Source organism: Staurois parvus, unplaced genomic scaffold, assembly GCF_062004578.1.
Source record: "Staurois parvus isolate SC_StPar_1 unplaced genomic scaffold, SC_StPar_1.0 ptg000235l, whole genome shotgun sequence".
Taxonomy (NCBI): Eukaryota; Metazoa; Chordata; class Amphibia; order Anura; family Ranidae; genus Staurois; species Staurois parvus.
In genome coordinates, this window is record NW_028318031.1 from 5,769,392 (window position 1) to 6,229,533 (window position 460,142).

The 460,142-nt window shown below is 41.8% G+C and overlaps 10 protein-coding genes across 14 annotated transcripts; 7 read left to right on the top strand and 3 right to left on the bottom strand.

Moving 5' to 3' along the window:
* Nucleotides 1-21,901: 21,901 nt before the first annotated feature.
* LOC149460099 (organic solute transporter subunit alpha-like) lies at nucleotides 21,902-74,080 on the top strand. Its single transcript, XM_089680121.1, has 9 exons — nucleotides 21,902-22,037; nucleotides 30,371-30,465; nucleotides 32,889-33,043; nucleotides 43,399-43,472; nucleotides 44,536-44,694; nucleotides 56,043-56,154; nucleotides 60,631-60,777; nucleotides 60,916-61,021; nucleotides 71,411-74,080. The coding sequence occupies exons 1-9, from the start codon at nucleotides 22,003-22,005 to the stop codon at nucleotides 71,524-71,526; spliced, it is 999 nt and encodes a 332-aa protein (XP_089536247.1). The 5' UTR covers nucleotides 21,902-22,002; the 3' UTR covers nucleotides 71,527-74,080.
* A 6,914-nt stretch (nucleotides 74,081-80,994) lies between these two features.
* On the bottom strand, nucleotides 80,995-150,428 carry PCYT1A (phosphate cytidylyltransferase 1A, choline). 5 transcript variants are annotated; one of them, XM_089680123.1, is made up of 10 exons: nucleotides 150,287-150,369; nucleotides 140,343-140,387; nucleotides 131,394-131,574; nucleotides 113,427-113,526; nucleotides 90,440-90,556; nucleotides 89,708-89,859; nucleotides 88,867-88,945; nucleotides 88,618-88,760; nucleotides 85,251-85,439; nucleotides 80,995-81,771 (listed from the first exon to the last, which is right to left on the bottom strand). In XM_089680123.1, exons 3-10 carry the CDS (start codon nucleotides 131,508-131,510, stop codon nucleotides 81,568-81,570), a joined length of 1,101 nt encoding a protein of 366 aa, XP_089536249.1. In that variant the 5' UTR covers nucleotides 131,511-131,574; nucleotides 140,343-140,387; nucleotides 150,287-150,369; the 3' UTR covers nucleotides 80,995-81,567. The 5 variants fall into 5 exon arrangements, with proteins under 5 accessions (XP_089536249.1, XP_089536251.1, XP_089536252.1 ...); XM_089680125.1 differs by having other exon boundaries at nucleotides 140,319-140,387; nucleotides 150,287-150,342; XM_089680126.1 differs by lacking the exon at nucleotides 150,287-150,369 and adding an exon at nucleotides 141,645-141,663.
* PDCD1 (programmed cell death 1) lies at nucleotides 150,385-269,056 on the top strand. Its single transcript, XM_089680128.1, has 7 exons — nucleotides 150,385-150,518; nucleotides 150,619-150,823; nucleotides 249,772-249,914; nucleotides 252,568-252,900; nucleotides 256,008-256,169; nucleotides 259,709-259,743; nucleotides 267,514-269,056. Exons 2-7 carry the CDS (start codon nucleotides 150,732-150,734, stop codon nucleotides 267,649-267,651), a joined length of 903 nt encoding a protein of 300 aa, XP_089536254.1. The 5' UTR covers nucleotides 150,385-150,518; nucleotides 150,619-150,731; the 3' UTR covers nucleotides 267,652-269,056.
* DYNLT2B (dynein light chain Tctex-type 2B) lies at nucleotides 184,828-213,677 on the bottom strand. Its single transcript, XM_089680122.1, has 5 exons — nucleotides 213,540-213,677; nucleotides 206,408-206,541; nucleotides 198,541-198,610; nucleotides 190,522-190,585; nucleotides 184,828-187,727 (listed from the first exon to the last, which is right to left on the bottom strand). The coding sequence occupies exons 1-5, from the start codon at nucleotides 213,590-213,592 to the stop codon at nucleotides 187,680-187,682; spliced, it is 369 nt and encodes a 122-aa protein (XP_089536248.1). The 5' UTR covers nucleotides 213,593-213,677; the 3' UTR covers nucleotides 184,828-187,679.
* A 35,885-nt stretch (nucleotides 269,057-304,941) lies between the features above and the next one.
* On the top strand, nucleotides 304,942-331,145 carry LOC149460103 (receptor-transporting protein 3-like). Its single transcript, XM_089680172.1, has 2 exons — nucleotides 304,942-305,151; nucleotides 330,006-331,145. The coding sequence occupies exons 1-2, from the start codon at nucleotides 305,012-305,014 to the stop codon at nucleotides 330,577-330,579; spliced, it is 714 nt and encodes a 237-aa protein (XP_089536298.1). The 5' UTR covers nucleotides 304,942-305,011; the 3' UTR covers nucleotides 330,580-331,145.
* Nucleotides 331,146-339,077: 7,932 nt separating this feature from the next.
* On the top strand, nucleotides 339,078-350,105 carry LOC149460104 (receptor-transporting protein 3-like). Its single transcript, XM_089680129.1, has 2 exons — nucleotides 339,078-339,302; nucleotides 346,970-350,105. Exons 1-2 carry the CDS (start codon nucleotides 339,163-339,165, stop codon nucleotides 347,514-347,516), a joined length of 687 nt encoding a protein of 228 aa, XP_089536255.1. The 5' UTR covers nucleotides 339,078-339,162; the 3' UTR covers nucleotides 347,517-350,105.
* Nucleotides 350,106-371,320: 21,215 nt separating this feature from the next.
* Nucleotides 371,321-379,322, top strand: LOC149460105 (receptor-transporting protein 3-like). Its single transcript, XM_089680173.1, has 2 exons — nucleotides 371,321-371,498; nucleotides 378,547-379,322. The coding sequence occupies exons 1-2, from the start codon at nucleotides 371,359-371,361 to the stop codon at nucleotides 379,100-379,102; spliced, it is 696 nt and encodes a 231-aa protein (XP_089536299.1). The 5' UTR covers nucleotides 371,321-371,358; the 3' UTR covers nucleotides 379,103-379,322.
* Nucleotides 379,323-401,844: 22,522 nt separating this feature from the next.
* Nucleotides 401,845-403,665, bottom strand: LOC149460106 (general transcription factor II-I repeat domain-containing protein 2-like). Its single transcript, XM_089680167.1, has one exon. The coding sequence runs from the start codon at nucleotides 403,663-403,665 to the stop codon at nucleotides 401,845-401,847; it is 1,821 nt and encodes a 606-aa protein (XP_089536293.1).
* Nucleotides 403,666-415,712: 12,047 nt separating this feature from the next.
* Nucleotides 415,713-418,025, top strand: LOC149460107 (receptor-transporting protein 3-like). Its single transcript, XM_089680174.1, has 2 exons — nucleotides 415,713-415,874; nucleotides 417,475-418,025. The coding sequence occupies exons 1-2, from the start codon at nucleotides 415,735-415,737 to the stop codon at nucleotides 417,821-417,823; spliced, it is 489 nt and encodes a 162-aa protein (XP_089536300.1). The 5' UTR covers nucleotides 415,713-415,734; the 3' UTR covers nucleotides 417,824-418,025.
* Nucleotides 418,026-431,732: 13,707 nt separating this feature from the next.
* LOC149460108 (receptor-transporting protein 3-like) lies at nucleotides 431,733-439,537 on the top strand. The gene is made up of 3 exons (XM_089680175.1): nucleotides 431,733-431,803; nucleotides 434,008-434,176; nucleotides 437,199-439,537. Exons 2-3 carry the CDS (start codon nucleotides 434,037-434,039, stop codon nucleotides 437,650-437,652), a joined length of 594 nt encoding a protein of 197 aa, XP_089536301.1. The 5' UTR covers nucleotides 431,733-431,803; nucleotides 434,008-434,036; the 3' UTR covers nucleotides 437,653-439,537.
* Nucleotides 439,538-460,142: the final 20,605 nt, after the last annotated feature.

A 460,142-nucleotide genomic window follows, 5' to 3' on the forward strand; every position in this document is an offset into this window, starting at 1 on the left:
AAGGAAAAAGTTTACCTTTTGGACAAAAATAATAAATGCACATTTTGTTTAGGTAAAAAAATGTCAATTAACTATTTTGACCAAAGGAGCCTGGAAAGCATTGCACCAGCGATCAGTAGATTGTTAATGCTATGCAGGTCTCCTACAGCTCAGCTACAGCTAAAAACAGGTGGAACATGTAACATGTTCCAAAGATGAACTTATTCTTTAACTTACCAGGGCTAATTTTCTGGTGCCTATTAACCCTTCGTTGCTTTGCCTTTGATATACTAACGCTTCAGTACTCAATATCAGTTCTAATGCCTAGGTAAAAACCAGAGCTCTGCTTAGCTTGCATTGCCTATTGGACATAAATCTGTACTTGCTTCTGTCTGATGTGCCTCACACCTTGTTCGGGGGCCCTTGGGCACTGCGAATGATTGCTGACAACTGGTTGGCTGAGGCTTTTGGGTCTCTGTGGCTGTTTGCGGACTGCTCCTTTCGCAGTTGTGAGTGGGGCAGGTGGATTTGTGAATTGCGCCTTGTAGCACATTACTGCTAATGTCCAAGCCAGTACTACTAGATATTTGTTGTGCCTGTAGTCCTTCAGCTCATCTGTGAGCCAGAAACCATGAGCATAGAAATGATCATTAAGGCGAGGGTCAGGTAGGTATATATTATTCTAAAAAAAAGAGGGCACATTATGGGCATGATGGATTTCAAATCTCTCAGCTCTCAACACCGCAGGCTCTTCAGGCCTGGCAGTGTCAGAAGAGGACTTTCACTGTCCACTAGGACAATTGCATTGTTGCTGGTCAAGGTAGCTGATGGGCTTATATGGCGAAGATGAATCCACCAATTAAGCTCAGAGCCCACTTTATCAGATTGCTCACACATGGGCAGAATTCAGAGGTCCTGGTTATTCTACAGGATGGCAACTAAGTTCATGTAGGGTGCATTTCCAGCCTATTACAAACCATTTATAGCCCATTACAAAGTTGATCAAGCAACACTGACAACAGGTGAGTTTGGCTTCAGTTCTAGACTGTTCCATCAGACTGTCACCTACCCTCCTCACCTTTAGGTGCACCCTGAAAACCCATCTCTTTAGAGAAGCCTACCCCGCCCTCACCTAACGGCTGATCTCCTCCGCTCTCCCCACCACTCCATCCCCCACAGCTATTCCCTCCTGTACCACTCTCCCCTACCTCCTAGATTGTAGGCTCCAAGAAGCAGGGCCCTCGAACCCCTCGTGTATTTTATTGTATTGTTACTGTACTGTCTCATGTATTGTCTCCCATTTTAATGTACAGCGCTGAGCAAACTGTTGGCGCTATATAAATGTTGTGTAATAATAATAGACAAATCTAATGATATGGTGATTAAAATGCTTCAGCATTACCCTCCCTTGTTTGTGTTTTTGGCGTACTATATCCCACACATGTATGCTGTCATGTTTGTGTCAGGAAAATGAAAAATAGTATACCTACCTGACGGTAATTTTCCTTTCCTGATGCATAAGCATGACAGCATACATGTCCCTCCCCAGGCTTCGCATCGAGTATAGTTACGAGAATGCCGCTATGGGAAAGGTGACTCATTTGTGTAGTATAACCGGTCCTGTGATTGGGCAGGGGGTGGAGCCTGTACCCACAGATGTATGCTGTCATGATTATGCGTCAGGAAAGGAAAATTACCATCAAGGGAGCATATAATTTTCCGTTATTTTTTTCCTTATAATGGTACATTTTCTCAGGTAAATATTTGATATGTGCTCTATTTTCTATTGTGAATAAAATGTAGGTTTTTGAGATTTGCAAAATATTACATTCTGCTTTTATATAGATTTGATAGCGTCTGAAATCTCTTGGAATTGAGGTTCGTAAGGTTGGTTTTGAACTTTCCTGCTCCTAGTCCTTGTTCTCAACGTAGCTTCATATTGAAAATACTGTCCTCCTAAACCTTATTAACACATTTAATGTATTAAAGGGTTTCAGTAATTTATCCCCTTTGTTCCTCAAGACTGTACCTATTCATTTTTGTGCTCTCCACTGATATGTTTTATCTCTCAGACTTATCTCTATTTTGTTGCCCATCTCTGGACTCTATTCTGTCATATTGACATCTTTTTGTAGGTGATATAGCTTTTAACCCTTGCAGCGTGCAATGACCCCACTGAAAGGGTATTTTTTTGTCCCAAGTTCAGCTTTAAGTAGTGATCATTGATCCTCATCCTTTTTTTTTTTTTTTTAGAAGTGATTCCACTGGCCTGTAGTTGTCAGTTTTTTCCTTTTTAAAACCCTTTTTGTGGACAGGTACAATATTAGGTGTCCGTCAGTCATGGGGAACTTTTCCTGTTAGAAGAGATTGAATAAAAAGATCAGTTAATGATCTAACAAGTATGCATCAAAGTCCTTTTAGAATTTTGGAATGAATACCACCAGGACCCATTACTTTATTAAAATATAATCAAACCAGTTCATCTGCTACTACTGTCTCTGTGAAACGATGCAAATATACCTTCACTAAAAATCTTCAACTTTTTTTTGTTAGTGTTATTTACTTCTGTAGGACCAAACAGAAATTGAATAAAGTGATTCTAAAGGATACATTTTTTTTATATGTTATACTTACCTGCTCTGTGAAATGGTATTGCACAGAATGGCTCTGAACCTCCTCTTCTGCGGTCCCCACCCCCCAACGCTCTCTGCTCCTCCTCTTCTGTGTCTGCCTTCATAGCAAGCTGCTTGCTCTGGGAGCAGATGTGCATTCTTGCTCCCAAGCCAAGCTATGTGCATCCATAGACAAACACACAGTGCACTTGGCCCCACCCACACCCTGCTCTCTGCTCACAAGATTGAATTGACAGCAGCAGGACTCAATGGCTCCAACTTTTGCCTCTGTGCTTGTCAATGCAGGGAGAGAGGATGGGCACAGCGCTGGATCGAGGGAGGTAAGTATTGGGGGGGCATACTGCTACGGGGACATTTTTTACCTTAATGCAGCGAATGCATTAAGGTGAAAAAGAAATGTATGACTTTAGAACCACATTCGTTGTTTGGTACATTCAGGTCTCTCTCGACATACAGTATCTCAAAGAAGTGAGTACACCCCTCACATTTTTGTAAATATTTTATTATATCTTTACATGTGACAACACTGAAGAAATGACACTTTGCTACAATGTAAAGTAGTGAGTATCCAGTTTGTGTAACAGTGTAAATTTCATTCTAATGATCGACTTCTGTTGAACAGGGATAGCCACACACTGATCAAAATTGGTCTGTCCCTGTTGAACCATACAAATTTTGATCCGTTAGCTTAAGAGAAGATCCCTCTCTGGTTTGTTGGCAGACTCAGAAGGTTTCAAGTGGTTCATTTATTTTCTAAATTAATATAAGTTTTATGCTATTCTTGACGAGGCAAAGCCACCTTCCCTCTTTTCTACTATTTTTTTCCTATATAGAGTGTATCCTGATATAGTCATTTCCAGGGGCGTACTGACCATTTGGAAACTCGGGCGCTGCCCGAGGGCCCGGGGTCAGTAGGGGGCCCCAGGAGATGCCCCTGGTACCTTTTTCATAGGCTTTTTTGAGTTTGGGCAAGGACACAGGGGCCCCATGATCCCCTATTGCCCAGGGGCCCCATGAGTTTTCAGTCCGCCCCTGGTCATTTCCCTGTCATTTGAATCCCTATACACAATCTTTGTAATCACAACAAAGTCCAAGTTATCCATAGACACAAGGCAAGCCATAGAAGGTGCAAATTTCTTTCCTGCAACAATGGGTTGCAGGAAAGAAATATGCTCAATTCCCATATCAACACAGTCAGTGTTGATGGGGCAATCCCTCCCACCCAGCCATTGTGTTCTCTCCCAGCAGAAGTATGGGGGAAGCTGTCCCCGCTGGGAGAAGACAGTGATATATTGCTAGCAGCTCTAACAGCCACTAGCGATCCCATGTAAAATCAGATCCGAAAATCTGAAAGATCGACTTGGTTACATTTAGCCTGCCCATACATGGTTCAAATCTCAGCTGGTTCCTGCTGAAACGGCTGAGATTCAAACCATCTATGACCAGCTTAAGAGCTATCATCTCACAAAGCGTGTTACCTAAACTATGCGCATTAATGCATATGACATGACAAACACTGCTATCTGTTGCTAAATTTTTAGCACCCCCATCAGCCGAGTCCTTAAGAAACAAACCTTCACATTTGTTTTAGCCTGCTTGGGTCAGAAATGTCTCATATCATATTAAATCTCTGTCCCTATTTCTCAGTTTAAAGTTCTTGTCCAAAAAATTCTTGAATTCCATATTCCAGTAGCCGAGAAACCTTTTGTGAGGAATGCAGACCATGTCTTTGTACATGTCAGTATCAGACCACCTGAGATCTTCAGCTTTACAGCATTCTTTTAACCACACATTGAACTCTACATTATGAAAGCCTTTCCTTTTTTGTGAATTATAGACAGGTAAAATCCTTCTGTACAAATTGTTCTGGAACCAATCATAGGTGCCAAGGAGGACAACATTGATGTTGCACTTTTGAATTGCTTTCTTAGCATTTTTAAAGCATACCTTTATTTTTTCTAGCAGTAGCGTCAGGTAAACACCTAACTACCACCTTAATCAGCCACAGAACATGTGTAATTTAAATGTGTTCAGTGTGTAACATGCTATGTTAAGACTGACCCACGCTCCCCCCTGCTTCCCACTTTGACAGCTAGCGGGGGATCTTCTCCCCCCTCGCTAGCTGTCAAATTTTAACACTCATTCACAGTCCTCTGTGAATGAGAGACTACAAGTCCCAACAGCCTTAATGGCTGTTGTCTTGTAGTCCTCAATGAACTACTACGGCACTGTGAAGAGCCGTGGTAGTTCATTCATTCTTCCTGTCAGTGTATCTGCTTGTTCGTACATCCCGTACAGGAAAGCAAATGTACTGACAGATCTGCAGGAGACCTGCATGGCACCAGCAATCTGCTGATTGCTGGTGCAATGCTTTACAGGCTCCTGCAGACAAAAATAATTAATGCACATTTTTGTACCTGCAAAAAAATGTGCATTTTGTTATTTTTTTATTACAAGGTGAACTTAACCTATAACAATATTTGACGTGTAGTAAAACTTCCAGCACCTTAATTTAGATTTCAACTGGTTTATACTATTTGGAGTGGTTGTAGATGAAGTCTGAAGGTTTCCTGCTGTTTAGTTATGTTATAAAGCAGGTCACATTGAGGTGGGTGGTCAAAGAATCCCAGTGCTTACACCCCATGAGCTTGGCATACATACACACAAAATTCTAAATGGTGTCTTTGTTTCCTAAATTGTAGGAGGAATGCTGATTCTGCACACAGTGTAGAAGAGTCTGGCTTAGTCCTAACCACAAGGGTGCAAAAGTACCTGGGAGGTATGGAGCACAGATCAGAGGCACAGTCAGTAATAAGACAGGGATGTAGCAAGCAGGGCACTGAAAATCATTTGTTGTTTAGAAAGATTATATCATTTTACGCAATGTTTTGATTAAGTTAATCACTATCATTTTCAATAACATCAATAAGCAAAGGTGATGCTACAACTGCACTATGCAGTATGATGTAACAAGACACACACTAAAACCCTTGTTTAATAAAGCATATTTATGTGCAGTAATCTGTGGCAACTACTCAAGCATCAATTTTAAATAGTTTTGCTCCAAACTGTATTTAGGTGACCTGTCACCGCACCATTACTCTCGCTTAGATAGGTAAGCTTTGCAGATGCTACAATTATGAATGATCTGTTCTAGAAATAGACTGTCATATTTTCATAGAGGCTATTCCATCATACTATATCAAATAATAGAGCTGATTGGCTGCACCAGGAATATAGTATAGTGTGTATGGAGCTGTTTGCGAGCACCCATGGGGGACTCAGTAGGGATCCATGCAAATAGGCGTGGGAAGGGAGCCCTAATAAAAGCAATGGGAGCCTGACGGCACGGGCAGCTATTCACATATATTTTTTACACAGTGGTTAAATGGCTAGCATTTCTGCCTGGCAGTACTAGGGTCATTGGTTCGGATCCCAGCCACGGCACCACGTGCCTGGAATGTGCATGTTCTCCCTGTGTCTGCGTGGGTTTCCTCCGGGTACTCTGGTTTCCTCCCATACTCCAAAGACATGCTGATAGGTGAATTGGCTCCTGTCTAAATTGACCCTAGTATGTGTATGTATGAATGAGAGTTAGGGACCTTAGATTGTACACCCCTTGAGGGTTAGGGACTGATGTGAATGTACAATATATGTAAAGCACTGCGTAAATTGATGGTGCTATATAAGTACCTGAAATAAATAAATACATTTATTACAGGTACTTATATAGTGCTGTCAATTTACACAGAGCTTCACATATTTATTATTCATTCACATCAGTCTCCAAGGAGCTTACAGTCTAAGGTCCCTAACTCACACTCAAACATACACATACTAGGGCCAATTTTAGACAGGAGATCCACTTAACCTACCAGCATGTCATTGGAGTGTGGCAGGAAACCGGAGTACCCAGAGGAAACCCACGTAGGCACAGGGAGAACATACAAACTCTAGTGTTGTGGTTGGGATTTGAACCGACGACCCAAGTACTGCCAGGCAGAAGCGCTAACCACTACTTAGCCAGTGTTCTGCCCCATGCAGCGATTGCCTGCGGATCATCAGCCCTCGGGCAGACAGCATCAAGGAGCAGGTAACATAGGCAATTTAAATAAAAAGAAAATCTACATTGGCAGATCACATGCACTGCAACAGTTATTTACTAATCGTTACTGTAGTATCATTTCAGAACTGAGCAACTGCACAACTCTTTTTACTTTATTATTGTCTTTGTTGCAGGGGTGCTACACTAAACACTACTGGTAATTGTCGTTGTGCATTTGAATGTCTCGAAATGAGAGAAGAGGCACAAGACAAGACTATTTAAATTATATTAAAGTGGTTCTAAAGGTACAAGGTTTTATACCTCAATGCAATCTGTATGCAGCTGCCAACCAATTACTTACCTGAACCTGATCTGGATACTGTGATGTGCATGAGTAGTGAGTGGGTGGCGGGGAGCTAGCATGCACGAGTGCCCCCAGAGCGGGGCAGCTCTGTGCAAAACCATTGTACAGAACAGGTAAGTATAACATGTTTGTTATATTAAAAAATTGCAATTAAAATCACTTTACAAGTGTTAAATTCCATGTTGTTTAAAGGTTATATACAAGGGCATTTTTTTCACCAGTTAAATATTATTTTGGAATATTTATCTATGTTTATATACTACAGGGTATATAAAGAAATTAATTTTAACCAAACTTACATACTTAGGATCATGTAGTAAAGCATAATGACATCTAAATGTTTGAAACTGTTAAATAATTCTGTAAGTGGGAAGATACCATTAGATAGGATAACCTCATTAAAGATATTCTACCAAATGAAAATACAGTACATTTTGAGACTGGACAATTGTTAAAAAACATGGACAGATATAAAAATATTTTACAGACCCAGAACCATGACATCACTGAGCAGGCCTCAAAAATAGCATGATCTTATTTTTGACAGCATCCCTTTGTAACATGCAAGTGTTATGTGGGGCAATGCTTGGATATGTTGGCATCACAATGTAGAGAACATGTGACATATAATTATCTTCTCTCTGTTTAATTCTTTATGACTTGACTATCATGAAACAAACTTTTTTTTTGCCATAATTTAATTTCACATGCTTTATGAGCAGTGTTAATTTGTCTTCATTTTTTGTTACAGTATGTGCGGTAAATTTAAACAGTATAACTCGGTACCAACGAGTTAGAACTTTATAATTGGTTTCCAAAGCTACAACATTCTGACAAATAGCCTTATTCAATAAAGAATTCTTATTCTTAAGGTCTGATTCTTATCCTGAAATATGAGTCAGAATCCCTTAATAGGAATGGTTATTTATTACTACACTTACAAAATTACCACTTAAAATTAATAACTATTTATTGACCAAGGTAGGACAGTTTTAGGGCGTACCTATAGCAAAAAAAGCTGAGAAAAAAATTATAATAGTAAGAAGGGGAAAAGTAACTGAGCCAACCTTCTAGAAGAGAATTACTGACCTGTATTTACAGTATGTATAAGTCCTTATCGCAACTGAACTCACTTATGAAAAACACAACATTTTAAAGCAAGCTGACAGAATTGATACATCATTATTTCCCAGAAAGTTGAGGTTACTTTGTGTCCTGTGCCAATTATTCTACTTACCTTACAGAATAAATGAGGACAGTCCATGTATTACAGGAAAGAAACCTCATCATATCAAATATTCAAAAAATCCATCACTCGCAGTGTATGCAGCAAGCCCATCCAAAATAAAAAAAAGACCAGTTTAGAATACATAATGGGCATGCCTGCCAAGGGTTTTTTGTCATTCTGTCATTTTAATGAACTTTAAACATGACAAAGACCTTGACATTCTGTTGGGACTATCTGTCACTTAGTAACAAACATAAAAGATACTGCTCCAGGCAAAAGAGCAGTGGACAAGTTCATAGGCTAATGACCATGGGGATGAGGTTCCTGAATGCAAGATCCAGTTGTATATTGCCAAATTAACCTCAGATTACATCAACATTTCATTGACCAACACAACCACAATTTAACAGAAAGGTAATAGTAACAATATTAATTGCTCCTAAATCAATTTTAACCACTTCAATACGGGGTACTTTCACCCCCTTCCTGCCCAGGCCACGTTTCAGCTTTCAGTGCTTTCACAATTTGAATGACAATTGCGCAGTCATGCAACACTGTGCCCAAATGCAATTTTGATCTTTTTACACAAATGAAGCTTTCTTTCGGTGGTATTTAATCACCACTGGGTTTTTTCTTTTTTGCTAAATAAACAAAAAAACCTGGACATTTTGAAAAAAAAGTGTTCTTTTCTGTTTCTGATATACGATTTTATAAATAAATAATCTTTCTTCATAAATTTAGTCCAAAATGTATAGTGCTAAATTTCTTTGGTGAAAATAACCCAAATCAGTGTATACTGTATACAGCGTATATATACATACAATGTGTACAAAAAGTCTACACACCCCTGTTAAAATGTCAGGTTTCTGTAATGTAAAAAAATTAGACAAAGATTCATAATTTCAGAACTTTTTCCACCTTTCATATAACCTATAAACTGTATAACTCAGTTGAACAACAAACTGAAATCTTTTAGGTGGAGGGAAGAAAAAAAAGGACCTAAAATAATATGGTTGCATAAGTGTGCACACCCTTAAACTAATACTTTGTTCAAGCACCTTTTGATTTTATTACAGCACTCAGTCTTTTTGGGTATGAGTCTATCAGCATGGCACATCTTGACTTGGCAATATTTGCCCACTCTTCCTTGCAAAAACACTCCAAATCTGTCAGATTGCGAGGGTATCTCCTGTGCACAGCCTTCTTCAGATCACTCCACAGATTTTCAATAGGATTCAGGTCTGGGCTCTAGCTGGGCCATAGCAAAACTTTAACCTTCTTCTGGTGAAGTCATTCCTTTGTTGATTTGGATGTATGCTTTGGTTCGTGGTCATGCTAAAAGATGAAGTTTCCCTTCATGTTTAGCTTTCTAGCAGAACCCTGAACATTTTGTGCCAATATTGACTGGTATTTGGAACTGTTCATAATTCTCTCTACCTTGACTAAGGCCCCAGTTCCAGCTGAAGAAAAACAGCCCCAAAGCATGATGCTGCCAACGCCATGCTTCACTGTGGGTATGGTGTTCTTTTGGTGATGTGCAGTGTTGTTTTTGCACCAAACATAGCCAGTACTTGCCAGATGTTCCTGCATCTCCTTTAATGTTGCTGTAGGGCTCTTGGCAGCCTCCCAGACCAGTTTTCTTCTCGTCTTTTCATCAATTTTGGAGGGACGTCCAGTTCTTTCTAATGTCATAGTTGCGTCATATTTTCTCCACTTGATGATGGTTGTATTTAGTGCGTTCCATGGTATATCTAATGCCTTGGAAATTATTTTGTACTCTTCTCCTGATTGATACCTTTAAACAATGAGATCCCTTTGATGCTTTGGAAGCTCTCTGTGGACCATGGCTTTTGCTATAGGATGCAACTAAGAAAATGTCAGGAAAGACCTACTAGAACAGCTGAACTTTATTTGGGGTTAATCAGAAGCACTTTAAATGATGGCAGGTGTGTACTGACTCCTACTTAACATGATTTTGAATGTGATTGCTTAATTATGCAACCACATTATTTTAGTTTTTTATGTTTACTTCCCCCCTTAAAAGATTTCAGTTATTTTTTTAATTGAGTTGTACAGTTTATAGGTCACATTAAGGGCTCATGTACACTGCAGCTGATAAACTGAAGTTTAGGAGCAGTTGTGCATTTTTTCCTCAGCAGCCCCTGAACTCTCCTTTATGTTTTACTATGTGTCCATGTACACATAGTCATTTACAGTAGTTTACAGGCAGTTGAGGTTACAGGCATTTTTTTGAAAGCACAAAAATCAAATGCCAAACGCTTTTAAATGCGTTTATGCGTGTTTAGGGGCTTGTCCATATCCAGATGCTGTCAAGTGCCTTTTTTCTTCATCAAAAATGCATGCACAATGTTTTCCATGTATTCAAATGGACCTAGTACACCAGTGCAGTCAGTTCCAGGTCTTGCGTACAGGAAAAAATGGTAGAACGTGCTGCATTATGCTCATGATCGGATCCATAGTGAATATAACCAGAAAAGACAGGTAATCTCAAAACATACTGCTCTCCCTGCTTCTGCTTTATTTTTCACAAAATGTCTGAAATGGTTAATTATTTACTATTTTTCAGTGCAGTCTGGGCATTTGAGAGAGTCTCCTGAGGTTATCTTAAAAACGCTTCTAAACGCAAACGCACATAAACGAGCATAAACTTGGTATGTAAACGCAGGTAAACCGACATTTTTAACCTGCGTTTTCTAGCAGTCAGTTTCCAGCAGTCAGAAACGTTTTTCCAACGCCCTGTGTATATGAGCCCTAAGGTGGAAAAAATTCTGAAATTATTAATCTTTGTCTCATTTTTTTACATCACAGAAACCTGATATTTTAACAGGGCTGTGTAGACTTTTTATATCCACTGTATATATTTATACATCACTGGAGATTTGCTGCAATCAGAGTTCTGACCCAGAATACAAGACACCAGAATCCTTGCTGTGTATCTGAGAGGGTATCGAGCACCTTAATCCCCCAGCAAATCTCCAGTGAACACCCGGAGGAGGCTGAATCATCCGTACTGGCCACCATATCCTGATACCTAAGGGAGACCATCTACCCCCCAGGCCACATCCTGAATTACCCCTAAATTACCCATGAATGACCAGGATTATATGATACAACGCGCTTTTTTTTAGCGCATCTGGTGAGTGCACATTTTATACACCTATTGACACCCACCTAAGGAGAATAAGCACACTGGGATTTTATTGGAATCACTTGTAGACCACATCTTATTGACTTTTTTTATTATCCTCACGCATGTCATGATTATGAATTGTTATGTGGAAACTTGCACCTTTATATATTCATATACTTTCTATATTTTAATGAGCTTATAATTATTATACTAGTATATTTTATTAGCAAAACGCATATACCACTCATGTGCGTTTATGTCATTTGGATTGATTATTTTACACATTTTCTCTTAGCGCTGCACCAAGATATATTTTACTGATTATTGTGAAGGCATATCGTTTACCTCTTAGTGTGTTCAGCTGCTTCCATTCTATTTTAGTTTGTCGTTTTTATCATTAGCGCTCGCTTTATTTCCTTTTTCTTTAGCATATTCTCTACAATGCTCATATCCTCAAATACAAATTAAACATGATTCCATGAAGTGTCCTTTGTGCTTCAATAAAGTCTATGCACATAAAGTATCCAAGTGATTTCAGTTAACCACAGTATAATACACAATGCCTTCAAACTTATTAAAGTGTCCGTGCTCAAAAAATTTCCAACAATCAGTGCCATAGTGTTCCAGAAATCCTCCACCATAAACACAGAACACTCACCAGATTTATATGACTACCTATCAGAGGAGAGTAAAACAGTGCTTAGTATCATGGATAACCACCATCAGCCTTCTTCTTGGGCCAGCTGCACTCTTTCCTTTTAAATGTCTCACACAACATGTAGGGAGAGATGGAGGGCGACTACCATAGTGTGAAATCTTTAAAAACCTTTTATTTATTAAAAAACACTTCCACAATGCCTACTCACATTGTTAGCTGCATACCCTTGCACCAGGATAAACATGCATGTTACATCATATGCATAGGGATAACACGGATCAGGCTCTAGTCTCTCTCACCGTCACCTTCTCCTGTATTAACCACTTCCAGTGTCACTGTGTGGGATGACGTCTGCTACACCCCGATGCGGTGTTTCGTCTTTTCAGCAGGTCTGTTTGACAGAAACCATTCTAAAGATCGGCTTCTGTCAAACAGGAAGGGCTACACACAAGCTGAAATTTGGCTGGTCTCTGCTGAATCTGCTGGACACATTTTAAACTCTGTGCACCTAGCTTAAGCTAAGTGATGACTCTTCACTTTTCAGCTGTTTCTCTATCACTGTCCAAATATCAGAAAGACAGGGCTGCCACTAAGAATCCCAGGGCCCCATACAGCTTACCTGACAGGCCACCACCCCCCCATAAAAATATGAAAACTATATTATCACTAAAAATACACGAAAATCATTATTAGCGGACACAAACATAACATAACTTACAACATTCCACCTAAATCTAAAAGATAAAACTGTACTGAGTTAATAAATAAAGCTCTCCTAGCACAAATCCCACCCAACCTCCCTCCTAGCAAAAATCCCCCCAAACCCCCCTACCAGCACAAATTCCGACCCAATCCTTCCTCCCAGCACAACCCCCTCCCAAATCTCTCCTCTCAGCACAAATCCCTCCAAGACCACTTCCAGCACAAATTCCCCCAATCCTTCCTCCCAGCACAAATCCACCATAACAGCCCCCCCAGCACAAATCCCACTCCAGTCCCTCCTCCTAGCACAAATCCCCTGCAAACCCCCCTCCCAGCACAAATTCCCCCAATCCCTCCTCCCAGCACAAATCCCAGCTACCCCCTCCCAGCACGAATCCCCCCAATCCTTCCCTGCAGCACAAATCCTGCCCCAATCCCTCCTCCCAGCACAAATCCCACCTACCCCCTCCCAGCACAAATCCCCCTAATCCCTTCTCCTAGCACAAATGCCACCCCAATCCCCCCTCCCAGCACAAATTCCCTCCCGGCACAAATCCCCCCAATCCTTCCTCCTAGCACAAATCCCCCCCAATCCCCCCTCCCAGCACAAATCTACCCAAATCACCATCTCACTACAAATCCCCCCTAACACCCCCCTCCCAGCACAAATCCACCCCCAAACCACCTTCTCATGACAAATCCCTAAGTTCCTAAGTTTTCTAGTTCGATTTTTATGACATTAGCAGTTACAGAGTGTTACAAACATCTATGTTTTTATGGTTATTGCTAATATATGCATCTATATAAAAAAGGACAATGTTTTATTGACTGTACTGTTTTACTGATATTTAGTGAAAGAATCCCTGAAAAGATACAGATTATCAAGAGAAATCTAAAATCGTAAAAAATACATGTGCTAGTGGAAGAGTCAGCGCAAAGAGAAAGCCAGTCAGTAGTTCAACTTGCAGAGGCCCGATTTGGTTGTTTTACATGTGATCCACCTAGATGACATCACTGCCCAACTCTACACTCCACCTAGTGGCCCATTAAGAATGTTTCCTAAGTGGAGCATGCCAGACACCAATTTTATCACTTTGAGCTGAAGAAGTGGCAATTTGGATGTTTTACTAAAACAAACGACTCATGTCTATCCTTTGAAGAACCATCAGGAGCCTTTGCAAATTTAAAATACCTACGGGCTTTTTTAGTGCTGATTCTTCCTACCAATTCATTCAGCCACCTGAGAACCCCACAGAGCACCCAGGATGAAAATCCCCGATTCATAGAGAGTGACCACACTGCCTTGCATGGAGACCACCCGCACGCTAGAAAGACCGTGTTATTGTTAGACTGTTATTGTGGAAGCATTTTATAATTGTTTCTGAATTCATCTACTATAATCTATTATAACGGCTTTCCCTCCTCTCTCATTTCTTTTTCCATGGACACTCCAAGTACGGCAAGCCATCAATTGCGATAAAGTGGTCAACTGTGGGGAGCCGACAGGTGGATCGTGACCACAGCTCTGCCTCCCCCCAGCCTTCACCACTCTCATGTCTATGCAGAGAGGAGTGCGGTAGGCAGCATAGTGCTGGATGGAGGGTGGGGGCATGGGCGGGAGCTGCCTCAGTGACTGGTTGCCAGGCGGGCCTAGCAACCAATCACCAGCTTGTTATTATGAACTTCGTCAGCTCCCGCCTGCCACCCAGCAGTATGCTGCCTCATGGTTGCTGCTCTGCTGTACACAGGCTGGCAGGTAGGAGAGAACCTATCACAGCACTATGTGTATGGGATGGGGTGGAGGATATAAAGGTGAGCAGAGGACACTTTATGGGGGGCAGAGGACACTACAGTGGGGGTGATGTGAAGGGGGTAGAGGACACTGTTTGGGGGGGGGTTCAGGACACTATTGTGGGGGAGGCAGGCAGAGGACACTGGGGGGGATGATGTGAAGGGGCAGAGGACACAGTTTCAAGGGGGGTTACAGGACACTACGGAGGGGGAAGGGGGCAGAGGACACTACAATTGGTGGGTATGAAGGGGGCAGAGGAAACTACTTTGGGGGGTACAGGGCACTACTGTGGGAGGAGGGAGTCAGAGGACACTACAGTGGGGGGTGATGTGAATGGGACCAAGGGCACTGCTTTGGGGGGGGGGGTACAGGACACTACTGTGGGTGGAGGGGGCAGAGGACACTGCAGTGTGGGGAGGTGATGTGAAGGTGGAAGAGGACACTTCTGTGGGAAAAGGGGAAAATTTACACTACAAGGGAAAGTTTCTTGGTCCATACCTTCCTGGATGTTGGCAAATAGGCAGTGAAACCGGTAGTGGGCACATTTCTTTACTGTGGGGGGAGGGAGGCAGAGGACACTACAGATGGGGGGGGGGTGATGTTAAGGGAGCAGAGGACAGAGCATTGGGGGGTAAAAAGACACTACTGTGGGCGGAGGTAGAAGAGGACACTACAGTGGAGGAGGGGGTGATATGAAAGGGGGCAGAGGACACTACTGCAGGGGGTGATGTGAAGGGGACAGAATACACTGCATTTGGGGGGGGGGGGTACAGAACACTACTGTGTGGAGACGGGGGCAGAGATTACTACTGTAACACACTCTGTGTTCTTCATGCCATCTTTTTATTGGGAGCATGATTGTTTTTTTGTTTTTTTAAAGGTCGCTGCCTAGTAAACCCTCCCCCCATCCACCCCAGGGATCTGTGCTTTCCTCCATGTTTTCCAGGTAGACTCCTGCTCTGAGCTTTACTAGAGACCCTGGTCAGCTCCTCAGGATCCTTCAGTCATTGATCTAACACCCCAGACCCTATGTGCTAGTGGAAGCTGTAGTACTAAATCTGTCATCATGGCTATTGCTTGGAACAGCCAGAGCTCCAATTATGTTCTTATAGAAGTTCCCAATCCTTGAATCAGCACCCATTCTGGGGGTCAGGCAGTGCAGCCTCCACAACTAGATTGCACCCGTGGCCGGGACCAGTAATGGTCATTCATTCAGGTTACATTTTAAAGTGCCTTTTCTGTTTGCCTGGTAAATATTGCCACCAGTACTGAAAGTGAGGGAAAGTCCATGATTTTTGGTTGTCAACAGAAAAGAAGCTGAGAGAAAAATCATCTAATGGGTACACTTGATCCAATTCAACTATCTAATAGAGCAGGCATCACTAATTAGCGGACTGCGGAATGCGGTCCACAAACAGACCGAATGACAGTCCTATACAGCCCGCGGCTCTGCCACTTTGCAGCCTATATTCCTCCCTCCTGCCCCCACCGCCACAGTAATTATCCTTACAGCAGGTAGAAGGCACAGCATGTTCAGCCAGAGGGTGGGAGCTAGCCAGTTTTTTAAGTTAACAAGCCAGTGATTGATTGTTAGGCATTCCTAGCAACCAATCACCTGCCTGTTAACATGAAAAGCATGTTCCACATGTCCCGCCCTCTGCCCAGGAATGCGTGCCTTCTGCCTTCTACCTGCTGTGTAAGGTGGGAACAAAAAGGTTAGAGGAGGGTAGTGATTGGCAGGGGGTAATGTAAGGGAGGGGATTATTCATATAAAGGAGACTGGGCGGCAAGGAACAAAGGTGGGCCATGAAGGGGACCAGTATACAAAAAAGAAGGGCTGGAAAGGGGACTGAGGTACAGAAAAGGAGGGCTGGAAAGGGTACCAGTGTGCAAGGAAGGGGGGCTGTGAAGTGGACTGGGGTGCAAGTAAGGGGGAATGTGAAGGGGACTGAGATGCAAGTAAGGGGGAGGTTGTAAAGGGAACTGGAGTGCAAAAAAAGGGGGGGCTGTGACGGGGACTGGGATACAAGGAAGGGGTGCTGTGAAGAAGACTGGGATACAAGGAAGAGGGCTGTAAAGGAGATTGGGATACAAGGAGAGGGGGCTGTGATGTGAAGGGGTAACAGAGGACACTGATGTGAAGGAGAGGGGGACTGGAGGCTGAGGACACTGATATAAAGGGTGGGGTCTGTGATGTAAGAAGGGGGTCTGTGATGTCAAGGGGGGACACAGGAAATTTAGGTAAAGGAGGCGCTGTGATGTAAAATGGGGGAACTTGGATTTTAGGGGGCTGTGATGTAAAGCAGGCACTGTAGTGTAAAGAAGGGGCTGCATTGCAAAGGGGGGTGCTGTGATGTAAAGAGGGGGTTCTACAATGTAAAAGGGGGCCCTGCAGTATAAAGGGGGGACTGTGATGTGAAGAGGACTGTGATGTAAAGGGAAAACTGTAATGTAAAGGGGAGGAGTTGTGATATGAAGAAACTGAGTCATAGCGCAAACATGAGACTCGGACCTCTGCTGGATGAAAATCTTAATGACTGGACCTCCATGAATTTTAATTCAATTTCCTTGTAATAAAGGAATTGCTTTTGGAGAGATTTCCTCTTACTTCCTGTGGTGTCTAGAGGCAGGAAGTGAAGAGGAATCTCTTCAATAGAACAGAGACTGCATTGGAAATAGAAATGACAGGGGTTTTAAGTATTCCCTACTATATTCAAAAATCAAAGTTTAAGCTTTAGATGTACTGTATAGACCAGCAATGGGCAAACTACGGCCCGCGGGCCGTATACGGCCCGGCGGACCTTTTAATCCGGCCCGCGGAGCTAGGCTCCTCTCACAGTCCGCCCTGAAGACCGGTGTAACATGAAAATCTGTCTCCTATGAGGATCTGTCCCCCTCGACGTATCTGCGCATGTGCCGGAGATCGCCGATCGGCTGCTAATGCCTGAAACTGGCACATGCGCAGATACGTCGAGGGGGACAGATCCTCATAGGAGACAGATTTTCATGCTACACCGGAACGGCGCGGGAACACGACGAGAGGAACGCGCGGAGCAAAGGTAAGTGAATTGACACAGGGGGGACTTGGGGACTTAATATGGGGGATGAATTAATATGGGGAATGAATTACTATAGGGGGGATGAATTACTATATGGGGGATGAATTACTATATGGGGGATGAATTACTATAGGGGGGATGAATTACTATATGGTGGATTACTTACCTTTTGAAATAAGTATTCCAGCACCTGGTCAGGAGTGGGAAACAGCTTAGATCTGAGGGACAACAGGATTTTAGTAATATCTCAGGGACTGTTGGGATTGTTGGAAATATGCCCATGTGACGATTGGCTATGGGAAAAATGGCTGCTAAATTTAATTATCCTTAACGACACTTTCATTTTCAAGCTCTGAATGAAAAGTGAAAGAGCAGTGAGATCTCTGTGCTATCCCTTCCTGCAAGTGTGTTTAGGGCCTGTGTTGACAGGCTTTTGTTGGCATCAGTTGGGTTTTGTATTGCCGTACAGGTATTCGAGAATGCAAACCCTTTTCAAAGCAGTAGGATGTCAACTGCAGGCGAAATGTACCTGTCAATGAATTATGAATGATCTCAATAGTTTCTTAAACTGATATTAAGTTGATGCCATCACACAAACTCAAAGCTGATCAACATAGGCCAATAAGCACTGTGCAAAGCAATAGAATGCTAACTGGCTCAAGGAGGCGACCACCCCTCTCCCATCCCAAATGCTATTGTGCAGAGTATTATATCAAGTCTTATGATATAGTACCATATAAATATACTGTATTTAAAGTTGAAATTTAGTTTAAAAATTCGGGGTAGATCTTTAGTCACATAACTTACCTCTAATGACTTGTGTCTCACATTTTGCTAACCGCTCTTTACTGTAAAAATGTTCTCTCAAACGATGTTGGGTTCTCTTCACAGTGCAAAGTTCCAGCACTGCATGGGTCAACTGCCTCAGTACTAACATTGAAATAATCCCCTTCCTGTCTTCTCTTTGTATACACTCCTTGTAATTTTAAACCCTGTACACACAATGGGAACATTGGACAAATGATTATCTGTTTTTTTTTGCATGCTAATCTCATTACTAAAGTTATGAAATTTCTTGTATGACAGAATAAAAAATTTGAAAGTGACATAATGTATTGTATTCTATTGGTTGGAATTTTCAGATGAAAACTACTGATTAAATAAAAATCGTACAATCTAGTATCATAGGAGAAAAATGTTTGTGCTTGTCCCTTCGAATAACTTCAGAGGAAAGCTGTGTAATAATGATCAGATTATCATACGATTGCTTGGAAAGCTGTATTTTTTGCAAGATTTTCTGATCGTTTGCACTAGGCTATACTCCTAAACGAGCCACTGATGTTTGGGTACAAATGATTACGGATGACAGCAACTTTCCTGGCAATGCCTCTGACACACAAAGGCTGAAGAATGAATATTTATTTGTGCAACGTATACAGAAGCTCAATAAACAAAATGGCAATAACAGTGAACCTTTAAGTCATAAAACCAAGGAGGTTCCAACTAAGGGGTGTTACTGGGACCTAAAGGTTCATTAGTCTCTCCAAACTGCTTCCACTGGCCAATGTGTTGGTGATCGTTGGGGCCTACAGTTCTGTTGTTGGACCCCTCAGATATGGGTGGGTCCCACAATACCCGATGTAAGTGCCCAAATTATATCCTAAAAATAGGTGACACTGTTCCTTTAAGCAATGGGCAGAAAGTTTTGACCAGTGGCCTCTCACCTCCGAACAATCTGTGATTTTGCCTCTTCCCACACTCCATCTGGACCTGTTGACATCAGTGACACAGAACTCAGCAATGATGATCTCCCACACAACTGGTGATGTCAGCAGTGACATAGGGCTCAGCGATGGCAATCTACCACAGCTGTAACCACTGAGTTGCTGTGGCAGCAGAGTCTCTCTTTGAATTTCTGACTCCATGGTGAACCCTCCAGCAGGCAGCTCTCTGACAAAGCAGCCCACTCTTATGTTCACCTGTTACTATATTCTACACAACTGCCTCATGCCCAGAAACTCTCTCCCCTTTTTCCTTTTCTCAGCAACCTGTCTTTCTGAGTCCATGGTTTAATGCAAAACTATCTCTGGGGACTACATTTCCCATAGTTCCAAGTGATTTCCAGCAGTGCTCTTCCTCCCAGTCAAAGTCCTATTACGTCCTTGGAAGTTGGGTATGTTGTCCCTCGGCTCTCAGTAGCTGCAGCACAGCCTTACAAGTGACCTCTCTCCTCTCATGGGCAGCCAAGGAGAGGGAGAACAGCTGCAGCAAACTGTCTATGAGCGGATGCAGCACATGTGACCCTATCAGTGACAGCCCAGTTTGTGCAGTGACAGGTGGGAATGTCATGGACCTGGGCTACATATTGTCTTCAAAGATTGCAACACAATCTCTGAATGTAGGAGAGCATCCTGTCATTCACCCGCCTCTTCTTCATTACAGGTAAGTTATGTGAATAAAGCCGGACCCCAAAAAAATTCATTTCAGGTTCAAAGTTTTTTAGGAAATAAATGACAGGATTAACCAGAGTGTAATATATGCCTTGAGTTCATAAAAGCACAATAAAGGCTTTTTTGTGTGTGTGTGTGTGTGTGCTCCTTTGCCAAGGAAACAACATAGAAAGGTTTGTGTGTATTCCTTGTCTTTATTTAGCTTCATTGTGGTCCGCACAGGAAGCTGATAAACAATGGTAATAGGTCATCTTCTGACCCTTCCAATAAGTCATTGCATTGAACACAAAAATATAACTAAACCCAAGAAAAAAAAATTATATTTAATGCATGTTACCAGACCTTAGATATGGTGACTATTACTTTCTTTTTTTTTTTAGAACATTTGTATGTGCTACTCCTGTGAATTAAATTAAAAGAAGATACAAATGTATCTTCCTTTTGTAAACTGCCAATCCCATCATCCACCATGCAATGGAGAGAAACAAAGGCAGGCATACCTGATGTGTAGCATAGTGTGATAACAATGTAGCCATTCAGAGATAGGAAGTGTGTTATTTCCAGGATTACCGGTTAAAAAAAAAAGTAAAAGGGCTTGAAAATTCATCAAGGATCCAACAGCGTGTGATCAAAGCAGTTGGAGATAACAATCAATCAAGCACTCCCAAAGCTGTTTGAATTTAGAAACAGAGACCTCGAGGAACATTTTTTTCATTGAAGAGAGACCAATTAATTTTCTATTTTTTATTTGGCCAATAGTCGCAGTCAATGACCACCATGCCTTTGCAAGAAACTGTTTGGCCATCAGAAGATGAAATTAGGTATCCATGCAGGGTTCAGGTTTTCTTTCAGGATTTTTCAGAAAGAACAGTAAAAACATATTTTTTACATGTACTTAGTCTAATGTGCTTCACATGAGTGCACTATAGATATACACTCACCGGCCACTTTATCAGGTACATCTGTTCATTGCTTGGTAACACAAATTGTTAATCAACCAATCACATGGCAGCAACTAAGTGAATTTAGGCATCTAGATGTGGGGAAGACGACTTCCTAAACTTCAAACCGAGCATCAAAATGGGGAAGGATGAGGAGTTAAGTGACTTTGAATGTGGAATGAGTGTTGGTGCAAGGTGGGCTGGTCTTAGTTTTTCAAAAACTGCTGATCAACTGAGATTTTCACACACAACCATCTCTAGGGTTTACAGAGACTGGTTCAAAAAAGAGAAAATATACAGTTACTGAAGTTGTGTGGATGAAACTGTCTTGTTGATGTCAGAGGTCAGAGGAAATGGGCAGACTGGTTCGAGATGATAGAAAGGCATGATATCATGTCAATATGGACCACAATCTTTGAGGAATGTTTCCAACACCTTGTTGAATCTATGCCACAAAAAATTAAGGCAGTTTTGAAGGCAAAAACGGGTCCAATCTGGTACTAGCAAGGTGTACCTAATAAAGTGACAAGTGAGTATATCTCTATGATTCTTATTTAATAAAAGTGTAAAGGGTAGTAAGGTAAATGGTAACCAATCAGGGTTCACTTGACTGCTCACTTTCAGATGCTGATATTTATAATCAGTTATAATGGGTTACTGTGTATACTTCCTATCAATGTCCTATGCATGAGTTTATTTAATTAAACGCAGTGTCTATTTCTTTAGTTAAAAAAGAAAAAAATACTTATTTTCAACATTAAATTATAATGGGCCTATCCAGGCTGATATAATTAGCTATAATTTAAAGTAGGGTTTTACAGTAAAAAGATGGGAAACCCAGAGCATTTTCAAATTGTTTAAGTATGGAGATCATTAACCTCAAAGTCAAGGGTTCACTATCGAGGTACTGTAGAAACTTGGCAAAGTCCATCTGCAGCAGAGGGGAGATTGTCAGAGCCGCGGACAGCAGAGAAAGAGAGCTGAGAGCTACATATTGATTATGGCATCTCAAGATGAATTTGAACTGGACAAAAGGTAGAGATACTAACTTACCTTTAGAGTGTTCAGCAAAGCTCACTAACAGGTTCTTTGATTATAACTAATAACTAATCTATTAGGCATTCTTAGCTTCATAGTTTGGTATAGGAAAAAAACTGCAAGAATATTTCAAGAAGAGTAAGCAGAGATGAAAAAATATTTGGCTTTCAGATTCAGCTTACTAATCTATATATTGATTCTCATAAAGTAAAAATAAATGCACAGTGAGGCAGCTTTAATTTATTTATTACTTCTCAACAAGCAGTTTTTATAATTCCTTGGGTAATGTTTTTATATTGTTTGATGACTGGAGCTTTTTGTTTCTTACTTTAATATGGCATTTTAGTGCAAAGTTCTTTCTGTACTAACTAATAGTCCTGCCTAAATCAATCTTCTCTTACAACCTGCAGCCTACATGTACTTATACGCATGCTTCCCCTGCAGGAGATACTGCAAAATATAAACTGCAGCTCCTGAGCTTCTGAAACAGAAAGGCTAGGGTCCTTGGGCCAATCCATCAGCCTGAGGGCCACATGTATCCCTTTGGTACTCATTGTGTGGCCCTCGGACTTCAGCAATCTGTATTGGGTTGGCAACATTGATTTGTAAAGGGGTAATAGCAGTGACCTCTACTAAGCTCGTGAAACATGCTTCCAGCCCTACTGTCTTCTGCAGTGTGTTTCCAGTCTCACCAAACTCAAACATTGTAAAGCATGTAGAAAAGTCTCTGACCATTATTTCCTCTAGTATGTCTGCAGGCTCTGATCATCCTCAATGACATTTCATATAATGGCATTATGTGCATCCCTTTGGTCCCCTATACCTCAAAAGCTGAAAACCACCGAACTAGGGTCTCAAGCAGGGAGGAAATTTTCATTGATCTTGTCCATAAAAAATCTACCAACCAATAACTGGACTTTATAAGATCACATATTATATGTATAGGTATTACCTTTGTCTCAATAAGTTAGCTCATATGGCCTCCTCCTGCATAACAATACAATCTATGGCTTCTTTATGAGATTGTGAAGAGACTTATGAAGTGAGAAGAGCAAAACTGATATTCACGTCTGCGATAGGACCACTGAATTAGCAATTTCAACTGTCTTGCTTCAACTCGTCTTGCTAAAAATATACTGCTGCCGTATTCATGTTATACAGTTGTGTTCAAAATAATAGCAGTGTGTTGAAAAAAGTGAATAAAGCTCAAAATCCTTCTAATAGCTTTTATTACCATACACACAAATGCATTGGGAACACTACACATTCTATTCCAAATCAAAACATGAAGAAAAATGTATCAAATTTGTGTTGTTCCTCTAAAAAAATTGAAGAAAAGTGAATATTAGACTGTTCAAAAAAATAGCAGTGTTTGTATTCTTCTTTACAAACTCAAACATTCACTATATAAACTGAAAAATTAAGATTTTGCTTTCCTTTGAATCACTTAATTAATATTTAGTTGTATAAGCACTGTTTCTGAGAACTGCTGTACATCTGTGTTGCATGGAGTCAACCAACCTCTGGCACCTGTGAACAGGTATTCCAGCCCAGGATGATTGGACTACATTCCACAGTTCTTCTCTATTTCTTGGTTTTGCCTCAGAAACTGCATTTTTTATGTCACCCCACAAGTTTTCTATCAGATTAAGATCTGGGGATTGGGCTGGCCACTCCATAACGTCAATCTTGTTGGTCTGAAACCAAGATGTTGCATGTTTACTGGTGTGTTTGGGGTCATTGTCTTGTTGGAACATCCATTTCAAGGGCATTTCCTCTTCAGCATTAGGCAGCATGACCTCTTCAAGTATTCTGATGTATTCATACTGATCTATGATCCCTGGTATGCGATAAATAGGCCCAACACCGTAGTATGAGAAACATCCCCATATCATGATGCTTGCGCAACCATGCTTCACTGTCTTCACAGTGTGCTGTGGCTTGAATTCAGTGTTTGAGGGTCGTCTGACAAACTGTCTCTGGCCACTAGACCCAAAAAGAACAATCTTACTTTCATCAGTCCACAAAATGTTGCGCCATTTCTCTTTAGGCCAGTCAATGTGCTCTTTGGCAAATTGTAACCTCTTCAGCACATGTCTTTTTTTCAGCAGTGGGACTTTGCGGGGGCTTCTTGCAGATAGCTTGGCTTCACATGGCGTCTTCTAATTGTAACAGTACTCACAGGGAACTTTACACCTTCTTTGATCTTCCTGGAGCTGATTGTTGGCTGAGTCTTTGCCATTTTGGCTATTCTTCTATCCATTCGAATGGTAGTTTTTCGCTTTCTTCCATGTCTTTCAGGTTTTGGTTTCCATTTTAAAGCATTTGCTATCATTTTAGCTGAGCAGCGTATCATTTTATGCACTTTTTTTATATGTTTTCCCCTCTCCAATCAACTTTTTAATCAAGGTACGCTGTTCTTCTGAACAATGTCTGGAACCACCCATTTTCCTCAGACTTTCAGAGAGAAATGCACTGTAACCAGCATGTACAACATTTGCTGCCTTTCTTCCTTAAATAAGGGAAATAATTGCCACATGTTTTTCAAAGAATGAATGACCTCACTAATAGAACTCCACAATGCTATTATTTTGAACATGCCCCTTTCAATTAGTGATTCAATTACACAGAATCAGCAGCATGCATGTCATGACTGTTGGGTCTGTTGGATTTCTAATACTCTACTACACCTGCTAGTAAATTATTTGCCATGTAGAAATATCATTTCTACCAAAAACAGTGATTGATCAGGTTAGTGATGTCTGACTGCTATTATTTTGAACACAACTTTACATCAAATGACCAGAGCTGCCATCTTGAAATAATGCCTTAGGACAATGCATATTTGTACAGTCTACTAATTACCTTTGCCATTTTTGAGGAATTGCATGTAAAAAGGTATATACTGAATTATAAAAGCAGTTGCCTCACCCAAACAAAAGTGACTAGGTGTGCTTTTATCAATGTGATGATGCTGTCACATAAGTAGCATCATATAATTACATTGAAATGACATGGTTCCACAGTCACAGACGTCAGTGTAATTTAATCAGGTAGCTATTGAGTCCTCAGGCTATTGTTTTCTGGCCTGACTGTAGTTACAGCTTCCTCCCTAACTGTAACTATATCTCTTGTTTATAAGATCATTGTCAATCAAGTGCTTCAATTAAAGCTTATACAAAAAGTTAAAAAAATTTAAATAATATTGTTTTCAAAATCATTCATGATTCATGCAATCTAGACATTTACCTTCCTTTCTTGTCTTCAGTCTTACTTTTTATTAAAGTTTTGTGAAACAAAACAATTAAGAGATAACTGTACTGAGTAATGGGTGACTATATGCAGTAATAAAGCATGCTAAATTGTCATGTGTGTTTTCATGTAGGCAAAGCTACACCAAAGTGTATCTTTTTTAGGCCCAATTTATGCTCCCCCTTAGGCTGCAAAGACAGTGGTTGGGGGTGTACACATGCTACAACTGCGATGCTTTGTACCGTGCTGTGGTAAAAAATATCCCTGCTGTTGGTTTCAGTGGAAAGTACCCCCTGTTGAATGTGGACCGTTCAACTGAATGGGGGCACCCTGCAACTGCCCCACAACAGCATGCAATGTACAATGCAATGTATGGGTTTTAAACAGGTAGGGAGGAGGCAATACAACACCTCATCACCACTGGTCAAATGCCATCTAAAGATTGCTCTTCAGAGGGTACTGCATTTGTAAATGACACCTTAATGTTGAAAGAGTAGGCAATGGTTAGAGCTCCTGTGGTTTTTTTTTCTCCTTTGTCCTTTTGGTGAGCTTTCCTTTTCCTTCCAGTCCTGGTGACAATATTGTCACCCTGGCACGAAATGAGAGAATGGCACAAATTGATGATGCTTACTTTAAAGCTGATAAAAATTACCAGCTTTAATCATGATACTTAAAAAAAACCCATTCAAACCTTCATCAGTGGAAAAACAAGTATGGTGTCTACCGCCTCTATAATTCTCTTCCAATCCTTTTACCTATTACTATAGTATAAGAGCTCTGCAATTCCCGTAAAAAACATTGCTTCAATGATAATGCCTCACAAATATTTTAGTAGTATTTTAACATTACATGTTCCACCTTGTAAACTACTGTACATCAGCACGAGCCTTCTTTGCCAGTTCCTACTCCACTAGCAAATTACCTAATGTACATCATTAATAATCAACATAGGTAAAGGGGGCCTCAAATGTGTTCCCTGAATGCAACAGGGGGCTGTACATTATAATAATTATAGGTATACATAATGCTACAGGTGACTTTAGAGACTGCAGATTTAATATAGACGACTGTTGTAAAGTGCAGCTGTGCTATAGGAGACTAATATGTCACAAGTGTAGTTGGAGAATACTGCATTATAACCACTAGGTGATTTGATTATCATAGGAAATAAAGCTCCTCAGCAGCATCTAGTGACCTTAATGCTTTGTTTTCACATTCACGCATTTGAACTACAGAGAATATAGCCTGCGAACATGTGATTTTGTCCATTTCACATGGAACAAATTTACATGCAGTTTTGACTGATGAACATTTATACAATTTTTTTTTTAAATACATCCCTGAGGCTCTCACAGTAGAGAGTAGAAGTGCAAAGCAGTAGTAATAGGATAGGTACACAAGCAGGCACATAATATTTGATTGCACAACAGGCTATTATAATACACCCCAGGACTCACAATAACCAGCAGCACTGTCAGCAAGCAATGTGCACTCCTTCATTTGGTTGTTGGAGTGGCCTATCAGTCTGTCAGATAGGCAGCCCAATGGACAACTGAAGGTGTACATGCACTGAGCAAACTGTTGGCGCTATATAAATCCTGTATAATAACAATAATACATACTGTACACTTTAAATCTCCTAATGCAGTCCTCTTGCTCCCTCTCTTGGCCCTCAGTGGCTTAATGATAAATATGAAGGCAACCCCAGCTCTTCTCCAGTTGACAAATTACACTTTCTTACATAATGTTAAAGTTAAACACTTTAGAAAATGTTTTTTGGTCCCTTTCTCTGAGACTGAATATTTTTACTTTAAATTCTGTTGAGTTCTGAAGGTAAGTCGTTGCAACCCTCAATAGACATAATGAGGCCACTGTATGCACAATGCAGCCTTCCTTGAAGATTTAGTCCTCTGAATTCAGCTCACCAAAGTTTAAGAGGTCTGGCAAAAAGAGTTCTTATATCCCTAAGAAAATCTGGTGAAATCTCTACACCTCAGTGTAGGGCCACAACTCTAACTTTCTTCCTGATTGTTTTTATATATGGAGTGTATTCTATGGAGGAGTGGGAACATCTCCAAGATGGGCCAAAGCACCAAGAACCCAGAAATGGGGAAAGATAGAAATTGTTGGTGGATTCCAAAAAATATTTGAAAAGTCAGAGGGTGAAGCAGTCTACTAGAACCCACCCGTAACTAAAATATCAGTTTTGGATGGGCTGACTTATTAAAGGCAAAAAAAAAAAACTAAAAAGAAACTTATCTAGAGATGGTGTTACACTTTAAATTCCAGGAACTGCTATTACAATATTACTATACCACTATCAGTCAGCTATTTCCAGTTACTTCTCTAATAACATGTTTCACTGCCTTCCTGTCTTCATTATTCTTGTAATGACCTATAGATTTGAACATCATGGCCATTATGTAACTACAAGTACCCAGATCTTTATTTCTTATTGGGACCCAGGCATACTGAGCATAGGCAGATTTCAAAACATTTCAGAACATGGAATTTATTTATAAGGCAGCAGTGAAAAATTATTTAGTACTTATAATGAGCAAAAATGACAAAACATTTATGATTTTATCTAAAAGGATGCAACAATGATGTTTTGTAAACTCAAACTAGGAAACTGAGCGTCTGGTAAAGAGCTTTCATAATTACAGTTCATGATGACTAATGCTATTATGCAAAATATAATGTTTCTATGTTTATTCATTCCTATTTTGTTGTCAGGGTTTATTTTTACAGAACCATATTTTCATAAAACCCCTAAGGTTAGAAAAATGACTACTTGCATGACTACCTATTTTTAAAGGAGAAAACTGTGGACCTGTCATGTTGAATACTGGCTTTACCACCTAGTGAGTCACTGCATGTGAGAAGGTGCAGCATGGTGAAGCATGGTGCAGCATGGTGAAGCAGCAGTAAGCACTCAAAATACAGTTTCAGTAACAGAACTGTATTGAACTTAAAGTTCAAATCAGCTTAACTACCCAGCAGGGAGACAACCTGACCGGATGCAGTCACAGAATGTTGCAGAGAAGAGTATAACAGTAGGTCGTGGGTGCCTTGACAGCGCCCATCTCGAGGAGCGAAATGCGGCCTGGCCAGTCCGTATCCAAATAGGGAAACTTCCAGGTAGGATGACATGTCCCTGCACTTTCTCTACTCATCTGGAATCTCTTCCTGCTGCTAATTACTGTCCCTGACAGACAGGTACATGCAAAGTGTAAATAAAATCTGCCTAACTCAAGATGGCCACTAGAGTCACATGGGATGGCAGCATCCAACCAGGTAGCTTCTCAAGTGACCCAAGAAACCACAGAAGAACCATGCTCCTCTTGACTTCCTCTCCCTTTGCAATTCCTCTGCGGTTGAGCACCACCTGCAATGGAGAAAGTAGATTGCACCTGCCAACAAGCATGCAAGGCTGGAGTGCAGAATGTTTAACCTAGCTGAGATTTTTGTTTACTAGCTACATGCTTTTTCCAAGTTGGTGGTGAACCCAGGATTAAGATTATAGCTCTGGACCCAGCTCCTTTAAGGAAAACCTGTTGCAAGAGGAACATGTAGGCCACCAATACTGACCTCTCATTCTAAAAATGCTAGCTGCTCAGAAATCACGCTGACTCACTTGTTGAGTTACCTACCTGGAACAAACTTAAAAATAAAGAATTTGGACTTCATTCTAACTTTTATTGTATGCCTGACTGTTACTGAGAACTACTGAAGGTGGACACAGCCAGGAAACTAGAATGCTTAGGAGGCCCCCAATGGCAACCCACATTTCTCTCCTGGTGGGTGTACTATAATAAAACAAATCGGTAGTGACAGTTCTGCTATTTCTATCCAAATATATCTTTAAATGACAAAGAAAGAAGTGGGATCTTGAATGTGTATTAGTTTTGGGGCAGATCACTGTGCAGACAAAAAATATTTGGTATACATTTTCCCCAAGTACGTGGTCCTCTGTGTCGTCTGTGTAGGTTCTCATTTATCCAGGTCATGGTATGGCCAATAGCGGTTAGTCACATTCAGCTTGATTTGTTCTTAAGGGCTTATTCCAAAATATGATTAATTCCATCCTACAAGCAATGTCGCTGGCAGATACTTGGTAATTGACCTCAATGCTGCATACAGGTAGCCCAATAGAAGTGAATGCACACACGGGCTGCACGCACACAAAGGCATGTCAAAGTTTGACATGCAGACAGGAGTGGGTGCACGGATCTAAATGCGGACACTGTGCATCAGTGCAATTGCTCCTGCCCGCATATGATTGTGTCCATGCATCTGCTGCATATGCATCCACTTCTATGGGCTGCCTGCATGCAGCTCTGAGGTGAATTAACACACATCTGCTAGCGGCTCTGCTTGGACAATGAGATTAATTGGCCATTGGAATAAGCTCTTAAGAACAAATCAAGCTGAATGTGACTAACTGCTACTGGCCATACCATGTTCTTGATAAATGAGAACCTTAACAGACCACACAGAGGACCACATGCTTTGGGAAAAGGTATACCAAAGTTTTTTTGTCTGCATAGTAATCTCCCCTAAAACTAATATTAATTCAAGATCCCACTTCTTTCTTTCTCATTTAAACATGAATTGGGATAGAAATAGCGGAACTATCGCCACTAATTTGTTTTATTCTAGTACATCCACCAGGAGAGAAATGTGAATTGCCATTGTGGGCTTCCTAAGCACTTTACGTTCCTGGCTGTTAATCGCCCATCTGAATGAGCCCTTAATGATGAAGAGGTTTTGCTGCCTATGTAAGCAGCATTAAGATAAGCATTGGAGAGCTCAGGATGCTGCATCGATAAGCATTCAAACGTTATATCATTTATTTTAAAAGAAGATATTGTAATGTACAGATGATGAGCCAAAAACACTTTTGATTGCAGGCTTGAAATGTTTTAATCCTTTCATTGTACATGCTTTGGAGCAGTTATATTCCCTTTTTGGTATAAATGTAAAATGCTACCTTTAAATGAAAATAATATTAATTAGCGGTCTTGTATTTATGCAATGTCTTAATTGCTTTAATATGATTTCTGTTTGTTTTTTAGAAATCCTGAAGAACTTGTTTACTTTCTGATGAAAAATTATAGTATGTCAAAAGTCTGCTTCTCTAAACCTCCAAAAGCAGCACAGCTTCCGTACAGTATGTATATTATGAATTCAGGCAGAGAATTCAAAACAGTTTAACTAAAAGACTATTCACAGTTGATCACTGCTTTAAAGGGTAACCCTGTAGCTATTTTACCATAAGCAGGGATTACAAGCAGTTTAACAAATACTGTATATCCTTTTCTTTCTCTGCGCTTTGTGAGCTATCACAGGATACCCAGGCCAGTACGTACCCAAAACTTTGCTTTATTATTATTATAAATTATTTTTATAGCGCCAAGGTTGCTCAGAGCTTTACAGTATAACGGGACACAATACAGCAACAATGCAGTTCAATACAAGAGGGTTAGGAGGGTCCTGCTCCTTGGAGCTTACAATCTAAGAGCTTTGTTTGCATTTACCTTGTCTGCATCTGCATTGGGCAATGTGATAACAAGAAAGAGGTATTCTTTATATATCTTTATTGATCAATTTTCTGTAGACAACTGCTTCATACATTTAGCTGCCTACATCCCCAAGACATGAATATTTAGAAAGCCAAAATAGAAAGCAAAATGCCTATCTAGAGACTTCTTTGTTCTCAGTCCTTGTCTGGAGACATACAGTATGTTCTCGACATTGTACCTTGTGCAGCAGTCACCTGATTCTAACACTTTGTGATCTTTGGTGATTTCATCATTGCACTGCAACTTTTGCATTGCAAACAAGTTATGTTTGTGAGAAGTGAAGATTTTGAACCAGATATACGAAGCAAAAGCATTCCTTGTTTTCGCCCCTTTTGTACCATTATAGAGCAGGCTACAGACAAAATGTAAACAATGCTTGGTTTACACATGCATGGTCTGGGCATGTGGTGGCAGATCTCAAAGCCCAGGGAAAGAAAAGGCAGAGGGTAAGACAATGCTGGTATTTTTTAGTACAGTATCTGCTTGGTTGGCTGAACATACTACTGTATTATTTTGAATTTTTCTCTGCGCAGTCAGCCTTGTGCAAAAAAAAAAATTACCATTGCTGAACTTCTGGCATTGAAAATAAATGTATCATGATTTGTGATTTATCCAGCTCTGTAACTGTTATCCACACACACACACACATACAAATGCCAAATCTTTACTGCTGTATGTGAACACTATCCTCAGAGTTTTATTGGTGAACAGATCACAGAGTGACCTCCCTACAGACCAGAGAATACCTTGACCTACAATACAAGAATGGTGAATAAAAGAGTTAACTGGTACTGTTAAAGGATAAGTTCACCTTTCTAAGAAAAAAAAATAATAAATGCCCTCTTTTTTTTTTGCATGTAAAAAAATGTGCATTAAGAAACAGCTAGGAGCTACAAGACAAACCCTTTTCATGCAGCCCCTGGAGGTGCCACTTCTCAGAATAGCCTTGTCTTAAGGAAGTCAGAGAAAAGTCGAGAAAGTAATCTTTTGGCACTGACGGTACGCATATATGCGGCCTCTTGGTGGTTGGGCCTTGACACTGAGGGGAAGATTTACTAAATCTGGTGCACTTAGAATTTGGTGCAGCTGTGCATGGTAGCCAATCAGCTTCCAACTTCAGCTTGTACAATTAAGCTTTGACAACAAAACCTGAAACCTGATTGGTTTCTATGTAGAGCTGCACCAGATTTTGCACTCTCCAGTTTTCATAAATAAACCCCTGAGCGTCCACATATTTGCGTACCAAAAGTAAGCAAACATATGCTGAGATTGCGCGCCCTGCATGTTCCTGACACTTTTACCGATGTCTCACGGAAAGGTCCCAACTGCTACTTGCGATCGGGATCTTTCTGATCATGTGACTGCTGTGACAGTCAATCATGGCGGTCACATGACCCTAAACCCCGCCCCGCCTCCCAGCGTCACAAACCCCTGAAATGGCTGGGAGGAGCTTGCGCCAACGGGTTAAAGTAGAACTAAAGGCAAAACTTTTTTTCAGTTTGAAGGGTTATAACACTTGTAAGTTTTTTTTCTATCTGTGTCTCGTTGGGGAGATTTCCCTTCACTTCCTGTCCTATAGCGAAAAGAGGAAGTGAGAGGAAATCCCTCAGAGGTAAGAGAATCACTGGTTGCCACCAGAACTAGTGTCCCTATTGGAAGATATCCCCTCTCTTCCTGTTTTGGTGACAACCCGAAATCTTGGATTTTCTTTTACTTTCGCTCTCATTGATAATGAAAACAAGATAGATAGAGAGGGTGAATCTCCCTAATGGGGGCACAGACAGCAGGTAAACCTGACAAGTGTTTTATTCCCTCTCAAATCTATCCAAAAGTTAAAAAAAAATTAATAAAAAGTTTGCTTTTAGTTATACTTTAGTAGACTCGATAATATTGAGACTTTGTGCTTTCATTAAACAAATCTTCCATTGCCTGTGTTATCTGTTTTACAGCAACATCATCAAAGCCATTTTATCCATCTTCCAGTATTGTAATCATTGATGTCTCTTTCCAGTGCTGGACACAGTACAGCTGTGCATTATGGGAATTCTTACTATCCTCACCACAATCTCAGTCATACTCTATCTGGAAGAGGCCGTGTATCTTAGAAAAAAAGTGAAGTGCATGGTAAAGAGAAGAACATCTTTATGGAGCAGTGCAGCCCCTACAGTAAGAGAGTTTACAATATCCAATTTTATGTGAATATATTTTGATAACATATTAACAGACAACACTGGAATCATAAAAAGCAATTTTTTTGGCTGAAAAAATAATTGGTTGACAGCATCTTAGCAGCTTTATATATGTCTTGCTTTAAGCTGTCTATGGGTTGTCTATAGCACCAAACCTCATTTTTAGCAAATACAGAAAAGAGTAGGATGTTGTAATGAATATTTTGCATTGCCATAACTGACAGGTCCGGTTGTGTGACAGATGCTCTTTGGAGCTTAGTTTACTAGAATTTTTTTGATCAGTATGGTTTTTTATCAAATCTCAGGCTTTGAACTTCTTCAGGTTAAAATGACATTCACTATGACTGCTGTACACTTTTCACCTTCAATAACATCTTATTTATTTTATTTGATGCATATTCTTTATAGAGCATGCATGCCTATTGAATTAATATGATCCAAGCCAAAGGCATGTTATGTCTATTGTATCTTCAGACACTTTGCAATGGTACACTTTAATATCTAATTATTAAAAAACATGCTAACGGCTGCTCAAAAACGGCTTGCCCTCACTGACGCACATCAGCATAAGAAATAGTGCCTTTTATGATCATTGCCATTAAAAGACCCAGATCTAGGGGGTTCTGCCCCCCAAGATTTTATTTCCACCCTCCCCCCCAAGATCTCTCAGAGTGCATCAAACTGATCAATGAGACTTGGTGGGGACAGTTGATGTAAAGGGGCACTCTGATGGGGACAGTTGATGTAAAGGGACACTCTGATGGGGACAGTTGATGTACAGTGGATATAAAAAGTCTACACACCCCTGTTAAAATGTCAGGTTTCTGTGATGTAAAAAAAAATGAGACATAGATAAATCATTTCAACAAACTGAAATCTTTTAGGAGGAAAGTAAAAATAAAAAACTAAAACACTATGGTTGCATTAGTGTGCACACCCTTAAACTAATAATTTTTTGAAGCAACTTTTGATTTTATTACAGCACTCAGTCTTTTTGGGTATGAGGCTATCAGCATGGCACATCTTGACTTGGCAATATTTGCCCACTCTTCCTTGCAAAAACACTCCAAATCTGTCAGATTGAGAGGGCTTCTCCTGTGCACAGTCCTCTTCAGATCACCCCACAGATTTCCAATTGGATTCATTCCTTTGTTGATTTGGATGTATGCTTTGGGTCGTTGTCATGCTGAAAGATGAAGTTCCTCTTCATGTTCAGCTTTCTAGCAGAAGCCTGAAGGTTTTATGCCAATATTGACTGATATTTGGAACTGTTCATAATTTCCTCTACCTTGACTAAGGCCCCAGTTCCAGCTGAAAAAAAACCAGCCCCAAAGCATGATGCTGCCACCACCATGCTTCACCGTGGGTATGGTGGTCTTTTGGTGATGTGCAATGTTGTTTTTGCACCAAACATATCTTTTGGAATGATGGCCAAAAAGTTCAACCTTGGTTTCATCAGACCATAACACATTTTCCCACATGTTTTTGGGAGACTTCAGATGTGTTTTTGCAAAATTTAGCCGGACTTGGATGTTTTTCTTCTTAAAAAAGGCTTCCATCTTGCCACTCTTCCCCATAGCCCAGACATATGAAGAATACAGGAGATTGTTGTCACATGTATCACACAGCCAGTACTTGCCAAATATTCCTGCAGCTTCTTTAATGTTGCTGTAGGCCTCTTGGCAGCCTCCCAGATCAGTTTTCTTCTCGTCTTTTCATCAATTATCGAAGGACATCCAGTTCTTGGTAATGTCATTGTTGCACCATATTTTCTCCACTTGATGATGGCTGTCTTCACTGTGTTCTATGGTATATCTAATGCCTTGGAAATTCTTTTGTACACTTTTCCTGACTGATACCTTTTAAAAATGAGATCTCTCTGATGCTTTGGAAGCTCTCTGTGGACCATGGCTTTTGCTGTAGGATGTGACAAAGAAAATGTCAGGCAAGACCTACTAGAACAGCTGAACTTTATTTGGGGTTAATCAGAGGCACTTTAAATGATGTCCGGTGTCTACTGACTCCTATTTAACATGATTTTGAATGTGATTGCTTAATTCTGAACACAGCTACATCCCCAGTTACAAGAGGGTGTGCACACTTATGCAACCACATTATTTTAGTTTTTTTATGTTTACTTCCCCCACTAAAAGATTATAGTTTGTTTTTAAATTGAGTTATACAGTTTATAGGTCACATTAAAGGTGGGAAAAGTTCTGAAATTATTTATTGTTGTCTCATTTTTTTACATCACAGAAACCTGACATTTTAACAGGGGTGTGTAGACTTTTTATATCCACTGTAAGGGGGCACACTGATGAGGACAGTTGATCTAAGGGGGCACTTTGAGAGGAGGGACTGATGTAAGGATGCACTCTGATGTGGGCCTTTTTTTGTAAAAGGCACTCTGATGAGGACATCTGATGTAAAGGGGGCCAATGTAAGGCGGAACTTTGAGGATGACTCCTGATGTAAGGACACCTGATATAAGGGGGCACAGGTTCTGTTTAATAATCCTTATACATTCTAGTGTTCTCTGTTCACTCCTGCACCACCTGTTAGACATTACTTGGGTTGTGACTCTGTGGTAGAGAAGCATGCCTAGTAAACAGGGAATACTGGTTCCATACATCTCTGTCACACTATTGACATTATGCCCCCTGACCTTTTTTTACTGAACCCCTAGATCAGATAGGCTAGATCCGGCCCTGGCCATTACCATCTGTAAACAGCAATGCAGGGCACACAATAATAAAATAAAATTGTTATGCATTTCTGAATAATAAAAAGGAAGTGTAAAGATGAATTCAGTTAAATCAATCCAAACATATATTACATGATTTGCATAAACACATCAGTGTTAAAAACCAAAATTAATGAGTTTAGAGTGATCATAATAAACTTTATTCACATAACTCTGTACACTGACATCATTCTCTGAATATCCCAGTGATATGACCAGGTTAGCCAGAGAAGATCTGAGATTGGAATATAGTGGAGTCCATGCAGGAGTTGATGTAGTGCTGTCTTCTTATGCCTACTGCGTGACTGAAGGCTTGTCTATGTTATTATACAAGTGAGTGAAATACTGTTCTAAATAAAACATTCAATAACACCACAGTGTCAAATCAAGTTATAAAGTGTCCATAAAAGAGTGTCGAATCAAATTATAAAGTGTCCATAAAATAAAACTCCATTTATTAATTCCATGAAAAATTAGCCTTCCACACCCAGTGTCCAAATAAACAAATAATCCACTTGTGCAAATTCCACCGCATGCATTGGGAGTAATAACTCACCAGATATAAATTAACAAAAGGCGAATCATAATCAGCTGTATCAGAATGACCGACTCACCCAAAGTCTTCACAGTCTTCCACACAGTAGACTTTTGCATTTAGGATGAAACAGTACAAACACTCAAAAAAGGGAGATGTTCTATAGTGTAAAAAGTTTATTAAAATTGAGAAGAATATAAAAAATATATTATTGCACTCACATATTTCGGTGTCAAACAGCACCTCCAGAAGGCAGAAACAGATGCTCTGCACTGCCGCTCACTCAACCTGAGTTGGCGTGTGTTCCACGACTCAGATTCGTCACGGAAGGACTGGAAGTGACAACAAATGGCTGGGCATAAATGCATTTCACAAATTGTATCATCAGGAAGCTCAAACATGGCTATCTTTAGAAGTCTTTTATGCCCTTCCATCCCAACAAGCGGGAGAGGGTTTTAATTTGCATACTACCCAATAAAATTAATACCAATGAAGTGAGGCTAACAGCATCGGGTTAACCCATTATTTTCCATATATAACACCATCATAATAAAGACTATAAAATCTTTAAAAAATATAATAAGAACAGATCCATAAAAAATATATACATACAGTTGCAAGAAAAAGTATGTGAACCCCTTGGGATTACGTGAAGTTTTGCATGAATTGGGCATAAAATGTGCTCTGAACGTCATCTAAGTCACAACAATAGAAGAACACAGTCTGCTGAACATAATACTACACAAACATTAGATGTTGCCATGGTTTAATTGCACATAACATGTAAACATGCACAGTGCAGAGAGGAAAAAGTATGTGAACCTTTGGACTTAATAACTGGTTGACCCTCCTTTGGCAGCAATAACCTCAACCAAATGTTTCGTGTAGTTGCAGATCAGACCTGCACAATGATCTGGAGTAATTTTGGACCACTCCTCTTCACAAAACCATTTCAGTGTAGCAATATTCTTGGGATGTCTGGTGTGAATCGCTCTCTTAAGGTCATGCCACAGCATTTCAATCGGGTTGAGGTCAGGACTCTGACTGGGCCACTCCAGAAGGCGTATTCTGTGCTGTTGCATCCATTGTTTTGTTGAATTACTTGTATGCTTTGGGTCATTGTCCTGTCGCATCACCCATCCTCTGTGGAGCTTCAGTTGGCGGACAGATGGTCGTACGTTTTCCTGCAAAATGTCTTGATAAACTCTGGAATTCATTTTCCCATCAATGACAACAATCTGTCCAGGCCCTGAGGCAGCAAAGCAGCCCCAAACCATGATGCTCCCTCCGCCATGTTTCACAATGGGGATGAGGTTTTGATGTTGGTGTGCTGTGCCTTTTTTTCTCCACACATAGTGTTGTGTGTTCTTCCCAAACAACTCAATCTTGGTTTCATCTGTCCACAGTATATTTTGCCAGTAGTGCTGTGGAACATCCAGGTGCTCTTTTGCAAACTTCAAACGTGCTGCAATATTCTTTTTGGACAGCAATGGCTTCCTCCGTGGTGTCCTCCCATGTACTCCATTCTTGTTTAATGTTTTCCTTATTGTAGATGTGTCAACAAAAATGTTAGCATGTGCCAGAGATTTCTGTAGGTCTTTAGCTGACACTCTGGGATTCTTCTTTACCTCATGCAGCATTCTGCGCTGTGCTCTTGCAGTCATTTTTACAGGACGACCACGCCTAGGGAGAGTAGCAACAGTGCTAAACTTTCTCCATTTGTAGACAGTCTGTCTTACCGTGGACACATGAACATCAAGGCTTTTGGAGATACTTTTGTAACCCTTTCCAGCTTCATGCAAGTCAACAATTCTTGATCGTAGGTCTTCTGAGAGCTCTTTTCTGCGAGGCATGGTTCACATCAGACAGTGCTTCTTGAAACCAGTAAACCCAAAACAGGTGTGTGTTTTTTAAGGGCAGGACAGCTGTCAGCAACACATCCAATATCATCACACTGACTGGAGTTAAGGTTGGCTCACTCCTGGCTCCAATTAGCTCTGGGAGAAGTCATTAAGCTAGGGTCTCACATACTTTTTCCTCCCTGCACTGTGAATGTTTACATGTTATGTGTAATTAAACCATGGCAACATCTAATGTTTGTGTAGTATTATGTTCAGCAGACTGTGTTCTTCTATTGTTGTGACTTAGATGACGTTCAGAGCACATTTTATGCCCAATTCATGCAAAACTCCACGTAATCCCAAGGGGTTCACATACTTTTTCTTGCAACTGTATATACATTGCCACCCAGTGGCTGCAGCGTGCCAACTACTTATAGAAAGCTTGCGGGGGATCCTACAAGAATTTTGAAGTTGTTCAATGATTTTGTAAAAAGGGTTTGAAGAGTGGCATTCTTGATAAAAAGGAAGCTAGGTATCTTACTTTGAAGACTCCTAGGATTCCAGTAATTTACTATCTGCCAAAAATGCATAAAAATAAAGATAAACCCCCAGGTAGACCCATAATAAGTAGGGTAAATTCTTGTATTCCTGACTGGGGGAATACTTGGATATCTTTCTCCATCCATTGGTGGAAAAAGGAAGGCCTTTTCTGAAGGATAGTAAGGATGTTATTTCCGTGTTGCAAAACATTTCAGTGAATGACTCCACCATACTGGTGACAGTGGACATAGAGTCTTTATATACCAATATTAAACAATTGGATGCAGTACAATGGGCATTTGATACATTTACTAATCTGAAAAGATCACAAATTAAGTTTTAGGTGGAAGGGCTTAGCACCACTATGGCAAACAACTATTTTTGGCATCAGGGAGAATTTTATAATCAACATAAAGGCGTAGCCATGGGAGCAAGATATGCTCCGAGTGTGGCATATATTTTTTTTAATAAATGGTAGGTTTGGCACTGAAATATGTGAGTGCAATAATATATTTTTTATATTCTAGATTTTAATAAACTTGGTACACTATAGAATATCTCTCTTTTTTGAGTGTTTGTACTGTTTCATCCCAATTGCAAAAGTCTACCGTGTGGAAGACTATGAAGACTTGGGTTGAGTCGGTAATTCTGATATAGCTGGTTGTGATTTGCCTTTATTATTTTATATCTGGTGAGTTATTACTCTCACTGCATGCGTTGGAATTTGCACAAGTGGATCATTTGTTTAGTTGGAAAATGGGCATGGAAGGCTAATTCTTCGTGGAATTAATATTTGTACCTTTCTTTTATGGACACTTTATAACTTGATTTGGCACTGTGGTGTTATTGAATGATATGTTTATTATTTATGTAGGTAGTGATCACTTCAATATTGTTATGAGTAGCGCTTTTCTTCTTTTTTAGAGTAATTATTATAGTGTCTTTTCATTTTTATAAGGCAGCTTCTTCTTATTTGTGGGATTGAATTGGAGGTGGTGCCCCCACTTTTTTGTTTGAATAAATAAAACATGGCATTACGGAGAGCAGTATATTTCCTTCCTTTTGTCTTTGAGCATGGATTGATTTCCTGGAGTGAGAAAGGATACAGCCTTCCAACTGGAAAGGAGTCCTGGCTATAAAAAGGATAAGCGTGATAGACCTTTTCCTTTTTAAAAGGTTATATCAACAAGGTGAGGGTGTGCCCATAAGAATTTGGTGGAGGTCTCAATTGAAGCAACATGAGAGTGATTTGATGGTGAAAGATCACAAGAATACCCATGGACGATTTTTTTTTATTTGTTTACTAGTCAGTGTTCACATTTGTGTATATCACTGGGATATTCAGATTGTGGATCACATTTTTTATTACTATATTCATATTGCTTGTGGTTTTAAACACTAATGTGTTTATGCAAATCATGTGATATATGTTTGGATTGCTTTAACTGAATTTATGATTCTACTTTTAGGCTGGGTTCACACTGATGCTATGCGGAATTTGCAGTGTTTTCTGTGCAAATTCTGCACCACATCAAAATCGCACCCCGTTCATGCGAACCGATGCAGGTGTCTATGTTAAGTTAACAACACCCCGAAATTGGTCCACAAAATGCAGTGCAATGTGCAGAATCGGATCACATAGGTGTGAATACCCACGCGATACGATTCTAGTGCAAACCCAAAAAAGGGTCCTGCACCTTTTTGGTGCTGGTGCAGTGTGATTTGAGCCATATAAAATGTATGGCTCCAATTGCACGGCACACAAATCGTATGTGATGTTTACAAGAATGCGGTGCAGTTCCCGTATGAATCACATGCGATGTACCGCACCGCGTTTGTGTGAACCTAGCCTTAGTGTTCACAGTAGCGCAGCATTTTGATTTTATTCTTTTTGGTGTTCATTACTTTATGCTTCCAGCTTTTTACTATTATCACTGAGTATGTAAGATTAATTTGGGTTGAGGACAGCTCCTGTCTCGCTAAATAAAAAACACTTAGTTGAAGCTTCCAAAATGTAACACTTTTGAGGAAAAAACATTTGCCTTGGATCCTACTTCTGGCCACTTCCTGGAGGTTTCGTTGACATTACTATTCCTCATTACTGCCTGCCAGGTAAGTTGGGTGCTCAAAATCCCACAGGAATTCAGTTTTCCAGGGAAGTAGTGGTGAGGAACAATGATGTCACTGGCATCTCAGGATGTAAGACAAAGCCAGGTACAAAGTAAGTACTATTTTCTTAATTTACTTTTTGGCAGCTGCGATAAGGTGTTTTTTATGTGTTGTTTCTTTATGAAATGTGGGCTGGGGGGAGAAAAATGAAAGAATGATAAAAAAGAAACAAAAAAGAGGAAGGGGGGGATAATGTGCTGATGTGAGACAGGGCTGTGTCATTGCCCAGGATCAGAGAACAGTGTGTGAAACAGTTGAAGTATACAGTATGTGAACCCTTACCTTGTAAAACAACACTTGAAAATGTTTGCCTTGTAAAAATAGAAATACAAAGCATACATTTGTGTATATGTATATTATGTCTTTTTTTCTAAGCTGCATAAGGGTCATGTGGAGAGGTGGGGATGGAGACTGCAGAGGGTTTATCAGCAGGTGGCAGAGAAACAGCAATACACTGATCTTCCTAATGAAGACTTCCACAGGGGGACATGTCAGCACAAGTATTGGCCATTGGAGGACAGGTAGGCTGTGCTCCCAGCATGGTCAGTTTTCTGGCTGGAATGGATGTGCTTCCATGCCTGGCATGGCCAGTTTGAAATAGGAAAGCAGGGGGACTGGCTGGTTCACTGGGTATTTCACACAAAGAAGCAATACAAAGAACAGGATACGTTTTAACACAAGTACAAGACACAGATCAGGAATCTGAAATGTTGGAGTAACATACACTTTAATTAGCTCCCAATGCTCTGCATTTCACCTGGATCGAAGGGCCTCTTGAAAGACTATTTTCCTTCCAGTCGTACCACTCTCTAAGTAGAAATCAGATTTAATTTTGATTGCAGAGGTCAGGTCTTCCATGAACATTTAACTACTTTTTTTCTAAAGTTATATGGAGTTGTACAACAGGAAAAAAGTAAGGGTCATCGGGAATAATGTATTCTGTAAACCTCTGAGCTAGGAATCTGACCTTCTCCAAAAAGCCCCTCAGTCTGGAACCTTGCCAGAAAATATGCAGTACAGTACAATCTGCTTCATGGTAATGCGTAGCAGGAGTAGGAACCTCCAGGTAGATAAAATGTAAAAACCTAGGAGCTTCTATACCATCTTGATACATGTTTGGATAAAAATGCTTTTTGTTAAGAAGGTTGGGGGCTCTTAGAAAAATGAATCTTGTATTTTCATTCATACATTTGTTTGTTTTAAGCTGAACAATCTTTTATATTTTATGCCTATGTCCCCAGTATTTGTATTATTATGTAGCGATACCCCCGGCAGGAAAGAAAACCCACAGTGCCGTGATTGGCTGACACTACCCTATGCTGGATTAAGAGCTGTAGTGGAGAATTGAAATAACATTGGATGCTAGTCACTTTTGTCTTTTCCAGATATTTATTTGCTCCAGGCTCACAGGGAGAGAGGGCTAGGGCTTCAGATACCTCCAGCAACATATTTTTTAGACTTAAACCACACTCCTGCCATCACAGTGCAAAAAGAGTACAAGGACAATGGTGTAATGCTAAAATAAGAATAATCAGTTAATCACTGGCAGGCTGTGAGTACCTCCATGCATCCTCCATAAGGCCATCCCTGGCTCTGCTGTATCCTCTAGGCAGGACAGCTTCAGGATAATGGGTTATGCCCAATCAGGTTTCTAGACTAGCAAGTACAAACTACTACACACACCTCCCCAGACCGCAGCCCATGGAGAAAGAGGACTTACCAAGTCAGTCGCCAAATATTTATATCTTCACCCAGCATGCACCACATGAAATAAACCTCTTGATTGGCTGGGGGCATAAATATTCATAACTCAACACTGCTGCACCTCCCCTGCCTATTTCCGAAGGTACCAGTCACACCTACTGGCAGCAGCAAGGTACAGCAGCAACACTAAGTTTAGGGGAAAGCCAAGTGAGATTCTCCAAATTATCCTGGGCAAATTACTACCCAGCAGAATCACTTCAACAATCACTCCTGCTCATGGCAGGGTGGCTAGAATTATAGATTACAGTATATTATTCTAGTTAAAGTTTATGTAAACCTTTGCAAAGAAATGATCTTCTTTGCAGGATTTTTATCTGTAGACTATACCATTACCATTTTGATATTCATTTTCGATAAGTGTAAAAACCCCAAAACTGTTGATTCTTCCAGAGACCCAGTAAGCTTGTAACTTTCTGTAGTAAGCTAACAACCCAGTGCCTTTACTACACTAAATCACAAGCAATGTTGCCAGCCCTGCCCAGTTCATCTTTGTGAACTACAGAACACACTTCTTGCTAAGGAGATGAGGAGATGGAGGTGCTCTGTAGTGATAACCAGGAGCGAGTAGCCTAGGGTGAAATGCGTCTCCTCTGAGCTTTGCTACCCTAGTACAGGAATTGCGTTACTGGCTGGATCACCAGGTGAAAAGAAAAAAAAGGGTGAAAAAAAACTAAAAAAAACTAAAAAAAACTAATGCAGCCACCACATTTAAGGAGTGGTAATTTTGTGTTTTCTTGTAGATCATCTCATTTTTCACCTGTTTGGGTCTGTGGATTCCTCGTTCAACCGGTTTTATAGATATCGCTGTGGGCACGTAAGTAACAGTTGCATGCTAAAAATTGCATTGTCTCAAAATACTGAAGGCACTTTCTAAAATATGTAAATATGTAATAGTAGAGAATATAACTTTGGAACTGCAAAAACAAAAAGTTATCAAGCATATTATAAAGTAGTTCAGTGTATATTGTGACAGTGCTGCGCACCGACACTGTGTTAGAAGGGATAAAGGTCACACAGGGTTCTCATAAATGCAGGTTGAGGGGCTCCAGAATGTCTGTGCCGCAAGAAGAAAATTGGTCTTTCATATTTCCATTGGACTGGTAACTCATAAATTGGGTTCTGGAGTCCAGAGGCTTCAAAGAGTCTTGGGAGCGATGAGGCATATAACCCTATGTCCATATCTTACAGGAGACCAGCAGGCTGAGTGTGCAGATGTGCAGGTTATAATCAAGGGGCTGTCTGTAGTTCAGGGCTCCACCTAGGAGACAGGAGACCCAAAGGTCTGGATATGAACCAGTACAGCAGGTAGCTGCGAGAGAGGTACAGGATTTGTTCATGAGCACAGTGCTGCAGTAAATTAGTGTGACAGAACAGACACAAGGCCTAACCTTGAGGCCAGAGCAGTGATACTGCAAGAAAAAGTCAGGAGGCTTGATACGGTTTTGCTTTTGTGTTTTGAATGGGTGTTGGAAACCCCCGTGAGGGTAAGTCAGTAATGGCCTTTTCAAGTAAATAGAAGTGGGCCACAAGCCCTAAAACTGTATTTTCTGGCTGGAATGAACTGAGTGGAAAGCACTATACCTCAAGGAAATATCACAATATAAATTACCTTTGCACTTTTTCCTATTGCCAAATACCATAAAATACATTATTTAAAAAAGGCACCACCAATTGTTCACACTTCTAACAATTTTATTAGATGATAGGTATGGGCACAATCCTGACTTATATGGAAATTCTAATGGCGTTCAGTACATGATTATTATAAACCTTATATCTGTAAGCAAATGTGTTACGCTTTTATAAACATCCTACTAGTGTAATTCTTGATCGAAACTCCCCATTTGATAACTCCCTGATCTTCATTTTTTTATCAGGTATTTTGCAGTCTGTTTCTACCTGATATTGATGGTTATAATTGAAGGCTATGGAGGAAAAGATGCACTTGTGAAGAAATTAGAGAACACGGAGGTACACCTCAACACAGGGCCATGCTGCTGCTGCTGTCCCTGCCTTCCCCGCTTCAAACTTACCAAGTAAGAACACTTCAGGGTAGGCGTCGGGGATGCTTGTGTGTTATAAAATCCACTGGATTTATATCTGTACAGCAAATGCCATATACTGCTGCACTATATTAAGAATTTAAAGGAATTTGCCACTGAAAGCAATATTGAGTTTGCTATTACTGACCTCCTTTTGCACATACTAGTTGCCATGCTGACCTTAAGTTTACCACATTCTGAGTCTAACCCCGAACAAGAACTCAAATTAGAATGACACAGTAAGTTCCAACTTCTAAACTTCTTCACTGCAAACCTGTTCAGGGTCTCTGCCTTAGGAAGTGTTGATAGTATTTGTGGATTTATTTCGTCTGACATTATCCCAAGATGATATCTTTGGGCTAAATCATATGGAGTCCGATGGGACTGATCCACTAAGTATGATTTTGACAAGGACCTACAATGTTGGATGCGGATGAAGTGATGTAAAGCCAGGATGCCTATTAGCACATCAAGCAGTTACAGTGTTACTAAACCTAGGACCCTGCGTTTACTATGGGGTCTTGCTAGCAGCTTTTACTTTTTTAAATCACCTTTTCTGCAACTTTTTAAATAGCATTTTTTTTCCTTTCCTTTCCTTCCTTCAGTCTGCTGATTAAGGGAAGGGGTTAATTGGTCACAGGTGCTCCAGGTCCTATATAACTTTCCTTTGTGCTCACTCTGAGCTTGCTCATTATTGAGCTTGCCTGTATTTTGCTTTCTGGACCTTTGATCAAGTGGACATTTGATTAAGCGGAGTTAAAAAAACTGAGTTGAAAACAGGATATTATAACAGGAGTCTACTAACCTGTAAGCAACATCTGATATTTCCTATTAGTAATAATAATATTGTAACTGGGATAATGAGTGCTAGCTGGGTAGAAAGGTTTTGTGCAGTGCGAGTGTGCCACATGTATGTAACAATGGAGCAACAGTACCAGGATGGATACCGCTGCAACAGATGTGAGCTGGGTTGCCTTGGGTTTGAGCACCCAAACAGATTTGCCAATTTGGGTGAAGATGTGGGGGTGGCAAGCTCAGGGGTGGCAGCCATGGATGTCACTGCTATCCCTAACAGCCGGGAGGGCAGACCATCTGGGAGGGGTGGTGAGGGTAGTGCAGGAAGGCCTAGACAGCTGGTGGTAGTAAGGGATTCTATAATCAGAAGGACAGATAGAATAATTTGTCACCAGGATCGCCTCAACCGAATGGTCTGCAGTCTCCCTGGTGCCAAGGTTTGGCATGTGGTAGACTGGGTTAATAAATTACTGGGAGGGGCTGAGCATGACCCAGCTGTCTTGGTCAACGTTGGAACCAATGAATACATGGAAGGTGGAGGGTCCTTAAGAATCAATTTAAAGAACTAGGCTGCAAGTTGAAGGGAAGTACCTCCAAGTTGATATTCTCTAGATTATCTGTGCCATACGCAACTCAGGAAAGACAGGGGGAGATTAGAGAACTCAATGCATGGCTAAAGACCTGGTGTAAGGGGGAAAGATTTGGGTTTCTAGAGCACTGGGCTGACTTTCCTTTGGGGTGCAATCTATATGCTAGAGATGGTTTGCACCTAAATGAAAGGGGGTCTGCTGTGCTGGGGGAGAGGTTTATGGGACCGCTAGAGGAGTATTTAAACTAGGATCGAGCAGGAGGGAGAATTATATTATACTGGGGCAGGCAGATCAGATAGGGGTCAGAACTTATTGGTGGGTGGAATTGGGAAATATGGGGGGAGGGTTATGGCAGGTGATAAGAAGGTGCACATGTTACAAACAATCATTGGAACTGGTACCATTTGTACAAAAATAAAAAATATGTAAAATACGTGTGCACAAGGTGTTAATTAAAGTGTTTGTTCACCAATGCCAGAAGTGTGCCAAGCAAAATAGGTGAATTGGAAGCTTTGGTGCATGAACAGAACTATGATTTAATTGGTATTTATGAATCTTGGCTTCATACTTCACATGATTGGGCCATTAATATTCCTGGCTATGTTCTCTTTCGGAGAGACAGGGTAAAAAGGAAAGGTGGTGGTGTCTGTCTGTATGTGAGAAGTGATGTCAAAGCGAGTGTGAAAGAGGACCTAGTTGATGGAGAGTGTGATAAAGCTGAAGCATTATGGGTGGAACTGCACTTGGAGGTGCATACTACAAAGGTAATCATTGGAGTTTGTTATATGCCACCCAGTGTTAATGAGCAGGTGGAGCCTCAGTTCCTTGCACAGATCGAAAGGGCTTTGAGGCCTGGGACCGTGATAATAATGGAGGATTTTAACTACGTGGAAATTGACTGGAGCAATGGCACTGCAGGAAGTTAAAAGGCAAAAATTTATAACCCTACTACAGGACAATTTTATGGTACAGTTCATAGAGGCCTCAACTAGAAATGATGCTCTACTGGACCTGATAATCTCAAACCATGCAGAGTTTATTACGAATGTCCATATAAAATAACATCTGGGTAGCAGTGACCATAACACAATTTCATCTATTGTTAGCTGTAAACAACAAGCACATACAGGAAAAATAAAAACACTCAACTTTGCGAGAGCTAATTTTCCAAGGCTGAGAGCTGCTTTCCAAGACTTAGACTGGGTGGGAATATTGGCATCAATAAACATGACACAGAAATGGGAGTTCTTCAAAAAGGCTGTATGTGAACACACTGCAAAATATATTCCCATGGGCAACAAGTTTAAAAGGCTAAATATCAAACCTATGTGGCTTACGACCAAAGTGAAAAAAGCTATAGATAAGAACGCTATCATCGTTTAAACATTACAAACATAACAAAATATGTAAAAAGGAAATTAAGGCTGCAAAAATTGAAAACGAACAACAGATTGCAAAAGATAGCAGCACAAGCCCCAAAATATTCTTCAAATATATTAATAGTAAAAAGGTCCGGTCTGAGTATGTAGGCCCTTTCCAAATTATCTAGAGTGGGTGACTGGGGACAAAGAGAAGGCAAATTTATTAAATACCTTCTTCAGCTCTGTCTATACAAAGGAGCATGTGGGAGCTCTTGTCCATAATGGACATGGTATTGACACAGCTCCAGATGATCCACATTGGCTCACAATTGATATGATCCAAAAATATTTAGACAGTATAAAGGTGAATAAAGCACCTGGACCGGATGGCATGCACCCACGGGTCCTTAAAGAATTGAGCTCTGTCATTTCAAAGCCATTTTTTCAAATTTTTAGGGACTTTTTAATGACTGGCATAGTACAACTGGATTGGCATAAGGCCAATGTGGTGCCAATATTTAAAAAGGGTTCAATCAACGTATACCCTTATAAACCTCAAAAAGTCAATACTTTCTCCCTAGAAAATGCAATAATATATATACAACCTTTTTGTGAATTACAAAAATAAATAAAATAAATTAATTAATTTTAAACACATAATGTGCAACAAAGTCCCACTAATCCAAAAAATGTCCAAAAAGAAGTCCAAAATAGTGTCCACAAATATCCCAAGTTTATTCACTCTTTTCATCCACTGAAAGGATTGGCTGCTATTTCATCCAAAACGCACCTCAAAATAAAAAATATGAAAATATCTAGTGCATTACCTCAATAATAATAAAAATAACAATAATCACCCCGTGCAACCAAAATACACTTCAAAAAAAAGTCCGTAAGTGACGAAATGCGTTAGGGGAGTGGCGTCAAGACGCACGTACGTAGACCGGAAGTGTCGCCACGGCCATTTTGTTGGTTTTCAACACATGGTTTTCTATGGTGTTTGCTTGAAAAGTTTGAAACCATGTCTGGAGCTGATAATTTTAAACCTAAATGTAAGTGATGAATAAAAAGTTATCCCTATGCTTGGAATATTAGTCCTGAGACCCTGTTTATCTCTCTGAGGACCTTGAAAAAATATCTTGGAAGATAAGGTGGAGGAATACTTTTCCATAGTATCGTCTGAGCATTTTCAATACTCATAGAGGGTAATAGTATTTAGTACTACTGTGTGCTGGTTGATGGTAGACACTGATTTGCAGTGACCACAGAGTGTTCACAGTTTGATGTGTGTGATTATATGCACTATAAGAAAATATTTTTTTTTTTTGCACAAAAAGCTTTTTTGAAGTGTATTTTGGTTGCACGGGGTGATTATTGTTATTTTTATTATTATTGAGGTAATGCACTAGATATTTTCATATTTTTTATTTTGAGGTGAGTTTTGGATGAAATAGCAGCCAATCCTTTCAGTGGATGAAAAGAGTGAATAAACTTGGGATATTTGTGGACACTATTTTGGACTTCTTTTTGGACATTTTTTGGATTAGTGGGACTTTGTTGCACATTATATGTTTAAAATTAATTAATTTATTTTATTTATTTATTTTTGTAATTCACAAAAAGGTTGTATATATATATAATATTTAGAAAGGGGTCAAAATATTTACCAAGTAATATAGTATATACAGTAGTTGGGAAGATACTGGAGAGTTTAATAAAAGACCACATTGATGAGTTCTTGCTGAAAAAAAATATTTTAAGCAACAGACAGCATGGATTCATGAAAGACAGAAGTTGTCAAACAAATCTGATTTCTTTTTATGAGGGGTGAGCAAAACCTTGGACAGAAGGGTGGCAGTGGATGTGGTATACTTGGATTTTGCAAAAGTGTTTGACACAGTTCCCCACACACGGCTAATGTGTAAAGTAAAGTTTACAGGCTTGGAAAAATCTGTATGTAAATGGATAGAAAACTGGCTAAAAGATCGTATTCAGAGAGTAGTGATTAATGATTCATACTCTGAATGGTCTGGGGTCATCAGTGGTGTACCCCAAGGTTCAGTGTTGGGACCCTTACTTTTTAATATATTTATAAAAGATATAGGGTCTGGGGTTATAAATACCATTTCAGTCTTTGCAGATGACACCAAGCTGTGCAGTGGAATAACGTCCTTACAGGATGTCTCCAACTTACAAGCCGACCTCAATGCACTGTGTAATTGGGCAACTATGGCAAATGAGGTTTAATGTTGCTAAATGTGAGGTTATGCACTTGGGGGCTAAGAATATGCATGCGTCATATATACTAGGGGGGTACAACTGGGGGAATCAATGGTGGAGAAGGATCTGGGGGTTCTGGTAGATCACAAGCTTAATAATGGCATGCAATGCCAAGCTGTGGTTTCTAAAGCGAGCAAAATCCACTCTTGTATTAAAATAGACTCCAGAGAGAGAGAGATATCATATTCCCCCTGTACAAATCATTAGTAATACCTCATCTGGAATATGCAGTTCAGTTTTGGGTACCAATTCACAAAAAGAACATTGGGGAACTGGAGAAAGTACAGAGAAGGGCAACCAAACTGGAGGAGCTCAGCTATGAGGAAAGATTAGAGGAACTGATTGTATTCTCTCTTGAGAAGAGATTAAGGGGGGATATGATCAACATGTATAAATACATCAGTGGTTCACATAGTGAACTCAGTGTAGTTATTCACCTTTAGGCCATCACAGAGGACAAGGGGGCACTCTTTACATCTGGAGAAAAAGAGATTTAATCTCCAAATACGGAAAGATTTCTTCACAGTAAGAGCTGTGAAATGTGGAATAGACTCCCTCAAGAGTTGTTTCTGGTCAGCTCAGTGGATTGAGTTAAAAAAGGCCTGGATTCTTTCTTGGATACACAGAATATAACTGGATACAAACATTTATAGGTAAAGGTGATCCAGGGAATATCCGATTGCCTGTTGGGGGATCGGGAAGGAATTTTTTCCCCTGTAGGAGCAAATTGGATCATGCTTTGCTGGTTTTTTTGCCTTCCTCTGGATAAACTGTGGGTATAGGATTATAATTTTTTGGGGGAGTGAACTGGATGGACTTTGGTCTGTTTTCAGCCAGACTAACTATGTAACAGTACACAGAACATGGAAATGCAATTATTTTAGTAAATATAAAGTACTAAATACCTTTTCTCATCAGCAGTTAGAGCAGTCTTGTGACGTCTATCAGTGTCCAGCAGAGCACTGGTTAAAGCTTGTAGGAGGAGTTTTCATTTTGCTCTAGGAGGATGCAGAACCCCCGACCCTCTGTCTGGACGATGCTAATTGGTCCTGTGCTGATCACATGCACTCTCCCAAGAAGAAAAAAAAACTCTCTAGCAATACACACAAAGCTGAGCATGTGCAGAGGGACTCCACATGATTTGTCGTATCAGGAGATAAGAGGAGGACACTGGAAGAAGTGGAGGATCAGAGAAGTAAGGATCAAACAGCATTTTTACACAATGAAGAGGATTAACCCCCTAGGTTCCACAACGAGGTTTAGTAACACTTTAAGACCACTCTATAATCGGAGCATTTTATAATTTGGTAAGCTGCTTGGCTCTACCACTGTGGTGTCACGTCTGAATATTTCCGCACTCAAGTTGGTGTTGGGACTTTTTCGTTCCTCCTGGATGAAATTTGTAAATGTTATATGGACTATATTCATTGTTTATTAAGCACCGCATGCATATAATGTGTCTATTTTATTCATGATCACTCGAATGTATGCTGGTAGCTTTTTTATTTAGGTATCCAAGCATAGTTAGTACTTTTTATTTTGTGTTCATATATTAGAGGGTAGGACATACCATACATTTCTCAGAACTAGAGGGATTGTGCCAAATTAGTTCTCCTGTAAGGACTATCAGACACCAGAGGAGCCAGTGTATTAGCACGACTGCCAGGCAGCTAGCATTTTCAGAAACTCAGGTCAGCAAGGATAGCCAACATACCTCTGCCAGCACACGGGTCCTGTACACTAAAAGCTGAGTTTGCTTCTGTATGTCCTTGAATAATATCTTGAGAGCAGGAAGAACAAGATGAGGAAATGATGTGGGCACACTCTGGTTTTATTAGATTATGCCTGTGATGAGTAAGCGTAATATTATACTTATAAAGAGAATCAATAAAGTATTTGATGCAATTATGGCACAACCTCAGCTATATACTTCTTATGGAGGGTAAAAGAAACAAGCTGAAATGATGACAGCGATGTTCAGCAAAATAAAGCAATGCAGCCATTTTTGTATATAGTGGAACTTACACCAAAATCAGAAATCTACTCCCCAGAGTACTGACAGGCATTGTGAGTCGGTGACAAAGGGGTCGCTGGTACAGCACAGCAGCCATTCAAAGAATACCTTGCATTTTTCTCAATGAATGCAAAACATTCTTTGATTGAACAAGGTGGAGATTGTGACGTAACCGACCTTCCTCTCCATTTCATCTGATCACAGAACACTTTGCGTTCAGTAAGAAAATTGCAAGACATTCTCTGAATGGCTCGTCCTGGCATCTAGGTAGTACAGGGAGGGTTGCACGCACCAGAAGGTCTCTCCCTTAAAAGGGTTTCTGACGCCGGGAGGTGGGGCGGGGTTTAGGGTCATGTGACCACTGTGATTGGCTGTCACGGTGGTCACATGATCGGAAAGGTCCCAATCCTAAGGAGACATTGGGACCTTTCCTTGGGACACCGATACATGTGCTGGGAGTGCAGAGGGCACGCGCTCTCAGCACACGTTTGTTTACAAATGGTACACAAATATGAGGCCGCTGGGAGTCAAGGCCCAGCCACCAAAGGGCCGCATATTTGCGTGAAGCGGTTAAAGTGATATTGTACCCTCAGTTTTTTTTTTTTAGCACTTTCAGCAGCTGATTTAATCATTAACTGAGTATTTCCTATTTAAGTTGGTGCCATGGCTGCTGCCCCAGGTTTCTTGTTTCATGTTGGCTTATTTCTCTCTTGGAGCATCTTATGGCATCACTCTTGCATGCAGAGACTATAGTTGTGATTCCCTACACTGTGTGCATCAAAAGAAACACACAGCCTTGTAGTCCAGGATGGCAAGGCACTCTCCTGCTCCTGCCTTCTCCAAGCTAACAGACTGGCCAGAAAAAGTACTGTCCACTTTGCTGGCCACTATTTACTATGAAGACTGGAAGTTCAGGGAAGTGGCCAAAGAGAAGAAGTGCTAGCAGCACTGAAAGTTGTAAACGGCAAGTGCCAGGGTAGCAATTTTACTGAGGAATTCCTGCTACTTGAGAGAATTAGCTGATTGGCAGGGTGCTGGGGAAGGTGAGTAACACTGCTGCAGGGGTTGTTGATGAAAGTAGATGTCCTGGCAGAAGGAAGATGTATTGCTTGGGGTAGATGTGCTACAGGTAAAGGATGTGGAGATGTAGTGTACACAGTACTAGCTGCCTGGAGTTTGCATGTTCTCTCTGTGCCTGCGTAGGTTTCCTCCGGGTACTCCGGTTTCCTTCCACACTCCAAAGACATGCTGGTAGGTTAATGGTCTCCTGTTTAAATTGGCCCTAGTATGTATATGTATGAATGTGAGTTAGGGACCTTAGACTGTAGGGTCTAGAAAGGGTTAGAAACTGATGTGAATATACAATATATATGTAAAGTGCTGCATAAATTGATGGCACTATATAAGTACATGTAATATTTTAAAGTGGGAGCCCAATGATTTGTAGTTACACATCTGCAATGACTATCACAATCACCACACTGGAACAATGATGCACACTGGATGTTCTGATTTGTTCTATGCATGTTTTCAGTCAGTTACTCTAAAAGAATTTAAACTAAAAGACAGCTGGGCAATTAGTTTTAGGAGGAGATCAGCAATGGCAGCATGCAAATTCCTCTCTATGCAGCAAATTTCCTGGAAGGCATATAAAATGTGATTTCACTCTGTGATTGGTTACCATAGGGGCTCAATCACACTTGTGTGTTGGGGCAATGCATGCGAAAATGCTCATGTTAACACACATTACCACAGGTCGTGGCAATGCACTCAGTCTATGTGTGATGTCATCATACACAGAGCAAGTGCATTGCCATGAGCTGTCAACCACTGTGAATAGCACTGCCATGGGGGTCATTGTGAATAGCTCCCCAACGCACTGAACAGTAGAGTGAAAAGCACAGCAGGGCACCACATTACACATACCATGTGTTGCGGAGTGCTGCAGTTTCAAAAAAGGGTTAGTCATGTTTTTTTTTATTTATTGTGGTGAGTTAACAGCTATTTATAATAAATGGGCTGCCTTAATGCCCGCCAAGACTCATTTTAACACATCTCTATCTTTAGTGTGAATGGGCCCTTGGAGTTATGCCTTAATATAGGAAAAATATCTGAAAGTTTTCAGCAAGAATTCTAGACACAGTATGCAACTGTCATATGCAAAAAGTAGTTATCATTCCTCCATGACGTTATTGTTTGACGAAATCAAACAATTGGCAAACATTACCACTTTTGCACGAAATGACTCATAGGACAATGACTCATAAATGATAACCTATCTGCTGAGTGGGTGTAAATTACATTCTTTTAGCTTCAGTTCATTTGTATTTTCTACACCTTGCCAGTTTTCTTAAGACCAGTGTCGGACCAGTGTGTTCTTCTCCTTCCATGGAAATTTGTAGCTTCACCTCCACACACAATAAATTATGTCAAAGCAGAGAATCATGTAACAAGATGTTGCAGTAATGTCCTAAAGCAACTGGAGAATCTAGGTTTCTCAGGCTTCCTACAGGTCTTGTGTGTGGGACTGCAGCCTCTGCTACCATGATTCTGTGCTGTTCAGTCTCCCTCTCTTGCTCCAGTGTTTGGTGATCAAGCTAGGGTCAGAGGAAGGGTGGTACTTGAATTCTGGAAGCTGATCGCCCACATTTTCACAAAAATTCAGAACCCTCAGTCCTCATACACACTTGACGTTTTTACAGCTGCTGTTTTTTGGCTTTTGATGTTTTTTTTCTACAGCTAGTAAACCCCCCAGCATGTTATCATATGTGTCCATGCACACCTAGAATGTAATCAACGTTTTTTGGCTGGAAAAAAACCCCAGGACTCTTGGGTTTCTAGAGGAGGAGGAGCTGTAAAAATGCTCTAATGATGAAAAAGGCAGTAAAAACACCACAAACCAGCATTTTTGGATTTTTTTTGACAAAAAAAAACGCTAAAAACATAAACATGGGAAAACACTGCTAAACACTAATGCAAAAACGCTAAAAAAAAAGCTGAAAAACTCAAGTTTTTAACATGACTTTACACAGCTAACGTTACCAGCATTATCAAAACATCCAGTGTGCATGAGGACTCAAAAAGATATGGACACTGGCAGCTATACAGATTTAGCTAGCATGGTAACCAACCAAAAGATAGAGCCATCAAGCTGGTAAGTGATAACCCTCTAATCATTAAATGCAACATTTGTATGTTTGATTGAAGTGCAACTTTAAAGCACGTGTTCTAGGGAAGTTAGGCTGGCCATACATTATTCAATTTTCTTGAGAATTTTGCTTTAGATTTACCAAAAACCATATAATACGAAGTCAAACCTGAACACTTTCAATTGTATCCAAATAGGCAGGCCCTTGCACTACATAGCTGAAGGTAAATCTAAAGGAAATTGGTGCTGAAATTGGACAGAAAATTGAATAGTGTATGGCCAGGCTTAGGCTGGCCATGCACTATACAATTTTCTTACAGTCTTCTGTCCAATTTCTGCCCAATTTCCTTTAGAATTACCTTCAACTATGTGTACAAGGGCCTGCCTAATTGGATACAATTGAAAGTGTTGTTCAGGTTTGACTTCGTATTATATGGTTTTTGGTAAATCTAAAGCAAAATTCTCAAGAACATTGTATAGTGTATGACCAGTCTAAGTCATTGTAGGCCTTCTTCAGAAAGTGCTAGATGTCTGGATGCAATGCTGGAATAATGGCTTCTGCACTTTCTCAAACACAAACCAGGAGCAGGAATGCAGTTTGGGAGTCCTAATCTCACTCTGACTTCATTGGCTGCATGCTTGTTTTAGGTTAGCAATTTGCAAATCAATGGGGTTGATTTACTAAAACTGGAGCATGCAAATTCTGGATGGCTCTACATAGAAACCAATCAGCATCCAGTATATTTTTGTCAAGGCTTAATTGAACAAGCTGATGTTAAAGCTGATTGGTTTCTTTCCAGAGCTGCACCAGATTTTGCACTCTCCAGTTTTAGTAAATCAAGCACAATGAATCCAGAGACAGCCAGACAACTAGCATTTGCAGATGGCTGTCAGCAATGGCTTTCTAGATGGCCTTTGACAGAGCCTGGAAGTGTCTGTTACTAATAATATGAATTCTGACCCCCTTTTCTAGTGAACGTCAGATATCCTGCATGATCCATGTATATTCGTAATGAGCTGCATATGGCCAGCAAAGTACTTTCTGAAATGCTTCTAATGGCTTGCTGATGCAGAATCTTCAGATTACTAACTAGCCGTGTATGACGTATAACAGTCTTCAATTAGTCTACTGAATCTAAATGCTTACTTTGCAGGAATAAGCTGAACCTTCTTACCCTGGGTGTTTTCCAGCTGGCTTTTCTGAAACCGGTCTTTAATATTATTGGTATGATTCTTGCAGCTGATGGAATTTATGATGTGGAGGACGTGAGTTGTTTTTACTTCTTCACTCTTCAATGAGAATATTGTGTATTTGTACTTTGATATTTTTTATAATGTAAATAGAATAAAAGTTGCTTAAAGTGACACTACACCCTGGTAAGAAAAAAAAACAAATCAATTGAAGTGCATTTTCAAAAAGTTCCAAAAGTTCCTTCTCAGCCTCCTACCAATCTTCATATTCAAATTTGCAGTAATCCGACTTCCTGTTAGAGAGGGGTTAATTTGTTCTCAATAGTCCCGCTGTTTGTAGGAAGGTAGCCACCTTCCCGTGCTTGCTCCTGAAATGGACTAGGGTCTACGAATTGTGGAATGTTTAGTGTGCATATAACATGTTCAAGTTTCTGCCCCCTCTCCTGCCCCTTATCCCCACTCCCTGTGACAGTAGGCAGGGGATCTTCTGCTCGCACTCGCTGTCACAATTTAACTTCTCCACGCCGGCCGAACGCAAATGTGCAGCATCTGGGCTTAGACGCTGAGTGGTCGCACATTTGCGTTCTATTGAAAAAGAACATATGTGCTGAGAGCACGTGCCCTGCGCACTCTCAGCACACGTGTCCGGTACCTACGGAAAGGTCCTGATCTCCTCTTTCGATCGGGACCTTTCCCAATCATGTGACCACCGTGACGGCGTGTCACAGTGGTCACATGATCCTAAACCCCGCCCTGCCTCCCGGGCTTCTGAAACCCTTAAAGGGCCAGGAGGCGCCGTCGCGAAGGGGTTAAAGAAAGCTCGGCCATGCGAGGCTCTGCCCCCACACATCTGTCATTCGTTCACAGTTTCCTGATAATGAATGCCTACAAGTACCGTCAAGCCATTGCGGCTCACAGCCTGTAGTTCTCAATGAACTGCGAGGGTGCTGGTAAATGCTCTCATACTCCATCGATTCTTCCCCCCATTCAGTAACTGCGTGCCCATACTAAATATGAGCAGACAGCTTACAGAGTGTAGCAGGATCCAAACATTGCCCCAGCAATCTGCCAATCACAGCAATGCCTGACAGACTACAGTGTAAAAAATAGTAAATTCACATTTTTGCACATAAAAAATGTGTGCATGTATAATTTTTTTTTATTACAAAAGGTGAACTTGTCATTTAAGGCTGGCTTCACACCTATAAATCTTTATTTTTTAAATTGTTTTTGGAATGTGCATGTCATGTGTTGACATGTGCTGCCATTCCAATCAGAAGCACTAATATCGCATATCAACAGACAACACATTTTTAACTGAAAATTCTTTAACTGAAATAGTTTAGGTAGCTGATTACGGAAATGCATGATATCTGTTTAGTAAGCCATCGGGCATGTGTCATTTTACTTCTGGTGAATCCTAAAGAGATCCTGTACTCAGGAACCTGTACCCAGTAGGCAAATATAGGGCAAAAGACTATTCACTATCACCAGTATTATCTGTTGGCAGCTAACCATTACCCTGTTACTGACTTACTGTACCCTGTTCTGTACTGTGTCTCTGTGCAGAGGTGGCCATCTTGGTAGAGGCAAGGCTTTGCTTCCTCTCCAGCAAGGAAAACCACGAGTACAACTGTAGCAATCATAAGCACTCATTCCAAATCTGATGAGACAAGTGATTAGCAGCACAATGTCTTAGATCTCACTGCAGATATACAGCTACGGGGCTATAGGCCGACTCACAATCCAGGAAGTACAGTGCTATTTTTCAAGAGGAATTCAAGACAAAAAGTAAAGTTTTTGTGGTGCTGCTTAGGCACAATTAATATTTCTAGATGTTCCCTATAACATAGCAAATCTTCAGAATGTGGTGTAGAAAGAGGTGGACACCAGAAACTTTGAGCACTTTTCAATTGCAGCCTGTTTTTAGTGGTGTCAGTGTCTCTATTTAGTCTTGGCTGTCCAAGCAGGTGCCTGTAACAAAATCCCAATGACTATTGTCAAGGAAAACAAGATCAGCCCTCAATGCTCAAGGCCAGAAGGGTAGCATGGGATCTCTAAAGCTCGAACACTAACATATTGTCATTGTTGGGTAACTTTATTTGCAACACCCTACGCAATTTAAGACTGAAAGAATATTCAAAATGTTGGTGTCTTTTGATGTCCCCCAGTCAATGACCTAAATAGGCCACTCACAAATTCCATTGACATCCATACATCCCTCTCCAAGTTTAGTGACATTCACAAAAAATCAGGAGCCAGTGTTAATCTGTCACACCAATTGGAAAGTACTCCCTATACCAGAGATTAAAAGGGGTGGTTGGAAGAGAGGCACCAAGATGTTCATGAACAGATGGCAGGGAACAGAAGCTAATATCAGTTAAGAAGAATCATTGAACTATGCGGGTGAATGTGATGATGATGGTAACTGAGAGGGGTCTTCAGTAGTAGGTAGCTAAAACGTATGAAATATTGCGAAAGTGGGTAAAGCAAAGAATGTATACATTTCAGTTATGGCAGGCATCAGGTCTGCCTCCCATGTAATTAACAGTGGAAGGCAGTGGGCAGATTCTATAGCCGCTATTGGACTGAACCCACCTACTGCTTCTGCTGTCAATCACTGACGTGGAAGAACAGATAGGGATCTAGTCTCTCAGAGTTCCCTATCAGGTTCTACCCATAGCCAACTACTCTCTCAGCCTATGTGACAGGCGCAGTGGACAGGCAAGTAGCTGCACTGAGGAAGGAGTGTATGGTATGGACCTCCGTGCGGCAGATTCCTGTACCTGTTTCTGACAGATATGTAAACTTGTTGCAAGTACTGACAATTGTCTATGTAAAAGGTAAAATGCTAAAGGGACTTTGAATATGCCAACCAGGGAACCACATCTAGTCTGAAATCCATAACCAGACAAATATTCAAAACAATAATGCATACAAATACAGTAACCTGTCTATAACAAGTTAACAGGGGGAAAAATACGCAACATATATATCTGCAATCTCACAATACTTGCCTTAAAATGGAAAGCCCAAACAACACACATAACGTCCAGAGTGGCTATCAGTCTGCCCCGGCCTGTGGAGAGGATCAGGAGACATTAAGAGAAAAAGAAAAGAAGAAAAGGAACTAAATTGCCCTCACCTGAAACTACACCCCTCCCCATAACTACAATAAATAAATACAAATCCAAGTATCTATTAAATGTACTCACAAATAATGGATATGCTGAAGTCCAAAAAATTAATAATGTGCAAAAACTATAACAAAGGTCTTCAATGGTTCAAGTAGTTTGAAGTGGAAAAACCAATCTCTCCTTGGTTTTCATATAGGCCAAGTAGATGTCCTACAGAATAGAACTGCCATAATAGTATAAGGGTAACAAGGCTCATATGCTGAGCTGGTAAGCAAGAATCCTTGTTGATGTCACATTATTATAGTGGATTTAATTCTATATATTGGACTCTATGATGGGGAATTGATATACTGTATATGTTTTTTCAACCTCTTTTTCTGGGCTCTGGTGTTTTGTTTATTATTCTGTGAATGGCACCCGTGCACAGCATTCAATCTACTATGTTCAGAAAGCAGCAGGCCAACTTCTCAGCACAGGAGTTGGAAGCAAGTGGAGATCATTGGAGCTGTGTTTACTTTAGTGATTTCCAGCGGCATCGATCAGGTATGGTATATACATAAAGTATATTGGTCCAAACTGTATATACAATAAAATATCCATACCTAGCTGCTGAACACACAATTTTTTTACAGACTGCCTTTATTTATAATTTTTCTGTATTTGTCCATCCCAATAAGACTGTTAACATAGCTGCCTCTAAAAACACCAAGGAGATCCATTCCATTCTGTCCTGCTTCATGGTCAGCACTGTACTGTTTCCTATCATTTCTATAATTTCCTCTGTACCATCTCATATTTAGAATTTATACCTCTAGACATGCATTATTAAAAATCATTTAAAAAAAGCTTTCATGGTTTTAACTGTTCAGTTTTTTTTGAGCTAGGTTTTATCTTTTTTTTGCAAAACCTTTGTATTACAAATAAACATTTGCTACACGACACAGACTGCTCAGAGCACCAAACGTTAGCTCATTCAATCGAGTGTGTACATTTCTGTTTGAGCCACTGAGCTCTGTAAAACACAGCCTTTTTTTGTACTGCGGTAAGGAGAAATTGGAAATCATGAAAAAAAGAGGCAAGAGCTCCACCGTATGCCTTCATATGAAAGTACAAATTATGTTTGCATGAAATACTGTAATTACTGAACTGTATATTTGACCAAAAAAGAAAAGAAAAATCATTTTAAAGACATTTTTGTTTTCAAGAAAATTACTATACATATATTTGAACAAAAACAGCCTCTCCTGCTGCCAACTTGGCAGCATACTAAACCACATGCATGCTGCCATGGATTGGTGCCAGGAAAGGAAAATTACAGTATTTGATACAATTTTCCATTTTCCTTTACTTGGTATACCATATAACCAATGCATGTACAGCCTATGTGTCATCTTGTGTATTCTGTGTCTTGCAGGTATCAACTCACAGCATTGCCTTGTGGATGAGCATTTCTCTTGGTTTCTGCACTGTAATAGCACTGTGGCCCATTGGAATACTTTTCAGAGAGGCCAAAGTTCACTTGGCTGAGAAGAATATGGCAACAAAATTTGCAGTTTTTCAGGTAAAATCTACTTTCTCGATAAGTCCTACTTCTACCCTGGATTTCCAAAACATTTTTTTGTGATTTTTCAGGTCCATTCACAGTTTTGATCATATGATCATAACATCAAAGGGTTTCTGTTGTGCCTTTATTTTCCAGACACTTCTCATCCTCACCACTTTACAAGCGTCAATCTTCAATATCTTGGGCAGTTCTGGAGTTCTTCCTTGTGTCCCCCCCTATTCATATAGAGCCAGAGCCAGCAGTGAGTATCCATTTGGTCTCATAAGTATCAAAAATTACATTAGTAATTAACTTTTGGATAAAAATGATTTTTGTTATGATGAATAACGTCCTCACCTCCTGTATCTGCAAATGTTACAGCAGAACTCAAGCTTTATGAAATTATTATAATAGCATATTCTAATATCTCCAGAATGTTGTCCGATTTTGTATTTGCCTTTCAGAGATGCAGCACAGATAGTCAGGATGTAAACCATCAATAAGGCTTCACAACAACACAGGACTTCCAGCTGAGTGACAAGAACCTTACACAGCCTTTTCCTCTAATTGTTAGTGATGTTTTTCTTCTCCCCTATAGTCCAAGAATCTATCGAGGTGACGTAACCACATTCACCACAATGATACTTGGCAGGATTCATTGTTTACAATTTGCGGTGAATCCTCGCCTATTGACCAACCTCTTCTGGACTTGCACTACATTGACTGGTATCATTATTTCTCTTTCACTGCCAACAATACTGCCTAGAAAGACCCTGAAAGAAGGCCTAGAGAATCATGAGAAGTGTAGTTTCAGGAAATTGCTTAGCAAGCAAATAGTAGTTCCACCAGGTGCACAGTAATCAATAATTTAAGACAGCCTTTCTCAACCAGGGTGCCTTGAGGTTTCTTCAGGATCTCCTTGGAAAAATGTCCAAAAATTTCCCAAAAGTTGTATACAAGCCAGCGGGTGGAACAAGCCTGCCTTTTAGTTACACAAAGCCATAGGTTTTCATTGTGCACCATTATGACCTTCTAGCCTCCGGCGTCCTGACAGCCAATGATGTCATCAGTTGATAAGGAGGATGGCATCTGCCTGCACAGAATCCCTGTCCCTCTCCATCAGTGCTGGGGTCACATTAGCTCAGTGCTGGAGAAAAACTGAGGGAAAAGACTAAAATACTACTCAGTACCAGTGTACAAAAGTGTATTTGCTAATAAACCACCTCTAACGTTGGGTGTTCCACATGTGTGGATGTTGCTGCGTTAGATAAAACTATTAGAATAGTTTTACACATTTTAGAATGAGGTGCCCTTTTAGAATTATGGACAGTCTTGAGGCACTGCATTTTAGAATGGGGTGCCTCAAGACTGTTCATAATTTTAAAGGGTGCCTTGACTGAAAAAAGGTTGAGAAACATTGATTTAAGACATCAGTAAAGGAAGAGTGACGTCACAAGTATTAATATAGGACATAAGTGGCAACAGAAGCAAAAATTAAAAAAATGAAAAGTTCGGTGGCAGTTCCCCGGTATAGCATACCTGGGGGGGGGGGGGGGATGTGTGGTTATTTGTTTATTTCATTTTCAATTTCTATAGCACTTTTCTCCCTGAGGAATCAGAGCACTTTATCTGCTGTTGGTGGTGGTGCATCAGACATCTTGAGTGTACTCACTAGACTATCATACCCGGGCTATTCTTTAGACAGGAGCCAATTAACCTACCAGCATTAGAATCAGTTATGAAATCTGGCACCAGCTTGTTTATAAAATTTTGCAAGCTTTATTAAGCATCCATCAAGACATAAAAGGATCCTTCATATATTAAAAAAAAAAAAAAGAAACATTTCTGTCCCAACCTTAGCCATAATAAAATACACTCACTGGCCACTTTATTAGGTACACCTTGAAAAAGGTGCCAAGAAAATATCCCCCACACCATTACACCAACACCAGCCTGAACCATTGATACAAGGCAGGATGCATCCATGCTTTCATGTTATTTACACCAAATTCTGACACTATCATCTGAATGGCTAAAGCAACCAGTCTGCCCATTCTCCTCTGACCTCTGACATAAACAGGGCATTTTTGTCCACTCAACTGCCACTCACTGGCTATTTTTCAGACCATTCTCTGTAAAGCCTAGAGCTGGTTGTAAATGAAAATCCCAGTAGATTAGCAGTTTTTTTAAAATACTCAGACCAGCCCGTCTGGCACCAACAACCATGCCACATTCAAAGTCACTTAAATCCCCTTTCTTCCCCTATGATGCTTGGTTTGAACTTCAGCAAGTCGTCTTCACCGTGTCTATATGGCTAAATGTATTGAGTTGCTGCATTGTGATTGGCTGATTAGCAATTTTTGTTAGCAAGCAATTGAACAGGTATACCTAATAAAATGGCCGGTGTGTAACAGTTGACCAGCTAAAAATACATAGCCTCTCTTGACCGTTGCCAGGGTCTTTGGCTACTTAAAAAGCTTGAACCATTTTATCATCAATCAAGATGGTGCCGTATTTTCTTTGGCATAGACTATTCCACCTGTCCCAGTGGACATTAAATTCAGGGGTTGTAGCACCACAAGTTTTCTTAACCTACCAGCATGTCTTTGGGGTGTGGGAGGAAATTGGAGTACTTGAACGAATCTTGCACAGGGAGAATGTGCAAACTCCCTGTAGATAGTGTCCTGACAAGGTCCTGAACCGAGGACCCCAGCCCTGCAAGACAAAAGTGTTAACCACTAAAGTTGGACAAAGTTGAACTTTAAAATCCCATTTCAAACATTGCTCTTTACATGGTGTAGCAAGTGGCTTCCGTACGTTTTGTGAGTCAATAGGTGATGGTTTTCAGATAACCTGTATATGTAATCTGTGGATACACAGTATGAGTGTATATTAGCAGGTCTCACAGAGACCACCGCATTTCTGTGGTGTTAGTAAAGCAATTATGCATGAGTTCCCTAACTTGCATTTGTGGTCAGTGTCAAATCCTCCTTTACATTGGTGGTCCATGTAGGAGTACCTCTTAAATTAGTGGTCACTGTAAATCCCCCCTTACATTGGTGGCCAGTGTAGAAATTAATTGGTTTTTGGTGTAAGATCCCCCATTACATTGGTTGTCAACGTAAATTTCTCATTACATTAGTTGTCAATGCAAATTCCCAATTACATAGGAGGTCACTGTAAATTTCCCTTTACATTGGTGGTCAGTGAAGAATTGCCCTAACCTCTAGTGATCAATAAGTGGTAATGATGCACAGTAACCAATAGCAACCAATCAGTGAGCAGTAATAATGGGCAGTAACCTCTAGCAACCAGTGAGCAGTAATGATGTGCAGTAACTTCTAGCAATCAATCAGTGAACAGTAGTGATCTGCTGTAATTTCTAGCAACCAATCAGTGAGCAATAATGATGTGCAGTACCCTCTAGCAACCAATCAGTGACAGTAATGATGTGCAGTAACTTCTAGCAACCAATAAGCAAGCACAAATCATGTGCTGTAACCTCTAGCAACCAGTCAGTGAGCTGTAATGATATGCTGTAACCTCCTGCAACCAATTGCTGCCTAATCTGCTAAATAAACATATTTTGAGTCTAGCTACTATATAGTACTGCTACAGGGCAGCAAGGGTGTACAAAATCTCATATATATATATATATATATATATATATATATATATATATATTATACGTGATTTAGCAGTTCCGAGTAGGGGGTGCGTGCGATCGCGCCCTACCCGTGCCAGCATTCACGCCCTCGGCTGTCAATCACTGGCAGCCAGTGATTGCCAAGTATTACCGACGGGGGAAAGAACAGTATGTAAACAATACTCAGCTCCTGCACACTGCTTTGTATAGTGCTGCATAGCAGAGCCATACAAAGCAGTGTGCTTACAGTTGAAAGCACACACAGCACATAATGTGAAACAGCACACAGTTAATCGCCCCAGATGTTTGGATGGCCACTAATCATGTACGTAATCCTGCTACTTTCTCTGCATTTTCTAAATGTCAGGGGTTGGGTGAATGTCAAAAGAGACATGCAAAGTCCCTTCTATAAAAAAAAAAAACCAAAACAAACAAAACTCTACTTGCTAGCAAATGTTTTTTTCTTTCAGTATTGCTGTGTTTGATTTAAACTGTACACAGCTGTATGATAAGAGGTGAGTCATTTCTTTGACTTGTGCATGTGTGTGGATACATTTCAGCTTGTGCTACGGAGCGCTGTATGCAGGCTACAACACGGAAGCTGAAAAAAAAAAAACAAAAGAAGAAAAAATTCACCATGCTGGATGGATAGATTAGTGAAAAATATTTATAGGCAATATTTCATATTTACCAGACAAAAAAAAAATCAAATTTTTAAATCAAGTCTTGATCACAAAGAAAATACACTGCTCAAAAAAATAAACGAACACTTTGAAAACACATCAGATTTCAATGGGGAAAAATATCATGCTGGATATCTATACTGACATAGACTGGGTAATGTGTTAGGAATGTAAGGATGCCCCATCGTTTGATGGAAATGAACATTATAAACCTACAGAGGACTGAAGCCAAAGACACCATGAAAATCAAAGTGAAAAAACGATGCAGCAGGCTAATACATTTTGCTAAAATTTTATTGCAGCAACTCAAAATGGTACTCTCTAGTGTTATATGGCTTCCACGTGCTTGTATGCTTGCCTGACAATGTCGGGGCATGCTCCTAATGAGACGATGGATGGTGTCCTAGGGTATTTCTCCTCCAGATCTGGACCAGGGCATCAGTGAGCTCCTGGACAATCTGAGGTGTAACCTGGTGGCGTTGGATGGACCGAAACATGATATCCCAGAGGTGTTGTATTGGATTTAGGTCAGGCGAGTGTGGGGGCCATTCAGTGATATTCCTTTATCCTCCAGGAACTGCCTGCATACTCTCGCCATATGAGGCCGGGCATTGTTGTGTACCAGGAGGAACCCAAGGTCCACTACTCCAGCATAGGGTCTGACAATGGGTCCAAGGATTTCATCCCGATACCTAATGGCAGTCGGTGCCATTGTCTAGCCTGTAGAGGTCGGTGTGTCCCTCCATGGATATGCCTCCCCTACCTATCACTGACCCACCACCAAAACGGTCATGCTGAACGATGTTACAGGCAGCATAACATTCTCCACGGCTTCTCAAGACCCTTCCACATCTATCACATGTGCTCAGGGTGAACCTGCTCTCATCTGTGAAAAGAACAGGGTGCCAGTGCCGGATCTGCCAATTCTAGTGTTCAAGGGCAAATGTCAAATCGAGCTCTATGGTGCCAGGCAGTGAGTACAGGGCCCACTAGAGGATGTCGGGCCTTCAGGCCACCCTCATGAAGTATGTTTCTGCTTGTTTGGTCAGAGACATTCACACAAGTGGCCTGCTAGAGGTCATTTTGTAGGGCTCTGCCAATGCTCATCCTGCGCCTTCTTGCACAAAGGAGCAGATACCGATTCTGCTGATGGGCTAAGGATCTTCTACGGCCCTGTCCAGCTCTCCTAGAGTAACTGTCTCCTGGTATCTCCTCTATGCTCTTGAGACTGTGCTGGGAGACACAGCTTCTGGCAATGACACGTATTGATGTGCCATCCTGGAGGAGTTGGACTGCCTGTGAAACCTCTGTAGGATCCAGATATCTCCTCATGCTACCAATAGTAACACTGACCCTAGCCAAATGGAAAACTAGTGAAAACCAGTCAGAAAAGATGAGTAGGGAAAAAAAAAAAAACACCTGTAAAACCATTCCTGTTTTGGGGATTGTCTCAATGTTGCCCATCTAGTGCACCTGTTAATTTCATTAACACAAAAGCAGCTGAAACTGATTAACAACCCCCTCTGCTACTTAACTGACCAGATCATTATCCCAGGAGTTTAATTGATTTGATGCTATACTAAAAGTGTTCCTTTAATTTTTTTTGAGCAGTGTATTTACAAAACATTGATATATTCCCTTTAATACATATACTATCTAATTCTGAACTCTGTATACATTGTTTTATCTAGATATTTTTGAATATATACAGTATACTCTGTAATTGATGTCATATGATGGAGGGTAAGATTGTTTTTACTGCTAAATGTAAAAAATAAAATGTATGTATATTTTGCCAAAATGTTATTGGTTTTAATGGCTAAATTACAACTCTGCCTTTGTTTAGGATATTTTTCATGGAATTTTGATATTTTGAGTTGCTATTTAGCAACCATATATTACAGAGCGATGATAGCATATCTTTTTAAACTTTCAAAAACACTGCACTAATGTGATTGCCCAATGTGCTTTCTTCATCAGCTGCTACATAATCACATGCCATCTCTCTTTATTAGAGTAGCCTGGCTTTTCAGTGTATAATTTAAATTGGATCATTGCAAGGCCATAGGCTTCTGTTATTATCTATTTGATATGGGATGTTGTCCCATGTTTGCAGTGAAGATAAAATAAATATGTATTTGTTTGGGAACAGCCTGATGAGAAGACAACTTTTAATGTTTTCACACATCCTTCAAGGATTTAGAACTTGGCAGGGGTTTCCTTTCACATACCATTCCTTAGCATCCTCTCACATCCCATATTATTTCTCTTGTGCTGAAATGTTTTGGGTTGTCTAGGTTTCCTCCGTGGAGATTATCCTTACTTCTAGTGCTGTTAAACAATGGGGATGATTTGCTAAAACCGGAGATTACAAAATCTGGTGCAGCTGCATTGTAGGCAATCAGCTTCTAACTTCAGTTTGTTCAATTAAGCTTTGAAGAAAAAAAAAAACCTGGAAGCCGATTGGTTTTTCTACAGAGCTACACAAGATTTTGCACCAGTTTTAGTAAATCAACCCACTGTCTTGGGAATAAAGCAAAATTTTCTAAACCGGGATAGACAGAACTGCCAAATGGAGAATTATTCATAGAAATTTCTTTCTGAACCTGTTACAGCTAATCATCCAGAATTCAAGCCTCGAACTGGATTATACAATACACTTAAATCTTGAGAAACATTTTTTAGAATGTTTCTCTTGCAATTTTTCTACTACTACTTTTTTGCAGGAACCTTGTAGACACTGCTGTTCTACAGCGAGCTACCTGCCAAACAACTCACATAACAAAATGCCAAAAACTAAGAACCCAACAATAAGGGATCCAGGGCCCCACAGTCTCATCATTTTTTAATTTAAAAAAAGATGAGACAGAAGTTCTAATCCTTCCCCATTTTAATAAAATGTTATTGAGGAATGTGTCCCCATTGGAAAGATTGCTGGACTAGATGAAGAATGGCACTGGGAAAGTAAAGGACTCAGCAAATAAAAAACCTCCACCCTATCAAAACAATAATTATGCTGGAGTCATCATCCAACCTTTCATTTTCCAATTTGCAGTGAAAAATTTGTTTTTAAAAGCTATTACCTCCTATGTTACCTTTACTGCAACAAAGAAACGCAAATCATATAATGTCAAGAATATTAAAAATATGCTGTGTTCTGAATATTCTGTAATTGGTTCCAAATAATTTGCAAAGGAATTATTGCATCTAGTTAAGTGTTCTTGCATAGCAAGGAACACTTATTGTTATCTCACATATATATTCTTATTCTTATTATAGCCATATTTGCCACGCTAACTCCTCCCACAGTTTTTACACTACAAATACAAGTAATATATCAAAACGTGTGGATTGTTCCCGATCGGATTGCTATTACTTTGTGGAATGTTTCGCCGAATCGTTCAAGAAATATCGCGGTTTTTGCGGCGAAATTTTCCCATAGGAATGCATTGAGCAGCAGGGCACAGCTAGAGTGTGCAAAGGAAAAATCAGAACATGATTTGTAAACTGCCATCACTCTTTCATTTTCAAGCCCACCTACACATATCTTATATCAAAACGTTCAGCTAACCCTGCTGTCACTAAAAATGTTCACGGCTAGGACATACTCCTGATAGTTTTCAGAATATGACCATTTGTTTGGACCTCACCCCTCCCATTGACTTTCATTGAAAGTCCACTTTAGACACAAGAAATTTTAAGGGACGTTTTTAAACTGCGACTGTGCCTTCATTTTTTATCTTTCAGAGACATACTATACATCAAAATTTAGGTCTGTTTCTTGTGATTGTCACAATATAAACCTTTTCACGGTAGCATTTATACTTTTAAAACTACAAGCGTTTGAAAATGGCAATCGTTAGTGAACTTGGCAAGTTTAAACAGCCTGTTTAGAGCAGAGCTTCTCACACACCTGTGACTGACTGAGGTAACAGGTGCAAGCAAAGGTCACTCAGGGGGCAGCTGAGTCACATTAGAGTGAGAAAGCTACAGTGTGAAAGGAAAAATCAGAACATGATTTGTAAACTGCCATAACTATGTCATTATCAAGTCCACCTACACATATCTTATATCAAAACGTTCAGCTAACCCTGCTGTCACTAAAAATGTTCACGAATGCCAGTAGTGTACCGCGCTCCAATATATTCTACCTTATGTGATATAATGAATTCATAAGTGTACCACCGATAATCAAATAATTACATCAATTAATTATACTTAAATATATGATTTGTGTAAATATATAAAATAAATTAATTTATCAATGTGAAAAAACAAAAACTATGAATGAAAAATATAATTAAAAAATAAAAAATATTTGCAGTGGGAATGACAGTTCCTTCTGTATAAATGAGATGGTATTATTATTCAGTCTGGATAAAAATAAAATTAAAATAAAAATTAAATTAAAAAAAAAAAAATAAAAATAAAAATTAAAATAAAAATAAAATTAAAATAACATAAAATAAAAATAAAATTAAAATAAAAATAAAATTAAAATAAAAAAAAAAAAATTAAAATAAAAATAAAATTAAAATTAAAATAAATAAAAAATATTTGCAGTGGGAATGACAGTTCCTTCTGTATAAATGAGATGGTATTATTCAGTCTGGATAAAAATAAAATTAAAATTAACATAAAATTAAAATAAAATTAAAATAAAAATAAAATTAAAATTAAAAAAATAAATAAATAAAATTAACATAAAATAAAAATAAAATTAACATAAAATAAAAATAAAATTAACATAAAATAAAAATAAAAATAAAATTAAAATTAAAATTAAAAATAAAATTAAAAATAAAATTAAAAATAAAATAAAATTAAAAATAAAATTAAAAATAAAATAAAATTAACAATAAAATTAACATAAAATAAAATTAACATAAAATAAAATTAACATAAAATAAAATTAACATAAAATAAAATTAACATAAAATTAAAATTTAAATAAAAATAAAATTAAATATAAAATAAAATAAAAAAAAACATAGACATAAACATAGACATAAACATAGACATAAACATAAAAAAAAAATAAAAATAAATAATTGATATCCCGGATAAGACACTATGTTTCTTTTCCCTTCTCTGTATGTTCCATATATGGAGGACTAAGCCAAGCAGCCAGTGGAGAAAGTCTCACTGAGAAGGCTGTGCTGAGGAGAGAGGAGAGAGAGGTTCACGCAGTGGACACAGACTCATCACACTATCCAGACTGAATAATAACACCATCTCATTTATACAGAAGGAACTGTCATTCCCACTGCAAATATTTTTTATTTATATTTTTCATTCATAGTTTTTGTTTTTTCACATTGATAAATTAATTTATTTTATATATTTACACAAATCATATATTTAAGTATAATTAATTGATGTAATTATTTGATTATCGGTGGTACACTTATGAATTCATTATATCACATAAGGTAGAATATATTGGAGCGCGGTACACTACTGGCATTTATGATTAATATTTATACACCTAGAGAGGGTGCGATTAGTACCTGGCGATCTAATATTTAATTAATACTAATTTTAGCACGCAATTAATTAATTAATTCGTAATATTTTATTATTTATATATTTTTCACATATATTTTTTTATAATTTTTTATGTATGATATCAATTAACAATAGAGTTTATATATAGAAAGAAAACTACTAGTGGCTCACAAGTAACTATCCAACTTTTTATAAAAATGTTCACGGCTAGGACATACTCCTGATAGTTTTCACAATATGACCATTTGTTTGCACCTCACCCCTCCCATTGACTTTCATTGAAACTCCACTCTAGATACCTGACATTTTAAGGGATGTTTTTAAACTGCGACTGTGCCTTCATTTTTAATATTGCAGAGACATACTATATATCAAAATTTAGGTCTGTTTCTTGTGATTGTCACAATATAAACCTTTTCATGGTAGCATTTATACTTTTAAAACTACAAGCATTTGAAGATGGCAATCGCAAGTGAAGATGGCAAGTTTAAAAAGCCTGTTTAGAACAGCGATGCTGACATTCCTCTCAGAGTGAGTTGTCATAGCAACCCAGCTGTCTCAGCACAGTGAGCCTACTCCGCCCACTCCAGGTGCAGCAACCAAAGGTCACTCAAGAGGCAGATGACTCACCAGGCTGGACTGTGAGCTTCAAAATACAAGCTGAAATGCATTTCTCACTATCAGGCTTGCAATGTGCCCTGCTTACATTTCATCAATCATTTGGTAAAGGTTGCGGCAAGAACACTTTACACAATTTCCCCAGAAATTGTAGATTTTCTAGTTTATGTAATTTGGATTTCATTGTTTTTTTCAGTGATGAACAGCCATTTGATCATCATCGAGACATTTCTGCTGAGTGTCTTTGCACGCAATGCCTACAGGAAGAAGGATGATGAGTCTGGCTATACATCTAAGGCACTGGCTGTGTGAAGGAGCAATATTGCTACAAGTACTAAATGATGCACTGCACAGTTTGAGTGGTTAGGAACACATTATTTGGGCTTATTTTACAAAGAAGGGCAAAGTACCATGACAATTTACAAATTGTGCCCATCCATGGCAACCATTCTGGCAGTTGTGAATGACTGATAAGCTGGCACAGATTTATAAACCTTTAAAATATTTTGAAGGCATTTTATAGATATTTATGATGAGACCCAACACTATAAATCCACAATGCTTCAAATTGCGTAAAAATAAACTTTTTTTTAAACATCATTATGCAACCGTTTAGTGTGGATATTTTGAACCATCGTACCTGTTTGTGTTGTGAAGTGAGGTTGTAAAGTACAACTGAAAATATCTATTGAGAGGAATGATGCAACAATGCCCATATTGTAAACTTAGTTGACAATGGGCTCAGACCTGCACAGGGAAAGGACAGCGTAAGGGCCTGTGATGAAAGACTTTGGGCTTGCACCAATGGGAAAATGTAATATGCCTTCAAGTACAATCCACTTCCATCTGAGATCATTCACTTTTAAATAAAAGGTGCAGTTCACCTTGGATTGTCCTCTTTATAACTTGCATCATCCTGTTCAAACTGATTTTTCATTCTTATTGACTTGTATGTACTGTGAGAACCTACTGTAGCTATTTTATTACGTGTTGAGTTGTATACTGACAAATGTACAGACACATAGCTAAGAGTTAACCATTGACCTCCGGAAGATTTACCTCCCTTCTTGAACAGGCCATTTTTTGACACACACACACACACACACACACCCACACACACCTTTCTCCTTATTTTTGTAGTATAAATGAAAAACAAATATTTTTTTTCTTTGTGCTATAAAATATATCCAATAAAAAAATCCCAATAAGCGTATATTGATTGGTTGCATAAAAATTATAGTACCTACAAACTATGCTATATATACACACTGGAATTTAAAAAAAAAGAAATTTTATACTGGTACTGGTGGCAATCAGCGACATTTTTTGGGAACCAGTGACACTGATCAGTGTTAAAAATATACATTGTTACTGTGCTAATGACACTGGCTGTAAGGTGCTTTCACTAAGGGATGTGCCAGTTTTTATTCCCTGCTTTGCAGGGAAACAAGAACTGGCACATCCCCGCTGACAGGACAGAGCTCTATATTGCTTACATCGATAGGGCTCTGTCCTGTCTTCCTCCTCAGGAATCAGCAGGTGCACAATATTTGGCCAGCACTCGCTGTGCTGTGACTAATCACACAACAGCTGACATGCTCCACTTCCACAGAAGTACTGGATCACATAGTGGATACATTATCTGGTACAGGAGAGCTGCTCTGCTGCTGTATTCCTACGCAAGCAGTTAAACAAGAAAAAATACAAATATTAATAAACACATGCAGGTGTTATATATTACTTCACACGAGTATACTGTGAAAAGTATATCTAATGCTAGGTCCATTGTAAGGCAGGCCATACATTAGTCAGTTTCCCTGATACACACCTTTAAGTGGGAATCCTCCCACTGCGCTAATGTAGTCAGAGGGAAGATTACCAGCCACCAGAATACACTGATCAGCACGGTAGGCTACATTCTGTAGTAATGATTGAGTGCCGAAAATCCAACAGGGCGTTTGTACTGAAGACTATCAGATCTACTTCTGTACAACTACAATGCCCATGCATGGTTCGAAATTCAGCCAGTTCCTGCTGAACCAGATGAATTTTGATCCATATATGGCCGGCTTAAGGGAGTCAAAAACAAAAAATCAGATATACCTTACACAAAGTCTGTTTACACCTCAACACTAAATACTTCTATTTAATTTTAGGACATCACTCAGCTTATATTCTTTAAAATCCTTCTTAAGTAAAACAGGACCACCAACTGCAAAGAATAGAACTGAATAGTTTGGTTTCTTATAGGAAATGGTCAATTACCTACTGCCCAGCTTACTGCAGAAATCTACAGCCCTGTATATATCCACTTCATCTCTTGTACCTTTATACTCCTTACTTAACAAATTAAACATTTTTTTTGAGGGGGGGGACTAAGCTTTCATCTGGCAATATGGTCTTGCAAAATGATTCTTTATTTCTATGTAAATCTATAGACAAATGATATTTTAAGTGTTTTTTTTCTATTTTGACCAGAGTTAATTACAAGAAAAGTAGTAGTTTTACAATAAATTTAAACTCATTTCTGCTGATATAAACACATACAGTATATGCGATATTGCAGGATCACTGATGGCTAGTAAACCCAGCTCCTGTACTTTCTGCTTTTAAATGAAGAAAAAGATGCCAGGTTTCTTTAACCCCTTAGTGACAGAGGGTAAGACAAATGTTAATGCCTGAACACAATGTTACTTTGACATGTGTTAGTAAAACTGTACATAAGATCACAATTACTTTGTATCTACCTTGTTTTTAATGCCAATGGAGAACTAGTCCAAGAAAAAAAAAAATTTGCTGTATATTTCTTTCGATTACCATAGTATGCCACCAAAGAACCACCCAAAATAAATTCTCCTGCTCCCGACGATACCACGTATGTGTGTTATTTGTAGTTTGTACCTGTATGAAGACCCAGAAACAAAATGTTGCACATTTTTTTTATCCTACCTAAAAACACACTAACAATTTAAAAAACAAAAAAAAAGCTTTACACACGTTTGTTTATATCCTTCTCACCATTCAGAAGAGAAAGTATACACATGGGTGGACTGCACAGTGACTGATCACTGTAATATCCAGAGGCTATCACAGTGATCCAGGATCAGTAGCCTTGAGTCCCGATTGTTTGTATGAGACTCAGGGCTCCTGGTGAGAGCCTGGTCTCTGTGCTTGAAGTGCACTGTGTGGCATGCTTCCAGCACAAAGACAGGTGCTCTCACAGATAAACTTCACTTCAGTGCCCACTTCAGTGAGGCCGCAAATCTGCATACGGTTGGTGGGAAGGGGTTACATTTTAAATACATAAAAAAAAAAACTTTTTTTGTTGCTCTTCTTGTTACAGAGATTCAGTCAGGCAAGCCTGGCCCTGCCCAATGCCTTTCTTCCTGAGGGGGAAAAAAAAAAAAAAAAAAAAAAAAAAAGCAGTTAGACTTACTGGTAACTCTATTTCCAGGAGTCTTTCAGGACAGCCCATGAGAAGTGCAGCTCCTCCCACAGGACAGGAAACACAGAATAAAAGGAGTTCCTCCAAGCTCCAGCCTCAGTAAACCACAAGTACCGAAGGACGGACCTGAAAAGCATAAAAACACAACATAATGCATCGGGTGGGAGTCCGGCTGTCCTGGGAGACTCTTGGAAATAGAGTTACCGGTAACTCTAACTCTGGTTTTCTCAAGTCATCTTCCAGGACAGCCCATGAGACAATAAGCAAGAACTTTCCAAACTAGGGTGGGACTGCTGCCTGGAGGACCTTAAGCCTAAATGCTAGCTCTTGACTGTTCAAAAGATTCACCGGGTAGTGCTTGATAAAAATCTTGACCAGGTAGCCACCTTAAAAATTTGATCTGGGGAAGCACCAGCTCTCTCTGCCCAGGACAAGGCCCCGGTAGAATGTGCATTAATTAAAGACACTGATAGTCCATTGGTCTGGTAGCAACAAGAAATGGATTGCTTGATCCATCTGGCAATAGTTGGCTTAGAAGCCAGAAAGCCTCTACGTTTGCCGGAAAAGAGGACAAATAGAGCATCAGACCGTCTGAATTGTTTGGATACTACTAAATAATGCAAGAGACATTTCCTTACATCCAGCTGACTGAACTGGTCTTCCCTTTCATTTGAGGCAGAGTCACAAAAGGAGGGTAGCACAAGGTCTGTTTTTATAATTATCCTTTCATCAAAAACTGACAAGAATGGTTCTCTGATAGAGCTTGCTCACTAATTCTACAAGCCATAGTGTCAGCCACCAAAAAAACGGTCTTCCACCTAACAAGATGGGCAGGACTTCAAAGGCACAGGTCTCATTCTAGCCACCGACTTAGGGAAACTAGAAACTGTAGGATCTTCCGGGAAGGAAACATTCAGAAATAATCCCAAGGCCACTGCCTGCACCTTTATGGTACTGAGAGATAGACCCTTGTCTACACCTTCCTGAAAAAAAAATCTAAGATGTCTGAATGGAAGTTTCCGAATGCTCCTTCTCCATCATCCAAGAATTACATTTCTTCCATATCTTAAAATAGAAGGCTTGAGTAACCGGCTTATGATAGTTGCCCAATGTTTGCAAGACCTTATCCGAAAAACCTGCTCCACAAGTACCACGCTGATAGGTTTAACATGTCCAAGTCTGGATACAGAACAGGCCCCTGTGACAAAAGAATCTTTTTTTGGGGGATGAAAACTGCTAGGGATTTCAGGAGGGTGAACCAAGGGCGTTTTGGCCAACATAGAATTAATCAGAATGAGATCCAACTTCCTTAGCTGAAATTTTTGTAATACCGCTGGGACCAAATTGGGGGGGGGGGGGTAAAGCATAATCTAGACTGCAGGGCCACAAATTTGCCAGTGCATCTATGGCCACTGCTGAATCCCCTGGATTAATGGAGATAAATCTTGGAACCTTCATGTTCACTTGAGAGGCAAACAGGTCTATCTCCGATTGGCCCCACATATCCCTGAGCCAAGAGAAAACCTCTTCGGCAAGAGACCATTCTTCCTTGTGCACTGCCTGACAGCTGAGAAAATCTGCCAATATATTCCGAGAACCCTTCAGGTGTTGTTGATATAAGCCACCATCGTGCTGTTGTCTGAGAGGATTTGCAAATGACGACCCTTCAATTGCTCCTGAAATTTTATCATTGCCTTTTCCACAGCCAAGAGCTCCTTTTGGTTTGAGGAATACCTGGCCTCGTCCCTTGAACAGTGGCCCTGGATCAACCTCTCTTGTATGTGTGCCCCTCCCAACCCCAAGAGGAGCCATCTCTCATTATCCTTCTGGAAACCAGCCAGATCCACTCTAGGCCCCTGGAGAGATGCGCCTCACTTCTCCACCACCATAGAGATTGCTTGTTGCTTCCCAGAAGGAGAACTCTGTGGTATAGGGTGTCCCTTGTCCCATCCCAGGCTCTGAGCAGAAAGTGCTGTAAAGGCCTTTGGTGAAAACGGGCCCAAGGAACCTCTGGAAAACATGCAGTCATGAGACCTAATACTGCAGAAATCTCCCTCAGGGAAACTGGAAGATTTGATTGCAACTGCGCTACTCAGTACCTCACTTTGTCTAGCTTGTCTGCTGAGAGAAACACTTTCTGAACTGTCAAATCTATGATGTACCCCAAGAATCTTATCAACTGACATGGCTCCAGATTTGATTTTTCCCAATTGATCCACCTTTAAGCGCTAGGATGGGTGTTCTGGGTAAACTCTAGATCCTTGCACAACTGCTGTTCAGAGGGAGCAGCTAACAGGAGAGCGTCTAAATAAGGTACTATCAGAATGCCCTTTAATCCCAATGGAGCCAGAGCTTCTCCCAGGACTTTGGAAAATACTTAGGGCTTTAGCCAGCCCAAAAGGGAGTGCTCTGCACTGCAAGTGCAGAACCTTCTCCCCCAACCGGATGACCATTCTCAAGTACTTTTGATAAGAGGGATGAATGGGTACATGAAGGTATGTATCCCTCATATCTAGGGTCACCTTAAAACATCTGACGCAGGATGTACCTGAGAGAGAATATTGAAAATGCTTGTACTTTGATTTGTTGAAAGGTCACAAATTCAGGATCAGACAGAATTTGCTTGAGGGTTTTTTCACTATAAAAAACGTGAGCATAGAAACCCTGACCCCTCTCATTCATAGGAACTGGGACTAAAACCCTCTGATCGACCATCTCTATTTGCAAGCACAATGTGCTTGCTTTTTCCCAATCCCGAGGAAGATTTGTGATCAAGAACCTTTGGGGGGCAAAGGTATTGAACTCCAGCCTGTATCCTTTACTTTAAGAAGGATAAAAACAGACTGGAGGTGACGGACTCCCAAGCTGGAAGGAAGGCCTCCAATCTTCCTCCTACTGGGAGAAAGGAGTCAGTGGGTCTTGGAGGAGAGTTGGAGGATTAAACAAGATTCCTCCTTTACCGTTACCTTTGTTGACTGGCCGTATCCTTGGCCTGGCCTCTTTACCTTGATTGGCTGTCTTTGGTCACAAAAAAAGGTGTACGGGTCTTGGCTGTGGAAGGGCTGATTTCTGAGGAAGGAGGAGGTGGGGTAGGATTTTTAAAATCCTCCAACAAAGTCTTCAAAGAACTGACCGTGGTTACCAACGCGTTCTTTACTGATGACAGCAATTTGACACAAGCTGAGATAGAGTCCTCCTTTACAAGACTATTCGTACAGGACCGGGCTTGTTCCAAGTACAGTGGGGATCAAAAGTTTGGGCACCCCAGCTAAAAATTTGTATTAATGTGCATAAAGAAGCCAAGGAAAGATGGAAAAATCTCCAAAAGGCATCAAATTACAGATTAGACATTCTTATAATATGTCAACAAAAGTTAGATTTTATTTCCATCATTTACACTTTCAAAATGTTCCCCAGATAACCAGGTTATGTCAATCTCAAAAGGTTTTAAATGCCCAGACTCATTTGACCTTGCCCCAACAATCAGCACCATGGGTTCTTCTAAGCAGTTGTCTAGAAAACTGAAACTGAAAATAGTGGACGCTCACAAAGCTGGAGAAGGCTATAAGAAGATAGCAAAGCGTTTTCAGATGTCAATATCCTCTGTTCGGAATGTAATTAAGAAATGGCAGTCATCAGGAACAGTGGAAGTTAAAGCAAGATCTGGAAGACCAAGAAAAATATCAGACAGAACAGCTCGCAGGATTCTGAGAAAAACAATTCAAAACCCACGTTTGACTGCACGATCCCTCCAGAAAGATCTGGCAGACACTGGAGTTGTGGTACACTATTCCACTATAAAGAGATACTTGCACAAATATGGTCTTCATGGAAGAGTCATCAGAAGAAAACCTCTTTTACGTCCTCACCACAAAAATCATCGTTTGAACTTTGCAAATGAACATATAGACAAGTCTGATGCATTTTGGAAACAAGTTCTGTGGACCAATGAGGTTAAAATTGAACTTTTTGGCCGGAATGAGCAAAGGTACGTTTGGAGAAGGGGCACAGAATTTAATGAAAAGTACCTCTGTCCAACTGTTAAGCATAGGGTTGGACCAATCATGCTTTGGGGTTGTGTTGCAGCCAGCGGAAGGAAAAATGGATTCAATAAAATTTCAGCAAATTTTGGATGGTAACTTGATGCCATTTGTGAAAAAGTGGAAGTTAAAGAGAGGATGGCTTCTACAAATGGATAATGATCCTAAACACACCTCGAAATCCACGGGGGATTACATCAAGAGGCGTAAACTGAAGGTTTTGCCATGGCCTTCACAATCTCCTGACCTCAACATAATTAAAAATCTATGGATAGACCTTAAAAGAACAGTGCGTGACAAACAGCCCAGAAATCTCAAAGAACTGGAAGACTTTTGTAAAGAAGAATGGGCAAAGATACCTCAAACAAGAATTGAAAGACTCTTGGCTGGCTACAAAAAGCGTTTACAAGCTGTGATACTTGCCAAATGGGGCAGTACAAGATATTAACTCTGCAGGGTGCCCAAACTTTTGCAGATGCCATTTTTTTGCTTTCTGTTATTTTGAAAGTGTAAATGATGGAAATAAAATCTAACTTTTGTTGACATATTATAAGAATGTCTAATCTGTAATTTGATGCCTTTTGGAGATTTTTCCATCTTTTCTTGGCTTCTTTAAGCACATTAATACAAATTTTTAGCTGGGGTGCCCAAACTTTCGATCCCCACTGTAGATCCCAATTTTGCAGCACAAACTGCACATTTCCTTCTCTTGGGGCCAGGGTCTGGACCTTTTTTCTGTGCTTTAGTCTGTAAACAAACAGCAGTAAAGAAGGGGACCTTCAGCCACCAAAATCTCACTAGATAACACACCCTGTGCTCCAGCAGAAGGAGGAAATGTGATCTTGTCAGAAACAGCCTATCACCCAAGGAGCTGTATGTGACAGGAAAAAACCTACACAGGCATACATCTGGGAGCCCTCCCCATTGCTTTTACCTGTGAGGAGCTGGTACTTGCTTGCCCGAAATCAAACTACCAGAGTATCAGCCACGGGAGGATCCATAATCGCCGGTCTCTCCATTCCAGCCTCTGCTGTAGCAAAGACCTCCCCACTTGCCGCCCGAAAAGTCAGCCCTGCACCCTTTTTCAAATGCGAATTTGAACCAGCGTGCCCAGCAATGACGTTACCCACCTCTCAGAAATGATGTCACTAAAACTTCCGGAGCCAGCCTGGAACGCAGAAGAGGAGGAAGGCCAGGCAGGAGCAGAACATAGCCGCCTACACTCTCCCAGAATATGGCCTCCAAATGAAGGAAAGGCTGCAGAGAGCACCATACCTTCCTCCACAGGCAGGGGGACATCCTGGCCAAGGGAATGCTACCACCATCCCGGCCCTCCCCAGGGCCTGGGAAGGGTCAGACTGTTGCAGCCTAATCCCCAAACACCCCTAGGAGGAGAATGCTGCAGGGCTAGAAGACAGGGAATCCTAAGTGAACCTCCCCCCCCAACCGAGCGTCCAGGCAGCCCTGGGGAGAGAACTTTTCCACATGGTTTCAGGAAACATGTTACCACCATCCAGGGAAACGCCAATAACTGAGGCTGGAGTTTGGAGGACCACCTTTTATTCTCTTTGGAGTAACGCATTTCCTGTCTCGTGGGAGGAGCTCTACGTTTTGTGGGCTGTCCTGGAAGACTACTTGGAAAACCAAAGATTATGCAATTTTCTTTCCTGCAACCAAAGGTTCCGGGAAACAAAATCGCTTGATGCCCCCATCAACACAGGTGCATTTAATCTTCCTTCTGAGTTGTTTCAGGTGAGTTTTGCATTCTATTAGACTTTTATGGGAATGAAAAACCTGTTTGACATGAACAAAAGTCTGTTGTCCCAGGTTTTTACTGTAGTACTTCTGTCACCATAATTATTTCTATAACAAAACGCTTTTCTCCCATTAATGAACAATTTTGAAAAGAAGTAAAAACAGGTATATGAATTCAAGTGTTCCTACAATACCTGATTATTATGATTAGAAGCCAATTTATAAATAATTCTAAATGAGTCAAATCTCCCAAAGCAAACCATTATTATGGTTCATGAAAGATGATTTGGGCCTCAAAAGTGAGGTTACGGTCATTGGTCTTGCACCACAGGAGCAGCAAATCCTTAGAAATTGGGCATGTCTTAGGATGGCTTTACATACTCAATTTATTTTCCTGTCCTATAATGCTTTGATGGCAAGCAGATGTCTTTCTGTCCATAGTTCCTATTGGTACCAGCTATGAACTATACTTTCATTTGTTTGATTATATATTTTAGCTGCAGAAAAAGTGTGTTTCAGAAACAGAATAAAACGGAAAGCTTTTATGACAACAGGCACTTTTAATGAGAAATGGCTAAATTCCATGGGGTAATGTTTAAAACAAAGTATGGGACTGGTCACTACCCCCATAGCTCAGTAAAGTTTCATTAATGCCTTCACACTGACATATAAAAACAATCTCCTTGTGCCACTTGGCTTCTAGAACTCGTCTTCCATTAAAATCCTTTACAGTCCTGTGAAATGGGAGCTCGCAGTAGAAATGATGTGTAGAGTTCAAGTAATAAAAAGGGTTAGGATGAATGAGGTGCAACACTCCCATGCGATAATACCTTCCAGAAAAATAGAAGACAAATAAAGGATGAAGAAACATTTCAGACGTCTAGTTCATTAAAAAGACAGCTTGATTTCATTAAAAAAATGCAACAAAAATATTATGGTTATTTGTAGGGAAGAAGCGAGCATCTTATTCAGTGCCACACTCTATATCCTGTTCAGGTCTATGGGGTTTACATCAAGTTCAACCTCATTTCTATGTGGCTCTTTCCTGGAAACCAGATAATACGGAATCAGCAGCTGGTGGGAAGGATTGCACAAGAGGGAAAAGATAGCAACTTAGTCCTCTTCATCCTCACTGATGTCATAAGCATCAGGTCCAGATCGAGACCTTCTGCCTGGAGATGCTGGTGGTGAGGACCTGGAGAAGGGCCAGCGGAAAGATGGGGAAGGAGACCGTTCCCGAGAAGGACTGCTGCTGGGGCTTTGTTTAGGGCTGATGGCCTGAAGCATTCTCCCCTTGCCTTCCTTCAGCATGTGTTTCTGTGAAATACAGAATATGTTCAAATAGTTGACTTTTTGATTATGCACTTCTATTTAAAACAAAACTCAAAGCTCCCTTAGAGTAGAACTAAATCCCTCTAACCTTTACAGCCAAGGAAGCTGCCATCTTGGCCTGTCTGCTCTGCAGCTGCCATGGTGTTGTACATGTGATCAGCAATGACATCAGCCATTTGTTAGCTTGACAGTTTGATTGTGATCACAAGCAACTCTTACAATTATCATTCATGGCATGCCTTAAATGTAACTGTTGTGGGAAATCGTTAAATTGATGGGTTTAGTCCTGCATTAAACACAACAACTTTTTCACCAGTAATAGAAAACAAGTTTAGAAATAAAGTGTAATTTAAGCCTTTCAGACCACAATCTGTGGATTAACATTCACTGGCACTGACAGGACATTTCATCTAGTTCCATTATAAAACTAGGAGTATGCACCAAATGGATTGGTTCCCAAATATGTGGTCAACCATCGTAGTCACGTGAGGGTTGTCGCAAATAAACCTGTCGGTTACAGCGGTCACTGTGACTTGTTTAAGATGAGAAGTTTGTGTAAAAAAGGTTTTTTTTCTTTTTAAACAAATGGAACAAGTCTAAAAAAACAAAAATGTCATTTTTTTTTTTAAATTTTTGTCCATTTGTTGGCTTATTATACAAAATAAAACATAAGCATGTATAAATGATTCAAAGTTAACTGACACATACTGGGCATTAAGACTACTATGATCTTCCATCCTGAAATGGTTACCATAGTTTAAAAAACTAGCTTCCTAAACTTTGGGTAACATGATGCCATGCAGCATCTCCAAAATTTTAGTCTGTGAAAGTGTATTGCAAAGCATGCAATAAACTTGTTTGTGATTTACCAGTAGCTTCCGGGGCTATTTGTCTCAGCCACCCTTGCATGTACAGTGGATTTAAAAAGTCTACACACCCCTGTTAAAATGTCAGGTTACTGTGATGTAAATAAAATGAGAAAAAAAAACTAAATCGTTCAGGAGAAGGAAACATAAAAACTAAAATAATGTGGTTGCATAAGTGTGCACACCCTCTTATAACTGGGGATGTAGCGGTGTTCAGAATTAAGCAATCACATTCAAAATAATGGTAAATAGGAGTCAGTACACACCTGCCATCGTTTAAAGTATCTCTTATTAATGCAAAATAAAGTGCAGCTGTTCTAGTAGGTCTTTCCTGATATTTTCTTAGTCGCATCCTACAGCAAAAGCCATGGTCCGCAGACCGCTTCCAAAGCATCAGAGGGATCTCATTGTTAAAAGGTGTCAGGAGAAGGGTACAAAAGAACTTCAAAAGGCATTAGATATACTAGGGAACACAATGAAGACAGTCATCATCAAGTGAAGAAAATATGGTGCAACAGTGACATTACCAAGAACTGGACATCCCTCCAAAATTGATGAAAAGACAAGAAGAAAACTGGTCTGGGAGGCTGCCAAGAGGCCTAGGAGCTACAGGAATATCTGGCAAGTACTGGCTGTGTGGTACATGTGACAACAATCTCCTGTATTCTTCATATGTCTGGGCTATGGGGTAGAGTGGCAAGACGGAAGCCTTTTCTTACAAAGAAAAACATCCAAGCCTGGCTAAATTTTGCAAAAACACATCTGAAGTCTCCCAAAAGGATGTGGGAAAATATGTTCTGGTCTGATGAAAAAAAGTTAAACTTTTTGGTCAGAATTCCAAAAGATATGTTTGGTGCAAAAACAACACTGCACATCACCAAAAGAACACCATACCCACAGTGAAGCATGGTGGTGGCAGCATCATGCTTTGGGGTTGTTTTTCTTCAGCTGGAACTGGGACCTTAGTCAAGGTAGAGGGAATTATGAACAGTTCCAAATACCAGTCAATGTTGGCACAAAACCTCCAGGCTTCTGCTAGAAAGCGGAACATGAAGAGGAACTTCATCTTTCAGCATGACAATGACCCAAAGCATACATCCAAATCAAAAAAGGAATGGCTTCACCAGAAGATTAAAGTTTTGGAATGGTCCAGCCAGAGCCCAGACCTGAATCCGATGGAAAATCTGTGGGGTGATCTGAAGAGGGCTGTGCACAGGAGATGCCCTCGCAATCTGACAGATTTGGAGTGTTTTTGCAAGGAAAAGTGGGCAAATATTGCCAAGTCAAGATGTGCCATGCTGATAGACTCATACCCAAAAAGACTGAGTGCTGTAATAAAATCAAAAGGTGCTTCAACAAAGTATTAGTTTAAGGGTGTGTACACTTATGCAACCATATTTTTAGTTTTTTATTTTTACTTCCCTCCACCTAAAAGATTTCAGTTTGTTGTTCAATGGAGTTGTACAGTTTATAGGTTAAATTAAAAAGGTGGAAAAAGTTCTGAAATTATTTGTCTTTTTTTACATCACAGAAACCTGACATTTTAACAGGCGTGTGCAGACTTTTTATATCCACTGCAGCTATGTAAATGCATTTGCTTGCAGGCAGAGTTTGGTTAGAACTATGAACACCATTAGTACTACCTATTAACACTCACTGCCAAGACCACTAAGTCAATCAAGGGACAAAGGCTTCAAAAGGCAACATAGCCAGAGTTCACAGCATAAGGCTCCGTTTCCCCTAGCAGCAAAAACATAGTTTCTTTATACAGGCAGCCAAAGGGAAGGATCTTGGGCCAGACCAAACAATGGCATTACCCATTGGCAGAATGAGAATGAAGCAGAGCCCCCACGATTAAAGTGGAATTCAACTGTATCTGAACAGAACAAACCAAAAATGCTATTGAACACATTTTTAGCCATGGCCAGCTTGAGTAAGGGCAGATGATTCATGTAGCATTTACTTTCTGAAATACATCTGCCCTTAGGAAAGGCATAAAGATGAGAGGGTGTGCTTAGATGAGAAAAACGCCTCCTCCCCTCCAGATCAAAAAATAAAAAAATAACTGCGTATGAAAAACTCCTGGGATATAGGGAATCATCTTGACTTAAGACAGAAACCAGGAAGCACATGTGCAAATCGGCTTACAATGCCGATGCAGTCCCTATATGCCAGGATAACTGACTCATGCACAGGAGTTATGTCACCCCAAGCCAATCAATGAACATGCCCGAAGACCAGCACTGGCAAAGGACCCCTAACAAACTTTTAGATAGAAGGTTAGTATAGTGCCTTTAGTTCTTCTTTAATGGTTTCTCATCAGTTCATTGCTAAAACATAGAATTCAAAAAAAGAATGCTGTTACATTTTGTGGAACTTCAGTTTTGACTGGTTAATATATACTGTTATGCTAGTTTGATTCAACAAAGTATTCCTGTGATTTACTAAAACAAATATTGCTGAATTATGAATTCCACACTTTAGTAAATACCAAATCTGGTTATTTTGTATATTGATATCTGACACTGTGTTCAAAGAACACAAGTATCTCTGTCTGCAGAGTGATCTAGAGTCAACGCTAAAGGGAACCTTACTTACCAAAGCTCCCTCTGGGCCAAACATTTCCAGGAAGTTTCCAATGAATTCCCTGGACTTTTCCTCCCATTTCTGGATCAAATCAATGCTTTTTACTTCTACCTTCTCCAGAAATTCCTTAGACTTTTCCTCTACGTCCTTTACTTTCTTTTTCACCTTATCCACACGCTCCTGCAGGTTGTACTTCTTCTCCTGAAATCAATTCAGAGCAGACAATTTCACTTTGTGTGATACCAGGCAGACAGTCTTTCAGAAGTAATCATTGTGTATCCTTCCTAATGTGTTAAATTCTACTGCATTAGATATACCAAGATGTATTTATTTAAAGGTTTTATCACATAGTATGTATCACGCTTATAAATAAACTAATAAATTAATGACAAAATTAATTGATGTGACATATAAATAAATTAAAAAATAGATATAAATAGATCAAACCATTATTGTGCTAAAACATACCATATGTGCTCAATCAATATTTATAATAATGCCAATTCAATAATAAATGTGCAAATATAATTAATAAAGTGCTTAAAGAAAAGTCTTTGTAAATATGTGCAATGTGCAGGTGAGCTCCTTATTCCCTCTTTCCAGGTGCCGTGTAGTCTCAATATGCGCTCACCTTAATATTTGCCCAAATAAATTTAGGCAAATAGACTTTTAGTCCTTCCAGGACTGGTGGGATAATGCTCCTATGTTTAGTATTCCAGATGGAAATGTAGGTCTGCTAAGAGCCCCAAAGGGGCTCTGACGTCATGACGTTGCATCGGAGAGGCTCGGCGATTCCAGCAGAGGCAGACAGAGAGGCAGAGTATATTACAAACTTTGCATACCTGTATCAAACAAGTGCCAGAAACTGCTGTATATCACCGCATCCGGTAGCAATAAACTACCTATATATAAAAGGATAAGGCACCATGGTCTTTCTTCTCTCCATTTGATTTATATACCCCACACTGAGGAAAGGTGGATACGAGGAGGAGGTGTCCCCAGGAGGGGAAATAGGAGATTCTCACACATTTTCCAAACGTTCATCTATGAGCAGCTTCTTGTATGGAGAAAGAGGAGGTCATAGGAGGATCTCAGCTGACCTACATGTCCATCTGGAATACTAAACATAGGAGCATTATCCCACCAGTCCTGGAAGGACTAAAAGTCTACTTGCCTAAATTTATTTGGGCAAATATTAAGGTGAGCGCATATTGAGACTACACGGCACCTGGAAAGAGGGAATAAGGAGTTAACCTGCACATTGCACATATTTACAAAAATACTTTTTTTAAGCACTTTATTATATTTGCACATTTATTATTGAATTGGTATTATTATAAATATTGATAGAGCACATATGGTATGTTTTAGCACAATAATGGTTTGATCTATTTATATCTATTTTTTAATGTATTTATATGTCACATCAATTAATTTTGTCATTAATTTATTAGTTTATTTATTTATAAGCGTGATACATACTATGTGATAAAGGGTTTACAATAGGAGCGCGGCACTATAAGTGTATATAATTGGATAATAGATACACAACTAAGTGGGTTTGTGTAAGTGTCAGCGAACCAAGCACATTATTTAAGCAGTTAATTATTAATATTCTATTGAACACCTCATTCATAATAGCTCACAAGTATTCACTTTTAAATTATTTATTTAAAGGTGCTGTAGTCGCCATCTTAGTACACCATCTCTAATGTTAATGACAAACACCAGTCTCTTTCAATTAGAAATCAACTTGTCCCAGTTACAAGGAGCATGTAAAACACTCCAAAAGTTATGTAGTGATAGGGCCAGTATTTATTAAAGCGTGTCTAACCCCAAAAGCAAAATTTTACATGGAAGTCTAATAGAAGTCAAGTTAAAACATTGTTTACCCTCTCCTCATACCTATATTATATGCTGCATACCGTTGTAAAAGAGGAAGTGTAAATACCTTTTTTTCAGCTTTGAAGTAGTCACATGGTCAAGAACCTGGGGATTCCCTGTGTTAATAAGCGGCTGACAATGGGGATGAATTTCCTGAGCAGTAACATCACCTGCCAGCTTCCACTAAATAGCTCAAGGGAGCAAGACAAGTGTAAATGAGGCCCTAGTGGGGTTAGGCAAACAGCATTTAGCCTGTGTGTATCCAATAGCATTTTAACACACTCGGGGCCTGCAAAGGCTGAAATATGCTGGATGCTGTACTGGTACTCGCTTTAGTGTTGTTCAGGGAAGTATGCCAAGATAACAGGTATTCTGCAATCTGGAGATATGATGCTGGACACCTGGGGCCCTAAATGTGAGTACTACTTGGTACAACATCCAGCGGCAGCATATTTCAGTGTCTTACAGATTTTGACAGGCTGCATGCAGGTGGGGGGGTGGATACAGTACCTGTGCCTCTTGGACATTTGACAACGCTGGGATTGAATGCACACAGGCTAAACACCAAATGTGCATATGGCTTAACACTACCCAATCCAGACAGTGCTGTTGTCCAAGGGTGGCTGTTTTTTCTCCATAGATAAAGGAATCACCCAAGACAGGATGTGTGTTAGCAACTAGAAACTGCAAACTAAAGCAGCCATTACACCTAAGGAATGGTAAGCTGCAATATATTGAATTTTTGTTTGAGTTTAGATGCACTTTAATATCTTGGTTGATTGTCTGGTGCTGCTTACCTAACCTTGCAGGCTTTTTATTTATTTGTTTTTTATAATGCTGACTAGTCTAAAAAAATATGCAGTAACTCTTGCAACTATTCATCATTCTTCATTGTTTTATCAACTTTAAAAAGCTGAATAATAGGTATTGTGCTTTGCAAAAGCACCTTTGTCCATTTTACCTTACGAAATAAACCACATGGTAAAGAAAATCTTGAATTATCCTAAATCTAAAATGTACGGAAGATCTCCATAAAGTCACTTGGAACAGAGGGTCTATTCATAGATATACTCCTTAATATATTTCCATGCATTATGAACATCGCAGTAATATGAGCGGTTTCCACCTCATCATGTTAGCATGCTGTCTATCTGCAATTCAGAGAACAGAAAGGCATCCCAGAAGGAAGGCTTTATTTAGTGCACAAGCTAAGACCAGAAGACTAGCTTTGAATTTTGTTTTCAGCACACTGAAGTATGTAACAGAAGCTATGACTTCAATAATGAGACTGTTGCATCATAGTTAATTCAACAACGTCTGCTTGTAAAGCCTAATATAAAACAGTCCACAATTTTCCCTTTACGATTTTCCAGTGAAGCTCTGAATCCGCTGTGGGGAAAGCAGATCTTTTATGGGATGTACAGTATATTTCCCAAAGCATAAACTTAAAAAAAACAAAAAAACAAAAAAAAAAAAAAAAACTACCAGCCCTCACATTTATAAAGCTGACATTAAGCTCCTTTGCAGTGTAACCACGCTGAAGATTTCGGCGGGCATAGACATCATAATCCCGTACAATCCTAGTAATGATATCAGACGTAGAGATCCCTTCTGTGCGCTGGGTAGGTGCAAACATTCCTGTGCAATGATAGTAAAAATTGAATTTTCTGCTACATATACATAATGATATAAAATATATACATTTCTGTGTGCCTTATTGCCTGTAATGGTGGAAGAGACTGACCTGCTTCTTTTATGTGCTTGTAAACATCATCACTTCCTGCAGATGAGTAAGGGATGTCATCATGTGCCACAAAGTCAATCTATAAAAAGGAAGAAAACAATAACAAAAGCCCAGGTTAGACTAAATGGATTTTCACTTTTATAAATTAATGAAGAGCAATAATGTAAAGTGCCATTTTGCCAGGATGATGTAAAATTAGAAAAAAAAAAAAAAAAAAAAAAAAACTATTAGGACTTCTTCATTAAGTGAATTCTCTATATTCTATCCCATATAGCTAAACAGTTTTATTATTGCTTTGCTTTATTTATCTACTGAAGGCATTATGTAAAGCTCCATAATGTTATGCCATTCATGCTTGTCCCTACCACCAAAGGTGCATACAATTGATATGGATCTACTACAGTCACATCCTACAGGGTTAACGCTGAATGGGAATCAACTATTGGATCAGTATGTGTTTTGGAGGGTGTGAACAAACAAGAGCAACCCACATAATCACAAATAGAACACAAGTTTGGTTCTGGTAGAATCCTGCTGGCAAAACAACCTAAGTCCCCAGTGCTGCATTACTAGACCCCTAAGCTACCAAACTGCCCTATGCTGTAGCAGCGAAATGCTCTTGTTCATTAACATACACAATTCCAGGAATTGTGTTTAAATGACAATTATACTTCAGCCTCAACTGTGTTGTTTGAAGAGGCAAATCAGTGAAGTGATCAAGTGTACATTCACCTGCATGCAAATACTGTGGATATTCTTAAAACTGGTAATGGCTGATGGGTCATGCCTGCTCCAACTATTATTTCAGAGAGGCAACCTTGTAGAGTGGATCCCCTCTCACCCTGTGCTCCTCAAGGAATTCTGGGGTGAGTGTCCATGGTGCGTTCCTCACCACCTCATCTACGTAGCGACAGTGCTGAACTGCATCATACCGTTCTGCCTCATTCATCACTGTGAAGCCCTTCAGGTTATGTGTCAACTCATCACTACAAACTAGAAAAAGAAAAGTCATCTAATTAGATCAAGTCACAGCTCTACTAGAACACCATCATGCATAGGCTGGGAACACAGGAACATTTGATTAAACAGGCATACAATTTGCAAACAAAAAAGGTACATGTGACATGTATGCTATATATAAAAGTGCCAAGGGCTGAAACTGTGAACCTCCAATATATGGTGGTTCCATCTTTAATTTACACAAAGCCATATCAGACCACAAAAGTGTGAAAAAAACCTAAGGCAAGGAAAATAAGAGTTAGCATGGAAGAGTAAGCACATTATGGATAAAATGCATTTTCCATATGAATTCAGTAGTACTTTAGTCTCAGATGCCAGCCAATCTGCAGATACTTTGTATGCTTTACTTCCAGAGGAAATGTAGACATGCCTTTTCCTTTCACCTCTATGAGAGAAGCTTTTGTATACCTCATATAGGCCAAGCAGAGTCAGCAAAACAGCCCACAAGGTTTCCTTGTGTGGTTACAAATTAAGCAAAATGGTCAAAAATGTACTACTCTCAGCAGCCACACGTGTCCCCTACACCCATCTCCTTGCCAAAGCCTTGCCTTACCTCCTACAATCAGGTATGTGTTAGGAAAGAGATTCTTTGCTTGCATTAAAGCTCGGGCGTGTCCAGAGTGGAATAAGTCAAAGATACCGTCCGCATAAACCCTCACTGGTCTGTCAGCTGCAGAAACATAGAAAGAACACAAAATATTATAGGCCTGCTATGCAGAAACTACACAGAACAAAGGTGAGCTGATCAATGAACATGGAGGCAAGGAAAAGTGTAGTTGTTTGGATTTCAGGTTTCATTTTTGCAGTGCAGTTAAGAGAATTCTTTTATGCTATAAGCATCAGTCATTTATTTACTCCAGCTTTCAGAAATAGCCAAATATGAGCTGACCCTGGGCCAGAGTACATGTCATATGGTTCCTTTTGGTGGCCAGCTTGCTTGCCATATTACTGAGGTAAAAACCTCTCCCAATATGGTAGCCAGGGCAAAGTTCAAAACATTATCCTGCAAAAGCAGACACTGGCCATCATTTTGGCAAATCTCCCAGTACTTACCAACCAGCCTGTAAAAAAAACCTCTCAAAAACAAACTACCGTATTGTTCACTCCATAAAACACACTTTTCTCCCCCCAAAAAAGGGGGGAAAATGTCAGTGCATCTTATAGAGTGAATATGGAGCGGCCGGTCCGGTATCTCCGCTGCCTCTACCGTGTCAGAATACAGGGCCGGCCGCTCAGCTCTCTTCTGCAGCAGGACCTTACCTGTTCCTCGGTCCAGCGCTGTGCAGTCTTCCCGCGCCAGCATCGTTAGTGTGGGCACCCAGCTGTCACAGCCGGGTGCCCACTGCGCATGAAGCACTGCACTTTGAGAATTGTCTGGCATCTTCTGGGACACGACAGGTCCCAGAAGACACCGGGCCATTCACAAAATGCAGCGCTTCTCGTGCATACGCAGTGGGCACCAGGCACAGCCGGGTGCCCCACTAAAAAGGACAACTCTGCAGAAGTGGGAGTGGGTACCGGCTCCCCCTCCCTCCCCAAAAGGTCCGCAGCCTCTGGGTCATCCCCTGTACTGTGTCCGCAGTCTCTGGTCATCCCCTGTACTGTGTCCGCAGTCTCTGGTCATCCCCTGTACTGTGTCCGCAGTCTCTGGTCATCCCCTGTACTGTGTCCGCAGTCTCTGGTCATCCCCTGTACTGTGTCTGCAGTCTCTGGTCATCCCCTGTACTGTGTCTGCAGTCTCTGGTCATCCCCTGTACTGTGTCTGCAGTCTCTGGTCATCCCCTGTACTGTGTCCACAGTCTCTGGTCATCCCCTGTACTGTGTCCGCAGTCTCTGGTCATCTCCTGTACTATTATTATACAGTATTTATATAGCGCCAAAGGGTTTGCTCAGCGCTGTACAATAGCAAGGGAGACAGAACATGAGACAAGACAGAAACAATACAATACACGAGGGGTTCGAAGGCCCTGCTCTTTCGAGCTTACAATCTAGGATTCTTACTGTCTACTATGTCCGCAATCTCTGGCCATCTCCTGTACTGTGTCCGCAGTCTCTGGTCATCTACTGTACTACAGTGGGGATCGAAAGTTTGGGCACCCCAGCTAAAAATTTGTATTAATGTGCATAAAGAAGTCAAGGAAAGATGGAAAAATCTCCAAAAGGCATCAAAATACAGATTAGACATTCTTATAATATGTCAACAAAAGTTAGATTTTATTTCCATCATTTACACTTTCAAAATAACAGAAAACAAAAAAATGGCGTCTGCAAAAGTTTGGGCACCCTGCAGAGTTAACATCTTGTACTGCCCCCTTTGGCAAGTATCACAGCTTGTAAACGCTTTTTGTAGCCAGCCAAGAGTCTTTCAATTCTTGTTTGAGGTATCTTTGCCCATTCTTCCTTACAAAAGTCTTCCAGTTCTTTGAGATTTCTGGGCTGTCTGTCACGCACCGCTCTTTTAAGGTCTATCCATAGATTTTCAATTATGTTGAGGTCAGGAGATTGTGAAGGCCATGGCAAAACCTTCAGTTTACGCCTCTTGATGTAATCCCCCGTGGATTTCGAGGTGTGTTTAGGATCATTATCCATTTGTAGAAGCCATCCTCTCTTTAACTTCAGCTTTTTCACAGATGGCATCAAGTTACCATCCAAAATTTGCTGAAATTTTATTGAATCCATTTTTCCTTCTACTCGTGAGATTTTCCCTGTGCCACTGGCTGCAACACAACCCCAAAGCATGATTGATCCAACCCCATGCTTAACAGTTGGACAGAGGTTCTTTTCATTAAATTCTGTGCCCCTTCTCCAAACGTACCTTTGCTCATTCCGGCCAAAAAGTTCAATTTTAACCTCATCGGTCCACAGAACTTGTTTGCAAATGAACATATAGACAAGCCTGATGCATTTTGGAAAGTTCAAACGATGATTTTTGTGGTGAGGACGTAGAAGACGTTTTCTTCTGATGACTCTTCCATGAAGACCAGATTTGTGCAAGTATCTCTTTATAGTGGAATAGTGTACCACAACTCCAGTGTCTGCCAGATCTTTCTGGAGGGATCATGCAGTCAAACGTGGGTTTTGAATTGTTTTTCTCACAATCCTGCGAGCTGTTCGGTCTGATATTTTTCTTGGTCTTCCAGATCTTGCTTTAACTTCCACTGTTCCTGATGACTGCCATTTCTTAATTACATTCCGAACAGAGGATATTGACATCTGAAAACGCTTTTCTATCCTTCTTATAGCCTTCTCCAGCTTTGTGAGCGTCAACTATTTTCAGTTTCATATAACAAAATATGTATATATATCTTCAGATACATATACAGGTGCCGCGCTCCATATATACAAGTGATCATATAAATAGTGATGTAAAAAAAACTTTTGTGCTTCAAATCAGTGCAACATATAGTGCTCATCAAAATAATACTGATTCAATACTAAACAATAGTCCTCTTTATACTTTATATTTATTCAGTGACAAATCCAGTGCTGTGCCACACTCCCCGTGCTCTATAGATAGGTGTGCGCTCACCTCCTTATTTAGCCAAAGTGGCTAACAACGCTTTTTGTCCTATCAGGACTGGGTGGTAATCTTAATACTATGTGTGTATATCCATCCATGCCGTGGATCTATATTGCCTTTTTCCTGCCACCAGAGGTCTCCCTTTTTCCTCCTTACACACTGAGCCTCAATGGGTAGTAGGGATGGTTTAAGTAGTATTTCCTCCTCCCAATAAATTGGGGAACCATGTAAAAAAGAGCCACAATAGTGCCTTATCCTTTGTGAGGTTAAATCTTTTAATGAGAATAGTTGCCACTCACATTGTACTGTCTCCCACAGAGCTGTATCCAACAGAGCTGTGCCCAGATCCTGTGCTTGTAAATGCCGCTTGTCCACCGCGGCGGCGTGACGTCAGAGCCCCTCCCCTACCTCCAGTTGAATGTTGCAGCAAAGTCCAGTTGCAGAGGCCCCTGAGGATGATCACAATGTGGGTTCCATTTTGGTATATTTCTGCTGTCACCGTGGTCCTGGCATAGTATGCACTAGGTCTCCACACTTCAGCCAAGAGAGGACAAAACTTATCCCATATCAAGTAGCAGACATCCTGCCACTTGATATGGGATAAGTTTTGTCCTCTCTTGGCTGAAGTGTGGAGACCTAGTGCATACTATGCCAGGACCACGGTGACAGCAGAAATATACCAAAATGGAACCCACATTGTGATCATCCTCAGGGGCCTCTGCAACTGGACTTTGCTGCAACATTCAACTGGAGGTAGGGGAGGGGCTCTGACGTCACGCCGCCGCTGGGGACAAGCGGCATTTACAAGCACAGGATCTGGGCACAGCTCTGTTGGATACAGCTCTGTGGGAGACAGTACAATGTGAGTGGCAACTATTCTCATTAAAAGATTTAACCTCACAAAGGATAAGGCACTATTGTGGCTCTTTTTTACATGGTTCCCCAATTTATTGGGAGGAGGAAATACTACTTAAACCATCCCTACTACCCATTGAGGCTCAGTGTGGAAGGAGGAAAAAAGGGAGACCTCTGGTGGCAGGAAAAAGGCAATATAGATCCACGGCATGGATGGATATACACACATAGTATGAAGATTACCACTCAGTCCTGATAGGACAAAAAGCGTTGTTAGCCACTTTGTTTGGCTAAATAAGGAGGTGAGCGCACACCTATCTATAGAGCACGGGGAGTGTGGCACAGCACTGGATTTGTCACTGAATAAATATAAAGTATAAAGAGGACTATTGTTTAGTATTGAATCAGTATTATTTTGATGAGCACTATATGTTGCATTGATTTGAAGCACAAAAGTTTTTTTACATCACTATTTATATGATCACTTGTATATATGGAGCGCGGCACCTGTATATGTATCTGAAGATATATATACATATTTTGTTATACAATATATGTTTCACACAGATTATGAGTATTGTGTAAAGTGTTGATGCACCATAATTTGATTTAATAGTTTGTTAAATAATTTATTGCACAAGGGGAGTATCACATTTTGGCTCACGAGTATTACCTATTTCATTTGTCTATTTTCAGTTTTAGTTTTCTAGACAACTGCTTAGAAGAACCCATGGTGCTGATTGTTGGGGCAAGGTCAGATGAGTCTGGGCATTTAAAACTTTTGAGATTGACATAACCTGGTCTTCCCAGACGATGATTGAGAACAATCCATGACACTGGCAGGTCTCAGCTTTGCAAAGGGGGCAGTGCATGCTATAAATTCTGCAGGGTGCACAAACTTTTGCAGACACCATTTTTGTGTTTTCTGCTATTTTGAAAGTGTAAATGATGGAAATAAAATCTAACTTTTGTTGACATATTAAAGGAATGTCAAATCTGTAATTTGATGCCTTTTGGAGATTTTTCCATCTTTCCTTGGCTTCTTTATGCACATTAATACAAAATTTTAGCTGGGGTGCCCAAACTTTCGATCCCCACTGTATGTCCGCCAGTCTCTGGTCATCTCCTGTACTGTGCCTGCAGTCTCTGGTCATCTCCTGTACTGTGCCCGCAGTGTGCCCAGAGGTCATTAATGTCCAGGCCAAATTTAGCAGTGTCATTTTACCTGGCTATAAATCTTTGATTAATTTGTTCACCTACATAATTTGCATATTTTTGGGAACACCTAGACATTTAATTTGGCACACTGTTTTAATAAGACACACACTGCTATCTACAAGCTGTAAAAGCATCTGCACATTTTTTTTTTCCCTCAACAAAGGTTTCAGCTTGCATGTGATCACTATGTCACCACTGAAAAACATGGATTCTATGGGCCCCTATCATTACAGTGGGCTAAAGCTGTCAGTGACAGCTGGGTTCGATTGATAGCAGCTATGCGAAGTGTTGGTTGTTAGCCATCAACGGACATTAAATTTACTCCTCAGTACTCTATAGTATTAGCAGAGATTGGTAAAAAGTTAATAGCAGTGATCTGTACTAGCCTCACTGTAAGGCAGCCTATACATTAGTCAGTTTTTATCGATCAACCAGTGGGCTGAAGAAAAAAAAAGACCTGATTCTCCTATCAAAACATTTGGGGTGGATGAAGAATCCTCCCAGCTGTGTCATTGTATTCTGACAACAGGGAGACTTCTCTCTCATCAGAATACACAAACACTGCAATCCAAAGCCTGCAGCGCTGATTGAACAGGGAAAATCCAAACAGGCAGCTGTGCAGAAGTTGATAAGTAAGTAGCTCAACTTTCTGCACAACCAGTGTACAAACACGGATCAAAATTTGCAAAGTGAAACAAAAAACAAGAAGCGCACCAACCTTGCGCATTACCTCAGTAACCAAAAATGTATTGATAAAAGAATGGTACTCACAAACAGCGAATAAAAACCAGGCATGTAAGTCCTCTGAGGGACTTCAGAGATAGGGAGCCAGCGCAAATCCCATCATGGGGGTAGACACTCAGTAAAGCCGACACATTTCGAAGGCTATGCCTTCTTCATCAGAGCGCAGGAGAAAATCGCATATGGATCAAAATTTGGCCAGCCCCTGCTGAAACAGCTGAACTTCGATCCATGTATGGCCAACTTAACATGTCCCCAGTCTCTCACTATCTTTTGCAGTACGTCTTCAACTAAACCTGTATTATTGTCCACAGTCTGACTATAATTTGGTGTGGCTCAGTTCTATTCTCAGCATACAGCCTAGTTCTATTCTCAGCATGCACAGAAGTTACAACATCAGAGGCCATCCAACAGCAAAAGCAGAATGCCACAGGATCCAGAAGAATCTCTGGATCCATCATCATGGAAGGATAGCACCGTAGCAGGTAGTTGCGCACCATAATCAAGGATGCAGTGAATACTTGCATATTATGGTGAAGACTCACCACCGAGTTTACTTCCATTTTAACAAGTACGTAGGGTGGGTCTAAGCACCTTTAGGTGCCTGTAACGAAACCATTATTACATTTGGTTTTCTACATCACAGGTTTTCTTTAAGGTTTGTCCGAGAAGCTTTTTAACAGAAGCTAAGAAACCTTTTAAAGATGGATGTCTGACTGGTTTCCATAATTAGTCTTGACAATTTATGAAAGGGAGTAGGGTTGTCATGCTTTACCTACTTGATTCTTTATAATCTAAAATTAATAACTACATGCAGAATCCAGTGGCAAAGGCACAACACTGTCATAAGATCCATATGGAAGGGAAAGACCACATCTAACCCCTAGGCTGCATTCAGAGTAGTCAACGCAAGCAAATTAAGTTGAGCAGGTGCTGAACATCCCAGAAAATAGTGTGCAAGCTTGTAAAACAGGCAGTAATAGCTTCCATCAAAGACTTGTCAGAAATACATTTTGTGTGTGGACAGACTGAAGTTATTATCGGCATGTTGCTCAGTGGGGCAGCGGATAAGAAGAATGAGATGCTGCAGGACCTTTGATTGCCCTTTAGCAGATTTCCAGTAAAAGCACTATGTTGCAGTTATGGTAAGACTTGGCACAAATACTTAAATGGTGGAAAGGAAGTTGAGGTTTATCTGCATTAGCTTTATGTTACAGAGGAAAGTGCCAATTATTGACACAAACTGGCTTCGTATAACAGATAAGCAATATAGTAATGATAAAAAAAAAAAAAAAAAACCAAACAACAACAACAACATGAAGAGTTGATATATACTGCACTGAAGAATGGATTGTTAAAATTAAAATCATCATGTTTTATTTATGATTTGCCTTTAACCTTTATGTCATGAGCACATTATTGATCAAATATACAGTGGGGATCGAAAGTTTGGGCACCCCAGATAAAAATTTGTATTAATGTGCATAAAGAAGCCAAGGAAAGATGGAAAAATCTACAAAAGGCATCAAATTACAGATTAGACATTCTTATAATATGTCAACAAAAGTTAGATTTTATTTCCATCATTTACACTTTCAAAATAACAGAAAACAAAAAAATGGCGTCTGCAAAAGTTTGGGCACCCTGCAGAATTTATAGCATGCACTGCCCCCTTTGCCAAGCTGAGACCTGCCAGTGTCATGGATTGTTCTCAATCATCGTCTGGGAAGACCAAGTGATGTCAATCTCAAAGGTTTTAAATGCCCAGACTCATCTGACCTTGCCCCAACAATGAGCACCATGGGTTCTTCTAAGCAGTTGTCTAGAAAACTGAAACTGAAAATATTTGACGCTCACAAAGCTGGAGAAGGCTATAAGAAGATAGCAAAGCGTTTTCAGATGTCAATATCCTCTGTTCGGAATGTAATTAAGAAATGGCAGTCATCAGGAACAGTGGAAGTTAAAGCAAGTTCTGGAAGACCAAGAAAAATATCAGACAGAACAGCTCGCAGGATTGTGAGAAAAACAATTCAAAACCCACGTTTGACTGCACGATCCCTCCAGAAAGATCTGGCAGACACTGGAGTTGTGGTACACTATTCCACTATAAAGAGATACTTGTGCAAATATGGTCTTCATGGAAGAGTCATCAGAAGAAAACCGCTTCTACGTCCTCACCACAAAAATCATCGTTTGAACTTTGCAAATGAACATATAGACAAGCCTGATGCATTTTGGAAACAAGTTCTGTGGACCGATGAGGTTAAAATTAAACTTTTTGGCTGGAATGAGCAAAGGTACGTTTGGAGAAGAAGGGGCACAGAATTTAATGAAAAGAACCTCTGTCCAACTGTTAAGCATGGGGTTGGATCAATCATGCTTTGGGGTTGTGTTGCAGCTAGTGGCACAGGGAACATCTCACGAGTAGAAGGAAAAATGGATTCAATAAAATTTCAGCAAATTTTGGATGGTAACTTGATGCCATCTGTGAAAAAGCTGAAGTTAAAGAGAGGATGGCTTCCACAAATGGATAATGATCCTAAACACACCTCAAAATCCACGGGGGATTACATCAAGAGGCGTAAACTGAAGGTTTTGCCATGGCCTTCACAATCTCCTGACCTCAACATAATTGAAAATCTATGGATAGACCTTAAAAGAGCAGTGCGTGACAGACAGCCCAGAAATCTCAGAGAACTGGAAGATTTTTGTAAGAAGAATGGGCAAAGATACCTCAAACAAGAATTGAAAGACTCTTAGCTGGCTACAAAAAGCGTTTACAAGCTGTGATACTTGCCAAAGGGGGCAGTACAAGATATTAACTCTGCAGGGTGCCCAAACTTTTGCAGACGCCATTTTTTTGTTTTCTGTTATTTTGAAAGTGTAAATGATGGAAATAAAATCTAACTTTTGTTGACATATTATAAGAATGTCTAATCTGTAATTTGATACCTTTTGGAGATTTTTCCATCTTTCCTTGGCTTCTTTATGCACATTAATACAAATTTTTAGCTGGGGTGCCCAAACTTTCGATCCCCACTGTAGTAGTTAGAGATGAGCGAAGTATTCAAAAATTCGATTCGACTGATTCGGCGAATTCGTAGAAAAAATTCGATTCGAGTCGAATATATTCGCTGTGAATTTAACTTAAAAAAGGGTGTTTCTAGGCTTCAGAGAGACTTAATATTAGTGCTGAACACTGTACCTTTAATTTAAATGCCCTTGGAGTCTGCTGGGGAAGAGAAATAATACTGTCAGGCAGTATGACATGCAGATGAGTGCCGTCGATCTTAGAATCACCGCACACTTCACTCATTTGGCCAGTCACGGGGCCAAAACCAGAGTGTGGAGCCACAGTGTGGCGGTGGAGGCAGCAGCAATGGGAGGCCATGCAGCACCCTATGACAAAAATGGAAACCACCAGCAGTGTGAGGAGACCTGAAAGTGGCACATGGCAGAGTGTGGCGATAGAGACAGCAGCAATGGGAGGCCGTACAGGGACCCATGACACACTCTGGACCTGGCAGCAGCATGAGGAGGCGGTACAGGGGCCCATGGCAGATTACGGGCCTGGCAGCAGCATGAGGAGTCGGTAGGGGGGCCCATGGCAGATTACAGGCCTGGCAGCAGCAATGGGAGGCCGTACAGGGACCCATGACACAATCTGGACCTGGCAGCAGCATGGGGAGGCGGTACAGGGGCCCATGACAGATTACGGGCCTGGCAGCAGCATTTGGAGTCGGTACGGGGGCCCATGACACACTCTGGACCTGGAAGCAGCATGAGGAGGCGGTACAGGGGCGCATGACAGATTACAAGCCTGGCAGCAGCAACTTGGACAGGAGGACGTTCAGTTTCTGCACCGTCTGGTGCGTGCTCGCAAACTGTTGTCTCTTGGAAACGGATTCCAAGAAAGACTGCTGACGGAATCCGTGAAGAGGAGTAGCAGGAGAAGGAGCATCTGAACGAGCGGAATATGCCAACAAGCGACAACAGGGGCCCATGACAGATTACGGGCCTGGCAGCAGCATGAGGAGTCGGTACGGGGGCCCATGGCAGATTAGGGGCCTGGCAGCAGCTATGGGAGGCCCGTAATCTGCCAGCACCCTATGACAAAAAATGGAACCCACCAGCAGTGTGAGGAGACCTGAAAGTGGCACATGGCAGAGTGTGGCGATGGAGACAGCAGCAATGGGAGGCCGTACAGGGACCCATGACACACTCTGGACCTGGCAGCAGCATGAGGAGGCGGTATAGGGGCCCATGGCAGATTAGGGGCCTGGCAGCAGCTATGGGAAGCCCGTAATCTGCCAGCACCCTATGACAAAAAATGGAATACACCAGCAGTGTGAGGAGACCTGAAAGTGGCACATGGCAGAGTGTGGCGATGGAGACAGCAGCAATGGGAGGCCGTACAGGGACCCATGAGAGACTCTGGACTTGGCAGCAGCATGAGGAGGCGGTATAGGGGCCCATGGCAGATTAGGGGCCTGGCAGCAGCTATGGGAGGCCCGTAATCTGCCAGCACCCTATGACAAAAAATGGAACACACCAGCAGTGTGAGGAGACCTGAAAGTGGCACATGTTTGGGGCATGATTCATGGCGGATTTAGTCAGTTGTGTCAGGAACTGGTGGTTTGAAATCCAGACTAATCCACGCCTGATTCATTTTCACAAACGTCAGTCTCTCCACACTTTGGGTGGACAGTCGTGTCCTCCGCGGAGTTGCAATACCTCCTGCCGCACTAAACACGCGCTCCGATGCCACGCTACTGGCCGGGCATGACAGCCTTTCAAGGGCAAATTCAGCTAGTTGGGGCCAAAGGTCAAGTTTCGTTGCCCAGTAGTCAAGGGGATTGTCTACCTCGGTTGGCAGGGTGCTGTCCAAGTAGGCCTAAGCCTGTTGTTTGAGGTCCTGCTCCAGGTCCACCTGATGCTGCTGCTGCTGCTGCTGCTGCTGCTGCTGGTTAGTAGTTTCCTCACTGCGCTGGTGAAGAAAGCTACTCATCATCGACTGCAGACTGAGGCAGCCGCTGCTGGTGGAGCTGCCACTGCTCCTACCACCCCACCCCTCCCCTGCTGCCATCGCAGCGGAACGCGAGCGCACAGGGCCCACAGTGTCTGAGGATGGACGTTGGCGCAGACAGGCAGAGACCAGCTGACTACATAGGTGGTTTTTATAGTACGTTATTTTGGCCTCCCTCTCAGCAGGTGTGAAAAAGGCCACCATTTTGGAACGGTAGCGAGGGTCCAACAAGGTGGACAGCCAAAAGTCATCCCTCTGTCTGATGGTTATTATTCGGCTGTCGCTACGCAAGCAACCGAGCATGCTATGGGCCATTTGTGCCAAGGAATGCGAGGGACTCCCTGCCTCCATCTCCACAGCATACTGCCACGGTGCGTCTGGGTCCTCTGTCTCCTCCTCCTCCTCCTCCTCTACCAGATGCTCCTGCTCCTCCACTCCTGTCCGCTGAGTGGAAAAACCACCCATTTCACTCAATAATTCCTGAGCACCAATGTCCTCCTCTACCTCCTCCTCTTCTTCCTGTCCTGCCCCCACAGGGGTCATGTGGCGTTGAGATCTGTGCGCCACGTCTACCGCACCCTGACCAGCCATTGTTAACAGCATTTGTTCCAGGACGTGCAACAGAGGAATGACGTCGTTCATCCCATAGTCCTGCCGACTCACGAATAGCGTGGCCTCCTCAAAGGGCCTGAGCAAGCGCAGGTGTCACGCATGAGCTGCCAATGGCTGACATCTAAGTTACACAGGGAATACCTTTATCCGCTTTTAACATCAGGAAATCTGTGATGGCCTTTTGCTGTTCGTAAAGGCGGTCTAACATATGTAGGGTTGAATTCCACCTTGTTGCAACGTCACAGCATGAGGAGTCGGTATAGGGGCCCATGGCAAATTAGGGGCCTGGCAGCAGCTATGGGAGGCCCGTAATCTGCCAGCACCCTATGTCAAAAAATTATACACACCAGCAGTGTGTGAGGAGACCTGAAAGTGGCACATGGCAGAGTGTGGCGATGGAGACAGCAGCAATGGGAGGCCGTACAGGGACCCATGACAGACTCTGGACCTGGCAGCAACATGAGGAGGCGGTATATAGGGGCCTATGGCAGATTAGGGGCCTGGCAGCAGCTATGGGAGGCCCTTAATCTGCCAGCACCCTATGTCAAAAAATTCAACACACCAGCAGTGTGAGGAGACCTGAAAGTGGCACATGGCAGAGTGTGGCGATGGAGACAGCAGCAATGGGAGGCCGTACAGGGACCCATGACAGACTCTGGACCTGGCAGCAGCATGAGGAAGCGGTATATAGGGGCCTATGGCAGAATAGGGGCCTGGCAGCAGCTATGGGAGGCCCTTAATCTGCCAGCACCCTATGTCAAAAAATTCTACACACCAGCAGTGTGTGAGGAGACCTGAAAGTGGCACATGGCATGAGAGACTCTGGACCTGGCAGCAGCATGAGGAAGCGGTATATAGGGGCCTATGGCAGATTAGGGGCCTGGCAGCAGCAATGGGAGGCCCATAATCTGCCAGCACCCTATGTCAAAAAATTCTACACACCAGCAGTGTGTGAGGAGACCTGAAAGTGGCACATGGCAGAGTGTGGCGATGGAGACAGCAGCAATGGGAGGCCGTACAGGGACCCATGACAGACTCTGGACCTGGCAGCAACATGAGGAGGCGGTATATAGGGGCCTATGGCAGATTAGGGGCCTGGCAGCAGCTATGGGAGGCCCTTAATCTGCCAGCACCCTATGTCAAAAAATTCTACACACCAGCAGTGTGTGAGGAGACCTGAAAGTGGCACATGGCAGAGTGTGGCGATGGAGACAGCAGCAATGGGAGGCCGTACAGGGACCCATGACAGACTCTGGACCTGGCAGCAGCATGAGGAGGCGGTATATAGGGGCCCATGGCAGATTAGGGGCCTGGCAGCAGCTATAGGAGGCCCATAATCTGCCAGCACCCTATGTCAAAAAATTCAACACACCAGCAGTGTGAGGAGACCTGAAAGTGGCACATGGCAGAGTGTGGCGATGGAGACAGCAGCAATGGGAGGCCGTACAGGGACCCATGACAGACTCTGGACCTGGCAGCAGCATGAGGAAGCGGTATATAGGGGCCTATGGCAGATTAGGGGCCTGGCAGCAGCTATGGGAGGCCCTTAATCTGCCAGCACCCTATGTCAAAAAATTCTACACACCAGCAGTGTGTGAGGAGACCTGAAAGTGGCACATGGCATGAGAGACTCTGGACCTGGCAGCAGCATGAGGAAGCGGTATATAGGGGCCTATGGCAGATTAGGGGCCTGGCAGCAGCAATGGGAGGCCCATAATCTGCCAGCACCCTATGTCAAAAAATTCAACACACCAGCAGTGTGAGGAGACCTGAAAGTGGCACATGGCAGAGTGTGGCGATGGAGACAGCAGCAATGGGAGGCCGTACAGGGACCCATGACAGACTCTGGACCTGGCAGCAGCATGAGGAAGCGGTATATAGGGGCCTATGGCAGATTAGGGGCCTGGCAGCAGCTATGGGAGGCCCTTAATCTGCCAGCACCCTATGTCAAAAAATTCTACACACCAGCAGTGTGTGAGGAGACCTGAAAGTGGCACATGGCATGAGAGACTCTGGACCTGGCAGCAGCATGAGGAAGCGGTATATAGGGGCCTATGGCAGATTAGGGGCCTGGCAGCAGCAATGGGAGGCCCATAATCTGCCAGCACCCTATGTCAAAAAATTCTACACACCAGCAGTGTGTGAGGAGACCTGAAAGTGGCACATGGCAGAGTGTGGCGATGGAGACAGCAGCAATGGGAGGCCGTACAGGGACCCATGACAGACTCTGGACCTGGCAGCAGCATGAGGAAGCGGTATATAGGGGCCTATGGCAGATTAGGGGCCTGGCAGCAGCTATAGGAGGCCCATAATCTGCCAGCACCCTATGTCAAAAAAATCTACACACCAGCAGTGTGTGAGGAGACCTCAAAGTGGCACATGTTTGAGGCATGATTCATGGCGGATTTAGTCAGTTGTGTCAGGAACTGGTGGTTTGAAATCCAGACTAATCCACGCCTGATTCATTTTCACAAACGTGAGTCTCTCCACACTTTGGGTGGACAGTCGTGTCCTCCGCGGAGTTACAATACCTCCTGCCGCACTAAACACGCGCTCCGATGCCACGCTACTGGCTGGGCATGACAGCCTTTCAAGGGCAAATTCAGCTAGTTGGGGCCAAAGGTCAAGTTTCGTTGCCCAGTAGTCAAGGGGATTGTCTACCTCGGTTGGCAGGGTGCTGTCCAAGTAGGCCCAAGCCTGTTGTTTGAGGTCCTGCTCCAGGTCCACCTGATGCTGCTGCTGCTGCTGCGGCTGGTTAGTAGTTTCCTCACTGCGCTGGTGAAGAAAGCTACTCATCATCGACTGCAGACTGAGGCAGCTGCTGCTGGTGGAGCTGCCACTGCTCCTACCACCCCACCCCTCCCCTGCTGCCATGGCAGCGGAACGCGAGCGCACAGGGCCCACAGTGTCTGAGGATGGACGTTGGCGCAGACAGGCAGAGACCAACTGACTACATAGGTGGTTTTTATAGTACGTTATTTTGGCCTCCCTCTCAGCAGGTGTGAAAAAGGCCACCATTTTGGAACGGTAGCGAGGGTCCAACAAGGTGGACAGCCAAAAGTCATCCCTCTGTCTGATGGTTATTATTCGGCTGTCGCTACGCAAGCAACCGAGCATGCTATGGGCCATTTGTGCCAAGGAATGCGAGGGACTCCCTGCCTCCATCTCCACAGCATACTGCCACGGTGCGTCTGGGTCCTCTGTCTCCTCCTCCTCCTCCTCTACCAGATGCTCCTGCTTCTCCACTCCTGTCCGCTGAGTGGAAAAACCACCCATTTCACTCAATAATTCCTGAGCACAAATGTCCTCCTCTACCTCCTCCTCTTCTTCCTGTCCTGCCCCCACAGGGGTCATGTGGCGTTGAGATCTGTGCGCCACGTCTACCGCACCCTGACCAGCCATTGTTAACAGCATTTGTTCAAGGACGTGCAACAGAGGAATGACGTCGTTCATCCCATAGTCCTGCCGACTCACGAATAGCGTGGCCTCCTCAAAGGGCCTGAGCAAGCGGCAGGTGTCACGCATGAGCTGCCAATGGCTGACATCTAAGTTACACAGGGGAGTACCTTTATCCGCTTGTAACATCAGGAAATCGGTGATGGCCTTTCGCTGTTCGTAAAGGCGGTCTAACATGTGTAGTGTTGAATTCCACCTTGTTGCAACGTCGCAGATCAGGCGATGCTGTGGAATTCCGTTCTGCCGCTGCAGCTCAATGAGGGTGTTCTTTGCGGTGTAGGAATGGCTGAAATGCATGCACAGTTTACGTGACATTTTAAGGATGTCTTGCAGTGGGATGGTGGATTTTAAGAACCGCTTGACAACCAGATTGAACACGTGAGCCATGCATGGCGCATGGCACAACCTTCCTTGACGCAGAGCAGACACCATGTTCTTTCCGTTGTCGGTCAACATGGTTCCGATTTTCAGTTTGCGCGGAGACAGCCATCTGTCGATTTCTCTGTTCATTACACTCAGAAGTTCCTCCCCTGTGTGACTACGTTCGCCAAGGCATACCAGGTGCAGAACAGCGTGACACCGTTGCGCCCTGCACATGTGATATGCCGGTCGGGTAATGGGACTTGGCACGGGGGTGGCGGCTGAGGACACGGCGGAAGAAGAGGTGGTAGAGGCGGACATCTTTGCCGGACCAAGGACGTGCAAACGTGGAGGCAAAAGCGGCGTGACCTGTCCAAGTTGCTGGTGCGGCTGTGACGGCACCACGTTCACCCAGTGGGCCGTAAATGACATGTACTGTCCCTGACCGTAGTTACAGCTCCACACGTCGGCGCTGCCGTGCACTTTGGCAGAGACCGACATGCTCAAAGACTGGCCCACCATGTCTTCTACATGTGAATGCAGGGCTGGCACTGCCTTTTTGGCGAAGAAATGACGGCTTGGCACTCTCCACCGCGGCGCGGCACAAGCCATCATTTCTCTGAAAGGTGCTGAGTCCACCACTTGGAAAGGGAGGGACTGCAGCACCAGCAACTTGGACAGGAGGACGTTCAGCTTTTGCACCGTCGGGTGCGTGCTCGCAAACTGTTGTCTCTTGGAAACGGATTCCAAGAAAGACTGCTGACGGAATCCGTGAAGAGGAGTAGCAGGAGAAGGAGCATCTGAACGAGCGGAAGATGCCAACGAGCGACAACTCCCCTCAGCAGAGGTGTTGGAGCCTTGACTGGCTGATGGAGGGCGATTGACGTCGGGTGACGGAGCAAGTAACGGAGCGGGTGATGGAGCGGGGGCTGGGGCGGGCAGAACCGCCGTATCTTTATCACGGTTTTCCCAGGCCACCAAATGGCGACGCTGCATATGCTGCCGCAACGCTGTAGTCCCAACATGGGCCCCCTGGCCACGCTTGACTTTCTGGCCACATAGTCGACATACGGCTACGTTTACTTCCTCGGGCGGCTTGACGAAAAATTGCCACACCGCCGAGTAGGAAACTTTGCCCCCGATACTCCTCACTGGCTGACTGCTGCTTCCTCCGTGCACACCGGCACCACTACTGGCCGTGGTGGTAGGCTGCAGTGGAGCTGGTGCTCTACTCCGTGGCCGTTTGGCTCCACTGACACTGCTGCGACCCTGCTGCTGTCTCCTGGGCAACCCACCGACTGTTTTGCTCGCTGCCAAGCTGCCACCCTCTTCTCCTGATGATGCGGAAGAAATTGCCTGATGACGACGAGGCTGCCAAGTGCGATCAACCTCCTCATCATCAAGTAGGGTCTCCGCCTCACTACTAGCCCCCTCGGCTGCGTCTGGGTCAGGAGACAGACCTGTCTCTAGACCGGCTACCGAGCCACTCTCCTCGCCACTACTTCTTCGCCTGGCTGCTGAAAAGGCGGATGTCTCCCCCCGTTCCTGACCGCCCTCTGTTAGCTCTTCCTCACTGTACAGTGGGGCTGAGCCCACAGCATGCGATACTTCGCTTGGTGAGGGAACACCAAAGGACAGGGGCAGGTAGAGGACACGTGATTTCAGTGGGCTTGGTCCCGGGCCATGCCAACTAACGGTTGTGTCTGACGTACCCACCGACCGTTGGCTGTAGGTGTCAGAGGTGACCTGGGAAGAGGAAGACGACCGAGCCAACCAATCGACGACGGCAGGGTTGTCGGTGGAGACACGACCGCTGGATGACACCGGGAGCACTGGCCTCTGGCTGCGAATAGTGCTGCCTCGACCCCTTCCTCTGCTGCCACGTCTGCTCGCTCCTAAAACATTGCCTCCTCTGCCACTCCTCTGCATGTTGTCTGACATACTCTTTAATTAAACGATTATGTGTCCCTGAGTAACAATTCTGTGTCCCTGAGTAACAATTCTGTGTCTGTGCGAGTAACAATTCTGTGGCCCTAAGTAACAGTTCTGTGGCCCTCAGTAACAATTCTGTGGCCCTGATTAACAGTTCTGTGGCCCTGATTAACAGTTCTGTGGCCCTCAGTAACAATTCTGTGTCTGTGCGAGTAACAATTCTGTGTCTGTGCGAGAAACAATTCTGTGTCTGTGCGAGAAACAATTCTGTGTCTGTGCGAGAAACAATTCTGTGTCTGTGCGAGAAACAATTCTGTGTCTGTGCGAGAAACAATTCTGTGGCCCTAAGTAAAGTTTCTGTGGCCCTAAGTAACAATTCTCTGGCACTCAGTAACAATTCTGTCTGTCCCTGAGTAACAATTCTCTGGCACTCAGTAACAATTCTGTCTGTCCCTGAGTAAAAATTCTGTGGCCCTAAGTAAAGTTTCTGGGGCCCTGAGTAACAATTATCTGGCACTCCGTAACAATTCTGTCTGTCCCTGAGTAACAATTCTCTGGCACTCAGTAACAATTCTGTCTGTCCCTGAGTAAAAATTCTCTGGCCCTAAGTAAAGTTTCTGTGGCCCTGAGTAACAATTCTCTGGCACTCCGTAACAATTCTGTCTGTCCCTGAGTAACAATTCTCTGGCACTCCGTAACAATTCTGTCTGTCCCTGAGTAAAAATTCTGTGGCCCTAATTAAAGTTTCTGTGGCCCTAAGTAACAATTCTCTGGCACTCAGTAACAATTCTGTCTGTCCCTGAGTAACAATTCTCTGGCACTCAGTAACAATTCTGTCTGTCCCTGAGTAACAATTCTCTGGCACTCAGTAACAATTCTGTCTGTCCCTGAGTAAAAATTCTGTGGCCCTAAGTAAAGTTTCTGTGGCCCTAAGTAACAATTCTCTGGCACTCAGTAACAATTCTGTCTGTCCCTGAGTAACAATTCTCTGGCACTCAGTAACAATTCTGTCTGTCCCTGAGTAAAAATTCTGTGGCCCTAAGTAAAGTTTCTGGGGCCCTGAGTAACAATTATCTGGCACTCCGTAACAATTCTGTCTGTCCCTGAGTAACAATTCTCTGGCACTCAGTAACAATTCTGTCTGTCCCTGAGTAAAAATTCTCTGGCCCTAAGTAAAGTTTCTGGGGCCCTGAGTAACAATTCTCTGGCACTCGGTAACAATTCTGTCTGTCCCTGAGTAACAATTCTCTGGCACTCAGTAACAATTCTGTCTGTCCCTGAGTAAAAATTCTGTGGGCCTAATGAAAGTTTCTGTGGCCCTAAGTAACAATTCTCTGGCACTCAGTAACAATTCTCTCTGTCCCTGAGTAACAATTCTCTGGCACTCAGTAACAATTCTGTCTGTCCCTGAGTAAAAATTCTGTGGCCCTAATGAAAGTTTCTGTGGCCCTAAGTAACAATTCTCTGGCACTCAGTAACAATTCTGTCTGTCCCTGAGTAACAATTCTCTGGCACTCGGTAACAATTCTGTCTGTCCCTGAGTAACAATTCTCTGGCACTCAGTAACAATTCTGTCTGTCCCTGAGTAAAAATTCTGTGGCCCTAATTAAAGTTTCTGTGGCCCTAAGTAACAATTCTCTGGCACTCATTAACAATTCTGTCTGTCCCTGAGTAACAATTCTCTGGCACTCGGTAACAATTCTGTCTGTCCCTGAGTAACAATTCTGTGGCCCTAACTAGCGTTTCTTTGTCCCTAAGTAACAGTTCTGTGGCCCTCAGTAACAGTTCTGTGTCTGTGCGAGTAACAATTCTGTGTCTGTGCGAGTAACAATTCTGTGGCCCTAAGTAACAGTTCTGTGGCCTTCAGTAACAATTCTGTGTCTGTGCGAGTAACAATTCTGTGGCCCTAAGTAAAGTTTCTGTGGCCCTAAGTAACAATTCTCTGGCACTCAGTAACAATTCTGTCTGTCCCTGAGTAAAAATTCTGTGGCCCTAAGTAAAGTTTCTGTGGCCCTGAGTAACAATTCTCTGGCACTCAGTAACAATTCTGTCTGTCCCTGAGTAACAATTCTCTGGCACTGAGTAACAATTCTGTCTGTCCCTGAGTAAAAATTCTGTGGCCCTAATTAAAGTTTCTGTGGCCCTAAGTAACAATTCTCTGGCACTCAGTAACAATTCTGTCTGTCCCTGAGTAACAATTCTCTGGCACTCAGTAACAATTCTGTCTGTCCCTGAGTAACAATTCTGTGGCCCTAATAACGTTTCTGTGGCCCTAAGTAACAATTCTCTGGCACTGAGTAACAATTCTGTCTGTCCCTGATTATGAATTCTGTGGCCCTAACTAGCGTTTCTTTGTCCCTAAATAACGATTCTGTGGCCCTCATTAACAAGTCTGTGTCCCTGAGTAATGGTTCTCTGTCCCTAAGTAACTTTTCTCTGTCCCCAATTATCGTTTCTGTGGCCCTAACTCTGTCCCTGTCCCTAGTACAGAGCGGTCTGCCTCTGTTCAATAACTGCAGGCAAATGAAGAATTCCAAAATGGCCGCTATTTATAGCTCGACCATTACACAGTGCTGGCTGGCTGGCTGCTGATAGGCTGATGCGATCACATGTAGTTGAGGCATGCATTATGGGTCAGCGCGCCTTGTCTGCGCGCCTTCCCAGACATCCCCGCTCCGTCGCCGCACATGTCAGCCGCCATTTTCTGAAAAATTTCGATTCGCGCGTCCGAATTAGGCTATTTTTCGGATTCGGCACGAATCGAAATTTTTCAGATATTCGACTCGAATTCCACTTCGGATACTTCGATTCGCTCATCTCTAGTAGTAGTCACTGAACAATTCATAACACACTGGTATGAATTACTATGCAATCACACAATATTTTAAATGGACACATTACTTGGTCAAGTGTAAGCTAAACATGGAGCTTGACAGTATAGGATTCTAAAACAACTGGGACTGATTTGTATCATGTGGACATACAGTGGAGGCAAAATGCTGGCTGAACTTGGACGCAGAGGAGGGGGACAGAGGAAGCAGAATGGCAACTGGATGTTGATAGTGGAGCACATAGAAAGAGGATGAAGAGTGGAACTGCAGATAACCAAGGAACATTAGGAGAGACAAAGAAAGGATTCATAGTTGGCCAGGACAGAAAATATGTCAGAGGCAGAGTGTCAACTGGAGCAGGGAGAATGAAAAAAGGCAGAAACTAGATGACCATGGACAGAAGGAAAATAGGCAGGGCTGACCAGAATAGGGAGAGGAGAGAGATGAGGCACAAGTGAGATGATTATGAACTGGGAGAAGAGAGAAGGCAGTGGGATCTGATCATGGACAACAGATAAGAGAAAGAGTATGAAAAAATCATGAACTATTAGGAAAATCAGTAAAGAATATAGTGTGGAGAGGTAGAAGTTGCCAAAAAAAAAAAAATGCATACACTGGGGTAGAAGAGATCCGTCAGAAATCAAGGAAGGAGGAGTAAGATGCCAGAGAACTCACTGCAGACAAACCGGGATGGACTAGTGAAGTTACATCACACAGTGTGTTTGCAAATGTGACAGAAGCTAGTGTGAACAATGAGAAAAGAGGTGAAACATAGGGCTGTGGAGGATGTTTAGCATTGTGGACACTACCAAGGGAAAAACATGCAGTCGGGACTAGAAGGATAAAAATCTCTTATGTCACCATTGCAGTACAAAATTACAGAAGGACTCAGAGGAGGTGTATATGCTTTCATGCAACATTCCTTGTTGCAAACTCCAGCCCCAAATGACAGGGAAAGTTACAATTTCCTTTGACACCATACAGGGTAAAGGGCTGAAATGGAAATGTCCTGTGATCATGTAACCAGGGCTGAGGATTATGTGATGTAAGCAGTTGAACAGAACTGAGAATTGTGTGCTCCGAGCATCTGACCAGGACTGAATGCGCAAATCTAGAGGTTTCACTATACCCTGCACAATCACAGGACTTGCAGTGTCAGAGTGTACATATATGTAGTATAGATATTAGTACTGTAAGCCTTAAAAAACAGAGAAATGCAGAATGGCAGACAGCATGTTTCACGGTACTACTATAAGTAACTGGTCAGTGCAGTGCTTGAAATAACTAAAGCACAACAGTGTAGTATAACATTTATCATTTTACTTTTCAAAAAGGACAGTATATGCTGAAGTTAGAGATGGAATATTACCTCACTAAAATAATGAGCTATAGAGTGATTTACTACTTAGAGGAAGGTTACGGAATTGTGAAGTTCTTACTTGCTGGGTGGCAAGACAGTGTACAATGGAGCAGGAAATTACAAAATAGTTTATAGGTTACAAAAGCGCTAAGTAAAGCGCTGTTGTAATGTAGGACTGCTAAGCTACTGCATTCAACAGGCAATGAAACTGGTGAACAACTGTCACCTGACACTTTGAAGGATAAAGTTCACCTTCCAACACAATATAATAAACACAGATTAATTTTGCAGGTTAAAAAAAAAAAAAAAAAAAAGTGAATTTATTATTTTTTGTTTTGGGTGCCTGGAAAGCATTGCACGATCGACAGAAGGTCTCTGATGCTATGCAGGTCTCCTGCAGACCTGTCAGTATCTGCTTCCTCGTACCTCAGTAGTCCATTGAGAACTACAAGCTAACAGCCTCAAAGGCTACCAGGATTTGTGGTTTTCTCATTCGCAAAACACTGTGAATGAGTGATACGGCCGAGCATTTATTTATTTTTTTAAGTTGTGACAGCTAGCAGAGGGAGAAGATCCTGTGCTAGCTGTCACAATGGTGGGTCGGGGGCCGGTCTGTTCATAACATGTCACGAAAGGTGAACTTATCCTTTAACCACTTGCCGACTGCAGATAGCTGAATTACGGCTTCACCGTGGCCTGCCAGTTCTGGGAGGGTGTCATATGACGTCCTCAGCACCCAGTGATCTCCGTGATCGCTGTGTCTTACGGACACAGCTGATTATGTGATGTGGTAAAAGGCCAATCACAGCAGCCTTGTACCACATGATCAGCCGTGTCCAATGACATAGTAAATTACCAGTAAATGGAGTTGCCGGCTGCACTTTCCTCACACTGTCACAGTGTGAGGAAAGTACTGCCGATAACCGGCAGTTGTCAGAGGACGGACCGGCATCGATCAGGGCACTGATGATCAATGCCCTGATGATCAGTGCCCAGTAGTGCCGCCCGTCAGTGCCACCTCATCAACACACATCAGTGAAAGAGAAAAAATTACCTTTTATAATAATAGAATACAAAATTTTTTATTTTTTTGTTTATAGCGCAAAAAATAAAAAACACCCAGCGGCGAGTAAATACCACCAAAAGAAAGCTCTACTTGTGTAAAGGAAAAAAAAAAAAAAAAAAAAAAAAGATAAAATTTTCATATGGGTGCAGTGTTGCATGACCGCGCAATTGTCATTCAAAGTGCGACAACAGTGAAAGCTGAAAATTGGCCTGGGCACGAAGGGGGTATAAGTGCTCGGTAGGCAAGTGGTTAAACAACACATACATTTCTTCTGTAAATAAGCAGATGAATGTCATCTGCATACCTCAAGCTGCTGAAAGGTCTGATTTCTGTTGCTGCAAGGTGCCCTGAAAGCCCCTTGATTCAATACTTTACATACCAAAAATTTGGACCTAAGAACACCCCAACACGCCTCCCAATGAAATGCAGGCCTCAACAACCTATTGTGGAGACAGTGCACCATAGAAAGAGCAGAAAGAATTCCTCACTGTGGCCATAGCTGAAACTTGGTATTCACATTGCTTCCATGGGTGTCCTTAGATTGTAAAAATATAAATACTTACGTGGAGTCCCCCTTTTAGCTTCTTCCATTGTTACTCTTGTGTATGGCTTTTCGTGGTCAATCTGTATTTCATCTGAGAACGGTGCAGGCTCACTTACACCCTGCAAAAGTAAATAATTGTATTAATTATTGCATACCAGAAACAGTAGCAAATAAAATGGCCACAGTGTACCTACATATTCTTTGTGGGCCACCAGTTCTTGATTGCATAAGCATCAGTTTCAGACTCACCCCTATGGAAGAATTGTGACCTGTGGTTTTCTAGAGGGGAGACTGAAGAGTGCCGGATTTGTTTATAAGTCCAGCAAACACGCCAAATAAACAGCAAAGCATTGCTAATAATGTGCTTCATTTAGGTATCATCAGGTGGCTATTAAAAGTTTGCAGTCAGCTTTAGGCAACAACTGACTTTCGCATGTCAAAGAGACATAACAGAGTTTTTGTTCTGGATTCTGAGGCCCTTTATCACCAGCCAGGATTCCAACTGGCAGGAAATGCTCCCCATGGCCATTATGACAGGGTGTCATACTCCACTTGTGGTATTCTAGACAAATGAACAAAATGAGATTCTAGTGGTATCGGCATGGCATCATTAAAGTGTTGCTAAACCCACAACAGTAAAATAAGTCTGTATGCAGTAAAACATGCTTGTTATGCTCACTGTGCAACCTAAGGGGTTAATCCTCTGCATTGTGTAAAAAGACGGTTTGATCCAGTCTTCTCTGATCCTCCCCTTCTACTGTCCCCAATCCATCTGCTGATAGAACAGAGCCTTGGGCAGGCAGAACATGCTCAGTTTGAGGTGTATTGCTAGAGAGTTTTTTTTCTTGGGAGAGCGCATGTGATCAGCACAGGGCCAATCAGCACTGTCCAGACACAGGGTTAAGGGTTATGCAGCCTCATAGGTCAATCAGGGGAGAATGAAAACTTGTCCTTCAATCTTTAACTAGTGTTCTGCTGGACACTGATAGAAGAAGTCACAAGACTGCTTTAACTGCTGACAAAAAAAAAAAAAAAAAAAGTGTTTAACAGTTTGTTTTTTTTTTTTAATAAATATAGTGTTTACATTGCGGTGTGATTCCTGTGCAATTCACATATGGTTCAAAATGTGAACCTAGGCCAAATTAGAGCATGACTTGTATAGCAAATTGTATATGAATATATATTTATTTATATTTTTTTAGTTGATTGTTTTTTTCTTTTTTTTTTTTTTACACAAATATGGTGTTACCCCTTATATTCTGTTTAGGAGTAAAGAAAAAATAAATGTTAGTTTAATTTTAGACCATCAGATTGGTTAAACGGTATGAATTTTAACTATAAAAAATTGTATATTTGTAACCACTGTGTATATGTTAGGTGTCTAAAAACTGGATTCTATATACTTACCTGTAAAATCCATTTCTTGGAGTGCATCACGGGACACAGAGCAAGCTATTCATGACTATGTGGGTTATAGGCCACCCATAGGTGAATGGACACTGGCCAACCAAATTAGAGAGGAGGTCCTCCCCTATATAACCCCTCCTATACAGGAAGTACCTCAGTTTTTGTAGCAAACAATAACATTCCAGAAACATCCAGAAATGATGTACTCCAAAAAATGGATTTTACAGGTAAGCATGTAGAAAAAAAAAAAAAAAAAAAAAAATTCTTTATCATACATCACGGGACACAGAGCAGGCTATTCATGATGTGGGATGTCCCAAAGCAATAAGAAATTTGAGGGGAGGGTGACACCACGATAGCCACAGTCAACCCCTCAGGACCTACTCATTCGTCCGTAAAACACTGCGGCCAAAGACAGAATCCTCTACGGCTCTGACATCCACCTGGTACAATCTTGTGAATGTGTGAACTGAAGACCATGTAGCGGCTTTGCAAACCTGAAACACAGACGCCTGATAGCGGATTGCCCAAGATGCCCCCACACTGCTGGTGGAGCGTGCCTTCACCCGAAAGGGTGGGGACTTTACCTTTCAAACCATAGGTGGATCCAATGAGAAATAGTAGCCTTAGATGCCACCTTCCCCTTCCTAGGCACCTCTGGCAGCACAAAGAGCATCTGACCTCCTGACCTGTGCCATAACCTTCAAGAAGACCATTACAGCATGAACCACATAAAAGGTATGCAGAGATCTCTTACTGACAGGAGGCCTAGGAAAGAATGACGGCAGAACTACTCTATGTCCTGATTGAGATGAAAACCAGAAACCACGTTTGGTAAAAAGCACAGATGAGGTTGCAACACTAACCTATTAACATGCAAAACCAGAAATGGTTCTCTGCAAGATAGAGCTGCCAGCTCAGACACCCTTCTCGCAGAAGTGATTACCACTAGAAACAACACCTTACGATTCAACAGGATCAGTGGAATCTATCCAATAGGTTCAAATGATGGCTTTTTGCAAAACCTCCAAAACCAAAGTTCAGGTCTCAAGGACACAAAGGCAACCTGACAGGAGGAGCCATACGAATTATTCCTTGTAAAAGTGTGGACCAAAAAGTGAGACACAATGGGCCTCTGGGGGAAAAAAAAAATGCTGAAACCTGGCCCTTATTGGTACAGCTAAATTCTTCTGCAACCCTGTTTGTCAAGATTCTGTCGTTTCTTCAAACACATACTTTCGTGCGTGCCATTTGTGAACCTCACACCAGGCAATGTAAGCCTTCAAAGTGTAATAAATGTTCCTAGAAACCTCCTTTCTAGCACCCAACATTATAGGGATGACAGAACCTGACACTCCCCTATCCTTCAGGATCTGAGTTTCAATAGCCACGCTGTCAAATTTAGCGACCGTAAAGCAAGGTGCAATATAGAACTTTGAGACAACAGGTCTGGCAGATACGGCAGGGCCCACGGCCCATCTACTGTCATCTTCACTATGTCTGTGTACCAGGCCCTCCTGGACCAGGCTGGAGCAATCAGTATCACCGGAATAGACTCCTCCCAAATCCTGCGTAAGAGACTAGGCAGCAGCTGGATCAGAGGAAAGTCATAAATCAGTGAGAACTGGTTCCAAGGAATCACTAAGGCATCTACCCCTGCCATGCAAGGGCCCCTAAGCCTGGACACAAAAAGACTGTCCTTGTTGAACCTGGATGCCAACAGATCAACAGCCGGGCAACCCCATCGCTGGCAGATTTTCTTGAAAACATCAGGATGCAAAGCCCATTCCCCTGGAGTGAATTGCTTGCGACTGAGATAATACACCCGCCAATTTTCCACACCTGGAATGAACACTGCTGACAGACTTGGAACAGATCTCTTCCCAGGTCAGAATGTAGTTCACCTTCTTCTGAGCACCTTGACTCCTGGTACCGCCCTGGTGGTTGATGTATGCGACTGCTGTGGCATTGTCGGACTGAATCCTTACAGGTCAACCCTGAAGTCTGGATGCCCAATATCTCAGTGCCAGCCACACTGCTTGAAGTTTCAGGACATCGATGGAAAGAGCCATTTCTTGTGGAAGCCATGTTCCCTGAACTGTGGCCTCCTCCAGAACGGCCCCCTCAACCTGAAAGGCTTGCATCGGTGGTTACAAACTTCTACACCACTGGCCGAAAGGATGTTCCCTTCTCCAAATTGTGAGTTATCAACCACCAATTCAGGCTCTACTGCACCTCTGGAGATATGCAGTAATCCAGGGAGGAAACTTTTTTTTTTTAAATTTAAAAAAATGTATTAAATTTTCCATTACAAAAACAAAGAAAAACAACCTAGTACATAAACACTTCACATGTAGTTAAAATTGCATTTTACACCTTACCCCCTAACCCCATCCTTCCCCCCCCCCCCCTCCCTCCACTTACCCCAGTCCACGTACTAGAACCCAATTTCTGTCTTCTCTTCATAGTTGTCCATCTATATCCATATTTCTTCTCACACCTCCACTCTCTTTAGGGTACTCTGTTGAGCCCTCTCTAGATTTCCCCCTATACTCCAATTCCAGGTATCTTTTAGGTGTTTTAAAATTTAACCAACTACTCCACATTTTCCTAAATGTTTCTGTTTTATCCTCCTCTATGTGATATAGCTTCTCCACCTTATAAATATTTTCCTCTCTATTTATCCAATAATTTATTTGTGGGGGCTCTAGCTCTTGCCAGAACTTGGGAATCAAGTCCTTAGCTGCACTAATTAGAGGATGTAAATCTTTTTTCCCCTCTTTAAATCTAAAAAAGTGTGCAATTTCCCTTTATTCAAAATATCCTTCAAAACGTGCACTTTTATTTTTAATCAATTTCTTTGAGATATTTTCCTTCCCTGGGGGGAAATACTCCATTCCCACCAAGGGAGTCCACACTGAATTAGATTTCCGGCCTTTTTGCTTAAACATTCTGTCCCAAACACTTAAAACTTTCTCTTTGTCAATGGACTAGTATTCACATCAAATGTGCAAACTTTATGTGGAATCCAAACAATCTTTTTTTTTTTTTTTTTTTTTTTTTTTTTTAACTGTGCCTCACTTAAAATCCCTTTCATGTTAACCCAACATTTCCTATGTGAATTAAAATGTCCAATCTACTATTTCTGATAATAACACTGCTAAATGATATTTACAATCTACAATCTAGGAGGGAGGGGATAGTGGTACAGGAGGAAGTGGCTGTGGAGGACGGAGTGGTAGGAGGAGTGGAAGAGATTGGTTGTTAGGTGAGGGTAAGGCCCCGGTAAGTGTATTGGAAGCATATGAATACATATAGGATTTTTGGTGCTATCACCATCTCTACCAAATTTATACAACCTATCCAGGAGGCTCTTCCCTTTAAAAGTCTCTCCAGCTCCTCCTTTATTTCATTTATTAATGGGATGAAAATTTACCTGGTAGAGGCCTTTTATTGAAGGTGTTAGTTTTATTCCTAGATAGCCTATTTTCTTTTTCCTCCAGGTAAATGGAAAATCTTTTTGTAAGCTCAGTTTCTTTAGCTTTGGTGTATTGATATTTAACATTTCTGACTTTGCAGGGTTTATTTTCAAGTTTGATAGCTCGCTATACTATTTTAATAATCTCAGTAAATTGGGCAACGTAAATCTAGGATTTACAATATAGAATAACATATCGTCTGCATATGCTGCTATCTTATGCTCCACTTCCCCTATCTTTATTCTTACTATATCTACACATTTTCTCACCCTTGCCAGGACAGGTTCCAGGGATAGAACAAATACAGGAGAAAGTGGACATCCTTGTCTAGTACCCTTGTACATTTTGAAAAACAGAAAGGGATCCATTAACCTTAACAGCTGCTGACAGTCCGTTATACAGCCCTTTTATCCACCTTAACATTTTAGGCCCTAATCCTAAGGTCTAGAGATTCAAACATAAACCCCCAGTTAACCCCATCAAAAGACTTTTCAGCATCAATTGACAGAAATATTGCCAGCTGATTCTCGCTTTGCTTTTTGTAAGAGGAGCAGTGATCTCGGGCCATTGACCCTTCCTTCTCTTCCAGGAATAAATCCTACCTAATCCAGGTGTATCCAATCCAGCATCAGCTCCTTCAATCTAAGACAATATCACATGCAGCGCTATAAAAAGTATAAAGTAACATATACAGTAATATGTGATGGACTACTAGTGCTTAGTAGTGATTTATAGGTGTCCACATAGTATAATGCAATAGTCCCAATAAACTGTGCAGGACGTGATGAACTCCGTGCTGTGAAGTGTTTAATACTATGCACTCACCAGAAAGCGCATAATATGCGCATTTGAGTTGTCAGACCACTCCTGGTCCCAGAAAAGTTGAACCTGTATGGATCATCTGGCAAGCTGTCACTCTGTCACTCCTTGGCCAGCAGGGGGATTCCCGACATCCAGAAACCCTTATAGGGCTAATCCAGGTTCCTTAACCAGGGCACTCATATGAAGTATCCACCTTAAGAGAGGAGGGGCTTGACCAGAAAGCCCACCCCAAAAAATACTGATAGTGTAGTATGTTCCAACAAAGGTTCTTTATTGAAGATAATGTAAACACAGGTCACTCACAGGATTTCCCATATTCAAAGATGGCCGCCGGCCTCCACGAGGTACGGAACGGCGTGACGTCACCGGCTAGGCTCCACCCTTCCTAGGGTGGAGCCTAGCCGGTGACGTCACGCCGTTCCGTACCTCGTGGAGGCCGGCGGCCATCTTTGAATCTGGGAAATCCTGTGAGTGACCTGTGTTTACATTATCTTCAATAAAGAACCTTTGTTGGAACATACTACACTATCAGTATTTTTTGGGGTGGGCTTTCTGGTCAAGCCCCCCCTCTCTTAAGGTGGATACTTCATATGAGTGCCCTGGTTAAGGAACCTGGATTAGCCCTATAAGGGTTTCTGGATGTCGGGAATCCCCCTGCTGGCCAAGGAGTGACAGCTTGCCAGATGATCCATACAGGTTCAGCTTTTCTGGGACCAGGAGTGGTCTGACAACTCAAATGCGCATATTATGCGCTTTCTGGTGAGTGCATAGTATTAAACACTTCACAGCACGGAGTTCATCACGTCCTGCACAGTTTATTGGGACTATTGCATTATACTATGTGGACACCTATAAATCACTACTAAGCACTAGTAGTCCATCACATATTACTGTATATGTTACTTTATACTTTTTATAGCGCTGCATGTGATATTGTCTTAGTGTGAAGGTTTGAGGTTTGTGCCTTTTATGCCAGCTGCTTGTTATACATCTCCAAGCGCTCGTTAATTATTCTTTTTTCAGCTCCTTCAATCTAGTTGCCAGAACCTTAGCATACAGTTTAGTGTCAATATTTAATAAGGATATGGGCCTATAACTGGCACACTGAGCTAGCCTTCCCTTCAAGTATGATCATTATAGGCTTGCAATGACTCTCCCTCATTTCCAGCCCCTCCACTAATGCGTTCATATAACCACACATTTTAGGGACAAGGAGATCTCTAAATTTTTTAAAAATCCCACCGTATATCCATCCAGGCCAGGGCGCTTTCCTGCGGCCATATTCTTTAAGGCCAAGGCGATTTCCTCCTGAGCAATAGTTCTCTCTAAGGTCTCTAATTTTTCTTCTGCTATTCTTGATAACTCCGCCTCCTTTAAATATTCCTGCCTGATTTTCTTCTTTTCATCCTCCATTTTTTTTTGATTTCTGGAGCTCACATCGTACAGTCCACTGTAATATTTTTGAAACCTATTGGCAATATCAGTGGTGGAATAAACCATTTCTCCTTTTCCCATCTTGAATTTATTCTATGAAGTTTTTACATTGCTTTTTCTTTAACCTGCTCATTAAGTATCTTCCAGGTCTGTTCCCCCACTGATCTCTTTCTTTTGAAACCCTATTAAATATTCTCGATTCCTGTTCCATAAGATCTTTTAGTTCCTCTTTTGGAAATTATCTTCCGATAAACATCTGTATCTGTCTTATTTTTATGTAACTGTTCTAACTTATGGAGCTCCTCTATCACCATCTTTATTTTTTTTTCCCTTGTTCTCGCTTTTTTTTCGCTATCGAAATCAATATTCCCCTAATATATGCTTTGTGTACCTCCCAAATTGTGGCCACTGAAACCTCCTCAGTCTCACTGAGCTCAAAAATCTTCTCAATTTCCTGCCTTAGCCTTGTCTGTTTCAGGATCTTGTATAAGTGTCTCATTTAGTCTCCACATAGTTCATTTATCCTGTTCCCCCCCTACCTGTAACCTCATTGTGACAGGAACATGATCAGAGATGGACATAACATCTATGTTGGAACTAACCAAACGACTCCAGTTGTGCTGAGAGGCATGTTGAGTCAATAGATGTATTTATTTTTAAGTTTTTGTAAAACAACAAAAAAAAAAAAGAAAAAAATTGTCACTTAAATGATTTATTGCTCACACATGCCATGGCTATATGTGGTATTACTCCCCAAAATACATTCTGCTACTTCTCCCGAGTATGGGGATACCACACGTGAGAGACTTTTTGGCACTCTAGCCAAGTACAGGACCTCAAAATCCAATAAAAGCAACTTCAGGATTTTAAAGGGCTTTATTTCCTCATATTTCCTGACTACATATCACAGTTTCGGAGGCCCTGAAATGCCAGGATAGCACTAACCCCCCAAAATGACCCGTTTGGAAAGTAGATACTCCAAAGGAATTTGATAAGAAGCATGGAGAATATTTTGAAGGTCTCGTTTGTTGCCACAAATTTTTGGAAAATTAAGAAAAAACAAAAAAAAAAAAAAAAACAAAAAAAAAAAGTTTTTTTCTTTTTTTATATTTCAAAACCTTGTAAGAAAAAAAATGAGATCTGCAATACACTCACCATGCCTCTTTTTAAATTCCTTGGGGTGTCTACTTTCCAAACAGGGGCCATGGGGGGGGGGGGGGGCTGTCCTGGCATTTCAGGGCCTCTGAAACTGATAGGTAGTGAGGAAGTGAAATGAGGAAATTACATAACAGACTTTCAGGCTCCTGTATGTGGCTAGGCTCCCAAAGTCTCACACATGTAGTATCCTCATTCTCGGTAGAAGTAGCAGAATTTGGGGAGTCATTCCACATATACCCTGGCTTGTTTGAGCAATATATCCTTAAGTGACAACTTTGTTTAAAAAGAAAAAAAAAAAAAAAAATCTTCCATGAACCCAACATGCCTCTCAGCAGATAGCTTAGGGTGTCTGCTTTCCGAAAAGGGGTAATTTGGGGGTGTTTGGACTGTCCTGGTATTTTAGCACCTCAAGAAATGCAATAGGCAGTCAGAAAGCAAAAGCTGTGTAAATTCCATTATCTACACCATAGTTTGTAGATGCTATAACTTTTACACAAACCAATTAATATGCAGTTATTGGGATTTCTTTTTTTTACCAAAGACATGTAGCAAAATACATTTTGGCCTAAATTTATGACGAAATTTGAGTTTTTTGGAAATGAGAAAAGTTTTTTTCCCCAAGATCAGTCCTATTTGTTTATAGCGCAAAAAAAACCCAAAAACCCACAGGTGATGAAATACCACCAAAAGAAAGCTATATTTGTGTGAAAAAAGGACACATTTTGTTTGGGTACAGCATTGCATGACCGCGCAATTGTCAACCTAGCGCAATGCTAGTGGTGCACTGAAATGAAAATTCTGGTGCCGAAACCGAAAATTCAAAATGCATTTGGCCGAAAACCGAAATGCGCAGTTTTTAAAACTAAACAAATACAAAACAAATATATACCCCAATTGTTTTGTAAAATATGTAAGAGGAAGTTACGGCGAGTAAATAGATACCAAACAGGTCACGATTTAAAATTGTGCACGCTCGTGGAATGGCATGAAACTGCACTACTTAAACTCCATGAGTGATGCTTTAAAAATTTCTACAGGTTAGCAGTGTAAAGTTACAGAGGAGGTCTAATGCGAGAATTATTGATCTTGCTCCGACATTCGTGGCGATACCTCACGTGTGTGGCTTGAACACTATTTACATATGTGGGCATGGCCTACATATGCATTGACCACTATGTGCACATGGGGGGGAGATGGGGGCTCTTTAAACCTTTTTTTAAAAATGTATTTGCACTGTTCCTTTTAAAAACATTGTAAAAAAATTGTAATCACTTTTATTCTCATCACAAGAAATGCATACATCCCTAGTGATAGAAATAATTAGTGACAGGTCCCCACATCTCTCCTCTGCACTGTAAAGCATTAGATCAAAAACACGCATTGATCTAGTGCTAAAAAAACAAAACACAAAAAAACCCCCAAAAGGCTGGAACCAACATCGCTCCGGTCCTCCAAGGGCATAGAGATGTGTGGTGGCCATCTTTCCTTCACCCATCTCTCTGCCCAGCGCCGGGATCGATGGTTTCTCAGGTAAGCCCGGGCTACCGAGTGGCGGCGGATGGGTGGCTTTGAGGGGCGGGGTTTTTTGGCACCTGTACCGGCGCTTTTTTTCAGTTCGGCCAACAGCCGAAAGGGGTGTTTTCGGACGAATCGTTTTGGCAACCGGAATTTCGGTGCATCCCTACACAGTGCTGTATAGCAAAAAATTGTGTAAATTCCATTATCTATACCATAGTTTGTAGATGCTATAACTGTCACACAAAGCCATCAATATACGCTTATTGGGATTTTTTTTTTTTACCAAAGACATGTAGCAGAATACATTTTGGCCTAAATTTATGACTGGGTTGACTATATTTTTTTTTTATAGCCGAAAGTAAAAAAAATATGGTTTCTTTTTTTTTTTTTTTTAAATTGTCGGTCTTTTTTTGTTTATGGCGCAAAAAATAAAAGTGCACAGGTGATAAAATACTACTGAAAGAAAGCTCTATTTGTGTGAGAAAAAGGACGTAAATTTCATTTGAGTGCAGCATTGCATGGCCGTGCAATTGTCAGTTAAAAGTAACAGTGCCGAATAGCAAAAGGGGGCCTAGTCAGGAAGAGGGGTAAATCCGCAGGAGGGCAAGTGGTTAAAAACACAAAATATGTAGACTGCTTGTGTCTGAGAATATGAATAATCTATTGTAAACTCAAAGAAACAAATGGTAATGAGGATTTATTTACATTTAAACATTACTGTGTTAGCAGCTACCCACTGCATTTATTAAAACCAAGAATACATGCTGAGGTTTTAACAAAAGCCTTTAAGTTTCTATGGAAAAAAACTGACCTAGTGTAACACAAGAAAGACTGAGGAAATAAAAAAGGTAAAGTATTTAGTTACTAAACAATTACTTTTTTGTCTTCATGACTAAACAGACTTAATCTAGCAACCTAAAAGAGCTATTAGTGCAATTCACAAATAATTAGCTGTGGGAGCCATTGCTCCTGCTGCTGTCAATCCAATCCTATGATGAGGGAGTGGAGTTGGGGCAAAACTCCTCTGTGCATGTTAATGGACACAGGCAGCAGGGCTTGGGAGTGAGCCTGCACAAGTATCCCCTTAGCAAGTGGTTTGCAGGAGAAGGGGGGACACAGAAGCATTGGTGGGGGACCCCAGAAGAGGAGGATCAGGGATGCGCTGTGTAAAAACATTACACAGAGCAGGTTAAAGTATAACTTTTTTTTTTTTTTAAATAAAAGTTTTAAGATCACTTTAACCTTCAAAAAATAGCATACCATGTATAATAATCATGGGAGGTTTAGCCTGACAGTAAATAAATGGGTCCAACCTGGTGATGTGCCAAGTATAATGATGACTGGCATGCAGCTATGATCACCACTCACTGACAGGCAAGAAGAAAGTGCATCATACCCAATGGCATGCCTTTTTCCCCCCCAAGACTGGCAGTAGAAATTTGGCAGAACAGAAAAGGCTCAGTATTGCTGACTCAACTTGTCTGATAAAAAAAAAAACAAAACTACCGTATTTTCCGGCGTATAAGACGACTGGGCGTATAAGACGACCCCCTACTTTTCCTGTTAAAATATAGGGTTTGGGCTATACTCGCCGTATAAGACTACCCCTCTTCCAACACACACCAAATAAAAATGAAAAAACATCAGATTTGATTTCAATATGGTATGCTATTTCAGTATGGTATTCCAATGATGGGGTGCTATTCCTCCCACTGACACCAATGATGAGGCACTACTCCTCCCACTGATACCAATGATGGGACACTATTCCTCCCACTGACACCAATGATGGTGCCATCATTAGTGTCAGTGTGTGAGGAATAGTGCCCCATCATTAGTCAGTGGGAGGAATAGTGCCCCATCATTGGTGTCAGTGGGAGGAATAGTGCCCCATCATTGGTGTCAGTGGGAGGAATAGTGCCCCATCATTAGTCAGTGGGAGGAATAGTGCCCCATCATTAGTCAGTGGGAGGAATACTGCCCCATCATTGGTATCAGTGGGAGGAATACTGCCCCATCATTGGTATCAGTGGGAGGAATACTGCCCCATCATTGGTGACAGTGGGTGGAATAGTGCCCCATCATTGGTGTCAGTGGGAGGAATAGTGCCCCATCATTAGTGTCAGTGGGAGGAATAGTGTCCCATCATTAGCGTCAGTGGGAGGAATAGTGTCCCATCATTGGCGTCAGCGGGAGGAATAGTGCCCCATCATTGGCGTCAGCGGGAGGAATAGTGCCCCATCATTGGCGTCAGCGGGAGGAATAGTGCCCCATCATTGGCGTCAGCGGGAGGAATAGTGCCCCATCATTGGTGTCAGTGGGAGGAATAGTGCCCCATCATTGGCGTCAGCGGGAGGAATAGTGTCCCATCATTGGCGTCAGCGGGAGGAATAGCGCCCCATCATTGGTGTCAGTGGGAGGAATAGCGCCCCATCATTGGTGTCAGTGGGAGGAATAGCGCCCCATCATTGGTGTCAGTGGGAGGAATTGCGCCCCATCATTGGTGTCAGTGGGAGGAATTGCGTCCCATCATTGGTGTCAGTGGGAGGAATTGCGTCCCATCATTGGTGTCAGTGGGAGGAATTGCGCCCCATCATTGGTGTCAGTGGGAGGAATTGCGCCCCATCATTGGTGTCAGTGGGAGGAATTGCGTCCCATCATTGGTGTCAGTGGGAGGAATTGCACCCCATCATTGGTGTCAGTGGGAGGAATTGCACCCCATCATTGGTGTCAGTGGGAGGAATTGCACCCCATCATTGGTGTCAGTGGGAGGAATTGCACCCCATCATTGGTATCAGTGGGGAGAATAGTGCCCCATCATTGGTGTCAGTGGGGAGGAGGAATAGTGCCCCATCGTTGGTGTCAGTGGAGAAGGAACAATGCCTCATCCTTGGTGTCAGAACAGTGCCTCATCGTTGGTGTCAGTGTGGAGGGGGAATAGTGCCCCATCGTTAGTGTCAGTGGGGGAGAGGAGCGGCTGCTCCTTCTTCCAGTGCGGCCGCTCGATTTTCGCGGCTCGGGAGGAATAGTGCCCCATCATTGGCGTCAGTGGGAGGAATAGTGTCCCATCATTGGTGTCTCGTGGACACAGCCGGTGACAGATAGCGCTGCTGTGCGGCCACGTGAGCAGCTTGTTTTGACAGGACGTAATATATCACCCAGTCCCAACAAGGAGTGTCCCGCCTGGCCGTCAATGTGCTGTAGGCTGGGCGGGAAGGTATAAAAGCAGTTGTGCAAGATTTAGAGGCATGTTTTATGTGAAAAAGGCATTTGTTATATGAAGGCTACAATCTGCAGAAAGATGATTTCATGCATGTCTAGAATGTGCTTCAGGATTTAGAAGGCCAATACATGTATATACCACAAACAAACATGCCACCCCTCAAGCACATAGATGCTGCACATAGATACTTTTTTATACGGCTTTTAAAAAAAGCAACACCACTGTTTAGCAGTGAAAATTGTGTAGCAGAGTTGTCACTCCATGGACAGTGTAGTCTTTGATGGATATGGAGTTAAATTAACGGTGGACTCTGGGGGAAAAAAAAAAAAACACTTTTGGATATTTGCTATGTGAAATAAAATTATTTTGAATCATGGGTGTCCCATTTATATGGATTCTGCTGTGTTAGCTGCAACTCTGTTTCTTTCATTGTATACACTACTGTAAGCACCACATATCTGGCACTGAAACTCACACTTCTAGCACAGTGATAACAGTGGGTCACTCATTCTCCACCGCATCCACTCATAAAACATCTTGTAATTTTTCACAGAATATAGGGAATTCTGTGAATGGAAAAAGGGGAGAGTAGTTGCAGACAAACCCAATGATCACCCTCTTGCCCATTCAAAAGAACGCCATGTTGCTATTACCTTTTAGTTAAAGGTGATATGCCAACTACTGCCTATAAAATCATTTTTACCTTTTGCTTCAAATTACAATTTTTAAACAAAGTTACATCTCACACACACACCAAAACACAGTATGATTGCTGAATGGCCCAAATTTTGGGTTAAGAAAAGGAATGACAGGAAAGAAGTCTCAAAAGTCATGCATCATTAATTTTAATGCAGCAATTCCACCAATGTACAAAGTTGTGTCTGCCACATTTAGACATTGTTTCCCTCGTTATCTACACTGCCCCCCCGGGTGCATCCTCCTTAACCATTGAAAGAGTATGTGCCAACGACAGGATATTCAATTTACATGCTCAATGCACTTCTGTATTTAGAGTTCATAATACTCTAGTTTTTCTCAGCCAACCTTTTTTTTTCTTATTTATTAATTTCCCTTTTGAAATTCCCCATCTGATCACTGTTCTATCAATTTCCCTTTATGCTTTGTTAGAAACAATTAAATTGATGCCATTTAATACAGCTGCTTTAATCCACATTATACCTTTTCTCTCTCATGACCAGCACAAGTCGTGGTTTCTAATTTAAAAGAGGAAGCATAACAAAAGGGTTTTTTTTTAAAGATAACTAGTCACAATTGGGACCTTTTTTTTTTTTTTTTTAAAGCTTCCTCCTACCTACAGAAGTCATTTTCCTGACAACTAAAACTGTAGCATTAGCTGACTCACAAAGACTGCAAAAGGGAGATTAAGAAAAAAAAGTGGCCATTCAGTGCCACCTAGTGGACCACATTCATAATGCAGATTTCCTATGAATACTTACCTAGTGAGTCACTGTCCTAGAACAAGCATGCAGCTAATGAAATTTGGACTCTCACCCTACCTGTTTGTTCTAGGTCAGTGACTCACCAAGTAGAAAAGCTAGGAGCTAGAAAACTACATATTTTGTCACATTACTTACATGCCTGACATCCCTTATTCGTTTGTATTCTTTTTAGTAAAGAGGTTGGTTTAACATACTGTGTGTCTGAGATTTCGTCTCAGAAGTTGTTGATCATAGAGGCGTAACGATGGAATAAAAATGCAGGCAGACAGTAGAGGAAGTATTTACAAGGGAACATTATAGCATGTAAAATAAAAAAGCTACCTAAAATAAATTACTTTCTAAAAACTAATAAAAATATAAACTAATTACTCTCCCAAGACATTCTTGAAAGTTCGGTCAAAGACAGGAGTTTAAAAACCATTTAGGGCTGAGGATCTATGTTGCTCCATGCAACAGATCAGACATATTAAAAGCACTAATTGTTATTTCAGTCTGCTGCTTCATTCCTCTATCACCATGAATCACTTCTGACAAGTTTTCCTGACACCAAGAGAAAATGGTGACGGGAGGGACATCCAGCAGATTGACAACCTCAGCTCTGTTCCTTTTCGTCTGTGTGAATGGGGATGTGTCTTTCCTCCAATCAGCTCTTAGAGCTCTCCTCACTGAGCTTTAGAGTATAATGTCAGCTCTCTGCCCCCTTTTTTCTGAACTCAGACAAGCTTTATAAATGCAGCACTTTGAACAGATGTAGAGAAGAGAAGACTGCAGATAGACAGGTACAACTTATGAAGGAGAATTTATTTCAATCTCTGTATCAGTGGAGACCAGTCACTTCACTGGGTTTATGGAAGTGTTTACAACCACTTTAATGTCTGGTACTTCAAGCAAACAAATGTATTTGTTGATTGTCTCACTAGTTCAGGACAGACTGTGTTTTATTAAAATCAGAACTAACATATATTTTAATGCAAAATGTCTGAAACTGCTAGTTAGAAAACTGTGCATGAATGCATAGTTTACAAAGCTGTGTTACCTCCATAGTTCAAACTATCAATATGACATTTGCCATGGCTGTTGATTAGCATTAGTGGGAGGTGATGAAGGTGTTAGGTGGTAGTCTGAAGGGAGGACTGTAATATTTTCCTTACAGGAAGTTTTCTGGAGGAATATTTTCATTCTGTGTCAGAATTAGCAATGTCATTCTAAAAAGTTCCTTATGCTGGTGTGGAAAACCTATGACCTCCAAGACGTGCAGCCTGCAGAGCTGAAGCCAGGAGCTCACTGAAAAATCCCCCCAGGTCTTGCAGTTTCTGTACAGCAGGTAAGGAACCTTCTGGACCAGTCACAAGACATATAGGGACCCATTTAGAATATTTTTGTCATAAAATCCATGCAATTTTCAAACAAAAATTTAGACAAAAAAATTGCCAATCCTGCGATAGTCCTATATCTGTAGGAACACATTTATAAACTCCATAGATCTGCATGTGTGCATGCATGCACTATTTTTAATTTGCAATTTCAAAAGGGATTGCTTTAAATAAACATACAACGATTAAGAGTTTTTCTTCTAGTGTAAGAACAGCTGACTAAATCTGGCAGAATTTATTTTGCTAGCAGCACAAATAAAGAGAATTTTACTTGCTATAAAATGTTTAATTTGTTATACAGCCATTTCACTTTGGCAGGCTGCCACTGTGATCATGAGTTCGGATTCTGATAATGTACAATGAATATAGGAAGCCGGAAAGTGGTTAAAAAGTATAAAGACCTCGGTTGCTTCAGGCGAAGTTTATGCGGTTTATCTGGGCCAATAAACACCCCAGAGTCTCTAGAAATACGCTCTTTGCTCATAGACTCCAGGGTGGTCTTGGGGTACCTAATGTAATTAAGTATTATCAGGCGAGCCAGATTGCTCCGCTGTCTATGTTGCACGCTTCCTCCGATGTTCCTCTCTGGGTCCTGCTGGAACTACCTAATTGTGCCCCTATCGCACTGTCGACACTTCTATGGCTTCCCCCTGCCCTGCGCCCTATGGCGCTGAGTCCGATGTTGCTCCATGGCCTACAAGTCTGGGACTCGGTACGTTACTCCAGTGGCCTGATGTCACCCTTCTTGCCTTTGCTTCCAACCATTAACAACCCTCTTTTCCCGCCGGGTCTAGATCACCTGAGGGCATTTTCTTGGTGGGTGGCTCATGGTTTCTCACAGGTGCAACACTTTTTGATTTTCCGGTCCTTTCCCACCTGGAATGTCCTTCGGGAGTCTCGAGATGTTCCCCCAGCGGAATTTTTTCGGTACCTTCAGTTGCGGCACTGGCTACTCTCGCTGAGGGCCACTTCTGCTTTCCCATATCAGAAATCTGCCTTTGAACGGCTTTGCCAGCAGCGCCCAGGTGCCCCGGGCCTTATCTCCCTTCTTTACGCAGCTTTGAACAGACGCTCGTCGCACACTTCTCTTTCATATGTAGTTCAGTGGGAACGCGACCTGGGAGTGGCTGTGGATCCGGAGGACTGGAATAGGGCCTGGTCACTCATAGCGAAATGTTCATTTAATACGACCACGCTGGAAGCAGCCTACAAGGTATTGTTTCGTTGGTACTGGGTTCCGGCTCGTCTGGCCCAGGCTAACCCTTCCTGTAGTGATCGATGTTTTCGGGGTTGTGGCCATCGTGGCGATGTACTGCATATCTGGTGGTCATGCCCGAGGTTGGTTCGTTTTTGGTCTCGTGTGTTTGGCCTCCTTTTCACTTTGTTCCATCTCTCCATACGCCGTGATGCTCGGTATGCTTTGCTTCATTGCCCCATACCGGGCCTCTTGGCTTGTCAGCAGCGGTTGGCCTCCTATTTGTTTTTATCGGCCACTAGGACAATTGCTCAGGCCTGGAAGAGTCCGTTTGTACTCTTTCAGGGGGTGCGGGATCGTATGACTACTATGATGCTCAATGAGCAGATGTCGAGTATATGAAACGACTCTCAACATAAATTTATGAAAATATGGGAGCCGTGGTTGCAATACGCCTTTCCCACGCTCCCCCCGGCCAGTGTGGGGAGGAAATGGAGTTTGGTATTGGCGTTCGTGGACCCCTGCTCTTTTGTGTGTGTTGTGTTTTTTTTTTTCTTTCCTCTCTGCTCTTCTTCTCTCTTTGTTTGTTTTAGTGTGACAGTGGACAGCTGCTTTTAGTTGCGTTAGTCAGCGTTTCACTGATGTTATTGTAACCTACGTGCCATTGATAGCCCCTGCGTGGGCATACGTTTTGCCTTATTGGAATTAGAGCTTTGTCTGCTCTATTATGCCTTTTTTTTATCGGTGCAATTGATAGCCCCTGCGTGGGTGTGTTTTGTTGCCTCTGTTTTCTACTGTTTAAAATTAATAAAAACCATTGACATACAAAAAGTATAAAGACCAGATTGAATGAAAATCTGTCAAGATGAAAAATAAAGCGCTATCTGGGCTATAGCACACAACACCCAATTACTAACCGTCATATATCGAGGAACTTTTCTAAGAACAGACTCTTCATCTGTTGTCCCATTGGGTCCTCCAACATCTTTTCTTCTCTTGCGGGAGATGAGCTTTGTTGTGTTCTGAGACTCCATTAGTGTGATGTGAGGGAGTGACTTGTAGAGGCTTAAATGGATATTTCATAGGTTTTCTAGTTTCCTAAAAGGAAAAAAAGACATATCTTCAAAACAAAGTTACACAATTATAAAGATTCATGCTTCATATTCTGCATAAATATGACAGTCTATGGTGTAGTTTTATGGCAATGGTGTTGGGGATATCAGGCAAGAGAGACAACTGGAATTAGCTTTGTGATATTCGTCACACTTGTTAAAGTAATACATTTGTACCTTGCCATGTTAGGCAAAGCAATATGTTGACTAAGGACCACATAATCACTTTACTTTTGATTCACTGCCACGTCGTTGAGCTTTAAAGAAGAGGCAAAAAAATGTTAGATCAATAGTGTTTATGGCGTTAGATCGATAGTGCTGTGACAGGTACAAGAGGTGGGGGAACAACTCCTCAATGAGGCCTCAGATAGCAAAAGCTGACAGGCTGTAACGCTTCCTCAGTATACTGACAATTTATGTTCATTTGTCCTAAAGAAAATAATCTAAAGGCAGGCATCACTAAATGTCCAGTCAAACGGTGAGTGACAGTCCTACCTGGATTTCCAGCCAGCACAGGTAACCCTCCCGCTTCTGCAGTAGCTGGCTGTTAGGACCACCGGCGTCCTAATGGCAAATGACAGCATATGTGTTCCCGGCATGACAGCAGCCTGATCCAACCCTGCGCCCTCTGCCTTCCTGGTGCTCAAAAGTACAGGGGCACTGTGATGGGGACAGCTGATGTAAGGGGGACTATGATGGGGACACCAGATGTAAGGGCCATTTTGATGGGGACATCTGATGCAAGGGGGCATTATGATGAGGACACCGTATGTAAGGGGGCATTATGATGAGGACACCGGATGTGATGAGGACACCGGATTTAAGGGGGCACACTGTTGTAAGGGGGGACACCTGATTCAAGGTGTAATTTGATAGGGACACCTAATTTATGGAAGCACTTTGTTAGAGACACCTGGTGCAAGGGACACCTTTTACATAGGGGTACTCCGTAAAGGGACACATGGTACAAGGGGTAACTGATGGGGTCACCAGATATAAGGGGAGACACTGAAAATTGGAAATGCTTTGGAAATTGTACATGACGTATTTTTTTGATGGACATAAAAGAACTACAAATATACTACTTGAGTCAATGCAAGAACATGAGATTTTACTGACTGAACCTCCTAGAATTTTAATTCAATAACTTTGATCTAATGGGTTTAAAACAAACAAAAAAAAAAAACAAAAAAAAAAACAAAAAAAAAAAAAAACAGCATGGTGATCAAACGTTCTCGCTAAAACCTGGATGTGTTTGATGCTCTTTAAGGATACCGATCTATATAAAAGCTATATAAATACCACTGTTTGAAGCATAACCTAACGTGCGTATGCCAGTGCAGTTTCCACTGGAAATCCCACTCCAGTTTAATTTTCCAAAACCCCAAAATCGCTCTCCTTCTTTGGTTTCACTTCTAGGATTTATTAGTCGTTTTTATTACGGTTACCGGAATCTAACTAGCACTTTTGGATACACACTCCCTTTCACTTAATTAGCCCATTTAAATAATATTCTTATTTTTGCACACTTGCCTCCATCTAATTCCCATTTTAAAAGTTTATATATTTTATAGAGCAGTAGATACACCACTAAGACCTTGAGATTAACGTTTATCTTTACTTCAAATGTTTGTATTTAATGCAATAAACGTCTCTGCACTATTAGGTTTGTTTATATTCATTGGTTAATATATTCTTGTACACTTGGAAGATTTGTACTATTTTTGACTTTCTTCAAAAATTTGGAACATAAAAGCCATAGTATCACTAAGGTAAATAAAATCCAAGTCCATCAACACCTGTACATTACAATTATAGCTAAGCCAGAAGAAGAGATGTCATATGTGGCTGCAGTGGTATGAGCACAGTGAGGTGGGGCAGTGTACTCTATTCAGAGATCTCACATTTCAAGCACGACTTGGCATTAGAAATCAGAATAACTGGAAGCTGCAAAAGGTCACTTATTTGAACATCGCAAACATAACTTCTCTAGTTTTCAGAGATATTATTGCTATATACTTGGTAAACATCCTCTGTACTATTGGCAGAATAACTTCCCCCACTGATAACACAGGTCTGCGACTAAAAAGCGGTTTGATTATTTTCATCTAATTTCCATGTATTTTGGTGTGCTGAAAACAAATAAAATATTGAAAAAACTCCTAGACGTCATGATTTGCCACAAAATGCAAAATGGTCTTCAAATTTATCTAATTTTTTTAATTTATTTTTGGAATTTTTTTTAATATTATGGGTTTTTAACCAAATTTAAAGTCCAAATTACTATTAATTCACATAAGTGCATTTAAGATATAAAATGCCAAAAAACCTTAAAGGGGTTGTCCGAGTTATGTAAAAAAAAATATAGCACTGTAAATCTGATGGTCAGCAATATATACATAAGCTAAGCAAGTTTTAGGGAAAAAAAAAATTCTATTTCCTCATTTCCCTAGTTCTCTTCTGGCCCTTTGTTGTTCTTTGCAGGTAAACAATCTCTGCCCCTCCCCCCCCTGCAAAGGGGGTGAATACAAGTGCTGCTCTGAGTGACATGTCTGACTACTGGGATACTCAGCAGCATGCTGTATGTGTAAGCCTCAGCCCTGAATCTGTGCTTCTAATGGTAGAAGGGGTTAATCTTTCCTGAAGAATCCAGTGGGTGGGATACCAAACACCCTTGTTTTCTGTGTCTATGGGGCAGTCGAGACCAACAAAATCACTGGACCAAGAAGAGTTGGCAGCCGAGGGTGCTAACAGTCGGTAAAAAAAAATGTCCTCCGAGAAAGTTCTTCCACCACCTCTCCACATAAAATTGGGATTGATAAAGCAATTCATAAAATCACTTCCAAGAGATGGAGAATGCTTCAAATACTTGGTCACCAAGTTTCCAGGCCTGTCGGAGACAAAATTGAAGGAAGGTGTGTTCGTCGGACCAGACATTAGAAGGCTTTTAGTTGATCAAGAGTTTGTCAATACCATGATGGATCCTCAAAGAGAAAGGTGGATTGCATTTAAAGAAGTCGTACAAAAATTTTTAGGCAATAACAAAGATCCTCACTACAAAAAGATCGGACGAATGCTGAAAGCATTTCAAGCTTTAGGTTGCCTGATGAGTTTGAAAGTGCATTTCTTCCAGTCCCACCTTGACTACTTTCCTGAAAATTTTGGAGCTGTGAGTGAGGAACAAGGTGAACGATTCCACCAAGACATTAAAGAGATGGAAAGGAGATACCAGGGAAAATGGAGCATTACAATGATGGCAGACTACTGTTGGATGCTTCAGAGAGACATTCCAGAAGCTACTAACAAGCATAAATGCACCAAGAGGAGCCTCACAGGGAAGAAGAATCGAGTTTAGTGTGTGTAGGTGATCTCATTTCAGTTCAAAAAAGGATTTTCATGAAAACAATTGTAATAAAACTTTAATTTTATAAGTCTATTTCCATTTATTTTGAGGTATTGCCTTATTTAACATAGTTACCTAAATTGTCAGGAAACGTGATGTCCTATGACAAAATGGAGGTCATTTTCGGATTCAGCGCACCAAAATCATAAAGATTACGTGGAATAACCAAAACAGCTCTTGAAAAAAAATTTTTTGCAGACCTCTGTAAATCACAGTTTTGCCAAGTTGTCAGAACTAAAGCACACAATTTTTAAAACAAGAAGGAATGCACTACGCACAGAGGTGGTAAAATCCATCATGCCCATATCTAGAAGCACCTTACCTGCTTAAGGCATGCCTAGGCAAATGATCCTAAAATCTAGTATCCAACTCCAAAACATTAGGAGCCAACAACATTGTCACCCCACAACACCACTGGATACCGATACCGGTTTTTTCCTTTATCCCACAGCAGCAGCCATATATACTACCATGATACCCCACCACCTACATATACAGATCTCTTCTCCAACAGTAGCCATACACAGTATACACTAGGGATCCACTGAAATTTCAGGGGCGGAGAGAAAAATTTAGCAGATACAGATGCGGACAGGGGGCTGTGTGTACTGTATATGGGGGGGGGCTGGATAATGGCAGGAGAGGAGCAGTGTATATAGTGAGATACCGCTAAATTTCACTGCTGGCTTTTAAATGAAATTACCAGCTTTTTTTCCCCCCTTCACTATAGCTCCAAGAATGAGCTGTTATTCTCTTCTCTGTTAAAGGAAACTAAGGAGAGGGGTCACTGGGTAACAGTCACGCAATCCCTGTGCGAGCGCACACCCACTGAATGTGTGCGCTCGCCCTTCGTGCACGTACCACACAGCCAATGGCCGCCCATTGCGGATTCGCAGCTTTCCGAATGGATCCGATTAAAGCCCATTCTTGAAGGAATCGTACCAGACCTTACATATGCTCCAGGAGCATAAGCAACACTTTGTGACCATCCACCTTACGGATACTGGTAAGTGCTTCCTGTATCGGAGGGGTTATTAAGGGAAGGACCTCCTCTCTGATTAGTCAGCCAGTGTCCATTCACCTATAGGTGGCATATAACCCACAGTCATAAATAACTTGCTCTGTGTCCTCTGATGTACGATAAAGACTATTTACAATTTTTGACTTTTCAGAGTCGGTTAAGTCTCTTTTTTGGTCCATTTTGCCTCAGGAAAAGAAGCTGCCTAATAATTATGCACCCTTTGATATAGGGTGTTGATCTCCATAGGCCACAACTTTCCTCATTACACATCACCTGATATGCTCAAATTCAAAAACATTCATGTTTCTACAGCATAAGGATAAAGCGAGCGCTCATAGTTCAGCTGCTGGAACACTCTAAGGAATCACTGGACCTTTAAGCAAGAATAATAATATATAGTGCAGCGCTGGTGTATTAATTAAAAAAGAACATGCTAAAATGAATACAAATGAAATAGTTCATAAAGTCCTTCCACAATTAAGTGACCATAGGTGTATGAAGGTCTTCCTCCTTATAAAGGTGACTGGTATCAGATAGAAAAAATGCGCACTCACCGACCGCACATTTTAAATGCGCCTTTGTGCACTCTTATGCGGATGACCAGCCAGACATGCAGATCCTAAGGACACATGGACCATCCCTCTCAAATACTGACATCGGCCTTGGGTGCAGTACCTCCAGGTATATAGAGCCCTTTCGTTCCAAAAGTTAGGCAGGCAGGGGTCCCCCTCCTGGTTCCAGGTACCCCAGAAATGGGAGATGCAGATCTGAAACCCTCCAGAAAGAGGGTCAAGAAAGAGGGAATGCCAATAGTGTAGTAGGTTCAAGAACTTTATTGGATCAACAGTAATTTGGCCAGGGTTGCATGTACCCACAAATACCGTTAGCCTTTAAGCAGACTGGTAAATATGAAACAAAACATGTACTAACCCGGCAAAGATCAAAGACCACCGGACCTCCTTGTGGTCCCAGTGGTTAGGAAGTCACACTTGTTACTGGAGGAGCCAGTAGCAAGTGTGACTTCCTAACCACTGGGACCACAAGGAGGTCCGGTGGTCTTTGATCTTTGCCGGGTTAGTACATGTTTTGTTTCATATTTACCAGTCTGCTTGACGGCTAACGGTATTTGTGGGTACATGCAACCCTGGCCAAATTACTGTTGATCCAATAAAGTTCTTGAACCTACTACACTATTGGCATTCCCTCTTTCTTGACCCTCTTTCTGGAGGGTTTCAGATCTGCATCTACCATTTCTGGGGTACCTGGAACCAGGAGGGGGACCCCTGCCTGCCTAACTTTTGGAACGAAAGGGCTCTATATACCTGGAGGTACTGCACCCAAGGCCGATGTCAGTATTTGAGAGGGATGGTCCATGTGTCCTTAGGATCTGCATGTCTGGCTGGTCATCCGCATAAGAGTGCACAAAGGCGCATTTAAAATGTGCGGTCGGTGAGTGCGCATTTTTTCTATCTGATACCAGTCACCTTTATAAGGAGGAAGACCTTCATACACCTATGGTCACTTAATTGTGGAAGGACTTTATGAACTATTTCATTTGTATTCATTTTAGCATGTTCTTTTTTAATTAATACACCAGCGCTGCACTATATATTATTATTCATGTTTCTACAGCTTGGAGTTGGTCAATATGCATAAAAATGAGGATTTGGTCAAAATACTCACTTGCCTAATAATTGTGCACACAATGTATTGCTGGATCTTAGCTAAAACCTTTTCACCAAGTACAATGTCATCATTACGTGGTTTTCTTCACCCCAAGCTCAGAACATCTTTAGTAAATACAGAACATACTGAGTGATCCTGCCAGAAATGCAGTGTGCTTGTTGCTTCTTGTGAGTTATACCAGAAAATACCAGGTTGCAAAAATGAATACACCCCAATGAAAGTCTTAGGAGAAAAGCTAAATTTTAGACAACAAAATCCTAATTAACAAGAACTACAAGTGAGTCTAATTATTCATTAAACAGGTGTCCAGCAGACAGTTGATTATAAACGGGCGTTCCTAAACTGCTTCCACGCTGTCCTATAGCAGAAATATGCTACAGGGACACACACACACACACACGCACGCGCACGCACACGCCCTACCCGCACCGACATTTGCGGCCTCGGCTGTCAATCCCCTGGTCCCGGCCGGTGATTCCTTGCCGGCACTCGGTGATCGCCGAGTATTTCCAACGAGGGAAAGACCTGTATATAAATAACAGAGATCTCTCTCCTGTCAGCTCCTGCACACTACTTTGTATGGCTCTGCATAGCAGGGATGTCAGGGACACCAAGTCATTTCCCCCCAGTGTCAGAATTCCCGCCGCAGTCCCACTATAAGTCGCTCATCGCCGCCATTCTGACAACAGAAGTTAACACCTCGACTGGAAGGAATGAAAATCGCCATGCAAGTTCACTGAAGTTAGCTTAAGGAGTAGAAAGCCAAACTGAAGTGATTGTTTCCCGTGACACAATACGGCGTACACTGCAGAGGAATGGCATGCATAGGTGTCATCCACGAAGGAAGCCTCTCCTAAACCCCATGCACAAAAAAGCCTGCCTAGAATTTGCCAGGGCCCATACTGAAAAAGAACACGACTACTGGGACTCTGTACTCTGGAGTGATGAAATTAAGATAAAGGTTTTTGGAACTGATGGCTTCAAAAAACTGTATTGTGTTGCAAAGGTGAGGAAAGAAAATGCATAGTGCCTACAGTGAAACACGCTGGTGGCAGTGTCCTTCCGTGGGGCTGCATGAGTGCTGCTGGTGTCAGGGAACTGCATTTCATTGATGGTATCATGAATTCACAGATGTACTGCTCTATACTGAAGGAGAAGATGTTACCATCACTCTTTTCCCTTGGTTGCCATGCACTTTTCCAACAGGATGATGATCCAAAAACACATATATAAAGGCCACTGTTGCATTTCTGAAGAACAGAACCCAAACACCTATGGGGAATTCCTAAAAGATAAGTTGAGCATCACTCTTCATCCAGCATCCAGGCTCTAAAAGAGGTTGTTCTTGAAGAATGGAAAAAGATAGATGTTGCAATATGTCGCAAACTTGTTCATTCCATGCCTAAAAAGACTTGGTGTTGTCCTTACAAACCATGTAGGTCATACAAAACACTAGATGGAGTAGTTTTTGTTGTGGGGTGTATTCATTTTCACATCAACTAATTCGTGTAAAACTGAAGATTTTGTAATCTAAGTTATATTATTAACCTTACTTTTCTATAATGAGCTAAACAAGGGTTCTATAAAAAACTCAGTTTTGTCAAAACTTTGGAAATTGTTCTTGTGTTCGTTGAGATATTGTTTAAAATCTTACTTTTCAATAGGGGTGTACTCATTTATGCTGAGCACTGTAGAAGAACATTTATACAATACTGTAAATAAACACTTTCCTGCCACATAAAGCAGCCAAAGTAGATTTAAAGGCTCGTTAATCCTGAAATGTAAATTGTAACAGATATAAACAGTGACTTCGTTGCTAGCATTTCGGCCTTGCAACACTGGGGTTCATGGTTTGAATCCTGGTCGGGATACTGTCTGCATGGAGTTTCCAAGTTCTCCCTGTTCTTGCGTGGGCTTCCTTCCACGTGTCAAATATATGCTGGTACGTTAATTTGCTTCTGTCTATATTGGCCTTAGTATGTGAGTTAGAGACCTTGAATTGTAAGCTCCTTGAGAGCAGGAACTGATGTGAGAAGAGGTAAAGCGCTGTGTAAACTGTTGGTGCCATTTCAATGCCCAAGTCTTTTTCTAGTCATTTGTACTCTTTAATTGTCATTTTAATCTCTGGTTGGCTTCCTTTGAAAATATATGGCGTAATACCTCTAAGCTCAGTGAGTTACATTTATCGCACCCAATCAGAGCATGGACAAAAATGACAAAACTCATTCTAACCTATGTGCTTTTTGTATGTATTATTTAAAACAAATGAACAATACCAAACTTTTCTGAAAGAAGCGTCTGTTCACATTCATGCTGAATCTGCTTTTTTGCCTCTATTACATGTTGCATTGTGGCTAAGTTAGTAAACACAAATGCAACAATAAATATATATGCTGGTTTATATGAGAAAAACTAGACCGCTTCATAATGCTGTGGAAACCATTAACAGATCACACCTACACTGAGGAAATGACTTGAACGGTGTATTAAAAGAAGTGTACAATTGCTCATTAACAGATCAGATGGTGGTAAAGTTCCAAACAGGTAACGATAAACCTAAGAACAAAGTAGACACTACAGTTATAACACAACACAGCACATGATAGTGGTTGACACTTACGTGGGAAAAAGTTCTGCAACTAACCTATGTGTATTTGTGCTTCTATACAGCGTGCTCCTTAGTGACTACCTGCAACAAAAAAACAGCAGGAGTAGAAAAAGTTAATTTCTAAAAACTAAAAGACAACAGTGATAAAGCTTTCCATACAGCAGAAAGTATGTTCCCTTGGCTCTAAGGGCCCTTTTTTATACTATGTACAGTTACCTGCATTTATCCTAATGGAAAAACGCAGGTAACAGACACACAGAAAATGATAATTTTCTGTGTTTCATGTTAAGACCAGAATACAGTGTTACACTGCGTTCCGGAATGTAATATCCAACTAGACGTTCTGAAATGCATGTAAAAGTATTTGAGTCATCTTCCCCCTGGCTTCTTATGTCTTAATCTCGTTAGAAGTTTTCAAAAGAGTAAAAGATGAACAAGAAAATCCAGTTACCCCTTGTGATATATCACTCTATTGTAAAATAAAATACCTGCCCAAGGAGTCTGACATATACTGCATACTTGTCACAAAAGCTGTAAAGCTGAACCTAGTCGGTCAGAAAAGAAGTCCGTGTCCTGCAACCAGCATGCAGTCTGAAGTTGGAAGTTTCTGTCAGACTCAGAGACATCATTTTCTAGGTGACAATTCCCTTCAAACCTGCATACAAGTACGCACACACAAATTTATATACGGCAAGAGGTATTAAAGCAAGATATACATGTACAGAAAAGCAGCTGGTTCAGCCGCTCTCTGGGTACCACTGTTTTTTTCAACAGAAGCTGATCTGATGGCCAGCTTCTGTCGAAGGTCTCGGTGGAAAACCAGCATTCCATCAGGGAACGTAACCAATGGCTCCAACGCTGATCAGTATATTCTGATAGGGGGTAGCTCACCTGTCAAATACAATAGCTGAACAGGGGAGATCCCTGCATCCACAAACACTTGTGTGGTTGCAGGGATTTTTTTTCGTTAAAAAACCCCCCAAAAACTATAAGTGTATACCCTGCTTCAGTCAGTGGCATAACAATGAACTGTGTAAAATTATGTCAAAATGTGCCCTTAAGTGGTTCTAAAGGCCTCTATGCATGAAGGTAAAAAACCTCTCTCTCCCCTCATTCCCCACAATACTTACCTGAGCTCCATCCCGATCCAAAAATGTGCACAAGAGCAGCGCCTCTCCCGTGTCTCTCTCCTCATTGGCTGAGACAACATTTGGCAGGACTTTAAACCTAAACACTATCTGCCTTGTTTTCTTTATTTCTGGACAACTTAGGGAAGGGTTAGAACCTCGGTCAGCTTTTTACCATCTTTTCCCATACTGTAGAGATTTTCTTCCTCACCCTGTGGGGCCATCTCTCCACTGGGGTCACAGAATGCAGGATAATACAATTTTTCTGATGACGACAAGGAAAAACATTTGTCAAGTTTTTACAACTGAAAAAAGGGAGGCACAATTTCAACATCCACCCAAGCCAGTGCATGGCAAATAAACTATTGTTGTACATTAGAACCTTTCAATCAATTATATTAAATATAGAACCACTAGCACAAAGGCGTATGTATACACAATATAAAATTAAAACAAATAAAACAAAAAACAATTATTATAGCAAGCATTAGGTTACTTCTCAAATATAAAAATCTGTAATTGAACATGTTCCAAAAAGACAGTGGAACACAAAACATTTTAAATATACAAATGCTGTGCCATGTGACAAGATACAAAGTCTTCCCTTTCATATACTGTCACTTCATGTTTCCAAACTCATCAGCCAAATGAACAGGAGGAATTAGCCAAGGAATGCACAGATTAATGCTGAAGAGATCTGCTTGCTCCTGACTAACAGGTCACAGTCTCAGATTTCAGTCTATATTTAAACAAGCCTAATCATCCAGGTTGCCGGTTGCTCAGAGACAGTTATGGGGTCTGAAAACAAGATAGGGACACCAATGCCCTGTGCTCTAGTATGCAAAGAATGTCAAATGTACCAAACTACAATACACCCATAATATTAATAAACCATACACAGTGATAACTAAATACACAATGCCAATGATAAATCTAATAATGAACTTATCAGAAGGAAAGACCAAATCATTTTTCATTCTCTTCTGGCAGAAAACACACTTTCCAGCCTAGCAGGAAAAAATCACTGACTGTAGGACATCTGTCACGTACAAAGCCATGCAAACCCTCAGGTTTTCTACATTTCAGCACACAATGGTCATGGAAATAAAAAGGTGTCTTCAGCTATAAGACAAACCTTGCTGTCTTGGCTGGCTGAGATGTCCTCATTCACTGCCACATAGCTGGCATATATAAATGACACAAGCTGCACTTTGTTCAATTCTAATAATAAACTGCTGACAAGTTCAAAGGACACAACTGAACGAAGGATCAATTCTACACATCCTGACTACTGCAGTCTGGACTTGGCACTGTCACCGATTACACTGCAATAACTAGTATATACTGACTGGGATCAAATCAGAAGCACATTGCAGAAGAGTTTTAAGTAAACCTGACCTTTGCTCATTGAGAGCAAAGTGTTATGTTCCTTCTAAGGTCTGGCTGCCACCATATACACTATTATTGCCAAAAGTATTGGGACGCCTGTCTTTACACACACATGAACTTTAATTATTATTATTACACAGGATTTATATGGCGCCAACAGTTTGCTCAGCACTTTACAATAAAAAGGGAGACAATACAGCAACAATACAGTTCAATACAAGAGGGTTAGGAGGGACCTGCTCCTTGGAGCTTACAATCTAAGAGGGAGGGGCTGGTGGCCCAAAAGGTAATACTGTGGGGAATGGACTGGTAGAAGGATTAGAAGATTCCGTTATTAGATGAAGGCAGGATAGGCTTCCCTGAAGAGATCTGTTTTCAGAGATCGCCTAAAAGTGGGCAGAGTAGGCAATAGTCTGATAGAGAGAGTAGAGAGTTCCAGAGGATCTGAAGAAGTCCTGGGGACGAGCATGGGAGGAGGAGACAAGGGAGCTAGAGAGCAGGAGGTCATGGAAGGAGCGGAGAGGATGGTTTGGGTGATATTTGGAGACAAGTTTGATGATGTAATTTGGGGCAGAGTTATAAATGGTTTTATGTTATTGTTAATGTTTTTAATTTTATTCGTTGGGCAATGGGAAGCCACTGGAGGCATTGGCAGAGAGGGGTGGCAGATATGGAACGGTTAGTAAGGTGGATGAGTCTGGCAGCAGCATTCATGATAGACTGAAGAGGGGATAGCTTAGTAGTTTCAGAGGTTAAAAACGGGCATATCTTGGAGATGTTGCATCCCAGTCTTAGTCCGTAGGGTTCAATATTGAGTTGGCCCACCCTTTCCAGCTATAACAGCTTCAACTCAACTCTGGGAAAGCTGTCCACAAGGTTTAGGAATGTTTGACGATTCCTCCAGAAGCGCATTTGTGAGGTCAGGCACTGATGTCGGACAAGAAGGGCTGGCTCTGAGTCTCTGCTCTATTTCATCCCAAATGTGTTCTATCAGGTTGAGGTCAGGACTCTGTGCAGGCCAGTCAAGTTCCTCCACCTCAAATTCCCTCATCCATGTCTTTATGGACCTTGCTTTGTGCACTGGTGCACAGTCATATTGGAACAGGAAGGGGCCATCCCCAAACTGTTCCCACAAAGCTGGGAGCATGAAATTGTCCAAAATGTCTTGGTATGCTGATGCCTTAAGAGTTCCCTTCACTGGAACTAAGGGGCCAAGCATCCGACATTTTGCATTGCACTTGGTGATGTAAGGCTTGGATGCAGTTGCTCGGCCATGGAAACCCATTCCATGAAGCTCTCTACACACTGTTGTGCTAATCTGAAAGCTATACGGAGTTTGGAGGTCTTTAGCTATTGACTCTGCAGACAGTTGGAGACTTCTGTGCTTCAGCATGCGCTGACCTCGCTCTGTCATTTTACATGGCCTACCACTTCGTTGCTGAGTTGTGGTGTTCCCAGCTGCATCCACTTTGTTATAATACCACTAACAGTTGACCGTGGAATATTTAGTAGAAAGGATATTTCACAGATGCACAGGTGGCAACCTATCACAGTCTCACGCTTGAATTCACTGAGCTCCTGAGAGTGACCCATTCTTTCACAAATGTATTTAGAAGCAGTCTGCATGCCTAGGTGCTTGATTTTATACACCTGTGGCCATGGAGGTGATTGGAACACCTGAATCCAGTGATTTGGAGGGGGGTCCTAATACTTTTGGCAATATAGTGTATTATTCACCTTCCTTTCATTCTCCTGATACTCTGCCTAAAGTGAATGGGAAAACATGCGAGATTATCCCACAATGGTAGGCACCAGTACTATCACACTGGGGCAGGCAGAGAGTCCTTAGCTCTGTGTAAGCTCCAACTATAAGGCTCCATATGCACACTAGCGTTTTTTTAAGCTCCTAGAAGCTATTAGTATTTTTTTTTCTGCTCCTAGAAGCTAAATAGTGTTATCCTATGTGTCCATGGACACTACTTTAGGCGATTAGCATTTTTTGAGCTTCAGCGTCTAGGAGCAGAAAAAAAAAATGTTTTGTAGAGTATTTAGGAGCATTTTTGCAGCAGAAAAAAAAAAAAAAAAAAACGCTGCTAAAATGCTCCTAACAGCTTTTTTCTAGTTTTTTTTCCCTCTCTACATGTGCTGTAAAAATGCTAACAAACTGCTAATGTTCCTAAACACTACTTAAAAAATAAATGCTATTACCAGCATTTTTTATCCAGCACTAGATCAATGCTTTACATTGTAGAGGAGAGATGTGGGGTCTTATTGGCCCCCTATCTCTCGATAAAGAGGACCTCTCACTACTTATTTCTATCACAAAGGATACATGCATTCCTCGCGATAGTAATAAAAATGATAAAATTTTTTTTTTTTTTTAAAAAGGAACATTGCAAGAAAAAAAAAAAAAAAAAAAAAATACAAAGTTTAAAGTGCCCCCCGTGCTCTCGAGTAGTGGTGAACGCATACGTAGGCCACACCCAAATATGCAAACAGTGTTCAAACTACACGTAAGGTATCGCCATGAACATCAGAGCAAGAGCAATAATTCTAGCGCTAGACCTCCTCTGTAATTTTAAATTGGTAACCTGTATTTTTAAAACATCAAACATTAAGATTTTTAAGTACCGTAGTTTGACGCCATTGCACAAGCAATTTTAAAGCATGGCATGTTGAGTATCTATTTACTCAGCGTAACATCATCTTTCATTTTTTACCAAAAAATTGGAGTATATATTGTGTTTTTTTTTTTTTTAATAATTAAAGTGTATTTTTTTCCCAAAAAGGAGTTTGAAAAATATATTACATTTTTAAAAACTATCCATTTCAGTTTTTGGCCAAGTGCATCCTGAAGTTTCGGCTTTGGTTTCGGCACCAGAAGTTTCATTTCAGTGCACCACTACTTAGAATGCATGACAATTTTTTTTATTGCAGCTTATACCTTCTTTTCATGGTCAGAGAAGATATAAAACCAGAAAGATATTGTAATTCTTCTGACTCCATCCAAAACAAAAAAAAAAAAACAAAAAAAACAAAAAAAACTTGACTTGAGCAGTTTGATACTCATTTTTGCACAGGTGTAGGTATTTAATTCATTTTGATGTATCATGCATTTTTCAAGTTGGCCAATAAAAAAAAAATAAATTAAGCTGGTTACCAGAGGCTAAAAGCACATACAAAATGCATCATGCTTTACTATTAACTTTAATGGGCCTCAAAACGAGAAAAAAAAAAGTGCTGCATCGCAGAGATGTGAATAGCCTATATTACAATGCCCTTGATAACCCATGCACTTCAGCATGTCCCAACATGAGCATTAAATTGCAAAGGTGCAAGCATGAAAAACGCACAAAAACACATTAAAAACACATCCTGGTCAGGACATTGTCATTTGCATGTTTTTGCCTGTGTGGGTTTACCACCAGATACACTCCAAAGACAAGCTGGTAGGTTAATTGGCTCCTTTCTAAACTGGCCCTATTATGTGTATGTAGGAGTGTGAGGTAGAGACCTTAGCTTGTACGCTGAGGGCAGGGACTGATGTGAATGTACAATATGTAAAGTGTTGTGTAATTGTTGGCACCATACAGTGGGAAAAATAATAATTTGATTCCCTACAGATTTTGTAAATTTGTCCACTTACAAAAGAAATTAAGAGTCTATAAATTTTTTATCATAGGTAGATTTTAAATGATAGAGACAGAATATCAATAAAAAATCCAGAACACATGATACAAATGTTATAAACTGAGTTTCAGTTCAATGAGTAAAATAAGTATTCGATCCCCTGCCAACCAACAATAATTTTTGCTCCCACAGACTAGCTATGTGCTCATGTGGTACACAGATTAGTCCTGTCAATTTAAGAAGGTGCTCCTAATGACAACTTGTTATGTCTATAAAAAAAGACACCTGTCCACAGATTCTCTCTTGGGCACCACCATGGGCAAGACCAAAGATCTGTCAAAGGATGTCAGGGACAAGATTGTAGACCTGCACAAGGCTGGAATGCGCTACAAGACCATCAACAAGAAGCTTGGTGAGAAGGAGTGATTTATCGCAAATGGAAGAAATACAAAATAACCATCAATCGCCCTCGGTATGGAGCTCAATGCAAGATTTCGCCTCATGGGGTACGGATGATTATAATAAAAATGAAGGATCAGCCCAGAACTACAAAGGAGGAGCTTGTGAATGATCTCAAAGCAGTTGGGCCCACAGTCCCCAAACAAACCATTGGTAACACAATACACTGCCATGGATTGAAATCCTGCAGCACTCGCAAGGTCCCACACCTCAGGAAGACACATGTACAGGCTCGTCTGAATTTTGCCAATGAACATCTAAATGATTCAGAGAAGGATTGGGAGAAAGTGCTGTGGTCAGATTAAACCAAAATTAAGCTCTTTGGCATTAACTCAACTCGCTGTGTTTGGAGGAAGAAAGATGCTGACTATGATCCTAAGAACACCATCCCTACAGCCAAGCATGGAGGTGGAAACAATGCTTTGGGGCCATTTCTCTGCTAAAGGTACAGGACTTTGCTGCATTGAGGGGCCAATGGACTGGGCCATGTATGAGAACCGTCTTCCCTCAGCCAGAACACTGAAGATGGGGCATGGATGGGTCTTCCAGCATGACAATGACCCAAAATATACCAAGGCAACAAAGGAGTGGCTCAAGAAGAAGCACATTAAGGTCATGAAGTGGCCTAGCCAGTCTCCAGACCTTAATCTTATAGAAAAATTATGGAGGGAGCTAAACCGTCGAGTTGCCAAGTGACATCCAAGAAACTTTAAATGAGTGGACCAAAATCCCTCCTGAGATGTGTGCAAACCTGGTAACAAACTACAAGAAACATATCACCTTTTCGTATGCCAACAAGGGTTTCTCCACCAAGTACTAAGTCATGTTTTGCTTGGGGATCACATACTTATTTTACTCACTGAACTGCAACTCCATTTATAACATTTGTATCATGTCTTGTTTCTGGATTTTTGGTTGATATGCTATGTCAATCTTTTAAAATACACCTATGATAAAAATGTTAGACCCTTAATTGCTTTCTAAGTGGGCACTGTTACAAAATCTGCAGGGGATGAAATAATTTCCCCACTGCATAAATACCTGAATTAAACAACATGAGCATCAACACTCACTGAAAAAGGTGAAAAAACAAAAAAAGCATGCTTTTTTTTTTCCTTTCTTTTAAGGTTTAAAGTTCCCCACACTTGTTAGAATATGAGACCCCTGACACTGAAGGGGAGAAGCTGTTCTTCTTAGTACATAAACACCTTTCAGTAGCTGCTGCCACATGACTGTCTTACATAGAGATAAGGTCAGCCAAGAAATCAAACCTGTCCCTGTGTGAAGATCTCCTCCCTTTGATCAGCTGGGTAACATATTTGTGAGAACAATAAATCCTCTGTGAATTCTAACACGCAGATCTAGATGTAAAGTGTATATACGGTCTGTGTGTTATACAGATAATGTGGTCCTGCACTGACAGTGCAGAGGGAGCAGAGCTGAGCCTTCCCCCAGGACCCCTCCATAATGAAGACATGGGTCACTGGATGTATCCTTATCTCTCCATACACCCCAAGCAGCTGATGTGTGAGGACAAAGGCTGCCCCGTATGTTGCACGCACCCACCTCTGCCCGTACCTTGCACGCACCCACCTCTGCCCCGTACCTTGCACGCACCCACCTCTGCCCCGTACCTTGCACGCACCCACCTCTGCCCCGTACGCACCCACCTCTGCCCCATACCTTGCACGCACTCCTCTGCCGCATATGCACCCACCTCTGCCCCGTACGTTGCCCGCACCCACCTCTGCCCCGGTCGTTGCCCGCACCCACCTCTGCCACATACGCACCCACCTCTGCCCCGTACCTTGCCCGCACCCACCTTTGCCACATACGCACCCACCTCTGCCCTGTACCTTGCACACACCCACCTCTGCCCTGTACCTTGCACACACCCACCTCTGCCCTGTACCTTGCACGCACTCCTCTGCCGCATACGCACCCACCTCTGCCCTGTACGTTGCCCGCACCCACCTCTGCCCCGTACGTTGCCCGCACCCACCTCTGCCACATACGCACCCACCTCTGCCCCGTACCTTGCCCGCACCCACCTCTGCCACATACGCACCCACCTCTGCCCCGTACCTTGCCCGCACCCACCTCTGCCACATACGCACCCACCTCTGCCCTGTACCTTGCCCGCACCCACCTCTGCCACATACACACCCACCTCTGCCCTGTACCTTGCACGCACCCACCTCTGCGCCGTACTTTGCCCGCACCCACCTCTGCCACATACGCACCCACCTCTGCCCTGTAACTTGCACGCACCCACCTTTGCCACATACGCACCCACCTCTGCCCTGTACCTTGCACGCACCCACCTCTGCCCTGTACCTTGCACACACTCCTCTGCCGCATACGCACCCACCTCTGCCCCGTACGTTGCCCGCACCCACCTCTGCCCCGTACGTTGCCCGCACCCACCTCTGCCACATACGCACCCACCTCTGCCCCGTACCTTGCCCGCACCCACCTCTGCCACATACGCACCCACCTCTGCCCCGTACCTTGCCCGCACCCACCTCTGCCACATACGCACCCACCTCTGCCCCGTACCTTGCACGCACCCACCTCTGCCCTGTACCTTGCACGCACCCACCTCTGCCCTGTATGTTGCACGCACCCACCTCTGCCACATACGCACCCACCTCTGCCCTGTATGTTGCACGCACCCACCTCTGCCATATACGCACCCACCTCTGCTCTGTATGTTGCACGCACCCACCTCTGCCCTGTACCTTGCACGCACCCACCTCTGCCACATACGCACCCACCTCTGCCCTGTACCTTGCACGCACCCACCTCTGCCACGTACGCACCCACCTCTGCCCTGTACCTTGCACGCACCCACCTCTGCCACGTACGCACCCACCTCTGCCCTGTACCTTGCACGCACGCACCCACCTCTGCCCTGTACCTTGCACGCACCCACCTCTGCCCTGTATGTTGCACGCACCCACCTCTGCCACATACGCACCCACCTCTGCCCCGTATGTTGCACGCACCCACCTCTGCCCCGTACGTTGTACGCACCAATCCATGCTCTGTATATTGTACACACAAATCTCTGCCTGGACTTTGGACAAGACATAACACATTTGCTGAAATATGAAGGAAAAGTTCTCACTGCATGTCAGAAAATGTCAGAGAAAACCTGACCAGTTGTCACCAGTATCTCAGTAATGACTTTACCCCTCTCAGGTAGATATCCCAGGATTATGGTAACTTCAATACCCCTCACTTCTATCCATCACTACCTCTATATAGATGTAATGTACTAACATCTCACATACGCGATACCACTACAATACACAGCCATCAGCCAGGGAACCAAGTCAGCAGCTCACACCACAAGCCCCATTCCCAGCTCACCTCCCGGTGTCTCCGTGTCCACTTTCCGGGCGGGGCATTTAGAGTATGACAGCACCGGCCGGAAGTACAGCTCCAAGTCAGCACTAAACGCTGGACGCCGGAATAGCAGTCCGCCGGGAACATAGAGAACACTGCAGGGTTCCGCGTCCACTCCAGGAAGCCGCTTTTATACCCTCTGTCTTCTTTCGTTCTTCAGACAGTACCGTCTGTACCTGCTACTTCAATCTAACAAGTATTACCAGCAGGACCTGTACATCAGTCTAATTATTATTCTAAATGTGGCCAGAGTAGGAAGGGAAAGGTTAACATTTGTGTCTGTGCTCCTCTTTTAGGAAATGTAAAATATCCTGTTGTCACCGGAAAAGGATAGAAAAGACACCTCCTAGGGTTGTCCCCACTTGGATTTGGACTGTTGAATCCTATTATATACGTGTTATCTGGTGGAATGGCTTGTTCACACCATCTACATAGATCAACCCAGCTCAATGCAGAGGCACCATTGTTCTCCATGGGCCCTGTTCATACCTCACCTCACAGGTACACATGCATGCAGAGAGTTGACTAAAGTGTCATTTGCTGATGCTATAACCACTTGAGCTCCGGAAGATTTTACCCCCTTCATGCCCAAGGCATTTTTTTGCTATTCAGCACTGTAATTAACTGGTAATTGCATAGTCATGCAATGCTGTACGCAAATGAAATTGATATAATATTTTTCACACAAATAGAGATTTCCTTTGGTGGTATTTGATCACCACTAGGTTTTTTTATTTTTTTGCTATATAAATGAAAAAAAAAAATATTTTTTTACTTTCTGCCACAAAACATATCCATATCTTTGCTAAAAAAAGTCCCAATAAGTGTGTATTGATTAGTTTGCATGAAAGTTATAGTGCCTACAAACTATGGTGTATATATACTGGAATTTTTATTTTTTTTATATTACTAATGGCAGTGATCAGTGACTTATAATGGGACTACGATAGTGTGGTGGGCAATCTGACACTGGGGGGGAAACTGACTAACTGCCACTGACATCACTACTGGCATTAATACAATGATCAGTGATATTATTATTATACAGGATTTATATAGCGCCAACAGTTTGCTCAGCGCTTTATAATATAACGGGAGACAATACAGCTCAATACAAGAGGGTAAGGAGGGCCCTGCTCCTTGGAGCTTACAATCTAAGAAACTATGTACTGTCTAGTAACAATGGCTGGTGTCATTAAGGGGTTAAATATGTGCCTAACTATGTTTAATATGTGTAAAGCGTGCTGCTTTTACAAATAGATCTCTTAGTTTCTCATCCCTGCTTTGCAGGAATCCGAAACAGAGAGAGTGTTCCCTCTGTACACAGCTCTGTGTTGATTGTCAACACAGAGCTCTGGGCTGCGATTGTACACAGCTGATCAGCAGGTCCCAGCCACTGATTCACATTGGCCTGGCCTTGCTGGCAAGCTCTTGCTGTGTACAATCACATGGGTGCCAGCAGGGGAACGCACATGTACACACCCTAAACCTGTAAGCAGACATCGACGTACAGGTACGTTGCTTTGCCTGTTTGGGCTGCCTGTCCACAGTACGTTGCATGTGGGTGATCTGCAAGATCATTTCAGACAAACATTCTGATCAGATCCACCTATCAGTTTTTCACATGAATCTGAAGGGAAGTTCAATGTTAGTTTACAGGTAGGTGGATGTAAACAGACATGTGTCCTTTTACATTCGAGTTTGTCTATGTCTGAAAAAAAATCCAGAAAGGGTTTGTGCTCTTTTTTACCAGACCCAAATATGATGAATTGAAGGTAAAAGGATGTAAACAGATGCATGTTTACCAACCCCCTGCCCCCCCCCCCTCCCCCCCGACCAAACCATTTTTTGCGTTACGGCACTGCGTTACTTTAACTGACAATTGCGCGGTCATGCAACACTGCACCCAAATTAAATTTACGTCCCTTTTTCCCACAAATTGTGCTTTCTTTCGGTGGTATTTTATTGCCTGTGCAATTTTTCTTTTTTGTGCTATAAAAAAAAAGACCGGCAATTTTCAGCAAAAAAAACTGTATTTTTGACTTTTTGCTATTAAACACGTCCAGTAAAAAATTAAAAAAACAAATTCGTCATAAATTTAGGCAAAAATGTATTCTGCTACATGTCTTTGCTAAATAAAAATCACAATACGTGTAAATTAATTGGTTTACGTGAAAGTTATAGCGTTTACTAATGGCGGTATAGATATTGGATTTTTTTTTTCTTTTTACTAGTAACGGCGGCAATCAGCAACTTCTAGCAGGACTGCAGCGGACATTCTGACACTGGGGGAAACTGACTTGGTGTCACTGACATCCCCAGTGACACCAATACATTGATCAGTGTTAAAAAAAAAAGCACGGACACTCTACTAATGGCACTGGGCAGAAAGGGGTTAACATATGGGGCGATCAAAGGGTTAATTGTGTGCAGGGAGTGTTTTACATAGGGGGCAGTGTGTGTGGGATCCACTGTAATCACACTGCTCTGGATGGCTGTGCTGTGCACAGCCATCCAGGGCAGTGTGCCCAAGCTGACAGGGAGGAGGACTGTTAGTAAAGAAAGCCTCCTCCCCGTTGGTGTTGCTCAGTAAGGCACCAGTGGGTAATCACCGTCCAGGACCCAGTGAGTGACAGCCGCGGCCGCTAATGACGCTCGCGCACACCACTACCTGGAAACACAAAATCATGTATATAATATATATATATATACACACACACAGTTGTGTTCAAAATAATAGCAGTGTTTTGAAAAAAGTGAATAAAGCTCAAAATCCTTCTAATAGCTTTTATTTCCATACACACAAATGTATTGGGAACACTACACATTCTATTCCAAATCAAAACATGAAGAAAAATAGATCAAATTTGTGTTGTTCCACTAAAAAAATTGAAGAAAAGTGAATATTAGACTGTTCAAAAAAATAGCAGTGTTTGTATTCTTCTTTACAAACTCAAACATTCACTATATAAACTGAAAAATGTTTGAAGATTTTGCTTTCCTTTGAATCACTTAATGAATATTTCGTTGTATAAGCACTGTTTCTGAGAACTGCTGTACATCTGTGTTGCATGGAGTCAACCAACTTCTGGCACCTGTGAACAGGTATTCCAGCCCAGGATGATTGGACTACATTCCACAGTTCTTCTCTATTTCTTGGTTTTGCCTCAGAAACTGCATTTTTGATGTCACCCCGCAAGTTTTCTATTGGATTAAGATCCAGGGATTGGGCTGGCCACTCCATAACGTCAATCTTGTTGGTCTGGAACCAAGATGTTGCACGTTTACTGGTGTGTTTGGGGTCGTTGTCTTGTTGGAACACCCATTTCAAGGGCATTTCCTCTTCAGCATAAGGCAGCATGACCTCTTCAAGTATTCTGATGTATTCAAACTGATCCATGATCCCTGGTATGCGATAAATAGGCCCAACACCGTAGTATGAGAAACATGCCCATATCATGATGCTTGCGCAACCATGCTTCACTGTCTTCACAGTGTACTGTGGCTTGAATTCAGTGTTTGGGGGTCGTCTGACGAACTGTCTCCAGCCACTAGACCAGGGGTGGGCAAACCTTTTGACTTGAGGGCCGCAATGGGTTCATATATTGGACCCGGGGGCCGGACCAAGAGTAGATGAATGATGTGTATGTGTCATCCATAGTAAGTATAGTAATATTCCCCCATAGTAATTAATCCCCCATATAGTAATTCATCCCCCATAGTAATTCATCCGCCATAGTAATTCATCCCCCATATAGTAATTCATCCCCCATAGTAATTCATCCCCCATAGTAATTCATCCCCCATATAGTAATTCATCCCCCATAGTAATTAATCCCCCATATAGTAATTCATCCCCCATAGAGTAATTCATCCCCCATAGTAATTCATCCCCCATATAGTAATTCATCCCCCATAGTAATTAATCCCCCATATAGTAATTCATCCCCCATAGTAATTAATCCCCCCTATAGTAATTCATCCCCCATAGTAATTCATCCCCCATATAGTAATTCATCCCCCCTATAGTAATTCATCCCCCATAGTACTATTCCCCCCCAAGTAGTAAGCCAAGTCCCCCCTGTGTCAATTCACTTACCTTTGCTCCGCACGTTCCTCTCGCCGTGTTCCCGCGCCGTTCCGGTCTTCAGGGCGGACTGTGAGAGGAGCCTAGCTCCCCTCACGTTCGTCACGCTGCCCCGCCTACACACATTCTGACAGCCATCCTGACAGTATCACGCTCCACGGGCCGGATTAAAAGGCCCGCGGGCCGTAGTTTGCCCATTGCTGCACTAGACCCAAAAAGAACAATCCTACTTTCATCAGTCCACAAAATGTTGCGCTATTTCTCTTTAGGCCAGTCAATGTGCTCTTTGGCAAATTGTAACCTCTTCAGCACGTCTTTTTTTCAACAGTGGGACTTTGCGGGGGGCTTCTTGCAGATAGCTTGGCTTCACATAGGTGTCTTCTAATTGTAACAGCACTCACAGGTAACTTTAGACCTTCTTTGATCTTCCTGGAGCTGATTGTTGGCTGAGTCCTTGCCATTTACAACATTTGCTGCATGTACAACATTTTCTGCCTACCTTCCTTAAATAAGGGCAATAATTGTCAACTGTTTTTCAAAGAATGAATGCCCTCACTAATAGAACTCCACACTGCTATTATTTTGAACATGCCCCTTTCAATTAGTGATTCAATTACACAGAATCAGCAGCATGCATGTCATGACTGTTTGGTCTGTTGGATTTCTATTACTCTACTACAACTGCTAGTAAATTATTTGCCATGTAGAAATATCATTTCTACCAAAAACAGTGATTGATCAGGTTAGTGATGTCTGACTGCTGTTATTTTGAACACAACTGTATATGTATACGTGATTTTGTGCACCCCTGCCGCCCTGTACCAGTATATCTGCTATAGGTTGGTCGGAAAGCGGTTAAATGAACCCTTTAGTGTCTCCAAGGGGGTGAACTTGCATATTGATGACAATCTGGGAGCAGTTTACAAAGTGTCTAATTTGCAAATAAGTCCACCGTGATAGGTATCCTGAGCTAGGTAGTGCTTTCAGGTCTTTGTATTCCTGAAAGGAGTCCTGTAGGAGTCTGGGTAAGGAGATTGGGTTGGGGGTAGACATGTGCAGAACAAAATAATTTGTTGGGTTTCATTATTTAAATAATTTTGTTTCAGTAGATTCTTTTAGTTCTTTTTTGGAATTTGCTTAGTTTATACATTTTTCTAATTCGATTTGTTTCGAATTCAATTCGACCGAAATCAGAAAATTCAAACCTGCATTCAAATTGGCATTCAAATTTATGTAAAATATTATTTATATGTGGGAACACTATACATATTAGCTGAAATATTTGGTAGATAGGTATTTATTGCGCTGTAGGTATTTCACGTATTATTCAAATTTATTATATTCAAATTTCGTAAGGTTGCATTTTATATTTTTATTCTATTGTTTCTTCTATTCTATTGTATTTTCTTATATTCTATTCAAATTTCTTCTATTCAAAAGACGGTTATATTCTATTTCATTCTATTCTATTATTATTATACAGGATTTATATAGCGCCAACAGTTTGCGCAGCGCTTTACAATATAAGGGAGACAGTACAATTACAATACATTTCAGTACAGAAGGAATAGGAGGGCCCTGTTTGTGGAGCTTACAATCTAAAGGAAGGGGGAGGTGATACAAAAGGTGATAGCTGCGGGGATGATCTGGTGGAGGTGATTCAAGTACAGTTCTTGGATGGAGGTGGGGTAGGCTTCCCTGAAGAACTGAGTTTTCACAGATCGCCTAAAGGCAGACAGGGTGGGGGCTGGCCGGACATGCTGTGGTAGGGAGTTCCAGAGGATGGGAGAGGCTCTGGAGAAGTCCTGGAGGCAAGCGTGGGAGGAGGTGATGAGGGAGCTAGAGAGGAGGATATCATGGGAGGAGCGGAGTGGGCGATTTGGGCGGTATCTGTGTATGAGGTTGGTGATGTAGCTAGGGGCAGTGTTGTGGATGGCTTTGTAAGCTGTGGTTAGTATTTTGAAGTTTATACGTTGGGTTAGTGGAAGCCAGTGGAGGGATTGGCAGAGAGAAAGGTATAGAGAGAGAAAAGGAGGGGCCCAAGAACAGAACCTTGGGTACCGCAACAGAAAGAGGAAGCGGAGCGGACTAGTTTTATGTGACACTGAAAGTGCGCTGAGAAAGGTAAGAGGAGAACCAGGAGAGAGTAGAGTCACGGAGGCTGATGGAGTGGAGTTTACTGGAGGAGCGGGTGGTCGACTGTGTCAAAGGCAGCGGAAAGGTCAAGGAGTATGAGTATGGAGTAATGGCCATTGGTTTTAGCAGTTAGTAGGTCATTAGTGAGTTTTAGTAGGGCAGTTTGTGTGGAATGTTGTGGGCGGAAGCCAGACTGTCGGGGATCAAGAAGGTTGTTGTCAGTGAGGTAGCAGTTCATACGGTTGTGAACAAGGCGCTCGAGAAGCTTGGAGGCAAACGGGAGCAGGGAGATGGGTCTTAAGTTATTCAAACAGGTGGGGTCCAGCGAGGGTTTTTTGAGGATGGGGATAACCAGTGCATGTTTGAGTGGGGAGGGAAAGGTGCCCATGGAGAGTGAAACAATTAAATTTTATTGTTTTTTGCTATTCTATTCTAAATTTGAATTGCAGAAGACAGTCACAGTATATTCTATTTTATTCTATTCTAATATATCCACTTTCCCTCCGCCCTATAGCTGTTTACTGTTACAGGGTGGCATTCCTGTGCAAAATCATGTATATATACACGTGATTATGCACTTTCTCCACATAGGGGCGCATGCGCACCTCCAGAGGATCACTTCTGCTGTGAAATGTCACAGCAGAAACCGATCTACAAGTCCCAGCGAGCAGTTGCAATTGCCCGATACCTGCAGATCACCAGTCAAGGAGGAAGAACAGAGCTATGTCTATGTTTACATAGATACATTTCTGTTGTGACAGGTGGGAGTTATGAATTGTGTGTCTCTGCAGAGCTGAGAACATGATCCATCACTTACCCATAGTAAAAGCACCACCTAGTGTACACCAAGCACATGCTTAACCCTTTAATCCCCCTTTAATAGGTGATATGCTACTTGAAATTCGAAAGACAGTTATATTCTTTCCATTTTATTCTATTCTATTTTTTCTATTCTATTCTTTTATATTGTATTCTATTGTTTTTCTAGTCTATTTTATTTTGTATTTTATTCTTATCTATTATGTTCTATTCTATTCTTATATTTTTCTAATTCAATTCAAATTTTGTCTGAATTTTTGTTATTTCAAATTCCTTACTACTGTAATTCGGAAATTAGTATAAATCTGAATTTCCAAATAACAAAAAATTTGTCCCAATTTCGAATCCGAATGAACATACTGCATGTCTAGTTGGTGGTACCAGTTTTTCATAAAGGTAAATGTATTGCCTGGAGGGAACATTGGGATAGGTCTATCTGGCGTTTGTGGACTTGGAACGGTTAAAGTACAACTAAAGTCTGCAAGAGCCAGAGAAACTTGCCAGCAGGCAAGCAATAAGCATTTACCGAAGAGATATACAGAATCTCTTCTTCAATCCAAGTCTTCCTGTTATCAATTTTTTTTACAGTTATTATTATTATTATACAGTATTTATAAAGCGCTGATAGTTCACTCAGCGCTGTACATTACAAAGGGGGACAGAACATGTGACAGAACAATAACAATACAATGCAAAACATGAGGGGATTGGGTTCCCTGCTCTTTCGAGCTTACAATCTAGGAGATATAGTTCCACTTTAAAAATATAGAACCAGAACCAGCTGTACTTTTAAAAAATAGTAATAAATAATTTTACAAAATAGAAATGGGTTTTATTTTTTTTACATGTTTTAACACTTGTAAGCCTATAGTAAAAGCAGAGCAGTTTTACAGTGTGCCAAAAGAAAGCCTTATTTGTTCTTTAAAGGAAAAAAAATGTGTGTGTATATATATGACTTTCCAGTCATTCAATCAAGATGGCAGACAACAGTGCTAGTGCATGTAAGGAACAGCCTGTGGTGATGAAGTTTCTTGTGATTGAAGATGTAAAATCTGCAGATATCTACAGAAGACTTCAAGCACAGAACAGTGATGAGACGCTCAGCCATAATAATACATTTGAATGGTGTAAACATTTCAAAGATGACTGTACGTCCATCAGTGATGATCCTGGCAGTGGTGGTTCCCAGCCCACAGCAGTCATTCCTCTGAACATTCAGCAGGTGGGACACCTGATCCTGGATAATTGACACATAACCTGTCATGAAATTGGATCCCTAAGAGTTCCAAGGAGGTCAGCATTTCAACACTAATGACGTGAAGCAGGCTAGGATGGTTCAGGTGTACTGACAAATATTTCTATGCCAAAGTTTTGCTGGGAGAAGTGTATAAATGTAGCAGGGGAGTATGTTGGAAAATAAATGCAGTTTCTGCTCCTTGAATTTTGTTCTATTATATAAACTCCCGAATTGAGTGTGTGTGTGTTTATGTAAAGTGTACAAATTAAATTAGTCATAGAGTTATTGCTAAGTTAACAGACACATGCTGTGCCTGCTAAATTTGTCCTAGGCATCGATGACTTCTGGTCACGATAGCGGCTCTTTGAGACTTCTGCTGACTTCCAGGCTTTAGAGCTCCACCCTCTGGATGCAGAATATAAAAAGAAATATTCTCAGTGTACATGTGTTCATACCAGTATGCAATGAATCCTAAGTTATACAGTTTGTTTTTTTTTCAGTTTTGTTATGTTGCAGCCTGACACTACAGTTGTTTAAATTCATTTTTTTTTTCTCAGTAATCTACGCGCAGTACCCCATAATGACAGTGAAAGTGAAAACAGCATTTTAGAAATGTTTGCAAAATGTATGAAAAAGAAAAACAGAAACATCACATTGGCATAAGTATTCAGACTCTTTGCAACAGCACTTGAAATTTAGTTCAGGTGCCTCCCATTTCTCTTGCTCGTTGCTGAGATGTTTCTACACCTTGATTGGAGCCCACCTGTGGTTAATTAAATTGATTGCACATGATTTGTAAAGGACCACTTGTAGTTTAACCACTTGCCCTCCTGAGGATTTACCCCCCTTCCTGACCAGGCCTCTTTTTGCTACTCGGTGCTGCACTAATTCAACTGATAATTGCACAGTCATACAATGCTGTACCCAAACTAAATTTACGTCCTTTTTTTTCACACAAATAGAGCTTTCTTTCGGTGGTATTTGATCACCTGTGCGCTTTTTATTTTTCACGCTATAAACAAAAAAAGACAGAAAATTTTGAAGAAAAACAATATTTTTTACTTTCAGCTATAAAAAATATATAGTAAACTCAAAGTTAGTTATAAATTTAGGCCAAAATGTATTCTGCTCCATGTTTTTGGTAAAAAAATCCCAATAAGTATATATTGATTGCTTTGTGTGAAAGTTATAACGTCTATAAACTATGGTATAGATATTGAAATTTACACCATTTTGTTGCTATACAGCGCTGTGCTAGTTTAACGGACAATTGCGCAGTCATGCAATACGGTACATAAATTAAGTTTATGTCCTTTTTTTCACACAAATAGAGCTTTCTTTTGGTGGTATTTGATCACCTGTGCACTTTTTATTTTTGGCGCTATGAACAAAAAAAAGTAAGAATTTTTTTTTTAAAAAAACTATTTTCTCATTTTGGTCATAACAAATATCCAAAAAAACTAAAATTTTGTCATAAATTTAGGCCAAAATGTATTCTGCTACGTTTTTGGTTAAAAAAATCTGAGTAAGTGTATATTTATTGCTTTGTGTGAAAGTTATAGCATCTACAAACTATGGTATAGATCAGGGGTCTGCAACCTTTAAGACATAAAGAGCCACTTGGACCCGTTTCGGAGAGGGAAAAAAAGACTGGGAGCCGCAAAACCATTGCAACATTTAAAACAAATCCGACACTGCATATATTGCAAAAAACGCTCTGGTCATGAAGGGGGTTTAAGGGCCCAGTAAGCAAAGGGTTAATCAGGGCCACAGTGTATCGTCATAATCACAATCATAGCCTTAGGTCAGTGGTGGGCAACCTTTTTTTTCGACTGAGCCAAATCTCGCCAAAACCACGATTGAAATTTATTTTGAGAGAAACATTTTTAAAACTGAAAATACATCCCCCATATAGTAATTCATCCCCCATATAGTAATTCATCCCCCATAGTAATTCATCCCCCATATAGTAATTCATCCCCCATATAGTAATTCATCCCCCATAGTAATTCATCCCCCATAGTAATTCATCCCCCCTATAGTAATTCATCCCCCCTATAGTAATTCATCCCCCCTATAGTAATGCATCCCCCATAGTAATTCATCCCCCATATAGTAATTCATCCCCCATAGTAATTCATCCCCCCTATAGTAATTCATCCCCCATATAGTAATTCATCCCCCATAGTAATTCATCCCCCATATAGTAATTCATCCCCCATATAGTAATTCATCCCCCCTATAGTAATTCATCCCCCATATAGTAATTCATCCCCCCTATAGTAATTCATCCCCCATAGTAATTCATCCCCCATATAGTAATTCATCCCCCATAGTAATTCATTCCCCATATTGTGTGAATTCACTTACCTTTGCTCCGCGCGTTCCTCTCGCTGGGTTCCCGCGCCGTTCTGGTCTTCAGGGCGGACTGTGAGAGGAGAGGAGTTCGTCACGCTGCCCCGCCTACATCCGGGCTGCCCCGCCTACATCCTGACAGCCAATGTTTGCCAGCGGGCGCCCGGCACACAGAAGATCTGCATTAAAAGAGCCGCGGCTTGCCGACCCTATTGCCTGTCACCTGGTGGGCAGTGTGCTCCGGAGCCGCAGGAAAGGTGAAAAAGAGCCGCATGCGGCTCCGGAGCCGCGGGTTGCCGACACCCGGTATAGATAATGGAATTTACCCAGCTTATGCTTTCTGACTGCTCATCACATTTCTTTAGGTGTTAAAATACCAGGATAGTACAAACACCCCCAAATGACCCCTTTTCGGAAAGTAGACACCGTAAGCTATCTGCTGAGAGGCATAGTGAGTCCATGTAAGCTTTATTTTTTTCCCAAAAGTTTCTGGAAAATGACAATCTTTTTTTTTTTTTTTTTTACACAAAGTTGTCATTTAAATGATTTATTTCTCGCACAAGCCATGGGTATACAGTTGCAAGAAAAAGTATGTGAACCCCTTGGGATTACGTGGAGTTTTGCATGAATTGGGCATAAAATGTGCTCTGAATGTCATCTAAGTCACAACAATAGAAGAACACAGTCTGCTGAACATAATACTACACAAACACTAGATGTTGCCATGGTTTAATTGCACATAACATGTAAACATTCACAGTGCAGGGAGGAAAAAGTATGTGAACCTTTGGACTTAATAACTGGTTGACCCTCCTTTGGCAGCAATAACCTCAACCAAACGTTTCCTGTAGTTGCAGATCAGACCTGCACAAAGATCTGGAGTAATTTTGGACCACTCCTCTTCACAAAACTTTTTCAGCGTAGCAATATTCTTGGGATGTCTGGTGTGAATCGCTCTCTTAAGGTCATGCCACAGCATTTCAATCGGGTTGAGGTCCGGACTCTGACTGGGCCACTCCAGAAGGCGTATTCTGTGCTGTTGCAGCCATTGTTGTTGAATTACTTGTATGCTTTGGGTCATTGTCCTGTTGCATCACCCATCCTCTGCGGAGCTTCAGTTGGCAGACAGATGGTCGTACGTTTTCCTGCAAAATGTCTTGATAAACTCTGGAATTCATTTTCCCATCAATGACAACAATCCGTCCAGGCCCTGAGGCAGCAAAGCAGCCCTAAACCATGATGCTCCCTCCGCCATGTTTTACAGTGGGGATGAGGTTTTTGATGTTCTCCACACATAGTGTTGTGTGTTCTTCCCAAACAACTCAATCATCTGTCCACAGTATATTTTGCCAGTAGTGCTGTGGAACATCCAGGTGCTCTTTTGCAAACTTCAAACGTGCTGCAATATTCTTTTTGGACAGCAATGGCTTCCTCCGTGGTGTCCTCCCATGTACTCCATTCTTGTTCAATGTTTTCCTTATTGTAGATGTGTCAACAAAAATGTTAGCATGTGCCAGAGATTTCTGTAGGTGTTTAGCTGACACTCTGGGATTCTTCTTTACCTCATGCAGTATTCTGCGCTGTGCTCTTGCAGTCATTTTTACAGGACGACCACGCCTAGGGAGAGTAGCAACAGTGCTAAACTTTCTCCATTTGTAGACAGTCTGTCTTACCATGGACACATGAACATCAAGGCTTTTGGAAATACTTTTGTAACCCTTTCCAGCTTCATGCAAGTCAACAATTCTTGATCGTAGGTCTTCTGAGAGCTCTTTTCTGCGAGGCATGGTTCACATCAGACAGTGCTTCTTGAAACCAGTAAACCCAAAACAGGTGTGTGTTTTTTAAGGGCAGGACAGCTGTCAGCAACACATCCAATATCATCACACTGATTGGAGTCACGGTTGGCTCACTCCTGGCTCCAATTAGCTCTGGGAGAAGTCATTAAGCTAGGGCCTCACATACTTTTTCCTCCCTGCACTGTGAATGTTTACATGTTATGTGCAATTAAACCATGGCAACATCTAATGTTTGTGTAGTATTATGTTCAGCAGACTGTGTTCTTCTATTGTTTTGACTTACATGACGTTCAGAGCACATTTTATGCCCAATTCATGCAAAACTCCACGTAATCCCAAGGGGTTCACATACGTTTTCTTGCAACTGTATGTGGAATTACACCGCAAAATACATTCTGCTACTTCTACCGAGTATGGGGATACCACGTGTGGGACTTTTTGAGAGCCTAGCCACATACAGGAGCCTGAAATCCAATGACCACTTTGAAAGCCTGAAGGTGCGTAACTTCCTCATTTCACTTCCTCAATACCTATCACAGTTTCGAAGGCCCTGACATGCCAGGATCGCACCAACCCCCCCAAATGACCCCTTTCTGGAAAGTAGACAACCCAAGGAATTTAAAAAGAGGCAAGGTGAGTATTTTGCAGATCTTATTTTTTCTCACAAGGTTTTGAAATATAAAAAAAGAATAGAAAAAATATGTTTTTGTTTTTTTTCTTCATTTTCCAGAAACTTGTGGCAACAAATGAGATCTGCAAAATACTTACCATGCTACTTATCAAATTCCTTGGGGTGTCTACTTTCCAAAAAGGCATCATTTGGGGGGGGGAGGGGGGGGGGGGGAGTTGGTGCTATCCTGGCATTTCAGGGCCTCCGAAGCTGTGATAGGTAGTCAGGAGGTGTAATGAGGAAATAAAGCCCTTTAAAAGCCTGAAGGTGCTTATTGGATTTTGGGGTCCTGTACTTGGCTAGACTGCCAAAAAGTCTCCCACATGTGGTACCCCCATACTAGGGAGAAGTAGCAGAATGTATTTTGGGGAGTAATTCCACATATACCCATGGCATTTGTGAGCAATAAATCATTTAATGACAATTTTGTGTAAAAAAAAAAAATATATCTTTTGTCATTTTCCAAAAACATGTGGTAAAAAAATAAATTCTTCTATTGATTCAACATGCCTCTCAGTAAATAGTTTGGGGTGTCTACTTTCCAAAAAGGGGTCGTTTTGGGGGGGGGGGGCGTTTTATGCCCAGCATTAGAAGTTTATGCCACACATCACTCACTCTTCTAACCACCTTAAGATCAAGCCTTCTCTGACACTTTGGCCCTGATTCACTATTGGGCGTGGGCGCATATTTATGGGCTTAAGCCCAATTTTCATGGGCCTCCGTCCATTTTTGACCCTGCAACCTAATTCACTAGTGAGCAGAGCCCATAAGCAGACGCCCAATCTAATTCACAAAAAGACACACGCCCGGAATCAGACTCACAAAAGCAGACTTGCTAAGAAGCACGTCTAACACCATGAAAAATCACTGTAGAGACATGTTCACTTAGAAATTTGCTTTGCCAAATATCAGGACTTCACTTTAAACAATATCTGCTATTTCCAAAAAAATTAAGAATGTGTTAAAAATCGTTTTTTTCAAGGAAATCGACACAGTAAAAATCTAGATGCCCGTGCAGTGTCTTTGGCAGATAGAACTGAGCATGTGCAGAACACCTTTTAGTCCTCTGCCATGGGCGTTTGCTTTTTAGCCACTGACTAATAGTGAATCTGATTGTGGATTCCTCTGACAGCCGGCACTCGGTCGCGACTACTGTGTTTAATAAACAGCATTAAGCATATCTTCATGTAATCTAATTAGATTTCCTTCGTTTTAGTGATTATATTTTTGTTTCTTATCCTTTATAATTATTTCTGTTATGATTTTACTTATTTTGAAGGTCTAGATAAAATTTATTTTGAAAGCTGAATGTAAAAATAAAGGTCCGCAATAAAAAAAAAAAAATAAATAAATAACAGCGTGGGTCCCCCCTCTCATCCATACCAAGCCCTTCGGGTCTGGTATGGATATCAAGGGGGAACTCCATGCTGAAATTTAAAAAAAAAACAGCGTGGGTCCCCCTCAATATCCATACCAGATCTTTATCCGAGCATGCAGCCTGGCAGGTCAGGAAAGGGGGGGGGGGCGAGCGAGCGCCCCCCCCCCCTTCTGAACCATACCAGGCCACATGCCCTCAACATGGGGGGGGTGCTTTGGGGCAGGGGGGCTCCCCCCCCAAAGCACCTTGTCCCCATGTTGATGAGGACAAGGGCCTCTTCCCCACAACCCTGGCCGGTGGTTGTGGGGGTCTGCGGGCGGGGGGCTTATCAGAATCTGGAAGCCCCCTTTAACAAGGGGGCCCCCAGATCCCGCCCCCCCCCTACGTGAATGATTCTGCGGTACACGGTCCGCAGACTCATTCACAAAAAAACTAAGTGTGGTGTAAAAAAAACACAGTACAGGGTCTTTGACAAGTCCTTTATTAAAACAATGTCCCCCGAAGTAGATCCAACGTCAATCACGGCGGCGGCGGCGGCAGGGACCCGAAAAAAGGAAAAAAAAGGTTCCGCTCCAGTCCGAGGCTTCCAGCCTTGTGAAGAAGAGGCTAGCTGACAGTTCTTATATAGGTATGGGGCGGGGCCAGCCGGGCACATCATCCCCGCCCCTTACCTATTTGAGAAATGTCACCCTGTCTCTCCACTGAGGCTAACTAGCTGAATGCAGGAGACAGTCTGACATTTCTTATATAGGTATGGGGCGGGGCCAGCCGGGAACAGCAAGCATGTGACATGGGGCGGGTCACTCAGATGATGTCCCCGGCTGGCCCCGCCCCATACCTATATAAGAACTGTCAGCTAGCCTCTTCTTCACTAGGCTGGAAGCCTCCGACGGGAGCGGAACTTTTATTTTTTTTTTCGGGTCCCTGCCGCCGCCGCGATTGACGTTGGATCTACTTCGGGGGACATTGTTTTAATAAAGGACTTGTCAAAGACCCTGTACTGTGTTTTTTTTACACCACACTTAGTTTTTTTGTGAATGAGTCTGCGGACCGTGTACCGCAGAATCATTCACGTAGGGGGAAGGCGGGATCTGGGGGCCCCCTTGTTAAAGGGGGCTTCCAGATTCTGATAAGCCCCCCGCCCGCAGACCCCCACAACCACCGGCCAGGGTTGTGGGGAAGAGGCCCTTGTCCTCATCAACATGGGGACAAGGTGCTTTGGGGGGGGGAGCCCCCCCTGCCCCAAAGCACCCCCCCATGTTGAGGGCATGTGGCCTGGTATGGTTCAGGAGGGGGGGGTGCTCCCTCGTCCCCCCCCCCCTTCCCTGACCTGCCGGGCTGCATGCTTGGATAAGGGTCTGGTATGGATATTGAGGGGACCCACGCTGTTTTTTTTTTTACATTTCGACGTGGAGTTCCCCCTTAATATCCATACTAGATCCGAAGGGCTTGGTACAGATGGGAGGGGGGACCCACGCTTTTTTTCTATTATTTATGCAATAAAGGGAATTATTTTACATTCAGCTGTCAGTGGGGAACCCCGCTGACAGATGAAACATTAACTCATGGCTGTCGCTCCTACAATCCCGCATGAGTTATGTTATCAACTCATGCGGCGTTTTAGTAGTGAAAACCAATGCAGCACTCATGTTTCAGCTGTCGGCGGATTTCCCCACTGACAGTTGAATGTCAAAGTATTGCAGGGATTTAGAAACAGTTCTTTAAATAACTGGCGTGGGGTCCCCCCTCCCATCCATACTAAGCCCTTCGGGTCTCGTATGGATGTTAAGGGGTACCTCCACGCTGAAATTAAATAAAAAACAGCATGGGGTACCCCCCAAAATCCATAACACATACTTATCCGAGCATGCAGCCCGTCAGGTCAGGAAAGGGGGGGGGGACGAGCGAGCGCCTCCCCCCCTCCTGAACCATACCAGGCCACATGCCCATACCAAATTATTCAAACATTTGTAAACAGACCAATTAACTGAAATGGTTTGGCATTTGTACCCCAAATATGACGTTCCCTGAGGCGTTGGTAAACCGAGGTACGCCTGTATTAGTATTGCAATCCTTTGTATTGGGATACATAGAACCAACATACATCTGAATTGGCAACATAGCACAACATTTGTGTCACATTGGAGATATCTGGCTAGTTAAACTGACCATGCCCAGGGACCTAGGATTGATTCACAGCACAGAAATACAGGCTGGGTTAGCAATGTAGCTCCGTGGGTTAGTGGTTAGCACTGCTTCCTCACAACTCTAGGGTTGTCGGTTCGAATCCCAACCCCGGCGAGGTAGTAGCATGATCTCTGTGTGTGGCTGTCTTCACATACATGTTCTGGCAACATCTTTGCATTCTGTCTAAATGATCCCTAAAATGTGAATTAGAATGAGGCCTTGTCTGTTGAAACACCTTCAAAGCTGCACCTTATGTGAATGTCATACAATGGTATAAGATAAGGGCCTGAATCACTAATAGATTTGATAATGATGGTTTACACTCCACCCACTTTTGTGAAGGATTTGGCAAGCAAAGAGCTGACAGAGAGAGAGAAGAGTGAGACGAAGAAGAGTGAGCGAGAGATACATATGAAGAGTGATAAAGAGAGACATTCAGAAGAGTGAGCGAGAGAGAAGAGCGAGCCAGTGAGACGGAGAAGAGCGAGCCAGTGAGACGAAGAAGAGTGAGCGAGAGATACATACTGAGGAGTGATAAAGAGAGACATTCAGAAGAGTGAGCGAGAGAGAAAAGACTCGGTTGGTGAATCCACACATCAAACTTGTCACAAATCCTGGCGTGCATTTTTCCCCCAAATGCATAGCAGACCCTTATCCCAGCAGGCAGGTACCGCACGCCTTCAAAGATTTATTTCCTTTGTTGATTTTCCTGCTTCGCTCACACTATATGCAATTGAAAATTACTCTTTAAGTTGCCAATTTTACTGTGTTTTCTAGAGAATTACTAACTAGTTGTGTTTTCAATTGTGTGTAGCATTGCGATTTCTATTTGAGTCTAGATGTTAAATTGCTAATAAATGGCCACAATTCTCAAATACCTTTGAACTCTCGCTGCAACAAATGGTGTATGTTAATACACTCACATTCATTATATCCAATATCAGGTACGATGTCAATGCACAAATCGCACCTGAAATTGCACACCCTGGATGTGACTTGTCATGTGATTGGCATGGCCAGCAGCTTGCTCTTTGCATGGCAAATTGCACCCAATGTTACTGGGGGCCAACACCACTGTCACATCTAATCCGATGCGGCAATTGTCCAACTTACAGTGAAGTTGCACGAGTTCACAATCCAATTGGATGTGAACAGAGCCTACAGTGGCCAATAGGGTGCGACTTGGTCTACGATTTGCAAGTCGCCTGTCATGCCAATTGCATGGCAATCGCAAACAATGTTACTGGGGGCTACCCGGTCACATTAAAGCAGATTTCTAAGTGGTGTTATTGACACCACAGTCACATCATGTGACTTGCATAGAAGTTGCATGATTTCAGAGTCGGGGTACATGGTGATTTCAAGTGCAATTTGCAAGACATTCGACATCGATCTCTCAGCAAATTGCATGAAAAGTAGTGTATTCATTACTCTATTATTACTTGCGGCTCCTACCAAGTTTGAACCACAACAATATGAACGCTCCAATAGCGTGCTCATTGAGTGGGACTTGGCATGTGATTTGCACAACATGCAAGCTGTAAATCGTCTGCAAAGTCGCACCCTATTGTCTGCTATTAGAGTGACCACATGGGTGCGTTTCAAACACTGATTTCTATAGTAGTACATGTACTACTTTAGTGGCAATTTGCATAGAGATCTGTGTCAGATGTCTTGAAAATTGCATTGAAATGGTCAACTTTACTGTAAGTTGCATGATTTGTAAATCAGCTTTGCCCAGAGTGTAATGTTTGGTGATGTTTGATTTCTAGAGTGTTTTACCAATTGATGGGAAATTCACCATACTAGTCAAATCGATTTGTCATTTTCAGTATTGCATACAAGATGTGGTCATGTGACTGTCTTAACTCATGCGAGAATCTGGAGGGAATTGTGACCATAGTAGCAATAAAGGTTCCAATTGGGGTTCCCTTTCACATCCCTGCTCAATGTTCTGTTGTATGCTGCACACGTACATTTCACTGTATATATCTTTCTGATTTGTGGGGCCTGTATACCAAGGGTTAATGCCGGTAGGAAGCGGATTCATCAGGTGAAAACACTTTCACTGACCAACTTAAGGTCAGTGGTGGGTGTGGCTTCATTGGGTGTGGGGCCTTGTTTGGCACGCTCCAAATACAACCTAGCTTATATAAAGATGTGCAGTAGGGAGTGATTTGGCCTGTTACTAGGCCGGGTGGTTTGTGACTAAGTCCTTGCTTGTAGTGGTTTGGGGGAGGAAGAGATTTTGTGCTGAATTGCCCCAGACACCACTCAGGCTGTGTTTGGAAGTGGGCTGGAAATGTTTGCGTATTTTTGGCCTTGTAAAGTGTGTTTGTGTGTTATTGCACAATGATTGTGTTTTTTTCTCTTTGCATTGAAAGCCTCACACATGTCAATCGTTTTGTTTAAAATCTGCTCTTGTTTTAATTTTGCTTGCTTATTTAGACTCAAATGCATTTTTCTTACAAACCTGCTGACAAATGTATGTGTAGGGGATTTGTAGAGGTGGGAGGGGTTTTTCACATATGTCTTGTTTTCTTTATATTTTGATGTGTAGACTTTTTTTGTGAATGGATCTTTATACTAAATGATTGTGTAAGTAAACCTTATGTGCACGAAAATGTTACTTGATTCATCTTCCCCTTTGTTTCCTGCTATAACCTGAGCACACACAGTTCATTAGAAGTATCTTTAGATTGTAAGCTCTTATGAGCAGGAGTGTTTTATTTTTGCCACATCAATCCTATTTTTGTGACTCACCAAGATATTGACTGTACCTACTTGTTCCTGCTGACCAAATAAATGAAGATATATTTGATCAATAAATGTTTCACCGATGTTTTTGTGTTTGTTATGTTCAATATATGAACAACCTTAATAGTTACTTTGTATACTTATATAATCTGCTCAAATGTAGCTTGTAAGAGCGTGAATATGCAAGTGGGTGCAAACTGGCTTTTTCAAAACCAAACAAAAAAATAAAAAACCTGCTTGCACCACAATATTGTTATGTACTAATGAATATGTCACATTCACTGTGCAGCCAGCTACAGGTTTTCTACAATTTGATTTACAGTAATAAAATAGTCCCCACTGTATGTTAATTTTTGGCCTTTGGCAACAAATATATATTAGCCAAGGTTTAAAAAGAAAAAAATCACTAAAACACACATTCGCGAAAGCTATCATAGCCGTGCATAGATATGCGCGATCGTGCACAAATAAACGCCAAACAGGTGTCCCCCATGGCGCATGAGCAGCTATCCTCCTGGAAGTCCGTCATCTGGTGCGCGCGCACCCGGAAGTGGTTGTGGGGAGTGTAAGTGGATGACAAGTGGTTGGAGGTTTTGTGTTGGTTGAAAATTTTGATAACTTTATTGGCATTTGGACATGGCGAGAGCACAGTTCTCAACTGAGGAGATGATCCTTATATGTAAAGTAAGTGTGGCCATTGCAAATATGTTTATAACATGTGAGGGACAAGTAATTGTAATTTTGTGGGTGGGGCCTAGCAGAATCTCACTTGGTGCACATGCTACTTATCTGTACATTAGCTCCTGGGTATTGACGGGTCAATTATATTAACCACTTGCCTACTGGGTACTCATACCCCCTTCCTGTCCTGGCCAATTTTCATCTTTCTGCACTGTTACCCTTTGAATGACAATTGTGCGGTCATGCCACATTGTACCCATCTTAAATTTGTATCAGTTTTTTCAGACAAATAGAGCTTTCTTTGGGTGGTATTGACTTGCTGCTGTGAGTTTTATTTTTTGCTCGATAAACCACAAAATAGCTCATAATGAATAAAAGTCTGTTTATATTATAACATTTGGTAAACTGGTAATTTAGCAACACTGATGTGCGTTGATGAGGCGGCACTGCTGGCCACAGGTGGGCGGAACTGTTGGGTGGCACTGGTGGGCACTGATCATCGGGGCCGACCCCTGCTTTGATAACTGCTGGTTCTCGGCAGTACTTTCCACACATTCTGACAGCGTGATGAAAGTGCAGCCAAGCCCCGGCAAATGCATTTCCCGGTGATCAGCGTGTCATTGGACATGGCTGATCACATGGTAAAAAGCCGCTGTGATTGGTCTTTACCACATCACGTGATCAGCTGTGTCCTTAGGACACAGCAATCACGGAGAGCGCGTTCTGCCAGGATGTCATATGACACCCTCCCAGAGCTGCCTGGATGCAGTGTAGCGTTATTCGGCTATCTGCGGTCGCCAAATAGGTAACCAGCTAGGCCTTCATGGCTAATCTTTGAATATCTGGACATGTATACTGCGTATAATGCATTACATTCTACAATGTGTTGGTGTACATGGTATTACAGTGTGCAATGCGTTGCTGGATTCTGCATGACAGTGGACAGCGTATCACAGTGTGCAATGCGTAGCTCCAGCCTGCATGACAGTGTACAGTGCATTACAGTCTACAATGTGTGGGTGTACACGGTATCACAGTGTGCAATGCGTTGCTCCATCCTGCATGACAGTGTACAGTGCATTACAGTCTACAATGTGTGGGTGTACACGGTATTACTTTGTACAGAGTATTACAGTGTGCAATGCGTTGTACACTGCAGTGTGCACTAAAGCATTTTACACTCATGCACTGTACACACTAACGCATTTGACATTTCTAGTGTGCAATGCGTTAGTGTGCAATGCCTTGGACAGTACAATGCATTTGCAGTATTGGTGTATGTTTATTAAGCACAGATAATTCATCTGATTTTAGTTATCAAGGAGAAGTCTTCTCTGTCCCCCTGTTTATGAGGTGGAGGACAATTGTTTTCCGAAGAGGAGAGGAGACATTTTTTCAAGGAGATCTGTATAGATTTCCAGAGATATGTGTAGATGGTTGAGGGGCTGCATGTGATCTCCGGAGATAATTGTGATTAATGATCACCTGAGTTAAACCAGTGAATGAAAAGTGTAAAAAAACATGGATTGAAAATAATCTGCACTGACCACTGTGCTTTGTCAAGCCACATATTGGCACATTCTGGTGTCACACAGATGCGATGTGAAATTTGCAGTGTTTTCTGTGCAAGAGCTGCACCGCATCACAACCGCAACCCCTTCATGCCACCTGCTGCGGCTTTCTAGGTGAAGTTACCAACACACCAATATTGGTACACAAAGCGTATTGCGATTTGCCAAATTGGATGGCATGCCTATTCACACCCATGTGCATACCCTGAAAAAGGGTCCTGCACATTTTTGGCCCGGATGCGGTGCAATTTGAGGTGTGCAAAATGTTTGTCTCTAATTGCAACGCACACAAATTGCATGTGATTTGCCCAGGAGTGCGGTGTTAGACCACAATGCATGTATGTGAAGCCAGAATAAAAGGATGTGGATTTTGTCTATTTTTACTTGCGCATGTTAACATTATGTAAGTGCATTTTTCTTCTGTTTAACATGCTATAGAAATGCAACATGCATTTGGATGTAGTGTTTTTGTATGTGCATTTTGGAAGTATTCTAAACACACATTGACCCTAGGACCACACCATATCTTATGCAGGCCATAGATGGGTCGAAAATCGGCCGATTTTTCGGCCGAAAATAAAATCGGCCGATTTTCGGATCGTTAGTGGGCTATTTGTTCGGCCGTTTTTCGGTATTTTGGCAGATTTTTTTTTTCGGTAGAGTTGGAAAAAACCGGCCGAATTTGCCGATCGGCCGATTTTCGCGGCAATGATGGGCAAATCGGCCGATTTTTTACTGATAAAAAATCTGCACATGAGCAGTGACCTGCAAGAGGAAGACAAAAAGAAGAAAAAGAAGAAGAGGATGATGATGATGATGATGAAGAAGAGGATGATGATGATGATGAAGAAGAAGATGATGAAGAGGAAGAAGAGGATGATGATGAAGAAGAAGAGGAAGAAGAAGAGGAAGAAGAAGGATGAAAAATGAGAGGAATTCCAGTATGGCAAAAAGTGTCCCTGCAGAGAGCTCCGCTATTTCTTTGACAGTTCCTTGACATTTACAGCGGTTGCAACATTGTATCTATTTGTTTCCGAATAAAAACATCTGTATCCGAAATGGATACAAATACATTGTTGCAACCGCTATAAATGTCAAAGAACTGTCAAAGAAATAGCGGAGCTCTCTGCAGGGACACTTTTTGCCGGCTGTAGACGGGATGAAAATCTGCCGATTTTTTTTTACCATTGCTGGTAACGTCGGCCGCTTGAACAACCGATTTTTCATTTTTTAAAAGAAAAATCGGCTGTTTTTCTCCCCGTCTATGGCCTGCATAAGCATTAGTGTGCCTGGGGGAGGGGGGGACCTTTGGCCTTTCCAAACACAGTAGATGCTCCAAGAATGTTTCCTTGAACTCTTGAAATGGTTAAAAAGGAAAGACACTCTAGATAGCCTGCACTGAGAATTGACTGTCATGATGACGTGTCAATGATTATTTGCTCTCATTTTTCAGGAGTGGTACTGCTTGCGGTTGAAGCTGGTAGAAATCCACCTTCACGTCCTCCACTCACCTTCACTTGTGGCCAGTGGATATTTTGTGGCCGCAGGCAAGAACTGGCATCGAGGACCTGCATAATGACCCTGGCATGCCAGAGGTGGTTTGGAAGCAGCACAGCAATTTGACCATCCCTTTCCTCTATGTTGGTTTTAGGGTGCAGAATTGCTTCTCGTTCGTGAACGGACTGTCGCCGGATATCAGAGTCCCCATATTTTCAAGATATTTTTTAGCCATGTTGGCTTATTTTTATGTCATTTTCCAAGTGTGTCGCACCTAACCGCACAGTAGTGTGGTGCCATGCGTATTTGTGGCTGTGAATGGGGCTGTTTTTAATAGACGTGTGTAGGTGCAACAACGTTTTCATCATGGTACCTGCGCACATCTACATAGGGCATTGCATTTCTTTGCTGTGCTGGAAAATGTGTGTTCTTGCATGCGTTTCTGCACCACCAATGGTGTGAACAAGTTCACACTATAGAAACAGTCTAGATGTGTTCCTGATGGGTTTTTTTCATGCCCTTTTGGCATGCATGTTTAGTGTGTTCCAGTACATTTTGGATGCGTTTTGGACATGTTTACATTGCATTTTTGTATCCCTTCCACTTATTTTTTTCTATTTTCTTTGTATTCAATGTAGTTAGGGACATGTGCGTTTTAGTACATTCAAGGACGTTTCAATGTGTTCCAGTACAGTTCTGTGCAGAAACAATGCAGCGTGGTCAACTTTGTTTACAGCACTGCATTGCATTGAAAATGCAAGCGCTGATGTGAACTATGACATTGACAACCATATAACCTTCTTTGTGATGCTGAAAAAGCAACTGAAACACATGTAGTGTGAACTGGCCCTAAAGGTTATTAGAGGTCAGGGAACAGGACTGACCAGGAATTGTGAATTCAATCAGACTAGTGGTGAGATACAATCAGCAATTGTATAATAATGTGAGATCTGAGCTGTAGCTGATAGAAAATGAGACACATTCACTTGATCAGTAAATAGATAGTTAAAGAGTGGGGCGGTGATCCATAGATTTGCATATGGGACAGGTGATGATGGGGTGGGGGAGGGGGTCAAGTTGTATAAGGAGACAGATTTAAAAGAGAAAAAAGTTACAATGAAATATACACGGCATGAAAATTGCACATGACCTAATTGGCAGAAGAACAGTACGCAAGTAACATTCATCCACTTTCTAGTCATTAGGCAAAATCATAATTGATCAATATTCCTGCCACAACCCAGAAAATTGATCTCCATTTTTTTGGGATGTTGCCAAGACTGGGATTAGAACCCATGACCCAAGTGCTGTAAGTTCTGAGCTCTAACCACTAAACCACTGTGGGAAACACAGTTTGAGTTATAATGTAGAATAGTTACATTGTTTAAAAATGATAAAGCGAGCGCTGGTCAAATGATATAGACTAGTAAAATGGTATTACACAAGATAAATATAACCACGAACAGTAGTGCATGAACTCGTGAAAGGTCATCCACCCCTGTGACAGTGTACTACACTATTGAGGACCTTTCTGGCTCCTGTGGCTGAGCTAATTCCTCCCCAGGACCATTTGGGCACCCACCCTGATGGATGGATGGATGGAGCTGGATGACTAACCCATAGCTGCCAGCATACCGCTGCACCCCCAGATGTGCGATGTGTATAACCCATGCACATTAATACTTTTGTTCTGGTGAGTGTAGACCAGTCCCAAGGTGTCAGGGCAGGGCTGTGGAACGGACAGGTAGGCCTAGTGGCAGGGTAACGCACTGGCTGACGACAACCACCACCAACAGACTGAAGTCCCTCAGGGCGCGGAGTCTAAGTCCCAGGCTGCCCTTCACCAGGGCCCCTGATGGTGGGGATGGACTTGACGCAACCAGGGACCAGGTCGCGGCCCCCGAGACACCCCAGCTGCGGTAATGGCCGCCACCAATGGCGTGTAGTTGGTGAGAATGACAATAGCGTAGTCAGACAAGCCGGGTCAATAACAACGGGACAAAACAGTACAGAACAGTAGACAGAGAATCACAGGTCACGGGCCGGGTTCAGCAACAGAAGGTCAGATCAAAGGGAAACGCAGAGAATGGTCTTAGTCACAAGCCGAGTCAGAATACCAGAAGAGTCACGAGCGTATACACAGAGCTGTAGCAAGACAAAGACACAAGTGCAAAGAGCATGTGCAGATCCCAGGCTTATATGTACTCAGCCACACCCCTCTGGGGGATGGACCTCAGAGACCTGAAGGCATAAAAGATTCCCATCATGCTCAGCAGAAATCCAAGATGGATGCTAGCACATGGCGTAACATAACCTCTGGGAAAAGGTAGGACCTTGACACAAGGGTGGTTTACCTTTCACGAGTTCATGCACTACTGTCCGTCACGGAGAGACCACACGTGCCATTCATAGGCACTCTCTGAGTTGGTACTCTCACACGAAGGACATTCCATTATTCAGGAATGATTCTATGAACTTATTTTAGCACGATTTACCAGTTTACATCATTATTGCAATTCTTTGCACTTTTTGGTTTTTACATGCGTTCATTATTGATCACATGCATTTATAGCGCTGCACTTGTCTTTAACATAGAATAGTTATGTGATTAAAGAGAATGAAGATATATAACTATATTGGGAAATTAGAAGTATATAAATTATTTGAGATATAAGTGTGAAAAATTTGAAAATAAAATGTATGACATTCATTAGTAAATGCAATACTTTCCTGATCATTTTGGAGAAACTGCCAAAAAAATAGCAAAAGAGAATTTTCAGAATGTAATAGTACAGCTGTATTAGAATTTTCTATCAGAAAAACGCCAATGTTAATAAAGCCCGCGCTTGTGCGCCATCTAGCGAATATATCCGGTATTGCACCTAAAAATGTGCCAGACGGGATACCACATTCACTAATGGCAAAGTAGTCAGTAGAGGCTCGTTAATGAGCTTGCTAGACGCTGGTCAGACGACTGATTGATTGACCGGAGTCTGCCTGAATGGTCAGTCTCTGCTAATACACTCACATCTTAGTGAATCAAGGCCTTTTTGTTCGCATGAAAAAAATCAGTATTTTTTGCAAGGAAATTAATTTAAACCCCCAAACATTATATTTTTTTTTTAAAGCAGACACCCTAGTGAATAAAATGGTGGGTACTACAATTTTTTATGGCACATAGTACTTGTGCAGTGATTTTTCAAATGCTATTTTATTTTTAAAAATACACTTTTTTTTTACTTTGAATGCAGAAAAACACAATATATTGGCCAATTATTTGGTAACAATAATCCAAATTAAAAGGTATGCGCTAATAACAAACTTATACAAAAGTGTATATCATCATCCAAAAAACATTAGTGTTTTAAATAAATTATAGTGTCCAAACATAAATTAGTGTCCAAAAAAATATAAATTAGTGTCCAAAAAAATATATATATCTTCAGTGACTTGAACCAATTGTGAGAAATCCACCACCAAAGGAGATTAAATGAACTCACCAGAGCTAATGGCTGGTCAGATAATAAACCAGCAACAGCGCTTGTGCTCTGGGAGCAATGAACCCGATGTCCAAATAGATATGGTGATGTTTCAGATACTTCCAGATAATAATAATCACAGACAAACAACTTTGCAGCCCAAGCTCTTATGATGAACTTCTCCACTCTTTCTCATACCTCCATGAGAGCATGCAGTACACTCAGGGACAAAAAAGAGAACATAATGGTGCAATACGTTTTTTTCATTTATCTCTTTAATAAAAAAGGTATAAGGAAACTCACAAACAAGGTGTCCAACAGACACCAGCTTCAATCGCAAAAAAGGGTTGAGATACAGTTAATGCTCACCCATACAGCACAGACCAGCAAGGCTCTCTAACGTCCACATCAAGTAGGCTACGCCCTATTTTTTTTAACCGGTTTCGTCACACCGACGTCATCAAGGGGCAGTACAGATGGGAACGTCAGACAGCTCTTATAAATACCACCCTTCATCTACATAGTTTTAACACCCAGCCAATCACTGCGTTCCTAGTCTCCTTAATCACGCCGGCTAGAACAGGTGTTTCCCAATTTAATTATACATATACACTCTACTACATAAACAAAAAAGCTAAATATATATACCCTGCAGGTTTGAATCAGCACAATACCGTTCTTCAAAATCACCCACAAAAAAATATAAATATAAAAACATAAATATATGCAGAAAAGCAATATATACCATCCTGTGCATGGCTCTTCAAACCACAGAAAAACCCTTAAAGGGCCATGCACAGAACTTAAAGCACAACTCTTCTCATACAAAAAAAAAAAATAAAAATATTTTTTTAAAAATATAAACCAAATTAAAATAAACTATATATAACGATCACTACATGTAATCAATATTTTAAAATATTTATCTTAAAAATTTGTCAAAAAACAATTTAAATCAATATCTATATTTAAACCTCTTGGTACTAAAGACTCCAATTCATATATCCAAAAAGTCTCCTTTTTTGATATTTCTTTAATCAGATCTGAACCCCTCCAATGACTTTTTACTCTCTCAATTCCATAAAATGTCGCTAAACTCGGATCACTATTGTGTCTTAATTTAAAATGTCTTGAAACACTATGTTTGTCAAACCCTCTCTTTATATTGTTCAAATGTCCATTTATCCTAGTCTTCAACTGTCTCCCTGTTCTTCCCACGTACTGAAAATGACACGGGCATTCCAAAACATAAATCACATGAGAGGAATTACACGAAATAAGTTGTTCGATCTTATATTCTTTCTTAGTTATATTTGAAATAAATTTCTTCCTCTTTATTTTATTCGATCTATTTATCGTTCTACATGCTTTACACCTGTTACAATGAACAAATCCCTTCAAATCGGGAAAAAAATCTACCTCTTTTGGTGGATCTAGAACATTATGCACTAATTTCGTCCTTATAGATCGATTTTTCTTATAAATAAATTTAGGTTTTTTTGGAATGATCTTTTTCAATACCTCATCTTTTAACAAAATCGGCAAATATTTCTTGAAAATACCCTCAATCTCTTTATACTGATTATTAAAGTTGGTAATAAAAGCCATATCAAAGTTGTTATTCTTTATCTTTCTATTAGACAGAAAAGTACTTCTATCCTTTTTATCAATCATTTCCCTTTCTGTTGACAAAAAAGGTTTTTTATATCCTTTCTCAATAAACCGATCGATCAATACATCAGTTTGATCAACAAAATCTTTCCTTAAACTGCAATTCCTTTTAATTCTCGTAAACTGACTTCTTGGCGTATTATATAGCCATTTAGGATGATGTCCACTTGAAACCGGGATATAGCTGTTTTTATCAATATCTTTAAAAAAAGTTTTAGTATTTAGTACTTTACTGATCCCCTCTTTATTATCTTTATTTTTCTCAAAAAAATTTTTTATGTTCAACTTTCTAATGAACTTTTGCAGATCGATAAAAACATCAAATTTACTTACATTTTTTCTGGGTATATATTTTAGCCCTAAATCTAAAACTTTTAGCTCTTTTTCAGTAAGACAAACATCACTTAAATTAAAAATTCCAGTGCCTATAGATCTCTTTTCCTTTTCTTTTCGTTTTCGTTTACCTCCTCTTTTTCCTCTGTACCTCCTCCATTGTTTTTCATACCATATGTACCTCTTTGATTCCATCCCCTGTAATTGGGATTGTAATATCTCATCTCTGGGTCCCATCCTCTGCTCGGGTCCTGAAAACCCCCTCTATTGGAAAAATTACCCTGAAAACCTCCTCTCTGAAACCAATTACCTCTAGCTCTCCCTGCTCTCCTATAATTGAAGGTCCCTCTATATACCCTTCCTTTTCCTTCATAATAAGGTCTATGGGTGGGATTATTCAATTCGAGGGTATTCATATCATTTTCATGAAATTTTATCTTTCGTTTTTCTTGGGGAGCATTGGGAGTTTTTTTCTTAACCGAATTTGTATTGACTGTGACTTTTTCTGGTGTAGATTGTCGAGAATCAACTTCTTCAATACTCAAATTTTCTTGCCATTTGTAAACTTTATTACTTTTATAGTCATCTGTATCTCTGTTATATTTTTTTACTTTTTTATTTTTAGTATCTTTATCAATTTTTGTAATGTATTGTTGAACTACATCTGATCTCTCTTTATATTCAGTAGTGTCCACAAACGGCAACATAATATCTTTAAGTTTTTTAATCTTTGATTCTACTTTCCTCAATTTCACCTGTCTCCTTTTTATGATCAACTCCAAAAGTTTGCTCTCACAGTGATTGAAAAAACAAAACCATTCTTCCATCAAATCCTTATCCTCTAATCCATCATTAGCAGGTATATCCCATCTAAGTCTTCTAGGTGTAATTTTCTCTTTTAAATATAATTCCAAAGTGTTCACATCCCACCAAATACGAATCTGTTTTTCTAACAAGTGCTTTAAATTTTTAAAATTATCTTCCAATTTCACTCCATTTTTTCCCCCTATAGGGTTAAATACTTCAACTAAATCCACCTTTCTTTTTTCCATATACCCAAAAATTATTTGGTAAGTCGAGTAAATAGATACCAAACATGACATGCTTTAAAACTGCACATGCCCCGTGAAATGGCGACAAACTGCATATATTTTTAATATCCATAGGCAACACTTTAAAAGCCTTTAAAAGCTACCATTTTAGATTTACAGAGGGGGTCTAGTGTTAGAATTACTGCCCTTGATCTGACATTCACGGCGATACCTCACATGTATGGTGCATACGTTGTTTACATACCGCCACAGGGTCAACGCTTGTGCACACAGGTGTGCGTGCATGGGAGGGGCGAGGTTTTTTTTTTTTAGTCATTTTGATTTTTTTAATTATTTTTACACTGTACCTTTCATTTTTTTTTTTTTTTATCACTTTTAATGCTATCACAGGGAATGCAAATATCCCCTATAACTTCAATGGGCATTGTCATATATTCTTTTTTGAGAAATCTGGGGTCTATCAGACTCTGGATATCTCCTCTGCCCTTACATTATCTAATCAAACCAAAATTGGTGTGATCAGATGCTTTCCCAATTTACAAATGGCGCTGTTTATATCCTGCGAAACTGAAGTGATGAAATGCTTGTAGCTTCCGAATTCTTAGACTATAGAGATGATTGGCACCACTCTGGTCTCCAATCAGCTCTATAGTCAGCTGGCAGAAACACCGGCTACATTCTCAGGTTCCCCCGATGGCACGAGACTGCCCGAGAAGGCCGTGGAAGGCAGCGGGGGCATAATCTCCCGCTGCTTGTAAAAGAAATCCTGCAGCTAATTAGCCACTAGGATTGCTTTTACATGAAAGCCGATCGCCGGCTGAAAAAAAAAAACGATACCAGGATGATGCCTGCAGCTATAGGCATCATCCTGGTATAACCATTCAAAATCCAGTGATGTACCAGTATGTCGCTGGTCCTTGTTGGGTGTATATGCTATGTTCTTTTTTTTGTATGCAGCCTGTGGGCTGAATGAAAAAAAGAGAAGAAATTTCTGTCAGAAAAAGTGTGTGGTATGCCCACCATTAGAATATACCGCCCTGCATCAACCCACTTCTAATGGTGGGCACACATTAGGTCACACTTTGCCAAATGTGCCATTTCCAAGATTGTACAAATGTCTAATGTCTAGTGGCATGCTTGAATGAAAATTGTCCACGTATAAGTGGTCCCCCATATGGAAAAAGGATGACACCAAGTACCAAACTATCTTGCCACTGCTCCCCATGTAGTCTGCGCATCCGTGGGCTCCACATGACTATCTTTCCCTCGTAAATCCAAAACTTATAAGTATAGCCTGTTGTCCTCTCACAGGTCTTTACATCTTGACCCCATATCTGGCACGCTTGCTGGGGAGAAATTGTTTGAATGCAAGGCAGCCAGAAAAATTAATGCGGGACTCATCAATGCAGATGTTTTGCTGGGGAGTATAGACATCTGCAAATTGTTGGCTAAGGTGATTTGCAAGGGGCTGAATTTTGTGGAGCCGGTCAAATTCAGGGTCACCCTGAGGATGACAGAGTGTGTTGTTGAAATGCATAAAACACATTATACGCTCATATCTATGCCTGGCCATGGCAGCAGAGAACACGGCATTTGATGAATTGGGTCTGTGGACCAATACAACTGGAAACCATTTCTTTTAGTAATGGCCATGTTGAGGGTTAGGCCCCAAAAAAATGTAAATTCGAAAACCGTAATGAGTTTCCATGCGACTGGTCTGGCAAGGTTTAAATGTTGGTTGGCGGTGATAAAATGTTGTGCATATAAATTGCTTTGATCCACAATCAACGCATACAGATATTCTGTGAAAAACAGCTCCAAAAATTAAGGGGAGTAGTTAAATTTGCTATTTCCACCTGAATTCCAGGTTGGGCAGTGAATGGGGGAAGTACGGGTGCTGCAAAATTTGTTGGCTGCCAATTGGGATTTGCAAGCACATCCGGAAGCATACTAGGAGCTCTATGGGCCCGTGTACAAATTCTTGGTGGCTGCAGGACAATACTTGTGCTCGCCACCGCACCGGCTTGTACTGGACTTATGGGACTCGCCACGTCACCAAGTCATACTGCAGTGCTGGTATTATTATTATACAGGATTTAAATAGCGCCAACAGTTTGCTCAGTGCTTTACAATATAACGGGAGACAATACAGAACAATATAGTTCAATATAAGAGGGTTAGGAGGGCCTGATCCTGGGAGCTTACAATCCAAGATATGTGAAAGACCAAGATGTACTAGACCGCTGATGCTCGCCAGTTCACCAAAAGGTAGCACGGCACTAGTACTGGCATTCTGTTTCATATGAGAGTCATACAAATTTACTGACAAGTGCTAACAGAGATCAGGCCTGATTCTGCGAACACTGCGGTTTTGTCTGCAATGTATCAAGTGACAGGGACCTACTGACACTGCACTTGCTGGGGGAGAAGGGCGGTGGGGGTAAGCGTAGGGGCTAAACGCAGGTTCCGGGGCTGATCCTGCTAACGCTGCATTTTTGGGGAAGCTATATTAATGTAAACGCTGGTATAGTGCTGACCTGATCAATTATATTGATCCGTTCAGACGCTATACTAGCAATGGAGGATTATTGTGCATGAGCGTGTTCCTGGCAATCAAGGGGTTAAATGTGATGACTGGTGTACTGACGGGCAATCTGATGCTATCTGGGAGGGGTGTGAAAACCATGGGAGTGCAAATCATGTGTATATATATATATATATATATGTTATTTTGCGCACCCATGCCGCACTGTAGCAGTATTTCTGCTATAGGGTGGTCAGGAAGCGGTTACAGAAGAGGTTTGTGTTATGGCGCTGCGTTAGTTTAACTGACAATTGCGCGGTCATGCAACACTGCATCCAAATTAAATTTACGTCCTTTTTTTCCCACAAATTGAGCTTTCTTTCGGTGGTATTTGATCGCCTGTGCGGTTTTTATTTTTTGCACTTTTGAGAAAAAAAAACAATATTTTGGACTTTTTGCTATAAAACATGTCCAGTAAAAAATTTAAAAATCAAATTTCATCATAAATTTCAGCCAAAAGGCATTCTGCGACATGTCTTTGCTAAAAAAAAACCCAATACGTGTAAATTAATTGGTTTACGTGAAAGTTATAGCGTTTACAAATGGCGGGAAAGATACTGGGATTTTTAATTTTTTTTTATACTAATAATGGCGGCGATCAGCGACTTATGGCGGCGATCAGTGACTTATGGTGCTGATCAGCGACCTATGGCAGGACTGCGGCGGACATTCTGACACTGGGGGGGACTGCAGCCGTGCTCTGTCAGTGATTGCCGGTAATCTCTGGGACACGGCAGGTAATGACCGGCCGCGACCCGGTGACTGATACCCGCATCCTCGATCGGCGGCGCTGGTAGGGCGGAGGCGTGCCTCGCGCCCCCTACATGTTTTGCAAAATCACGTTTTAAAACATGGTTTTGCGCAGCCGTGCCGCCCTGCCACAGTATTTCTCCAGTGGCTGGTCGGCAAGCGGTTAAAAAAAAACAAGACAAAAAAAAACACCTAAAGGACTCTCACCCTAGGTTCACATCTGTGCGGGTGGTGCCGCTGTGGATCCGCACGAAAATCCGTGCAGCCACACCACCGGCACAGATAAATGCAGCCCCGCGGGCGGGTGCCATTAGTTCTATTGGCACGCCGCCCGCACTGGAAACCGAAACCATACTGGGAATCAAGGTTCCCGTGCGGGCTGCGTTTTCGGAAGTGCAGGGACTTCTTTTCGTGCATGTCACGGGCACGGGAGTCCATTCAAATTAATGGGCTCTCATGCCCATGCAAAATGCCGCCCGCACAGATGTGAACCGGGGATCAGGCTCAGTTCACACTATGGAAATGCAGTCCAGATGCGTTCCAGATGTGTTTTTGCATGCGGGTTTTGGTGCATTCCGGTGCATTTTTTATACTTTTTTTACGCGTTTCAGTGCGTTTTTATGCATTCCAGTTCATTTGTTCCCCTTTTTTGGTGTGTTCTTGTGCGATTTAGTACAGTTTTGTGCAGAAAAAAATGCAGCATGTTCTACTTTTTTTCTGCAACTGGAATGCACTGGAACTGCAAGCACTGATGTGAACTATGGCATCGACAACCATATAACCTACTTTCTGTGCTTTTTGGATGCAGAGTAAAAGCAACTGAACCGCATGTAGTGTGAACTGGCCCTTAGACTGTGAAGAACAAAATTCTTTGGTCTGATAAAACCAAGATCGAACTGTTTGGTCTCAATTCTAAACGTTATGGCTGGAGGAAACCAGGCACCGCTCATCACCTGCCCAATACCATCCCAACAGTGAAGCATGGTGGTGGCAGCATCATGCTGTGGGGGTGTTTTTCAGCAGCAGGGACTGGAAGACTGCTTAGGGTTGAGGGGAAGCTGAATGTAGCAAAGTACAGAGATATCCTCAATGAAAACCTGTTTCACAGCGCTCAGGACCTCAGACTGGGCTGAAGGCTCACCTTCCAACATCACAATGATCCTAAGAACACAGCCAACACAGGAGTGGCTTATGGACAACTCTTTGAATGTCCTAGAGTGGCCCAGCCAGAACCCTGACTTTAACCCTATTGAACATCTCTGGAGAGACCTGCAAATAGCTGCTCACCAACATTCCCCATCCATCCTGACTAAGCTTGAGAGGATTTACAAAGACGAACGGCAGAGAGTCCCTCGATCTAGGTGTGCAAAGCTTGTCGCATTATACCCAAAAATAATAAAGGCTGTAATTGCTGTCAAAGGTGCTTCAACAAAGTACTGAGTAAAGGGTCTGAATACTTAAGTACATGTGATATTTTAGTTTATTCTTTTTCATAAATTCACAGACATTTTTAAAATTCTGTTTTCAGTTTGTCATAATGGAGCACTGAGTGTAGATTAATGAAAATTAAATGAATTTAAACAACTGTAGTATCAGGCTGCAACATACCAACATTAGAAAAAGTGAAGGGGGTCTGAATACTTTATGAATGCACTATATAAGCGGTTTGGATCTGAGAATCCTTTTTAAGTAATAAATCTTTTTTTCTTGTAGTAAATGTGAACTTAATATTATACAAGATTTATATAGCGCCAACAGTTTGTGCAGCGCTTTGCAATATAAAGGGGTACAGAACAAGTACAATACAGGTCAATACAGAAGGAATAGGGGGGCCCTGCTCATGCAGTTTACAGTCTAAAGGGCGGGGGAAGTGGTACAAAAGGTAATAGCTGCAGGGGATGATCTGATGGAGGAGGCTCAAGAATAGCTTTTTAGGTGGAGGTGGGGTAGGCTTCTCTAAATAAAAGAGTTTTCAGAGATCGTCTAAAAGCAGACAGGGTAAGAACTGAACAGACATACTGGGGTAGGGAGTTCCAGAGGATGGAAGAGGTTCTGGAAAAGTCCTGGAGGCGAGCATAGGAGAAGGTAACAAGGGAGCTAGAGAGCAAGACATCTTGGAGGAGAGGAGAGGACGATTTGGGTAATATCTGCAGATGAGGTTGGTAATATAGCTGGGGACCAATGGTTGTACTGTTGATCTCAAAGATAAAGTCATGTGGGAGGAGGAGGGGATGACTCGAGGAGGAGGAAATATTACAAGCTCAGTTTTAGAAAGATTAAGTGTGAGAAAGTGGTGTAACATCCATACAAAAAAAATTGTATTTTTAGTACTAAACATCATGCATGGCATAGAAAACCGTATAGCTTCCTATTAAAGAATGCGTTATTCATATTCAGGGTGTAACATGTTACTGTAGCACTGGCCTCCACACCCCCCCATTGTGACAGCAAGCTGGGGATCTTCTTCCCCTCCTGCTCATTGTCACAATTTAAAAAAAAACTTGGCTGTGTGGGGCTCTACCCACCTGGCCATGCCATTCATTCACAGAGTTCTGTGAATGGGAAACTACAAGTACCAACAACCTTTGCGTTTGACGGCTTGTAGTTCTCAATGAACTACCATGCAGCTGTTAAGCGCTCTGGTAGTTCATAGATTCTTCCTTTTAGTGTGAAACAGCCTGCCTGTAAAATGCACATGGTTGGATGATAGAAATCAGCAGAGCTTCCCCTCAGATCTAGAGCAACTGCACTTGCAGTGCGCAGACTATTTGCCTTTAGTAAATCAACCTCAAAGCCTTAAAATTTATAGGTAATATATTTCACCAAATAACTGGTCATTAAAATGATAAAACTAACTATACTGGGTTAGCTACAGATCAGCATTAAAGTGTTACTAAACTCAAAACCGTAAAATCAGTCTGTATATGCAGTAAAGCATGTTAGTTATACTCACTGTAGAACCTAAGGGGTTAATCCTCTGCATTTTGTAAAAAACGCTATTTGATCCTGACTTCTCTGCCCACGCTGATAAGACAAACTGAACCGTAGCCCTTCTGCACATGCTCAGTTTAGTGTGTATTGCTAGAGTGTTTTTTTTTTCTTGGAAGAGTGCATGTGATCAGCACAGGGCCAATCAGCACTGTACAGACAGAGGGTCAGGACTTTCACATCCTCCTAGAGCAGAAATAAAACTCCTCCTACAAGCTTTAACCAGTGCTCTGCTGAAGTCACAAGACTGCTCTAATTGCTGATGAAAAAGGTATTTAGCAGTTTATATTTATTAAAATAATTGCACTTCCATGTTGTTTGTACTGTGTGAGACCAGATATAGTGAATGCAGAGTCCTGGGTTTAGTAACACTTTAATCTATAACAGTATATTCATTTTAATTTGCTCCCTCCCCAGTATCAGGGATCATCAGCTATGACACAGTGTACTGCAAGGCTGACCGAATTGATAACAAAAAGAGTATGCTAGTGACTGAAATTATATACCATACCCTTGTGCCTCCAAGATCCCTAGTTACATTGTTTGTAGCCCAATAATACAGTTATATTCCTTATGTCTAGTTATGTAGTGAAATATATTTATTATCTGTAAATTCTGAGGCTTGGTAATTGAAATAATTAGCAGTTTCTAGCTGGCAAATACGGGGCACAGAGGGTATTGTTTGTGGAGGCACTAGAATGGTGTTCACTGTGTTAATGTACTAGGATGGTGTGCTGTTTTCTCATGAACTATGAAGGTGTGCAGTGTTTGCATTCATTAGGGTAGTGTGCACTGTGTGCATGCACCAGGATGGTGTGCAGCATGCACTTGCACTATTATAATGTTTAGTGTGCATGCGCTAGTATGGTGACCAAGTGTTTGCATGTACTAGGATGCTGTGTTATGTGTGCATGAACTAGGATAATGTGCTGTGTGTGCGCATGCACTAGGATGATGTACTCTGTGTTCATGCATTAGGATAGTGTGCTATGTGTGCATGCGCTAGAATAATGAGCACATTGTACATGCACTATGATGAGGTGCTCGGTGTGCATTCATTAGGATAATGTACAGTGTGCCCATATACTATAATGGTGTTCAGCGTGCATATAGGAATCATGCAGGCCTATTTTTTTTTTTTTCTAGATATAGTACTGCAATTGAAATAAGTACGTGAAGAAGGTCTATTAGAATTTATTATATCTTTTATATATAATACAAAACTAAACATATTTACATCATTGTAACTACCCTTATGTGACAAAATGTTGCACAATGAAAAGATAATAAATATCCAAGAGAATATTTATATTAGATTGAGTCTTCTTAATAGTAAAAGCATCCAAATGCAGCTGCAACACAAAACAGGTGCTCCTAAAAGCAAGAAAAAAAAACAACATGTTGGTAAAACGGTAAAATAACTGCTTCTGAAGTATGCATACATCAGCCTAGTTCATACTGTAGCTGGAAAATGTACAGCTACTGTACATACAAGAAAATAATTAAAAGCGGCTTCTTGAATAATGCTGCAGGTTTGGCACATTCTTTATAGGGTGTAGTGAAAGATTTACAAAACAAAATATGGCTTTGACTGACCTATACAGATTAGTTTGTATGTGTATTTCTCAGCACATTAATGTGAACAAGTCGTAACAGTTCAGAATGAATCATTCATAATTACTACATCAATATGAATCTTTCTATATACCAGTAACACTGTAGAGATTACCTAGGAGCTGTTGGCTTTGCTGTCTGCATTTTTCTTAGATGAGGAAACTCCTTGTTATGATAAACATGTTGCTTTATAAAGTGAGGCACTCCAAGTCTCCAACATGCTGGTAAAGCTAAGATGGATAATAAGCATTAGAGGTATGCAGAAATGGAATGGCAGCACACTCCACTGGAAGAGCTTATATGTTAGACGGATGTATTTAATTATGGATCTGGTCAGCTGTATTTTGTAATGAATAAGTGCCACTGTGCATGAAACGCATCTGCTTTCCCACCGGTCAGTGCTCTTGTGCTGTGAGGTTTTTAGTTTGCATTTGATATTTCAATAAAGTATCAATGCTTCCAGTGGAGTGTATGGCCATTACATTTCTGTATACCTGGATCTTGGAGGTAAGCTGGGAGGGCACCTTCATCTGTGGATTGGATATGGTGCTGACTGTTCTTGCTTGAAGCGGTGTTTCTGCTTTTAAGCATTAGAGGTAACCGATTTACAGTACATTGTGCTGCTGTGAGTTTTTTTCCCCTGCGAGTTCTACTTTAATGTAAAGCAGCAGAAAAGTCTAGCAGGGCCAAATTAAAGTTGCTCAGCAAATAGCCGAGTGGGCTCTGTCACAACTATATTGGTTGTGAAGGAAGCTCTCCCCAGAAAGACCACAAAACGACTAAAGTGGAAATAAACCCCCCAATTTAACGGTTTCCCAAAACAAGATACATTAAAGGCATGTTGTGAAACATATCTGTTACAGTTATTAGTGTGCTTATGTGAGCTCTCAAACGATCTGTACAGCTACAAAATGGCTGGTGTAATAACTTATCACATGTGAAACACCATGGTGACTGCAAATCAAACAGAGGCTAAGATGGTGCCTTCCTTGGTTGTAAAAGATAAGAGGACTTAGTTCCACTTTAAAAGGAACCTCTTATGAAAACCAACGTATAATGCCATCACAAAGTTCAAGGTTGACTAAGTAGGTACCTTAACCTCTTCGCACCGGCCGCACGCAAACGTGGGGCCTCTCGGTGTCTAGGCCTTGACACTGAGCGGCCACACATTTGCATGCAACTAAGAAAAATATATGTGCTGAGAGTGCACTCCCAGCACACATGTCCGGTACTCACGGAAAGGTCCCGATCTCCTCTTTCGATCAGGACCTTTCCCGATCATGTGACCGCCGTGATGGCGAATTATGGCAGCCACATGACCTTAAAACCCCGTCCCGCCTTCTGAAACCCTTAAAGGGCCAGAAGGCACCAAGGGGTTAAAGTAGACGTAAAGGTTTGCTATGTTATAGTGAACATTTAGAAGTGTTCATTGTGCTCAACCAATACCCTTAAAAAAGTTACCTTCTGACTTGAATTCCTCCTGAAATTTAATGCACTTCTCACAGCTGTTTATCCATAGTGTCACTACTGTATTGCTCACTGTTCTCCTTGCTGAAGGCTCTGACAATGGGAAGCAAAATCCTGCTTCTTCCAAGATGGCTGCCTCCACATACAGAAACAGTGCAAAATCCGATATGGTAAGTGAGTAATGCAGGTAGACCACCTGCAATACTGGTCACTAGTCCTTTTTAAAGTCCAATGTCCAAGATGCTAAAGAAGAGTATGTATACTTGTTTCACACTTTGGGGTGAGTCGCATGGTGATGTGGAATCCAAAGAGAGCAACCACAGTGTGCAGCCAAAGGAGCAGATGTTCACACACCTGGAAGTGTGGAATACCTGCAGAGTTTAGAAAGCAGCAAAGTGGCAGACTTTGAAGACACAGGCTGCCAGAAATGCTCTTCTTTTACAGGCAGGGTTTGTTTACAAGTAACCCTGTAGTAACAGTGTCACCCTAAGACTTCCAAGGTCTACCTGATGTTTTGATATTCATTTTTAATGAAAGTACAGCTAACCTTACAATTGACATTATGTGGTAGATTTACTAAAACTGGAACACTCAGAATCTGGTGCAGCTGTGCATGGTAGCCAATCAGCTTCTAACCTCAGCTTGTTCAATAAAAGAAGTGGTTGTAACCCTACAAAAAAAACCCTTTAAGGCATAATATATAGCATAGTGTTTCTGGAGCGTCATTCGTCCTAGTCTATGTGGTACAATACCTGGTTGATCCTGCCTGTACTTGTGTACCCCTAGGTGTGCTGAAGATGCTAATCATGGCTGCTGATCCATGATATCATGGTCAGTTTATGTGCCTCTGTCATCCTGCTCTGTCCTCAGTGTCCCTCTCTTTCCCTCTCTGTCAGTTCTGTAGTCTGTTTACAACCACTTTAAGCTTTGGCAAAAAAACCTGGAAGCTGATTGGTTTTTATGCAGAAGTGAGCCGGGTTTTGCACTTTCCAGCTTTAGTAAATAAACCCCAATATATCCATTTTATTAAAAAAAAACATGATTTAAAGCTCTAGGAGTACAGTTTCATAAGAGAAGAGGATCTTACATTCATGAAAACCTCTTCAGCATAATTATCTGTATCTGCATCCCAGAAGCACCTGGCAGCCATTCTGTAAGGAAAGAAAATGAACATGTCTTCATAAGTCTTCTTGTTTTTGGCAGAAAAAGGGTACAGAAAGATTAATTTACAAAGATGCATATGCCACCCCCAGTGCTGTTTCCCCATAGCCAAGTCACTGTCCAGGCAGCCTTTATTTACTGTCATAGAAAACCGAGAGGACAGTACATCTCAACAGGCGCACATCTGACATGACAAAGTTTAAAAGGCAATGAAAGTATCAGTGACAACAATATGACATACTGTATATGCATCCACCTATGAATCCACCCAGCGTACTGAACTTTTAATAGAAATGTATAGTGTTCTTCAATTTTATTGGGACAACAAAAAAAAGAAAACATTTTTTTTTTGCTCAGGCAAATATGAAACATCGAAATATGTGGGAGATACTGTATATACAGTATCTCCCAGAAGTGAGTGCACCACTCACAATTTTGTAAATATTTTATTCTATCTTTTCATGTGACAACACTGAAGAAATGACACTTTGCTACAATGTAGTGATTGTACAGCTTGTATAACAGTGTAAATTTGCTGTCCCCTTGAAATAACTCAACACACAGCCATTAATGTCTGAACCGCTGGCAACAAAAGTGAGTCCACCACTAAGTGAAAATGTCTAAAGTGGGCCCAATTAGCCATTTTCCCTCCCTGGTGTCATGTGACTCATTAGTGTTACAAGGTCTCCGGAGTGGATGGGGAGCAGGTGTGTTAAATTTGGTGTTATTGCTCTCACTCTCTCATACTGGTCACTGGAAGTTCAACATGGCACCTCATGGCAAAGAACTCTGAGGATCTGAAAAAAAAATTGTTGCTCTACAGGCAGGTGTAAACTTTTATTTTAGTTTTGGACACAGCAAAGATAGATTAAAACACCTATATGGTTTTTATTGCTGTCTGTGCCCTATTAGGGAGATTCACGGTCTCTATTTGCCCTGTTTACCATTATTATTGAAAGTGAAAGTAAAAGAAACCCCCAAATGTTGGGTTGTTCCCTAAAAAAGTAATGGAGGAGAAATTTTTGGATGATCAAGAAGTTTCCAAGGGATTCCCTTAATTTGCAGGGATTTTTACACACTTCCTGTTTGGCCATGGGACAGAAAGTGAAGGTAAAACTTCCCAATGGGACACAGATGATAAAACTGACAGGGGTTTTAACCCTCCCTTACTCTATCCAAAATGAAAAAAAAAAAAAAAACATTTTGCCTATAGTTCTACTTTAAGAAAGCTTTCAGAAATAGAAGTGTTAATAGTTTACTTTTATTAGTTACCAAAATGGAAAGTAAATGAAGAGAAATTCAAATCAAATATTTGGTGTGGCCTTCCTTTGCCTTCAAAAACAACATCAATTCTTCTGGATATACTTGCACACACTTTTTGAAGGAACTCGGCAGTTAGGTTGTTAAAAACATCTAGGATGGAATTAACCTCAAATCTTTTGTCTTTTCATGTAATCGCAGACAGACTTGATGGTGTTGAGATCTGGGCTCTTCACTTCCAGGACTCCTTGTTCTTCTTTACACTGAAGACAGTTCTTAAAGGCATTGGCTATACGTTTGCGGTTGTCCTGCTGCAAAATACATTTGGGGACAATCACATGCCTCCCTGATGGTATAGCATGATGGATAAGTATCTGCCTGTATTTCTCTGCATTGAGGACACCGTTGATCTTGACCGAATCTCCAACCCCATTTGCAGAAATGCAGCCCCAAACTTGCAAGGAACCTCTATCATGCTTCACGGTTGCCTGCAGACACATTACTGTACTGCTCTCCAGCTCATCAAAATTTTGACTCATCAGTCCACAACACTTGCTGGCATTTTTCTGCACCCTGGTTCCTATATTTTTGAGGCTAGTTGAGTTGCTTAAACTTGTTTCCAAGTCAAAAGTACGGTTTTTTGGCTGCAATTCTTCCATGAAAAACCACTTCTGGCCAGACGTCTCCAGATAGTAGATAGGTATACTTGGTTCCCACTGGTTTTCACCAGCTCTGTGCTAATGGCACTTCTGGACATTTTTCTGATGTTGAAGGGAAATAAGCCTGATGTGTCTTTCATCTGTTGCATTAGGTTTCCTTGGCCGACCACTGCATCTTACGATCCTCAACGTTGCCCGTTTCATTGTTCTTCATTGAAAGAGCTTGAACAGCACATCTTGAATCCCCAGTCTTCTTTGGAATCTTTGCCTGGGAGAGACCTTGCTGATGCAGAATAGCTACCTTGTGTCTTGTTGCTGTGTTCAGTCTTGCTGTGGTATATGACCTGTTACATGAAACGGTCTTCCACAACCTCACTTTAGTAGCAGAGCCTTCTACACAGCTGTTTCTCTGTGTCAGCTATTGATGGTGTTTCAACCTACATATGAAGTTGATGATCATTAGCACCTGCTTGGTATAATTGGTTAATCATACACTTGACTCTAATCCTAAAAACTCCCTGCCTTTGTGCAAGTGTACAAAGTGTGCAAGTGTAAGAAATTATGCTGGTTTGAAGCCAAAGGGTAGTCACAACAAATATTGATTTTTATTTAGTTTTTCTTCTGATCGCTCACTTTGCATTTTGTAAATTGATTAAAAAAAATTACAATATTTTTTGGAAAGCATTCTTTCTTTACACCCATTTAAAACATTTGTACAATACTCTATATAAAAAGTACACACACTGTCTGTCTGTCTATCTATACACAGTCATGGTCAAAAATATTGGCAACCCTGTATTTCTGATGGATAATGCACCATTTCACCCAGAATATTTTTGCAATTACAAACGTTTAGGTATTTCCATGTTTATTTCTTTTGTATGTATTGGTATGGCACAAAAAAGTGGAGGAAGAAAGTCAAATCTGACACATTACATGCAAAATTCCAAGAATAGACTGGACAAAAATATTGGCACCCTCAATTTAATATTTGGTATTATACCCCATGGAAAAACAACTGAAATCAGTTGCTTCCTGTAACCATCAATGGGTTTCTTATACCTCTCTAATGGAATTTTGGAACACTCTTCTTTCGACAACTGCTCTAGGTCTCTCAGATTGGAAGGGCTCCTTTTCCCAACTGCTGTTTTTAGATCTCTCCACAGATGCTCTATGGGATTGAGATCTGGACTCATTGCTGGCCAGTTCAGTACTCTCCAGCACTTTGTCTGAAACCATTTCTGGGTGCCTTTTGATGGGTGCTTTGGGTCATTGTCCTGCTGTAAGACCCATTCCTCTGACGGAGACCCAACTTTCTGACACTGGGCCCTACTTTGCAGCCCAGAATTCTTTGGTAGTCTTCAGATTTCATAATGCCATGTACACGGTTAAGACATCCAGTGCCTGAAGCAGCAAAGCAACCTCCACCATGTTTGACTATAGGGATTGTATTCTTTTCTATAAAGGCCTCATTTCTTTTTCTGAAAACAGTAGAATGATGGGCTACAAAAAAGCTGTAATTTTGTTTCGTCTGTCCACAGTTCTCCCAAAAGGATTTTGGCTTCCTCAGGTAAGTTTGGCAAACTCCAATTTGGCTTAATTCTTCTGACTTCTATAAAGAGAAAGGTTTTCAGGGATCGTCTACAGGTGGATAGACTAGAAGATAGTCAGACAGATTAGGGTAGGGAGTTTTATAGGATGGGAGAAGCTTGGGAGAAGTCCTGGAGGTGAGCATGGGAGGAGGTGACATGGGAACTAGAGAGCAGAAGGTCTTGGGAGGATCAAAGAGAGCGGTTTGGTTGATATTTTCAGACCAGGTTGGTGATGTAGCTGGGGGCAGAGTTGTGGATGGCTTTGTAAGTTGTTGTCAATATTTTGAATTTTATTCACTGTGCGAGTGGAAGCCAGTGGAGGGATTGGCAGAGAGGGGTAGCAGACACTGAACGGTTGGTAAGGTGGATGAGCCTGGAAGCAGTATTCATGATGATAAAACATCAGAGTGCAGCGCTTTATAAATAAAATACTTTTGGAAAGTACTACACTATCTCTGGCATCTGTTTTCTGGGGCTCCTATGTGGAGCTATCATCCCCACAGAGAAAGCACTTTGCCACCCTGAAAGGAGGTTTTTGTGTGGAGCGCCTGGCTGACCTTAAAGGGACCCCTGGACCTGACTAAAGAGTCTGTGATGACCCACCATGAGGGAAATGCCTGCTGCCTAACCTCTGATGTACCTATTATCTGGGATGCTTGATCATACATGCGCATAACCCATGCGTTTCCGGTGAGTGCGCATTTCTGTTATTTGAAAGAGTAAAGGCCGTGGAAGTTCGCATTTCTCCAGTGAAACACTGTGGATACTTTATTGACTCTCTGCTATTGTGAATCACATATTTATTTTTCTAAGCGCTGCACTCTGATGTTTTATGGTTATATTGATATTTTGGAGGCATTGTGGTTGCCTGAAGTGTTCTAGCTGCTGTATTTATAAGAGCGCTCACTATCCTTTATGCTGAAGTATTCATGATGGACTGGAGGGGGGATAGCCTATGTAAAGGTAAGCCAATGAGGAGGTAGATGCAGTAGTTGAGGCGAGAGATAACCAGGGAATAAATTAGGAGCTTTGTGGTATCACTGGTTAAAAAGGGGCATATTCTGGAGATGTTGCAATGGTTGAGGCGGTATGATTTGGACAGGAATTGGATGTGGGTCTGAAAGGATAATTCAGAATCCAGGGTTACCCCTAGCACCCTGGCATGCGAGGATGGGTTGATAGTTGTGCTATTGATCCTCACCAAGAAATCATGGGAAGAGGCACATGGGGGAGGAAATATTATGAGCTCAGTTTTGGATATATTGAGTTTTAGGAAGTGGTGTGACATCCAGTCTGATATGTCTGCTAGTAAATTGGTGATATATGAGGAAATATACTACTGACTTCTGTACACTGCTCTTCATACTACTGATCCCTGTACTCTGCCCTACATACTACCGACCCCTGTGCTCTGCCCTACATATTACCAACCCCTGTACTCTGCTCTACATGCTACTGACCCCAGTTTCTCACTGAAGCTAACTTTAAAGGTAGACTAAGTTTATATATCTAGTGACATTTGTTTTATTATATTTTCTAAGTTTTCTTCATGCCATCCTTACTTTTTATTCAGGCCTTGCTAAAAGCCGCTGAACCCTGGTGATCTTTGATCTCTCCCATGTTGTTCAGGAAGATCTTCACCTCTCAACGGTTGCCTACTCCTGGCCTAGGGTCAAGAGTATACATGGATGCATGCACATGTATGAAACACACATAGATATGGAGTGCATACATCATGTCAACTTCATAGGCAGAAGAAGTTAGTAATCTGAAGGGGATTCATAAGGCTATATAATTTTTGCATTATTTGGTATATACTTTGTTTGACATAGGGGGACTGGTGAATGAAAGGAACTTTCATTTTGAATATATTATTATTATTATACAGTATTTATATAGCGCTAAAAGGTTTGCTCAGCGCTGTACATTATAGTGCGGGACAGAACATGAGACAATACAGTAACAAAACAAAACACGAGGGGGTCAAGGGCCCTGCTCTTTTGAGCTTGCAATCTATACATGCTGTCATCTATCGCTGACTGTGAGATCTTTACCCTGGCTATGTGGTGGTTTGGCTCCACATATAATAAATGCTGATTACATTCTTTAAGATGTGAGTGGTTTGGTATTTGAATTCATCCTGTTTTAGTCTTACAGTATTACACTATATATATATTTTCTCTGCACATATTATCTTCATATGGAGAGTGATCTTTGGTGGCCCTGGAGATTGGAGGCTGATTTTAATTCCAGTTTGGATTTCTGAGGCATTTGTCTTACCTACAATTGGGGGATTTCTATCTTTACCAGGAGATTGGAGGCTGATTCAAGGGGATCTTGGATTCCTGAGTCCAAATTTAAGGTGTTTCATTCACCAATATCTGGTGAGTGCAGTGAGTGATTATAACACAAGCAGGTGTGAATACTGGTCAAGGGTCTTGGAACAAGGACTTTTCTATTCACTACATTCTATCTATATTACTTGGAGTGGGACTATCTCAACAAAATATTATTATATTTTTCTGCATTTGAGTTTTTTTTGACATGTATATATAATATTTATTTGCGCTGTTTTTATATTATTATTATACAGTATTTAAATAGCGCCAAAACGTTTGCTCAGCGCTGTACATTATAGTGGGGGACAGTACATGAGACAATACAGTAACAATACATAAGGGGTTCAAGGGCCTTGCTCCTTGGAGCTTACAATCTAGGAGGGAGGGGATAGTGGTACAGGAGGAAATGACTGTGGGGGATCAAGTGGTAGGAGGAGTGGAGGAGATCGGTTGTTAGGTGAGGGCGGGGTAGGCTTCCCTGAAGAGATGGGTTTTCAGGGTGTGCCTAAAGGTGAGGAGGGTAGATGACAGTCTGATGGATTGGGGTAGTGAGTTCCAGAGGATGGGGGAAGACCTGGAGAAGTCCTGGAGTCGGGCATGGGAGGAGGAGACCAGGGAACTGGAGAGTAGGAGGTCTTGTGAGGAGCGAAGAGTACGTGTTGGGTGGTATTTGGATATCAGGTCGGTGAGGTAGTTTGCGGCAGTATTATGAATAGCTTTGTACGTCAATGTTAGTAGTTTGAATTTTATTCGTTGGGCAATCGGAAGCCAGTGGAGGGAATGACTGAGGGTGATGGCGGATACGGAGCGGTTGGTAAGGTGGTTTATATGTTTTTTTTTCTTATTTTATTAGTATTATCACTAAGGAGCAGCAGTATTTTTGGGAATTATTTCACAATATTTTTTGACGCTGGTGATTTTTTTTATTTTTTTTATTTCTACTACTATTATGCCAAGACTAAATCTCCCACACTGACTAAAAGACATGGACACAAACCATGACAGTCAGACAATGACAAATATTATCTGGGACAAAGGAATACAGACAAACAGACGTAAAACGATGAATGCCAGTTAAAATAAGAATAATTCTGGTACTAAGAAAACACAAAACAAAATCTGAAAATAGACCATTTCCCCCTTTCATCAGCATTGAAGGTGGCATTTCTGTCAGACTGTTTAGACATGTTTTGACACCAGAATGTTTGTTTATACAGGCAGAAATGACATAAATATACAGGTGGAACATTGAGGTGTATTATTTATAGGAAAATATACTCTCCCTGTAAATTATAAGGATTTTAGGATTCTAGGAGAAGTTCGGTGACTAAATGATAAGGATTTTAGGATGCTAGAAGTTCGGTGACTATCAAAATGATTCCCTTTAATACACCAAAACTCTTTCACAGAAAGACTGTCATAAGGCGTGATTCATTAAACTATAATGCAAGTGTTATTTGGCCTTAACAATAGTTACTTTAAGCCATATAACTGATATTTTCAGTTCTCACACACCCATTTTGCTAATAATAATAATAATGGTTGACATACTCCACAGAACTCTACATACTTCCAAATGTCAGTTTGACGAAGTCTTGCAGTGCTTGCTGTTTCAATGAAAGGGGTTTAATTCAAAAAGCGTGAATTAACAATTAAATTATCTATACTGTTTATAGCAATATGCACTGCACTAAATGATGTATATTATAATACACTTTAAAAATATTAGATCTGTGGTTCTCAGCATGTGACACAATCACCTTCTTGGGTACTTTGACAGAAAAAATAGGGCATTCCTATTTTCAAAGCCTAAAGATTTGAACGCCTGATAAGCTGTGAACTGTAGACAACAAAAGGTTTATTTTAAAACCATGTAGTACTTTGATCACTTTGATACACTCAGCAGAAAATGTACACACTTTACAAATACCCCAAGGCATACATTGTAATTTTCTTTGGTGTTAAAGATGTACATTTTCTAGCAGTTCAAACTCTAGTAAACTAGGTCTAGTGTCCACTGGAGAGAATGTAATACTGTAAGTAGTAAAGCAAAAATATCAATTATATTGAACAGTGGTAACATAAAAACACTTACTTTACTCCTTCACCTCTCTGTTCACCAATCACAACCTGAACCACCATCTTATACCTATCAAAACCCATTTCTGTGGGGAATAACAAAAGAAAATTATGATAATTAATTTTAACTCCAATTTGTTTTTAATTTTTACATTACCCTCCTGTATAGGAAAAATATATTGTCAATTGCTACTTACCCTCTCCACATTCCAGCGCTTTCCCTGGCCTCCTCCTTCCTCGATTCAGAGTTGCTGGTCCTCATTGGTCACACACGGGGGGTAGGGATGGAGGGATGCTGGTGGCATGATAATGCTGGGGTTCCATTTTAACATTTTACAATCATAAAGTAGCCCATTCAGTGTAAAAGTAGATGTAAACCCAATGTACTAAATGTAAACTCAGTCGCTAAACTACCATATGAACTATAATATGTTAACATCACGTCGAAAGTAAATTTCAATCTTTTAAAAATCTTCAGCTTTCATTAAATATATGTAAACCCAAAAACAAAAAACAAATGTAGTGTAATGCAGTTTGCCAGTCATTATATGTGGAGACCATATTAGCTTCTGTGTTTTCGGGCATTGTTTTTCCCCGTTATGTTCACCTGGTGATACTGCCAATGGCACTTCTTGTCCCAGGGTGGCTACATTTACTCATTGCACTGTATCTATGGAGAAGCAGTGTTGTCACTACAGGAAAGAAGGTGTGCTAGGATTACAGAAATTCTCCCCCTCTCTATATCATAGGGGGACTAGAGAACTCAGCAGGACTGATAACAGTGTCAACTCTCTGCAGGAAGTTAGAAGCGTATTGAATTTCTGGGTTGATCAACAGACATTTATCTTAATCATACAGTACAGAACACAGGAATTGATGCATAGACCATGTGTTTTATGCTGCTACCTTTAGGTGCTGGGACCTCCACCTGTGTATCCATAATACCTTGCCAACTCCATAGAATTCCAGTTTTATGCTAGTGTCCTTAGGTGATGGACCACTTCTCCTGTTGGAGAAGATTTTTTTCTATTTTGCACCAACTTCTCTTTCTTTTTCAACTGACATTTCTATCAAGATCTGACAGTTTATTGCTTTATGGCTCATTAGCAGTGCTAAATCAGTTACCCTTAATGTACATTTTGGAAACCAGGTTTGGACCATGCAACAGTGGGGCTGTAATGCTTGCTTCAGGAACTACAACCTGCATTCAGCACTCACCTTGGTATACTGTGCAACAAGTGAGTTAGCAGTAGGGTGCTATACATGTCCAGGTCCATTCCAAAGTCACCCAGGTGAAGACTGGATGGGACCAACAATGTTGGTTAATTCTTCACCTTCTCACCAAATCCTGGCTACAATGAACTCATCTCTGGCTACCTATGTTTAGCTCCGCTCAGCTTCTACATGTGCCTACAGGCACAAAAAAGAAGGCCTTTCCCTATTTTTGTTCAAGGCATTTTGGCAATATATAATGACTGGTCCTACTCCAACAGGTTATTCACTCTTCCTGACATTTTTGCTGCCTTGTACTCTTTGGAAGAAGAATTGAAAAATAAATGGACTGTTCCTACTGTGGACCCAATCATTTTTGCACTAAATAATCAATCTACTGTTTCTACTGGGGGCATTGATAGGCATTTAGAGACTTCTGAATTTATGTTTTGGTCCAGTCCCTGCAGCCGGATATTGCCACCTCATCTCTTGCCAAGACTACAGAGCTATCTGTTTCAGGTGACAGTTTGCTGTCTGCAAGATTACAGCTCTTGCCCTTGGATCTACCATTCTGCATAGATGCAGTGGAAAATGTGATTTGTCAAATCTTCAGAATGTCCTTTCTTTCTATGCACAAAATCTTTTGGCTTAGAGCTTGGTCAGCTGACCCTGCTTAGAACAAGTGTGTTTTGTGCATACCCTTTGAAGGTGAAAATCTCTTAAAGCAGTAGTAAATAGTAATGAAAAAAAAAATTGGTCATCTGCAAGCTAATCTCATAATATGCTAGTATGCATCGCATATTAAACACATTACGAAAGACTTCCCTTAAAATGAAGCCCTCCAGCAGCGCATTGTCACCACTCACAGGGTTCCATCTTCACCTGGTCTTCCTTCTGGGTTTGAGCCCCATCCGTTTGAATGGACAAGCCATTGTGCACGGGAGTCAAGGCCACGGCATAGAGCTCTGAAGGGACGGCATACTTCCGAGTGCATGTGCCAGCGATGACACCAGCTGCAGAAACAGTGAATATCTCCTAAACAGTGCATGTTTAGGAGATATTCCTTGTACCTACAGGTAAGCTTTATCATAAGCTTACCGGTTGGTACAAGTGTTCAAGCGGTATTTACTACTGCTTTAAGGAATTAAGGCAGTTATGGACGGGGGAAGAGGTTCCTACCCTACCATCCACAATTATACTTCTTATTGATGTGACTGCCTCTACCTTAGGATTAAGATCTGTTTGCCCTCTCCAGGGGTTATCACCTTCTGCTAGTCTATCCTTTTGTTGCAGACCACCCACTTCTAAGCCCAGTGGACTTGCTCAGAAGCCTTCTTCACATTAAAGGTTCACCTACACCCCTGAAGGTAGGGGGACAACTACTGACATAGGCTCCAGCTTAGAACAGAAATGTCCTGGCCTTTTTACTTCATGCCGTCGTTCGTACAGGTAGACAAGAGTCTCTATCACTGTCCTCTCTCTTCTCCTTCCTAGTACCCATTCCTACTTGCAGCTTCACAAAAAGCAGAAATTTTCACTACAATTCCTTGCAGCTTTACAGTCACAAAGAGTGGTCATATCGTTCCCTTTTAGTAAAAATGACAAGGACTTTCCAAGCCTACACAAGTACCCTTGCCTGTTTAGGCATGCATATCCCATCATGCCCTTAAAACACCTGGCCTCTTCATGACAATCCGATGTTTCCACAAGCAACAGAATAGAAGGCACATGGGGTCTGACACACAAAATGCTTGACAAAAGCAACTTCCTTGTTCCATCTGGACACAATGACATGGAAATCTTTCCAATATCGAATATCATCTGAGTTTCAACTCCCTTACACGTATCTTTTATACTATCCCCAGGCACTCTCCTACATAAATTCTTGCTGCCAGGATACATAAAAAAAAGATTCTTTCACTACTGGATCAATTGCTCATCAAAGGCACATACTCCATCTCTGATGTCTACACATCTCTGCATCTGGCTGTTCATACTATCTCACCCAACACCATTTTTAAAGGATGACACAAGGACATTCCTGAGGATGGCATGGGAGACATGATTTGGAGGGTTATTTGAAATGCATTACCAAAGAACTGTGGAGAGAGACTCAATATAAAATTGATGTATAGGGTTTATATCTCATCTCTTTCTTCTGGGAACACCTCTAACTCAGCAATTTGCCCACAATGTGGGATTTCTAAGCCCTGTATCACTGCTTCTGCTCATGTGCTCCAATTTCGGCCTTTTGGGACCAGGTTGTATATTTCATATTCGACATTACGGGACAGCTCATCCCCAAGATACCTTTTCTACTACTGTTTAGTTAAGCCAGCTTGACTAACTCCCTGGGGAAGCTGAAAATCACAACCACTTGAAACCTGTTATTCAATTTAAATGCCTTTCATCCTGGCAGTCTCTTTTTCCTCCTGCAAGACCTGTGATTTAATGAAAGGCTAGCTGCCCTTGCATCCCTTTCCCTTTTTGTTTCTGCTATTTAGATGTCAGTTTAATACTGTAGTAATGCTAACATAGTGACTCATAACCTGTTTTTGTTGTTATTTGTATATAACATAACACTAGCTACTAGGAGTCATCCAAACTCTGTGTTAGTTTTCTCTTCACATTCCATGCGACAAAGCTTTACATTGTGCTATATATGACAATAATTGTATCCATAATTTTCTTGATCGTTTTTTTCCTAGAATGCTTATCGAGCTCTATTTCTATCTTAAACTTTAATATACATATTTTTTTTAAATAACCTGAGCTAATTGCTGCAATCACTAGGCTCCATATCACATGCAATATGGAAAATGATAATTCATGACAGGTTTATGTGGTATTTACAGTAAAAATAAAAACCGCTTAGTAAATACTGCATGAACCTGTCTGAGAGTCAATTGAAAAAAAAAAAAGAAAAAAAGAGGAAACAAAATCCATTTGTTAAATAAGTAGTGGTCTAGCCAAGCATTATTTAACAAATATACACAATAACTAGTTGTTTGGTTAGGAGTCAGCACTTGCCGACATCCTTAACAACCAGTGAATAACAGGCTGTTAAGGAGCCGGCAGCCGACACATGTCCTGATTATCAGTGCAGCCCACCAGTGCTCATCAGTGCCGTCTATCAGTGCCCATCAGTGCTGTCTATAAGTGCAGCTTCATCAATGCCCATCAGTGCAATCAGTGCAGCCTCATCAGTGCACATCTGTGAAGAAGAAAAAGTACATATTTGCAAAACTTTCTAACAGAAACTAAAAAAAAACCCTTTTTTTTTCAAAATGTTCTTTTTTTTTTTTGTTTGTCTAGCAAAAAATAAAAACCCAGTGGTGATTAAATACCACCAAAAGAAAGCTTTATCTGTCTCACAAAATTATAAAAATTGAATTTGGGTACAGTATTGCATGACTGCACAACTGTCATTCAAAGTATGACAGCGCTGAAAGCTGAAAATTGACGTGGGCAGGAAGGGGGTGAAAGTTTTAATATCTAAAAACAAAACAAAGCTTTAGCAGCAGAGCTAAAGTTTTCTTTTCTTCTTCATGTGTAAACCTGTGTCGTACATCTGTAAAGATGCACATCAGGGATACATAAGAGAAGGGGTTTTGTCACTGAAAATAAAGCTTTGTTAGTTAAAAAAAAACTGGCTCCTAATTTTTTAGCTGGCTCCTAGATTTAAAGCAAATTTGTCAAGCCCTTTATTGATACACAACATTCAGTAAACTAAATGTCAGTCAGATAGGGTTTACATCTACTTTAAGCAAAATAAAGTACTAATAATGGACATTTTCATGCAGCAACTGATAAGATGTCCATTTACATTAAATAGAAATATCAAGCGTAGGCGAGCTCTGGAACTAAAAGCATCTAGCACCAAGGTATAGGTAACAACTCCTTATGGATAAATATATATATAAAGTGCAGCACTAAAATAAGTGAATGATCTTATAGTGAAAATAAAGTGCAAAGTCAATCTGATGTATAACAAAAAAAAAAAAAATTGATCAGCGGAAGAGTCAAGTGCAGAATATAAAAATCAAATATAAAAATGTTCAATAAATCATTCAATAAATGTGAAACAGTAACATACAGCATAAAAGTGAGAATATATAAAGTCCATAAAATATCAGTGGAGTAAGAGCTATAAATTGTCCGTAAGGATATAAGTACGGCAATCACGGTGAAATATTGTGAAGTGATCCAATAGGGAATCCACCACCTCCTGCCTTCCTGTTGGCTTTTGGGTGGTGCAAACTTTATCTGTGCTGATCAGTTTCTTGGTTACTGTACTAGAAGCAGGTCTGATAGAATGTAAACATGCAACTGACGGGCAGACTGCATAGCTGAAGTCTACACCATACAGTGTCCTTTAGACGTTCCTAGAACATACAGTTCTAGCATAGTTCTGTATAACTGAAGTCTACACCATACAGTGTCCTTTAGACGTTCCTAGAACATACAGTTCTAACATAGTTCTGTATAACTGAAGTCTACACCATACAGTGTCCTTTAGACATGCCTAGAACATACAGTTCTAACATAGTTCTGCATAGCTGAAGTCTACACCATACAATGTCCCTTAGACGTGCCTAGAACATACAGTTCTAACATAGTTCTGCATAACTGAAGTCTACACCATACAGTGTCCTTTAGACGTGCCTAGAACATACAGTTCTAACATAGTTCTGCATAGCTGAAGTCTACACCAGTGTCCTTTAGACGTGCCTAGAACATACAGTTGTAACAGTTCTGCATAGCTGAAGTTGTAACAGTTCTAACATAGTTCTGCATAGCTGAAGTCTACACCAGTGTCCTTTAGACGTGCCTAGAACATACAGTTGTAACATAGTTCTGCATAGCTGAGGTCTACACCAGTGTCCTTTAGACGTGCCTAGAACATACAGTTCTAACAGGTACCCGGGGAATTCATTTTTTCTTTCATTTTGGCAATCACCAGGAAGTTGATGCATCACTTCCCATGCTGGCTGCTATGAAGAGCCAAAAACATCAACTGCAGCTACAGGGATTGAGGCTAGGTTCACATGTGTGCGGTGAAGGACTACATGTAAATCACGCACTTTCCCACACCAAAAATGAGCCACTGTTAGTAGACGATTGGGGATTGCATAGCGCCATGTGGTTTTCATGTGGCTACGATTTTAGAAACGGTGACCTTTTCATGGGTTTCCCGTATATACAGCAGCCCATTCAAATGAGTGGGCTGCTTTGCCCATGCAAATACGGCTACAGGTAAACTGGAAAAGCAAACCAAGCCTGACTGAGCATATGCACATATACTATATTTCCAAAAGTATTGGGGTGCCTGCCTTTACACACACATGAACTTTAATGGCATCCCAGTCTTAGTCCATAGGGTTCAATATTGAGTTGGCCCACCCTTTGCAGCTATAACAGCTTCAGTTCTTCTGGGAAGGCTGTCCACAAGGTTTAGGGGTGTGCCTATGGGAATGTTTGATTATTCTTCCAGAAGCGCATTTGTGAGGTCAGGCACTGTCAGATGACAAGGCCTGGCTCGCAGTCTCCGCTCTAATTCATCCCAAAGGTGTTCTATCGCGTTGAGTTCAGGACTCTGTGCAGGCCAGTCAAGTTCCTCCACCCCAAACTCCCTCATCCATGTCTTTATGGACCTTGCTTTTTGAACAGGTACGCAGTCATGTTGGAAGAGGAAGGGGCCATCCCAAAACTGTTCCCACAAAGTTGGGAGCATGAAATTGTCCAAAATTGCTTAGTATGCTGACACCTAAAGAGTTTCCTTCACTGGAACTAAGGGGCCAAGCCCAACCCCTGAAAAGCAACCCCACATCATAATCCTCCCTTCACCAAACTTTAAACTTGGCACAATGCAGTCAGGCAAGTACAGTTTTCCTAGCAACCACCAAACCCAGACACATCCATCGGATTGCCAGACAGAGAAGCGTGATTCGTCACTCCAGAGAACTTGTCCCCACTGCTGTAGAGCCCAGTGGCAGTGTGCTTTACACCACTGCATCTGACCCTTTGCATTGCACTTGGTGATGTACGACTTGGATGCAGCTGCTCAGCCATACAAACCCATTCCATGAAGCTCTCTACGCAGTGTTGTTGTGCTAATCTGAAGGCCACACAAAGTTTGGAGGTCTTTAGCTACTGACTCTGCAGACAGTTGGCGACTTCTGCACACTGTGCGCTTCAGCATGTGCTGACCCCGTTCTATCATTTTATGTGGCCTACCACTTCGTGGCTGAGTTGCTATTGGCCCCAGTTGCTTCCACTTTGTTATAATACCACTGACAGTTGACTGTGGAATATTTATTAGCAAGGAAATTTCACGGATGGACTTATTGCACAGGTGGCAACTTATCACGGTACCACGCTTGAATTCATTAAGCTCCTGAGAGCGACCCATTCTTTCACAAATGTTTGTAGAAACAGTCTGCATGCCTAGATGCTTGATTTTATACACCTGTGGCCATGGAGGTGATTGGAACACCTGAATCCAATGCTTTGGAGGGGTGTCCCAATACTTTTGGCAATATAGTGTATTTTAAAAGTAAGAAAAATATTTTAACAATACTAATACAACGTTTTGATTTAGTGATCAATGCTCTTTAGTAATACAAAAGTAACAAATGTGACTTTAGCATATTGCATATTCTTTTTAATACCTTTCAGTTTATCCTTTATTGTCTCTGACAAAAATCGAGTCAGTTGTGGAACCTCCTCTGGAATATACTGTTTGCTTTTGAGTTCCTCCTTCAAGACAGATCGAATGCAGTCCTTTACTGTTGCAGTTCTAAATCTGAAAAGAAAATGTAGTCTAATTTATACCAATAAAATGCATTCATAGTAACTAACCACTGGCCTATCGGGCACTTTTACCCCTTTCCTGCCCAGGCTAATTTTCACCTTTCAGCGCTGTTGTACTTTAAATGACAATTGCACGGTCATGCAACACTGTACCCATATACAATTTTTAGCATTTTTTTTTCACACAAATTATTATTATTATTATTATACAGTATTTATAAAGCGCCAATAGTTCACTCAGCGCTGTACATTACAAAGGGGGACAGAACATGTGACAGAACAATACCAAATAGAGATTTCTTTTGGTGGTGTTTAATCTCTGCTGGGTTTTAAATTTTTGCGCTATAAATGAAAAAAAGACAAATGAATTTGTTTGTTTCTGTTACATTTTTCAACTAAATAATCTTTCTATGCAAATTTAGGCCAAAATGTATTCTGCAACATGTCTTTGGTGAAAATCAGTGTTTATTATTTAGTGGGTGGGAAAGTTATAGAGTTCACAAACTATGGTATATATCTAAAAATTAAAAAATTCTGATGTACTGACAGCCGATTTCATTTCTTGAGGCCCAAAAACTCCAGGACAGTACAAATGCCCCCAAAATTACCGCTTTTCAGAAAGTAGACAGTCTGAGGTATTTAGTAGAAGGCATGGTGAGTTCTTTGAAGTTGATATTTTTTGTCATAATTTTGTGAGAAAATTAAGAAATTATAAAAACATTTTCACAGTTTTTTTTTTTTTACACACTGTTACCAATGCAGTACTGTGTCATCATATAACTGGTGCAGTGATGATCAGGGACACTGACTGGTGACAGTATCTTAAAAAAAATAATAATAATACACATTTTTATTTTTTTTAAATTACATTTTTTTTTATAATTTATTACTGGTTTTTTTTTCTATTCCTGTGACCAGAGCAATACAATGTTACCATAGTAAACTTGTACTACTCAGGGTAAGTGATCAGGATTTTTTTTCAAAATATTATGATTGCTTATACCAACAAATTACATTGGTATAAGCAAACAATTTTTACTAAATGAAACTGATTCATTCAGTAATTTTTGTTGTGATCAGCCATAGCTGAACACATGCTACAGATGGGCTGTGATTGGCCCAGTCTGTATATGTGATCACTGTGACCAATCACAGCTCGCAGCACAGTTGTAAGCAAGCCATTCATGGTTTACAAGTGTCATGTGATCTGCTGTGATTAGTCACAGCGATCACATGACATTGGCAGCAGGCCAGTGTAGTGATGTCATCGGCCGTGTCCCGTGGACACAGCCAGTGACAGATCGCACTGGAAAGTGCCCAGTGGGGCATATGACGTCCATCCAGGATAATAGAGTTCCCGCTCGGCCATCATCATACAATAGGCCGGATAGAAAGGAGTTAAAGAAACCTTACAAGTAAAAATAAAAACAAATGTCGATATATTGTATTGCTAGCGAACCCTTTATTAACCCTAATCAGCTCTTTTCTTCCCTTAGCTATTATTTTTCTGCTGCTTTTATTTATTTATTTGTTTTTAACCCGAAAATGTATTTGTTTTTTTCTGCAAAAAAAAGAAAATAGGAAAATTGAAAAAAGGCCTTTTTTCACTTGCAAACAACATGCATGTCAGAAACAACATTTAGTCCCCTTGAACTCCTTCCACAGAGTGCGGACTGCGCTGGGAGTCTGCTTGCCCAGTGGGGAACCTGTCCACTGATCCCCACTGAGCAGGGGGATGGCTGGTCCAAGTCCGCTCTGTTTATGCAAAGCGTACACAGACACAGCCAACTCTCCTCTATGGCAGGTTGGATGTAAATAGACCGCCTGTCCATTCACATCGAACTTCCATCTGATCCTCATCCACCTGTTTTTAGCAGACTGGATTGTATGTAGGTGGGTGTAAACAGACACGTATCCATTTACACCCGCTGTTCCATAGAGGAGAATGGAGGGTCCAATCAGGTCTGCCTGAAAAACTGACAAGCGGACCTGATTGGTCTGCCCATGTGAAAAAGGCCTTAATATAATTATGAATTGGACAGATTATAGAATAAAATATTTTCTTAAATAATATTTTAAGGCCCCTTTCAAATCTGGTGTTTTGGCAATTCCAAATCGCACCGCAATAGAGGCAAAATACACCATGCATGTTTGGGTGCCATTAGTTTTTAATGCCACCTAAATGCAGTGCAGTTTTGCAGCGGCAAACTGCATAGCACAAAGCTTGTCGCCCAAAAGGAGCAGGAGTTTCTTTTGGGCAACAAGCTTTGTGTGATGCGGTTTTCTGAAATTATCATGTGACACCTGCGGCAAAATCGCACTGTGTTTAGGTGCTGTTAAAAATGAATGGCACCCAAACACGCGTGGTGCATTTAACCCTTGATAGTATTCAAACCCAATCTCAGATCCAATCTAGACTGTAGAAAGGATAAGATGCAACCCACAACATACTTGTGAGACTAGTGGGTTTCATGATCGCATCAAGCAATATAAGATTTCCAAGTCCTGTGGTAAATCTTCCTTAAAGTTGCCTTCCTGGCCTTCAGCAGGGTAGGAATGAATTCAACAGCCATGCTGTCAAAGCCACCAATCGGAAAGGAAGATGGAAGATTGGACCTTGTGACAGAAGGCTGTGTCGATTCAGAAGGATCCAAGGACTGCCCGCTGCCGTGTTCACATTGTCAGAATACCACGTTCTGTTGGGCCAAGCTGGAGCAACTAGAATCACTGGAAATCCTTTCACCTGAATCCTGATAAGTAAACATGGTAGAAAGCTGCAATGCTGGAAAAGCATAAATCAGGGAGAAATGGTTCAGCTGAGTCACCAGAGCATCTAACGCAAATGTTTGAGGATTCGTATTCCTGGAGACGAACATGTCTAGCTTCACATTGAACCTGGATGCCAGCAGATCCACATCTAGGGTACCCCACCATCGACAGTTTTCTTCAAACACCTCTGGGTGTAGAGCCCACTTTCCCAAAGGCAGTTATTGATAGATGAGAAATTCCACCTGCCATTTTTCAATCCCTTGATTGTGCAAGGTGGACAATCCAGGAAAATGAAGTTCTGCTTAAGACAGGATGAGATCCACTTTCTCCTGGGTCATCCGACTTCAGTTGCCTCCTTGGTGATTTATGTATGCCACCTTTTGATAGTTATAATTAAGTCTGAAGTCTGTGAGTACCTTAAAAGTCCACGGTGTTATTGGATCGGTCTGTTAATAATTTAAGTATGCCAACGCCGTGACATTGTTTGACTGCTCCGGCCAATGCAGAAGAGCAAGACAAATTGTCCTCAGCTCCAGGATGTGGATGGGCAACAACCTCCCCTGCAATGACCAAGTTCCCACATTTTCCTATCAGAAAGGGGTGGGGGGAAGGATTTTCCTATCTCCAGCATCTGTGCACCAGCAGCAGTTTAGAGACAGAATCATGCTGGAATGTTAAGACATCAGGGAGTCAAACGATTGCGTTTGTCCCAATCCAACAAAATATTCCTGTGTAGAGGCCTGGAATGAAATGGGCAAAAGGTACCACCTTGGAAGAGGTCACAATCTTCCCCAGAACTCTCATACAGAGGCAAAATTAGGGATTTCTCAGAAACCCAAGCAAGCCCATCTGAAACCAAAGACAAGACATTCCCCAGAAGAAGAATCCCTTGTGCCTGGGCAGGATCTAGGGTCCGGCCAAGATATTCCAAACCCCGGGCCAGGATTGGGACAGATTTCTATAATTTCAGAACTCATCCAAACCTCTCAGGTTACAACACCCCCTCATCGCCTGCCAAATTGCTCTCTGAAGATCTAATGTCCAGGTTTCTGGGACCGCTCACCCCCTGCATCCTCTCTGCTGTCTGTGAGACTTTGGCCTGCTGACCTTTGCTGATCACAGAGGTCCCAGTCAACCAAGAGGGCACTATGCCAAAAACCCCCATTGTTAGATGGTTACCCTAGGACAGTGATGGCGAACCTTTTAGAGACTGAGTGCCCAAACTGCAACCCAAAACCCACTTATTTATCACAAAATGCCAACGCTGCAATACACCTGAATACCAACAAACCATACATTGACATCTTTTGTCTTAAAAGACAAAACACAATAACAGAGCTCCGACTGACCATCAGCACAAGGGGACAAAGTTCCTCTGACTACCAGCACAAGGGGGCAAAGTTCCACTGACCACCAGGTAAAAGGGACAAAGTTCCACTGACTACCAGCTAAAGGGTACAAAGTTCCACTGACCACCAACACAAGGGGGCAAAGTTCCACTGACCACCAGCTAAAGGGGAAAAGTTGCACTGACTACCAGCACAAGAGGACAAAGTTCCACTGATCACCAGCACAAGAGGGCAAAGTTCCACTGATCACCAGCTAAAGGGGACAAAGTTCCACTAACCACCAGCACAAGATGACAAAGTTCCACTGACCACCAGCACAAGGGGACAAAGTTCCACTGACCACCAGCACAAGGGGACAAAGTTCCACTGACCACCAGCACAAGGGGACAAAGTTCCACTGACCACCAGCACAAGGGGACAAAGTTCCACTGACCACCAGCACAAGGGGACAAAGTTCCACTGACCACCAGCACAAGGGGACAAAGTTCCACTGACCACCAGCACAAGGGGACAAAGTTCCACTGACCACCAGCACAAGGGGACAAAGTTCCACTGACCACCAGCACAAGGGGACAAAGTTCCACTGACCACCAGCACAAGGGGACAAAGTTTCACTGACCACCAGCTAAAGGGGACAAAGTTCCACTGACTACCAGCACAAGGGGACAAAGTTCCACTGACTACCAGCACAAGGGGACAAAGTTCCACTGACCACCAGCACAAGCTAAAATCTTGTTTTAATAAAAACGAATGTATGCAAACTCACAACCAGTCCAATATATATATATATATATATATATATATATATATATATATATATATATATATAAAATCTCCTTGGCAGCGTACTGACCGGCCATGCGAAAGCTTGGATGAGTCGCAGCTAATGAGTCACGGCTTGTGACATCATTGCCTGGAGCCGCTACTCCTTTCTGAGCATGGCCATGGCCCCCATGTGTGCTGTTATCCAATGCTCAGTTGCTGGGGTAAAGCTGTGGTGACTTGGCTTGCGTGCCAACAGGGAGGGCTCTGCGTGCCCATTGCAGCACGCATGCCATAGGTTTGCCACCACTGCCCTAGGAGTTTACTTCCAAATCTACCTGTGCCCCCACCCACTGCCAAGGAAAGGTGTTTTGCCCCTGTAATACTTGCTGTGAATAGTAGTTCCACATGGCAGGTAGGCCCACAGGGATGGAGTTACTGAGACCTGTACTACCACAAGGAAGATGCTGCGCAACCTGCTGTCCCCCAAGTTGTTCTGCTGCTGAAAGTCCTGCTGTGCCTTATAGTCCCACTTTTTCACAGGCAGTGAATCCAAGGTCACTAACGCTAGGGTGCTCTGCCTACTCATGACATCATTGGCCCTTCCCTGCATGCATGTGGTTCTGCTGTCTGGTGCAAATGCTGGAAGCAGAGAATGATCTCCACCCCCATATTTGACACCATGAGCCTCACTGACTGCAAAAATTGCATTTATGGGATTAAAAACAGAGCAGGAGGATATAAAACTAGAGTTTGCAGATGCATCGTTTTGTTTTTTAAGTGGAACTAAAGTCCTCATACTTACCTTCTCACTAATGGTCCAAAGTCCCCAAGGAGTCCCTCATTGTCACTGGCATCTTCTCCCTGGCTTCTTCTGGGTGTCTTAGGAATGATGTAAGTCCTGTGCATGCACAGCAGTCAGTCATCATAGCACACAGGAACTGCACCGGCGATTAGTGACTGAGCTGTGCATGCGTAGCTCAGTTTCCCACACCACAGAAGACTGCATGCGGGCAGGTAGGTGAATTTTATCGCAGAAGAGACAATGCATGTGATAAATAGTCTGCCTGCTCATAGGTTTTTGTATGATGTCTTTAGTTCCACTTCAAAAGCATCTAAACACAAGCATTTACTGATAATTTATGCAGAAACCTCTGTGCCAGAAAAACGAATGCAGGCCATACACAGGTCGCATTGCAAACAAATTTTCTTTAGAAAATTGGAAATTTTGTGCATTTTGTAATCCGATGGTGCCACCATTGATTTAGAAATTGAACCAAACAATCCTTTAATTTCACCTCATGTTGCTACATAAAAGAATTTTCATGGCCAAGAATTTTCTTTTCTTTCCAGGTCACAGCTCATGCTCATTTCTTTTTCAGTTACATTGCTCGCACGATTCTCCCATCATTGATTAGAAATTTGTTCATTTCTCAAAAAATTTCCAACATGACCGATCACTCAAATTTAATGGTCACTCAAAAATCGTCCGTTGCTGTGGCCCATTATTGGTGCAAAATTTGAATGAAAATTCTTAGAAAAGATTTTTGAAAAAAATTCTTTCGGAATTCAACCCATGCATGGTCAGCTTAAGGCCACTTTCACACGTGTGGACCAATGGGGTACGCCTGTCCATTTCTCAGGCAGACCCGATCGATCCATCTATAGACTTCTATGGACCTGCGGGGTTCAGCGGACCCCCGCCGACATCCAATCGTGTACAACAAAAACAGACGGACGGGGTCCGTTCCCCATCCGTCCAGCGGATCGGATTGGATGACAATCGGGTGGAAACGGACAGGCGGTCCGTTTCCATCCAACCATCCCATTGAAATCAACAGGCAACAACTGTGTGATAACCGAGACCTGTCATCCCCCTGCTCAGTGAGGATCAGCGGAGAGATCCCCTGCTGAGCAGGCAGATCATGTTGTCAGATCCGCCCCCTCTGAAAGGAGCCTATGTCTTTAGAAAACACACATGTACATGGGAAATGGAAATCTGAAATGACAATAAAAACAGACAATGCGATTGAATTGAGTAAAAAATCAGCTCCCCTCCAAGCTCCAGTACAAGCACCTCAATCCACATTAATGTGCCCTCCACACTTACTTATGCTGGAAATTTGGTCGAATAATATAAGAATTCTCCGTGCTTTCCCCCATTGTAGACGGATGCTCAACGTCAAAGCACTACAGCTTCTCCGTCACCATGACTACCGGCCCCTCAGCAATCTCTTCCTCTCATGCGCAATCCCACGCTTCCGGATGGTCACTAGGGTCTGTAGCTTGAAAGCAGTATGTTACTGCGCCGCGGCAGCCATTTTGTTGAAGCCCAGCTCTTCCATTATTCTTCAGCAGGTGTATGTGTGCGGACTTGCTCACAAGCTATTTGTGTCAGAGAATTCATAGATCATGTCAGTGGACTGCAGGGAAGCTCCTTCATGTACTAAAGTCATTCCAAGAACTTTCAATGACTTAGGTTGCTTTCACACTGCTTTACTTTTGCTGTTTCATTTAAAAAACCAGATGAAAATTGTGTGGCCATGTATTCCTATGGAACTCTTCACACTGATTCATTGCTGGTCAGGTGTGTTTTTAAAATCCTGCTTGTTGCATTTCTGGTGCAGGTAAAAAAAAAACTGCACCAAAAATGCACCTCGCTATTGAACTAAATGGGAAATGCGGCAGAAACGCACCCGCAGTGCATTTTTTTGGGTGCATTTTTGCTAGGATCAGCGTGAAATTAGCCTTGTATGGCACTTTGAGCTTTTATAACCCATTTGCTGCCAGACCAATTTTACAATTTTTCACACACATGGAAAATGTGCATTTTTGCCTTTAGATCTTTACATCTAAAGAACTAAAAAGAATTTTAATGCACCGCCTATGTACAAAATTTAGGGGATTGTAGACGTTCACCATTTTGCAGATGTACACAGTTTTGAGCTTTGTCATTTTTAGATTTTATATTGTGTGCAACAAAATGCATCTCACTGTTTTTTGACTGGAAATATAGGTTTCATAAACATTTGCAGAAATATTGTGTCAGAATAAAATTGCAGCTCCTATGTTTTTATTCCATAGGCCCTCTGCTTTCAGAAAATACATATTGTTTTGGAGAGGTGTTTAACATTTCAAATGAAAAACAGAGTAATGGAGAGTTACAACCCTTATCAGTTTTTTTGCCACTTAAGGAGATTTCCCTCACTTCCTGTCCCATAGCCTGAACAGGAAATGAGAGGAAATCCCTCCAAAGTGAGGGAATCCCAGGGTGTAACCAGAGTCACCACAACTAGTGTCCCATTGGCAGTGACAACTAAAAATTTGAAATTTCTATTACTTTAATAATAATGGTATACACTACAAATAGAGAGGGTGAATCTCTCTAATGGGGGCACAGACAGCAATAAAAAAAGAAAAAAAAAAACTTTAACCACTTTCTGCTTATCCACAGTATTTTTACTGTGGATGAGGACATGGCCAGGCTCAGCAACCTAAATATACAGTCATGGCCGAAATTGTTGGCACCCTTGATATTTTTCCTGAAAATCAAGTATTTCACACAAAAAAGGTATTGCATTAACACATGTTTTGCTATACACATGTTTATTCCCTTTGTATGTATTGGAACAAATATAAAACAGAGGCAGAAAAGCAAATATGACATAATGTCACACAAAACCCCAAAAATGGGCTGGACAAAAGTATTGGCACCCTTAACTTAATATTTGGTTGCACACCCTTTGGAAAACATAACTGAAATCAGTCGCTTCCTATAACCATCAATAAGCTTCTGACACCTCTCACCCGGAATTTTGGACCACTCTTCCTTTGCAAACAGCTCCAGGTCTCTCTTATTGGAAGGACACCTTTTCCCAACAGCAATTTTAAGATCTCTCCACAGGTGTTCAATGGGATTTAGATCTGGGCTCATTGCTGGCCACTTCAGAACTCTCCAGCGCTTCTTTGCCATCCATTTCTGAGTGCTTTTTGACGTATGTTTGGGGTCATTGTCCTGCTGGAAGACCCAGGATCTTGGACGCAAACCCAGCTTTCTGACACTGGGCCCTACAGTGCGACCCAAAATCCTTTGGTAATCCTCAGATTTCATGATGCCTTGCACACAGTCAAGGCACCCAGTGCCAGAGGCAGCAAAACAACCCCAAAACATCATTGAACCTCCACCATATTTTACCGTAGGTACTGTGTTTTGTTCTTTGTAGGCCTCATTCCGTTTTCGGTAAACAGTAGAATGATGTGCTTTACCGAAAAGCTCTATCTTGGTCTCATCTGTCCACAAGACGTTTTCCCAGAAGGCTTTTGGCTTACTCAAGTACATTTTGGCAAACTGTAGTCTTGCTTTTTTATGTCTCTGTGTCAGCAGTGGGGTCCTCCTGGGTCTCCTGCCATAGCGTTTCATTTCATTTAAATGTCGACGGATAGTTCGCGCTGACACTGATGCTCCCTGAGCCTGCAGGACAGCTTGAATGTCTTTGGAACATGTTTGGGGCTGCTTATCCACCATCCGGACTATTCTGCGTTGCAATCTTTCATCAATTTTCCTCATCCGTCCACGACCAGGGAGATTAGCTACAGTGCCATGGGTTGCAAACTTCTTGATAATGTTGCGCACTGTGGACAAAGGCAAATCTAGTTCTCTGGAGATGGACTTGTAACCTTGAGATTGTTGATATTTTGCCACAATTTTGGTTCTCAGGTCCTCAGACAGTTCTCGTCTCCTCTTTCTGTTGTCCATGCTTAGTGTGGCACAGACAGACACACAATGCAAAGGTTAAGTGAACGTCTCTCCTTTTTATCTGCTTTCAGGTGTGATTTCTATATTGCCCACACCTGTTACTTGCCCCAGGTGAGTTTACAGGAGCATCACATGCTTGTAACATTCTTATTTATCCGCAGTTGTGAAAGGGTGCCAATACTTTTGTCCAGCCCATTTTTGGAGGTTTGTGTGACATTATGTCGAATTTGCTTTCTTTCCTCCCTTTTTTTGTTTTGTCCCAATACACACAAAGGGAATAAACATGTGTATAGCAAAACATGTGTTAATGCAATACGTTTCGTGAGAAATACATGATTTCCTGGAGAAATATCAAGGGTGCCAACAATTTCGGCCATGACTGTACGTTGCTAAGCACATGCTCCCTGGAGTGTGCAGTACACTCATGCCACAACCACTCTGTCCACAGGACAAAACAGATTATAGTTCACAGTACCCCACTTCATTGAGCTGCCAGGGGATTGTGATTGCTATGCAATTACATGATCACAATGTCAACAAAGCAATTGTGAACAAATTTCTTTCATAACAGCTCTGATTCCTATAGTGATGCTGTGATTGGCCCACAGCTATCACATGGTACCTGGGCTAATCACAGCACCCTGTACTATTTGATAGCTGTGGGCCAATCACAACATCACTAGAGTAGGCACAGCTGTTATGAATGAAATCCCTGATTACCCCCAGAGTAGTACAGTGCCTCTTTGGTAAAAAAAAAAAAGTTTAAAAAAAAATTAAATAAAAATAATTTGTACAGTGTAATAGTTAAAAATTTGTATTTTATTTTGTCACTAATCAGTATCCCAGATAACCACCACACCAGTCATATGATGATGCTGTACTGCACTGGTGACTGTATGTAAAAGAAAATTGTGAAAGAAATACATTTTATTTAATTTCTTCTTTTTTAAAAAAAATAGTGACAAAAATTACAACTGTAAAAAACTCACCATGCCTGTTACTAAATATCTCAGGATTGATCAATTTTAACCACTAGCCTACAGGGCACATATACCCCCTTCCTGCCCAGGCCAATTTCCAGCTTTCAGCACTGTCACACTTTGAATGACAATTGCGCGGTCATGCAACAATGTACCCATATGACATTTTTATCATTTGTTTGAGACAGAGCTTTCTTTTGGTGGTATTTAATCACCTCTGGGATTTTTATTTTTTCTTAAACAAACCAAAAATCACTGAAAATTTTGAAAAAAATTGTTTTTTCTTAGTTTTTGTTATACAATTTTGTAAATAAGTGATTTTTCTCCTTCAATGATGTGCGCTAATGAGGCTGCAGTGATGGGCACTGATAGGCTGCACTGATGGACACTGATAGGTGGCACTGATGAGGAGGCACTGGTAGGTTGCACTGATGGGCATTGACAGGCATCACTGATGGGCACTGAAAGGCAGCACTGATACATGACACTGATACATGACACTGATATATGGCACTGATAGGCAGCACTGACTGGCAATGAAGGCGGCACTGACTGGCACTGTTAGGCAGCACTGACTGGCACTGTTAGGCGGCACTTACTGGCACTGATAGGCGGCACTTACTGGCACTGATAGGCGACACTGACTGGCACTGATAGGTGGCACTGATATGTGGCACTGTTTGGCATTGATAGGTGGCACTGACTGGCACTGATGGCTGACATTGAAAGGCAGCTCAGATGGGCACTGATATGTGGCATTGATGTGGCGCTGATGGGCACTGGCACGTGGCACTGATGGGCACTGGCACTGATGAGCACTGACAGGTGGCACTTCTGGGGCCACAGTGATCATCAGGGGACACTGATCATCAGTGCCCTGATGATCAGTGTACATGTCCCCTCCATGGAAAGCCGATTACCGGCTCTCCTCTCCTCTCCTCTCTTCTCGAGCTGTCAGCGTGACAGCTCGAGAGGAGAGAAATGCCAATAACACATTTACATGTGATCAGCTGTGATTGGACACAGCTGATCACATGACCAAGCCGACATCTTCGACTCTCTCCGTGATGCGCTGTGTCTGAGGGACACAGCGGACCAGCGATCGCCGCGCTGAACGCTCCCTGAGCTGCGCATGTACAGTGAGAATGGTAGGACGTCATATGACATCCTATCAGAACGAGAGAACCACCTTGCGCCCATCATTGTACTATAGGGCGGGCGGAAGGTGGTTAAAATATACACTGTATTGCCAAAAGTATTGGGACACCCCTCCAAATCATTGGATTCAGGTGTTCCAATCACCTCCATGGCCACAAGTGTATAAAATCAAGCACCTAGGCATGCAGACTGCTTCTACAAACATTTGTGAAAGAATGGGTTGCTCTCAGGAGCTCAGCGAATTCAATCGTGGTACTGTGATTGGTTGCCACCTGTGCAATAAGTCCATTTCCTTGCTACTAAAAATTACATGGTCAATGGTTAGTGATATTATAACAAAGTGGAAGCAACTGGGAACAACAGCAACTCAGCCAGCAAGTGGTAGGCCACGTAAAATGACAGAGCGGGGTCAGTGCATGCTTAAGTGCACAGTGCGCAGAAGTTGCCGACTGCAGAGTCAATAGCTAAAGACCTCCAAACTTCATGTGGCCTACAGAGTAGCACAACAACACTGCGTAGAGAGTTTCATGGAATGGGTTTCCATGGCAGAGCAGCTGCATCCAAGCCTTACATCACCAAGTGCAATGCAAAACGTCGGATACAGTGGTGTAAAGCACGCCACCAATGGACTCTAGAGCAGTGGAGATGTGTTCTCTGGAGTGACGAATCACTCTGTCTCTATCTGGCAATCCGATGGATGTGTCTGGGTATGGCAGTTGCCAGGAGAATGGTACTTGCCTGACTGCATTGTGCCAAGTGCAAACTTTGGTGGAGGGGGGGATTATGGTGTGGGGTTGTTTTTCAGGGGTTGGGCTTGGCCACTTACTGTAGTTCTAGTGAAGGGAACTCTTAAGTCATCAGCATACTAAGACATTTTTGGACAATTTCATACTCCCAACTTTGTGGGAACAGTTTGTGGATGGACCCTTCCTGTTCCAACATGACTGCGCACCAGTGCACGAAGCAAGGTCCATAAAGACATGCATGACTTGACTGGCCTGCACAGAGTCCTGACCTCAATTCGATAGAACACCTTTGGGATGAATTAGAGCGGCGACTACGAGCCATGCCTTCTCGTTCGACATCAGTGCCTTACCTCACAAATGCGCTTGTGGAAGAATGGCCAAACATTCCCACAGACACACTCCTAAACCTTGTGGACAGCCTTCCCAGAAGAATTGAAGCTGTTATAGCTGCAAAGGGTGGACCAACTCAATATTGAACCCTATGGAGTAAGACTGGTATGCCATTAAGGTTCATGTGTTTGTGAAGGCAGGCGTCCCAATACTTTTGGCAATATAGTGTATACACCACAGATTGTAGACGCTATAACTTTCCTACAGACTAAATAATATACACTGATTTGGGTTATATTTACCAAAGAAATGTAGCAGACTACATTTTGGCCTAAATTTATGAAGAAATATTTATTGTTTGCAAAATCGTATAACAGAAACTAAGAAAAACATTTTTTTCTAAATATTTGGTATTTTTTCATTTATATAGCAAAGGATAAAAAACCCCAGTGGTGATTAAATACCACCAAAGGAAAGCTCTATTTATGTGAAAAAAAATTATATAAATTTTATTTTGGGTACAGTGTTGCATGAGCAAGCAATTGCCAGTTAAAGTAACACAGTGCTGAATAGCAAAAAAATGGCCTAGTCATGAAGGGGGTAAAATCTTCCGGAGGGCAAGCGGTCACTGTCACAAAGGGGGCTGACTAGGTGATTGGTTTTCTTGGAGACATCGGGAATCTTTTAGATGTCTCCCCTACATGCAGCCCAAGCAGATGCTGCTTACCTGGCCACTACCGTACAAATTGTGACAGCTCTGAACCAAAAAGTGCAGAGAGCTTTTAGATTCAAACACAGCAATAGAAATTGGGGAACAGACATTACATGATCTCCTCCAACTCACCATCCTGAGAGGTGGATGAGCCCAGGAACCATGGCAGATAGTGATCAGAAAGACTTTGGAGGTGTGTAGAATTGATCGGGTGGCCTTACAGAAATCCAGATTACTGCTCCATTAAAGAGCAGAGCCAGCTGACCAACTTTGAAACACGTCCTGCCACAAGCTTGTTTTACTCCTTTGATTGTCATGACTTACCCTTCTTGGCTAACAAAGGGTTAAAGGAAACCTGTCACATTAGAACAGACTTAGACACAGAATTGTCAACTCTCCTTAAAATCAAAGGAGTCACCAAGTTGTCCGCTTATATTGTTGTGAGCTGTAACAATGTTAACCGCTCCAGGCAAGTAAACGTTCACATGGCTCCTCCACACATCAATTGGTGCTGGCCAGATCCGTGATTGTAGACACTATGCGAACGTGAAAGCAGGTTGGCCACACTTCAACGATGTTGTAGATAAAACATTTATTTTAATCTTCAGTAAAATAGCAATACAAACATGACAGTGCCCACAAGGGACAGAGGAAAGTAGATGCGTTTCACACAAACGTGCTTAGCCATAGTCATTGACTATGCACTTGTTTGTGTGAAACGCGTCTACTTTCCTCTGTCCCTTATGGGAGCTGGTATGTTTGTGTTGCTGTTTTTCTGAAGATTCAAATAAACAATGTTTTATCTACATCGTTGAAGTGCGGCCAACCTGCTTTCAAGTTCGCATAGTGTCCACTTCTGTTACCAACTCTCTGAATGATGTACAAATCTCTGATGATTCTTCTCATCTACTATAGAACTGAACAGCCATTCTCCTTCCAGGTGTCCTGTGTTTTGTTAGACAGTGCTGCTGTAAAAAGAAGTGGATACGTATTTTGCTGTCTTGGTTATCTTTTTTTAAAAGGCAGACAACGTTGACACATGAGCACAGTGCAGTCTTATATTACTCTATCTAGGTGGCTCTTAAACACTAAAGTTCTTTACTGGAGCCCTGTATAAAATCTAGGAGGTGTAGAGGTGGTGTCTGAAAATATTTATTTTATTGTAGAAATGAAAAATAACATTCAATGCATTTTTGGAACTACAAAGTCCCCTATTCATTAGGGCTTAAAGCCCAGCTGCAGGAGAAAACATAGCAATGCTCGTTTAGGTCTTGGGGACATAGAAAAGAAGGGGACACTAGTTCTGATGACAACCAGGGATTCCCATGCTTTGGAAGGATTTACTCTCACTTCCTGTTTTGGCTTTGGGACTGGAAGTGAAGGGAAATCTCCCCAATGGGACACAGATGACTAAAAAAAAAAACGACGGGTTAAAACCCTCCCTTACTCTGTCCAAAATATTTTTCCTTTAGTTCTACCTTTTCCCTTCAACCACTGCTGCTAATCCACAACCCCTTTCTGACTAGCAATGCTTAAAGTTTTGTGTAGCCAGGTGCTTGGTTAGCGTCAGAGAGTGATTTAGGACTCTGTGCTGCAGAACTCTTTGTGCTCCCAATGATCTTCAGCTGAATGGTTTAGTACTACCTCACCTTCATCCACCATGGTGAACTGGCAAGCAGAAGGAGCTCAAGAGATATGATGGTTTTGTGAAAGTGGAAAACCCAAATACTCCTGCGCTTAGGGATGGACTCAATGTCATAGGGATCACACAACGAATGTCTTGGAATATGCACGCCTTGCTGCCATCAAAGAACCGGGGAGTCCAAAAGTACTAATAGAGAGAAACAAAACAGAGGGTGCACCAGCCTTGTGCATTACCTTTAAAAATACGTTTATTACATTTAAAAGAAGGTATTCTACTCACAAAAGTACATGAATATAAGCACATCATATGAGACCGCTCTGTCCAATTCGCACTTCGTTTCTGAATGGTGATGAGAATGATGGACATCCAAAATCTCTGACGTGTTTCGATGACTAGCCTCTTCCTCAGATGGTTGGCAGCATTGAATCATGGGAGATTAAGTTCGGGAAATAAACTTTACTATGACAGTCTTTGGACTATTGGAGTACAATTCCTAGTACGAGCTGATTATAAGGGGAGAGAGAGTTGTATTTTCTCAGGCTGAATACCGAAGAACTTTATCTTTGCATCGAGGAGACTAAAGTGTGCACATCACTGCTCCTGTGCACACATCAACCGCTACAAGCCTCCAGCCATGTGCTGAGGACCAGAGTCTCTCCAGGCAGATCCAGAAGTGAGTTGACATCTGAACAGTGAGGCCACTGTTGCTGTATCACTAAGACTGGTGAGAGGACACTGCTGCCATTAACCTGTTGCTGCTAGCAGAGACTGAGCACATAGGGACTGGCCATCTAAATAGCAGCATTATTTACTGCATGAATACTTTACTGGGTCTGTACTCATGTGCACCACTGTAAAGACTGGGCCCCAACACTTTGCGGCTGAAGAACTAGGGCTAAAGACTGCTCATTCAGCTGCTTCACAAAAACTTTGCCCATTGTCCATAGTAAGAGGTACCTCTTTAGGCAGTCTAAAGTTTCATCGCTACCATTCATCAATCTAAAGTAGATATAGCCTACTGCTTACAAAGGAGTTATTGCAGTATTGATTATCGTTGCTGTTACTGTTTTCTAATACCATTATTTATTGCTGATTTTGTGGATTACCAGACATACTCTAAATTAGCTGCATAGAATGCCATTCTATGCTGCTATAGCATAGTGAACTATTTTGTCTAGTGAACTGTGATTGACCTAATCCTTTACTTACTCATTTATGAAAAGTGTTATTTGCTGCAACCAGTGACACTATATTGGGTAAATTCTCCACTCACCTGTCTGATGTTTGCTTTTTGATACTGAACCTTACTTGTGTGTAAGGTATCTGTATTTGTGCTCCCAATAGCAGTGCAGTAACCATTTGCTTAACTGGGTGTGTCAGTTGGGGCTGAGGTTGTTCTCAGTGTTGAGGCAGAAGAACAGAGAACGCAATCTACTGTACGTGATCTAGCTTTTCCAGGTATAGGGCATAAGTGGTCCCACCCTGCTCAATCTGTGCTGTCATTCGGTGTAGCAAAAGTTGGTCAGCAGGTCTCTGTCAAAGATTTATGGTCAAGACCTGCTGATTGGCTTAGCGAAATCACAAAGAGCAGCAATGTGGCTGTTTTCTTCTCTCTGCAAAGCATTGAGAAAAAACAATCACATCTTTTAGTAAAAACAGTACATATTGAACATTGCTCGGCACACAGTTAACCCTTTAATTGCCCCTAGATGTTAACCCCCTCCCAGCCTAGGTTACATATATGACAGCACTACATTAAATATAATTTTAATACAACCCCCTAAGCCTCTAAATCCCCCAGATTGGAAGAATTAATGTGCCATGCACACCAAACCCCTCCCAACTTCATTAACTTCCATCAGCTAATATATATATATATATATATATACACATACATACATATACATACACACACACATACATATACATACACACACACACACACAAACCTTCCCGACACAAGCAGACAAATCCTTTACTCTTCAACACCTATACACTGAATGAATTATTTTTACATATTTTCTGCCTTCCTTACTGAGAGACTGTATACTTTTTACAGTATAATCTACATTAGGGTGTCTCATCTTTCTTATCATTTAGGATAAGGGAATCAGACTGAACGCTGAACCCCTGAGGTGCATACTTGTTCCGATATAGAAAAAGTACTAAAACCATAAGATTAGCTAGACAACCAGAGAACCAGTATTTTTAGCAATGGGCCAAAAATTCCCGTTTAGTGGAAGGACCCTTTCACATAGGCATTCTGATCAGGTTTGCCTGTTAGTTTTTCAAGTGGATCTGTTTGGGAGCTCCATGCAGCCCTATGGACAGACGAATGTAAATAGACTTGCATCCATTTACATCTGCCCACCTCCGGAATCATCCAGGTCTGAAAAAAAATGGAAAAGGACATTTTGTGGACCAGATCAAAGTTAGCCTGACATAAACAGACTGCAGATTCCAATTATACCCAGCCATTCATAGAACTCACAGGGATCCGCCCATGTCTACCGGGCAGAGACTGAACAGGCATGGACAGATCTGACATCTGTCCCACTCGGCTCTGATCAGCAGGGTATTTGTTCACAGATCCCCTGCTAATCATAGCGGTCTCTCCTCTGTGTGAAAGGAGCTGAAGGCACAAAAAAAGTTCTAGCTATTTTACCCCATGGAGTATCAGCTAATTTGTAGAATAGTGTCTGACACCCTTGAAAATTATATGTGTGCCCCACTGCCTCTTTATCATTCTGACTGACAGCTCAGATTTCATAGAACATGCCAAGGAAAGCTCCCATTGCATTATGATAGCTAAGCCATTTTCCTTGTTCACATCTACATACTCTATTCATTGTTTTTGTCACATCCTGGAAAGAAAAACTGCACATTTGTTGACAGAGGCATGGGAGCTCCATAAGTATATTTATTTGGAATCAGTTGCAGTTTTTGTAGAATTAAATGGGCTAATACTTTTGATAACCAATGGGTTGCTATAACTTTATGCACATATGTTGTGCTCCTCAAATGGGTTGGCATACTGTAGGGGAGTTGTAAGACAACGTTGTCTGTTTTTAGTGAATGTAGAGGGTTATTTTTTGTTCTTTGTGGTTTATTTGTGATTTTGCAATATATATATGAACACAAATATTTTATACTGTATTTATTTAAGATAAATAATATATTTTTGTCTTGCCACATGTGTCATGCAAAGATATTTTCTTTTAGCTGGAGCCTCTGCTCTGGTTATTTCTCTTTTAGTTTTTCTGGAATTAAAGTGGGACTATGGGCAAAATTAAAAATTACATCTAATGATGCAATCTTCCACTAGAATTATCACTGCAGTTTTTGTTTTTCTGATTTCCCCCAGCATACTTTTGTTACCTGTTGATCCTGCCTGTGGAATATTGTTTCCACTTCCTTTAACAAGGTAAAAACACATTTTTTTCTGCAGCAAAATCATGCAGCGGTGATGTGACCTTGTCACTAGTCTTAGATGGGCATGTAGTTTTTAATGGGCTTTAGGCAAGCCAAGAAATAAAACTCAACTCCAACTAACACTTTTTAATCAGAACAATAGTTTTTATTTTTGTTTGTTTTTTTAAAAAGTTTGAAACACTATAAATTATAGATGACTTAAGTAACCCTGGCAGTGACTGGACAGCGTGCCCTGAATGTGAGTGTGGAAAACAAATTTAGTAAATAATGGCATGTGAAAACAAAAAGAAATTCATATAATGAACATTACTATTACATGTATTAACTGTGTGTGTATATATATATATATATATATATATATAGTCATGTAAGCAGCACTAGAATTAAAATAGCTAAATATCCCCCAAAAGTCACCATACATAGGGAAAATGGGTAATAACTGAATGTACTTTTATGTACAAAACATTCATGATAAAATGTTGCAAAATGTTCTGTATGTGTTTGCCACCTCTTTCTACGCACACACACAAAATCTTCTCCTGCACTCACAATATTAGTTTGTTAATTTTTCCTATGTATTGAGACTTTTGGGACACTTTATACAATATATATATATATATATATATATATATATTTATATACATAATTAAAATAAATAAATAAATAATAATAATAAAATTATATATATATATATATATATATATATATATATATATATACACATATACATATACAGTTTGTATTTGTGTTTTAACTCTAGTGCTTACATTACTAATTAGAAGCCGCATAAACTATATCTGCGTAAAGAACATTTGTGTAGAAGTATTTTTTCCATTTGCCATTTCCATTAAAACTGAATTAACTTGCTCAGAAGCTTGCACTGTCAAGAATTTATTTTGGTTACCGTTAAATGATATCACTCTGACAATGATTTTTCCTTTTTGTATGACTTCTGTATGTAGTTTTAGCATTTAATGTCAAAAAGAGAATCACTTGATGCTTTATATGGTGAATCACTCTAGGATAAATGACTGGCCACTTGTTAGAGACATCATTTAAAATGCCAGATTTGTTTTAAGCAATAACATTGGTATCTAAAATAATAAATGTAAAGCACTGCATAAATTGACAGCGCTATATAAATACTTGAAATAAATAAATGTTGGAAGAATATATATATATATATATATATATATATATATATATATATATATATATATATATATAAATAAAATTATGTTTATATTACTAACAGATATTTACATTTGTTGAGAAAACAGATATGGCAATTAAGTTCAACTTTTTCTTTTAATGAAAATACATTTCAGTTTCTGAAATAATAGCAGTATGTGATAGTTTTAGTTTAGATTCTGCTGATACTGATTCTTTATCATTCAGATATGTAAAAATTGAATACACACCTAATATCAGAACATCATATTTCAGGTATCCTCTTAGCCATATTTCAAGGAGAATGTTGGTTTATTACTTTCTTTAAAAAACATGTTGTATAGTATTGGTAATGTTAAGTTAACATTTCAAAACCGCATTACATACTTGCTATAGCTAAGGATGTTAGCTAATATTCTGCAGCATGTTATATGTAAATTAGCATGGCACTAATTTCTGAGAACAGAAATGCATTAACTCCAAAGATTGCTTTCATATGCTAACATGACTAACCATATCCTGTCTCATTTACTTTACTAATAGTTTCTTATACTGTGCACACATGTATAATAAATAAAATTTGTAAACTCACACAAGGAAACTTTGTAGCAATAAATGAGATAAATGGTAAAAAAAATAATCTCAGATTAACATCCACTCTGCTGTCATTTTCTTGATTGATGCATATGCTGTGGGAAATCTAGGTCTGTATATTTGCAAAGGTTTGTGTAATAGAATGTAGAGCCAAAGGTCAGCTGTAATTTGTAACAAAATGGAAAAAAATATGCATTAGAGACAATTATAATAAAATATAGCAAGACGGAATATTGAGTGTAAATCTTTTTCATGTTTTGCACTGTCATACTTTAAAAGAGAAATTTCTGATACTTGATAGACGTATTATTAATAATAATAATAATAATAATTTAAAGCGGCAACAGTATTCACAGCACTTTACAACATGAGGGCAGACAGTACAATCTAAGAGGAAGGGAATGTAAGGAAAACATTTTTTTAAATTAGATTTTAAATTTACAACATCTTCTGTGGAACAAAAATGATTGATGGCAGATTTTCTATCCTTACTGTCAGTTGTCATGCCACGGTAGTTTTGAACTGTATAGAATAAAAGAGCAAATTTGCCTGACCTCTGGACTAACACCTGGTCAATTGCTATTCCCATGTCCAGGACTATTAAGGAGTCTCTTATTGGGAAGGAAGGAAAAAAGGATATTGGGCAGGGTTAATGAAGTAAATTCTCTGCTAACAGCATGCAATTAAATTTGAAAGATGCAGAAAAGGGTTCATGGCTAGTAAAGCTGGACCTTTACATGTTTAAAATGCTAACCGGTTCACAGAAAATTCCACAGGGACCTTTTCTACTTTTTAGTTGTGTGTCTCCTCCAACTGCATCAAAATAGCAGTTGATAATGGGGGGTAGAAGCAATTTAAAATAGCTGATTTTATGGCTTTATTAAATGGACTTATTAACTATGAAGGAAATCTGAATGAAATGTACTGTCTACTCTTTTTATCTGCACATGACTGGGAATTCAAAGTGAACAAGAATTTGCTTTTATCATGATTGGAAAATTGAAGTGAATATTTACAAAATTTAGTGTATGAGGTTTATCTACTAGTTTAGTTAATCAGCCCATTTTGTTTTTCAGGAAGTTCTCCTTTGAAAAAATAAAATTGTGTGTGTAAAAAAAAAAAGAAAGACAAAAATGGCTAGGTCAGAATTTGATTTAGGTCAGTGTCAGTGCTAGAGTTAGGGTCAAGGTTAGAGTTAAAGGTCAGAGTCAAAGGTAAGGGTCAGTGTATTTTAGGTAGGATTAACCTCCCTAGCGGTATGAGTGTGTCCATATTTCTGTGCTGAAAGCGGTAAATTTTTTTGCATGGAAATATGTATTTTTTTTATTGTAGGCCTGTAATTTTTAGGAATAACTCACTGAAATCTGTCCGAACAAGAGTCTGATAAACATCCCGTGTATGATAAAACTTGAAACACGAAATCATAAATTATCATTTAATAAATAATTATAAAAAATAATAATATAATAATAAATGTAATTCAATAATATAATCAAACCAAAAACACTGAAATTTGAAATAGAGCGCCAAGTTCGCACATTGCTGAGCAAAGTCGCAGAATCGTTTTCAGTGTCTGATGGCGAATTTCCCCGCAAATCATTATCACTCAATACTGCAAGTGGTTCTAATTTACTATCGCTGTTCTCTAGCTGGTCTAAAACCGCTTTTGACATAAAGAGACGCTTTTTGGACGCCATGGACTTTTCTAAGTTTCCAGGCAGAAAGAACAGTCAAAATGCAGGCAGGGCACAGGACAAAGCACTAGGGACAAAACGTATGTGAAAAGCTTTGAAACAGTAATGTTTTACTATGTCATTTTCGCTTATTAGAAAATGACAGTTTCTAAAATTTTTAAATTTGCCGCCGGTTCCAGTCCCCGTACGTCCCGGTGCTCGCAGGGACCGGAACACGGAAGCCGGATGATGGCATCGGCAGGAGGAGATGGCCGGGGACGCTGCAGGGGACGCATCGCGGGAGCGAAGGACAAGGTAAGCACTGCAGGGAATCCCTGAGCAACGCCGCATGGTAAGCCCAAGTGTAGCTCGGGGATACCGCTTTTGGTACTGAAATTTTACCCTGAGCTACACTTAAGAATACTGCCAGGGAGGTTAAAAAAGCATTTTTTAATGTAGTATCAGTGTCAGTGGGGTTGATTTACTAAAACTGGAGAGTGCAAAATCTGGTACAGCTCTGCATGAAAAGCAGCTTCCAGTTTTTTCTTCTTAATTGAACAAGCTGAAGTTAGAAGGTAATTTGCTACTATGCACAGCTGTACCAGAGTTTGAACTCTTCAGTTTTAGTAAATCAATCCCAGTGTGTTTTAAGTAGGATAAAAAATCAAAATGCACAATATTGTTTATGGGCCCTACTACGGGTACAAATAACATACACATATGTGGTATCTTGGGCTGTAATTAACATTTATTTTCATAATCGAGTCATTGGCCGATTATTGTTTCGAACAATAGATTTATCAAGTAAAAACCTAAAAAAAGGTGTGGTGTATAATTTAGTTAATATATAAAGTTTAAAAAAAGACAGTTTTATTCTTGAATATCTATATGCAGTCATAAGTATAAAAAATCAGCTATATGGTTAGGGAACAAAATGTCTAATCCACTCTGAGAATAACAGAGAGAAGAGATATGCTGTATATACTATTAGAGGTTGCATGCATGATAGACTCTCTTGTTATAGGCAGGTAGCTTGATACAAGCTACGTGCACCTTCTGTCACTTAAGCCTCCTACACACAATGAGAATATCAGACAAATGAGTGTCTGTTTTTTTTTATTGCATGCTAATCTCATATTAAAAACGAATAGGTCAATAAAGTTACAACAATTCTCATAAAACAGAATACAACTTCAGAAGTGATGTAATGTAATGTATTATATTTCTTTGTTTCTGAGCATGCGTGGTCTTGGTCGCTTGATTATTTTTTTGTACAAATAATATATTAGTGATACGAAAATCGTTTGTTCTGATACCTTACAAGAAAGATTTTCATGCTTGTCCCTTCAGATATTTTTGCATGGACTATCGTGATTGGCTCTTAAAAGCTGTGTATTAACTAATAGATTATCGGACAATCGCTCCGAATGTGCTTTTTTCATCCAATTTATTGTGTGTATTAGGTGATATGTTGTCCATACACTGATGAATTGTTCCTTTGTTCGATTTTCTCATCTTTAGTGGGGTCAAATTGACGTTCCTTTTCAACCAAAGTTACTGGAAAATTCAAAGGAGCAGAATAGAAAACTTTTCTCAATCTAACGAATTTTCAGACAGTGTATGTAGGTTTTTGTTCAGAAATTACATTAATTTTAAAATTGAATGTTAAAAGCAAGTGAAATTTTGGAACGAAATTCATCCACTCATCAAAGAATTTTCCTACGATTGTTCTTGTCCAAAAATCACTATGTGTATGGCCATGTAGTAGCAGCATGCTTTGTTTATCACCTCTTACAATTGCATAAAAAAAAACAATAATTAGCCCTTTTAGTACAAAAACAGCAAATAATTACTACTATAAGGGGTTAACTTATATTGTGAAACAGTAAAAGTAAGAATATATAATAACATATATATATATATATATATATATACAGGGTGCAGCAACGTAACTTCCTTTTTTTCAAAACGCAATAAAACCCATTTTATGAATCAGATTTGTTTTTATTGTCTTTAATAATGTAAGTACATATCTAAAGTTCTGTTTTACACAGTTTTGAAAATCATATCAGGTAGGTGACGCCCCCCATTGTCCATACACTGAATACGTTAATTCAGACCGGTATGTGAACATGTTGGAGGAATTTGTTTTTCCACGACTTGATGAATTGGACTTAGGGGACATTTGGTTCCAACAGGATGGAGCAACGGCTCACACTTCAAGAGCATCAATGGCTGTTTTAAGGGAACACTTCCCGGAGCTCCTCATCTCAATAAGGGGCGATTTGGAGTGGCCAGCCCGCTCCCCCGATTTGGCCCCTTGCGACTTTTTTTTGTGTTTTTTTTTTTTTAAATCCCGCGTTTATGTAAACCGTCCAAGGACCCTACAAGACCTGAAGGCCAACATCCGCGCAGAAATTGGCAACATACCCGCTGCTATGCTGGTAAGGGTCATGAAAAACGCCAGAAATCGGCGTATTCAGTGTATGGACAATGGAGGGCGTCACCTACCTGATATGATTTTCAAAACTGTGTAAAACAGAACTTTAGATATGTACCTACATTATTAAAGACAATAAAAACAATTCTGATTCATAAAATGGGTTTTATTGCGTTTTGAAAAAAGGAAGTTATGTTGCTGCACCCTGTATATATATATATATATATATATATATATATATATATAAAAAGGCTGGGACTTTTTTCATGGATGTAATCATTTTAAATATAATGCACAATATTTGACTTCATATTTAATTGTAATGCCGTATATTGCAGTCTATCAGGCTCCAGCTTCTCTGGGTTCAGATGCCGATCTGACCTGCACAGAGCACTTAAAGTGATTGTAACTGTTGGATTTCTTTTTAAACTACAAACTTGTCATAAGTACCTGCTCTGGTTTTGCACAGAGCAACCCTGATTCTCCTATTTTAGGATCCCCCACCGGCGATTCTGGCTCCTGCTGCCTTCAGACTGCACCTATAACAGGCTGCAAGGTATAGTACAGAGTGCCCCTATAGCAAGGCATAAAAACTTCTGCCTTTAGAATCACTAATTTCCTTCTCCTGCCCAGGACTACATGTCCCACAAGGCATTGATCCTCACACATTCAAATTCACAAGTTCTCAGGTACTTACTGACATGTATAGATAGTGTATAGAGCTGTATGTGTACTGCACTGTGTATATTGACATGTATGAACAGTATACTGAGCTGTATGTACGCTGCACTGTGTATACTGATATGTATGAACAGTATACTGACCTGTATGTATGCTGCACTGTGTATATTGACATGTATGAACAGTATACTGACCTGTATGTACGCTGCACTGTGTATATTGACATGTATGAACAGTATACTGACCTGTATGTATGCTGCACTGTGTATACTGACATGTATGTAGGGTGTACTGAGCTGTATATGTGTTGCACTGTATTTTCTGATATGTAAACAAATAATGCATTCTGTATGCAGGCCAACAAATTGGCTGACCAACTAATTGATAATCGATTATACTTGGATATGTCGATTAGTTGTTTCAGCCCTAGTGGTATCAGTGCGATTGTCAGGAGAATTTTTTTTGGCTGTTCTTTTCGGGTAGGTTATGGTAACAGCAAGAAATATACAGCTAAATTGAAACAATGTTTTTTTTTACAGTTTTGTGCCAGTTTTCCTTTGATAATAAGAAAAATCAGGAGATATCTGTTTACCACTTACTGAAAGCCCAATTTGTTCTGAAAAAATGAGGTACAAGAGGCATTCAAGTCAAACTGGGACTTTATAGTTTATATAATAAAAGAACACATTTTAAGGAGTGGAAACTGCGTTTATTTTTCGACATACTCCCATGCTACATTTATACTATTATCCCAGCATTTAACTAATGCCTGGAAAGCGTTGGCATAGAAAGATTTGTCAGTACGCCTGAACCATCTTAGGACAGCCTGCTTCATTTCATCATTATTGTGTTCACAGCGTGAACAGCGTGAGGAAAGTGCAGCCGATAACCAGCAATTGCATTTACCAGTGATCTGCTGTGTCATTGGACATGGCTGATCACGTGATAAAAAGCCACTGTGATTGTCCTTTTACCACATCACGTGATCAGCTGTGTCTGTCGGACATAGCGAGCATGGAGATCACGGGGTGCGTGCCCCCAGGGGCGCGTGAAAGGGTGCATTCTGGGAGGACGTCATATGACGCCCTCTTAAAAAAAAAACCTCTTTATCACACTAAACTGAGCATGTGCAGAATGGCTATGGTTCAGTCTGTCTTATCAGCAGATAAGACATGGACATTTGAACAAGAGGAAGAGCAGGGAAGTCAGGATCAAATGGCCTTTTTACACAATGCTGAGGATTAACCCCTTGGGTTCCACAGTGAGTATAACAAGCATGCTTTATTGCATATACAGACTGATTTTACTGTTGTGGGTTTAGTAACACTTTACTGTAATGCAGAGAATGCATTAAGGTAAAAACCCTTTTGACTTTAGAACCACTTTAAGGTCACTAGATGGAGGTGAAGATCATAGGAAATAAATGTATTTGGCAAAACATGGGGATTATTTATCAATGCTTGGGACATCAAATTTTTTTATAAAGAAAACCCCCAAGTGTAAAATACATTAATTTGGGAAACTGGCTTTTCCAAGCACTGGCTGCACAGAATGTGGCAAGAAAAATCACAAGTACGCAGTGACTATTAGAACTACTTTAACCACTTGCCTGCAGATGGATATACCTGTAAATTCTTTGGTTTCATTGGTTATACCAGGATCATGATTGCAGCTGCAACCATGACCACAGTATGTTTTTTTTTTTAGAGCTGGTGATGCTCTTTAATGTAAAAGTGATTGGAGAGGATATATAGCTGTCAGATCCCATTTACATGTGACGGCAGGTGGTCCCCCCTCCTGCCATCTTCCACCGTGTTCTCGGGCTCTCCTGTGCCACTAGGGAGCACAGGACTGAAATGGGTAGTCAAGGTGTCACATCATAAAGATGAACCAAGAACGTTTGTTCCCCATCATAGCTATGGTATATGAAACTGAAAGCGCTGAGGATTTTGACAGTTTCGGTTTGTTGTTCACAAGCCGTTACCAGCTTGTAAAGCATCTGATCAAATCGATCTCAGTTTGATCAGCTGGGCAGAGGAGAGATCTAGGGTCTAATAGACCCTAGATCTATCCATAAAAGGACCTGTCACAGTCTTTGCTATCACAAAGAATGTTGTGCATCCCTTGTGATAAAGAAATTGATTAAAAAAATTAAAGAGACAGTATCAAAAATAATTTTAAATTAATTAAATAATAAAATTAAATATTGGTGATCGCAAAAAAAATCTGATCTGTATGTTGGAAGTGTCAGAGTTGGCTTGGGCAGCAAGAGCTTAAAGTAGTACTTCACACTTTATTCTGCTGAAGAAATGAAGATCAACCAAACTATTGCAGCACAATCATCTTTTTTAACGTTGCTGTTGTATTTGAATAGATATATTTTTACTTTGAAACCTCATCATTCGATCAGACCACTGAGTGGGTTGGTATACTTCCTGTGTTGCTCTGGTACTCCTACAAGCAAAATTGTTCACTACGCTTGTCACATTTGGTCAGCATTTGATAACATGAATTTAGCGGCTTTCCTCCATTCCTACGTGTATAACTGTCACATGTATCAACCACACAACTATCTGGTAAACAACTTTTTACATATCATGTGGAATTTAACTCAACTCAATTTAACTTTGATCATATATGAAAATCTGATAGGTTACAGCAGTAAGAATTGGTTTTTGAAATTCTTTATTATTAAAGGTTCAGAGTCACTCATTAATGCTCTTTTGAATTTTTGGGGGGTTTGTTTTTGAGTAACAGAACAGTGTGTATCTTTCGTCTGTTGGTTTATTAAGTGATATGAAACCCTTTGAGAAAGGTTAAACAAGTAAATGTATATGTATACCTTGTGTCACCATTTCTTTATGTTCTGTTTGTGCAGTCTTTACAGCATTACATGCCTATGAATGTTTCATCTGTTGAGTTTCCGTCTATAGGATATCTCCTTGTTTGGGACACATGAACTTTAAGGGTAACTGGTGCTATTTGGCCTGTTGGATGCCTGAGATCTGATGCTGTGTCTGGCGTCTTGGAATTTGAAGCACAGTATGGTGCATGTGTTGGCCAGGCACATTGCCAATCAGGCACAGAACCAGATCTCAGAAATACAGCAGCCCCTACTGCACTAGCCAGACAGCACCAGAAGCCCTTACTGCATATGCTTAGGATGGACACAGCACCTGTGCACCTATTTTTGCACATAGGGTGCACTCCCAAGGGGAATAAAAGACATAAAAATATAGGCAGTGTGAGAACAAAAAAAGAGAAAAATTATCTTACACTCTTGGGATGGTGCTTAATGTAGAGGGCAGTTTTACTTTTAGGGTTTAATACTACACTATATTGCCAAAAGTATTGGGTTGCCTGCCTTTACACGCACATGAACTTTAATGGCATCACAGGTTTAGTCCAATAGGGTTCAATATTGAATTGGCTCACCCTCTGAAGCTATAACAGCTTCAACTCTTCTGGGAAGGCTGTCCACAAGGTTTAGGAGTGTCTATGGGAATGTTTGACCATTCTTCCAGAAACACATTTTACAGGTCAGGCACTGATGTCAGACGACAAGGCCTGGCTCGCAGTTTTCACTCTAATTCATCCCAAAGGTGTTCTATCGGGTTTAGGTCAGGACTCTGTGCAGGCCAGACAAGTTCCTCCACCCCAAATTCCCTCATTCATGTCTTTAGGGACCTTGCTTTGTGCACTGGTGTTCAGTCATGTTGGAACAGGAAGGTGTTATCCCCAAACTGTTCCCACAAAGTTGGGAGCATGAGATTGTCCAAAATGTCTTGGTATGCTGACGTCTTCAGAGTTTCCTTCACTGGAACTAAGGGGCCAAGCCCAACCCCTGAAAAACAACCCCACACCATAATCCCCCCTCCACCAAACTTTACACTTGGCACAATGCAATCATGCAAGTACCGTTCTGGCAACCGCAAAACCCAGAGACGTCCATCGGATTGCCAGACAGAGAAGCATGATTCGTTACTCCAGAGAACATGTCTCCACTGCTCTGGAGTCTAGTGGCGGCATGCTTTACACCACTGCATGCTACACTTTGTATTGCACTCGGTGATGTAAGGCTTGAATGCAGCTGCTTGGCCATGGACATCCATTCCATGAAGCTCTCTACGCACTGTTGTTGTGCTAATCTGAAGGCCACATAAAGATTGGAGCTCTTTAACTTTTGACTCTGCAGACAGTTGGTGACTTATGCACACTGTGTGCTTCAGCATGCACTGACCCCACTCTGTCATTTTACGTGGCCTACCACTTTGTGGCTGAGTTGCTGTTGTTGCCAGTTGCTTCCACTTTGTTATAATGTCACTAACAGTTGACTGTGGAATATTTAGTAACAAGGAAATTTCACAGATGGACTTATTGCACAGATGACAACCTATCACGGTACCATGCTTGGAGTGACTGAGCTCCTGAGAGTGACCCATTCTTTCACAAATGTTTGTAGAAGCAGTCTGCATAACTAGGTGCTTAATTTTATACACCTGTGGCCATGGAGATGATTGGAACACCTGGATCCAATTATTTGGAGGGGTTGCTTGATACGTTTGGCAATATAGTGTACTTTAACATGTATATATAGGCAAAATATAATTTTTATTTTTGATTAGACTTGTCAGTTTTTTTCTATTGCTGATGAGAAAAACCTTCTTCACCTCATTAGAATATTTTCACTCACCTGCTGACAACTGCAAAAGTTTGTATATTCCCTTACTTTCTGTCCTTATGATAATAGTCCCCAGGACAGCTAGAGAGGGTGAATCTCTGGAGATTCAAATAGAAACTGTGCAGAGATTCAAACCCTTTCACACTAAAAGAATTAGATTTGGCTTTAGATCTTGGATTTTTCTTCTGAAAATGCTGGTTTCTTGTCTGCTTCTGGGTTCATTACTTTCTAAAGCAATTTCTGAGTGAGCAAGTTCCATGCAACAATAAAGGTTTGCCACTTATGTCACTTGCTGGTTCTGCTTCCAAGAGCCACAAACAGTTAATCTAACAGTGTGGTAGACTGGTCACATCTTCCAAATGTCATGTCATTTGCAGTCTTTAAATGAGCCCACTACTGGACAGCCAATAGAAAGTGTCCATGACACCCAGGAAATTACATGAATACCCAAATACCTTCTCAGTGAAAATATAAGACTTGGAACCTTGTGCATCACACACCATGGATTTAGGTGCTGTTTTTGGGCTTTTATATTTTTTTTTTAAATGACCTAGCAATTGGATTACCCTAATATAGGCTATCCCTTCTTCAGTCTGTCGCGAATGCATATGGAAGACTCATTCACCTTACCAAATGTTCAGTGTCTGCTGCCCCTCTCTGCTTATCCCTTCACTGTCTTCTGCTCACCCAATGAATTAAATTCAAAATACTAAAAACAACTTACAAAGCCATCCACTACTCTGCCTCAAGCTACATCACTTACCTAGTCTCAAAATACCAACCAAATTGTTATCTTTGTTCCTCCCAAGACCTCCTGCTCTCCCTTGTCACTCTCTCCTATACTCACCTCTGTTACTTCTCTTGAGCCTCTCCCATCTTCTGGAACTCTCTACCCCAATCTCTCCGACTATGTCCTCCTCTGTTCACCTTTATGCGATCCCCAAAAATTCTTCTCTTCAGAAAAGACTATCCTGCCTCCACCTAACAACTGTACTATTATCTTCTTCAACAGACTATCCCCCACAGTTATTAAGTTTTGAATTACTTGACCCTCCACTTTAGATTGTAAGCTCTAATAAGCAGGGACCTTGAATTCCTCCTGTATTGAATTGTATTGTTACTGTACCGCCTTATGTTGTAAAGCGCTGCACAAACTATTGGTGCTCTATAAATTCTGAATAATAATAATAATTGGCCATTTAGGTAAGTTTCCTTATATGATTAAGGATCCCTATTTGGAAAACCAGGGGCCTTGCCTTATCTGTCCACTGTCTGACTGTTGTGCATGCACTCTTCTGATATAATTTTTGGCTCTGAAGCAATGCTCTAAGAGTTCTAACTGCTGGGGTGACATAGTAACCTCATCAGCATCCACCTGAGATCACACTCTTCTCTAGGGTTTCTGGTCACATGGACTGCAAAATCAACAAGGACCCAAAGGTCTTCACAAGAGCACACATAAAAAATATGCTGAGACAGAAAACAACCTGAAACGTGAAATGGAGGATCACCATTGGACTGGAGCAGCCAATACAGAACTGAAAGGTTATCAAGAAATGTGTTCATGCAAGTGAGTATCAGTGATATAATCTTGTGGGTGGAGGAAGAGAGCAAGAAAGAAAAAACACAATGGTTCAGTTACAGTGCTTGAATATGGGGGGTAGGTGCTTGGAGGAGCGTAGGTTGGGAAAGAGGTATGTTAGAGAAACAAGCTTAATTTAGTTATGGGGATGCACCTATGGTTCAATGACAAAGATTAATACAAGGATAAGGATTTTTATTTTTGATCATGTGACTGAGATTTTGAAATCTTGTTGGATGTAGTTGAAAATAACTTTGTGAAATGAAATTTTAGTAGTTAGAGAAACATTTGGGAAATGACTTGCCAGATTAAAGGTCTGTTTTAAATGCTAATAGAACTTCTAATTTCAATTGTTTCCTCAATGCTGAGGAGGACGAACCAAAGGAATTTAAATGCTCCATTCTACTCCAAAATAATTAAACCAGAAGTTGAAGATTCATAATCAATCAGGAAGTAAAGTGAACACACTTGGTTTTTGGAATTTAAAGCAGGAAGGATCAGTCTGTCTTGCACTGTGCAAGAGCAAAAACGTCTCCATGCTGAAACATCAACTGGCCAAAATCATGCATCAGCTATACAGTTTGATACTTACAAAGTCCCTGGTTTTGTTAAGGTTACTTTCTCATCTTTTTAAAAATACAATTAAACACATCACACAAGGGAAGAGTATTTATACTTATTTATTTTGCCACCTATTCCTGGAATCTTTTTTCTCTTGCAGAGTAAAGGTGGCCAAAGAATCTTCTCATCTGATTCTCTTCCTGGAGTATGGGAAGCCTGTGTTCCCCTGCCACACACTGTGGTTCCATCCACCATTGCCCATGTCACTACATTGTCCTGTACTGTAGTAGCTGATGGGCATGCAGATGGAGCCTGAGTACAACAAGGGATGCCATCACAGACCGTTAGACAGCTTTTCTGTTAAAAAGAAAAAATATTCAAGGAACAGATGTGTGACAAGTAAGTTTAGTCTGCTTTGCAGGAATTTTTTCTGTGACCATGCTTACCAATGAGAAGCACTTCTTTCTTCTGGGTCCCACTATTCGAAGATGTCCCAGATGGATTTCTCATTGGTTAACATGGTTATGTGGCTGTGCTGACCAATGAGTGCTTGCCATTGCGAGCATTATGATGGACACTCATTCTGGGGTTGTGTATTGTGGTGTATGGACAGGTTTTCTGGCAGCACAGGGCCTCATGGCCACTAAGTGCAGACCAGTCCGGAAAGGCGGCCAGGAAATTTGTTCAATTTTATATATATACATATATATATATATATATATATATATATATATATATATATACTGCATGTTGAAATGCATTTTTTACATATTACAAAATATATGAAAAATATTTTTAAGGCTATATATTTTTAAAATATAGTCTTTAGATTTTTCTTTACATATAAAAAAGACATTTTAACACATTATTATTATTATTATTATACAGTATTTATAAAGCGCCAATAGTTCGCTCAGCGCTGTATATTACAGAGGGGAACAGAACAATACCAATACACTGCAAAACATGAGGGGATCACATATGTTTACATATATTTGTAAATGCATCCCAAAAATGCAGATTTGTATATTTAAAGACATACAGTATATTTGAAATATATTTTAAAAATATTTGAAATATATTTTGTAATAAATACGCATTTCAACATACAGTGTATATATATATATATATATATATATATATATATTTTGAAATACATTTTGAAATATATTGAATATGGCCAAAATTGTAGTATTTCAAATATATGTCAATATATTTGGGAATAATATTGTTAAAATACATTTCAAATATATTTTTCTTTCATATGGGTTTGCTTGCCTTTATCCAGCCCTTGGAGACTATTGCTCCATCAACAGTGGGGCATAATTTCTGCCACCAACACAAATGATGGGGCACTATTCCTACCACTAATAATAATGATGGGGCACTATTCCTCCCACTATTATTAATGATGCAACAGTATTCCTCCCACTGAAACCAACAATTGGGCAGTATTCCTCCCAATGGCTCCAACAATGGGGTACTAGGTCTTCAACTGATACCAATGATGGGGCACTATTTATGCCACTAATACCAATGATGGGGTATTACTCCTCCTCCTATTGACCACCAACCCTAAGGTAATGTTTACTCTCATTGATGCTGGGTCAGGGACATTTTCTACCCCTGCTGGCCCCAATATAGCCCCCTGAAAGTCTGAAGGACAGTAAGCTGGCCCTTTGAAAAGTTTGGAGACCCCTGACCTAAATCATGACATGGGGTCATGTGAATCTGATAAGCCTGCATCCTGATATTATTCTGGGTGGCGGTGGATGTTGCTGACACTATTGATACAATTCCGCTGATCAAGAAAGTATTATATTCTGCACAATTAAAGGGATCTTTTTGATCCCAAGGACAGTCTTTCTTCTTCTTTTTGGACTCCTTTTTATTTTAATTTTATTTGGACTTTGTATTTGTGTTATCAACTTTATGATATTGTTTACTCTGCACTTCTGTCATTTATAGAGCAGCACAACGTTATTTCAGATTTGAATGTTAGAAGGGATATCTTCTTTTTGTGTTTGCTGCCCTCCAATTTGAGCACAATATGTGCAAATTTCAAGACTTTTTTTTCCAATGAATAAGAAGTGGTCAGGACAAGTTTCATTTTACAAGTGTGCTTTTAGAGCAGCCTAATGAGGAATTTATGACTCATGATGTGCCTCTTTGCACCTGTTTACCATTGCTTTGCCTTGTGACAGAATTGATAAATGTCCCCCAGTATACATTCCCTTTCAGTTAATATACAGAGACATCCATCCATCTAAATAAAGTGTGTATTTGACACAGGAGTGCAGTAGTGCATTTCAAACCTTTGTAAATTACTGTTTGAGTGTTTATAGTGGTAGTGATGGCAGGACAGACATACATACATACACAAACACACATAGTCCTTGCTCCCCTGCCACTGGCTGGCCCATCTGCTTGTCTCCCATTGGCTGGCCTGGCTTCTTCTCGCTGTTCTGTGACAGCACTGCTCAGGCAGAGTTTGGACATCAGATGGTGTCGCTACTAAGTATCAGCACATCTGGCTAAAAAAAAAGTCCTGAAAATTACTATATTGAAACCTCCTGCTTGATAGTAACTTGATTATAAACACTAGAAACATCTGGACAATGATTTTACGGTAGGGGCCATTAAAAGCAGCTAAACACTTATAAAATGCAGATCCTATATATAGCAATTATGTATTATATATTACAAATATTTTCTATTCAACAGTTTTCATTGCAAAACACAAGTAATGTACTAGCTGGTGGAATATTATCTACACTTGAAACAGCAAAATGCAGCTTTATGGCGGTTTGACTAGGGCTGTGATATGATCACTTGTAGTAGACATTGTTGATTTTTTTCCACTTCTAACTGACAGCAGCTTACATTGACTTTTTTCCACTAATGGAACCTATCATTTTAATTTCATGTATCGGTATCACTACAGCATCAGATCACCTGGGTTTTTTTTGCACACAGTTATCTATATATAACTACTGTATATACAAGCATGTTTTATGTACAACGAGCAGTGAATATTAATCACAGTTATATGCACTGTTCTATGCACACTGCATATTATTATTATTATTATTATTATTAACAGAGGGCATCCCGTAGTGTATAATCCATAGTCCCTACTCCCTCTCAGGAGTGAGCAAAAGAGCATGGTTACGTTCGTACATACAGTAGAACCATGGAGAAAGAACATAGCCACCATCTAACAGGAAGTCAAATCACAGCAGTCCTTTAAATACAGAGTTATACAAATGAACCATGCTTTTCAATAACCTAATAATTGCTCAAGTAATCTAGTGCTCTATTTACCCCAGATTTAGGCTCAGAGTGGTGTTGGTTATAATCCTTGGCAGATGGATTGAAATATTAATGTAATCTATTGCAAATGCCCTTTCCTACCATTTGAGGTGATACTAAATAGGAAGTTACCAAAATCACCTCTGAGTTTTAGTGCTATAGGGTCTCACATATACAATTGAAAGGAAAATAAATAAGATGTTAAAACATGTGTAGCTAGGTGCTTGGCTAGAGTGTGATTTAGGATGCTGTGCTGCAGTGAACTCTGTGCTCCCAACAGACCTCAGCTGAATGGGTTAACACTAAATTACCTCCATCCACCAGGGGGAGCTCACAAGTAGACGGAGCTCAAGAGCTTTGATGGTTGGCCGCATTTAATCATGAGAGATTAAGTTCGGGAAAAGAAATGTACCATGGCAGTTAATGGCAGTTAATGGACTTTTGGACTACAATTTCCAATGTGAGCTGGCTGTAACAAGAGAGAGAGTTGTATTTTTATAGTCTGAATACCGAGGGGTTACCTCTTTGCTGTGAGGAAACAGAGGTGTGTACATTAGGCTGCTACAAGCCTGTGGTCAAATGCTGAGGACTGGAGTCACTCTAGGCAGATCGAGAAGTGATCTGACAACTGCTGGAACTGGTGAGAGGACACTGCTGCCAATAACTTGTTGCTACTAGCAGAGATTGAGCACACAGGGACTGGCAATCTAACAATAAGCATTATTTACTGCATGCAGACTTTACTGGAGTAATCATGTGCACCTCTGTAAATACTGGGCCCCAATGCTAGCCAGCTGAATAACTAGGGCTAAATGAATAACAAGGGCTAAAGACTATTCACCCAGATAGCTGCTTCACAAGATATTTAACTATTTATTTATTGTTTATAGTACGAGGTACCTCTTTATGGAGTCTTACATTTCACTGTCCTTCATATGGAGTGCATAGTGGGTGAGTGGATGTAGCCTACTCAGAGGTCCTGTGTGTGAGATCATAATTTGGGCCCCACTGCTTGAAAAATGTAGTGTGCTTAGTGCACCACAGTGAAGAGGGGGCATGGTTTCCATTGTGCCAGGGGGGCTGCTAGCATTGTAAAAGATATGTAGATATGTAGTATTCTGTGGCGAACAGTGAGTGTGGCTAAATTGCCTTAATGGTGGGGGTCTTAAGGCTGTAGTTAAATAACAAGCTTAGTCTGTCCCCCCAATACAGTTTTTCTCCCTGGGTCTGTTTTCCCCCAGTATAAACTCCCCCAGATCAGTATGCCCCTCAGTATAAACCATCCCTCCTTCAGGTCAATCCGTTCCCCAATAATCCCTCCCCCTAGATCAGTCTGTCCCCCAGTCAGGGGTGGACTGACAACTCATGGGGCCCCGGGCAATAGGGGATCATGGGGCCCCAGTGTCCTTGCCCACACTCAAAGCACACCCAAAAAATCCTATAAAAGGTACCAGGGGCATTTCATGGGGCCCCCTACTGACCCCGGGCCCTCAGGCAGTGCCCGAGTGCTTGAATGGTCAGTCCACCCCTGCCCCCAGTACAACACTTCCCCCCAAAGTCAATCTGTTCCCCAGTACAATCCTCCCAAGGTCAGTCTGTCCCCCAGTATATTCCCCCCCTTCGGTCAATCTATCTCCTAGTATAATGCCCCCTCAGGTTAGTCTGTACGCCAGTATAATCACCCCAGGTCAGTCTGTCTCCTAGTAAAATCCCCCCAAGATGAATCTGTCCCACAGTATAATCCCCCAGGTCAGTCTGTCCCTCTGTACGATCCCCTTGGTCAGTCAGACTGAAAGCCAGTCATTCCCCCTCCTGTTGACCACACCGAGGAGGAGCGATCTGTCTTTTGCACCACTGCATTCTTGGCAACTGTCCCAGATTTGCTGGGACAGTCATGCTTTTCAGTAAAATGAGCTCATTCCTGGCCTGTTCAGCAGGGAGCTCGGGCAGAAAGGGGACTATTTCATCACATTCAGGTACAGGTGGAAAAGCTGGTGGTCAGGCATCTGGGTGGATCCCAACATTATTGTCAGTATCAAACCAGAGCCTGGAGCATCTCAGTGATGTCAGCCCGCAGGGAGCTTTAGTCTGCTGTCGGCTGATTCTGGGTCACACAAGAGAAAAAAATAAATGAACTCCTGTGACAGAGAAGAGAAATATGGCCAGAAAGCTTTACCCATACTTCTCTTTTAATTTTCACAGATTTAGTGTATTTCCACTGTTTCTTTACTGTGCAGAATAATTGTTTACGTAGTTAATGTCTGCACCTTACAAAATTATGGGATCAGTGTACAAGCATCCAGTCACTACCATTTTTCTTTGTTGTTTTTGTTTTTGTTTTGCCATGATAACTACAGCTCTTGTATATATAGTACATATGTCAAATTAAAGTATGGCCTTGGGTTAAAGAACAACTTCCATTTTAAATGAATGCCCCGCCCTTAATTAACGTCCCTAATTATGCTCAGCCTACATTGATTTGCTAGATGCAGAGCAAAAAAGTGTCCCTGGAATTCTTTCTGAAATCTTGGCAACTGTGCACTGAATCCACCTGCTGTGCCTCCTGGAAGCAGCATTGGTGAAAGAAACAGACAGCAGACTTATATATAACATATCTAAAAGTACCTTTAAAAAAAGTGTGTAAGTGTTGAGGGGGGTGAACACAGTGAGATATGGGGTGGGGGATTGTCATATTTGAATGTTTGAAGATGGCTATTAAGTGTCAATTATTAGACCGTAGCAGCCAATCTGAATCCATTGTGTACTGGTCCATCGCTAGCAGGATTAATTGTGCGTGCTTGCTATGGAACATTCCTATTAAAAGCCATCAGTCTCCCCTGCTGTGCTTTTGTGTTCTGACAGGGGGGATTGCTCCCCCACCAAAACACTCCAGTCAGTGCTGTAAGCCATTGGCCATTGGCTGAGAGCGCTGATTGGGAGCCGATCGGCAGACCTTTTTGGTAATGCCCTTTCGACAGAAGCCATCCAAAGGACCAGATTCTGTTAAATCAGCGGCCGTACAAACGGGCCGAATGTTAGCCGGTTTCTATTGAACCAGTCAGTGCTGCTGATATTTGGCCCATATCTACTAGGCTTTACTCACTGCTCATATTTTTAAATGAGATATTTGCAATTTGTTGTTTGAATAGTGTTACCCATAAAAAGCTGACATTACCATAGTGGCTACATTAGGTTATATTTTCACTATGGTCTGTTTAAATAATATGAGAAATTTAACTAGTACTACTTAGGTGTTTAGATGCTCATTCCTTCTAGAATGTTTGCCCTGCCTTCCATTGTACATTATTGGTGCAGTTATTGGTTATCTATTAATACATTTTCAGGTTATACTGTGACGATATTGTTAGTTTTTTCCCCTCTCTAAGTTATATTCTTAGAGTTTTTTTAAGCATATGCCTGGATGTCTTTTCCACTGCTCATTATATAGCGAGTTATCTAGGTGGATTAGGACATTTACAACCTGTTGTACATAGAGTGGAACCAAAATCAATAACACGTCATCCTGCTGTGTTGGTGATTTTCATACACAATTATACACTGTAGGAGGTTGGGTTTCTTTCTTTTCTCTGGAATGATTGAGTCAGCAGTATCTGGACTTAGGCTATAGGCATTTATACTAGTGAAATATTCCTATGCTGCATGTTATTTGTCTTTGAGGTTTGTCTGTAGATGGCTGGTGGTTGTGGTTTCAGTCATTTCTCATGTTTAAAAGAGTTATCAAGTGTAACTTAATACAACATAAGCTTAGACAACCATTTTCAGTTATATCACGTGAAACAAAAAAATAATAATGAATCTCCTTATTTTTCTTATGTTTACTCTCTTCACTGAGTTCAGGTGTATATTAACTGCTTTTGCTAATATATACAGTGGGGCAAAAAAGTATTTAGTCAACCACCAATTGTGTAAGTTCTCCCACTTAAAAAGATGAGAGAGGCCTGTAATTGGCGTCATAGGTAGACCTCAACTATGAGAGAAAATGAGAAAAAAAATCCAGACAATCACATTGGCTGATTTGGAAAGAATTTATTTGCAAATTATGGTGGAAAATAAGTATTTGGTCACCTACAATCAAGCAAGATTTCTGTCTCTCACAGACCTGTACTACCTTCTTCTTTAGGAGGCTCCTCTGTCCTGCACTCATTACCTGTATCAATGGCACCTGTTTGAACTTGTTATCAGTATAAAAGACACCTGTCCACAACCTCAAACAGTCACACTCCAAACTCCACTATAGTGAAGACCAGAGAGCTGTCGAAGGACACCAGAAACAAAATTGTAGACCTGCACCAGGCTGGGAAGACTGAATCTGCAATAGGCAAGCAGCTTGGTGTGAACAAATCAACTGTGGGAGCAATAATTAGAAAATGGAAGACATACAAGACCACTGATAATCTCCTCGATCTGGGGCTCCACGCAAGATTTCACCCCGTGGGGTCAAAATGATCACAAGAACGGTGAGCAAAAATTCCAGGACCACACGGGGGAAACTAGTGAATGACCTGCAGAGAGCTGGGACCAATGTAACAAAGTGTCAGAGCCTGGGATCAAACCCGGTCCTTCTGCAGTGCGAGGCAATGTCTCTTCTCACTGAGCTATCTGGAATGCTGGACAGCTCCCTTGACAATTCTTGGATAATCCTGCCTTGTGCCTTGATTTCTCTTGAACCTTGAACTCCTTGCTCCTCCCATGAACTTCCTTATAAAAGCCATGTCCATGCACTTCCTCCTTGCCAGATTATTGTGCCTTACCAGCCAATATCCCGCTTACTGTTCCTGCTGCTGTCTTCATCTACGTTACTGACCTTTGGCTTGCTACTGACTACGATTCTGCCTCATCCTATCTACTACCATTGGTGACCGACCCTTGGCTTGTGACTGACTCCGCTTCTGTTTCTGTAGCAACTGGTCTCTGAACCTGACATATCGTGACACAAAGGCTACCATCAGTAACACACTACGCCGCCAGGGACTCAGATCCTGCAGTGCCAGACGTGTCCCCCTGCTTAAGCCAGTACATGTCCGGGCCCGTCTGAAGTATGCTAGAGAGCATTTGGATGATCCAGAAGAGGATTGGGAGCATGTCATATGGTCAGATGAAACCAAAATAGAACTGTTTGGTAGAAACACAACTCGTCGTGTTTGGAGGAGAGAGAATGCTGAGTTGCATCCAAAGAACACCATACCTACTGTGAAGCATGGGGGTGGCAACATCATGCTTTGGGGCTGTTTCTCCGCAAAGGGACCAGAACGACTGATCCATGTACAGGACAGAATGAATGGGGCCATGTTTCGTGAGATTTTGAGTGCAAACCTCCTTCCATCAGCAAGGGCATTGAAGATGAAACGTGGCTGGGTCTTCCAACATGACAATGATCCCAAACATACTGCCCGGGCAACAAAGGAGTGGCTTCGTAAGAAGCATTTCAAGGTCCTGGAGTGGCCTAGCCAGTCTCCAAATCTCAACCCCATTAAAAAACCTTTAGAGGGAGTTGAAAGTCTGTGTTTCCCAGCGACAGCCCCAAAACATCACTGTTCTAGAGGAGATCTGCATGGAGGAAGGGGCCAACATACCAGCAACAGTGTGTGCCAACCTTGTGAAGACTTACAGGAAACGTTTGACCTCTGTCATTGCCAAAAAAGGATATATAACAAAGTACTGAGATGAACTTTTGATATTGACCAAATACTTATTTTCCACCATAATTTGCAAATAAATTCTTTCCAAATCAGCCAATGTGATTGTCTGGATTTTTTTTCTCATTTTGTCTTTCATAGTTGAGGTCTACCTATGATGCCAATTACAGGCCTTTCTCATCTTTTTAAGTGGGAGAACTTGCACAATTGGTGGCTGACTAAATACTTTTTTTGCCCCACTGTATATATATATATATATATATATATATATATATATATATATATATATATATATATAGTGAAGGAAATACGTATTTGATCCCCTGCTGATTTTGAATGTTTGCCCACTCACAAAGAAATGATCAGTCTAAAAATCGAATGGTAGGTGTAATGTTAGTTATTATTATTATAGTTATACAGGATTTATAAAGCGCCAACAGTTTTACAATATAAGGGAGACAGTACAGTTACAATACATTTCAGTACAGAAGGAATATGAGGGCCCTGCTCGTGGAGCTTACAATCTAAAGGAAGGGGGAGGTGGTACTAAAGGTGATAGCTGTAGGCGATGTTCTGGTGGAGGTGATTCAAGTACAGTTCTTAGGTGGAGGTGGGGTAGGCTTCCCTGAATAAGTGATTTTTCAAAGATCGCCTAAAGGCAGAGGAGTGCGCGATTTGGGTGATGTCTGCGGATGAGGTTGGCAAAGTAGCTAGGGGCAGTGTTGTGGATGGCTTTGTAAGCTGTGGTTAGTATTTTGAATTTTATATGTTGGGTTAGTGGAAGCCAGTGAAAGGATTGGCAGAGAGGGGCAGCAGTCACTGATCGGTTGGTAAGGTGTATGAGTCTAGCAGCAGCATTCATAATATACTGAAAGGGGGATAGCCTGTGTAACAGGACACAAATGAGGAGGGAGTTGCAGTAATCAAGGCAGGATAAAACCAAGGCATGGATAAGTTGTTTTGTGGTGTCATTGGTCAGAGTGGGGCGGATTTTGGAAATGTTCCAGAGGTTGAGGCGGCAGGATTTAGCCAGTGATTGGATGTGGGGCCCAAAGGAGAGGTCAGAGTCTAGGATTACGCCTAGCACCCTGGCATGAGGGGAAGGACCAATGGTTGTGCTGTTGATCTTAATGCCATGCCAAAACACTTCTTTAAAGGATAGTCAAACGTTAATGCATATATAGTGTATATTTTGTCAGAATTTTTACACCTAATATGTTATACATTGTTACCAAATAAAAAAAAGTTATTAAGACATGACTTATTGTACTATTCAAAGGACATATCCCAAGCTGCTGAGCTTGTTATAAGCACAAACACAAACTGTAATATATATAAACATTTGTAATTATTATTATTATACAGGATTTATATAGCACCAACAGTTTGCTCGGCACTTTACAATAGAACGGGAGACAATACAACAACAATACAGTTCAATACAAGAGGGAAAGGAGGGCCCTGCTCCTTGGAGCTTACAATCTAGGAGGGAGGGGCTAGTACAAAAGGTAGTAACTGTGTAATAAAAGTTATTCCTTTAGCTATGAAGAATGCAAAAAAAATCAGAATCTATATACTGTATAAACACTCTTAAATTGCTTAACCTGTTATGATGTATTTCTAGTTTCCTCCTTCAGACTAGCATGTAGTTATGACGTGTAGTATAGGGGAAAGACACTTGAAAGTCTTCTACTTTAAAAAGAGGTTTTCACTTACGGTAGCAGCTCACATGTGCAGCTGCATAGATGTCATCCTGTTGCCTGTAGTTCATTCTGATCTTTAAATCCGCAGAAGAAACACTCTGGGTTTTTATTTGTTGCTCAATGGAGTTGAAAATGTATACTTTGTAGGAGCCTGCTACAAAATAAGAAAAGAAAATGATATAACCAAAACCAGAAGACATGTGAGCTGAGATCAGTTTCGTATTTACCCAGTATAACAGAGATTTCACTGTTGGAAGACTTCTGTTTATTTCTGTATTAATAATCCCTGGGACTGATGTTGACTATCTGCTTGGATACAATTCTCCTGTACCTGAACTGATAGGGGTCATTATGTGTTTTTAAAGTAAAGTGTGAAGACAACCACATCGCACAAGTCAAGGAAGACCACAAACCACAGAGACCACCCGCTCAACAAGCCTCAAACTCTACTTCTCTATTTTCAGTTCTTATTTATAATCAAGAAGGACTTTTGTCAGTTATTTATTTGTTGTTACAACCTTATACACAGGTGTTGCTGTGGAGCCAAGTTCACACCATTCACGAAGAATAAGAGAAGGGGAAACAAGACTCCCCCACCTTTTTTGATGTCAATGGAGCGTTTGTGTCTTATCTTCTGCAGTATCTGTGTCAACGCTGTTCTTGTTAGCAATGGTAAGACAGTGGGGTTTATACGCTACATACTGCCTATGTTTCTTATGGCACATGAATATACAAATATAAATATAGAATTTAGTGACTCCTGTGGAAAAACTCAAACAGGAAAATAACTGTCATCTGGCATTAAAAGCTTTAGAAATCAAAATGAATATAGAATCAGTTAAAATAAGAAAAAGTAAAAGGCTGATATGCATATTTGAATTTAAGGGAATATATGTTGCTTTAATTAAAAAAATACTTCTAATTTTATGATTAAAAAATTATACTTTTGCTTGATAGTTCAGTTAAGGGCTAAATGGAATTTAGTGATTTTAATTGTAAATAAAAATCTTTAGTGATGCAGTCAGAGCTTCTTGTTAACACTTGGGCATACATTACAGTTGTTGTTGATCTGGTTTATTCCTTAGTATTTAATGGAACACAAAAAAGGATCCTAAGTACTATGTGTGCGCACCCCTTACAGGTCAACCAAGCATTACAATGGGTCCAAGCACTTATAGGTTCATAGGGAAACATGCGCTTGTCTATGGTCGTCCAACTTCTTGTTGACAAACACTCCATCTGCAACCCATTGCAGTTAATTTACTAGATTATTAGAGAATTATCACTTTGCAAAGTAAATGTTCACTTAGCTTAATGAATAAGGTAAAATTGTGACCACTTCAAACATACAATTACTGTATAAGCAAGCAAATATCCTGTTTTATCCTGGTCATAGTTGGCTATTCAAAATGAATGCAACTTCTTTTTATTCACTAGGTAAGTGAGCATTCTTTACCCCTTTAGTAAGTAAACCACATATAATAAATATGCTGTAAATAATACATTGAAGTTGTTGATTAATACATTGAAGTTATATTTATGCTGTGATTGCCATTATTAGTACTTAGAAGTGTAAAAACAATTTAAACTAGAAAATGACACAAATGAAAAGGCCAGAATTTTTTCCTGCACTGTGCAGATATTTATTCAAAATAGCCACTTCCAAGTATGAATTTTGTATTAGGACAAATTCCCTTTTAAACCTCCCACCAAAAACAAAATTTATAACAATTAAGCAACAGTTTAACATGTGTGCTTTTATTTAAAATAAGCTGAGCTCTGAAAACTAGTGTTAGTATTGGATGTTGTTAACAGAAAAGAGCATAACATTAAGAGGTCCCATTTATTATTACAACTAGCATTTTTAAAACCCAAATGGTTCAATATTGAAGAAATGGTAATACAAAGACATTTCCAAGGCACAAAGTAAGAAAAAAAATTCTTATTATATTATGCATTTTATGACCATATGGCATAATCAGAACTACTACATGCGTCCCTGTAAAATATACACACAGTAATAATGAAGATCAGAAATATAATTTGCTTACTTAGAACCTTAGAAGGTCACTTGGCTTGGACAAAGGAACCCCTCTTCATGTCTGTATTCAAGGTTCTAGTACATTCCCAGAGAGATAAAAACATTGTATTGTAATGCATGGAAGAATAAAACCCTACTATATTTGCAAATGACTTCAGCAACAACCATCAGATGTTACCTGTGAAAAAAGTGAACCACTGCTTAGATAGATAGGCTAGATCTGCTGGGACCACTTTTAACCAAAGCAGGAATATGTTTAAGATGCTGAAAGAGTGTGCCTTGGATTACTGGCAAGATGGCCCAGCTGTCATCTATAATTCTAACATGCTGCCTAAGGAAATCACATACTTTTATGTCTAACAAAATGTTATATTCATGGAAAAAAGTATTGTACAAATATGACCCCTTTAAGTTTTGCCTGTCTTGACATTAGTCCATTAGTCTTTGTGACTTTATAAAAGTCCTGACTGTTAGCTCTTTGCACATTTTTAAATAAATGAAGTTAAAACAAATAATTAAAGTGAACAGCATTTATGAAGTAATGACAAGTGAGTGTTCTAGAGTATTGTGAGCCAGAGTGTGTTTCTTTCCGAAAAGAACCAAGAAAGTTGGGGACCGTGCTATGAAGGGTTTGAAGAGAGGGCAAGTAGAGACTGGCAATACTTTTTTTTTTTTTTTTTGTACAGGAGGGAGATTTAAAAAAAGAGTTCTACTTCAATAAAAAGAAAGTGGCAGATTAAAGTGAAATTGTATCCAAAGTCAATTTTTGTTTGTTTTGGATAGTGTAGAAAATTATTAGAATCTTTGTCAGGTTTCATTTTCGTTGACTTCTATTAAAGAGAATTCTTTTCACTTCCTAACCTGGAGGCGGAACAGGAAGTGAGAGGAAATCTCTCTAATGTGAAGGGAAATTCCATCTTACACAGTAATCACTGGACAAGACATCCCCATTAGAAGATTTTCCCTCATCTTGTGTTTTGGTAACCTTTACAGCATGTAGAAATGTCCCTTTATTTTCTGTCCTTCTGACAATGGATACCAGGACAAGCACAGAGGGTAAAATGTCTCAGCAAGGGGCAGAAAATACCTTGCTTAGGTTCTAACACTTCTTTACTTAACTAAAAAAGTAGATATATTTTACATTCAAGGAAAAACAAGAATGAACAATAACAAACCTACTTTTCTGTGTGGTATATATATAACTTAGACCCTCTCAGGCCCCATTCACACCTGAGAGATTTTCTAAAGATTTAAAAATAATGATTCATTTGTATTTTTTTCCAGAACTTATAATGCTCTCTCATACTCCAGTTCAGCTCCATGTAAGGCTGGGAGAAATGGCTGTATTCACCTGCAACTTAACAGCTCTGAACTTTACTCCTGAAGATATAAACTGGTATAGGTCAACAAACAGCACACCATTAACAAAAATTGCCGATGCAAAGGAAACAGAGAATAACAGACTCAATGTCACTGCAGACTGGGGGCAGAAAATGGCTATGCTGTATATAAAAAATATAACAGTGAATGACAGTGGACAGTATAAGTGTAGGCATGTACACCTGGTACACAAAAGTCAAATCTTTAGCAGCAACACATCTGAACTGATTGTAGAAAGTAAGTATACAGCAAAAGCTGCTAACCTGTTTTTTATGCCTATATGTTTTATTAGCATAACTATTTGCATTTGGTAAATTATGTATCAGCTCTGCCAGATATTGTATTCAATAAAACTGGGATAGGTGGAAAATTCTACTATGTACTATTTCCCCTAAACATGATCTGTTGTCCACGAGAGGGACCATTGACTCATGTTTCCAAATTCCTGGAAATATGCAGAATGGATCTTTTACTTTGTTATAAAGAGAGCCTGATTCATGACAGCCAGGCAAACTGCTGCATTGTTGCATTTTTGAAACATACCATTGGAAAATAAAACACCTGAATAGTTACCATGAAGCACAATTCCACTTTGCTAATCTCAAACTTCTATAAATAATTTCCATAGTAATCATTGCTTATACAGTATCACCGTATAAAAGATATGGAGCTGATCCTGCAGTTTTAAAACCCACAAAGACCAAAACTGTCTCTTTGTTTTGTATAATATATAGAAGTTTTAAAACCCCTGTGAAGTTTCTACTTCTATGTATGACCCTGTTGAGTAGACTTCACGTCACTTTCCAACTTGTAATGCAAAGACAAGACATCAAGATAGAAACATCGTTGTCCATCTGACTAAGTAACACATGCCAACAGCAATAAAAACCTTCAGTGCTTTGCTCTAAAAAGTTTTCATAGCTTTCACAGATCCCTCAAAGAGATTTCCTGTAATTTCCTGTCCCTGGGACACGATGGAGAGGGTAATCTCTCCAATGGCAGAACACAACAATAATTATTCAATGTTAAGTTGGTAACACTAGATAGGGTGATTGTGGTGGCTAAAATAACTTTTTAGAATCCTGTAAATTTTGTTGTTCAAATAATAACGTTGCATGTAAGAGCTTGGTAAAAAATATTTTTGCGTAAAACATAAAATTTTCCCCTGAAGCAGTCTCATAATCAATCTTTGGTAATCCATAATTCTGATTTCATCTTTGTATATTTAGCCCTTTTTTTGTTTGAAGTTGATGTCCTTGTTAGTTGCATCACGTGCGTTTGTTCCTTTGTCTATTTAAAACATACATTTTTATGTAATTATTCTGTGAGCAATGTCCAGTGTATACAGTAGCCTTTTTGAGTAGAGGTCATTAAAATATCAGTGTAAAGAGATCGCTTTTGTAAAGGACTAGGCCAAGTACAATTAATAAATAAAAAAACCCTAAAAAGCGGAAACTTTTGTTATAGCTAATTGGTCCTTCTTTAGGATATTAGTAATACAGAGGCATAAATAAAAGTTATGGTCTTGGTGCAAAATTTAAACTTGAGTCCTCAATTATCTTATATTGCATTTTCACCCTGCGCTTCCTATAGTTACAACCTAAAGCATTTTTTCCCAAGCCTGTCCTAAAGCTCCATAAACAGTTCAAGGATAAGCTCACTGGTTAGTTGTAAGGTATATTAAAGTAATTGGTAGTTAAATCCACCGTGGTGTTCTACTATTTTCTTACATCTAGCAGTTTCTTACATCTAGCAGTATCATAAATTCCTTCTCTAAATACTAAAATATTCATCATTTTAGAGAGCAGCTGGGCTGTCAGCTGCTAGATAAAATACCCTATAGGTTTAACTACAGTTTTTTTGATTTTCTGCAAACTGAAAACATATCTTTGAACACCTTAAATGTCTTTCCATGTTACACATACAGAAACTGGGGTGGGGGGTTGATTTATTAATAGGAGTGTAGGATGTTTATTTAGCCTTCTGATTAACCATTCTTTCAAAAAAGCGCACTTATCCTTTTTTGTCCCCCACCCTCACTGTGCTAACCTAGCTCCCCTCCCCAGATGCATACTGTAATCATGCTCAAGGCTTAGGGGTGTCATTTACTTTGACTGCAAATTTTATGTGCATCACTCACATCTGAATAGGCAGCTTCCATAGAGTTTAATTGGTCCATCACCCAAGAGATGGCCCCATAGAACCCTTTTAGGAAGCTACTGTGCAGGTGTGGCTGGTGCACAATGGATTGGCATCAGGATGTAAACTAACACCTGAAACTGCAGGCAAACATGCAAGGTAACAGGCAAATCCCAGTATTTTTTCCCTTGAACAAGATAGGGTATTAAAAGTAATCTCTACTGTTATAGTAAATCAACCCATCAACCATCTATAACCTGGACAGACTCTGGACACCATATATATAAAAATGCAGAGCACAATGCTTTTGTTATTTTATTTAATAGTCCTTCTTAATTGTTCTAGTGCAAAGTAAGAACCCTTGCTTAAAGTGTTACTAAACCTAGGACCCTGCATTCACTATATCTGGTCTCCCACAGTACACAGAATATGGAAGTGCAATTATTTTAGTAAATATGAACTGCTAAATACATTTTCTCATCAGCAGTTAGAGCAGTCTTGTGACTTCTATCAGTGTTCAGCAGAGCACTGGTTAAAGCTTGTAGGAGTTTTCTTTCTTCTCTAGGAGGATGCAAAACCCCTGACCTCTGTCTGGACTGTGCTGATTGGCCCTGTGCTGATCACATGCAATCTCCCAAGAAAAAAAAACCTCTTTAGCAATGCACACTAAACTGAGCATGTGCAAAAGGGCTACGGGTTCAGTCTGTTTTATCAGCGTAAATATTTGTACAAAAGGAGGGGCAGATAAGTTAGGATCAAACAGCCTTTTTACACAATACACAGGATTAACCCCTTAGTTTCCACAGTAAGTATAACAAGCATGCTTTACTGCATATACAGACTGATTTTACTGTTGTAGGTTTAGTAACACTTTAAGATGAAGACCCAATATCTGTGAATGTCTATTTTGCTGTTTTTTTTAATTTTGTGAAATGCTGTGGTCTATAGGTAGTGTGTACGCTGTTGTGTCTACTTAATGTTTTTACTTTTGGCTTTTTTGTTTAGTTCTTCTAGTTAGTAAATCCTCTCCACTTCCCCAGATGTAATAACATGGAAGGGTAACATTAGTTATGTGTTTAAATGAGCTGATCAATGTATAGCGAGGCTGAAAATATGTAAATGTTTAGAAGGAGAATAATCCAATTTGTGAAAGACATACATTTTGTGATTATGACAAAATAAATACACACTATATGTATTTTTAGATCATCATTATTTGACTACAACAGTGATTGACCAAACTAAGCAGCAAAGCTCAGCAGAGTCTCAAACTGAAAAAAAAACTGTCATTGTTACGTCCATTCTTCTGGTTCTTCTTCTGCTGCTCCTCATTGGAATTATCACTTTTCTAGTGTGGTATAAGCAACGTAAGTACTGGAAATGTTACAAATTTTATACTGTCTGTGAACTATTTATGTGACATAGCATAATAAGGACAGTGGCTTTTGTGTATGTCAAGTTAGATGTGGCATATGTAGAAATAACTTTGTGTAGAAGGGAAAAGTTTGGAGATTTAATTCAAATGTCAGCATTTTATAATATAGCAGCTTTCTAGCAACATGGTTAGCAGATTTAGCAACTGCTATCACATACAGCCTATGGCTTCATGCACACAGCAAGCAGTCTGCATTCCAGGCATTCGTCCTTCGGAACATACTGGCCTAAAGCTTGATGCACCCTCCAGCCCCATCACCTGTAGCAGCTTTCATGCTCTCATAGAGTTTTACAAGCTGCATGGAACAGGGCTGGGCAGTGCACCTATGCCTTCCGCCAATATAAAAATGCTGGGATCTCCTGCCCCAGGGCTAAACATAAAGTGTGCTTGAGGCCTTATTGGGCCCTAAATCAACTGCAATTCATGGATACAAGGGTTTGTTTGTTAATTTAGTTCACTGCATAAATGGATAATATGACAATATTAGAATATATATATATATATATACATATATACTGTATATATGTATTTAAAAGCTTAAAGTGGAACTAAACTCTCTCCATAAACATTGCCTATTTATAATTGTTACATAGCATGGGTTTGTAGATAGATAAGAACTGAAATTGATTTTCTTTTCTACCAATTTCTGTAGTTACTTCCACATTCCCAGCCTAGGCCAGAATAACATTGGCAGTCCTGCCCGCAGACATATGGGATATTATTGTCATAGATCCCAGGAGTCTTCATGAGTAAAGTGAATCAGCCCAGTGGTAAATTGGCACATGTGCAGTAGCAACAAGGAATACAGCATTTATTGAGACACCAGAAATACACTGTCACGCATACTAGGCCATTTATTTAAATGCTGCTACAGGGGCAACATAATCTATCTTCTGCTATTACTATGGCAACATAAACAAAAAGGAAGTCTGGATTAAACTGTGCATGTGAAAGATGTTACAGCGCATCATCATGGGCAGCACTGTAGCTAAATGGTTAGCACTCCCGCTTGGCAGTACTAGGGTCATTGGTTCAAATCCCAACCATGGCACCACCTGCCTGGAGTTTGCATGTTCTCCCTGTGCCTGTGTGTGTTTCCTCTGTGTGCTCCGGTTTCCTCCCACCCTCCAAAGACGTGCTGGAAGGTTAATTGGCTCCTGTCTAAATTGGCCCTAGTATGTGTATGTATGCATGTGAGTTAGGGACCTTAGATTGTACACCCCTTGAGGGTTAGGGACTGATGTGAATGTACAATATATATGTAAAAGTACTGTGTACATTGACAACGCTATATACCGTATTTTTCGCCGCATAAGACGCACCTGACCATAAGACGCACCTAGGTTTTAGAGGCAGAAAACAGGAAAAAAAAAATTCTGAACTAATGGACTGCAGACACAGTACAGGAGATGACCAGAGACTGCGGACAGCACAGGGATGACCAGAGACTGCGGACAGCACAGGGATGACCAGAGACTGCGGACAGCACAGGGATGACCAGAGACTGTGGACAGTACAGATGACTGCTGACCTTTGGGGAGGTGGGGAGCGGGTACCTGAATTTGACAGGTACCCGCTCTTACTTCCGCAGAGTTTTTTTTTGATCTTACCTGTTCCTCGATCCAGCCGCGCGCTGTCTTCCCGGCTTCTGTAATGGCGCTCGGCATGACAGCCAGGTGCCCAGTGCGCATGAGCGAGAAGCACTTGCGCTTTGTGATTGGTCCGGCGGCTTCTGGGATCTGGCATGTGTCCCAGGTACCGCCTTACCATTCACAAAAAGCACCGCTTCTTGCGCATGCGCACTTGGCACCCGGCTGTCATGCCCAGTGCCCACACTACAGAAGCCGGGAAGACAGCACGCCGCTGGATAGAGGAACAAGTAAGGTCCCGCTGCAGAGCTGAGCGGCTGGCCCAGTATTCTGACACGGCCACGGTGGAAATACCGGACCGGCCGCTCCATATTCGCCTTGTAAGACGCACTGACATTTCCCCCCCAGTTTTGGGGAAGAAAAAGTGCGTCTTATACGGCGAAAAATACGGTAAGCACCTGAAATAAATAAATCACAGTAAGGGCAGATAGAGTCAAGGAAGTTAATGATAGCTGAATCATCTTACTGAATATGGCCATGGGGGAGGGTGCTTAGAAATATAATTTCTTTATAACACATCCATGAATGGACAGATTGTTGAGTTACTTTGAATAGAAAGACATGAATAAAATATTGTTTTTGGTTTGCGGTGCTAATATCACATTTAGTTCCACTTTAATAAATGATGTGGAAAGTGCTTCTTTACAGAGTGTTCAGTCATAGTTTTTTTCTGTATGGTTTGTGATGTGGACTGGGAGTAACCATTTTGAACCTAGAGAAGATTGGAAAAGATATACAGTAAAATGTATCCAATAGTCAAGTTAATGTAACACATGTTTATATGACAATCCTCTGATACTTATTGCCGCAATAGGGTCTATCAAGATGTATGGTTCCCCATTAGATGCACTATTAAATTCTTCAGTAGTTGGATACCATGCTCCATCTTACTGTGACTGCGTAGTTTGTATTGTAAGTTCTGTTTAAGAGCAAATTAGGATATTATTATTATAATTATGCAGGATTTATATAGCGCCAACAGTTTGCACAGCACTTTACAAAATGAAGGTAGACATTACAGTTACAATGCAATTTGGTACAAGAGGAAACAGAGAGCCCTGCTCATTAGAGCTTACAATCTAGGAGATTTATTTAGTTCAGGTACTTCTATAGCGCTGTCAAGTTACGCAGCGCTTTACATATATATTGTACATTAACATCAGTCCCTAACCCTCAAGGGGCATACAATTTAAGGTCCCTAACCTACATTCATACATACACATACTAGAGCCAATTTAGACAGGAGCCAATTAACCTACCAGCATGTCTTTGGAGTGTGGGAGGAAACTGGGGTACCCAGAGGAAACCCACACAGACACAGGGAGAACATGCAAACTCCAGGCAGGTGGGGTCATGGTTGGGATTTGAACCAACAACCCTAGTACTGCCAGGCGAAAGTGCTAACCATTTAGCCACTGTGCTGCCCATTTCTTAATGAAGGACCTATTGGGGTCTGAAACTCAGCATTTTATTGATGAAGGTAATAAAAGAGCTATTTTAAGCTTTTAAATATTTCACTTGTCAAACAAACTATTGTATCTGAAGGACCGATACCCTAAATGCGTTAACAGGGCATCTTGTAGGTGTGTAATCCACTTAGGAACTGCTCACACAGAACATTGTTAGTTGGAAGATATTTTACTGCTAACAAGTTATGTCAGGAATATGAATGAATGTAGTTATTGATCATGGGACAAAAGGCATCTAGTGAACAAGAGGAATTTAGATATCCCCTGCCATATTGCCTTTTTAAATACAGATACATTTTATTCATCACATCAACCACTTTCATTTCATGTGGCTTTTTTTATTTAACATTTAGGAAACAAGATGCCACAGCCTCAACTAAGACATCTGGTAAGAATTTTATATGTATTTTCAGTTAACCTACTGCTTTATCGGAAATGAGGATAAATTGTGTACAAAGCTGTGTAACCTTTGCAGGATGCCAGAACAAAGATAATTTTCAGATAACAGCAGTAACCCTCAATACATTCTGCTAGCATAGTATAGATAGTTGGTACTCATTAGTGGCTCAGAAGTCACATGTGGTTTTCAGCTCTTTTTATTGTCACTAGATGTAACCTCTCTAAAGGAGCTCACAACCTGTTTGTCTGAACACCTACTGACGGTATATTTACAAAAAAGCATGCACTGAAGCAGAGCTTGTCTAATGTTTAGCATTATTATTTATAATATTATAATCAATAATACTTTTTGAGAGTCATATTGTACTTTTCTGCAACTTGTTAAAGTGTATCTCAAGGCAAAACTATATTCTTTTTTTGTTTTGCATAGAGGAGTTAGAACACCTGTCAGTTTTTTTTAATTGGTTTCCATGTCTCCTCTAAGCAAATTCAATCTTTTTATTTGTAACACTATCTTGCGCAGTGCTAAAATGTAAAAGTGAAAAAATACATGAAATAACATAAATAGAAAAAATACATGAATAGCATAAAATGAAAGTCCAAATGTTTTATAAATGACGGGCGGAGCCAGAGAACATTACGTCTGCTCCTGCATGCACTCATTTGGAGGAATTCTGGTATGTGTAGTTTTTTTACTGAGATGCCTGTATACAAAGCTTACATGTGAGTGCTTTTAACCATTTTAACATTAAATTTGTATTGGATTTACACTATTGGAGCATTTCTTTTTTGGACATGTGGCTTATTGGGCCTATCCATATATATATAGGAGATGATCCGTTAGGAGGATACCTATCTGTTGGCGATTGGTTGGCGATTGGTGGATTGATATACAAACGCTGTTATCTTCTCTCACGAGGGTCACAGCACTTTCGGTAAGCCTCAGAGTGGTTGGCGAAACACATGTGGTGGGTTTATATTCAGACTTTATTGAACCGCTGAAGAGGATCGATTCTCTACCTGTCACTTTCATGCACTTGGTGGAAGTCATTTATAGGAAATTTAGACTTTCATTTTATTTATTTCTATTTATGCTATTCATGAATTTTTTCTATTTATGTTATTGCACGTATTTTTTCACTTTTACATTTATCTCTGCACAAAGTAGTTTTACAGTTTGTTTGATTTAATGTATCCTATATATGGTGCTGGCAGCTTTTTTACACATAATATACTTTTAGCGTAGCTTTCTTTTATATATACACTAATCTTTTTATTTGTCCTGGTAACTACTCTCACTTGAGGTGAATTAAAAAATTTGAGTTGTCAACAGAACATAAAAAGAAAGGAAATATTCGAGTAGGAACACATGTCCTGGTAACATCTGTTTAGGTGATTTCCTCATTTTAGTGAGATTGTTGTGTCTACAAGCTCCTCCAATACATACAGATGTCAAAATAAAAAAATAAATACATACTGAAATAAAAACATAAGTATTTAACTATTCCTTACCGTGGGTGTTGTTATTATTGTGAAAGTCCCCGGGTGGCCTGAAGAGAGTAATGATTGTACTGGGTGAGACTAAGGGCCAGTTCACACTGTGATTCCTGCCTGTTCCCATGTGGTGCATTTATACATTCCATTAATTTGAACAGACTGTAAAACACACCGGACCGGCCATAAAATAGTGTTTGCACTACTTGTAAAAATGCAGAGCACCAAACTGCATGGTACTGGAATACCATGCTATTTGGTCCCCATGAGTGCACTGTCTTTGTACTCTGCGTTTGGGGTGCTGTTAACAATACATTAGCACTGACATGCAGATCGCAATGGCAGTGTGTTCAAATGCAGTGTGGAAACATGCACGAAATGCGCCTTTTCCTGCACCACGTTCTGGTATGAACTAGCCCTTACAGAGGTATGGTAAATAGAGCTGAGCCTACTTGTATATACTGTATAGCGCACATGTATACTATATACATAGCCACAATATATGCTTTAATTAGTGTGCAACAAGCAAGAGTCTCACAGACACATATAAAACCTATATGATTTTTACACAGAGAAAATAGACAGAGAACTAACATTTTGTCTGAGCCTACCTTAAACAGGACCATCATTAAAATATTCGGGGACTATTTAGCAACCAAAAAACTGTTGAAACAATAAAAACTTTGGTCAAGAGAATGCATAATGAGTGTGGAGGTCAGGAGAATGAAATTTATAGAGTGCAAGGGTCAGGAGTATGCTATGTTCAACATAGTGTATATAGTGCAGGGGACAGGAGTGTATAAAACAGAGTGCAGAAGTCAGGAATATGTAATGCATAGAATAGAGGGCTCAGGAGTATGTAACACACAAAGTGCAAGGGTGAGGACTATGCAATGCATGGAACACAGGGCAAGAAGTACTTAAGCATTGAGCTCAGGGGTCAGGAGTGTGTAGCACACAGTGCAAAGAGATCAAGAGTACATAAGGCACACAGTGCAAAGGTCAGGAGTACAGTTGCAAGAAAAAGTATGTGAACCCCTTGGGATTACGTGGACTTTTGCATGAATTGGGCATAAAATGTGCTCTGAACGTCATCTAAGTCACAACAATAGAAGAACACAGTCTGCTGAACATAATAGAACACAGTCTGCTGAACATAATACTACACAGACATTAGATGTTGCCATGGTTTAATTGCACATAACATGTAAACATTCACAGTGCAGGGAGGAAAAAGTATGTGAGGCCCTAGCTTAATGACTTCTCCAAGAGCTAATTGGAGCCAGGAGTGAGCCAACCTTGACTCCAATCAGTGTGATGATATTGGATGTGTTGCTGACAGCTGTCCTGCCCTTAAAAAACACACCCCTGTTTTGGGTTTACTGGTTTCAAGAAGCACTGTCTGATGTGAACCATGCCTCCCAGAAAAGATCTCTCAGAAGACCTACGATCAAGAATTGTTGACTTGCATGAAGCTGGAAAGAGTTACAAAAGTATCTCCAAAAGCCTTGATGTTCATGTGGCCATGGTAAGACAGACTGTCTACAAATGGAGAAAGTTTAGCACTGTTGCTACTCTCCCTAGGCATTGTCGTCCTGTAAAAATGACTGCAAGAGCACAGTGCAGAATGCTGCATGAGGTAAAGAAGAATCCCAGAGTGTCAGCTAAAGACCTACAGAAATCTCTGGCACATGTTAACATTTTTGTTGACACATCTACAATAAGGAAAACATTAAACAAGAATGGAGTACATGGGAGGACGCCACAGAGGAAGCCATTGCTGTCCAAAAAGAATATTGCAGCACGTTTGAAGTTTGCAAAAGAGCACCTGGATGTTCCACAGCACTACTGGCAAAATATACTGTGGACGGATGAAACCAAGATTGAGTTGTTTGGGAAGAACACACAACACTGTGTGGAGAAAAAAAGGCACAGCACACCAACATCAAAACCTCATCCCCACTGTAAAACATGGCGGAGGGAGCATCATGGTTTGGGGCTGCTTTGGTGCCTCAGGGCCTGGATGGACTGTTGTCATTGATGGGAAAATGAATTCCAGAGTTTATCAAGACATTTTTCAGGAAAACGTACGACCATCTGTCCACCAACTGAAGCTCCGCAGAGGATGGGTGATGCAACAGGACAATGACAAGTAATACAACAAAACAATGGCTGCAACAGCACAGAATACGCCTTCTGGAGTGGCCCAGTCAGAGTCCTGACTTCAACCCAATTGAAATGCTGTGGCATGACCTTAAGAGAGCGATTCACACCAGACATCCCAAGAATATTGCTACACTGAAACAGTTTTGTGAAGAGGAGTGGTCCAAAATTACTCCAGATCGTTGTGCAGGTCTGATCAGCAACTACAGGAAACGTTTGGTTGAGGTTACTGCTGCCAAAGGAGGCTCAACCAGTTATTAAGTCCAAAGGTTCACATACTTTTTCCTCCCTGCACTGTGAATGTTTACATGTTATGTGAAATTAAACCATGGCAACATCTAATGTTTGTGTAGTATTATGTTCAGCAGACTGTGTTCTTCTATTGTTGTGACTTGGATGAGGTTCAGAGCACATTTTAGGCCCAATTCATGCAAAACTCCACGTAATCCCAATGGGTTCACATACTTTTTCTTGCAACTGTATGTAAGGTGGCACAGAGTGCAGGGGTCAGGGGCACGTAACATATACAACACAGGGGTCAACTGCATTTAAGTTAAGTAAAGCAAGGGTCAAGAGTATGTAACACACAGAGCACAATGGTCAGGAGAAATATAGAGTGCAGAAGTCAGGACTATGTAAAGCCCAAACTGCAAACAGATGAACTGGTGCTACCTTCCTTCAGTCCTCAGCTCCACTCGGCGCTCAGAATAAAAGGCGTGTAGTGGATCAGGAGTATGTGATGCACGGAGCGAAAGAGTCAGGTTAAAATATTGCATAGAATGCAGGAGTTAGGAACAACACACAGACCAGCATGCAGGGGTTAGGAGTATGAAGTGTACAGCCCAGTGTATGTACCATACAGCACAGTGTACAGAGTACAGCAGTCAGGGGTATGTTACATACAGCACAATACATGAAGTAAGGTGACGCACTATGTATATTGCAACCTACATTGTACAGTGAAGGAAATAAGTATTTGATCCCCTGCTGATTTTGAATGTTTGCCCACTCACAAAGAAATGAACAGTCTAAAAAACGAATGGTAGTTGTATTGTAACACTGAGAGAATAGCAACAAAAAATTCAAATGAAATGCATGTCTAACAAATTATGCACTGATTTGCATGTTCATGAGGGAAAGAAGTATTTGATCCCCTTCACAAAACATGACTTAGTACTTGGTGGCAAATCCCTTGTTGGCAATCACAGAGGTCCGATGTTTCCTGTAGTTGGCCACCAGGTTTGCACACATCTCAGGAGGGATTTTGGCCCACTCCTCTTGGCAGATCCTCTCCAAGTCATTAAGGTTTGGTGGCTGATGTTTGGCAACTTGAATTTGCAGCTCCCTCCACAGATTTTCAATCGGATTAAGGTCTGGAGACTGGCTAGGCCACTCCAGGACCTTAATTTGCTTCTTCTTGAGCGACTCCTTTGTTGCCTTGGCCGTGTGTTTTGGGTCATTGTCATGCTGGAACACCCATCCACAACCCATTTTCAATGCCCTGGCAGAGGGAAGAAGGTTCTCACCCAAGATTTGATGGTACATTGTCCAGTTCATCGCCCCTTTGATGAGGTGCAGTTGCCCTGTCCCCTTAACAGAAAAACACCCCCAAAGCAGAATGTATCCATCACCATGTTTGACAGTTGGGATGGTGCTCTTTGATTAATAGGCAGCATTCCTCCTCCTCCTCCTCCAAACACGGCAAGTTTAGTTGATGCCAAAGCGCTCGATTTTGGTCTCATCTGACCACAACACTTTCAACCAGTCCTCCTCTGCATCATTCAGATGTTCAGTGGCAAACTTCAGACAGGCCTGGGCATATACTTTCTTGAGCAGAGGGACCTTGCAGGCACTGCCGGATTTCAATCCTTGTCGGCTTAATGTGTTACCAATTGTTTTCTTGGTGACTATGGTCCCAGCTGCCTGGAGATCATTATCGGGATCCTCACGTGTAGTTCTGGGATGATTATTCACTGTTCTCATGATCATTGACACTCCACGAGGTGAGATCTTGCATGGTGCACCAGACCTAGGGAGACTGACAGTTGTTTTGTGTTTATGAGATTAGCAGCTCCCTTTAAGAGACTACATCTAATCTCAACTTGTTACAAGTATGAAAAACACCTGGTAGCCAGAAATCCTGCTGAATGATAGGGGATCAAATACTTATTTCCCTCATCAACATGCAAATCAGGGCACGATTTGTTAGACATGCATTTCTTTTGAATTTTTTGTTGCTATTCTGTCTCTCAGTGTTACAATACAACTACCATTCAATTTTTAGACTGATCATTTCTTTGTGAGTGGGCAAACATTCAAAATCAGCAGGGGATCAAATACTTATTTCCTTCACTGTATATTCCTGACCTCTGCATATAGCGTACAGTGTTCAGATACGTAAACGGCGCGTATAGCTCTGCTTACTTCGTGAACAGTTCAAGAGTACTCCCCACACACCTATTCAAACACAAAGTTTTGGTTTTCTATATACCTTAAATTTAGGCAGTATATATTTATTACAAAGGCAAAGTCATGGGAACCTTGAATGCAGTTGTTTTAAAATGAGGAGGTATCATAAAAATTGTGAAATATTGGGGAGACTTACTAATACTGAAACATGCAGAATCTGGTGCAGCTCTGCATAGAAACCAATTAGCTTCCAAGTTTTATTGTCCAAGCTTAATTGAACAAGATGAAGTAAGAAGCTGATTGGCTCCCTGCACAGCTGCACCAGTTTCTGAGTGCACCAGTTTTAGTTAATCTCCGCTATAATGTAGATTATGATATTCACAAGATCACAAGATCTTTCTTAGCTTTCACCTTGAATAACATTTTTTTTATAACTTTTCTCATTGCGACTGAATTTCCCAGAAACATGGAAAGCATCTATCCAAAAGCTCATAAATACACAAAAAAACAATGTATTGGCGTATGAAATATGAGAACCAAAGTGATGACTTTTTTTTTTTAAACTGGCAAAAGAAAAACACCAATTAAACAAACAGAGAGGAAGAGTCTTAGATTCCAAGTCTTGTATTACCTACCCTTCTGCTATTGAGCTTTATTAATCTTTACAGTGTTTTTTCTCAAGTTCCAAATTCAAGTGTAAAAATGTGGTGAATTTGAATAAAATAAGGCATATAAAAAGCCGTGACTCTAAAAGCACCAAACAAAAAAAGAAACTAGTGATTTTTGTCCATTTAACAATATTTTATAATTATATAGAATTATAAAATGAAACAGAAATTAAAGTATCCATTCTGTCCTTTACAAAAGGAACTCAATATATAAGGTTTATCTTAGAGTATAATTTGTATATTTAAGATGTATTCCTTTTTTAACATAAATACAATATATTCAAACAAAACATTACTATCTATTGTTAATTATTTTGAGGTTAGCCGTTTTCCTTTTAATCTATTTTAGTCTAGGTTCACACTGACATGGTGCAGGGAAGCGCATGTGATTTGCACAGGAATCGCACCGCATTCCTGTTCAAATCACATGCGATTCTGTGCAGTATGATTTGAGCCCATTCATTTTGTGTGCCTCACACCACATCCGTATGACAAAGGTGCAGGCGCCTTTTTTTGCCGTACTGGAATTGGATCGCATGAGTGTTCACACCTATGGGATCTGATTCAGGCAATTGAACTGCTTTTTGAAACCTGTTTTTGGGTTGTCGTTAAAACTGACCCCCACAGCAGATTGCATGAACACAGTGACAGTGCAATTGTGATGCGGTGCAGGAAACACACGGGAATCGTTGCAAATCCCACACCACCTCAGTGTGAACCGAGACTTTATGTGGGGCCTAATAGTTTTTTATATTGTTATAACTATTTGGTTCATGATGCTGTTAATGTTTAACATCTTTTGCTGTATAAAACATACACAAAAAAAACATACAATATTGGTAAACCTTCCAATTACTTAGTGTTATTTTAGGTTTATTATTCATGTGCAAGCCCTAATAGTTTAGCACACATTACATGCAGTACTTATTGTACAGTATTTTATTGCATATTAGCCTATATATTTCCATTTTATGGTATATGCTATTGTGTTAAATGAAGTCATTAATTTCCTTATATCTTTGCAGGAAAAACCACCCCAGAATTCTGAGATTTCCACTGTAGACTACGGAGTGTTAGATTTTGGGAATATTCAACCCTACAGAAAATCAGCAGAAATATCCATTCAGGAGCAAGTGGAATATGCTACAATCATGTTCCCATAGGGCATGCTGGATATGGGAAGAATGCTGTCTGACATTACTTTTCTAGACTGACAGCTAAATATACTGTGAGTTCCTTTGTCAATATGTGATATGAGCTAATCTGGAAACAGATGTATGCCATGTAAAATTATTTTAAGACCAGCCAATAATTTTTACTGGACTACAAAATGTATTGGTATGACTGTGATAAGAACAGTAGATTATAGCCAAACTGTGTCAGCGACTGATAAGCAATCGTGGTGCAACACGTTTCAACTTTTTATGAAGTAGGTAGTTTTTTAACCGCTTCCCCTCTGCCCTATAGTAGAAGTACTGCTACAGGGTGGCACAGCTGTGCAAAATCACTTATATATACATGATATGCATTTCCAGGTAGGGGGTGCAAGTGGTTAATAAAAATGGATGTGCTTGTCCAAAATATTGATATGTGGGGATAACAATGAGAATAAAGCCACCCAAATTATATTTTAGTTTTGGATATTTGAATAGATGCTCAGAAATGAAATTATTTTTGTCTTATATTAGTGTTGGAGATCTCTGCACTTGAGTTTCCAACTCCAAGCACATGCCCTGACTTTTTTTGGGGGGGAATCACATTTTCTTTTATTTTTCCATTATTCTATACTATGCAGAAATATGTTTGTAACCTCTTGTTACAGAAAATGAGAATTAATGACTGGGTAACTTGAGAAGGATATGGGGATTTAGAACATATAAGAATTTCCAAAGGCCATTGGACAATTGAGACCACCAGCACCCACCCATATACTCAAATATTGGCTTTGTGTTGTATTACCCTTTCAAGTTTTCCTGATTTTATATGTGAATATATTGGTAGGCATTTCAGTGATAACACTGCAAATTGTAATTCACTGTAGCTCAGTGACAGTCATTCAGTTCACATGAATATTGCTTGTTCCAGTATGAAATCTTTATTATATTTCTGGTAGGAGAGAACTATATAGATGTTATCTAATTACTTGATAAGGTGCATGAGTACATTTTGGGAAAATAACAAGGAGTTCTGTGATTTTTCTTTTCATCTCTATGTGTACATTTTAACCTGAAGTCCAAACAAACAGCTAAATATATACCAGGACAGGTATACACAAAATAATTCTGACTTGGTTGGGAAATTAACTAGTTTACATGCAAGCAGTCCTTGCAGCCTAAAAACTGAGATACAAATGTTATATTTTTTAACAGAAAAAATATTTGTATTTTTTTGTTTGAGTTATTTCTAAACTTTCTCACACATTAAATAAAAGTAAACTGTCTTTTAAATAATGATGGAGAAAGAACTAACTGGTTCTATGTAAGTACGTTGTAGTTTCTGGTGTAGTTTATGTATAGTCCCATATTTGTAAAAATGTGTGTATATTTATTAAAAATTATTCCTAATTAATTATGGGATCATTTTTATTTATATCTGTCCTTTGTGTGTATATCTATGTAATCAAGGTTGGCAAAGTTCAAAACAAAGAGATAGTTAAAAAACATTGTAGAGGGGCTGACAGTGTTGGCAGCATGTTTCCTATGGTGACTGGAAAAAAAGGAACCATTTAAGGCTACATCCTTGCAAAACGTGTTGCAGTTTGCAAACCGGAGCACCCTCTTGTGAAGTTTACCAGTCAAAATTTCCACTAGTCTTTCTGCATACTCTTCAGTGAGTTAAATACTTCTCACTTCTGCATTCTTCAAAATATAAAATAAGTATAGGCAAAAAAAAATCAACCAATATGGTGGGAATGTCTTGCAATAGCCATGGCAGGTTGACAGAACTGGGAAGTGAGGTCACTTCTACGGGAAGTAAAGATAATTTTTTAAAATGGGGACATAGACAGGACTAAACACCTGATAGAGAGTCTCCATCACATGTGCTGTCTATCCAGAACAAAAGAAAGTTTTGTCTGGAGTTTCACTTGATAACCTCAATCTTAATATAAGTGGCAGCGGAGGCTTGGTAATGCCATCACCACATGCAATGATAGAAAAAACTAATCTTTCAGTGCACTTTCAAGGAATAAAAAACAACTACACCGTGTTCCAAATTATTATGCAAATTCTATTTAAGTGTCACAAAGATTAAATATTTTGTTTTTCAGTTTAACTCATGGATGGCATTGTGTCTCAGGGCTCTTTTGATCACTGAAAACAATCTTGGACACCTGTGATAATTAGATTGGCAGGTGAGCCCAATTTAAGGAAAAACTACTAAAGGATGGTGTTCCACATTATTAAGCAGAGCACCATTTTCAAGCAATATGGGGAAGAAAAAGGATCTCTCTGCTGCCGAAAAGAGTGAAATAGTTCAATGCCTTGGACGAGGTATGAAAACATTAGATATTTCACGAAAACGTAAGCGTGATCATCGCACTAGTAAGAGATTTGTGGCTGATTCAGAGCACAGACGGGTTCGTGCAGATAAAGGCACATTGAGGAAGATTTCTGCCAGATCCATGCATCGGATCAAGAGAGCAGCAGCTAAAATACCATTACATAGCAGCAAACAGATATTTGAAGCTGCTGGTGCCTCTGGAATCCCACGGACATCAAGGTGTAGAGTCCTCCAGAGTCTTGCAACTGTGCATAAACCTTCTATTCAGCCACCAATAACCAATGTTTACAAGCAGAAACGGCTGCATTGGGCAGAAAAATACATGAAGACTAATTTTCAAACAGTCCTGTTCACTGATGAGTGCCGTGCAACCCTGGATGGTCCAGATGGATGGAGTAGTGGATGGTTGGTGGACGGCCACTCTGTTCCAACAAGGCGGTGGTGGAGTCATGTTCTCATGGGAACAGAGCTGGTCGGCCTCTTTAGGGTCCCCGAAGGTGTAAAGATGACCTCTGCAAAGTATATGGAGTTTATGACTGACCACTTTCTTCCCTGGTACAGAAGGAAGAACTATGCTTTCCGTAATAAAATCATCTTCATGCATGACAATGCACCATCTCATGCTGCAAAGAATACCTCTGCATCAATGGCTGCTATGGGGATAAAAGGAGAGAAAGTCATGGTGTGGCCTCGATCCTCCCCTGACCTCAATCCTATTGAGAACCTTTGGAGCATCCTCAAGCAAAATATCTATGAGGGTGGGAGGCAGTTTACATCCAAACAGCAGCTCTGGGAGGCTATTCTGACATCTTGCAAACAAATTCAAGCAGAAACTCTCCAAAAACTCACAAGTTCAATGGATGCAAGACTTGTGAAGCTGCTATCAAATAAAGGGTCCTATGTTAAAATGTAACGTGACCTGTTAAAATGTTTAAAAAGTTAAAATGTTGTTAAAAGTTTGATGAAAATAGCTTTTGATTTCGGTAAATATGCTGCAAATACAACAAATGACAATTTTCAGTTCTTTACAACCTATAAAGTGTTTTGAAACTTACTGTGCGTAATAATTTGAACAGTGCATTGTAAGTGTTTTATGTTTAAAAAAAATCCTGTTATCATTAGGAGGTTTGTTCAATAAAATGTGAATTGTACTCTTAATAGTTGATAACATGAGAATTATGCTGACTGTTATTTACATCAATTATTTAGGTAAATGAAAAAAATATCATTTGCATAATAATTTGGAACACGGTGTAACAATATATTCTTGCAGCAGCCAAAAATTAATAAAGCCTGTCTGAGAAAAGTTCTGTCGCAACTGGTGCTGTTCCTATAGCAATCAAACACTTTCTATCTTTCATTTTTTCCCCACATATCTTAAAAAATTAAAATGTAAAAGATGATTGGCTGTGCTCCAGTTGAGACAAAGTTAAAAACAAATGTTATAAACAATTAAACATTAAACCAAGTAAAAACCTCATCGACTAAAAAAACAACTTAAATATCTTCTTAAAGGAAATAAAAAATATAAAAATGTATACAATGATCCTAAACCTTAGTCAAATACAAAGAATTCAAAATCATAGTTAGGTCCAGCAGGGTTGATGGTCTGAGGTTCAACTATCCATTTGAATTCAATCCTTGACATTTTTTTCACAATCTCTATTCCCTATGTGTGAAACTAATAGCAGCATTTGAACTATTCCTGTTTGGAATGTGGACGGCTATGGCCACATGCGCACTAGGGTGGAATTAACAAAGAGTTGTATAAACGCAATGCTCGCATGACTCTTCCAAACTTAGCACATGGAGCAGATGCTGTATCTCATTAGTGAAAAGGCCCCAAGAAAGGTGGTAACGCTATACATTCTCTGCTCATGCTGTGTAAACACTGCATGAGAAAAGAGAGGGATGTAAGCCATCTGCTGATAGATCACATCCTGTACTGCCAGCGGCACCCTACCTGAACCACCGGCACCCGGCGATTGCCAAGAAAGAGTGATAGGGGAGAGACCTGTGTGTAAACGACACAGGTCTCTCTCCTGCCAGCAATAACATGCTGCTGTGCATTTCTCAGCAGAGAAATACACAGCAGCATGTTTCCCAGATAAAACACACGCAGCACACATAGTAAAACAGCACACAGTTAACCCTTTGATCACCCCAGGTGTTAACCCCTTCTTGCCCAGTGTCATTAGTACAGTGTCAGTGCTTTTTATTAGCACTGTTCACTGTGTTAGTGTCATTGGGATGTCAGTGACAGTTAGTCAGTTCCTCCAGTGTCAGAATGCCCACCGTAGTCCTGCAGTCCCGCTATAAGTCACTGATCACCGCCATTACTATTATAAAAAAAATAAATTCCAGTATATATACCACCATTTGTAGACGCTGTAGCTTTCACGTAAACCAATTAATTTACATGTATTGGGATTTTTTTTATAGCAAAGATATGTAGCAGAATATAGAAAGAAAAAACCTCCTGCGCTTGTATGGCTGTACCTAATTAAAGCCGCTATCACCCAACCTGACCCAATAGGTGAAAAAACAATAAATATTTAAATGGTGAAGCTCTAATAAAAAATAATAATAAATGACAAATCAACATATATTGTTATTAAACACACAGTGCTCTGATCCCAAATTGGATCCAATGAAGTGCAAAATATGTGAAACGCACAGGAAACACCTTTGGCAACACTCAGTGAATACAACTCCCCCGTTTTTGTCCCTGTAACAAGGACTATATTGTGATAGGTAAATAAACCGTGATCCCTTATAACAAAGGGAAAAAACATACAAATTGTGTTTAGTGCTATACTTAAATAAATAAATGATGAACCAATATAAAAGATTGTGATTAACCATACATATGGCAAATAAAGAACTCTCAAAATAATGATAGGGTGTGTTCACCACTGTGGACTACACCTCCATTATTACAATACCACCTTCACCAAATTCCTATGCAATCTGATTGTATAATCTCCTTTACATCTCCCATCAGCTATGTAGTTTAATTTCTGATTTGACACAAATTAAATAGATTGTTCAGGTGTGTCCTCCTATTCCATAGTTCTGCTAAATCTGTACAGAGGTGGTACCGTCAGACTGCAAACCGTATGGACATCTTTATACAAGTACATAGAATAAAGTGGATGGAGACACTCAGTTGTCAGGCCCCGTTCACATCTCCACATAGCAAAATTTCACATTCCCACTTGAGTTTGTTTTGGGTCTTTCGGATAGTTTTTACTCATCATGCATAAGGCAGCCCATTCACTTGAACATCATCAACCAGAACTTGTTTTGGAGCAGAGCACAATGCGTTATGGCAGTTTTTGGTGTCTTTGCATCACATGGGGTGCCTTAAACATGTAATGACAACACAATAACAATGCATATTTGCAGCACGTTTCTGAAACACATGGCAAAGCATTCATTTTTTGTGCAGTTTTCCATGCGTTCAAAAACACACAGATGTGAATGGAGCCTCTTTGTTCTTGTGTAAACAAATCGATTTCACTTTCAGGCCTCATTCACACCTACAGTAGCTGTGCAAAATGTGGCAAAGTAGCTCAGTTGCAATTTTTTACTGCACTCTTTGCTGCATTTGTCACTCGTTTTTTCATGTGGCGAAATGTGTGTTTGCTTCTGTGTTTGGTGTGCCGTTAACAGTCAATGGCACTGAAAGTGCAACTACAGTGGATATAAAAAGTCTGCACACCTCTGTTAAAATGTCATATTTTTGTGATGTAAAAAAATGAGAAAAAGATAAATCAATTCAGAACTTTTTCCACCTTTAATGTGACCTATAAACTGTACAATTCAATTGGGAAACAAACTGAAATCTTTTAGGGGGGGAAGTAAACATAAAAAACTAAAATAATGTGGTTGCATAAATGTGCGCACCCTCTTATAACTGGGGATGTAGCTGTGTTCAGAATTAAGCTGTTCTAGTAGGTCTTTCCTGACATTTTCTTAGTCGCATCCTACAGCAAAAGCCATGGTCCGCAGAGAGCTTCCAAAGCATCAGAGGGATCTCATTATTAAAAGGTATCAGTCAGGAGAGGGGTACAAAAGAATTTCCAAGACATTAGATATACCATGGAACACAGTGAAGACAGTCGTCATCAAGTGGAGAAAATATGGTGCAACAGTGACATTACCAATAACTGGACGTCCTTCCAAAATTGATGAAAAGACGAGAAGCAAACTGGTCTGGGAGGCTGCCAAGAGGCCTACAGCAACATTAAAGGAGCTGTAGGAATATCTGGCAAGTACTGGCTGTGTGGTACATGTGAAAACAATCTCCCGTATTCTTCATGTCTGGGCTATGGGGTAGAGTGGCAAGATGGAAGCCTTTTCATATGAAGGAAAACATCAAAGCCTGGCTAAAATTTGCAAAAACACATCTGAAGTCTCCCAAAAGCATGTGGGAAAATGTGTTATGGCCTGATGAAACCAAGGTGGAACTTTTTGGCCATCATTCCAAAAGATATGTTTGGCGCAAAAACAACACTGCACATCACCAAAAGAACGCCATACCCACTGTGAAGCATGGTGGTGGGGTGGCAGCATCATGCTTTGGAGCTGTTTTTCTTCAGCTGGAACTGGGGCCTTAGTCAAGGTAGAGGGAATTATGAACAGTTCCAAATACCAGTCAATATTGGCACAAAACCTTCAGGCTTCTTCTAGAAAGCTGAACATAAAGATAAACTTCATCTTTCAGCATGACCACGAACCAAAGCATACATCCAAATCAACAAAGGAATGGCTTCACCAAAAGAAGATTAAAGTTTTGGAATAGCCCAGCCAGAGCCAGACCTGAATTATATTGAAAATCTGTGGGGTAATCTGAAGAGGACTGTGCACAGGAGATTCCCTCACAATCTGACAGATTTGGTGTGTTTTTGCAAGGAAGAGTGGGCAAATATTGCCAAGTCAAGATGTGCCATGCTGATAGACTCATACCCAAAAAGACTGAGTGCTGGAATAAAATCAAAAGGTGCTTCAACAAAGTATTAGTTTAAGGGTGTGCACACTTATGCAACCATATTATTTTAGTTTTTTATTTTTACTTCCCTCCACCTAAAAGATTTCAGTTTGTTGTTCATCTGAGTTGTACAGTTTATAGGTTACATTAAAGGTGGAAAAAGTTCTGAAATGATTTATCTTTGTCTCATTTTTTTACATCACAGAAACCTGACATTTTAGCAGGGGTGTGCAGACTTTTTATATCCACTATAGGTCATTTTAGGTGCATAAATGTGGGCATACACTATACAATCTGATTGTACAATCTCTTTTAGATTTACCACAACTATATAATAGGAGGGCATACCATGTATCCAATCACTCTGCATCCAATCAGGCAGGCCCTTGCACTGCATCAAGGATGTACCGTGGGCTGCATGCAGCCTGAGCCTGTCTTAAGGTATTGTTGCAGAAGCCAGGCAAATGAACATGTGGAAAGATGCCAGGGATGCTGTGAAAAACTAGTTGATGGGTGAAGTGTGTGGGTTTTAATGAGGTCAGTGCAGGATGTATTCTAATGAGATCAGCTGGTAATCTGCTTCCTGGGTTTAACTGGCTTCTCTATCCTAACTCTACATGCCAGCAAGAAGACACGTTCTAAGAAATATAGCAAGAGCTAAGGTAAGGTCCTGTTCTCAAAATCAAAGAGAGCTTGTCTCTTTTTGTAGTTGAGGTACATTAACCACTTCATGTCCGGACACTGTCACCCCCTTCCTGTCCAGGCCAATTTTCAGCTTTCAGTGCTATCACACTTTGAATGACAATTGCGCGGTCATGCAACACTATACCCATATGAATTTTTTAGCATTTTTTTGAGACAGGTAAAGCTTTATTTCGGCGGTATTTATTCACCACTGGTATTTTAATTTTTTTTGCTATGTAAATGAGAAAGTCCAAACATTTTTTAAAAAAGTGTTTTTCTTATAAAATTTTGCAAATAAATAATATTTCATCATAAATCTTGGCCAAAATTTATTCCGTTATCTTTTTAGTAAACCCCCCCCCCCAAATTAGTTTATAACCAAAAATTATAATTTTTTTTTTACATCTTTATTTTTTTTTTGTCATTTATGTTTTTTTTTTTTTTTTTACATACTGTCACCCTAGCAGTATAGTGTCACCATGGTGACACTGTACTACTTGTGGGGGGTGATGAAGATTTTTTTTTTTTTTACACTGATTGCTTTTACACCCATAAAGGCTGTAAAAGCAATCATTTCTCCTTCTCTCTGGCTGCATTCTTGCAGAACTACTGTGTGAGCTGTGATTGGTCACAGCTTGTCACATGGTACAAGGCTGTTGTGAATAGCCTTGTACCATGTGACCTCTGTGGTCATTCACAGATTTCACACGTAGTAAGCAATGATGTCAGAAGTGACATCTTGCTTACTACTCTGCATGTGATCACTGATTGGCCAATCAGTGATCACATGATCAGGACCACGCAGAGAGGTCCCGTCCAATGATCGGTGTTCCATTGTGTCCAGAGGACACAGCAGGCACCGGATCGCGGTGCTACGCACTCCCAGGGAGCGTGCACAAGCAGGGGGCGGGGAGGCCTTTTATAAACGGCCACCCGACCCTGCACTGCCACCGTCCGGCTGTTTATATACAACGGCCAGACGGGAGGTGGTTAATGGTATATTGATGCATATGGGAGCTAGATTTTAGAAAAAAAAAGTAAACTTAGCCTTTAAATTTTAGTTGTATTTTAGTAATCTGAATTGTTTTAGTTTTAGTTGTATGTTAGTCGACTAAAATCTGCAGTACATTTTAGTCGACTAAAATAATTTTAGTCAACTGAAATCTAATGGGTTTAGTTAAATTGTAATGCATTATTTAATAATTTGTCTAGAATTTCCAAACTCAATATATACTCCTGGAGTAAAAAAATATCTAATAACATATTATTTATTTGAACAAACTACGCAGACACAGATTTTTTTTATATAACATCTTTATAAGAAAAACATCCCTCCCTCACACCTTTGGTCCATTGTCGTCCGTTGACGAAAATTAGAATTGATTTTCCTCATAGTTTTCGTCAATTGATGTTTAGGCAACATTGGAAACATGCCGCTCATGAAAATTATGACGAAACACTGACATATGCTTCAGATGTGCAGACAGTTCAGTGGGCAGAGTATTTAGAAAGCAAAGTGTTGTCAGTGCTGCCTAATAAGGTAAACCCATAGAAGGTGGGAGGCTGTATGAGACAGAGGGGAAAAATATCATGCACATGTATTATGTACAGAAACTTATTTCTTTATTATAAAGCTTTAAAATTTGAAGTCCTCATTTAAACTGCACAGTGCATATACTTGTGAATGCATTCTTGTTGGGAAAAAGTTATCTCCTGGTCAGTTACATAGATGGTAAAATTTTAGGAAACATCCCTAGAGAACACTACATACTGCAATTTCTAAAATATGGATTGCATTTACTTCCTGCAGTCACTATATACTTTCTATGTAGTAGGAAGGTCTTCCTGATATAATCACACAATTAGTCCCAATAAAGGAATTAGAGGAAAACTTTTGGAAATCTTCCAGTGATGCAGGAAAAGATATTTTGGGAGAATTATATAATGTACTTAATATACAGACTGCCCCCATTGCTGTCATAAATATGTGGTTACAAAGAAGCAATCCTTCGATTTTGCCTATTTCAATTTGAAATGCATAGGTGATTTTTAGTAACAGTAAATTACAAAAACTATTTGTGTAGCAATTATATAGTATATTTGTATCAAATTATTAATAAAAGAGGAGTTACCTTTTACATATCCTCGTTCCCAACATTATACAATTCATTAAGTCACATATTAACTACAGCTACTATAAGGAGTTTGTATAAAGCTTTTATAAGCACACTCATATAAATTCTGTGTCCTATACACAATGGAAAAAATGAGGTGGTGCAATATCAGCCTCTCATTTCTAGCATATTTTACGGGAAAGTGAAATTTAGTAAACTGCTGACAAAGTTAAAATCATTTTCACTGCACATTCAGATTCATATGACAGTAAGTCTTGTGGTGTGTGTGGGTTACAGCTACTACAATAATACTTCAGACATGGAATTTATTTTTCACAAGTGGTTGATAAGTTAATGGTTAATAGTTTAAACAAACAATTGTATCTTTTTATTTAAAACTGATATTAGATGACACTAGTTTTGTTATTGGTATATCTTTAAGTAACTGATTTTAAAGGTTGCTAACCTCTTCACGCCTAAGGGTAAAACAAATCTAAATGCCTAAGCACAATTTTGCAACGTTGACATTTGTTAGTAAAATCGTACATATGATCACAACTACTTTGTACATCCAGGTGAATTATACCTTGGTTTTTTTTAGAACAAATTGGGCTTTCATTTGGTGGTAAATTATTTTTTTTTATTATCAAAGGAAAACTGGCCCAAAATAGTAAAAAAGATTTTTTTTTTATTTAGCTGTGTGTTTCTTGTTTCTACCATAACCTACCACCAAAGAACAACCCAAAATAAATTCTCCAGCTCTTGACGATTGCAGTGATACCATATATGTGTATGGTATTTGTTGTTTGTACCCGTAGTACAGCCCAGAAAGAATAGTGCGCATTTTGTTTTTGTCTTTTTTAACTAAATCACACTGACATTGACACTAACTGATGCTGATACCAGGGGCGGACTGACAACTCATGGGGCCCCCGGGCAATAGTGGATCATGAGGCCACTGTGTCCTTGCCCAAACTCAAAAATGCCTATGAAAAAGGTACCAGGGGCATCTCATGGGGCCCCCTACTGACCCTGGGCCCTCAGGCAGTGCCCGAGTTTCCAAATGGTCAGTCCACCCCTGGCTGATACCAAACTTTTTTTTTAAATCCTTTTACCCTGACCTTTTGACCTGACCTTTGACCCTGACCTTGATCCAAACACTAACCATGGCACTGGACTAGATCAAACCTTGATCTAGGTATTTTTTTTTAATTTTTTCTTTTATTTTTTAATATTTATTTATCTTTTTTTTTTTTTACAAACATTTTTTCTCCCCTCTATGCCAGGAGTTAGAGAGATACAATGTATCTGTCTCCTCCATTCATAGTACAGTAACTGATCACTGTGATAGCCAATCAGAGTCTATCACAGCGATCCTGTAACCCAGAATCGGGAGTCCTGGGTCCTGATTGTTAGAATGGGACCTGGTACTCTCAGTGACACAGTGGTCTTTGTGCTGGGAGCGCGCCGTGCGGTGGGTTCCCAGCACAAAGACAGGTATGAAAATATGAGGCCCCACGGAAAAAGCCCAGTTCTGTGATGCCGCATATTTGTGTTACGTCGGCGTCAAGGTGTTAAAGTTGAACACCAGGCAAGCAACTCAAGTGGAATTCCAGGCTAGAACTAACTAAGCTGAAAACGACTCCCTGCGCCCTTTTAACCACTTGAGCTCCTGAGGATTTACCCCCCTTAATGACCAGGCCTCTTTTTGCTACTCGGCGCTGCACTAATTCAACTGATAATTGCGCGGTCATGCAATGCTGCACCCAAACAAAATTTACGTCCTTTTTTTCACACAAATAGAGCTTTCTTTCGGTGGTATTTGATCATCTGTGCACTTTTTATTTTTCACGCTATAAACAAAAAAAGGCCAAAAATTTTGAAGAAAAACAATATTTTTTATTTTCAGCTATAAAAAATATATAGTAAACTCAAAGTTGGTTATAAATTTAGGCCAAAATGTATTCTGCTACATGTTTTTGGTAAAAAAATCCCAATAAGTGTATATTGATTGCTTTTTGTGGAAGTTATAGCGTCTACAAACTATGGTATAGATACTGCAATTTACGCCATTTTTCTGCTATACAGCACTGCACTAGTTTAACGGACAATTGCGCGGTCATGCAATATGGTATATAAATGAAATTTACATCCTTTTTTTCCCCACAAATTGAGCTTTCTTTCGGTGGTATTTGATCGCCTGTGCGGTTTTTATTTTTTGCGCTATAAAAAAAAAAGGCTGACAATTTTGATAAAACATGTCCATTAAAAAAAAATGCAAAAATCAAATTTAGTCATAAATTTCTGCCAAAATGTATTCTGCGACATATCTTTGCTAGAAAAAAACCCAATACGTGTAAATTAATTGGTTTACGTGAAAGTTATAGCATTTACAAATGGCAGGAAAGATACTGGGATTTTTAGGGTTTTTTTTATACTAATAATGGCGGCGATCAGCGAATTATGGCGGCGATCAGGGACTTATGGCAGCGATCAGCGACTTAAGGCGGGACTGTGGGACTGCGGCGGACATTTTGACATTGGGGGGTACTGACTTGGGGTCACTGACATCCCCAAAAAAACTAATACAGTGATCACTGCAAAAAAAAAAAACTGACACTGTACTAATGGCAATGGGGAGGAAGGGGTTAACTTTATTATGCAGGGAAGGGTTATAGGAGTGAGGGGAGTGTTTTACTAGGGGGCGGGGGTGTGTACTGGGCGGAACAAGGCTGATCGAGAGAGAAACTCTTCTTTCTCGATCAGCTCATCCTCGAGCTGTCTGGGAAGTGACAGACAGCACAGCTACTGCAGCTGTGCTCTCTGTCACTGTTTGCCGCCGATCGCCGGGACATAGCCGCTAAGGAGCGGCTGTGACCCGGCGACTGACATCTGCAGCAGAGAACCGCGGGACAAATAGGGCGTTTACAAAACACACGTCTTAAAATGTGGTTTTGCCTGTGAGTGCCGCCCTGCCACTGTATATGTACAGTGGCAGGGCGGCATGCGGTTAATGCCTATACTAACTACATTGTAGAAGGAAGATGATTATATTTACCTATTCTCAGGGTGCTCTGTTTGGTCACGTGATCTCCCCAGTGGCCGGCTTCAGGGGAGATGAGGGACAGCCAACAACCGGTAGAATGCCAGGGCGGTGATGACACCCATAAGCTTACTAAGGGGCATTCATTGTTGGCTGTCCCTCCTCTCCCCTGAAGTTGCTGCTAGCTGAGAGGGAAGAGCTGATCACATGACAAGGCAGGAGCACCCTGAGAATAGGCAAGTATAAGTATTTTCCTTCTATAGGTAGTTAGAATAGGAGTTAGAAGGTGAGTGGGAGCAGTTTTAAAATTAGTTCTAGCCAGTTCAAAACCATATATACTTTATTGTTCTAACTGTCAGAGTATGTTTACACTGTTGCTGAGATACCGATGCCAATCAAAAGACTAACTTTATAGAATTTTAAATTCCTTGCTACAAAAAAATAAATTGTACTTCAACTGTGTTTTTCCCTGTTTGCTTAACACCTTCCTGCACGGTATATAGCAGATTGATTATTATAAAATCACAGTGAATTAGTGAAAAAGTGGTGCATACACTTCACAGTGTCCAAACGTATCATAAAAAATGCTGAAATAATAAATTTATAATATCAACACTATCCCAACTTTTTTTTATCATATATCCTCAAGATATCTTCGTTTGCCACGTTTTTGATGCATTTTTCATTTTTTTTCATTTTTTAAATTTTTTCTTGTTGCTAGGCAGATTTAAAAGGTATAATGCCTCAAAAACGCAGCAAAAATGCAGCAAAAACATAATACATGCTTTTCTTCAGCGTTTCCGTTGAAGTCTATAGAACCAAAAACGCAACTTTTTGAGTTAAAAAAGTCCCTGACCCTTTCCAAACAATGCACTGGGTGAAAATGCACAGATGTGAACATGTCTGGAAATCATGTTAACTGGATTTCTTCAAAACGCAAAACACTGCAGAAAACGCTTAGGTGTGAACCTAGGGTAAAATACAGTATGACAATGATCAAGAAGTCACATTATTTGTAATCTATTAATCCATGGTTTCCACATATTTATGGTAGTGGAATAGGTTACACTGCTAGATGCAAGCATGACTTCATATGTGAAATGGATTTTTAAAAATCTGATTACCTCTGAGATATCGGGAATGCAGTCAGATTTTCAGTGTTGAACTAAAGACAATTGTGCCGTTATGTAATTTTTGATTGTAACAATTATTATGATTTTTTGTAGAATTTATAAGAATTTACAACACATGCATTACATATTTGAGACCAGAAGAGTCCTAAAGAAGCGGAACTCTCCACGAAACACGTAGTCCTTGGTTCTAGTCTCTGTTGTAATGTGCAATTTCACCACATTAAGATCTATTCACCAATTTCTAGTGTAAACCCATATCCAATGAATATGTATATGATATGTTTTTAATATCCTTTTGGACAGTGTTTTATGAAATTTTATATTAAAGTGCAATATGTTTTAATTCACATGTGCTTGTACTGGTTCACTATTGGAGGTATATTTAAAGCCCCCCTTGTTTTGGATATATTTTGCTTTGCTAAACAAGCATTTAACCCTTTGCTGTATAGGAGGGCCCCACTGCAAGGATAATTTTTTGTAATTCCTAGAATTGGCCTATAAATCTTGTGATTTCATATCTAATATAGAAATTAATCAACATTTAGGTCTTTTGATATCATATTGAATACAGAAATCAAATATAAATCAGCATTTCTAAATTACTTTAAAGGTTTACTTTAATTACCTTAAATTACTTTAAAGGTGTTTTTAAACTGCATAGTTTTTGGTCATGTATTTGTATTTACAAGTTTATATATTTATTTTTTTATTTAGAAAGTCCAACACTAGCTTTGCACTTGACTTCTCTAGGACATAGAAAATACAGGTGGACACCACCGCTACTGGGAAAGAAGAACTAGGGTGTATCCTCCCTTTGACCTATGCTAGCCATACACGGCTTGCCACTACCTAGCTTGATAAACTTTGTCTTGAAATTCAAAGGAGCCAGGCAGAAAATTGTGGGCCAACCAGTGACTACAGTCAATTAAACGCCATCACTGTCTCCGCCACCCCCCTCTGCCAATCCCTCCACTGGCTTCCGATTGCGCAACGGATCAAATTCAAAATCCTAACGCTGACGTACAAAGCTGTCCACCATACTGCCCCAAACTACATCACTGACCTAATATCCAAGTACCGCCCAGCACGCACACTCCGCTCCTCACAAGACCTCCTTCTCTCTAGTTCCCTGGTCTTCTCCTCCCATGCCCACCTCCAGGACTTCTCCAGGGTGTCACCCATCCTCTGGAACTCCCTGCCCCAACCCATCAGATTATCACCTACTCTCCTCTCCTTTAGGCGCACCCTGAAAACCCATCTCTTCAGGGAAGCCTACCCCACCCCCTGCTAACTTGCCGACCTCCTCCACTCTTCCTACCACTCCATCCCCCACAGCTATCTCCTCCTGTGCCACCACCCCCTCCCTCCTAGATTGTAAGCTCGAAAGAGCAGGGCCCTCGATCCCCTCATGTTTTGCATTGTATTGGTATTGTTCTGTCACATGTTCTGTCCCCCTTTGTAATGTACAGCGCTGAGCGAACTATTGGCGCTTTATAAATACTGTATAATAATAATAATAATATATTTTGACAGGCACTGGAGAAGCAGCTGTCTGAATATGAAAACCAGCAGGGAAGATTCCTCCATCCACATTGTTTAGTATTGATGGAGGAATTCAGTGATTTCTCTCTTTCAGCCACAGGGCACATTGTTTTGTTGGGTTAAAGTGATATTTAGTGCTTTTTTTCTCCATATAACATACATGTCATACTTACCTGCTCTGTGCAATGGTTTTGTGCGGAGTAGCTCCGGACTGGTGCTCCAGGCCCCTCCTTCCTGCCTAGTGCCCCCATATCAAGCAGCTCTTTAGCCGGTGCTCTGTGTGTCCATTCACACACAGAGCATGGCTTGGCCCTTCCCCCGCTCTCTCCTTATTGGCTCACTGACTGTGATTGATAGTAGTGGGAGCCAATGGCTACCTCTGCTGTCTCAGCCAATGAGGAAGGAGAGATCCAGGAGAGCCGAGGCTTTCTTGCACATCCCTGGATTGAGATGGGACTCAAGTAAGTTTTAGGGGGGCTGGGGGGCTGCAACACACAGAAGGTTTGTTACCTCCATGCATAGAATGCAAGAAGGTAAAAAAGCTTTCAGCCTTTAAAACCACTTTAATTTAGCTGTTGTGAGAGAACTTGATTTGGTTCCCCCAGTAAGATGACAGGTTCAGGCTGGCACACTTATTGTTATTAGCTGAACACACAAAGTCAACAAATACTGATTTAACGCCCCACTCCAGGAATTTAAAAAAACTATCCATGCAGTAGGGTCCATACCCACACTATAAGGGTTAACTATTCATTGAGTCTAAAGTATGAGGAATAAGGTGTAAAGCTTACTGTACCCCTTGCTCTAGCAGGCTTCTTCCATTTGTGTGATCGGCCCCGAGAAGCCCTTTCTATAAGACGTTCTGGTCTGTAGTTGCACAATTACATCCTCAAGTACAATAGCATTCAACCCTTGCAGTAAGGAATGGCCACACTACAAGGATAGTTTTTTTTGTAATTCCTGGAATTGAGCTATACAGTGGGGCAAAAAAGTATTTAGTCAGCCACCAATTGTGCAAGTTCTCCCACTTAAAAAGATGAGAGAGGCCTGTAATTGGCATCATAGGTAAACCTCAACTGTGAGAGACAAAATGAGAAAAAAAATCCAGACAATCACATTGGCTGATTTGGAAAGAATTTATTTGCAAATTATGGTGGAAAATAAGTATTTGGTCAATATAAAAAGTTCATCTCAATACTTTGTTATATATCCTTTGTTGGCAATGACAGAGGTCAAACGTTTCCTGTAAGTCTTCACAAGGTTGGCACACACTGTTGCTGGTATGTTGGCCCATTCCTCCATGAAGATCTCCTCTAGAGCAGTGATGTTTTGGGGCTGTCGCTGGGCAACACAGACTTTCAACTCCCTCCAAAGGTTTTCTAGGGGGTTGAGATCTGGAGACTGGCTAGGCCACTCCAGGACCTTGAAATGCTTCTTACGAAGCCACTCCTTCGTTGCCCGGGCGGTATGTTTGGAATCACTGTCATGCTGGAAGACCCAGCCATGTTTCATCTTCAATGCCCTTGCTGATGGAAGGAGGTTTGCACTCCAAATCTCACGATACATGGCCCCATTCATTCTGTCCTGTACATGGATCAGTTGTCCTGGTCCCTTTGCGGAGAAACAGCCCCAAAACATGATGTTGCCACCCCCATGCTTCACTGTAGGTATGGTGTTCTTTGGATGCAACTCAGCATTCTCTCTCCTCCAAACACGACGAGTTGTGCTTCTACCAAACAGTTCTATTTTGGTTTCATCTGACCATATGACATTCTCCCAATCCTCTTCTGGATCATCCAAATGCTCTCTAGCAAACTTCAGACGGGCCCAGACATGTACTGGCTTAAGCAGGGGGACACGTCTGGCACTGCAGGATCCCTGGCGGCGTAGTGTGTTACTGATGGTAGCCTTTGTTACGTTGGTCCCAGCTCTCTGCAGGTCATTCACTAGGTCCCCACATGTGGTCCTGGGATTTTTGCTCACCGTTCTTGTGATCATTTTGACCTCACGGGGTGAGATCTTGCATGGAGCCCCAGATCGAGGGAGATTATCAGTGGTCTTGTATGTCTTCCGTTTTCTAATTTTTGCTCCCACAGTTGATTTGTTCACACCAAGCTGCTTGCCTATTGCAGATTCAGTCTTTCCAGCCTGGAGCAGGTCTACAATTTTGTTTCTGGTGTCCTTCGACAGCTCTTTGGTCTTCACCATAGAGGAGTTTGGAGTGTGACTGTTTGAGGTTGTGGACAGGTGTCTTTTATACTGATAACAAGTTCAAACAGGTGCCATTGATACAGGTAATGAGTGCAGGACAGAGGAGCCTCTTAAAGAAGAAGGTACAGGTCTGTGAGAGCCGGAAATCTTGCTTATTTGTAGGTGACCAAATACTTATTTTCCACCATAATTTGCAAATAAATTCTTTCCAAATCAGCCAATGTGATTGTCTGGATTTTTTTTCTCATTTTGTCTCTCATAGTTGAGGTCTACCTATGATGCCAATTACAGGCCTCTCTCATCTTTTTAAGTGGGAGAACTTGCACAATTGGTGGCTGACTAAATACTTTTTTGCCCCACTGTAAGTCTTGTGATTTCATATTTAATCTAGAAATTAAATCTAAATCAACATTACTAAATTGTCATGAATAGCAATCAATATAATATTAATCACAGCACAGGGGCGGATTGACAACTCATGGGGCCCCCGGGCAATAGGGGATCATGGGGCCCGTGTCCTTGCCCAAACTCAAAAAAGCCTATAAAAAAGGTACCAGGGGCATCTCATGGGGCCCCCTACTGACCCGGGCCCTCGGGTAGTGCCAGAGTTTCCAAATGGTCAGTCCGCCCCTGTCACAGCAGCGCTCTACACTTTTAAAAGTTCATAGTCTTTAACCAATTGGTGATGAAAAGTGCACCAAATCCCAAACAGTCAGTGAGATGTTTTCCTCTGGGTCAAATAGCTCACAGCTTTAGTCCTCCACCTTAACTCCTCCACCATGCACATGGGGCATTTTAATAACACTGGTAATGTTAGCTGTGTAAAGTCACGTTAAAACGTGAGTTTTTCAGCTTTTTTTGCGTTTTTGCATTAGCATTTAGCGGCGTTTTGCCGTGTTTTAGTTTTTAATGAGTTTTTGACCAAAAAAATTAATTTTGTTTGCTTAAAAAAACTTCCAAAAACACTGGTTTGCCATGGTTTACCGCATTTTGCCGCATTTTTCAGCGTTAGAGCTTTTTTACAGCTAAAAAACTCCTCTAGATACCCACTAGTTCTGGTGTTTTTTTTCCACCCAAAAAACGCCCCTGCCAAAAAACAGCTGATTACAGCTTATGTGTGCATGGACACATAGGATATCATGCTGGGGAGTTTACTGGCTGTAGAGAAAAATGCCAAAAGGCAAAAACAGCAGCTGTAAAATGTCCAGTGTGCATGAGGACTTAATCAGAGAAGCAGATCAATCACCCTTTGTGCTCAGTGAACCACATCCCCTCACCGCAAACAAATGCCTGTCATATTACTAAGAGGCAAACAGCACTTTTATCTGGTCACCCATTTAGGTGGATCCATCCAAAATCTTTCTTCCCCACAGCGGTACTTTAACCACTTCAATGCAGGGCACTTATACCCCCTTCCTGCCCAGGCCAATTTTCAGCTTTCAGCGTTGTCACACTTTGAATGACAACTGTGCGGTCATGCAACATTGTACCCATATGAAATTTTTATAATTTTTTTCACACAAATAGAGCTTTCTTTTGGTGGTATTTAATCACAACTGACCTTTTTATTTTTTGCTAACTAAACAAAAAACTCCTGAAACTCTTGAAAAAAAAACTCACTTTTCTTTGTTTCTGTTATAAAATTTTGCAAATAAATAACATTTCTTCATAAAGTTAGGTCAAAATGTACTCTTCTACATTTCTTTGGTGAAAATAATAATAATTGAATAAACAAAGAAAAGTGTGTTTTTTTTCACAAATTTCTGGGGTTTTTTGTTTTATTTAGCAAACAAATAAAAAACTCAGTGGTGATTAAATACTACCAAAAGAAAGCGCTATTTGTGTGAATGATAAAAAAAAATGATAAAAATTTCATATGGGTACAAGTGTTGCATGACTGCACAATTGTCATTCAACGTGCGACAGCGCTGAAAGCTGAAAATTGTCCTGGGCAGGAGGGGGGTATAAGTGCCCAGTATTGAAGTGGTTAAAATTGCAGCTTACATTTTTCACATACTCTTTAATGAAAACTCCAGCAAGAAAACAAATCCATAGGTCTCTATGTAAAAGAAGGGGCTGGAGAGCTGCGTTTGCCCTAATTAACCCTGCCAGTACTGTATTGACATATCTCATCAATTGTAAACTAGATTTGAACACTGTGGTTATATTGCTGCCTCTCTCTCTTGATGTGCTGCTCATGCCCTGCATTTTAACTGTGCTATTGGCTTGTGTTGCATGCCCCCTAGTGTCTATGTGTGGTGTGCCATGCAGCATATTTCATTTTCAAAAATCACATACCAATGCAAAGCCCTTTATTAGGTTAGGTTGACACATATGCAGGTTGTGTTTGAGCCATTTCAACATTGTGTTTTGTGTTGTGTTTGCACCTGCATTTTTACACGTTTTTGCTGCATTTGTTTTCTATTTTTTCTTGTTGCGAGGCAGATTTAAAACTCAAAAGCAGAACAAATGCAGCAAAAATGCACTACATGCTTTTCTGCAATGTTTCCATTGATGTCTATAGAACCAAAAACTAAAGCAAAAAAAAGTCCCTGACCCTTTCCAAAAAAATGCACCGGGTGAAAACGCAGAGATGTGAACATGTCCCATAGGAAATCATGTTAAATGGACTTACTGCGTTTCTGCAAAATGCTGCAGAAATGCTTAGGTGTGAACCTAGAGTAAGCCTTCTCAGTCACTGGTATATAGGTGTGCAAATTATTTTACATTTGGAAAATGGCATCCAAGTGTTGCAGCAGTATTTCATTAGAACCAAAATAGAAAAAAAAAATCATCAGTACACATGAGCTAGCTTGGGACTTCAGTCATAGCTCCCAGCTATCCCTCATTTGGAGGAACTGTGTTTCTTTTGGAACCAAATCTCTTTGTCTCTCTTTCTTTTTCAGTTGTCCCTCCTTCTGGTCTGATGTGTAGACCTCTATGAAAATGTACAATTTAACTATGAAAACAGTTATGCAATCCTGAGCTGTTATTCAACCTCTACATTTTTAGATTTTTTTTTTCAAAAGCCAGTATAAAGGAAACCTAGCAGTAATATCATTAACCAATATTGTTTTGTGTGTTAATTCTCTGTAGCACGCAAAACTGGGAGTGCAAGGGGGGGGGGGGTGCATCTTTTGTTTACACACTTTCTGCTAAAAGGTGTCCCCCTTTCTCATGTAAGAAAGTTGTAACCACTTAAAGACCGCCTGCCCACAATGTGCTACAGATGAGCGGGCAGCAGCTACAGTACCAGCGATGTACCCGTACGTCGCTGTGGATGTCTCAACCCCCCCCCCCGCGCGACATCCACATCCCGGTAATGGGGACCCAGTCTTAGCACATCTGATTCATAACAGCTTTGCGTCTCTTTCTAGTGGGCTGTGATTGACCCACAGCTCTCACATGGTACTTGGGCTAATCACAGCACCCTGTACCACAAATATTTTGACCTGTCATGAACTTAATTCATTCATGACACTTCAAAGCAAGCATTGCATTTCAGGAGCAATAATCTTTTTGCTCCTGCAATGCAAAGTGTAAAAAAAAAAAAAAAATACCTGATCCCCCCCAGGAGTAGTTCAATGTTACTATGGTAACACTGAACTACTCTGATTAAACTAATTTTTAAATAGTAAAAAAAAATAATGTTAAAAGGAAAATATTGAGAATTTTTTTTTTCATTTTCTTTTTAACTACTTTCCACCCTTCCCCCACCTGCAATGTGCGAGTGAGTGGTGGCTCTGGGTAAAGCGATGTACCCTTAAGTTGCTTTCTATTTCCAGGTGTGAGCGTGCATGCACCCCCGCTGCCCCCCTGTCAGTCCAGGGAGAAAAGAGAGAACACCACACTGAGTAAAAGCACTACATTTTACACACACGTTAGATTAGCACATTTAACACTTTCATAGCCTCAATTAACCCATTGATCGCCCTGTCACCCAACCAGTGCCATTACAGTGTCAGTATATAGCATTTTTCACTGATCACTGTATTCCTGCCACTAGCGACATCAACTAGCGTCAGGGTCTGTAAGCTCCTCTCCCAGCCAGGGTCAGCTGGCATTAGATTGCCCGGACACTATCACACTCTCGCTATAGGTCACTGATCACTGCCATTACTAGTATAGTATTTGTACGGATCAATATATTGATCATGAACAGAACTATACTAGTGCCTCTTTAGTATAATGTCCCCAAAAACACAGAGTTAGCAGGATCAGCTCCGTTCGCTGCCAGCACTAGCGTTTAGCCGCTGTTTTTCACATTTGTATCAGTTGATTGTGGGCCAAGGCAATTTATACGTACAACAAAGACATGTAGCAGAATACATTTTGGCCAAAATTTATGACTGACATTGAGTTTATTGGACATTTTTTATAACTGAAAGTAGAAATTTTTTTTTTAATTTTCAATCTTTTTCCGTTTATATCACAAGAGAATAAAAAACCCAGTGTTGATCAAAAACCACCAAAGAAAAGCTCTATTAGTGTGAAAAAAGGACATAAATTTCATTTGGGTATGGCATTGCATGACCACGCAATTACCAGTTGAAATAGTGCGGTGCCAAATAGCAAAAAATGGCCTGGTCATGAAGGGGGGTAAATCTTCTGGAGCTGAAGTGTAAGGTATGCTTCAACTTGCAGACACTGCCCAGCATGTGTTATAGGACTGGTGGCTCTAAACCAGGAGTGTCCAACCTTTCGACTTTCCTGGGTCACATTGGAAGAAGAGGAATTGTCTCATGATAGCTGATGAGCAGGAACCGTTGGGCAGATCACAAGTAAAGTGAGATTAAAGGCTTAATTTTTTTAAATTAACAAACACATCATACTTACCTACTCTTTGCAGTGGTTTTGCACACTGGATCCTCCTCTTCTCGGGTCCCCCACCGGTGCTTATGGCCCCTCCCTCCTGTTGGGTGCCCCCACAGCAAACAGCTTGCTATGAAGGCACCCACTGCTCCATGTGTCCATTCCCGCTGCTTGGCCCTGCCCCCTCTCTCTTCTCATTGGCTCACTGGCTGTGATTGATAGCAGCGGGGGGCCAATGGCTCCTGCTGTTCTCTCAGCCGATGGAGTCCCGGGAATGCTGAGACACCAGTGCACATTGCTGGATCGAGAGGGGGCTTAGGTGAGTTTTTTACCTTCATACATAGAATGCATGAAGGTAAAAAATCTTGAGCCTTTACAACCACTTTAACAATAACTGATATAGATAATGTACCTATCTGAGTAATAAAACTTCATTTTATTTAATAATTTTTAATTTAAAAAAGTAAAAGTGGGCAACATAAAATTAGTAGGATATTTAACACTGTTTTTGATAAACTAACACATCAATATCTGGTTCGATGGATGTAGTAGCAATTCTTAATGAATTCTCAAGGCACTCAATGGATATTTGGGTTCTAAGTTTACCTTTCATGTGTTTCATCCTTGAAAATTGTTGCTCACAAATATAGGTGCTCCTGAAAACTGATGACGGGAATAAGGTGTGATTGTGAAGAATGGGATATTTTTTCTTTGGGAAGATAAAACTTATAAAAGTCCAGTAAAGAGACGCTGTTAAAAAAATTTTCGGCTGATGTGTTCACTAAGTGTAAACACAATTTTACGAAAAATTCACAAAAATCAAAATTTTTAAGTGTGTTTTTGATTTTGTGTTTGGCCACATTCATGGCCGTATCGGGACCTTTACCGATCATGTGACTGCCATGATGGCGAATCACGGCGGTCACATGACCCTAAAACCCCGCCCCGCCTCCCAGCTTCTGAAACTCTTAAAGGGCTGGGAGGCGCCGGCGCCAACAGGTTAAGGAAATAACTTATATTCAGGTGATACTTATAAGAAGTTGAAAAACAGGATGTGTTTTACTGAGAGCAAATGAGAGCTAATTATTCTTGCTAAGCAGAATTTGAGGATCGCTGATATCAAATCTTACTTGCTTTATTCTGAATATTCTTATAGAGGGAGCTGGATTTCACTTTCGATTCCTGAACAAATGATAACAAATGAAAACTCATCTGTTTTTGGAAACGGCAGTATACTTTGTGCCTGTTCACTTGGTTTGAAGGAGAATAATAATAAAGCGGAGAGCAATATTTGAGACTGATTTTAAAAACAGAGGGATCCCCGATGTGTGGAACTTCTCTGTGGTTGAACATTACCAGGCAAGGATGGGCAGTAGCAGCATTTATTATGGTGTTGTGCCAGGTCAGTGGTCGGCAAGCCGCGGCTCGTGAGCCACATGCGGCTCTTTACAAACTTAAATGCGGCTCTTCTGTGTGCCGGGCGCCCGCTCCCCTCCCTCCTCTCGGGCGGCCGCCCCCTCCCCTCCCTCCTCTCGGGCGGCTGCCCCAAAAGTCAGAACTCTGCAGCTGTCAGGATGTAGGCGGGGCAGCCAGGATGTAGGCGGGGCAGCGTGACGAACTCCTCTCCTCTCACAGTCCGCCTTGAAGACCAGATTGGCGCGGGAACACAGCGAGAGGAACGCGCGGAGCAAAGGTAAGTGAATTGACACAATATGGGGAATGAATTACTATAGGGGGGATGAATTACTATAGGGGGGATGAATTACTATATGGGGGATTAATTACTATGGGGGATGAATTACTATTTGGGGGATGAATTACTATGTGGGGGATGAATTACTATGTGGGTGTCGGAGACCGTCGCGCCGCTGGGCTCGGCGCAGGCGCAGTACACCTCCCTGTACGCGAGCGCCGGGACTTGGCCAACCGCGGCAATCAGGTTCGCGCATGCGCAATAGTGACGGGGACCGCACACGCTTCCGGTCATTCCGCGATTCCTGTCTCTTGTTCTTTGAGCTACAACCCCGTACCTTCCTGACCGAAAACGTGAAGGTAGGATTCATTATTTCACTACTACAGGGGGAACCCCAGGATTGGGCCCACCGGCTAAGGGGAAACAATGATCCTCACCTGGGATCGGTCAATAGTTTCTTTGAAGCAATGGCCATCTTGTATGATGACCCACAGCGGGCAGCCTCTGCCGAAGCGACCTTATATGCGCTCCGACAAGGCCGGCGGGCGGCAGAGGAATACGCCTCTGATTTCAGGCGGTGGATGGGGGACACACGCTGGAATGAGTTCGCTCTATTGCACCAGTTCCGTATGGGGCTCTCCGATCCCTTGAAAGATGAGCTGGCCCGGGTGGAGGTTCCCGAGTCTCTAGAAGACCTTATTGCCCTGACAATTAAGATTGACCGAAGACTGCGGGAACGCAGGCTTGAGAGGTCCGGCCAGGGTCGCGGAAATACCTGGGGTCCATTCCTAGGCCCCAGCCCACCAACCCGACAAAGCATCCAGAACCCACCACCAGGAGATGTTCCGGAACCTATGCAGCTAGGTCTGGCACGGCCTAAATTATCCCCGGAGGAACGCCAGCGCAGACGAGCCCAGAACCTCTGCCTTTACTGCGGTGAAGCTGGTCATATGGTGCGATCCTGCCCTCAGAAAATGAGTAAGTGCACCCGTTTTTCTTCCTTGTCTATTAGCAATACCTGCCCTTCGCAATACTTAGTAGTGCCCCTCTCCTTTCAGCTTCCAGGAAAGATCGTGGAGGTGACAGCCATAGTTGATTCGGGGGCATGCAGCTGTTTCCTGGATCTAGAGTTTGCTCACCAACAGGGTATCCCTCTCCAACACAGACAGAAGGGCTTCAACATCTTCTTGGCTGATGGTTCCCAGATAAAATCGGGGGTAGTTAATCAGGAAACTCCCCCCATTGCCACTATCATTGCCAACCAGCACCAGGAGTTCCTCCGCCTGGACGCTATTGCATCACCTCTTTTCCCAGTCATTCTGGGGCTCCCATGGTTACGGGCCCATAACCCCCAGATTGACTGGGAGACCGGGTCAATCTCGTTCCCTTCCCCATACTGTCGGGAACATTGTCGCACTTCGGGCCCCGCAGGGCCCCGAGTCCTCCTTTGCTCCGAAGGAGACTCCGACTTGAAACAGGTTATTCCCGCAGCCTATCATGGGTTCCTGGACGTGTTCAGTAAGCGGGGAGCCGACACTCTGCCCCCCCACCGCCCGTATGACTGTCCAATCGACCTGTTACCAGGCTCTGAAATCCCTTTTGGGCGTATTTTCCCCCTATCTGAGCTTGAATTGGGGGCCCTGAAGGAATATATCGAGGACAGCCTCCAGAAGGGATTCATCCGCCCCTCCACTTCTCCAGCAGGAGCGGGAATCTTCTTCGTGGAGAAAAAAGACAAAACCCTGAGACCTTGTATTGACTACCGGGAGCTGAACAAGGTCACGATAAAAAATCGTTACCCATTGCCATTGGTACCAGAACTGTTTCAGAGCCTAAAGGCTGCGGTTATTTTCACAAAGCTTGATTTAAGGGGGGCCTATAACCTGGTACGCATAAGAGAGGGGGACGAGTGGAAAACAGCTTTCCGTACCCGGTTTGGCCACTTTGAATACTTGGTCATGCCATTTGGGCTGTGCAATGCACCAGCCACCTTCCAACACTTTGTGAACGACATCTTCAGGGATTTTTTGGATGTCTTCGTTATCGTCTACTTGGACGACATACTAATTTTTTCACCCTCTCTAGAGGATCATAGGATACATGTGGCAAAAGTTTTGGGGCGATTGCGGCAGCATGGGTTATATGCTAAGGCGGAGAAATGTTGCTTTGAGCAATCTAGCATCACGTTTCTAGGCCTGATTATCTCCACTGCGGGGGTCGCGATGGACCCCCAGAAGGTCTCTGCAATTTTAGATTGGCCTGAACCCACGGACAAAAAAGGTGTCCAACGGTTTATAGGGTTCGCGAACTTTTATCGGAAGTTCATCAAAAACTTCTCGGGTCTGGTCTCCCCCATTACCCAACTAACCAAACTTGGAACCCGGTTCAAATGGACACCAGAGGCTCAAAGAGCTTTCGAAGCTCTGAAAAAGCTGTTTACCTCGGCACCCATCCTGGGCCACCCGGACGCGGCCCTGCCCTACATCGTGGAGGTAGATGCATCGGAGAATGCGGTAGGATCCATCCTGTCTCAGCGGAAAGGCACCAAAGAGTTACTCCATCCCGTAGCATTCTTCTCGAGGAAACTCACCCCAGCAGAGAAGAATTACGATATCGGGGATCGAGAGCTGCTGGCTATCAAAGCAGCGCTAGAAGAATGGAGATACCTGCTGGAAGGTGCCTCACACCCTATATTGATTTTCACAGACCACAAGAATCTGGAATATCTGAGGACTGCCAAGCGTCTACGCCCACGGCAGGCAAGATGGGCCCTATTCTTTTCCAGATTCAATTTTCATATTACTTACAGGCCTGGATCTAAAAATACGAAGCCTGACGCGCTATCTCGTATGTTTGAGGACTCCGAAGAAGAACTGGTACCCGACACTATCTTGTCCTCAGGGAACTTCTTGGCGCTCCAGACGGACCTTCGCTCCAAGTTAATAGAAGCATCTACGGCCACACCAACCCCAGTTGGGGTATCCCTCCAGAACAAAGGGGGACTCCTGTGGAAGGAGGATTCTATCGTGGTACCTGAGGAAGTCCGGACCCTGGTTTTGGGGCATTGCCACGATCACCCGCTGGCAGGTCACTTTGGCCCAGTCAAGACTCTGGAGCTTCTCCGGCGCTCGTTTTGGTGGCCAAACATGGCTAAGGATTGCAAGCGCTACGTGAGATCCTGTACCATCTGCCAGAAGAGCAAACCGTCAAGGTGCAAAGCCTGGGGGCTGTTGCGACCTTTGCCTATTCCCGAACGGCCTTGGCAGAAGATCGCGATGGACTTCATAGTCGAGCTCCCACCGTCACAAGACCACACAGCAATTCTGGTGGTCATTGATCGCCTATCCAAGATGGCTCACTTCGTGCCACTAAGGAAGACTCCGTCAGCAACCGAGACGGCGCGAATATTTATCCGGGAGATCGTTAGACTTCATGGAGTACCCGAGGACATCGTCTCTGATCGAGGGGTCCAGTTTACATCTAAGTTTTGGAGGGCTCTGTGCAAGGCCCTGGACATCAAGTTGTCCCTCTCCTCCGCGTTCCACCCTCAGACCAACGGTCAGACCGAGAGGACGAACCAGACCCTGGAGCAATACTTGCGTTGCTACACGTCTTTCCTGCAGGATGATTGGCTGTCTCTTTTACCCTTGGCGGAGTTCGCTTATAACAACGCAAGCCATTCGGCAACGGGGCAGTCCCCATTCTTTTCGAATTATGGGTTTCACCCTGTCTTTCTCCCTGATTTGGTCTCTGAATGCCCAGTTCCAGCAACGCAGGATGCGTTGACCTTCTTCTCCGTCAATAACAAATTACTCCAGGAAGCCATCGCTCGGGCCCAAGAGGACAATAAGAAGGGGTTTAACAAGAAACGAAGAGGGGATTTGGCGTTGCGGCCTGGGCAGAAGGTGTGGTTGGCCACAACCAACTTAAAGATGCTTTGTCCCTCGAAAAAATTGGGACCTAAATTTGTGGGGCCTTTTCAGGTAAAGCGGATGGTCAACGAAGTGGCATATGAGCTGATCCTTCCGGCCACGTTCAGAATTCATCCAGTCTTCCATGTATCTCTGCTGAAGCCGGTGATCCCAGATGCCTTCCCAGAACGAGAATCCAGACCCCCAGAGGCCATAACGGTCGAAGGACAAGAGGAATTTGAGGTGGAAACAATCCTTAAGTGCCGAAGAAGGGGGGGCCAGACCCAATTCCTAATTAAGTGGAAGGGCTATGGTCCTGAGGATAATTCTTGGGAACCGGCTCATAATGTCCACGCACCTAGACTAGTCCGGGAGTTTCTTCGTGATCACCCGTGGTGGAGAGATCGGGTGGGCATCCGGAGGTTGCCCGTAGGGGGGGGGCAATGTCGGAGACCGTCGCGCCGCTGGGCTCGGCGCAGGCGCAGTACACCTCCCTGTACGCGAGCGCCGGGACTTGGCCGACCGCGGCAATCAGGTTCGCGCATGCGCAATAGTGACCGCGGGCGCGCGCCTGGCACCAATGACAGCGCAGGGCGGGATATTTAAACGGCCCTGAGCTGTCATTCAGTGCCTTTTGGTCTTTTGTATCCTGTGAACCTGTGAACCTGTTTGAAGTAAGTTGCTGACCCGGATTGTGCCCTGACCTTGCTGTTTTCTCCTGTTTTGACCCTTGCTTGCCTGACCTCTCTCCTGAATGCCCCCTATTGGATCTGACCTGCTGTTGCTGACCTGGCGTGTGACCCGACTATTCTCTGCCCGCTGCTCTGTACCGCACCGTCCTCATAGTTACCGACCCGGCTTGTATGACCCTGCTCCTGCTCAGCCATCCATCCATCCATCCGTCCCTCTCTACGGGGTCTCCAGACCTCCTCATACCTGGCTCTCTCCCGTGGGAGCCCCTGGCGAATACCCCTACCACTGACGGGTGTCCTCAGTAGTCACGACCTGGTCCTGGGGTACTCCAAGTCCATCCCCACCATCAGGGGCCCTGGTGAACAAGTACCCTGGGGCTTAGACTCCGTGCGCTGGGAACATCCGATCAGTGGAGTGCTAGTGGTACCGCCGGGCGGTCCCTTACAGTGGGGGATGAATTACTATATGGGGGATGAATTACTATGGGGGATGAATTACTATATGGGGGATGAATTACTATATGGGGGATGTATTTTCAGTTTTAAAAATGTGGCTCTCAAAATAAATTTCAATCGTGGTTTTGGCGAGATTTGGCTCAGTTGAAAAAAAAGGTTGCCCACCACTGTGCCAGGTGATTTCACAGACAACGTTGCAGATCAGTAGCAGCTGCCCTTTATGGGCAAGAAACTAGCAGACCCTCAAAAATACCAGCCCTCCAAGCTTCTCGGAAGATCTCCGGGAACAAGGATAAAGGTTTGAGCCCAGCACTTTATATGAATGTAATATGAATATTATGGTGTGCTAAGTGAATGAAGATAGCCACCATCTCTTTCACATGTATATTTCTGATGGCCATACGGCAACTGGTCTTTATACTTTGAAAGGTCTCTACTCTGGATGGTTGTCTGTCTGGTATATAAGATAACATCCATATAGATATACATTGATTTTGAGGCACTCATAACGAATGTAATATCTCTGCTTTACCTCACCCTATAGGAATTTATATTTATGGTCATAAAAATTACTTTTAGATGACTGAAATAAAGGTTACATTTTATCCATGTGGCTATTTAGCGTGTAGGGACATGCACCCTATTCCAGTTTAAATTTATAATTGCCACATAGGATTGTTCTATCATTATTTCAGGCTTTCTTAAGTTTTTGAGTTTATTGTATTGCTCTATTGTGACCTGAGCCTGGGTCAAATTAAGTAAATATTATAATTTCTTTGATTTACAGAGATACAGTATATATTCATTGCTGAAGTATTGTGATCGTTGGAACCGAGTCTTTGCCTTTATTGTTTAATCTGATCAAAACTGCCCATTTGTAAGTCAAGATTGATTCAAAGTTTTTTTATTCATAGATAACATTGCTTGTTTTTTGCAACTATGGGGCAAGTTTTTTTGCCTTGAGGCTTATAACATCCCCTATCTTCTATAGTAGGGTCATTCCGTTAGTGATAGTTGATTGCAATGCATTACTAAGACCCGGATATAAAGATTTTGTTTACTATTTTAGTCCCATTATTATATTACATTCTAATGGTGTTTTTCCTGCTTTATACCCCTTGGTGGGTGGGACCTGTCTCTCCCCCCTCCTTTTTGGCGGTCTCAGTGTGAAGGTATCTGGGCAGGGCACACATGTTGTTTGGCAGCCTCTGTGGGTACCAACAGGTGATGACAGATGTTTTTTTATTGTGGATACGGCTGTATCTGATCCAAATGTATGTATTATTGATGTGTTTCTTCTTTCTTTATGCAAATTATTTAATTGTTTGAGTCATGGTTTATGTCTATACTTATTACAATGTATTCGTATTATAGAACATACCATACTCCTCCACAACTTACCCCTGATGAAAGAGAATGATCTCAAATGCATTGGGTTCTCCATTGGTGACATTTCAATAGGACAAGGTGGACATTCCATCTTAACTTTGCTGGTCATATTGGATCTCTCAATTATTACAGCCATGTAGTACCAAGCACATTGTTTCTGGTTTTATATAGCAATTATATTATTGTGTGTCTTTTAGACATTGTAATAAAGTTTTGTCATATTTTACCTCAGTATTTTGCTTTTTAAGTTGCCCTTGAAGTCCCATATTTCTTTTTTTTTTGGGGGGGGGGTCCTTCACTTACCATTGACTTTCTCTCTAGAGGCTAACCAGGTGTTTTCTAATGATACACCCTATGTATCTAAAGAAGCTAATATACATGAGGCATTTATACACATCTGGATTTATAAACAACACACAAGATGCTGGTGGGAGTTGGCCAGTCTTGAAATTTATATAAAAAAGAAAATCACAGTTAGGGGTCTAAGGATTATGAACAGATCCCATTCCCACACGGAGAACACAGAATTTATGTTGGGCTGGAACCAACTTCAAACAAAAACACTTTAAGGATGATGCAATACCTCCTAGATTTTGCGAAAACCCAATTTATGAGTTGAACAATCAACTAAAAGAGGAACAATGCAACAGCCTTAGATTTATAGATCATCCAGAGTTTAAAGTGTTACTAAACCCACAACAGTAAAATCAGTCTGTATATGCAGTAAAGCATGCTTGTTATACTCACTGTGGAACCTAAGGGGTTAATCCTCTGCATTGTATAAAAAGGTTGTTTGATCCCATCTTCTCTGATCCTCCGCTTCTTCTACTGTCCCCAATCCATCTGCTGACAGCACAGAACCCCAGGAGGTACTCTGCATATGCTCAGTTTGGTGTGTATTGATAGAAAATTTTTTTTTTTTGGGAGGGTGCATGTGATCAGCACAGGGTCAATCAGCGCCATCCAGATAGAGGGTCAGGGGTCATGCAGCCTCATAGGACAATCAGAGGAGAATGAAAACTCCTCCCACAAGATTAACCAGAGCACTGATAGAAGTCACAAGACTGCTCTAACTGCTGATGAGAAAAGGTACTTAGCCATTTATATATACTACAATATTTGCATTTCCATGGTCTGTGTACTGTGGAAGACCAGATATAGTGATTGCAGGGTCATGGGTTTAGAAACAATTTAAGAAATTAGAAGACAGATTACAAAGAAAAGTGGAAATACATAAGAAAACCAATAAGATGAAAAAAAACACAAAAAGTTTATCAGAGACACTGAGGATTTTGCTAAAGATAGAGTTTACAGTTGGTCAAGAAAGAATAGAAGATTGACTCCACAGACTGCCTCAACTGCTGACTCTGATACATCAAGGGATTCTGAAAGTTTTGAGACAAAAGATAGGAGTGAGATATAGAGTGACTCAAGCGATAGCAGGATTGAGCCGAGATATACCCCCAAGAGAAGGCGAGTGAAGATAGGTCAATTTAGACCCCCTAGAGGCCAACAAGGGAGTTGTTTAGGGGCATCTACCCAGTAATTAAGAAATTTAGATCAATGGAGCTATATGGGCACCTGGAGGGAGAGAAAATGATAGATCTCTTAACTCATGTAACCAACCAGGATGGTGATTTGCAGATCTTTAACCTTTTTGATATCATTTCAACGGAGGACCATTTTGCAGTGTTAAAAGAGGATTATCTGTCGTACCCACACAGTATTTTAACTCATTTAAATGGGTGAAAGATATCAATCTTTTTTGCCAGAAAACTGGCCCTAAAAAAAGTATAAAGACAAATCCACGCAGTCTACTAGGTTGTGTACATCTAAAAATATTGAGGCACTTAAAATACTTGAATCACTACAGAGTGAAGGGACTGGTGTTAGCGCTGAAATATGTGGTTCTTATTCAACTTTTAAACCTAGAAGTGATTAGACTCCACCTCTCCCCCAGGGTAGTTACATTCAATTGTTTGTGAAATTGGTGGAGAAAGACCTTAGTGCTCTATGGGAAAAGAGACAGAGAAAAGGCAACTCATTTAACCTTTCGTATTCTGAGTGGAAAGCTTTAGAAGAGCTAGGTAAGAACAAAGATTATCAAATCAGCAGATGAATGGGGAAACATTGTCTTAATGATCTGACCTATGAATGTCTAAATGAATTGAGAGTGATCTTTAAAAGAGGGGTAGATGAAGGGGTACTCTCAAAGGATTAATGCTTTTTAATTTTTAACAAATTCCCCACAATTGCAACTTTCTTTTCCTTCCCAAAAGTGCACAAGCTCCGGAAAAACCTCCAGACCACCCCATGGTATCAGGGAATAAGAACCTTACTGAAGTTGCCAGCAAATATATTAATTACATCTTACATCCTCATGTTTATAGTTCATCATCATACATTGAGGATACATGAGATTGTTAATAAACTCTCTGATCTCAACTTGGAGAATGTTATTTGCCTGGCAAGGCTCAATGTAGAAGCTCTTTACAGCAATACAAGCATGACCTTGACCTTAATGCATGTAAATACCTCCTAGATGTTAGAGGTGTGGCATTTCAGAAACTTTTGTTCTTCAGCTCTTACAGTTTGTGTTGGAGCATAATGTCTTCTTATTTTCTTGGAAGATTTATAGGCAATGCAAAAGAACTGCAATGGGTTCATACTGTGCACCAACATGTGCAAATCTGTTTCTGGGTTGGTGGGAGCATGCCAAGGTATTTACAGAGGATTTTGAACAATTTACCATGCATATTTCACTTTTGGTGAGCTTCATTGATGATATTTCTATCCTTTGGAATGGTCCAAAGGAAAAAGTTGATGAGTTCATAGTGGAGTTGAATGAGAATGACATTGGGATTTCACTAGCAAGATCAACTATGATTGTATTAATATTTTAGATCACAAAATCACGAGAAATGAAAATGGTATTATTGAGAATTGATACAACAATTTACTGTAAACCTTAACAATTTGCTCCACTGGGAAAGCCAGCATCCAACATCATTGAGCAAAAAGAAACTGATCAACGGAGAGAGCTTTCCAAGCTGAAAGCCTACAATTGGTAGAAAGATATAGTAGACAGGGTTATCTCTGTGATTTAAGAAAATCCTATTATAAGGTTAATGCAGTCCCAAGGGAAACCCTACTTGGCTTAAAACACGTGAGGATGGATGATGGTGTGGGAATGCGAATTATTGGGACATATTCCAATCAATCTGGCCAGATTTTCAGTATCATCAAAAAATATTTGGATGTTCTATGTAAAGATAAGGATCTATCTAAAATTCTTCCAAAGAACCCTATGATCACTTACAGATGAGGAAGGAATCTCAGAGACATGTTAGTGCATAGTCATTTAGAGAAGGCACCAAGAAAACTTATTCCCACATGGCCATGTGCTAGACCGCAGCGAAGTTATAAATGTGGACATTGTAACGCATGCTCCTATATCCCTACTGTAAAAGAATTTGTGAATCCAAAATGGAGAGATTATAAAAATATTTTTTTTTTCAATTGCAGTCCTGAGGGAGTTATATATGTCATGAAATGCCCTTGCCCACATCTGTATGTGGGGAAAACCAATCCGAAAATTTAGACGCAGAGTTTTGGAGCATGTACAATGCCTTGGAAAAATATTCATACCCCTTGAAATTTTCCACATTTTGTCATGTTATGACCAAGTGATAGGCCAGTGGTCGGCAAGCCGCGGCTCGCGAGCCACATGCGGCTCTTTACACACATTAATGCGGCTCTTCTGTGTGCCGGGCGCCCGCTCCCCTCCCTCCTCTCTGGCGGCCGCCCCAAAAGTCAGGGCTCTGCAGCTAGCCCAGCAATGGGCAAACTACGGCCCGCCGGACCTTTTAATCTGGCTTGCGGAGCGTGGCAAACATTGGCTGTCAGGATGTAGGCGGGGCAGCGTGACAAACTCCTCTCCTCTCACAGTCCGCCCTGAAGACCGGAACGGCGCGGGAACACGGCGAGAGGAACGCGCGGAGCAAAGGTAAGTGAATTGACACAATATGGGGAATGAATTACTATAGGGGGGATGAATTACTATATGGGGAATGAATTACTATGGGGGATGAATTACAATATGGGGGATGAATTACTATATGGGAGATGAATTACTATATGGGGGATTAATTACTATAGGGGGGATGAATTACTATGGGGGATGAATTACTATATGGGGGATGAATTACTATGGAGGATGAATTACTATATGGGGGATGTATTTTCAGTTTTAAAAATGTGGCTCTCAAAATAAATTTCAATCGTGGTTTTGGCGAGATTTGGCTCAGTTGAAAAAAAAAAGGTTGCCCACCACTGTGATAGACCAACACAAAGTGGCACATAATTTTGAAGTGGAAGGAAAATGAGAAATGGTTTTCAAATTTTTTTACAAATAAACATTTGAAAAGTGTGGTGGCATTTGTATTCAGCCCCCCTGAGTCAATACTTTGTAGAACCAGCTTTCAATGCAATTACAGCTGCAAGTCTTTTTAGGTATATCTCTACCAGCTTTGCACATCTAGAGAGTGACATTTTTGCCCATTCTTCTTTGCAAAATAGCTCAAGCTCTATTGTAGCTCTGGCTGTATGTTTACGATCGTTGTCCTGCTGGAAGGTGAACGTCCGCCTCAGTCTCAAGTCTTTTGCAGACTCTAATAGGTTCTAATAAGATTGCCCTGTATTTGGCTCCATCCATCTTACCATCAGTTCTGACCAGCTTCCATGTCCCTGATGAAGAAAAACATCCCCACAACATGTTGCTGCCAACACCATGTTTCACTGTGGGCATTGTGTGTTCAGGGTGATGTGCAATGTTAGTTTTCCGTCACACATAACGTTTTGCTTTTAGGCCAAAAAATTCAGTTGTGGTCTCATCTGACCAGAGCACCTTCTTCCACATGTTTGCTGTGTCTCCCACATGGCTTCTTGCAAATTGCAAACAGGGCTTAATTTCAAAAGAATAGAAATGGAGAGGTATAATAGGATAGAATTATAAGCCCTTCTTTTTCTTTTAATCATTAAGATGATCATTAAGGTGATGTTTTCCTTCTAAAAATGAGCATGTGCAGAAATATGAACATTGTGATGTCATGACGCACGCAATGATGTTGCAATGCATGCAATGACGTCATCTCGTCATTTGTTTGGAGGCCATGTTGTCCAGGCAGGTTATAAATAAGAAGAAGACAGACAAAAGATGTCATTTTCCATCTGTGATTGAATTTTCTTTTCTCACCAATAAATTATTATTGTTTCAACTCTGACGAAGCTCCATTTTTAAGGAGCAAAACATGTAAAGGTTTATTCTTTTTAGGAGCACTTTTATTCCTTTGGGGATCACATGAATTAAGTTTTTTTCCTACCTCAGTTTTTTGTTTTTTTTGGGGTGAGGAATATCCATGTCTGTCAGGACATCGGTCTGTTCATATTAGAGAGGTATTTTTGCGGATATGTGGAATATGGGGCTTGTCCATTAGTGGTGTGTTGTATCCAAATTTATGAGTTTACCCACATTACATATAGATAGATAGGTCTCGTTTTTAAGACCATGATAGAGACAGCTTTATATCTTGAGAGAGACAGATGTCATTGTGTAGATATGAATATTATGGTGGGCTAAGTGAATGAAGATAGCCACCATCTTTTTCACATGTATATTTCTTATGGCCATATGGCAACTGCTCTTTTTACGTTGAAAGATCTCTACTCTGGATGGTTGTCTGTCTGGTGTATAAGATAACATTCATATAGATATACAGTGATTTTGAGGCACTCATAACAAGTGTAATATCTCTGCTCTTACCTTACCCTACAGAAATTTACATTTATGGTCATAAAACATACTTTTATATGACTGAAATAAAGGTTAAATTTTATCCATGTGGCTATTTGGTGCGTAGGGACACACACCCTCATCCTCTTTCCTCTAGGTTGTTCCTCTTTCTGTTCTATTATATAGACCTTTATAATAATGTACTAATTATCTACCAAAACTGGTATACTAAAAGTATGCCTTTTATTCAACCTTTAATTGAGTAGATTTGCTAAAAGAAGCATAGTGGTAAAATCCTTAATCAGTGTTGATTTTTGGGGTTCATGTAACTGGGGGCATGACAGGAGTGTTTGTTTTGCCTGCATACTTTATGCTAAAAGGTGTATCTCTTTCTCACGTCAGAAAGTCATAAGTTATGCTTCAGCTTGTAGACACTGCCCAGCACTCATTATAGAAGGAGATAAATTCTACTTTCGTTTCCTGAAGAAATGACAACACATCACTGCTCTGGAAACTGCAGTATACTTTGTAAGTGTTAGCTCGGTTAGAATTGCAATAATGAACAGGGACACATGGAGAGCAATATTTGAGGCTGATTTAGAAAACAGAGGGATCTACGATGTGTGGAACTTCGCTGTGGATGAATATTACCAGTCACGGAAGGGCTGGTTGCAGTATGTAAAATGTTCTTTTGCCAGGTATAGTAATTTCATTGGAATTCCTCTAACTCTATTTTATGTTTTTGGGTTTTTTTTACCATTATTTTAATTTATTAAAAAAAAGAATTGCTGGAAGTTTTTTTTTTTTTTTTAGATCACTACATTATGCTTTTTTTTTTTGCTTTAAGTGGCAAACACAAGGGCCCTGTAACTCTGGAGCAGAGAATGTTTATGTACACCTGAAATGGGAGCCATATGGTAAAATTAAATGAGTTCCCAGAGCTGCAGCATGTTGTATCACTGTTAATGTTGGTCAAGGGTATGGAAAATCTTGTTAATTTGGCAAATCCCAATGAACTCTATGGGGGGGAAGAAGGGTAAATCCTCTTGTTTAATTCTGACTATTGTTGGGTCTGATAGGCAAACTACTGAAAAAATGCATGGGGAACTAGGCACTGTCATGAACATCCTATACAATGCAAAATAAAGGTTCAGAGGGGAGATGCTCTTTTCAAGTGGCTTCGGGGTCATCATTAAAAATACAGAAATCTTTTAAATGACATACTTAGGGGTTCCTTAAAACTGAGTATGGTGTTAAGTCATTTTCGTGGACAAATATACAAAAAGTACTGCTGTGTCATCATTAATCCACCATTAGTTCAATTAAACATATACCTACAATCTTGTGACCACTAAAAATCAAATAATATAAATAAATCACATGTGTAATAATATAATTATTATTATTAATAATAATAATAATAATAATAATAATAATCATCATTAATATTATTACACATGTGATTCTTATTTTTTTTTTATTTTTAGCGATCACTGGATTGTAGGTACATGTTTAATTGTGGTGGATTAGCGAAGGCGCAGCAGTACTTTTTGTATATTTGATTTTGGGTTGTGGGAACACAATTTCCTGTTTGTAGCCTTTTAGGAATTCTTTCACTAACATAGATATATGTAAGATAAGGAATAATTTATCTTTATTATAATAATATTTTTTATTGTATAAAACACATAGAGAATTATACATTTTACACTGGTAGCGCGGTATAAATACTTTAGAAATTCATTTTTATGGACAGTCCCAGCAATAGTATACACTGGAAGTGCATATTTGGCTGCATAATTTATTTTTTCTTTCCCAATTATTTTGACGCACCTGCAGCAGCAGCAGCATCGCAATCTGATTCATTTTAGTTTGAAAAAAAAGATTTTTTCACATAGATTTGTAGCGACAAATATTTCTTCATCAAATGGTAATAGACATACTTTAATCTGCAGATAGAAATTGGCATGCAGTGTGCCTTTCTTTGCTCTTGCTGATAGAAAACTGTCTTCGAGATGCCAAATTTCTATCAAGCACTCATTGAGAATTAAGAGACCACAGATGATATAGCAGTATAAAATTGGTCAGTAGGGGACACTTTTAATGAAAGAGAGATGTCCAAAAAAAAAAAAAGTTGGGGTTTACTACAAGATACTTCAGTTAAAATATTTATGTATTGCTCTGTGTTATAACTTATAGTTCCAATAAAAGTCCATCCAATTGATTGATCAAAGATCTCCCAGTGAGTTCCACCACAACTGCCTCTTCATAAGAGGCTGTGTATGGCAATGGTGGTGGAACTCGCTGGGAGATCTTCATAGTCACTTGGATGGACTTCTATTGGGGCTATACGTTGTAACACGTGCAATATTTTCACTGGAGGTGCTGACATATATTTATTCATTTGTTTTCACTGTTTTTATTTTATTTTATTTGTTTGCTGTTTGCTGGATTTAGGTCTGGTTCACACCTATCCAGTTTACCTATGATCTGTTTCTGTAGTTCTTTTGCGTTGCATTTTGCATGTTTGCACACGTGGTTTTTTATGGGTCTTGCATTTTTTAATGCTTTTTTTTTGGGCCAGTTTGTTGTTGGGTTGATTAAAACACGCAAACTGCATCAAAAACATATCAAAAGTGCGTCAAAAACACACTACACATGTTTTCTGCAGTGTCTCTATTAAAGTCTATTGAATCCAAAACACACCATTTTGCATTTACAAAAGTCACTGGCCCTTTCCAAAAACTCTTTCCTTTCCACTAGATGTGAACGTATCCCATAGCAAACCATGTTAAATGAACTGTAGTGTGTAAAAAACGCATTGGTGTGAACCAGGCCTTAAAGGTACAGCACAACAACATTGCTAAGTAATAAAAATTTCCAATCTTGGGTTTAAACATACTTTATGTCATGCTCCTAAATTGTGTATAGCTTGTGATAACTGAGTGCTTCTAACTTCCAGTGGTTGGAAACAATTCTTTTCATACTGTTAAAGGTAGAAACTTAAGTGAACTCGGTAGAACAGGGGTGCTCAACCTGTAGCCCGCGGGCCAAATGTGGCCCTCGGAGCCCTGGGATGTAGTCCTCGACCTCACATCAGGGAAAAGCATGCCCGGGTTGGTAACCCGTTGATCATGATCTGGGCTTGCCAACCCGCCATCTCGGAGCATCAGAGTGCATCGAGCTGCCTCTGTAGCGCCAGCTCCTGGGCTCCTGTCCCAGGTGGAGTGATACCAAGTGCACTTCGCTTGGAACTTTTCTAGCATCCTAGAGACGGAGAGCAATGCCAGTAGAGGAAGGAAAAGGGAAAGAAGGTCAGTGTATTAAACAACACAAACACTGCGATTTTGCAATGGGCATTTTAGAGCCTATAAACGGATTAGCAACAATTAGACTGCTTTTTACACTGATCCGCAGGTGCAGTGCAGTGTACCTGAGGCTTTCCTGCGGGTTAGCTTCACCAAACCATATACTTCTATTATATCCTGTGGGTTTGGTGCGCTTTCTGAAAGTGCATCACACCAGCAACATATAATAGAAGTCTATTGCAAAGCACAACTAACCCTCAGGAAAGCTGTAGGTGCACTGCTCTGCATCTGCAGTGCTGGTAAACTACAGTGCATCAATAAAAAAAATTCCTTTTTTAAAAAGGCACTCACCCCACTAAGAATAAATTAATTCCCAATCCGTCAAAAACATATCACAAATACATCAATGTGCTAATATCTTTAAATGATAATCAGAACATGATCTATAGAATACTCCAAAGTGCTAATATCATTAAATGATAATCAAATATGATTTAAATAATGTCCAATAAATATATTTCATAAATGAAAGAGTGTCCATAAATAAAAGTCCATCCACTGATTTTTCATCCACTTATGTACCCAACACCTGTGCAAATTCCACTTGTTGCTGATTCACCACCACATGCATTAAAATTAAATGCTTACCAGATACATAATAATTCATGCACGTCCCAAACACAGTGAGGAAACAGATGCCACCAGGGTCTTTTTTTCGGATAAACCAGTATGACAATACACACACTCAAGAAACAAAAATACTTCCCATAGTGTAGTAAATTTTATTAAATTCAAAAAGGTTAAAGGATAAAAGCACACTCACATTTAAAAGTGACGCTCCCGGCACTTGCACAGCGCATAATTGTGGCTAAGTCCCCAAGCACTGCCGCTCCGACAAGATGAGCCGATGTGCGTTCCACAGACTGCAAACCAAGTGACGTATTCAGGGACCAGATATGACAACAACAGGGGTGGACTGACAACTCATGGGGCCCCGGGCAATAGGGGATCATGGGGCCCCTGTGTCTTTGCCCATACTCAAAAAAGCCTATGAAAAAGGTACCAGGAGCATCTCATGGGGCCCCCTACTGACCCCGGGCCCTCGGGCAGTGCCCGAATTTCCAAATGGTCAGTCCACCCCTGGACAACAATGGCCAGGCCTCAATGCTTACCTTTTTTCTTCCTTATTTACGTTTAGGTTTGGTGGCGTTCCAATTGATCTGATTTCACACATGCAGTGCATCAATGTGAAAGCAGCCTCATAGGGGGCTCAGGACAGCAAGGGCATGTTTACATTTGCAGTTTTTACAACACCCCCCAAACACTGGTGAGATGTTTGCTCCAGGGAATCCGTGCGGCCTCCCTGTCACATTCTGTTTTTCACTTGGACAGGACAAGCAGTGGGTGTTGGCATATACAGGAACCAATCTTCTCCATTTTACTCCTGCAATTGCTGAAAGCCGGTTTCTCCTCTTCTGCCTCCTGCTGGCATTCAGTAGCTACAGGAGGAAAATGTTCATGCTATTCAAAATAAAAAAACCTTGAAATCTAGAACCATTTTATTTCATTGTGCCCCATCACCGGTTACCAAATCACTTAAGTGGCCCTCGCTCTTCAAAAGATTGAACACCCCTGAGGTAGAAGAACGAAGGTTCAGAGTAGTATATTTATAAGTAGCTGTGGAATTTGACTAGGATAGTCCAGCCCTTGTCTTATACTGAGAATGTTGACATTTGCATTTCTGAGCTCCTCAGGTAAAGGGGTCCTGGGAAGTTAAGAAAAGGTATGTGCAGGAACCAGAGGGTGCTTGCACTTTAATAGAACTGTAATTTCATAATCTCAAAAAGCAAATGGCGAGCGCTATATAAATAAGAGCAGCTAGCACCAGAGATAGTAATAACAAATCTCAATAGATAAACATATACATAAGGTGCAGCACATAAGATAAATGATGAATAAGTATCATATCAAAATAATATGAATAAATATCAGTGCAACCAATACAATAATAAATAAATAAAAAGTCCTTCCAATATAGGTCTGTGTATCAGTGATGTGATGCTAGTAATCACGGCAAATCGTGTTCGGTTCCACACAGTGCTCTGGAATCCAGTGTGTAATCCACCACCACTATGCACTCACCAGAGGGATACTTGTTAGGTAGCGAATGTAACAGAAGATCTATGTTATCCACTCTCCAATATCCATTGGTCGTGTTACCTTCTAAAGGGAAATGCTCACCACATGCAGCCCCAAAAATGGTGTATATAGTGTAGTATTTATTTAAAATATGCATAAAAGCATTCCACATGGAAAAAACAATAAAATATTAAACATGCCACATATCAAGATGACCACCGCTCCGAAACACGGACCCGGCGGCGTGACATCAGCACGTAGCCTCCGCCCTGTAATTTCACTTTGTTTATTGATTGGAAAGGTTAGTTTACCAGTCTTACTTTAGTTTATTCAATATCAGTATTCTTACAGCTCTGTTTACTCTGATATGTACTATAATAATGTACCTGTTCATTGTTTTCTTCCACATTTTGTATTAGCTAATAATACCCCTGGCCACTAATACAAAATAAGGAAACCAAGAACCAAGTCATTGCTAGTTTCCTGGCTGTTATGTGGATCCAATAGTTTCAATTCAATACAGTCTGTGCTAAACCACAGCAAGTATGCAGATCGGGAATTCTGATTTTACTGTGACTTTCTAATCTGGTAGCTTTTTTCCAGGTTAATGACTCCTAAAACTGAAAATATTTGTATAAATAGAATTATAAATAGTGCAGCGCTCAAGAAACAATACTAACTCAAATACTACAATAAATGTGCTCACATGCAATAGTGTCACAAAATTAGTCAAAAACAAATCATTAAGTGAGATATCTTCATTATAAAGTGGCACTCAGTATTATTCCCTATCACTTAGTGCCCACATAATCAAACAAATATATAAAAAATAAACTACCATTTGAAAAAACAATTTTCGCAGTGTTCCAAGTGTAATAACGTGACCACACTTTATATACTACTCAAAGTCCAAAAAAATAGTAGAAATGTCCATAAAAAACTGATATTAATAAATTCATGCAATGTGCAAACGGAAGTGCAAAACAAATGTGTTCTTATTCCGCAACCGTGCCACTCCTAAGGCTAGATTGCCTCCTCACCTCCTTAAACCGACCCCTAAGGGCCAAACAGCTTTCAGGATCACTCTGGATCCTTATCCCCTGGCGCCGGAAATGCGTCACCGCGTACCGGAAGTTTGCGTGCTAACGTGCCTACGCGTAACGGGCATTCAATGCCCAGAGGAAGTCACGAGTGATAGTGACGTAACGCATAGGCACGTTAGCACGCAAACTTCCGGTACGCGGTGACGCATTTCCGGCGCCAGCCGCCATCTTGGTATACCCAGGAAGTCCTTCTGATTACATGCAGCACACCCACATACTGGCTAAGGAAGACTATGGACATATGTTAGTGGCTATGTATATTTGAGTATTACCATTAAAGTGTTTTGGCCTTAATACTGCACTTAGAGGATTCTTCTTTTCTGTTCACTGGGTTTGTGAGCAGTTGTTCTCCAGAGGCTTCCGATTGGGGGTAATGGATGTCCCCTAAAGTGATCCACAACGTCAGGAGAAGTGCGTGTCGCCAGGGGATAAGGATCCAGAGTGATCCTGAAAGCTGTTTGGCCCTTAGGGGTCGGTTTAAGGAGGTGAGGAGGCAATCTAGCCTTAGGAGGTGAAGAGTGGCACGGTTGCGGAATAAGAACACATTTGTTTTGCACTTCCGTTTGCACATTGCATGAATTTATTATCAGTTTTTTATGGACATTTCTACTATTTTTTTGGACTTCTTTGAGTAGTATATAAAGTGTGGTCACGTTATTACACTTGGAGCACTGCGAAAATTGTTTTTTCAAATGGTAGTTTATTTTTTATATATTTGTTTGATTATGTGGGCACTAAGTGATAGGGAATAATAATGAGTGGCACTTTATAATGAAGATATCTCACTTAATGATTTGTTTTTGATTAATTTTGTGACACTATTGCATGTGAGCACATTTATTGCAGTATTTGAGTTAGTATTGTTTCTTGAGCGCTGCACTATTTATAATTCTATTAATATTTACACTGTTTGGGTAGCAGGTTAAGTGCTGCCAGCTTCCAGTAGGTGTATTTCCCTTTTGCGCAGGAGGATCTCTGTCTGAAAATATTTGTAACACCCACTAGGCAGATAGGCTTTGCTATTTTGTTAGATAGAGTCTGGTTAGCAGCCTGGGATGAGTCGGTATGGGAGTGTGGTATTGAGTTCACTTCAGGACAGGCTGGGAGGCTCTACAGGTCAGGACTTCTGGAGCCCTCCTAATCTTCCAGAAACTCAGAACTTTCTGGAAGAGGGGTGGAGGAGGGGAGGATGCCTAGATCTGCATTTTTGAGGAAACTTAGCCAATCCCCTGGCAGGAGGCGGGCATGGTGACCAAGGACAACCCTTAAACGTGGCAGAGCCTGTGCAGCAAGTTAGTGTTGGGTGGAAGATGGACTGAGAGTAAGGGAGCCTACCTACAGGCAGGTTGCTGGAAAGAATGATCTCCACTGCCCAAAGTCTCCTATGGAGGACATCTTGTGCAGCAGGGAAGGAGCCAGACTAACCCACCAAGCTAACAGGATAGGGTAGTGTGAGTACTTCTACACCCCCTGGGCCAGACAAAGACACAGGTGCAAAACCCAACTAATTCTCACCCAGGACTACGTAAATGCTAGCTTTTGAAATCACTTGCCCAGGGATACCCTCAGTGCAGCTGGGTGAAGAGGAGGAATTCATTTGTGGTCTGAGGAAGTACACCAAGGGGACTTCAGTGCTCCTTAGAAGAGACAGTGCTGTTTTTCTGTACACTTGTACAGTGTACAGATTGCTAAGAAGTATGTCCTCAAGTTTGCAGTTCCTTGGGCATCCCATATGCCCCTAGACCCAATCCAAGTTGTTAAAAAAAAACAACTAAAAACCAGCCCAAGGACTGTATTACTGACTCTGTGTGTGTGTGAAGATGTGAAAAATGCATGTTGCCTGGCCATGCAAAGCTTAGGGGGACCCACAACTCAGTGGCCCTCATGGGGGCAATGCTACATATTGAATCAAAGACAGCAAGGCAATCAGGTGTCCGTTTATGAACCAGCAGTAATAGATCACTGCTCAGTTCTCCGGAATTCTCGGAGAACACAGTTCTCCTGTGAATGCTGTTTATGAAGCATTAGTGGTGTGACCCTCCTGCGCTTCAAGTGTGTGTTTAAAAATGATATTAAACCAAATGAATAAATGGGTGTATGTATCCCAAAGGGAGCTGCTAGCATTAAATCATATACCAGTGATCAAGTGAATATAAAACATAAGGAATGCTGCGCTACATTCAAATCAATTTGTGAATGTGGGATCCCAAAATATTAAATCAAAAAGTGTGACAATATTACCAATATTAATCTATAGGTGCTTACTAATACTATCAAAATCAATTAAATCACTTAAAAATAATATAGAAACACAAAAAACTATATCCATACGTATGTGCATAAATACAAACACATATATATATACTTAAAACACACGTGCCTGTTGTGAAGTGAAAAAGAATGACCAAAATATTGATACACGCAAACTTATATCTCAAAGTCCAAAAATAGAATATTGTAAGTGAAAAACAGTAAACGGTGCTTCCAAATTATACTGTTAGTGACCACGAGTGAAAAAAATCGTGCAGGTTTCTGGGTGTATATAGATCTATGAATCCAACCACCTTCTGGATTGGCCTCTCACCTCATCCCTTCGACCCTTGCGGGTCAAAGAGCAGTAGTGGATCCCTCTCACAGATCCTCCAGGTACCAAAGCACTCCAAGACAGCTCTCAGAATATAATATTCCCACTCAGGCTCTTCTCCAGGAAAAGTTGAAATATCAATCTGCTCTACGCAATGGTATTGCACAGAGCAGCCCTGATCCTCCTCTTCTGCGGTCCTCTGCAAGCACTCCTGACTACTCCCACCTTCTGAGTACACCCAGCAAGCTGCCTCTTGCTAAAAGGGTTATCCGTGCAGGTGTGCTCCTGATACACTCTAGCTGCATTCATGGATATAGTTTTTTGTGTTTCTATATTATTTTAAGTGATTTAATTGATTTTGATAGTATTAGTAAGCACCTATAGATTAATATTGGTAATATTGTCACACTTTTTGATTTAATATTTTGGGATCCCACATTCACAAATTGATTTGAATGTAGCGCAGCATTCCTTATGTTTTATGTTTATGAAGCATATGTAGATCAGTTCTCCAAACGAAGGGAGAACGGTCTACAAATGCTGGAAAACGGCTGATTTTACTATAATCTCGCGAGATTACAGTAAAAGATCAGTTTACTAAACAGAGGTAAATTATCTCTGCTTAGTTTGCGGTCCCTCCGATTCTCCAGCTCTGGACTGGAGAATCTGGAGGGAGAACACAGATCTCCAGTGAAGGGCTGAACATGTTCTCCTGGGTGTCATAAACTGTGAATGACCAGAGAATAGCTGCGATCCTCTGAATCGCAGCTATTCTGTGTGTCATAAACGGACACCTTAGTATTTTAGATGAATACATTCACAAACATTAGCACTAGAGAACCTGTTTTCTTACCCCTATATTATGGCAATTTCCACCTTAGTAGCCAGTCTCTAAGCACCATTGCTAACATGTCACTTAGGTTAGATCCATTGGGGATCCTAGTTTTAAGACCACTGAGATTTATGATGAGAATGTCTGCACACTATGACAACAGGAACAAAATAAGGAAGTGTATATATTTTTTTTTATTAGGTGCTTTATTAACAAGAAACTTTTTCAGATTGCAACAGGGTGTACATTGAGAGTCAACAGACTGCAATCTGTGCTGCCAGATGAAAGACATTTTTTCAAGAAAGATAGTCCTTCACATTAATATAACACCTCTTAATCCCTGATCAATAGTAGGTGAACCTCAGGCTAGCATTTCAGATCTCAAAGTCTGGTCCTTGGTGTATGGAAGGGGGGCAAAAAATATATTTGGACACCAATCACGTTAGTCTTTTTACCTTTAATTACTGAACTCCCCGACAGGAGAGAGGGTTTATGGTTGTAGGCAACCTGAAGATGGCATATAAATCGAAGAAAGATATTCCAAAGTAGTAGTAGTAGTAGTAGCAGTAGTAGGCCCTTTAAGAGCAGCCTCTTGGTAAAAGTCAGACAGATCTATGATTCTTTAGGAGTAGTCACTGACTTTCTTTAGTTGCAGTGAAAAATTCAGGCTGTTTTTCCCTTTTAGATGCAGTCAAAAATACCTTTATCTGCGGGCAATGAATGTCCCGATGCAGCTTTCAAACATTCATCATCTCCCAAGCCATAAAGCCCCTTAGGGTGTGGCTGAATCAGATAAATATTAATAACCCAGAGATATTGATCCCCCTGCATTGCTTACTGGAACCTCCTCTCAGCTATAGGTAGAACCACTCAGCCTCACCAGGCTAATGGAAGACCTGCAGAGCCAAGAAAAGGTAAATAACTCTTGATTGTTACAAGCTAGCAATATCACACACTAAATTTAGCTAGAGATACAACAGCATAGGGTAGGGTCCCAGAACATGCATTTGATAGAGCAGTGGTCACTAAATGGCGGACTGCGGTCCAAGAACCCTTCTGGACCGCCAGCCCACAATGACAGATCTGCCACTAAGCAGGGCCGTTGTCATGGCAACTAATGACATCACGTGTGCGCCCTGCCCTCTGAAGCTCACTGTTTCTCCAGTTCCCGCTCCTTGCCTGTACACAAGCATCCTTCAGCAAGGATACTGACAGAGCTCCTGTCTGCCCTCAAGGTAGGGTGCAGTCTTACAGGGGCACTCTGATGGGCACATTTAATGTTAAAGGGTCATGCTGATGGACACATTTAATTATAAGGTGCACTTTGATAGGAACAACATAGAATGTGCCCATCAGAGTGCCCCTTAACATAAAATGTATCCATCAGAGTGCCCCTTAATATAAATGTGACTATCAGAGTGCCTCTTAACATAAAGTGTGCCCAGCAGCATGCCCCTTATTTTATGTTAAGGGGCACTCTGATGGGAACATTTTATGTTAAGGGGCCCTCTGATGGGCCCATTTTATGTTAAGGGGCACTCTGACGGGTATATTTTATGTTAAGGGGGCACTCTGAAGGACACGTTATGTTAAGGGGGCACAAATGGGCACATACTGTGGAAAGGGGCACTCTGATGGGGAATATGATGTAATGGGGCACTCTGGTGGGCACATATGATGGAAAGGGGTACTTTGAGTGTAAGGGGGCACTCTGACAGGAATACTTGATGTAAGGTGGCACTGTGATGGGAATACCTGATGTAAAGGGGCACTCTGATGGGGACAATTGATGTATAGGGGCACTCTGATGGGCACACCTGATGTAATGGGAATACATGATGTAAAGTTGCACTCTGATGGTAAACAAATAAGTAGTGTAGTGCTTATGCCAAATAAATAAGTGCCAAAATATGCTAAATATTACCCTAAAAATAAAATGAAATAAAAATACTCCTTCATATATAGTAATCAAATAAAGATAAGATTAGTGCCAAACTAAAATCTATTTCCCACTTGATGTAGTGAGTGCCTATTAGTAAATATCACAGTGCACACACACCTATAACAAACACAAATAAACAAAGGGCTATATCCAATAAAGGGTAATAAAGTATAATACACAGTGCTCACACAGTGCCAAAGTAAAACAGTGTCCTCTAAGTTGGAACAAACTCTTAGCAATGTCCTTTTGTGACAAACAATATGATCATGCAGTGTAAAATGGTGATATATCCGTGATTGTGTCAAAGGAAAACTCTTCTCCTGATAACGGCTAGATTGCCTCCTCACCTCCTCCCAGTGACCCCAAAGGGCCAACAGGCTTGCAGGATCTCCCTGGATCCTTGGTTTATAATGGTCAGCAGCTTCCTTCCTTTACTGGGTCTCCTTATTGGGGCTCCTATCGCCCCTGGACAGCCAATCACAATCACGGATATATCACCATTTTACAGTGCATGATTATATTGTTTGTCACAAAAGGACATTGCTAAGAGTTTGTTCCAACTTAGAGGACACTGTTTTACTTTGGCACTGTGTGAGCACTGTGTATTATACTTTATTACCCTTTATTGGATATAGCCCTTTGTTTATTTGTGTTTGTTATAGGTGTGTGTGCACTGTGATATTTACCAGTAGGCACTCACTACATCAAGTGGGAAATAGATTTTTGTTTGGCACTAATCTTATCTGTACTTGATTACTATATATGAAGGAGTATTTTTATTTCATTTTATTTTTAGGGTAATATTTAGCATATTTTGGCACTTATTTATTTGGCATAAGTGCTACACTACTTATTTGTTTATCACTAACACTGTTTTGGTATCAGTTTTTGAGTGTTTAGACTAGGCAGCTTTAGACTAGGGTGTACACTTCCATTCTCATAGCGCAGGAGGAACTCTAACCATTTGCACTCTGATGGCGACACCTAACGTAAGGGAGCACATTGATGGTCACACCCTATTCGGACCTCGGCCAGAAGAAAATTTTAGTGACTGGACCTCCTTGAATTTTATTTCAATGCCCTGTGATAGAGATTTCAAAGACAAGTACAAATGTGTAACTTCAAATGAAAGTGCAGCTGTACTTTAACAGTGGCAGTTGGCAATATTTTGGGTCTTGTCTTTGGGGATAATCTACAGACTATATTCCTTTTGATGTGTAAAGTTGCAGTGTAGCTGCTCATACCAGTCATGGAACAATTAAAGTACAACCAAAACTATTTTTTTTGGATAGAATGAGAAAGGGTTATAATTAGGGATGCACCGATACCGGTATCGGATTTGGTTCTGATAACGAGTATTTTCACGGTACTCGCACTCATAAAAATGCTGCTGAAAATGCTCCAGTCAATACAAATTGCACCACAAATATTGGCATGCAATTTGAACAAGAATGCGATTCCTGTCCAAATTGCATGAAGTTTCCCCACTGCTCCTGTATGAACCCAAGCTTGTCATGGCCAATGTTCACACAGGAGCAGTGGGGAAACCTCTCTGTAGGAATTCCATGCTGAGCAGAGAGTGGGAGAGTGGGGATGTATACTATGGAGGCAGATGCTCTATATTCCCAGCAGTAGGAGAGAAAGTGTCAGGGATTTGAAATCCCCACCACTTTCTTTCTTCTCCTTGCAGGGATGACAGTACGTGTTAGAGGCTCTTGATCAGTCAGTACCATCACATGGACGGTGCTGACCAATCAGATGCTGTCTAGCCTGTACTGTCACCGCTGCAAGGAGAGGAGAGAAAGCTGCGGAGATTTCAAATCCCAGACCCGTGAATCATCTTTCTCTCCTCTCCTTGCAGCGATGACAGTTCAGGCTAGACAGCATCTGATTGATCGGCACCATCCATGTGATGGTGCTGACCAATCAAAAGCCCTCTAGCCTGAATTGTCATCCTTGCAAGGAGAGGAAAGAAAGCGGCAGGGATTTAAAAAATCCTCACTGCTTTCTCTCCTCTTCTACCACTACCACTCTCCGCTGTGTGAAACCTCCCTGCATAGCCTGTGTGAACTCAGGTTATGGCAGCCTGGGTTCACACAGAGGCAATGGGTAAACTGCATGTGATTTGGATGGGGATCGCATTCCTGTTCCAATCGCAAGCTATTCTTTGCAGTGCAATTTGCATACATTTTGTATTAATGCAAATTAGTATTGGTAATCTGTGTGGCAACACAATCTGGGGCTGGGCGGAGATTGTGCTGACGTCACCCACGCCTGTCTGGTGGTGTTTACGACTTACATGCTCGTTTGTCTTTGAAGTTTGCAAGTGTTTTTTTATTTTTTTTAATAAATCATTTGTATGTTATCACTAGAGATGAGCGGATCAAACATGGCGAAGTGGAATTCGTTTCGAATATTGGGAAATATTCGATTCGCGACGAATCCGAAGATTAGCCAACTTCGGATGCACGAATCGAATTTTCCCAAAAATGGCGGCGACATGTGTGGCGACGGAGCGGGGATCTCTGGGAAGGCGCGCAGACAAGGCGCGCTGACCCATAATGCATTCATTCATGACATGTGATCGCATTAGCCAATCAGCAGCCAGCCAGCCAGCACTGTGTAATGGTGGAGCTATAAATCGCGGCCATCTTAGAATTCTCCATTAGCCTCCGGTCATTCAAGAGAGACAGACCTGTCTGTATTGAGGGACAGAGTTAGGGCCACAGAGACTTTAGGGCCACAGAATCGTTACTCAGGGACACAGAACCGTTACTTAGGGACACAGAATTGTTACTCAGGGACACAGAATTGTTACTCAGGGACACATAATCGTTACTCAGGGACACACAATCGTTACTCAGGGACACAGAATTGTTACTCAGGGACAGACACAGAATTGTTACTCAGGGACACACAATCGTTACTCAGGGACACAGAATTGTTACTCAGGGACACAGAATTGTTACTCAGGGACACAGAATCGTTACTCAGGGACAAACACAGAATTGTTACTCAGGGACACAGAATTGTTACTCAGGGACACATAATCGTTACTCAGGGACACAGAATTGTTACTCAGGGACACAGAATTGTTACTCAGGGACACAGAATCGTTACTCAGGGACAGACACAGAATTGTTACTCAGGGACACAGAATTGTTACTCAGGGAAACCGAATTGTTACTCAGGGACACAGACTTGTTACTCAGGGACAGACACAGAATTGTTACTCAGGGACACAGAATTGTTACTCAGGGACACAGAATCGTTACTCAGGGACACAGAATTGTTACTCAGGGACACAGAATCGTTACTCAGGGACAGACACAGAATTGTTACTCAGGGACACAGAATTGTTACTCAGGGACACAGAATTGTTACTCAGGGACACAGAATCGTTACTCAGGGACACAGGATTGTTACTCAGGGACACAGAATCGTTACTCAGGGACACAGAATCGTTACTGAGGGACACAGAATCGTTACTGAGGGACACAGAATCGTTACTCATGGACACAGAATCGTTACTGAGGGACACAGAATCGTTACTCAGGGACACAGAATCGTTACTCAGGGACACAGAATCGTTACTCAGGGACACAGAATCGTTACTCAGGGACACAGAATCGTTACTCAGGGACACAGAATTGTTACTGAGGGACACAGAATTGTTACTGAGGGACACAGAATCGTTACTGAGGGACAGACACAGAATTGTTACTCAGGGACACAGAATCGTTACTCAGGGACACAGAATTGTTACTGAGGGACACAGAATTGTTACTGAGGGACACAGAATCGTTACTCAGGGACAGACACAGAATTGTTTCTCAGGGACACAGAATTGTTACTCAGGGACACAGAATCGTTACTCAGGGACACAGAATTGTTACTGAGGGACACAGAATTGTTACTGAGGGACACAGAATCGTTACTGAGGGACACAGAATTGTTACTCAGGGACACAGAATTGTTACTCAGGGACACAGAATTGTTACTGAGGGACACAGAATCGTTACTGAGGGACACAGAATTGTTACTCAGGGACACAGAATTGTTACTCAGGGACACAGAATCGTTACTCAGGGACAGACACAGAATTGTTACTCAGGGACACAGAATCGTTACTCAGGGACACAGAATTGTTACTCAGGGACACAGAATTGTTACTCAGGGACACAGAATTGTTACTGAGGGACACAGAATCGTTACTGAGGGACACAGAATTGTTACTCAGGGACACAGAATTGTTACTGAGGGACACAGAATCGTTACTCAGGGACACAGAATCGTTACTGAGGGACACAGAATTGTTACTCAGGGACACAGAATCGTTACTCAGGGACAGACACAGAATTGTTACTCAGGGACACAGAATTGTTACTCAGGGACACAGAATCGTTACTCAGGGACACAGAATTGTTACTGAGGGACACAGAATTGTTACTGAGGGACACAGAATCGTTACTGAGGGACACAGAATTGTTACTCAGGGACACAGAATTGTTACTCAGGGACACAGAATTGTTACTGAGGGACACAGAATCGTTACTGAGGGACACAGAATTGTTACTCAGGGACACAGAATTGTTACTCAGGGACACAGAATCGTTACTCAGGGACAGACACAGAATTGTTACTCAGGGACACAGAATTGTTACTCAGGGACACAGAATTGTTACTGAGGGACACAGAATCGTTACTGAGGGACACAGAATCGTTACTCAGGGACACAGAATTGTTACTCAGGGACACAGAATTGTTACTCAGGGACACAGAATCGTTACTGAGGGACACAGAATTGTTACTCAGGGACACAGAATCGTTACTCAGGGACAGACACAGAATTGTTACTCAGGGACACAGAATTGTTACTCAGGGACACAGAATCGTTACTCAGGGACACAGAATTGTTACTGAGGGACACAGAATTGTTACTGAGGGACACAGAATTGTTACTCAGGGACACAGAATTGTTACTCAGGGACAGAGAATTGTTACTGAGGGACACAGAATCGTTACTGAGGGACACAGAATTGTTACTCAGGGACACAGAATTGTTACTCAGGGACACAGAATCGTTACTCAGGGACAGACACAGAATTGTTACTCAGGGACACAGAATTGTTACTCAGGGACACAGAATCGTTACTCAGGGACACAGAATTGTTACTGAGGGACACAGAATCGTTACTGAGGGACACAGAATTGTTACTCAGGGACACAGAATTGTTACTCAGGGACACAGAATCGTTACTCAGGGACAGACACAGAATTGTTACTCAGGGACACAGAATCGTTACTCAGGGACACAGAATTGTTACTCAGGGACACAGAATTGTTACTCAGGGACACAGAATTGTTACTCAGGGACACAGAATTGTTACTGAGGGACACAGAATCGTTACTGAGGGACACAGAATTGTTACTCAGGGACACAGAATTGTTACTGAGGGACACAGAATCGTTACTCAGGGACACAGAATCGTTACTGAGGGACACAGAACTGTTACTCAGGGACACAGAATCGTTACTCAGGGACAGACACAGAATTGTTACTCAGGGACACAGAATTGTTACTCAGGGACACAGAATCGTTACTCAGGGACACAGAATTGTTACTGAGGGACACAGAATTGTTACTGAGGGACACAGAATCGTTACTGAGGGACACAGAATTGTTACTCAGGGACACAGAATTGTTACTCAGGGACACAGAATTGTTACTGAGGGACACAGAATCGTTACTGAGGGACACAGAATTGTTACTCAGGGACACAGAATTGTTACTCAGGGACACAGAATCGTTACTCAGGGACAGACACAGAATTGTTACTCAGGGACACAGAATTGTTACTCAGGGACACAGAATTGTTACTGAGGGACACAGAATCGTTACTGAGGGACACAGAATTGTTACTCAGGGACACAGAATTGTTACTCAGGGACACAGAATTGTTACTCAGGGACACAGAATCGTTACTGAGGGACACAGAATTGTTACTCAGGGACACAGAATCGTTACTCAGGGACAGACACAGAATTGTTACTGAGGGACACAGAATTGTTACTCAGGGACACAGAATCGTTACTCAGGGACACAGAATTGTTACTGAGGGACACAGAATTGTTACTGAGGGACACAGAATTGTTACTCAGGGACAGAGAATTGTTACTGAGGGACACAGAATCGTTACTGAGGGACACAGAATTGTTACTCAGGGACACAGAATTGTTACTCAGTGACACAGAATCGTTACTCAGGGACAGACACAGAATTGTTACTCAGGGACACAGAATTGTTACTCAGGGACACAGAATCGTTACTCAGGGACACAGAATTGTTACTGAGGGACACAGAATCGTTACTGAGGGACACAGAATCGTTACTCAGGGACACAGAATTGTTACTCAGGGACACAGAATTGTTACTCAGGGACACAGAATCGTTACTCAGGGACAGACACAGAATTGTTACTCAGGGACACAGAATCGTTACTCAGGGACACAGAATTGTTACTCAGGGACACAGAATTGTTACTCAGGGACACAGAATTGTTACTGAGGGACACAGAATCGTTACTGAGGGACACAGAATTGTTACTCAGGGACACAGAATTGTTACTGAGGGACACAGAATCGTTACTCAGGGACACAGAATCGTTACTGAGGGACACAGAATTGTTACTCAGGGACACAGAATCGTTACTCAGGGACACAGAATCGTTACTCAGGGACACAGAATTGTTACTGAGGGACACAGAATCGTTACTGAGGGACACAGAATTGTTACGGAGGGACACAGAATTGTTACTCAGGGACACAGAATTGTTACTCAGGGACACAGAATTGTTACTGAGGGACACAGAATCGTTACTCAGGGACACAGAATCGTTACTGAGGGACACAGAATTGTTACTCAGGGACACAGAATCGTTACTCAGGGACACAGAATCGTTACTCAGGGACACAGAATTGTTACTCAGGGACACAGAATCGTTACTCAGGGACACAGAATCGTTGAATTAAAGAGTATGTCAGACAACACGCAGAGGAGTGGCAGAGGAGGCAGTGTTTCAGGAGCGAGCAGACGTGGCAGCAGAGGAAGGGGTCGAGGCAGCACTAGTCGCAGCCAGAGGCCAGTGCTCCCGGTGTCATCCTGCGGTCGTGTCTCCACCGACAACCCTGCCGTCATCGATTGGTTGGCTCGGTCGTCTTCCTCTTCCCAGGTCACCTCTGACACCTACAGCCAACGGTCGGTGTGTACGTCAGACACAACCGTTAGTTGGCATGGCCCGGGAGCAAGCCCACTGAAATCACGTGTCCTCTACCTGCCCCTGTCCTTTGGTGTTCCCTCACCAAGCGAAGTATCGCATGCTGTGGGCTCAGCCCCACTGTACAGTGAGGAAGAGCTAACAGAGGGCGGTCAGGAACGGGGGGAGACATCCGCCTCTTCAGCAGCCAGGCGAAGAAGTACTGGCGAGGAGAGTGGCTCGGTAGCCGGTCTAGAGACCGGTCTGTCTCCTGACCCACACGCAGCCGAGGGGGCTAGTAGTGACGCGGAGACCCTAATTGATGATGATGAGGCTGATCACACTTGGCAGCCTCGTCGTCATCAGGCTATTGCTTCCACATCATCAGGAGAAGAGGGTGCCAGCTTGGCAGCGAGCAAAACAGTCGGTGGGTTGCCCAGGAGGCAGCAGGGTCGCAGCAGTGTCAGTGGAGGCAAACGGCCACGGAGTAGAGCACCAGCTCTACTGCAGCCTACCACCACGGCCAGTAGTGGTGCCGGTGTGCACGGAGGAAGTAGCAGTCAGCCAGTGAGGAGTAGCAAAGTTTCCTACTCGGCGGTGTGGCAATTTTTCGTCAAGCCGCCCGAGGAAGTAAACGTAGCCGTATGTCGACTATGTGGCCAGAAAGTCAAGCGTGGCCAGGGGGCCCATGTTGGGACTACAGCGTTGCGTCAGCATATGCAGCGTCGCCATTCGGTGGCCTGGGAAAACCGTGATAAAGATACGGCGGTTCTGCCTGCCCCAGCCCCCGCTCCATCACCCGCTCCGTTACTTGCTCCGTCACCCAACGTCAATCGCCCTCTATCAGCCAGTCAAGGCTCCAACACCTCTGCTGAGGGGAGTTGTCGCTCGTTGGCATCTTCCGCTCGTTCAGATGCTCCTTCTCCTGCTACTCCTCTTCACGGATTCCGTCAGCAGTCTTTCTTGGAATCCGTTTCCAAGAGACAACAGTTTGCGAGCACGCACCCGACGGTGCAGAAGCTGAACGTCCTCCTGTCCAAGTTGCTGGTGCTGCAGTCCCTCCCTTTCCAAGTGGTGGACTCAGCACCTTTCCGAGAAATGATGGCTTGTGCCGAGCCGCGGTGGAGAGTGCCAAGCCGGCATTTCTTCGCCAAAAAGGCAGTGCCAGCCCTGCATTCACATGTAGAAGAGATGGTGGGCCAGTCTTTGAGCATGTCGGTCTCTGCCAAAGTGCACGGCAGCGCCGACGTGTGGAGCTGTAACTACGGTCAGGGACAGTACATGTAATTTACGGCCCACTGGGTGAACGTGGTGCTGGCACAGCCGCACCAGCAACTTGGACAGGTCACGCCGCTTTTGCCTCCACGTTTGCACGTCCTTGGTCCAGCAAAGATGTCCGCCTCTATCACCTCTTCTTCCGCCGTGTCCTCAGCCTCAGTTAAATGCTGTTAACAATGGCTGGTCAGGGTGCGGTAGACGTGGCGCACAGATCTCAACGCCACATGACCCCTGTGGGGACAGGACAGGAAGAAGAGGAGGAGGTAGAGGAGGACATTGGTGCTCAGGAATTATTGAGTGAAATGGGTGGTTTTTCCACTCAGCGGACAGGAGTGGAGGAGCAGGAGCATCTGGTAGAGGAGGAGGAGGAGACAGAGGACCCAGACGCACCGTGGCAGTATGCTGTGGAGATGGAGGCAGGGAGTCCCTCGCATTCCTTGGCACAAATGGCCCATAGCATGCTCGGTTGCTTGCGTAGCGACAGCCGAATCATAACCATCAGACAGAGGGATGACTTTTGGCTGTCCACCTTGTTGGACCCTCGCTACCGTTCAAAAATGGTGGCCTTTTTCACACCTGCTGAGAGGGAGGCCAAAATAAAGTACTATAAAAACCACCTATGTAGTCAGTTGGTCTCTGCCTTTCTGCGCCAACGTCCATCCTCAGACACTGTGGGCCTTGTGCGCTCGCGTTCCGCTGCCATGGCAGCAGGGGAGGGGTGGGATGGTAGGAGCAGTGGCAGCTCCACCAGCAGCGGCTGCCTCAGTCTGCAGTCGATGATGAGTAGCTTTCTTCACCAGCGCAGTGAGGAAACTACTAACCAGCCGCAGCAGCATCAGGTGGACCTGGAGCAGGACCTCAAACAACAGGCTCGGGCCTACTTGGACAGCACCCTGCCAACCGAGGTAGACAATCCCCTTGACTACTGGGCAACGAAACTTGACCTTTGGCCCCAACTAGCTGAATTTGCCCTTGAAAGGCTGTCATGCCCGGCCAGTAGCGTGGCATCGGAGCGCGTGTTTAGTGCGGCAGGAGGTATTGTAACTCCGCGGAGGACACGACTGTCCACCCAAAGTGTGGAGAGACTCACGTTTGTGAAAATGAATCAGGCGTGGATTAGTCTGGATTTCAAACCACCAGTTCCTGACACAACTGACTAAATCCGCCATGAATCATGCCCCAAACATGTTATTATTTTTAACATAGGCCTCTGTATGGCCTTCAATTTAAGCTGCTTACGCTTCGCCACTCTGCCATGGGCCCCTGTACCACCTCCTCTTGCTGCTGCCAGGTCCAGAGTGTGTCATGGGTCCCTGTACGGCCTCCCATTGCTGCTGACTTCATCGCCAGACTCTGCCATGTGCCACTTTCAGGTCTCCTTACACTGTTGGTGGGTTCCATTTTGTGATAGGGTGCTGTATGGCCTTCCATTGCTGCTGCCTCCACCGCCACCCTGCGCCATGTGCCTCTGTCGTCTGCTCACGCTGCTGACGGCTTCCGCTTTTTAACCGAGGCCTGTGTTTGGCTTCCGAATACTGCTGCATCCACCGCCACCCTGCGCCATGTGTCTCTGTCATCTGCTCACGCTGCTGACGGCTTCCGCTTTTTAACCTAGGCCTGTGTATGGCTTCAGAATAATGCTGCCTACACCGCCACCCTGCGCCATGTGCCTCTGTCGTCTGCTCACGCTGCTGCCAGGTCCATACTGATTCATGGCCCCCTGTACCGGCTCCTCATGAACGTGGTTCAGCGGGTTTGCATCACTTAACGGCAAATCGTTGACAAACGCTGGGACGTTCAGTGTTGTGCGCATTAAGCCAGACACCAAAGGGCAGCACAGACCTGTTATTACTCGCTCAAGCATGGCTGAACAAAACCAGTCTCTACCACAAATTGGACCCAGACCTGCCCAGGGTCTCGTAAGTAGATTGCATGGAGGAGTAGAGTTCGTTATTGGAATTAACTGTGAGGGACTTTTTAACCTAGGCCTGTGTATGGCCTTCAATTGAAGCTGCTTCTGCTCCGCCACTCTGTCATTGGACTCTTGATAGTCGTCTCCCCACGCTGCTGCTGGGGGGACTTTTTAACATAGGCCTCTGTATGGCCTTCAATTGAAGCTGCTTCTGCTCTGCCACTCTGCCATTGGACTCTTGATAGTCGACGACTATCAAGAGTCCAATGGCAGAGTGGCGGAGCAGAAGCAGCTTCAATTGAAGGCCATACACAGGCCTAGGTTTAAAAGTCCCTCACAGTTAATTCCAATAACAAACTCTACTCCTCCGTGCAATCTACTTACGAGACCCTGGGCAGGTCTGGGTCCAATTTGTGGTAGAGACTGGTTTTGTTCAGCCATGCTTGAGCGAGTAATAACAGGTCTGTGCTGCCCTTTGGTGTCTGGCTTAATGCGCACAACACTGAACGTCCCAGCGTTTGTCAACGATTTGCCGTTAAGTGATGCAAACCCGCTGAACCACGTTCATGAGGAGCCGGTACAGGGGGCCATGAATCAGTATGGACCTGGCAGCAGCGTGAGCAGACGACAGAGGCACATGGCGCAGGGTGGCGGTGGAGGCAGCAGTATTCGGAAGCCATACGCAGGCCTAGGTTAAAAAGCGGAAGCCGTCAGCAGCGTGAGCAGATGACAGAGGCACATGGCGCAGGGTGGCGGTGGATGCAGCAGTATTCGGAAGCCAAACACAGGCCTCGGTTAAAAAGCGGAAGCCGTCAGCAGCGTGAGCAGACGACAGAGGCACATGGCGCAGGGTGGCGGTGGAGGCAGCAGCAATGGAAGGCCATACAGCACCCTATCACAAAATGGAACCCACCAACAGTGTAAGGAGACCTGAAAGTGGCACATGGCAGAGTCTGGCGATGAAGTCAGCAGCAATGGGAGGCCGTACAGGGACCCATGACACACTCTGGACCTGGCAGCAGCAAGAGGAGGCGGTACAGGGGCCCATGGCAGAGTGGCGAAGCGTAAGCAGCTTTAATTGAAGGCCATACAGAGGCCTATGTTAAAAAGTCCCCCCAGCAGCAGCGCGGGGAGACGACTATTAGCCTCCTCATGCTGCTGCCAGGTCCAGAGTGTGTCATGGGTCCCTGTACGGCCTCCCATTGCTGCTGTCTCCATCGCCACACTCTGCCATGTGCCACTTTCAGGTCTCCTCACACTGCTGGTGGGTTCCATTTTGTCATAGGGTGCTGTATGGCCTCCCATTGCTGCTGCCAGGCCCGTAATCTGCCATGGGCCCCCGTACCGACTCCTCATGCTGCTGCCAGGCCCGTAATCTGTCATGGGCCCCTGTACCGCCTCCTCATGCTGCTGCCAGGTCCAGAGTGTGTCATGGGTCCCCGTACGGCCTCCCATTGCTGCTGTCTCCATCGCCACACTCTGCCATGTGCCACTTTCAGGTCTCCTCACACTGCTGGTGGGTTCCATTTTGTCATAGGGTGCTGGCAGATTACGGGCCTCCCATTGCTGCTGCCAGGCCCGTAATCTGCCATGGGCCCCCGTACCGACTCCTCATGCTGCTGCCAGGCCCGTAATCTGTCATGGGCCCCTGTACCGCCTCCTCATGCTGCTGCCAGGTCCAGAGTGTGTCATGGGTCCCTGTACGGCCTCCCATTGCTGCTGCCAGGCCCGTAATCTGCCATGGGCCCCCGTACCGACTCCTCATGCTGCTGCCAGGCCCGTAATCTGTCATGGGCCCCTGTACTGCCTCCTCATGCTGCTGCCAGGTCCAGAGTGTGTCATGGGTCCCTGTACGGCCTCCCATTGCTGCTGCCAGGCCCGTAATCTGCCATGGGCCCCCGTACCGACTCCTCATGCTGCTGCCAGGCCCGTAATCTGTCATGGGCCCCTGTACTGCCTCCTCATGCTGCTGCCAGGTCCAGAGTGTGTCATGGGTCCCTGTACGGCCTCCCATTGCTGCTGCCAGGCCCGTAATCTGCCATGGGCCCCCGTACCGACTCCTCATGCTGCTGCCAGGCCCGTAATCTGTCATGGGCCCCTGTACCGCCTCCTCATGCTGCTGCCAGGTCCAGAGTGTGTCATGGGTCCCTGTACGGCCTCCCATTGCTGCTGTCTCCATCGCCACACTCTGCCATGTGCCACTTTCAGGTCTCCTCACACTGCTGGTGGGTTCCATTTTGTCATAGGGTGCTGTATGGCCTCCCATTGCTGCTGCCTCCACCGCCACACTGTGGCTCCACACTCTGGTTTTGGCCCCGTGACTGCCCAAATGAGTGAAGTGTGCAGTGATTCTAAGATCGACGGCACTCATCTGCATGTCATACTGACTGACAGTATTATTTCTCTTCCCCAGCAGACTCCAAGGGCATTTAAATTAAAGGTACAGTGTTCTGCACTAATATAAAGGCTCTCTGAAGCCTAGAAACACCCTTTTTATAAGTTAAATTCGCAGCGAATATATTCGACTCGACTCGAATTTATTCCTCGAATTCGCCGAATCAGCCGAATTGAATTTTTGAATAATTCGCTCATCTCTAATTATCACACTATCTGGAGTATTATCCTTTTTGACCAAGTACATAGCAGATGACAGTAAGGGAGAAGGAGAGGAGGAGAGATATCGAAGTCTGTGACACCTCTTTTCCATCTAGGATATTACAAGCCAGATATGTTCAGCACCATGCTTTGTTAGACCACCTATAATCTAAGGTCTAACTATTCCGTATGGAGCAGTGTGTTTTTTTGTGGTGGTGGGCACAAGAGTCTCTATTTCACAACACGTGGAGGATTATTGTGGACACGGTTGTTCATCAAAATCGGAATTTTGTCATCGAAAGACTTTTTCATTGTTTGGTGAATTATGCATTTTGACTTAATTGGTAAGAGCACATTTACAATATAAGTGAATCGCTATTAGTATATTTTTTCATCAATAGTGCAACAACAACTGGATGTCACTTACTGAGTATTTATATTGGTATTTTTAAGTGCGGCTATAGCTTCACTGTTTGTTTTGTTTTATGGTTTACAATTTGTTTTGATTTCATTGGCACTCAGCGCAGTTATATCATTTTTACATAATTATACCTTTCTTTGTGCCTATTCCAAAATTAAATCTGAAAGACTTATTTTTTTCAGGTTTTGTTGCTCAATCTGTGGTCGCTCCTGGGCTTCTTCAAAGGTCCATATTTCATTCCACATGAAAAGGAAAAGACAAACCGGGGAGGTGAGGATGCATGTTTTCAAGCAAAAGTGCAAAATGTGCACAGCTGCCAAATATGAGGAACCTACTTTCCTAGAAGAGAACATTGAGATAGCTATAGACTACTTGGTTAATCACATAGGCAAGAAATTTTACAACTGGTCTATAACCGTTATGCCACGGAGCTTTGTGGCAGATGCCAGAATTGATGGTCCTCATGATTATCACAACTGCGAGGGCTGTGCACTGGGGATTTGTGAATGCAACACAGACATCCAATATTCGGACGAACAGCACCTTTTACCGAAGAGAACCTATCAAGAAAGTAAACAGAAGAAGAAGAAAAGATTTCCTCGTCCTAACACGTACTCTCATGATCAAGGTTCATCGCAACCTCAGAGATCAGCCTATTGGGATAGGGAAGGAACTCGAGCGAGAGAAAGATCAGATTACATTGTTAATATGCCATCGGATGAGCAAAGTGACTCATGCTGTTGTATAATACTGTAAAGAAATCACTACACAATGTTGCACTATAGTAACACACCAAAATGACAAAATTCACTGATATAGAACAACTTTTCAGCAAAACAGAATAGCAATAACTTAACATAGTCTCGTAATTGACCTTACTTTCATTTATTCAACACCATATCATGACGCTTTATCTGTAGAATATATCAATGGGTTAGTCTGATCAAAGCAAATATATTATTTTGTAGATGTGTGTAGTCACCTGCTTTCTTTTATCATCTCTCGGACTTCAGTAGCAAGTGCTTCTTACCACTGTGTCCAGGTCTGCTAACCGTTTCTTGGAGTGTCACTTCTCTTGCTGCAACAAAGTCATGCTCATCTTGCTACTTTTGCTGCAATAAAAAAATGGCTCAACACTCAAGAAAAGTCTGCAGCAAGTACACAGGTCTTATAGTTCATGCTTAGTGATGTTACTAAAGTCTTTGGAATATACTGTAATGGTAATATAATATGTATTAATATGTTCTTGTGCTTACTGCTGACTGTAATGTGGGAGTGCTGAAGAAGGTGGAGAAATAATTAAAGGATTGCTGATACGGAAAGAGTATGAGCACTACTTGCCTTTCTTAAAAAAAGAAATGTAAAAGGTTTGGTGAGTGTATTTTTGATTTTAGAAGGAGGGGTCACATGTGGATAGATATTTCCCATCTGAGGTCCAAAAAGTGGAGTGGTGTTATGCATGTGAATTGCAAGAATGATTTATTTGGACTTGTCGCTATATTTAAAGATTGTAACATATATGATTTTCAAATCTTAATTTGTATCAAAGGGGCTTGTATACAACTTTACATCAGCTGAGGGCTCTGACTTTTGGTGCATTTTAGATAAGTTACATTATTAGCCCAGAAATGTTATCAATCTCTCTCTCTCTCTCTCTCTCTCTCTCTCTCTCTCTCTCTCTCTCTCTCTATATATATATATATAAAAAACACCAGGTGATAAATGTGAGCGATCACAAGTTAAATAACCCTCTGCACACTGCTTTATACCCCTACATATTTCTGTGCATGAAAATAGGAATTTTTGGTTCCTGTATATTGCAATACATGTTCAAGATGGCCAATTGCACCAGTGAATCTCTCTTTTGTTGATCCCAGTTCTACTGTGCAAAATGCCAAAATCTTACTTCATTATTGCATATTTAATGGACAGAATCTCCCATTACGGGGCAGATAGACACAACAGGGGGATAGCTACAAACTCAGATGGAACACTGACAAGGTTGGCCAGCTTAAAAATATATTGCAAGATACATGTAAGACCATCCAGAGCTTAGCAGGCCAGCATGCCAGGTATATGGCCTAGTATCCCTACAGCAAGGGAGCTGCTGATTGCAGCCAACATAGCTTTCAGTATTGGGGGAATTCTTTAAGTGGGGTTGTCCTAAAAACAGCCAGTCCCCCCAAAAACAAGCACCAGTGCCTAATGCTTATAGGCACTGAGATCCTTGAAGGAGGTGGTGCAGCAAGTCTTATGTACCACCTACCTCCGCACTCCTGTTTGCAAATAGGTGGTTGCCCCTCCATGATGAAATGGTTTTAGGAGTCCCCCAGACTCTTAACCAGTTCACCATTATTGCTAGTAGGCAATAGTGTAGCACTACCCCCTTAGGAGTTGCTGAGTTATTTTTGGGCTCTCTGCTGTTCTGGACCCTGTTCTGAAAGCTGGACCCCTGCTGACACCACAGTATTCTCTTAACCAGAAAATATTACCACCAGACTCATACACTAGTTGGAGTAAACCAATATGAGGTTTATATTAAACTTCAAAGTAAATTGATTAAACAGCATTAAGCAATAGTGGCATATGCAGAGGCAGTTGTCACTAATATCAACTTTAAGCAAAGAAACAACATTTATTTATTTATTTCAGGTACTTATATAGTGCCACCAATCTACGCAGCGCTTTACATATATATTGTACATTCGCATCAGTCCCTAACCCTCAAGGGGTGTTCAGTCTAAGGTCCCTAACTTACATTCATACATACACATACTAGGGCCAATTTAGACAGGATTCAATTAACCTACCAGCATGTCTTTGGAGTGTGGGAGGAAACCGGACTACCCAGAGGAAACCCACACAGGCACAGGGAGAACATGCAAACTTCAGACAAGAGGTGCTGTGGCTGGGATTTGAACCAATGATCCTAGTACTTCCAGGCAGAAGTGCTAACCATTTAGCCACTTACCATAAAATATCAGTCAGTGCTAGTAGGCCTGCTTTTCAGAAGTTATCCCACTACTTCCAACCTGAGGTGGCTTTTCAGTCCCCAGTGAGCAAGAAAAACTATCAACAAGTAGACTAGCTCATTTTGGCCCTCAGGACCTGATTGCAAGGATTAAATCTAAGATAGAGCTCTTTACCCAAAGCAATCAATGTCCCTTTAACTGCAGTGGAGAGTCTTCTGCATGCTTGTTGGAGCCCAGCTGGTGCACAGTGGGAAAAAGTATAGTTGATCGTCCCCTAAAAGAACAATGCAAAGGAAAGCAAAGAAGGAAAAGCACTTCCCCTTATAGTGGCAGTTGACTTTTGGGATGCCCCTTTAAAGCACTGGTCAAAGGCAGATTTGGGGCAATGAGGTGTAGAAGCTGGCAAAAGTGCTTGTGGGCAAAAGGCAACTCCCCTCTCAGCTGCAAGGACTAATGGCAACAGTAGAAAAGGTTCCTCTTGAAGAGTAGACTGATGATTCAAGTAGCACTGTAGTGGCCTGGTCTGCAGAATGTGTGCACTGTGATCAGCTCTGAAGGTAAAACTGCACTGCAAATCTGTTCAAACAGTAACAGTTGAGAGAACTAGATCACAACCCGTGATAGCTATGTGCAATATCAACAACTGTGTGCAAGAAGTTAACAGATGTGGGGAGAATGTCAGTGTTCATTTATTTAGTTGGTGTATGGGACTCTCTCACTGGCGTCCGGCAAATCCTGGTCTTTTGCTCTCTGCAGATGGGGGCCCCCACAGACACTGCGGTCTCTCCTGCAGTGTTCCGTCCAGTTACCTGCTGGCAGACTGATTTACTGTACAGAGTGGCAAGGTTAACGATCAGCAGAATCTTGTTGCCTTTCATCTTTCTAGACCAGCAATTGGCAAACTACGGCCCGGCGGACCTTTTAATCCGGCCCGCGGAGCGTGGCAAACATTGGCTGTCAGGATGTAGGCGGGGCAGCGTGACGAACTCCTCTCCTCTCACAGTCCGCCCTGAAGACCGGAACGGCGCAGGAACACGGCGAGAGGAACGCGCGGAGCAAAGGTAAGTGAATTGACACAATATGGGGAATTAATTACTATAGGGGGGATGAATTACTATGGGGGGATGAATTACTATATGGGGGATGAATTACTATAGGGGGGAATGAATTACTATAGGGGGGATGAATTACTATATGGGGGATGAATTACTATGGGGGATGAATTACTATATGATGGATTAATTACTATAGGGGGGATGAATTACTATATGGGGGATGAATTACTATGGGGGATGAATTACTATGGGGGATGAATTACTATATGGGGGATTAATTACTATGGGGGATGAATTACTATGGGGGATGAATTACTATATGGGGGATGAATTACTATGGGGGATGAATTACTATATGGAGGATGAATTACTATGGGGGATGAATTACTATATGGGGGATTAATTACTATAGGGGGGATGAATTACTATATGGGGGATGAATTACTATGGGGGATGAATTACTTTATGGGGGATGAATTACTATATGGGGGATGAATTACTATGGGGGATGAATTACTATGGGGGATGAATTACTATATGGGGGATGAATTACTATAGGGGGGATGAATTACTATGGGGGATGAATTACTATATGGGGGATTAATTACTATGCTTACTATGGGGGAATATTACTATACTTACTATGGATGGCATGGTAGTGGCTGGGCCAGCCAGCAGCTAGTCCGGCCCCCAGGTCCAATATATGAACCCATTGCGGCCCTCAAGTCAAAAAGTTTGCCCACCCCTGTTCTAGACTCTACAGAGTGTGAGTGCCACTGACTTGCAGGACACTGCCATCTTGTGTCTGCGTTAACATCCTGCATCTGACACTATGGCAGGGTGTTAAAATAGTAAGAAAAAAAACTGACACTGATTAAAATGATTTTAATTACGTCTATTTTTAACTAATATTTCCTTTTAGGTTTCAGTGATATTTAAAGGTGTCATGTGGTGTCTATCAGGCATTGGTAGGAGGATGTGTTAGCTTGACACCCCTTTCCCCCCCATCACACACACTTTCTCTCTGTTAAACTGTGTGAGCACTGAGGGCGTTCCTGCACTTGCCATGGTTTTATGTACCTAGGGTTCCTTGGGGAAGAAGTTACTCTACATCACCAATATATTTGGACTTCAATTATGAGCAGTAATGTCAGTCTTTTTTCTTACTTTTGCTTACCTGCATTAATTGTGAGCTTGTTAGGCCTCTAAATCAGGGAGCAGGTAGAGGATACATAAACCCACAATGGGGGCCCCAAACAGTCTTGTGCCCATCAGCATAGCACAAGAGGTTTTTGAGGAACCCTCTTAAAGTTACCACAATTTTAAATGCATGTGGGCTGGTATTAGCATAGCAGGGGGCTTCACCGGCATTAAAACACAGATTTAACACTCCTCATAGACAATACTGACATTTTCAGCAAGCAGAAAATAGAATAATTTGACACCTGAAATAGGGCATTTTTTTTGTAAGAGGGATAGCTTCAGCTGGTGTTGGTTGCAGTCCAGTATGTCTGGGGAAGCGGACACCCAGGAACAGTCCAAGCAGGTTTGTGCTAAATTTTTATTCCACAAGGCAACAAAGAAGCATACTTTCAATTCAGGTGGGATTTGCACAGCAAGTCCATGGCATAAAACAAACAAAACATCTGCTCACCCAATTACTTAACTCAGGTTAGTTCCTGATTAACAGGGTGTCCCTGATGAGTTCCCCCAAAGCAAACAGGCAGCACTTTTACATTTTTAGTGTTCTGACAGTTGTCAGTCTCTTCACTCAGCAGCAGGATCAAACAACAGAGAGAGTTGGAGAAAGAGCCATGTACATTATTCAGCTCCAATATATAAAGGCCTGAAGACAGCCAAGACTAATATTGAGGTCTGGCAACCAGGTTAGATATGAACCTAGGAATGGGGGCTATATCCCACTCAGAGATCTACAAAACCTCCAGGCTATAGGGCTCAGACCAGAACTTATTAAAATTCTGAGAAAACAAAAAGCTTGACTTCTCCACGTCAGCCATAAACCCTGGAACCAGCTGCCATGTGCAAGTGAGAAACCTAGGTAACACACACACACACTAATTATACAAAATATTTATATAATTTCTGATAACAACAGAATACTATGTAATACTGAGATAATGCTTTCTATACAACATATAGTACTGTATGTATATAATTTAACAGATATTGCACAAAACACATACATTTTTGTACAGCATATAGTTTATTCAATCTTGTATCATTTTATATAATTGCACCTTGTATATTTGATTGTGTGTATTATAGACAGAAGTATTTTACTATATTCAAATGTGTTATTTAACTATACAACAAATATACAGAACATATACACAACATAGAGTACAACACAACATGCACTATACGATATATCAGGGGTCTCCAAACGTTTCAAACAAAGGAGCAGTATGCTGTCCTTCAGACTTTAGGAGAGCTGGATTAGGGCCAGTGAGGATAGAAAATATCCCAGCGTCAGTGAGAATAAACATGGCCTCAGGGTTCTTAGTCAGTAAGAGGAGTAGTATTGCCTTACCATTGGTAGTAGTATTGGAGAAGAATAGTCCACCATCATTGGTTTCATGGGAAGAAGTACTGCCCCATTGTTGGTCTCAGTGGGAGGAATAGTGCCCCAGGGGCCAGATAGAGGGTAGCAAAGGGCCACATCCGGCCCTCGTGCTGCAGTTTAGAGACCCCTGCAATATGCCATGAAATATATGTACAAATACTTTAATGCAAATGCTTTTGTTTAGTAAATAGGGTGACACTGTGCTCAATTCAGTCTTCCAATCATGTGCAGACACAAATCTTGTTTTTCTACATCTTTTGCACATAATTGGGTATTCCAGTTGAATACAACTTTATTCACAAAGCTAAACAAACATTTAGTTTGCTAAGTGAACATCCTCTTCTTTTTTTAGTTTATAAACCCCTAACGTGTACAGCATATACTGTAATGTATGTTCAGTAAAACATTTATTCAGTAAAAACTATAGAGGACCTATAGCTTTTTAATCTTTTTAGATATGCAGAACTGCTAATGTAAGTATTCTTGTCAATGTTTGTGTTAATATATGAAATATTGTGATATATTAATTGTGATGTGCTTTACCGATTTATGTGAAGTGTAATTCATATTAATGTCTACTTAAACAACATGTTAATAAATTGTGTGCATTCTCATGAGTTGCCCTGTGAACAAAAATCTATTCTTTTACAGTATGGAAGTGGAAAATAAACCATTGCTTACATATTATTTTTTACCTTTTTTTGCTGTTATGGTTATGATTTCTTGGAAAATATTAGAAATGTGTGTAGATAGAAGAGTGAAGGTTCAGAATAGCATATTTATAAGGAGTTGTGGGATTGGGCCAGGGCAGTCCAGCCCTTGACTTTTACCAGAAATGATGAAATATGCACATCATAGCTCCCCAGGTAATGGGGGTCCTAGGAAGTTAAGGAAAGGTATGTACAGAAACCTGAGGGTGCTTGCACTTCAACAGCACTGTCAATTCACTTTTTTTTTCAATTGACTGGAAAGGTTACTTTTACAGTCTTTAGTTTTATTATTTATTATTATTATTGGCTTCCGATTGCGCAACGGATCAAATTCAAAATCCTAACACTGACGTACAAAGCTGTCCACCATACTGCCCCGAACTACATCATTGACCTAATATCCAAGTACCGCCCAGCACGCACACTCCGCACCTCACAAGACCTCCTTCTCTCTAGTTCCCTGGTCTCCTCCTCCCATGCCCGCCTCCAGGACTTCTCCAGGGTGTCACCCATCCTCTGGAACTCCCTGCCCCAACCCATCAGATTATCACCTACTCTCCTCTCCTTTAGGCGCACCCTGAAAACCCATCTCTTCAGGGAAGCCTACCCCACCCCCTGCTAACTTGCCGACCTCCTCCACTCTTCCTACCACTCCATCCCCCACAGCTATCTCCTCCTGTACCACTATCCCCTCCCTCCTAGATTGTAAGCTCCAAGGAGCAGGGCCCTCAATCTCCTCATGTTTTGCATTGTATTGTTATTGTTCTGTCACATGTTCTGTCCCCCTTTGTAATGTACAGCGCTGAGCGAACTATTGGCGCTTTATAAATACTGTATAATAATAATAATTTATTTGATGTCAAACAGTGCTCTTGCAGACCTGTTTACTGTATGCTGTATTTCTTCAGTGTTTCCTGCTAAATTTTGCACACTCATTGTTATCAGCATGAAATAAGGAAACCTTTGAGAGAATACAGAGAAAGATATTTGCCTGACTGTTATGCTGATCCAGTGGTTTCAATGCAGCCTGTGCCACTGAGCCAGAGTAAGTATGTGGATTAGGAGTTGATATTTTACTGTGACTTTCTAAGCTGCATGCTTTTTTCCAGGTTGGTGACTTGAAATCAGAAAATATTGAATCAAAGACAGCCAGTATTCCTAGATGAATATTACATACCTGATGCAATATTAGTGCATTCAATGGCAGATGGGGAAATGCTATTTCCATTTATGACAACCATAGAAGAAAACATCATCAGAACTGTCCAACCTGAGACTTTAGCATAGCGCTCAACTGTCCCTTATTTGGAGGGACTGTTCTTCTTTTGAAACAAAATCTTTGTCCCTCTTTCCCTCTCTAGACATCTATAATAAAGTACTAATTATCTACCAAAACTGGTATACTATAACTAAGCCTTTTATTCAACCTTAAAATGATTAGATTTGCTGTTTCGAAAAGCCAGTATAAAAGAAGTATAGTAGTAAAATCATTAATCAATATTAAGTTTGCATGTTCTCCCTGTGCCTGCGTGGGTTTCCTCCAGGTACTCCAGTTTCCTTCCACACTCCAAAGACATGCTGGTAGGTTAATTGAATCCTGTCTAAATTGGCCCTAGTATGTGTACTGTATGTATGAATGTAAGTTAGGGACCTTAGATTGTACACCACTTGAGGCTAAGGGGCCGTTGTGAATGTACAATATATAAGTAAAGCGTTGCGTAAATTGATGGCGCTATATAAGTACCTGTAATAAATACATAAATAATAAATAATAATTTTTGAGATCCATGTAACTGGGGGTATGACATGAGTGTTTGTTTTGCCTGTATACTTTGTGCTGAAAGGTGTATCTCTTTCTCACGAAAGTTGTAAGGTATGCTTCAGCTTGTAGACACTGCCCAGCATTCATTATAGAAGGAGATAAATTCTACTTTCGTTTCCTGAACAAATGACAACACATCACTGCTCTGGAAACTGCAGTATACTTTGTAACTGGTTACTCGGAGAGAAAAGCAATAATGAACAAGGACACATGGAGAGCAATATTTGTGGCTGATTTATTAAACAGAAGGATCTACGATGCATGGAACTTTGCTGTGGATGAACATTACCAGGCACGGAAGGGCTGGTTGCAGTATGTACAATGTTGTTTTGCCAGGTATAGTAAATTCATTGGCTTTTCTCTAAATCTATTTTACGTTTTTTTGTTTGTTGTTCTTTTATCATTCTTTTAATTTATCAAAGAAAAAAAGAATTCCTGGAAGTTTTTTTTTTTAGATCCCTGCATTATGCTTTTTTTTGCTCTTAGTGGCAAACACGAGGGCCCTGTAACTCTGGAGTAGAGAATGTTTATGTACACCTGTAATGGGAGACATATGGTAAAATTACATAGCACCGAGTTCCAAGTACTGCAACATGATGTATCACTGTTACTGGTGAGCAACTCTGCCTAGGTTCAATTTGCCAAGGGTATGGAAAATCTTGTTATTTTGGCAAATTCCATCGAAATCTATGGTGGTGGTGGTGGTGGTGGTGGGGGGGGGGGGGGATAAATTGTGTTGTTAGGTCTTATAGGCAAACTACTGAAAAAATGCATGGAAGTTAGGCATTGCCATGAAGGTCCTATACCAATGGGAAAAAAAGGTTCAGAGGGGAGATGGTCTTTTCAAGTGGCTTCAAGGTCACCTTTAAAAATACACAAAACAAATCTTTAAAACGACATGCTTAGGGGGACCCTTAAAGCTGACTGTGGTGTTAAGTAACAGTCATTTTCATGGACACTCCCAGCAACAGCATACACTATATATTATATGTTATGACTATAGGTTATAACACAGAGTAATATTTTCACTAGAGGTGCTGATATATTTAAGTATTTGCTTTCACTGTGCTTTTTTATGTTACTTTATTTATTTTCTGCATTTAAGCCTGGTTCAAACCTATGCAGTTTGTAAATGATCCGTTTCTGCAGTGCGTTTTTGCACATGCATTTTTTATGCTTTTTTTAGCCAATATGTTGTTGGGCAGGATAAAGCATGCAAAATGCATCAATAACACATCAAAAATGCACTACCTGAGTTTCCTGCAGTGTCTCCATTGAAGTCCATTGAATTAAAAATGCACCATTTTGTGTTTAAAAACGTCCCTGTCCCCTTCCAAAAGCTCAGTGGCTGAAACCGCATAGATGTGAATGTGTCCCATAAGAAACCATGTTGTATGAACTGTAAGACGTTTTTGCAAAAAGCACTAAAAACGCATTGGTGTGAACCAGGCCATAAAGGTACAGCACAACAATATTGATAAGTAATATAAAATTTCTACTCTTGGGTTTAAATATACTTTATGTCATGCTCCTAAATTGAGCATAGCTTGTGATAAACGAGTACTTTGTACCTCTAACTTCCATTGGTTGGAAACGGTTCTTTTCATACAGTTAAAGGTAGAAACTTAAGTGTACTTGGTAGAAGAACGAAGGTTCATAGTAGCAGTCCAGCCCTTGACTCATACAGGAAATGCAGAAATGTGCAAATCAGAGCTCCCCAGGTAAAGGGGGTTCTGGGAAGTTAAGAAAAGTTATTTGCAGGAACTTGAGGGTGCTTGCACTTTAATAGGATTGTCATTTCACTTTGTTTATTGACTGGAAAGGTTAGTTTACCAGTCTTACTTTGGTTTATTCAGTATCAGTATTTTTACAGCTCTGTGTACTCTGAAATGTACTATGGTAATGTACTTGTTCATTGTTTTCTGCCACATTTTGTATTAGCTAATAACACCCCTGGCTACCAATACAAATAAGGAAACCTGTACTGAGAAAATATGGAAGTAGCCATTGCTAGTTTCCTGGCTGTTATGTGGATCCAATAGTTTCAATGCAGTCTTTGCTAAACCACAGCAAGTATGCAGATCAGGAATTCTGATTTTACTGTGACTTTCTAATCTGTGTTTTTTTTCCAGGTTAGTGACTTGAAATCTGAAAATATTGAATCAAAGACAGCCAGCATAAGTTACCTGAAATTTAATTAGCTAATTTATACTGATGCATTGCTTACCCCTAACACAGGTGGTCAGGCACTATAGCTGACCTCTGTGTTCTTCACCTATAGCAGCCCCCTTTCCCATAAGGCAAGCAGGTCTACTAGTACTCTGTTGACCCTAAGTCTTATACATAGTGCTATACAATAGTGTCTGGCCACCACTCCGGGGTAGGCGTGAACTGACCAGAGAAAACAGGTACTTACGGTTGGCAGACTGGCAGAGTAGTTCAATGACAGTCCAGGTACAAGGCAAGTAAAGTTCAGAATAGTCAGGGTCAAATCTGTAGTCAAAAGGCAGGCAGCGTTCAGAGAAGAGTCATGGTTGTAAATGAGGGAATCAAGCCAGTAGAGCAGGACAGACAAACAGGGAGCTTGAGGCCATGTAACCAGTGCTATCAAAAGCATGAGACTGCAGGCTTGGCTGGCATAAATCAGGTTTGGTCTCCACCTAGAGACTTGCTACATCAATCACCTTGCAGGTGGACAGACAGACAGACAGACAGACAGGGAGAATGTATCTCAGGAAAAACTAGGATGCTGGAACCAGCAGATATGATGGAGCAGGAACACTACACGCTCCTGCTAACTGAAAGTTCAGTTAGACTTTAACTTCCCTGCCTGTGGCCATGGTGACATTGCAATGTTTCTGTCTTCATGACAAGGGCGCTGTTTGGAGACAGGAGACCTAATCTGCGTAGTGCTGAATGAGTGACCCATCTCAGGTTTTCAGAATGTAACAGGGTTTATATTGAGAGCCAATAGAAAAAACAATAGGTGGGCCAAGCACTAAGTTGAGCAAGTATCATGTGATGCTGTATAGTCCCCTTTGGAACAGAAGTAGAGCAATGTAAACAAAAAAAGAGAGAAAGCAGCACACTAGGAAACTGCGGTTGGCGGTCAATATTTGGTCCATGTGAATATCTCCCAAAATGAACAGTACAGTCCAACAATAAAAAGACCATTGGCTCCTGCTGCTGTCAGTCACAGCCAGTGAGGTAATGAGAAGAGAAAAGGGGTGGGGCCGAACAATGGCTCTGTGTGTTAATGGCTGCGCAGAGCAGTGGCTCGGGAATGAGTCTGCTTGGGTGCCCCATAGCAGGCTGCTTGTTCTGGGGCACTTTGCAGGAGCGAGGGGCCAGGAGCACTAGCGGGGGACCTGAGAAGAGTATCGGGGCTGCCCTGTGCAAAACTACTGCACAGATCAGGTAAGTATAACACGTTTTGTTATTTTAACCACTTGAAGCCCATGCTATAGCAGTTGTACTGCTACAGGACAGACTCCCTGTGCCAAATCCCTTATATGTACAGTGGGGATCAAAAGTTTGGGCACCCCAGCTAAAAATTTGTATTAATGTGCATAAAGAAGCCAAGGAAAGATGGAAAAATCTCCAAAAGGCATCAAATTACAGATTAGACATTCTTATATGTCAACAAAAGTTAGATTTTATTTCCATCATTTACACTTTCAAAATAACAGAAAACAAAAAAATGGCGTCTGCAAAAGTTTGGACACCCTGCAGAATTTATAGCATGCACTGCCCCCTTTGCAAAGCTGAGACCTGCCAGTGTCATGGATTGTTCTCAATCATCGTCTGGGAAGACCAGGTTATGTCAATCTCAAAGGTTTTAAATGCCCAGACTCATCTGACCTTGCCCCAACAATCAGCACCATGGGTTCTTCTAAGCAGTTGTCTAGAAAACTGAAACTGAAAATAGTTGACGCTCACAAAGCTGGAGAAGGCTATAAGAAGATAGCAAAGCGTTTTCAGATGTCAATATCCTCTGTTTGGAATGTAATTAAGAAATGGCAGTCATCAGGAACAGTGGAAGTTAAAGCAAGATCTGGAAGACCAAGAAAAATATCAGACAGAACAGCTCGCAGGATTGTGAGAAAAACAATTCAAAACCCACGTTTGACTGCACGATCCCTCCAGAAAGATCTGGCAGACACTGGAGTTGTGGTACACTATTCCACTATAAAGAGATACTTGTACAAATATGGTCTTCATGGAAGAGTCATCAGAAGAAAACCTCTTCTACGTCCTCACCACAAAAATCATCATTTGAACTTTGCAAATGAACATATAGACAAGCCTGATGCATTTTGGAAACAAGTTCTGTGGACCGATGAGGTTAAAATTGAACTTTTTGGCCGGAATGAGCAAAGGTACGTTTGGAGAAGAAGGGGCACAGAATTGAATGAAAAGAACCTCTGTCCAACTGTTAAGCATGGGGTTGGATCAATCATGCTTTGGGGTTGAGTTGCAGCCAGTGGCACAGGGAACATCTCACGAGTAGAAGGAAAAATGGATTCAATCAAATTTCAGCAAAGTTTGGATGGTAACTTGATGCCATCTGTGAAAAAGCTGAAGTTAAAGAGAGGATGGCTTCTACAAATGGATAATGATCCTAAAAACACCTCGAAATCCACGGGGGATTACATCAAGAGGCGTAAACTGAAGGTTTTGCCATGGCCTTCACAATCTCCTGACCTCAACATAATTGAAAATCTATGGATAGACCTTAAAAGAGCAGTGCGTGACAGACAGCCCAGAAATCTCAAAGAACTGGAAGACTTTTGTAAGGAAGAATGGGCAAAGATACCTCAAACAAGAATTGAAAGACTCTTGGCTGGCTACAAAAAGCGTTTACAAGCTGTGATACTTGCCAAAGGGGGCAGTACAAGATATTAACTCTGCAGGGTGCCCAAACTTTTGCAGACGCCATTTTTTTGTTTTCTGTTATTTTGAAAGTGTAAATGATGGAAATAAAATCTAACTTTTGTTGACATATTATAAGAATGTCTAATCTGTAATTTGATGCCTTTTGGAGATTTTTCCATCTTTCCTTGGCTTCTTTATGCACATTAATACAAATTTTTAGCTGGGGTGCCCAAACTTTTGATCCCCACTGTACATATAAGGGATTTGGCACAGGGAGTCTGTCCTGTAGCAGTACAACTGCTATAGCATGGGCTTCACTGTAGGTGATGAGCACTCCTGCCATGTTCCCGAGCCGTGGGCACGCACGCGCCTGCTGGCCCGGCGGTGCTGTGACTTGTGATATGGTACAGCACCGATCACTTACCAGATCTAGGCCAACAATGTTTGCATGGACCTGCTGATCGGTTGTTCCGAATCAAAATTCATCCTGTGCCTGTGTTTACAGAACACAGGCACAGGAAATGATACAATCTCCCCACTCTGGAGCACATTCTGCTCCAGTGAGAAATGAAAGCAGATCCACATGAGTGAAAGCAGCACACTGACACAGTAAAAGCACAGCTAGGTCACATTTACCCCCTGATCTCCCCCCAGGTAACCATTTCACTGCCCTGTCACAAGTGTCCTTAGTACAGTGTACAGTTTTGTTTTTACTGATCACTGTATTAGTGTCACGGGCGACTTCAGATAGCATTAGCGTCAGTTACTATCCCTCCAAGATAGCGTTAGATTGCCTGACACTACATTACAATCACATTTAACTCTTTGATTGTCAGGAACATACCCACATAACCACTATACAGTTCCATTGCAAGTATGGTGTCTGAACAGATCAATATCTTTGATCAGATCAGAACTATACTAACATTCACAATAGTATAGTGCCCCAAAAACGCACTACAGTATCACTTGGAGACATGGAGAGTCCCATAAATCGTGGCCGCGGGTGTCAATCATCGAGTCTTGGCTGGTGACAACCCTCTGGAGCCTGGCGATTACCGGCAAACATTTACAGGGAGCATGGCTAAATTGTTTGCAATGCAGCTCTTCTCCCTGTCAGTTTGAGCACACTGATCCGGATCGCTGAGCTCAGCCTTCCGGATCAGTGTGCTTACAGCGAAGAACACACTCCCTACCCCCTAGAGAAACACTCCTATCACACAGTTAACCCTTTGATTGCCTTCTAAGTTATTGCTTTTACATCCTATATGGGTGTAAAAGCAATCAGTGTAGAAAAAAAAACTCTTCATCACCCCCCAAAAGTAGTACAGTGTCACCATGGTGACACTGTACTGCTAGGGTGACAGTATGTAAAAAAAATAATAATAATTAAATAAATAGTAATATTAAAAAAAAATAAAAATGTAAAACAAAATGTTTAAAAATTATAATTTTTGGTTATGAACTAATTTGGCTTTTATTTTTTTTTACTAAAAAGATAACGGAATAAATTTTGGCCAAGATTTATGATGAAATATTATTTATTTGCAAAATTTTTATAAGAAAAACACTTTTTTTCAAAATTTTTGGACATTTTCATTTACATAGCAAAAAAAATAAAAATCCCAGCGGTAAATAAATACCACCAAAATAAAGTTTTATCTGTCTCAAAAAAATGGCAAAAAATTCATATGGGTACAGTGTTGCATGACCGCGCAATTGTCATTCAATGTGTGATAGCGCTGAAAGCTGAAAATTGCCCTGGTCAGGAAGGGGGTAAAAGTGTCCGGACTGGAAGTGGTTAAATGACAAAAATGTTTTTGTCATTTTCCAGAAACTTGTGGAAAAAAAAGTATTCCATGGACTCAATATGCCTCTCAACAGATAGCTTAGGGTGTCTACTTTCCGAAAAGGGGTCATTTGGGGGTGTTTGTACTGTCCTGGTATTTTAGCACCTCAAGCAATGTGATGGGCAGTCAGAAAGTAAAAGCCATGTAAATTCCATTATCTATACCATAGTTTGTAGATGCTATAACTTTCACACAAAGCAATCAATATACACTTATTGGAATTTTTTTAGCCAAAAACATGTAGCAGAAAACATTTGGGCCTAAATTTATAACTAACTTTGAGTTTACTATATATTATATTATATTATGTAGTTTTTTTGGATATTTTTATGACAGAAATTAGAATTTTTTTTATTTTTTTATTGTTTTTCAAAATGTTTTTGTTTATAGCGCCAAAAATAAAAAGCACACAGATGATCAAATACAACCAAAAGAAAGCTCTATTTGTGTGAAAAAAAGGACAAAAATTTTATTTATGTACCGTATTGCATCCCCACGCAATTGTCAGTGAAACTAGAGCAGCGCTGTATAGCAAAAAAATGGCGTAAATTGCAGTATCTATACCATAGTTTGTAGACTCTATAACTTTCACACAAAGCAATCAATATACACTTAGTAGGATTTGTTTAACCAAAAACATGTAGCAGAATACATTTGGGCCTAAATTTATAACTAACTTTGAGTTTACTATATATTTTTTGTAGCCGAAAGTAAAAAATATAGTTTTTCATCAAAATTTTTGGTCTCTTTTTGTTTACAGCACGAAAAATAAAAAGCGCACAGGTGATCAAATACCACCGAAAGAAAGCTCTATTTGTGTGGAAAAAAAGGATGCAAATTTTGTTTGGGGGCAGCATTGCATGACCGCGCAATTGTCAATTGAATTAGTGCAGCACCGAGCAGCAAAAAAGAGGCCTGGTCATTAAGGCGGGGTAAATCCTCTGGAGGGCAAGTGGTTAAAGTAAAAAAAACAACTCACTGTTTTTTTTACATCTCTCTGCGACTCTAGCTCAAAATGGAATTTCCAGTTGTACCCTAATGTGTTTTAGTGCCAGGGTCCCCAAAAGAATATGGAAGCCAAGTGATTCAACCTACTCACACCTGTATGTTTATGGTGAACTGATCCTGTAAAGGTACAGAAGGAAGAAAAACAAATGTGGTGTTAATAAATTTAGAAGTACCTTTTAGACTATTTCATAGAACATAGCCTGACTTATAATTATAACTTTCTATATGTGCCTATTCCAAACTCAAATCTGAAAGTCTTTTTTTTTTCAGGTTTTGTTGTTCAATCTGTGGTCGCTCCTGGGCTTCTTTAAAGGTTCACATTTTATTCCAAATGAAACTGCACAGACAAACCGGGGAGGTGAGAATGTCTGTTTTCAAGCAAAAATGCAAAATGTGCACAGCTGCCAGATATGAGGAGCCTACTTTCCTAGAAGAGAACATTGAGATAGCTATAGAATATTTGGTTAATAAAATAAGCCACAAATTTTACAACTTGCCTATAACCGATTTACCACGGAGCTTTGTGACAGATGTCAGGATTGATGGTCCTCATGATTCCAACAACTGCCAGGGCTGTGCATTGGGGATTTGTGAACGCTACACAGACATCCAATATTCGGACACATGGCACATTTTGCCAAATAGAACCAAACAAGGAAGTAAACAGAAGAAGACACAATTGCCTTACCCTAACACGTACTCTTATAAAGGTTCATTGCAATCTCAAACATCAGACTTTTGGGGGGAAGGGAGCTCATTTTTGATTGCACTCTTGATCATTGTAGTGTTGATTGTATTGTTCTTTGCACATTTATAAGCCATAAGGTGAGCAATGTAACCCATCAGAACCCTGTTGTATAATACTGTAAAGAAATCACAATTTGCACAATATATTTGCCCAATAGTAATACACCAAAATGACAAAACTCACTGAAACAGAACATCTTTTCAGCAAAACAGAATAGCAATATATTATTTTTGATTAATGTGTTGTTTGACACGTGCTCAGAAATATGCAGATGTGTATGCAGCCTAACTGGCAATGCAAGCAGGGCACGCGTTTGCTGCATGTTTTTTAAATGTACGGCAAAGACTGTGTTTTCTAAGCAGGTTGTTGCACATTCAGAAATGCGAATGCAGCCTAAATGGCATCACAAATATGACGCACATTTGCCACACATTTGGAAATGTGCACATGTGAATGCAGTCTAATGGCAATGCAAGCGCAGCATGATTTTCCGAAATGTGTGGCCAAGCGCATGTATTCTGTGGTGGTCGCTACGCGTTTGAAAATCTTGATGCAGGTTTTTCCAAAACACTTGCCACAGTGCACATATTTTGTGTGAGTCGTCACGTGTTGGAAACTGTGCAGATACGGACGCAGCCTAAATGGCAGTACAAACACAGTGCACACAGCTTGCCACTTCTATGCATGTCTCTGCACGTTTGGAAATGCCCAGCAAACCCATCACACTTGTGTTGCCATTTAGGCTGTATTCACATCTGCACATTTCCGAATGTGCGGCAAATGCATGTCATGCTTGCGTTGGCAATTAGGATGCATTCACTTCATCGTGTTTTTGAACATTTGGAAACCCACACAGAAAATGCGTGTTTTTCCTCACATTTTGGGAATGCATGGCAAATGCATGTCACACTTGTGTTGCAGCAACTTGCACAGAATTGCTGTGTGTTTGGAAAATGCGAGGCAATGCGTGTCGCACGTGCGTTGCCATTTAGGCTGGCAGCCTGCAGAGAAAACATGGGTTACCATTTAGGTTGCATTTTCATCTGTGCAGATGTGAACGCAACCTAAATGGCAACGTGATGCCCACTTGCCGCACTTTTCATCATTTTGAGTCATGTAGCAAAGCCCACGTTTTCTGTGCAGGTTGCTGTGTGTTCAGAACCGTGCAGATGTGAATGCAGGCTAACTGTTATGACACCCTAATCGTGGTTAGCAGATGTATATTTTGCTGCACATCAAAATGTGCTACAAATGCGCCAAAATGTGTAAGACCCCATGACTGAAAGGTTTCTGAGCTACTTTGTCACAGTTAGGGTAGCCCATTCAAGTGAATGCGCGATGCCTGTTTACATGTGAAAAAGAGGCAAAAACACAAGCGGGAACTTTTCAGCATTTCGCTACACTCAATGTGTGAAAGGGATGTGCTAGAAAGAACATTTTTAGGCAGCAAGGATAACCAGGGAGGAGAGGTAAGGGTTAAAAAAACCCACATTGATCCATCAAAGTTTCATTCTTATCTAATGCTGATATGACTTCTGTGAGATAACATAGAAGTTTATGGAGACAAATTGCACTATATTTTTTTTTCAAGTCACTGCAATTGGGACAGCACCCATTCAAATCGATGTGATTTCACCTTTCTTGTGACTTTCTGTGTCACCCAGAAGTTGCAAGTTCCAATGTAACCAGGGTGAAAGGATTATTGATATAGAATGAGCGCTACTTGCCTCTCTCTTTTTTTTTTCTCTATATTGAACAAATGACACAGGGTAAAAGGCATCATTAACCATGTGCATATCAAACACAGGGCATCACAGACACAATTGAGATAACAATGAAAAAAGACTAACAATACGGCTCATTACAAGTAGATCAGAGGATGACAAGCATATATAATTAGCGTGGAATCCTGGGTAACAGTGCTTCACAAAATAAGGAGGAACTCCTCCTCATAAAATGGTTCAGAGAATAGGCAGTTAGGGGAAAAGGGAAAAGACTAAACAAGGAACATACAATGAGAAATGAAGATATCAAAGGGGAGAAGGAAAAAAAGAAGGGGTGGTGGGGGTTTAGTGCGCCAATGGGGCAGGGGGGAATGTAGGAAGAGCTGAAGTCAGTAGAGGTCTTCCAAATTGACTCATTACAGGCATATGTCCAATTGAAACACTCTAGGTCTACTTGCCTTTCTTAATAAAGCAAGGTAAAAGGTTTGGTGAGTGTGTTTCTGATTTTAGGTGGACTGGGTCATTATTGAGATTAGTGCTATTAATTTGACACATATAAAATGTATATTATAATTTGTCATTTGTACGCAATTTCACATTTGGTGGTGGGAGTTGATATTGTTGAGCTTTAGTGCTGCATAATATGATTTTGGATATTTTAATTGCTATCAAAGGGGCTTACGCAACTTTAATGCATCATCTGGGGGCTTTTGGTGCAGTTTAGATAAGCTATATTATTAGCTTCGAAATGTGTTATTAGTCATAAAATAATACCTATAAATATATACTGTATATGTGTGAACAGCTGGTGAATCTCATATATATTGTATCATTGAAGAATTAGATTTAGGCAAATCTGCTGGTAATAGAAATGGAAATAGATATGTGAGCAATTCCAAACAGTTTTTATATTAAACTGGACAATCTGAAATAACTTGTTGCATGCTGCTTTACACCCTTAAATATTTCTATGCATGAAAACAGGGATTTTTGGTTCCTATATAATGCGATACATGTTCAAGCTGGCCAACTGCACCAGATTTGCTCTCTGGTTGATCCCTGCTCTACTGTGCAAAATGAGAAATGCTTGTTTATTTCAGGTACTTATATAGTGCCATAAATTTAAGCAGCGCTTTACATATATATGTTGTACATTCACATCAGCCTCTAACCTTCAAGGGGTGTACAATCTAAGGTCCCTAACTTACATTCATACACATATGAGGGACAATAATTTTTATTGGAAATTTTACATAAAAATACAAGATATACCTGTATGCAGTAGATAAACATTCTACAGTCATTGATAAAATTGGAGAAAAAAACAAACAAAAAAAAAACTGGTAAACAGAACAGAGAAAAAAAAATCATAAAAAGACCAGTGACACAGTAACGTTTACATTTAAAATGCCAAAGCTTAGAGAGATCAGCTAAAGAACTTTCTACCAAAGTGAGGTGTTCACACAGGTGGGTTTGTTTGGTACCATCTGAGCAAAGGTTGCCGTAGGGCTAGTACTTTTCCATATTTACTTTTGCTAGAGGCCATCACAAGTTCATAAGAACAGTGCCTGTGAACTAATGCGATAGCATCAAACGCAGTGGGCGGATGAGAGGTTTTCCAAGATCTAGTGATACTCAATCTAGCTGCCAAAAGAATGTGGGTGACAGAGTGTTTAGCATGGGGGTTAATACTGTCAATATTTAAATTCAGTAACACTACATCAGGATTTAGGGGAACAGAGGACCGTGAAATAGCAGATCTAATTTGAAAAATTGTAGACCAGAAGTTGTTTAGGAGCGGACAACGCCAAAAGATGTGAATAAAGCTCCCAGGGTCCCCGCAGTTCCTCCAGCACAAAGGGGATACGTGGTTATTAAAACGCGCCATTTTAACGGGTGTGAGATACCATCTAAGGCAGGGGTGGGCAAACTTTTTGACTTGAGGGCCGCAATGGGTTCATATATTGGACCCGGGGGCCGGACCAAGAGTAGATGAATGATGTGTATGTGTCATCCATAGTAAGTATAGTAATATTCCCCCATAGTAAGCATAGTAATTCATCCCCCATAGTAATTTATCCCCCATATAGTAATTCATCCCCCATAGTAATTCATCCCCCTATAGTAATTCATCCCCCCTATAGTAATTCATCCCCCATAGTAATTCATCCCCCATATAGTAATTCATCCCCCATATAGTAATTCATCCCCCATAGTAATTCATCCCCCATATAGTAATTCATCCCCCCTATAGTAATTCATCCCCCCTAGTAATTCATCCCCCATATAGTAATTCATCCCCCATATAGTAATTCATCCCTCATATAGTAATTCATCCCTCATATAGTAATTCATCCCCCATAGTAATTCATCCCCCATATAGTAATTCATCCCCCCATAGTAATTCATCCTCCATAGTAATTCATTCCCCATATTAAGTCCCCAAGTCCCCCCTGTGTCAATTCACTTACCTTTGCTCCGCGCGTTCCTCTCGCCGTGTTCCCGCGCCGATCCGATGTAGCATGAAAATCTGTCTCCTATGAGGATCTGTCCCCCTCGACGTATCTGCGCATGTGCCAGTTTCAGGCATTAGCAACCGATCGGCGATCTCCGGCACATGCGCAGATATGTCAAGGGGGACAGATCCTCATAGGAGACAGATTTTCATGCTACACCGGTCTTCAGGGCGGACTGTGAGAGGAGCCGAGCGGGAGCCTAGCTCCGCGGGCCGGATTAAAAGGTCCGCCGGGCCGTATACGGCCCGCGGGCCGTAGTTTGCCCATTGCTGATCTAAGGGATATTTTTTGTGTTAATTCCCATAGTGTCGAGCAGCAAGTGGCTCGGTAAATTGATTGAAATGCGTGAAGCCATTGTTGCTCAGTATAAATGTAGGCAAGATCATCCTCCCATTGGAGAAGTGGTTTAACCTTAGTAAATTTTTTCTTTTGGTTTAAGATACTGTAGAAAAGTGAAACACCTTTGGTTTTAGTAGTGGAGCTAGAGATATAGTTCCAAGAGGGTTTAGGAAGTTTGTAAAAGGGGTAGGATTGTTTAGATAGGCATAAGGGCCAATTTAGACAGGATCCAATTAACCTACCAGCATGTATTTGGAGTGTGAGAGGAAACTGGAGTACCCGGAGGAAACCCATGCAGGCACAGGGAAGTGTTGCCATGGTCAGGATTCAAACCAACGACCCTAGTACTGCCAGTTGGAAGTGCTAACCATTTACCCACTGTGCTGCCCATAGCATATTTTAAAGGACAGAAACTCCCAATAAAGCAAAGATAGATACAATTTGGGGACAGGCATGACAGGCATATGGGCTGCTATCCCCATAACAAGGGAGCTGCTATTAAGTCTATTTTTTAACTAATATTTCCTTCTATGTTTCAGTGATGTTCAAAGGTGTCCTGTGGTGTCTATAAAGCATTGGCACGACAGAGGAAGGAGGAGATGGAAACCCCCCCCACACACACTTTCCGGCACTTGCCATGCTTTTGTGTGTCTATGAAACCTGGGAGAAGGAGTTCTTCATTACATCACTAATATATTTGGACTAATATCAAATATGAGCATTAACGCCAGTGTTTTTTCTTACTTTTGTTTACTTGCATTCATGGTGAACTTGCTAGGGATCTCAAGGCCTCTAAACCCAAGGGACAAGCAGCAGGTAGGGGGTACATAAACCCACAATGGGGTTGCCAAACAGTCCAGTACCCATCAGTATAACACCAGTGGGAGGAGCAGTGTTTCAGAAACCCTTCTTAAAGTTCCCACGGTGCTCAAGAGCATGTAGGCTGGCATCAGCATAGCTGAGGGCTGAAACTGTGTTAAAACACAGGTTCAGCACTCTCTGTGGACAATAATTGCATTTTCAGCAAAAATATAAATAATCTTATACCTGCAATAAAGGCACTTTTTTTTTGGAAGCGGGACAGGCTCAGCTGGCGTTGGCATCAGTCCTGGGTGTCTGGGACAGCAGACACCCAGGAAAAGTCCAAGCAGATTTGACCTACACTTTTATTCTACAAGGCAGCAAAAAACACAGTTTCAATTCTGGTGGGCTTTGCACAGCAAGTCCATGGCACAAAACAAAGAAAACATCTGCTCATCCGAGCAACTAACTAAACTCAGTTCAATTTCTGACTAACGGGGTGCCAATGGCTTCCTCAAAACAAACAGGAAGTACATTTTTAGTGTTCTGTCAGCTGTCAGTCTCTTCACTCAGCAGCAGGCGCTAACAACAGAGTTAGATAAAAATTCACACGTATTAGTCAGCTCACATATACAGAAGGTAGTGCTATCTTCGTGAGGGCAGCTGTAGAATGACGGTCCCTTTAGGTTGCGCTGACCTTGCAAGCCTCCTGACACCTCTGACACCCTGGATTCAGACATAATGCACAAGTAGTCATGATTTCAAAGACACCAAATTGCAGTAAACAACCAAGTATTTGCTAATGGTTCTTCAGTTGCAAACAGTTAAAGCAAATTTTTCTTAAGGCGGTAACCAGCAGTAATGAACACAACAAGCCAACAATATTTAAAATATACTCAAGGAGAACCTTTGACCTCAGGTATGAAAGGGAGGAGAAAGATCTTTCTTCGGTGTCAGACTGCTACCTTGGAATCCTGATGACACAGGTGCAAAAATAACAACACTTTTTGAGAGAACTAGCCATGTAATATATGCTATACACAAATTCTAAATAGCGTTCCCCTTTAATGTGAGCACCGATTTGAAGCACAGAGTCCTTGGCTTGAAGGGTAATGAAAGGGAGTCTTGAAGGAACAAGTGTCCTGAATATCCTGCTGGTGCAATAGAGCCCATAGAGATTGCTGTCCAATGGTGACCAGCAATCCCTAATAAAGTAGGTGAATAGGTCCACTAAAGATGTCTGTACGCATGTGTCCCTAGTGAAAAGTGTACAGAGTGTGGGCTTCAGCCCGTTCATCAATCCTGATGGCACTGTGGCTCCAGGGATTCAGGATGTCTTGGAAGGGCTCCTGCAGAATCAGCAACCAGCTTAGGAGTGTCAGGCTTAGCCCCATGCGACACTGAGACTCCATTGTGGTGGTAATGCTAGTAACCGAACTCAGGTCAGTCACTCAGCCAACAGGAAGCTGGGATGGATGATCTGCTGGTGGGCATGTAAGGCTCTCACTGAAGATCCTCCACACTGTCTGGACCGTGTGACCTGATCAACTCTCACAAGCAGCCAGGTCTCTCTTCTTAGCTTCAGCCCATAGTCTCGAGAGAAAGCACTTCCTCCAAGGTCTCATTTATCTCCTCCAAGGTCTCATCTCCCAGCATTCCACTTCCTGGTACTTTACAACAGTTTTGGCCCCTCTGCAAATCCAGCCTTCTGAACTACATGTCCCACAATCTCCTCATCCCACAATCCTCAGCTCTCCCTTGGAAGAGGGAATGTGCTGGAGCACATTTCCAACAACCTTTAAGAGGACGGTGGTCATCCACCCACCTGTCCATATTCCCCTCTCATCATTGATCTTCCCAAGGGGCCCGATCACATCCCCATATCTACTTAGCCAGACCACAATATCTGATGCTGGGATGGATTCATTTCTCACCAGCACCGTTATTTTTTAATCGGGGACTGACGAGAGCCTCGGGGTAAGGCCCACCATGGTAGCCTCATACCTCTGCCAAAAGAGGTCCAACAATTCCAGCCGCATAAAGGACACGTCATATTCTCCAGTACAAACTGGAGCAATAAACAATATCTGTGGCACGGAAGCCCATCTCTAGTATCCGGTCTATGACCTCTCTCCTGCTAAGGGGGGGACCCTCCCCTAACTACTTGAGCTGAACAACATTTCGCCTTGCTGCGGAAGTGAGTAGATTACCTGCCCTTGCCCGGGCCGATCCCACTGACCCCTGACCTCCCCTAACAGCAGCGGAGTAACTGAGCCCTGATCTAGCCCCAGGGGCACTCGAGGGGAGGTGACCTGGGGAAGCCGTCCCACCAGCAGCAGCAACTGAAGGGGCAGACGCAGATGAGCCAGGACCAGGGGGAGCCCGGGGCTGGGGACCACCCACACCAGCTGGAGAACCCACCTGAGCCTGACCCACAGGAGCCTGGACCTGAGAACCCGGAGCCCGGAGAAACCGGGGGACCTGCTGGTTGCACACCAGAGGCCACCGTGACCCCCCAAGGGGCGGGGCCTAGCGGGACCACCACCGGAGGGGAAACACCCTTAGTCAGGACTGTAGGGCAAACCTGCACCTCAGACAAATTTGCAGGCGTTATACCCGCTACCCCAGTGTCCACAGCCATCTCACCAACACACTCAGCAGAGTCCTTCTCCTTCTGAACAGACAGCGGCTCCCCTGCCTTTGCCAGCACGTCCTTGGGGATGCGCTGCAGCATGACAATGACTCTGACGATCCCGCGACCACGCTGTCTTCCAATTTAGGTGCCATTTTCTCTGAGGATGCTGCGGACTCAGCCTGCCCCTGCTCCTGCTTGCCTTCCACCGGCAACTCCCTCGACAATTCCTCCACCGAGGAGGCCTCCTCCACCGGACCCCGCATAGCTGCAACACTGCAGCTTCTTGCAGCCTTAAATCTTGCTTCATTCAAATACTTTTCACTTAGGACGCCGCTCTTGCGCTGCAGCGCCACCACATACCTCCCCTGCTGGGACACACGTAGTTCCAGCGCCTGCAGGCCCGGTTTCATGGCCTGCCGCTTTGTAGACCATACAGGGTCGTAGGATGACCGGAGCTTCTTTAGCTCCAGAGTCAGCCTCTGGAGCTTTGCTTCCTCCTTCTCTTCTAACCTGGCCTGAGCGGCCACACGGTCCCGGTAGGCAGAATAAGCTTCCCCCTTCCTAGGGGCCATTCCCAGGTCCTCTACTGGTGGAAAAGAGAGGCCGGTACTAGGCCCCTCCAGGGCCTTCCCCTTGCTGGACCAAGGCCCAGGATCCACCATCCTACCTGGGCTGGGCAGGGCACTTTAGCCCCAGGCTTCTCGGGCCTTCCTGGAGCTTAGCAGAGCACAGTCCAGCACAACCTCTCCACAGGGAAATTTTGTTTATTGATGGTCTATCAACCAGCCAACACAAAAATGTTCTTATAAAAATACAAAAGTAGAAAAAAATAAATATATGCATAGCTACATTACTTGCATGTAACACAGAAATCAAAACTTAAAGTCCAACAGAAAGTCCATACGGTAAATACATACTTAGACCTATGCGGTCAATAGAGGACTTGCACAATAAATATATGCATAGTTGCATTGCTTGCATGTAACCGCAGAAATCAAAACTTAAAGTCCAACAGAAAGTCCATAAGGTAAATATACACTTGGACCTATACGGTCAATAAAGGATACCTTAACTAATAGCCAAGAAAAGGGCCTTTATGGCCATATCGAAAAAAAAAAAAAACAGTAATACGTAGCATATACACAAATACATTACATAACCGAGACTAAGGAACATAGACTTTCAGGTCCACATGGCCTCTCTTCAAAAATGCAGCTTCCAACAAAACCTAGGGAGTGTCAGAGGAGAAACAAAGGATAACCCCGGCACCCAGAGGTCAACAAGCAGCGACAACAGGCCTGATACCCCTCCACGCCTCTATCCAGGCCTCCCGCCACCACCTGTCTCTCTCAAGACCCCGAATTTTGCCCACCTCACCAAGGATGTCATGCACTACTACCGGGACAGGAAGGACTTTCTGCCACAGGGACACCTGGCACCGTGCATTCCATGTGAAGTAAGGGACAACTAGGCTAACTAAGAACAAAGTGCTCAAATCAAAACCCTTGCGGTCTTGCAATGCTCCATATACCCACTCTGCATAACACATGCAGTCAGTGCAGGAAAGGAACACCAAGGGCTCTCCCCACCTCTTTATAGGCTGCCACATTAAAGGGGCACTGAAGCAGGAAGTGGTCCATGGATTCCACATCACCCGGCACTCTGCTCTCGGACAACCGCGGTCATCCAGAGAGCGGTACTTCAAGTCCCCCTCACGTACAGTCTGCCATGGAAGCCAAGCCAGGCCTGGTCCCTAAACTTGAAGGGAATCCGCTCAGAATTTATTAAACACAAGCCCTCCCGCAAGATATGGCCTGCGCAATCCCTCAAGGCCAGTGGCGCGTGAAAGACAGTAGACACAATCCTCTCACCCAAGAGCCTCCTGGGAAGGAACTTGATGTCCTCCGCCGACACACACCACCGCCTGAGTGTTTTCAAGCTCGGGGTAACGTAAGTCGGGAGCTTACCATGCTTAACCCTCAAGCTTTTCACTGGCCCACCATCCTCCCAACAGCACAGAAAAGGCCTAAACCAGTTCCAGAAGAGACTTACCCATGCAGGCGGACTCTCTGCCAGCATGTTACCAAAGTTCTGCTTCAAGAACACCAGAGAGAAGAAGACCACTGGGTTGACCATACCTAGGCCACCCTTCCGCCTGGATAGATATGTCACATCCCGCTTCACAAGGTTCAGCCTGTTTCCCCATAATAGCTGGAAGAAACAGCTGTAAATCCTCGTATAGAGAGATTCCGGCAAGATACAGACAGTACTGACATACAGGAATATGGGGATCAGGTAAGTTTTGATCAGGTCTACCCTTTCCCTCAAGGAGAGCCGCCACCCCTTCCAGCACTTCACCCTGATCTCGGCATCAGACAGCCTGGCCTCCCAATGTGATTTGCCATAATCGGCACAGCCAATATCGATGCCTAACACTTTAACTGTCTGCTGGGGCTCTGGGAAGGTATCCGGAAGTGAGAAGCGATCACCCTCCTCACCCATCCAGAGAACTTCAGACTTGTCCTGATTAATCTTGGACCCCGACGCCTCGGTATACTGCTCTATCTCTGAGACTACCATCTGTGCCTCTTCAGCCCCGGAGACAAAGACAGAAACGTCATCGGCGTAGGCAATGGCCCTCAAAGGCGGCTCCCCAGGAATGCCCACCGGCACCCCACCCAATGCTCCGCCGTCTAACCACCTTATGAAAGGGTCAACCGTGAAAAAAGAGTAAAGGGCTCAGAGGACCCCCCTGGCGCACCCCCGAACCAACCTCAAAGGGCTGCCCAATCCAACCATTCACCAGCATGAAGCTCTCCGCCCCGTTATACAAGGTCTTAAGCCAGCCAATGAACCTCCCCTCCAGGCCATATCTATCAAGGAGAAGCCAGAGATACTCATGGTCCACTCGATCAAAAGCCTTAGCCTGATCCAATGTCAGCAAGTACTTTCCCAAGCCTTCAGCCATGCACCGCTCCAAGACCTCCCGGACAGCTAACACCGCTGAGAATGTGCCTCTGCCCTGAACCGAGCAGTGCTGCTGACAGGAGAGCAAGGTGTCTGCGACTGACGCCAGGCGCCAAAAAAGGATCTTAGCCAGGATCTTCCTATTGACATTGAGAAGGCTGATGGAGCGCCAGTTCCCAATCATCGAAGGATCCTTACCTTTTGACAGCAAGATTACAGCAGACTTTCTCATGGAGGGGGGAAGCGAACCTTCCTCCAGACAGCAATTAAAGACCTCCACCAGATAAGGCGCCAAGCTGGACTTGAAACATTTATAACATTCTGCTGTCAACCCGTCTGGCCCAGGCGTCTTTTTAGGGGCCACACCCTCTATGGCTTTGAGCACCTCTACCACCGTAATCTCGGCTGTCAAACTTGGAAGTGGGACGTCACTCCCCAGACCTGGTGTAGAATCCAAGAAACCCAACATTCTCGCTTGGTCAAGATGCTTCCTCAAAAGAAAGACCTTGTAAAATTACCTTGAGACCTCCAGGATCCCTGATCTGGATTTCATCAGAGTACTATCTCTCAGGCCCAGCACCGTCTTAATCGCTACACCATGCTTGCAGTTCTGGTAAGGGTTGGGTGAGTGGTACTTCCTGTAGTCCCTCTCCAGAACCAAGGAGGCATGCCGGTCATATTGATACTTCCTGAGAAGGAGTTTCACCTCAGAGATTGCCCCAGGATCTCCACCACACGAGACAAGGTGATCGAGCCTCCTCCGCAACCGCTGGTAGGCGACATACAGTATCTATCAGGTTGTTTCTTCCTCCCTAGGGCCTTGAAAAACTCGCTGACTCGCCACTTAGTAAGCTCCCACCACTCTGACTTACTGTTGCAGAAATCCAGAAGAGTCACCTGAACAAGGAAAAAGTCCTCGAAGGATTGTCTCACATCTTTGTCTTCCAGCAAGGTCGAATTCATCGTCCAGACGCCCCTCCCCTTCAGTGGTGCATCTGAAACATTCAAGACCACAGATAGCATAAGGTGATCGGAAAACTCCACCGCCCGACACTCAGGTGCCAAAAAGGCAGAGTCCCCCTTCAAAAAAAACCTATCTATCCTGCTCTCACTATTGCCATGCCTATATGTGTACCCCGTGCTGTCCGGGCTGCACTTAATCAGTGCGTCCACCAGACCTGCATCCCTGACTGCTGCATTAAGAAAAACGCTGTCATAGCCCAGCCTGTCAGAGGAGCCTTTCCTGTCTTTAGGCCTAGTGATGGTGTTAAAGTCACCCCCAAAGACAACCTGCCGGGCCGTAAAAAGGAAAGGCTTAATCTTTGTAAAGAGGCATTTCCTTTCCCACTTGGACTGCGGGCCATAGATATTAATCAAACGCAGGTCCTGCCCCTTCACAGAGACGTCCAGGACCATGCACCTTCCAATCTCCACCTCAATAACCCGCCGGCATGTTACCATATCGGTAAAAAGGACCGCAACCCCACTGTAAGGCTCAGCTGCAAGAGACCAGAAGGAGGGCCCACGCCTCCACTCCCTCTTTGCCAGGTGTATATCAGCAAGGCTGTTCAGATGGGTCTCCTGCAAAAATAAAATGTCAGCATCAATTTCACTGAGCAAAAATAAGGCTAAATTACGAGCGCTCACAGACTTCAAGCTGGCAGCATTAATGGTTACCACTTTTACTGGGGCGGGAACTGCCATCAAGATGATTGAGGTGGGCATTCCTTAGCCTCAACTTCCCCTGCTGGGGACCCCTGCAACTCCTGGGGACCCTTAGAATCAATAACAACAACCTCCGCCTGATCCATGGAATCAGTACTATCCTCTCCATGGTCAGACAGAGTCCCAAACTTATTTTCTACCGCAATATCCGACAGGTCCGAATAGCTGGAAGACCTTGCCGGAGAAAGGACCACTCTATTCCTCCTGACTCTCTTCCTCCCCCCAGCCGGGATTCACTCCTCCGCATCCCCAGCAGAAGGGGCCACCTTACTCTCCTCCTGAACCTGAGGGGATACTACCACCCTTTCAGCAGCCCTCCTCCCACTCATACTAGCCCCCCTCCACCCCACCGCCCTGGAGCCTCTACCCATCGCTGAGGGGTGCCCAGACTCCGACGCCTTAAAGGCACAGCTACCTCCATCTGCCCCACGGGCAGCCTCCACCAACAAGGAACCCTTGATGGGCACAATGCACACACGAGGGCTGAGGTTACACATGGACAGGGAAGCAGGCAACACAAGTGATGTGACAGATGACACAGACAAGCGGGGCCCAGAAGGACCCACAGACACAGGGGAAGACTCACTAGAGGAAGCCGGTACAACAGGAACAGACACAATGGGGGACTCAGCCACAGAAGCAGACCTTGTATCCTGACAGGGGGAGCTTACTAGGGGTAAAGCCATGGCAGCCACCTGGACCACAGAAGAAGCCTCCTGAAGGGGGACAGAGTCCTCCGCATCCATCCTCAGAAGCTCCTCCACCAGCTCACCCTGGTTGTGAAGGGCTTCCGGGCACAGGATATAGGGATGCCCTAACACATTGCACAGGTTGCAGCGGATGATGCCGCAGCTCTTGTCTTGGTGACCAAGCCCCTGGCACAGGGAACACCTCTGGGTAGGGCACGAGGATGAAAAATGGCCCTTGTCACCGCATCGATGGCACAACTTGGGTTGATCCTGGTAGAAAACGATTATACGATCTCTGCCAATAAAAGCAGAGGATGGGATGTGCTGTACCACATTCTCGTATACTTTAAGTCTAACATGGGTCATCCACCCACCCGTCCAGATGCCTTTCTCGTCAAGGACCTTACTCAAGGGGCCTAACAGCTCCCCATACCTCTTCAGCCAAACCATCAAGTCAGCAGGGGGAATAGACTCATTTCTGACTAGAATTGTCACCTTCTTAGTCAGAGGCTGCCTGGATATTACTCTAGGTGACAAACCCTCCCATTCCTTATCCCGCTTATAAATGTGGTCGTACCTGTCCCAAAACAAATCGAGGTTCTCTGGTCTGACAAAGGATAAATCAAATTCGCCAGACCCTACAGGATTAATCAGGGCAAATATCTCCTCTACTTTAAAGCCCATCCCCAAGATTTTATCCACCGCAGAACTCCTAGAGGGGGGACTACCACCCCCAGTCCACCTCAACTGGACCACATTCCTCCTAGCAAAGGAACTCCCAAAACTTGGCCGCGCACCAAAGGAGGGGACCTGCAGGGTAACCCCCACCCCTCCACCACCCAGAGCGGCCGCATAGCTGACCTTAGGCTGTGCACCCCCTGACACCACACCAGCATAAGAAACTCCAGCAACCAGGGAACCTCATTCACCCCACCACCACTAATCACTGCTGCAGCTATTCCTGGCTTAGCAGGGGCCTTAGCATGCACAGGCTGCACACCGCCCAAAGAGTCAGCTTGGCCGGCAGCCAACACACCAGCGGCCGCTGACCCTCCTACATTCCCTCCTGCAGGCTTAGGGGAAACAAACACTGGAGCAGGGACCCCCACCCCCTCACCAGAAACATCAGCCTTTGTTAAGCAAACAATAGATGCAGATACAGTAGATACAATCCTGTCCCTGGCAGTCTTTGAAACCACGCTCTCAGCCTTTGCTGTAGGCAGTCAGGGAGCCGATTCACCCTGCCCCTCACACACCTGTGTGGAGACACCGTCCTCTGCAGCCGGCCTGAGCATGAAGACAGTTTTCTCCTTAACCCTTTCCTTGGGCTTAAGCGGGGCTACATCCATCCCTTCATCATCTGAAGAATCTTCACTGAACTTGAATTTCCTTCCACCCAATGGGGATTCCAGTTCATGAATAACTTGCAAGGTACCCACATACTCTCCAGAATCTTCAGCCCCTGATTCCTGGGCCGCTTGACCAGGCGTGAGCATACCGCTCACCTCCAAGGCAGACGAAGCAGGCATTTCCTCCTGCAGCAAAGATTTCCCAGCAAGCTGGCCATCCTCCTCCACAGCCACATCCATAGACTCCCTCGAGTTTACTTCAGCATCCAGAGCCTTCACACCTTTCCGCATGGACATAAACCTGGCGTTGTTCGCAAACTTTTCTTTAAAGCTGCCGCTTGTTTCCTTCAATGCAGCAACCAGCAGCACTTGGTTCTTAACTTTGTCTTCCAAGGCAAAGACCTCGGGCTTGTGCATGGATCTTTTGTTGCTCCAAGCCTTATCACAAACGGCCTTCTTCTTCCTGAGGTCCATACGCAGCTTGGCCAACTTCTCCTCCTCCTTGCCGCGATCTTGCTACGGTAAACCGCTAACGGTTCACCTTTCTTGGGGCCACCACCAAAGTCTTCAATGGATGGGGCCACATCCTGACTAATGCCTTCCAAAGCCTCGGAAAGGCTGTTCCCAGGACCTCCACCCGGGCCTCCTCCTGGGCCTCCCCCAGGATCCTGCATTCTACTCGGTCAGTAGCTGAGACTCTAGGTCCTGGCTTTTTAGGCCTCTGAGGAGCTCAGAGCACACTCACAGTGCAGCCACATCCACCGTCAGGAATGGAAATGTTTATTATGAACATTTCTTGCAATCCAGAACATTTTATATAAAAATAAAAACATCAGCATATATGCATACTGTAATGATCAGCAGAAAGTAAACCCATACCATTATGAATGTCTTCCTTAGGCCTCTAAAGCCAAAATGTCCTGAGAAAGTTCTGCATGAAAATTACATTAAGCCAACAGGCCGAAGGCCAGAAAGTAATCCTCCGCATTATGTTACTCTACAACACACCATTATAATACAAAACGCTTACAACATTACCAAACACGTAAGACTAAGAAACATAGCCCTTCAGATGCATGTAACCCTATTCCAAAAAGTTCATCCAACAAATAAGGATAGCTTCCACACCCAGAGATCAACAGGTTACGAACCCGGGCCTGATGTTCCTCCACGCCTCCATCCAGGCCCTTCGCCGCAACCTGTCTTTCTCAAGACCCTGAACTTTCCCAACCTCACCAAGAATGCCATTCACCACCACCATGACAGGAAGGACTTTTTGCCGAGGGGAGACCTGACACCGTGCGTTCCATATGAAGTAGCGAATCACTAAACAGACTAAGAAAAGAGTGCTTAAATCATAACCCGTACGCCTTTTGAAGGCCCCATACACCCACTCCGCATAAGACATACGGTGCAGAAAAGGGATGTCTAGAGCCCTCCCCGCCTTTTTATATACCTCTATATTGAAGGGGCAACGAAGCAAAAAGTGGTCCATAGATTCCACTTCACCCCCACATTCCACCCTCGGACAACAACGGTCGTCCACGGAGCGGTACTTCAAGTTCCCCCTCACATATAGTCTGCCATGAAACGCGAGCCAGGCCTGGTCCCTAAACTTCAAGGGAATCCTTTCCATGTTTATCAATTTTAAGCCCTCTCGCAGACTATGGCCTGGGCAATCCTTCAAGACCAGCGGTGCATGGAAGGCAGTGGCCACAACCCTCTCCCTGAGAGACTTCCCAGGAAGTGATCTGACCTCCTCTGCCGTCACACACCACCGCCACAGAATTTTCAAGCTTGGGGCAACGTAAGCCGGGAACTTATGCTTGACTCTCAGGCTTCTCACTGGCCCGCCACTCTCCCAGCTGCCAAGAAAGGGTCTAAACCACATCTGAAAAAAACCTACCCATCCAGGTGGCTCCTTACTCAACATTTTACCAAAGTTATGTTTCAGGAACATAACGGAGAAGAAAACCACCGGGTTGAACATTCCAAAGCCACCCTCCCGCCTGGAAAGGTAGGTAACATTCCGCTTCACAAGGTTCAGCCTGTTCCCCCACAACAGCTGGAAGAAACAGCTGTAGACCCTCAGACAGATTCCGGCAAGAGGCAGACATAGCTAACATACAAAAAGACTGTAATCAGATAGGTCTTTATCAAATCGACCCTTTCCCTTAAGGAGAGCCGCCACCCCTTCCAGCACTTCACTTGACCTCGGCATCTAACAGTCTGGAATCCCAATTTGCTTTGGCGTAATCGCCAGGGTCAAATGTAATGCCTAGCACTTTGATCTTAGACTGGGGCTCCTGGAAGGTATCCGGGAGTGAGAAGTTCTCACTCTCCCCACCCATCCAGAAAACTTTGCACTTTTCATGGTTAATCTTGGAACCTGATGCCTCCGCATACTGCCCCATCTCCGAGACCACCACCTCCACCTCTTCTACCCCGGAGATGAACACAGAAACATCATCAGCATAGGCTACAACCCTCAGAGGTGACTAGCCAGTTGTGCACACCGGCATCCCCGCCAAAGCCCCGCCATCTAGCCTTCTGACGAAGGGGTCGATGGCAAATGCGTAAAGCAAAGGGCGTAAAGCAAAGGACATCCCTGACGCACCCCCGAGCCAACCCTGAAAGGCTACCCAACCATTTATCAGCATGAAGCTCTCTGCCCCTTTGTATAAGGTTTTTAACCAGCCAATAAACCTCCCTTCCAGACCATAACGGTCAAGGAGACGCCAAAGGTACTCATGATCTACCTGTCAGGACAGGAGCCGAGGAACGGACAGGCAGGCCTAACAATGTAACGCACTGGCTGACGACAACCACCACCCACAGACCGAAGTCCCTCAGGGCGCGGAGTCTAAGTCCCAGGCTGCCCTTCACCAGGGCCCCTGATGGTGGGGATGGACTTGATGCAGCCAGGAACCAGGTCGCAGCCCCCGAGACACCTCAGCTGCGGTAATGGCCGCCGCCAATGGCGTGTAGCTGGTGGAAGAGACAAAAGAGTAGTCAGACAGGCCGAGGTCAACAACAACAGGACAAAACAGTACAGGACAGCAGACGAGAATCACAGGTCACGAGCCGGGTTCAGCAACAGAGGGTCAGATCAAAGGAGAATACAAAGAATAGTCAAGTCACAAGCCGAATCAGAATACCAGGAGAGTCATGAGAGTCAGAACAGAGTAATAGTAACACCAAGACACAAGACACAAGTGCAAAGAGCATGTGCGGGCCACAGGCTTATATGTCATCAGCCACGTCCCTCTGGGGGGTGGACCTCAGAGACCTGAAGGCATAAAAAGGATTCCCACCATGCACAGCAGAATCCAAGATGGAAGCCAGCACATGGAGTAACATAACCTCAGGGAAAAGGTAGGACCTTGACACTACCCGATCAAGGGCCTTGGCCTGATCCAGTGTCAGAAAATACCTCCCACTACCATCAACCCTGCAGCGCTCCAGGACCTCCCGGACAGCTAACACCGCTGAAAACGTACTTCTGCCCTGAACCGAACAGTGCTGATGCCGGGAAAGCAACCCGTCTGCCACTGACGACAAACGCCAGAAAAGAATCTTGGCCAGAATCTTCCTATCGACGTTGAGAAGGCTAATGGGGTGCCAGTTCTCAATAGTCGAAGGGTCCTTCCCTTTTGACAGGAGTATTACCGCCGAGACTCTCATGGAGGGAGGGAGCGAACCCTCATCAAGACAGTTGTTAAACACCTCCACAAGACAAGGTGCCAAGCAAGATTTAAAGGTTTTAAAAATCTCGGCTGTCAAGCCGTCCGGCCCAGGAGTTTTCTTAATAGCCAGACTGTCAATGGCTTTGGTCACCTCTTCAACAGTAATCTCCCCTGTCAAACTCATTAGCGGAACATTATTTTCCAGACCTGGAGTAGATTCCCGCAAGCTCGATATCTTAGCCTGGTCGAGGTGCTTCTCCCCTAAAAGATCCGCAAAGAAAGCCCTCGAGACCTCCAGGATCCCTGCCCTGGATTTTGTCAGGGAACCCGTACTATCCTTCAGACCAGTGATCGTCTTAACCGCTACACCTTGCTTGCAGTTCTGGTAAGGGTTGGGCGAATGGTACTTCCCATAGTCCCTTTCCAGAACCATGGAGGCATGCCGATCATACTGATGTTTCCTAAGGAGAAGCTTGACCTCCGAGATTGCCCCAGAATCTCCACCCCCAGAGACAAGATGATCGAGTTTCCTCCTTAATCGCTGGTAGGCAACATATCTCTTAAATTGCTTACGCTTACCTAGGGCCTTGAAAAACCCACCAATCCACACCTTGGTGAGCTCCCACCATTCTGACTTACGGTCACAAATATCCAGGACGGTCTCCTGAGCTTTAAAAAAGTCCTCGGAGGATCGTCTCACATCCTCGTCGTCCAGCAGAGATGAATTCAATCTCCAGACACCCCTACCCTTCAGTGGAGTATCCGAGCCGTTCAAAGACATAGTAAGTGTCAGGAATGGACTGGCCAGCAATGGTGGGACTCACCTGCCTTTTGATCTGCAGTACCAGGGCTGGCCAGCGGGTGCTCCCAGCAATCAGAGACTCAATCTTTCAGCCAGCTAACACCTGGAACTGATGATACTGGTGTATTTAAGGGATGGCCAGACTTGCAGACTCTGCCTTGGTGTTGTGTTTGTCCTGGGCCCTGTATCTGTCCTGCATCCTGTATCCTGTTCCTGCTCTCTGTTCCTGCTCTCTGTTCCTGTCTGATTCTCTGCTGACCCTGTTCTGATCCCTGGCTTGTGACCCTGACCATCCCTCTGCCTGACCCTCTGTACCACGCTGCTTGCTACCTGTTCTGATCCCTGGCTTGTGACCCTGACCATCGCTCTGCCTGACCCTCTGTACTACGATGCTTGCTACCTGCTGAACCTGGCCTGTGACCCCGACCATTCTCCGCTTGCTCCCCCTGTACCTACCTGCCCTATTGATATTGACCCGGCCTGCCTGACGACGCTTGCTTGTTTGTACTGTTATCTGTGGGTGGTTGGTTTGGTTTGTTTGCACTGTATTATGTTTTAGTATTGCACTGCGTTTATGGTTGTATTGTTAGTGTTAATAAATTACATTGTTTATCACATATCTGAAGTCTGCGTTTCCCTGCGTCAGTCACACATCTCTGGTCACACCTGGGAGCCCTGACAGTAAGCAAAAGGTGGTCAGAAAACTCCACCGCCTGACACACAGGTGCCAAACAGGCAGAGTCCTCCTTCACATAAAACCTGTCTATCCTACTCTCACTTCTGCCTCTCTCTCCTAAATGTGAACCCCATGCTGTCCGGGCTGCACTTAACCAAGGCGTCCACTAGACCTGCTTCCCTGACTATCGCATTTAAAAAAACGCTATCATATCCCAACCTGTCCTTGGAGCCTTTCCTGTCCTTAGGCCTAATGATGGCGTTGAAATCACCTCCAAAGACAACCTGTCGGGATGTAAAAAGAAAGGGTTTAATCTTTTTAAAGAGGCACTTCCTATCCCACTTAGTCTGAGGCCCATAGATATTAATCAGCTTCAACTCCTGCCCCTTCAAAAGGACGTCAAGGACCATGCATCTTCCAATCTCCAACTCAATGACCCACCAGCATGTTACCATGCCGGTAAAAAGGACCGCAGCTCCGTTCTAAGGCTCGGCTGCAAGAGACCAGTAGGAGGAGCCACACCTTCACTCCCTTTTTCCTAGATGTATGTCAGCAAGGCTGCCCAGCCTGGTCTCCTGCAAAAATAAAACATCAGTACCAATATCACTGAGCAAAAATAAGGCCGTACTTCTAGCGCTTACAGATTTTATGCTGGCAACGTTAATTGTTGCCACCTTTAATGGCGCGGGAACAGCCATTAAGGTAATTGAGAAAGGCGTTTCTTAACCTTCTTCTTAGCTTTTTTTGGAGAGTCCCCTGGTCTCTTTTGGGTCCCTCCTGCCTCCTCATCCTCCATCGGGGAAGGAGAGCCACCTGACTCCTCCTCCTCCCCTGACAGAGCCCCAAAAATGTTACCCAAGGCCAGTCCCTCCACCTCCAGAGAAGAAACCAAACCTGCTGGAGAGAGCACAGGCTTGTTGCGTCTCCCTCCTACCACCGACCACCCTTCCTCCCCCTGAGCCCCATCCTGCCCGCCCTGAACCAGACCCTGGGACCCCTGAGGTTTCTTGGTGGACACTTTACTCCGCCGTAGCGGGAGAAGAACCGGGGGAGCTGGCACAGAGGACCCTCCAGAATTTAAATCTACCACCCCAGCCCCTTTGGCTGCCTCTGCCACCTTGCCCCCTTTCCTCTGAGGAAAGACTGGAACAACTGGGGAGCCCACTTGAGACTCAACGGGAACAGACTTAATAGGAGGGGGCTTAACCGGGGGAACAGGGGCAGTGGGGCCAAGCCGGCCCTCCTCCACCCTCACTGCAGATGCTGCTGAGGCCAAGGTGACTTTTTCTGCCGCCACCTCCGCCTCCATTCTATCCAACTTCGCTGCCAATTCCCTATCAGAGAGGTTGAGGAGGGCCTCAGGACACTGGCTGTATGAATGCCCAACCACGCCACACAGATTATATCTGATAATGTTGCAGTCCCTAGCCAGGTGCCCAATCTCCTGGCATAGGGAGCAGCGGATCACAGGGCATGTGGCAGCAAAGTGTCCCTTGCCACCGCACCGGTGACATACCCGTGGCTGACCAGCATAAAAGATGATCAGCCGGTCCCTCCCTAAGAAGGCTGATGATGGAATATGCTGTAATACGTTCCCCTCCACCCTTAGACGGACGGTAGTTGTCCACCCACCTGTCCATATTCCCCTCTCATCCACTATTTTACTCAGGGCCCCCATCACCTCCCCATATCTTCCCAGCCACACCACAATATCAGATGCTGGAATAGACTTGTTCCTCACGAGGATGGTAACTTTCTTTATCAGCGTCTGATGGGAGATCAGCTTAGGGGTCAGGCCCACCCACCTAGGACTTGTGAAATAAGTGGCTTCATACTTCTGCCAGAATAGGTCTAACAGCTCAGGCCTCATACAGGAAATATCATATTCCCCACCGGGGCAATAAAGGCAAAGATGTCTGTCGCCCTAAACCCCATATCCAGCACCCGATCAATTACCTCCGTGCTGGTTAGAGGGGAGCCTTCCCCGGTCCACTTTAGCTGCACAACATTCCTCCTAATTGCTGAGGTCTGCAAGTTACCCGCCCGGGACTGGATGGGCCTAGCCTGCTCATGCCCACCCCTTACTACCGCCGAATAACTTAAGGCGGGTGCTGGTTTAGGGGCACCCACTGCAGGAGGGCCAGAAACAGATGGCACCACAGCGGGGGCAACCTGACCCTGAGGGGGTGGACCTGGGGTAACGGAACCAGGGAGTGCCTGAGCCTGAGGGCCTGAGCCCTGTGGGCGGGACCCCTGCTGGGCAACAACCAGGGGAACCTGGGCCAAAGGACTAGGCTTAGAAGACAGGGGATTCTGCGGGACTAGGCCAGCAGACACTGGATCTAACGGGACCTCCGGAACAGGGACCCTACTAAGGGCAGACTCAGCCCCGGACGGGGTGGAATCAGCAGGAACAGAACCCTTAGAGACAATAGGAGCCACATCAACCACCCCCTGGGCTTCCACAGAAGCTTGCTTGACAGACACAGCTGCTACCATATTACCGTCCACCATGACCCCACCTCCTCCCGGCATCACAGAGTCCTGTTGGGCATCTCCAGCCACCCATCTGCCGGCCTCCGCCAGCAGGCTGCTTTCCAGCGAGCCCGGGATTCTTTGCAGTTTTACAAAGACTGCCCTCTCTTTCACCACCGGCTGTGCAGGCTTGCGGGGCACCATGTAATCTTCCCCATCAACACACGATTCTTCAGAAGTGAACCGGAAGCGGTCTCCACGTAACACAGTTTCCACTTCCTGAACAAAGTGCAGTTCTCCTGCCGACTCCGCCTTCTCCACACAAAAGCCCCAATCCCCGCTCTGCTGCCCAGGGGGGAGGGAACCCGACCCATCCACATTCTTGGCGTCCTCCATAACTACAGGCGCCATTTTCTGGTCTTCAGCAGCGGGCTCAACCGGCCTCTGCTCCTTCTCTCCCTCTGCCATCGGTGCATCAGGCAATTCCTCCACCGAGGATCCCATGCCCACCGCTGCCGCCACACGCCTACTCCTGGCGATCCTAAAACAGCTATCGTAGGGAGTATTTCTCCCGCAACACGCCACTTTTTTTCTTTAGAGCTACAACATACTTCTGTTGTAGGGATACCCGTTGCTCAAGGGCCTCCAGGCCCGGCTTCATACTCTGACGCTTTGAGCTCCATACCCGATCATAGGAACTTTTTTAACTCCAAGTTAAGCTTAACTAGCTTTGCCTCCTCTTTTTCAACCGTACAGATATGGGCCGCCACACGGTCGCGGTACTCACTATACCCTTCCCCCTTTTTTGGGGCTGTTCCAAGGTCCTCAATGGTGGAGAGATCAGGACCGGTACTAGGCCCCTCCAGGGGTCTCCCACCACTGGACTCAGGCCCAGGATCCACCATCCTCCCTGGGCTTGAGCAGGGCACTTTAGCCCCAGGCTTCTCTGGCCTTCCTGGAGCTCAGCAGAGCAGCCTTCCACACAACCTCTCCACACCGCTGGTGGTGCTGGGGTTCACCTGCCTTGTGGGCTGCAGTACCAGTGCTGGCCAGCAGGTGCTCTCAGCAGCCAGAATCTCACTCCTGCAATCAAGCCATCACCTGAGGCTGATTGCAGGAGGTGTATTTAAACAATGGCCAGGCCTGCAGTCAGTGCCTTGGTGTATTGCTCCCTTGTGCCCTGTATCCTGTATCCGGCCTCCTGCCTGCCTGATGCTCCTGCTGGACTCTGACTCTGCTTTAACTCTGCCTGTACCGACCCCGGCTATTCCTGACCACTCTTCTGCCTGCTCCTTTGTACTTTGTCTGTCCGTTAGCAACCGACCCGGCATGCCTGACTACGTTTGTGCTCCATACATATTTATATGAGTTAAGGTTTGGGTTTTGTTTGCACTTTGTTGTACATATTTATATTAGTTTAGGTTTGGTTTGTTTGCACTGTGTTTGTGTATTGTATAGCCTGCGTGTCCCTGTGTCAGTCCACAAATCTCTGGTCATACCTGGATCTCTGACAGTAAGAAGGAGAAAATGGACGAGGGCACTTGGAGAGAAATATTTCAAAATGAAATACAAGACATAGGAATCTTTGATCTGTGGGACTTTTCTGTAGATGAAAATTTCCAGGCACAGAAGAGCTGGCTTCAGTATTCACTGTGCTGCTGTGCCAGGTAAGCTCATGTCAAATGTATTGCTTTTAACAGTATAATGATATAAAAGTTACTGTATAGCATTGGTCTCCATACTGTGGCCTGGGGGTGGATGTGGCCTTGGGTTATATCCAGTTATATTTTGTGTATCTAAGAAATAATTCAGGCCTTTTTTAAAGTAATCCACTGAGCTGGCCAGAACCATGTCTTGAGGAAGTCTATTCCACATTTTCACAACTCTTACTGTGAAGAAACCTTTCTGTGTTTGGAGATTAAATTTCTTTTCCTCCAGACGTAAAGAGTGCCCCCTTGTCCTCTGTGATCACCTCAGGGTGAATATCTCTACACCGAGTTCACTATATGAACCACTGATGTATTTATACATGTCGATCATATCCCCCCTTAATCTCCTCTTCTCAAGAGAGAATAAATTCAGTTCCTCTAATCTTTCCTCATAGCTGAGCTCCTCCATGCCTCTTATCAGTTTGGTTGCCCTTCTCTGTACTTTCTCCAGTTCCCCAATGTTCTTTTTGTGAATTGGTGCCCCAAACAGAACTGCATATTCCAGATGAGGTATTACACATGATTTCTACAGGGGTAATATGATATCTCTCTCTCTGGAGTCTATACCTCTTTTAATACAAGAGAGGATTTTGCTCACCTTAGAAACCGCAGCTTGGCATTGCATTCCATTATTAAGCTTGTGATCTACCAGAACTCCCAGATCCTTCTCCACCACTGATTCTCCCAGTTGTACTCCCCCTAGTATGTATGATGCATGCATATTCTTAACCCCCAAGTGCATAACCTTACATTTATCAACATTAAACCTCATTTGCTACATAGTTGCCCAATTACACAGTGCATTGAGGTCGGCTTGTAAATTGAAGACATCCTGTAAGGACGTTATTCCACTGCACAGCTTGGTGTCATCTGCAAAGACTGAAATTGGATTTTTAATCCCAGACCCTATATTGTTTATAAATATATTAAAAAGTGAGGGTCCCAACACTGAACTTTGGGGTACACCACGGACAACCCTAGACCATTCAGAGTATGAATCATTAACCACTACTCTTTGAATATGATCTTTAGCCAGTTTTCTAGCCATTTACATATGGATTTTTCCAAGCCCGTAGACTTTACCTTACACATTAGCCGTGTGTGGAGAACGGTGTCAAATGCTTTTGCAAAATCCAAGTATACCATGTCCACAGCCACCCCTCTTTCCAAGGTTTTGCTCAACTCCTCATAAAAATAAATCAGATTTGTTTGACAACTTCTGTCTTTCATGAATCCATGCTGTCTGTTGCTTAAAATATTTTTTTCCAGTGAGAACTCATCCATGTGGTCTTTTATTAATCTCTCCAGTATCTTCCCAACTATAGAAGTTAAACTAACAGGTCTACAATTACTTGGTAAAGATTTTGACCGCTTTTTAAATATTGGCACCACATTGGCCTTACGCCAATCCAGTCGTACTATGCCAGTCATTAAAGAGTCCCTAAAAATTAGAAACAATGGCTTTGAAATGACAGAGCTCAATTCTATAAGGACCCGTGTGGGTGTATGCCATCCAGTCCAGGTGCTTTATTCACTTTTATTCTGTCTAAATATTTTTGGATCATATCAATTGTGAGCCAATGTGGATCATCTGGAGCTGTGTCAATACCATGCCCATTATGGAGAAAAGCTCCCCCATGCTCCTTTGTATACACAGAGCTGAAAAAGGTATTTAATAAATTTGCCTTCTCTTTGTCCCCAGTCACTCACTCTAGATTATTTTGTAAAGGGCCTACATGCTCGGACCGGACCTTTTTTCACTATTAATATATTTGAAGAATTTTTTGGGTTGGTCCGGCTATCTTTCGCAATCTGTCACCCGTTTTCAATTTTTGTGGCCTTATTTCCTTTTTGAATATTCTGTTATATTCTTTGTAATGTTTAAACAATGATAGCATTCCTTTATTTTTATATTTAATAAAAGCTCTTTTTTTATTATCTATAGCTTTTTTAACTTTTACTGTAAGCCACATAGGTTTGATTTTTAGCCATTTAAACTTGCTGCCCATGGGAATATATTTTGCAGTGTGTTCACACACAGTCTTTTTGTAGAACTCCCATTTTTGTGTTGTGTTCATTGATGCCACTATTCCTTCCCAGTTTAAGTCTTGTAGAGCAGCTCTCAGCCTTTGAAAATTAGCTGTTTTAAAATTGAGAGTTTTTATTTTTCCCGTATGTGCTTGCTGTTTACAGCTAACAATAAATGAAATCATGTTATGGTCACTGCTCCACAGATGTTCTTTTTTATGGACATTTGTAATAAGCTCTGCATGGTTTGAGATTACCAGGTCCAGCAGAGCATCATTCCTAGTAGGGGCCTCTATGAACTGTACCATAAAATTGTCCTGTAGTAGGTTTAAAAATGTTTGACTGGGGTAATGGTACTGCAGGAACGGTTAAAGGGCAATTTCCAGGTAGTTAAAATCCCCCATTATTATCACTGTCCCAGTCCTTGCAGACCTTTCGATCTGTGCAAGGAGCTGAGTCTCCACCTCCTCATTAATACTGGGAGACCTATAACAAACTGCAATGATTACCTTTGTAGTACGCACCCCCATGTGCAGTTCCACCCATAATACTTCAGCCTTATCACACTCTCCATCAACTAGGTCCTCTTTCACACTTGCTCTGAGATCACTTCTGACATAGAGACAGACACCACCACCATTCTATTTACCCTGTCTCTCCGAAAGAGAACATAGCCTGGAATATTAATGGCCCAGTCATGTGAAGAATGAAGCCAAGATTCAGCAATACCAATTAAATCATAGTTCTCTTCATGCACCAAAGCTTCAAACTCACCTACTTTGCTTGGCAGACTTCTGGCATTGGAGAACAAACACTTTAATCCATTGACACCTTGTTCACACGTATTTTGCATATTTTTTATTTTCATACAAATGGTACCAATTCCACTGGTTGTTTGTAATATTGGAACCTTCTTATCATCTGCCATAGCCTTCCCCCCATCTTTTCCCATTCCACCCACCAATAAGTATTGACCCCTGTCTGATCTGTCTTCCCCATTATAATCTAATTCTCCACCCCCCTTGATCCTAGTTTAAATGCTCCTCCAGACTTCCCATAAACCTCTCTCCCAGCACAGCAGACCCCCTTCCATTTAGGTGCAAACCATCTCTAGCATATAGGTTACACCCCAATGAAAAGTCAGCCCAGTGCTCTAGAAACCCAAATCCTTCCCTCTTACACCAGGTCTTCAGCCATGCATTGAGTTCTCTAATCTCCCCCTGTCTTTCCTGAGTTGCGCATAGCACAGGTAATATTTCAGATAATATCACCTTGGAGGTCCTTCCCTTCAGCTTGCAGCCTAGTTCTTTAAATTATTCATCCCACTAAAACCAATGATGGAGCATTGTTTACTCTCATTGACGTTTGGACATTTTCTATTCCCAATGGCCACAGTCCAGCCCTCCTAAAGCCTCAAGGACTGAAAACTGGCCCTTTGTTTGGAAAGTTTGGATACCCCTGCTGTATATCATTATGCATGTTAGGGTTCAAAAGGGTTTTATGATATTGTAATCAACAACTGTACTCCGGCAGTATAGTTCTCCTAGTTACATAGAAGCGCTAAGGTTGCAGGAAAGCTTTTCTGCATTACACTTTTCAGTTTCTCATTCCATATATACAGTATACTGATACTGAGCTTTTCCACCAGCATATGATAAATCAAGTAAGTGGGGAGCTACAGAAACTATTTACAATATAAAGATAAATTAAGAGATTCAGAGGGGAGTCAACAGTGTGTGTACTGGAGATACTGTGAACTAATAACAAACATCTTGTTAATTCTGCGATTATAAATCACTGTACTATAGCAATCTGGATAACAATGCTGTGCAGAAAGGCCAGTGAAAATAGTTTCCGGAATATGTGACAGTTGAAATATACTCCAAAGCTTATAACATTGATTACATTGACATTCTTGTCAGCTAGTCAGTGTATGCAACCTCTCACTACCACATTTAGGGCTCATTCAGATGGACGATCAGACCTGTCCTCTGATCTGAGCAGCTACCTGCTGCATGTGAATCCACCTTGGAGCTGTGTACAGGCAGCCCAAAGAAGTAGATGCAGATTCAGTGCTCCACCAACACAGTTGCATGTCAAAATTTGACACTTTTGCAAGAATGGGTGTACAGATCCAAATGCAGATACTGTGTTTGGATTTATGCACACATTCCTGCCCATATGTCAGATTTTTATTCATTTATTTCAGGTACTTATATAGTGCTGTCCATTTATGCAGCACTTTACATATATACAGTCAGGTCCATAAATATTGGGACATCGATGCAATTCTAACATTTTTGGCTCTATACACCACTACAATGGATTTAAAATGAAACAAACAAGATGTGCTTTAACTGCAGACTGTCAGCTTTAGTTTGAGGGTATTTACATCCAAATCAGGTGAACGGTGTAGGAATTACAACAGTTTGCATATGTGCCTCCCACTTGTTAAAGGACCAAAAGTAATGGGACAGAATAATAATCATAAATCAAACTTTCACTTTTTAATATTTGGTTGCAAATCCTTTGCAGTCAATTACAGCCTGAAGTCTGGAACGCATAGACATCACCAGACGCTGGGTTTCATCCCTGGTGATGCTCTGCCAGGCCTCTACTGCAACTGTCTTAAGTTCCTGCTTGTTCTTGGGGTATTTTCCCTTAGTTTTGTCTTCAGCAAGTGAAATGCATGCTCAATCGGATTCAGGTCAGGTGATTGACTTGGCCATTGCATAACATTCCACTTCTTTCCCTTAAAAAACTCTTTGGTTGCTTTTGCAGTATGCTTTGGGTCATTGTCCATCTGCACTGTGAAGCGTCCAATGAGTTCTGAAGCATTTGGCTGAATTTGAGCAGATAATATTGCCCGAAACACTTCAGAATTCATCCTGCTGCTTTTGTCAGCAGTCACATCATCAATAAATACAAGAGAACCAGTTCCATTGGCAGCCATACATGCCCACGCCATGACACTACCACCACCATGCTTCACTGATGAGGTGGTATGCTTAGGATCATGAGCAGTTCCTTTCCTTCTCCATACTCTTCTCTTCCCATCACTCTGGTACAAGTTGATCTTGGTCTCATCTGTCTATAGGATGTTGTTCCAGAACTGTGAAGGCTTTTTTAGATGTCGTTTGGCAAACTCTAATCTGGCTTTCCTGTTTTTGAGGCTCACCAATGGTTTCCATCTTGTGGTGAACCTTCTGTATTCACTCTGGTGAAGTCTTCTCTTGATTGTAGAGTTTGACACACATACACCTACCTCCTGGAGAGTGTTCTTGATCTGGCCAACTGTTGTGAAGGGTGTTTTCTTCACCAGGGAAAGAATTCTTTGCTCATCCACCACAGTTGTCTTCTGTGGTCTTCCGGGTCTTTTGGTGTTGCTGAGCTCGCCGGTGCGTTCCTTCTTTTTAAGAATGTTCCAAACAGTTATTTTGGCCACGCCTAATGTTTTTGCTATCTCTCTGATGGGTTTGTTTTGTTTTTTCAGCCTAATGATGGCTTGCTTCACTGATAGTGACAGCTCTTTGGATCTCATCTTGAGAGTTGACAGCAACAGATTCCAAATGCAAATAGCACACTTGAAATGAACTCTGGACCTTTTATCTGCTCATTGTAATTGGGATAATGAGGGAATAACACACACCTGGCCATGGAAGAGCTGAGAAGCCAATTGTCCCATTACTTTTGGTCCCTTAACAAGTGGGAGGCACATATGCAAACTGTTGTAATTCCTAAACCATTCACCTGATTTGGATGTAAATACCCTCAAATTAAAGCTGACAGTCTGCAGTTAAAGCACATCTTGTTTGTTTCATTTCAAATCCATTGTGGTGGTGTATAGAGCCAAAAATGTTAGAATTGTGTCCATGTCCCAATATTTATGGACCTGACTGTATATATATATAGTACATTCACATCAGTCCCTAACCCTCAAGGGGCATACAATCTAAGGTCCCTAACTCATATTCATACATATACATACTAGGGCCAATTTAGACAGGAGCCAATTAACCTACCAGCATGTCTTTGGAGTGTGGGAGGACCCTGAGTACCCAGAGGAAACCCACACAGGCACAGGGAGAACATGCAAACTCCAGGCAGGAGGTGCCATGGTTGGGATTCAAACCAATGACCCTAGTACTGCCAGGCAGAAGTGCTAACCATTTAGCCACTGTGCTGGGCAGGTTTTGACATACAACTGTATCTGTGCAGCTGCTGCATCTGCATACACTTCTATGGGTTGCCTGCACACCTTTCCAAATTGGATTCACATGCTGAAGTCAGTGGCTTAGGATAGCTCTGATCATCACCCGTCTGAATGAACCCTAATTATCTTCTGCGTAAATTTAGAATAATATGAAGCCATTCGAGCGTATCTGTGGTCAAAATATAAAATCATATATTAACTTCCACATTGTATTTCAGTTATTTTTAGCCTACTACTCCTATTACTCTGAATGATCTTGCAGTGTGGAAACGTACTTTGTGAAGAATCCCACACATTTACTTGAATTCTGTGACACGTATTCGCTTTGGCCTGTGAGTAGGCACTGCTGTGTCACACATTTCACAGAGTCTGCCTTCTGAGAGGAGGAGTTTCAGAAGGTGTACTTAGTATAGGAATCACTGATTGCAGCCAGGTACCATGGGATATGTAGTCCATAGATAATGAGAGTAAACAGCAGAGAAGAACTGTTAAGCATGTGGGGAATCCAGGCAGTTATGGAAAGAGATGACCAGCAGACAGGCAGAACTTACAGCATTTATGGAGATTTATCAAGTAAGTTTAATATGGGTTGACAATTAGAACTATTGTTTTTTTTATTACTATTAAAATGCTGAAAACTGCAGCAGCACATTGATAAAACAATAGTAATATTTCTGAGGTCTTAGTCTCCACTGTTTATCTTAAAATTAACAAGTTCCATTTTTCTGCCAGTACCAAAAAATCTGATACAGTTATATGTTTCAGGTTTTGCTGCTCAATTTGTGGCCGCAATTGGGCTTCTTCAAAAGTGCACCTTATATTCCACATGAAGCTGAAATTATCTTTTGGGCAGGTGAAGATGCATATCTACAGGCAAAAGTGCAGAGTATGTAACAATGGTGAATATGAGAAACCCACCATCTTAATAGAGAATATTGAGATAGCTATAAAGTGCTTGGTTATCAGAATATGTCAGACATTTTACAAAATGCCCATAGAAGACTTCCCAAAGAACTTTGTGAAAGATGGAAGACAAGATGGTCCACATGATTGTGACAACTGTGAAGCCTGCTCAAAGGGAATCTGCAACTATGTAAAGAGCCAAGAATATAAGTCAAAGCAGCAAGTATTCATTTACCCTATAAATGAATACACTACAATTAGCACAGTATCACAACATCAACAATCAAGGGAAGACATTCAAGAAGACATTAGCCATTGGGGAGCATCAAGATATTCAAGGCAACTCATAAACTATAGACATGTGCCACAGCAAAACATTCCAGAGCCACAATCAAATTGTTGCTGTATAATACTGTAAAGAGAACATGAAATAAATCAGCATTTGCGCACATGGCTTGAATTCAATTGTGAAATTACAATTTAAATTTGTAAAATTTAGCAACCAATTTTAAAGACTTTCCTTAAAGAGACACTGGCATTAAAGTGATTCTAAGCATACACTGTTTAATTTACATTGTCGCTTTTCTTTCTGTAAGTGAATGATGGCACTGTAATTATTTTAATAAAAAAAACAAACAAAAAAGAACAAAAAAAATCTAAGTATCTTTTTTCTAATCGATATATGAAGCTGTCACATGACCCAGCTCTTTCTCAGCCCGTCTGCAAGGAAACAGTGGCAGGAGGAACTTCTAGAACTCTGATTCTAGTCATATGTTCAAAATAAAAAAACAGCCTTTGGGATACAGAGTAAAAATAAATAATTAATATCAATAAACTGTTTTAAATTGGCGTACAAATATATATTTGAAATCAAGTATTTATTAGTTTTGGCAATACATGGTGTGGGCAGATTTCTGCCACTCACAGGCTGTGTCATGTCCCTTTAGCCTGTGTCTTAGAATAAATGGGAGGTGAAGCCACCATCAATCTACATGTAATATCCCATCCCTATAGTGTTTAGTTGTTTAGTGGGCATGGAAGAGGAGGGAATGAGTGAGCTGTCATTTACCACTGTGTATACACCTACTGTACATGTGACTCTATAGTCACATGTGCTGCTCAGATGTGATAGGGAGGAAATGCTCAGCATAGAAGTTCACTGAAAACTGAGCATGTGCAGTAGCTGCCAACACTTTTCTGCAAAATCCCCAACTGCATTGGGGACATGGACAGGAGGGAGAGATAGAGAATAGCATGATGAGTATGAACAGCATGTAAAACAGCATTTATTGATAGGTTTTTATGATCTGGGTTTAGTAACACTTTAAATAAAAGTATGTATAAAATGCAGGCACATAGCAAAGCTATGATTCTTCTAGATGGCATTGGGGATTGCAATCACCTCTCACACATTCTTCTTTCCACACCTAAATATATTTGGTAAAACACATTTCACCACTGGTTCATTTATCCAATTCTCTACAAAGCCTCTGGGCCCTAGGACTCAAACTGAACTTTATCAATCTCTGGGGAAACTGAAAATCTAGTTTCCTCTGTATGACACAAACACCCTGGGGCCCCAGGGCCCTTTAACCTGCCTGGGTGACACAATACTCATTGTTACATAATTTGTAAAGTTGAATAAATACACCAGTCTATCTGGTCCAGCCTGTGTGTTTATGTCTTTTCACACTGTGACAGGGTATAGCACTGTCATACCACTTAGTGAGTACAGAGTGCAGCATAAGCTATTCTCTTTTTCTGTGTTTTTCTTCCTTCTTTTCTTTATGCCTTATATCCACTACATTTTATATCTTTCCCTTGCTGACCATACCGTTTACTTCACTTGCTTGTCATGTTCTAAATCTAAATGCCTCTTCCTCTATCTTCTTACTTGATAAAACTTCACCTCCTTCACTTCGTTATTACTTGATAACACTTCACTTCTTTAACTATTTTTTTACTTGATAAAATTGGACCTCCTTCATGCAAAACTAGTGAGGACTGTATTGGAACCAAGCAAATCTTTAGGTGCACTTGCTGTTCTTTCAGTGCTTTTTTTCTCATGAATCTTTCCTGGTTATGTTTTTACATAGTAACTGGCTGATATCAGTTCACCATAAACACCTTCCAAAGGGGCAGGCAAGTGATAAATGTTAAAATTAAAGGTCCCCCCTCATAAAGAGGAACTATACTCACCTTGGCTCCAGTGATGTGAAATCCTGATTCCGCTGACATCTTCGAGTGGCCAGCTTCTGCGTATTGAACGCTGACCACTTTCATTGGCTGGGCAGGGATAATGTTTGGTTTGCCATTGCAGAATTTCTACAATGTGCTGCTTGTGCGTGGCTCACTGTACAGGGGTGGATGGGCAGGTAGGTAATATTAATGCAGAAGAGACAAGGAATGTCTCTTTTGCATTAAAAATCCTGCCTGTTTGCCCATTTCATGTACTACCTAAAGGCTTCTATTACACTTGTGGTATAAGTTCTGTGCTGGTCTGTGTTGGTGTTTGATAGTGTACAGGGCTTTCGAATGGGCACTCAGGCTAGATCACTGCATCCTGGAATAATGAGAAAATATCACTTGCTCCCCCATACCAGAAATAAAGGGTGTTTCGGAGAGCTCTGAGAGATGAATAAAGTGGTGGTGAGCACGTCAATCAGTGAGACCCTCAAACTTACTCTGCATGTAAGTATAGGTGTCCTGGGACACCAGTGATTTATATGGTAATTAAAAATGTAACTGTGGGCCTTTTATTCTGGGACCTCATGTCTGTGAAAAACATAACAATAAACATTCAAAACTCTGAGTAGAAGTAGTCACTAAAGAAGAACTCTAACCTAAGCTAAAATGCTTCAGTGTATCTCATTACAGGTCTGTGCAGATCTCTAAATACAGTTCCTTAACCATTCTGTTGCAGTTTCTGAAGGTGTGCCTGTTTTCAGATGTAGTCAGGTGCTGGACTGCAGAATCATTGCAAAGGAGACATCTCCCTCTTTACAGTCAGTTTACTATCACTTCCTGCTGTTATGCTGAATGTTGCGTTGAACTATCCCTTCCATTCAGCAGAGGGAGAACTATTGCCAGCAAAGCCTATGGAATGCTTGTGTAGCCAAATGTGCCCATGGAACCCTTGCAAAGCTCGCTCGTTAATGCCTGAGAAATAGCACAGGGGCCGTGGTCATGCAAAATTCACAATTAAGTTTGTGCCCCAAATTCGAAGCAAGCTATTTGGCCTGCAAATTTCCACTTGGTACTCTGAGCTCCGTACTGTAAAGCACTCTTCCCTTGACATTGCACAGCTTCTCCTCTCCTACGAATGCAGCATTTCTGAGCTTGGGTCCCACTCCATCAGCATAGCTATGATTGCTAATTCACTCCCATTGACAATAAGTGGACTCTGCTTGCAGCGGAGACCTCTGTTGCAGACAGCTTGAGCACTTGCCTTGGATCCAAATTCTCACTCTTGTTCCCATACCTGTAGGCTAGGTGCTTAGGTCCCCTGAGAGTGATATCAGTCCCCTGTATGGGGCACGGGTCACTAGAGAGGAGGTTGGCTCAACAACTTTCCCACTATCAGGGTTACCTTGTCCCATGCCAGGCACAGACTTCCCACTGGCTGTCTGCTACAGCATTTCCCTCCATTTTCCTTGGTGACTCCTGTCAATGATCATCACATCTTCTGATTAAAGCTTTCACCATGTATTAACCTTCAGCAATGTCCAGCCCCCAGTATAAGACCTGCTCTTTTGAATAGACATGCGCGCTTCATTTCATTCCGAAACAAAATTCAGACTAAATTTGTTATTCGGATATTTGGATGTATCCATATTTCCGAATTATACCAGTAACGAATTTCAATGAATCCGAAATAAATTATAATGAAACAATGAAATAAACTTGTTTTATTCGGATGTTTTCAACATCCAAATGAAACAAATGATTCGAAAATAGCTCGTTGTTAAGGAGGGAAGGGGGGAGTGGATGACCACCACTTCTTTACAACCATGACTCATCTGCTGTCAGCAGGATTCCCAGCTAACAGCAGGATGTAAACAAATAATGGCAGCTTTAAAAATTAACCACTTGTCCTCCAGAGGATTTACCCCCCTTTCCTGACCAGGCCATTTTTTGCAATACCACGTTACTTTAACTGATAATTGCACGTTCATGCAATGCTGCACCCAAATTAAATTTATATCCTTTTTTCCCCACAAATGGAGCTTTCCTTCAGTGGTATTTGATCACCTCTGCATTTTTTATTTTTTGCCTTCTTAACAAAAAAATACAGAAAATTTTGAAATAATAACAATATTTTTTACTTTTTGCTATAAAACATATCCAGTAACAAAATTTTAAAAATAAAATGTCTTCCCAAACCCAACAAATATTCCACAGATGTACTTAATTATTGCCCAATCTTGTTAATCAATTGCGGCCTGAAAATTCTGACGAAACTTTTGGCCCTATGTCTTAATTCCTTCTTGGCACAGTATATTCAGTATATACTTAGTAGTTGTGAAAGAATATACCTATTATATGGAGGTAATACACTATTTTAGTTTTATTTTATTGAGGTACTCACCGGGTCCGGAGTGATGGAAATATTGAAGTTGGACACACAGGATTGAGAGATTGTTTTGGACTTGAAAATATATTGTTTGGGACTTTATATTTTTTTTTTTATATTATTTTATATTGTTTGATTTATTAACTATATATTTAAGGAAAGGAAAAAGGTTTGAATATTATTTTACTTTCAATGGTGAAAGTGTGACTTTTTCTTGGGATTATAAATTGGGTTATACACAATATTTTTGAGTTGCCGAGTGATAATTTATTTATAGGAATATAAATGTGCTTTATTTGCTGACGACGTCCTAATGTATATCACTGCCCCTCACATCACCATTTCTAATTTACTGTCTGTTGCGTCAATTCTCCCACCTTTCTGGGCTGTCTTTAAATGCTCAAAAAACAACAGCTCTTAATGTGTCTTTACCCCCGTTAGTAGAACAAGCTCTCCGAAATACTTACAATTTTCAATGGCCACATAACTCCCTACCGTATCTAGGGATCCAGTTAGCTGCCTCTATCAACACTCTTTATCGAGTAAACTACCCTCCACTTTTTAAAAAACTTAAAGACGAATTACACCATCGGACAGACTACTCTCTATCCTGGTTCGGCAGAATCAACTTGATTAAAATGACATTTCTACCCTGATTGCTGTATTATTTTAGAACCTTACCGATAGCGATTCACAATGTCTACAAGCTGAAGTTATACACTTCATTTGGGATAATAAAAAACTTCGGATGAACAAAATGACTTCATACTGTATGCCTCGAAGCCGAGAGGTGGGATTGGTCTCCCTAACCTTCATGCCTATTTCCAAGCTGCGCAAATTGCTCTATTGGCCTCCACCACTGCTAAAGGGCCAACACCCCTCTGGGTTTCTATGGAAGCTCTCTCCTGTCACCCTGTCGCCATTGGCTCCTTATTATGGCTTCCTAACCGGGTATGCCCTCCTATATTGTGTCCTACCTTATCATACTTTTTAGCTGTCTGGGTGTCAGGAACCATCGCGACGCATGGGTCTACACATGCGTAGGTGTCTGCCGAGACGTATAGGTGGCAGGGCACTAGGACCCAGGTGCACCCGTCATCTGGACAGTACTAGGCAGGCACTGGGACCCAGGCTACACCTGTCAGGTGCAGGGCAGGCTATATAAACTAGCCCTGCACAGACACTTGTTGCCGAATGGTCTTTGTATCCTGTTACCTGTGTGTGAGTACTTCTGATCTGGATTGTTTTGACCTTGTTGCCTTCTCCCATCCTGACCCCTTGGCTTGCCTGACTCTGCTCCTGGATGTTCCCGTTTAGATCTGACCTCCTGGTATTGACCCTGCGTGTGACCCGACTATCCTTTGCCTACCGTTTTGTACCTTACCGATCCGCCAGTTACCGACCCTGCCTGCATGACTCTGATTTAGCTCATCCATCCACCCACCCCGCATGGATCACTAGGCTCCCTTACATCAGACTCCTAGCTCTCTGGAGCCCCTGTCAGACTCCTCTACCCCTGTTGGAGATACCTGGTAGTTGCGACCTGGTACCGGAGCGCTCCAAGTCCATCCCCACCATCAGGGGCCCTAGTGAACAAGTGCTCCGGTGCTTAGACTCCGCACTCTGGGGAGGCTCTACCAGGGGACTGATAAAGGTGCTGTCAGGCGGTCCGTTACACTGGGACAGAGTGTGACACCATAAACCTTTGCCTTCCCCACATACACCCCTGGCTCCAATTTTTTGTAACCTTGAATTTGTACTTGGTTTGGTACCCACATCGTTTCAATGGTGGATTAATAAAGTGTTGCTAAGAATAGGAGACTACCTTAATGGGGATCGCATCTGTTCTCTACAGCATTTTAGAGAAACATTACATATGCCTTTTAATGAGATTTTTAGATACAATCAGATTGCCTCTTTATTTGCTCTAAGCTTAAGTCGCTGAATGGGCCACTTATGCTTACAGCTTTCGAGCTCTCATGCCAAACAAGGGGTATCTTGAGGGTCTACACACTATATTCTCTCCTCATTGATCCAAATAGTAATCTCCCTTATATGACTCAATGGGAACAGCACCTGAATGCCACTTTTGATTTAGCTGATTGGCAAGATGTTGCTTTCGCATTATCAATTCAGTGATAGAAGTGACTATTCATAGATCCCCGGAGATAGCCCTTTTTCATAAATTTCCCAATTAAGTTCCCAGAAAATCACAAAAATTAATAGTTTATATGCTGTTGGTGGCCAGAATTACCATACCGAAGTATTGGATACAGTCTGCAATTCCACTTGACTATGTAAAGAATAAACTCAACTGGATTATGGTTAACGACAGACTCACCTGTATTCTTCGTAATAATACAAAAAAGTATGATACGTTATGGAACTGTCAGGGCAGGGTCACGCAATGATTGACGACAACCACCACCCACAGACCGGAGTCCCTCAGGGCGCGGAGTCTAAGTCCCAGGCTTCCCTTCACCAGGGCCCCTGATGGTGGGGATGGACTTGACGCAGCCAGGAACCAGGTCGCGGCCCCCGAGAAACTCCAGCTGCGGTAATGGCCACCGCCAATGGCGTGTAGCTGGTAGGGACCAGATAGACAAAGAGTAGTCAGGCAGGCCGGGTCGATAACAACGGGACAAATGGTACAGAACGGTAGACAAGAATAACAGGTCACAGGCCGGGTTCAGCAACGGAAGGTCAGATCAATGGAAAACGCAGAGAATGGTCAGTCAAAAGCCGAGTCAGATTCCAGGAGAGCAACGAGAGTATAAACAGAGCTATAGTCACACTAACACACAAGACACGAATGCAAAGGGCACGTGCCGACAACAGGCTTATATGTGATCAACCACACCCCTCTGGGGGATGGACCACAGAGGCCTGAAGGCATAAAAGACTCCCACCATGCTCTGCAGAAATCCAAGATGGATGCCAGCACATGGAGCAGCATAACCTCTGGGAAAAGGAAGGACCTTGACAGGCAGGAACCCATGGACTCAGTATATTTCTCTCTTTCTCTCTTACTTTCCTTTTTCTTGTATATGTGATTGGCCATGTCTCGGTTGTACGAGGTGTTTAATGCATTAGATGATTATGATTTGGTTTGTCACTTCAGATAATGACCAGTGTTTTTTTTTCCTTTATTCTATGTATCTTACCCCTTCCTTCCTGGTTCCTCTCTTTCAGAAATGGACTTGCCAATAGTGGTGGGACTCACCTGCCTTGTGGGCTGCAGTTCCAGGGCTGGCCAGCGGGTGCTCTCAACAACCAGAGGTTCACTTCGGCAATTAGCCATCACCTGGGGCTGATTGCAGGTGCTGTATTTAAGGGACGGCCAGACCTGCAGTCTGTGCCTTGGTGTGTGTTTTTCCATGGGCCCCTGTATCTTGTAACCTGCATTCCTGTTCCTGTTTCTGCCTGACTTGTTGCCGACCCTGCCTGATCCTGACCTCTGCTGACTTCTCCTGTTTGATCCCTGGCTTGTGACCCTGACCATTCTCTGCCTGACCCCCTGTACCTACCTGTCCGTTAGTTGTTGTACCCGGCTCGTGACCTGACTACTCTCCGCCTGCTCCTCCTGTATCTACCTGCCCGATAGTTATCGACCCGGCCTGCCTGACTACGTTGTGCTCTATATGTGTATGTACCTGTGTATCTATATCAGTTTAGGTTTGGGTTTGTTTCACCTTGTTGTATGTATTTGTGTTAGCTTGGGGTTTGGTGCACTGCGTTTATATTTGTATTGTCAGTCTTAATAAATTGTCTTATTTATACCATATCTGAAGCCTGCGTTTCCCTGCGTCAGTCCACACACTTCTGGTCACACCCGCATCCCTGACACTCTCCCTTCTCCCAACCCCACCACTGCGTTAGCCTTTTTTGATGTTTTTGACTGCACATAAGTGATGTACCCTGCTCTTGAGCAGAGATTAGGTATTGCCTCTAAAGAATTTTTCTGTTCAACCCATGCACTCCTTATTGCACTGAGAATTCACAAGTTCATGGGAATTCTGACACTGGGGGGAAACTAACTGCCACTGACATCACCAGTGACACTAATACAGTGGTCAGTGCTAATAAAAAGCACTGACATTATACTAATGACACTGGGCAGGAAGGGGTTAACATCAAAGGGTTAGCTGTGTGCTGTGTTTCACATTATGTGCTGTGTGCTTTTTTACTATATAAGCATGCTGCTTTGTATTGCTCTGCTATGCAAAGCAATACAAAGCAGCATGCAGAGCAATACAAAGCAACATGCTGGTGCTGACAGGGGAGAGATCTGTGTTGTTTATATACAGACCTCTCCCCTGTCAGTGTTTCTCAGCGATCGCTGGGTGCCGGTGGGGAATCTCTGTCCGGGACCTGGTGATTGACAGCTGTAGCTACCAATGACGGTGTGGGTAGGGCGGTGCAAAATCACATATATATATGTGATTTTGCACAGCTCTGCCACCCTGAAGCAGTAGTTCTGCTATAGGGCGGTTGGGAAGCAGTTAAAGAAAAAAACAGCATGGAGTGTCCACTCCTTAAGAACCAGCTATTCTTCACAATGAATTTGAAATTATTTGATATGTTTGCTTCAATTCAAATATATCTGAAAATTCAAATCTATTTGAAACTTATTAAATAAAATGAAATTAAACAAAACGAATTACAAAAACTAATCATCCGAATGTAACAAATGCAACTAAACAAATTTAGTAACTTAACCAATCAATCCAAAACAAAGTGACATTTTTAATTCTGCACGTCTACTTTTGAATATGCCTTCCATGCACCTCTTTATTAGAACTTCAGACCAGGCATTTATAACTTAGAACATTTACTTGGATTTCTTAAAGATACAGAATTAATAGGACGCAGTCTATTACATCTTCCTCCATACATAGCTCTGACTACGTCATCCTGACTCAGGCAGCCCAGTTCATACCTCTAAGTAGAGAGTTCCCTCTTATAATGTCCATCTTCCATTTCTGGTACCATGACTGGGCACCCCAATAGGGAGGTCACATGCTTTTTGCAGAATTACATCTTGCAGTATTCCTTCCTGACTGTTCCCTTGAGGAGGATCAAGAGACCTTAATAGGCTGTCTCCCCTATTTATAGCCCACCAAGGGGACAGAGCCATGAACACCTGGGAGTGGGCAGACTTAATCCCTTCCTCACTTCTGGGCAGCCTGCTAACTCCCTAACACATTACTTGCATAAAACACAGTGGAACAGACACTCAAATGAGAACAGCAGGTTTACCAACACATATTCCACATTCCTTAAACAGAACAGTAAAAATATACTTTATTTTATACCACTCACCTGTAAGCACATGCTCACATGCAGAGAATCATGGGATTTGAAGTCCAGGAAGTAAGCTATATTGTGGGGCGTATATACCCTTTGCACTTTAAATCCTAAGAGACACTGTGCCAAGGAGAAGCTGCGGAGCTGATTTTTTGAGACTGTCCAGCTAGGTTCTTCCTCTGGGCACCAAAGGAACTCATGAGAGCACATCTGCTGCATACTGACCAGACTGTTGTGAGGCCAGACCAGTGGAGAGACCTGAGGCAGCGCAGTGCAGACCACCACAATTGCATCTACACCAATGTCATAGGAAGACCAGAGCATACCCTCAACCTCTACTTCCCACCTCTGAACCACCAGAGGCATTTTGTGGAGAGACTAAGGGGGCTCCCCTTTCTACAGAGAGGTCACAGGTACTGGTCAGAGGGCACTGCCCATTGTTCTAACAGAGACTGAGTTACTGGAGGCGGGACATTGAATATACCGCACCTTTACTGCAACTATAATGCACCTGTACTGTATCTATGCTGCACCTTCGCTGAATTTGTACTGCACCTAGAGTATACTGCATGCTGTTTTCTTTAAATGGTTGTTCAATGCACCAACACCTCTTAAGAGGCCCCAACTGTAGCCAGAAGAAGAGCATAAAGGACTGACCCTCCCGTAAAACCATTCTGCAAGTTCCCTTTGTTCCCTTCTCCCCTTTCCCTTCATTTCTATGGACAGTGCACATCCAAACGTCTAGGTCTAGTGTAAAATAAAAATAGAAACAAACCCTGTGCTATTAGTACTCAAAGCTAAAAATAAATAATAAGTTAAATTATGTCAGTTTGATTCAGGAGAGCAACTACTACCCAACTGTACAATCACTTCACTGTGTTAGTGAGTCAAAATCAAATACCGGTGAAGCGCTTCCAAAATGACATAACAAATCGAATATTATATAACTTCATACCATATCCCTTTATCGTAAACAGCATTCAGTATCCTTTTGTGAATGTGCAAATCAAAAAAATAAATAAATAAATATATATATATATATATATATATATATTCATATATACACACCTTTCTTCGTGTTCTGTCCCCGCATGAAGGCGAATTAAGGTATAACAGATAATGGCTGCGTGACTTCCTACCTTCATATCCAAGCAGTGGAGCAGACCGACCCGGCAGATGCTAGGGTTAGATGGATCCAAATGTATACGCGGGAATGAAATCAGAGTGGGTTTATTTGATCCAAATACAGGGACAAGCGGTGATACAATACTGTAATGTAGTAGAGGTATTGATGCTGTCCTGTGATATCTTTCCTGAGGCTAACTGCTGGTCAAAAACTGATGCCTTCACAAGCCCAGGGTATTGATTGTCCTGTTACACAGCTATGAAGCACATAAAATGGTTGCAGGAAGTGACCAGAACCAAGGCTGCATAAAACCACGCCCAGCAGAGAAAAAACTTTACTAACAAGAGCAGAGGCATGCAGCATGCACATTCTGGCCAGCAGATGGCAGCAAACAGATCAATGCATAGAAACAACATGGTGAAATAAGAATTGGTAATACAATGCACAGTTATATAACAAATATGAGGAGAACAGCACACTTCGTGCAATCTTCAGTCGATATATTAATTCTTGCCAGAACAACAATATGACTTTCTTCAGCGTAAACAAACAACACCGTACCCTTCACCACACCTCATGGGTATCTCCTCACCTTTTATCATGGAGCCCACTGCAAAAGGAGGGTCAATTGTGGTTTTATATTAGAGACCACGATCTTCTTCAGCATTCACCTGGTCATTACTAATCTCCCAGGAAAAGATATAGTAAAAGAAGCAAAGAAACATCCAATAGTGCAGACTGCTAGTTTATTTCCATAAGAAAGTTAAAATTAATTCACATGTTAACCAGTTCCCGTTCGGCCACTGTAACAGAACAAGTTAGTAAAGGCAAGACAGCCGGATGGTGGCAGTGCAGGTGCGGGTTGCCGTTCATAAACGGCGCCCGCCATTTTGGATTGTTCACGCTCCCTGGGAGCGCACAGTACCGCAATCGCTGCCTGCTGTGTCCGGAGGACACAGTGGAACACCGATCACTATACGGGACCTCTGTGTGAGGTCCTGATCATGTCATCACTGATTGGCCAATCAGTGATCACATGAATAGGTGTAAGCGAGATGTCACGTCTGACGTGTGAAATCTGTGAATGATCACAGAGATCACATAGTACAAGGCTATTCACAACAGCCTTGTACCATGTGACAAGCTGTGACCAATCACAGCTCACACAGTATTTCTCAATGGCTGCAAGAATGCAGCCAGAGAGAAGGAAAAATGATTGCTTTTACAGCCTTTATGGGTGTAAAAGCAATCAGTGTAAAAATAGAAAAAAAATCTTCATCACCCCCCACAAGTAATACAGTGTCACTATGTTGAAACTGTACTGCTAGGGTGACAGTATGTTTTAAAAAACATAAATAATATAAAAAAATAAAATAAAAATATTAAAAAAAACATTTTTGGTTATAAACTAATTTGGGTTATTTTTTTTACTAAAAATATAACTGAATACAGTTTGGCCAAGATTTATGAAGAAAGATTATTTATTTGCAAAATTTTTGGACTTTTTCATTTATATAGCAAAAATAAATAAAAATTCCAGTGGTGAATAAATACCACCAAAATAAAGTTTTATCTGTCTCAAAAAATGCTAAAAAATTCATATGGGTACAGTGTTGCATGACCGTGCAATTGTCATTCAAAGTGTGACAGCACTGAAAGCTGAAAATTGGCCTGGACAGGAAGGGGGTAAAAGTGTCCGGACATGAAGTGGTTAAAAAGTTCATAGAGGCATGTCACAGGCTACTAACATACTCGACTTTGCAAAATGGCATCTAAGCTTCGCCCAGCATAATGAGGTCCCTGCCCGCCTGACACGTTGCTCCCCAGTCGGCTTTCTCAAGTCCAGATCTACTCTAGGTCTAGCATAGTTGCCATCACTGCATTTTGGCAGTATAGTTCCTGTTTTCAGTAAATAAAGCTTTATAACTGCTCACTGCTGTACTTTAGGCGACCTTGCAACTGTTTATGCTGATCTGAACATCAAATGTCATCCTTATCACTAATCACTCTGTATACTAAATTGTGTTGTTACCATTGTTAACCCAATTCTATGCTTCCTGCATTACCAACCATACCAGGTGACAATATATTAGGTTTGCCTTTATTAACTTGTTCTGTGCCTTTCTCTTTGATATAGTACTACTACTGGGTACTAAGACTTACTTTCAGTGATCTCTGTGGTACTGCTTGCTTTGTAAACTCAACGTATTGTGTCAGAGGGGCTGGAGTTCTTAAGGAGGTTGAGGCAAAGAACAGAGGACCCATTCTAACCAGTGGCTCCTACAGAGGTAGCTCCACATAGATTCATGAGAGTCGGTGGGATATTTTCAGCATTGTTTTGTTTGGACACAGAGAACAATACAATCACTTTTTTAGAGTCGGAAAGCCTTTGAACCTCTTTCATTTTTTTGTTGGTTCTTGTGTCTCCAATGTGGTGATTACCTTATTTCATGTTGTGTATCCAGTACAGGAATTGAGGACTCTCCCTAATGGGCACACTCAGAAAAACATGACAGGGATTTAGACCCTTCCTTATTCTGACTGATTGTGAAACATTCTATACTTATGTAGCGCTAACTCAGAAGAAGCCGCTTGTATGATGGGTCATCTGTTCTGCCACTACTCTGTGGCTCTTAAAGCTCAAGGTTTTTACCTTCAGGCATTCTATACCTGAAGGTAAAAAACCTTCTCTGTGCAGCATCCCCCCCACAAACAGCCACAAACAACTTGATGATTTTTAGGACATGCATCCAAGGTTTCCATTTGGGACAGAACTGCTCCTCTTCCCAAACAGGTCTATGGGAATGCATAAGCAGCTTGAAGAAGGCCAAATGCAGGTCAAAAGAGGGTCAACTGCACCCATCAAATAAAGTTTATCCATGGTAAAAATTTTAAATCTTATACTCATTTTCACATTGTATTTCAATATGTCTAGCCTACTAGTCTAGCCTACCACTAATGATCTTGAAATTTGTAAACTTACTTTGTGAAGATCCCCTTACATTTACATGTTTGAATTCTGTGACATGTATTCACCAGAATAGTCACTGCTGCGTCACAGAATTTAAAGAGCCTGCCTTCAGAGGTGCAGAGGAGGTGGAGCTAGTACATGAATCACTGTTTACAGGTAGCAAGGTACCATGGGACATGTAGTCCTTAGAAATTGAAAGCAGACAGCAGAGGAGAAGGAGCAAAGCATGCAGGGAATCCAACAGATGCACAGCAGACAGGCAAAACTTACAAGATGAAAGGAAATTCTTTAAGTAAGCTTATACAGTAGTGTATTGTCAAATATAACTATTGCTTGTACTGTTGTTACAATGCTGATGTTATTGACTAAGACCTGGTTCACACTGATGCAGTGTGGGAAACACTGCAAATCCTGTGTGTTTCCCTCACCGTAATCTCTTGGCGTTCATGTGATCTGGTGCAGGTGTCAATGTTAAATTAATGACACCCGGAAACAGATCACAAAATGCAAAAACGTGTTCTCACCCATGCAATTCAGGTGCAGGTAGAAAAAAGGGTCCTGCACTTTTTTGGTGCAGATGTGATGCAATTTGAGCCATGCAAAATTGGCTCCTATCACACAGCACACACATCGCATGTAATTCGCACAGGAATGCGGTGAGATTGTTGTGTGAGATACATGCAATGCCCAGCACCAAATTAGTGTGAACCTGGTCTAAAAGTGTATGCTGTGACCATAGATCGCTTTAAAATCTGAATGATCTCAGAGGGGTCTCAAATAAGGTCCAAAGAAAAAAACATTTAACAATCAATACAAGCCTGTCGACACAGGCCCTTGTAAAGGTGATATACAGTTATGTTATTCATTAACTCAGTTGTGTATGCACTAGTTAATCATGTAACATTCTGTATTTGTTTTTAAACTTCCATTTCTAATTTTTTCCATGACATTACTAAGCCCCTTGCAGACGGAACCATCTACTGTAGGTGTAGAGTACCCCTCCCAACATTTTGGTGTGCCCAAGAGGGACAGGTGCATAGTCCAGCCTGCCAAGGTCTATGGTAGGCTGCAACTGAACAGGGCTGAATGCTGTACCAAGTACTACTCCTGTTTAGGGCCCTATATATTTAGGGACGAAGGCCCAGAATGCAGGACATGGCAGATCTCTGCTATCATTGTAGTAAGTACAGTAAATTTGATGCTTCCACAGCAATTCCTTAGCTATGAGATATGCATACTTTCATTGGTTAAAGCTGGACTAATGTACTTTTGCAATAAAAATTGTACCTATAGTTCAGCTCTAAGCCTCACTGGCACTGCAGGACATAAGATGGCACCAATATTACATGTAGACACCCAGCTGGCTTCAGAAGTCTATACTAAAATAACAAGAAATGACTTACCGTATTTTTCACTCCATAAGATGCACTTTTTTCCACCCAAGAAATGGGGGGAAATGTTCGTGCGTCTTAAGGAGCGAATATTGACCAGGCCTCCCCCTCCCCCCGTCGCCGTGTTAAAATACCAGTCCGGCCACTCGGCTCTTCTGTGGCAGAAGAGAGGAGCAGTCAGCAGTGCAGCAGCACCAGGCAGGGCCTAAAGCAGCTGCCCCTTAAGCCCGCGCCACCCATAGATTGGGGCCCCGATCACTGCACTGCAGAGCCGACAGGGTACGGTGAAGACATTGTTGTGTCCCCAGCCAGCAGGGCGGGGGCAGGTCCAGGAGCTCCACTGACCCCACCCCATGCAGCCTGTATGCTCGGGAGGGAACTGCTAATGGAAGCTGAGATTTGAGTGGAAGCCCCACCCTCAGAGAGGATGCTGAGCCCGGCTGGCCAAGTATGTCCTCCCCCCATAGACTGCCTGTGGACTGCTATACCAAACTGTATATATGTGCATTGCTGAAAGGTGTCTGTTCATCCATAGTCTGTACATCCATAGTCTGTACTATGTCTGCAGTCTCTGGTCATCTCATATAGTATATCCGCAGTCTCTGGTCATCTCCTTTAGTACATTTGCAGTCTCTGGTCATCTCCTGTACTATGTCCGCAGTGTCTGGTTATCTTATATAGTACATCCGCAGTCTCTGATCATCTCCTGCAGTACATCTGCAGTCTCTGGCTATCTCCTGTAGTATGTCTGCAGTCTCTGGTCATCTCCTGATTCAGAATATTTTTTTTCTTGTTTTTCTCCTCTAAAAGTTAGGTGCATCTTATGGTCAGGTGCGTCTTATGGAGGGAAAAATACGGTATCTCTCAGTCATCATGTAACTTCTTCAGGATCACCAGCCGTAGCCTCCCTGGCGGTATTCCCGAGTGTAGCTCAGGGTAAAGTTTCAGTACCACAAGTGGTAACCCCGAGCTACACTCGGACTTACCATGCGGCGCTGCTCCGGGATCTGTTCTTCACTTACCTTGTCCTCCTGCAGTGTCCCCAGCAATGTCCTCCGGCGGATGCTGGCATCCGTCATCTGGGTTCTGTCCCCTGCGAGCGTCGGGACGTATGGGGACGGAACGGCGGGAAATTTGAAAATGACAAAAAGTGACATTCACTAAATACACTAAAATCACATAGTGAAACATTACTGTACCAAACCATTTCACATACATTTTGTCCCTAGTGCTTTGTCCTGTGCCCTGCCTGCATTTTTACTGTTCTTTCTGCCTGGAAACTGAGAAATGTCCATGGCGTACAAAAAGTGTCCCTTTAGGTCAAAAGCGGATTTAGACCAGCTAGAGAACAGCGATAATAAACCAGAAGCACTTGCAGAAGTGATAATGATTCGTGGGGAAATTCATCATCAGACACTGAAAACGATTTTGCGACTTTGCTCACTTTTGGTTTGATTATATTATTGAATTAAATTTATTATTATTATATTATTATTTTTTATGATTATTTATTAAATTATAATTTATGATTTCGTGTTTCAAATTGTAACATACCCGGGATGTTTACTAGACTCTTGTTCGGACAGATTTCAGTGAGTTATTCCTAAAAATTACAGGCCTACAATAAAAAAAATACATATTTCCATGCAAAAAAATGTACCGCTTTGAACACAGAAATATGTGTTCATCAGACCGCTACAGAGGTTAACTAGGTTTAAGGAATTAAAAACATTGTCAAGTTAAAAAAAAAAGAATGAAAATAGGCTATGAGTTGGGATGAGTGAACCAAGCAACCCAGAAAGGAGTCTCTGAAGCCCGAACATATTGCTGAACCCTTTTGAATTCTATGGGAGCAGAATCTTGTGTTTTCTTCTGATGTTTTTCAAGGGAAATGTATAAGATAAACATTTACAAAGAATAAAAAATGACACTGTTTAAACTGCCAGCAAACAGTAAAAATGCAGGCAGGGCACAGGAAAAAGCACTAGGGACAAAATGTATGTGAAATGCTTTAATACAGTAATGTTTTACTATGTTATTTTAGTGTATTGAGTGAATGTCACAATATGTCATTTTCAAATTTCCCGCCGTTCCGTCCCCCGTACGTCCCGACACTCGTAGGGGACGGAACCCAGATGACAGATGCCGGCATCTGCCGGAATACATTACAGGGGACACTGCAGGAGGGACATCACGGGAGCGCAAGACAAGGTAAGTGACCGAGGGATCTCGGAGCAACGCCGCATGGTAAGCCCAAGTGTAGCTCGGGGTTACCGATTGTGGTACTGAAACTTTACCCCAAGCTACACTCGGGAATACCGCCAGGGGGGTTAAACGACACCACCAAAAATAACCATCCACTTCTCACTGTAGCAAACGTGCACACAGAGATGGATGCGAACCTCCATTTTGGGCAAAGGATCTTCGATCTTATATCATTTCTTCTCCCAAATCAGCTTTCCTCTCCGTTGAGTGACATGTGGTCTGTTTGATGCAGATCACAGGCAGCAAACTCATTGGGAGGGCGTCATGGTTATAAATCCCACACTATTTGGTGCCCCTATGTCTGCGAGACTCTTGCTGGAGAAGGGATCGTAAAACCATAAACCAAGCTCTCACTGAGCTTCAAGGACATTCCAGGTAGTCGTATAAACAGACTTACATTTAAAAACTCACTTTTCCATATAATTTCATATCTTCAAATAGGACATAATTACATAAACATGGAGCACATATTTGGATGGCTCACTTTAATACAAATCGTTTGATATATTACATCCCCTAGCTGAGATCAACAGGAGAGCAGAAAATAATATCTCCTTAACCATCCTAGCAGGTATGACATATTTCATATGTAGATGTTCAGCAGACGATTCTGCATATTAATCTACCCGTGGGTGGAATGTTACATTTACCTAGGAAAAGTTATTGACCAAAGTATAATTTCTGAGGGCTTTGATCAGAGCCTGAGCTCCCTGCCTACAACTCCCTCCCCAAATGAGGCGACTGGTTCTCTGCTTCAGGGAGACACCCTGCTGAGCTAAGCTGAGTTGAGTGAAGTTGAATATTCTCCCTTTTAAAATCGGAACTAACTTTGTAAGATAAGGCATCATTTTGGCACTGAAACCTGATCTGCTTAAACCAAGGCTGACGGCAAGTACTTTATCCCTCTAAACTTTTCTATTACCTCTTTGCTGTGCTATTGCTATTTATATATATATATATCTATATATATATATATATATATTGGCTACATCTTTTTCTGTAAATATTTTTATTGCACCGTTTTGATCTTTTAGTAATAAATCTTACTTTCTGAAAGTGTTGAACTGTTTCTAAAGCTCTTTAATGCAAACTAAGAATCCCTGCCTCTGAAGAGCACTACTATATTGGCTACATCTTTTTCTGTAAATATTTTTATTGCACCGTTTTGATCTTTTAGTAATAAATCTTACTTTCTGAAAGTGTTGAACTGTTTCTAAAGCTCTTTAATGCAAACTAAGAATCCCTGCCTATGAAGAGCACTAGAGCACTACTGTGTGTGTGTTTTAAACTTCTGTATATCTCTGCCTGCGGTGACAGTGGTATACCGACGCTTATGCAAACATCATAGTGTTATTGCTGATATTGCCGAGTTTCCTCTTTCTCTGTACAAAAAGGAGATGTTGGCAGTGTGAAGGGTTAATTGCGTAATTAACCTGACCCAGGAACAATTGCTCCCAGGCTGCAGATACACAGATTGTGGTCCATTAGCTGGAAAATCTTGGTGCGGAGTGCAGTTGGACGTGGCATTGTTACACACGTGACACCACGGTTTTAGATTGGCTAGTCTTTCGCTCACGAGTTTGGTGAGAAGGGCTGGGGTCTGATGCAGCGATCGTCACCCTCCCCATCATAGCTCACCTCTGCACCTGCTGTCTACAGCTTTCCTCTGCAACCTTTATCTATAGATCTTCTCTGTGTCTCCTGTCCAAATCATCGCCCACTTCAACATATCACTTCTGGGTGCTCATCCAGAGCTCACCTCTGCATTTTCATTCACAGCTGATCTTTGCGCCCTTGTCCACAGCTCACCTTGGTATCTCCATCCCCAGCTTATCTTGGCATCCCCACCCTCTGCTCACCCTGGCGTCCCTGTCCTCAGCTTGCTTTTGCATCATCATCCTCAGATCACTTTTGTGTCCCCATCCTCATCTCACCTTTGTGTCTTCCATCACAACTCACCTCTGCATCCTCCCTCCACATCTCATCTCTGCCCACTTCTACATCTCACTTTTGCACCCCCTGTCCACAGTCCACCCCATCCACAGCTCTCAACTTTGCACCCCAGCTCCTCCCACAGTTTTCACCTTGGCACCAAGCCCCCACCCATCCCCATCCCTGACCTCTGCACCTAGAACCACCCCCAATCCACAGTTCTCAACTCCTTAGCCATCAGCCCCTTTGCTCCTATGAAACGCTTTCCTTCCTGCACACAGAAATTGCCTCAAACCCCCCCCCCCCCGACCTTTCTTATTTTTGGCCCTGCTAACCCCTCCTCATCTCACAATGTGCCCGGCTCGATTGGGCAGCCACCAGGATTTCTACAGCACTCTCCCTGCATTGCCAGCGGCAGTGTAAAAGGAATCTTGGCTGGCAAGTGACGACAGCACCCAGGGCAGCAGTGGAAACATGCAGGGCATGTGCCCACAGTTTCAGGAGTGCTCTGCAGAGGTGACACCACAGCGGGATCAAATCAGGAGCACTTAGCCCTGCACAACCTCCATATCAAACTAGGGGAGGAGGGTGCCACAGAAATCTGGCCATGGGGCCAGGGAAGTACACAGAAGCCCAGGGCAGCAGTAGGTGGATAGAAGGGTGGAGGGGAAGTATGTAGATGAACCGATCCCCTCCATTTTACTACTGCAGCTGGAAATGGAGAGATCAGTTCCTCCATATGTTACCCCGCTGCCCCACCTATCTATGTGTACCATGTCTGTAGCCTCCAACCTCCTGTACCATGTCCACAATCTCTAACTATTTCCTGTATCATGTCCACAATCTCTGACTATGTCTTGTATCATGTCTGCAGTCTCTAACCATCTCTTGTATCATGTCCATAATCTCTAACCATCTCTTGTATCATGTCCACAATCATTAACCATCAACTGTATCATGTCCACAATCTCTGACCATCTCTTGTATCATGTCTGCAGTCTCCAGCTATCTTTTGTATCATGTCCACAATCTCTAACCATCTCTTGTACCATGTCCACAATCTCTGACCATCTTTTGTATTATGTCTGCAGTCTCTAACCATCTCTTGTATCACGTCCACAGTCTGTGACCATCTCTTGTATCATGTCTACAATCTCTGACCATCACTTGTCTTGTATCATGTCTGCAATCTCTAAAGAGGAGCCTGAAAGGAGTCAAGAATGGGCATTCCTCTGGTATGGTTGTCACGGGAATAATCAGACGTGTGTGGACTGTGGAGAGGAGAGTATGGGAGGAAACCAGAGCCGCCAAACTGGACCGTCTGACTGAGCCATGCACAGTGCACCTGAGAGGGGTCAGTGACAGTGCCGCCAGGCCAGTCTGAAGGGGGGTTACTGATGTAAGGGGGGAGTGAATACAGTACGGTAAGGGGGGGGCACTGATATAAGAATTCCCCCTTATGTCAGTAACACCCCCCCTTACCTTAGTGTATTCACTCTGTGGAAGGTGGTCTGTTGCAGCAGTTTTCACTGGAACAGGTGGCGAGGGGAAACCCTCAAACGGGGACACCTGTCCAACTGAAAACTGCTGCCAGCTCCTGTAACAAATTGTTATTTTAACAATGCATTAGCATTACTGTTTCTTTGGTATCTGCCATATCAGTTTTTAATGATGTCTCTGTGCTCTATCTGGGGAGGATCACCTTCCCTTTGCCCTGTTTACCATTCCATCAAAGTCAGAAAACAAATTAAGGGGACCTCTATTCTGTTGATCTCGGGATTTTCCTCAATTTCTGTGTTGGTGGCTAATTGTCTATTGCAGGGGTCTCCAAACATCCTAAACAAAAGGCCAGTTTTCTATCCTTCAAACCTTAGAGGGTATGGACTGTGGCCATCGGGAACACAAAATGTCCTGGCATCAGTGGGAGTAAAGAATGCCCTATCTTTGGTGACAGTGAGAGGAATTGTGCCCCATGGTTGGTGTCCTTGGGAGGAACTATGCCCCATTGTTGGTGTCATTGGTAGGAATTGTGCCCCATCTTTGGTGTCAGTGAGAGGAATTGTGCCCCTTCGTTGGTGTCATTGGGAGGAACTATGCCCTATTGTTGTCATTGGTAGGAATTGTGCACTATCTTTGATGTTATTGGGAGAAATTGCGCCCATTCGCTGGTGTCATTGGGTGAAATAGTGCCTTAAGGGCTGGATAAAAGCAAGCAAAGGGCCGCATCTGGAGACCACTGGTGTATTGAAATGAAATTGAAGAGAAATCTCTCCATCTGAATGCAGGTGACAAAACTGCTGGCTTATTTTAACTTGACCTTCATGGAAATAGAGAAATATGTTTTTGACTTTCCTTATAACTTAAACACATTGGTAATAGCACTAGCACTAGTAATTAACCACACAATTTCACACAATTTCACACAAATAGAGCTTTCTTTTGGTGGTATTTGATCACCTGTGCACTTTTTATTTTTTGCGCTTTAAACAAAAAAAGACTAAAGACTTTGAAGGAGAACTATATTTTTACTATCGACTATAAAAAATATATAGTAAACTTAAAGTTTGTCATAAATTTAGGCCAAAATGTATTCTGCTACATGTTTTTGGTGAAAAAAATCACACTAAGTGTATATTGATTGCTTTGTGTGAAAGATATAGCGTCTACAAACTATGGTATACTGTAGATACTGCAATTTACGCCATTTTTTGCTATACAGCGCTGTACTAGTTTAACTGACAATTGCACAGTCATGCAATACTGTACATAAATTAAATTTATGTCCTTTTTTTCACACAAATAGAGCTTTCTTTTGGTGGTATTTGATCACCTGTGTGCTTTTATTTTTCGCGCTATAAACAAAAAAATACCAAACATTTTGAAAAAAATGTTCTCATTTCTGTCATAAAAAATATCCCAAAAACTAAAATTTCTTCATAAATTTAGGCCAAAGTGTATTCTGCTACATGTTTTTGGCAAAAAAATCCCAATTAGTGTATATTGATTGCTTTGTGTGAAAGTTATAGCATCTACAAACTATGGTATAGATAATGGAATTTACACAGCTTTTACTTTCTGACTGCCTATCACATTTCTTGAAGTGCTAAAATACCAGGACAGTACAAACACCCAAATGACCCCTTTTTGGAAAGTAGACACCCTAAGCCAGGGGTGTCCAAACTTTTTTGGAAGAGTGCCAGATTTGATGAAGTGAACATGTGCGAGGGCCGACCATTTTGCCCGACATTCTGATGAACCATTAAAATTAAATGCAAATGAACTATTTTATGCAAAAGTTTATTGAAAACGGCATACTTTTCATTTTGTGACTTGGATGACAAATCTAAACAGGTGTTAAATCACTCTGCCTTTAATCTAAAAAAAAACAGGAAGCTGAAATATGTCAGGAACATTAGAAAGTACATTACACAAAGTATGAAGGTTGTCTGTCAACTTTTAAGTTCAAAAAATGTGAACAGGAACATAACACCAAGTATACATGTGTTCAAATATATTTAGAACTGATTTAGACCAACTGAAATTAACTGAGATTTTACAATGTATTCCTCTCAATTGAAAAAAAAACTTGCCTGCACTAATGTGAAGGGTGAAACTGAGATCTGGACTGCAGCACATAGACTAGGTCTGGTTCAAAGGCCGTGGTTTTGATGCGCAAAATGTCACGCAGGTGAGAGTCACTTAGTCTTGTCCTCACACGGTTCTTGCTAAAGTTCATAACAGAGAATGTCTTCTCACACAAATATGTTGAGCCAAACAAGCTCAACATTTTCTTAGCCAATGTTCGAATCTCTTGAAACCGGCTCTTATCCAGTTGGCGGTAAAAGTTCACAAGAGAGAGCTGTTGGTGACGACTGCGTAACTCGCTGTCACAATGCAGCTCAATGAGCTCGAGCTGCAGCTGATCTGGAGCATTGTCGGGGTCAACAGAGAATGGAGAGGAGAAAATGCTGATCTCCTTTTCAATAGCTGCAAAATCTTGAAAGTGCCGTTTAAACTCCCCAGCCAGAGATGCGATGTCCGCTGCATACCTGCTCGTTTGTGCACTGATATCATCCTGTGGAAAACTGTTCATTATTTCCTGCAATGCTGAAAAGTGAACAGTATTGGGCTGCGTTTGTGACAAATGCCTTAGGAAAAGTTGCAGCTTTGTTCCAAAGGCTTTGAGGTGTGAATAAAGCTGGTTCACTGCTCCATCTTTGCCCTGAAGACTCGTGTTCAGTACATTCAGATGCTTTGTTATGTCGACTAGAAACCCCAAATCAGCCAGCCAAATAGGATCAGATAGTTCTCGCATCGGTTGTCCCTTTGTTTCCAAGAACTCTCCAATTTCCTTTCTGAGAGAGTAGAAACGCTGCAGTGCAGACCCCCGACTGAGCCATCTTACATCATTATGATATAAAACATCTTCGTATTCAGCCTGGATATCCAGTAAAAACTGTTTAAACTGGCGGTGGCACAGGGCTTTAGAGCGGATGCAATTAATGGTCTTTAGCACCAGTTTCATAACATGATCATATTTGAGATGTTTAGCACAGAGAACTTGTTGATGAATGATACAATGAAGTTTGATAGCGTTGCCTCCTTCTTCAATCACCTTGTTACAGATTAGGGTTGATAATCCACTTCGTTCACCAGTCATGGCAGGTGCCCCATCAGTAATAATCCCAGTAACCTTGTTCCAAGGCAGTTTCATGTCATCTATGGCAGAACTAACAGAGACAAATAAATCTTTTCCTCTTGTTTGGTCCTTAAGGCTCTGGAGGTCAAGCAGCTCCTCAGTCACATTCATTTCATGGTCCATCCCTCTCAGAAAAATCAGCAACTGAGCTGTGTCAGAGAGGTCCGTGCTTTCATCACAGGCTAATGAAAAGAAGTCAAAATCAACTCCTTTTGACGTTAACTGTCTCTTAATATCTGATGAAATTTCTTCAATTCTCCTTGCTACAGTGTTACGAGCCAGGCAAATGTTGGCAAACTCTTGCTTCTTCTCGGGACAGATATTCTGCACCATTTTTATGACACATTCTTTGATAAACTCACCCTCAGCAAAAGATTTGCAATTTTTAGCAATTAACGCTGCCACCTCATAGCTAGCCTTTGTGGCATTTTCATTTGATTCACGGGCTCTTGTAAAAAATCGCTGTTGTGACATTAAAACAGCTTCAAGTTGCTTCAACTTTTCACTGCGGTCGCGCCCTGTTAGCTTGTCGTATGTGCTATGTCTCGACTGGTAGTGTCTCTTGATATTAAATTCCTTATAAACAGCCACAGTCTCTTGGCATATCAGACAAACACAGTGATTTCGTATTTCAGTGAAAAAATATTCCACTTTCCACCTGTCCTGGATGCGGCGGCCCTCACTGTCAACTTTTCGTTTCTTATTTGTAGTTGCCATTATAAAAATTGGCCAGAAGGGGAGAAGTTATGTAGAGACTACGAGGAGCAGAGGGTGGAACAGCAAAGATAGGATACTGTAACACAGGCAGACAATAGCAGGCTGTGCAATAGTAACAAATCAGATAATCATGGCATTATAGCACAGTGATGGACAGTCAGGGGTTAATGAAGGGTATTACAGCTTGCTACCAGATTCCTATATGCTCCCTTGTCTGCTTTAATGTATCCTGAGCACAGCCCAGCCTGCCTGTCAGTGTGTTGTCTGTGTTTTTTTTTACTTCTTTTAATATTCTGCCTTAATGGTGGCCCTTGTGGCTTTGTGTGGAGGCTCAGCACTCTCTTGCCGTTGGACTTGACGTCATCAGCCAGCACAGGGAGAAGGAAAGCCCAAATCTCGCGAGATCTCGGAGGTTGCGAGATTTGGGCTTTGTTTCTCCTTGCACTGTCTGATGACGTCAAGCGATCCTGAGCACCAATCCATTATAGCCCAAATTGATAAATGGTAGCCCAAGTAGTAATTCCCTGCGCACCACCTGGGATCCCTCGGCCCACGTTCCGGACCCCACAGATGAGGTGCCCAATATATAACTTACGGCCCTCCACTAGTGATTCTGCGAACGCCACTGAGGACTCCAGGGATCTGTCGAGCGGGAATTGACGTCATCAGCCGGCACACAGAGAAGGAAAGCCCAAATCTCACGAGATCTCGGACGTCGCGAGATTTGGGCTCTCCTTCCTGCGCCAGCTGATGATGTCAAGTGCCGCAGCTAGAGATCGCTGGAGTCCTCAGTAGCTTTCAGGGAATCACTACCGGGGGCCGTAAGTTATATATTTGGGTAGCTCACCTGTGGGGCCGTTTCAGTCCGGAACGCGGGCCGCAATTGGCCCGCGGGCCGGACTTTGGACATGCCTGGATTACGGGATACCACATGTGTGAGACTTTTTGGGAGCCTAGCCGTATACAGGAGCCTGAAATCCAATGACCACTTTGAAAGCCTGAAGATGCGTAACTTCCTCATTTCACTTAATCACTACCTACCACAGTTTTGGAGGCCCCCCCCATGACCCCTTTTTGGAAAGTAGACACCCCATGGTGATTATTTTGCATTTTCCATTTGGGGTGGGGGGTTAGGTGCTATCCTGGCATTTCAGGGTCTCCGAAACTGTGATAGGTAGTCAGGAAGTGTAATGAGGAAATAAAGACCTTTCAAAGCCTGAAGGTGCTTATTGGATTTTGAGGTCCTGTACTTGGCTAGACTGCCAAAAAGTCTCTTACATGTGGTATCCCCATACCCAGGAGACATAGCATAATGTATTTTGGGGAGTAATTCCACATACAACCATGGCATGTGTGAGCAATAAATCATTTAAGTGACAATTTTATGTAAAAAATTTTTTTTGTCATTTTCCAAAAACTTGTGGTAAAATAATAAATTCTTCTATTGATTCAACAAGCCTCTCAGCAAATAGTTTGGGGTGTACACTTTCCAAAAAGGGGTCGTTTTGGGGGAGTGGGGGCATTTTATGCCCAGCATTAGAAGTTTAAGCCACACATCATTCACTCGTCTAATCACCTGAAGACCAAGCCTTTTCTCACACTTTTTGTTCACATGAAAAAAATCTGTATTTTTGCTAGGAATTTATTTTGAACCCCCAAACATCATATATATTTTTTTAAGCAGACACCCTAGTGAATAAAATGTGGGTGCTGCAATTTTTTATGTCACATAGTACTTGTGCAGCGAATTGTTTAAAAAATATACTTTTTTTTACTTTTAATGCACAACAACACAATATATTGCCCTATTATTTGGTAAAGTATAAAAGATGATGGTATGCCGAGTAAATAGATACCAAACATGACATGCTTTAAAACTGTGCATGCCCCGTGTAATGGCGACAAACTGCATACATTTTTAATATCCATAGGCAATGCTTTAAAAGCCTTTACAAGCTACCATTTTAGATTTACAGAGGAAGTCTAGTGCTAGAATTACTGCCCTTGATCTGACGTTCATGGCGATACCTCAAATGCATGGTGCAACCGCTGTTTACATACTGGCACAGGGTCAACGCTTGCACGCGCGTGGGGCGAGGGTGCTTTTTTTTTAAGTTATTTTGATATTTTTAATTTTTACACTGTCCCTTTCATTGTTTTTTTTTTTTTTTAATGCTATCACAGGGAATGCAAATATCCCCCAAAAACTTCAATGTGCATATTCATATATTCTTTTTTGAGAAATCTTGGGTCTATCAGACTCTAGATATCTCCTCTGCTCTTACATTATCTAATCTCGCCAAGATCGATCTGATCATATGAAATGCTAGTAGCTTCCAATTTCTTAGACTATAGAGATGATTGGCACCATTCCGGTCTCCAATCAGCTGTATGGTCATCTGGCAGCAAGACCAGCTGCATTCTCAGGTTACGCTGATGGCAAGGGACTGCTCGAGAAGGCCGTGGAAGGCGGGGGGGGAGGGGGGCATCTTCTCCTTCTGATTGTAAAAGCAATCCTGCAGCTAATTACAATTGTAGATATCCTCCTGCGCTTTTAATGGGTGTTAATAGACCTACTTATAACTGCTGCCACTTAACTTATACCATTAAGTATGTGTTCAAATAATTTTAGTAAATAGTGAAGCGCTATATCAATATGTATTAACCTAGTGCATATAAATAACTAAATATATACCATTAAGTATGTGCTCAAATGTTAGTAAAGCACTATATCAATATATGTTAACCTAGTGCATATTAAATAATAATTAACTAAATATAAACAACATTAGTGCTCAGTGAAATATCCAATATTATAAATAAATAAATAATATACAGTGAACCAATCTCTAATAATGTGAACACTCCAAAACTGATGGTGATTATACTCAATAATATTAATTATAATCCATGAAAAATAAAACAAAATTCATGAGTGAAATATCAAAATATGAAGTCCATGCAAAACGTGATGGTGCCCACGTGATCTTCACTCTAGTGGAAAAGCAAACACCAATCCTCTAATGGCAGCAATGCCCGCTCACCTCCACACCCTGACCCACACAGGGCCAAAAGGCTATAATTGACAGTGTCAGGTCCTCTGGATTCCACTTCTCATCACAGGGACCATGGGATATAATAAAACAATTCCTCCTCTATAAGCCGCACCTTATCCACTCCACCTCCGCTCAAGGTAATATGTATGAGATAAAAAGCAAAAAACCTTCCATTGTTCAGTATTTTATTTGATAAAACCAAACAAACAATTCACATTGCACTCACATGTATATCCAGTTCAAAAACATCTGTCACCACTTCCTATGGGTGTACTGCATGGTAACTGGGTATACCAAGATGGCCGCTGCAACCGGAAATGCGTCAACTCGCATCAGAAATGACGTACCGACGCGTTGCGTCACATCCCTCGTGACTTCTTCAAGGTACCCTGCATCCACCCACTTCTAATGGTGGACACAGATGAAATGTGCCAAAAAATATTATAAAGTATATATGCGGAAGCATAGGGGCCATCCATCCGCTGGCCACCCTAGGCCCCCATGCTTTGGCATATATGCTCTTTTTTTTAACTGCGGATGAAAAATCTCATCCAGCAGCACTGCACGCACATACTTATGTATATTCTGAGAGCAACACCCTGTTGCTCTCAGAATACACACGGCGGTACTGCAGCTGAATGACATCCTCATTTCTCAAGCAAGCTTTTTCCACCTTTCTAAGATGGGTATTGACAAACCAATGGGGGAAGCCCCGGTGATTCTCACCATGCCACATGCACCAATTCCAAGACTGTACAAATGTCTAAATAGTGCCATGCTTGAATAAAAATTGTCCATATAAGTGGTACCCCATATGGAAAAAGGATGACACCAAGTCCTAAACTATCTTGCCACTGCCCCCATGTAGTCTGGGCATCCAGGGGGGAGCTCCCTCATAAATCTGAAACTTATATGTATAGCCTGTTGCCCTCTCACTGGTCTTATACATCTTGACCCCATATCTGACACACTTGCTGGGGAGAAATTGTTTGAATGCAAGGCGGCCAGAAAAATTAATGAGGGACATCATCAACGCAAATGTTTTGCTGGGGAGTATAGACATCTGCAAATTTTTGAGTAAGGTGATTTATGAGGGGCCGAATTTTGTGGAGCCGGTCAAATTCAGGGTCACTCTGAAAACGACAGAGTGTGTTGTCATTGAAATGCATAAAACACATTATACTCTAATATCTATGCCTAGCCATGGCCGCAGAGAACATGGGCATATGATGAATTGGGTCTGTGGACCAATACAACCGCAATTCATTTTTTTAGTAATGCACATGTTGAGGGTTAGGCCCCACAAAATGTAAATTCGAAAACCATAATGAGTTTCCATGCGACTGGTCTGGCAAGGTTTGAATTTGGGTTGGAGACAATAAATTGTTGTGCATATAAATTGCTTTGATCCACAATCAACGCATACAGATATTCCATGAAAAACAGCTCCAAAAATCAAGAGGAGTAGTTAAATTTGCTATTTCCACCTGAATTCTGGGTTGGGCAGTGAATGGGGGAAGTAGGGTGCTGCAGAATTTGTGGGCTGTCAATCGGGATTTGCAAGCACATCCGGAATGATACTAGGAGCTCTATGGGCCTGTGTGTGAATTCTTTGTGTTTACGGGACAATACTTGTGCTCGCCACAGCACCAGCTTGTACTGCACTTATGGGACTCACCACGTCGCCAAGTCATACTGCAGTGCTGGTATTATTATTATTATACAGGATTTATGGTGCCAACAGTTTGCTCAGCGCTACAATATAACGGGAGACAATACAGAACAATACAGTTTAATTCAAGAGGGTTAGGAGGGCCTGGTCTTGGGAGCTTACAATCTAAGAGATATGTGAAAGACCAAGATGTACTAGGCCACTAGTACTCGCCAGTTCACCAAAAGGTAGCGTGGCACTAGTACTGGCACTCTGCTGCATATGAGAGTCATCAAAATTTACTGACTAGTGCTAACAGAGATCAGGTCTGATTCTGCGAACACTGCAGTTTTGTGTGTAATATATCAAGAGACAGTGACCTATTGGCACTGCACTTGCTGGGGGAGAAGGGGGGGGTAAGCGTAGGGGCTAAATGCAGGTGCTGGCAGGTGCTGGGGCTGATACCGCTAACGCTGCATTTTGGGGAAACTATACTAATGTGAACGCTGGTATAGTGCTGATCTGATCAAAGATATTGATCCGTTCAGACACTATACTAGCAATGGAGGTTTATTGTGCATGAGCGTGTTCCTGGCAATCAAGGGGTTAAATGTGATGACTGGTGTACTGACAGGCAATCTGACGCTATCTGGGAAAACCGCGGGAGTGCGAATCACTGTGCGATATTGTGCACCCATGCCGCTCTGTAGCAGTATTTCTGCTACAGGGCAGTCAGGAAGCGGTTACAGAAGCAGTTTGTGTTACGTCACTGCGTTACTTTAACTGACAATTGCGTGTTCATGCAACACTGTACCCAAATTAAATTTACATCCTTTTTTCACACAAATTGAGCTTTCTTTCGGTGGTATTTGACCGCCTGTGCGTTTTTTATTTTTTGCTCTATAAAAAAAAGGCTGACAATTTTGAGAAAAAAACAATATTTTGGATTTTTTGCTATAAAACATGTCCAGTAAAAAAATTTAAAAATCAAATTTCATCATAAATTTCGGCCAAAATGTATTCTGTGCCTGTGTATGTCTTTGCTAAAAAAAATCCCAATACGTATAAATCAATTGGTTTATGTGAAAGTTATAGCGTTTACAAATGGCGGTATAGATACTGGATTTTTTAATTTTTTTATACTAATAATGGCAGCGATCAGCGACTTATGGTGGGACTGCGGGACTGCGGCGGACATTCTGACACTGGGAGGGAACTGACTTGGGGTCACTGACATCCCCAGTGACACCAATACAGTGATCAGTGCACAAAAAAAACACTGACACTGTACTAATGGCACTGGGGAGGAAGGGGTTAACTTTTTTTAGGTAATGAAAGGGTTAACTGTGTGAGGGGAGTGTTTTACTAGGGGGTGTGTGCTTCACAGGAACACGCTGATCCCGAAAGATAAACTCTTCTCTCAGGATCAGCGTGCTCGGAACTGACAGGGAGCAGTGCTCCCTGTCAGTGACCGGCCGGGACCCGGTGATTGACACCCGCGGCCACGATCAGCGGCACAGGTAGGGCGCGCGCGCTCCCTACCTGTTTTGCAGAATGACGTTTAAAAACATGATTCTGAGCAGCGATGCCGCCCTGCCGCAGTAAAAACACTGTGGCTGGACGGCAACCAGTTAAACCTAACCCTATCCTTTAACCGTAACATTTAACCGCAGCCCTTAACCCTATCCCTAGCCCTTAAACCTAACCTTAAGCTTTAGCCTTAACCCTAAAATATGACTGTGAACACATATAGGTTCCTGCACTACTTTAATGTGACTTTGATGCTACTTGAGTGCCAGAAAGTGTAAAGTCGCATCAAAGCTGCACTACATGAAGAAAGCTGTCATACTTTTTTATTAGCCAAAAAAAAAGGAAAAAGGCATTAAAAATGTATCAATAACACATCAAAAACACAACACTTGCTTACTTACTTGGGACAGGTCCATTGAAGTCCAGTACACGCAAAACACATTCTGCTGCAGGAAAAGTCCTTGACCTTTTCCAAAAAATGCAGCAGTCAAAATGCCTAGATATGAACTAGATCTTGAGGAAACCATGTTAAATGGACTGTAGAGTTTCTGCAAAATGCACCAAAAAACACATAGGTGTGAACCAAGCCTAAAATAATTGAGTGGCCATTGTGTGCCCACAGGGTTGTAAAACATTTGTATTATTCACCTTTTGATTGAACAATTTAAGTGAATACTCCAGCTTATGAGCCTATAGCATGCAATCATAAAATGATGCAAAACTGCCAAACCAACCACTTTGTAATATGTATGCTGTTAAGAAAATGAAGCTGTGAATATATGTAGTATGAAAAACATCAAGGGGACATTTGTTATTGTTATTTGTACCCTTCAATCTATCTTTCTTATTTTTACAAAATTAGGTGTTCTAACACTTTAAATGTCTCTTGTGATCAGCAACACTGATATTGACAGTGACCAGCTCTCTGCTCACAGAGAACTGAGCAATCAGTGGCCTTTGATTGCTCAGTTCTCAGTGCTGGTTCACATATATGCAGATTGGATGAGGTTTAAACCACATCCAATCCGCATGACATGTGAAATAACATTGCTTCCTATGGTGCCTGTTCACATATAGTATTTCCGGTGCACTGGCGGTGCAGACTCAGTGCGGTTTGAAAAAGAGTCATGCACAATTTCTGAGCAGTACCTTCAGGTTGAAGTGCGGATTACAGGCTATTGACTTCTATGGGAACCTTTTCTAAACTGCATATGTGTTAACAGGATAAAATCCTGACCTAATCCTGTCCTAAACCTGATGTAAACCTGACCTGAACCTCTGTACAACTACTGTGTGAATAAGCTGTAAACCTGAGCTTCAATTCGCACCGCACATGTGTGAATCAGTCTTAGATCCGGTGGGGGACACATGCAGCATCGGACTGATGCTCCATCCACCTAGGACCTAGGTAAGTATGCCACTGATCTCTGCTTTCTTAGTATCATTACAGCATAGAGGGCAGCACAATGTGGTTAGTAATTCTGCCCTCAAAAGAACAAAGGTATACCGCTAAGGCAAACAATCCAGCTCAATCCACAACAGATGCAGGCTCTGACTCGCCACCACACACGATGCAACAGGAAGAAGGGTCAGCCGCACACTGGAGGATAGATGAATATAGTGTGTATTTATTGATCCATAGGACACACAAAACACCAGGATATAAATACAGGACTTGTTAACGCGTTTCACACGATCTCATGCTTAATCATAATAAAGAAAACAACAAAAATGCTGTCTTATATAGGTCTTAGATAATAAAGAACACCTGTTCTAATCAGCACTCTTGAATCCTGATGGTACGCCTACTAATACATTGTAACAAGACATATAAAACCATTGTATCAAAAGTAGTGATCTCAGAGAACAACAAGCAAGGAAGAAAAGGAAAAAGGAAAGTGAAGTGGGATAAAAGGAGAAACAAAGAAAGGGAAAAAGAATAAATGGATAAAAATAAATTGTCAAAAAATTATAAATGTAAACTATAATAACAAACAGAGATAAAAGTGAGTAAATATCCCAAGAAGATATGGGCTATGAAGCCACATTTGTAAATAATCAAAATTTAAATATAAATATATGAAAAAAACGCATACAAAAAAAGCATTAAAATAAGAAAAAAAACATGCATGTCTACTTCGGATAAGATACAAAAAAATTCACAGTAATTCTGCCCTGCAGAACTGGGTTCCCCAGTTTGGGTCCTGTTCAAGTCACTATCTGCATGGAGTATGTATGTTCTCCTGTGCTTGTTTGGGTTTCCTCTCATACTTGAGGTGATTGTAGCCGTATTAGTGCATTTGTGACAGAAACAATTGAGTACTGTCCGTGATACTTTTTTTATTTGCACTAACATACAATTTTGAGGACAAGGTTTCGGGGAGTGTCCCCTTCTTCAAGGTCCAAGCAGTATTATACAAATCGCACAGTTTTAGCAGAATGTTAGAAGAGATGGAAAAAAATGGGAGACCACACAATGGGAGACCTCAATATTTTAGTTCTTAAAGGAAATTTCAAATCCATTCAGGAAAGAAAAACTTTTGAACTAAGAATGATAATTCTATTTGACACAAGAGATAACGGCCTTAATTTGGACATGGGATTCCTCAACCACTATCCAACAGTTTTATGACTATCAGCTCAAGCGTGACTACTTCTGTGATGTGAGTGCTGTATTCCCCCCCTCCCCCCTCCTTTGCTTTTGCTGTGTCTTATCTCTAGCCTCTTTTTTTTTTCCATCTCTTCTAACATTCTGCTAAAACTGTGTGATTTGTATAGTACTGTTTGGACCTTGAAGAAGGGGACACTCCCCGAAAGCTTGTCCTCAGAATTGTATGTTAGTGCAAATAAAAAAAGTATCACAAACAGTACTCAATTGTTTCTCTCATACTTGAAAGACACGCTGGTAGATAAATTGGCCTAGTATGTGTGCATGAGATAAAGTCTTGGATTGAAACCTCCTTGAGGGCAGGGACTAATGTGAATGTACACTGTACATGTAAAGTGCTGCAAAATTGAATGTGCTATATAATTATAGTATTATTTAAAATGTGCTCATGCATGAAGGGAAATGTATGTCTTTTAGGTCTGTCATTTTGTTTTCCCCCGCTCCATTTTGTACTAACATGTTGATTAATTGTTTTGTATTATACCCAGAATGAGTTAATGAAAATATGCTATGTCAGTTATGTGTTACAGAACTGTACTCACAATATTCTTCTTCTATTTCTTATCTTAGCCTTGGTAGAGATGGAGATAGTATCCAATTATTTCTTTGTACTAACAGCACCTGTTTCTGTTATGATATAATTAAAAGTCAAATACTTCTGTCCCATGGGAAAATAATTATTGGATATTTGTAACTGATTTCAAGGCCTGAAAAAGTCATGTTTCTAGCCTTGACAAGTATCTAGCGAGATTCTATTGTATGTAGTAGATAAGTGTTTTAAAACAATTTAGAAACTTTTATTCCTGGGAAAGTGAAACTCCGCTTCTCATTATTTTTCAGAATTGACGTCAATGTTGTCTTTTTGTATTCAGCCAATCAATTACTGACAACTCAGCTTTTTGATACTCTGTGCCCCCACCTTTCTTTTTTTCTGTTATATTAATTTTCTTCCCACTAATAAACTTGAGAGATTGATTTCAACTATCACTGTGTGTATGTGTATGTCTGTTGTCTTTTCTGAGATGAAGTCAATCTCCCCGACGCGTCGTACCTTCAACAGCCTGATAAAGACTGATAGCCAGGGGCTATCGACAACCTTTCAATGCACACACTCATTTTTTAAATATCTTCTATAATGCCAACACATTGTGAAGAACAGTAAATTATTCACATACATCCTTACCATGGAAGGATCATGCTGTGTAATGTCTCTACAGCAGATATAAAGATATATACTGTTTATTAGGTAGTGGCAGGTTGAATTGTGCTAGGAAATTCCTAACATTGCATTTTCAACATTGCAAACAACATTAGAGCATTGGAAAACTGAAAGCTGCTAGTTTCATTTTCCCGAAGTCATACTACAGATGACAGAAGGATGGGAGGAGATACTGGTATGATGATGCTAAAACCTACTGTATATAACAGCTGATTTTCTGGTGTGCATGTACCATTCCTAACCATCAGAAGGGTAAGTGAGATCTAATATGAATTTATAGAAAGCCTGCTCTGTTCATGTAATTATTGTATACAGCCATTATATTTACTTCATTTACATACGTATTTACGTGGGCTTGACAGTTACAATATTTGCTAACTTTGGTTTTGCTTTCTAATTATTTTTAGTTTAATTCACACTTCTACTCTCAGTGTGCATGTAGTTACAATTACATGAAGTATATGTATGCATATAATCATGTCCCTGTAGAAGATCTGTGACATAAACTCCAGCAGATTGTTGATTTTGCTGCTATATATTATAAGTTCAAACTTTATCATTTCATGTTGTCCTTTCATCATTCTGTTATCTGAAGCAAGATAGCAGGAAATTAAACGACAGCACTTTTTGGATTTTTATTCTAGCAGAACTGAAGTTCCATTGTAAGAAACAGCGAGCAGACAGGCATTTATTGCAGAAGAGATGTGCACTGTCTTTTCTTCAGTTAAATGCCCCTACCTGCTGCATGCTGTCTTTTCTGGTGTTCATCTTACAGCACTGGGCTGGTTTCTGAGTGCTGGAATGATGTCCTCCTGCACATGAGTGACATCATGTCCTGCTGGCCTAAGAAGAGGTTCGAAGTTTACCAGCAATTAGATATTGAAGCTGCATTAGTTTTCTCTTTTTAGTTATTTTTTCCTGGTGATCCTGCCAGCAATTAAGTTTTTGTCTTAGGGTAACAACACTCACTTTAACTATTGAGCAGCAGTATTGTCACTCGATATCAGCCTTTTATAATTAGTATTACATTTTACATAGTTTACCAGCACTTAGATATTGAAGTTTTCTCTTTTTAGTTATTTTTTTCCTTTATTTTTACCTGGTGATCCTGCCAGTAATTAAGTTTTTGTCTTAGGGTGACAACACTCACTTTAACTAATGAGCAGCAATATCGTCACTTGATGTCAGTAAATAGTAAATAGCATTACATTTTACGTGAAGTTGTAATTCAATACACTGTCTAAAGAGCAATAGAAACCAGGAGTATCAATATATGTGATGGAGTCCCATAACAAAACCAAGGGGCTCTTTGCCTTCATTCTGCCTCTAAAAGGCAATCTCCCTAATTATAGAAATTTCAGCTTTTCTAACATATTTTAGAGGTTTGCACACAACATATATATTCAGCTTATCCATATTTAGTTGTTAAATGCAGTTGCCACCAGGGGCGGACTGACCAATCGAGCACTCGGGCACTGCCTGAGGGCCCGGGGCCTGTAGGGGGCCCCATGAGATGCCCCTGGTACCTTTCATAGGCTGTTTTGGGTGTGGTTTGAGTGTGGGCGAGGACACGGGGCCCCATGATCCCCTATTGCCCAGGGGCCCCATGAGTTGTCAGTCCACCCCTATATTAAATTGCTATAAAGCCAGCTAGTGTTGGGCCCCCAATGCTGCTGGGCTCCATAGCAGTCACACAATTTTCTATGGTGATGCCCTTGATAGAGATTAACAAGTTGTATCAATTTAAGACAGGAATTAGTCTTCTCACCTTAAAGGTAAGGCATTGATAATGGTTGCCCCCAGGCAGGCAAATATACCCAAGATTGACAGGGTAGGAGATGAATTATCCTGCTGCCCTGTTTAAATCTTTTACACACATCTTTTGGAAATGTAATGCTTATGTTCTGTTTTACTCCAGGAAGAAAACAAGAGAAATTACTTGAAAATGAGTGAGGCAGCGTGGAAAGAAGAATTTTTGAATAAGATCAAGGAAGCGGACATTAAAGATGAGTGGAAACTCATAGTTGATGAAAATCTTCTAAAGCAGGATAGAGGACTGTATTATACACAGAACACATTTGCTGGGTAAATACACCACATGCATGTTTGTAGTAGCACATTTATAGTAAAATATGAACAGGTATTGAACATGGCTTATTAACAATGCATTTAGATGTTAAAAGTGGAACTGCACTGCATGTGAGCATCGCAAACCAAAAATTCTACTTAGCTAATTTTTAATATTTAAAGCAAACGTGCCCATCCATCCATGTTTCCATGCTTTATTTTGCTGAGAAACCACTTTAAAAAACACACTTTAGAATTTCTGGCTGTGCCCATATTAAATAAGGGCAGATGATTCATGTAGCACTTTCTTCCTGGAAAAAAGCAGTAGGGGTGGGAAGTGCTAGGAATTAGTTCAGTTGTGTACTTAAAAAAGGGCAAGTTAGTTCACTATAAAAGTCCATAAAAAAGACACAAAGTCCTTATAAAAGTCCATAAGCTGGGATAGGATCCCAGTGTAGGAAGTTCCGAGGACACTTAAGTGTTAATAAACCCACGACCCTGCATTCACTATATCTGGTCTCCCACAGTACACAGAAAATGGAAATGCAATTATTTTACTAAATATAAACTGCTAAATACCTTTTCTCTTCAGCAGTATATAGCAGTCTTGTGACTTCTATCAGTGTCTGGCCAAGCACTAGTTAAATCTTGTAGGAGGAGCTTTCTTTCTGTTCTAGGAGGATGCAAAACCCCTGACCAGGGGCGGACTGACCATTTGGAAACTTGGGCACTGCCTGAGGGCCTGGGGTCAGTAGGGGACCCCATGAGATGCCCCTAGTACCTTTTTCATAGGCTATTGTGAGTTTGGGCAAGGACACAGGGGCCCCATGATCCCCTATTGCCCGGGGGCCCCATGAGTTGTCAGTCCGCCCCTGACCCTTTGTCTGGACAATGCTGATTGGCCCTGTGCTGATCACATGCACTCTACCAAGAAAAAAAAGAGAACTCCTAGTGGTGCAGGTCAAGAAGCTGTGAAGCATGTATTCCGTCTACTTTCGGCCATGCTGGTGGATCCCAGAGCTCCTTCCTCAGGCCTGCAAATGTGTGCCGCCACCATGCCTCTGGTTTCCGGTGACACCACAGCTGCCATTTCTCCTGTGTCTCTCCACTATCCCCGAAGCTCTAGGATCCACCAGAGCTGCTGTGTCTCTCTTTACTTCCTGGAATCTATCTGCCCTTATCTCAGGCATGCAGGCAGGAGGTGTGCTTAGCTGAGATAACTGAAGACTCCTGGGATGTATGGCATCATTTGCCAAGACCAGAAACCAGCAGTAACTGAAGAAATGTAAAAATAAAAGATTAAAACAAGTAAATATAACATACCTTTGTATCTATTTACCAGTCAGACACAACTACAGCTCTTCATTCAGTAGGAAGGATGAGCATTGTAGTAGTTGTGATTGTGTAGCGGATATGTCAGACCAGCAGAAATAGAGCTCTACTCTCAAACAGAGCACAGTGGTCCTCATCTTCATTCTGCTGGGGAAGGGAAGTTTGATTGGTGGATCCTAATATAATACACAAACGTGGATTCTTACTAGAGTCTGCTGTGTATATGTTATATTTCTCTGTGACATTAACTCGCTCTGACATGCTTTTTCTTCTCTCTTTTATTTAGATTCAATTGTTCAAAATGTAGACACCACTGGAAATCATCAAAAGTGTATATATTGTTCCTGATGAACCAAAATATCTATAAACATGGAACTGTAAAAATGAGGATTTTCCGGCAGGAATGTAAAACCTGCTCTGCTGATGTATTTGAAATCCCCAAAATTACACAGGAAAATATTAAAAGAGTTGTCAACAATGTGGTCACTAAAATCCAAAAGAAATTTTATAGGATGCATGATCCAAATGACGATTTGAAACCAGAATCGTATGGCAGATTAGAAGGTCCACATGATAAAGAACATTGTGAAGCCTGCAAACATCATTTGTGTGACTGGCAGGTGCAAACTGGCTAATATCAAAAGCAGATGGAACATCAAGGACTATATACATCCAATGTGTTATCCAGTGTAGTTATGGGTATTAGAAGATGAAAGTATACAGTATGTAAACCTTTATCTTGTAAAACATACCTGTTTAGTTTAAAATAGAAATGCAAGGCCAAATGTGTGTATATATATTTAAAAAAAAGTTAAATACATGCTTTATTTCTTTTTCTATGTTATCACATGACCTCTGTTTTCATCTGTATAAGGGGCTTAGAGAGGTGGGGTGGAGACTTCTTGTGATGATGATGATGATGGGAGAGCAAGGCAGCAGCAGCCTGAACAGAGCATAGACACAGTCCAATGTAAAATGCAGAGACAGAAATGCACTACATGGAGCTGGGCAAGGGGCATGTCAGCAGGAGAAACAGCAGAACACTGATCTTCTCAGAATGTCAGCACAAGTCTGTCTAGCCTGAAGTACAGACAGGCTCAGCTCCCATGCTCCCAAATAGAATGCAAAGAATAAAACTGACCATACTGGGATGAATGTTTTTCTATGCCTAGCGTCGCCAGTTTGAAATAGGAAAGCAGGGGGGCTGGCAGGGATTTCACACAAAGGAAGCAATGCAAAGAGAACTTTTTATAAGTTGGGGTAACACATGCTATACAACTAAATGACAATTACTTGTAAAAAATCAAAGTAGCACCCTCCAAAGTAATGTCTTATAAAATCATAGCATTACATAGTTACACAATATAGAATTTCTGTTGTTCAAATACTGCTGTTCAATTTTGCATACGTATATGTCAATGTACCTATAGTTAATAGATAAGTTCACCTTAAAAAATAATTTTGCAGGTAAAAAAAAATGTGAATTTATTATTTTTGTCTGCAGGAACCTGGTAAGCTTTGCACCAGCGATCAGCAGATCACTGATGCCATGCAGGTCTCCTGCAGACCTGCCAGTATATCTGTTTGCCCGTATGGGATGTACAAGCTACAGTAGCTGATATATTGACAGGAAGAATGAATGAACTACCACCGTGCTTCACAGCGCCGTGGTAGTTCATTCAGGACTACAAACTGACGGCTGCTAAGGCTGCCAGGACTTGTACCCTTTCATTCACAGAGGACTGTGAACAAGTGACACAGCCATGTTCTTAAAGTTCACAGCTAGCGAGGAGGGAGCAAATCCCCTGCCCTGGGGAGAGGGGGGGGTCTGGTCTGATCGTAACATATTAACCCTGAATATGGGTGTAACATGCAGCATGTTACGAAAGGTGAACTTAACTTTTAAAAAGCTTTAAAAACTCCATACAGAACTTTTTTTTGCTAGTTTTGGTCCAAGTGGGGTAATGTTAAAATCGCTATAAGGTTCTGAACATTGTTTGACACATGTAAAGAAGATAATCTGACATCAATAAAAGTCACCATGCTAGCACTTCATCTGAGTGTTAATGGCACCATAAAAAGAATCTGTCTAACCTCAATGTGGATATATGGCATTAGGAATGAATGCATACTGTTAAGTACCCTATACTAGAAAGAAGCTAAGGAAAGAAAATTAGGGGCTCTTGAATATTACTAGGTACTGATTGAAACAAACTGGAAGCAGTTGGCGAACTGTCTTCTGGATGGTCTCTGTGTGATCATCATGGAAAACTGTGGATTTCTTGTCTATAGTGAGTTCATGGAATTAGGACATTTTCTCGGGTAACTGTAAGATTTAGTCTGCTAAGCCTATGTAGCCAGGCATTGGACTACAGTAGTATAGAGTAAGAGATGCTGTCTTATTGCTGCTCCTTGTCCTATAGAGATACTGAAGCTAGGCTACATTATTCTCCAGCCAGCGAGAGAGCCAAAGCCAAGTAAACCCAAACACTTTTATGCACAGAGCTGAGAACTTTGGGAACCAGTGCTCTGAACTTTGGGAACCAGTGCTCTGAACTTTGGGAACCAGTGCTCTTTAAGTGTCCCGATGATAGCTGGCAGATAGATCATATTAGAGACTGCCCCTCCCCTTATCTCTCACTATACCCCCATTAGTCTCTTTAGTATATTCTATTATCACTGTTTGGTTGATGCTTTTCCAATAAGTCTAGGCCTAGTATAGCTACAAAGTGCACATGAAAAGTATAGCCGCACCCATTTGTAGTTCAAATTTCTTCACTACTCACAGTTGCACTGCTGGTGGCATCTTTGCTGTTTATGCTGGTTTGGAGACTCAATTCTAACGGTACATCACATCCTGTCAATGATTAACTTGAATTAACTGTCAATATTGGGCTCAATCCAATTTATGTCTATCCAGCTACCTATTGACCAGGGGCGGACTGACAATTTGGAAACTCGAGCACTGCAAGAGGGCCCGGGGTCAGTAGGGGGCCCCATGAGATGCCCCTGATACCTTTGTCAAAGGCATTTTTGAGTTTGGGCAAGGACACAGGGGCCCCATGATCCCCTATTGCCCAGGGGCCCCATGAGTTGTCAGTCCGCCCCTGCTATTGACTTAACTTACAATATACAGTACAGAGTAACATTTTATTCTCTGACGTGGTCCGTTTCTCTTAGAGAATATTGTTGCTGGGTGTCAAGCACCAGTTCAGCTGGCCTTATGGTATGCTTTTTATATATATCTGTATAGGCCTACATTCCCCAGGTGAGTCAGAGTGGTTGAGATTCTTGGAAAGTTCAAAGCAAAGAATCCATCCTTTGCAGCCTGCAAGGGTAGTGCTACACCTACATGATCCTCCCCACTTAAACTATTTATTGTAAATTCTTTGCTGGCTTTGCCAATAAAAACTGCATTTAAGCTCTCCAAACGTTGATCACATAAACATGATTACTAAAAATCTGACTTTGGCATATTCATATTTACCTTCCTTCATTGTTCCTTTCTCCATTAACTGTCAACCTTAGCTGTCAGAAAAAAAACATTAAAGCAGAACTTTCATGCTGAACATCTGTTTTTTGCTACCCCCTGCATCCCCCTATCCAGCCTTTAAAAAGACATTTTTAAACAGACCGTTCAACCCCCTCCCCCCAAACAAAATTACCGTAGCCCCTTCAGGGAGGCATAACTGATGTAATTTTGCCTTCTAAGAGAGCTGCACACTCATAATCCTGAAGGGATTCCCAGTTGTGATGGGCTGGGGTGCATTTTTAACCTCCCAGCTCTGCTGGAAGACACGTTTATGTCACCTGTGCCACCTGGAAGTGTTGTCATCCAGGGCAGAGGTAAGTGTTTTTTGGGGGGTGAACAGTTTGTTTAGAAAACGGTTACATGATAGTCAGCAATGGTATCCCCCTCTCCTGTCCCTGCTCCAAGGTCCTCATTTCCTTTGTGAGCCCAGGACTGCAGGAGAGGGATTAAGAAAAGAGAGAGTCCACATCCCCAGGATTTCTGGCTGTTGCTATCTTGAGTAATGGCAGATGATTCATGTAGCATTTACTTCATAGAATCCATCTGCCCTTAGCTCAGGGATGCAGGCAGGAGGGTGTGCTTAGCTGAGAAAACCTCTCCTCCGCTCCTGAAGACTCCTGGGATGCATGACATCATTTTGACCTTGGTCAGAAACCAGTAAGTAACTGAGGAACTGTAAAAAAAAGTTTAATACAAGTCATTATGATATACTTTCCTATATTTTACTAATGCCTACAGCATAAGGATTAAACATAGTCAATCTTAATTGAGAGAGTGAAGTTCTGCTTTAAAAAAAATATAATAACAGATGTAAAAAATATACTAAAACAATGAAAACAATTGTAAAGATATGCCCCCCCCCCACTTAACCCCTTGACGCCGACAAATATGTGGCCTTACAGAACTGGGTTTTTTTCCGTGGGGCCGCATATTTGCGTACCTGTTTTTGTGCGGGGAGAGCACCGCACTGCGCACTCCCAGCACAAAGACTGGGGTGTTACTGAGAGCCCCGGGTCCCGTTCTAACGATCGGGACCCGGGACTCCCGATTCCGGGTCACATGATCGCTGTGATAGCCTCTGATTGGCTATCACAGTGATTAGTCACTGTACAGCCTGGCCCCCTTTTTTTTTTTCTCTCTCTCTGTGAATGGAGGAGAGAGATACATTGTATCTCAAACTCCTGGCATAGAGGGGAAAAAAATGTTTTGTAAAAAAAAAAGAAAAAAAAAAGAAAGAAAGAAAGAAAGAAATATTAAAAAATAAAGAAAAAATACCTAGATCACGGTTTGATCTAGTTCAGTGCTAGGGTAAGTGTTTGGGTCAAGGTTAGGGTCAAAGGTTAAAAGGTCAGGGTCAAAGGTCAGGAATTTTTTTAAAAATTGGTATTAGTGTTAGTTATTGTCAGTGTGTTTTAGGTAAACAAATAAACAAAATGCGCACTATTGTTTCTGGGCTGTACTACAGGTACAAACAACAAATAACACATATATGGTATCGCTGCGATCATCAAGAGCTGGAAAATATATTTTTGGTTGTTCTTTAGTGGTAGGTTATGGTGGTAAAACAAAAAGAAAAAAGAAAAAAATTCCCATCTCAACTTGCCAGCCAGCTTGCAAACAAACTGAATTAACCTGGCCATTGCCCCAGTCTATAACTGGCCTTCACAGCAAGGAACACATGGACAGGCGATGCATGTCAAACAAAAAAAAAGAAGAAGAAAAAAACATGCTTACGCAAATGTGTGCTAACTAAACCCCTGTTTTTAATGCATACTGTTAGGTTAATTTGGTTTGTTTGTAAGCTGGCTGGCACGTTTTTTTCTTTTTTTTTTTTATTCGACATGCGTCACCCATCCATGTGCTCCTTGCTGTAAAGGCCAGTTATAGACTGGGGCAATAGCCATTTTTGGTACTGTTGAATTGTTGGTCGAGGAGGTGCACTGGACACCTTAGATGCCATTGTGCTACATGCTGGGTGTCCGGTGCACTCCTGTAGCTTTAAGGAGGGGTGGGCTCCCTCAGCTTCACCTGCCCTTGGTCTATCCATTAAATACATGTGCCTCTACTATGGGGGCTCTCAACATTTGTAGAGTTAGGACTACAGAATACTGGGGTGCCATGACGAGGTTATGTAGCTTACGCATGTATTTGCAAAAGTGTGCTAACTAAACCTCTGTTTTTAACGCATACTGTTAGACAGGTTAATTTGGTTTGTTTGCAAGCTGGCTGGAAAGTTGAGAGGGGAATTTTTTTCTTTTTTTTTGTTTGACATGCGTCGCCCGTCCATGTGTTCCTTGCTGTGAAGGCCAGTTATAGACTGGGGCAATGACCATTTTTTTGTAAGGGTATGGTAGTAACAAGAAACACACAGCTAAATTTAAAAAAAATATATTTTTTTAATATTTTGGGCCAGTTTACCTTTGATAATAAAAAAAATCAGGAAAAACCATTACCATTTACCACCAAATGAAAGCCCAATTTGTCCTGAAAAAAAATCAAGGTATAATTCACCTCGATGTACAAAATAGTTGTGATGATATGTACGGTTTTACTAACACATGTCAAAGGTGCAAAATTGTGCTTAGGCATTAATATTTATTTTACCCTTAGGCGTGAAGGGGTTAACTTATATAATATAGCATAGGTAAAAACACACATGTCAGAAGTACTTTTGGGGCCATCATTTCATAGATTTCATAACCATTTCACACAGATGTCATATGGAAAAAAATTGCGATTACCATATTTTTATTGTACAGGTCCTTCCACTTTCAGCATGTGTGAAAAATGGAAAATTGATCAGCCAGCAAAAGAGTTCATGGAAATTGAGGCTGGAAGACATTTCACACTTGAAGACTAATATGAAGTGTTTAAGTCTGGAAACCTACTGCCCTTTACTAAACAACTCAGAGACTTATGTTTGAAAACTGATTTCTCTTTATAATACAGTATGTTGTGTAAGTTTCAGTTTTCATTTCATTTCTGTTTAGAGTAAAACACCTTGAAAAATGTTTGGAGCCTTTTACATGAAAAACATTTGTCTTCTTTAGTCAAACAATGGAAAATTGTTTCATTTCCTAACACCTTTTCCCATCAAGGTGCTTAGAGATTTATCTATAAAACATCTACAATTGCATAATATTAGCAAAGCTGAAAGAGACCCTGTCACCTTTTTATTTGAAGCCTTGTAGCAATACAGCAAAATTAATACCATAGTCACATGACTGAGAAAATGTGGACAAAGTCATAGCAAAAAGAGCTGTCCTGTTAGCATATCTTTTAACAGTCCTGGATTGTGTGGGACTGTCTTTCATTTTATTGTAGTCCTGTGAACCTGTGTACACAGGCTTTGTCCCAAATAACCTTGATTTTCTGTCTAATCACAGCAGCAAGTCCTCCTGTCTAAGCGCCGCTCACTGCGCTAGGCAGAGTTGTACATGTTATAGATAGCATGGAGATCTTGGAGACTTTTTTCTGGCTTCAGAAGGAGTTATATGGAGGAAGAGATCAGCAGTGTGGGACACAGACTGCAGTACCATGTAAGTGTTTTCTACTGATACCAATGTTTACCCACAACCCTCTTCAAAGAGTACTATTGTTTACCCACACCCCTCCAATGGGAACATTAACTCGCCTTTATCATGTAGATGTCACCTTGGCAAATTTAGACCAAGGCCAGATCACATGTACCTTCCAAACCCTCTGCCATGGTTACCAGATTCACCTGCCTCTTCTGAGAGTCTAGGACTACTAAAAATTGCTTCAGAATGGAATGTTGAGGAACACTGTGGAACTCCTCTTCCACAATCTTCCCTATGAACCCAAAAGTGCTTAACTTTGAGCACTTCTGGTTTTACAGATGGTAAGTGCCAACTGACAAGGACCAGGTAAGTGTTTGTGATGGGATCTCCTTTGGATATTTAGCTATGCAATGTTGAGATTTCTCATTTCTAATGGGGAAATCCTGCTTGGCAGCACGAGGCAGATATGTGGTCTGTTGAATCTATTACTGTACAATCCTCTTCCCACTTCTGACCCTGGCTCTTCCTCCTAGAACACATAAGACCCCTCAAGTATCCTTTTAGCCTATGAAATGAGAATGGTACTGTACAAAAAATCATAGACTCCTCTACCTTAAAACATGAAAAAAGGCATTACAGCAAAACTCCCACACGAGGGATACATACAATATGGCACATAACAGACACATAAATTCTTCCAAGAATTTTTGATGCATCAAGCAGCAGGGATGGTGAGCTCTTACAGACACTAACAGCTATGACAGATACAGACAGGAGAGCAATGCAGGTGAGAATAAAGATAGTTCTGGCATCAAGGATGCTCAACAACAAAAAGTTACAAAAAGTTACAGGGAGAGGATAATCCCAGGGGAGTAGTAACTTGGGGAGGCTAATGGCAGAGTTAAAAACAAAAACTATTTCTATAAGGGATTGCCCCAAAGTGAAGACAGAAAAGTAATATCTGTATGTAGGGCTTCCCCATAAGGAGTCACTGAGTTTTTGGGTCCCCCTATTCCAGCACAGCCAGGCAACATGCATTTTCTAAGTTTGTTGCAGAGACAATGACCAGACCTTGGGCTTGTTTTTGTTGTTTTATTAGGGGTAAACAGCCTGTATAGGGATTGGGGATTATGGGATGCCCAACTTGACTTGATAAACAACCTGAGGATAAAATTTCTTACACTATGAACAAGAAAAATAGATCCTGGACGTTACTCCAGCCAGAGTGGTATCAGTTCCTTTAAGGAGCCATGTTACTCTAAGGAGCACTAAGTCTCATTGAATGAACTCTCGAAGCCCAAGTTAGCAATACTATTAGCCCACCTGGTTGCCTTGGAGAGTGTTCCAGAGCAAGAGATTTAGGTAGCTGTGACAGTGTCCTAATAAGTACTTGCTGGATGTTGCATCTGGCAGCCCTTTCCCCTGTAGGCCCTGGGGGTGTAGAGGTACTCACATTGTCCCTTGTATCCTGCTGCTTTGGATGAGACTGCTGCCAGACCTTTCGCTGTGCTAGTCTTTCCCAGGCTAGGCAGGCTGTCTTCACCTTTAGGCTGCAAGGTAGTGGAGATTCCTCTTTCCAGTTTCCTTTCCTTCCCTCTTCTTCCTCAGCTCTAGCCTGAAGGCAGAGCCCCCCTTCCCCTAAACATGCAGATCACAGCCTCATGGCCACTAACTTCTAAAATCTTCTGGAAGACTCCAGAACAAGGGGGAGGTACCAGAGGCCTGACCTGTACAGATCTCTAGCGTGGCCTAAAGTAAACCCAAATAAATTCCGCAGACTCACCACACTACTGTGAGCCATTAAATTTTCCTCACTCTAACGTGCAGTGTGCAACTAGAGGGTGCTACATGTACACTGGTCTGCTGAAAATTTAAAGGGCTAGTTGGGGAGTTGTCTTGTGAATGGGGGAGGGGGGGAAAGGAGGGAGCTGATCTACAGTTGTGTGACATGAGCATGCTCCAGCAAAACCAAGAAGAAAATAAAGCAAGTATACATTTTGATTTTCAACTTCAAAGCTTTAAATGAAAAATTGATATTTATTGTCAGGGTTTCTTTTGTTAGTATGTGTTCCTACGTGTGCTAATGATTTCACCAATCTGCCAATTTGCATGGTATCATATTTCTTTACTTTTAAGATTCATGAGCATGCATATATTTATAGGTTTCCTTCCAATACCTTAGCAGCTTTGTGATTCTCATGCTACTGTTCCTATGGAAGGAGATAACACGTTGTAAACCTAAAATGCAATTTGTAAACATACAGGTTAGTAATTCCTTCCCAAATTAAACTATAGGTCATAATTTAAAAAGTGCTTCCAAATGCCTTTATTCCATCTTTTAGTCCTAGGTCATGTCATCACATTGCTTTGTCTCAGATCTGAATGGCCCAGGCGGTGGACAAACCCAGTATGTCCTGCAATAAATTGCAATGACTCAAGGAAGCGCTGTCAATCAAACATTCTTACTTGCCAATGCAGGGTGCATTTGAGCTGTTTCTGCATTGCGTTTTTGCTAGTTTTGCGGGGTTTTTTTTTTCATTTTTAAAATTTTTCTTGTTAGGCAGATTTAAAATGCAAAACACATCGAAAATGCAGCAAAAACGCATCAAAAATGCAAAAATAAAAATGCTTTTCTGCAGCATTTCTGTTGAAGTCTATAGAACCAAAAACCAATTTTTTGAGAAGTTGGGTTTTTTCCCCCCAAAAAATACACCAAGTAAAAACGCAGAAATGTGAAAATATCACATAGGAAATCATGTTAAATGGCCTAAACATGTGGAACCAATGTAGCGCTACTCGCTTAAATTAAGATAAACATGTGAACCGAAATACCTAGTGGATAAATATCAAATAAATAAAATAAGTGTCCACTAAAGTGAAATCATGCACATAAAACATATATGTGATTAAATCTAAATTACTAAAGTGAACATAATCATATCAACTAAAAAGTAATACGTGCTTTTTGCAAATTAATATATATATATATATATATATATATATACACATACATTAACAATGTGCATTAACATATATATATATATATATATATATATATATATATACCACATAGAGTTAAATTAGTGTTAAATGGCCTGTAGTGCGTTTCTGCAAAACGCTGCAGAAAACGGTTAGGCGTGGACAGGGGCGAACTGACAACTCATGGGGCCCCCGGGCAATAGGGGATCATGGGGCCCCTGTATCTTTGCCCACACTCAAAGCACACCCAAAAAAGCCTATAAAAAGGTAACAGGGTCATTTCATGGGGCCCCCTACTGACCCCGGGCCCTCGGGCAGTGCCCGAGTGCTCGAATGGTCAGTCCGCCCCTGGGCGTGAACCTAGGGTAAGGAGTAGACTCAGCTTTTTTGAAGCATGTGCACAAACAGTGGCAACACCGACGAGGGTAAATGACCCTGCAGATAGTTTTCATCTCTAACAAGCATAAGTAGGACACTTGCAGGATCAACTTATTCTGGAAAATTCATACACCATTGTAGAAATGTGTTGTAGAGACTATGGGGCTGATTTACTAAAACTGGAACGTGCACAATCTGGTGCAGCTGTGCATGGTAGCCAGTCAGCTTCTTTTTTTTGTGCGTGTGTGTGTGTGGGGGGGTGTTAACTGATACTTTAAATATATTTTCATGTCACTATGCATTTTAGCATGTGTTAATTATCATTTTTTTTATTATATTGGAGTAGCAGTGAAATGTCTTTAAACTGTATACATAAAAGACATTTTAAAGCGTAGGAAATAAATGCTGCAGGTATTTTCAATTGAAAGTGATATTTAGTGTCAGAGTCTCTTGTATTAGTACATGTCTCTGCGTGTGTTTCTGATTCCACCTAACAACCAGTTTACATGGTATCACATTTGTTTACTGGGAAGATTAATGTGCGTGCATACATACATGAGCCTCATGACACTCTTTTTCTAATATTAGATAGTCAACAAACTTTTTATGGTCTGTCACAAAATCTGTAAACAGGGAGTGGCTTCAGTTTCATTTCTCTGACTCATGCTGCTGCCATCATGGGGAGAGATAAGGGAGTAATGACACAAGAATATATAAAAGTAGAATAACTGGAGCAAGTGATTATATATATTATACTGACATTTATACTGGCAGGTATATGTAAAAGCATGCATATTTATACATGTCACTCTTTTTTCTAAATTAAATTGGCATTACACTCACAAACAATTTCTATATGGCAGCTTACCAATCCTTAAATGTGGTGGCTGCATTAGTTAAGTTAGTTAAGTTAGTTTTCTTTTTTGGTCTTTTTTTCTTTTATTTTCACCTGGTGATCCGGCCAGTGACAACACTTCCTGTTTTACGATGTCTCCACTTTTCGGAGAAGCAAGGCCAAATGCGGCCCTTTGCTTGCCCTTATCCAGCCCCTGGGGCATTATTCACCCCACTGATATGACACATCTTCCACTGACACCAACAATTCCTGTCACTGACAACAAAAATGGGGCATTATTCCTCCCCCCATACCAAAGGTGGGGTACTGTTTACTCCCACTGATTCAGGGATTTTTCTACTCCCACTGGCCACAGTCCAGCCCCCTAAAATCTGAAGGACAGACAACTGGCACTTTGTTTAGAAAGTGTGAGACTCTTGGACAGGGGTGGACTGACCATTTGAGCACTCGGGCAGTGACCAAGGGCCCAGGGTCAGTAGGGAGCCCCATGAAATGCCCCTAGTACCTTTTATAGGCTTTTTGGGGTGTGCTTTGAGTGTAGGCAAGGACACAGGGGCCCCATGATCCCCTATTGCCCGTCGGCCCCATGACTTGTCAGTCCACCCCTGCTCTTGGACTAGCAGATTTAATTGGACTTGACTAACACAGTAAACCAAGTTCCAGCTAGCACTATTTAAAGTAATATTAAACCCAATACCAAAAATGTTATATATTGTAGCTTACCAATCATTAGTGTTGGCTGCATTCGTTGTCTTATTACAGTCATTATTCCCCTCTGTTTTCACCTGTGATCTGGCCCGTACCACATATTCTGTATTAAAGTGCACCCACTCTGAATTAAGAAGCAACAGAGACACCTCTGAACAGCATCATTGTCAGTCTGGGGAGAGGAAAGTTTTAGGCTCCATATACACGGGACCAGGGGCGGACTGACCATTTGGAAACTCAGGCACTGCCCAAGGGCCCGGGGTCAGTAGGGGGCCCCATGAGATGCCCCTGGTTTCTTTTTCATAGGCTTTTTTGAGTTTGGGCAAAGACACAGGGGCTCCATGATCTTCTATTGCCCAAGGGCCCCATGAGTTGTCAGTCCGCCCCTGCACGGGACACTCCTGAACGATGGAAACTGACTGCGGGAAAACGTAGATTAAAAAATGTCTGTTCAGCCGCGATTGCATACCACGTTTATGCGCGTTTAAAAGCGTTTTTTTTAAAGATAACCTCAGGAGACCTTCCAAAATGACTAGAATGCACTGAAAAACAGTAAAAAATTAACTATTTCAGACACTTTGAGAGAACTAGAGAGAGCAGAAGCAGAGAGAGCAGTATGTGTTGAGATTAGCTGTCTTTTTTTTTTTTTTTTGTGGTGTTTGGATGTGTTCCAGCTCATTTCTGTGCAGAAAGTATTGCAGCAGTGTCTAACATATTTTCTTTCATGCAAAACCTCAAAGTATGGTATGCCAGGTCCATTTGAGCTCTGGGAAAATGCTTTGCATGCATTTTTCATGATGAAAAAAGGCTCTGGACAGCATCTGGAAATAGAAGAGTTAAAAAAATTTTCCAAACGCAAACGCTTATAAACGCAGTTAGCCGCTTTCACAAGCATTTGGCGTTTGAAACGCTGATAAAAATCTACTCCTGTACGCAAGTTTGGTGCGTTCAAAAAAACAACTGTAAACTCAACTGCCTTTAAACGACTGTAAACGAAGATGTGTACATGGACACATAGGAAAACATTAGGGAGTGTTCAGGGGCTGCTGAAAAAAACGCAGAAAAGCTCCTAAACGTGAGTTTGTCAGCTGCAGTGTACATGGAGCCTTAGATGTACTTGCAGATTTAGATACACTAACAAAGTGAAGCTAAACTCGAGGCCTACACTTTTAAACAGTTGCAGCAGTTTTGTTCCTTTTGGGATAAAGGTTTTACATAAATAAATAAAAGCTGATCATTGTAAGCACCCCTGTCCATGCTAAACGTTTTGTCCCTGCAACTGCTAGATCTGCAGGCGAGCTTGTTCTATTGAAAAATGACAGACTTACAGGCTGGATCACCAGGTAAAAGTAAAAGAGAAAAAAATTAAAAAAGAAAATGAATGCAGGCATCACATCTAAGAATTAGTAAGCTGCAATACAATAATTGTTTGCTTTTGGGTTTAAACCTGCTTTAAGAAGTTACAGCGACATTTATTTCCTTTTGGAATAAAGGTTTTACATAAATGAATTAAATCTGACCATTGCAAGCACCCCCAGCAATGGTAAATGTATTGCCTCAACCTTCTAACTGCCACTTTTGGTCTGATATAGGAAGTTGAAAAATAACAGACCTAAGCTCACCATACAGTATGCATTCTGATTATACAATCTCCTTTAGATCTACCATCAACTATATAGTGCCTGCCAGACTGGTTAGGTTTAGTGATTCCTTCTATTATATAGTTTTGGTAAATCTCTTGTGCAATCAGATTGTACAGTGTATGGCCATCTTTTCTGGTATGATCACTAAGTGAAAATAAAGGAAAATGCCGAAAAAGAAAACTAATGCGGCCACATTTAAGGATTGCTAAACTGAAATATATGCAATTTCTGCTTTTGGGTTCCATAAACCCTTCAATGTATACAATATCATGGGTAACTTTCTTATGTTTTCTAAGTCCTCGGTCACACTGGGTGCGACTTGGCATGCGATTTGCACGCCATGCAACTTGAAAATCGCATGCCAAGTTGCACCCTATTGTCCGCAATTACAGCGGTCATATCGGTTTTTACTTGGTAGTAGCCGCATTGATTTCTAAAGTAGGACATGCACTACTTTTGGTGCGATTTACATAGACATCTGTGTCAGATGTCTTTCAAATCACACCTGAAATCAGCATGTCCCCCGACTTTGAAATTGTGCGACTTCACTGTAAGTCGCACGATTTCAAAGTCAGGCTTGATGTGACCGGGTGTAAATGTATAACATTGCAGTAGAGTCAGATGTTTTGCTGAATTCCTTATTGCAGCTCCTGTATTCAACCTTTGAAGGAAAACAGCGATTATCCATTTCACTTTTATTGTATTTTTATTTTATAGTTCTGATTAGATTCTATACTCAGGTTTGTAGATTTTGGTCAGCATTCCTGCTTGGCAAGTGTTGAAAGATCAGAATCATTTTACAGCACACAGATGAAGTCTGACACAAAAAAGGCAAACTGAGAGATGCTTTAGTTTCGTTTCTCAGACTCATGCTGGGGATTCGTGGGGAGGAGAGAAGGGAATGATGACACAAGAATATATAAAAGCAGATTAAGTGGTTTATATGTGTCTGAGAAAGCAGCGGGACTGTGCATGAGCAGACTCTGAACACTAAAAAGGTAATAATACATTAAAGATTCTTAACATATATACACATTGAGGTTTATTGGTTTATAATGAAGTATGATTTTATTCTGTATTTATTGTAGATGTATTCAACTTAAGGTATGTTATAACATGGATATTACTACTGACATGCACAGTATATGTGAAATCATACATATTTGTACATATTACTATTTTTTCAACATTTTTGTGTAATAAATTTTTTTTTAACCTAATGTTTTTAGAGCCAAATGTTTTGCTGAATTATTTGCTGCAGGTACCAAATACAACATTTAGCCTGGGTGCACACATGTGCGGTGCGGCATATAGCATGTCATTTGCACAGGAACCGCACCGCATTCCTGTGCAAATCACATGCAAATTCTGTGCCGTGCGATTTAAGCCATACATTTTGTATGTCTCAAATTGCACTGCATCCGCACCAAAAAGGTGCAGGACCCTTCTTTTGGTCCACACTAGAATCTGATCACATGGGTATTCACACCCATGCGATCCGATTCTGCACATCGCACCGCATTAAACGGACCGATTTCGGGGTGTTGTTAACTTAACATACACACCAGCAGCGGTTCGCATGAACGGGTTGCGATTGTGATGCTGTGTGTAATTCGCACACAAACCGCTGCGAATTTCGCACCGCATCAGTGTGAATCCAGGATTAAAGGAAAACTCTGCAAAGATATGTTTCAGGTTTCTTGTAACAGTTACCTAAATATTATTTTAATATTGCTTTCACGGTTTGTTTTTTTACCCCAAAGTTATGATGATATTTTATACAAGAAATAGTAGATTTTCTGATTGCATTCACCGTTTTTGCTAGATAAATGATGAAAGATCAAAGAAAAAAAAATTACAACACAGAGCTAATGTTTTTTTAGTTGAGCACATAGAGATACCTAGACATACCTGCAATGTCCTTCAGACTCATTGACTTTATTGGCAAATCCCTGGGTATTCTGCCAGGCAAAGCATTGACACTTTTTGATACCTCTACCCACATATATAAACTGCAAGGACCTACCCACATGGAAGAAAAATATATTTGAAATATATTTTAAAAATATGCTTCCCAAATATATTGACATATATTTGAAATACTACAATTTTGGCCGTATTCAATATATTTCAGAAAATATAAATATATATATATACTGCATGTTGAAATGTGTTTTTATATATATATAAATACATATATATATATATATAATATATTTAAAATATATTCTTCAGATTTTTTTTAACATATAAAAAGTAATGTATGTTGAAATGCATTTTTAAAGACATACAGTATATTTGAAAATGTATTTTTTTAAAATATTTTTCATATATTTTGTAATAAAAACGCATTTCAACATACAGTATATATATTTATTGAAATATATTTTTAAATATATTGAATATGGCCAAAATTGTAGTATTTCAAATATATGTCAATATATTTGGGAAGAATATTTTTTAATTATATTTCAAATATATTATTCTTCCATGTGGGTAGGTCCTTGCATTTTATATCTGCAACAGTTTTTTAAAGGACAACTTAATCTTTGGGAAATATTTTTAATAAATAATAGTAATAATATTTTAATAAATATATTTACAATTTAATAAATCCCCCACCTCCTGTGTCCAGGCAAACTGGGCTTATACTTACCTTCCTCCCTGATCCAGTGATCTTACCACTGACCTGGACGCAACTGGTTCCTCTTTATTCTGTGCATACACTACGTGGCCTGTTTATTCCTATGGGAAGAACCATACTATTAGAAACTGCTGAGAGACTGGTATAGTTGCTTATAGAAATAAATGGGGCTGTTCCGCTCATATGCAGAATGAAGAGGAGCTAGGTCTATGTCAGTGGTAAGATTGCTGGATCGGGGATGAAGATAAGTCGAAGTGTTTGCTGCCAAGGAACACACACTGTAAATGGTTCACCCTTTCACACAGGCATATATGATTGGTGGCCAAAGCACCACCAGAAGTGCATGATTATTTTTTTTAAATGAAGACCTACCACTGGAAACTGCTGGACCCTACAGTAGCAAAGTATTTGCCATGAGGCTCTCTACAGGAAAAAAATACATTACTAATGAAAAGGAATTTATTATGGTTATAAAAGTAAAAGCCTATTAAAAGTCAAAAAGCTATTACCCTTTTTAACCAAGGAATGGTTGGTTGTTTTTATGCTGTGCTATTGCAGGAACACTACAAAAATAAGACTGACTGAAAATGACCGAGTTCGTATGGAAAAGAGAATTTTCCAATAAGATTGAGGAATTGGACATTCCAGATACCTGGGATCTCTGTGTTGATATGAACCTTGTGAAGCAGAACACGGGATTGATTTATTCACAGAATACCTTTGGCAGGTACATATTTACATTTTGGTATGTTTGGTAAACCTTTAGAATGATATTACATCACTTATATAACAAACAAAATAATAAATGTAATCTTAAAGCATATCTAAACCCAAAAACAATAATGTCATTTATTGCAGTTTACAAATCCTTAGATATAGTGACTGCATCAGTTTTCTTTCTTTAGCCTTTTTTTCTTTATTTTTACCTGTTGATCCTACCACTTCTCATCTTCAGTGTCTCCACTCTGGATGGAGGCGTAACGGAGACACCTTTGGACAGCAACACTGTCAATCTGTGGGTAGAGTAGTATTAAATGCACTAGCAGCAGGGCTGCTGATAAGGTAGTACTGCTGGCCCTCCTGTACCAGGCCTGGGCCCCATCAGTTCTAAAGGGGGGCTGCACTTCCTTATTGCTGCCACTTATCCTTTTCTGCCTCCCCCTGCATCGCTGTCAGAGTCTCCTCCATTACCTCCCTTCAGCTGCGCTGCAGAGGGATCAGTTCTAGAAGCCACACCCCTGTCCCCATGCTGTCCGAGCCCCCTTTTGTGTCCCTTTCACCCACAGTGCTGTCTGTCTTATTTACTGGTCCCTTCCTTTCCTGAATGAACACAGTGAGCAATTGGTACCAATTGCTCCTGTGTCCATTCATCATTGAAGAATAGTAAACTGTTTGTGAATGAACAGGAAGCTGCTCAGTGCACAGAGCTTCCCATTTATCCACTGTCCAGTGCAGCTGAGGCTGCAGAGAAAAGGAATGGAGGAATCTTTTTCAGCTTTGTTTTCATGTGAAGGCTTACAAATGCAAAATTCCTTTAAATACTATGTTTGGGGGATACTCTAAATCTGCCTGTGAAATGGCACATCTGTATGGTGTATACAATGTACTACAGCAAAAGCGACAAGAAAAAAAACCAGTGAAATTACTGGTAAATTACATTTCCTAGCCGCTATGTTCTGTTTCTAAATAAGATGAAGGTCTAGTATAGATGTTATGGGTGAACCCACACAAGAAAAAAAATGGCCTAGGGTCTCCCCTAAAACACATATCTTATCTTTTGTGAGGGCCTGTTGTAGATATCAGGGGAGGATCCCATGAGAAAAAAAAATGGAGTCTCCCCAAAATCCACACCATACCCTTATCCCAGCATGTAGCCTGACTGGCCAAGAAAGTGGGGGCACCAAGCATGCAGGCCCCCCTGAACCATATAAGGCAATATGTCCTCAACATGGGAAGGATACCTTACCAGAGGGCCCCCCTGGCAAAATGCCTTGCCCACATGGTGATTCATCTGGAAATACCTTAAGTATAAGAGGTCTCACAGATGCCATCCCTCAACTGGAATGAAAAAGGGGTAGTTCACAAAACATTGAAAAGCAAATAAAAAACTGTAAAAAAAACAAAACAAAACATAAAAGTCTCACAATGGAAATCCATTGTCAATCTCATTGTCCAGCGATGTAGATCTACATCAATCACAATGAACAACAATCGTGGACTTGCTGATAATAATGCTGCTCCTCACTCAGAGTCACTGCAAATTACATTTCCTCAGCCATCAGCAGAATGTAAACAAAGGAGCAGGGTATGCTGGGTGACATCATTGACCAAACATGGACATGACCATGTTTGGTCAATGACAATACCTGGGATCCCCCGTGACGTCACTAACCAAATATGGTCATGTCCATACTTGGTCAATGGTGTCAACTGGAATACTCTGACCCATTTGTTTACATTCAGCCGCAGGCCTCAGACCCTGTTATTTGTGACAAGCATTTGCCAAGAGGAAGACTTGTTGGTAATGACCATATTTGGTCAATTTTATCAGCTAGCTTCCCCATCGCAATGTTTTCATTCAGCTCTTGATCAGTCATCTCTCAGATGACAGATGGTTGGGGCCAGGGGTGCGTCATATATTGGTGGGATGGCGGTGGCCACTGGCTTCCTAGCAACTAGGAGCTGTGAGCATGAAGCTGTTATATTTAGCAGCGGTAGTAATACTGCTGCTAAATATACAACGTCCTGCTGCAGTCCGAGGTTCAGATAACTGATCATTGTTGCTTTATTAAATATCTTTGCTAGTCATTGTTCTTCATAAGAAGTCTTCTGCTCTGTGTGCATCCTAATTAAAAGAGAAGTATGGTTTTTTTTTTTAGAAATCATACTTACCTAGGTGGATGCAGCATCGGTTCAATGCTCTAAGACTGAGAATTGAGTGACCAAAGACCACTGATCGCTCAGATCTCAGTGCTCCACGAGCAGAGAGCTGGTGACTGTCAGTCACCGCTGTTGCTCTGCTCCCTTCCCCCACTGGAGCGCTGGGCTGTGGAGGGGGCGGGAGCGGCTGGTTCAGAATCTCAGTCGATTGCTAAGAGGCTGAGCCAGGTGCCCATCCAGGCTCCTGGGTAGATCCCGACCACATGGCTCTTTCCCCAGCCTAGACTGGCTCTGTGACATCACAGAAGTGTGGAACGAATTATCCACAGGAGAAGTAAAGCCAAATGAGCTTTGGCTGTACTTCTCCTTTAAGGGTGGTTACAGATAGATCTCTCATTTATTGAAAAGTTGGGATGTTCAGCATCCGAGTATTGACTGTAGTGAATTTTCCTTCCCAATTAAGGAGCATCATGGTTACAGGTATATCATACCCAGCCTACTCCTGACTTAACAGGTCAATAGTTATGGATCCTTCAGTGATACGAACTAACAGAATAGTGACATTTATTTACAGTGCTGACAGTGTTATAAATCTGACAACACAGAGTAGCATCATTCCCAGCTGTTATGAGATTTTACAGTTGGTTTAATACACATTATATGGCCAACCTTAGAATTTATAACTATACCATAGTTGTACATACTTTACAAGTGGAACATCACATTGTTCCGGAATGAAGAGATGCAGAATATTGCAAATCAGTTAGTCTGCTTTAGTTAGCAGTTAGTCTGTTCTAAATTACTATTTATCCTCTGCATTACAAAGAGAGCCCTAGTTGTAATCTATTGTATTTTCCTTCTCTCTATAGCTTCCATTGCTCACGTTGTGCACGCAGCTGGAACTCATCAAAGGTATATGTATTGTTCCTTCTAAATCTAAACAGACGTCTGAGACGTGGAACAGTGAAAATGAGGATTTTCAAGCAGGGTTGTGAACGTTGCTCCAGTCCTAATGAAAACCCAATGGTGACACCTGACAACATTGCAAGAGTTGTTTCTAATTTAGTCCATAAAATCCAAAGAAAGGTCTATGGGGTGAATGATCAATATCAAGATTTGAAGCCAAAAATCTATGGCCCCTTGGAAGGTTCACATAACAAAGAGCTCTGTGAGGCATGCAGATATGGTTTATGTGAACAACAAATGCTACCTTCTCAATATGAAAAAAAGAGGGAGAACGAAGAATCAGCTGCACCCTCCTTTTTGTCTGTCCTGGGCGTGGCCGCAGGTGCATTAGCTCTAATGTATTTTTCAAATAAATGATTATTTTGAGGGAAAAAAAGCAGTCTTGTACAGCCACAGATACACATGCATGTACATGTATTTATAACCACATTTGTTTGTTGCATATAGGGAAGGGTTAAATCTCCTGCCAAGTTATTTTTTTTGTGGAATGTGTACCATTGGGGAAATGTCCCTTTACTTCTAGTGCCAGAGACACAACAGAAAGTTAGTGGATATCTACCAAAGTGATGAATTCCCCTCTTACACAGTTGTCCCTGGAGCAGGTGTCCCTATTAGAAGATTTCTCCTCACTTCTTGATTTCAGGACAACTCTCAGACCTCATGCACGCAGGACATCTGTTTAGCCCCTCTGAACACCTTTTCTCCTGGCAGGTGACAAGGTGCTTAAAAAAAGCATCGGGTATTGCAGAAACATTTAGGCGTGTCATGCGTTTGAACATTAATGAATTTCATTGGCCAGAATATTAATTTATTCTGGTTATTGGAATGCGTTTATGCTCAAACGTGCCTAAACGTATGTGAAATAATTTTACAAGCGTTTAGACGTGTCACCTGTTTTTTCAGCTCTTCAGCTCCTCTCCTGAATGCTCTTTTAATTTTTTTTTTAAGCCCATAAACATTCTTCTCCTAATACACCTGTAAACACCTATGTGTGCGTAGACATATAGGCTGAAAAAAAAGTCAAACACCAGTGAAAGCAACATTTATTTAAGCACAGTGTTCATGAGGTCAAAAAGTTTGGATTTTCCCCTATCTTTTTCTTGGTCACCAGTACAAATAGAATGGTGAATCTTCCTAATGAGGACTCAGACAGCAATAGAATAGCCAACAATTAAACTTTTAATTTACCCGGAAGTCTTTTGGGCCCCTCTAAACCAAATTGTGTGTTGTTTGAACAGTAGGTTTACAAAGTTCCTACCACTGCATTGATGCCAGCCCACTTAAAGAACTCCTTAAGGTCCCATAACTACATTGCCTGTGTGGGACAAATACACCTTCTGTGAGGGAAACAGATGTTCAGGTGGTTTTCTGCACAAATTGAAAAACAAAAGGCCTTTTAGATCCTCTCTGTTGTTAAAACATTTTAAACACTACTACACAGAATTAACCAAAAATCCATCCAAAAATGTTGTTTATTTAAAAAAAAATATGACTGCAGTGATATCAATTTTATATGTTATTTGGTAAAGTAGAACTAAAGTAAACCATATGGTTTTCTCTTAATCCTCCTGCAAAGTCTGAGAATTACCAGCTGATCCTGCCAGTGAAGTCCACTTAATATCGCTTCCTGTGATGGTGTGGCAACAATGCTTCACTGCTCCTGAATTCAGAGCAGAGTTTCCACTCTCATTTAGATTATGACTGCTTGCACTACAGTGGCATGAAAAATAGGGCAGCACTGTCACTGCTGATTCATACACCAGTAGATGGTCAATCAGAACCCGGCCACACCTAGTCCTACCCACTTCTTTCTGGATTGATAGCACTGCCTCTGTTGCAGAAACACTCTGTGATGTGCAGTGTCTGGAAGTGGGAGCATGTGAGACACAAATTAGGGAAGGTTCGACTCAGTCAGGGATGGTAAGGAAGTTTCTCGTTTACTTAATGAGGCTTGTGCATCACTAAGTACTTGGATTTGGTACTTGTTTAGACCGTCCTACAGAAGCCTTTAGTTATAAAATTATAAATTCTAAGTCCCAATATAAGAAAACATCAGAATATCTGATGGTACAAAAAGGTTAGCAAAATCATCTCCATTTTTGTTGGGTTGATCTGGGAATTTTGTTTTCCACTTTGTCCTGACTCTATATGTATATTTAAGATATTATACTGCATGCTTGTTATGTAAATGAACTTGGCAGTGTACACCAAATACCATCAATAAATGTTTTTTTTCTGTGTTTATGTGTGTCCTTGTTTACAAAATTTATATATGTATAATGTAACATTTATTAACAAAAACTTGCAGATGGGACTTTTGCAATCACAAATGGGAGACTCAGTGGGGATACAATTAGGTGTGGGTGGGAAGTCCCACTGAGAGCAATGGGAGCCTGACAACAATTACCTGCAGATGATTGGCCCTGGACGCTGGCTGTTTGCGTTCTGGGCAGATCATCTACAAGTAATTGCTGCATGATTAAATACATGTGAATGGCCGCAAATAGCTATGGGTGCTGTCAGGCTCCCATTGCTTTCAATTGGATTCCTGCCCACACCTAATTGCATATATACCTTCTGAGTCTCCCATGGATAATCTTAAATGACCCCATTCGTAAGTGTGAATGGAGCTCAACTGTGACTTAATCAATATAATAGGTAGCGGTAAATCTTAGCAAACACAAGGGCTAGGTTTGGGATCATAGATATTCCAAGATGTTGCTGTTTAAAATGTCAACATTTACACAGCATAACTAAAACTTTTTGTACATGGATCAGTACATGGATCAGAAAAAAAAATATTCATTGTCAGTTAGGATATAGCCTTTGCTTTTAAAGACGTATGTGTTTTGCACTGTCTGAAATGTGGAACAGCACTTGGGAGTCGCCACATGATTACTGTAATGAGAAAGAAAATACATTTTTCTTCAGGAAATAATGTATTTCTACAAAGATACTACAGTATATACTTTTACCAGCAGCTGGGATGTCTTACTTAATAAACCGTGGTGATAGTACTAATAATAGAAATACAAAAGTAGTACCTGCAAGAGTATTCCTTTACATAATCCAGATTCTTTGTGCTGCAATGTCCAATTGTTATATTTCGTCAGTCCTTTATTCATTTAAATCATCACATGGCAAGCTCTGTTCCACATTTCAGAGTGTTAAACATGTAGCACTACCCCTTGCTGAAGATTTGGGTCCCCCTATAGTCCTGCATAGCCAGGAATCACACATTTCCTAACTCTGACTTGCACCAGGAGACAGAAACCAGTCCTTGTGCTTGTTTTGAAGTTTTTTTTAGGGGTTTTAGAACTTGGATAGGTTAAGGCATGTATGGGATACCCAAGGGAAAGGGCAACTAAGGACAAACTCCTTAGCAAACATGTACAAGTCTCTACAGCAATGTCTCCCTACTAGAGAGCTAGCCAACATCTCCTGTAGTACCACCCCAGACCCCAGATTAATCCTCTCCTCATCCAGCTGTACTGGGTGAATCCCTGCCACTTGTAGTATGAACAGTCCCGTGTAAAAAGCGAATCCAGTTTCCCACTAGAGCGCTCCTTTCCCCTTACTGAACCAGGGGGTGCAGGTTTACTCACTTGATCTCTCTCCTGTGCTGCCGGTGGGTCGGTGGCTGCTACTAGGCCTTCTAGCTGGGCCGCTCCTTCCCTGACACACAGGTGGTCCTCTCTCAAGGGGTGGGTGAAGTACAAGTTTTCCAACTTCCAAGATCCTCTGCCTGCAGGTGAGTCCCTCTCCATCTTGGCCCCCTCACAGGCCCCTGCCTCCAGTCTCACATCCTTCTCCCTCTTCCACCTCTCCCCTCCAACTTTCTTCCTCCTGCTGCTGAGCAGGCTTTCTTACTTTTAAGGGTTGTCATGTCCCCTTCCCAAGCCTCCTATTGAGGATTGGCCAGGATCTCTCAAGAGTACAAACCAGCTACTTCTCAGATCTACCCACTGCCTCTAGACCTTCCTCCAAAGCTCTAAAGCAGGGGGGAAATTCCAGAGGGACTGGCCTGCAGATCCTCTCAGCCCTGACCAAATTTTTACTTCCTGACTATCACACCCAGGCTGTTACTCAGCCCTCCTCTCTAACAATCAGGATTCTAGCTCCCCCTAACTTACGTGGAAGGCGCTACATGCGCCCACGCTAAATACACAGCCATGTCCTCATCGGCTGTGGGTAAAACAAGAATGGCTCCTGAGCCCAGGAGCAAGGCATCCCATACAAAAAACTGGGAAAGGAAAAAGGGTACAGAACTGTGAATGAGAAATAAAATAAAATATATGCAAATAAATGATACTGTAGAAAAATAAATGTAATATACAAATTTACATACAGCCTAGCTACAACTCTCTGCAGCTAATAGCAAAATGCAAAATCAAATATGTACAACAACATTTATACATATATATTATGGCTATGGAGTGCCTCCCCCTCAAAGGAAACCCTGCTTAAAAAAGTCTTCTTTGCACCCAGCAGGAAGACAGCCGTCCTGGAAGTATCTGCAAACAGTGGGAAAGAAAGACAATAGAGTGCATAACACAGCTCTAACTCTAGCTAGCTATCTAGACAAAGAATGTCAACATCACTTTGGGGAGGAGCCCCTCCTAAGAGATAACAAAGACTGAGTGGATTCGCAGGTGGTAAAGATGAAGTCTGGCTTAGTCTGTATGAAAAACCATAGGCAAGACCCAAATGTGGTGGGAGTGCTCTTTAATAGTAATGCTTAGGGCTGGGTAGTTTGAAGGTGGAGTCATGAGGCCTATGAGCAGAAATGGAGTATGTTACGTTAGGCCTTCCTGCACTCACGACCATCACTCTGTCTTTGTAGATGGTACGACCTCTGCTCTACTCCTCCTTAATTTCCAAAAACCGGCCCCAAGCAGCTGTAATGTAGGGACCCCTCAAGAACTTAGGGACATGCAAATATTCCTAGAAAAGATTGTCCTCCCATTCTTGCCTGGAGTCATCGATGATGTCCATGACACTCTGGGGAATGTAGGGGTAGCCCCATCCCCACTCCAGAGCCACTTACTGCTGTATTAGCCTCTGGAACCTTGAGAACCGAGGCAACTTGTCCTTGCTCCCCAGTCCTGGATAGACACAAGGGGTAGGGGCCCTGCGAAGCAGCATTTGAATTTCCCAGCTCTAGGCTCTGGTTCTAGGCCAAGGGGCAGTAAATTCACCTGAGGAAAAGCTGTCCACACTGACTGGATCCTTCCAGACTGATGGTGCAGGGCTAGAGGGTGAGGTTGGCTTCTCCGGAACATCTGCTGATGTATGCGCAATGAAGCATTAGCCAGTTCACTGGCATTAGCTGGTACACAGCGTACATAGTCTTTTATAGGAGCCACCTGTTGAGCAGCAAAGGGACCTGTATAGATTGGTAAGCCATTGAGGACAACCGCAAGCAGGCTGACAAGTTATGGCAGGCACTTCACTGTAGAGCAGACAAGACATTTGCAACTTGATGGGCCATCCCGGTTGCTCCAGGCTTGACAGCAATGCCGCTCTTCTAGAGAGCTAGCCAGCATCTCCTGTAGTACCACCCCATACCCCAAATGAATCCTCTCCTCATCCAGCTGTACTGGGTGAATCCTTGGACAGGGGATCCAGTGCCTGCCGCTTGCAGTGTGAACAGTCCCGTGTAAAAAACTAATCCAGTTTCCCACTAGAGTGCTCCTTTCCCCTTACTTGTCCAGGGGGTGCAGGTTTACTCACTTGGTCCCTCTCCTCTGGGTGATGGCTGCTACCAGGCCTTCTAGCTGGGCCGTTCTTCCCTGCCACACAGGTGGTCCTTTCTCACCTTCCAAGGTCCTTTGCCTGCAGGTGAGCCCCTCTCCATCTGAGTTCCCTTACAGGCTCCTGCCTCCAGCCTCACATTCTTCTCTCTCTTCCACCTCTCCCCTCCAACTCTCCTCCTCCTCCTCCTCCTACTGATCAGGCTGTTCTACTTTTAAGGGTTGTCCTGGCCCCTTACCAAGACTCCTGTTGGGGAGTGGTGAGCATCCCTCAAGAGTACAAGCCAGCCACTCTTCAGATCCACCCACTAACTCTAGACCTTCCTCCAAAGCGCTAGAGCAGGGGGAAATTCCAGAGGAGCTGGCCAGCAGAGTCTCCCAGCCCTGACCAAAATTTGACCTCCTGACTATCATACCCAGGCTGCTACTCAGCCCTCCTCTCTGACAATCAGAATTCTAGCTCCCCTAGTTAACTAGAAGGACGCTAGAAACATATTCAGCTTTAATACTAAAGGTATGTCCTAACTAGGGATGAGCTAAACGAACCTTTGTGAACAATACTGGTATCTAAACCAGTGTTTCTCAACCTTTTTTTTCAGTTATGGCAGCCTTTAGAATTTCACAAATCCGCCCCCCCCAATACCCCCACCTAGCACAACCCCTGCTCCCAAATCCCTTTTCCTAGCACAATCCCCCTCAAATTCCTACTCCTGGCAAACCTTGCCAAAACCCCCCTCTTGGCACAACCCTCCCAAATCCCCCACCTTAGCACAGCCCCCCCAATCTTCCCTCCTAGCACAATCCCCCCACTCCCAAATCCCTGGTCCTAGCACAATCCCTCTGCCAAACTCCCTTTCCTAGTGCAACTCCCCTCCTCCCAAATCCCCCCTCCTTACACAATTCGCCTCCAAACTCCCCCCTTCCTAGCACAAAATTTGTCCCTCTCATCAGTACAGGAGTAACAAAGAGTTAACATAGTTACATAGTTAAATACTTAGTCTGGCTGAAAAAAGACAAAAGTCCATCCAGTCCAACCATTAACAAAAAAAAAGTTATAATCCTTTACCCACAGCTGACGCAGAGGAAGGCAAAAAAAAACCAGCAAAGCATGATCCAATTTGCTCCTGCAGGGAAAAAAATTCCTTCCTGATCCCCCAAGAGGCAATCGGATATTCCCTGGATCAACTTTACCTATAAATGTTAGTATCCAGTTATATTCTGTGTATCTAGGAAACAATCCAGGCCTTTTTTAAAGCAATCCAATGAGCTGGTCAGAACCAACTCTTGAGGGAGTCTATTCCACATTTTTACAGCTCTCACTGTGAAGAAACCTTTCCGTGTTTGGAAATTAAATTTCTTTTCCGTCAGACGTAAAGAGTGCCCCCTTGTCCTCTGTGATGGCCTCAGGGTGAATAACTCTACACCGATTTCACTATATGAACCACTGATGTATTTATACATGTTAAACATATGAATAAATAAACAGCGCAAATCAGACAACTTATTTCATATATGTTACATATAGTGAAAAAAACTGTTTAAATAAAGTGCCAAAAAATATAATATTAGTGTCCACAAAAATTGTTCATAAAGTCCTTTTATCCCAAAAAAAACATAGGTGTAATGATTTCTCCCAAAAAGAGTGCTTCCACCATCCACCAGTGTGAATCAAAATCAGCCGCACTCACCAGATATTGGTGAGTTATGCGCCTTTTAGAATTTTAAGGATCCTAAACCCCCTCTATCTCCTCCAGAACTCCTAAATCGCTTTGCAGGGCTAGATGATTCCACTCACTCCTCATATGAACTCCACCGTGGTCCAAAAAAATAAATAAAAAACATATACCATAGCGTAATACTGCTATACCTGTTGCAGTATTATAAATATTACCAGGCCACTCACATGTTAAAGATAAATAGAAAGCATAGATTTATTTGCCTCCATAGGTTATCAAAATATCCATAGGATCACACTCCAATCCAGAGACCTCACAGCCTGTTAGTTTACAGAGGATAGAAACCCAGATCCAACAATCAAGATGGCCGCTTGGAACGAACCCCTCAGCGTGCGTTCCACTCACCGGAAATGACGTAGGACGTAAGGACGGCAGACCGGAAATGCGTCAACGTGTTTCGCCCCACCCACAGGTGGCTAGAGTGGAGTTTCAATGAATGTCAATGGGCGGCGTGAGTTGCAAACAAATGGTCATATTGTGAAAACTATCAGGACTATGGCTTAGCCGTGGACATTTTTATTGGCAGCAGGGATAGCTGAACATTTTGATATAATATTTGCGTAGGTGGGCTTGAAAATGAGGGAGTGATGGCAGTTTAGAAATCATGTCCTGATCTTTCAGCTCACACTCTAGCTTTTGTCAGCTCCCACTCTAGTTTTGAACATTCCGCCATTCATTCCTATGGGACCAATTTCATCACAAAAATGGCGATGTTTCGTGAACCGTTCCACAAAGTAATAGCACACCAATCGGGAACAATCCGCACGTTACGGTATATTACTGTCTATGTAGTGTAAAAACTGTGGGAGGAGTTAGGGTGGTAAATTTGGCTATAATAATAGGAATATATATGTGAGATAACAATAAGTGGTCTTGCCATGCATAATAATTGTCAAGTCTTGACATGGTTTTTTTGGGGGGAAATTTCTCTTCCCTTCCATACAAAAATGATGCCATTCATGTATCATTTATACAATATTATTTCCTCCAGTTTATTATTTCAAGCACTTTCAAATTCTCTTTTGGCCCTGAAACTATTGGCCACACTTGGGACAAATTTCCCCCTCTAGCAACTCCAGTCACTTGTTTCTAAAATCGATTGTTAAACCAAAAGTAGTCATCTCCCAGGGTAAAATCAAGGGCATCCAAATTATTTTTTATTGTGTATTTGTTAGTTGTTAGTTCACCACAGGACAGAGCAGCTACAGAGCTTTGGTCAGCACACCTAAGAGTAAAGTCCTATTTGTTCTCTCCCTATAATGAGGATGAAGGGGAAGTTTCATGGGCACTTATATTTACTGTGTAGCAGAACTAAACAGTAGGTGGGAAGGGAAGTGAAGCAGCATTCTCTGTTGTACACTGTTCCCTGCAAATGCTCACACTACCCCCTACAATGAAGTGATCCCTCTACTTTCGCCACAGGCTCCTACAGTGTAGTGCCCCAGCCCTCCACAGTGCTTCTCAGCCCACTTCTGCTCACAATGCCCCCACTGAGCCTCCTGCAAAAATCCTTATGCCAAATGCCAAATGCAGAGTCTTCGAGCCCCCACAGATTTCACCACAGTCCCTTGCAGAGCATTCCAACTGCTTTTAGAGTTCCTTACATTCTTTCTCCAAATGACATCAATTGTGGGGTCATTCCTTCATCCCACTGATATTGGGGTTTCCTTCCTCCTACTCACAACCAACAAGAAGACATTTTTTTCTTCTCATGATCACTATTACTGGAGCAATCACCATTGACATCAGGGCTTTTTTGCCCTCCCACTGACCACTGACACCAAGGTATTATTTCTTCCTACTGACCACTGACACCAGGGCATTCATTTCTTTGTACTGAGCACTGACACCAGGGCATTCATTTCTTTGTACTGACCACTGACACCAGGGCATTCATTTGTTTGTACTGAGCACTAACACCAGGGCATTAATTTCTTTGTACTGACCACTGACACCAGGGCATTCATTTCTTTGTATTCACCACTGACATCAGGGCATTAATTTCTTTGTACTGAGCACCAGGGGCGGACTGACAACTCATGGGGCTCCCGGGCAATAGGGGATCATGGGGCCCCTGTGTCCTCGCCCACACTCAAACCACACCCAAAAAAGCCTATGAGAGGTACCAGGGGCATCTCATGGGGCCCCTTACTGACCCCGGGCCCTCGGGCAGTGCCTGAGTTTCCGAATGGTCAGTCCACCCCTGCTGAGCACTAACACCAGGACATTCATTTCTTTGTACTGACCACTGACACCAGGGTATTAATTTCTTTTGTACTGAGCACTGACACCAGGGCATTCATTTCTTTGCACTGACCACTGACACCAGGGCATTCATTTCTTTGTACTGAGCAGGGGCAGACTGACCATTTGGAAACTCGGGCACTGCCCGAGGGCCCGGGGTCAGTAGGGGGCCCCATGAGATGCCCCTGGTACCTTTTTCATAGGCTTTTTTGAGTTTGGGCAAGGACACAGGGGCCCCATCATCCCCTATTGCCCGGGGGCCCCATGAGTTGTCAGTCTGCCCCTGGTACTGAGCACTGACACCAGAGCATTAATTTTTTGTACTGAGCACTGACACCAGGGCATTCATTTCTTTGTACTGACCACTGACACCAGGGCATTCATTTCTTTTGTACTGACCACTGACACCAGGGCATTCATTTCTTTTGTACTGACCACTGACACCAGGGCATTCATTTCTTTTGTACTGACCACTGACACCAGGGCATTCATTTCTTTGCACTGGCCACTGACACCAGGGCATTTTTGTCCACCTATTGGCCACTAACACCAGGGCATTAGTTTCTTCATACTGAGCACTGACATCAGGGCACTTTTTTCCTGTCCTTGATTACTGATGCAAGCCATTATTTCCTTCAACATCATAGTAAGGGCAGTTTTTCTCCCTTCCTACTGACTGACAGGACTTTTTCTCTCCTGCGGGCCACTGATGCAGGGAATTTCTTATTATTGAACACTTACACTGGTGCATTTTTCCAGTTACTGACTATTGCCTTTTTCCTTTACCTCTTGGTTTAAGAATATAAACAATGACTGTTGGGTGCTGCATAAAGAACACGTTGTTGGGGTCCAAATACAAACTTTTGCTTTGAGGCCCTTTGATTTCTAGTTACTCCCCTGGTTGGGATCCTGAAGTTTTAACTTGCTCTCAGCAGGACCCTTTGAGATCCTGCAGTTTTAACTTGCCAGCAACATGATCTGGGTTGTAGTTATGAGGGTGACCGCGCGCGTGTGTGTGTGTATGTGTGTGGGGGGGGTGATATGGGGTCAACCTGGGTGGCAAAATACTAAGTAAAAAAGGCATAATAATGAGAAAACTGAATGGTCACCATTAGCAATCCAAAACTGCTCCCCCTGAAGAAGAGACATTTAACTGTGGATATGATGGCAATATACAATTCTTTAAATGGTAAATGTATCATTGTGAGAAAGCTGTTTAATCTTAGGTCCCTACAAAAGACACGCAGGCTCATAATGAAGTTGGATAAGTGGTTCAGTCTTAACCACTTCAATACCGGGCATTTTTACCCCCTTCCTGTCCAGGCCAATTTTCAGCTTTCAGTGTTGTCGCACTTTGAATGACAATTGTGCGATCATGCAACACTGTACCCATGAAAATTTTTTATCATTTTTTTCACACAAATAGAGCTTTCTTTTGGTGGTATTTAACCATTAGCCGCCCGGCCAATGGCCGTTTGGCGGCTTCAGATGTGTCTCTCCATTCCGGGTGCACGCCATTTGGCGTGCTCCCGCACATGCGCCGTTTGCGCGACTGCAGAGCGGCGCAGCAGTGCAATCTGTCACCGGCCGTGCACCTCGGACACGGCCGATGACAGATCCGAGTACTGGCTCCCGTTGCTGGTACCATGTGACCTGCTGTGACCAATCACAGCAGGTCACATGACAGTTGTATACATGGATGGCTTCATTCATGATGCCATCCATTGTATACTAGTGCCTAGCTGTGAATGGTCACAGCTAATCACATGCACATGTCATGTGATTAGCTGTGGCCAAATCACAGCTAAGCACAAAAAAAAAAAAAAGCTGAATGAATCGATTTCATTCAGGTAAATGCTTGCTTATAGCAAAGTAATTCTTTGCTATAAGCAAATTGTGTAAAAAAAAAAAAAATACTGATCACTTCCCCAAAGTAGTACAATGTTACTATGGTAACATTGCACTACTTTGGTCATAGTAAAATATGAAAAAAAATCTTTAAAAAAATAAAAAAAAATGTAATAAAAAATTAAATATAATAAAAAAAAAAATATATATATATATATATTTTTTTCATACTGTCACCAGTCAGTGTCCCTGTTCACCGCCATGCCAGTTATATGATGACGCTGTACTGCACTGGTGACAGTATGTAAAAAAAAAAATAGTGAAAATAATTTTTTTAATTTTTTCATTTTCCGAAAAATTATGACAAAAAAATACAACTTCAAAAAGCTCGCCATGCCTCTTATGAAGTACGTCGGACTGTCTACTCTGCAAAAAGGGGTCATTTGGGGATATCTGTACTTTTCTGACATTCTTGGACCTCAAGAAATTAGATTGGCCGTCAGTACTTCAGGATTGATCAATTTTCAGATCTATACCATAGTTTTTGAACTCTATAACTTTCCTACAAACTAAAAAATACATCCTAATTTGGGTTATTTTCACCAAAGACATGTAGCAGAATACATCTCGGCCTAAATTTATGAAGAACAATTATTTATTTGTAAACTTTTATAACAGAAACAAAGAAAAATGTGTTTTTTTTTCAAAATTTTTGGTCTTTTTTTGTTAATTTAGCAAAAAATAAAAACCCCAGCGGTGATTAAATACCACCAAAAGAAAGCTCTAGTTGTGTGAAGAAAATGATAAAATTTTAGTTTGGGTACAGTGTTGTATGACCGCGCAATTGTCATTCAAAGTGTGAGAGCGCTGAAACCTGAAAAATGGCCTGGGCAGGAAGGTGTAAAATTGCACGGTATTGAAACGGTTAATCACCACTGAGTTTTTTAATTTTTTGCTAAATAAACAAAAAAAACTGAAACTTTTGAAAAAAAACTCCTTTTTCTTTGTTTTTGTTAAAAAAATTTGCAAATAAATAACATTTCTTCATAAATGTAGGTTAAAATGTATTCTGCTACATTTCTTTGGTGAAAATACCCCAAACTAGTGTATATTATTTAGTCTGTAGGAAAGTTATAGAGTCCACAAACCATGGTATATATATCTGACAACCGATCAATCAGTGTATTGACAGCCAATCTAATTTCTTGAGGCCTGAAAACGCCAGCATAGTACAAATACCCCCAAAATTACCCATTTTTGGAAAATAGACAGTCCAAGGTATTTTGTAAGAGGCATGGTGAGTTTTTTGGAGGTTGTAATTTTTGTTATAGTTTTTGAAAAATGTAGAAATTTAAAACAAAAAAAAATCACCATTTTTGTTTATTTTTTCCAAAAAATACTTTATTGTTTTAAGAGAAGACAAAAGCATTTAGAGCATGTACAGCAATAGAACACAGTTAAAACATAGACATGACATGTTGCTTTCCATTTCGCAAACGAGACAAATTGTAAACAGTTGTGCATGACGAAATCATGTAGAACAGTACATCCATCTTAAAAAGTCAAATGGAGGATACCAAGAAGAAAATGGATAAGATGCTGTCAGAGAATGCTATCTCGTCCTGACTCTCATCAACTTTTCAATGGTAAAGTAGAGTGATGATAGGGGCAAAGGTAGGGAAAGCGTTGGGTATTGTGACGGTCATTGTTTACATATTTATAGCTAGCGTATGTGTTATGGTTGACGATAGTCATATCTGTGTGCAGGTAGATGCTCTATTTGGTTGGTAAAGAAGAGCTGGTACAGGGAAATAACAGGTGTGAAGACAAGAGGTTAGAAAGAAAGACTGTAGAAGGAAGAATTATAGGGTGAGATGTTGGGGAAGAGAAAAAAAAAAAAAAGGGGGGGGGGGAGAAGGCGTTACATCCTCATGTTTTGGCCCAGCCAGACAGGTATTGCTAGAGCTTAAAATAGGATGTGTGAAGGATCGGTGGGTGGGGTAACGCAGGTATCAAAAACCCCAGAAGGCATGTTGAGATATAAATGAACATACCATCCTTGTGTGTGAGAAAAGTGTCTTCGGTTATCAGAATATATCCCCCTATAGTATTGTAGTTAGACATTCAGCCAGATGGTCTTGGTTGATCGTGTACTATTAGGTGATAGGGGTGGATTTGAAATTATTCCAGCATGCCCATGTTTTCCTGAATCTCTCGGGATGTTCCTTAGCTACAGAAATCAGTTCCTCAATTTCCTCAGTTTTGTCAATCCGGGTAAACCATTCTCGTATAGTGGGAACATGTGTTGAGCGCCAGTGGACTGGGATACATTGCTTAGCCGCATTTACCATATGCAAGGCGAGTGATTTGCGATATGTCCGAAATGGAAGTACCGTATGATGGAGCAGAAATTGTGCGGGGGAAAGGGTTAGGGCGTACGTGGTAACTTGTGTAATTGTAGATTGAACTTTCTCCCAAAAGGGTTGCAACAATGAGCATTCCCAACAAATGTGTAGGAGTGTGCCTGTCGTTCGATGGCATCTCCAGCACAAATCCGGGACATTGGGGTTAAAGCGGTGAAGCAGAGATGGAACTCTATACCATCTAGAGTACACTTTAAAGTTATTTTCTTGTGTGGAAACACATATAGACCCTTTATGTATGTGTTCATATATGTGATCCCAGTCTTCCGGCGCTAGTTGGAGCTGTAGGTCTGCGCTCCAGGCCTTACAAGCTTTCCTCGTTGAGAGGTCGTTGGTGGTTTCGAGACAGGAATAAAGTTGGGAGATAACATGTCTCTGAGGGGAGTCTGTTGCGCAACAATTTTTTTTTTTACATATTGTCACCAGTCCAGTGTTATTATATAACTGCTGTGGCAGTGATCAGGGACACTGACTGGTGACAGTATGTAAAAAAAATAATAATAATTACATTTATATTTTTTTCAAATTTTTCTAATATTATTTTATTTTTTATTACATTATTGTTTCTTTTTTTTACAATTTGTTTTTCAACACACTGTGACCAAAGCAATACAATGTTACATAGTAACAAGGAACTACTCTGGGCAAGTGATCAGGATTTTTTTTTTTAACACATTATGATTGCTAATACCAATGTATTTCATTGATATTTGCAAGCATTGATACTGAATGAAACTAATTCATTCAGTCTTTTGTTGTGATTAGCTGTGGTTGGGCAAAGCTTATCACATGATACAGATGGGCTGTGACTGGCCCTGTCTGTACCACGTGACTGCTTTGATCAATCACAGCTAACAAAACAATTGTATACAATGAAGGGCATGACAGGAAGCCATCCATTTTATACAATAGACATGTGATCTGCTGTTATTGGTCACAGCGGTCACGTGACACTTGAAGTGGGCCGGTGTAGTGATAAGTTACCAGCTGTGTCCCCTGGCCCCGCAGCCTCGTGAACGGCTGCTTTTGACAGGACATCATATGACACCCAGTCACAACGGCGAGTGTCCCGCCTGGCTCTCAATCTGCTATAGGCTGGGTGGGAAGGTGTAAAACTATGTAAAGGGTTCTTTACTGTTAAGGCAGTAAGGATGTGGAACTATCTTCTGCAGTTGGTGTCAGCAGGGAGTATATATAAATTTAAAAGATATGTTTCTTAATGTACACATTAGGGGGATTTACTAAAACTGGTGCACACAGAATCTGGTCCAGCTGTGCATAGTAACCAATCAGCTTCTAGGTTTTATTGTCAAAGCTTGACTGAACAAGCCAAAGTTAGAAGCTGATTGGTTACTATGCACAGTTACACCAGACTCTGTGTGCACCAGTTTGCGTAAATCTCCCACAGTGTATGGGTATATGGAAAAGATCCCACCTTGTACAGCAGACACCAGGGGTACTCTCCAGCCTCTGAGAGGGTGTGTTTGGCCAGATAGAGTTGGTTACTACAGCTGGAGACCCTTAAGGCTAGGTTCTCATATGTGAGGGTGATGCTGCTGCACCACCCACACAGAAAAATGCGGACTAGTTCTAATGGCATGCCGCCCGCACTGGACATCACAACCGTACTGGGAACCAAGGTTCCTGAGCGGGCTGCAGTTTCCAAAGAAGTGCAGGGACTTCTTCCCTGTGTGTCCCAGGGCCAAACACGGCCGCATATATGTGAACCAGGGCTTAGGGAGGAGGGAAACGTCTAGGATCTGGAAGGATATTGTAGAAAAAAAATCATTGCTCACCAGGGACTGGAGATCCATCTAAGCAATGCTTGACCTGCTTTTTATAATGGGTCATTATATTGCAGTGAGTGTGCTGGATAAGGGGGAGCACGGGTGGAGGCACTGATTTGACTATCACTACCTTTTGAGCAAAGAGCATGATCACCAAAGCACCAAGATCACTAGAGACAGTATTAAAAGTTCGTTAAAGGGGCAGGAACATTTTAATCCCTGAGGGGATCACTTGTTATTTGTTGTTTCAATTGTTTATGTCATGTTTCACATGACTGTCATGTGCCTTTAACTGTTCTTTGTACTTTGTCTCTGCTCCTCCCGTTCCTTTGGTTTAGTTTATGCTGTATAGATAGCCCCACTTTTTTGTTCATTGATTGATCATCACATTATGATCTTTTGACCTATCTGATGTTCATTGTTGTAAGATTCTCTCAGTTTATGGAATAAACTTCACAAGATCTGGATCTTCTGGATCGAGTCAATGCCTGTGTGATTCAACTAAGATTGGAGTTATCGCTATCTCATCACAACTGTAAGTTACAGAGATCACACTTTCAATGCATAGATTGGACAGACAGAACAGTTTATCATACCACACTTTATTTGTTCATATGTTTATTAACTAAGCATAGGGGGAAGTGCACTGTAGTACAGGCATCTGGACACATTTTTATGTTTTCTTCAGTTGATGATGTTTAAATAGCAATCTGTTTTGGTGTGTACACAGCATCTACTTAGCACATTGTGGAATAGCACTGTAAGTGTAAGTGAGGGAGGTGCAGTGTAGCACTTGCACAATTTTTGATCAGTGGATCTGTCTGCTTTACATACAGTTTGTTCTGATTTATTCATTTTGTATGCAGTTTCTGAGGGTATTGAAGGTAATAAGAAGATACCAGTTTTAAACCTAGTGAGGTAGCTATATTGTAGCACTCATATTTTGACATAGGTTGCACAATTTTATTATTGAAGCAACGCTATGCCAATTTTTCTTGATATGGAAAATGGTAGTGCACACCCACATACACGCACACACAGGTTGAACTGGATGGACCAGTGTCTTTATTTAACCTTACCAACTATGTAACTATGTGCAGTATGTAAGTATTTCATCGGTTATATTTTTCTTCTAATTAACTCTCTATTTTAAAGGCAAATAGAAGTCATAATACATTTTAACAGTGATAGTTTTTAAACAGTAAATGCAAGAGGCAGTAGCGAATGTGGATAAGATGTGACTCAGTCCCAAATACAATAATATTGAAAAGAAAAAAGTTGCCCAGGGGACTTTGCGAGGCAGACTATATGTACAAATTTTTTTATCAGAAAAAAAGAGATATTAAAAACATTACAAAAAAATCAATATACATGATACATCAAGTGTATATTGTATATACAAGTAAAAATGCATGATCTACACTATCCATGAGTTACATAGCACACACTCTCTGCACAGAACCACAACGTGTTTCATAAAACGGCATTCACTTCGTCAGGAGAAAACAAAGCTTTTCAAACAAAGTAGATAGTATAACATTTGGAATAGTGTCTGAGAGAGACCAAGTCACTAGAAATAAAGAATGTTGTGTTGCATCACAAATATAGGAGTGCTAATGTGATGCAACAGCGAGCTCTCTATTAATTACATTTTTGTATCCGTTTCAGATCTAATTACTGCTTAGCTTTCACCTGCAAAGCACTAGACTGAGAGACCCAGATATTGTGAGATATGTAGTTTCTTCGCAGGAAATGTTAGTTATCAGACAACAGAGGTCATACGCAGTGCCATTCCTCAATGCCTCATGTTTGAACATAAACCGAAATGCAGACACGTGAATGTGAAGATTAACGCTACTACAGGCTGTGTGTACAGGACAAATAATAACACCATGAAACTACATGATCAATGCATATCTTACATGCAGGTGAAAAACACAAAGTGCAGGTAGGAAGGTTTATAAGGCCTGTAAAAAGAAAAACGTTCTTTTCACTTCGTAGGATTCTTGCAAGTTACAGGGTAGTTGACAGAAAAAGCCTGCCTTCTGGATGCATCTAACTGTAATGCAGCAAAATACACTGCTCAAAAAAATGAAACAAACACTTTAAGTCTAGGTTCACACTACAGCAGTGCAGTAAATCCCATGTGATTCATACAGGAACCGCACCGCATTCCTGTACAAATCCCATGTGATTTGTATACGGTGCGATTAGAGCTATACATTTTGTATGGCTCTATTCGCACCGCACCTGCACCAAAAACGTGCAGGACCCTTTTTTGGTTTGCACTAGAATCGTATCGCATGGGTATTCACACCTATGCGATACCATTCTGCACATTGCACTGCATTTTGCGGACCGATGTCGGGGTGCTGTTAACTTAACATACACACCCGCATTGGTTCATATGAACGGGGTGCGATTGTGATGCTGTATTTGCACTGAAAATGCTGTGAATTCTGCACCACATCAGTGTGAACCAGGGCTGAAAACACATCAGATCTTAATGGGGAAAATATCATGCTGGAAATCTATACTGATATGGACTAGGTAATGTGTTAGAAATGTAAGGATGCCCCATCGTTTGAAAATTATCAATCTACAGAGGAGTGATTTCAAAGACACCCCAAAAATTAAAGTGGAAAAATGATGCAGCAGGCTAGTCCATTTTGCTGAAATTTCATTGCAGCGACTCAAAATGGTACTCAGTAGTTTGTATAGCTCCCATGTGCTTGTATGCATGCCTGACAATGTTGGGGCATGCTCCTAATGAGACGACAGATGGTGTCTTGGGGTATTTCCTCCCAGATCTGGAACAGGGCATCACTGAGCTCCTGGACAGTCTGAGGTGCAAGCTGGCATCGTCGGATGGACCGAAATATGATATTCCAGAGGTGTTCTATTGAATTTAGGTCAGGAGAGCATGGGGGCCATTCAATGGTATCAATTACTTCATCCTACATGAACTGCCTGCATACTCTCGCCACATGAGGCTGGGCATTGTCGTGCACCAGGAGGAACCCAGGACCACTGCACCAGCGTAGGGTCTGACAAGGGGTCCAAGGATTTCAGCCCGATACCTAATGGCAGTCAGGGTACCATTATCTAGCCTGTAGAGGTCTGTGCATCTCTCCATGGATATGCCTCCCCAGACCATCACTGACCGACCTCCAAAATGGTCATGCTGATTGATGTTACAGGCAGTATAACGTTCTCCATGGCTTCTCTAGACCCTTTCACGTTTGTCACATGTGCTCAGGGTCAACCTGCTCTCATCTGTGAAAAGCACAGGGTGCCAGTGGTGGACCTGCCAATTCTGGTGTTCAATGGCAAATGCCAATCGAGCTTTATGGTGCCGGGCAGTGAGCACAGGGCCCACTAGAGGATGTTGGGCCCTCAGGCCACCTCATGAAGTCTGTTTCTGATTGTTTGGTCAGACATATTCACACCAGTGGCCTGCTGGAGGTCATTTTGTAGGACTCTGGCAGTGGTCATTCTGTTCCTCCTTGCACAAAGGAGCAGATACTGGTCCTGCTGATGGGTTAAAGTGGAGTTCCAGACAGTTTTGTGTTTATTAAAAGTCAGCAGCTACATAAACTGTAGCTGCTGACTTTTAATAAACATACACTGACCTGTTCCGGGGTCCAGCGATATGCTCACCCGCGCTGTCATTCTCTGCCTCTTCTCTCCCCAGGGTCGGCATCACAACTGCATGAGTCACGCTGCGCATTCTCATGAACCTGTGAAGGTTCCCAGGAGACTGCAGGAGTAAGGAGGGGGCCGAAGTTCTGCCTCACTTTGCGGTGAACTAAGCCGGAAGTGGGAGTGGGTACCTGTCAAAAACTGTTCCCCCCTCCCCCCAAAAGGTGCCAAATATGGCAGTGGAGGGGGGAGGAGGCAAATAAGCGGAGCTTACATTTTTGAGTGGAGCTCCACTGTCCAGCTCCCCTAGAGTAACTGCCTGTCTCCTGGCTCTTGAGACTGTGCTGGGAGACACAGCAAACCTTTTGGCAACGTATTGATGTGCCATCCTGGAGGAGTTGGACTGCCTGTGCAACCTCTGTAGGGTCCAGGTATCGCCTCATGCTACCAGCAGTGACAAGCAGCCTAGCCAAATGCAAAACTAGTGAAAAACAGTCAGAAAAGATGAGTAGGGAAAAAAATGTCAGTGGGCTTCACCTGTAAAACCATTCTTGTTTTGGGGGTCATCTCACTGTTGCCCATCTAGTGTACCTGTTGTTATTTAATTAACACCAAAGCAGCTGAAACTGATTAACAACTGACCAGATCAATACCTCAGGAGTTTAATTGACTTGACGATATTAAATATGATTAAAAAGTGTTCCTTTAATTTTTTGAGTAGTGTAGTTGCATTGAATTTGTCAACAATCATTATACTGTGAGTAGTAATTGTACATGCACCAGGTTTTTAGTCTGTCAAACAAAACTTGTCCTACATGGAGAAAAATCGCTCTTCGGTTGGCCTTGTTGGCACCCCCTGCCCAACATCCTTCTGTTGAAGAATCAAAGGTGCTGGACAGAACATTTTCAGCCAAACAGCACCTTCAACAGCATCCAATCAGATGCAGATGCTGTTTGGGTATGTTGACAGCTGGCAGCGCCCGCTGGTAGAATACAACAGTAGAAGCAGTAGATTTGTCAATCTGCGATGTTTAGAGTGGATGGAGTAATCCATATTTTTGTTCAGTCTGTGATGACCAGCCAACAGCAAGCTCCGGGGATGTGGAAAATACTAGACACAACTTGTTGGCTGAAGTTCTACAAACTATGTCTAGTATGCCCTTGGCCCAAAAGTAAACAAAGTAATATTATGCAGATGATTATGCAAAAAGGCCATTTGTTCTGTGATTACAGTTCCTCTTACTATGTGGTTTAAAGTAAACTACACCAACCCTGTGAAAGGAGATGATGTATACGCAACTCTCTGGTGGTCCATGTCCTAAAACTTCACACATTTTAGTTTAACACATTTACCACAATAAAATAAACATTCCCCAGTAAATTATTTGTTTAGATTCTTACCCAAGAATTTGCTGTTTACACTTTTCAATGCTGCTGGCTCCTGCAATCTCTGTGCCGCTTCCCTGAACTTCCGGTCTTTACAAAAGAAAAGTTAATGGTGGAAAATGCAGTCTCAAATCAGTCTCTTAGCTTGGAGAAGGAAGGGGGGGCAAGGAGGAGCAGGGGAGTGCCTTGCCATCCTAGGCTATGGGGCTGCAAGTTTCTGTTGATGCATGCAGTGTACGGAGACACAACTCTAGTCTCTGCTTGCAAAGGTGGCTCCATAGGATGCTGCAAGAGAAAGGAACCACCCTGGCACAGGAAACCTGGGGCAGCAGTCATGGTACCATCCTTAAAAGGAGCATAGGCAAGGATTAAAAAATAAAGAAGCTGCATACTCAGAAAGTGGTTAAATCACCTTCGGGATGTGTTGATCATCTGCTCCCATGCCAAGTCCTGTGATTTCTTCTGTTGGTTCTTGCATTGCTGCAGAAGTGTCAAATACCTACCAGAGATCTGCATGTGAAGACACAGGCTGCCAGAGGGTTAAGTACAGTTGTGTCCAAAATTATTCAACCCCCACTGAAATTGAGTGTTTTGGCCAGTTTGACATTGCTTTTGATCATTCAGTCATCTTGCTTACATTTACATTAAAGAGGCACTTGTAGGTCAGACAAATATAACATAACAGTTATAATGAAATAACCACAAATGTCTTTTCTGTGCTCACAGCATTATCAGTTTTATTCAACCCCCAAGTGACATTCAATCTTAGTACTTAGTACAGCATCCTTTTACAGTTATAACAGCTTTTAAACGTGAAGCATAGCTTGACACAAGTGTCTTGCAGCGATCTACGGGTATCTTCGCCCATTCTTCATGGGCAAAGGCCTCCAGTTCAGTCACATTCTTAGGCTTGCGCACTGCAACTGCTTTCTTTAAGTCCCACCAGAGGTTCTCAATCGGATTTAAGTCTGGTGACTGCGATGGCCACTCCAAAATGTTCCAGCCTTTCCTCTGCAACCATGCTCTAGTGGACTTGGAGGTATGCTTGGGATCATTGTCCTGTTGAAAGGTCCAACGTCTCCCAAGCCTCAGGTGTGTGACGGACTGCATCACGTTTCCATCCAATATCTCCTGGTACTGAAGAGAATTCATGGTACCTTGCACACGCTGAAGCTTCCCTGTACCTGCAGAAGCAAAACAGCCCCAAAGCATGATTGACCCTCCACCATGCTTCACAGTAGGCAAGGTGTTCTTTTCATCATAGGCCTTGTTCTTCCTCCTCCAAACATAGCGTTGATCCATGGGCCCAAACAGTTCTAATTTTGTTTCATCAGTCCACAGAACACTATCCCACAACTTTTGTGGTTTGTCCACATGGCTTTTGGCATACTGCAGTCGACTCTTCTTATTCTTTGGAGACAGCAAGGGGGTACGCCTGGGAGTTCTGGCACGGAGGCCTTCATTACGCAGTGTGCGTCTTATTGTCTGGGCTGAAACTTCTGTACCCACATCTGACAAATCTTTTCTCAGTTCCTCAGCAGTCACACGGGGACTTCTCTCCACTCTACGCTTCAGGTAGCGCACAGCAGTCGAAGTCAGCATCTTCTTTCTGCCACGACCAGGTAGCGTTTCAACAGTGCCCTTTGCCTTGAATTTGCGAATGATGCTTCCTAAGGTGTCTCTTGGTATGTTTAACATCTTTGCAATCTTCTTATAGCCATTGCCCTTCCTGTGAAGAGAAATCACCTCTTCTCTTGTCTTCCTGGACCATTCTCTTGCCTTCACCATGTTTGTAACCACACCAGTAAATGTCTAGAAGGAGCTGAGTATCACAGTCATTTTAAAGCTGCCTAATTGGTGCTTATTATGCTTGATTGCTGCTCGGTGACATCCACAGGTGTTTTCAATACCTGATGGAAAGCACCTGTATGAACCTCTGTTCTTCAGAGTGGTAGTCTTTAAGGGGTTGAATAATTGTGGCAATGAAGAAACCACATAAGAACCATTTACTACTGTATTACATAAACA

What these genes read in the sequence shown, in the direction of transcription:
- LOC149460105 (XM_089680173.1), top strand. Translation starts at nt 371,359, where the DNA reads ATGGACGAGGGCACTTGGAGAGAAATATTTCAAAATGAAATACAAGAC. An exon ending in TCACTGTGCTGCTGTGCCAG is followed by an intron (nt 371,499 to 378,546) that starts GTAAGCTCATGT and finishes TATATGTTTCAG; the next exon opens with GTTTTGCTGCTCAATTTGTG.
- LOC149460099 (XM_089680121.1), top strand. Translation starts at nt 22,003, where the DNA reads ATGGCATCTCAAGATGAATTTGAACTGGACAAAAG. An exon ending in GGAGCAGTGCAGCCCCTACA is followed by an intron (nt 33,044 to 43,398) that starts GTAAGAGAGTTT and finishes GTTTTCTTGTAG; the next exon opens with ATCATCTCATTTTTCACCTG. An exon ending in ATAGATATCGCTGTGGGCAC is followed by an intron (nt 43,473 to 44,535) that starts GTAAGTAACAGT and finishes TTTTTTTATCAG; the next exon opens with GTATTTTGCAGTCTGTTTCT.
- LOC149460106 (XM_089680167.1), bottom strand. Translation starts at nt 403,665, where the DNA reads ATGGCAACTACAAATAAGAAACGAAAAGTTGACAGTGAGGGCCGCCGC.
- LOC149460104 (XM_089680129.1), top strand. Translation starts at nt 339,163, where the DNA reads ATGAACAAGGACACATGGAGAGCAATATTTGTGGCTGATTTATTAAAC. An exon ending in GTACAATGTTGTTTTGCCAG is followed by an intron (nt 339,303 to 346,969) that starts GTATAGTAAATT and finishes TTTTTTTTTCAG; the next exon opens with GTTTTGTTGTTCAATCTGTG.
- DYNLT2B (XM_089680122.1), bottom strand. Translation starts at nt 213,592, where the DNA reads ATGGGGGAAAGCACGGAGAATTCTTATATTATTCGACCAAATTTCCAG. An exon ending in CAGAGAGGTGAAGGAGTAAA is followed by an intron (nt 190,586 to 198,540) that starts GTAAGTGTTTTT and finishes CTTTCCTTACAG; the next exon opens with AATGGCTGCCAGGTGCTTCT. An exon ending in CTGAAGAGGTTTTCATGAAT is followed by an intron (nt 187,728 to 190,521) that starts GTAAGATCCTCT and finishes TCTTGCTTTTAG; the next exon opens with GAGCACCTGTTTTGTGTTGC.
- PDCD1 (XM_089680128.1), top strand. Translation starts at nt 150,732, where the DNA reads ATGGCTTGTTCACACCATCTACATAGATCAACCCAGCTCAATGCAGAG. An exon ending in ATCTGAACTGATTGTAGAAA is followed by an intron (nt 252,901 to 256,007) that starts GTAAGTATACAG and finishes ATGTATTTTTAG; the next exon opens with ATCATCATTATTTGACTACA. An exon ending in AGCCTCAACTAAGACATCTG is followed by an intron (nt 259,744 to 267,513) that starts GTAAGAATTTTA and finishes ATATCTTTGCAG; the next exon opens with GAAAAACCACCCCAGAATTC.
- PCYT1A (XM_089680127.1), bottom strand. Translation starts at nt 131,510, where the DNA reads ATGGAGTCTCAGAACACAACAAAGCTCATCTCCCGCAAGAGAAGAAAA. An exon ending in CACATACCTGATTGTAGGAG is followed by an intron (nt 89,860 to 90,439) that starts GTAAGGCAAGGC and finishes TTCTTTTTCTAG; the next exon opens with TTTGTAGTGATGAGTTGACA. An exon ending in TTGGCCCAGAGGGAGCTTTG is followed by an intron (nt 81,772 to 85,250) that starts GTAAGTAAGGTT and finishes TGTATTTCACAG; the next exon opens with AAACACATGCTGAAGGAAGG.
- LOC149460103 (XM_089680172.1), top strand. Translation starts at nt 305,012, where the DNA reads ATGAACAGGGACACATGGAGAGCAATATTTGAGGCTGATTTAGAAAAC. An exon ending in GTAAAATGTTCTTTTGCCAG is followed by an intron (nt 305,152 to 330,005) that starts GTATAGTAATTT and finishes TATTTTTTTCAG; the next exon opens with GTTTTGTTGCTCAATCTGTG.
- LOC149460108 (XM_089680175.1), top strand. Translation starts at nt 434,037, where the DNA reads ATGACCGAGTTCGTATGGAAAAGAGAATTTTCCAATAAGATTGAGGAA. An exon ending in TCACAGAATACCTTTGGCAG is followed by an intron (nt 434,177 to 437,198) that starts GTACATATTTAC and finishes TTCTCTCTATAG; the next exon opens with CTTCCATTGCTCACGTTGTG.
- LOC149460107 (XM_089680174.1), top strand. Translation starts at nt 415,735, where the DNA reads ATGAGTGAGGCAGCGTGGAAAGAAGAATTTTTGAATAAGATCAAGGAA. An exon ending in ACACAGAACACATTTGCTGG is followed by an intron (nt 415,875 to 417,474) that starts GTAAATACACCA and finishes TCTTTTATTTAG; the next exon opens with ATTCAATTGTTCAAAATGTA.